We start from the raw sequence: 480,799 nt of genomic DNA, 5'->3' as shown, positions 1-480,799 counted from the left end.
TTTTATAGTAGAAGTAAGCTAAAAGGGGGTGCCTATAGTATTTAAACTATTATAGGTCTTAATCTCCTTATAGATTAGGGCTAGGCCTTCCTCTATATTAAATTCCTTAATAGGAATCCTATAGATAACTACCTTATACTAAGATTCATCCTTTTAGGCCTTAGTAATAGGTAGGATTTTTTCCTATAATTCTTTCTTTTCTAGTAGAAAATTGGAATTGTATTTATTAGTTGTAGTTAATATAATTAACTTTTTAGTCTAGGACTTAGTAATAAGAGATATAACTAGGTTAATATACCCCTTATCTATAAATATAGAATTAAATTTATCCCTTATATCCCTTACTATAGGGGTCTTAAAAGTTATAGCTAATAGTGTGAGGACTAGATACTTCTACTAGGAGATTAGTAAAATTTTTCTAGTCTAGTTTAGGGAACCTATAAAATTAGCCTTATTGCTATATTTTACTATATTTTTATTTTTCTTAGCCACTAGTTAGAAATCTCTAGGTTTTTTTATATTAGTATCTTAGGTTAGACTAGCCTAACTAGTGGTATTTTTCTTATTTTAATTAGATATCTACTAGGGGGTAAAGGAATTTTTAGATTAGGGGGTAGGTTATATTACTTTTACTAAAGAGATACTTTATAGCCTTACGCCTAAAACTTATAGGTGTGAGAACTGCTAGCAATTTGGACACCTAGAAAATAGGTGTAAGAGACAAGCTACTTGTAGGGTGTGTGCAGGGTCCCACCCTACTCCCCAACACTACTGTGGGACTAGTGGCTGCCTAAAAGGTTAGACCTGCAGCCATATAGAGCCTAAATGTGCTAATTGTAGTGAAAACCACCAATCAAGCTATAAAAGGTGTCCAAAATTCTTGGCAATAAAGAATAGTACCTAATGAGTATTAAGGAATTAAGGGTACTATAAATAAATATTAATAAGAGCCGCTTAGCTACTAAAAGCGCCTTAGAAATAGCTATTAGGTTAAATATTAACCTTATATTTATATAAGAGCCTTATTTAATTACTAATAGTAAAGAAATACCCTGAAATTACCTAAACTTAAGGTCTATTAATTATCTATTGTACGGTTCAATTCTCCCAGTTTATAGTAACCCCCTGGTTTACCCTAGGGTTATAATTTATAAGAGACGATCCCTGCCCTTAAAAATTAACCCTAGGGAGGATATTATTAAAGATCCCGACCTAATGGTTATTAATATAATAGGCTTAAACTTTCAATTACAAGTCTACAATATATATAACCAAAAAGGTTAAGAAAATAATTAAGAAATAATACAAAGGTGTCTATATAACATTAATATAGACACCCCTACTATTATTCTTGGGGACTTTAATTCCCACCATCCTTGGTGGGACCCTTATAACCCTGAATCACCTAATTTAGCAAGGCTAGTAGAATGGTTAGAAGCTAATAGACTATCCCTAGTAAATACTATAGGTGAAGGGACCTTTTATAGGCCTAACCTAGTTAGGGAGTCTATAATAGACCTAACCTTTGCTACTAGGAATATCCTAGAAAAAATATGTAATTAGCAGACTCTTAGGGATATAGGATCTAACTATAATAGTGTTTTCTTTACTATCTATAATTCTAATCCTTTATTAGTGGATAATACTACCTATACGCAAGGATATAACCTTAAAAAGGTAGATTGGGTTAAATTTAACTCTAATCTAGTAGAATTAGTAGAGGATAGTCCTATACTAAACTCTAATAACCTACTAAGCCTAGAATAAAGAACTAGGACCTTAGATATACTAAATTAAGACCCTCTTTTAATAAGAGACCTTAATAAATTAGCTAAGAAGCATAGTAATTTAATTACTACCTCTATAAATAATAGTATACCTAAGATACCTAATAAGCTTATATCTAAGCCTTAGTAGGACGATTCCCTTACTAATTTAAGGATAGAATATAAGAGAAAGAAAGCCTAAGTCTTATACTTAGACACTACTAGTATAAGAGCCTACTTAACTACTAAAAATAAGTATTTTCTAGCTATTAAAAAAGCTAAAAAAGAATATTAGGAGTAGTTCCTTTTAAATATAGACTTAAAGTCTATATTTAAGGCTATAGACTATACTAAGGATAGTAAGGTAGACTTTATACCTTATATTAAGTCAATATTAGGGGAATTAGCTAATTCCTTTAATAAAAAATACTATACTTTTAGGGATATGCTATTTCCCAAGCCCCCTACTACTCCACCTATTATATGGGATAACTACACCCCTAATAATAGCTGGAAATGGCCTAAGTTAGACTATAAGGAGCTAGAAATAGCTTGTTCTATATAAATAAAAGGGAAGACACCTGGGCTAGATGCTATAAACTAAGATATTATTATAGCTACCTATAAGGCCTGCCCTTCTACCTTTTATAAGGTATATAGTTTACTATTTAATAGTAGCTATTATCCTAAAGTATGGAGATAAGCTATTAGTGTAGTTTTAAGGAAACCTAATAAGCTAGACTATACTAGTCCTAGGTCTTATAGGGTAATTTCCTTATTAAACTATCTTAGAAAAATAAATAAGAGAATTATAGTAAAGAGATTAAGCTATTTAGCTGAAACTACTTATCTACTAGACCCTAGTTAAATAGGGGGTAGATTAAAGAAGTTAGCTATTAATACAGCTCTATTATTATCTAATATAGTGGAAGAGAATAAACTATCTAATAGAATTACCTCTATACTATTTTTAGATATTAAAGGAGCTTTTAACTATATAGTTCAAAATAAACTCTTACTATTATTAAAGAAGAAAGGACTACTACTATCCCTTATTAGCTAGGTCTCTAGCTTCTTAAATAATAGGCTATTAAGACTATTATTTAATAGATAATTAGAAGAATTTAGGGATATAGAGATAGGGATCCCACAAGGAAGTCCTATATTACCTATACTTTTTCTAATATATATCTTAGAATTATTCCCATCTTAGGCAGTTAAGTTTCTTTCATATATAGAGAATATTAGTCTTACTATATCATCTACTAGTATAAGGAAAAACCTTAAAATACTAGAAAGAGAAACTAAGTAGTTATATAAGCTTGGTACTATAAAGGGTATAGAATTCAACCTTTCTAAGACTAAATTAATACACTTTACTAGCTGGAATAAGGCTAAAAATAGTTCTATTAAGCGTCCTAATAATAGTACTATAAAGCCTAAAGAAACTGTCTACTAGTTAGGGATCTACCTACTTTAATAATAAGCTAAATTTTAAACAACACATTAATATTTTAGCATTAAAGGCTAGATTAACCTTATTCAGGCTTAATAGACTTACTACTATTAATTTAGGCCTTAATCCACATGCTATAAGGCAGCTATACATAACTTATATTATAAGTATAATGGATTATGGCTGCTAATTTATGGTATAAGGCTAAAAATATAGATAGTCTTATAAAACTACTATAATACATATAGAATCTAGCTTTATAGAAGATTCTAGGGTTTTTAAGACTAGTCCTATAAGAGCTATAGAAATAGAAGCTAGAATCCTACCTACTAAGGCATGTCTATTAGCTATAGTTTAAAAGTATACTTTTAGAGCCTTAAAACTCCCACCTACCCACCCTATTCCAAGAGAATTAAGTAGAATTAATTCTATAGAGAATAAGCTAAGGAGACCTACCTAGATTAATTTATAAGTAAAAGTATAAATATAGAGATAGGATAATATCTTAAACCTATAAAATACTATTACTTTCCACTCTAGGCTAGGGATATCTTATTCTCTTATAGAATTAGCTCTCTTAATAAGGAAGAGGCTCTATTAGAGCACCTTAACCTTAATAGCTAGAGAAAAAGCTAGAAGACTACTTATATCTATACTAATACCTCTAGTTTATCTATAGGTAAAGGTATAGGTGTAGGCTTAGTAGTCCTACCTAGTAATCTTTTAAATAGTAGGTTAGAATCCCTAAATATAGGGAATCCTAACCTAGTATATAATGGAGAACTAGAAGGGATTACTAAGGCATTTAAATATACTAATAGAAATATAGAAAATAACTATAAATTCTATATATATTCTAATAACTAATTAGCTATATATAGGATAGTTAATCCTTCTAATAAACCTAGATAATTATGGTAAATAAGGGCTATAGAAGCTACTAAAATAGTAGCTTCTAAAGGTGCCTCTATAATATTAGAATGGGTCCCAAGCTATATAGGTATATATAGTAATGAATTAGCTGATTCCTTAGCTAAGGAAGCTATAAAGAAAGATCCTAGGAATTATCTAAAAGCCCTAGCACTTATAGGTATGGATATTAAAGATACTATTAATAAGGAGTGGCAGGATATTATAGATAAGGCTAAGGCTAAGTCTAATAATTCCTCCTCCTATTATAGTATTTTCAATACTAAACCTAGCTATAAGCTTTTAATTCTAAGAGATATAGAAAGACCTATAGCCTTAGTGTTCTATCAGCTAAAAATAGGACACAGTTACTTTAAAACCTACCTATTATATACTAAAAAGTTAAATAATAGTATATATAGGTGTAGATATCCTAAAGAAACACCTATACACCTCCTACTATCATGTAAGGACTATAGGGAAGAAAGAAAATTAATTAAGAGGGATATCCCCTTATTAAGTATTAAAAACCTTTTTAAAAATTAGGAAAATATAAAGGCTATACTAGCCTTTATTAAAAATACAAAAATAGCTACTAAATAGTGGTATAAGGACAGAGAAGATACCAAGTAGAAGGGTTAAGGAGATAGGAGAGTATATAGGTTAACCTATAAATTTTATAGCTTTGGCTATAAAGTTAAGGTTTCCTATAATTTTCCTATATTTAGCTCCCCTATCTATAAAACACCACTATTTTACTTTAAAATACACACCCGCTTAGTATTTGCTTATTTCTACTTATATTACCAATTTAGTAATTTTCCTATAAGGGCTTGGCCTAAAATGTCCAACTATAATCATTAAAAACAAACTCAAAAGGGAATGCTATAAAATAGTATAACAGCCTACTATGGTCTAAACCTATTAGGCACTATCCTATATATATAGCTCTAGACTACTGGGATACCTATCCCCGTCTCTTATAGTTGTTGACTCAAAGAGGGACGTTAAACTAAAAAAAAAAAAGAAAAGAAAAGTAGTCTATTATATTAAATATATTATAAGTGTTTAGCCTAAATTATCTTCCTTAATAATTATTAAGAATATACCCATAATAGAGAGCCTATATCTTTATAGGTTAACCTATAAAAGTTAGTAGTACTATAAAAACTTAAGGTATTAACCTTTAAATTCTATAGAATAATATATATAGAGAAAACTCTTATCTCTTATAGTCTTAGACTAAGAAAGGGATATTCAACTTAATAAATAAATAAAATAAATAAAAGCGCTAGGCGTCTACTCTATATTTCTAAACGCCTTGCTCCGCAACAAGTAGCTTAATTGAAAACTGCTATATAGTATAGTAATCTAATAGAACTTAAGCTGTAATAGAACTTCGGAAGAGCTGTAAAGACAATGACGCAACGGTAACAATAAACAGGGCGGCAATTTCGCAGTCAAAGCTATCATCTTCCCGTTGCCGTCCACGGGTCCTACGAACTTGGTTGTCTTCATAGAACTTTGCACTAGGTAATCATCTATCGCTCATAATCTATGAGAAGGGCGCTTGAGCCTGAAGCATGGCTGATTGGTGCGGTGCACGCTTAATTGTGCGCAAGTCGCGCAGCTGAATGGGGGCCAGGCGAGGGCTGAAAGGGGCCAAGAGACATGGTGAACAACAGCAGCAAAACTTTGGTCAAGGACTTCATGTGCAGTTCAGCAAGTCAATCAGTAAGCAAAACAGCTTTTTTCTTTTCTTTTCTCTCTCTTTTCTGTTGCCATCCTCTACTTTCTTGCTGCGCTACTGCTTGCACCGCAGCAGACCTCAGCTCGTCTGATCGGCGGCATCTCCGCCTACTCCTTTGTACCACCAGAGCGCCTGCACTGCACGCATCCACCTGCCAAGCTAGAGCGAGCCACTCCACCTTTGTCCCACAGCTAAGGCGCCAGGTTCTGCAGTCATGTAATATAAGATCTTCCCATCACGTCCAACCCTTGCGCTCAGCTGTCACAATTCCCGCACGCACAACTCGATCAGCCTGTCACTCACCATGACGACCACCACATCCTCATCAAGCTCATTGATCCTCTACGACATCGGTCACAAGCCTCCCGTAACAGAAACATGCTTTGCTCCCAATCCATGGAAGAGCCGTTTTGCTCTCAACTTCAAGAGCATCCCATACACCACAACTTGGGTCCGAATGCCGGACATCTCGAAAGTGCGTCAAGAGCTTGGTCAACCCGCAGGCCGGAAGTTCGCCGACGGCCAGGATTTCTTCACCTTGCCGATTCTCCAGGACCTGGCCAGGGGCGCCACTCTCAGCGATTCCTTCGACATTGCCGTCTATCTACAACGCACATACCCAGATGCAGGCGCCGGTAATTTATTCCCTGAGCAAAAACTCGACTTTGCATTTGTACCACCACACGAGATCATGGTGCCGCTGTCGGAGCGTGATGATGGTGGCTTCTCGGAGTATTACAGGTTCAACTACACCGTTGATGCGGCCTTCAGCACACATGTGCCGCTCATGACCCAGGGATTGCCTCTTGATCCCGCCACGGCAGAGGAGACGAAGGCAGAATTTGTCAGGCGTGCTGCAGGAGCTGGAGTCAAGTCTTGGGATGAATTCATCTTGAAAGGCGAGGCAAGAGAAAAAGTATTGGAGTCATTCAAGAAGATGTTGGGAGACCTGGCTGAGTTGTTTGTTGAGAACTCTGATGGTCCGTTCCTGCTGGGGAAGAAGGCAAACTATGCTGATTTTATCGTTGGAGGGTGGCTGAGGATGTCATATGTGAATTTGCCGAAGGAGGAATGGGAGGCAGTGACCAGTTGGCATGATGGTGTCTTCGGGCAGTTGTGGAATGCGTTGCAGGCGTACGCTGAAGTGAGATAAGATGCTATACAGCGCGACAAGAAGGCAGAGCCAGAATCGAGGCGATGGGTTCATATGTCATCGTAAACGCGAGGCGTATCTCTATTGCCGTTTGCGTTTGCCAAAAGCCGAAGAAGCAAGGAAATTACATAAAATAGCTGTCTATTATTCGGCGAACCTGCTCCTTTGCCTGATTTCTTTTCCAAAGAATACCAGAGCCCAAGGCACCAGTGTTAATGCTAGTGCGATCCCCCCAAGACAACTTCCTGCAGGGCCATAGCCCATTTTCGTGAACATCAACTTTGTGACCAAAGTCAAAACACCACCCAATCCATTCCGACAGAAGCTTTGTGCGGCTAGTGTTGAACTTGACACGCTGCCGTAAGTATCTGACAGATAATTGAAAACTGCCAAGTAAATAGAGAAAATTCCCATGGTCGCGATTCCTATCGCAATGGCCGGTACTATCCAATGCACCGCTGCATTTACAGTCCACGCAAACACGAAGAGACCGACCGGGAGCAATGCACTCTCGACACAGCTGAAGTATAATCGAGCCTCCGGCGTGTCGGGGAGTCTCTCTAAGTGTCGGGCAAACTTCTCTTGGTATATGCTGAGAGGAGCAAACATAACAGAGCCGACACACATCGAGGCCAAAATGGCGTTGGATTCGGAGAGCGAGAAGCCATAAACGGTGCTGAAGACGAGAGGGGCAGCGGCAAGGGCGACGTAGAGGACCGCCCATGCGAAAGCAGCCCAGAGGGAGAAGAAGAAGACAACGGGTTCAGTAAATAGGAGGCAAAATGGCCGGGTGACGGATATCTTGATCAACTTCGCGACGCTTGACCTCTGCTCATCCTCGCGCGACTTCCATCTGATACGTGGAATGGAATCCGCGTCTCCGGCAGCTGCCGCCGCTTGCTCGGCCATCTTGTGCAAGGCGTTGAATTCGGACGCTTTCCGACGCAGGAGAACCGTGCTACGCGTCTCAGAAAAGAAGAGTGCGAAGGAGCCAACCAGTATGCCATTTGCGATTGCTTGGGAGTAGAATACCCACCTCCAAGTTGTGTACTGCGCTGTGAAACCCGAGGCAACAGCTCCGGTTCCGACGCCGAAGAGGGCTGCGCAAGAGAAGAGCGCCATTGGTGTATTTCGCTCGTTGCTGGCGTACAAGTCTGAGATCACTCCGCCTACCATGGATGAGTAAGTGGAACCTCCTACGCCAGCGAAGAACCGTGCGACAAGCATCCTGGGAGTCGTCGAAAGCGTCAGCTCATGGCCATCCACACAGTAGCCGAATGTGTTTCTCACCCTGGATACGACGATGTGGCTCCGCAACATATCTGGCAAACAACAAAGAGAACTCCAGTGTAAATGAAGACGGGCTTTCGTCCGAAGACCTCAGAGAGCGGTGCGAAAGCCATTGGAGCGAGTGCAAACCCGGTCGTGAAAGTCGTAATGCCAACCAAGACAGGGACAGCGGCTATTTGCCAGTATTCCATCAATTGTTCCTTGGCCGGACTGTATGCGCTGGCTGCGTGTGATGCAAGCGCGGCGGAAAGATAGCACAGCCATGATATGACTTCTTTCCGCGGCCTGCTCATCTTGTGGGGTGACTGTATCTTTTCACCACTGAGCTCTTTGGAGCCCGCACCCGTGCCACCAAGAGTGCACTTTACTTGAGCAGGGAGTGACGTATCAAACTCGATGCAGCGGTATTCGCATGGTTCCCAGGTGTCTTGAGCAGACTCCGATTTTTCTCTGTTTGCTCGACTAGCAAGGGCAGAGGGATACCTTATATTCAGACGAGGACAGCATCCGAAGTACATTTCCTGAGAAGAATTTTAGCATAGTGTGTAACAGTGGAGAGTGGACTTTTACAATGTAATTAGACAAAAATTGAACAACCCTCATCTGTAGGACTGCAATACCCTTCCTGCGTGTCTCGAGTTATCAATTCCTCAGACTCAGGCCTCTGGACAAGCAAGTGAGCAAGTGTCGGGAAGCTGCCATTCCGAATTCAAGGATGAATTGGTGGTGGATTTTGCCAAAGCCAGGACAAGGATCCAATCAGACAACGAGTGAGCCTCTTTTGATTTGAAAGGGGGTTGCTTACAGTGCATGCCAGTGGAATGCGACTTTGGGGTAGCTTGGAGAAGCAGCAAGCAAACGTGACAAACCAGGCGTTCAAGCTCTCCAGCACTAGCTCCTCGGGGTTCAACTCCTGACTAAAAGCCCGAACCCCATATCCACATAATTCAGCTTCAGGCTATGACGTCGGACTTGATTGAGTTGCATGTTTGTCATCACCCATGACATTTTATGTGCTTTGGAACAGAGCAGGCCACTGATTCAGCTTGCCACAACTTGGAAGTGCTACCCTTACGATGCAAGCACAGAAACCCCTCTTGAAAACTTGTCTGAAGGTGACCATGAGAAAGGTCTTGAAACCTGTGATATGTGCGAGTGGGCGGACAAGTACTCGACCTGAGTGACCGAATCCTGGCAGAGCACAGGCCTCTTACTATTTTCAGTTAGGCTTCTCCAACTGCTACCCCAACTCCTCACTCACAACAGCAAAGATAATGGTTGCAACGAGATGATGAGAAACCGACATGGGTAACACACGTCATGGTCGTAAATTCCCTATGTCGGCCGTAGGAAGCGTGCGTAAAAGACGCTCCGATGTCCAGGTTCGAGTTTCCAATGGTCAGAGGGAGACATCTGCAGACAATGACCGAGCAAAAAAGCTACGTTCGCGTTGCGGCTGTTCAGGCCGAAGCTTGTTACTTTGATCTACAGGGTGCGGTCGCCAAAACCTGTCGATTCATCGAAGAGGCTGGCCAGAAGAAATGCGACCTGATCGCATTTCCAGAGGTGTGGATTCCGCAATACCCGGGGTGGATTTGGTGAGTGCTGCTCCGTGGTCAGTGGAAGGTCATGAATCTCACAGGTTGAATTTGGTTGGACAGGCAACGCCCAATCGACTTCGAGATGGTGCAAGAGTACATGAAGAACTCGTTGCGTCGCGATTCCCCTGAGATGGACAAGATCCGTGCAGCTGCAGCCAAGAACAAAGTTGTCGTCTGCCTGGGCTACTCAGAGAACGACAACCACTCTCTGTACCTTTCGCAGTCCTTGATTGGCAAGGATGGTAAGATCAAGATGCACAGGCGCAAGATCAAGCCGACCCACGTCGAGCGTACAATTTATGGCGACGGCAGTGGTGCGTCCTTGCTCAATGTGGCTCTGGAGCCTGATGTTGGTGAGTACCAGAAGGATTATTCAAAGGCGCGACTGGATGGTTGACCTACCTAATTACAGGTAAGATCGGGGCTCTTTCTTGCTGGGAGCACTCGCAGCCTCTGCTTCGCTATCACACCTACTCCCAAGGTGAGGAGATCCACGTTGCCGCCTGGCCGCCCATGAACTACTTCAAATCGTTTCCCGAAGGATCTGCTCTGTGGTCCCAATGTCGTGAGGGTATGCAAATCTTCTCCCACACGCTCGGTCGCGACTGATCTGATATACCTAGGTGCCCACAACTTGTCGACCACTCACGCCATTGAGGGAAACTGCTTTGTCGTTCTTGCCTCATCCTTCTACACCAAGGAAGGTATTGATCGCATGCAGCTGGGCGACGGTAAGCTCTACCACATTGGTGGTGGTGGCTGCTCCCGCATTATCGCGCCGGATGGCCGCACCATCACTGAAGACTTGGGCGAGGAAGAGGAAGGCCTGGTCATTGCTGATTGTGACATGTCGGAGATCATGAAGGTCAAGGCCATGCTGGATGTCCACGGCCACTACAGTCGCCCTGATCTCCTTTGGCTCGGGGTTGATCACCGTGAGAAAGAGCAGGTGAGGAGCGAGAACAAGGATCAGCTCACGAGGCCCTAAAGGAAGACTTGATGAACTTTGGAATGGGACGGGATGGCAATGATTTTAAGAGCCCATAGCCAGAGAAATTTCGATATCTGGTCATTGCAATTGTCGTGGTGGTTGCTGCGAGCTGCGATCGTGACGAGCGCATGTTTAGGTACCCAAAAATGTAAAAGCCAGTCGATTGAATCATAACCACTGGATGGTAGCAGACTGAAGTGTTATTCTTGGAGATTGCTTACAAACTGAAGGCAGTTTAGGCACAGTAGGTGAGAAAAGAAATTCACTCTACCTAGGCTCAGCTTCACGTCGTCGCACCTTCAAACGCGAGCGCTTGAAGGCTCCCTGTGTCTACCTATCAAGAAAAAAATCCTCTCTATGTTGAAGGCATCAAGCGTCTGAAAACTCCACGTCTCTACGTTTTTTGACTTGGCGATAGAGATTCCCGGATTAGCAATTTCTTTCATCACCCACTGTGCAGGTGCGGGTTTGTGTCAGGACAGCCGAATGACCTCATTCTTCACAGGCAAAACGGAATGCTGCGGGCCTTTCCCTACCCCGACTTCTCGGGGTACCCCAATAGCCTTTCTACCCCAAAGTACATATCTGTCTTTTACCCCAGAGTTTCCGCTTTTCGATTCGTCGAAAAATCCCACGCCCCCTCCCGCACCTACGGCTCTCTCCATCTCTGTAATGATTTCACGCAACAGCGCCGGGCGTCCGTTGACCTGCACACTGTGCAGTCGTACATTTGCTAGGGCTGAGCATCTTCAGCGACACCTACGCACACGTCAGCGATCCCATCGCTCAAACGATGCCTTCGCCCAAGACTAACGACGCTCCCCAACAGACACGAAGGAAAAGCCATTCAAATGCCCGTGTGGACTGCACTTCTCCAGGCAAGATCTTTTGTCCCGACACGAACGCTTGTCGCATAGTGGGACCAGGCGAGCCACCGCCGGAGCCAAAAGATCTTTGCGCTCATCTACCCCACAATCCTCTTCTCCACGACCATGCCAAAGAGATGAGATCGGAAATAATGGGGACATGGCTGTGGGCCCGTCTCTCCACGAAGCAAACCATGCGTCGCGACGACTGCCCAGTCTTCCTCGTGAACTACAACAGTCCGCTGATGCTGGAAACCTCATTAGCAATGGCATGTTCCTGCCTCCCCTTTTGAAAAATATGGGGGAATACCCATGCTGATTTCCAAAAGAGCCAGAAGACTTCTTGAATGGCTTTGATGGCACCGAGACAGCCTACGGAGATGTTGCGCTTGAATTGTCTCGTTTTTTGGACACGGCTGGCATCAACTTCGATTTGGATCTGTTCGCAAGTGAAAGTCAGGTATTCCCAACGCTTTTACCGGAGACTCTGCAGCCCACAACATTTGGCGACCCGAACCCATCGATCCCGAACGAAGACATGGGTGAAGGTATTTCATGCCCTGCCGCCAGTGGAGCGCAAATTGATGACATTTCTGAACGCAGATGATTTCAACGAACTCAAACCCTTCCAACTCCCATGGAGAATTCATGAGCAGCAGGTTCGAGAATTTCGAGAACAGCTTGCTGCATTTCGAAGCATCTTCCCGGATGGCTTTCAAATGCCTTCCCGAATATCAATATCTCGATACATTGCAGGCTTTGTGGACGGACTCAGTCATCACTTCCCCTTCATCCACATGTCCACTTTCAGCATTACTGCGTACCACGACGCCCCTGAGCTCGTCTTATCTTTACTAGCAGTAGGCGCCCAGTATCGGTATGAGCGCAAATCTGCGTCTTCACTATACGCCGCCTCACGCGCCATCATCAAGGAGCGCATCAAGCGCGGCGAGGTGCCCGATCTTCGCATGACTTTCAACGAAGCGCTGCCGCACAGTCCGCCCAACCTTCTCGCCACTACTGGCGCCATCCTCCTGCTTATGAAATTTTCTGCCTGGCAAGCTGACCCTGGCCTCATTCTCGAGTCACTGAATTATAGGCCGCTTCTCGCGCATTGCGTGCGCCGTGCCGGCCTGTCTGAAGCCTCGCCCGACGACGGAGACGACTGGCTGACCTGGGTGAAGCTTGAGACAGATCGACGCACCAAGCTTTGCGTTTTCTGCTACTTAAACTTACAAGAGCTGGCATACGCGGGAGTAGAGCCTGTGCTGTTAGCCAGTGAAGTCCGCCTTCGTCTACCTTCATCTTGCCGCGAATGGCTGGCCGAGAGCCAGTCTGAGTGGATGAAGGCTAGACGCGAAGGCCCTGCCATTGTTGAATTTTCTCACGCACTGACTTGCGTGCTGCGTGCTCCGCATACGGCTCAAGAGGAGCATTTCGTGCCAGTGACGTCGCCGTTCGGAAACTTTATCCTCATTCACGCGCTGCTCCAGCGCATCTCTTTGGCACGGCGACTCGCCTTCGATGCGAGCAGCCTCTTCCGCCCTACCGACGTTGCGGAGCTTAGTACAGCGTTCGACCGGTGGCGATTGGAGTGGCAAAGGGCGCCGGAATCTATTCTGAATGTGCGAAATTCAAAGGACTCGCTGGCCTTTGCGTCGACCGCCTTGTTTGGACTTGCCCATATCAGGCTGCATTTTGCGCTTCCCTCCGAGGTGAATTTCCAGTCGTGCAATCCCAAGTCAATAGCAATGGGGGCGTACCAGGCAATGCCCCCAAGACGCGGGCCGCATCTCCTCAAGGCGCTCTTGCATGCGACACATGCACTAAGTGCGCCGGTTCAAATGGGGATGGACTATCTGGCGAGATGCCAAGGCTTCTTTTGGAGCATTCAGCACACATTCTGCAGCTTCGAGTGTGCAATATTTTTGAGCAAGTGGTTGCTTATGCTCGCGCAAGATGTCGTCGCGCAGCCTTTGACAGGTATTTTTCCGTTTTTTGGTCCAATTCCTCCGATAGCAGGTCTGCTTACAGTGTTCAAAGGTATGGAGCAGGAGATTACTTCGTGGATTCTTCGAATTGTCAAGGAGGCAGCAGGCTCTCTCGACAACATGACCCAAGTTGGTACTTCGCATTCACTCCCGCAGGACCAATTGTCGTTGCTTGGTGTAGCGGTGGTTGAGATCTGGATGCGCCAATTTGAGCACTCAAACACTGCTTGGTCAATTGTAGAAGTCGTCGGAGAGAGTCTAAGTCACTATGTCTCTTTACTTCGTCAAGGGCAAGCGGTAAACAGGCAAGCCTGATTCAATATACCAAAGATTCCGCTGTTTCGGCATCTTCGGCATCTCCGGCGCTTTCGGCATCACGTTACTCTTCTCCGCTCCTTTACAAACCCTAATTGTTATGCACTGCATCGACCCGATTACCAAGCAAAGGTGGAGTCATTGGGGATATTTATGCCAGCTGTTTGCCAGGCGTTCTCCTGATGCTGTTGAAGGAATTCCTGTCCTTTCGCCTATTTCTCACCTTGAGACCTCCAAATCAATTTCTGTACTTTCGTCCTATTTCCCCTTTCAAACCTCCAGAAATGGCACACTTGAAGAGCTATGCCTACGAGGGCCGCGGCCAAACTAGCCTGGATGAATATTGGTATACGCAGGCTATCCGCGTGGGTGATCGCATTGAGTGCGCGGGCCAAGGTATGGTGAATCCGAAACGGAAAATGCAGTTGGAAGTGAAGGACTCATACGCATCAATCAGGTGGATGGGAACCCAAGAGCGGCAAGATACACGCCGAACTCAACGCTCAGATTGACCAAGCATTTGCCAACGTCGACCTGACTATCAAGACGGCCGGAGGAAAAGGATGGTCGCAGGTGTACCGGGTCAACTCTTACCACGTCCCCATGAATGACGAGGCAATGGCTGCCATGGTCCGAAACTTCAAGAAGTGGATGCCCAACCACCGACCCATCTGGACCTGTATCGGTGTTCCACGCCTGGGAGACCCCGAGATGAAGGTGGAAATCGAGGTAGTAGCTCACGATGAGGAGGGCGCCAAAGCGGCCAAGGAGAGGATCTGAAAGGGATGGGTATGGAAATTTTTGAATTGTTGAAAATGGCGGCGTGCCAGAAAAGTTAGTCTTCTTTCATCAATCTACTATCATCATGGTATCATCGCCTCCGTTGCCGACTTCTGGCTCAATAAGTGTTCCGCGACCTCTTCCAGCGAGCAGCTCCTTCCGGATCTCCGGCCCTATTGCCTTGTGACCCTTGACAAGGAGCAGGTCGAGCAAGGCCTCTCTCTGGTCTTCGGTAATGTCGTTACGGTACCGTTGTGCGAAAGCGAGCAGACATTGATGCCACAACACAGGCAACTGTCCTTCCTTCGCCTTTGATCCACCAACATCCATCATTTCGTCGTCTCCGGAAAGATTCGCCGCACGGAAACGGAGGAAGTGGAAGACTAGCGAGTCTACGACTTTGTACGGCAGTGCGTACTTCTTTTCCAGCAGTACACGAATGAAGATGTTGGTGGCACCGCCAGCCGCTGTGTTGACGGACATTTGTTCCGCAGATATTTCGCAAAGTCGGTGGAGCGCTGCAGCCGAGTGCAAGACAGGTATCGATACTCGAGCGAGCACACTGGCTACGATGTGGGCCTCTCTAAGTGTACAGTCGCCATCTCCAACCAGTGGAAACAAAATGCCTTTGAAGAAGGCGGCCGGCTTGTAGAGCGCCTTCTTCAAAGCTTTGTAAAGATGGACGTTGAGCCGTTTCTGTGCCGAGTCTTGGATGTCTGCTCGGACGCGCTCCAGGAGTATGGTGTTGAGGAAAGTTTGAACGGTTTGCGGATTCGAGGAAACAAACAACTTCGTGGCTTCGTAGCAGGCGTGAGGGGTCCACGAGTCTGGACGAGTGATCGCGACCAATGTCTCCCATTCTGGCAGAGTCGGGAGAATCTTGAATGGCTTCGGCAGCTTGCCCGACTTCCACCGCGAGAGGATAAGGCCGACTCTGTTCTCAAGTCAGAAACATGACCCAATAGCAATATTGCAGCAATTTCGACTCACTGAGAGTAGACCTCAACCACCTTGGCAGGCAGTTCAACTGCATCTTCGGGAGCGCCTCCGCCCATGATTTCTGTGGGCCCATTTCCAGCGTCCTCCGCTTCCTTTTGCGCGATCTTTTCCAAAATCAACTCCGCGAGATTTGTTCCCTGACCAGACTGCTCGCCGGTGCCGCCACTACGGAAGAGTTCAGAGGGGTCGGAAACTGGGTTAAATTTGTTGAAGAGTTCAAGATCCTCGGGGTCGATTTCGTCCTTTGCGCGATCTGTCAGCACAATCAAGCCAAGCCCGAGCAATCGTTCATGAACAAACTTCGTCAATCACTATCTCCTCTTCCTCGTCACCCCAAGCCTCATCATCGTCTCCATATTGTACTTCGTCCTCCTCCGACTCGGCGCCAGCGTCTAACCTGGTGTCGAATGCGAAGGCGGGGTTTGGCGCCTGGGGTTTCTGAGCCTTGAGCTCTGCTTCTTCTTCATCGGCGAGGTCCTGGCCAATCCGGAGGATCTTGCGAGAGGCCTTGGCGTCGACGAAGCCTTCTTCGGCGCTGTTTTTGCGCGCCCTCTTCTTGGGAGCCTTTTGCTTGAGCGGGTTCGAAGGAGCGTATTCGTCGGCGAGCGGGTTGTGGCGCCTTGTCTGGCGCGCATCTGCGGCCGTCGTTGCCTTGGGCATGGTCGCGGTGAGGTTGGAAAGTTGTAGTGGTTGGATTGTGGGGAATTGAAATTTACGGCGGAAGCACTCGCGCATTTTCCTTATCGATTGGCCTCTCGCGACCAAGACTCACCGCCTTTGGCAGAGAGTCATGAACCCTGTCATGCCTGAGCTCACTTCTGCCACACGCACACGCGCTTCGACATCATCACGTCGCAATCGTTCGCAAAGTGCATCCATGGCCGACAATCAGCCCTCTTCGCGAGGCACTACACCTGGCGTATCTACTGGCGTCAAGCGACCGCACGAAGAGGACCATGTGCCCGTAGTACCATCGCCGCTCAATCCTGACTCCGCAGCGCGTCCGCGTACCGCTCCACGACCTCCACCGAGAGAGCAACGAGAAAAGAGGGAAACGTTGAAGAAGCGCGAAGCAACTGGAGGATCCAGAGCAAACACTCCCGATGCCAGAGCCAAGGGCAAGGCTTCCTCTTCGGTGTTGGCCCCATTGAACTATGCTGTTGACACCTTGCGACCTTCCGATTTTGAAGCTCCAAAAGATCCTAGCTTCATCTCCCACGAGCCACCATTATTCACCCCGGATGGCTCCAGGGAGCTCAAAAGACCACTGGACCAGTGAGGCCGTTCATCATTTGACGAAATACGCTGTTCTGACGACTGACCGTCGTGTAGTGCCTCGAATCGAAGACAATTTCGCTACTACCCATGCGTTGCAGATCCGCTCTTTCGGCACAAACATTACTACCGCCAATCAGACGTAAAGCCATTCGAGCCGCGATTGAGCTTTGAGGATAGTGACAAATGGATACACTTTGACGATTCCGCAACCATCTTCACCAACGAGAGAGGCTGGCGCATGAGCAGAGGAAACGTTGTCGCCCGAGAAGGAAGACATTACTTTGAGGTCCAGGTCATTAGTGGTGTGCCCAAAGAAGGCCCACCGGTGCCAAAAGGCCAGGAAGACAATCCGCAACCACATATTCGCATCGGCTGGGCACGGCGTGAAGCGCCTTTGGACGCTCCCGTGGGATTCGACGGCTACAGCTACGGCATCAAAGACATCAACCTTGAGACTATGCACAAATCCCGTCCTGGTAAACTTTACAACCACAACTCAAAAAGCGCCAAGAAGGGGAAACCTGCCACTACTGTTGTCGAAGACGACCATCTTCGAGAGGGCGACGTGATTGGTCTTGAGATCAAGCTCCCATCAATATCTGTCCATAGACGGGTCGTTGATGGTATTTACAACCCGGCGGTGGACACGACTGATGGCTTCGGGGAGCCGATAGAAAATGCCCACGACATCATCCGCGACCGGATTGCCGTTCCTTTCAAGGGGAACAACTGGTTCGAGGTAAATGAGTATCAGCCCACGAAGCCTATGGAGACCTATGCCGACCGCGGAGCCTTCAACGTTGTCAATCCGAGTCCAAACCACTCCGAAGTTGCCTTGAGATCACTGCCACATTCGTCTATCCGAGTCTTTAAGAACGGGAAGCTTGTTGGCACGGCCTTTGAAGGATTGATGTCTTTCCTCCCGCCAGCATCTTCGCCCGTAGCCTCCAACAACCCGCTAGTTAGAGCAGGTCTTGACGATGGTATGGTTGGCTATTTCCCAGCCGTGGCTGCATTCTGTGGTGGCGTTGCTCAAGTCAATTTTGGTCCCAATTTCTGGTGTCCACCGCCCGAAATGGCCACGGAGGAATCGTCGGGCAAAGATAAGGAGGAACTAGATGGCAGGAAGCTGCGCGCGATTGGTGTGCGTTACAAGGAGCAGATTGCGGAGGACGTTCTGTGGGACATCATCGATGAGGTCGGATTCTTCGCGATCCGGCCCGGCGACGATGTGAATGATGGTCGCAATGGAGGAGGCATGGCGCCTCCAACTGCCCGTGGTATCGCAAGCCTGAAGGAAGATGAGGGATTCTAGAAGCGATCATCCCAGTCGAAGTTAGTGACAGCTGACTGCTGACGCCGCTTAGATTGGCCTCTGTTCTGATTGGCGGAGCGAGCAGTTGCGGGAAGAGCTAAGGGGCTGAAGCGGGGCAGCTGACGGCTCTGTTGTTGGGCCCATGCTCCAGAATAAAAAGAGCAACAAACCCACGCGTTCTCCACCTTGATCTGTACCCAAGTCGTCGAGATTGAGCACTCGGAAGAAGAAAGCCAAGACACAAATACGCCGAATCTTATCGCCGGAACACCAAAGAAACCACAATGCAGACTACCACCTACCTCGTTGACTCTCACGACTCGTCGTGCCCCAAGTGCGGGGCCTCGATCTCCGGCGGTGCCAAAACTTGCGGCTCCTGCGGTTCCGTACGTGTTGGAAGATTTGTAGCTCAATCGAGCCATTACTCACACTAGTCCAGACTTGCCCCGTCTAAGGACGAGCCACATCACTCGGTTACATGCGAAGCTCACGATTGATGATATGGAGAGGGATATTGCGGGTGGTTATTTTGCTTGAAGGAAACGGAGCACTTATAATACCCTTTCGAAACTCCAATGTGGTGGACTAGGACTGATTGAAATAAATCATGATTTTCTGGGTCGTTTCCAAGATCAAGTGTGCTGCGTGAAGAGCCTTGAGCCGGGCTGCTATGATGCGACCCAATTTGAAGAGTCGTTAGGCCATGTCAAACCACCAAAATGGTTCGCAACGATGAGAGCATCTACGGTTGGTCAGCAAACAAGCTGTCTAACTACATAGAGGAAGTTCGTGGGGGCAGCCTATGCCCCGCTGCTCACCGCCCTAGGACCCTGGTCGATCCCAGAGGACAGTTGGCAAGGAAGGTGACAGCGAGCATCAGAATGCCGGACAACGCCTCCCTCAGACGAATTCCCTTTTTCAGTATTTTCTTCATGTCATTGTAGTAACATCCTCCTCTTATCAGCCAGAACCGACAGCACGCCCTACGCCCTTTGGTCAAGTGAAATGTTGCCATCAGCGAGCGGAATTAGTCCGCCATCCCGCCGCATGTCGGAGAGGCCATGAAATAAATCACAACGACCTTCTTGACAAACTCCTCCATTTCACCATCCATCCTTCTTTGTTCTCTACCAACTGAACATGGACTCGAATCAGTTTCGCCAGGCAGCACATGCTGCGATTGAAGAAAGTTTGTGACAGACAATCGAACTGCTTTGATGCGATCTATGTACTGATCTGTCGATGTAGTCATTCAATACTACGATGACATCTCCTCACGGCGTGTCTTGTCCGACGTGTCCCCTGGATACCTCAGGGACTTGATTCCAACAGAGGCACCTCGCAATCCTGAGCCATGGTCCGCAATCCAACCAGACATCGAACGTGTCATCATGCCAGGACTTACTCACTGGCAATCCCCTAACTTCATGGCTTTCTTCCCAGCTCATGCTACCTACCCGAGTATGCTGGGCGAAATGTACAGCGCGGCATTTACTGCCCCGGCGTTCAATTGGCTGTGCTCTCCAGCAGTGACGGAACTCGAGACTGTCGTTCTAGACTGGCTGGCCCAGCTACTCGGGCTGCCCAACAGCTTCCTGAGCAACGGCGAGGGCGGTGGTGTCATCCAAGGCAGTGCGAGTGAAGCAATTGTGACGGTCATGGTGGCCGCACGCGAAAGAGCATTGAACCTTCTCAGCGAAGGGTTGGAGGGAAAAGAAAAAGAAGACAAAATCGATTCGCTAAGGGGCAAGCTTGTTGCTCTGGGAAGTGAACACGCTCACAGCTCGACCCAGAAAGGCGCAATCATCGCTGGTACCAAATTCCGGACAATACCCGGTCTCAAGGAAGACGACTTTGCGATGACTGGCAAGTCTCTGCAGTCAGTGTTGGAGCAATGCAAGAAGGACGGGTTGATTCCGTACTACCTCACTGCTACTTTGGGAACCACGGCGACCTGTGCTGTCGACCGCTTTGAAGAGATTGCTCAAGTGGTCTCAGACTTGCCTCTGAGGCCGTGGATCCACGTGGATGCCGCCTATGCCGGTTCGGCTCTCGTCTGTGAAGAGTACCACCATCTTTCCAAGCAAATGGAGGTCGTGGACAGCTTTGATCTCAACATGCACAAATGGCTGCTCACCAACTTCGATGCCAGGTCAGTGCATCCCCAAACGTCCATGGTTCTATGCTGACTTTCCCAGCTGCCTTTTCGTAAAACGCCGCTCCGACCTCACGTCTGCTCTTTCCATCACCCCATCGTACCTACGCAACACCTTTTCAGACTCCGGCCTCGTAACGGACTACCGCGACTGGCAGATTCCCCTTGGAAGGCGGTTCCGCTCGCTCAAGATTTGGTTTGTTCTGCGTTCGTATGGTGCCGAGGGCATCAAAGCGCACATCCGCAAGCACATTGGATTCGGCGAGCTTTTCCACGACCTGGTCAAGTCGCGCGCAGACATTCTGGAGCACGTCACGGGACCTGCGTTTGCGCTGAATGTCATCGCCATAGCGCCGACGAGAAAGTGGATGAAGGACCGCAAGCGACGCACCTCCGCCAGCCAGCCAGATCCAAGCCATGAAGCCTATCTGAATGACTTCACCCCCGATGCTGACAACCAAGCGTTGCTCAATACCAATGAAATCACGAAAGAGGTGTACGAGACGATCAACAAGAGGGGAGAGATCTACTTGACCAGCAGCGTGATTGGTGGCAAGTATGTCATTCGAGTAGTCGCAGCTACGCCTCGGACGGAAGAAGAGCACATCAGAAAGGCTTTCAAGATTATTGTAGACACTGCCGAAGAGATTCTGGACAAGCACACATCTGCGGAGGCCAATGGGCAGGCTTAGATGTAGACTCTAAGGATTTGACGAAGCATTCAAAGCAGAGGGAAAGCATCGCTTTAGGGATCTTCTCGTGTGTAGATAGACTTGTGCTGGATTTGTGTTTCTTTTCTGCTGCGTGGTAGACAGCTTCACTCTGTTCTCAACATTGAGCACAAAATGAATTCATCATGATGCTCTCAAGCGGTCCACGGGTGTGTTGCAGACAATGGACAGTTGGAGTATTTGGCGTGTATGAAAGTGCAATGACCTGGAATCGAGAAGGTCTCGAGAAGTCGGGAACATCGACGCTTGATGAAATGGAGGACCGTTTGTTGAGGGAGGATAATGAGGCCTGAGGTTCTCATCGGAGAATCGGAGACAGCATCCGGACTTGGCGCCAAGGCCAGCATGCTTCGACCAGAGATTCTTCCGCATCGCCATTCACGACCAATTATACCCCACAACCTCTCCAACCCGAGCCAATGCCGCCTCGATCAAGCGTATTCCGGGCCTGCTGCTCCCTCGTCTCTGCGCGCCCGGGTCTCGCGCGGCAGCCGCTCCTCGCCCCGCTCCTCCAACAACCGACGCAGCAGACTCGCAATGCCTCGATTCTCGCCTCACTGTCCGACGTGCCGGGCGCGTACAACAAGCGCAAGAGGCTAGGTCGCGGACCGGCTTCTGGGAAGGGAAAGACATCAGGAAGAGGTCACAAGGGTCAAAAGCAGCACGGAAAGGTGCCGACGGGGTTCAACGGTGGTCAGACTCCGGAATGGATCACAAACCCGGAGAGAGGACGAGGCGTGGTGAATCAGTATGTGGCAGGAATTGCAAGGCAAGGCAATTGGGTAACTGTGGAGCTAATGCGATTTGCTACAGCTTCGAGGTGGACATGAGCCCGCTCAACCTGGACCGGCTGCAAGATTGGATTGACCAAGGACGCCTCGACCCTTCGAAGCCGATCACCGTGAAGGAGCTCCACGACTCAAGGTGTCTGCACGGAGTGAAGGACGGAGTCAAGCTTTTGGCAAGGGTGAGCAGCGCCAGCGGTACTGCAAGAGCAACACGATAACCAAAGAGCGTAGGGCGCAGATCAAATCCGAACACCAGTCAGAATAGTCGTCTCGCGAGCGTCAGCGGCCGCAATCGAAGCCGTGGAAAAGGCCGGCGGAGCGGTGATAACAAGATACTACTCGGAGCCGTGCCTGCGGCGCGTCCTCAAGGGCCAAACGGACCCCATCTTTTCGCGACAGTTGCAGGAGCCCGAGTTTGGATCCGACTTCAAGGTCGAGAGGAAGGAGTACCAGTACCGCCTGTCGGAGCCCACGAACCGCAAGGACATTGAGTACTACAGAGATCCGGCGCATCGGGGTTACCTGAGCTACATGCTCGAGGACGGCGCCGGACCCAGTTTGTTCTTCAAGACGCCGCAGCAGGCAAAGGGCAAGAACAAGGTTACAAAGACGAAGGAGAAGACGGAGAACAGGATTTGGTAGGCGCGGGGATCGGGCGGTCGTTGTGGGACGAATGGACGATATGTATTACTATTGTCGAAACCGGTGGATGGACGGATGGGAGGGTGGGCGCGCCAGCGTGCCACACCAGCAGCAGCAGCAATCAAAAAGAGAATTGATCATGGCATATCATCCAGCAAGGCATACAAGCGTTGTGGCCGTGTCTCGTCTCAAGATGGGGAACCCGCGCGCCACCCCATTACAGTGGAAGACGCAGCAAATGTAAACCCCAAACTTTTTGGTGGTCAACTCGGGCGACACACGGTAAGCTCACACAGAGTCGACATGAGTGTATACAGGAAGCTTTCAAGCTCGCAGGAGGATGCGAAAAACATACGAGCAACCCCTACCCCATCTGGACGTCAATATTTCTTCTGCAATTCTCACTGCACCACGGTACGTATCTCTCTTGGACCGAGCCTCGTATTTCGGGAAGTGGTAGTGTGATGATGAATCCTAGGCATGTAGCAGCCACTAGCCTTCGCCCCGGTTTGGTTGCAAGCAAAGCAATGGAAGCGAGCGGAGGACGAGGAGGAGGCGGCGGCGGCGGCGAAATCCAGCTCGGCGTATCGTCAATCAAGCACGTTCCCGGAAGCGGCAGGAGAAGGAGGAGGAAGGTCAGGAAGGGCAGGCAGGCACGTCCGGTGAGATATGTAATTAGATGGAACAAGGCGCAGGCGCAGTCGCAGTCGGTACATGGTCGCAGCAGCAATATGGGGGTGTGGGCGAGGGAAGCGAGCGAGCTGGGTTCGAAAGTGATGGTCAGGCAGGTCAGGTAAGGTAAGTAGCTAGGGTGTTGGTCGGCCATTGTGTTGTATGTGTGAGAGTAGTGTCCAACAAGGCCGTCTCGTCCGTCGCTTCGGTTCCATACATAGTCATCACACGCCCGCCCGCCTAGCCCCGCCGCCGCCGCCGCTGGCAGTCCGTGTCTGTCACAGCGTCAAAGAATATGAATGCGTGCACCCAACCCAAGACGGTCCAACCAACCAACCCGGCCAACCCAGACACACACACCCCCTTGGCCTCCCGGTTCGTCCTCATATCAGCTGGCAGCTGGCAGCTGGCTGGCCCGGCTGGGCTGGACTAGGCTGGCTTGGGTTGGACTTGGGGGGGCGGGCACGGGGCGGGCGGGCTGGATGGCTGCGTGCGCGGGGGATGGATGGATGGATGGACATATGTGGTAGCTGGATGACTTTACGGGGAAGGGAGGGAGGTGGGCGGGGGCTTTTTTGTCAGATGTTTCCCCAAGCAAAAAGGGCTGCGGTATGCTGGTGTCTCCGCATGGGGAGAAAGGACATGGATGCAAGAGCACGATTGAGCGCTGGAGAGCAAACGGCATACCTACACATCAGAGACCGGGGCATGATACACGAGCGCAACCGCCGCGGCGCTGGCGCTGGGCCCCCAGCATACCGGCAGCGAGGATCATTTGTTCTTGTGGTCGGTTGTTTTTCGACGGAGCAAGGCAGGCAGGGAAGTTCAAGGTGAGGTGAGGGCGTTTGTACAGTAGCAGCGAGCGGCGGCGGCGGACGCATGCAGCCAGCAGCCCAACAGCGGATGGACAGTCGAGTGGAGCAGAGCGACAGGTGGTGGCCGGGTGAAAGACGGGCTTACGTTGGCGGCGGCCACAGGCAAGGTGGTGCCTGAGACACATGCCTATCCCGTCGAGCAGCAAATGACGATGGGTTGATTTGGGTGGTGGTATGCAATTATCGTTGCAAGGGGGAGGGAGTTGAAGTGAAGTGCACGCAGCAGGCGACAGACAGGAGCTGTATCCGAAGAAACACCACCTCCAATCATCCAATGACGTCTCTCCACTGATTGATTGACTGCGCGCGCTCGCACCGGCGGCGCTGCGGCGGCGGCGGCGGCGTTGGCAGCGGAGACGAGGGGGCACATAGACGAGGACGACGGACGGGGCGTGCAAAAACTAAAACCACCCATGGCCGAGACGACGTTGACGACGACTACGACTACGGAGCGGACGCAGGCAGACCACTGAGCCACCGTGTCCGAGGTGAGGCTGGCTGGCGGCCCCCGTCTGTTCGTCCCCTTCCCCCCCGTGTCGTTCCAATCCATACATATCCGCCACTCCGGGCTCTGTACCTCCGAGGCTGGGTCGTAGCAAAGCCGTGGCACGAGAGAGCGATCGTGAAAGCGATCCTGGAGGCAGGGGAATTTTAGATGGACAGCATTCATCAAAAGCTCGACGGAGAACTGGGCGAAATTCTGGGTGCCACGACTGTGACTTGCACTTCGCAACAACCCCTGTTCTCTCATCAATCACGTGTCAAGCAGGCCGGCGTGTGCCTCACTCGCAGGTCGGTAGGTCAGCAATAATAATGAACGGATGATCAAAAGGCGGCAGCAATACTGCGACGGCTGTTTTGGTGTTTGCCGGCCGACCGAATAACGGATGGATGGCACGGATTGGACGGACCCTGCCAGATGCAATATTTGTTGGACCCAGGGAGCCAGCGTGCCAGCCAGCCAGCAGCAGCGCAGGCAAGTCGCACAATTGATTGACTGCTCCACAACGCACCTCATCAGCCTACGCCCGCCGCTCGGAGCGTGGAGCGCCGCGCCGCCCCACGCATGCTCGTTCGGCCGCCGCTGCTCCTGCCTGCTCCTGTCGTCAAGGGAGCGAGCGAGGGCTGAGGCGAGGTTGTGATCACTCATGGTTTCGAGTGTGCCACAGGCGCAAATAATCGAGAGATGATGGCCGGCCCGGTTACGAGGGGGGGGAGGGCGTTTTGCCAGTTGCAAAAAGTCGTGGCACACGCAAAGACAAACGGGCGAATGGGGAAGGAGAGTGCGAGGACAGGACGACGCGTTCAAGCTTCGTGCAAATGTAGGGACAGGGTGCTGGAGTATCGCAAAGGAATGCATACACGGAGCATTCGAGTGGTTGTGTGCCATGACTTTTGGCAAAGTCTGCCGGTGATCTCGTCATCTCGATCTCAAACTACGCCGGAGACGGCCAGCACGGCGAGCAAGCCGTATGGCAAAAGCGCGGGACGAGGCGACTAAACTGCAAGAGGGACGGACGGCCAAAGTCTAAGCCGTCGTCGCGGTCGGCGATAGAATGAAGGCGAGCAAGAAAAAGAGAAGGGTGTGCGACTACTGTGAGCGGCTGCATGTGCCGCCGAGTTGATCCTGAGGGTTGAGGGTGTTGAGGCCGAAACCATTTGGAGATGCAAATAATGAAGTGGAAGCACTGGTCAGAAGGCGGGCGCGGGCTTGCTTGCTGCTTCTGCGACGATGATGGTCCATCATGCGCTCTCCAGTCATGCCGATAGAGTAATGATTGGTTCAAGACTCGGTGTGCCTTGGCTGATGTGGGCTAGTTGGCAGCGCCATCGCCCACAGATGGTTGCTTGATGCGTCGTTGCAAGCCTGGTTGCTCACGCTCTGCTGCAAGAATTTTCTTTCCTCTGTCGCCTTTCCCTTTCCGAGCGGCACACCGGGTTCCCTGCTAGCCTCGCTAGCCTGCGATATCCGCAATGCGCTCAGCACAAGCACAGGCGGGCAGGTGGGCAGTCTGGCTTGCTTCCAGGCTGGGGCTGAACAACATGACGCCGAGACGACTCATTCGCTCTGGATTACGATTGATATGGGTAACACGCTCAACATGTCGGCCGCAGTCGCCGGCTGAGCCGTTTCAGGTTAACGTCTGCAAGGAGCAGAATCAAGAGGCTTGGAAACTGTGTGTGAGTGACGACGTGTGTGTCTGCAATTCTACTCCTAGCACGGACGGACGGATAGAAGGGCGGCGGCGGGCTTGGGTTGCGTGTGGTCCAGTCCAGTCCAATCCAGTGCCATCCGCGGGTCGGTAGAGGGACGGACCAAGGCGCAGGCAAGCAGGCATGAGCGAGCATGAGCAAACAATGAATAGGGATTGACGGGACGCGGAGGTGAGCAGAATCCTTGCGACGGCAACATTGATTTTTCTATCGCGATGGTCAGAAGGATCGCGACGCGCAAAGTTTAGGCTAAGCGAGTTGAGACGGCGCAGAGATATGGCTGAGGGCGTTGACTCGCTCGTGAAGCAAATCATTTTGCAGTGGGTAACGAGATGCGTCGCGCGACGGATGGAGCAAAGCAAAGGACCAACAGGAGTAGTCCTAGGTTACCTTACATAGGAGCAGGACGGTCAAATGATTCAGGCGGCGGGCGACAAGGTTCAACACGGCCATGAGGTCACACGCGAAACGACGAAGACACTGACGACGTTGCACGGGGGGTCGCTGGATGGGGTAAGAGTATTATTGGGGTTGGGGGGTACGCGAGACGCGACGGGCGACGGGACCAGATGGACACGGTACAAAAATTGTGGTGAGCGTATTAGCCGCCCGCTCGCCGGCATTATTCCAATAGAACCTCAACGCCAGGGATGGTGCGTAAGCTGGCCCATCACGTAACCACGGCCATTAGACAGGTTCACGTTGGCTGGCTGACAGCTTTTTATTGTCCTTCTCCTGCTTTCCCGGATTGCGCAGTCGACCCGCCGGCGAATGCAGATCTCATGGCAGTCAAATGATGGTACGTATCCAGGGACGGAGCTGCTGTTCTCGTCGACGGCATGGTGGCATGGTGGCATGGCATGGTATGGAGCTGGTGCTTGTGCTGGCTGGTGGTGCTGATGATGCGGCCCCCTATCGACATCCATGGACATGGCTGCGCAACCAGGATCAGGAGGCTGTGAATCCGGCGCCGGAGGACCCAACCAAGACTCACACGTCTTACGGAACGCAGATTGATATGAGAAGGAAAAAAAATGAGGCCAGCCAGGCATCGATTGACGGCCGCGCGACTCTGACCCAACTGCATTGATGCCGGCGTGCCTTTTGCCGGACGACGTGAAACTTGGCTCTTGGCGGGACGGAAGCGTTAGCGCGCGTGTCGCTCATTTGGCCGACCCATACAGTGGATGAGTGGATTCGATGAAGTCTCTCACGACTTTTATTCGACATCCGGACACGGACATGGTGTCAAGCAGCAGATCAAGCAAGGACTCTGTGTTGTTGTTAGGGGCATGTCTGGTGGCACTTGTTCTCAGAGATGGGTTGCTGCGACACCCTGGCTCTGGCCAGCGGCAGCCGTCGGAACGGCAGTGATTGGGTTGACGAGGTCAAAGAGAAAAGAGAGAAAGAGGATCAGCGGGCGACGACGCGGCGCAGGCTTAGCTTACACTTGCAGACTAAGACAAATGGACCGACGCAAGCAGTTTAGTTTGGCTGCATCAATCAAATCCTTGTTGTTGGATCCGGCTGGGTCGCTGGCTGGCTGCTGGCTGGCTGCATCTCCACCGCCTGCCTAGGAGTCGCACCGGTTGCTCTGACATCAACACCCAAGCCCACAATTTGGATCAGCCTCGCTCGACAAGGACAACATACGTCTGTCTCCGTCTCGTCTCGCGCGTCGGCCACCACTTGCCTTGAGCAATTCCGTCTTCCTTGATCCCCGGTCGTCTCCCCCTCCACTTCCAATACCCTTCCCACACACTCAACACTACACCAACATCCCCTGCCCGTCGTGTCCACTCCATCTTGCTGCCCTGCCCGCCCGGCCCTCCTCGCCCGCTTGGTGGCCCATCCACGCCCACGCCCGCGTCGCCGCCGCCGTGCCCGTGGCCGTGACCGTGGCCGTGACCGTGGTGGCAGCATGCCTGGAACTTTCCTTCCATCCCGGCGCGAGCTCCTCTCTCACGATACGCCTGACTAGTCCTGAATAATGTTTTATCAAAAAGAGGTGCCTCTCCGCCGCGTCCACATGCAGCCTACGCAAAGCGAAACGCCATCATCCTCACCTACTGCTGCCTCTCTCCTGCAGCATCCTTTCTCGTCCCTCCGTCGTCTTCCTTCCAAACCCTCATCTCCTGCTGCCCTTTTGTTCCATCTCTTCAACTCCTCTTTCCCTCGTACTGTAGCACCTGGGAAACCACTCCACATATTTCCAGAGCATACCTCGACCGCTGCTCCTTGCTTGGCTTCACTACCACCATCCGCGAATGAAGGGTCCGACGAGCATTTCACTCATTCTGGCAATGTTGTGAAGCTCCACCACCAAAGCACCTTCCTTTTCTCCCTCGACCGACTCCATCCGTGACGACACCACGACCTACCATCGATACCTCCCGCCTGCCTACTCCCGTACTCACCTCCACCCTCTCGCTGCTCGCCCTCATGCTCCAATTACAGCGGCCCCAGCCAATGCCTCACGCTGTCCCGCTTCACCCGACCTCGCACCCTTCGGCCATCCACCCAAAGCTTGCCTACCAACAACAACAAGATACAAGACAGGCACGGCCAAGCCTTGGCTCTCTCGTCACGCCTCCTGCAGAAATGACAAGCATACATGGCGCGCACAATGGCCTGGTGCAAAACGGAAGCCGCCCTGCTGCTCAAAGACCTGGCGATGCCGCTCCTCTTGACAGGCGGCACCTGCACCACCCCGCCGACGTCAACGCCCTCATGGCAAATGGAGCCAGACCTCCGCTGCCGGCTCCCTCACAACACACATACGGCCAGGGCAGCAGGCCCTCAAGCCCAATCAAAATGGCTCCATCTTTCGACGAGTACGCGTCTTCTGGGAGGTCTTCAAACAACGCTGTGGCTCTCTCACTTCAAATACCCTCCACCATCAAAACGCCCCAAGCGAGTATGCCGCAGCTCGCCGCCGAGGTGAGTTTGGGAGCATTTTCAATTTTGAGATTTTTTTGCTTACCAGTCGCTAGATTACCAGTCTTTTCTGGTTCGAAAATTCGTCAGTTCTGCACAAAGCCCTGGACACGCGTACTCCGCCGCTTCCAATATCTCCTCTCTGCGAAGATGCTCAACCGACACCCGGATTCCGGAAATGGGTGGCTACGATCCTCTCGACCACGCAAGTGACACAGAATGTTGTGCTTTTGGCGTTGCTCTTCATTTACCGCCTGAAGACTATCAACCCAGCTGTCAAAGGAAAGCCAGGCAGCGAATACAGGCTCCTCACGGTGGCTTTGATGTTGGGCAACAAGTTTCTCGACGACAACACCTACACCAACAAGACATGGGCCGACGTGTCGGGAATATCCGTGCAAGAAGTCCACATTATGGAAGTCGAGTTTCTCAGCAACATGAAGTACAATCTTTTTACTTCAGCAGAGGATTGGAGCAAATGGCACATCACACTTGGAAAATTTGGGACCTATTTCGACAAAGCTTCTAGGGCGCGGCTCGAGTTGCCCCTGCGAACACTGGGACCCCCTACGCCAACTCTCCATATGCCGCCAGCGTTGCCTTCTCCCCCGCATTCGACTCAAGCGTCGCCGCCTTTTGCCAATGGCTTTTCTCCAAACCACTCCTACTCCAACACGCCGACTTTGCTCCCTCAGATATCCTCTACAGCCGTCTCGCCCATTGGACCGCTGCCGGAGCTCAACCTCCGCCCTGGCACCAGAAAGAGGAGCCATGACGACCAAGCTCAGGAGCCTGCGTCTAAGCGTCCACTCCGGGATTTTACGCCCTCGACTGGCCTGAGGGACCCCCTTCCAAATTTCACCGCCATGTCTCAGCCGCCCCCGATGACGCAGACGTCAAACCCGGCCTCCACGGCGCCGCCCCCAATGTTGCCGCCCCTGCCAAACCTGTCGGTGCCTCAATTGCCACCACCATCAGGACGGGCCATGTCTTTGGTATATCCGCCGCCGGTGCAGTGGGGGCAGCAGGCCGCGAGCATCCCTACTTCTGGTGGCCCGATCCTGCCAATCCCCCAGCCTCAACAACATTCCGTGGTGGCTTCGCGACAGTTGAGCCCCTACCCAACGGACCTTGGTACCAACTCACCAATCAATCCGTCCTTTGGGCCTGCCGCGCCTCCGAAGCAAAACAGGCTGTCGCCGTCGTTTTACCTCTCGCAGCGCAGCTCTCCGTATAGGCCGGTTCGCCAGGTCAACACTCTGCTGGTACCTCCTCCCTCGGGAGCAATGGGTCAACCACCACGCTTGGGGATCGACCAGATGCAGTACCAACCCCTGGGACGGCCGTCCAACGAGAGACGTGCGGGACCTCTTCCCTACATGCATCTCGAGGCATGGCCAGCGACGAACCAGTTCAACCAGTGGCCAGTTCTCCCTCAGCCCAACTTCAGTCGATAGATTTTCTTCGAGACTGCACTTAATGATTTTCAACGCATGATTCTCATACCGAGGAACATCACTTTCCTCTTGCATACCAAATGGCGTTTTAGATGGAGTAAGCACATGGACTCGCACAGAGTCGATAAGGTTCTTTTTCTTGCAAGCAGTAGCATGGGTCAGGTCCCTCGACATGAGCTGAGACCTGGCCTGGGAGCTTAGCAGGCTTACGCTTTGCTTATTGAACACATTTGCATTGCTCGGCGTTCACTTTCTTGATATCCGGAACTTTACAAACAGCGAGTGGATTTTTAGCAGCAAAAAGGCTCATCTTTTTCTTCGAAACGTGTATCCTAAGATTGGCATGCTTTCGGTGCATAACGACCGCATTCAGGAATGGTGGCCGAGGCTAGCAAGAGCGAATGACGGGCATTGTTGAAATTTTAGACAAACACAGCCCTGCAAAAAGGCGTAAAGCTTGAACACGCGCGAGGTGATGGTTCCCGTGTTGATAGCTGTCGGTACACGCTCGACAAGGCGTTTGAATGTTGAGCGTCGAATCAGACGTTGCAATTGACGTAAGGGGAGGGGCCTTTGTGATATAACGCGCGGCAGAGTCATGTATTGGCAGGCAAACCGAGAGTGCCAATCGCAAAAAAGAATACGAGCTGATGGAGCGGCACACACAACGGTGTCATTGACAGGGTTGGCCAAAGCCAGCCTTTGTTTGGTGTGCGTCCTACTTACGACAGCCAGCCAGCGGGCGATGGGATCAACTGCACAGCTGAGGTATCGAGGCGTGATGCCCTGATGGGGCTGCAGCCATTCAGGACCAAAGCTGCTCAGCCGAGGTCCGACGGGGAGCACTTGCCAACAAGCATGTTGCTTCCCAACTGCGACCAGCACATCGCAATCATGCTTTGGACAAGTTTTCCGCAACCTGATGAAGAAAGAGATTCATTGCCCGACGCGACGACGGGGACCCAAACGAAATCGAAAGCAACAATCTCATCTGGCGATCTCTGGCTGAATTATCCCATCCCGTCAGTCATTTCTGTTGAGTAGAGTGAGGAGGCCGAGCCAACCAGCCAGCCAGCAACGAGCATCCCGTTCATCGGCCTAGCCGTTGGGTTTCTTGGTTGCGTGGGAAACACTGCCTACCTACTCTCACCAAACATCTGCCTTACCGTACCTACCTTACCTTAACCGAGTCAATCTCCGCGCGCGACCAACAACATGGTCCATGACGACGACGACGCCAACGTCTCCGCCGCCAATGGCAACCGCTACCTGGCCTTTACGGAGTTGATGCGCCTGGACAAGGTTGGCGACGGCGGCGCCTTCAAGAGCACGGCAAAAGCTTTTTCGCCGGGGGACACGACGGCCGCGTATGGCGGTCACGTGTATGCGCAGGCAGTGTGGGCTGCTAGTCAGACGGTGAGGAGAGGCTTTGTGGTGAATGTATGTGTGTGAGCAATGCGTAGGTTGGTTCTCTGTTGGTTGCCCGCCCGCCTTGCTTTGCTGGGCAATCTTTTGTCCTTCCATCTTCCATTCTAGGCACGGGCAGTATTGCTTGTTGTGGACCCCCCTTTTTCCCTCCCAAATCATCTTTTTTCTCTGACTTTAGTCGTTTCCTTGTCGTCGCCCCTTGTCTCTTGTCCATATTGACACTTGACCTTGGCAACCCCCTTTAGAATATGACCGGCTTCTTCATCTTCCCTGGCGACACGACGCGCCCCTTTATCTATCACGTTCGCAACCTCCGCGACGGCGGCCGGTACTGCACGCGCAGCGTCGACGTCGTCCAAGATCCCCAGCGCGGCGTCTGCTTCACATGCACCTGCATCTTCAAAGTGGACGAGGAACCGGGCGACTACGATTTCCAGGAGCCATGTGACTTGGCCCAGAAGTACGGCAGCGCCTTGGGAGACCGCCGTCCTGAAGACTGGTCCGAAGCGCCATCGGTCGACTCGCCGTGGTACTGGGAGCTGGCGGCCGCGAAAGATGGCCCCCGTGACGCCTTTCCGGGCTTGTCGTTGAGAAAGGTCGACATGGCGCCGTACAACCAGGACCACCGCGGACCGCTGGAGCGGCGGCAGTTGCAGTTCTACTCGACCACGGGCGAGATGCCTCCGGTGACCGAGGAGCCCAACCTGCATGCGTGCGCGCACCTGTACGCCTGCGACCGCAACAGTCTGTTTCTGATTCCTAACCACCTGGACGTTGGGGACGATTACCGGCAGATGGCGAGTCTGAGCTACTCCGTTGTGTTCCACGTGAGCAGTAAGGAGATGGCCATGCAGGTGAAGGAGGGCGAGAAGAGATGGTTCTGCCAGGAGGCTAGGATTAGCAGGACGGGTGGGAATAGAGGATTGCATGTGAGTAGATTATGGAGTCCAGATGGTAGACACATCGCTACTACTTGGCAAGATGGTTTGGTTAGGATTGGTAAACCGAGCAGATGGACTGCAAAGATCGAGGGCTTGAAGAAGGCAAAGTTGTAGAGGCATGGCATTAGACCTCCGTCTGGAAACGGACTCCGGGCAGATGTCCTTGTATATATTCAAAGAGATATATTCACTCGCAAGCAAGTTGACACAGAGCTCCAGTTGCGGTGGGTATGGTAATTCGGCAGACATGCAAGCAAGTCCACAGCTTCATGAAAAGTCAGCTCGATCCAAATCCGGCAGGTTGACTTGGGTTTTCCATGGTGATATCATATATGCATAGGGAAGCTGCTCATGCACAGGGCGGAGCAAGCGGCGTAGTCGCTTCTTGAGGCGCGACCCCGGTGTCTCTTGCGCTCTATAGCCGAAGCAACTGACGTGCCATGGGGTGAGATCTTGACACGGGCAGCTGATCTGGTGTATATATTCAAATGCATCCTCTCAAGCCACCAGCCCCCTCCTACGGCCTCCACCAACCCATCTTCTCCCCCCTAGCGCGTTTGCTTCCCCCGCTTCCAACCATTCTGCTGGAGAGACGATACTTTGCAGGCTCCGGTCTGATCCGACGGGAAGTCGTCGCGCCCGCACGCCCGAGGCAGGCCTGCCGTGAAGACCCGAAGCCGTCGTGACTGGCAGCGGAGGGCGGGGTCCGGGCGACAAGAGCAGAGGACTACATAAATACCATGGTGGCCGTGATCAGCCGGGGCGGAGGCGGAGGCCCAGGAGAATTTTTGAGAGCCGAGACAGAGTGGATATCGAACTGTCGACCATCGATGCCGCGCCGCAAATTCTAGAGGACGAGATCCGACGACGGGGGCTGGCCGAGCCATCAGCGAGCCATCAGCCTTGCCGAGGGGCCTTGATAAAAAAAAGTTCGAGGACCGACGAGACGATACGTTGCCGACGCCGCTGACCTAGGAGCACGCATTATATTTCCTGCCTGAGATAGGGGACACGGCGGCGAGTCTTTGTCATACGGGTCAGTGGTCACCGTTACGGTTGGCACGGCAAGAGGCCACACAGCCAGACAGCTTTCGTTGTTGTCGTCGGCGCCTTATCGGCGGCTTGGGACTCAGGGCCGAGCGAAATCGTCATCGCTTCCCTTGAGAAAAACTGCCGCCGCGCTGGACCTCCAAGCATCACCAACAGTCCTCGACTACCCCGTCGTCCCCCTCTGCCAAATCCACAGGCAACATGGCAGGAGCTGCCGCCATGAGGCCATTGGCCTCGTCAAGCGTTGTCGCAGCTCTCCGCACTGCCGGTCGTCGTACCTTTGCGACTCACCGTTCTGCACTCACTCCCTCTGTCGCAAAGGAAGCTCCCCGGCCCATTCGCGCCGCTTTCCCCAGACACGTCTTTCAGCAGACCTTCCGTCGCGCCTATGCCGACGCTGCTCCCGAAAAGCCCAAGAAGAAGGGCTTCCGTTTCCTGCGCTGGACCTGGCGCTTGTCTATTCTCTCTGCTCTCGGTGGTCTCGGTTACATTAGCTATGGCATCTATCAAATGCGCAACCCGGCTGATCAACCTGAGCCGGACCCGAAGAAGAAGACTCTGGTTATCCTTGGTATGCTCTCTCATGTCAACCCGACTCGTCCGTGATAGGGGCTGATTTGCTTTTCCTCAGGTACTGGTTGGGGCTCCGTCTCTCTCCTGAAGAAACTCGACACGGAAAACTACAATGTCGTCGTCATCTCGCCCCGGAACTACTTCTTGTTTACGCCTCTGCTCCCGTCCTGCACTACTGGTACAATTGAACACCGCTCCATCATGGAACCGATCCGCAACTTCCTCCGTCACAAGAAGGCCGCCGTCAAGTACTACGAGGCTGAGGCCACCAAGGTTGACTACGCTAAGAAGATTGTCTACATCAAGGATGAGTCGGAAATCAAGGGCGACGTCTCGGCCACCGAGGTTCCCTTTGACATGCTCGTCGTTGGTGTTGGCGCTGAAAACGCAACTTTTGGTAAGATTCATCTCAGGGGCCAGCATGGATCCGTCTGACCTGTGTAACCTAGGTATCCCCGGTGTCCGCGAAAACGGTCTTTTCTTGAAGGAAGTCGAAGATGCCCAGAGAATCCGCAAGCGCATCATGGACTGCTGTGAGACTGCCATCTTCAAGGACCAGAGCCCTGAGGAGGTCAAGCGCCTTTTGCACATGGTTGTCGTCGGCGGCGGTCCCACTGGTGTCGAATTCGCTGGTGAGCTCCAGGACTTTTTCAACGACGACCTCAAGAAGTGGATTCCGGAAATCAAGGACAACTTCCACGTCACTCTCGTCGAGGCTCTTCCCAACGTAGGCAAATCCTCGGTCTGGCAAAGTCATCTTGCGCTAATGATATAAGGTTCTTCCCATGTTCTCCAAGCAGCTGATTGAGTACACCGAAAAGACCTTCAAGGAGGAGACCATCACCATTCGCAACAAGACCATGGTCAAGAAGGTCACTGAAAAGTACATCGAGGCCGAGTCGACTGGTCCCGACGGTCAGAAGCAGATTGAGCGCATTCCATACGGCCTTCTCGTCTGGGCTACCGGTAACGCTTTGCGTCCCGTCGTCCGTGACCTCATGTCGCAAATCCCCGAGCAGGCAAACTCGCGCCGCGGTCTTGCCGTGAACGAATACCTTGTCGTCAAGGGTGCCGAGAACATCTGGGCCGTTGGTGACTGCGCTGTTGCCAACTACGCCCCGACTGCCCAGGTTGCCGCCCAGGAGGGTGCTTTCCTCGCCCGTCTCTTCAACAACATGGCCAAGACTGAGCAGATTGAGGACGAGCTCAAGGCTCTGTCCCTCGCCCAGGAGAAGGCTCCTAACAAGGACACCCGGGACCAGGTTTTCGCTGAGATCAAGGAACTGCAAAAGCGTCTCCGCCGCGTCAAGCAGATGGGTCCGTTTGAGTACTCTCACCAGGGTTCGCTCGCCTACATTGGCAGCGAGAAGGCCGTCGCCGACATTTCCTGGTTGACTGGTAACATTGCCACGGGTGGCACTCTTACCTACTTCTTCTGGAGGAGCGCCTACCTGAGCATGTGCTTCAGCAGTAAGTTTTTGTCCCCATCACCACTGGCATGAAGAACTAGTACTTACACAAAACGCAGCTCGCAACCGTATCCTCGTCATTGTCGACTGGATCAAGGCCAAGGTCTTTGGGCGCGACGTGTCTCGCGAGTAGATGGACCAGAAAAGCCAGAAAGGCTAATGCTGGATTCTTTTTTCCCTTTTTTCGAACTGAAACGTATGCACTCTGAATAGATTTTTCCTCGTTCTTCTCCTCCTGGATGACATCGCCTGTCTGTCCGTCCGTCCGTCCGACATTGTCGCCGTCGCCACTCGTCGCTGTCGTCGAACTACTCACTCCAAACCCTCTCATCTGTATCATTAGCTGCTCCTCGTCCTCCTCCCTCCGCCGGCCGGCCAATGTTTCTGGGCTTATTGTATTGTGTCTGTCTTTGCTAGAATTTGGAACGGAAAGAGAAAGTATGGCATTGTTGCAGCATTTTTTCTTGTTTGGATGGGTGGGATTGATTTGGGAACCCGAGTTGGTCGTCGGCGGTATGCGCAAGGTAAATCTCGGAAGGTCGACTCGGGTTGGGCTAATTTGGGCAAGCTGTGATTGCTATCTTTTGGGAATGAAGTCGGCTGCTGCTGGTTTTGACTGCTTGGTTATAGATAGAGGATAGGGAGGCTCGCGGGTGTCTATTGTAGCGTCAATGACTATCAGGTATCCTACAATTTGTCTTGGTTGATTTCTTATGGTGGAAGAAGGAAGGAGAGGTGTTGAATGAGGCACTGACGCGAAGCAACTGTGCTTTGCGATGTGATGACCAACAGGAGCAACGACGTATAGGAATAGTAAGCTGACGAGGTACAAAGTAGGTAGGGCTAACCTTGCACTTGGTCACTGGACTCGATCCGGATGGCGCCGCTACCGTTCGGGAAGAAGCAAGTCTCTTGCGTCATGAGCGGAGCTAGCTACCTCTGCAGCTTCGAGCTGTCTTACGTTGTTGCGATCTCATTCATTGAACGTACAACAACCATTGTCTATTCGTCCGTCTGAGCAAGGAGACAGACAATCCGATTATTTGCGCGAGCTGCTTGCTTTGTCGCGACATCGAGACAACAACCGCATTGCAACCCTTCTCCGCACCGCGCTCCCGTCCGTCCATCCGCACACGACCATCTCGACCTTCCGGACTACCACCATCACCACCACGTCCCAAACAACAGCATCGCCATCATGCTCTCCCTCTCCTACAACGCCGCGCGCATCCTTGCGCCCCTCAGCATCATTTACAACGTGTCGGCGCAAATCTATGGGCTGCTCAGCGTGCCCAACATGAAGGACGTCAACGACGCAAACATGAGCGTCTTTACTCCGTCCGCGGGACTTGTGGCGCTGTTCTTTTTTCCCATGCAGGTCGCCATGGTGGTGTGGGCGGTGCGGTTTTGGAAGGTGAGGGGGAACGGGGGAGGGATGGGCAGGGAGGGGTTGGGGCGGGATGGCGAGGATATGTTGGGGTATGCGGGTGTGCTGGTGCTGGGGAATGCGTGTATCGGAAGTGAGTACCTTTTTTACTTTTGTACTGGGTGAGGTGGTTGTGGTGGTCATGTTTTGAAAGTGAGAGCAAGTCTTGCTTCACTTCACCCTTGCCTTCATCCACCACTCCCTCAACTACCTCTCTCCTTACCAAACCTCCAAAACCCTGACCCAGAATCTCGCACTGACTGCGCACAGCTTGGATGTTCTTCTGGAATGCATCGCACCTCGGCCTCTCCAACATCTTCGTCCTGATCAACCTGCTCGCGCATATCAGCTACCTCTCGACATCCCTCCCACCCCTCCGTCGCGCCTCGGCGCCCTCCCTCCTCACCCACATCGTCGCAAAGACTTACACCGGCATTTCGATCCTCGACATCCTGCACAACACCTCGGCGGCCTACTTCGTCGGCGTCGCCGCTCCTGTCGGGTCCGTCAAGGTTTTGACGGGCGTCTTCTTCGCCGTGGCCGGCGCGCTGAGCGACTGGATCCTCGGTGCGTGTTTGGTGTACGATTTGGCGGCGTTTAGTGTCGGCCAGAGGGCCCGGACGGATGCGGATCCGGCGGCGAGCAAAGCGTGGAGTGCGCTTTTGGGCGCGTATATGCTGGGAACGGCGGCGGTTGTTGTGGTGAAGAATTTGATTAGGTGAGTAAGGAATCTTTCTTCAAGTCCAAGGGGGACGCTTGATGTTGGTGGTTGGGGAGGTTTTCTGAAGTAGGTGACGAGGTGAGATAGATGGAGACTGTTGATTTTTTACTAATGTGATATGCTTGTAGGCCGCCGTACGCTGAAGATAGAGGAGAGTACACGCGCATTCAGGAGGTCGATGAGAATCAGGGTTGAGTTTTAAAATAGGAGAGTGCTGCCGCGCCAAGTGATTTGCTGGATGTGGACTCGGGGATAGCTTCTAAACTTCGACATTCTTGGGGCGTGTAATTGGACTATATCTGTTTGAATCGACTTTGACCAATTTTGTGAGGCATTTTGAAGACCTAGAGGAGCTGTGCCTGTGTCGTCAGAACGCCCTGAAGAGTTCGGTGCGAGACGGAGATGTGTCAACCAGCTGCCGGACTTGCAAGGACAGCGTTGGTCTCTCGACAAGTCATTCCTGACAACATGCGGTCTGAAGTCTTGGAACTGTTCCTCCGCCGAGATAGATGAGCAGCTACCGTCCTTCAAACTGACATCGATTTTTTCATGGCGAGAGAATGCCTTCAACGATCCCAGTCAGACAACTTGAGCTCAGACTAAGATCACGTAAGGCTCTCATGTGATCCCCACGAACGACGCTCGACCGTGCCAGCAGCCAGGTGACTGTGGCTCAGTCGCGACGTTCCCTTCGTCTTGAGAGAAGCGCTGGTATCCGTCAAAACCGTCTGAACACCCACCTCGAGAAGAGACAAATCTCCGACTTCGGTATATTGAACAAGGACCATCTTGTCAACTACCAGAAGCTGACCAAGGGGGCAAAGTTGTGAGAGCGCTGGCCGCGATATCCGCGCGCTCGAGCCGTTCAGTCGTGGACATGTTGTCATCGGGGACGAGGGGATGGGCAGTGAAGTGATATCGTTTACATAACGAAGAACCCATGATCAAGGCACGGGAAGGAGACGGTGGTAGTAGTAAAAAAGATGTGTCACTCGCCAAGGAAAAACCGGTGAAGAAGAAAGATGCTTTTCGTTGTTCAAAATGCAGATGAATACGTAAAAATGAATTTGTAGGAAATAGATGAATGATGGAGAAGCTGAAAGATGCAAGATTGGCCAAAGAGTGTTCTCCTGGTGTTGCAATAAGACGAGAGATGAGAGGCGTTTATGCAAACTCAGAAAGTAGGTTTGCAAAGATTCAGGTCGTCAAAACAAGGAGCCATGGCTAAGCCGTGTTTTTCCGACTTAGGACCCCGGCGGCGACAACAAAGAAGCAGACGGCTCTGGGCGCCTATATGTACAATGCCGTATACACGGCCAAATGCTCGGTGAGTCAACGAATAGCAGACCTACCAAAGGACGCACTTCTTCCACGCGCAAGGGAATGACGTCACGGGCAGAAGAGGCACGTGTGGTCGCAAAGTTCCCCATTAGGAAAGTGATGGAGGTTGCGGAAATGTGCTGGTGTGTGTATTACGTGAACCCATGTCGGGGCGATAGTTGGATCGGTCGGTCAGTCAGTCAGTTGCACAGAGACGTCGGTCGTCTGAGTAGGAGCCGGCAGGCTGCGCCGTGCAAAGACGGGGTCGAATTGATTGGAGCAGGTCCAGCCAGCCGGTGGCTAGCTGAAGATGCGAAGCGGAGGGGTACCTCCATCTGTGGTCCCCGGGTGCCATGGCTGTTTGCAAAGAGGGGCTTGTTCCTTGGTGCAGCCACGGGAATACTGTAGAGCGCTACAAGCGGAGAAGATGTTTATGAAGTTGAAGCGGTCAAGAGTCCGTAGAGGTAGTGGAGAGTGTGGGATGAGTGATGGTCGCGTGGGCAGGCGTGGGTTGGGGAATGGGCGGGCGCAATCGGAAGGATGGCCACTGCAGTCCCCACGCTACAGTCACAGATTCAATTGAGCCCTCAGTTATCGCCTTATCAGTCACTCAGATTCAGCCTCCCACAAGTGCAGCTTTGCCGCCCTCCCCAGGCTCAGCACGGCTCCTTGCAATCATCATGTGCGGTTTATCTTGTACCCTCCTAGTTAATCAACAGGCCCTGTGGCTGTCTCCGTCATCCGACTCCAAAGCCACCTGCCTCGTTCTTTACCTTAATATAGATTGATCATTCACACCTCGTTCCCCTTCACACTCCCTCCTCCTCATACCTACCTCCCTCCACTACACCATTCATACACCCATAATGGAAGAAAACCCTTGGTCCACTCATCCAGGCCTGCCTCGGTATTGCGCCCCAGAGAACGACTTCCTCCTCCGCCTGTCCTCGACCTTCCACACCTGCGTCCCAACCAATCTCGCCCTCCTCTCTACACTCCTCGGAACCTTTAGCATAATTTCCTGGCTCTTCGCACAACTCCCGCAGGTGTACAAGAACTACCAGCTGAAGAGCACGTCGGGCTTGAGCATCTTCTTCCTGACCGAATGGCTGCTCGGTGACCTGACCAACTTGTTGGGCTGCCTCTTTACCGACCAGGCTCTGTGGCAGGTTATCGTGGCCAGCTATTACTGCTTCGTCGACTGCTGCCTCGTTGGCCAGTGGCTATGGTACGAGCACCTCCAGCACGGCCGGCCCTTGCTGCGACCGTGGTCGAGACAAGGCCGCCGCTTTGACAAGGACGGCGACATGCCCGACATCATCGACGGCATGTCCGTGACGAGCTTCGAGACCCAGGCCGACAACGACTCCAAGGCTTCTGAGCCCAAAGATGTTCGCTCGCCGCGTTACCCCTCCTCCCCCTCCAAAGACGCAGCGAGGAGCCCTCACGTCGGAACACCAACGAACCGCACCATTACGCGTCTCGGCACCTCGGGCTCTTCCTCCCCTGCTTCGTCGCCTCGCACCGTTCTCTACATTTCCCTCCTCCTCGCCGTTGTCGCCCGCGCCTCTCCGCTCCACAGCCCTAGCCCTGTCTTGAACATTCTTGAAACCGCCGACGCCCCTGCTGGCGAAACCGCTACACAAATTGCCGGCCGTCTCCTCTCTTGGGTCAGCACGCTTATGTATCTGGGCAGCCGGATGCCGCAGCTGTACAAAAACTGGAAGCGCCAGAGCACCGAAGGTCTTTCTCCGACCCTGTTCCTCGCCGCCTTCATGGGCAACCTGTTCTACAGCTCTTCCATTGTAACAAACCCCTGTGCCTGGTATACCTTTCCGGCAAACGGCGGCCGCGGCTGGGTCGGTGCCGGAGGTAGTGACCGCGTCGACTGGGTTGGGCGCGCGACGCCCTTCTTCCTCGGCGCGGCAGGTGTTTTGATTATGGACGCGGCAGTCGGTGTACAATTTTGGCTGTACGGAGAGGGTACCGAGAAGACGGTCGTCGTGCCGGACGAGGGCGGCGCCAAGTGGCGCTGGAGGAAGCTCAGCGGATGGATGAGAGGCTGGATCCCCGGCCCACGCGACATGACACCACCTAGACGCGAAGAGAGGCAGAGGCTACTGGACGACGGCGTTGGCTCTGGCATCGCAAGAGAGGACTACGGCGGCGTTTGAACGAGTGACGTCATTTGTCACGGCCCCTAAGGTTTGGTTGATCGGATTGCTGCGTTGCCGTTTTTGATTCTGTCATTGCGGGGTGTGAGCGATTCCCCTAGATTTTTGATTTGATGGTTAGTGATTGGCATTTCAGGCGCTTGGGCGTGTCTCTGGTTTCTTCTATTTCGAGCTTCTTTGCATTGGTGTTTGGCGTGCGCATTTGCGGCTTGGGGTCATGTGTTTGCCCGGAGCGTCTTGCATTTCGGTTTGATTATGATGATGGCAGCCAAGACGTATTGGATGGTAGAGACGGTGGTATTGCTGGTCGGTCGAATGAAGATAGACGTTGACTTTGACGAATTGACTTGCGTTGGTCTTCCTTTTCTTTCCAGTCAATGCCTGCCTACCCCAGGTCGTTTGGTCGCTGCATGTCTATCCGCGCTGATCGTCCATGATGACATTTCCGTGTCTCTGTCTGGCTACAATGCGTGCTCGCTCTTTTTTTACTCCTGGAACTGCCGTTTTGCATAATCTTCTCCTTTCTGAGATTGAAAGACTGGAGATGTTGGCCAAGGACCTTCGAGACACTGAGCGTCTGCATGAACCAACAGATATTGCAGGAAAGCGATGTCGGCTTGCCGCGCGTTTACTGTCAATCCAAACCTCCTCAATCAATCGACATATGCGCCAAGGCAGCAGCTTGATAATCAGTCTTCGGTCAGGGGCTACCTCTTCATCCGCCATGGTGTCTCATTGCTTCTCCCGTGATCTTGCCGTAATCCCAGGAGTCCTTCAAACACCACCGAGAGTAGTGCCAATAACGTCCAAGGCGCCCTGGAACCGTCATTCCATGCCGGGCCGTTCCGTTTGTTTCGAGGTGGTAGACGATGGGAGGACAAGACCGACCCGAAGTATCGCCTCCTCGCAGGTGTGGTGTCCTCTGCCGGGCATTTATGAACCGAGCCGTGAAAGCATCTCGCTGTCACTAGCCACATTTAAGATATCAGAGCTCCCCAGACCAGCTGCAGGGGCCAAAATGGTTCCACATTGCGCCATCCTAGATCAATTGTCAGACACATGTTGGCTCCTGTGGCAGCCCCAAGACGCCGCGAAGTTGGAATGTCGATAGGCGAGCTGTACCGAGAGTTTCCCCAGAGGCGGTTTGCTTCCCCTCCACGATGATGAAGCAAAGGGCTGTCGAAGGGGTTAATTCGCGCATTGCCAATGCTGACGATACGTGGCCACAGCCGAGCATGTGCATTTCCCTAATTGGATAGAGGATCGTGCAGAGGCGGTGCCATCACGGCATGTGGGTTCCCGAGCTGCGCCGTTGTGGCTGAATGCTCTCTCCATTGACAACGCAATAACACACACAACCGCGTTGGAATCTTCCACAGCACATTTGATCGTCGTCCTTTCACTTGGCGCGGCGGCTTCTATAAAACTTGCCCCAGCTCCTCCACCTTGAAACCTTGATCCCATCACAATCTTCTCACCACTCCACCCATCATGTCTTTCATGAACAAGCTCACCAACAAGTTCGAGGGGATGATGAAGGACAAGGACGAAGGTAAGCTTCTCTTGCAAGAGAGCCCTCTTTGACTCACCGTTGACCTTGCCATAGGAAGCCAGTCTCGTGGATATGACGGCGGCTACGGCGCTCCTCCTCCCCAGCAGTATGGTGGTGGATACGGTCAACCGCAATACGGCCAGCCTCCCCAGCACTACCAGTCTCCACCTCCAGACCAGGGCTACGGCCGCCCTCCTCCTCCTCCGCCAGAGCAGTACAGAGCTTCCCCTGGATACGGCCCTCCCGACTACAGATCATCTCCTCAGCCCGGATACGGTCCTCCCTCTGGCTACGCTCCCCCGGGACCTCCGCCTCCGCCGTCCCATGACCCTCCCCAGCTGGCATACGGCTGGTACTCGCACTGGGACAGCACGCGCAACAGGGCCTACTACGCCGAGCCTGCCACTGGCCGCGTGCAGTGGGAGCTGCCGGCATTCGCTCCCCCGCCTGAGCGCGGTCCTCCTGGCGGCGAGTTCTACAACCAGTACGGCGGCGCGATGCCCCCGGTAGGCTACGGCCAGGGCAGCGGCTACGAAGGACAGCATGGCCAGCGCGCCGAGGAGTACTACGGCGACGTGGAGAAGAAGGAGAAGAAGGGTCACTCGACGGGCGCCATGGTGGGTGCGGCCGCCGCTGGTGTTGTTGGTGGTGCGGCGCTGGGAGCCCTCGTCAGTAAGTTTTGTCCTGTTTCTCTTTTTGATTTGTCGTTTCGGATATGACAGCTGACTTGATTCCTTCGTAGCGCATGAGCTCGAGGAGGACGACTCGCACTCGGACTCGCATCATTCCGACTCTGACCACGAACCCCCGCCTCCGCCGCCGGAGGACTACGAGTCGGATGGTGACTATCAGGGTGGCTTCTTCGACTAGACGGCGCAACGGGAGTCTTGGACTGGGATGAACAAGGGGTTGCTAAATACCACGACGAAAAGGGACAACGGTAGCATGATGGACTTGGGTGCATGGGCGCTTAGATAGATGCCATCAGGAATGAATTGGAGTACCTATCCAACAGAGCCTACATTTCCGAACGCGGCCGTCGGATATCTCCCGGTGCAGTGAAGAGGGCGGGTCCCTGACACGTTGGAGAATGGGTGGGGCGTCGACGCGTTGGCAGGGGGAGGAATGGGTCGAGAACGAGATGAAGATGCTGTGATGAGAGGTAGTTTGTGGACGGAGGACAAGGAATAGTAGATTATGCAGGTCGTGAAGAGGAGAAGGCGGCGTGGTGTTGACAAAATGCGGAGGAGGACGGGGATGCCTGCTCCTGTACCCCCCGCTGACGCCGACCGCTGTTGGGATGCGGCGGACGGCTTCCGCCATGAATCCTGGGCATTTCTTCTCACACCTCTCACGTCGCCCTCACCAATTCCACCCCCCGCTGGCAATGACGATACGATAACCGAGCACCGCACGCGGTCGCAACGCTCGACCGACCCCCTTACGCTGACCAACCCACCCCCGTGCGCGAGCCACTCGTGTGCTCATCCGTCTGCCTCCTGGACCTCTCCTCCGCACCCGAAAGTCCTCCTCTTTCTCTGGTTCATGGGCTCGCGGCTTACACCGGCGCATGGCCGTTGACCGACCACCTTCGGTCTCGATATCATGGCATTCTCTCTCTCGGCCCTCTCTGGCCTGGTCGTCCTTCTCTACCTGTCCACCTTTGTCATATTCGCCCTCGTCCGAGTCGTTACCGGCGTATCGATACAACGTCTTGGCTGGTACGGCCTGCGACGCATTTCCTTCACACCAAAGGACGGCATCCGTCTGGATATTCGCGGCTTGAGGATATCGTTACACCGACCAACATTTGCGCAACCAACCTACGTGAGCGTTGTCGTCGAGGAGCTCAAGCTCACGGTTGATCTCAAGGCGCTCGGAGAAGCAAAGGCCAAGGACACACTAGAATCAAGTTCAGGAGATGGATTGGCAAAGGAATCTCAGAATACAAGCCCGGCGCAAGGGTTAGACTCGAAGGAAAACCAAGGCCGCAAGAGCGAGGACACAACCAGGACATGGCAAAAGCTCACGGACATCAAGGAGCGCATAAAGAAGCTGCACCGCCAGCTGGATTGGATCCGCATGTTCGACATTGTCGCAACCACCACATCCCTGGTCATCGAAGATGTCGGGTCCGTGCAGATTGCGCAGTTTACGGCGGCCGTCGATACGAGACGGAAGATGGTCGATCGCAGTCGGCTGTTCCAACATCGCAGGGCCAAGTCGAGCGACCAAAGCCCCGCCGAGTGGATCTTCACCGTCCGCAATGTCCTGTTCAGTCCGGAGGGCCAAGAATCGACAGAGATCCTGGATCATTTCACGTTGAACATTCATGGACTGCTCTACAAGGAGCTGGACGGCCTGCGCGATGCGTCCATTGCTCTTAAGCTGGGCCGCCTCCACATTCCCTTTGACGAGATCGAGGGCTGTCTAGACCGCGTCAAGGCAAAGCAAAGAGCCCATCTTCGCAGCGACACCAAGTACTCTCTGAATGACCTCGTGGATGAGTTGGACAAGCCAGGCAGCCATGAGCGGGACATTGTGCAAACCGTTTCGGATTCCAAAGAGTTCGTTAGCTCGACCCTGCGGGGTATTCAGGAAATTCAGTTTGCTGTTAGCTTCTTTGGTCTCACCAAGCGAATTCGCTCTGGCTCCGAGTCTGAACGCGCCGTCTACCTGAACATGTCAATGAAGGAAGTCGGCTTCGATCTCCTGCGCCTAGATCCCCGCAGCCCGGCCCACCTCATGTATTTTGGACCTCAAGATGTCGCCCACCAAGCATTACTTGCTGCCATTTCTATCTCCGTTGGCATCGATCATGGCCAAGACAACCCGGAAAGATTGCTCTACATTCCTATGGCCACCACGACTCTCAAGACTACGCTCCCTGCAAAGACGATCCAAATCGATAAAGAAAGAGACGTCGCTGAACGCAACACCAATATTCTCTTCGCCAACTTTGTGGTCACCTCTCCTTCTTTTGACCTTGATCCTAAACATTTACCTCTCATCCTCGCACTCCTTCATAGACCAGAAGGCCGCAGACCCGGGGGCTCTAGCGGTTTTCACACCAAACGTCACATAATATCTCGTTTACTTCCAAAAGCAAACGTCAAATTCTCCATCCATGAACCAGTCGTTCGGGTTACGTTGCCGCCGATGGAGCCTGGGAAGAAGGATGCCGACGAGTTTGATCTTCTAATTTCCACCATGTCCTCGATATCCCTGGATGTTGAGGCCTCACACTCTGGTGGCGGAGAACTGCATTACGCCTTGTCTTCTAATTTCCGCATCACTGGCCACGAGCTGTATTACCAAACCGCATCTCGCGAAAAGCACAACCTTCTCGTCACGGACGCAGCCGAGGTCAAGTTGCAGCTCGAGGCCTTGCCCGAGGTTTCTGTTGTCCTGGCGGGCAATCTCGAGACTTTCAACATCTTCATGGTACGACCTGAGATTAGTGAAGGTGTGCGGCAGATCGTTGCTCAGCTGCGGACGCCCGAGTCTTCCACTGCGCACAGGACTCCTGAAAAGAACAAGCCCAAGTTTCTGAGAACACTTCCCAAGTGGCTGACGCATCTCCAACTTCACGGCTCAGACTTTAATGTCGAGGTTGCTGGTGTCGATCCAGACGTGTCGAAGCACTCGCGGGGCGTAGCGCTGCATTTGGACACTTGGACTGCCGAGTACAAGGCAGACAAGACCGACGACTCCGACAAGAGGCTGTCTAGGAGAAGAGCGACAAGTCGATCTGTGCCAACCGAGTCTCAATTGCGAGCAGCATCCCCTTCTTCCCCGCCGTCCTCACCGGCACCGCGGAAGAGGCATCTGACTGAAAGCGATGGGCGGCGATTGGCTATCCACATACAGGGCCTTGAGGGATATACGATTGAGTCCTCAGATTCGAGAGAAGAGGAGTCCTTCCTCAGGCTCCCGAGATTCGAAGTTGCCTTCACCACCACAACAGACATCCAAGGCCCTGTATTCCACATCAATTCTTTCGCCCAGAGTCTCTTTGTGCATTACTCACTGTACCGTCACTTTGCCCTCGGCGTGGCAACTATGGTGCTCCGGAGAGCTTTTGTCAGACAACATTCAGATCGCACCTACGTGCCTACTCCGGCACCCAGACACGCAAGAGGCCTCACGGCCGAGGATGCCGAAAGAGAGGACAGAGTGCACGGAGACCCAAGCATCCCAGGCAAGGCCGAAATCGTCACCATCGACTTCAAGGTCGCCTTTGTTCAGGTCAAGGCCACGATGCCCGATGATCCTCCTCTCATGCTTCAGATCTACGGTTTCGATGCCGGTCGTCACAGGTGGGCTCCGCCGTTTGCTCGGGCCAAGCTCTTCCGTCTCTACGCGGAAGCACCTGGGCTCAATAAGACTTGGGCTCGCATGGTTAGCATCAAGAGCTTGAGAGTCGACCTGAGATCCTCGCGACGAAAATTCGGAAACACAGTGTCAGAGGAGAAGTCAATCGACGTGGGGACAGATGCCGTACGCGTAGCAGTACCCCACCAACTGGTCGTCCACAAGGTCTTCGACAACATCACGAACACGGTCAAGACAGTCGAGCAATTGCACCACCGGTTCAAGACGGGCTCAAACGAGTACATCCTGGAGAAGGGACCTGAAGCACCTAAAAAGGTACCGAGAATCTCAATCAGGAGCCAGGCCTTACTCTTCGAAATCGAGGACAGTGGCTTCGAATGGAAGCTTGGAACGATCTTCCGACTTGGCATGCTTGAGCAGAGACAACGACTTGCCCGCGAGGACGCTTTTGCCCTGAAAGTCAAGAAGCTCAAGGAGGGGGAACGCCGCCGCGGGAACACAAGCAACCGTGCCAGATCTGCACACATGCGCGGCAGAAGTCAACAAAGGGCAGGAAGCGAATTCGAGCGACGGAGCAAGAGTTTGACGCGTGGCGACGGCAAGAACAGCACTGAAGAGCGTGGTCGCAGACGGATACGGTACGACGTTGAAGGCGCGTCCGAAATGAGCGACAGCACCCGTGTCCAAATCTCTCAAGCACGAGAAAAGCTCGACAAGCTTCACGCTCAGAGCTGGAAAAAGCGGATTGACCATGGCCTAGCAATCGCGCACAATGGCATCAAAGACATTCGCTCCATGTTCTGGGGTCTCGATGACATGCCTGAAGGCGTCGAGCAGCAGGAGACCATTCTTGCCATTCCGCAGCGGCCGGCTCTGATGGCGTTTTTGGTCAGCGACCTCCACTTCGTTCTCGACAAGCCCAGTTTCCCTCTGTCGGATTATCCCACGTTTTTGAATCGCATCGGCAAAGGAATGCCAGTGGACATGCAGTATTCGCTACTCATTCCACTTAGCGTTCAAATCAGCATGGGTGAGGCACGAATGAATCTGCGCGACTATCCTCTGCCATTCCTACACATACCTGCCATGCGGACCGGACAATCATCTCGCCTTCCGAGCTTCTCCCTCAAAACGGACTTTGTCATCGCTGAAGAGTTCCGCGACCGCGAATCCAGCAAACAAGTAGAGGTTGAAGTCGTCCCTCCTGAGATTCTTGAAGACGGCCAAAAGTCGGGTGGTTTCATCGTCAACGTCCGCAAGACTATAGCTCCTGTGAAGACGTACTCTGACATGAGCGTTGACGTCAACACTAGCTTCCCGACAAGAATCACTTGGGGTAGCAGCTATCAACCCGCCATCCAGGACATGATGCAAGTCATTGAAGGCTTCACCAAGGCGCCGGTCGACCCAAGTGAAAAGGTGGGATTCTGGGACAAGATTCGGTTGAGCTTCCACAGCAAGATCAAGATTGCGTGGAAGGGAGATGGTGACGTGCACTTGATCCTCAAGGGCTCTCGCGATCCCTACAAGGTCACCGGCGATGGTGCTGGCTTCGTCATGTGCTGGCGAAACGATGTCCGCCTCAACGTGTGTCAAGAGGACGACCCGAAAAAGTTCATCACAGTGGACAGCGGAGTGTACGTCTTGGCCATTCCCGACTTGAGCCACTATGCGAGAACGGTCGATCAAGAGGAGGTGGACAATGAGACTGTCATCAGCAGTTCGAACTACAGGCACGGTGCATCTTTCCGCAAGACGGTCATGAAGCTGTCTGGCAACGTTAGATGGCTGGTTGGTCTTGTGTTTGAGAAGACTGGCACCCACGGCAAGAGATCTTTCGACTTTGCTCCTCACTACAATGTTGTTCTCAAACACCCCGACTATGCGAAGTCGCGTGACGGAAAAGAGTACGACGCTTTCCGCGGCTTCCGCAGCCATCACATCCACATGTCGGTTGCCATCGCCGCGCCGCACGACAGAGATTGGTCTGTTGCAAACACCAAGGCTTCCGCCAACTACAACAGCCTCCACCTTACTCCTCGGGTGTTCAGTCACTTCTTCAGCTGGTGGTCTTTGTTCTCTGGCGCTATGCAGCTGCCTGTGCGACAGGGACCTCTGTGGCCTGGCGTGGACAAGTCTGGCAAGAAGTTTGGCAGGCATCTCGGCACCATCAAGTTTGGTCTCTTACTGTCTCCTTTGTACATGAGTCACATTTACAAGCACAAGGATCCGGACGACTATGGACAAGGAGTGGTTTCGGCCACGGGTCTCAAAGTTCGTCTCGACAGCTTCATGCTTGATCTCCACATGCGCAGAGAAGAATTCCGTTCTTCGGCTCAAGGCGCCAACAAGTCGACTACAACGACTGGTATGCGGATCAATCAGGTTCAGTTGGACTTCATGTCTGCCGACATTCGTGCCATCTCCGCGCGCATCACTGGGCCAGAAAACAACGACCTGGAGGAGGAGACTGAGGACACCTTGGCTTCCTTCCAACAAGACGCGACGCAGGTCGACCTGTCGAAATTTACGATTCCCGACAACGATCTCTCGTGGGTAGACATGGATGACTTTGTGGAACTGGATTGGATCTTGCCCTCGGAGAACAACCCGGAAACAAAGATCTTGCCATTGGCCTTTGCCCCTCGCTTCACCTATTTCCGCCAGACGGATCATCAAGACCACATCTCTGGAGATCCTCACCGGACCAGCATTTTCGGGAACGAGCCAACCCACTACTGTGTCATGTCGAAGGCAAACGATCCAAGGCGTGTCCAGTGTGAACTCATTGCAGACCGGCTGAGAAAGGTTCATGAACAACTGGAGCAGAACAATCGTTCCATTGGTGAACAACAACTCAGGATTTTGCGGTCGACCGAGGATGACGACGTGGAGCTCGAAGAACGGTTGCGGGTGTACCAGCACCACCACGAAAACCTGCAGCGCAAGCGCGACATCCTCCAGTCCATGTACCAGAGCTTGATTGTTCGACTCGAGCGCGATGAAAACTCTGCCGTTGCATCCAGTGATGCTGATGACGAGTACTACCAAGCGCCGGAGATGTACGATCAAACCGACAGCAATGCAAAGAAGCTGGATGCTACGCCGCTCGCAGACTATATCAGCGACTTCAACAACCGCTTCGTCATCCACAATGCCCAGGTCAAGTGGAACAATGCGCTACGGAACATCATCCTCAGATATATCCATCAAGTCAGCCAGCGTCGTGGTTTCGTGTACTACATGTCGCGTCGCGCGGTCAAGTTTATCCTGGACATCATCGATGAGCAAAGCAAGTCACGACAGTCGACAGAAGGACCTACGCAAAAGCCAAGGTCTGCGTCAACGCCAATGTCTCCCAAGGTCGATGATGATTTGGACGTCAATTCACGGATACAGCAACTGCTCCAGGACGGCCGACGATTTGTCGACGCCAACGACCCTGCCGAATCCGAATCGAATAAGCAGCCTTCTGCTGAGAATGCGAATGACGACATTGCTCAAGAGTTCACGGCACAAAACACCTACCACGTCCGTCTCATTGCACCGCAGATCCAGCTGCAGAGTGAAAAGAACACCAAGTCTGCGGTGCTAGTTGCAGCAAAGGGCATGCAGCTCAAGGTCATCCAAGTCATGGACAAGGATCGTGTCGAGGATGACGTCTCTGGTCTGGTGCAGAGGCGTTTCTCGGCTGCTATGGACAGCCTGCAGATTTTCGTTACGAGCACCAAGACATTCTCCACCGAATACCTGCACATGTACTCGGGAAACAGGTACGGGGCAAGCATTGGTTCCAGCTGGCCGCCGTGGGTGCCATTTGAAGTCATGTTTGAGTTTGACACCAATCCGTACGGCTTCTCCAGGGTGGTCCAGAGGACTTCGGCAAGCTTGAGATACGACAAGTACAACACGCTTCGACTCAAGTACAACGACGACGTCAGCGGCGAGGAAAACAGCCATTCGCACAGTCCTGAAAGTGCGGAGAGCAGAGTGGACCATCTCTGGGTGGAGTTTCCACACGTTCGCGCTGTTTGCGACTCCATGCAATACTATGCTATGTACATCATTGTACTAGATCTCCTGCTCTACAGCGAACCGCTCGAGAAGCAACGCAGCGAGAAGTTGGAGAAGATCATGTTGGCTTCTGACTTTAGCGACCTCAACGGTGCACCGGAGCTTGTCGTCAGCTTGCAAGAACGCATCCATCAGCTCGAAGAGATCAAGACGAGATTCCAAGTTCATGAACAGTACCTCGACCGCGAGGGTTGGAAGAATAGGATAGAGCTGGAGCGCACGCTTGCAGAGAACGAGGAAGAGCTGTTCTTCATGATGAAGGCCATTACCACGTCACAGCGCAAGACTGACGACCGGGCAGCCGAAGCGACACAACCACTGGGACTGCTACGCTACTTGATCACCGCAAGCGAGATTGTCTGGCACCTGGTGCGGGAAGGTGAGGAGAGTTTGGCCGAGTTCCAACTGGGCAACGCAAGCTTCGACCGCACAGACAACAGCGACGGCTCCAACCTCAACTGCATGGAAATCGAACGCATCCACGGTCTCAACCTCCTGCCCGACGCTGTGTACCCCGAAATGATTGCTCCGTACCTTGACGAGAGCAGAAGCTTCGTCGACGGCAGAGATGCAAAGATGCTGCGCGTGCATTGGTTCATGCTTGAAGCGATTGCCGGTATCCCTGTCATGGACCACTTTGAAGTTAATCTCTTCCCCCTCAAAGTTCAGCTTGAGCGTGAGATTGGAAAGAAGTTGTTTGAGTACATCTTCCCTGGTGTTGGAAGCAACGCGTTCGAGAACGGAGGGTTCTCGCCGTTTATGGTTAAGCACATACTTCCCCCACAAGACGAAGAGAAGATGGAGAACGGCGATGATCAAGTCAACCTCGTTCCAGACTCGCCTCAGGTCTCGAGGAACTCGTCTCAGCGGGCAAGCATCGATGGCTCCGGTCCCGGCTCTCTGGAACTTCGTTTGCAGCCAACACTCGCGTTGCCAGACCAAAATCGACCAAAGACGTCGTCGGGCATGTCTGCAAAGAAGGGCAACATCGGGCCGCATCTCGACTTTGCACAATTCAAGATGTTTGACGCTTCGAGTCGCCAGGGCACCGGATTTTTCAGAAATCTTCACAATTCTTCGGGCTCTGGATCAAAGGACAATTCGGATACTCTTACGATTGCAAGTGCCCGGCCGTCGAGCCGTCGCTCGTCTGCCACCAAGCTTCCTGGCGTGGCCGAGAATGACAAATCTGCAAAGCGCGGCTTTGGCATGCACAGGTCGCCAAGTTCTCAGCGCAAGGAGAGAAGCCAAAGCGACGACCTCAACCAAATGATGACGCGCGCCAGCAACTACATGACATTTGCGTACATCAAGATTCCCAGCATGGTACTCTGTCTTTCCTACAAGGGCAAGGGCAACCGCAACGTGGAAGACGTGCACGACTTGGTCTTCCGCATGCCCACCATCGAGTACCGCAACAAGACCTGGAGCAACCTTGACCTCGCGCTGGCTCTCAAGAAGGATGTTATTCGCGCGCTCATCAGCCACGCAGGCACCATTCTCAACAACAAGTTCTCGCACCACCGTCCAAACAAGGGCAAAGGCGTTCAGCACTTGAAGCAATTGGCCAACCCATCTATCATGCTCAACACGTCGTCCGAGGTTTCGTCAACCCAGGTGTCGGACAGCTCGCGTGCTAGCCCCGAAGACGAAACCGAGGCTGAGCCACGCAGGAGTTTTGCCAGCGGGCGCGACTCGGCCGTGAGTCGTGCGGACAGCTACTCTAGCAGCGCGCGCAGCGTGACGGGAACGACGTGGACAGGTGGCGGTTTGAGCGCTCACCGCGCCGAGGATCCGACTTCGTTTGCTGACGAGCTGAGTGTGGTCGATTTTGACGTATGTTGGACCCTTCTCGCTCGCACTTATCCACATGAAAATGAAGCAATTGCTAACGATGAATTTAGCGCGACACGGCCAGCATTCGCCACGCTCCCAACACTTTGCACCGCGCCATCACGGCCATGAGCCACCGGTCAAGGGATAGAGACGACGATTCTGAAGAGAGGTGAGCACTGCTGTCCACTGACGCCACTGGCCCCACTTGCTAACGTGGGTATGCAGTAACCGCATGAAGAGCAAGCTCCTCCTGGGCAAAAAGTTTGTCAAGAGCCTGGGGCAGCACAAGTAATTTTGCCGCCTCCTGAGCACATGCAAGACTAGTACACGCCACTTTTAGTTTTCCCGTTGCAGCATCTCCATGGCGTTTTGTTTGTTGTCTGGCGGCTTGCATTCTTTTCAAAAGACACGGAATGAGGCAACCTTCTTTGAATTTTCTATCATAGACTTGATTACGGCAACTACGACGACGAATGGAGTCTGGACACGAGACTTGGCTGAACCGACGCTTGGAACAGGATGGCACAGGGGTGGAAAGGGAGCGCCGGTAGTGGGGTTGTTTTGATATTTCCGTCTCGTCCTTTTTCTTTTCCGCCGCCTCGGGCGGCAGGGTGGTGGCGTGAACTCGGCGTCAACGTAGACATGGACGAACTGGGCATTGGGTTCACTTTTTGGTATACGGTCGGTCCTTTGCGTTTTTTTGGAACTTTGGGGCAGGGCGGGACAGCGTTCCTTTCTGGCTTCTGGTTGGGAGGGTGGCGAGATGATGAGATGTGGGTTGGGTGTAGATATTGTGTACGACTACCACAGCTGGGTGTGCTTAGCAGCAGGGCAGCGTTCCTGAGGACGTTGTCATCTGCAAGAGCTTTTGGAAAAACGAACAGTTCGACAACGACAACCCGGTACTTTCGCTCAGTCCCAGCCGTTGGTCAGTGAGTGGACGCGATGGCTATTTGACTTCTCGATCTTGTTGCAACAGGCGCCAACTCGGAGATCGAGCCACAGCACGAGCGATAGAAGAGCAACGAAGGGCTATTCGCATCAGTCAAATCCGGGTAAGCGTTCAAGGGGGAGGTGTTGCGAATCAAGGAGGTGGCCTGATTCCCGCCGGGCTAACCATATAGGGCAACTTCGAGCAAGCGAACTACCTTAGTCCAACGTCGTTCCTTCACGCGTCCCGGCGCGAGAGCATCCCTCTCGCGCTATTTTGAGACCGTTGGTGTTGTTGAGAGGGCGGATGTCTGGTGGTTGGACTGCGAGCTGTCATGCTCGTTGTCAATGGCTTTGGAGGTGCTGGATCTGCCCGGTTATGTGCAAGAATTCCCTCCACGGATTGGAGTCATCGTACTGACAGGAAACATACATTGGAAATGGCAGGAGGGCAAAGCAGAAAATTTTTCTATCAAGGGAGAGCTGCCAGGTACGTGGCACGCTTTCAACAATGGCTGTGAATAGCCTGTCAGTCGGCCTTTGCATCGTCCCCGGACCATTGACAGTCCATCTCATTCACACCCGCCGGAGTCAACACCGTCTGCCGACCAGCATGGAGCTCTGTCTAGTCTGCTTCGAGCAGACTATTTGAAAGAAGCAAGGTTGAATCTGAATGTGGATTAAATACTCCCATTTCAGCCCTTTTGGAAGAAAGCCTCTCCAACGTCTCGTTCCCCCTCCGACTGACGCAGCAACTGAAATTGCTGGGCCCGTCAACATGGCTTTCAAAGCTGGCCTCGTGGGCCTCTTTCTGGGGGCCACCTTGGCCTCACCAGCTCCGGCTCCAGAGCAGCTTGAGCTTGATCCCAAGACCACCCATCTCACGCTCAATTATCCGCGTTCCTACGACTTCACCGCACTCTTGAGGGGCGGTGAACCCCTTGGGACTTTCCCCAATTACCCCTGCCAGGGCTCAATTTGGGACACGTTGTCCATCCCCGGCGGACGGACGAAACTCCAAGCCGGCCAGGAACACGAGGCCCAACTCGAAGGATTCACCGCCCACACCGGTGGATCATGCCAAATTGCGATCAGCCCGGACCAGCCTCCGAAGAAGAACTCGGAATTCAAAGTTGTCACCTCGATCCACGGCGCGTGTCCGGGGGCGGTCGAGGGAAAACTCCAGCCGCAAAAGTTCAAGCTGCCAGCAGACGCCGCCAATGGCAAGTACACGCTGGCCATGACGTGGTTTCCGCAGGTGCCACGCAGCGGCAAGCCTGAGATGTGGATGTTTTGTTCACCCATCGAGATTGTCGGCAGCGAGTACAAGAAGAAGCCAAAGAAGGCGGGCAAGGGCTGGTTGAAGCATCTGCCGACCCTGTTCATCGCCAACGTCAACGTCGAAGGCTTCGACCTCGAGTCAGAGCAATGGAGGGACGAGAACAACTTCAATGCCGGCGGCTACGGTCCATGGGGGAGATGGAACAGGCACGTCTGCCTCACCAGGCCCAACAGCGAGGTCAAGTTCCCCTACCCCGGTGACACCGTCTATCGCAACCTCAAGTACGGTCAGAGGGCGAAACTCCATGAGCCCATTGGCGATGGATGCTGGACTGAGGAGCAGCCGGTCAAGAAGCTGGAGGATTGGAACGAGATTAAATATGATGGGAAGAAGAAGAGAGACCTTTCCGAGTCTGCTGAGCAGGTACGTCGACTTTCCGAGCATGTCTCGCTTCTACTGATTCTTCCCACAGAATGATGAGTTCCCACACGAACGCATGCTGCCAGCCACTGGAAATGCGGGGCCACCATCGCCTACATCGACTCCAACTTCATCGTCGTCCTCATCGACTCCAGTCACCACGCCGTACACCACCACGTTCGTAACCACGGTGACCGTTGTTGGCCGCAGCAGCACAAGCGACGCGATGTTTGGGCCGAGGACTTACACGTACACTTCAACGAGAACCCTTACCGAAGTCCAAGTCGTATCCCCTACGCCCACGACTCCGTACACCACTGTCCATCGCACCACGGTTGTCGAAATCGCCCAGAGCACGGATTCGACCGGCGGAGTCACGCCGTACACCACGACGGAGACCTTTTATGAGGAAGATGTTGTTACCCCTCCTCCTCCATCGACGCCGACCTCCTCAGATCCGCCTGCTTCGTCTTCCTCGGCTGCTCCGGTCGTCATCCCATCGTCCTCGTCTTCGGTGGGATCCACGAGTCAAAGTAGTGCTGCTCCGGTCGTCATACCGAGCTCGAGTTCATCTTCGTCGGTAGCAGGAACTACCAGCTCAAGCAGCGCGGCTCCGGTCGTGATCCCGTCGTCGTCCTCATCGTCGGCAGCAGGACCTTCCAGCTCAAGCAGTGTGGCTCCGGTCGTGATCCCGTCGTCTTCGTCTTCGTCGGTAGCAGGACCCTCCAGCTCGAGCAGCGCGGCTCCCGTCGTTATCCCGTCGTCTTCGTCTTCGTCGGTAGCAGGACCTTCCAGCTCAAGCAGCGCGGCTCCGGTCGTGATCCCGTCGTCTTCGTCCTCATCGTCGGCAGCGGGAATTACTAGCTCAAGCAGCGGGGCTCCGGTTGTTATCCCGTCGTCTTCGTCCTCATCGTTGGCAGCAGGACCTTCCAGCTCAAGCAGTGTGGCTCCGGTTGTTATCCCGTCGTCGTCCTCATCGTCGGCAGCAGGACCTTCCAGCTCAAGCACTGCGGCTCCGGTCGTGATCCCATCAAGCACAACTACGTCGTCCGGATCGGGAACTTCGACTCAGGCTATCTCGACCTCAAGTTCAGTCCCTCCGTCGCCACTCGTTACACGGCGATATGATCCTACCTGGGGTGTCCGTGATTATATGACACACACTGTCACAGTTAATCCAACGCAGAGTGTGAATGGACCAAGAACCTTTGTGGTTGTGCCGGGGGCGGGCTACCAGGGCGAGCCTAGAATCTCAACCACGATATACGCGGCATATGAAGGTCAAAGTACTCTAACTATCGCTTTGTCTCCGTCTGCTGCAGGCGATTACTACACCGAACTCATCGAAACGCCAATGCAGTCGACAACTCCCAGTCTTACGGGGGCATTGACCACATTTACCACATCGATTCCGGTTGTCGTCACGCTTACCACCACGGACGGGGATAACGTCATTCATGACCATTCGAGTGACATGAGCACCTTCACGACGGTAATGCCTGTGTCTACTTCTGGACAAGCCACGACGTCGGCGCCAGTAAGCTCCTCGACAGGCGTGAGAACGCGGGGCTACTACCTTCCCTCTGGATCTGGAATTGCAAGCGGCACAGACACTCTTTACTTTACGTATTCAGGCCTGTCACCTGCATCGAGGACTATAGTAGTCACTCCTGCAGTTGCAACCCCAGCAAGTTTCATGGCCACCTACGCTCCTTACACCATCACGGCCATGTACGGAGGCGCCACTCCCCGGACAATTTTGATGTTCCCCAGAGATTCGACGTCAACCGCATCAAGCGGTATGCCAACTTATACGTACACGTACGTGGTAGAGATCCCGTCGACCACGCCATCGCCGAGTTCCCAGGCAAGCGTATCGTCGACCAGTTCCACTGGTCAAACAACGTCATCGGCTATTTCAAGCTCGAGCTCTACCGGAAGCACTCAGTCTACGGGTCAAACGACTTCATCAGCTGCACCAAGCTCAAGTTCTCCCGCGAGTTCTCCGTCATCGAGTTCGACGACGTCATCGGTTGCATCGAGTTCAAGCTCGAGCTCTTCTCAACCCTCGAGCCAGACAACCTCCTCGGTTGCGTCAAGTTCGAGCTCTCAGTCCAGTCAAACAATTTCGTCGGTTGTATCGAGTTCAAGCTCGCAATCCACAAGTCAATCGACTCCGGCTGTATCGAGCTCAAGCTCAAGCTCCCCTGGATCGTCTGCGTCGACGCCATCAAGCACGAGCTCTGCAGGATCCAGTTCGACATCGTCGGCCACGCCATCAAGCAGCTCCAGCACCGGCCCAGTCACCTCGAGCTCAACGCCATCAAGCAGTTCCGCATCGCCAACCACTCTTTCGTCGACCTCAAATCCGTCCATGCGCGTCTTTGCTGAAAACTACTACGACGGCCCTGGTGTGCGTACGCACGTCGTCACTGCACAGTCAAGCACCTTCACAGTTTCCCCCACAAGTCGCGATGTCCCCACGACTAGCTTTGCGACATTGATGACCATGACTGCGGCGTATGATGGCATCACCACGCAGCGACTCCTCATGTTCGCCACGGACCTCAACCCGTTGAGCTTTACGCTTCTCGTAGAAACCCCTACGTTTACGCCAAGCTCGAGCACGAGCTCTGATGGATCCTTCCCGATGCCCACGACGTCTTCGGCGTCGAGTTCTGGTTCTGCTGCAGTCAGTTCGAGTTCGAGCACACCCAGCCCGGTGTCTTCGAGCTCCGGAACCTCGTCTTCGAGTAGTTCGGACGGTCCAGTCACAGTGACGATTACGCCCAGCAGCTCCATGTCCACTTCGCCCGTTTCTTCGAGCTCGGGAACGCCATCTCCGAGCAGTTCAGACGGTCCCAGCACAGTGACGGTCACGGCCAGCTCGGTTTCTTCGAGCTCCAGCAGCTCATCAGTAGTAACTTCCGGCAGTCCCATCACTCTGTCGATTGTACCAAGTAGCTCCCTGTCAACCACGGCTTCGATAGTCTCGGATCCCGTTACGCCGCCCGTGGTGTCCTCCAGCAGCAGTAGCTTTTCTTCCTCGTCCTCGTCTGACCCTGGCTCGTCTTCGAGCTCCACGCCAGCTGTATCGAGCTCGAGCTCCTCCTCATCTGGAGACCCAGACATGGCTACGCACACCCATACGCACACGAGGACGTACACGCACACCATTACGCACCCGCACAACACGGGATCGCGGACGAGGACGCGGTCGCGGAGCACGACGTCACCATCCAGCAGCTCCACTCCTTCGCTGCCACCGCCAGTCGTGTCCAGCAGCAGCAGCTCGTCGACCCCTGACCCGTCGAGCACGCCTGCGCCATCGACGCAGACGCCGCCGTCCAGCTCGCCGACTCCTACCCCTACACCCTCATCCTCTCCCACGCCATCGATCACCACCCTCGTCACCAGCCGCCGCACGCGGACGCGGACGCGGACGCGCACAAGCACTGTGACCCCCTCTCCCAACCCGGCTCCGTCAACGTCTGCCTCCCCCTCTCCTTCCCCCTCGCCATCGCCATCTCCCTCGCCCTCGCCCGCCCGCCGGTGCACAGCCCAAAACAACGGACAGCTCGTGTGCCGCGCCGACAACAAGTACCTGTACGCGCTCTGCGACAACGGGCGCGTGCAGTGGCAGCCGGTGGCGCCGGGGACGCAGTGCGTCAACAACGCCATCGTGGCGGCCAGCGACGACAACGCCGAGGGCAACAAGGTTGTCGGAACGGGCTCCTCGACGCCTGCACCTGCTGCTTCGAGCACGGCGGCTGCAGGGGGTGCTGCTGCTGCGTCGTCTCCTGTGCGCGCGTCACCGTCGCCCATGCCCACAACGACGGCGAGCAGCTCGCCGTGCAACAGCGACGGCAAGCTCTTCTGCAATGGCGAGGGCATGTTTGGTCTCTGCAACTGGGGCGTCGTGACGTGGCAGATGGTTGCGCCGGGCACAAAGTGCATGGATGGCGCAATTACGTGGGCGAATGCGGAGACGTACTAATCTGTGGCCATGATGTCTTGCTGTATGTACTCACTGTGAGTAGTACATCAAGTGCGTGGCTGAGTAAGAATTTTCCTTTGTCTTTTTGATCTTTTTCTGTGTGAATGTGTTAGTAATAGATTGGAGAGAATGGAAGCGTTGACGTTGAGCGGATAGAACAGTGGACTCTGTGGAGGGACATTTTAGTGTCGAGGTCGAACAGACAGAGAGGGAAAAAAGGAGATAAAAAAATAGTGTAGTAATGAAAAGTCTTCCTGACTGCAGAATGTCTATGTGCTGCTTGACTGCTCCTCGCCGTCTCGTTCAGCGACTCAAACCGTGGGAACTTTGAATGATGTTGAAAATGAAGCATTCGCCTGCCTGCTGTTCCTCGATTTCCAGCCAAGGAGGCCCCAAACATTCTCTCCGCTTTCTACTTCTACTTCCCCTTCTTCTCTTGGAACTGAATGCCCGCTTCATTCACAACAGGTAGCCAGCCATCCCATCATCTGGGCAGACAGGCGCTGAAAGAAGCAACAGTATCTCACGTTCGACCAACACCAACGCTTTTCGCCCGCCCTTGTATCATGCATCCGCACAACATCCATGCTTGGAGTACTTGCACTTTGGGAAATACAAAGAAGCATGCAAGCGCCTCTATCCTCAGTATGCTTCACTAAACTGGATCGGGCTGGTTGCAAGAAATCTAGGTAGACGGGCGTCCATGGGGGCTTGCGCGCATAGGTGGCGGTGGGCTCTCCGGTTTGCGCTTTGGAGCTCGGGGAGACTGCTCAAGATTGTCCTCTGGAGGTTTCGTATTGTCATCATGGTCGGAGGCCGGGGCTCCAGGCTCGGGCTCGGCCTCGTGCGTTCCATTGCCTGTGCTGATTTGGTCGTCGCGTGGTGAAGGTAAGCTGTCGCCCGGTTTGCGCGCCGAAGATTGCACGAGGCTCTGAAGGAGCTCCCGAGTTATCGTGTGGCCATCCTCGCCCCACAACCCATCCCGTTTAGGCTTGAGTTTGGCCGTGGGAGATTCGCTGCCTGTGCTGGTTTGGTCGTCGCGCGACAGAGGTGAGCTGTCGCCAGGTTTGCGCCCCGAAGATTGCACGAGGCTCTGGAGAAGCTCCCGAGTGATCGTGTGGCCATCCTCGCCCCACAACCCATCCCGTTTAGGCTTGGGGTTGGCCGTGGGAGTTCCGGTGTCTGTGTTGGATTGGACGTTGCGTCGTGGAAGTAGGGTACTGTAGCCAGTGTAGTAAGGAAACCAGGCTTCGGGATCGCAGCGTCTGTCATTGACGACTCTATCTATGTGGACCTTCAGCGGATAGGGGGAGTCGCGCATGGCTTGTACATAACCCTGTAGCGAGGTAGGCTTCTGTTCAGTAGCGCGTTGAAAAGGGGTCAGATCGTTACGGCCATCCTTCATATCCTGGCTCATAAACATGTCCGCGAGCTCAGAATTGAGTAGCATGATCTCATCTCCTGTCTTGGATTGACGGGCCTTCGCGTCTGCTAGCCTTATTGAGAGGCCTAAAAATTTGTCCAGGAATTGGTCCTGTTCCTGTTGCACTCTGGGAAGCAAGACGACTCTAGTTTCGAAAACGCCCGTATTTCGCAGCTCATCGAGAAGGCGGCGAAAGAAATCGCTATAAATGTCCGCCTTCTGTCTTTCGGTGATCCAGGTCATGGTAAAGACGTGCCTCATGAGCAGTTTCCAGAAGAACCTCTTGGCCTCCTCGTCCGCCTCTTGCTGTGTGTTGCCTTGGAAGATCATGGGTCGCCATGCTGCGGGGACGGCGGTGTTCATGACGAGACGGGCTTTGAGTTGGAATGCCTCGGCACAGGCTGCTCGCGTTATAATGGCCGCAATTGATAGGAGAGGTGTGCGTGCACTTGCCTTGTTTCAGGTCTTCCATCTTTCAGAAGAACTCAGCAGTCTTGATTGTTGTGGCTGAAGATGATGCGGTGAAATGTGCAGTCGAAGATGACGTGCGGAGCTGGCGGGTGTTGAGAAGGTGGGTGGAGCTTCACCCAAGATGGCGTGGGTAAGGGGAGGCAGCCGCTCCTTCTCCTGTGTCTGCCCTACCTCCCATTTCAATGGTCGCCCGGACCTAGCATTTGCTCGCTTCAATGGAAGTCTGTTTTGCCTTTTGAAAGCGGTGGAAGCAGCTTGTCATTGTTGCGTCCAAGGCTTGGTAGCAAATGTGTTCTAGCCCTACACGAATGGGACACTTGAATTTCTCCTATCCGCGCTCCATCAGATGGATACCTTTCTTTTCTGTTCTCTTTCTTGGTCTCTGTAGTCACTTACCGGCTCGTGTGTGCCACTACTTTCTCCACTAAGCCTGACTCCCGAGAACTGTCTGGCCTTCTTGAACCGCATGGATTACAGTCCATACAGCGAAGATGCCTTCATTTCCTCCGTCAATGCACACCATACGCACTCTCAACCCGCGTCCTTGCATCGTGTTGAGTCAGTTGATGGCTGATATTTAGTGTCTGGCGGGTAGATAAATGGGGCACTTACTGGATCCACCCTCTTGCCTTGAAGATAAACTGAATCCACATCTAGTTACTCAATCCACCCCCTCAAACTAGACAGTAGCGTAAAACGCAAGGAAGAGGTAAGAGAGCTATCGCGATATGGTAATAAGTTAAGAAAAGCTATACACGCATAGACTTTATAAGGGTCATCTAATGACGAACCAGTTCAAGAGGCTGCATGTCGTAAAGGAAGGATAGGTTCAGTTTCCAGGAGAGCGGATCTAGTTTAACGGGGTGGATTGAGTAACCACATGTGGATTCAGTTTGGGGGAGAGTGGAACGGGGTGGATTCAGTAAATAACCGTGAATAAATAGGTAAGAGTATGCACATAAATGGTCTTGAAATCTGTCTATTGGGCGAGGAGAGGTTAGGTAGGTGAGGTAGATACGTGGGTTAGAAGAGAAGGGGGAGAATGCAAATGGTAGTCCATCATCCAACAACCGGCAGGCAGGAACACCAAGGCCCAACCTATTATGCCTTGCCGACCTTGAAGGACAGGATCTGTGCAGCGTGTCAGCATCAAGCTTACTCCACAAGAGAGCAAACAAAACAGAGAAGAAACCAAAGATGTACTCACGTCGTTCTTCCCCACCGCAACCAAGTCGTCCTCGCCAACGCGTACGCCGCCGACCGTCTCGACAAACGCCAACGGCGCATCGCCCATGACCTTCCTATACACGTCGCCGACGGTGCTGCCCTTCTTGACGAGCACGCAGTCGCGGAAAGCGGCCTGCGCAGCAGCGCCCTGGCCGCCAGCGCCAAAACCGTGGATACTGCGGACGGGGAAGACGGGCACAAGACCAAGCAGCTCGGCCGCGCGGCTCAGCACCTGAACCACGCCCGTGCTGCCGAAGCGGTACAGCACCATGTCCTTGAGGTTCTCGATGCGCTGCTTGAGTTTCTCGTCCATCTCTTTAAGGCCGCCGCCATCAGGCTCGCCTGACTCGATTAGGTCTTCGCGCGTGTCGACAAACTCGCTGCCCTCGGTGTATCGGATGAAGCCTTGTTTGGCGAGGCGTCGCAGGAAGACTTCGCTGATGGCGGAGCAGAGGACAATTGTTTGTGGGTCGTGGAGCTTGGTGATTTTGGCAATGTTCTGGACAAGTCAATGGCGCGGTTGAGTGCCAGGGGCGGAGGACACGCACCTTGTCGGCATCTGGGTGGTCGATCTTGTTCAGTGCAATGACGGTGGGGAACTTTTCGTCGACAAATGCGTTGACGACCTTTTCTATCGTCTCGTTGGACCAGTGCTCCAGGGGCTCCTTTAACCCCAGCCGGTCAAGGCAGCGGGCGACAACGGTCGAAGTACTGCCGTATCCGGAAAATTGGGTCTGCAGCGTCTCGACGGCATTGGCCTCTGATGGAGACGTCAGCATCTGCGCAGTGGATGAGGCGGTCAAAGGATGGAAACTCACTTACGGCGACGTGCCGTCGTTTGATAGAACCCCTGGGAAAGAAGTGAGAATATGTATTGTAGTGAGGTCGAAAGAGCCATACCATTTCTCCATCAAGTTCCCCTGCACCCACCGAACAATCTCAGAGCGCAACCATGCAATGTCCTGAGAAGGGTCATAGCCTCTTGTCGCCTTGCCTGTTGTCCAGTCAGTCAGCAAACAGCGCAATCCCTCCCAACCATCCTCACTCGCAAATCGCGAGCGAGCCTCACACCACCAACACCAGCAACGCGCCTCACTCACCCTCAGCGTCCGTCGCGCCGCTCACATCCACCACATGCACCAGCGCGTCCGCATGTCTCAGGTCATCCAAGAAGCGATTTCCCAGGCCCTTGCCCTCGTGCGCGCCAGGCACCAGACCCGCGACGTCCAGCAGCTCAATCGGCACCGACCGCCGGCCGTCAGTGCACCCGCCGTAGTTGGGCTTGCACTTTTCCTGTAGCCCGAAGCGCGCGCACGCGCATTCGATTTGGAGGTACCCGATGGCCCGTTGAGGGTCGATGGTCGTGAACCTGCCCGCCGGACTCAGCGCTGTGTGTCGACAAGGTCGATTGTTGGTTGCAGGTGGAGGGGTGGCCGCAGGTGGTACGATGGCATGATGGGGGTGGAGGGACGGCTTACGGGAAGTTTCCTGGAGCGCTGTCAGTAGAGCTTGTAAAAGGCATCGTTTCCAAAGATCTGACACGTACCGACTTTCGAGGTCGCGTCTGTCAAGCTGGCGCGCAATGCTTCAGTATCGCGTGGTGGAAGAGGGTAAGATTGATTTGGCGCACCTGTTCAACGTGGTCGACTTGCCCGAGGACGGCTTGCCGACGAGGCCAATCAACGGATCGCGAGGCATCTTGACGAGGTGAGAGGAATTGGTGTTGAGGTCTGGCGCAAAGCAGTCGTGGTCTGGCGACTGAGAAAAGACATGCGGATGCCGTCACCGGTGATTCTTTCCACTTATCGATAACGGTGTCCAATAACAGTCCAGGACTTTGTACCGCAATGATCGGCCGGAGCGCGTCGAAACAAGTGTGTACCCCGAGACATGCAGACGCTGGGACACACTCGTATTTCATCCTCCAGGTTCCGTGTCATCGCATCACAGCAGAGCCAAGCATCTTGTTGATAATTGTATTTCATAAAACTCGTCTTATTGCTAACCCAGCCGGCTCGCTTTTCCCCGCGAGCGACCAAAGGGTTACTACGCCGAATCATATCAAGCCCTAACTCTAATACCATCAGAAGCAAAAAGCATTATCTGCCTTCCATGCAAAGCTCGATGCCGGAGCAGAAACCGGCCGCCGAAGTCCAATTAACTATAAAGACACGAAAGGGGGGAAAGAATCGTCAGAAAAAGGGAGCCCATTTGGCTTTTTAGAGAAGAGCAGCGCCCAAGAGGGTCGAGATGAGGACGACCAAGCTCGCGACGAAAGGAGCAGTCTCCATCCTGGGGATCTGGACAGCAGAAGCAGCGCCAGTCTTCTTGCCGCCGGTGGAGGCAGCACCCTTGCCAGAGGCCGTTGCGGTAACCTTGCCGGAGCCAGCAGTAGCGGTGCCAGAGGACTCGGTACCGGCGTTCTGAGAGCCGGGGCCGTTGAGACCCTTGGGCGTACCAGCGCCCTCGGTCATGTACTTCTTGGCCGGGCTAGGGATAGCAGGCAGAGCATCAGTGTCGACATCCCAGGTGTTGGACTTCTTGGGGCACTGCGAAGGAGGACCGTTGGGCTTGTAGCCACCGTCGCCCTCGGGAGGCGGGGTACCAGCGAGAGCCTTCTTGAGAGCGTCGTAGTCGGGCTTGGGGTTGACCTTGTCGCCCTCAATCTCGACAAGACCGTACTTGTTACCCTCTTCCGACCACTCGTACACGAGACCGCCCGAGTAGACAGAAATCATGTCGGTGCCGTACAGCGACCTGACTTCCTCAAAGTTGCGCACACCCTTGTTGCAGCCGTACTCGGATAGGAAGAGAGGAATGGAGTAGTCGGCGTATTGCTTGACCTTGGCGTCCCAACCAGACTGGGTGAAAGAAGATGGGTTGCACCACGAGTAGTCGTTGAAGGCGAAGAAGTCGGAGCGCTCGTCATCGGTACCGCAATTCATGTAAGTCGCAGTCTCGTAACGGTTGGACTCGACATCAGCAGCCGAGTAACCGACGGGAATGGGGCGGTAACCCATGGAGCCAATGTACTGCTTCATGTCACGAGTGACGGCCTTGACGTAGGGCGCAGCACCAGTGCTCTTCTCGTCGTTGATGACCTCGTTGCCGGAGAAGAAGAGCAAAGTGTTGGTGTAGTTGGCGAATGCGTCAATGGTCGCGAAGACGTTCTGAAGGTAAACATCGTTGTAAGATGCCTTGGGTTCGGCGCGGTTGATCGAGTACTTGGGAGTGTTGACATCGAGAGCCAGGTAAATACCAGCATCAGCCAGTTCGTTCATGCACTCGTCGTGAGTTGCCGAGTTGTCGACCGTGTAAATGCGGACTACGTTGATGCCCAGCTCCTTGAAGTACTTCACGTCACGTCGGCAGTTGTCCGGATTGGCAAGCGGGTCGTCCAAATTGGAAGAACCTCCAGGCTGGTAGTCAATGCCACGGACGTAGAAGCGGATCTTATCCGCGAAGAAGGCATTTCCCCTGACAACAACGGGAGTGAGCTTGTTGTTTCCGGTCTGGGTCGCAAAGGCCGGGACAGCGGCAAGCGCGGCACTGAGCAGCGCCGTGCCAAACTTCATCTTGGTCGAGAAGAGGAGGATTGGACTTTTGGAAGAGGAGATCAAGTGGTGGAGAAGTGGTCAGACGGGTGGCCGAGGGAAAACCAAAGACAGCGAATGGTGGGAGACGAAGAGTGGATCGAGCAAAGAGAAGGAAGCTCAAAAGAGTGAGAGGCTTCCCAGAGAAGAAGTAACGGAATTAGGTCACGGCTCGTCGAATTGTCTGCGAAGGGGAGGTTGGCGGGACAGAGTGTAAGTGGAAAGAGGTGGGAGGAGGGGGTTAGCCATGGACTATGTAGGGCAGGAAAAGGAGAGCAGGCAGGGCAAGCAGGGATGGCATGTGGAGTGAGGGAAGGTAGTTTTGGCAGTGGCAGTTGCAGTTTTGGTCGTGGTGGTGCAGACGTACAGGCGTAGTGCAGCGTGCAGCGCCGATCGAGAGGAGGGGCCCCCCGGACGAGCACACTGGAACACTGGGAACAACAGGCCTGATCGGCCGCCGACGATCTTGAAACCAGCGATGTCATTTGCTCTATCTCTGACGCCCCAGCACCGCCCGTTGGCTCTGAACAAACAGGGCTCCCCGGCCGCCCAGAGGCAGTGCGGTGCGCCCAAATACGACACTGACGGCCTAACTGGGACAATAAACATCGTCTTGAATGCTCAAAAGATGTTGAATACATGTTAACCGCCGCCATTGACTGCACAAAGCTATAGGTGCGTCGTTGCCTTGCCATCCAAGCACTCCAAGCACGCCAAGTCGCCCGCGGATCCGTCAACACGAACTCGAGCTGTACAACACTTCAGGTCGACCGGGGCAAACTCCACCCGCCGTCTTAGTCTTCTATTTTTGAACCACGGCCTCACCCAGTATCCACCACTGCTCTCGTCTCCCAGCCACGCCGTCTCCTCCCAGTCTCGTCTCGACTGTTCGCGTGGAGCCATTGTTGACGGCGCCAGGTTCGTGATGCGGGCCGATCCAAATCCAGCCGTTGGTCTAGGAAGCTCCTCCGTCTGGCAACCTCTCAAAGTGTATTCTCTCCCTTTACACCGCTCCTCGTCTGCACCACCACGCCCATTGACCGATGAGCTAATGCCGAGCATCGTCATTTCAAACCGCTCGCCAATCACACGCCCACCAAGGCTCTGGTCGAATTTCCCACGCGAGCCTTTTCCACCTCGTGTCATTCTTGCTGCTCGTTGGTGAATGAATCTTGGAAAAGTCAAATTTGAAACCGCCAGCGCCAGGTTGCTGTCCAACAGCGACACCACCACAGCAGCATCCGCAAGACTTGTCTACCAGCCACCAGCGGTTGTAGCAACGAAACCATTGTCCTTCGCACGTAGATGCGCCAGCAACGTCTTGCATTGGGACTAGCCACTGCACCTATGCCGTCTGCAGTCTTTGGCTAGATGGTCTGGAGATTGAATAGTGTTGCCTCGGCTGCCACGAGGCTGAGACGCAGGATTTGAAGAGTCTTTGCTTCGTGTTTCTTGTGCAGAGTGTGTGAGCATACGGGTGGGAGCTTGGACGACGGTTGGACCGACGCCACAAGAAACGCTCCCGAGCAGTGGCGTCGGCGCGAAACCAAAGCAGGAAACGGCCACCTCTACCATCTGCTTTGGTGATGCTGTGCCGTCTGGGCAAGCCAGTCCAAGAAAAACGTCGCCAGAGCGAAGCCAGAGCGAAGACGAAAAGCAAGTCCTAACCCGCCAAAACCAATATGCGCGCAGCTTGACCGCTCGACCAAGGCACATAAGGTTAACATTGTAGGTGAAACAACATGTGGACTGGCTGGAGGGAGATCCAGATCTTTTCTGGCGGGTGCGTCGAGACAGTTCACTCCTCACTCAAAAAAATGCAGCCAACCGCAGCCCTGACACTTCACCTTTCATCAGAGAATTTCCTGGATCCCCCGTTTCAACCCACTGACCCTTCCCGAGACAGAGAGCCTCAGAGAACTGAACCAAGACCCTTTTCATCAACAGAGTCAGACTTCATCAATTCATCGTCGATGTCTTTCGGCATGCCGTAGCTTACAATTCCCCACCCCTTTCCCAACAACCCACGCCAACGGCGGCGCCCCCCAGATATAGCGATCACCGTCCGCGACCCGAGCTCGCGGGCCAGAGTCGTTCGAGAAGCGCGGGAACGGTGCCCTTCAGAGTGCATGCACTGCCCCTTTCCCGGCGTGCCTGAGGTCGAAGTTGTGGTGGTGACATGTAAAAATATCTATCCTCCATCCCATCCATTTTCCTCTCGCACTTCAACCATGGACATCCGTGATCCGCCATGACCTCACTCCATCTTCCCTCCCTTTCCATGACCAAAATCTGCCACGCCTTCGCATCCTTCGTGGGGTGTTCTCTCGTTTTCGAGGAATGCATGGCGCATAACTGAACTGACGTGATTTGAGCGCATTGGCTGCGGACCCACTTAACATTTGGGGCCCGCACGCGCCGCACAAACAACCTTAAAACAACCTTGTTGGCCTTGAAAAATGGGGCCCCACTTTCCGGTGGCCAGTTCATCGCCCTCTCCGCTGGCTGGGCCTGCCACACGATTTTCGGCAGTCATGCTGTAGCTGGGGGATGACTGTTGTGACGGAGAAAAATGGTCGCCAGCTCTCATTATCACCACCCCTCAGTCCCTTGAATTCCTTCCCCCTTGACCAATCCACAGGTGCTCGCCAAGACAAAGTCTAGAATTCGAAGCGCGCGGAAGGGGCCAAGTTCCGTCCGGTGGTCGTTCGTGTCCCCACTCTTTCTCCATGCCCTTGCCAGCTTCCGCCCGCCGGCTCCAAAATGCCCATGATCTCCGGCGGGCGGCGGCAAGGGAGCGCGCAGATTCCGTGACGTCATTTTTTGCTCTGCCTGCCCTGCCCTCTGGGCTCTTTTCAACGGCGGAGGTGCTCATGACATCTGTCAGACGCGAGAACGAGAGGGTTGGAAACCAATCGTCCTTTTTTCTCGATAACTCCTGCTCCTGCTTGATCACATTGCTGGCTAAAAACCCGCTTCACAGCCGGGAAGCGACAGAGTAGTCTAGACAAACGCCGACGGCAACGGCGCACGCCCACCTCACCGGCTGTCCGCGGAGCCGGGCTGGAAAGGAAGCCGCTTGCTGCTGTTGCTTCGAAAGAGTATTCCATGATCAGTTGTCATTAATACCTACGCATCGACGGATTGAAGAGCATTTCTTCGATGGCGATGACATCAGAGACATTTGGGCTGGGGAGTGAGTGTTTCAGCGTTTTGGATTGCTACTCTACGACACGAGTTGGCTGGATTGACTCATCGCGGCCTTTGCTCTGTTGAAACGAGTTGACAGTGTCGACATGCTGCTCTCCTCACATCGCAGCAACACGGCACGGTCGTGGTGGCCGGCCAGCCAGCCAACCACCCCTCCATCTCGCCATAACACGAGCGGCAGCACCCACAACGCCCATAAATGCGCTCAACACCAACCAAGCCTATCAACCAAAAGATAGACAGGCATAAAGGCATCACCGAAGCCCAGGCTCCCTGCCTCGGCGCGGCCGCCATGCCCGAAGCAAAAAGTGAAAAAGCGAAAAGCGAGGAAAAAGCAAGAACCGGGCTGGGGGGGTTGGAAAGCATAATCCCTTGCACGGTTGCTCGAATTTCCACACTCGTGATTTCATTGCGCCTTTCAAGCTTGCCAAGCTTCGATTGAACGAGATGGGGTGAGAGACTGCATAATAGGGTCTGCCTGGTGTTGACGTTGCTTTTGCGGGTATCAACGAGCTCGAGACAGGCGAGTGACGATGGAGCGCTCGACTGTTATTGGCCTCCTATAAGCTATACATGGTGGTCGTTTGGCAGAATGTTGCAGGAAACAGGTAGGATTCAGTGATCGGTTGCAGAAGAGTCTCAATATTGCAGAGTTAAGCTGTGAAGCGATGGTTATTCCCGCTTTTGGTCATTGATTGATAGCTTGTCCTATCGAGCCGACGAGCTAGCAACTGGAGGTTTGAGGTGACCGCCCGTCAACAACACAGCCATCAGCATCGCCACATGGATGCGGAAGAGCATCTGGGTTAAGGCATTTACTCGTATACACACTACCGCCTCATCCTGCACCATGTTCTCCCCGACGATCCAACTTGTCTTCTTTTTCTCAAATCCACCTCTCTTGTCAATCTCACAAGCCTCGGACATCCAAACCCAGCCTTGAATTTCTCCATCCTCCCCATCTGCCCAAGCATTCTCAAAAAAGATATATAAGCCTGCTTGCGTTTTAAACATGCACAGCCTCAGCACAGCAGCAGCGCAACCAAGCCCCTAGAGTAGCAAGACTTTGCCCAGACGATTCGATCCAAAGATATGTCCACTAAGCCGACCGGCCAGCCACTTCCTACATCGCGCAGGTACCCGCCCGCCTCCCTCCCGAAAGGAATACGGCGCGGCACAGATCCAAATAGTTTCCAACTGCTTGTTGGTCACCATTGGGGCTTGTTCAATAAACCGGCCGTCTTGGGATCTTGGTCTTGTCTTCCTGCCCTCGCTCTAGCGAAGCCAAATACATATGCGAAGACGAGCGAGGGCCAGCCAGGCTACCATTCAGCATGAAGTGCGGTGATGCATTGAAGGTTGGCTGGTTGGCTTGGACGGGGGGGGGGGCAAAGGAAGGAGGCTGTGTTCAGCGCTGGCTGCACCGCGGTGGCCGTGCGGAGGTAGGTGAGGACAGTACATGGCGTAGCCGGTGACACTTTTGCCAGAGGAGAGGGAGAGGCAGAGATAACCTGGGAAGCCCGATCTATGTAAGTGCTGGATTGAGATCTCAAGGGACAAGACCTTGAATTGTGTGGGAAGTGATTGATGTAGATGCCTACGCACAACAGGGCTAGAGAAAGCTTCTCAAGCCGTGGGTAGAGCGCGCTATTCTCTGTATCTCCCTCCATTGCCCCTGTCGATGCCCTTTTGCCCAAGTGTCAACCAAGAAGCGAATGTGTAGAGAGAAGAGGAAAAAAGGAAGTATAGTTCACAGCCGCAAAGCTTCCTCCGTCTCTGTCCGATGCCGGACTCTCGTGCTACTATTTCTGTACCGCAATCCAAACAGTCAATGGACTAGATAGATGAAGGGGAACGCGAGCAGCAAGCAACACCTCGCCATGTGCAACAGGAGAAGAAAGGCGGTATATCAGAACACAAGAGGTCAGGGGAGGAGGTAGAAGGAAGTGGACAAAAAAGGCCATCGTCTATGAATGAAAACACCAACACATCGAACTCGCTTCATCGCTCTGCTCCGTGTCTGACAACGCCCTGAAATGAGTTCCACCGCACAAGCAGCACTGGGAAGCCAAACAGGGGAACGAAAGATCCAACCAAGCTTCCTACCCCAAAAATGGCCCTCACACTTCCCTGATGTAGTTCGCCGGCACGCTCCTTACAATACCGCCCTTCTCGACATCCGCCCACCCCTCACCAACGTCCCCATTGATCAGGACGAATCGCTCGCCCTCGGCAATGCTGTGCTCGGCATCACTGCGCGCCTCGTAGTCATACAGCGCTTCAGCATACTTGAGCTTCTTGGCGCCACGCTTGGGCGCCACTGCCGGCCCCTTCTTCTTGCCTGCCGGCGACATGGTTGGGTTGTTGGCGGCGGCGGTTGACGAGTGTATCGACGCTGTGCTATTTGAATATGCCGATGACGGACGCGCTGGTGAGATTGGCGCTGCCGCTGCGAGCGGTGTAGGTGCCGCGTGCAGTGTAGGTGCTGGAGCTGGTGTGGGTAGTGATTCGACGTAGCTGGCAGGGACGAGGCCAGATTGAGTGCCAGCGCGGACAGTCATCCAACCGGAGCCATCTTTTGAAGTCAGAAATTGGAACGGTGGTGTTTCAGGAGTAGTGACTTACCATCTGGCTCGACAATGACCACATCTTTGCCTTCGTCGACAGAGATCTCACCCTCGCCAACTGCCTGGTATGGGTAGAGCATCCGACCTCTGGGTTCGCCAGGCTTCGCTGCTACGCCGTCTCCATTTGCCCCGCCATCCTCTGGTGCCTTGACGTACTGTGCAGGTGGCGGTGCCATGATTCTATGCTTGCGGATACCTCCTAGCGCTCCCTTGATCGTACTGCTTCTATCAGGCTTTTCGTTCTCCTCGACCGATGTGGCCGACACCGATCGATGTGCTGAAGCAGAGTACCCCGAGCTGAGTGTGTTCATCGAATTCACAGTGTCGCTTCGACCAAGCTTCGGCATGTCAGACTGAGAGTCTGTCGGAGCCAAACTGGTTGAAGACGCGCGGGCTGACTCTTGACGAACAACTTTGAGTCTCTTTTTCTCCTCTTTCGACTGTTCCCCGGGGCAGTCGGTGGGCACTTTCATTTGACATTTGCTGTGACACGTGTAGCCGCAGTCCTGGCAGTCAAAACCCTTTGCTGACAAACCCCATATGCGCTCGCCACAAAGGTCGCAATTTGTAGGAATCTTGAAGGTCTGGGACTTGAAGTTGTGATTCCGGGCGCCGACGCTGATATCGCCAACAGCAGAGGTAATGGTAGATACCTCCACCTCGGCAGTCGTCTTTTGTTTTTGAATCTCGTGGAGCGCTTCTTGCATCGCAAAGAGGGCCCGCACGCATTCTACCTCGTCTCTCTTGTCTTTGCCTTCTTGGATGAGCTGCCTCACTTTTCTAGCATTTTCGACTTCACCCATCTTCTTGGATATTTCACGTTCCAATTCTCGCAGTGATCCTTTGCTCTTCATCAACACATTTCTCAGGAAGACCTTGGTGATTTCGTCTGTTGGAATCTGGTCGTCGTCAAGCCAAATCGGACTTGGCTCAAACACAAAGTCGGGCGGGTCTTGCCATTCGGTCGCATTGTGTCTGACGAACATCATCGAGTCGAGTGCTGGGTTATTCCGAGGAATCTCAGAGGCCAGGTGGTTCAAGAATTCTGTACTTCGGGCAAGTGTTGAGGTTTCAATCTCCGCAGCAAGCGACCAGATGTGATTCAATTTGGAGACGCGGGTCTCGGACAGGTCTTGTAAACTCTGTACAAAATGTCAGCCACTGTGATTAGCAGCCCGGAAACTTTCCCGAATTCTTACATTAAGAAGCTCCGGTACATACTCATGGTAGTACCTCTCCTTTTGCTTATTTGTGACATTTATGTTCATTAAGTACATGCTCTGACAAGGTGTTAGCATGCTGATAGTGACAGCAAGATGGGCAGCATACCTTGACGTTCCGCATCTCTGCCTGTTGCTGCTCAAATGCCGCTCGCGCCTTTTGTTTGCCGTGGTCCATAGCCGCGTCCGACTTCTTCCGCCGACTTTCTACTTCTTGGCAGGCGCCATCGTATTTACCCTTCATCTTCTTCAGGTCGCTGTATTGGGAGTCGCGCTCCTTTTCTAGCTTGCCGGCATAATCGACGTGATGTTTGCGCAGCTCCTCATAGCGAGCGGCTAGCTGCTTGAGCGGTTCGGCCAAATTGGTTACCAGTTCGCCGGCGAATTGTTCGTGCTGGTTGGCGCGATTCTCGAGCGTGGTAAGTTGGACCTGCCATGTCGTCATGGAGGCACTATCTCGCAGTCAGTCTCGGATCCCAAGGTCCCCAGCCGAGGCGCGACGCACCATTCCAACGAGCCTGGAGTGACAGTGGGATTCTCTCCAACACTGATCAAGCTAGACTTTTTGGCCTTCTTCTCAAAGTATTTCTTTGCTAGGGCGTTGAGCCGCGCTGCGTACTCCTTCTCTATAGCACTCCGTTCCCGGTAGAACTGTTGTATATCATCCAGCCATGCAATGCCATTCCCGACCTGGAGACAACCGGATTAGACACGTCCAGGAGGCTCTTGTATGCGCTGCGACTACATTTCGGGGAGACGGGAGTGGGGTGAGCGAGCTGCACGTACCCATGCGTTGACTGGCTTGAAGCCATCCTGCTCGACCGGTTAGCCCTACGGCGCTCTGATAGGCGCAGGACGGTGGTGTACCTTCAGCTCGGCTCCAAAGTTTGGAGCAATATCCAGCTCGGCCATGTTTGGAGACTTCAAAGGAGGGGGGAGCAGAGTCGCAAAGATGCGATTGGGAACATGAAGAGCAGTCGGGCAGGGCTGCAGGTTGGTGGTGGGTTATCGTAGGCACACACCGCGCGGCCCCTGCGCGTCGATGGCGGGGGACGATCGGAGGTGCAAACAGCCGACCCTGACCCATGCCATCACCAACTGCATCAACTCCACAACTCTTTCTCTTCACTCTCTCTCCACACCTTTTTTCACGCTTATCACTGGCCTGCTTCTTCTACGCAGTGCCCGCCGCTCTCATCCTCCCGCATCACCGTCGCGCCACGCCCGCCAATCCTGCGTGACGCCTTTCGACCCCGCCAAACAAAGGCTTGCTCCTCCAAATATCTCGTCGCGAACCCACACTTCCACCATGTCTTCCGAAGAGCCGCCCAAGACCGAAGCGCCCCCTCTCGAGAGCCGCATCACCAGCGACAAGCCTGCCGAGGACAGCGTTGAGGCTGCGCAAGTCGATGGCGCTCCTACTACCGGAGGTGGTCTGGCGGAGCCTGAATATGATGTCGAGGTGAAGCTGGCCGATCTCCAGGCGGACCCAAACAACCCGCTCTTCTCGGCCAAGTCCTTTGAGGACCTCCAGCTGTACGTGCGACTGGAATTGCTGCGCAAGAAGAGTCTCTAATCCCCATGTCAGGAAGCCTGAGCTGCTTCAGGGCTTGTACGGCATGAAGTTCCAGAAGCCTTCCAAAATTCAAGAAAAGGCCCTACCCCTGCTTCTCATGAACCCTCCCGCGAACATGATCGGACAGTCGCAGTCTGGTACCGGCAAGACCGCTGCTTTTACGCTCAACATCCTCTCGCGCGTCGACCTCTCCACATTGCAGCCGCAAGCCCTTGTCCTTGCTCCCAGCAGAGAACTCGCCCGTCAGATCATTGGTGTTGTCCAGGAGATGGGCAAGTACATGCAGGGTCTCACCGTCACGGCTGCCATTCCTGACCCCTCTCGTCGCGGTCAGAAGTTCGAGGGTCAGGTTGTGGTCGGCACACCTGGCACGGTCATGGACATGATCAGGAAGAGGCTTTTGGATCCCCGTGGGATGAGGGTGCTTGTTCTGGACGAGGCCGACAACATGCTTGATCAGCAAGGCCTAGGAGAACAATGCAAGAGAGTCAAGATGTAATTGAGGTCTTCCATCTGGAATGACGTGGGTGCTAACATCGCATAGGCTCTTGCCCCAAGACTGTCAGATTGTCCTCTTCTCTGCAACGTTCCCCGACGAGGTCGTCCGCTACGCAAAGACCTTTGCTCCATCCGCCAACCAGCTTACTCTCAGGCACGAGGAGCTCACCGTGGAAGGCATCAAGCAGTTTTATCTGGACTGCCAGGGTGAAGAGGACAAGTTCCGCGTGCTGTTGCAGTTCTACGGTCTGATGACAATCGCCTCCTCCATCATTTTCGTCAAGGTAAGTTTGCGCAGTCCAGGAGGGAGCCTCGCTGACTAGTCAAAGCGTCGCGACACTGCCGCTCAGCTCGAGAGGCGCATGACGGCCGAAGGCCATAAGGTGGCTCAACTTTCCGGTGCTCTGGAGGGCCCTGAGCGTGACGCCATCATCGACAGGTTTCGCAGCGGCGAGGCCAAGGTCCTCATCACCACAAACGTGCTCGCCCGTGGTATTGATGTGCAATCCGTGACCATGGTCATCAACTACGTATGCCTCCCACCGTTCTATGTCGGTCTTTCACTCACAAAGCGCAGGACATTCCTGAGACGGTCACTGGTGGACCAGACCACGAGACGTACCTTCACCGCATTGGTCGCACGGGCAGATTCGGCCGTGTCGGCGTGGCCATCAGCTTCATCCACGACAAGAAGAGCTGGCAGAACCTGGCCGAGATTGCGCAATTCTACCACACCGAACTGCAGCCGCTCGACACCAATGACTGGGACAACACGGAGGAGACCATCCAAAAGGTCATCAAGAGCTCGCGTGCGGGCAAGTCGACTGCGGAAATGATGGCCTAGTAGGTCGCTATCGGCCCAGGATCAGACTTGCAAAAGATGGTCGGTGGAATGGTTTGAAAGGATGGATTTGTAGATGAAGGTGCCTAAGATATCATGAGACGGCGTTGGTCGAAAAATCCGAGGACGGTAATCTGCATGCAATGACAACCCAAAAGGGAGAAAAGCACCTAGACTGAAAGTTGATCCGGATCAATTGAACGAAGAGAAGATTTCAAATGGCCGCAAAGCATTGCGCGGTCACCTAAAAAGCTTGCCAGTTGCTGCTCTTTTCGTGAGGATCTTCGACAGCTGACTCGGCTCGGCTGTCTCCCTTGACATTACGCCAGCACAACAATGACTCCAGGGTCTCTACGCATTCCATGCCCTGTACTCTGGATCTATTGTCAACCAACAAAGACGGCGTTCGCAGCACATCGGCCGAATTGTCGGTGCCATGGCTTTTGTTCTTCGAAAAGAGCACACCGCAACACGTATGACGGTCGTATACCGCTGCTTCCCCGCGCTAAAATGTCGTCACGAGCAAAAGGCGAGCGTCTGACCACCAGAACATCGCCGACCAGGCCGTGGGATCCCTAAAGCTACAGTGCCTTACCAGGTCAAACTCGCCGAAAATTTGAGCCCCCCGTCACCGCAGTCGAAACGATAAGCTCCTCAGGCGTGGAACAAACACCGCAGGGCTCCAGAGCTAGCTAGCTTGAACATCGCGCGCCGCTGGTGCGGCATTGACGTTTGTTGTTTCCACAAGCTGTCAAGCAGTTTTGGCGGTCGCAACTAGGTCAGACCTGGTAAAGAGAGCGACTTGGTTTGTTCTGCTAGCTACCTAGCTGCCGCCCGCCGACATGGGTCCCGAGTCCGGCGATGAGAGGAATGCGGATGCGGGAGCACACATGTCTGCTGCCGAGCCCAACACGACGGCGACAAGGAGTCTTCATGACAATGGCGAAGCTGTGGGGAGTCAAGATGATCTCCTCGCTGCCGCTGGTACTGCCAGGCGGCCTGGTCTGGACGACGTGCAACGGTGCGCTACATGCTCTCTTCCAACAACCCACTCTACCTGCCTAGCTTGTCCTGGCTCTACACACCTTCCATCCATCCCGCTCCGCCTTCTTATCCACCTAGTCCCCGCCCTTGGTTCCGCTTGTTCAATTCTTTTTCTGACGCCTCGTGCAGCACCGTCACCACACCCGTAATACCATCGTCTTTCTCGCCGGCAACAGAGACGTCCGCGTCGCTGTTCCGTTCCTCTCCTGCAGCTGCCAACTACACCAGCACTAGATATACGCAAGCATCTTCATCCCACCGCTACGCATTATATACGTCCACCTCGTCGACCACCAGCAACAATTCATACTCGCGCTCCCAGCACTACCGAAGCGCGCCGCCTCTCTCCGCATCGCATTCCGACACAGTTCTCGAGGCCTTCCTCAACGACGGCAGCACCGGCAGCGGCGGCGGCGGTGGCGGCTACAGCTTTGCCTCTGGGCACGACAGCCCCGGACGTCGCAGCGTCGTGACATTCAGCGAGCCAATGGAGACGCCCGGAGCGGAGAGGCGGCGGCGGCTGCAGCAGGAGGAACAATCGCAACAACGGCAACAGATGGCCAACGGCCAGCAAGAGCGCGGGGACGGCGGCTACGTGAGCAGCAGCGCGGACGAGACGACGGGGATACTGGGCGCGGACCGCAATGGCGTCGGCGTGAGGTCTTACCGGACAACGACGGCGGGAGAGGGCACAGGCAAGGGCAAGGAGGAAGAGGAGGAAGAAGCCGAGACCGACGAGACGGACGCCGATTCGCGGGACACGGACGTGACAGCCAAGAGGGTCGACGCCGTAGGGGAACGAAGTAGTCGGGCAAGAGAGAGTAGCCTGAGTAGCTACGCGTCGACGGTACGGTCGAGGAGACAGGGCATTGGCGGGGGTTCGACGTCCAGAAACGGGCGCGCAGGTGACACGGCCCCGGCCAGCGGCGCGGGAAACTCAAGCGGCAATGGGAACGGCGCCGTCGTTGGTGGTGGTGGTGCTGGCGAAGAAGGGTGGTGGAAGAAAATGGCAGAGCGCTATGGCAGCGTGGAGCTCGACAACAAGGGCTCCGTGGCACGCGACCATCTGGCCTTGGGTACGTTTGACCTCGTCCAAAACCAACTGCGCCCCTAGTAACTGACATATCCGACCTTTAGAACGCACATTCCTCGCCTGGCTGCGGACCTCGCTCTCCTTCGCCAGCATCGGCATCGCCGTGACGCAGCTCTTCCGGCTCAACACGTCCCTCTCCACCCCGGCCAACCCATCCGACGTGCACCTGCGCCACGTGGGCAAGCCGCTGGGCGCCACCTTCATCGGCGTGTCCATTGTGATTCTGCTCATCGGCTTCCACCGCTACTTCGAGTCGCAGCATTACGTTATACGGGGCAAGTTCCCTGCGAGCAGGGGCAGCGTTGTGGTTGTCAGCATGATTGCAGCGGCGCTCATTGTGACAAGTTTGGTCGTTATTCTTGCCGTGGCGCCTAAGGCGATTGAGCGGTAGAGAGAAAGAGATGAGAAGACTTTTGGTTATCTGGGCCTCTGTTCGTGTCGTTGGGAATCGACACACCCGGCCCCAGCAGGACGAAGCGTGCGAGCGCTTCGAGCTCACTTTGATGCGAGTTTTCATGCGCAACGCTTGAGTGGTGGCATCTGCATGACGATCTTTTTGCGTGTCAATGGTACTCTGTATTGAAGCATTCGAGCCTGTATGTATTTACCAAGTAGACCTAATCTTCTGGTGTCACCCCTTCCGACATGGGGGAAGTAGGGAGAGAGGAACAAAAACCAAGCCCTTGTATCAAGCGGCGCTAGAAGAAAGTGTTCAGATTTTGCAAGTTTTTCAAATCCCACCCCGTACTTCAGAATTCACCTCCTCCAAAGTATGACTACCTAAATGTGGGTCCAAATATCATCCTATTAAACCAAAAGAGCTTTCATAGGCATAGCCGGGCTGTAAAAAAAAAAAAAAAAAGAATAGGGCTAGTAGAAACAGGGACCCCTAAAGACCTGTTTCTACTTGTAGGGATCTTAGGTCAGAAGTGGACCTGGAAGCCTGAACGTGGGCTTTCAAACCTTGCATAATTGGAATAAATGTTTTGACGGATATTGAAGCCTGGACGTGGAATTTTCAAGGTTCACAAGATTTGAATGTGGATGACTTTATTCCTGTTGTTTATCAACGGGTCGTGTGTAGTGTGTCTTGATTAGAGGCAAAGACGTGTATTATTCGATACCCTCCTCGACAATCTGACCATTACATGTAGCTTGCATGTTGTGCGAGTATATGCCCGTGCTTATAGAGAGACGAGGCAACACGTGTAGAGAAGAGCGTGTTGATGTGATATGGATGCGCGTTGCATGCATGTAGCTTCCATGAAAAATGGCTGATAGCAGTCGGGCAGTCAGTTGATAACAGCGAAGAAGGACAGTAAGCCAGAGAGACGGACCAAAACAAGTCGAGGATGGAAAGAGGTCTAGTCAAGTGCGAAGGGGAAGGGAGCAAAGCGGGAAACAATCGAGACAAACCTACAAATCAGAGGTCCCATAGAGGAACCCATGAATACTTCCGCTGCTTAGACTATGCAGAGTTCAAAACCAACAGGGAGCGTACTTGGACTATCGGCCATGCAAGATCATACTAATAGAGAACATCCCTGCGGGTCAATGTTGCCTGGGCGTGTTGCCCTCTTTCCCTCCAACGTCTCTCCTTCTCCTTTGTGACAGGCACGCATTCATTCATGGTTTACTTACGCGGGGCGGGAGTTTGCTCAGAGTCAGGTTGCCACCTCTGTCTCCCCTCTCCTAAGAGCTATTTTGGTGCAATAGATGGAAAGAGATGGTGGAAGCAAGACCAATGATTATTCATGATATTTCGAGTGGTTGGGTGGTTGAGCTTGCTGCTTAAGCGTAGCGCACCCTGCCTTTTCAAGATGCGTCTAGTGCTTCTTCTAAGGACGATGGCGATGGGGACGGTGATGTGCATAAGGTAACGGGAGGGTAGATCAAAATCGCTGCCGAACATTGACTGCGATATACGCACTGTGGCATAGTCAGACCCTCACTTTCCCAATCACCAATTCAACACGCCCTCCAATTTCCTTCTCTGCCGCTCTTCAGCCGACATCTTGCCCACCAGCACATCACTCCCATCCTCTTCCCTTACCTCATCTTCCCCATCCGCCGTGGCCGGGCCTTCGCCCTTGCTCCTCGCCTCGACCCTCTCCCCCACCCTCGCCGCAACCCTGACCCCCAACGTCTTCATGCGCGCCACCTCCGCTGCCAACTCGCCATCCCGGGTCGCCAGGTTCGGCTGCACGCTCTGCGCCGGGTCGGCCAGGGGTCGCAGCGCTGCCTTTAGCGCCTTGAGGCGCGCGAGTTTGAGCCGCGCGGCGGCACGCCGCGAGGAGAGGTCCCGCAGATGCGCGGTGCGCGTGGTGTAGGCGTGCTGCAGTTGGCGCTGTGAGGAGGTGGAAGTGGTGGTGGTGGAAAGCGTCTGGGCTTGTTCGGGGTCGACGTCGTCCCAGGAGGGCGGGAGGGCGGCGATGGTGGTCGGGGAGGTGAGGTCGGCGGCGGAGCGGAAGGGGTTGTTTGAGGAGTCGTTGGAGAGGGAGAGAGAAGAAGTGGAGCTAGAGCTGGTGCTGGGTTTGGGCGCCGTGCTTTGCCAGTAGAGCGCGTCGATTTGCTCGGCTGTGTGGCGAATGGCGATGGTCGAGTAGGCGATTTTGTTGTGTCGTGTTAGTCGCCGGTTGACTGGGATGTGTGTTAGTTGGGAGTATCACGGCGGTTGGTGTAGTAATAAGGAAGGATTGTCATGATGTGAAACAACACTTCGAGGCTATGGAACTTGAAGAAAAGAAGCAAGACTGAAAATCAAGTGGAACAAAAATTACTGGGCTATTTCGCAGTTTCAATGTACCTACCCTCGCGCATGGCACTACGTATTGCGGCGTCGGGCATCTCGCAGTCGTCTTTCCATTGCTGTGGTGCTTGCAGTGGTTGTGATAGGATACGCGTCTGGCGGCGAATAAAGGCCGACTTGAGGTCGATGACGGTATTTGTGCCCGACATGAGAGAGGATCATGTCAATTGACTGGCCAAAAATCTGGTCATGCAGACTGCAGGCGAGTTTTGGGTATGGCGAGAAGAAAATGGGGTTGCTGGTGAGTTGAGTGTTTGGTCGATGTTCCCGTGAGACGCGTCTGAGCGAGCGGAGCGGACGTCATTTTCTTGCCTTAGGCACAAGTAAACAGCGGGCGAATCAGACACGGCCGAAGCTCTGACCGCCCGGGCGGGCAGCGGAGCCAGGAAGAAACCGCAAAAGTTGCGGCCATTATTGAGGTCCATCATCACCGACGGTACTGTCGACCTGTCAAACAACCCTCGCTCCCACTCCACACCCACCCGCGTCTGGACCCTTGTATCCGCCATTTGCACTCTCCGTTCGCGCCCTCGTCGATCAAATCAACCGCAAGGAAAATACAAAGGCGACGCCAAAATGGTCAGGCTTGAGGAAGGTCCGCGCTCCCATGCTTTCCACTGAGAAGCACCAATTCAACCCACGACCACAACCAATCCACCCTCTCGCCGCACTCCATATCTACAATTAGAGCTCACGCTGACGTGCCCCGCTCCGGCGCAAAACAGTCCCCGACGAGGAGCTCTACGCCACGCAGCGGGGGCCGGCCGACGGCGGCGATGACGACTGGGACGATGCCTCGTCCGTGTCGTCGGACGCATCGAGCGACATCAGCAGCGTCGCGCCCGACGAGACGCTGTATGAGCGCGTGACGGCGCTCAAGGACATCCTGCCGCCCTCCCAGCGCCGCTTCTTCTCCAAGAGCTACGACAACGTCTCGTCGTGGCTGGCCACGGCTCTCAGCTTCAGCGGCAAGGCCCTGTGGGTTGTCAGCTCCTCCGGTCTTCTGCTTGGTGTCCCCTTTGGCCTTGCCTACATGGAGGAGCAGCAGATGCTGGCCATGGAGCAGGAGATGAAGATGACGCAGAGCACGAATGAGGTGAGTTGGTTGATGCTGCGGATTGCGCTTGGATTGCCCACGCCGAGTTTGCCGCTAGTCGCTAAGCTCGATATGGATCGATATTTGGCGATTGAAGGACGAGCAAGTTGCTGACATTGCCTCCCAGGTCATAACTCCCGGCGCTCAAATCCAACAGCCCGGCGAAGCCGCCCCCCGCCCTGCCTTGTAGGATACACAACGAACAAATCTACAACCTTGATCATGGGACGCTTGAGAGAGCGATTGGGGATGATGGCATCAGTGAATCACGGTCCATACGACGAGGGAGCTTTGATGAAGGCACGTCACGGACACGACGGGTTCGAGGCTTCCAGTGGCAACTGTATTATTTCTCTGCTCAGATGAAAATTTCTCTTTCACCACTTCACACTCCCCTTCGACCTCGTCTTTGCTGCTCTTCTCCAGAAACACAAGGACAACCAAAAAGAGTGGGGAAACGGGCTTTTCCGTCTGCATGCTATATGTACAATGATATAATCCCAACACCGCCCATCGCCCAGTACTAGTCTCTTGAAAACTGACGCTACCTACCTACCGCGCTTTTGGAGCCAAGCCAAGCCCGCCCTACGTCAGAAGAACCCTTTACCTTACCCCTGGAGCACAAAAACAAGCCCTCTTGCCAGAGCTGCCGCTGCTAGTGCCCCGACTCATGAACGGAAGAGAAAAAATACAATCAACGGGTGACCCATTGACAACTTCTATGAAACGGCAGCGCAAGGGAGAAGACGAACACCTCGGGGGCGCCAAACGTTCCCGCGCCCGCTGTGTAACATATTCAAGCGCTTTTGGGCTCCATCTCATCCAGACATGCCCTCCTCACGTGTTCAGCGCTCCTCCGTGCATCATTCGTTCAATACAGCCAGATTCAAGGACACGTCGTAGGTTTTTTTGGGAAAAGGTCATTGGACGGAAGGATTTCCATTAGAGTGGAGGAATGTTCGCGAGCTTAAAACGGAGGGGGGAGGCTTGCGGCAGCGGCGGTGGCGGCGGACTCTTGCTGGACCATGACCTCCTCGTCGGCCGCTTCGATGGCGACGGCCAGACCAACCTTGGCTTGGTTCTTTGGGAAATGTCAGCCAGTTTTCTGGCATCTTTCGGATTGCACATACCTTGACGTGGTCAATCTCACCGGCAAAGGTGAGCTGAATCGGCGGCGCAACCCTCTTCTCCAACACGCAGCCCAGCTTGCCCTTGCTGTCAACCTGCGCGCGGAAAGTGCTTGCGCGGAACTCGTACTTGGCACCAAGGGTAGCGGTGCCGTCCTTGGGCGGCGCGCCCATCATGATGGCCATGGCGGGCGAAAACTCCAACTTGACGTCGGCGCCAACCTCGACCTTCTCGGCCAGTCTCCTCCAGTATGAGGCCTGGATGCCACCCTGGGCCATGAGCTGGGCGCTGGCGATCCAGTCGGTGCTCTTGTAGCGGGCAGCGTAGCTTATCATGCAGTCGGGGCCCTGGTTCATCGCCGTGCGCTGCCACACACCCTCGAGACCCAATGCCAGCTTGGGAGTGACGGATTGGAGGTAGCTGCCCATGAAGATACCAGTGACACCGCCGTCCAAGAATGAAGGGTTCATGGCCTTGAGCGAAGCGCTAAAGTCGTTTCCAGTGTAGTCGTTCTCGAGCTGGAGCATGGGTTGTTGCGCGCTCGTGGATACGGTCGTCTTGGTTACGAGGCCGGGAGTCCAGCGGTAGTTGAAGCGGCCGCCGACGGAGAAGTCGCTGTCAACGGTTCCGTGCATGAAGACCTAGAGTTTGTCTTAGCGACGCTGGAGCTGCTGCCTCTGGCCTTGACTGAGCATACCTTGGGCGAGCCGTACAGCACCATGTACTGGTATGGCTGCAGCTGCTGGGAGCCCATGGAAAGGGCATGGCAGACTTGGAACATGGGCGCCACGCTGAAGGCCTTGGTCAACTCGGCGCGCAAGCCAGAGAACGAGTGGTTGTTGGTAAAGACATCGCGCTGGACCTCCTTTGATATGTTGTCAATGGTGCCCGGGTTGGGAAGGCCTAATGATTCCCTCTTTTCCGAGTATGCGTTGTAGTAACCCTGCAGCTTCTTGAAGACGGAGTTGTTGGTGAGGCCGTCAAGGGCCGTGCCGGTCTTCTCTATCGACGCCATGACGACGGTTGGCGAGGGAGAAGGTGGAGACTGGCGGAGCGAGGGACACAAGGCTGGAGGAGGAGCGCCCGATGGAGGAGAGGACGAGTTGGCGGCGGAGAAGCGTGGCGGGAATGGATGAGAGAGATGTCAATGTTCAGTTCGCATCGAGCTTCGACGTAAGTTTTCGCCGGCCAATCGGCGCAAGCCATCACGTGCGGCCCTTCGTCACCGCCGGGGCATTGATGAACGGCTGCCGGCATAACTCCAGGCGCAACCAACTTCTTTTGGTGCTCAAGAAAGACTCTGAATTTTCTTTTGGCCTCGACCTCTGCTTGCACATCTTGAGCGTCGTTGGTGCGCGCCATCTTATCCTCACTCTCCTGGCATTTTTTGCGGAGCGCGTGCCAAAGCTTTCCCCTCAGCCGCGCTGCCTCTCCCCTCAGACTGCGACACCACGCCGTCAAGGGTCCTACCACTATTCTACGTATTGCTTGCCCACCACGCCGAAGCCTTGCCACCCATACTTCCCCCGTACTGTGTACCTACATCCTCTGTCGACCCTCGTACCCAACATGGATACTCTCCTGTATGTTCTTGTTTTTCTATTTCGAACACGTGATGTCGAAACACTGCCATGTTTTGCGGCGTCGTACAAAATATCATGGACTCTGTTGCTGATTTTGAATCCAGCACCGCCGAGGCGGCAGCAAACTCGCCGCGCTACAGGAGGCGATCAAGCACGTACATCGACGCCATCCATGACTTGCCAGAAAAGGAAGAAATGGCTCCGGCCCAACTCTACAGCACCGAATCAGGACGACTGTTCCACTCTGGCCGCATAGTGATTGCGACAGTCGGATTACCTGCCAGGGGCAAGACCCACATCTCCGTTGCCGTCGCCCGCTATCTACGATGGCTTGGCGTGAAAACCCATGTATTCCACCTGGGTGATTACAGACGAGCAACCATGGGCGAGGGCAACGATGTGCCTCATGACTACTTTTTCCTCAATGCCTCACCGAGCTCAGTTCTGTTGCGCAACAAGATTCTCAAAAAGTGCCGAGAAGACATTTACCATTTCCTCGACCACGAAAACGGCCAAGTCGCCATTTACGACGCAGTGAATGCTATTTCAGGAGGCAGAGCTGCCCTTGCAAGGGAATTTGCTAAACGTCAGATCCAGACGCTATTCATCGAGTCTCAATGTACAGACGAAAAGATTATCGAGGAAAACGTCCGCAGCGTCAAAATTTCCTCTCCAGACTACGTAGGATGGAAGGACGAGGACGCCATCAAGGACTACCTGCAAAGAATCGCCTCGCGGATACCGCACTTTGAGACCATGGAAGAGCCGTATCTTCACTGGATCAAAATGATCAATGCTGGCGAGCGCGTCATTGTCAACAGTTGCAACTTTGGTTATCTTTCCCAGCGCATCGTCTTTTACCTCTTGAACTTGCACATCAAGTCGCGGCACACGTATTTTGCGCGTGCCGGCACAACAAAGTCGGAGGACTCTTACAAGGCAGATGCTTCCCTCTCCCCTGAAGGTGACGACTACGCCCGCAAAATGACTGACACGCTCCTGCGGCATCGAGATGAAGAGCGCAAGGCCCTTGAGGAGCAAGGCGGACCGGTAGCCCAGTTGAAGCCTCTAACGGTGTGGACTTCGACACGGCGACGGACTGTAGAGACTGCGAATCCTCTGGCGGATCTGGGCTACCGTGTGCGCCAGCGCAGCCAAATGAGCCAGCTGCACCCAGGTGTATGCGAAAAAATGACGGAGAAGAAGATCCGGGAGCTGTTCCCGGAAGAGGTTGCCAAACATGAAGCCGACCCCTATCATCACAGATACCCCAGAGCTGAAGTATGCCAAACCTTTTGATCAAAGAAACAGATGCTGACCCTGCCAGTCCTACCATGACCTCGCTGTGCGCTTGGAGCCCATAATCCTCGAGCTCGAGCGCGAGCAAAACGATCTCCTCATCATCGCACACGAGAGCGTCTTGCGCGTTCTTTACGGCTACCTCATGGCCTGCAACGCCACCGACATTCCCAAACTCGACTTTCCCCGCGACGAAATCATCGAGGTTAGCTTTTCATCTTCCGCAACGCATACAGACAGCCCGCTCACATGCTTCCAGATCATCCCCGCATCCTACAACAACAGCGCCAAACGCATCCACATCGAAGGGCTTCCCCCCAAAATTGTCCCCAACTCGCCCGAAGACATTGCCATGCCCGTCATCCCCTCGGGCGCCGTGACGCCGTCGCCCCTCCCCTCCGCCCACGGTACGCCCGCCCACGGCACACCCAGACCCCCTGTGCCGCCACCCATGGTCACCATCTCCGAGCCCCTGAGTCTCGGCGCTGCCGCCCATCCCACCGCGTCGGCCACCACAACAACGACGACCACCGTGGCACCGCCGCGGCCCACGTCATTGACGGCGTCCAACGCCTCGCCGGCAGCTAACCCAACGTCGGCACCGTCACATCAGACAGAGCCGCCCTCGCAGACGCAGCAGGATCACCCGGCGCAGCAGCAGCAGCAGCAGCAGCAGCAGCAGCAAGACGGAGCCGACAAGGAACAGCACAAGAAGGACGACAAGCCAAACTACGGGTCGGGCATGGGCACGCAAGGGCTGGCGGCGCTGGCGGCCAGTCGCGGGCGCGCGGGAACGATTACGCCCCAGGACGGCCGGCAGACGCCACAGCCGTTGAACATCAAGCCGACGCACGTAGATCCGAGTTCGTGAGGTGGGGATGAAGGCTACTTTGCGGAGTAGGGAGTGAGGGAGGTAGGTGGAGAGGGGAAAAGGGGTAGATGGGTGAAGAGGAGGCGGGGGAAAAGGGCCTTTAAAGGGATGGGGAGGGGAGGGTAGCAGTTGTGAGCAGCAGCAGCAAGCATCATGAATACCCTGGTCTGTCTCCCATCAGCGTGAAAGAGAGAGGGCGAAAGGGTCGAGTAGTCAGTCATGCAGAGGGTCGTGGACAAAGTCGGAAGGAAGGGGAAGAAGATGGCTTTCCATCAGCTCGGTTCAGTCCTTTTGCCCCAGTCAGTCAGTCGGTTTGGTCACGGTTACGTACTACCCTAGGCATCATTCTCTCTCTCTCTCTCTCTGTTTTTTTTTTTTTTTTTTTCCTTTGTTTGTTTGCCAACGGCTGGCTCATACATAGCGTCGGGTGGGCGGCATGGCATATGTACCTTACTCAGGATGGGATGGATGGATGACAGGAGGAAGAAGAGATGGGGAAAGAAACAGGACGGACCCGGAATAGGGGGTACAACGACAACAACAACAACAACATTCGTTGGGTTTTTGGTGCGTGCGGCAGACAAGACGACGACAGCAGAAGAATAAAATTCAAGTAGTAGTGTATACATATATATACATCATCAGCGTTGTGCCGTTGATTGTTGGCGGTGGTCATGTGGCGCAAGCAAGCAAAGCATGTTCGCAATCGTGTCACACGACAGAATACATGGAGATAGATGCCCGCTGTCCAGGCTCATTGCGGATTTTTGCTTTTGTCCCTAGATGATCTGGTATACAATCTTTCCATATTCAGTCGTCCCGTCCCATCCCATCCCATCCCATCATAACCTAGTAGAGCCTATCCTATCCGGTCCTACTCTATTCCACCCTATCCCATGCCACGCCACCGACCCACCCACCCCAAACAAAGCCTCATCTTATCCCGTAAAAGTCCAATACATATATGCAGCAAGCATCCAACAGATCCATAAGAGCCAAAATTCTTTCCCCAAAAAAAAAAGAAACGCCTGTCCTTTCCTTTCCGTTCCATAAACAGATCCAAATCGCAGTCCAATCTCATCCCATATGAAAACCAACACCAAAACCCAAAGCGCCGCCCGGGCACCAAACAGCCCACCACCACCACCACCACCACCGCTAGGGCAACCAGTGGGATGCGGTAATGAAACAGAGGAGAAGCAAGACCGAGGAGGAAAAGAAGAGAGAAAATGAAGAAAGACCATTTTGGACGAGACCCGAGTGAGACCGAACACCAGCCGCCCCGAAAACCCATAAGTACCAGTTTTGAAAGTTCGAAACGCGTGAACGCCATCTCCCCTTTCCCCTTGTCCCCCGTGTAGAGGGCGTGGGTCTACTTCTCGCCAGTATACCTGCCGTTCTCATCCCTCCTGCCCCTTGATAAATCAACCTACCCTTCAAATCTCAACCCTCAACCCTCGATACCGCCCTCAATCCACGCCCGAAACTCCCTCACCTCCCTCACATAGCTATAGCGTGTGCAAATCTCGCGGATATCGTACTGGAGCGCAGCGAAGCCGACGTGGTTCTTGCGGAGCAGATTCCGCATGAAGAGGAGCAGCAGCGTAATCTTGCGCTTCGTGTCGGCCGCGTCGTCGGCGGGGGCGTATGCTACGTCGTCGTCGTCGTCGTCGCCGCCATTGGGAGTCGCGTTCGCGGTGTCGAGCGAGGCCGTGTGGTGGTTGTTCGTTGACGAGGACGTGGCCGTCGCCGCGCTGGCCGTAGACGACGAGCTCGCCGACGCGGACGCGCCCGCAAAGTCGTGGAGGCCCGGCGCGGCGGGCATGCGGCTGGTCGACGGGCGTTGGCGCTCCAGCTGGCGCAGGCCGTGCTGGATGTAGCCGCAGGCGATGATGGTGGGGTCGAGGTCGAGCGGGGCCAGCGCGTCGTCCGGAAACGACGTCGACTGGAGGCGCGCAAAGATGGCATTGAGAGTCTCCATAGATGGGATGTCCAGAGGGAGATTGACGAGGAGTTGGTGGGCGTCGGCACGGTCGAGGCGGGGGAGGATGGCGTCAAAGTTGGTGGGTGTGATTTGAAGAGGTGCCGGCTTGATCGAGTCTTGCGTGCGTTGAGGCATTGCGGGTTCCGATGGCGTGGTGGCAGATGCGCTGCCGTTCTCTCGGAGCGCGCTGCTGCTTGCTCCTCCTCTCAGATGGGCGATAACTTTTGTGACCACCTCTGGATCCATGTCCGGGCAATGCTTCCTAAGAGTGATGACCTGCGCGTCCAGAAGCTCGATAAAAGACTCGGCTTGGAACGTCAGGTCCTGAACACCGCGCGGGTACACTAGGTCCACGGTATCCTTGAGAAACTCATTTGGGTTCATGAAGCCCACGTCCGGACCAGAGCGCGAACGACGCAAGCCCAACTCCAAATTCCGGACTAGATACCTCGCTATCAAGTACGCCATCTCTTGCTTCAACGCGGTTTCCTTGGCCGCAAAACTGTCCAGCTTGACTCCCGAGAGACGCAGATGCTCGTATCTGACGATGGTCTTGATCCAGAAGACGAGCGCCGGGTGGTGCTGAATCGACGTGTCGGCGTTCAACTCGAACAGATAGTAGTGGCAGAACAAGGCGTGAAGCAAGCCGACAGACGACCATTGCAGCGAGGCCGGACCTTGAACATTTGCATCAGCGCGCGCACAAGGAGTCATCGACGCGCAAACAAACCTGGCAACTCGGTCTGCTCCAGCTCCCCAATCGACTGCATGAGCTTGACCGATGTGACAAATGGCGTCGCATACGTCGGCTTGGTGATCATGCGATCCGGTGGGGGATCTTCCCCAAAGAAAGCCTTTCTGCCCGCATCCGTGTAGAAGATGGCGTATGCCTCGTCGAAGCCTTTGCAGATTTGCGCCTCGCCCGCTCGGGTGAGGAAGGGAATCAGTCGCGGCAGGAGCTTTTGCAGGATCAACGGCAGCTTCTGCTCGGCCGCCGCGTCGCGAAGGGCAGGGAACAATTGCGTGTCGCGGTCGTGAGCAGAGAGCTCAACGAAAAGGTGGTTCACCTGGGAATTTGGCGAGTAAACCATCGCGGCGGCGGAGGTCGAGTCAGTGAAGGAGGGTGGACCCGCAGCGGCGGTCGACCTCGAGATAGCCATCTCTCAAGAGATGTGCCACGCCTGCTGCTCGAGGCATGGAGAGGCGCAGCTGGCAGACCTAGGAGACGGTCGGTTTTGAGCAGCGTTGGAAAGCTGGAAGTGACGACCGGGTACTGGCCAACTGAGGCCCGTCGGAGTTAGCGGCCATAGGGCTGACAAGGATTCACGTCACGTGAAGCCAACCAGGAGCGGCAGTCGCTGCTCCTGGTTTTGATGCTTGGATGGCGTGCCCAGTAAGACTGGTCCACATGGTTAGGATGTTGGAATGTAGCACTTGAAGCAGGTTGTATCGACCGAGGCCAAGTTCATTCCTTTTCAGCAACCTCTCATTCGGTGTAGTGGACGTTGTGCAAAGACTTGAATTACGATTGTAGCAGAAGATATATATTTCAACAAGGAGACAGAGAACACCGCTGCTGCCCCTAGCGTCCACAACGATTTTTCGTCTGTAAGCTAGGGACGAGGCCAGGCAGCAACAATATATGTACGTGGAAGCCTGCTTGACAAGGCCCTCACTTGGCAGCAACAGCTTGACCACTAGCAAAGCGCTTGCTAAAGGATGGATCAAAAAACAAGAGGATTACATGCAGATGGCATTACATGTGACGAGTTGTTGTGCCTGCGAATGCAACAACGGGGAAGGGAGTCCAGCCATCACGCGGGAGCTCCCTTGGCAAGGGACCGGGATTGATTGGCCCAGTTCCCAGCGCGGATGACGGAGCCGGAGCGCAGACCGCGGTCCGCCCGGCATCCTGGCTTCAGTTCGCCCTCTTGGAAACGACGGGAAAACGCGGAGAGCTTGGACACCCGTATCCGCCGCTTCTACGCGATGCCATTCTATCGATATTGACTCGGTCCAGGGTCTGTCTCGAAAGATTTTTTCGTACACCTTGTCGCGGGTGCTCGGTGTCCTGTGTAGCCGCATGGCGCCTCGCCTGTCGCTGTCGCTTGCCTCGACATTCGCATTCCCAAGCTCTTGAACCGGCGCGACGGCAACCTTGTCACAACAACAAAAACATGCTTGGAAAGAGAGAAATGTCGGTGAGATGGGGGTCGCAAATAATCATTAGTGATTCATCACTACGTAGAGAAGCTCAAACCAAAAAAGGAAGTGAGGAAAAAAGGCAGCCATTCGTAAAAGCAGCATCCGCCATGCCGACGACCGTGCAAGAGAATCCCGTCATGCCCAATGTGATGAGCCAACTAACGCCGGATGATCCAGATTAAGCCGTCGTGAGTTGCTGCTGCTGCAGCAGAGGACATGAACAGCAGGCCGGCGGCAGCAAGAAGGAAAAGGAAATCGAGTTTGGGTATCGAGGAGTGGGTGGTTCAATCGACTTTCCAACGCGACTAAAACTTTAGGATGATGTACCTGTGGTGCGCGCGGAGTTGTCAGCACGGGGCGCTCTGGCGAAAACAAACAATGAACGGACGGGGGCGACGTACAGCGCGTGGATGATTCCGGGAATGTAACCAAGGATGGTCAACAGGATGTTGATGAGGAAGTCGGCATTGCATCCACGCTCGAGGAAGACACCAAGAGGCGGGAGGATGATGGCGAAGATGATCTTGATGATGTCGCTGCAGGCAAGAGTCAGCTCGGGGCCTGGAAGCTGGAGGGCGCGCGCCATGGCCTGGCATCGTGACCGAGGGAGGGCAGAGGGCAGCGCGGGGCAGCGGGAGACTCACCTTCCGGTGAAAGGCATGATGGCGGTGGGTGTGGGTCGTAGGAGTTGAAGGTGTCTGGTGTAGAGACGTTGGTGATGTGAACAGAAGGGCGGAGAGGGTGAGGAGGAATGACGGTGGTATTTATGGCCCTTGGAGCTACTCGCCGATGACGTCGGGGCCTGTCAAAGAGGTGACGCCTGCGCCTGCTGAGCCTTGGTTGTGGCCTCCGATGAGCACCTGGACCGAACGCAATGTCCATCCGCGCATCCGCCGCCCACCTCAGCCTCTCTTGACTTGTGGCGCATCACCCATTTGAGACTGCGCCAGGATTCCTTTTCGCTGTCGCTGTCCAAATCAAGTTTCTCATGCGCCACATGCTGTAGCTACAGTGGCTGTATATTGTTGATCATCTGGGGGGAGCTCCAGGACTGTGGCAACCAAGGAGCCTAGCCCCAAGACTGCTAATGGCCGTCATCTGATGGTGCAAAAAAGAACGACTCAGCCCTGTTGTCGAATCCTTCTTCGCGTTGCCTTGGCGCTGCAAAAGCCATCATTTCTATTGACCATGTTTACAAAGTCGATACAAGTCGTCTGCTTAAGCATATTTAACCTAGCGACCGTTTGCGGGCGGCTAATGGACCAACCTGGCTGCCCCCCAGCACCTGGCACCATTGTCACTGAAACACGCCCTTGCACTCGACTCCATCCTGTTGGTCTTAAGCACCAAGCTCGCTAGTTGTTTGGTTTGGCAAAGCTTGACATGTTTACCGTCGACGACACCTGTCGCCACTCTACGTCCAAGCCGCAGTCAACGCATCCAGGCAGCAACTAACCAGCATGTCAATCGCGTGCCCACAAATCACAATGACATCAAGCTTGGAGACTGTTGCATCAATCAAAATCGTGGTATTTCGTCGTATCAATCTATACGGGTGTGCCAATCATAAAGCTAAAAAAGAAAAAAAGACTTTCCTCCCACACGTCTCTGCAGGCTGTCCTCTAATGATCTCGCGGTTAACAAGATCCACTAGGCTTCGACCCAAAGTCCTGACTTTTGGGAACCACCTTCCATTATCGCTCTGCTTTTCCGAAAACTCCTCAGACGACCCCGTCTGCACCAAAAGGTGCTTAGATGAGGTTGGTGAAGGCACGGTTGACGGGCGAGCGGAGGGGCTTGACGTCCTTGTAGAAGTTGACCGTGGCGACGGCACGCTTGGCAATGCCCTCGGGGGTGAACTCGAACTTGGCGTAGACCTCCTTGTAGGGGCCGGAAGCACCGAAGCGGTTGAGACCGAACTGCTCGTGCGAGTACTTCTCCCAGCCAAGAGTCGACATGACCTCGACCGACAGGGTGGGGATGCCGTCGGGGATGACCGAGAGCTTGTAGTCCTTGGACTGAGCGTCAAAGACCTCCATGCAGGGCATCGAGACGACACGGGCCTCAATGTTGTGGCTGTCCTTGAGCGTCTTGACGGCCTCGAGGGCAATGCTGACCTCGGAACCGGTCGAGACAAGGGTGACCTGGGCGTTCTTGTTCTCAAGAGCGACGTAACCACCCTTGATGCCGTTCTCGATGGTGGAGCCCTCGAGCTGGGGCAGGTTCTGGCGGGTCAGGGCAATGATGGAAGGCGTGCCCTTGGAGGTGAGAGCCATGTAGTAGGCAGCAGAGGTCTCGTTGCCGTCAGCCGGGCGCCAGACCATCATGTTGGGCAGGGCACGGAAGTGGGCAAGAGTCTCGATAGGCTGGTGGGTAGGACCGTCCTCACCAAGACCGATCGAGTCGTGGGTAGCGACGTAGATGACACGCTGGTGAGCGAGGGAGGAGAGGCGGACGGCACCGGCGGCGTAGGAGACGAAGTTGAGGAAAGTACCACCGGCGGGGATGAGGGTGCCGTAGGCAGAGAGACCGTTCATGATGGCGGCCATACCGTGCTCACGGACACCGTAGCGGAGGTAGCGGCCGGACCAGTCACCAATGCCGTACTCAGGGGGCTGGAAGTCAACGGCAGCCTTCCAGCGGGTGTTGTTGGAGCCCGTCAGGTCGGCGGAACCAGACAGGAGCTCGGGAACGGTCTCGTAGATGGACTCGAGAACAGTCTCGGACAGCTTGCGGGAGGCAATGGCAGGGTCGGTGGGCTTGTAGGTGGGCAGCTTCTTCTCCCAGCCCTCGGGAAGCTTGCCAGACAGACGGCGGGCAAAGTCGGCGTGGAGGTCCTTGTACTCGGAGCCGTACTTCTCGAAGAGCTTGTTCCACTCGGCCTCAAGGGCAGCACCCTCGGCGGCCTTCTGGCCGTACAGGTCGTAGACCTCCTTGGGGACGACGAAGGACTGCTCAGGGTCGAAGCCGAACTTGGCCTTGACCTGCTTGATGTCGTCGGCCTTGAGGGGGTTGCCGTGGACACCGCCGGTGCCCTGGAGCTTGGAGCCGAAGCCAATGGTGGTGGTGAGACGGATCATGGAGGGCTTGTCCTTGACGGCCTGGCACTCCTTGATGGCCTTCTCAATACCCTCAAGGTCGTTGTCACCGTCCTTGACCCAGACGACGTGCCAGCCGTAGGACTCAAACCTCTTGGTGACGTCCTCAGTGAAGGCGCACTTGGTGTCACCGTCTACAGTCTTTGTTAGAGGAATTCAATCTTTCTGATTGAGTCCACTTACCAATGGAGATGTGGTTGTCGTCGTAGATGGCAATCAGGTTGCCAAGCTTCAAGTGACCAGCAGTGGAGGCAGCCTCGCTGGCAACACCCTCCATAGCGCAGCCATCACCGAAGAAGGTGTAGGTGTAGTTGTCAACAAGGTTGTAGCCGGGCTTGTTGAAGACGGCGGCAGTGTGGGCCTGGCCGATGGCGAGACCGACGGCGTTGGAGAAACCCTGGCCAAGAGGACCAGTGGTGACCTCAATGCCGGGGGTGTCGTGAGACTCGGGGTGGCCAGGAGTGATGGAGTCGATTTGCTTTGGAAGGTCAATTGGCTGATGATGATAGGGGCAAATTGAGTACTTACGCGGAAAGCCTTGATGTCGTCCATGGTGACGGCGTAGCCGAACAGGTGGAGAAGAGCATACTGAAGCATGCATCCGTGGCCGTTGCTACAAGATCGTCAGCGATGATCCAAAAGATTGCGACTGAATCAGTCCCAGAACTGATGGCTACGTTGCCAAGGCCATTGCGTCACAGGTGAAAATTGAAGCTCCCAGAGAGAGAAGCTCCACGGGCATCTTGCCGCCCAGGGACAAAACTCTCGCAAGACGCTCAATTTGCAACTGCGGGAAAGATGGAGGTGGGGGAAACGTACGAGAGAACGAATCTGTCACGGTTGATCCACTTGGGGTTCTTGGGGTTGAACTTCATAAATTTGTTGAACAGGACGTGGGAGACGGGAGCCATGCCCATGGGCGCACCCGGGTGACCCGAGTTGGCCTTGGCGGTGGCATCGACCTGTGGTGAAGATTTGGGTCAGCATTGAGGGCATTGGAGCTGGAGACAATGTTGTTGAGAGATTGTGGCGGGGTACAGGACTGAGGGGTAGGGGGAGTTGGAGGGGCAGGGGAAGACGTACGGCCAGCGTCCTGATGGTGTTGATGGCGAGCTGATCAATCTCTCCGTAAGCCATGGTGAAGGATTGAAGCAGAGATGGGGGAGAAGATTGGTGGGAGAGGAAGATGGGAGAGAAGGAATGGATGGAGGGGAATGACGGAAGAAAAAGAGAACGGCGGGCGGCTTCTGAGACGGCTGCTTGGGATGACGGCAGAATTGGTGGGGCGCCAGCTGCGGCTGTAGTCCTGGCCGCCGCAGCCGCACTAGGGCCCGCGTAACGGCGGCCATGTCTAGTTTGCGGCGGCTTCGTCGGACCAGAGCTTTGAGCCCTCGCGTCGCGCGGCCTGAAGCTCCCACCAGCTCCCATGCTGGCCTGCACGAGGCCGCCCACTACCGCGATTCAGACGCCGTCGAACCTCTGCATCAAACGCCGTCCTCTTTTGACTCGATAGTCTGCCTGCAAGACGAAAAACATCTTCATTAACTGCGCCTGGCGCGACTATGGCAGCGGTAGACTACACGTGGCAGCCAGGACGTTGTTAGGGGATACCGAATTGGCTGCTGGTCTTCTCTCCGCTTTCGGCTTCGTCCTCGCGCTTTCGAGCACCGTGAGAGCCGAACAGGGCCCGACTCGATGATCTCTGACATGTCTCTGCTTCTCGTTCAATCATCTTTGTCAGCCTGCCTCCTCCTACTCATCATTCCACCTCTGGTACGTCAACATAGCATGCCATTGGCTCCGGGATCAATATACCTTTGGCTCTAGGCCCTGGCCTGTGGACTTATCACTCAATCTCCGTCTCCCATTTCTAAACTCGTCGTCTCAATGGATCACTACCAACGTACAATTGACTCATCAGAAAATAATACGAAACCATAGGGCTGCCTCAGTCTCTGATATAAGTGAAGGGTTGAGTAATCCTGACACCATGGTACTTGGGATACTCTTAAACATAGCAGCAGCCCAGGACTTGACATCTGCAGGTTGATGGCAGACATTTTGGATTTCCACCATGTTGCGAATATCGGAGGCCATGAGGAAAAAAGGCCCATAGAAGAATCAATTCCAATGAACCCTCTTTTCAGTCTCCCACCGCTTGCAAATATCTGGGAGAATCGAAACCATCATGCCGCTTCCGCTCACCAAACCTGACTGCTAGACCATCAACATTGAGGAAGGCCGGCATTACTACCCTCGGCCAGGTGCCTTCAACCTTCAGGGTGCCCGTAATTCGGCCTACTCCCAGCTATTGTACAACTTCATCTCCCCTTGGCTTGGATTATTCTGCGACGTGCCTGGAATATGCAATGCCTTTTTTCACGGCCTGACGACGCGAAGACCATCCCTCGAAGCGGTAGCAGCGTTCCTGAAGGACTTTGTAATCTTGTCAGCATGCGTCTAGATAGCTGCCGCATCATGGTATTCTCACGTTGTCACACTCCTCCCAGGCACGGCCAGCGCCGAAACCAAGACCCACGAACGCCGGCCACGCGCGGCGCTTGAACAACAGGACGGAGAAGACGATGCCGAACGAGAGACCAAGACCGGAGCGGATGAGCATGGAGGAGAGGCAGCGGTCCCACTGTTGATTTCATTCGAGGTCAGCGAGGATCGGAGAGAGGGATAGCGGATGACGGGCGGCGGGCGGGAAGGAGTCGCGTGCATCTCAGGTCCTATCCGCCGAACAGCTGGAACTGGAATTGGCGCCAGGATTTCTGCAGGGCAGACGCACCTTGTCGTTGAGCAGGGCCTCGCTCATGGGCCTGGTGGAGCGGACAGGCGCAGCAGCGGGCGGCGTGGGGGTCTTCTCGTCGGCCATTGTGGAGTGGGTGAAGGCGGAGAATCGGCAATTGCCTCGAGGAGTGTCGCGAGAGAGCTGCTGGGTCGTGCGGGAGGATGGGAGGGTTGGTGTTGATAGAAGAGGGTTGTTTCGAGGATGAGCTGCCGGTTTGAGACGTCGGGCTTGGCGTTTCGTGAGGCCGACACGCGGCGTGGGCGTGGCGTGGTGCGGGCCTTACAGAAACTTGGAGCTGGTCGCTTGCCTTTTGCGCCAACGCATCTCCTCTCGCGCGGAGTGGTTGGAGATGGCGCCCGTTCCTCAGGTACGACTCTGTCTAAACCCCCCGACTCGTCGCACCCGAATATGCCCTCATGTCTTTTTTCACAGTCCTCAGATTCGCCTGCGCTCCGCAAGCTCCTCGCGCTTGATAACGACTTTCCGACTTTCGAGGGGAAGCTCGACCAAATCGAGACCATCCTAGGACACCCTGACGGCGCCAAAGACTGCCAACATGGGCAGGCCCCAACACTATTTTACAGAGGAAACCCGCGGACGGAATGGACTTTGCGATGGCTATTGAGCAAGCTCAAGTCGGATGATGCCGATGGCCAAGCCGCGCGCACCTCTTGGACGGCATGGCGACTCTTGACCAGAATTATTCTCGGTCTACCGCCCTCTGTTTCTGCAAAGGCTCTCAATGCGCATGCCTTGTTGCGCACTCTCGAGAAAACGCTCCAGGAAAACTTTGTGGATAAGCGCGCGGAAAAGGACGATCCCGAAGCTATCAAGTCCAAGAGCGCTAAGCCGTCGAAAAAGAGAAAAAGAGATGGGACATTTTCATCATCCTCGGAACCGAACGACCCCCTCTCCCTCTTTGATGCAGTCGCCGAAGCAGCTTCCACTGTGGTCGACTTTGGCTTCGACAACCTGGATGGCCACGACAAGTCCGTCACGGAATTCGTCAAGTCCGCCTTGCGCGCAGACATTGCGCAGACTGCTCGTCTTTTTGGACTCTGGCTCCAAGCTGCGCATAGGCTAATTGCACAGGAGTCGCTCGATCAACGGTCGGACTTGTTGGCTCGGATTCTCCCTCAGATACTTCGTATTTGGGAGGCAAGTGTGCCGGCCCAAGGTGGCGAGGGGCAAAGTTCCGCCGAACTATTCTCGCAGCATTGCCTAGTACCTGCAGTCGTCCTCCTGTCTGATGTCACCGCCAAATTGGATCCACCTTCATGTGACGACGGCGCCAACAAGGGGACTCTTAGCAAAGGATCCCAGATAACCAGCATTTTGGAGACTCTTCTGGCAAAGCACATCTTCATCCCTGCCCGGGCGGTGTTCTTCGCCGAATCTGATGGTGGACGGTCCAATCCCAAATCTGACGGTCCTCTTTTCAATCGCAGCATCTCGTTTCTCCTGAATCCTCTGCGTGAGGCTCTGGACAGTCCAAACGAAATCAACCAGGGCCCGATGCAATCCGACAGGCGCAGAGTGTTTGAAACAGTCGCCTCACTCATGGACGTCTGCATTCGTTGCTCTCAACGATCAACACCAAAGAAGAGGCTCGATGAAGCCCCTTGGCTGCAGAATGCATTTATTGGACTCTGCGATTGTATCGGTGCCCCTACCCACGGCGCAGGCGGACAACTCGACGCCGACCACATCATGGTTCTCGACCGGATGATTGAAACTTTGGCAAGAAGAAAAGTTGCCCTGGAGTCTGGTGTCCTGGCAAACATTGTCAAGGCTTATTCTGGCGTCTTCGCGAGCGAGGGATCCCTGGCAAAGTTTGACCACCAACTCGTGGCTCGGATCATCGAGTATGATTCCACCGTATTTGTCAACGCCATCAGCAGAGAGCAGGACGAATTTCCTCTGTCTGTTGCAATTTTCGATGCAATCACTCTGACCTCCAAGTCGAATTCGAAAAACGACGACGTGCTTATAAACTCAATCATACTTCCACTGCTCAAGGCGTATGCCCAAGTCCGCGATCTCAAGGGATTCATTTCGCGCTGGTTTGCGCAGCTCAAGATAGCTGCCAACTCGTCCAGTGCCATCGAAAAAACGGTCTGGGCCCGGAAAGAGCTTTGCTTAGGACTTGGGGAAGTTCTCGAGACGAGTTTGACAGCTCGGCAACTGTTTGACATGTTTGGCGAATACTTGCAGCCGGTCTCAGATTGCGAAACAACGCTCAGAAGCGAGGACCTGTCTCAAGCTTCAGCTAGTCTCATCATCCTGGACGCATTAGTGAGCGCAGTGCAGTCCGACGACATCATTGCTTCTGTGCAAGCAGTGCTGAGGTTAATCCAGAGGACGCTTTTTGTGTTTACTGGCGTTTGCAAGGAGCCTGCCACTGTTGCGAGAGCATTGCGCATTGTTGCTAGAGTTCACATTCTCCTCCGGCCATACCAACAAGAAAACGAAGTTAGAGAATCCACCGAAAAAGTATTGAAGGATGGCAAGAGCGTCGTGGAGATCATCAAGGCTGCCGAGAAGTCCGACAACGAGGAAGTTTCTGCCAGAGGCCAAGAGGCGTTCAATCTCGTTGCCACATTGTGCAGCGATTTCATGGCAGTACTGGACCTCAAGGAGCCAGCCAAGGATCTCTTCAATGAGTCTGCTGCCGTACTCTTCCGGTCCAACGACAAGGTTTTGAAGAGCATCACGGAAGGAGCCAAACGTCGTAAGACTGAGGATTCTGTCGCCGTGGCGACATCGCGCTTGGAGTCTTTTACTCTCAATGCTGCGGCTGTTCTTACCCAATACCCCAGTCTCTTGGGCCTGCCGTCGCTGGACTCGCTCAGTGATCTCCTCAAGCTCTTGTTCTGGCATGCTTTCGGCGAGTTTGCGGGGCACTTTGAATCTTCCCAGCCAATGTCTTTCGGGCTTGTCTTTGAGGCCATGTCAGACATGATCCTCTCCATGCCATCCCACGAGACCAGAGATGTTCTCTTCGCTGTTCTCTATGAGGGCTTGGAGCCGGAGAGCAAGCAAGGCAAGTCAAAGGACGTGCGCCACCAGCTGCTTGCCTTTTCGGAGCTCCAGTACGTTCGCATGCCGTTGTCAGCAATTGGTCGCAAGCACCGCGAGCAGATCATTAACCGTCTTTGTGAACTTTGTTGTGGTTCTGGCAAGAAAGGACCAAGCAGCGAGGCACTGTTCCGACACCTCAGCGTCATGGTGAAATTGATGGGAGCTCCCAACGCTACCTCGGAGCTTGCAACAGACTCCGATACCCTGTGGAATATTGCTCGACTCATCCAGGAAACTGATCCCACAAACAAAGACCTCTCGGCCTTGCTTGATGAGCTGGTTTGCTTGACCTTGGAGGATACCATTACGGTCAAGGAGCAACCACGCGGACAACAGTACATCAATGGCTTCAAGGAAATCATGCGTCGCTTTGTGAAAGACTGCAACTCCTTCAAGAACCACAACGCGGAGCTCATATGCTTCAAGTCTGCCCTTCGTATCCTGAAGAAAGTGGATAATCTCTGGGACGAAGAGGAGGCTTACAAGACGATGAAGCGGTACCTCAGAACGTTGGACGATGACTTGGACAGTGCTCTCCCTGGACCTGGTGCGGTTCATTCAGAAGATGACGAGGCGTTTTTGAAAGCTGTCCTACAGGCCATCTCGGATCTGCCAACTTCGAGCCTGGGCCGTGATGGTGCCGTAACTCCTCTAATTTATCTTGAATTCCTGCTAATAATCAATAGGCTATCTCTTGAGTATCGAGTCGAAGCTTCTCAAGATTGCTCGTGCGCAGAGCAAGTCGGACACCAGCATCTCACAATCGGAGGCTTCATTATGGGTCTCTACTGCCGAAGCCTTGGCCAATATCACAAGCCCCGATGAGGCGCAAACTGTTAGCAGCATCATTTACGATTTGTGGGAACTTGGTTGGTTGACAACCGCTCGTGTCTGAATTGTGCTAACAGGAGTCAGATCTTTCCGCGAGCGACCGCCACGCGCTGCTAAAGGCTTGCCGCAAGGCTCTGGGATCACTTGGCTTGGATCGAAGAGCGGCGATGCTTTCGTCATTGGTTGAAGAAGAGGATGAGAGCACGCATGCTCGGCTGGTTCTGGCGAATATTTTGATATCGTCATTGCCGGGTATGTCACATGGGAGCTTAACATGCAGAGTCATGAGCTAATAGTGCTCAGATAACCCTGCGAAAGAAGAAGTCTCTGGTCAAAGTCTGAATGGCTTCGTTGCTCGATTGAGCACATATCTCGAAACGGTCGAGAATATGCGGGACCTCCATGCTGCTCTCAACTGTATCAATACAGTTTTGAAGGACAAGGTAGCCTACCTGGAGTCGCAACGCTGATGAAAAGTGCTAACACCAATCCAGCATTGGCTCGTATCGCAGTACGCCGTCGAAAGCCTGATCGAGTCTCTTTCTCGCCTCTCCTCACCAACGGGCCCTGAGTTGCCTGAAGACCAAGCACCCATCATCTACACGCGCCTTTGCAACACGACTCAACACATCATTGCCCTTCACCGCACGCGTCTCGGAGGTCGCTTCCATGTCCTGATCCCGCTCCTTCAGCGACTCCTCCGCTGCCTCTTCAGATTCGACATGCGCCCTACAAACCAGAGCAGCGGCAGCATCCACCCGCCATGGCTCTCCGGCCGCGCAGACTCCAACTCCCTTGCCGTGGCGCAAGCCAGCTCCTTTGCTCGCCTGATCACGACGCTCTGCTCGCCCACCGTCAGCGCCGTACGTGGTCTACATCGCGCACGCAAGCGCCCCGCCAACGGCCACACCGAGCTAGTCGACGAGACCAAAAAGGCGCGCGAGTACGCAGGGCAGTACGTCACGGCACTCATCGCCACGTTTTGCGCAGCTCAGCTGGCCGGACGCATCTTGCCAGAGAGCAGGGCTGCGCTCATGCCTGCGCTGTACGCATGTGCAGATGTCGTCGGTGTTGAGGGCATGCGCGCCATGAATGCTGGCATGGGTGCTGCGGAGCGTGCCATCTGGAAGGGCGTGTACGCTGATTGGAGAAGGTTTGGGCGGTGGGAAGGACGTTGATGACGATTTATCCAGACTCGGATTTCAAGGGATTTTTTTGTTTTCTCTCGATATGCCCGCCTCTCACGCCTCGCACGTCTGACTATCTCCTCTCTTTTCGGAGTTTGTATGCCGTGGTAACCCAACTCGTGGACCCAGTTCTCCAGTCCACATATGGTCTGTAGACGATACTTCCTCTAACTCTTGTTGTCTCCCTGTCTCGCACTTCTCACACATCTCCCAACACAAATTGTCACGACATCAATCTCCTTCCTCTTTTCCTTCCTGTTTCTGTCGTTAGTCGCTTCACGCCATGCGCCATGCCAACCGGTCATTGGTCGGCAATGACACGAATCCAAAATGCATATGAACAACGGCGTCTTTCCATTCCTCCATCTTCAGGAGTTGGTCTGCCGTTTACCGAAAAAGTCTAGCTTTCTCTGCATGGCCTGGAAGTCTGGCTCTTTCCTTTTGAATAGCTCCGTTCACTTCTTGCGCAGCATAGCAAGGATGGTGCGGACGCGGCATAGCACGCGTAGGGGCTCGATTTCGGTTTCAAAATCTCTTTGCTTGGACGGAGTTTTTCTGATTCTCGAAACAGTGGGTGCGGAATGGAAGTGGAAGAGGAGACAAATTGCTCGAGCTCAAAATCACGACGTATACAATGCCTCTCAGCTTTTGCCAGTGTGCCGCAACAACCCAGCGTGGGATGACATCACAGCCGCACGCACACAACCCGTGCTTAGTACGTCGTGTGCCATTGCATGTGCCCTTTATTTGCTGACCACCACCAAGACCATCTCCGCATCCACATCCTTCTGCGACCAACCACCATCGCCCCGTTTCCTTCTCTTCTGAATTGTGAGGCGCACGAACAAAATGTCGGGCATAACTGCTGTCTGTCTGTCCAACGCGCACCCGCGAAAAGAGGACAGGCTGGTGTGATACTGCGAGTAGCCGCTTTGGGCGTAGCGCTGGGTTTTTGGCGCAACTTTGCAACGGGATGCTTGGCGGATGGACGTGGGGTTGGGGATAGGCATGGGTGGTCGGAGCGGTTTGGGTTTGGCTTTGGGTAGGGCTGTTGCGCTTGTGGAAAAGGAGAAGGAGGTTTGGAGTGGTCGTCTGGTGCGCGTAGGAATTTCGATTTTTTTCTTTTTTTTTTTTGAGTTGTTTGTACCGGCTACTTACTATGATTGCTCTTTCTCGCCTGGCTTTCCAAGCTGAAGCTTTAGGAGAAGTAAGTTTTCAAGGGGCAATGAGAAATTTTTACACATCAATTGGCTTGGAATGTTGCGCCATGGAGCGACTGTTGCGCAAGGTCGACTGCCACTTCTTGTTTGACGCGTTGTTTCCGATCGACAAACACCCTTGGTTGTTTGGCTACGAAGCCTGGTCCAGAAAAGGGGAAATCTAGTCAGTCCAGCAAACGCACGTTCTCCCCAGAGTCTTGTCAACGACTCGCATGGAGACGCGGAGAAGTGAATTGATGTCTGCGTATCCGACTGCCCCTTTGGTCAAGCCCCCACAACGGTGGTCCCGTGACCGAGTCAAAATCAACCGCTCGTCGATGTCGACGACGTCGAACACGCCCCCACGAACCCACCGGCTAGCCCCAAGAATCCGGAGATGTGCTCTCGTGCCGCGAGTTGATACCGGAGCGGCGTCGAGAAGAAAATTTGAGCATTGACGAGATCTCATCGAGTCAACTAGCGACGGCCAGCAGCTTATCAGCCAAGGCGATAAAGCGACGTCAGACGATCCTCTTCAGCCTTAGGGAAAGCCGAGCGCAGTGCATACACCATGCACAAGTGGCGGCGCCGACAAGAGACCCCTTCCTCACTGTATACATCCCACAGTCCAGCAAAGGGATGCTTGCTAGGGTCGCGCCTTAGCTCAGCCTGCCTGGCCGTTGAGCAGCAGTTTCAAGATAAGGCAGAGTACAGACCGAATCCTCGGGGGATGGCCGCACCTCCTAACCATGCCATCATACGCATTATTTCGTCACGCGTGACACCGTCATGTCTCTGATTATTCTGAAGCGTCAAGGCGAGCACAGCATAAGAATAAGAAGCGAACAAAATCCTTTTCCAGCGGAGATATTCAACCTGGCTTGACATTACTGCACGGCAAACGTTGCTGCTGCGATAAGGATCTTGCTCCCGCAGTGGTCGACATCCCGGCCACGGACGGCCCCTAGCTCACTCTGGACGCACCCGACCGCCGTTTCTTCTGCTTCTTTGGGGAGCAAAGAATTCCACGGCAACAATGTCGCGCGGCCGCTGGTATTATATGACTAGCACCGCCCGCCATGGTACGACGTCTCTCTTCTCCAGCTCCCATCTCGCTCTCGCGCATCTCCATTAACCCTCCCGACCAAGGACCAGCCGAGCCAGAAAGGGAACCTCTAATATCCTCTCCCGCTTCGTCGTCCTCCTCGTCCTCTCCACGTGCTCCTCCACGTCAGACCGCGGCTGGCGCTGCTGGCAGTACCCAACAATTTGCCGTCAAGTCGCCGCCACGTTCGCCTGGCTCGTCGTCGTCTGATTCTCTCCTCGGAACCCATCGCGACCCATCGCTCGCGTCCGTCATGGAGAAGGTCAAGACCTCCAAGCTCGCCTACTACCTGGACAAAATCGCCGTCCAAAGTGAACCGGGGCTGACGAGCACCCAACTCCTTCTCACCAACCATGATCTCAAGCCCGTCGAGAAAGAGCGGAGGCAATGGCGTTCGTGGAACTTTGTGGGATTCTGGGTCGGTATGTATCATCATCTTTTCCCGCTGTCATGCCCAGCCAGCCAAAATGCAAGCTTGCTGACGCGCCAATTAGCCGATTCGTTCAACATCAACACTTGGATGATTGCGTCTTCGACCATCACCAGCGGGTGTTCTTGGTGGCAGGCGTGGCTCTGTGTGTGGATTGGCTACGCCATCGCCGCCTGTTTTATATGTGCGACGGGGCGCATTGGCGCCACTTACCACATTGGCTTCCCTGTTGTTAACAGAGCTTCTTTCGGCATCTGGGGCTCCTTATGGCCTGTCTTTAACCGCGCTGCCATGGCGTGTATTTGGTATGGTGTTCAGGCGTGGATTGGAGGCGAGTGCGTTCAATTAATGATCAGAGCCATTTGGAATAATTGGAGAGAGGTGAGACGACGCGCAAACCTTCGGAGTTGAAACTTGCTGATTATATGCAGAATGCTGTCCACAACGGCATTGAAAGCTCGGGAACGTCAACCGTCATGTTTACGAGCTTCTTCTTCTTTTGGCTATTCAGTCTTCCGGCCATTTGGTTTCCAGTCCACAAGATTCGCCATCTTTTCACCGTCAAAGCCTACGTTGTCCCTGTTGCCGCCGTGGCATTCTTCATTTGGTTCGTAGCCAAAGCTGGCGGACTCGGTCCCATTGTCCACCAAGGAGCATCTCTCAAGGGAAGCGCCCTCGCGTGGGAGATCGTCAAGGGCATCATGAGCTCTATCGCCAACTTTAGCACCCTGATTGTCAACGACCCCGACTTTTCCAGATTTGCAAAGTCTCCGCGCAGTGCGCTTTGGTCGCAGCTCTTCACCATTCCCATTGGATTTGCCGTCACCTCTTTCATTGGCATCATCGTCTCGTCTTCGGCCAAGGTCATCTATCCTGATTCTGACCCAGTCTGGAACCCTCTCGATCTTTTGACCATGGTGCTCGACCGGGAAAACACGCACGCCAACCGATTTGGAGTCTTTGTAATCGCTGCCGCCTTTTCTCTCGCCCAGCTCGGCACCAACATTGCAGCCAACTCGGTGTCCGCTGGAACTGACATGACTGCTTTGCTCCCGCGTTACATCAATATCCGCCGCGGAGGCTACATCTGTGCACTGGTTGGACTTTGCATGTGTCCGTGGAACCTGGTCAACACCAGCAACAATTTTACCACCTATCTTTCCGCCTACTCGGTTTTCCTTTCTTCGATTGCAGGAGTCATGCTCTGCGACTACTACGTCGTCCGCAAGGGCTACTACGACGTCAAGCAGCTCTACTCGAGCCGCGAGAGTGCCCCCTACTTCTTCACAGCCGGCTTCCACTGGCGCGGCTACGCCGCATACATTGCGGGAATCCTCATCAACGTCGTGGGCTTCGCGGGGGCCGTCGGCCGCAAGGTGCCGGCCGGCGCAACCTACATCTACAACCTCAACTACTTTACCGGGTTCATCGTCAGCAGCGTCATGTACTGGCTGTTGTGCAAGATCAGCCCGATACCAGCGACGAGCGACGTGTGGATGGAGGTCGGCGACGAAATCAACGAGATTAGCCTGGCCGAAGGCGACAGGTCGAGCGAGAGGTACGACGAGGAGGTCATGGCTGGAGGCGTCAAGGCCGAAGACGGAAAGGAGCAAAAGACATCTTCGCTTGTCAGTAGATTTATAAGACGGCAGGATTAGAGAGGGATTTGGGATTGGATTATGAGGCATCTTTGACGACCGCGTTTGGATCAAAATACCATTTGTTTTTCAGCAGTACACATTTTAAAAAAAAATTCATAGGAATTCTTCTTCAACAATGGCATTTCATCACGACAGAGCCGCAGGGACTCGGCACGTGAGAACAAGTGGAGCTCTGATCTAACTTCCTAAACAGGAAAGTTGCTTGCTGTCCTTTTCGGAGCCGCCTGACTAATCCAACAGCGTCGGTGGCGGCTGGCTGCGCGCCAGACAACCTGGCTCCTGGCCACCTCTCCACAGCCCCAAGCTCCGAGCTCCAAAAGCTCAAAAACAGCATTCTCTTTTCACCATTTTTCCACCCTATCAGGACCATCACACCTCACAATGGTCCGTCTCTCGATCCTCAGCGGGCTCGCCCTGCTCGGCGCGTCCGCCAGCGCCGCCGTCCTCGACCTCGTCCCCGACAACTTCGACGACATCGTGCTCAAGTCGGGCAAGCCAGCGCTGGTCGAATTCTTCGCGCCGTGGTGCGGGCACTGCAAGAACCTGGCGCCCGTGTGGGAGGAGCTGGGCGGCGTGTTCGAGTACGCAAAGGACAAGGTCAGCGTGGCAAAGGTCGACGCCGACGCGCACCGCTCGCTGGGCCAGAAGTTTGGCGTCCAGGGCTTCCCCACCCTCAAGTGGTTCGATGGCAAGAGCGACACCCCCGAGGATTACAAGGGCGGCCGCGATTTGGAGAGCTTGAGCGCCTTCATTCAGGATAAGACGGGCATTAAGCCAAAGGTCAAGGGCAAGGCCCCGTCCGAGGTTGTCGTGTTGGACGACAAGAGCTTCAAGGCGGAGATTGGTGGCGACAAGAACGTCCTTGTCGCTTTCACCGCGCCCTGGTGTGGACGTGAGTACATTTCCAGTCGACGAGGAGGACACAACGAGTTGGAGCTCTGTGAGCCAAATTGGCTGACATTTCTACAGACTGCAAGAATCTCGCGCCCATCTGGGAGACTCTGGCCCAGGACTTCAAGAGCGACCCCGAAGTCGTCATCGCCAAGGTCGACGCCGAGTCGCCCAACTCCAAGGCCATTTCCGAGGAGTTTGGCGTCAAGTCGTACCCAACCATCAAGTTCTTCAAGAAGGGCACCGCCGTGCCCATCGAGTACACGGGCGGCCGCTCGGAAATCTCGTTCCTCTCGTACCTCAACGACGAAGCGGGCACGCACCGCGCGCCCGGCGGCGGCCTCACGCCTCTCGGCGGCACCATCGAGGCCTTCAACGCCGTCATCGAAAAGGCGCAAGACAACTGGGCCGAGGGCGTCGACGAGGCCAAGAAGGTCGCGGCCGAGGCCGACGGCCGCTACAAGGACTACTACGTCCGCGTCTTCGAGAAGCTGTCGGCCAACAAGGGCTACGTCGACAAGGAGCTCACCCGCCTGTCGGGCCTGCTCAAGAAGGGCGGCCTGGCCCCCGAGAAGCGCGATGACTTGACCGCAAGGACGAACATCCTGCGTCTGTTCAAGAAGGATGAGGGCAAGAGCGAGCTGTAGAAAAGACGTGAGCTGGAAGAGATACGCAGGCTGTAGGAAAGACTCGAGCTGCTGAAAAGACGAAATGAAAGTATTATTCCTTAGACGGGGTTGGGGGCTGCGTTGCACGCAGAATTAGGATTGAATTGAAAAAAAGTGAAAAGTCTTGGGTGATGACTGGAATTGATATCGATCTTTGAACAGCACGAGCTGCTTGAAAAGTTCAAAAAGTGACTTGGGTTTTTGGCATGATCACTTTGGCATTTTTGCATCAAGCCTCGTTCGATGAGAAATGTCTCCGGAACAGCCGCTCAGATTACTCTTGTGTCCGACAACAGTATTGCAGTCCAGCTCTTCTCCCATCCCTTCCCAGTCGTCTGTCCTCTTCACGCTGCGTCAAACCATCATACGTCTCATAATGAGCGTCACGGGTACTGTTCTAATGTCCATCGGCGCTGCACGTAGTTTCCCATCCTTTTCGCTTCTTCCATTCTTCGCCAACGTGAAGGAAAAAGGGGCCGAGATGGAGACTCTCTGCTTCTGTGCTTCTGTCCAGGAACGTGGGAGAGCAAAGCCACCCGTTGCCAATAATCGCAATGGTCGGCCTTTTCACTGGATTGCGTTTGATGTGTTTGATGGGTGATGGGAAAGCGACTGAGCATTTTTGCCGTCCGTGTGCAGCTGGCTGATGGCTCGAGTTGCGCGCTTGGCTTAGCAAGACGGGACTTGTAATGGAAGTAGGTAGGTGGTGCGTTCAAGGACGTAGTTAGTTGGCTTGGTTGCGCTTGCTGCTTTTGTTGCATCAGTGATTTGAGGATGCGAACAGCGAAGAAGTACTCATTGTTGACCTGCTACGTTGGTGAAGACACTTCTGAAAAGGTGGCTCTGGAGTCATCATGTTGCTGATTTAGACGCTGCATCTTCTTCGTCTTTTCAAGATCTTGGCTCGACAGCTGTCATTCTAATAGCACAAGATGAATGAAGGCGGGAGTAAAAATGTCATGGCCTCTGCTGCGCTTCAACCCGAGCTGAAGAGTTCAAAGACGGTTGAGCTTCTGTTTGCGCTCTGCCAACTGCATCCCCGCGGCATGGTGTTGAATGATTCTCGCGGAGTCCAGCCCTTTCAGCAACGATTCTGGGTCTTGATCTGATGCTTTTAGATGCGCCTTTTGCATCTTCTCGTGCAGTCAAGCTTTTATTCTTGCTTGATTAATGAGTGGGCACGATAATTCCATGACACGTTCAGAAGACTGGGCAGTTTTTATTGATTTGCGTCAAGAGCATTATTACCTTCTCCCAACACTACCACTTTGATACCACGCTTTTGTCATATACTATCGCAAGGCTTCCTGACCAACTCGAGCTACGCGCCCTCCTTCGTGATGAAGTGACTCCATCCTTGACTTTTAGTTTGTACTCTGCACTAGCTAAGCAAAAAGCCCACGACGCAAAGAGGGCGCTAGAGAGAATTCTGGGTCTTCTAGAACAACCAGACATTGACCAAGACAACCTGAGGCATGATGGTCTTGGAACCTCGGTCTGAAATCAAAATGTGTGTTAATAGTGTGCTTACACTTATGCTTCTAACTTAGACACGTCTAGTAGCTAGCCTCTGCACGCACGTTGCGAAATCAAGAAAGGAATCTGTAACAAGCCTCACAATCGATGATGCTGCTGCAACCCCTTCGCCAAACCAGTCTGCTTGCCATGCAACGCAAGCCATCGCGTCGAAGCAGCCAAAAACAGAAAGGAGCACGAACACGCGAGGCCCTGGGGGCACCTGCGCCACACACCTCATACGTTGCAGGGTAGGCCCCCTCCCTGCCTCCTTCCTCCCTGAACCCCCGGACCCCAGCCAAACTGTCGGTTTTGTAAGCTGTCAGTCACAGCCTCTCTCTCCCACCCCTTCTCCTGCGGCGACGTGCCCTGCCTGCGGCGCAACGCTCAGACCTTCTCTCAGGTCGTGCGTGCTTCAAGTGCGCAGTCAATCGGACTGTTTGCGTCTTGAAACATGTGTCGCCGCGTCGCTCGCTCGGTTCGCTGGCAGCGTGTGGGTGTGTGGTGGCTGTCTTTTGCTATTTTTCGAATCGGCTATCTACAGTTCAAAGTTCTGCTGATAGGAACGACTTGCCTTGCACTCGGACACGTCGCTTGGCTCTCTCGATTTACTGTCGGCTTTCGAAGTTTCGACTTGACCTGTCTGCCGAAACCGAGCGGATGTGCGGAAGAGTCCGTTGCTTGGCCGGATGGCTGGGTGGGTGTAGACGTGGCTGTTGCGAGTGTTTGAGCAGGGATTCGTGATGCTGTGGTGGTGGTGGTGGGGTGTGCCTATGTAATCGACTGCTCAAGTGGGTGAAGTAGATGTGGAAGTGAGAGCTGTAGGTGAGGGCCGTAGGTGAGATAGTTTTACAACAGACAGAAAAATGGCTCAATAACAGCAGTCGAAAGTGGTGGAGAGTGGTCTCCATTGAACTTGTCAAATAGACTACATCAAGCAAGCTATCAAGCGCCGTACCAAAAGCTCGTTCACCGCAGAGAAGAGAAAGAAGAGGAAAATTCGCAGGCCGTGAATTATTTTTCATGGTTCGTTCCGTAAAGTCCATCCGTCCGTCCATAAGTCGGTCATCGTGTCCAAGGAGATTGAGGTCGTAGGGATAGTAGTGGAGAAAGAGGAGAGACAGGCCCCAGCATACCTACAGAGAGGATTTGTAGCCAAAAGGAGACAGGGGAAATAGGTGTCGAGTAAGAGGAGAACCGGTGAAGCAAAGAAAGCCGAAGGAAAACTGTCGAGGCGGATAAGAAAAGAGATGGTATAATGCGACGTCCCAGCGACAACGCTCAGGAAACAAAAAGAGCAGCAACAATTTCGTAGGCAGAAGAAGAGGTGAAAGGAAGAGAGATGGCAGACGACGAAGACGTCTGCGATTCTGTTCCATCATCACCTAGAAGGAGGGAGAACGTTACTCCTTGAACGCAAACATGGTCCCGCACTCAAACTCCGTCCCAAATTCCCAGCACTCTCTGACAATCTCCGGATCGTCCCACCACCAGAGACCCTCGCTCACGAACGGACCCCAAGAATCTTTCCAGAGGCCGCGTGCAACTAGCGCTGCAAGCTCGTTGTTGAGCCGCGCCGCCGCATCATCCTCATCATCAGCGAGCGACTCTTCAACAACAGGCTCCAAGCCCGGCGGTCTGTCCGATAGCTTCGGGCCGCCGCCGCCGATGACGCCAAATCTCTTGTTGCCACTCTCCTCGGTAGGCCGGCCGCGCATATCCTCTTGCCTCATCTTGCGCCGCAGCGACACAGGGCTGGTCTCCTTACTCCTGCTGCTCGACTTGCCGGATCCAGTTTCTGTCTTGTCCAGTTTCGATGTTGGCGACCAAGAACCTTCGATCATCTGCGACATGGCCGTCGCGGGTAGGTGCAACTTGTGCGCAACCATGTCATCGGCGCCTTCCAGAATGCGGAAGCCCGCGTCTGCCACCCACTCCGGAATCACGGTGAGCGGCTTGTGGCAGCGCGTGCCTCGCTCGAGCCCCGGTATTAGGCGGTCTTCGAGCCAATTTCGGAAGAGGGGACCAAGCGTTTTGTTTATAGGAGTTGGCTCGACGAGGCGCAATTCGAGGATTCCGCCGGGTGCAAGAATGCGGAAGAGATCGCGGAGGAGCGCCTTCATTTGCGATGAGGGGAGCTGAGCGGGAAGCGTTGCGGCGCGGATGTGGTTGAAGGAAGCGGCGACGTAGGGAAGGGGAAGGAGGCCGGCGTAAGGAACAGTGAGCGGTTGGACGTTGGAGGGAAGAGGAATGGAAGTAAGAGGCGCTTTGGTCGTGAGGAAGGAGATGTGCGATTTTGGGTACACGGCGGACAGCTGGTAGACCTCGGCTGCAAAAGATCAGCAGAATTCTCGACATGGTTGCATGATACTGACCTAGATTGCTGTAGAGTTCGAGAGCGCGCTTGGGCTGTCGGAAAAGAGTTGGCAATCCCATCAGAGGACCGACGCCCTGATTCGGGACCAAGGAATTCTCCATGTTTTGCAATTGTAGAGCCGTGAGCGCCCACAAATGTCTCTCAACCTCAATTTCCCCCTCTCTTTCCGGATGATCAAAGTCCTCGGGCGAGACATCTCTGTTCAGATGGCTCAGGATGATTTCGGGACCAGCCTTTTCCATCCGGCGAATGAAGCGTTGAAAGTCGGAGAGCGTTTTCGCATCTGGCTCGCAGACAAACATGTCGTCAAAGGTAGGCGTAGCATCTGAGGACACTCGACTGCCATGAGACTTGTTGGAGGCTATATCCCAATCTGAGGGAGCCTGCCAATTGCATGCAGGGGTTGGCTTTTCAACCGCACCATGTTCAACGGAAGATTCGGTGTCGTTATCGGCGTAGGCGTGAGAGGAAATTGAAGCCGACAATGATATAGAGCTCGTAGACCTGGAAATGTTAACAATTACCGACTTAACGTATTTACCTATATGGCTAGGTCGTAACACGCGAGCTCTAAAGCGCAAAAAACATCATCTCGCGAGAACGCAGTGGATGCAATTGTCAATTCACTCACCGGCCGGGTAGTGACGGAGATGTCTGCTCATCATCAGTACTTGCGCCGTTGGACGGACACCAGACCTGTAGAGAAAAGTGTGAGAAAAAGGAGAATAAGAGACAATGAAAACAGCGTACTTCTTGTGTCGTTGTGCGAGTGACGTATGAATTCTCGCTCAGCTCCTGCACCTCGTGCACCTGGACCTTTCCAACAACTTTTTTGTCCTTGGTTGATTCTTCATCCGGTTCATGGCCATTGGCCTTGACTGTTGACACTGTCTTTGTCAATATTACGGCCCATGGATTTCCGGAGCAGGCGGACATACCGGAAGACGTCGTGAAGCAGGATTTCGGTATGCTCTCGTTCGAGTTCGCTGGAATCGCACCAGGTGGAGCAAGTGAAGTCTTGCCTGATAGCTTGTATCCCGACTTTTCATGCCCCGTCTCCAGCCTGTTTTGCGTCTTGGATAGTTTCGGAGACCTGCGCGGTTGTGTCGTCTTCACCGACTTCTTGCGGGACGGAAGAGACCAGGAGGAGGCGCCATTGTCAATCTTCAGGCTCGGGGCAGAGGTGTTCTTTTCGCGGTCCCTCAGTTTCCTCTCTCGCGCCTGCCCCACCGTCTCTGCTGTCTCGTGCGCCCACGAAAGGTCTGCGGAAAACATTGAAGTAGCGGTTACCACATGGGTGGGTCAGACCTCGCGAATGGAGGAGTGTCTCCCGAGAGAGAACCGGTCCAGCGTAGTTTGGAAGTTGGAACGGTCTAACAGATTGACGTGCAGGTCTAAGACAGACGAAAGCGCGGGACGAGTCTAACGCGGCAGAACGAACGAGTCAAGGCACCGAAGCCTGAGAGAAGATTCGCGGGCGCCCGCACATGACGGCTAGCAACTAAGCTTCGAAGCTAGAGACACTGACACAGGGCGGCCGAGATTGGGTGCGCGTGGCACATAGTGCACAGGCACGAAGCGGGGATAGACAGCATGGGAAACTTTAAAGAAACCTGGGGGTCGCTTGGGCAGAGGCTTGGGGTGCCATGGGGTTTGCTGCCGTGGGAGCCTGACAAGGCTAGGACTGTCCCATGAGTGCGGCCTGCAAACTCTCCGCGGCCGTTTCACACGCCCGCTCTCATCCGTCTGCTGGTGCGATACCACTGTGCTATTTGTACTTTCCGCGATGCATCGCTGTATTGGAGTCGACGCTGCTGCCAGGTACGCGCATATCATTCTGCATCATGATATCGGTGTTTGCCTTGACGGTTCGCAAGCCTAATATTCGTACTGCGCCTGGTGCCGTTCGCCAGTGATCGAGATGCTTTGGGAAGCCAGACGGCCACAAGAGTATAAACTCGTCCGCCCCAGAGCTGAGGTTGTGATAACCGCCGACGCCACTGTCGTGCTTGAAGCGTTCCGGACGCCGTCCTTGCCAAAAAGCCCAAGTCCACAGGGTTCAACCACGTCGGCCCGGCTAGATAGCTGGTTCGCTCTCTGATCTCGCACCTCTCCTCTCGGCCCCTGATATGTGCCAGGATAGCTTCCCGTTGTTGCCGGCCCCTCTTGGTCTTCGAATTGTCGATTCCCTTGCGCTCACGTAGATCGGTCTAACCGTTACTTCCCGCTCCTGGTAGCCCAGCCCTCTCTGCTTGCGCTAGGTATTGGGGACGAAATAGGAGGTGTTTGGTCCAGTTCTTAGTCACCCGTGGCTGTCCTGTCATGCGCTGTCTGTTGTTGTTCTCTCCATGACACTGCACTCGCAACTCTTGCATGCCTCAATGCCATGGAGTCAATCAGGCAACAATGTGCGAAGCTGGACAAGAGTATAGCGGACTCGAAGTTTGGTCGCTTCTTCCGACTGGACGGATCCGGGCACGTAAGTTGAATCGACGTCAGGGACATTCGGCCCATGATTGCTGACCCGTATACAGAAGAAGGAAATCAAGAGTACACGGTTCTTGACTGAGGTTCGGGCCGGCTTGACCACCTTTTTCACAATGTCCTATGTCATTTCCGTCAACGCAGCCATCTTGACAGACTCTGGAGGAGCGTGCAAATGCAACGACCCCAAAGACAGGACCTGTGCGAATAATACCGAGTACCAAGATTGCTTGTTGATTCTGAATCGCGACTTGATCACCGCAACGACTGCTGTCTCCGCCTTTGGATCCTTCTTCTTTGGTTTGATCACCAACCTCCCTGTCGCATTGGCCCCTGGAATGGGCTTGAATGCGTATTTTGCGTATCAAGTCGTCGGCTACCATGGCACCGGTTCGGTCTCGTACGGTCTCGCCCTCACGGCGGTTTTTACGGAAGGTTTCATATTCGTCTTGCTCTCTCTCCTTGGAATGCGTCAATGGCTCGTAAGACTACTACCGACGTCGTTAAAGGTCGCTGCTGCGTGTGGTATCGGTCTCTTCCTGGCTGAAATTGGGTTGTCGTATAATGCGGGCATCGGAGCAATAACTGGAGCGACGTCGACACCATTGGATTTGGGTGGTTGCCCACAGCAGTACCGCAATGCTCTCGGCGAGTGCCAGAGTCACAAAATGCAAAATCCCTCGGTAAGGCCACTTTGAGTTCATGATTCAGGCATTGCAGTCTGACCAGGTCTAGCTCTGGATTGCCATCTTTTGCGGTGGTGTCTTGACTGCTGTGCTCATGGCATACAAGATCAAGTCTGCCATGATCATTGGTATTCTCGTAGTGTCTGCAATTTCCTGGCCGTAAGTGTTTCTGTCGTCGTGATAAACGTGGGTCCAAGCTGAAATCTGACACCTTGGCAACTCCAGGCGATCGACGTCATTCACATACTTTCCCCACACTCCGGATGGCAATGTCAGGTTCGACTTCTTCAAACAAGTGGCAACCTTCCACCCCCTTCGCACGACTCTCAATGCGCTTGAGTGGGATGTCAGCGCCGCTCCCGGACATTTCGTGTTGGCGCTCTTCACCTTTCTCTACGTCGACATCATAGATTGTACTGCAACCTTGTACAGCATGGCCCGATTTTCCGGTGTTGTGGATGCTTCGACAGGGGATTTCCCGCGCTCAACTCTCGCCTACTGCACTGACGCGGTCAGCATCGCATTCGGTTCCCTCCTTGGCGTATCACCAGTCACTGCGTATATCGAGTCGGGCGCTGGAATCGCCGAAGGAGGTCGGACAGGCATCACTGCCGTCACGGCTGGTATCTGTTTCTTCATCACCCTGTTTTTCGCTCCGGTGTTCGCCTCAATACCGCCATGGGCGACGGGTTCAACCGTCATTCTGGTTGGGGCCATGATGGTACGTCAGGTTACGGCCGTCAACTGGAATTACATCGGTGATGCCGTACCTGCGTTTGTAACCATCATCTTCATTCCCATGTCGTACTCGACCGCCTACGGAGTCATTGCGGGCATGCTGATATACGTTGCCATCAACGTTCCGCTGTACCTCATCCGGCTCATTTCTTGTGGGCACATTAGACCAGTGGACGAAGAGCGTCGGGAGTACTGGAGCTTCGGCAAGTACAATGCGGGAGACAAGCCTCTGTGGTTCGTTTCCTTGGGACGCAACATTGCAGATCGTATGGGTGGCAAGTCCCGTCATCCTGATGTCAAAGTGCGCGAGGTTTCCAGCCGTGAGACGTTGGAAGAATTCGCAGCCAAAGGTGCTGAAATCCCCTTGGGAGACGTTCGCTTCAGCGGAAGTACTCATCAGGGATCAGATCGGTCGACCCAAGACAGCTCCGCCGAATCCAGTAACGTCGCTGCGAAGCTCGCTGCCAGCCTGGGCGCGAGCGGGAACAGTCATGTCAAAGTCGAACGCAGAAGCCCCTCTCCGCCGCAAAATCCGGGAGACAGAACACAGTCAGAGCGGGAAGACTTTGACCTGCGTCAATTCCGTGTGCCCCCGCGGGATTCGTCGTAAAGCCATCATGCGGCAACGAGATCTTCCGAAGCGCCCTTGACGGGCGTCTCCAACCTTGGATTCTAATATTTGTGAATAGTTGTAATTAGCTGGAAGTTTAGAGGCCGCCGCAAGCTTGGAAGCTCTCTCCAAACACTCGCGGTCACCAGCGTGGGAGTCCCGGATTTTGAAAGCACAGCGAGGCCGGGGCTGAGAAGACTTTTTTTTCTTCATTCTGTGAAGAACACCCTTCATGATGCAGCGACAATGAGGAGTTTACCTTGGCGCAATATTTGGAATGAAAGCAACTACACGCAAGTAGTTGATTCATGAATTGAACAGCTCCAATTCAGGTCCTCGAACAAAGGAGGTGTGCGTGACTGCTGCGATATTTTTGGTTGTAGAGGTAGGTGGCCCTACCTGTGCTAGTGCACTGAATATAGAGCACTGCCTAAAGGAGCTAGTTGTTTACAGCCATCAGATTGACATCACCTACCGAGCCGAATCTGTTATCCCAGTGCCAATGCCCAAAAAGAACGCCGACAACGCCTTCCGAATGCTTTTCCCTTACTCGACCGATTTGCTCAAGCGCCTATGCTTCCGAGTGTAGCGTGGTGTGTTTATTTTCCGGCGTGTCGTCTGGCCTTTCCAGGCCTCTTCTTGGCAGCACCTCCCTGTCCCTTCATCTTTTTCACCGAGTACCCTCTCGTGTCAGCGCTGCTCTGGGCGTCGTTGCTTTTGGCGAAGCGTTTCTTGCCTCCGAAGCCGAATTTGGCATCCTTCTTTGCCCTTTTGGTGTTTGGCGCACCCGAGGCACGGCGGTCTGCCTTGTCTTTCCGAGCGGTTTCGGCAGCGTCCTCGAGTGCAACGTCGAACATGTCGTCTTCCTTTTCGTTTTCGAGGTCGGCACCTTGGCGTTCTGTTTTGTGGATGATCAGTAATGCGACTTCCAAGACAAATCCGTATCCTTACTTCTCTTTAGCAGATTGATCTTTTCCAGCGTCTCACGCTTGGCCTTGTCACGTTCCTGCTGCTTTGCAACTTGAACCGCCTTGCCAAACTTCTTGAGGTCGCGCTGCTTGCGAGCCTCCGCCGCCGCTTGCTTGCTCGCCGCCTCATCAACAAGCTTTTGCTTGATTTTGCCCATGTGCTCGTCACTCTTGACCATCTCCGCAAAGTAGTCGTTGGGGCGCGAGAATGGCACACCCTCCTTCTTCAAGAGGCGGCGGCCCTCCTTGGCTGCGGCGAGCGCCTGCTTGTAAAAAGCCAGTTCCCTGTTCAGATCATCGTTGGTATCTTCGACCTCCACGGGCTCGGCGCTTGTAATGGACTGGTGTTCGGAAAAGGGAAGCTTGGAGGTCTTCATCTCGATTCGCTTGACGGCGGCCATCAGCGCTGTGGTGTTGTTGATGGTAAGTTTTTGGTGAGGAATGATGTCGCCTTTTTCATCCGAGGCTACGGACTCGAGATCGGACAAAGGCACGTCCTCTTCTTCGTCATCCTCGTCTTCATCGTCGTTTTCCTCGAGCTCGTCGCCGCTAGAATCCGAGTCGCTGTTTTCCAGCCTCGAGAGGTCAACCTAGTAAGCAGTCAGACAACCAAATATTACAGGCACTGTGAGATTGGAGTACAACCTTTGATGCGTCCTCTTCCTCGTCGCTTTCCTCGTCAGACTCGGATTGTGCCTCCTCCTCTGCTGCGCCCTTTGCTTTCGAAGCATCATCTTGCGCAGTACCGTTTACGCCAACACCGCCAGATTCATCTTCCTCGCTGTCGTCTTCTTCGGCGTCCTCTTCGGGCTGCTTCTTGCTGCGCTTCTTCTTCTCGGCTTCCTTGCGCATGCGCTTTTGCTTTTCCTGCTTGTAATCGAAGCCCTTTTCTTTTTGGAGAGCGTTCAGAAGTTTGCTACCACTTGGCTTGACCATCTTGGCCAATTGAGAAGGCGAGCCGGGGAGAGTGGGTGGAGCGCAAGGCGAAGTTGGATGTTGGTGAAAGTTGAGTTTGCGATTCTGAAATTTTTGGAGAACGCGATCAACGGTTCTTGGCTGCCGCTCACCGCCTTCGGTAGGGCCGTGCACGGCGGGGGCACATCAACCCCCGAGTCCAACTCACCTTCACCTTTTTGTTTCCTACAACAATTCTCTGATCTCGATTCGGACGATTCTCTCGTTTTCTGCTACTTGACCTGCCCTTCGAAGTTTGACTACCACATACAATAAAGCTCCACGATTCGAACATGTCGGACCGCGTTGAAACGACGACCCCAAGCAGCTCGGTACTATGCGCCGCATCTCCCGTCAAGTCCCGCTACGCTTGGATGCTAATGGACACCATCTCAGGGCTCTGAGAGCGGCTCTGCAGAGCTTACGGCTGTTGTCGATGAGCTGCTAAACCAGCTGTCCACCAAGTTCCAGGGAATCTCCAAGGAGCTGCTCGAAAAGAGTAAGTGCCCTGCCTTTTCCACGTTGTTCTTCCGTCTGGATCGAGTCCGCCTAGTCGCAAGCACAGAGAAACATTCAACATCCGGCTCTACGAGTTCTCTTGTGGATCAGGCAGAATATCACTCCCCTTAGCTCCCAATTACAAACGCTCCAGCTAACCGCAACCCTTTCTTCGCCCGCTGTAGTGGACGACATGTCGCGCCGACTCGATGCATTGGAATCAACTATTCAAGGCGGGGGCCCTTCAGATGGCAAAAGCGAGAGCGACAACGGCTCCTAGCTACTCCGTCCGTCCCATGCCTCCGCACCTCGTTCCGTAATGATCGGCCCCTCCCGCTTCCCGTCCTCTCGAGCCTCTCACCTGGTCCTCCTTTGTCCGTTCTAGACCGCATACCTTGACTCGGTCGTCCGTCAGGCGCAAAACGCAGATCGTCACTTCAAGGCCACCTGGTTCGCACTGTTCCTCAATTCATTCACTGCTATTCCGATTCGCCGATTCAGCAGGATAAGAAGAATGCACAGGGAATGATGTGACTTTTCGGACATCTCGATAAATCAACACGGCACCGTTATGGGGAAGCGGAGTCGTGGTGCCGTTAATGGCGCCATGGCGTTTTGACTTTACCAAGCATCTACATCCGGTTCTCATCCAACTCTAGTCCGCTTTCGATCGGTGACTTGCTCCGTCTAGATGCTCAGAGAACGCAGAAGCGCGGTTGGCTGCCTCCGTTGCCTCGTCGCCCTGATGGGCAGCTTGGCAACTGTAAGTCAAGTTGGATCACACTTGGCGTCACGAGCAACGCTACTTACTCACCAGGCGGTCACCCAGCCTTGTCACATCCGCAAAACAACCAAGACATTCAGTTGCTTATGGTCGTCCACCTTTCCATCAACAACGATAGCATAAGCATAGATAAGCAAACATCAGCAAGGACCGGCCCAACAGCCTATATTGATTTGCGCAACGTTAATATGATGGCCGACTGGGCCTCCTTGCCCATGCATTGCAGCGAAGAGGCTGGATTTGAAGTACTGGGGTACCATTTAGGTTTGGGGTCCGCGACAAACTAGGTTAGTTGGCTCAGCGCAAGCACTACACCGAGAACCACACCATTCCAGACATGTGTTGGCCCATCTTTGCTCGCCCTCTACTTCACTGAAGAAGCTCAAGTAGTGTGAGACTTGAACTTGAATATGCAGGAACAGCGAACCGAGCGCCCGTTACGCTGAACCATCGCGACGGGCAGCACGTCATCCTTTGCAGCATTGTTTGAAACTTACACCGGCCAACCGCAATCGCGCATTTCATCTTTTGAGATGCGCTTTTTCTGGCGTCTCCGTTCGCCCACCACCAGCCACCAGCCACCAGCCACCTCTCCAGTGTCCATCATCCATCATCCATCAAGAGTACCCAGCCACCCAGCACGCGGTACCAGTAAATCCCAGCCCGAATCCCGAACTGAATCCCCGCAGCAAACACCAGGATGCAGCGGGACGCGCTTTTTACCCGCATCCCTGGCTCGCTTCCCTGTGCCTGTTCTGTGTCTGGCTGTCGGCGACTTGACGCCGCAGCCCCAGGCATGAGCCGTGACTAAACATGTTTCGAACACTAAATCGAACGATTTGGTTGCTGCGAGTTTGGAAAAGCGTGCGAAGAGGGTGGTGTTACCGCGAGCAACTGACCAAGAATTCCATAATCAGACACTCTCCCTCGCATTGCAAAACTACTGCATATTCCCTTCGCTTTCTGGAGCAGCAACAAGTCCTGACAGTTGGATGCTGGCACCGCAAGACAACAGGGTTACGGCAGCTCGCTCTTACCTACCACAGCCAGCCGCATCCCCGCCAGATCCACGTGTAGCAACTGAAGAAACGTGGTCAAAGATGGGTGTTCTCCATCAAGGGTACCGTGTAGTCAAGTCCGCCAAGTCAGATAGGGTAAATCCAGGACACAACCGCATAGTACCCTAGGATCAGAAAATCCGTCCGGTCAAGACTGGTTAGGTCAGGGACAAGGCAGAAACGATGGTGAAGCTGCGGAGCAAACGATTGAACATCGCCTCTCCCTTCTCTCTACGCTGCTATCCGCTTACAGTAGTAGTACAGCGAGCAGACATGTTGGAGCGTCCAACACATGCAATCGGCAGGCGATGAGGAGAAGAGATCTGAATCTGAGAGTATCGAAGAGAGCAAGGTTACGGGTTTGCGCGAGCACATTGGAGCAGTCGTCGATGGACGGCTGTATGCAGTTTCTCAGCGACTATCTTTCCCGTCTATCTCTATTTCTGAGCACTCTCTACAATCGTCAGGATGCGAGGATGATACGAGAAGCGACCAACAATCTCCGCGAGCCAGGCACATCTATCAAAAGAAATAGACCCCTACTCACCATCTGCCTTAAGCCCACCAAAACATCAAATACACCGGGGGAAGATCACACAACGGAGCTAAAGCACAGAGCGTCCGGTCCTAAATCCATACTCTACGGCCGGGTGGCTGCCAACCCTCGCTTCCGATGCACGTAATACTCTAGCCTCCAACAACAGGGCTCAGGTTTGTGTTGCGGTTAGGGTTGCTCGAGTCACCTTCCCTCTCCTCGAGTCACCTTCCCTCTCCTTTCTCCCTAACTACTCAAGCCAAGCAGGGTAGGGCAACATGGATAGGTGGGTTCACTCCACAACCCATCCACCACCTAACACCACAACGGACTAGTCAGGGGCAGTGTGAGTGCCAACATCTCCCCCCCCTTCCCCTCCACCACATCCTCCACCACCATCACAAAACAATCACAATTGTTGCGACGTAAACAGCCTGAATCCAAACACGAATGCTACTCTAACTCACAAAAGAGTCAGGCACATCCAGGCATCTACTGTATCCACCACTACATCATCACACAATCCCCTCATCACCACCACCACCACCCTCTCTTCAAACGAACAGGCATACGGCGTGCCAACATATGCTTAAGTAACTTGAGTTATACGAGTTTCTCGTATAGCCTGCCTGCCCATCACGAGCCAGCTAGCAGCGGGAGGGAAATGCGCAATCGCGCGCTCGGGTCGGTACGGTTCGTTTCGCGCTTTGCGGGATCCTGCTCCGCGGAGTGGACCGCCTCGTGGGCGACTTATTTGGGTTTGGTAAGTAGGGTGTAAGATTGCCTCAGGTGTCGATGGTTTTGGTGTGTTGTTTAAGCCTCCACTCTTGCTACGTCTGATTCGAAGGAGAGATCGCTTGGGATTGTGATCTTGTGGGTTCGCATGCTCGGTGTGGGGAGACAGGAGAAAATGGTCTTCGTCCGCGAATTGATGCGAAAAACACTTTTCGCTTTCATTTTCGTTCTTCGCACCACACGCGCGTTTGTCAAATCGTCCATCTCATTCTCCCTGCTCGTACTCTTTCACACTTTACAGCCTCAGGACGTCACGCTCTTCCTGACGCTGAACGTCCGACGAGGCACTTTCAGATGTGTTGTGGGACTGGCAAACTTGTTGCACAGGAAAGGGGAATTCGTCATTATTTCTACCTCTTCAACACACTTCTGTAGCTCTCCTAAGAGCCCCCGATTTGGCTCCAATCGATCTGTGAAATAATGGACTTGGTCTTCCCGCTCATTTCTTGAGCAGGAATTAGCCACATCACTAACTAATCTCACGATGTCGAGGCGTGGTGTTGCGAAAAGGCGCGAGGCGGAGCTGCACCACACTCACCTTTTTTGTTGATTTGAACGCTGAGGACGCGCTCGAGATCTTTCATTAATGTGTCAGTTCCGCATTGCCTCCTCTTTGTGCGCCCGCTCCACTCACTATGAAGATGGTTGCATGGACTGTACGTCTACCTCGACATTTCGCCCCCTACCACTTGAAAGCCTTCGTGCCACATTGGGGAAAGAAGGCTCAACTATCAATCTCCACTCTGAGGCGTAGGAAGAGGGATATCTGCTTGAGCCTTCATCACGAAGATTCCGCACAAACTTGCCACCCTCTTCTTCTGGTAGATTTGCCATACCTGACTACCTGCTACCCATCTTCTCACCTCCTCCTGCTACTTCTTTGCCTACCTTTCCCCTCTCACTGCTCTGACTTGGCCAATCAATCACGAGGAGAAAAGGGGGAGGAAGAATGTCGTGTTAGGAGAGCAACACACGCCACAGACAAAGAACAAAGTACTCTCCTCACTCTTCCTTTCTCTACCCATCCACAAACACTATACGTAAAATACAACACCTGCCTCTCCCCCCACCTTACTCAACTACCAACACGCATTGTACAATACCTCCCTCGTCAGCCCCCGGTCTATGTACAAAGTCTTTAGAAATGACAACGTCGCCCATCCCGCATAAATTTGAAATTTGAGCCGGCCACCGCGTCCCTCCCTGCCTCCCTCCCTACCTGCTCGCTCGCTTTCTTCACTGCTCGCTCCTGCCAACTACCTGCCCTTGCCGCATTACTAGGTAGGTTGGTAGGCAGCAGGCTAGCCTTGCGTCGTCTCTCAAGACTCATCAGGAGGAGGAGGACGCGGAGAGAGATGGTGGCTTGCATGCCACCGATGCAGGCGTCGCCGCAGTCGTCGGCGAGAGGACATTCGGGTTCCGCAGCGAGCGAGGGAAGAGTGGGTGGGTGGGTGGGTGGGTGGAATGCTGGGGCTCTTGACGACTTTGTTGGACTTGGAGTTTTGGGGGAGCGATGACGAGAGAGGGTTGAGAGGTCGACGACAGGATGGTTGGTTGTTGTTGTCGGATCATTCTGATGGCTCTCCAGTTGTGATGATATATGGGGCGTCCCTTCTCGTCACTCTCGGTCATGCATACAATACAGTATGGTACTGTAATCCCGCTCTCCCACAGCAGCCCATGAGACGCTCGCTCGCTCGGTAGGGTGAATGTAAGTATGCTACAATATATTCAGATTTACTGCCTGCCTACTACACAAATAGATAGGCAAGTTTGGTTTTTTGGGTCTATCTACGTATGTCGGCCGTCAGTGTCCCAGCCAAGATTCCTAGCTAGCGGTGTCCGAGGGCCAAAAGGACTTTGGAGCCATCCAATTGTCCCACCGTCACGCGGCGATCCAAACGAGACAACTGCCTTGCCTTGCCTGCCTGTCGGACGACGAGAATCCCATCAAAGCCCGCGACCTCGGTCGGTCACCAACGGGCCCATCATCCACTGCTATCCACTCCGACGCAGTCATAACGACGACACCGTCGCCATTCGTCGAGTCTCATCCACCACCTCACTCCCCGCGCAAGCCAATGTCCAGCACCAGCAGCCCCTGCATCTCCTCTCCGCCATCATCCCCTACCTGCCCCTCCCTCACCTACCCTTGACCGACCCCTCAACACTACTACTATCCGCCTCACTGCTCAACCGACTGACAAAGCTCTCGCTGGGATTCTTGGGCATCGGCGGCCGTTTGGCCTGCGACTTCCAATACTCCGCATTGTAGTACGCGTACGACTTGTCGCCGTGGATCCACATTGGATTTTTGTTCTCCGCGTGGTGGCTGTTCCCAGCGCCAGCACCATTCACGGCTCCTCCCTGCGGATTCGTCGCCGAGCGCTGCGAGCGAGAAGGGAGGGATGGCACCGGTGGCGGTTGGCTGCTTGCTTGCGACGACGCCGGCGACTGTTGCTGCGATCCCAGCGCGCCGCCCGACGTCTGCGGGCGCAGCGTGGCTTCCGAGGGCTTCTTGACAGCGTCGGCAGCGTCGTTGACGTGGTGCTGCGGCGGCGGCAGCGGTGGAGGCGTGCCGTTGTCAATCCGCGCATGCGACGAGCGCGCTGAGGCAATGCTGAATCTGTTGGGCGAGACGCTGCGGCCGCCGCCAGCCTTGCCGTTTCTGATGCTGCTGGCACCGCTTCCGGCTATGTTCTGGCGCCACGAAAGTATGCGATCGGACGTGGGTTGCGCATCTGTGGTGGCAGTCGAATCTCGCCTGTTGCGGTTGCTCGATTGCGTTTTGGTCGAGTTGCTCCGCCGTACGCCGATGCTGAAGCCCATGCTCTTGCCCGAGCCGACCGTTTTGCGAGAGAAGACGGAGCCTGCGTCCCAATTGTCGTGGGCGTTCTTGCGCTTGGTGAAGGCGCAGTCTTGCCGGAACACTTTGATGCATCCTGTATAGTCCGCCGTGACGATGATTTGGCCGTCGGCATGTGCGGATCGCGCAATGTACGCTGGAGTCTCCTGGGCCTTTTTGAAGCTGCTAGCTTTGGGCGTGCCTTGGACACTGCCATTCTCGGAGTTCGGTCTCGAGGATACGGATTCGGTTCGGCTGACCAGAGTCACGGGTGGGGGGTTGCAAAGGTCGTATACGGGATCTTCGGAGCCGCTGAGTAATTGGCGCGTCTTTGTCGGAGCCATAATGGCGCATGTTGCGATTGAGTTGTGCGCCTCAAACATCTCCACAGGCCGCTGGTTCCTGTTGTCGCCTTCGGTGGGCCCAGTTGACCAGATGTAGGCTTTGTGGTCCTCACTTCCACATATCACGTACTTGGCGTCATCACTGAACGAGGCTCGTATTTGGCTGTAGTTGTTCTCTTGTCCACGGAATTTGATCTCAAGTCCTTTGTCTCGGAAGCTGTAGAGGCGGATTCTGGAGTCATTGCTCGAGACTAGCAGCTTGGCATCCCCCGCTGTTGTCCCTGGTGACGGTTGAACGATTTGAATGCCAGTGATTTTGCTGCCTTTTGAGTTCTTTCCGCGATTTGACTTGACGTGTATTTGTGTCTGATATTTCAATCCGTCCGTGTCATAAAACAGACACAGTCCATTGAGAGTACCGGCGACTGCTGTTTTGCCATCAGGGGTGAATGATACTGCTGTTATCATCTCAGGCAATTGATTCCAAAACGCCACGCTCTTGTCCGGTATACTCCATAATCTGAGTTTCGTATCGAGGGAGCCTGCGAGGAAGAACCGGTCGTCTTTGGGGTGAAACTGGATTGAGGGGACAAAATCCGCATGCTTGAAAGTGCATAGACAGTCTTGCCGGCTTATATGCCAGAGACGAACCGTCTTGTCCATGGACGATGAGAGGAGGAAGTTGTTCTAAACATGTCAGCGTCTCGTGAATTTGCAAGGGTATGCCATCACCAACCTTGCTCCAGCTCAAGTCCAAAATTGTTGATTCGTGACTCTTGTACTCCCTGAAAGTTTTCTTTTGGAAGACAGGCGCGTTGAGGTGAAGCCCTGATCCGTCTATTGATCCACCGCCAACCTCTTCTGCCTGTTCATGCGCCACGCGCTCTTCCGGGTTCGCAATCACCGCCCAAACCCGCACGACCTTGTCTTGGCCGCCTGCAGCGAGATATTTCCCATCCTTGCTGAATTCCAAGGCCCACACTGGATTGTCCGTTGCTTGCCTTGGAGCGGTTGGACTCGCGCCCTGACCGCCGCTCGTGGTAGGGCGTTGTCCATCTTGTGCCAGCGACTGCGTTCGCAGCTCTTGTGCCAGGAACACGCGGTCAAACTCCTTTTCCTTCTTGAACTTTGCGCGAATCTTGATGTACCGTGGAGGCTGCGGGTGTCGCGGGCTGTAGCCAAAGTTGTCGATGGGTTGCGAAAAGAGTTCAGCGTCCATGCCTTCGGGTCGGAATACGCTAGAAGCGTCATCGTCGGCGATTTGGAAGGCGGCGTCTTTCTTCTTATTGCCGATGAAGCGACTCAGAAATGACACTCCTTTCCTGCTCGGACAAATAGGGAGTCGTCAGCGTCGGTACCAGATCGCCAGTACGGCTTACGTTTGCATGACTAGTGTGATTGGGGACAATCAAAGCCCCGAATTCCTTCTCTGCCTTAAATGTGGATCCACCTGAACAAGGACTGGCTATAAATAAAAACCCGGGTGATCATTGTGCCCTTACTTTTTGGATGGAGCCAAGGATACAACATCGCTCTTGTTCGCTTCTCGTGAGGTTTTGGGGCTTGCCGAGTTGTCGGCAGACGCGTTGATCGCATCTTCGTTTGCGGAACGAAACTTTTGTAGAACGTCGGTCTGGGTGTTGGTACGTTTGAATATTTGCTGCAAGTAGCAGATTAGCTGGAGCGCAGAACCTGGGCAGTGAGGCGACGTGCCTGCGACAAAGGATCTATGGGTGCCTGCGATTCGACCATGGCGATCCCCTCGTCCTTGTCTGCCTGCGCCTGCTCTTTTGACGACTGGGCCCCTGCGGGAGTAGGGTCTTTGGACGTGTTTGATTGAGACATGTTGCCGCTGGACAGTGACCGGGCTGGTGGACAGTCAGTGGAAGCTCTGTACCAAAATTGAGCTCTGTTTCGTACTCGAGCTTGCCGGTGTGATGCGACTGTCTTCGTCGTAGCCATTCTCGAGCGGCGACTCGGCGGGCGCGGCGCTCAAGGGGGCGTACTCGCGACTATGCGTATCCGTAACACGGATCTTGGGCAGTGCGTTGGTCATGGTGAAGGCGTGGCCTGTGTGGTCTCGGGAGATGCGATGAGGGGCAGCGTCGGGACCCCAGGATCATGGTGCGCGAGCAAACGGACAATGCGGCGGCGTTTCAGGGCGGCGAGAGCAGACGGTCGTGATGCGAACAGGTGGAGAGGTTGTAGAGAATTGGCATTATAGAGAGGTCGCAGCAAGTTGGCGGCAAGGGTGGTTGAATTGGGGTCGAGGTGGTTCCTGTCTTGTGTTAAATGAAAGCTAATTCCAGGTTGCCTTGCGGAGAACGACGATCGTGGTCCTCAAAAGTCCGGTTGCCGCGGGTGACGTCGTCGCTTGGCATCATGAAGGATCCGAACACCTCACCATCATCCACTTGGACGCTAGGCTGCAATCCACTCCTATCCGAACCATGGGCACGTGGTATCTTGATGTAAACTCAATTGGTATCTACGTGTAGCCTCATCGTCCGAATCTGTTACTCCAATGATTCATGCCCGTGCCCCCACATCCATAATCCATCCGTAAACGCCGTGTCCCGTCAAATACATCAAATGCTCCGCGCGCACCGTGGGACTGAACTAGCCCCAGTCTGCTGCGCCTGCCCCCATGAAGAAAAACGCCACAATCCAAGTGGAGAGTAGGTGTACTGTACAAAACGAGGTAATCATCATGTGCGTGCGAGCACTTCGAACGCATCTAAAAGTCCTCGTCAAAGGCAAAGTCGCCAGAGATGGTGGCAGGAGTGCCGTTTGCCGTCTCAGGCTTCTTGTTGCTCTTCTCCATGACACCGGCCTTTTGGTAGTCACCAACACGCTTCTCGAAGAAGTTGGTCTTGCCGTTGAGGGAAATGTTCTCCATGAAGTCGAAGGGGTTTGTCGAGTTGTAGAACTTCTTGTTGCCAAGAGCCACCAGCAGGCGGTCGGCAACAAACTCGATGTACTGGCACATGAGGGTAGCGTTCATGCCGAGCAGGGCGACGGGAAGAGCGTCGGTAAGGAACTCTTGCTCCATCTCGACGGCCTCGGTGATGATCTTCTCCACAGTCTCGGGCGAAGGCTTGGACTTGATGTGAGAGAAGAGCAGACAGGCAAAGTCGGTGTGCATGCCCTCGTCACGGGAGATGAGCTCGTTGGAGAAGGTAAGGCCAGGCATCAGGCCACGCTTCTTGAGCCAGAAGATGGACGCGAAGGAACCGCTGAAGAAGATACCCTCGACAGCAGCAAAAGCAATCAGACGGGATGCAAAGGTCGAGTTCTTGTCACAGATCCAGCGGAGGGCCCAGTCGGCCTTCTTCTTGATGCAGGGAACTAGGACGCGTCAGTATGTTGACTACAAGACGGATGCATGTGACCACGTACTGTTGTCAATGGCGTTGAAGAGGTAGCTGCGTTGCTTGGGCTCGCTAATGTACGTGTCGATCAAGAGCGAGTAAGTCTCGGAGTGAATGTTCTCCATCATAATCTGGAAGCCGTAGAAGCAGCGAGCCTCGGGAATCTGCACCTCGGAGCTGAAGCGCTCAACCAAGTTCTCATTGACAATGCCGTCCGATGCGGCGAAGAAGGCAAGGACGTGAGAGATGAAGAAACGCTCGTCATCGTTAAGACGCTTGTTCCAGTCGTGAAGGTCCTTGGATAGATCAATCTCCTCAGCGGTCCAGAACGAGGCCTCGGCCTTCTTGTACATCTGCCAGATCTGTGGCGATTTGTTAGCACCGACAGTCGCGTGCCACTTTACGCGTCGACGCGTCAAACACACGAACCTCATGGTACTTGATGGGGAACAGCACAAAGCGGTGCGGGTTCTCCTGGAGCAGAGGCTCGTGGGCCTCCTCCTTCTTGATTGTGGCCGCCACACTGGGGTGGCCCTCCTCATTGTCTTCTTCCTCGGCCTGGTCAGGGAGGTCGGGGATGCCGACGATGGGACGGGCGACCGAGTCGTCGTAGTCTGGAGAAGCAAAGTCGGGCTGCTTGGGAATCGAGTCGTTCATGCTGAGAGCTTCAACGGCGGCGGCAGCCTGCATATTACCATGAGTATTGGACGTGATGGACGCGTGTTGGAGCTGAGAATGCGAATCGGCATACCTTCTTGGAGGGGGTCTGTTGGGCGGACATGGCGAATGTTCTGCGTGCAAGAGGGTGCAATGCTCTAGACCAGCGCAGAGAGAGAAGAATGGGTGTTGAATGAGGATGTGGATGAGAGGTGCGGGTGGTTAAAGAGGAAGCGCGGGCGGGCTTTATGGCAAGATTCTCGCTTGGCGACGCGCTAGCGTCATCGAAGACGCGCCGGGGAGCAAAACACTCTTCTCTCCACTCACAACGCGCCCTCTCCACCTCAAGTGCCACGGATGCACCCAGCCGCCCGCCTTGACCACCGCGTTCCGCAGCAAAACGTGGGCGCGATGCCGCTCCTGCCAGGCATCAACTGGCCGACCACGGAGAAAAGCTGACGGATCCTTACGAGAAGCGTCGCGCTCACCTGCCGGCCTACCCCTTTCGTCACAAAGTCCGATGAATTGTTGACGCCGTCCCTAATTCCGCCCCTTCCAGCCCCAGTCTTTGGCTCCCTGACGCGTCTCAACGCGTCTCCCAGCCTGGCGTCTATGCATCACAAGCTCACCACATCCTTGACCCAGGGCTAACTGGAACCAGATGAAGAATTCGTTCCTACCACAATATCACCGCCTTGACCGTGTCGCCCTGCTCCATGTCATGGACCGCTGTTTGCCACTCCTCCGCCTTATAAAACCGAACGAGCTTGTCCACTGGGAACCTGCCCTCCTTGAACCACTTGACCATCTTTGGTACAAACTCCACAGCCACCGCATCCCCCTCAACAGTCCCAATGATGTGTCTGCCACTTGTCATGTTGGGAAACACTTCAAAGCTCATTTCTTCGCCAAAGGGAGCCACGCCAACCTGGACATATTTGCCTGCAAAACGCGTCAGGGCAAGACCCTTTCGAATCAGGGGCATAGCACCGGTTGCTTCAATGGTTACGGATGCTCCATATCCACCAGTCAGTCCGTGGACTTGGTTCACTAGCTCGTCGAGGTCGCCCATATTTGACGTGTTGATTGTGTGCGTCGCGCCCAACTCTCTGGCGACGCGCAAACGCGAATCGATTCGGTCCACGCCGATGATCGTCGTGCATCCCTGCAGTTTTGCACCCTGTTGTCTCTCAGCCACGTGCAGCATCAGAAAAACAATCTTCATACCATGATTGCGCTCAGCCCTACACCGCCGAGACCCAGCACCAGGACAGAATCATTTGGCCCAGGCCGTGAGAGATTTGCGACGCTTGCACTGCCAGTTTGTATGCCGCATCCCAGTGGCGCCAAGACCTTCAGGTCCTCATCGTTCACCGTCCCCTTGACATTGACCACCGAATGCTGCTTTGCAATGGTCCAATTGGCAAAACTCGACTGCGAAAAGAAACCGCCTCTCAGATCTGGCGTATCCGTCGTGTTGTCATCGGAATAAAACGCGTCGTATCCAAGAAAATTGATGGGGGTAGAGTCGACGCAGTGCGCCGGGTGCCCCGCCTCGCAGATTGCACACTTCTCACAGAAAGCATACGAGAGCAAGACCGGGTCGCCGGGTTGTGCGACGGTGACCTTGGGACCAACACGCTCGACATAGCCCGAGCCTGGACAAAGCATTAGCAATTGTTGAATCACCCCGACTCCTCGGTACTTACCCTCATGACCCTTGATCGATGGATAGTGAGTAAAGGGTGTGCCCACAGGCAGGCTCCCAAAAGTCACATCCGTATGGCAGATGCCCGACGCGACAATCCTCACCAGCAGCTCATCGTCCTCGATATCTCGAAGCCGGACCGTCTCCATCCGCCATCCCCCGCCATCGCCGAGCGGTTCCCGACAGACGATTGCTCGTGTTGAAATTTTTTCCGCCATTGGAATTGAAAGGGCTGTCGAGGACTTGTAGCAGATACAAAGACAAGTCTGACTCCGACGACCAACTCAATCCTTCGAGCAGGCTCCAGCACGACTCGACGGAGTATAAAAATTTATCGTGGGCCCTAGCTGCAGATGCCTGCCCGCCATCCGTCCCGCCCGCGTCTCTAACCCCGCCATTGACTCCATGCGGGGCCGCTGTGGAGCAGTCGACTCAACCCCATATCCGAACTTGGAAATGAGGGACCGTGGCATAGAAGTCTGCTCGCTTCGTGGATCCGGCTGCATGGAACGGGAGTTCGCTTGCTCCGATGCGCTGGGCCACGCCTACTAACCTAGCTCCCGAACACTTCGATTCGGCGGGGACGCGGCGTGCGCAATGGCAGAGAAATTGGACGTCTCGTGCTGTGCGCTGTGTCCAGAGGACATTCCAGCTATCTCCGTATCAAAAGCCACGCGCTCAACCAGTCGGTACAAGACGATGGAGTTGCGCCACCGCATCAGTCTCAAGCATCCATGTTGGTGCCGAATTCTTGGCCCGCACCACCACCCCACAGATATATCTGCTTCTGCCAGCGGTGCCTCATCTTTCCAGCAAGTCCGAGTCGAATTTGAAGACTTTTCTTCCTCTCCTTTTCTCTCACCGCGTCCCGCAATGCCTCACGTACTCTCAACCCCATGGACGCGTCTGATGGGCAAGGCAATGCGTGTACATACTACCTACGTAATCGATCGGCCACCACCAGCGGCTGCTGCTGCACATGCCTACGTCCAAAGCTGTGTCCGTACTAGGTAACGAGCTCTCCTATCCACTCCTCCCCTCTCCCTACCTTACTACAACCTTGGCGCCCTTCCGGTTCGGCAGCTGCGGGGCGGGGCGCTGTGCTGTGCTGTGGCTGGCCACGGCCGGGGAAGCAATGGAATGCCGTTCCCAAACCCACACCACCACAGGCTACCTATGGCATCGGGAACGGCTGCCTGTGCCTGTGCCCCTCTTCTTGCTCTCTCTAGCCGGCACTGTTGGGTTCGCGGTCCGAGTGTTCGGCAGCTTGAGCTTGCTTTGAGCGGCTGCTATGGTGGTGGCATGGTGAGTGGAGTGGAGGGGGTGATGTGAGAGATTTTGGCTTTAAAGTCTGGTGAGTGCGGTACGTACTGCAGGCAGCATGCAAGCTCTCTTGCGTAACAAGCCTTGGAGTTGACGTGTCTTTTGAAGGCGGATGTGCCCTGTGTTGGCGATGTCGAGAGCGGGCGTACCGAATCCAGGATTGGCAGGCGCTCTGGCGGTTTGTTGCTCTGCCTTCAGTGGCTCATTAGTCAACATGGGCGTCTCGTTGTACAGTAGAGTCAACGGCATGGAAGTGAAGCAGCGTCGTCATCTCTTCTCGTGATCCGCGTCTTGGGCAGTCACTCTGGGGTATACAGTTGATCTAACAATTCGGCCGGGTCCTTCTTCCTTCGCCCTCCAGCAAGACATCATGAACCACGCCAGCAGAGGTTTTGACTGAGCAACGGCAATTCGGAGATTGATCGGCCGCTTCCTGTCAGACGGGAAGGAGCTGGCTAATCCTGTGGGTTACCCGAAGTGTTAGATCAACTGGACAGCAAGTGGGAGTGGGTAGTCCCTCGCCCGCCTTCAGAAGGCGCGCCGTGGCCCTTCGCTCCGCTCCGGGACATCGTTCAGCCTTCTTTCGACTTGCCGGGGAATTACCCACATGAGGAAGTGGTGCTGGGCGGTTGGTTGAGCTCGAATGATTCGTTGGCCGTGTTGGTGGTGAGAGCAATGCAATAGGGGAGTGATGGAGGTTGCTGGTTCTTACGTTGAAAACAAAGAGCGAAGGAAAGAGTAGGTGGGAAGATGAGGCCGTGGCTAGGTTCGTTGGTAGGTAAGTGGGTGGTGTGCTTGCATTGAGAAAACGACCTGTCGACTTTAGCAAGGGAGCTCGAGTTGGGATTGCGCCAACAGCTTTTGCTTCATTCTACATAGTCTTGCGTTCGTCACGATGCAGTCAGTCGCGCAAGGTCGCGAGCTTGCCACTGCGCAGAACCGGCGAGCTCAACAACAAAGGCACACACCACCACCACATCAACAACAACAACAAACCACCGGCTCAAAAGAGGACGAGGGGGAAAAAAAGGCCGCAGCAAAGAGCAAAACTTCACCCGCGGCTCGTAGACCGCAGGGTATATCAAAATCCCAAAGGATTTATAGAGTACAGTATAATTACAGCTACGTCCAGTGGTGCAGGCCAGAATCGAACTCGCGTTCTTTTTTTTTTTTTTTTGTTTTTTTTTGGCAAACTGCAACCGGCCCCCTTCCCACTACGCCAGCGGGCTTGGGTTATCCCAGCTTAAGGCCGCGCGGGGAAGGGGGCATTGGAAGGGGTGTGGCGTTTGTGGTTTATATCGTGCAGGAGGTCGGAGGAGGATGGCAGGCTCGGTCTGTCTTTAGGCAACGATGACGCCTGCGTTTCAATGCTCTGGAAAGCAGGTAGGTCGTTTTCACGTCGTCATCATCAAGCTAGCATGCCTGCCTGCCTGTCTACCTGTCTACCTGTCTACCTGTCTACCTGCCTACCTGCCTACCTGCCTGTCTGCCTGCCTGCCTGCCTCGTCAGTCCTTGGTATTCCAGCGTCCCAGCGTAAGTGGCAGTAACGAGCGAGTCTGTGACTCATTTGTGGTAGGCAGTTTGGCTTTCACATCAGATGGACGGCTGGTGAACCTTTCTGCTTCTCGCGATGTTGATCTTGTTGAAGATCGAATCGCGTTTCGGCGACACTGCTACACGTCACTGATCAAATAGGTCACTGACTTCCAGGGCTAGGTTGATCCGCGTAGTCAACAAGATAGAAATAACAATGGCCAAAGACTTGGTGCGCAGAGATCGTCGTCGTCGTTGTCGTCATCGTTGTCGTCGTCGTCGCTTTAATCCCAGCAACGCAATCGACAGCCGCTGCGCTGTTGCGATGTTGACCGCCTCAAACACCCGACTGAGTATGACAATTTGGAAAATCGCGCGAGGTGCCTGGTGTTGCGTTGACGACCGATTGAGAGTGGCGTGGCAAGATGAGAGTTGATGGGAAGGCGCAGTGGACACCGCGCCTGCCTGCCAGGAGTAGATAGACGACGGAAGAACTGCCCCATCTTTCCTGAGAACACCGCCACTACCACATGACCTTATTTGCAACCTTTTTAACTTCAGACTCTTCCCCCCAAACAAATCATGACCGTGCTCCACCTGATTGGGGTCAAGCATCTCAATAGGGGCGTGAGGCTCTGACCTCGCGATCCGGCAACCGACCCCTGAGCACTTTTCGCCTCTAATTCGCCTCTTACTTCTGCACCTGTCGACTACTGGGATTGTTGTACCCAAAAAAGACTTGTGCAGGTGCGTGGGGTTCAGGCCAAACATTATACACGCTGATGCGAGATGATAGAACGAAATCGGTGGCGGCTCATCGACGGCGACATATAATCCTCACTGCAGCGTCTAAGTCACTATCCACAACAAGGGAGAGACGAGACGACGTCCTACGGGCAACGTGCGCATGCTGAGGCCAAAGTGAGGCGGCGACGAAATCGACGGCTTGATGACTTGGGGTCATCCTGGCGAACGGCGTCAGTGGCCCATCATCTATGGTTTTCTCCCTCCGAAGTCCATTTGCTACATGCACATGTTTAGAAAAGCCTATGGAGACAGCAAGATCGAGTGAACTCGAGGAGAGTGCCAATTTGGCAGATTTGTCGGCCCCGGGCCCGCGTTGTTTGACCCCCTTTTTTCTCGTTCTGCTGCTACTTCTACTGCAGCTGATACCGTCGTTACTACAAAATACAGTCCTTGTCACTCTGTCTGGATGTCTTGGTGGGTAGTTGTCTTCGTTTCTCATTTCCTGGAAATTTTGTCCCTTGTCATCATTGTGAGCTCGTGGGAGGGCTGGGCCAGGAAGCGACAGGCAAATTTCCCTGCAAATGGAGATATGGAGAGTAGCCAGACATTCGTACTGTACATGACGATAGATTTTAGTAGTGTACAAGTAGAGAGTGCACGCGTGCCATGAATTTTCGCATACTGACAGTTGGCCGGAATTGTCGCAATGATGCAGCCCTGATTCAAATGTACCCCGCATCACTTTTTACGCACTACAGGGACTTGGAAAAAGCACAAGCGATGCATGAGGTGAATGGCTAGATTCAGGGGCTCGGAAGGATCATGAACGGGGAAGGAGGCAAACCTATTTTCTCAGGCACCATGAGGATAGAAGAAGTCATTATTAGAATTGCCTCTTCTCTCGGACATAAGCGAAGGGAGATTTGAGATAGAGAATACAGTGGCTGCGTTGCAGTCAAATTTGGAGACTGATGCGGAGAAGTTGATTGCGGCTAGAACCAGAAGGTGCAAGTTGGTCAATAGTCTACTCGTATCTTCTGCATCGCACTGAGTCTTTGGGCCCTTCTTGTGGTTTTTCTATATCCTCAATGTGACATCAATGTGAGAGGACATCTGCCTTTCTGCTTGCTTCTCCTTTGACTGAATATTTTTTGATCTCACGATCGCTTACATGCTACGCAAAAATTTCCAGTCGACCTAACTTGCATTGCCGTCCCATATTTCGGGCATGGACGAGCTTGTGTCTAAATTTATTCTCCAAGCAACAACCTTTATACGTAGTTCTTTACTCCACTTTGTATTGAGACGACTTTGGTGCTCAAGGATGTGGATTGCTTCCACTTTCGTCCTTGAAAGTTTATTTATGATTGGTGCTGCTCTTAGCGCGGAAAGAAATGCTTTGGGAGGCAGTTGCGAATGCTTACCTAGTTCGGCAAAGTGCATCACATGAGGGCGCGACAAGGTGGACCGCGCGCGACCCGCGACACTGGGCCCTGTAGCACACAAAAGTCTCTGCTTCCTCCGCATTCCGTGTCTCAACATCTCATTGACCTCCAGCTCTTCGAACGTGGTACTATCATCCCCAATGCCTCTTGTCTGAGCAAAACTGACCCTACCAGTGGAGTGATCAATCTCTGCTCACAACATGGCCGACACCACCACCACCACCGAAGCCTGTGGCAGCTGCGGCAAGACTCCCGCTAGCCTCCAGCGTTGCTCCAGGTGCCGCTCGGAAAGATATTGCAACCGCGACTGCCAGAAAGCACACTGGAAGACGCACAAAAAAGTCTGCGCGTCAAACGCAAACGCCAATGCCAGCGCCAACAACGCGTCGGCGGCAGCTGATGGCTCGGCCTCCAACGCAGACCAGGCGAGCAATACCACCAACCCCACGAAGCGTACCAGCAAGAATCTCGATGTCAATATTCCGGACCCATTCACACAACTCAGCACTGGCACATGGCTGCACGGCCGCTCCCAACGCGACGTCTACAAGCTCCTCATCGACGCCTACCGCATGCGTGCGGAAGATGACTACAACTTGGAAGGCGATGTCGACATGGACAGCATCATGAGTGGCGAGGTGTCGACCAGCATTCGCCCCTTCAAGCGCTTCATCAAGAAAATCGAAAGGCGCCACCGCAGACTCTTGCCCGACTGGTGGTGCGACGGAAGGAGGATGGACTGCGAGAAGGCGGGCATGAGCCGCAACAACTGGGAATACTTGGGCTGTGCGATCGAGAAGAGCGACATCATGGAGCACTATGGCGACCATCTGATGCCCATGCAGTTGCGCATGTTTGCGGAGGCCGTCATTGGCAGGGGTCCTGGTGGAATGAGCGGCGCAACCATGATGCAGATGATGATGAGCGCTGAGACTGGCGAAAATCGACATGTCGCAACGATTGATTGGGCCAATGGTGCTATCCATGGCCTCGATTGATCTAGTTTGATGTCGACAATGAAGCACTGTCCAGCAGTTTGTCCATCATGGGCTTCAAAATGGCCTGGACAGGCATCTGCGACTTGGACTCCTCAACCACATTGGTAGCGAGCTTGGAAACCGTTGGGAACGCTCTAACTTGAGGATGCTCTTCCAAGATCAAGGAGGATTGGCTACAACTTTGGAGTTGTAAATGATTGATGGATCAAGAGGTCAGAGAGACTTGCAACCAGACAATAACTCACGAAAGTAATGATATACGCTTCCCTAGCCTTTGAACTGACGTCACCTTTTCTCCCATACAGTGTCAGTCTGGAATTGTCAGCGGCGAAAATAACAAGTTAATAACGAGTAGCCAACTTCTTCGACAGAAACACAAGCCACGTTCTGAACGTTTACAGATGTCGCCAGCGCCTACGCTCTGTTAGTGTCAGCTGTTGCCGTCTACTTCTGGAAGTACTCGCATGTATCTACGTACATGCCACCCCCACAAGATCCATAGACGCCTGCCCAGCCTCTTCAAGCTTTACAGTCACCCCACAAAAGCCCACGCTCCACACCGATCCATCAGGCGACTCTCGAAATGGATCGCGAGGCAGACTGACTCCTCGGTCAACGACGGAGGCCTGGATGGCTCGACCCATCCACCATAGAGCACTAAACCCGCCTCGTCACAACCTTCCAGATCGACTCGGCCAGTTCCTGCGTGCGAATCACATCGGCGTGGGGTTGGGGGCGTGTGCGTTTGCTTGCAGCGAAGAACCCCAGAGATGCAAGATGGCATGCCCCGCAGGCCGACAGACCAGAGTCCGCGGCAACCAGTGGAGACGTGCGGGCATTCAAGCGTCGAGAGACAGCCAGGCGGACACGGCTCGGGCCAGTAGCCAGATGGGGGGAACTGCCCGTTTCTAGGGTCCGCGAGGGACCAACGGTCGGACGTGATTGGGCTAGGACGGTGGACCAGTCTCTCGGCTAGCTGGCCTGTGGTCGTCGTGCCTGGACGGCTGCTACACTCAGCCTAGCGACATCTGAGATGGCGTGGTATAGCATGGCAAAGCGAGGCTGGATGGCCTTGGCGTGGTCGGTTACCGGCTAGCAGGCCCGGGGATGGAGCGGGTAGGATTGCTTCATGGTCGGATGAGTGTTGAAGAAAGACGGGATTGGGTGGTTGATTGTAGGAAGTTGCCATGTCCGATTGCGGTGTCATGGGGGTTTTCGATGCGTGGCCTATGGTTGGATGGTGGACGAGCCATGAGTTCTCGGGACAGGCCGCAGCCAGGCAACATGCGCCCAGACTGATCCGTGGAGGCGCGGTTGGGGTGCCATGAGATGACATGATTCCGCCGGGCTTCTGCAAGGCTTGGTCAAATAGGTCGTGGCGCTCACTGACCAATGGCATGGAAGTGTGTGTGGGTCTCATCTTCGCTGTTTTAAAAGTCGAAGATTTGCGGAATCTATTGGTTCTGCTATAAGAAAGAAGAGAAGGATCTGTGTTGGTAAGTGGAGTAGATGAGAAGGATCTCACTATGGAGATTGCAGTGATTTGAGCCACAGCGGTTTGGACTCAACCTGCCGGCAGGCTGACTGACTGACTGACTGTGGCATGCCATGCCATGCCATGTCGAAGTCTGTGGCGTGCAGATGCAGCGCGGACTTGGACATGTAAACAAACGGTCCTGCAGTTGCGGGCGTCAGGGGGTAGTAAAACCACCCCCTCCCCCTCCAGTGGTCCCACACAATCCTGCGGCGCATGTAAATCATAGTCCGGGGACGGCAAATCCACTCTTACTCTCCACTCTATGTGGGTCCCATGTCTGGGCCCTCCAACCGTGCCGCCCTCACCATCACTGGCCGCCGTCATCACCCTGTCTGGCCGTCAGACGGCGCGGTTCTCGTGCCCTTTTGAGCCCTCTTACATCGCCCTCGTCGGCTACCCCTGTTCCTCTCCACGATTTCAGCCACGTCACCGCGATCTGCCATGCCCTTTGAGACATGCACTTATTCCCGAGTCTGGCCGCCAATCTTTCTGCCGCGTGAGGCCGTCCATCATTCGCGTCGTTGGAGTGATGCCAGTGGGAATGAACGAGGCTTGAAGGTCCTCGGATGAAGAACGGAATTCATGCGGATTGCGCACGTGGCTTGATATTGCTGTAGAGGCGTATTGAAGGATCGCTCATACCGACGTGGTTGGCGATGGCTGGATTGATGCTGTTCTTATGCCTTTGATGAAGTACAGCACCGTACTGGTACTTACAGTCGGAACCGGGAATGGCCTTTGCCGGGTGACGGTTTTCAAATCCAGTCATGGCGAGACGATTTGTAGAAAAGTTTACTTTTGCTGATGCACAATGGAGAGGCAGTGCCTGACAAAGAACGGCTGAATGAGGAAGGCCAACTTACTCGGGTCCGACTGAGTAGTTGTGATTCACCAATGGCAAGGCCTTGAAGCCAGCCAGGACCAACCAACCGAGTTCCCACGGCACGTAGTTGTCCTTATTCAAATGTGTTTAATGGTAAAAGTCATCTCTGACAGCCCGTACCAGCCAAGGTGACAACCGCCCATAGCTTGTCGTTAATGATGCTCATAGGTATGACTTGGTAAAAGATGACATAGGGAATGAAATTTGATGGAACAAGTGCTGTTGGTCAGTTCTGAAGCAATGGCCATGCCTTTTTCGAAAACTTCTTTTTCAAGTGCCAAAAAACTTGAGGAGTCAAAGGGTCAGAATTCCCGATGTGATTGCTCCCGGTAGAATTTTGATGGACGCAGAAGAAATTTCGTAGCTCCAAGACACAGTGATGGAAAGTTAGTGTTTTGGAGAAGAGGCTCTCAATCCGCGACACGACTCGGCTAAAGCGATGTCCTTGGCAAGATCGGCATCACGTGCGGGGAGCTCCAACAGCACGCCAAAGCTTCCCAAGCAACGACCAACCATCAACACAACCTCGCACCAAACATGGCAGACGTCGACGACAAGGAAAAGGCCGAGAAGCTCGCCGCGGCCAAGAAGCGCGTACGTGACTTCTACTCAACCCACAATCCGTCGGGAAAGGACAGCTGTTCGTTGGGAGCTTTCAATCTGAGTTGGTAGCTGACAGCACGCCCAGTTTGAGCAATTGAAGAAGCAGAAGGGCAAGAAGGGCGGCGCGAAGAAGAACAAGAAGGAGGACGCTGCTATTCCTGAAGCTGAGGCCGAAGCCGAATCCTCAAGCCCGCCAGCGACCGACCAGCAGCCCGCCGAAGAAGCATCAACTGCGGCTGCCGACGACGACGCAAAACCAGCCGAAGACGACGACGCACAAGAAGCTGCCACCGAGTCGCCGCCGGCTGAGGAGGACAAGAAGACAGATGAATCTGGGGAGACCACGCGTGCCCGCGGGCCATCCATATCCGTCCAGTCCAAGCTGAGGTCGGACTCGTTCCGGCGGGGCTCGTCGGCGGCAAACGCAGGGTCTCCGACAACAAGCGTCAAGTCGCCGACGGCGAACCTGGGAGGCGATGTGCAGGACATTTACCGCAAGCAAGTCCAGCGCATCGAGGAGCTGGAGAAGGAGAACAAGCGGCTGCAGAGCGAGTCCAAGGATGCCGAGGCGCGGTGGAAGAAGACGGAGGAAGAGCTGGACGAGCTTCGCGAGGCCAACAACGAGGTTGCTGAGCTCAAGTCCAAGGCTGATCAAGCAGAGGCCAAGGCCGCCGAGTCGGAGAAGCTGGTGCGCATGTCCCCAGAAATTAATTGTGTTGAAGCTAACAACCTCGCAGAGGACCGAGATCTCCAGCCTCCAGCGCCAAAACTCGCAGCTCCAGAGCCAGACGGCCAAGCATAACCGCCGCGTCTCCAACGCTTCGCCCTCGCAGGACGACCTCGGTGCGCAGCTCGCCTCCAAGTCCGCCACCATCCAGTCCCTCGAGCTCGAAATTTCCAACCTGCACACCCAAATCTCCCAAGCAAACACCGCTTCGTCGAGCCAATCCGACCAAATCTCAGCCCTCACCGACAAGCTGGCGCAATCTGATGCCGCCGCCCAATCGGCGGCTCAGGAGCTCGCGGACCTCAAGAAGAACCTTGAGAAAGCCAGCGAATCCGCCGCGGCCGAGGGCACATCGCGGTCATCCGCGGAGACGCGGATCGCACAGCTCGAAGCAGAACTCAGCACGGCCCAACGGTCGCTCGAGGAAGCCAACAAGCGCGCCGAGACGCTGTCCAAAAAGGTCGAGACGCTGACAATGCTGCACCGCGAGTCGGACGCGCGGACGCAGGCGCGCATGCGCGAGGCGGACAAGGCGGAGCGCGAGGCCCGCGAGCTGCGCTCGCGCGTGACGGCCCTGAGCAACGAAAACGCCCGCCTCAAGGAGGAGGCGGAGCGGCGCAGCCGGGCCAGCGCGGGCGCCGACGGCGACGATGCCGACGACGCCGCCCTCGAGGAGATTGCCGACGAGGAGCGTCGCCGGCTGCGCGCACGTATCCAGGCATTGGAGGAGGAATGCGCTGATCTACGCCGCGGCATCTGGCGCGACTCGCGCGCTGCCATGCAGCCGCAGATGGACACGGCGGCGGCCGCAAGTGCGGGCTTCGACGAAGTCGACCTGTCGACAGGCACGCCCGTGTCGCCATCACGTCGGGGGACCGGGCCCAGCGGCGGCCACCACCAGCAACAGCACAGCAGCCTGACGGACGTCATCAACAGCGGCATCAGCGCCTTCACAGGGGCGGACCGGCCGCGGCGGGCCTCGTCCAACCACCACCAGCAGGCCGCCCGCAAACAGAGCCTCGCGGGCGGCAGTCTGCTCGGTGATGACGACTTCGACTTTGACGAGGACGCGTTCCGTGCGGCGCAGGAGGAGGAGGGGAAGCGCAGGATCGAGCGCGTCAAGGAGATTAAGCGCGGCCTTGAGGGGTGGCGTGGGTGGAGGGTTGATGTTGTTGATGTGAGGGTGGGCATGGGGGGTGTGTTGGATGTCTGAGGGGTGGAAGGAGGACGAGGAGGAGGTCAGGAGTCGAGGTATAGAAGTAGTGAAAGACAGCAGCATGTGCCGCCATTGAATGGCTGGCTGGCTGGCTGGCTGCGCTCTGCAACAACTCCGCAGGGTGTATGGATGAAGGTGGGTGCTTAGATACCTGGCTAGCCATGTAGCAGCGAATTGTTCAACTGTGCTGTACTTCTGTTCCACCCATTCTCCCACACAATGCTGTCTGTCTGTCCGTCTGCATTGCGAAATCAATCTCCCGAGCGAGAGGAGTCTGGCTTGATTCAAATTCAGAATCAGGGGTAAGCGAAGCAAGCATTGCGCGCGGCGGGCTCTCTCGCAAAATCTTCCAACGCGACGACCATGTTGCCGCCATGTATGTACATGGGTGGCCTCAGCCTGTGGCTATCGAGAGGGCGAATGGCTTGCTCCTGTCGTGTCGAACTCGAATCCTGGACATTGAGGTCAATCAAGCAAACAAACAGGCCGGAGGCAAGGCAGATCCGACACTGTTCAAACATCACTCCCACTCAGTTTCACTTCCATGCAAAGGCCAATAATAGCATAGTAGTGTCAATCCAATCCATTCAATTCAATTCCATTCCATTTGAACCCCTTATTCCGAATCCTAATCCGAATCCTAATCCTAACCCCAAACCTGACCCAGCCCTTGGTAATCGAGTTTATTTCATAGACTTCCCCCTGGCTGCCAACGTAGGCAGCGTCTTCCCTTGCGCGTAGATGGGGTACCTAGGTACTCCAGCAATCCGAACAATCAACCACGCGATCCAGAGGTCCAGTCCTGTCCGTGTGCAAGACGCAGTAGTAGTACGAAAAAAGGATGACGAACCGGAAGAGGGAATATAAGGTTTTGCAAAAGCCAAGAATTTTCAAGGGCAGCAGGAGGAGGAAGCAAGCAAGCAGAAGCAAACAACCTCACTGGTTCATTCCCTCACCCAACCTGGAACCACCCGTCCTTCTTGGAAATCCAGACCAACGCACCTCGCGCTACCGCATCACACCCACGACCACCGCAAGAGCAACAGCAGAAACGAAGCTTTTTTTTTTGTCTTGCACAGCCAACGACAAAAAGCACGCAGTAAGCAAGTCCAAACAATTGCAATTGCAGCGGGGTCGGTCTGTCCGTCGGTTCCGATGTTCGACTTGAGCCATGCGGGGCTTGGATTTGTGGAGCGACGGCCATGAGATGGCGGCAGGCGCTTACCGCAAGATCTCCTAGGGATTTGGAAGGTCGCTTGAGAAATCGACACGAAGATCGACGGTCAACTTTCTCAAGTGCAAAGAGATCAAAAACCCTGTCAGATTCCCCGACAGAACAGCCCCGGACGATCCAGCTTTCCCGTAGGTCCCACGCACGAATAAACAAGTAGACAGCCACCATTCCACCCGCGCCAACGGCGATAAAATCAGAAAGAATTGAAGAGATTTAGAAAGACGCTGCGGCGAGCGTTTTGCAATCAATGACAACGACTCGAAAAGAGATACGGCACACTCATGTCCTCGCGGCAGTCAATATCAACGACTGATCAACAGGAGAAGAGGCAAGCAGCAACGATGTGCGAAAAGAAAAGCAGCCACACAAAAACAATCTTTCTTTTCCCTTGTAGAGATAGTAGCAGTACTGAACCGCTTTTCCCAGATTCCTTAGAACCCGAGCAGTGCCTGCAAAGAGGCTTTGATGACATATTGCAGAAAAAATCAGCAGCAGAAATAGGAAGACGAAAGACGAAGAGACCTTGGCACCCGGTAATGACAGCTCACAAATGTAATGCTGGTGGATTCGTGAGATCGATGTGGTATATCTTTGCTCGCTGAGAGGCATGCAGAGTTGCGCTAAGACGGTGGTATAGCTGCGCCCAAGTACGTCGTCCTAGGAAGTACAAGCAGGGCGATATGCCGAATGCGTGCAGTGCATGCTTTGCGAGGAAAATTTGTGCTGTTTGTCCCAGCACTTGAAACGAAAAAGTATGCAACAAGAAGAAATGAAGCGCGTGGAAAAGAGGGCATGACAGGAGCGACCAACGGCTCGCTCGGCGCGGAACTGTACATTTCGGCGGGGTGACGAATGATAATCCGGAAGAAGGGCTGTTTGGACTACCGTCAAGACAGCAAATTGTCCGAAAGATATCTGACCAGAGCGAGCCCCCAAACGCGAAGACATTTACACTTGTAGGACTTGATCTCTTTTTTTACTTCGTTCCGGTCAGAAAAAGCAATGTTGAAGGCTTTCACCGCGCGCCTCTCGAGCTTGTGGGTATCAAACTTGAATTACATGATCCGCGTTTCCTTGGGCATTCGTTGGTCGTGGGCGCATAAAATCCGTTAAATGAAGAGTTCGAACAAGATTGAGTGCCATCCGCCGGCAGTGTGCGTAAGGAGAAGAGACTTCGCAAAAAGATCAAGGGCTTTGAGGTCACGACGCGGTCGAGGCTTCCGCTCTTTGGTGCACGTGGTTGGCGTGGGACTCCAGGGCGCGAGCCATGACGTGGGTCACTGTCGACAGATTAGAGTTGTTCATTCAACGAAGAAGGGGAAATACGAACCTGGCCAAACTGCTGATCGCTCCATCATGTAAGCCGTCACAAGCAAGAGCTTACTTCCGAATCCAAAATTTGCCAAAGACGGCATGCCGAGCATGGTTGGGGATCCGATGTTCCTACCGTCCAGCGAGATTTTGATCTCGGCATTGCTGACAATGTCGCCAATCTTCTGCAACAGTTTTATGTCTTCATCTTCCAGAAGCATGATCGCAGGCACTTGCGTGAGATCAATTTCCGTCTTGCCGAGAATTCCCATGTACCGGCCCACGCGTTCCTGCACAGTGGCAACCCATTCGGCTAGAACCTGCGCGCAGTCAAATGTACACATGGCCGACTGAATGGGGAGCTCCCGGGAGGTAAAATCGGCAAATGTGACGCCCAGCTTGTCAGACATGGAGAGCGAGTCAGCAGCGTAGAAGGCGGCTTTGCGGAGGTGTCGTTCCCGTTTAGAAGACTTGGCTGACGAGAATCCACCGACAGACAGGTCATTGCTCTCTGCAAACTCGGCCAAATTCATGTCCCCTGGCGAGTTTGACTGTCGGTTAGAGTTGTTCAAGTCTGTCGATCCATCGGAATCAGTCTCGGCGTGCTGGATGATTTCGTCGCCGCGCGCAAGCTCCTCGGCCATGGCGTCAAAGTCACGAGCCCAGAAGCGTTCCTTTGATCTTGCAAGGCTGACAAACAATCGAACATATGCCAGATCGAGGAGAGGGATGCTGTCGGCGGGGAGTGGGCCGTAGGGATTCGGGCGTTCCAAACTGTGGTGAGGATTCGCTCTCCAAGCGCTTTGCCAAGCTTTGAGAGCTGGCTCAATCTGGTTGTGCATCTGCTCCGTTTCTGCCGTCGTCCATTGTCTTCCGTTGTGCCGTTGTCGGGTCTCCCAGATGTAGACATGCAGGGCGTTGATCAGCACGTAGCAACCAAACGTGCTCGGCTTGAGTATGCTCTCAGAGACGTCGTCCCGATAACCGTTTCGTTGTCTCTCACTCGCCGTGAGCAGGTGTGCTAACGCGTCGGCAAAAGCAACTCCTTTTTGGCTGGCCAATTGCGGCCCTCCCAATCCTACCCAGGCATGAGCAGTTTCCGCCGCCCACAGGTTTTCTTCGCAAGGCAAGTCGAGGTGAAGTTCCGAATTGAGGATCCGCGGCGCGTGGTTGTAGGCGGTAACGGTCAGACTGGACAGTACAAAAACGGCATACAAGGTCCGCTTGCGCTCCTCCTGAGTCTTCCAGCGAATCCACTGTGCGTGGTCATCACCACTCATCCAACTCTCACCACCCATGCCATCCTCTCCCATGTGCATGTCATGATCGCCATGTCCGTTAGCGCGCGGTGAAATACCGGTGAACGGGTCCTCGATGGGTTGGTCCAAGTTGGCAGCCTTGGCGAGGCTGACCAATGCAGCACAATGAGTATAAGCAACATCATTGGCCTGTTTGTCTCCACACTGGTGTCCGTAGATGAGGTTGAGGAGCATCGACTGCACAAGCCACAGGGGTGTCGTGTGGCTAAAAGCGTCGTGCATCGGAGTGAGACCATTGACGGCAGCAGCAAGATCTGCTCTGCGGCGCTCCTCCAGGTAGAACAAAATCATCTTCTTGGCAGCCTCAAACAGCTCCTTTCCAGCCGCAGGTTCGAATTCGTACAGCGCGCCAATGGCGGCCATTGCCAATATCAAGCACTCCCCGCCACCAATAGTTCCCCCTTGACCAAACGTGGAAGCGCGAGGATTGCCCAAATGCAAGGGAGAATCGAACGACAATGTCGGAATGTGAAGGAACGGCAGGTGCGGATGAAAGTACTGAATGTAGGCATTGACGAACCGTTGCAAATCGCCTGTACTTGGCAGCGAGGGGAGTTGAGACATGGAGCTGACGCCAGGCGACAAGGGGGAACTGATGGCCGGGTGCGAGTATTTACGCTGAATAGGACTGCAATTCATCGCCTGCGAAAGGCTCATGAGGAGGGACTGGCGAGTGGCATCAGTGATTGAATCAGTTGATACGGAGGTCACCGAGCTTTGTCGAGCGCTGCCGTTAACTGAGGAGGAAGCTATACTTGTGCTATCAGAATTGAACGTCGCCGTCCCGTGGAAGTAGTTGTTTGGCATGCCCGGAATGCCCGCCCCAGTGGTCGGGCTCATGGCATGCATCGGTGGCGGAGACGAAAAGTAAATGTCGCGATGGTTGTTTGGATCTTGCAGCTGCTTGGGGGAGACGGTGCTGAGCGGATCCATGAATTCGGGGAATACGGCGTTCATGGCGTCCATTTGAGCCGAGCTCGTGTCAATCATGGAGCTGGCGTTGAGCGAGTTTCCCCATACGCTGGAAGACGAGGCGTCGCGGTTGGACCCGTCGACCATGATTTCACTGAATCCGCTTTGACTGGCAGTGCTGATGGCCGATGGTGATGACTCGTCCACGGCCGCCTCACTGGGACCAGCGTTGAGGTTCAGCGAGCTGTCGAGGCCAGCCATCCAATCGAAGTCCTCTTCCTCGAAGCCGCCATTCGCAGATAATGGGTGGAACTGACCGAACGGAGACATTTGGTGACCCAGAGAGCCGCTAAAGTGAAGCTGTGCCGGGTTGATTGTGTCTCCAAACAGCTTGTCCAAGTCCATTACGTGATCTATCCCAGCAATCGGTGCAGTCCGCAGGCCGCCGCCGAGGCTGACACCCAAGTGAGTATCAATCTTGGGCAACCCGTGAGGAGTGTGTCCGTTTTGTTGCTCCATCGGCGGCTGCATTCTCCCAAAGTCGAAATTGTGGGCGCCAGGAAAGCCAGAGAGGCTTGGGTGGTGGCTGTGACCCATTGGCATACCTGGTCCTCTGGCTGTTTGGGTTGTCTGAGCTGCCAGAAAGCTATTCAAGGCGGAGCCATCGACATGACTAATTGTATTCGCCCTCGGCCTCGCCGGAGGAGCACCTCCAAGTCCGACACTGGCATTGCTCGCAATGGAGCTTTTGCGCACCTTGTTCGTGGCGTGAGTAGGGAGTCCGGTGGTGCTCTCACGGCGACCGTTCCTCGGCCTCGACGACGCAGCTCCGGCCTGGTGTAATTTTTGTTGGTGCCTAAGGAGGAGGTCCCGTCTGGCAAAACATCTCGAGCATTGGGGGCACTCGAATGGTTTCTCCTTGGTGTGAGAGCGCTCATGACGCTTAAGGTGCTCCAGTCTCGCAAACGAACGGCCGCAAGTGTTGCAGACATGAGGCCGTGGCTTATCGGTTTTGGGAGGTGGAAATGACGCAGTGGGAGGAGCTTGCGGGGCATCGGGGTTGCCTGGTGGAGTGGACGCTGTGGAGCGACGATGCGTCAGCAAAGGTGGAAGTCAAACGCCGTGCGTCGCGCAAGTTTTGCTTACCCTTGACGTCAGGAGGCACATCGACAGCGCCGTTTGCACCGTCAATGGTCGCAGGGGCCGCCATGTTTAGAATTGGCTGGAAGCTGGCTCTTGTATGGTTATTGCGGAGAGCAACGAAGCTGTCCGGTCAAAGAATCAATCGCCAGCGGTGGGAATTGGAGCATCCAATGGATGTGCAGGCCGCAAGCGACGCCTTGGGCAGTCAAATGGACCTCTGAAGAGAGTGTGGGCGGGGAAAGCAAGAGTACGAGGCCGACGAGTATGGGCGACAGGCTGACGGCAGCTTGCGCACAAGAGGAGCGAGGGGGCGGCGAAGCGACGCAAAACAAGCACGGCAACTGGCAGCATGGCGAGAGGATCAGCTTGAGAATCAATGAGCAGGTCAGGGACAGAGGGTACCTGGTGGAGAGGGTGGTGGTTGAGTGATGGTCGGTCGACGTAGGTCGAAGCGGCGTGACTCGAGCGAGGCGGAGTTAAGGATGGCGGGCAGGTGTCAACGCCGAGACGGGGACCGCGGGGCTCTTGGATGGAGGAGCAAGGCTCGCGCGCGGCGGACAATGGGCGGTGATGTTGGAGGAGACGAGCGCGAGGGCGCGCTTGAGGACGGTCGACTTTGTCGTCGTGGATTGAAAGGACTGGAGTCGGTGGTGGTGGTGGTGGTAGCGGTGGTGGTGGCCAACTGAACGGGGTACGCGCGACCCGTCCTGGCCAAGCAGCAGAGAGTAAGGTAGTCAGGTGGGCAATAACGGGGACAGACTTTTGCTCGCACTTAACCTCCGGCCTACCCGCGCAGATTCGTAGTAGGTCGATGGATGGGTTGAATGAACGGGCTCGGCACCAATCAAGGCCCGACGTGCTAAGTTATTGAGCAGAAGGGCAGGTCGAGATATTGGCGCGGAACTGAAGGTGATGGGATGGACGACTACGTCTCACTCGCGGACTGCACGTCTACTTAGTCAATTGGCACCGGGAGACGCATCATGCTAGCCCGCGACAGGGTTGTGCTGCACGCCCGTCCGCCCTCGGGTGCTTGCGCTCGACGGTGCTGCCCCAGTTGCAGGGAGCGTCGAGAAGCTCTCCAACAAGACAACCTGAGGTGAGCCATAGTTACGTGGGCCGTTCCTGTTCCATTGTCGACTGACTGTCCGCCCCCTGGACCCCCCCCCCGGTTGTTCAGGTCCACACAATGGTCTGCCTGTCTGCAACCTAACCATGTCCCGCCCATGACGGCAGGCGAGCAGGCAAGCAAGCCAGCAGCGCAGCGTCAAGCAGCAGCAGCAGCAGCAAGCATGCGCATGGCTTCTGGACTAGTCGACCATGCCGCCGACAGCCTTCTACAGCAGCAATCGAGATCCTGCGCGAGAGACGGCGTCGGAACCGCGACGCCTGACCACATAGCTTTTCCGACCGCCCATGAATACCTCACAGCATGGATTCCCCATACAACAGCCCGCACCCAGACGCAAGCCACCGAGGGCGCAGGACCGGGCCCGTCTGATTGGCTCGCGGCCATGTGCCTGAAGGGACCGAGTCGACGACGGCGCAACGAGGCCACGGGCGCAGATGGCGGGCCTCGAGGCGCACACGAACGAATTGGGACAGTCGGGGGGCGCAGGCGCAGCGCAGGCAGAGGGCATGGAGGCCTGGTGTGGTGGTGAGCAGCGCGGGAGGGCAAAAAGGGCCAAGCGTTGGATTCTGGGGTAAAAATACAGAGACCGGGTTTTTTGCTGCAAGTGGCAGCTCTCCGCCCCTCGTGACTTTTACCCCGGAATTGGCCGCCGGGGCCAGAGAGTGGCGCGGGCGCAAGGTCAGGGCCGGAGGTGCTGAGTCGTGGGACTGCTGGAGGGCATTGAATTTTTGAAAGAGAAGAATTGTGAAGGATGAAGCAGTATTCCACTCGATTTCTTGCAGACTGACGGATTTTCTGCGTGCCAAGTCTCGGCCACGCCTGCCGGCTATGAGGTGAGAGAGGCAGCAAGAGAAGCAACATCAAAAACATTCTTTCATCACTTGTGGCAAATCGATATCGTATCCGTCTGTACACCTCCTGCAAACGCTCGCTCAGACCCTGGGCGGCCTACATTCGGTCTTTTGGAGCTAGAACCCTTGGCCCAGGGCCCCTGGATGCCATGAAGCCGTGATTCGTGACATGGCCACAGCCAAACTCAGTCGCGACGTTGCATGGCCAAGGGCAGAACACGATCGTCACAGGAGTTGCGAGTACGACTGGCCGAGGTTTTGAAGACAACATTTTCATCTGCTTCTCTTCTCGAGCAATACACTGCTGCAGCCTCGCTGTTCAGTGGGCCGTCATTACGCATGTCGACGCCGCACATGACCATTAGTTGGTAGGTAGACGGCCGGAAAAATGGCGCATGGATCCGACAAAGAGGGAGCAAAAGTCGTGGCACACGTAACTACGATTGCTCCCTGTAACTCGACGCAAAGGACTTGGTGAATTCTAGTATCAAGTGCGCAAGGTGCTTAAATGCTCCCCGTATGCGTATATTTCAACGTGGAAACTTTCAGCTGCTCTACGGCCGCTTCTACTTTGTTGCTTTCTGGTGGTCAAGCTCCCATGTGTGCCACGACTTTTCGAAATGGACCTACACTACACCCTACGGCTACAGCACGAGCTCGCTGCGCTGCCATGCCATGCACTGCACTGCCCTGCCTTGTCTGCATTGTCCAGTAGCCGCTCGCCAGCCTCCCTGCGTCCATCCTACACCATCCTACAGCAGAGATATAAGCCGCCTCGCTGTAGCCAAGGCCCGGGCCTATACAACAGGTCTAGCGGTGGGTTGACGTCGACGGCTTCGCCTTGGGGCAGTTCATGCGGATGCCGCAGATCAGGGTTTGCCGCCGTGCCATCAGTCGACGAAGAGGCATTCGTGCAGTAGCGCTGCTGGTCGACCCGCTTCAAATCAAGATGACTTCCATCACCGTCGGTCGGCATGGACATGGACACTGGATGCACGTCAGGCCGTCGTCAGGGTGCCGAAACACGCACATCACGTCATGTCCGCGGAGGACTTGGACATGAAATGTACTGCGGAAGCGGCCGCTGCCAGTGGAGCAGGAGAAAGAGAATAATCAGCAAATAGCTGTGCTTCTCCGAGTCCCACTCGCCAACCACCCAACGACGAGATGCAATGCACATCCCACTTCGCGCCCCAAAAGGCCCCACCTACTCGTTTGAGACGCTCGTATCGTTGCCGACTGGCCCTCTGTGAAGAAGCCGTTTGTCAGCTCCAGAGGCCGAGATGCTCGTCTCACCCTGTCTGGGTAACCTCTTCCGCTCCACTGTGCCCTTCGGAGCCACGTCCATTTTTGAGGCTGATGAGCCGACGTCCAACGATGCCACGCCGCCTTGATGCGTGCCCTGGGATCGTGCGCGCGGCTTCGACCTTCCTCGCCCAAGACATGATCCAAACCACCCAATCGCTAATCACTGCCTCAGGCTACCATTTCGCCGCCGCCTCTTCTACCTTATAAAATCCAATTCCACCCAAATGCAGCATCGGCTTGCCAGGACCTACTGCCTCGTTGGAAATCAGATCCCGACCGCCACCAGGTAGCACTGGACGGGGTGCGTTGCCGCCCGTCACGGTTGCGTCGTTTGCAAACTTGCAATTGATTGTTTACGACGGCCGTTGCACGCCCAAAAACTCTATTTCGCGGAGGACGAAGAAAAGGTCGGAAAAGAAGACCAAGCACCTGTCTTGATTGGCTGCCCGTCGCCCTGCTGCCGTGTCTTCGTTTCTATGCTTCAGTTGTGCGAGTATGCTGCTGCGCGTAAGCCGGTTTCAGCCGGCCAGACTCGAGAGCCATCAAGCGCCCTGCCCTGCATCACGAGGAGTCCTTCTCTCTAGATGGATTTTCCAGAGGTCTAGCCCGCCGCTGTCACCGTCGTCCCAAAGGAGAACCGGGGCGCTCGCTGCAACGGCTGCCATCTGCCAGAATTACCGATGCTTATCAAACAAGTCGTTGCCGCTTTCTCGTTGTGCCTCAGGCACTTTTTGATATTGCAAGGTCCAACACCATCAGCCTGGATAGTCGCGCTAGGAAAAGACGCTCCGGACAATGTCTCAACCCTACGTAATCTTCCAGCCCGTGTGTCCACCAGTCTATTCGCACAGCGAGCGCACAACAGACGTCGTGGCCGTGTATCCATGAAGCCAGCCACGCCTGTCACGAGCAATCCATGCGCGGCCAGACTATCAAACGGTCGACGCTCGTTCCCATCACGAGCTTCAATGGCATGCGCTGCATGGTTAATAGGGGTTGTTGTTGAATCCTCGTTCTTCACGTGTAGGGAGACGAGCTGCCGCAGTGTCGAATGCCCGCGTTGACGTTTGTGCCAGTCCAACCTTTTTGACTGCCGACTAAGCATTCGTGAACCTATGCAGCACCTTAAACTGCTTCAACCCGGGAACACAACGCTCTACTCCCTTAATTCCCACCACGGCGGTCCTTCGGGCTACTCAGAATGGGCGGTCAAGGTAGCACAACGGACGCGCGCTTCCATACCAAACTCCGTCGTCCCAATATCAACAACGACATAGGGAGCCAGCAGCAGCAACAGCGGTTGTCTGCTGATGGTGGTACAATCACTTTCCCGCCCAGTGGGCCGTTCCGAAACGTCAGCAGTTCGAGACGACTCCGCCACGAGGATGGCTTCGCACGTCGTGCGACGGTGGCTTGGGTGCCCGTCCGTCCTGACCGCTCTCAGACCACCTCACGCGGACCGCGCTCGAGGGACAAGAGCCGTTGGTTGTGAGGTTTGCCGGCCACCTGGGCTGGAACTAGCAGACGGGAGTGTGCCAGCTGAGCCATGGCTCTGTCTCTCTTTTCCATCGCCTTGGGGCATGACCGCCCATCGGCACTGCTCTTTCTACCTGTCGTTTGCCACTTTTAATCCTCTCGATTGCCATTGGGATCCAATGGCCGTCGTTGATGATCATTGAACATGCCAATGGCTGCGAGGCTGCGAGGTCAACCTCTGACGTCATAATGGAATTTCCCAGTTCGGATCTCCGGAGCTTGTAAACCTCGACCGCAGCCCAAACTTTGCCAATTCGCTAGTCAAACGGGGTGGCAGTCCTGATCAGGTCTGGACTGCGAACGAATGGCTCAACATCAGGACTCAGGTCCTGCCCTTTGAGATCGGGGCATTTTCAGCTCTTCATGGCACGAGGTCACTCTTGAAACCCACCTCCCCTACCAACTTAGCCGCAAGTACCCTGAGCACCCGACCGACCGACGGCTGACCTACCGAGGCTTGGTAGCTAAAGTCGTGGCACACTCAACGACAACTGTCCCCGGTATCTGGCCATCGAGAAGTGACTGCATTCTTTTTCTTGGACTTTGGCAGTCTGCATGTCTCCCGGGCATATTGGCGTAAAATATCCGAATGCTTCTCATCGAATTTCGTGAAAAGGACAATTCCCAGTGCTCCGTCATGTCACTCGGGTGTGCCACGACTTTTTGCTACCAAGCCTCCAACGAACCAACCGACCAACCAGCGGACCGAACGGCCATCCGTCTCGGATCTCATCTCACCGTCTCCTTCTTCATTGCGGCTGGCGCAGTCAACGAGCCTGACAAAGAGATTGGGCGTCAGGAACAAGGCAAGTTCCACACGCCTCAACTCGATGCGCACCCATCATCTTTCAGCCTTGCTGCCTGCTGTGAGCTTGATTTTGCGGAAGCGTTGTTCATCGAAACGGGATGAGTGAACGGTACCCGTCCTCCACGCGGCGCGGCGCTCTTCCACGTGCGCGTCCGATGCGTGCGTGCCGAACTCGGTTTCGGGAGCAAGCAAGCACGCAAGCAAAAGCAATGGGAAAATCAAGGGCAAGGTTTGCTGCGGTAGCTGCTGCGTTGACAGCATGCTGCCGAGTCTGTCTGCTCGTGAGCCAACGGTCTTGGTCTCGTGGACCGACGTTCAGTTCAAAAGCCTTCCCTCTCCTAACCTTTTTCACTTCTCGCGTCTTCATCACCAAGTTTGTACCTGCGCATCCACTAGACTGTCAATCTTCATGTCCAGCAATCTCTCCAGGCAACGTCAGGTGTCGAGGCCCCCCCTCCCCTGCCGATGATGGGGACGGGCGGGCACCATCGAGCGCGACGTGATGGCATCGCATACAACAGGAATGGCGCGAACGGCAGAGCGCATACGGCGCAGCCAGATACGCATGCACAACGTCGATGCTGCTGGCTTCCATCTCCACTGCGGTTGCTGGGCGACACATGCCAAATCTTCTGGACCTACGCCTCCTTTCGATCACGAGCAACTCAGCTGCGAAAGATCTTGATCAGTATCGACCTCGTCAGAACAACATTCAGCCAGTTCGCCAACAGTGCTCCGGTTCCCGCAAAGAGCGACTAGCGAGTGCGATGTGAAGAGATGGAAAAATTTTCCTACCACCCACTAAGGCATCCCTACACCACCCGGCAGCGTTTACACTTTTTCCTTTCCGCCTCCCCTTCCCTCCCGTCCCGAGGTTGCTGCACGTACTGACCGACCGACACACCTTCTCCGCTGCGCAAACTGGTCAGTCTCTCTCTCTTAGCTATTGCGTTCCGGCTTCCGCTCCGCCATTCCCAACGCCACTGCCACTGCCACTCCTCTCTAAGCCAGCAGCAGCAAGCGAAAGCGCTTTCTGGAATCAGAGCCAACCCTACAATTTTGGAGCACTTAAATAACTTGGCACAAATGGCAAAGTGAGGAACGGGCAACTGCTTGCGAGAGCTGCGATGGTCTTGCCACGGACACGACGTCGTCGTCGTCGTCGTCGCCGACCTCCGTGCGCCTTGATGGCTTGATGGACTCAGCAGCGTTGCCCTCCCTCCCATCCTTGTCCGCCCTGCCGTAGCCATGGTACGTGGTTGCGTGGCGCGAAGCTCATCCCTGCCCGCACGACATGGCATGCCCGGCAAGCTGGCTAGGTAGCGGATGGTGCTCGCTTGCTCACTTGCTCGCTCGCCTGCGTGCGTGCGTGCGTGCGTGTTGCTTGCACCTACTGTATTGCTGCAGCGCAAAGACTAGTAGCAGCACATGAATTCGTCGTCGTACTAACAACTTGCTGCAATCCAATGCGTGCGTAGGTGTCGATATCGATTTCCTGCTACCCACCTACCGTCCGCCTTGTCTCCTTCCCAATGCTCAGTCAGGCAGGCAGGCAGGCATAGAACAACGTCTCGATGCCCTGCCCTGCCCTGCCTTGCCCTGCCGTCATCAGTGCCAGCCAGTCAGTCAGTCCAGTCCACACCAGCAGACTCCGTCCTCCGACGCTCTGGCTGACTAGCTGACTTGTCGGGTACGGGACGGGAAAGCGGGCGGCGGTGTCCCTGCCTTTTCGTCTTGCCCCCCGGACGGCTTCCCCAGACTTTCTGTTTCGTTCTCTCGCCTGTCCGTCTGATTTGCACACACGCCGCCGCCGCCGTCGTCGTCGACGAGTTGTTGGTTGAGCGGGCGGGCGGAATCGTGTCGAATTGAGGTGATGAGGTTTCGTGATGATACCACGCTTCTGTGGGACGCGTGGCTGGGCAGACGCTTCCGTCAAGGTAAGTTGGTAAGTGGCTCATGTACATGTGTGGATGAGTACCTAGCACCGTGCAGCGCAGCGCAGTGCAGTTTGCATGCAGAGCTCTAGGTTGCCTCTAGTGCTGGCTGACTGACTGACTGGGGTAGAGCGAGGTAGGTCTCTACTTGTGCTCACTACTATGGAAGCATCCACCTCTACCTAAAGCTGTATCTAAATAGACAGGAAAGCACATGCAATGACATGAGAATGAGAGACGACCTTGAGGATAGAGCAACGACTGTCTGTCCAGCCCAGCCAGTAGTCCATCATTCTATCCACCCACAACCAAAGCCATCAAAGACATGTACGGCCGCAGAGCGAGACACCCAGCACGCCGGCCTTCTTGCTTCTGAGACAGACAACAGCCGCGCAGCCATGTACCCAGCGAGCGACCCAGCAGCCGGCATTAAAACGGATACGCAAGTACAAGGCACAAAAGCAATAACTAATACGGCACCAACGATATTCACACGCACGCAGCCAGCAGCAGCAGCGACGCCATGGCGCTAGAAGGCTTCACGGGCTTCTCGATCTGCGGCTGGCAATTTGTGTTAATATAAAAAATTTTGTTTCTTTGCCTCCTGCTCCGACACTTGTGGTGGTGGCGACGACAGTGGGCAGCAGTAGTAGCGTTCATGTCTCGCCATGCCTCTTCCTCTTTCTCTGCCTCCCAGCCCCTAATTTCCCTTTCTCTGTTTGTCAAAAGATTGAACTGGCAGATCCAAACTGGCAAACTGGCTCTGGCATCTCGCGTGTCGTGGTGCCAGTCAGTGGGTAGTGTGCCGTTCCGTCTCTCGTTTGGGCAGCAGAATTGAATTTTGTGGGCGACGCAGGGATGACCCATGATTACCCCAGATTTTGCGAATCGCGCGGGTCGTAGCTAGTTAAATTTTACCACCCCAGATTTTCTTCTTATTTGGTTGTTGCGTGGTCCATGAATCGAGACGAGGGCAGGGCAGATTTGAACGTCGCATGTAATTCTTACTCGATCGCTACCGCTTGCTGGGTTGGGATGGTGATCTCTGGACGTTTGGGGTTTGGGAGGTGTTAGGTACCGGCGGTTAGGTACATGTGGGTAGGTGAGATTGGAACAGAGTACGACTGGGCAGCAGTTGCGCTGCGTTTATACGTTTGCACTGAAGAAAGGGGAGCACAGTGGGTGAGGAAAGAAATTCAACCCAGCCTAGCTTCAAGTCGTCGCACCTTCACAGACGCGAGCGCATGAATGCTCCCTGTGACTACCCATCAAGAGAAAAATTCTCTGTGTTGAACGCATCAAGCGCGTGACAACTCCACGTCTCTACGTGTTTTTACTTGGCAACAGTGATTCCCGGATTAGCAATTTCTTTCGTCACCCACTGTGATTCTCTCCTGCCTTCCAACTTGCGCCTTCCTCAATCCACCTTTCCGTCTACCGTCTCCCGTCTGCCGCCGCCTTCTGCCCGTCCGTCCGTCCGTCTGCCCGCCTCCATCCGTCTGACATGCCATTCATTTGCGCCTCTCCCGCCCGCCTCATTGACCGCAACATCAATCCTGCGACGCAACCGCAACGCTACATCAGCAGCAACAAAAGCAGCGCACGCAAGGCCAAGGGAGGCTGCAACGTGACGGCGGGCGGATGCGATGCGGCCTACCTTACCTAGCCTTCTTCCTGTTGGTGGCCTGGCGGCCTGGCCCGCTCGTTGTGCTGTGCGTGCGTTCGCCTTGGCCTTGTCGAGTGAGTGGCGCGCGTAGTGCGGATGCATGGACGGCGAGCGAGCGGATGAGTGTGCAGATACAGCAGGCAAGTAAGTAGGCGGGCGGGCGGGAAAATACAAAGCAACAAAGACGAAAAAAAGCAGATGGCTGGAATGAGTGGAGCAGCACGGCACCAAAAGTCTGGGTAGGTAGTAGCAATTAGGGAAAAGGACGCAAAGGTGGGAAGGTGGTAGTCGGTCGGTCAGCAGCGCCGCGACGCCGACCTCTGCAAGCAGGAATGGCGATTGATAGGATGGCAGTGCGCGCGGCATGGCTGGTGGTTGGTTCAGGAGATTGCTCAAGGTCCGGGGGGATGTGATGGGTTGCCACGGTCACTATACTGGGTTTGACTGGATTGTACCGGACTGTTCTTCATTTGCGGTCGGAGGGTCTGAGAAACCTTCCGTTTCAACAGGTGCTACATTCAGTCGACGTGACGCTGGCTGTGCGATGCGGATGAAAATGTGTCCCTTATAGGACTGGAGGAATGCCCGCCCCCTTTTCTGCGTGGTGTGCAGATGGTCCAGTCCAGTGAATGCGATGAAGCAAGACTCAAGTCTAGGATTGAGTAAGTGGGTGTGTGGGGCGTGTGTATGTCGATAGAGTCAAATCAAGGGATCTCTGCTCGAATAGAGCAGAACCAGCGAGAAACAAACAAGGTAAGACAGTCAACACAGCGCAAACAAGTGGTGGAATCTTCCACTGCATGCAGAATCCGAGGCGAACCCAGAGACGTCTTACCTCCTGACCCCTTATCACAATCTCTACGAACCCTTACTCAATTCAGGGGCGGTGAGCAGAGCCACTGTTTTCACTTACGACTTAGATACTTGCTCTGTCTCGTGTGGGTCTTACTTCCCCATGTACAAGCTGTTCGCTCAGAAGTAGTCTTCGGTGAGACGTAAGGGCCCGAGATTGCCTCAAAACCTCCGTGCCTACTTACCCCTGAGTCTGTTTGATTCGAGACTTTGAAACCAAGACCATGTCACGACCAGAAGAGACGGTTGAGGAACACAAAGAATCTACCATCGTAAAATAAGGTGACTTGGAAGTGTCCAAGCACTTAGTCCCGGAGTCATAGGGGTGTACGTTTGGAGACCACGACAAAAGGTGTTCTTGGACAAGTTGGAATTTCGCCTGACGATAATCCCTTTTTGCCGAGTTCAATGCAATTCCGTCTTTGTCTCTCTGTCCAACCATCTATCTTTCCAAGCCATCATCTCCGCATCATCGACCCCAATAGCCTCCCTCATGCTCTGCACCCCATCCTCTCTCATCATCATCATCATTCTCATGCACATCACTCTCCTGCTCATCCCCATCCCCTCCCATCTCACCACCAAGCGCCACATCCTCCAGACTGACAGTCAAGTCATCCACGACAACCACCGTCGCGTCTTCGGTAATCTCATGCCTTCCCAATCCCAAAATCCCCGCCGCCTCCGCCAGGTACGCCTGCCCCAGCAGCCTCTCCCACCGGCAATTGCACTGCCCCATGGCGCACCGCTCCCGCCGGACCATCTCCATCATGAAGCAATGCAGCGTCTCCCGCGTCATCTCCGGGCCCTCGCGGTACGCCGTCGGATGCTCGCCGCACACCGCGCAGCTGAAGATGCGCAGCTGCAGCGGCATGCTGGCGTCGGCGAAGTGCGCCGCGACCATTTGCGCCGTCGGCGGCACGCGCCGGCTCGCCTTCTGCGCGAAGAAGCGCGTCGTTTGCTCGACGCACGCGCGGGCGTGGTCGTCGCTCCACCACGAGGGCAGCAGTTCGGGCACGCGGGTCGCGGCGCGCTGCAGGAAGCGCGCGAAGCCCGCGCCGCAGCAGATGGGGGTCGTGGGGCGGGACTGGTGGTTCCGCTTGTCGCCGGTGCGCAGGCGGTACGCCTCCAGGAGCAACTGGTATGTGTCGTTCTTGGGGCGGTTGTGTAGCCAGGTGCCGTATTGCAGGGCGATGAAGGGGTTGCGGATGCGGACTTGGAGGGCAGGGCAGCAGATGGGGCAGCGGTGGGCGTGGGCCGGGGTGTTTGGGTGGGCTTGGCTGTGGGTGGAATTGTTGGTGGAAGTGTTTTTGGCGTTGATGGTGTTGCTCGTAGGCATGGCGCCGTGTTCGTTTTTCTTGTCGTCGTCGCCCATAGTGGCGTTGGTGGTTGATAGAGAGCCGTCGTTGGATGTACCTGCAGCCTTGCCTGCTCCCGTAGAAGAGCCTTCACTTTCATCGCTAGCATCGTCGCCCATCGTGGCGTTGGTGGTTGACAGAGTACCCTCAGTCAAAACGTCTTCAGCCTTTGCTCCTCGCGCAGACGAGCAGAGGGCGCAAGTGCACGGATGACGACCGCCTTCATCCTCCTCGCTGTCATAGCCGTCCGATGTGGAGGTCATCATTGATGTGGAGGTCATTATTGACGTCGTCTCAGACTCCGCGTCCGCATCTTTCACTGCTCCCATCAACTTGCAAACAAGCTTATGCTTCCTCCAGTGCTTCTTCTGGCAATCGCGGCCGCAGTAGAGCTGCAAGCGACAGTGACCGCAACGTTGCATGCTGGAGGTCCTCTGACGGCAATGGCCACAGAATGACGTCGACAGAGGGGCTGAAGTAGTGTTGGTGTTTGGATCGTTGTCGGCCGCGGCCATGGTGGGATGGGTCGGGTGGATTGATTGATGGAGTTTTCGACTAGGGGGGCCCTTGAAAGAACTCAGGCGGAGGTGTTTGATGGGATGGCTGGCTTTGTAGGTATGAGAGGCCACTGGGATGAGATGGATGGTTGATCACGATCTGGTGTTGAGCGCGCCCAGACGACGAGAGCGACGTAGAGAGCTGCGAAACTTGAGTGTGCGGCTGGTTCATGATGCCGGATTATGTCGTCGATTATGTCGTCAATCGAGACCAAGTGATGCTGACACGTCGACAACAGACACGATAGTCTTTGAATGACGGGAACCGATGGAAAGAGAAGCGAGATAGCCGATTCCGGCAATTTGCTATGGAGTGCGTCAGAACAACGCTCATGCTCGCCTGAAGAAAGAAAGTTTGAAGCCCAGGCACCAACGCCTACAAGCAAGCCATTAACGACAGACGCAAGAAGATGCCACCGCGCTGAGTAAACGGCAAGGATGAAAAGAAAGAGATGGCTAATGGTTCGGAACGACGCTATGAAAAACTGAGCATGTGTGGACAAGTTTGATGATGAGCTCGCGCAAACATTTACAGACACAAATCCAGACAGATGGAGAAAGCAGTAGTACCTCCTTGGCCTTTACGGCGTCCTTCCACAAATCCACCCAAGAGGAAAAGAGAAACGACGATTCCTATCCCGCAAACCCAGCTCACTCCAAACACCAGAAAAGAGACAACACCAACCAAACCAGGACTCTTCCGTCTACATACACAACTCTGCCGCCCAGACATTCGTCAATAAAGCAACACTACGCTCACAGTCCAAAATTGCTGCCGTCAATGACGGTCAAGGGCTCACACTCGCCATGCCCGTGCGCATTGTAGTCCGACGGAATCACCAAGCCGCGATACGACGAGGGTCTAGTGCTAGCAGGGCCAGAGGCAGAGACGGACGAGGCGGGTCCGCCAGACCCCGAGCCCGAAGTGCTGCCAAAGTCGACGTCGAAGGCGTCACTGCCGCTCGTCAAGCTCTCGTCTGAGAAGCTTAGGACGCTCTGCGGTGGCGGTGCTTGGGCCTCGTGATCCGGCAGGCCCACGTGCCACATGCCTGGCGACCAGACGAGGCCTGCGTCGGCGATGGAAGCCGAGGCATTCGGCAATGATGGTGGAAGATCAGACAGAGCGTCAATGGGCGCGCCGCCGTAGATGCTGTCGTAGATGTTGGTAGATCCATTGTCGAGACCGCCGAGGAGGCGTTCCCATTCGTCTGATTGGACATCTGTTTTCAAGTGCGAAGACGTGGAGTAGGCATTCGCTGACGGCTCGGCACTAAACGAGAGAAAGTCGAGGTTGGTCGAGGAACAGTGGGCAGCGGCTGGCGTGGTGACGTTTGTGCTTGTTCGACGGAGTCGAGGATTTGGCGTGGCGGTACCAAAAGAGGCGCGGTGAGTGAGTGGCGACATGGTTGGTTCAGAACGGGCTTGGTGTGCATGAGCAGGCTCTGAAACGACAGAATGGATGGAATTGAGGCTGTGGACGCTGGGGTTGGTGTGTTGACCGATTCCATTGACGTTGATATTTGGCACTGTAGCGCGGCGGTCGGAATTGTCATGGCCGTGAGAAAATCTGCTTGGAGAGAATCGTGAAGCAATCGCCTTGAGGTGCCTGTGAGTGGCACTGAGTGGGTCGGGCGAAGAGGAAGCTTCATGGATCGAGTCGACAGGCGAGAGCTGCGCAGGCTCCCTTGGCTCCGTCTGAACGCCAGTCATGGACTTGACTACGCTTCCAAATGCAGGTGCTGTTGGCGTGTAAGATCGGCCAAGCATGTCAGCAATGACTGTCGTCAGTCTCAGGTTCTCCTTGAAGAGCTTTGATTCCTGGTCGAGCTCAAGTGCTTGGTACAACAGACCAAAGCCAGACGAGACGAGCAAATCATTCTTGTTCAAGCAGAGCGAGAAGCTCAAACTTCTCTCTTCGAGTAGCTGTAGAATTTGCACAATGGCTTTGCAAGAGCCTGCAACAGCAAGGACGGCAGCCGAGGCCCTGCTGCCCAAATTTGCACAGAGCACGGGCCGCCAAATGAGGATGCGAATGTAGTTGTAGAACAGGGACTACCAGAGCCATTAGCACAGGTCATGCTGCTCTGAGGGGCGCGCTTACCAGTATCGGAGACCGGCTGCTCGTCATGTTTGTGCTGGGCTTGTCCTGGGCGAATTGCAGCTTGAGATGCGACGGGAGGCTGTTGGACCACTGGTCAAGCTCGTCTGACTGTGCCGTCATCTTGCGAAAGGATAAATCATGGGACGGAGAGGTGGGGTAATTCTCCTCAAGGATTCTGCCAAGGATGCGGACAGCCCTGAAAAGAGCGAGGGCGCTTGAGACCTTGGTGAATTCGCCAGGGAGTGAAGGCAAGAAACCCTTTTCAGTAATGTATTCATCGTCGGCGTCTGCTGGGTATTCGCAGTGGATGTCTTCTTCTCTAACGTGCTTCGGCAGACCTAGTTGAGCAGCCGTGAAACTAAGAACGTCAGCTGGATGAAACGCAGCGCAACGGTAAGCCTTACCAGTCAAGAGTGTAGAGCGTCCAGAAAACCTTTTTCCGCGTCTCGCCTGTTAGGGCGCCTAGCGCAAATCTTTTCTGGGACTGATGCAGACCCAGACGATGCGACAGACTGATGGCAATGCCCTTGTACTTGAGAAGACGAGAATAGTCTGCTTTCTGGACGCAGTAGAGCTGGGCGAGGAGGAGGCATTGCAAAGTCGAAATTGAAGCGTCGTGCAAGACGGCATCAAGGGCGGCTTGCCATTGCGCCTCGAAAAAATCCACAAGTGCCTTGTCGAGTAACTTGGAGACGTCAGAACTACGTGAGACAAGGGGTTTGAAGAGGGTCACAGACCTCGCCAGCGAGTGTAGCAATACCGAATACGAGATTGAGTTGCGCAAGGGCCTTTTTGTCAGTCATGGCCTCGGGGTCATTTACAAATTCCTCATACAAGCTGAGGAATGTCGGCCTGTGGAGGACTGGGAAGATGGGGGCAAATTCTTGGAAGAAGCAGGTGATGGCCTTGTCGGAGACCATGCGAGGGGGTGCTTTTGAAGTTGGTAGTTCGTTTGGTGATGTTGGCGCATTCTCAGTCTCGAGGAAAGATTCAGGAGGCATGACCCGGACGGGTTTCCCAGTATCTTGCACACGGCGGTTGAATGCATCTGCCAAGGTCAGACGACGACTTCAACTCTGGTTACACCTGCATACCGATCAAAGTTCTACCGCTAGAAGCGCCGACAAAGTACGAGCTGGCGGAGCCTTCATCCAGTAGCAGCAGCGACTGCGCGGTTTTGAAAAGATCGTCCTTATCCGGTGATTCGTCACCCGGCGATTTAGTTCCAGAAGTCGCGGCGGGCGTAGGTCTCCTATTGGTGCCATGAGGCGACTTTGAGTGTATCCGCGAAAGCACATCAATCTTCTCATCCTTTTCGTCCAGCAGCTCCTTCAACTCGCGCACTTCAAGTTCGAGCTGGCGCACGCGCTCCTCGAGCGACTCAGTGTATCCACGGGGAAAAGCTCGGCGGCTGAGTTTGTCACTGGTCCGGCACTCGAAGCCGACGTTGAGGCATTGTGTGCAGCTTGGGCGGACACCATCGCAGCGAATCTTTTTGCTCCGACAGCGGTCACAGGCCTGGGCTATGCGGGCCTGTGAGGCAGTGCCGACCTTGATGACCTTCATGGGGAGTATTCCAGGCATTTCGGGGGCGGGGGAGGGCCAGCGAGCCCTCTGTCATATATAGACGGCGGTCGAGGGTCGTCGGGATTAGGTGGGAGGTGACCGAGAGCGGACAGGCATACGGCGGAGTTGGAAGCTCTGGATTCGACGAAACGGGCGGCAAGCAGCGGATTTGGGTCGATAAGAAGGACGGTGGGCGTGAGGGGTCGGGAGGGGATGGAATTGTACGGGTTGAGGTTGTGTGGTGTCGAGGTGTCGGGGGGAAAGAAGAATAACGCCGCGCAACGAGTCTGGGGGATTGCGGGGAGGAGCCGCGCGCAAGCCAATCAACCCCTGCGTGTATGCTCGAGGCCTCCCGGACTCTTTTCGTTTCGACAAGCCATCCAGATGCCATCACTTAGTTATTCGCAGCTTCAAGGCGGCACGAGCAGCATGATCATGATCAGCATCCATGGCATCATGGCCGGTCGTTACACGGAGAATTTGTGCTGCTCGGCCTCAACACCGCCCTGCAACAATGGGACTCGGACTGGGCCCTGCGTCGTGCCCAGCAGCAGTCTTACCTCCTTGGTACTGCACCCCAGAAAGGCAGAGAGGGTCACGCGGGGAATGGGATGATGAGAGAGCTGCGTGCCTGGAAACCCGCAAGCTGCCAGACGGGATACCCCAGGTCTGACTCGCTCATCATGCATCCAAGACCAAAAGCATGGAAAGCTCTTGGGTTTTGCTCTGGCTTTTCTCGGGCATCACACCTGGCAGACACGCGACATGCAAGAGCTATTTTTTCAACTGACAGGTGGACACGAACTCGAAAAATGGCCTGACAAGCCGGCAATGGCGCTCAGCCATAATCTCAACCGTGGTACCTGGGTGCCGTCCTCATGTTGGACGACAGAGAACTAGATCTTTGTGGCGCCCGACCAACACCATCAATAATAATGTCAGCCCATACGAGAACTCTTAGTCTTCAACTCGTGTCGTCTGATATTCTCAACCTTCGGATCAGCTTTTCCGGGGGCCGCGCATTGCTGTTGACTCGTACGGTGCATCCAGTGTTGGAGTCGGAAACAGCCGGAGCTCTTCTTTTGGCTGACACGACCTCGCTTCCAGATCGCGATTCTGGGGAAAGCTGGACAGCGCAGACAAACTCTGCCTGGGGTGATCGACGGTATGGGTGTGCGTGGGGAAGAGCTTGGGCTGCTAAGATACCTTGGCAGGGTGTGCTTTTAGTCTCGAATGCTGAACAATGCTTCTAGAAGAATTCTTTGATTTGGCGCTGTGTCGTCAAATTTGTACAAGCAATTGCTGAGAGCTATCAGTCGGCCGTCAGAAAGTTTGATCGTTACGAAAAGTCCTCTTCTTGCTGCTCGGCCAGGTACTGCTGTACCGTCTCCGTGGCAAGAAGCTTTTCCTTTTCTTCTTCGAGATCTCCGTACGACCGCTCCAGGAGATCTCGCTCCAGATCCCTGAATCTCATGGCGAGATTCCAGACCCCTTGCCTTACCAACTCTCCGTCTTTATCCACACCTCTGACGTCGTTTTCCGTGCTATGCAAAACCCGAAGCTGTGACTCAACTCTGTCTTGTATCAAAGCAACTGCCCGGAGCTGAAAGACTTCCCATAGAGGATGGGCTTTTAGCAATTCCTCGAGCTTGTGTGGCTCTTCAAGCTTCTCTTCTTTCCAGAAGACTTGTAACTCTCTGCCGCCGTCGTTGGTCTGCAAAACTTGAAACTCCAGCCCATCTTCCTCGTTGACAATGACGAGCCAGATGAATTCGCTCATCCAGCTGGTACCTTCGCTCGAAGCATTCGGCTCTTCGCTGTCGAATACTTTGACACCCGGAGCCGCCTTGTTGATGTGCATCTTTGCCACCTTCAGAGGATCGTCTTGAGGAATTTCCAATTCGAGGAAGAGTTCTCTGGCAGAAATCATGCTGTCCTCGATGAAGCCATACGAGAAAAGCATTTCGCAAGCTCCCTTTTTATCGCCGTATCTGCCTAATTATTAGTACTGATCCGCGTATAGACGAAAGCGTTCCTTACGTGATTGTCACCTCTTCTCCCTGCGAGATAGACTTGCCCTCTCGCAACAAAAGGACGGCATTTCCTTTCGGATCCACTTCATAAAGAGCCGCAGTATCTTCACCGCTGGCGTGGTTGGCCATGTCAACTCCCGGAACCATGCAGTCTCCAATGCCAGGAAACTCGAGCGCACGAGACCGGTACATCGCATCGACCTGGAGCCAATCGTCAAAGGTGAGACCGTATGTATCGTCAAACCACCAGTCGTCATTACACCAGGTAATGCTCTCTGTCAGCTTGTGAAGTTTTTCGTACTCCTTGTTCAAGCTCTTCAGCTTTGCTTCAACCGCTGGCTTGAGTGTTGTACCAATCAACAAGGTGCGTTCTTCTTCAGTCCAGAATGTGGGGAGAAGCTCTTGAGGAAGAAACTTGACATATCTGAACAAGTCAGTCAATGTTCCAAAGCAATTTCATCTCTCTGGTCCTCCATACTCGGTCATTGGATTCTTGACGCCAATCTTGGTGTCTGGACGCGAGATTGAAGACTGATAAAGGAGAAAGACAAGAATGGAAATCCTGGCCGTCTGAAAAAGTAAGCTTAATACTAGCCCGAGCACACGGACGAAATCGAACAAGCCACAGCAAAATACCTCCGCCACCCATTGCGCGAGATGAAATCAGACGCCGGCCATCGGCCGAGCCACTTTGACCTGAATAGAAGACTAGACGTGACCTACCTACATGAAAGAAGATCAGACCAAAGCACACGGAACATTTCTGATTTCATAGGACAGAACATCGAACTCTGTCGCCAGATACATGCTTGATAGGCACGACACAGCGAGCTGTGCGCCACAGCCTCAGACTGGTTGCATGGCATTCGACACATTCAACCTGCAGGTTGCACTCTACAGAGGCATGCAGATCAAGGACGTCTGATTTCATCCGCACAACAGGATCGGCTCACAACAATAATGGTGGAGCTTACCATGCCAAAGTCGCCCAAAACTTCGAGCAGCTGGCGCAAGTGTTTGTCCGACTTGGCGTACAAGCGCACGCCATCCAGAGAGAGAACTAGGTCTCGCGGAATAGTCATGAGCGGCTCGTTGTTGTCCCCGTCCAAGTCCCGCTCGGCCACAACAGCGGAGCCTCGATGCTCGAGCCCAGGAAGAGGGCCAACGGACACGTTGTTGAAAGCAACGCCGTTGAGATCAGCCCATGGCTTCAGCGCCTTCATAGGGAGCGTGAGCCAGCCCTCTTGTCTGCCACGACGGATCAACATGACGACGGCGTCTGTTGGACGGGAAGCAAGCGAGAATTCCCGTTTGGGAAATGACCGGCCAGCGGTGAAAATTGAAGGCGTGTCGATGGTCCAGCAGCGCAGTAGCACAGGCTGACACGACAGGGCAAGCGCAAGAGGTGGCACGAGCCAAAGGGACACGAGGTTGAGATGGGGACGAATGACGCGGGGCGATGACGGTGATGGAGGTTGACCTGGCGTAGCGACGGGAAAGTGTTGGCGGTTGTTGTGGAAAACAATGTCGGGGCCCGTGCGCAATATCTGCGGCGATCAGCAGATTTACCGGCTCGACTTGGTATCGTACCGGCGCTGGCCAGTAGCAGTCGCCCCTCACGCCGCCACAGCGCCAAAAACAATTGACTAAGCGACTGCCTCTTGCCCCGGCAACCGCAAACCAGGCCATCCCCAATTCGGACGACACCAAAACATAGACTCCCACCACTCGTCGTCGACACCACCACCACTATTTCTTTACCTCACGCCCACCCACCACGCGCTCCGCCGTCTAGTCCGTCACATCACCGCGCCGCCCCTCGCCCCTCTGCCGCGACCCATCCGACAGACTGCGCGCATTGCCCGCCATGCCTTCGCACGCCTCAGTCGAGGAGGATCATCGCAATGGTGCCCAGAGTTATGGGCAGATTATCGAGTACATCCAGGACCGTCTGTACCTAGCTTCGTATACCCACCCGCCGAATGCGCACACGCCCTTCCCGTACCCACTGTCCAAGGACCGCAAGTCTCCCAGCAAGCGCTCGTCAAGGGCCCAACAGGGTACCAGTGCCTCCAAGGCAAACTCCCCTCCTCCTGTTTACTTTTCCGTCGACCGCCGCCTGCTCTACAACGCCTTCCACGCCGACTTTGGCCCGCTTCACATTGGCCACCTGTACCGCTTCGCAGTACTGCTCCACGAGGTCCTCGCGGCCCCCAAGAATGAAGACAGGCCCGTTGTCTTTTGGTGCCATGCCGATTCGAGGAGTATGAAGTCATGGCTCAGCTCCGATACTTTTGCTAACATGTCTCTAGGTCGCGCCAACGCCGCTTGCCTGCTTGCTTGCTACATGGTCCTCATTCAAAATTGGCCGCCACATCTCGCCCTTGCACCCATTGCGCAGATGGATCCGCCGTGCATGCCATTCAGAGACGCAGGATACAGCCAGGCCGACTACATCATCAACATTCAAGACGTCGTTTACGGTGTGTGGAAGGCAAAGGAGGAGGGCATCTGCAGCCTGAGGGACTTTAGCCTCGAGGAGTACGAAAAGTTTGAGCGTGTGGACATGGGCGACTTCAACTGGGTGTCGCCCAACTTTCTCGCCTTTGCATCCCCTCAACACCTGCCCGCCAAGGTGATTCCAACCTCAGACCCCGCCTATGCCAAGGTGCCCAAGACGATTGCAGAACTCGAGCAGGCCGACATCCCTACGCCGTTCAAGAACGTCCTGGCCCACTTTTCCACACGCAACATTGGGCTGGTCGTCCGTCTCAACTCGGAGCTCTACTCACCTACATACTTTACGGCGCTGGGCATTCAGCACCTGGACATGATTTTTGACGACGGTACTTGTCCTCCTCTCAACCTCGTCCGCAACTTTGTCAACTTGGCCCACGAGATGATTACTGTGCGCAAGAAGGGTATCGCGGTGCACTGCAAGGCTGGCCTGGGTCGCACTGGATGTCTGATCGGGGCCTACTTGATTTACAGGCACGGCTTCACTGCCAACGAGATCATCGCCTTTATGCGGTTCATGCGGCCAGGAATGGTCGTTGGCCCCCAGCAACATTGGCTTCATCTCAACCAGGGCACCTTTAGGGAGTGGTGGTTCGAGGACAGCATGAAGGAGAAGCTGGCCGCCCTCCAGCCTGCCACGCCCACCAAGTCGTATAGGCAGCGCTTGGCCAGCAACGGACAGACCTTTACCCCTCCCAACGGTAGCCAGAAGCGCGCAGCCCTGGGCGAAATTAACACCAACGACCATCGCGTTGCGTCTGCATCCCTCGGTACCGCTGTCCATGACGACAATCTCCCCGCGCCTACTCCTGGTCAGCCCCGCAAGACGAGCAAGATCTACGGTCCTGCAAGCCGGCATCAATCACCTTGCCGTGGCCATGAAAATGAGCCATACATCATGCCCGACTCTGAAGTCATCAACGTGCGCCGCGCGTCTGCTGTTGAGCCCGAATCGGATGAGGAGTACCAGCTTCGCATGCTGGCCAAGCGTGCTGCCTCCCGGTCTCCTGGCTCCAAGACTCCGACCAGCAACAGCAAGAGGCGAGCCGTTAGCTGCACGACGACTACCATGTCGACAACAACGACCACCTGGAACGGTGGTGAGAGTGATGTCGAGAATCGCGTTGGGAAGCCCAAGACGCCGTTGGGCAAGACGGGCAACGGCGCTGGCGCAATCAGTGTCTCCAAGACTAGGGCAAGCCCGACACGACGGAGCACCGACAGCAAGAGCGGCGTGAGGAAGACTAGTGGGAGAGTTGGAAGCGTGGGCAGCGCGACGGCAAGAGCCAAACATGTCTGATCCGTGACGGCCTTTTTGACAAGAATTCTTATTGACTAGAATTACTGTCTTAGAGACCCTTGCGCTTCAAACGTTAGCGGCGGTCGTGGCTCTGGAGATCAAAGGGCGGCGATTTGCGGTTCAGTTTTCTTCCTTACGGATCATCACACGACTACCATCGGGATGGTTGTTCATGTCTTTGTACAGCACGACCACCACAGCGGCGTCATCATCGTCATCAACGGCGGCACCAAAACCACGACTTTTACGACAGCGGTTCCCATCATCTTCATCGTCCTGTTCATCGTTGCCGTTCTCAAGAGTCTCTATCTGCTTCTCTTTCTCGCATACGATTGCTGGGATGAGCGTTCTCGTTTGATCCTGCTTCTTAGTCCTGGCCGTCCGTCGGCTGGGACGTCCACGTACCTACTCGCCTTGATGCATGACTGACGAACACTACGGGCGTGCCTGGTACAAAATTCACATGTTGTTTTGGAGCCACTTCGGCAAGCGAGCGGAGAATGTGTTTTGTGGGATGGATGGCTATTTTGCTGGCAGCCTCTGGCGGGAGGCTTGCTCTGTACACTTGGCTACTGGCGCTGTCAAATCGGCCGGGCTGTTGGGTTGGGCAGGGAGTGGTATTTCATTTTTCTTTCGGTGGCGTCTAGGGTTTGCGGACAGTCAACGGTTGACGAGCGTCGTTTTTCTTTCTCATCAACCACAAAGTCACCCCGCTGTCCGCTCCTTTTTCTTTCTATTCTTTCCTCTTTCTTCTTTTCGACTCGGTCGGTCAGTCGGTCAGTCAGTAGGGTGGTGGGCGTCAGGTGTGGTAGGCAAGGGAAGGGAACAGGACGGTTTCTTTCTTCTCGTTTTCGTCGTTTGCTGAATTGGCGTTTTTTCGACGTCGTTATGCCATTTTCCCCCTTCTTCCATCTCGTCTATTATTTCTTCTCTCTGGGCGTTTGAGCGGTCAATGGGTTGACGGATGGGCGGAAGGTCGGGTATGTGATGGGGCAAGTTAATATTGGCCTGCCAGAGCGCTTCTTCTACTAGTCACTGGTGACGAGCCTCGTTGCGGCTGCTGCCCCGATTCTTATTTTTCGTTTGAATGAAAAAGTTGACTTCACGTTGCGAGTCTAGGGTGAGTGGTGATCCTGACGTGTCCGCGGCCGATGTTGTTTGCCCCGTTGCACCTTCCGGCTACATACCCACCTCGGACATCCCGTTTGAGCAGCACCACCACCTGCCTCTGCCTGCCATCTTCCCGGAATTGAAGCGACGTGCGCACAGATCACCACCGGCACTAGGTATTTAAGCCCTCCCATCTTTCCGCCCTCTCTGCTGCTTTCCTTTCTTCTTCACCACTCTTTGCCATTTGGCTTAGATCAAGTGTAGTATCGTAATCCACACTCCCTCCTCCCCTCTTCTCACAGCTGACGTACTGACTGACGCCTCTTCCAGTGTTCTGTTTAGTTTAATCACTAAACCGAGGCCACGGCCTCATTCCATTGATTGCTCACTTTTTGAACCTTGACGGTTGAGCGCCTCTGGGCTTGCCCATGAGTGGTCCGTCACTGTGTCGCCCTCGTAGCACTGCTGAGGGCTGATGCGACTGTCTTTGCGGGAGATGTCCTTTTCGTTGAGTGGTTCGCCTTGCGCGGGCGCTTGAGGATGAGGTTGAGGATGAGGGTGGTTTGAGCGTGGGCGATCTTACACTACTTGCTGTCCTCTTCTGATTGTGGTGTCCATTCGCATCAAATCGTCAGACGCGAGACTGCTCTGTGGCCTCCATTGAGCTTCGGTGGAGGCTTGGGCGGGTAGGTACTTTGCGATATTCCCGTGCGCTCGATGGAGGCAGCTGGGTGTGTAAAACCTAACGGCAAGCATAGACGTGACTTCAAAAAAGCGCTGTCAACACCTAGGAACGTCCTCCAGAGCATTTTCGCCATCAGGGATACCCCCGCTCCCTCCCTCCAACATCCTCTTGAAAGACCATTCGCAGCACACCTTTCAAATACGCCCTTTTGATTGGCTGCAGTTCCATCCGCCTGAGGTTTGGAATTGCTCACCGCCCGCGGCAGCGCCTTGCCTGATTCGTCGCACCCCCAGAGCTCCAACCAACTGCTACTCCACGCCGCGATCATCACCGCCGAGCGGCTCCCGTCCTCCGCAATCCACCTCCCGCCGCTCAGACCACCACCTACCCACCTACCTGCCATTCACTCGACGACCTGCCTACGGCTTCAATTCGACTGCTCGACCATAATTGCTCCCGCTCGACCGTGAACGACGAAGAAACGACGCCGCAATGACGCTTATCGAGACGGTCAAGGACGCCGTTGGGCTCGGCAATGGTGAGTTCAATGTTGGAGGAGGGAGAGCAGGCCTGTGTGTCCCATCACTTCGCTGCTATCACGGCTTTGGATACATTTGCGAGCACAGTGGTCGAGCGAGCAAATGAGGGATTGGAGGACTTCGGGAGTGGCTACGGCACCAGCGTCGCTGCTTTGCTCGGCCTCCCCATCCCATCTCCCTGGACATGTACGCCGCGAGCAGAGCAGCATGCGAATAAAAACACAAACACACAAACACATAAACAACCGCCCGTCCGCGGCCGAGAGAGAGCAAGAGCTGGAATTCGCACACTGCCCATGCCTCCATTTCATATCCCACCACACCACACACACGCACCATCAACCCGCCGACCGGTTCCCATGATAGAGCGAGAGGACACCGCTGACACGCACGGCGACAACAGGCGCGTCCCGCGAGGAAATGGCCGCCGCCAAACTGCCCATTGCGTACCGTGACAGCTGCGCCCACCTGCTCATCCCCCTCAACCGCTGCCGCGTCGACACGTACTACCTGCCGTGGAAGTGTGAGGTAAGTAAGCGTGGCTTCTTGGTTTGGTTTTTTGGGTGGCTTGGGGAGGGTGGGCGGAGGAGAGGGATATGGAGAGTTTGCACAAGTGGGGAGGAATATGTGGGAGTGTGCTAAGCTGCTGGGTCGGATGAGGCTCACGACACGAAGGGGTGCAAGAGAGGAGATGGATGAGGAGCGAGCGGCAGAGCTGGCCAGCGCGTCTACCATACGCGATGAGCGGCGCGGACGGACATGCTGGGCTCGGTGGCCTTTCTTGGGATGCCTGTCTTGCCCTCCTCCTCTTCGACGCCTCTCCCACTCCCCCCTCCTCCTCACCACACATCTCCTCGCCTCTCCTTCAATCAAATCACAAAACGCTAACACCCTCACCCCTTCATCCAGACCGAACGCCACACGTACGAAAAGTGCCAATACGACGAATTCAAGAAGCGCGTCGCCAAGATGGACGAGCTCAAGAAGGCCGAGGATTACAAGCGGAGCAATTGAACCGGCGAGGTTGGGCAGCGTACGGACGAGGTGGATGAAGCAGAAGAGGAACGGCTGAGGAGGGGAGACGCGCCGGATGCTCCTGGCCGGAGGCTTGTTTTACACGTAGCGATATCATCATGGGCCAAAGCATAGGTACTTACTCGTGCGGGTGCGGCGTAGACGACGGTGTGGCGATTGTGTGCGTGATTTGTACGGGCTTTGAGGAGGCTGGCTTTGGAGAAGAGAAAGAGGGGTTAGATTGTGAGTGCGTCATTGCAGTAGTCTCATGTTGTTGTCGTCTGTCTGTGCTACCGTTTATCCATTTGAAGCAGTCAGTCTCAACATTTTGTGTTTTTGCATCTGCTGCCCTTTAACACCAGTACAGCAAATGGAAGCAAAGAAAGTGAGGGATGAGGAAGAGAAAAACGAAAAGGGGCAGATGTTGTCCTGAAGAGGTTGGAGGGTCAACATTCAGGCTGCCTCGCGTCTTTCGACACTGGCGTTGCTTGCGTTGCAGTTCTCACACACGCTCAAGTCAGATAATGTTGTAGGCAAACAGGTTTTTTTTTTTTTTTTTTTTTTTTGATTGCTCCATTGCTCCCTCCCGCCCGTTTTGCCAAACTGCCAGCCAGCTGCCTGGCTTTGTGAAAATTTTTGTTGGCGAGAAAAACACCAGTCAGCCATCAGCCATGGCCGCCACGGTATATGCTGCTTTCCTATGCAACAGCACGACGCTGCTGCTTGTAGATGCAGTAAATGCATGCTGCTACCAGGCACGAACGAATCAGAGTTGAGGTGGAACTGATGGATATCATTGCCTATCTAAGAAAAGGCCTCTTTTTCCGACAACTTGTATCTTGTAAGCGTGTGTTTTGGGAGCAGACAGGCAAGCCAGCTTCGTTGTTTGCATTGTGGTGGTGGTGGTGGGCTCTAAGAAATCAAGCGAGTGAGTGAGAAAGAAAGGTTTGCTGAGCTGGTTGGATGCTGTCTATCCTCTGGCCCCTTTTTTTTCTTGGAGTTACTCGTCTATACCACTGCACACACATACCTTGTTGAATGTATGAAAGCAATATATGCATGCGGTATAATGGAGGCATTGCGCTCTCCCGTCAGACAAAAGGCCATGGGCCCCCTGGGCTGACCAAGACAAACTGCTGCCTTCGAGCCACCCTCTCTCTCTACAGAGAGGCACTTGGCATGCCATTTGCTACTTTTTGCTTTTTCTCTTGAGTGGTTATGGTAAGCATGGACATGACTTTTGTAGTGAGGATGTACAACACAACATCGGGAGGTACCTGCGTCTCGAAATCTCGAACTAGGCATGTGAACATTACTGTCGAGGATTCACTCGAGTTCTGTGCCAGCATTCAGCAGAGCGAGCGAGCTCTTTGACGTGGACTCTATTCTTGAGTTTCACACTGTCTGACTGACCGACCGGCAGGGAGCGTCCAACGTTCTTAGTTCAATGTTCGAACCGACCGGAAATACTTCTCCTTGATACCGACTCCATACTCGCTGCTGCTGCCGGCCCAGCCAACCCTCCCAACTCTCTCCTCTCCAAGCCTCTCCCGCTTTCCCCTACCCCTACAACTTCGCCCCCCGTCCTCCCCCGGCTGGCCCCACCAACGCCCCCCTCTCAACACCAACCGCCCCCTCCAGCACCCTCACCGCCTCCTCCGTCCTCCCTATCTCCACCTTGCACGTCCTCAACCCGCACTCCCTCGCCACCTTCAGATTTGCGCCTATGTCGTCCAAGAACAAGACTTCTTCGGGGCGCAAACTCTCGCTTTGGCCGATGATGCCGCGTTGCCGCGCGACGAGCGTCAGCCGCTCGAGCGCCAGCGCGTAGACGCGCGGATCCGGCTTCCGCAGGCCGAGGTGCGCCGAGTGCAGGAACGTGTCGAAGAGGGGCGGTATAGCAGCAGAAGCTCCTCCTCCTCCTGAGCTACATGTCGCCGTCGCCGTCGCCCCGCTCTCCGGCCGCCCCAGCACAACACCGGCGTCGAAAAGCTCGCCGCGCTCATCCCTGACACCTTCGGGGAACACAACCGCGTTGCTCAGCGCGCCAACAACAAACGCGTCGTTTCTCTCGGCGGCAGAAGGGGCGGCGGTCGACCGCGCCCGCCCCAGCGCGACGAGCGCCTGCACGGCGGGGAAGACGTGCGGGTCCGGGTGCCGCGCGGCGCGCATCATGGTCCAGAAGAGGGCCTTCACATCGATGCGCTGCGTCGCCTTTTCAAACTCTTCGTACAGCTCTTCGGTCCCTCCGCCCTCCTTTGTAGCCTCCTTGCTCTTACTCCTCTTCGCAACAACCATCCTCGCCCACACGCCCTCGTTCCGGACATCCCGCGCAAACTGCGCGAAAAACGCGTCGTCCAGCCACATCTCGCCGCGCTCGAGGCGCTGGAACGCGCCGTTGGGCGCCGCCGCCGCGATGGCGCTGTTGATGTACCCGGCCGGCAGATTTAGAGATTGTTCGTAGGCGCTGATGGCGGCGAGGGGCGACAGCACCACGACGCCGCCGATGTCGAAGAGGAGCGCTTTTGTGCGCGGGGCCGAGGGGGGTGAGGAGGAGGAGGTCATGGCCGAGGTGTGGTGTGGTGTTGGCGATGCGATTCGGGTGGAGGTGTTGCTGTGGTGCGGTGCGGTGCGATTGTTGGCTGGGCGAGAGTGCAGCGAGCCTGTGGCGTGTGTAGGTAGGTAGACAGACGGACAACCCAACCTCAGCGCCCGTCAATTGACAATGGCGGTATCATGACTAGGTTGTGCTCATGTCCGCCGCAGTTGTTGTCTTGTAGTCGGACGTTGCCGACGCGGAGCCGAGGCACGCGGCTCGCAACGTGGGGAGCAAGGAAGTGGGGTGGAGGGGATCGGGGACATTTTTTTTTTTTTTTCAGACCCTGGGTCTACGCAAGTGGCTACCAGGCACTCAAATTGAACAGACATGTAAGCGATGCAATGAGTCGACATTGGCAGTGCCAACTTTTGATGCTGTGTTACTATTCAATTGGTGGATTGATTCCAACTGCATTTCAGGTATTCCACCTCAGTCCTGTCCTTTGGAAAACGGTTACGAGAGGATGAACTAACTCAGTGCAAAGATGAGGAAATGGGTTGATAGGTAGAAAAGTGAAGAAAGGTCCGTCCCATCTCATCTGCCTGCCAAAGCTCTATCCACCCTTGGTCGGATCAACTGCATCCGCGTCCCATTCTTCTCCTTCACCCATCTACCCAACCATACTCCTCTTCCTGCCCCTCAGTCTCACCTCCTCCAACCGCTTCAACACGGCCCCGGCCTTCCTGCCCCCACCCTCCTGATACGCTCGCAGCACCTCGCGGAACAGCGGCTCCGCCGCCGGATGCGTGCTGCCAAACGCGCGCTCCAGCACGTATAGGTCGACGGCCTTGTCTTCGTCTTGGATCGTGCTGGACGCGAGCCCGAAGTCGATGATTGTCACGGTGCCCGCGAGGTTTTCTTCGGCTTGTTGTTGTGGGGATGGGTTGGAGGAGGAGGAGGAGGAGGATGTTGGTTCTAGCGAGGTTTGGAGGGAAGGCGTCCGCAGCATCAGATTGCTCGTCGTCAGGTCGCCGTGCACAACTCCAGCGGCGTGCATACTCGCGACCGCGCGGCCGACGCGCGCCATCAGGTCCCACAGCTCGGGCACGCGGGCCTTGTCGAGCGGGTCCTGCTCCTCCTCCTGTCTATGCGCTTGTAGTGTCTCGTCCGATGCGGATTCTTGTATGGCAGCGAGGGAGGATGGGGCGGAGGAGGTGGAGAGGACGGTATGCAAGTAGCGGTCTAGACAGGCGCGGATCGTGTGGCCGGGGATCCATTCGAGGAGGAGCCAGCCGTCTGCAAGTAGTCGAACAATATCAGCTCATCAATCCAAACCAAAACCTCTCCAAAACTCCCTTCCACCTGAAAAACACAAACAAGAAATCAACATACCATCCCAATCCGCGCCCCAAACCGCCGGCACGCAGACCCCCTCCCTCCTCAAACGCACCAGCACCCTCGCCTCGGCAAGAATGCGCTGCCGCGTCAATCGCTTGTCCAGCACAGGGTGGCGGTACGGCTTGCTGGGGCGGAACTTGAGCGCCGCGGGGCGCGACGGCGTCAGGAAGACGGTTTTGTAGACGAGCGCTTCGGCGCCTTGGGTGAGGAGGGTGGGCGCCGGTGTGATAGAGGAGCAGGAGGAGGACGAGGGGGCGCTGAAGAGAGGCGGGAGTTGAAGACTGGCGGGTGGAGGGGGAGGGGCCGCGGGGGTCGCCATGGTGAGGTGGGCGGGTCGGTGGTGGTGAGGTTGGAGTCGCGGAGGAGTCGTGGAGCTTGACTTCGCCGAGGTTTGATGCGTCGTCGTGTTTTTCGTCGCGTCTGGTTTCTCCGTCTCTTTTTCACCCGAGGCAGCTAGCTCGATCCCGATCCAATTCCCTCACTCAGGCACGATCTCCCACTCTTCCTCTCTTTCTCTCAATGCCGTGACTCCAAGTCCCCGCGCTTCCTGGAGCAGACGGAAAAGCAGCGATCAGACAGGCGGCGACACTCTTCCTCTCTTCCTCTCTTCTTCACGAGCTAGCGACAAGGCGATTCGGGGAGTAGGGCAGTGGATTGGCAATGGCGTTGGCGGTTGATATCCGGTCGTTGTAGTCGTTGTGGTGGTGACGTGCAGCCGAGTTGTCCAAGAAGCTCCCCGTCCACCGAAAACAAATTCCACGCGCGCGGGGTTGCATTGACGTCGGATCTTGCCCGGTGCCTGCCCTTGCCTTCCCGGCCCCACGTGTGTGCCTGACTGCCTGACTGCCTCGTCGCCCTCCTAGCAGCTAGCGCATAGCGCGGCAGCGAGGCGGCTGGCTACGACAAACGTACTGTACCTAGGTAGGCACGCCCTGTGGCCCTGCCTATACCACGGCTGTTATGAACCATCGGCACCTGTTCCTGCGCTAGCTCAGTACCAACCTACCAACAGGCAACGGCCGCCATTTTCTAGAAAAACGAGGATACATGAAGCGATCATCTTCGACTCCATCCCAAACTACCTACTTGAGAGGAGGACTGTAAAGGCTCTGCTTTGGACATCCATGGCAACAAACGAACATTACTTCTCTGCCTGCATGCCTCGGTCGGCGTGCACTATTCAAACTATTCAACTGTTTACCCTCTTTGCCCCAGCAGCTTGCCCAGTCCCCAAGTTTTGCGCGTTTGAGAGCCTCATCGAGGCCCCCCAACGTGCCTCTCCAAACACCCCCGTACCCCCGTACCCCCGTTTCATTAAACTGAGAAAGTGTATCAGCGGCACCCGCGACGAGCACGCCAGACCCAGCGCGGAGGGCCAGGGTCCGGGGGAACCCCCCCCAAAATTGCATAGGTGATGTGCAGGAGGACCTACCTGAACGACTCGAGCCGTTTCGTCTCAGAACTCCCCGGCGGCTGGGTCCAGTAGTCACAGTGGTTGGCCGAGATCCCTGTTCGTCGTCACATCGTATCGTATCCCACTCTTGTGCCTTGCTGGTGAAGGAAGCGATAGCGATGCTTGCCAGTCACAGTATGTATGTAGGATCAATCAATTGAATTGGCCGCATCACCACGATGCAGGCCTCGCTCTTCAGTTTGTCTGTCTGTTTGTGCCTGCCTCCAGTACTATAGCTACTACCGTACGCTCAGAGCCATCAAGCAGCAACCCAAGCAAGTCTGTCCTCCAAAAATGACCCCTTCAACCCGTACCGTAGGCAGCAAGCAAGAAAGAAAAGAGGACGGACAGCACATCGAGGTTGAGTGCCATCCGTTCATCTGTCTGCTGAACGGCGCAGTGCCGCCAGAGACTCCACTGGTTTTATGAAAAGTGAAGAAGGAAAGAGGAAATTGTTACACGGAAAAGCGCGCAGGAAAGAAAGAGAGACGCAAGGTCAGTAAAGAACGTGGGGTTGCAAGAAAAACTTCTCGCCCTTCCTCTGCCGCAAATTCATGGCTCAGCCAAAGAACGATTGAAGAAGTAGAGAAGCAATTGAAGCAAAACCTTTGGCTCTCAGTGATTCGCCCTTTTCCCGCATATGAAAGTGAAAAGCATGTACGAAAAAGCGCCCAAGACCGCATATTCCATTCCTACTGCTCCGGGGAGAATCAAGGACACGAACGAAAAAAACGCCGCAGAGAGCGTCAACGGTAAAAGGCGCAGTGCCAAGCGAATGTGAGGCAGAAAAAGCCATGGGGGCTTGAGCGACAGGTACTCCACAGTCTCCGGTCCTAACGAAAAAATCAAATCCCACATGCAGCAATCGTCATCGTAACCGTCCCATGGCTCACTAAAACATGGAGCTCTTGCGCTTCTCAGCGCTCGTGAGCACGAGCATGGGCATTCTTCTGCGCTCGCCCGAGCCGGACCGCGACTGCTCGTCGCTGCTCTTCCTCTCCATCGAGCGCTCCTTCATCGTCTTGCGCTCTGAGCCAATGGCGCCGCTGGCGGCCGCCCGCAGACTTCCAATGCTGGGCTTGCCAGACAGGCTGCCGCTGCGGACGCTGTCAGAGTCGTTGTCGGAAGAAGGGAAGCTCGTCTCAATCTCGCTGACGGGCGTTCCGCTGCCGCTGCTGCGCACTCCACGGCGTTCAATGCCGGCACGGACGAGGTTGCGCACGGCAGAACGGCGCTGGCGAGTCGCAAAGTTCTTGCTGCCTTCGTGCTTGGCAGTCGGCGCCGCTTGGAGCTCCTCGAGAGGCGGCGGTCCGCGCGGCTGGCGCGCCGGGTGCTCACCGGCACGTCCCTGACCCGGACCGAAGGTGCCAGTCATTGGGGTAGAAGGAAAACCGACGGGACGGACAAAGGCAGACTTGGGTCCCTCGGGAACCGAATCGGTGCCGCTCAAATTGAGCGAAGACACGTTCTTGCGGTGACCGCGGCGAAAGGCGTTGGCGGATGGAGGCGGGAGCGGCGCAATGTCCGTCGGAGGAGTTCTGGCCTTGGGAGGAGTGGAGCTGCGAGAGTCAAAGGGATTGGCGTTGACGTCGCTCGGCGGAGAAACCTGGGTACGGAAGACGGGAGTCGCCGACTTGGGGGGCGAGTTGGTGAAGCTGGGCGTGGGAGGAGGCGGCGAATCCGACAGCTGCGGCTGCTGCACGTCCTGATTCAAGACGTATTGGTATTGGCCGGTCAGAGGGTTGTAGCCCACGGATACGGCCGCAGACAGGTCCTGGGCCTGAGTCTGCTGACCGTAGAATCCGGCCTGCGGCGTCATGGGGGTAATGGGAAACTGCTGACGGCCGTTGTTGCCGTTCAGGCTCATTCCGGCAAGCTGGAGGCTGAGCAACTGCTGCTGAAGCTGCTGCTGGCGCTGCTGAAGGTACATTTCGGTGGCCAGCAGCTGGGCGGCAAAGTTGGGGTCCATTTCTCCGTCATCCTGCGTGTCAAACTTGACCTGGGGAGGCGCAAGCACATGCTCGGGGAGCGCATAGTACTGCTGGCCGGCGTTGTAGCCGTACTGGCCCTGCTGGTTCACGGGAAAACCGGAGCCAATGGCAGTCTGCGGAACGGCGGGGTTGCGGTTGTTGTTGACGTACTTTTGACCGCCAAAGCTGTTGTTGTTGTAGGGCGCAGACTGAGGCGCCGGGCTTGAGCTGTTGTTCCTCGGAGCGGTGCGAAGACCGGCGAGAAGGTGAGAGCGACTGGTCCTCGGCGTGGGATTGTCGTTGATGGGATGCTCGCTAATGGAGTCGACCTTGGGCGGAGCAGCGGCGCTGAGGCGCTTGAGGTGATTGCCTTTGCCGCGCGAAGAGAAGCTCGAGGTGGGCGCTCCAAGGCCGCCGGGCGAGGCAAACGAGTTGTTCTTGTTGAAGGACATTTGAGCAAGACCGCCTGCGTCCATGCTCATTACGCTGAACAGACTAGGTAGCGAAGGCGAGAGAATGGAGGAATCGAAGATTTTTGCGAAGCGGTAAAAAGTGCGAAGCGGAAGCTCTCAGACGGACGAATTAGGATTACAGGGAGTCGGAGTCGTGGATGTTGGTGGATGTTGAGGAAGGACGGTCGCGGGTAGGCGGAAGCGACACTTGTAAAAGTCGAGGAGGCGAAGAGAAAACAATCGAGGTCTAAAGGCCTGGGTATCTGGCGGTCGGAAAGCAGAGGACGACTATCGGTGCTGGTTGCTCTGCAAGGAAGCACGAGGGAGCGACCTGGTGGGCGTGGACGACGGACGATGCGAGAGCAAAGGCAGCGCGGCGGCTAAGTATGATGTGCGAGGCAAGTGCCCAACGTCGGCGTGTGTTGTAAGAAGCAGAAGGCACACACGAGGTGAAGAGAAAGGAGGAGGGGGAGAACCCTGGTGGGGAGGTTGATAGCGGCGGCGGAGGGTGGAGGAGGGGTGTGAGGAAGAAAGAGAAGAGGGAGTGTGAAGAGAGGAGGAGGATGGCGGATGGCTGATGAAAGCCCAGAGAGAAGAGAGGAAGAGGGTGTAGGGTATTATTGGCAGACAGGGGCAGTGGGGGCAGAAAGAGGTCCGTGCCCCACGATGGTCGACCGAACAACTCACCCAGACAAGACGAGGAGACGGCGAGGCGACGGGGGGATTAGTAGACGATATAGTCTGGCAGCAGCTTCATGATACGGGATGATTGATTGCTTCACTTCTTAATCGCACTGGTGATTGCTTATTGTATCGCGATGCTCAGTGGTGGCCAGGCCCTGACCCCCAGCCCTGGAACCTCGCTCCTCAGCGCCTACTGCAGCCAATCCTGACTCGGCCTCACAAAGCCCGCCCTCGCTACCTCCCATTGTGCTTGATTCGCCACAAGCCAGTCTGGATCTGCTGAAGAAAGAAAAAAGAGAAAAAAAACCCAGGAGCCTCGCCGTGGCCAGAGCGTGCAATTGTTTCGGTTACGCGGATCGAGTCAGCCCGGCTTCATGACCATGTCCTCCAAAGACAACACGCCGTTTCACCCCCACGAGCAAGTCTGTCGCCCGAGCCCTGCCGCCGGGTTACCCGTCGACTTCTCCCCTCTCAACCTCGGCGGCGAATAATCGTCTGATCTCGACAAACGCGTCTTGCACATGACGACGCGTCTAATCACCACTTCTCCACGGCGTTAGCGTTACCTGCGCCTGTGCCTGTGCCGCATCAAAACTCCCCGCCAGCTGTGATTTATCAGCATCCCCATCCGTACAAAATTATCCTCACCACTCGTCGTCACTGAGGCTCGGCTGGCGGTTCGGCGCGTCCCATCATCTTCTTTAATCTCTCTTTCATCAACTCTCCATCCCTTCGCTTCGCTCCCCCCACAGCCCACGTTGCTCCCAATCTCCGACTCTGTGACGTCGGACAAGCATGGGCTTGCTGTATGATCCATCCCCATTGTCTGAATCCTCGTAACTAACGCCACCAAGAGCGCTGGGCACCCCGCTGGACTGGCCAGAAGCAAAAAAGGTCGCCGGCCAGGTGCGAGAATGGGGCATCGAGGTACTTCAATTGCGTCCTCGTCGCATCAATGACTAACCTCTGCAGCAACTGCTCGCAATATGGCGCCGTGCAAAGGCCAAGGAGCGCGACGCCATGCTGTGGGGTGACGAGGTAGGGTGCCCGCGTCGCACATCTCCCGCCGTGCAGCTGCGCTGAAGCTCGTGTCGTGTAGATCGAGTACCTCGTCGTCGCCTACGACCACCAAAACAACAAGGTCCGCCTGTCGCTGCGCCAGGCAGACATTCTCGAAGCCCTGGCCAGTGATGAGAAGCTGCTCAGCCAGGGCGGCGGCGTGCCCGACGTCCAGCGCGGCGACCCCAAGTCGGTACCTTTTTGCCTCGCCGTCGCCAACTGCTGACCCCAGCCCAGGAAATCCGACGTCGCTGCGCCAGTGTTCCACCCCGAGTTTGGCCGCTTCATGCTCGAGGCTACGCCCGGCAAGCCCTGGGGCATTGGTTTCAAGGACTTGCTCGACGTTGAGCAAAACATGAAATGGAGGTCCGTTGTCGACGAGCATTTCCGCGTTGCGCGCCCTTGAAGCTGAAACCCGCAGGCGCGTCATTGCAAAGGAGCACATGGCACCAAACGAGTTCCCCATCACCATGACGACCTTTCCGCGTCTCGGATCCCCCGACTGCATCACGCCTCCCTATCCTCCCTCGGGCCCCAAGCTGCGCTCCCAGTTCCTGCCAGACGAGATTGCCAACCCGCACATTCGCTTCCCCACCCTTGCAGCAAACATTCGCGCCAGGAGGGGCCGCAAGGTCGAGATCAACGTGCCCGTGTTCCGCGACGAGCGCACCCCGTGGCCGTTCCACGATCCCACCGTCGACTACGACTTGCACAATTGGCCCGAGGACGACGACGTGCGCAATGGCGCCGCCAAGGAGAACCACATCTACATGGATGCCATGGCCTTTGGCATGGGCAGCTGCTGCGTGCAAATCACCTTTCAGGCCAAAAACATTGAAGAGGGCCGCAAAATGTACGACCAGCTCAGCCCGCTGGCGCCCATAATGCTCGCCTTGACTGCCGCGACGCCCATTTACAAAGGCTTCCTTGCGGATACGGATGCCAGGTGGAATCAGATTAGCAGGTCGGTCGATGATAGGACGCCAGAGGAGCTGGGAGAAAAAGTAGGCGCAACCCCGGAGATTGCAAAGCTTGGGAGCTAACGGTGCTGTGCAGCCGCTCGAGAACGACCGTTGGCGCATCCCAAAGTCACGTTATGCGTCCAACTCGACGTACATTTCCCAAGACGCGCGCTTGCGCAAGGAGTACCTCGACCCCAACCTGGTCGTCGACCCTGCGCTCAAGGCGCGCCTGATGGAGGGCGGCATGGACGACCTGCTGGCCACGCATTTTGCGCACCTTTTCATCCGCGACCCAATCGTCGTCTTTGCCGAGGACCTGCAGCAGCTGGACCTGGACAAGGTCGACCACTTTGAGAACCTGCAGAGCACGAATTGGCAGCACATGCGTTTCAAGCCGCCGCCGCCGGGCAACGACACGGGCTGGCGCGTCGAGTTCCGCCCCATGGAGATTCAGATGACGGACTTTGAAAACGCGGCGTTCTGCATCTTCATTGTGCTGATTACGCGCGCCATCCTGTCGTTCGACCTCAACTTTTACATCCCCATTGCCCGCGTCGCCGACAACATGGAGACGGCGCACGCCCGCGACGCCGTCAACACGCAAAAGTTCTGGTTCCGCAAGGACCCGTTTTCGCCGCGGCCGGCAGCCAGCACCAACGGGCGCAGCGGCGGGACCAACACGCCAGGAGCAGATGCCACACCTCCCCCACTCGGGCCCGTCGAGGACGAGTATGCGCAAATGAGCGTCGACGAAATCATCAACGGGTCGGCGTCGACGGCCGGCTTCCCCGGGCTGATCCCGCTGGTCGAGTCCTACCTCGACAGCATGAACGTCGACGTCGAGACGCGCTGCGAGCTGGCGCGCTACCTCGACCTGATCCGCCGCCGCGCCGACGGCTCGCTGTGGACGGCGGCGCGGTGGATCCGCGAGTACGTGCAGACGCATGACAAGTATCAAAAGGACAGCGTCGTCGGCGACGACATGCAGTGGGATCTCGTCAAGGCGGTCGAGCGCGTCACGGTGAGTGATGGCAAGGATGAGGTTGCGCGGCAGATGTTTGGCGAGAGGAGGGGAGGGTTGAAGACGCAGTGAGGGAGTGGAGCGAGCGAGGAAGTAGTAAGGACAAGGACAGACTAAGTGAATGGCAGAGCGAAGACTAAGCAGAAGAGCGAGAACCGATTCCGCTCTAGTAGACTCGAGGCAATTTGATTTTGACTTGAGCATTTCCAAAGCAGCAGGCAAGCAGGCAAGCAAGCAAGCAAGCAAGCGAGCATAGATTTCGGCGGTTTGGTTTCTTCAGAAAAGTCGGTGCTAAACGGCGGTCCCTACATACGTACAGTACCTACAATTAGAAGCGAATCGAATTGAATCGATGCATACATCATAATACACCAGCCAACAATCTACACATATCCCTATCAAATCGACAGAACGCGCGTCAGGTTTTCCACTCACTCTCTCGCCTTGCTGCTTGCTCATCGTGCCGTGCCGTGCCGTGTCGTCAGCGTCCAACCCCAAGACAAAAACGTTTTGTTTTCCTCATCCGTCCCTTGTGCGGCACAACACAGCCAGCAGCATCCATCTGTCCGCCGCCCAATCGCCATGCCATGTTCTGTGAACAGCACTCCATCTGGCGGCCTGTTGAATAAACACTAGTCAAGGGGTGAGAAGCGACACGACCGCCTGGTCCGGCGAAAAGGGTCATCAGTGGGAAAAGCAAAGCAAAAATGCTAAGCAAGGGTCCGGAGGTGGCTTCGCAATGGATATGATATAAAGATTGGGAAAGGGGGGCCGGCCGGACGGGCGAGAGAGAAGAAGGGGGGTTCACCTCATTCATGCACTATTGTTCCATGTTTGGATGTCTGTCCATCACAAGGTTGGTTCTTTGTGTTTGTTCTTTCTTGGGCACGATCGAGTTGCTTTGGCGGTCGGTGCGAGGGCGGTCGGAGGTCGGTCGGTCAGTTGGTCACAAGCGGCAAGATGGATGATGGGGGTGGTGGTGGTGGGAGTGAGCACGAAAGCGCCGGATGAATGAATGAATGGCCAGGAGCGAGCGGGCGTCGATCGATGCAATAATGCGCCACACACACCACGTTACTCTCACATGAGAGCAGCTAAATCAAGAGTAGAACAGTGATGTATGTCTACTGCTGCTATCCTACCACTCACCCACTTTGAGCTAGCTAGAGTCTCAACTGCTTGCCAAGTTGCGACGCAAAAGTGTTCTGCGGATTGAGCAGCGCCCCGCCTTGTTGCTGCGAGTGAGGGGGAATTGAGCTCGAGACGATCAACAGGTCGCTTGTCCTTGTCTCTGTGTTCATATGAGTCGAGCAACACAAGTAAAGGAGCATGTGTGCATGGGAATGGAAATTGTGGGCCTTGGGACTGACTTTTGGGGCGTGACGCTTTTTTGCAATGGTGGACAGAGAGGCGGGACTTCTTGAACAACTCAACTCAACTCTCTTATCGTTTGCTCTCAAAATCTCGATTCGTGCTGCTGGTTTTCCTTGGAGGGTTTGTCTGCTGTTTTGATTTGAGATGATTGATTGCCGGCTACCTAGCCAAGGGAAATTGGAAAGTTTGGGGGTATATAGACTTGAACCAAAAAAAAAAAAAAAACGCCATACCATCCGACCCCCTTTTCCCTTGCCCTCCTCTTCCCCTCTCACACCCCCTTCTCCTCTCCTTCCCCCCTCACGCCCCCACCCCTCCACTCCGCGGATGCCTCAACGCAAAGCGGAACCGATCGACCCTAAACAGGCGATCCAGCGCCAACGTGCGCATGCGGACGACCGCCTCGCGGCAAAACGTCTGCGAGCGCCAGTCATACGAGCACAGAATCCCGCGCAGCATGCCGCCCTCTCTGCCACACACAACCACCGCCGAGGGGGCCGTTCGGCGTAGAACGCCGTGGCCGTCATGTTGAACGTGTCGATGAGGGTGAAGGCGCGGGTGCGGTTGCCAAAGGGGGAGGGCGCCGACGAGGTGATGAGGCGCGGTGCCGCCGGCACGCACTCGCCGTGGCGGTGGTGGTGGCGCGAGTGCACGCTGCCGGCGGCGCTCCACTGCAGGCGGCCGTGGTTGTAGCCAAACAGCCGCTTCTCGCACTCGCCAATATCCGCAGGGACGCCTTCGACCCCGATGAAGCTGGCTTGCGTCGACCAGAACTTGCCGCGGTACACCTTGCGCAGCATCCAGGGGGCGGCGAGGGCGATCACGACGGCCGGGAACAGGAAGACGATGGACAGCACAAAGAGGAAGGTGATGAGGTGCGACGAGATGTATTGGCGCTCCGTCTGGTACGAGATGGACAGGTTGGCGACGCCCATGACGCTGAGGATGAGGTAGACGGGGGAGCCGCGCAGCAGGATCTTGGTGATTTTGCGCATCAGCGTCTGCTTGACGATGAAGGCGTGCGGCTTCATGCTCTTCCACGTGATGGAGGCGCCGTACGCCCCGTCGAGCAGCACCTTGTCCTTCTCGACGATGCCCGCGACTTGTGTCAGAGGCTCAATGTCCCACAGCCGCACGCCCCACGCGTCGCGGACGTGATGCCACTCGGCCCGCCCGTCGCTGGGCAGCATGCAGATGAGGCGCTCGAGCAACTCGTCGCTGTCATTTGCCAGGCTGAGCCGCGCAAACGCCTCGAAGCTCGAGTCGCTGCGGTCGACCCGCGGCCGCCGCCGCAGCAGCCCCATGAGCGCGTACGACATGTCGCCGCCGGAGCGCTGGTCCGTCGTGCGCGTCTCGAAGCACTCGAGCGCGATGCTGACCAGCTCGAGCGGCGTCAGGTGGATCGAGCCCTCGTAGTGGTCGATCAGCTGGCGCACCGTCTTTGCGTCCGACCACGCCCGCGACGCAAAGTTGCGCTTGGCCAGCTGCTCGGGCTCCTCGTCCGGGTCGCCCACGCTGTAGATGCGGATGCGGTGCTCGTCTGGGCAGAGCAGGATCTCGGGGAGCGTCCACAGCCGCGTTCCCCACTCGTGGAACCAGTAGTCCTTTGCGGCGGCGGAAAAGGGCTCGTGGAGGTTGGTAAAGGATGGGCCCAGCACGATGATCATGCTGTAGGCGGCGCGGACAATGTCGCAGATGCGCCAGACGTCGTCGTTGTCGGCGACGACGCTCGAGTGTTCGCATCCCAGGCACTCGTAGTCGAGCCAAAAGGCAGGGACTCCGGCTGCCCGAGCGGCTTCGATGCCGTAGTTCTTGAGCATTTGCCTGTGTTTGGGACCCAGGTGCGTGCGGATGCGTCTCTCTTCTTCTGATATGTCCCAGCCCTTCAGTTCGTCCTCGGTGGCCACGCAAAACTGCCTCCGCGTGTACGACAAGAAGACGTATTCTGGGTTGGTCACATTATCTTGCTCCTTGATGTAATCGGATACTCTGCGCGTCGTGCAGCCGCCGTCAGGCGTCAAAAAGCAGAGGTACCGCGGGCGGAAATGGCGGCCAGGCAAATCGTCGTAACGGGCATCCATCAGAGAGTCCGAGTCGCTGACCGCGCTCGTCCAACTGGGGATTCTCCTGTGGTCCTGACACGGCCGTGATGGCTGAATCTTCTCTTGCTGCAAAAGCGCTGCGCTCTCGTCGTCCTCGTTCTCGTGACCAGCGCTGATGCGTCGATTCTCGGCGGGATTCCTCGCCACCTTGGTGTATCCCCAATCCTTGTACCGAATGGGGTCGTAGAATCCCTTGTTGCGGTGTTCGCCTTCGAGATTTTTCGGCATCAGGAGCTGCTACAGTTAGCGTGATATCAGAAACAGACAAGGACAAGCGTACCATGAAGATCATCAAGATGCAGGATGGAAGCCACTTGAGCGCGACCATCGTCACCCTTCTAATCTTTTCCACCGTTGTAACTCTTGAAATTGGAGAATAGAAATCCTGAAGCATTGGTTTCCGTACGGAAGAAAAGGTCCAGTTGGACAGCCGAATGAGCGCGGGCGTTCTGTTCTTGGGCTTGCCTATCCGCTTCCAAGCAACGCGATCATTGCCGACGTCGCCAAAGCTTTGCACCTACAACGTCTCAGCAGGTACGGATGCTATATACCTGGAGATGCTCACCTCCAATAGTTCCAGCTTGCCGTCGTCGGGTCTGATGCGGTACTCTCGGTCGTCGTCCTCGGCAATTTTGAGGATTCTCCCAAACGCATCTCGATGTCTGAGCTCCTTGGTTTCGTCATGTAGGGACATCCATTTCCAGCTTTGGCTGTGCTCTTGTTCTTGCTTCTTCTCATCCACGTCGTGAAGTGGTACTTCAGAGAAAAGCTTGCTCTCGCTTTCGAAAGTTCCCTGTGCAGCCTCGACGTCTGGTTCCGAAGACGCACGACTTCCGAAAAGGGTATTCGACTGGGATGCATGTCAGCATTTGGTGTCGATAGCTTTTCTCACAACGTACCGTTGCCATGATCAAGCTGATCGACGTGAAACAATCGAAAGTGGGGACTTGGACCGTGCAATGGTTCCCGCCGGTCTGATTGCGTCTGCAGCTGTTGAACTTGTTGAATATTGGTGTTTCGAGTTATGGGAATGAACCTTTTGTATAGAGAATAGGCAGGCATACCCTGCCACACTGGGATCCATTGTAAGTGACTCCACTTGGAAATGGTGTTTTGACATTGGGGGCGAACGTCTAATTTGGGGGCTTTTGCGAGGCACGACAAGTTATATATGGCTCTGCCGATCCGCAGCACCTTCTCCAACGGGCAAATTAGTAGCTCGATGGCACGAGCGAGTTGGCCCAATCCTCCACATTGGTGTAGCCGTTGCCGTCTGCGTCCTTCATGCTGTCGTCCGTGGACGAGTCCGTGCCCAGCTTCTCCTCAGCCTCATCAGGAATTCCATCACCATCCGTGTCGGTGCGCTTCGTTCCAGGGTCAATGTAGCCTGGGCCGTTGACGGGACTTGCCGTTTCGTCTGATATGAGGTCTCCCTCTTTGCCCCAAGACTTGAGCTCGCTGACCAGATATGCGTCAACCGAGTCGCGCACCAAACTTGCGCCGGCGTGGTTTGCGACAAAGTCGACCGCTGCGGTAGCGTTCATGGCAGTTGATGGGGCTGGGTAGTCGTACTTGGTGTCGACGAGGTTCATGCCGCCGTAGTTTGTGGATGCGACCCCCAACTCTGACCCATTGAGCTCTCCATCCTGGTCAGAGTCGTAAAAGTTCCCCTCCACATAGGCGTAGAAATTGTCATTTCCACGTGTGAAGGCAGTCTTTGAGGTGCTGGGGCCTGAGATGAAGTAGTTGCCTACGACGTTAACGTACGATTTACCATCGGAGCCGCCGGCGATGTAGCCCCCACCCGAGCCCCAGTTGTAGACGACGTTGTTTGTAAAGTCGTTGACTCCTTTGACCTTGGGATTGCGTGTCTTGTTGTCGATGTACAAGTTTCGGAACAGGGAAACGCCGCCTTCGCTCTGCATGAGACCGCCGCATGAGTGGGTTTCCAGGCCTTGGCCGATGATGCTGTTCTGGATGGTAATGTTGGAAACTTCTCCGTTGATCGAAAAGGTCTCATCGCGGCCCCAAGAGACGGAAATGTGATCAAAGATCATGTTTTCTCCGTCGGCAATGGTGATGGCGTCTTTTCCCTTGTCTCCGCTCTTGCCCATGCGAATACGAATGTAGCGAACAATGGCATCGTTGGCGTTGGAAAAGGACCAGCCATTGCCATAAGTGGTGACTATTAAACTGGTCAGCAACCGTTGATTGGATCCGAGGGATTTGCTTACTTCCTCCGCCAGGAGCAGTCTGGCCCAGGATTGACACCCTCTTACTAACAACCATGCGGTCCGTGATGTTGATGGTGCCACCAACTGCAAAGACGACGATGCGGTCCGATTCAGACACGGCGTCTCTCAAAGAGCCTTTGCCGTCTTCATTCAGGTTGGTGACGACATAGACACTTCCATCTCTTCCACCCGTGGCATATCGCCCAAAACCTTCAGCCCCTGGGAAAGCGAGCTGTTGGCAAATCGCAGGCCAAACTAGGGCCGCAAAGAGAATGAGAATGGAGGAAGTTCGAGAAATCATGACTGAAAAGAGCGGCAACACTCACAGAGTGCGGCATTGTGAGTTGATGGGGTAGTTATACCGACTCCTGCCAAGAAAGGTGCGTGTGATCGACGCGGACTTGTAGAGCGACTTGAGGAAACAGCAGACGTATATAGCTAAGCGAGGTTCCAAAACACGAATGCTCGTTGGAGGAGCATTGGTGAACTGCCTTCCGAGGGTTCGTTTGAAACGATCTTGGTGGGTCGGCTTCCCGCTCGCCTATTTGTACGACCGTGGCTTTGGTTCTGTGCGTCGCTGGGCGCCTCCATGGAGGTCATGCAAAGAAACGGGCTGAGATGATGAAAATCGACTGTCCAAGTTACTTGGGATTGGTTTCCCCTTGGCTTGAAACTCGTCTTTGAAATGGGATGACCGTTCGAATGACCAGATGCCCTCAATTCCCCATCTTCAATGACATGAAGAGCAGAAAGCCCAAAAGAAAAAAGACATGGAATTGAGGGTGGATATCGAACACTGAGCAGGACTCAAAGACGCAAAAGAGAGTAAAGGCAGGGGGAAATAGGTGAAAACATTCTGCTTCGTCACAGACAGATTTCAACTCCATCTCCTCCCGATGACCCGACAATGAGGGCGAGGCGGGAGTGAGCACTGCTTGGAAGCTGCATCGTTGGACTGCAAAGGAGACACGTTACAAAGTACAGTCCCATGTTCACGGCAGATATTGCAGTCAATGGAGCAGACAATGGGTCCTGAAGATTCATGAGTCGAGCAAGTGGTGATCCCAATTGAAAGTGATTCCGCCCGCGAGAGCCTTTCGTTGTTCCAGTAGAGCCATACGATACCTCAAATCGTAAAGAGGTTGCGATAAGGGATGAGAAGAAGAAGCTGGCGACTTTGCATGTCGCATGCAGAAAGTTGTGGTGTTGTGTTTGGGAGAGAAGAGCGGTGGGTGTTTCATCCCCCGCCGATGTGCAGCGAGCATCCCGTCCCACAGGGCCGGTTACGTCACGCAACTGCCCCACGTCGCGGCCGTCGAAACCTAAAAGACAGTTGTACTCCTCGACTTTGCTCTCTCCTATCAACACTCTCGCTGCTACTGAACGGGCCATTGTCAAAAAGCCCGTCTCATCAATCACCTGTCCAATTTTCAAATCTTTCCAATTGACACATCCGAAGCAATGGCTGCTCAATCCTATCCCCGCCCCGACTTTGAGCGCAGCAACCTTCGCTGGAAGTCCCTGAACGGCCAATGGGACTTCTTGTTCGATGATGACGATAATGGATTGTACGAGCGCTGGCAGCACAGTGGTCTTCCGGCTCAAGTCGAGGTCAAGGGCATCGGCTCTGGAAAGCCCGTGGCTGCCTCTGAAGCCGACAGCATCACCCACAAGATGGTTGCTGGAACCCAAGAGCTCATGAAAGGCAACCTCGACTTCCGCGGTGCCGTCGCTACCAAACACGACAAGCGCCCGATCACGGTCCCGTTTGTCTTCCAAAGCCCAGCGTCTGGAATCAATGAGCGGGGCGATCACGAAGTCCTGTGGTACGAGCGCATGGTTGAAGATATCCGGACGCCAGATGAGAAAGAGCGAGGAGACAGAGTACTGTTGCGCTTTGGTGCGGTCGACTACGAGGCAAAAATTTGGCTGGGCGGCCAGTACGTTGGCGGACACCGCGGTGGACATGTGCCTTTTGATGTCGACATTAGCGACGCTCTTGCTTCAGGCCCGAGCGGTCCTGTCCGGTTGACCCTTCGAGTATACGACTCGGCCTACGACTTGCACCAACCGCGTGGAAAGCAGTACTGGGGTGCAAAGCCCGAGAGCATCTTCTACACACCTTCCGGTGGAATCTGGCAAAATGTCTGGCTTGAGACCGTCCCTGCTGCCAGGATTGCGGACAGCAGCAATGGGACAGTCCTGCGCTCCAACGACGTTGAGAGCGGAAATCTCAAAGGCGAGATTGCTGTATCTGGTAGGAAGACAGGACATGCGTACAGCGTGGAACTTGAGGCGAGCATTGGCGGCTTCTCGGTTTCAAAATCTTCCAAGTTGGATCTTCCCAAAGACCTCGACTTTGTCCGTGTCGAACTTCCCTTGCGTCTTTCCCAGGAGCAAAGAGAGAAGCTGCCCGCCGAGTTCCTCCAGCGTGCGCCTCTGGACAATGATCGTTGCTGGCACAACGGTGTTGCTCTCTGGTCTCCAGACTACCCCACGCTTTACGATCTGACCCTGCGTCTTTATGACTCGACAAGCCAGCTTGTGGACGAGACCAAGATGACCACGGGCATGCGCTCCATCGACTGGACCACCGGAAACGGCGCACTCAAGCTGAACGACAGGCCCATTTTCCAGGCGCTCTTCTTGGACCAAGGATACTGGCCCGACACTTTCATGACGCCCCCGTCCTCCGAGGCCCTCAAGGAAGACATTGCCATGGCTAAGAGGATGGGATTCAATGGATGCCGAAAGCACCAAAAGGTCGAAGACCCCATCTTTTTGTACTGGGCCGATCGTCTTGGATTCCTTGTGTGGGGTGAAATGGCAAACGCGTACCAGTTCAGCCAAGCCTACGTCGAGAGGTTCAACCAGGAGTGGACAGAGGCAGTCAAGCGTGATATCAACCATCCATCTATCGTTACATGGACGCCTGTCAACGAAAGCTGGGCGTACACCGACCTCCACGACAATGTAACCCAGCGCAACCACATCCGCGCCCTTTACTACCTGACAAAGTAAGAGAATCCTCATACATTTAAGCAGCATTCTGACATTTTTCAGGACTCTTGACCCAACCAGGCCCATCAACGACAACTGCGGCTGGCAGCATGTGTTGACTGACCTCACCACCTTCCACGACTACAGCGACGCCCCAGCATTGGCCGAGACTTGCAAGTCACTGGAAGGTATCCTGGCTCCAAAGGCTGGCCGTGGCATGTTTGTCGAGCCAATTCCTGGTGTGGACCCTGGCTCAGCACACAAGCCTGGCGCTGTGGTCATGAACACGGAGTTTGGCGGCGTCAACATTGCGCTCGCCGGCGCTGGACAAGAGCGCGAGTGGGGCTACACGACGGCGAGCGACCCACAAGATTTGCTGAAGCGGATTGAGCGCCTGATGAGGGCTGTCGTGGAAGCCGGCAACTGCAGTGGCTTTGTCTACACCCAACTGTGAGTATTCCTTGTACGCTTGAAGATTGATGACTGAGCATGGCAAACAGCGCCGACATTGAGCAAGAAACAAACGGACTGTACACGTTTGATCGCAAAGAGAAGCTTCCCTCGGCACAGGTCAAGGCCGTCGTCGACGAAGTTTTGAGCATCTTCTACCGCCAGAGGGGTTTGTAAGCCCGGCGCGAAGCAACGGCAAAGGGACAATTAAAAAGAAGTTTCACAGTGCCTGTAGAAGGACGGCCTCGACAGCAGAACCTACCTCGCAGTTCAACATCACGGAGCTCCAGGATACGGACGTCGTTGGCGGCCAAGAGAAATCGATTGGTCGACTTGCTAAATGGATAGGTAGGAAAATGAAGAGAAATGATCAAGAAAAAGAAATCCAGCAACCTTCCGTGCGCCTTTTCGAAAAACACCGTTGCAACCGTGCCGTGAGCAGTCATCCCCATCGTCGTCCCGTGTCGAGTTTTTGCCCCCCTAATCAGTTCTTCTTGGTCATGACGGTCGCGCTGCTGACCTTGACAGTGACCTGCTTCTGGGTGCAGGTGCCACCGCCAGAGGTGCTGTACTTGCACGCATCGGAGTTGCCGTACATGTTCAGCGGCGCGCTGCCGTTGACCAGGACATTGACGCCCTTGTAGACGAACTGCTGCGAGAGTTGGACAACTAACCACCTGTCAGTCTTGGCCCAACCTCTAGTTCTCACTCCCACACCAGAGAGAGATGAAAGGAGACTCACTATCAACATTCAAATCCGAGGTAAACAGGACGACGGGGTTATCGCAGGGGTCGTAGCGGCCGCCGCGGTTCATGCCGGGCTGGTACCCGTACCCAGAGCGGCAGTGCGTCGTGTTGGGCTGCGCGCTGAATGCCACGGTGAAGTCGAGCGAGCGGTACACGCCCGACGGCACGAAGGAGCTGCTGACGTCGGTGACGTTCCAGTAGTAGCTCGTCTTGAGCGCGCTGAGGTCGATTACGTCTTTGGTGGCGGGAGCGGCGGCGGCAGGGGCGGCCGCTGCGCCGGCAGCGAAGAGCGCGAGGGCGGACGTGAGCGCGGAGGCGAGCATTTTTGCTGTTGTTGGCGTTGGTGTTGCGTCGGTGACAAAAATTGGGCGGTTGGATGATTTGATGGTCGGCTGCTGGACGAAGAAGAAGAAGAGAAACCTCGAGCTTCAAGAGAAGATGGGAGCGAGCGACTGGATGTGGGTACGTAAACGACACGAGAACCAAGCGAGTGTTCGTGTTTAGGGATGTAGCAACAGCGGGCGATGCGAGAGCGGGCCTTGATTTACTGCTCCCTAACCGACGAGCAGACATCTCGCTTATATACCGTATATCCTCCCCACACTGGCGATGGTTGCAACTCTGGGGTCGCAGTGGAGTGTAGAGTCCAGGTCCCAATAATACGAGCCACCAAGGGTCCTTGGCCCCGTCGACCCATATTGTGGCTTGATGCCGGCGCCAGCGCGCCACGGACCCTGTTTTTGCGCCCGCCCGCTCGCTCGCAGGCGAGCTCTGAAGACGACTGCCGTTGTCGACAGACACCACGAATAATGGGGACGGACACGGGGGAGCAGCACGCGAAGAAAGGGTGGCGGCGCGCCTAGTCCCAAGTCCAATTGCCGAACCACAAACTGCAACTGCGCCCTGCCTTTTGCGGCAGAGGCTGAGCAACAGACCGCAATTCTCAATGTCCATGGAACTCCAAAGAATCCGGTATGAGGGTGCTTCGAGCTTTCCGGTCCCTTGGTGCAGCAGCCGCGTGGTGGCGAAGGGGAGAGAAGACTCCAGCCGTCGACAATCTGGCGGCTAGTGGACGGCTATGTTGCTAGGAGTACCGTAGAGTACCATCGCGTGCGCCTTCCCCGACGGCCCACCTCGTGTACATACTCCACCTCCACACATGGCCGTCGTTGTTCGTCCATTGAGGAGAATCGTGGTAGCAAGGGATCCGGATCAACACGTCGGTGGTGGTTCGATGGTTCGGAGGCAGCGCGTGGCGGCCCGCAAGCGAGCAGGGCTAGCCGTAAACGGCATTTCGCCTCGCCTGGAGCGCTTTGGATAGTCTGCGCGTCCGTTTGTTTGCTCACAGCGTCGACGGATGGGGAAAGATGAAGCTCAGCGAGCGGGTCGTTCTTCGCGGCAGGGACGAAAGGAAGGAGAGCGGTAAGGCTGTGTTCCGAGAGCGTGTCTCGGCCATCTCATGAGTTACTCGTGGATGGAGAGTCGTTCTTTGGCTGTGCTGCTGTGATGGATAGGTTTGGTCGTCAAGCGGCCGCTGCTGGTGGTGGGGGGGGGGAACTGAAGCTGAATTGAGGGGGAAGCTGCCCATGACGGCTTTTGGGTGCCATGGAGTAGAGCAGAAACGAGTGGGATTGTGCGCATCGGACGCTCGCATTGGCGCTGGACCCTCGAGCACCTCCAGAGTCTCAATGGACTGACCAACTGGAAAACAGGGTGCCGAGTTCCAAAGAGATGGGGGGGCTGCCTCCTGGTGCTTGGATGCGTGCAAGGCAGAGAGGGAAATTTTACAGTGTCGAGCCTTGGTCCCTTTTTCGCCAGACGACGCTTAGTAAATAATGTTCGGCATGCATGAGCTGGGAAGATGGACTGACAGGTATTTTCCCCTCGCTCTTCCTTGTCTTGTCGCTGTCTTGGAGAGCGCCTACACGGTCCAATTCCTGAGGTGCAGTATCAACCCGCTTGCGTCAAGACCGCGCGAAGACACGGGACCTTGGTTTGGCGCTCCTCTTCACCCCAAACCTCCAACAAAAGGCGCATAGAAAATGAGTCAGAAGAAAAGGTCAAAAGAGATGGGGTGGTCTCCGGAGGACCACCTGGTCTTGCGAGCTTTTGCGCACATGAATTGCCATATTACCTGGCTACCTCTGAGCATCGGAGCAGTTCTTTGAATGAGCTACTTTTTGATGGAACAGCGGTCGAAAGGTCATGGGAAAAGCAGGAAAAGGAAAAGAGCGATGCCCAAGAAGGTGATGAAAGGGAAGAGCCGACTGCCCAAACTCCATCGAGAAGTTTGTTGTCTATTTCAGGCGTCAGTATAAACCCGTCAAATTCAGGGGGTTTTGCGCATGATGGGCAGTCCTTGCTACGGCCCTTTGGCAGACCGTCGATACATTTGTGTAAACCCAAACGAGCCGAATGGCGCGTGTTTGAGGCAAAGGCTTGAGAGCGAAGGACTACGGTGTTGCAAAACTGGAAAGAGGAAAGGAGAAGTGACTTGTTCTCGGTCGGGAAAGGGCAGACCGAATGACGCTTTCTTGCCACCGCCGCATGGATGCAGGGCCTTTTGATTGGCCAGGAGGAGATGAAAGACGCCTATGAAAATGGAAACCTGGAAGTTGGAGAAGACGGTCGGCATTGCGCTCGAGGCGTCATCGCTGTGGTATGAAATAGCCCCTGAAAGAGGTGCAAGTATCCACCTGTGAGTGCTCTGCCGACTCTTCTTACAATGTAAGCTTCTCGTGGATTCTAGCCAGTACAGCAGACATCCTTTGCTTCATCTCATTGATGCACATGCCCACTGGAAGCACGAAGATCTCCGATTCATGCTTCATTAGCTCCGGAATCTCTCGATTTCTTAAAGAGGTTTGCCTGTTTTCCATCCCATGCTGGGCGGCGACTTGCTAGGATTGTAGTCGCTCATGTTCAGGGGTAAGTATCTTGGGGATACTCACAATCTTTGAACGTAGGTCCTCCTTCGCAACTGTAGTCTGAAGCTCACTACCACTGGACATCTTCAACACATACACGCGCAGCCAATGACTGCAGATGGCCGTCACAGACTCGCCCAGCAAAGGCAAGGTAGGACGAAGGAATCCATACATCTGCTTGTCTGACACGCAGTGATCCGCCAGTGCAAGCAAGCAACCAAGCAAGCTCCCGCTGACTAACACCACGTGCACGACAACGACAACGACCGGCAGCGGTAGCGGTGTGCAGTAGACGCAAGATCGGAAAAAGCAGGGAGGACAAACGGCTGGCTTGCTGGCTGGCTGGCGGCAGGCAAATATCTTTGTGCGCTCTGAGGTCCGATGCAAAGATGCATGTGAGCACGTTTCTCTCTGCCGTGCTGCGCGCTGCGTGCCGTGGTGCCGAAGAAAGGCATGTCGCTGTCGCGCGACGTGGGACGATAACGATGACATGCCCGTCGGCCGGCTGGTAGGCTGCCGGGCTGGTGGGATGGGTGCATCGAGGTGAGGAGTGACTGGTTGGCTGCTGGCTACGAAGTGAGTGAGATGCTGGCTGGCCTGCTGGTGTGCTGCCACGGAAGTGAATATTGCGCCGTGTTGTGCGTGTGGCTAGCTTGATAGGAGGAGATTGAGTGTGGGTGGACAGGGCGATGCGTATCGATCGGATCGGGTGCGGTGGAGTGGATGGAGGATGGGAGGAATGTGTGGAAGAGGGAGGGGGCGTGTGAGATGAGATGAGATGATGGATGCGAAGATGGAGGTGGGGGCTGGTTGGATGGAAAGTACTGCTAAGGAGAGAAGCATACATGCATCCACAGACAGTGATTGTCAACAGGACCCGATGATCCTCGTTGATCAGTATGCGATCTGTCAAAAGATGATGAGATCCAGATTGTTCTAGACAGTCCATCAGCCGTTGATCACTCGATGCTGCTCCTCCAGATGACGCTTGTCACCATCTCTCCATCTTGTAACCCACTCCCCCTCTGACTTGCCAATCAAATCCAGCTTTAGAAACAGATGATTGGGCGTCCATCAAGAGCCCGCCATCTTGGGTTCCATCGCCTGCCAGTAGTTAGCAAACAATCGACAAGTCCGTCAGTCAGCCGCGACTTACTCTCAGCTCCATCCTCCTACGACGCACTCACAACATACCGCACAAGACCAGCCCCAGCACCGACAGCGGCACCGCAGAGCCGATCGTGCATACACACGCAACTCGATAAGGCGCACCTGACTGACTCACCCACCCAACTCGTCTCCTGTGCCTCGTTGCAACGCTCTCTGGCTCGCTCGCTCGCTCGCTTGATCCTACACGCGTTGCTGACCGCATGCATTCGATGGATCGAAGCGCACGCAGGGCTGGGCCACGCATCCACCAACCACCTCACCGATTGACTGGTTGGCTGGCGCTGTGGGCAGGCATCGGGGCTACAGCATGTAGCATGCTGTGCGTTGGACGCAAGCAGGCGATAAGGCAGGCACCTTGCGCCCAGCGCCTGCCCGTCTATATCAGGTGCCGAGGTGCGTCGTTGCTAACGAGGCGCACGACATATGTACAGTTTGTGTGTGCAGTGCGCGCCGGTAGGGGAGGGGATACACGGGTAGGCGGTGTGTCGGTTTTTGTGCTACGGGAGCTGCAGATGAGATGCATGCCCAGAAGCAGGAAAGACATTTGTTGGGTGATTTGGGAAAGTGCTTGACAGAGAATCTTGGTAACAGAGAAAATTCTCGACTCAGCGGAGCATGTGAAGGATGAGAGACCAAGTCTCGAGTGATGATGGAATGGACGGAAAGTTGAAAAAGACTGCGACTGTGCGGAAGAGAAAATTGGAAGAGATTCAAGTGTTGGGAGAAAGACACTTCACTCTGGGTAGAAGCAGGAAACATTACTACTCTCCAAGACAAGTATAATCCAACTGCTTACCGCCAGAAGTTGCGATAAGGGAAGCACGCAAGGGGAAACACCCCCTGGCATTCCCCTTACCCCTTCCGCCAAACTGTTCTCCAAACAAGCGGTAAACAATGTCACAACGATGACAATAACCCGAACACTTTTCCAACGTCGTGAGACGGCAAGAGCCAGTCTCCACCTCCGTCCATCGCAGACTCGGTTTCACCACGGGTCAAGGGGGCAGTTTATTTGCCCGTCCGGACGAGAGAGGAACATTGCCGTGCGAGGATGATTCTCCACTCCGGAAATTCTGCTCAATTTCCTCCAGAGTGGACTCTAAAGCGGTGAAGCAAAATCATCCCAAAAAGACAGGGAATCGTGCAAGCGACGGCAATAGCCGCTCCCCACATCACCCCATCCATTATCGTCGAAGCCATCCATCTCCCCACGTGTCGCAGGTCAGCCAACAACAACAAGGGGGACAACATTGTCCGGCCGGACGAGAGAATAGAAGGGAGCCGCCGTGCAAGAAATATTTTCTAACCCCCTTTGCCACTCTTTCCCCTTGCTCTTGTGTTTGGGTCAAAAAATCTTCGTTGACGTCAAGACAGCTGTAAGCGAAAAATAATGCGAAAAAATACGCAGGCAAAACAGAAAAGAAAATTACAATCCCGACCAACCGCACATCATGCACGAGACGGCAGCAGCCGCTCTCCACGTCTCCGCGCGAGTCGCGCGCGGATCAAGTTCTGGTCGAGAGATGGAGACCACGTTGTCCGCCCGCCGGACGATAGACGCGTGTAATGCCGCGGAAGAGTGAGAAATTTTCTCCCACACTTACCTCTGCCCTTTGAACCTACAACCGGAGCCGACAGACAGCATGCTGTGCTCGAATCCACGGCTCCGCTGGTCGAAAGGGAAAAGGTCGTCCGGTCGGTTTTGAGAGAGATGCAAGCGCAACATTGCCGCGGGGGGCTTGGAATTATTTTTCACTCACCTCTGGCTCGCTTGGTCCAAAGCAGCAAACGTATGTACTGTACCACAGTGCTGGTTTGGACAAGGAGCGCGGCATCCATGCAACGGCAACAACCGCTGAGCTCTCCTCAACCAGCCTTCTCAGCCTGTCAATCATGCCTCTGTGAGTAGGTAGCGCAGTTATCATCCAGTGATGCCGTTGCATCCACGACCGGACGAGAGCGCAACACGGACGCGCGGGAAGAACTCCTTCTTTTGCCTCCCTCCTTGTTGGCCTTGCAGTACGGCAGTACCCTTTCTTCCATGCTCTTGAATCCTTCGCTCCACAGCGGCGAATGGACAATCATGTGTGTCCCGAGTCCCGATTGACGGCATGCCGTGCAGTTGACGGCAGCGGCCGTTTGGTCGGAATACCTAGTCTTCCTACGTCCGGCTCCACTCGAGTATGTGCTTCTCCTTGGCCTTGCAATACGGCAGTACCCTTTCTTCCTTGCTCTTTCTTGAATCTTTCGATCCACAGCGGCAAAAGAGAAAAGAAAATCATGTCGGCGTGCCGTACAGTCAACGGCAACAGCCGGCCGGTCGGAGTACTCTACGTCCAGCTCCACTCAAGTGTCAATCTCATTCCTTCGCACTTCTCTCGCCACGTGTCGAACAAGATGGAGAAAGTTATCCTGTCTGCTTCAAGAAACAGTTGGAGACGCGCACTCAACGACCCGCCAGAATGGACGGCGAGTCAGCCGGCTGGCCAGGGGTAATAGAGTCATTGCCGGAGGAGAAGCGCTGCTATAACGCCCGCATGCCCGACTACGCGTGGACGTAATGTACACGTACAAGTCCGGGCGACCATTTTCGAGAGAAGGATTGTGGTCGGGAGGGAGGGAGGGCGCAAGCCTTGGCGTGCTATGTACTTGCCAGCCTGTCCGCTGTGCAGTGACTGCAAGCCGCCGCCACGCCCCAACGTTGGACTGGACTCGAACTTTGGAAAAAAAAAAAAAAAAAAAAGGCAGAAGACAAGACCTGCCATCCCGAATGTGTAGGTACAGTACCAACGCCTCTTGGTCCTAGTTGAGGCTCGAGACACGCGCAGCGGGAGCTTTGTCTAGACTCTGGGATCGTCATTCAGCCAGAACGATGCAAAGATTGGAGGAGCGGCGGTGGAGGAGCAAGAGACCATAATGTGCCATGCCCTGCCCTGCCCTGCCCAGACCAACCTAAGCAGTGAGTCCCTGATCTGGTCAGGCGCGCCATATCTGGCTTTCACAAGAGGGACAGGCGCTGGAGGCGTGTGTGTGCAGGCAGGCAGGGAAGAACAGTAATGCAAGCGCGCACTGATTCAAACCAAGGCCTGAATCTGAGTAGGTTGTCAGTCAGTCAGCCAGGACCCGAACCTGAACCCTAACTCCCAAGCCCGCGAGCCCGCCTGTCTGCCTGCCTGCCTCGTTTCTCTCCGCGGTCGTCCGTGGATGCTGGGTCATGGGCGCCTGTTGGTGCCACCTCGCGCATCGCATCGGAGGAGAGGCAGGCCAGCGGGCTGCGTGCTCCTCGTCCCTGCAGGATCGCAGGCACATGGGCGTCGGTGGGCAACAAGCAACAAGCAACTTGCAAGCAAGACACACAAGCACAGGCGCTCGATGGGCGCGGCGCCGGCGGAGCGGGTCAGAGATGGCGGAGATCGAGGGGGCGTGGTTGGTGGGATGGGGGTGGCGTGGAAAAGCAGTGCCTGTATGTACGAGATGGGATCCATAGTTCCTCGAGAGTCAATCTGGCTGAGAGTGGTGTGTGAGATGGTGTGCCACCACCACGACCGCGTCTCCCAGCCAGCAACTCTCAGCCCAGCTTGTCATGACGTTTCGTACAGCAGCAACTTCAAGGGCAGCGGAGATGTGACCTGGTTGGGAAAAGGGAGCACACGCGCTTGGAGGCAGATATGCTTATCGAGTCGGGGCTTCCGTTGAGATGGCTTGCAACGTCTAGCGAGATGCATGCGCTCGTGTAGCAAGGCTGCCGCGTAGGTTTGTGTGTTCGTTTCTTGATGCCTTGGCGGCTGCGTCCGGACAAGGCAGGCCAGGGACAATCTCTGGATCTCGTTGGTGGCTTGCAACAAAAAAAGGACTGACCATTGTGCGGCTGTCCGTCTGCAAGATGAACGACATGCCACGGTGACAGGGCGGACGAGAGGCGCCGTTTCTGTTCCGCCATCTGTGATGAAAGAGTCGAACATCCGTGTCACCATCAGTCCCCCATCGCGACTTGATCACCGACTTCGTTGCCTCAGGCGCTCATCCGTCGTCATCCGCGTGTCGAAAAGACCAAATATTCCGAGCCCCGAGCTCGTCATCCTCTCCGAACCTTTTTTTCTCCACGCTCCATCTGCCGGCATCGCCAAAATCTGCCTCTCCAGGAAACCCGCCGCGCAGCCGCGTCGATTCGTTTCACGGTGTTTCAAGAATTTTGGAACCCCATGCAAGGCAGGAGATCTTGTAAGGCCAAAGAAAGACCCCAACAACAAGCAAGTAGAGGCGAAAACAACAGAGCAAAAGAAGCATCGACTGCCGAAACAACAGCCCATCCAACCAATGTTGGCCGTGACGGAGGTACGCACGCGGCGCCGGCCTGCTCAGCACAGATCTCATAAGCCCACCTGCCTGGCGGAGATCTGCCTCATGCCACGTCCAGAAAAGGTGGTTGTTTGGGTTGATGGAAATATTTCCCAGCGGTCTGGCCTGTCCGCGTTTCGTCTCATCTTGTCTCATCTGGCTGGCCTGGCCTCTGGCTGGCTGGCTGGTTGGCCCCTTCTCCGATTTGAATAATCTGCAGGGCCGCGTGCCCACCTACCGCACCCACACTGCACGGCAGCCGATCCGCTCAGTCCACCGTCAGGCGCGTGTGTGTCGTGACGAGGGCGGCATCTGCCGGCTGCTGGCAAGCCAAGTCCGCCTCTCACGGGGTCCAGAGTGTCCAGCAGAGGAAGAGAGCGTCATCAGGTCGTACGATGTTGGTGATTTGATTATTCGCGGACAAAGTTTTGTAGCCTTTGCTGCGTGCCAGTTGGCAGCGCAAAAGCGCGAGCCATCATGATGCGGTTTCGCTTCTTTTCCCTTTTCGATTGATGCACAAATGCACGTTCTTTCTGTGGTGCTTTGCTGCTGCTGCTGCTGGGCTGGGAAGACGGGTGTTGTTTTCCAGCCAATCTGCGGCTTCAGAATGGAGATGAGAGATGCATGAGAGGTGGCCTTGGCTGGGACCTCTCCTTTTCGTCCCGGATCCCGTAAAACGGCCAACGGCACAACGGCCGGGGATGAGCGCGAGACGAAGATGGTCGGCCCGGAGCGCAGAGGAGCCGTCCGTGTTTGGCGTGAGGCTGGAAATTCCAGTCGTGGGGGCCGAGACTCTTGTTCGGGACCAGATCATGACGTCCTCGACGCGACGGGAAGGGGAGGGGTAAGCGAGCAGATTGGAAAACTGGAGAAAAAAAAAAGACGATTTGATGAGATGAGATGGCAGATGGGCGATGTGGCCGATGCGATGCGGCGGCGGGGAAAGATGGATTAGGAATGTGTTGGTTGAGTCCGTGCCCTGCCCGGTCTTTGCATATGTGCCCGGTTGCAAGTGGGCGCCTGTGTATGTGTGTGTACCTACTCTACGCGCCAGAGGCTGTCAGATACGCGAAGCTTGCGCGACATGCTCGCTGCCAGGTCCCTTTTTTTCCCCTTCAGCCTCGCGTTTCTTTTCTGTTGTCGTTGTCCATGTCTGGGGCGGCAAAACCGCGGAACCCGTCGTCACAAGCAATTTTCCTTGCCTAGTTGTTGGTTGCTTTTTTCCAACACCTCATCACCCATCACGGCTTGCAATGCCGCACCGCACAGTTCGTGTCCATATCCGTTCCTGTCCTTCGTCTCTCGGCAGACAGGCAGCGTGTCATCCCCTGGCGTACCGTCTCCACACCCACTTGTGCAACTCCCGCAGCAGCAGCGAGCGCCAGCACCACCACGCAGCCCCGTCCCACCAGATTTCAATCTCACCATCTACATACGAACCAAGATTCATGCACCCCAGCGATCTGTAGCCCAGATCTGACCCTTGCCCAATGGAGCAAACTTAGGCGAAAGGGACCTTTTTGTGGAGTAGTTGAGCGGCCGACGATGGCAGGGAGCGACAGCTGATGACTGACTGCCAGGCTGGAACTTTTGTGCCTGTCCGCTTCTCCCCTTAGCAGCCAGCGAACGCATTTTCCAATTCGATGCTCGAGTCCGCTCGCTCGCTGCCGTTTGGAACGTCTCTTTTTCTTTTTCTCGTACTTCTTCGTTCCCATTCCTCTTGTTGGTTTTGCTCCCTCCCTGTCCTGCTCTGCCCTACACAAACAGCCGCAGACCGCACTTGATGTGCATCCCTTCCTCAACACCACAAGTCGACAACTGATTGACACTCCAGTGTCACCAACACCAACAATCAAGCATGAGGATGGTCAATCAATCTGGACATGTCGGCAATCCTCCAGCGCAGTCCGACCCTGTGGCAGCCAACCAACATGCTGCGTAACGTGTCCCTCGGCAATCAAGATCCTCCTTGCCATCTCATCTCATCATTGACGATCCACTCTCTACGGCATCTCCTGAGAAGCTGCCTGATTTGCTGCTTCGGCTCAAGGTCACCACCACTGACTGGTCCACCACCACCGTCATCAGCAAGCCGTCCCAGAGTGGTCCCGGCCGCCAGCCACATTGCCGCCGCTCGCTCGGTAGGTCAGCCTTGGATCGGGCAATTGTCCCACTGCTGCCCACGTGGGTGTTGGGAGATTGTCTGGGCGCGGCGCAGCAGAGCAGAGGGGAGCAGAGCGCCGAGGCCGTTGCGGGGCTGGTTGGTTGGCTGCGAGAGGAGTGTTGGATTGATGGATGGAGAGGTTAACGATTACCGTGCTGTTGACTGCGCGTGTGGTCAGGCATGCAACAAACCCAAGTGCTTCGCCATGTGGTGGTTGACATGAGGGAGAGGAGACGTCGAGGCAGCAGCGCAATATAATTTCCTCCATCTCTCTCCCCTATGTAGTCACTGTACCTCACCAGCCATGGCCCAACGATTCTCTTGATCCCTTTTTCTCTCTTCCTCTCTTGCCCCTCCTCTTTCTCACACAGCCAACTTGCTCCATCAAATCCCATCCACATTCTCATCTCACCTCATCTCATCCCCTCCCAAGTTTCTCAAATCTCACCCCACCACACATCATCATCCCACCGCACCGGCACCTGCTGCTCAAAGAGGCAACTCGTCCAAACACCCAGGTAGGTCGCCAAACAGGCCTTGCGGAACTTGCCAGACAAGCCTTAGCCGGGTATGTATTTCAAAAAATCCCCATCATCCTTCATATCATGCCACCAGCTAGTTAGCTCCACGCAACGCGACGCTCCTACGGACGGACGGACGGACGGCGGGACATGCCGTCCGTCCGCTCGCGTGCAGCGTACAGTAGGTAGGTGCCCACACTCAGTCGTCAGCACCTGTCAAACGTCCAAAAGAAAAAGCAAAAGCAACAGCGCTCGCTCGCTCGCAACCACGCCATCGGTAAACAGCTCCATCAATCAAGCAAGCAAGCGACGAATCGGCTGCGTAGGTCGTTGCGGAGGCTCCCAGTCGGGCTCGGGACTCGGGACTCGGCTAAGGCGCGTTCGGTGGAGAGCGTCCCGGCTGAGGAGGTACCTCCGCGAGAGGAGGGAGAGGGTGTGATTGGTTGGTTTTTTGGTTGGGTTTTTGAAGGCTGGGACCGGTGCGTCGGGATTGCATTTGGATTTTTTTGATGGTGGTCGGTTGGTGTTTGATGGTGCGTTGGGTTGAGATGGAAAGGTATGTAGGTTGTTTGTACACGACGACGACGCGCGCATGTGGCGCGTAGCGAGAACAATTGCAGTAGAAAGTGAGGAAAATTGAGAAAGGGCAAGAAGAGAGAAGGGAAATGTTGGTATGTAGGAAAAGAGAATGTGGATTTATTTTCCAGCTACCCTCCGCACCTCTCAACTCCTCCATCCATTGAAAAAACCCAATTGGTCAACAGTTCGCCCAATGTAAATTCCAAATGCTCTGTATAAACAGCAACACAACTGCCACCGGCCTGGAAGATCTGTTACTTCTTTCTTGCTCTGCTAACGCTGCAAATACATGTACAGCTAGTAGGCAGGTAGTCTGTAGAGGAAGCCTTCCAAGCTGTCAACTTCTTCCAATAACCACGAGCGTGTCAACGCTACTTACATATGCCAACACTATTGCTTGTCAAATTGCCAATTCCCCAACTCCCTCCCCCAAATAATCCCATCAACGCAAACAGCAAAAGTTCGCGAAACTCCAACCCGCCAGTCCGGTTGTCGCATCTTTTCTACCTTCGCATGGCAGCGGGCAAGTATCAAGCTGTCGGAGTGGTCGACCCAATCCGCAAATATTAAGCGAGTTCCTCCGCCCATCTCATCAACCCTGTTCCCCACCCAACTTACCCACCCACCACCCGTCGGGCGAGATGTGATGAGTGATGGACCCTGGGCGAAAAACGATGCCCCTTGATCGCGCTAGTGTTGATAGATCGTGCCTGTCGCTGTGCCTTGTCTAGCGCGCTAGGTAGCTTGCAACTAGCTCATCGCTGCTAGCTTGGTCTTGACCGTGGGTGGTGTCGATGAGAGCTTGACGTACCGTACCTACCCCACACATCAAGAACCTGAGATTTTCGAGAGCGTCGATGACTTGGAATGTTTGAACTGTTTGAAATGTCTGACTTGGTTTGTGACGATTGCATTCGCTCGCCGCCCTTTGCCCTTTGCTCCATATCCGTACTCCTATACCTAGGTAGCTTCCTTTGTGGTGGTGGTGGTGGTGGGGGGAATATGTACAACTACTACACACATACTAGATGGGTATCTACTTCAGCACAAGAAAAATCCGCGTTCGCGTCGCTCGTCCGCTCGTCCGCTGCTTCTCAACTGTCCAGACAGTAAAGCAAAGCACGCTCAAAAGTCCTGAAAGATCGAGAGGCATGCACCCAACACCCGTGATGCGCCAAACTTTTGTTTTCCTCCTCTGCTCTGCTGTTTCCCCTCTCCCTCTCCTGCCTTCGGATTCACTTCTTCTTCTTCTTTTCATCTCCACTGCGCTCCTCCTGTCTCGCTTGAATCGGTCAAGTCGCCGTTGCTCACCATCGTCGCCACCCACGCATCGCCGCCTGTCATGTCCAAGACGAGCAGAGCGCGCCAAGTGTGCGGGCTAGAGATTGCAGGAAGCTTGCCGCGCTGCCCTGCCCTGTCCTGGCCACCCCAATCGGCACCCCAACCAAGCAAGTGGCCAACAACACGCGCAGGAAGCGCGTCCGCCTGCATCGATGCCATCGCCCGTACCGCTCGCCGACCATCACCACCGTGACCATGCAACGATGAGAAAGACGAGGGTGAAATGCGCAAAAATAGCTGCCTCACAGTATGCGCATGGAGGCGCGCTGGTCGTGGCGATTTAGAGGCCGCTGCTCATGACGCACCATCGCTTCTTGCTTCGCGCTCTGCACCCGACAGACGCAGCGGCCATCTGCAGGGCGTTTCCGTTTTGGCATCCGCTGGCGTGCGTGGTGGAGCTATGCTGCTGTGGGCTGGGGCGCGCAGACTACAGCAAGGCAAGCTGTGGGCTGGCGCGCTGGGCTGGGTGCAACAAGATTTGGTGCAACGGCGCAATCTCGTCAAGGGCTACGCATTTGGGAACCGGCAGCGTCAAGATGCGTCTGCGAGGGTCTCCCAGCGCACACCCACCTCGCAGCTCAGCGAGCGAGCGCAGGCCCCCGGCGCAAGTGGTGTCTTTCCGACGGTGGGGGAAAAAGTAAAAAAACAATCATGTCAAGGTAGATCTGCGACGACGGCGCTCCATGCGGCAGCGCCCCCGAGCGCTTCCCTTTTTTGGAACCACAGCTTGCTCGCTATGCTGGTGGCGATCCGGGACCGAGAGATTTGGGTCGCAGGTTGGAGCTGCCAATGGGCTGCTTATTGGCGTTGGCTCCCATCTTGCGGGTCAGCTTGGCGTAGTCTGCGTGGTGTGTGAGTCGCTGTCGTCATTTTGGCTCAATGGGGACACTTACGCAGGCCGCAGGCGTTGCACAAGGTGCGTGCGCCATCTGGACCCCTCCGCCACTCTGGAGTTTCCGCTCGATTACAGCTGTGACATCGCCCTGGGGGCGCAGCGCGCTGCAAGACAAGTCAGCGCCGACAGAAGTGATATTATTCCGGTTTCAGACAGACTTACTCCTCTGCGTTTTTTGGAGTCTGCACCAGCGAAGCCACCGCCACCCTTGGTGTCCTCGCCATACTGACTTGATTCTTCTGGCTCAAAGCCATTTGCCGCCTTGTACCGCGGGTCTTGGGGCTGTTCAGGTATTTGCGCTTGTTGTGTTGTGAGAACCACCTCGCGGATGCGGACGAGCGAGTCGACGATGCGGTGGCCTTGCTTCATCATGTCGTCGACCTCTTGAATCGGGGGCGTTGACCCCGGCACAGGTCCAGTCCGCTGGGCCTGGTGAGCCCGCTGGCCATAGACTCGCAGAAAATCGTTCAGCCGCCCCGTGCCTTCAGCAATCTGCAACTATTAGTCTTGGTCGTCTTAAAGAAAACCATGTACCCACCTCGTTCAGAGATGCCTCAAAATCGAAATTGTCCAGATGGCGCTTGACCGACTCGCCAAACATGGCTGGCCCAGCGTTGCGTCCTGCTCTTTTGCTTTCCTCGGCTCTTCTTACTTCAGCGCCATCCGATCTCCAGGTGGGCGGGTAGGTTTGGGGAGCCGAGTAACCTGGTCCAGGGGCCGGATACCCGGGAGAAGCATGATTCGCGGGCGGTGGAGGAGGAGGCGGGCCGGAGTAGGAGGCGTATGGAGTAGAGAAGGTAGTGTAACCAAATGGTTGTTGCTGTTGTTGTTGTTGCTGCGGCGGCGGCGGCGGTGGTGGCTGCTGTTGTTGCTGCTGCTGCTGTGGCGGCATGTTGGCCGGCGGTGGGGGATTTGGAGGATTTTGGTCGTAGGGAGCCAGTGGTTGATAGTGGTGGTAATTCGCTGGAGGTCGCGAGCCATTTACTGGTGACGGTTCCGTCCGGAGCGGGTGCAAAGTAGGTAGGTTGGGGTTGTGGGAATTCGGAAGCGTGGGCCGTGGAGGTTCCTGGTGTGGTTGCGAATAGGGCGGTTGAGCTGGAGGATTCATAAAGGGACTCCGCGGCCGGGGAGGAGGCGGCGGGGCAAAGTGGGCAGGCGAGTCTTGAAAAGGTCGTCGTCCAGAGTCGTGGTGAGAGGTGACGGATGGCGGCGGGGGTTGGTAGAATTGAGAAGCGGGCGGAGGGACAGACGTGTGCGGGTAGGGCATGCGCTGGTCGGAACCCAAAGCCTCGTGGATGGAGGGGAGAGATTGCCTCACGGGAGCGGGCTTTTGTTCCTGCTCGTCGCCAGAGGTGCGGCGCGAGTCGGGAGGGGAGACGAGGCCGGCCAGGCTGGCGGGGGGATGACGAACATATGGCGGCGGCGGCGGCGGGTTGTTGTATGGAGACGAAGGGCTAACCATGGCGGCGATGGAGTGTTTTCTCAAAATGTCCTTGTCGTTGTCCATTTGAGCAATCGAGGGCAAGAGGCTGCTGCAACGGGAGAGGTCAGATGCGAGTCAAGCGGGGTGCAAACAAAAGACGAGTGAGGACATACGTCTTGCGGGCGGTCGTGTCCATTGCGACGGGCGCAGTTGGATGGTGTCGACGTGGTGCACCAGGCTACCTGTCGCGACCCGCAGAGTGCAACGGCGAGGCGTTGGAGCGCTGGCGTGATGTAATGCCCGCGCAGGTGGGTGTGGTTGACGGCGGGCGGGTAGACGAGGGCGGGCAAGCGGCGGCGGGTAGTTTGGCAGAAATGGCGTCGCAGAGCAGAGCAGAGCAGAGCAGGGAGAATGGGCGAGTGGAATGTCGTGAGGATGTAGAGGAAGAAGAGAGTGGATGGACGAGATGGAGGTGTAAGAGCGAGTCCCGTGACTTTGGGCCAGATTGGGGAGGGACTGGGAGAGAGAGCAATTTTTATCTGGGCAGACCCGACGGGGATAATTAGGACGATGAGATGAGCAGCGATAGATGGGATCGGGAGATGGCAGCGGACATGGACATGGACATGGAGCAAACAGGGCTGGGCCGTTGGATGCCCGCCAGATTCTACCCCCAGTCCCAGTCTGCGGATCCGGCGGGGCGGAACGAATAGAGACAATGCTTGATCTTTGAAGCGACACGTGTGCCAGTCAAGTACTCCTCAGGCAGTACAACCACACTCACGCGAATGCATGCACGATCCCAGATTGGCTTGCAAACCAAGACAACTTTTACAAAAGATCTCATCTGTTTCAGCGCTTGACTCTTTTTCCTCTCGGCCTCCATTCTCGATTCGTTCTTTGCGCCCGGCTTGCTCAGCATGACCAAGACCAAGTGCTCTTCACAACCTTAATCTCACCGGTCCCCTCTGCGATTGCGTTTCAGATACGCCTCGATGCTTTACCGCCCGTGGTTAGCTTTGCCGTCCATTTTTTTTGTATTTTTATTTTTTGAAATTGTCAGGGAAGAAATTGACGGCAGATCCATCTGCATCTGGGGCTCCGAATCGATCCGCCCACCGCACCGCCGTATCCGCTGGCCGGGCATCAGGAACACCACTCACCACAGACGCCACCAAACCCTCTTCGACCAAACCCTTAGGTTGCTTCTTCTTTCTTGTTGCATTTGCCAACACCACATTTCTTCTCTTTGAACGACTTCTCCCAACGTCACCAACACAAAGCAACTCCACCAACTCCCAGGCCCAAGATTTAAACTTTGTCGTATACCGGGCTCATGCTTGCCCACCGCCAATCTTGATTGCAACTTGATCCGATCCGATGATGTCAAAGCGTCGTCGTCTCAGCCAGCATCATCCCGCCAGCACCCACCAAGAACATCGACTCTAGCTCCACATCCGGAAGCGACGTGCAAGAGGCACTGTTCTTGGCGGCCAGGCACATTTTGACGACCCAAACACCACGACACGCGCGTCACTCTTTTACTCTGGCAAGAGTTATGCTCGTCCTTAGGAACCGCAACCTTGTCCGCTGCCCGTTGGTTTTCCCGCTGCTCACGCCATGCCACGCCTACACCCACGGACTCCTACCGGCCCGCCACGCGCCAACCCAACCAAGTACCCTCACCCTCGCCCTTCGCCGCCGACGCCGCCAAACGGAAAAAGCCTGTGCCTGTAACAGAACGTGCTGTAACCGGGTGACGGGTACCTCGCTTTACTTCGTCCATCCTTCCACGCCCCCTCTCCACATCGAGGCAAAAACAATGAAAGAGTTTGCCCGCACCCCGACACCCGCGTTGGTTGCGAGTTCGTACGGCGCAACGCCGGCCTGGGCTTGTGGCAGGATTCACGCACGACTGTAGATCGTGGGGCGTTTGCGAGTCAAGCCAGACAAACTGGCGCAGGGCGGGCAAGAGTTGCTCTTTTTTGTGTTGGGCTGTCGTCTTGTCCGGTCCGGTTGTGCGAAGGGCAGGTAGTAGGTCTGTGCTGTGCTTTTGAGAATGTTGATGATGCTGGAGTGATGATGAGATGGCGTTGAGTAATCCGCAGCTCCTTGACCGTCAGCGCGTTGGTGATGCGACATCTAGGTGAAGGGGCCTGACTCAATAGCGGACTGGAGGAGACGCGAATCAACGGTGAGCGGTTGCTAAAGCACCACCCTCTTTCTCTTCTCTCCCTCCATGTTCTCTCTCTTCCCTCTGCGCACAACTCCCTCCATCTCCCATCACCACATCCAGCACTCCGGTCCAGTCCACACCGGCTCCTCCGCGCCATTGCTTTTTTCGTTTCCCCTGCCAGCCTTCCCCTGTCGGTCCCAGTGCATCATCCTTCACCAGGGGTACATAAGCCGCACGCAAACAGAAGAGCCCCCCACCGCCCAGCGCCACTACCACACTTGTACATACTCCTGCAGGGCACAGCACCTAGCCCCAGGGGCACTGCATTGCGGTCAGGTCAGCGCAGTTGCCCAAAGCTCACTGTTCGCACCGCACCCAACTGCCCGGCGGCGCGATGCGTCGAGCGCTTGAAGAGCCGCCACGATCGGGCGGGCGGCCGCCGCGTCGAGTAAATCCGGGGACGCCCACGCCCGCCGAAGCTTGGGCAATAGTTGGCCGAGTAACCCGAACATGTTTGCGCCGCAAGGAAGCCAGGTACCGTGGAAAAGGTTCCGACGGTGAGGTGTTGATGGGCTTGATACTTGGCGGCACAGCGTTGATGGCGAGGGGACGTGGGGGGAAGGGGTGTGCTTGTGGAAGGAGGTAGGGAGGGGAGGGGAGGGGAGGGCCCCCTTACCCCTTGACCCCGTTCCATCCGACCCGTCGAAGCACGCGCGCCTGTCTCTTTCTTCTCTCCAACTTGTCTTTCCTTCGCGCTTCTTCTTCTCTCGTTACCATCTCTCGACATTATTGCTCCGTCATCAACTTTTTTTCCCCTTCCTTAGCTCTCTCTCGGCTCGGGAATCTCGCACTTCCGACTCGAGTTAAGTTGGCGAAAACTGCTTGACCATGCACCCGCCGCTGTTGCTGCCTCCCGTCCGCCGCAGTGTTTGTCGTCTGTTATAGGTAGATTGTTGCTGACTTTGTCCGCTTTCGCGTGCTACTTAGTTTCTGCTTCTTTCTCCGTGGCATGTCGTCGGCGAGTCGGCGAGTCGGCGCTGGTCAACAAGTCGCCATGGCATGATGGCATGGCATCATCATCGTCGTCGGCGTCGGCGTCCTCTGGGTGCGACTTGCCGATATGGCTATACTAGACATAGTATACTAGACACGCTAAGGCAGACTGGGTGCGTGTCCAATGTCTTACTTAGGTCCGGAGTATCAAGGCCAAACTTTGCGAAGAATCATATTTACGAGAAGAGTCCAGGAGAGAGAGGACAATGGGGATCGCATTTCCTGATTAGAGGGACAACTAGGCAAATAGATGGCAAATAGATGGCAGCTGGTAGTTTTACGTAAAGAAGAGTCAAGAACCAAGAGGACATGGAGATCAAGACGGAAGGTCAAAAGTGTCAACTCGAGTCAAATCATTCCCAACCCAGGTCAAATTCACACAAGACAATTTTCCTTCAAGTCAAATCATTCACATCAAATCATCTATATCCACTCTCACTTCCCCTCGTCCCTCGTCTTCCCTGTCCACATCTTCTCCCCCTGTTGTCTGCGTCTTCCATTTCTCTACCATCATCATCCAATCGCAATTTTTTCTTGTTCTCGGCCTGCCTGCCTCCTCATTCGCCGCGTCCTTTCCATTTCTTCTTTGCTTCGCAATGCTTCGCAACCACCGCGTGGCCCGGGCGCTCAGCTAGGTTCAGTCCAGCCTTGCCCTGCCCTGCCCTGCCAAGCTTAGCGTACGTATTATGAGGAAGCAGAGCAGTGAGTGAGTGAGCGAGGAGCAAGAGTATAGTAGGCACGTATTGTACGCGGGTGTTGTTGCGGAGGTAGAGGCGGAGGCGGAGCCGTTGTAAGAGAAAGGGGTGTTGAAGGAGAGGAAGAGGAACACGCAAGGTGGATGCAGCGGGGTGGTGATGTGATTTATTAGTCGTACTCTAAGTCTTTGCTCTTGGTTCATTGTAAAGTAAAGGCAGCAAAACACGGATAGTGCCTTTGGTGTTGCCGAGTGTTGGATTGCTCGGCTGCAAGTAGCGCCGTGCTGATTGCTATCCGCTAGATGGTCGATTGACAAACCTACTAGGGGAATGTAGGTAGGTAGGTACTCTGCGTGTGCGCGGGCAGTCAAGGCGGTGGGATGGGATGGGATGGGGGACGGGAGCTAGCAATGGTACATACATGTATGTAGCAGGAGCGACTCGCACAACTCGACTTGATCAACTTCTCGATTGACCATCATGTCCGCCCCACCTATGCACCTTTATCCATCTCCATTACCTACCTAACTGACCGACTGAACCTGCATGCTTCTACACCCGTCGTCTCCCGACAAGCAAAAGCAGAGGGCCACAGAGTGGTCGAAGAGACTGAAAAAATTGGCATGGCATAGGCATGTACCTTGGATAAAAGCATCGAAATGACACGGATAGCAATGGCGAGCGTGTGCAGGTATTCGTTTACCTTTCTGCTGTCTGCATTCTTATGCCAACAACAACCGGAGATGATGACGGCCGCGGCAGGAAAGAAAAGAAAAGGACAGGAAGGGATAGGAAAGGAAGGCAAGCTGGGATAGGAATAGAACCTTAATGTAAAAGTAAAGTAGGGGATAAGAGGAAGGTGCTACAAGGTACTATATGTTCTAGGCAGCCTCTGCTAGAGCTGTCATGATCTTGTGCCATCCAACTGATACTCGTGCCATCCTACATGTTCTTCATCTTAGATGAAATGCAGGAAATGAATAACCGCACCATGTATTGGTAAGAATATTTGGGCTTCTATTATATTTGCTAATTTCTGCATGTTCTTCTCTTCCCTCCTCTTCATGTTCCCCCTTTTCACCGTGTGCTTTCCGGACGTGCCTGATGAGTTTTTAAGGATTGTTTCCAAGCGTCTTTTTAGTTGATCTTTACTGAACCCTTACCACCTTGTTGTACAGTCAACAAAGCCGCGTGTAAGTACAAGTGGAAGTGCTTGCGTGCTGTAGCACTATCTGTTCTGCAGTGATATATAGTACTTGTTGCGCTCTTGCACCTCTTCTCGGAGCTGAGAGCTGTTGGGCCGCATGTATTGTGCAATATGTACGTCAGGACGAACGTGTGTAATATCTGTTGCGCCATCCCATCCCATCCCACACCTACCCACCTACACATACAACCAACCAACATGTCAACGCGCTCGCTCACCCCTACTTCTCCTGCCTTCTCTATCGACAACTCATCGCACCTCAACGTCAATGTCTCCTCAACTCACCTCACCAGGCCCTTCCTTTCCATCAACTCTTCTCCCCTTTTACACCGTTCATCAACTCGACCCGACTTGGTCGGCCCTCCCTCCCTACCTACCTGTCCCCACCTACCTCACTATCGCCATCAGGTCACGAAGCCGGCAAGGCGAGGAGCCAATCGACCCAGCCATACATGCGTAGGGCGCAAGTGCATGCTGTTGGTCGTCGTCGCCGTCCATGAGATGAAAGTACGTGGATGGAGAGGCAGGTAGTGCTCAGGAGGTGAGAACAAAAAGGGGGGAGGGGTTGGGTGCTGTGGGGGGGGGGGGGGGGGGGGGGGAGGGGAGATTGATAAGGAAAGGGGAAAAAGGTTCGTTCGCGTTTGTTGCATTGCTGGGGCTTAGGGTCATGTGCCGTCTGTCCGTTGGGTCTCCAGTGGTCTCCAACAATGCGCGTGTTGTCATGGCACTTGCGTGCCTCTTCAAACTTTTCTGGTCTGACGCAGTCCAAGTTGTGGTACATACAGCTGCTGCTCGTAGCAGGTTGAAGATGGAAGAGGAACAAGAGAAGAGCTCTCTCTCCGCTAGACTCTTCTTCCGGTAGACAAAGTGCAAGCGTTTGAAGAACTACGGCACTAGATAGCAGAGCAAGATAGATGGAAGGACGTGGTTTGCTCGATTCCGAGCCTACCAAACTCGCTGATGGCTACCTTACGACGCCCTTCCCTTTTGGTGTTCAACATGTACCAACTCCAAATACGTCTCTACACTTACCTGGCACCGTCTGTGCAGCTGCTCCTCCGATCTGATCTCCTCCAAAGAAGGCAAGAGGAACAAGACGGGGGGCAGCAAAACTACATCCATACCCTCCCTCACTTACCACCAATCCATCGCCCTCCCCCCCTCTCCCCTGGCAGAACGGGCTGGGCCGGCCTCAATCCATTCCCCTCGCCCCCTATCCCCTCCGAATCATCGAGATCCGCCGTCCGCCACCACCCGCCATCGCGGACCCGTCCGACCGCCCCGCCCCGCCCGCCTCCTCTTCCGCTTCCTCGCATGCACACATGCCAGACGGGGACGGGACGCCGCTCCCGCAGTCCCGCGTCGGGTCAGGCAGGCAAGCAAGCCTTGTGGTGGAGTGGCTGTAGGCAGTTGGCGCTGGAGCAAGCGAGCGGGGATCACCATCTCAGGGACTCCTCGCCTGTGACTACGGTCCGAGAGAAGTGGACTGAGGAATCCGACGGAGCGGGTAAGGTGGGTTGGGGTGCGCGCGGCTCCGCTGGCCCCCGTGCCGGTGGCGGTCCGGTTTGCCGATGGAGGACGCCGTGCAGCTGATGAGGCTGCAGTTGGCCGCTTGGATGGCGTGGATGAGATGTACCAAGTGGGGAGAGGGATGAAATCAAAGGGAGGGTCAGCAGGGTGGATTGTAGGGAAGAATCCTACCTGTTCCCTTACTCGAGTTGAGAGCGTGTGGAGTCGTCATATTGGCAGACCACCTTTCAAGTGAGCAATCATCTGGTAACTGTTGTGGTTAGCTGCAGTAAGCTCCATTCGTCCGGTCCTCTCTCGCCGAGGCCATGTTGCTGCAACAAAATCTGACAAATGCTGCATGCCACAAGCGGCATCAACCCTTTCCCGACTCTTGCCACAACGATTCAATCGTCGTCTTGCAGCCCAAAGAGACCCAGACAACTGGAGCAACTCCGTTGCCCTGCGGTCGAGATTGAAGTCGTCGTCCCAGAGATGTGGTCGAGTCCGTGCTGATGCAGCTGCTGATTGGTCGAAACCCATTCATCGAGATGATGTCGCTACGAGTATCGGCATGGCCGACGCGCAACAAAGGTAGGAGGCTGTACGTTGGCCCCTGACCAGAACCAATTTGCTCGCCTTGCGGTACGTCATATGGCAGCAGATGTTGTCTGCATCGGCCGATGAGGGAGGCGTTGTCTTGGCCTGATTGGAGGAAAAACTGTCCAGGAACCGTCTCTGCGGATTTTTGGGCTCTTGTCTGGACAAACAACAGTTGCCCTCGGCTTCCCGTCAAACTGGTAGATGTTGGTGTCACATATGGTTCGGGGACGCGGGTGCAGAAACAGACGGTCCGCGGAGGAGTGCCCGCCAATCAAGTTTGTTGTCCAAGTTCGTTTGCGTTGGGCTACGGACGTAGATTCAATCTTCGGATTTGTCGCAGAGCAATGGTCCGAAGGACGGCCGTTGCTGGACAGGGAGCGGCTGACGTGCGTCTAGCAGGAACCACTATCAAAGCTGTCAGCCGTCATGTTGCCAACTGTTGGTGCTTTGGCTCTCCCACGAACGCAGCGCAGAGGAAGGACAGGAGTTTCAGGCACAAGATTCAAGGCATGACCCACAAGCGGTCAACTGGCGATGTCTACGGGGTGATCGTCCCGGTTCCCCGCGAGATCTCGATGAAGCTGAGGTTTGTTTGCCAGATTGGCCGGCTCGCTTACGGGCACGTCGTACGATGATTCAGCCTCGGCGGCGATGTTTGGGACAAGTTTTGGTGTCGAGGGATTGCTTTGAGAGTCGAGGTCTCACAAATACGCGTGTGGTTGGCCGCATGGGAAAAGGCGTCGAAATTCAATGGTCGTTTTTCTTCGAGGCGTCGAGTCTGGGTGCCATCTTTGTTCCAACGTGACGGCGCCTGACGCCTCGAGGCTGGATCTGTCATACGGGGCTGCAATCCTCCAAAAGACGCGTCGAGAAAGTCGTGATGTTGTATGTGAGCGCGTGGCAGACGGGCCGGTGCGGACCGCCATGAAGGCGGCAGGAGAGGAACCGAGGATGGAGGGTTCATGGTGGTTGGCTGAGTCAAGGCGTGCGGCCGGCAGTTGGGAGGCCGTCGTGAAGCTCGATCCGCGCGTAGGAGCCGGCTCGCCTGGTCATCGTTTGGGGTAGGAGAATCCGCAGTCGGCGGCGGGCGCCAGTCGGCCGCGCGGGTCGTCCGTCGTCACCGTCGACTTCGAGCGTTGGAGAGCGACTTGCACCAAACAACAACTTCCAACCTTCAGCTCCACGACCGTCGACGACAGCTCTAGGCTCGCAGACGTCTTCTTCGACGCCGTCGCACACGTCGCACCCTCGGCGCACCCCCGACCGTCGGCACCCACCGCAAGCGCAGCAGTGGCCTGACCCGTCACATCAATCATACGACTTCTACTCTCTCCCGCCCGTCGCCCATCGCTTCCCCTGCCCCAAACAGTCGCTGCGACTCCGCCCACGCAATTTTGCACGCCAATCCCTGGTGAGTTTCTGCGCACTGCGCCGCTTTGCTCTCACCACCCTGGCCGCCCAGATGCTGCACCCTCACCGAACCGTATGACCGACCGCTGACTCTGTGCCAGTGCTCCGACCCTCCGCATCACCGCTGCCGCCTGCCGTTTGTCATGCCGTGTCCCTGATCTTCTGAGTCTCTGGTAAGACCCTCTCTCTTTCTTTCGAAGCCTCCACGCCTCTTCCCCCGCTCTCCCCGCTACCGACTCCGACAACATGGATCCCTCCGACCCAAGCGCCGTCCTCGACGACGTCCTGGCCCTGGAGAATGTCGCCGTACGTTCCTGGCTGCCACGCGCCGCCAAAAATGCCACGCGCAAATAACCTGGAGAAATGTGTGGGCGCGGCTAATTGCCGATCCGGCTGTGCAGGTTGGACCCTATTGCGTATTCGACGACTTTCGCCCTGAAGACGATTCGGCCAACCCAGATTCGCCTACAGAATCTACACCTCTCGACGACCCAATCATGTCGACCGACTATGCCTTTTCCACCGGCATGCGCGCCCCATGGCTAGCCTCGACCCCCGACGACCTGTCGCTGCAGTCTGCCGACGCCTTTCAGCAGGCCAACTGGGAGGAATGGATGCGATGGGACCCGCAGGCCTCTCAATCCTTCAAGGACGCCGATGGCCCCGTGCCAGCGCAATACCTCAAGGCCGAGGTCAAGACGCCCGCTTTCGAACAACACTCCGACTCGCCCCCTATGCCTCCCGACGCCGCTCGCGCCAACATGCATTTCACATTCGGTCAGAGCATGGACAACTCCCATGCGTTTCAGTTCGACAACCAAAATAGGTCTCCCATGTCCAATCAAGGACAACCAATCAACCCGCAATCATATACGGAGAATCCGGTGTGGACCGAGAACGACCGGCTACAACAAAACGACGACGGCTTGTTTTCGCCACTGCCATTTGATCAACAACAGATGCAAATGAATGGAGCTCCTCCGCCACCACAGTCGACGCCCAGCCTCCAGCACAGTCCCAGCTCGGTCACAGATCCCAAGACGAGTTCATCATCAAACCAATCATCTCCTGAGCCTGTTTCTGGACCTAACAAGAAACGCAAGTCGTCTACCGAGGATGAGAGCAGCGATCAGCAAAAGAACGAAAAGCAACCTCCCGTCAAAAAGGCCGCACACAACATGATTGAAAAGCGATATCGCACCAACCTGAATGATAAGATTGCTGCCCTACGAGATAGCGTGCCCAGTTTGCGAGTCATGTCGAGGACCAACGGCGGAGACGACGATGACGACCACGAGGATCTCGAAGGATTGACGCCTGCACACAAACTCAACAAGGCTACGGTCTTGTCAAAAGCCACCGAGTACATTCGCCACTTGGAAAAGCGAAATAAGCGCCTCAGCGAAGAAGTCGATGGTCTAAAAGCACGTTTGGAGTCATATGACAAATTTGCCATGGGAGGACCAATGGGTATGGCGCAAGCAGCAACAACTCCGGATGGAATGCGTTACCAGGAAGACCCATTCGCAGCCGCTGCTGCTCGAGGACAACCAGTACCCCAGGCACAGGGCATGATTCCAGTCCCGGAGAGCATCACCAACCTGCAGCAGGCCATGGCGGCTCAACAGCACTATGTCAGCCAAGCAAATGGATATCCCGTCTACTCTACTGCTCAAGGCCGGCAAGGAAATCAGCAGCAACCAATGGTCAACCGCCGGGGAACTCAGATGATGAACAAGCTCATGGTGGGTTCTCTGGCCGGTCTCATGGTTGTCGAAGGATGGCGCGAGCGCGAGTCTTCGGGTGAAAATCCCGAAGGCCGCGGTCTCTTTGCTCTCCCCATTCATCTGCTTGGGTACGGCAGCGCCTTTGTGCCAAGATTTGCGGCTCAAGGCCTGTCGGCTCTCTACAAATCGCTTCCTTTGATCAAGCTGTTCCTTGTTCTCGCGGCTTTTGTCTATCTCATCCTTCCGTTTTTGGATTTCAAGCCCAAGTCCAAGAAGAAGGCCGCCCCTATCAAGCTCAGTCCTGCCCCGTCACCCGCTTCTCCTGTTGAAGTGCGCCGAAAGGCATGGCTTACGGCAATTCAAACTGTCTGGGTACCTCGTCACAACTTCTTCCTCGAAGCTGCTGCAGTCAGTCTCAAGGCGTTGAAGCTCAGTCTGCGCAATGTCGTTGGCTGGGACGGGTACGCGTATCTGACCGGTACGACGCAAGAACACGAAGCTGCCAGGGTCAAGGCGTGGGATATTGCGCTGGACGCCCAGCTGACCGGCGGTGACGCTGAGATTAGCAAGGGAAGGTTGGTGCTAACCATCATGGCCTCGGGCACGCTTCCGGACACTCCGGCTCGCCTGATGCTCAAGGCAATGCACGTCCGGGTCCTGCTTTGGGAAGTCGCTAATGCAGGCTACGGATCGTGGTACATGTTTGACGAAATCAGCGCCAAAATCGCCCGCAGCTGCTGGCGCAAGGCACAGAATTTGCAAAAAGCGTGGTCTGCTGGCAAAGGCGACCCCGCGGAGAAGCTCCCGGAGCACCTTGCCGCGCTTCTGGATCTTGGCTGCGATGACGTCATGGTCGACAAGATTGTGCAGCGCGCCTACAACTTGGCGTGGAACAAGTCGAGTGCGCAGAATACGGATCCTGACGAGGCGATGGACAGTGTTGTCGAGGACTTTGCCATTTCGTCGCCCTTGGACGCTCTCGCTGCCTGGTTCTCTAGCTACGTCCTCAACCGCTCGCTCGTGCAGTACCTCGAGTCCAACAATGCCGCTCCCAGTGAGTCGATCAAGGCGGACCTCGAGCTTGCGATGCGCACCGCGCCATCCAACTCGTTCTCCCACGTGCGTGCACTCGTTGCCCGCGCCATCCTCATGGCCAAGGACCGCAACGCAAGCATCATTGCCGCATTCGACGCGCTGCCTTCGCAACCGCACATCCCGGCCCTCAAAGACCGTCACTCCCCTCGCGCCATGCTCATGCATGTCGAAAACGAAGACCCCATGGCCGCCGACGTACGAAAGTCACTGACGCTGGTCAAGTGCCTCGCCCTGGCCAAAGAGTATCTCCACTCGGGCTCGGACGAAGCACGCCAGCGCTCGACCTTTGTCGTCAACAACACATTCCTGCCCGAGTCGCGGCTGACGCTCCTCTCCTTCGTCGCCGCGTACAAGGTGCTCGTTGCCTTTTCCGACGACGCATCCCTCCTGGCCGAGTCGCGCCAGGGCCTCGAGCGCGTCGCTGGCTCGGTGCGCGTCTGGATCGGCCGCGAGGCCGGCCGTCGCAGCGGTCTCTCCAACAAGACCAAAGGCCGCATCGTTGAGACGTGCGTCGCCGTCAGCAAGACGCTGGTCGGCATGCACGAGGGGGCGACGAGCGACGAGGGCGACGCTGGCTACGCCAGTCAGAGCGATGGCGAGCCTGAGGGCGTCAAGATCTTTTGATTGTTTCTTTGTGCTTTAACAGATGTCCTTGCTGCGTTTTGCAGTGTTTAACGTGTAGTCTACGCTCACTTGCCATCTCTCTCTCCTCCATTCGTCCGTTCCGGGGTGGATTGAACTGCTTGTTTGGTGTTCCGGCGTTGTATCTTTTTGGGCACAGATGAATCGGGCAGAATAAAGGGAACATGGATGTAAACAAATACAGTGGCGCTTCGCTGCTGCTTTACTGACTCGTCTCTGAGATGGACACGAGAACTCCAATGTGGAGGTACGAAGTACGTATTGGGAATGGATTGGGATGGGATTGGGATTGGGAATGATTCAGGATTGACTGACATGGGATTAAAGGGAAAAAGGTGGTTATGAGAGCCTGGCATGCGATGATTGGGCAACCTACCACTACGCCGGATAGGATATATACATACAGTATACGTATGGATGCGTTTGGCTTGCTTACTTACTTTGTCTGTTCCAAGTGTCTGTGCCAGTCCCAACCATGGCCACTGTTCACAAAAGTATAGAAATGGACACGGGAGTGATAAGCTTGTTTTCATCCAAACAACGATAAGCTACATGCAGTATCCGGCAGCCTCAATGCCTGCTTGAGAGTGCCGGTGCTCCTTCATCTGAAAGTGGACTGACTCCAAGAGCTCGTTGAGTACCCACCCATCCACCGCATGCACTCAACAGCCATCGCATAATTCGGCATCTTGTTTGGCCCTTCGTGACGCACCTTTGTGGAGCGAAACCTGGTCCCAGGTGCCATGACTTCGAGGTTTTCTTGACATCAGTTCAAAGTGTAAGGTGGGTGCTTACTTCCACCACTCACTCAACTACGCAACCTACGCAACCACCACCTCGCCTCCCTCGCCTCCACACCTCTTCTCTACTTACCTCCTCACGGCCTTTCTCTCCACTGCCTTCAAGAAACAGAGGGCCCGCGGACGCTGGACCGCGGCATTGCTACATCGCCCGTCCATCTGCGCCGCGCCATCGCTCTTCGCGGGTGCTGGGTGGGGCGATTTTTGATTTTTCGTCTGCTGGCTGGCTGGCTGCTGGCTGGCTGGCTGATTCTCTGCAAAGAGTGGTTGAAATGAGGTGGTGCTTTTGGACCTTGCGGTTGAGTTTTGAAAGGGATGTGAGAGGAGGATGAGGCAGGCCACCACGAGAGGTTGGTGTGGACGTCTTGCTGCGCTGCGCTGCTGCCGACGGATCAGCGACCTAGCTGAGGCATACATATGTGGTACAGCGGGATGGGCGAGCGATTGTAGCTATTGGGACCAGGCAACGTCGATGGGGTTAATGGCAGTTTCCCCCGGGGGGGGGGGAGGAAGGAGCGATGGCCGCCCTTTGATGGAGAGCTTGGAGTAAGATGCCGAGGTCTAATTACAAATGTACAAGACATAAATACATACATGCAGGTAAAATTTTGAAGGGTTAGGAAAGGGAGAGGGCGAAAGAGAAAAAAACGAAGGATACAATAGAAGAGACCGGCCGTTTGTCCATGGACATGACAAGATGCTGCTGTACAAGACAAACAAGATGCGCTAACAAACTACAACCAAACCCACAAACTTTTTCAGCAGATGCGATGGCGTGGATGTGACTACATCACAACTTCGCCCCCATCTCCCTCTTTGCAATCGCCTTCAACTCCTTGCGCAGGATCTTGCCGCTGGGGTTCTTGGGGATGGCCTCGACGAAGCGCACGCCGCCCGTCAGGCGTTTATGCCGGGCGACGCGCTGCGCGATGAAGGCGAGGAGGTCGTCTTCTGTGGCGGACGGGCTGCTGCGCACAACGTAGGCGCGCGGCTGCTCTTCCAGCTCGTTGGACGGGTCCGGCACGCCGATGACGGCGACGTCGGCGACGGCAGGGTGGTCGAGCAAAAGTGCTTCCAGCTCGGCGGGCGCGACTTGGTTGCCTTTTACCTTGATGAGTTCCTGTCGGTTGTCACGTCAGCATGTATTCGCAGGCGAGAGGCGGCAGACGAGCGAGAGCAACACTACGCACCTTTTTGCGGTCGACGATGAACAGGTAGCCCTCCTCGTCCACATAGGCAATGTCGCCCGTCTTGAGCCAGCGGTCCGGCGTCAGCGTCTCGGCCGTGGCTTCGGGCTTGTTCCAGTACCCCTTCATGACCTGCGGCGCGTGGACCCAGATCTCGCCGCGCGCGCCCTGCGGCACCTCGTTGCCGGCGTCGTCGACGATCTTGGCTTCGCAGTTGGGCATCAGCTGGCCAATGGATGCCGACGTGTTGTGCGCAAGCGGGTGGAACGCGCTGACCGTGCAGGTTGTCCTGGGGCATGTTTGTCAGCTTTGTGTATCAAAGAAAGAATAGGTGTATGCACGCACTCAGTCATCCCCCAGCCTTGCTTTACATTCATATGCCCTTCCGGCCAGAGCTTCTCAAAGGCGACCGAAACCTCGCGTCCCAGCGGCGCTGCGCCGCAGGCCACCCTCTCCACGCTGCTCAAGTCAAACTTGCGCGTCGCTGGGTGCTTGGCCATGAGCAGCACGACGGGCGGCACGAGGCCCAGGTCCGTGATGCGGTACTTTTGGATGTAGCCCAGAAACTTGACAAAATCAAACTTTTGCATAATGTAGATGGGGATCTGGCGCGTGGGGCCCGAGATGGCGAAGAGCGCCTGTCCCATGGCGTGGTACATGGGCACGAAGCATATCCAGGCACTCCGCGCCTTCATGGCCTCGTAGTCCGGGTGCAGGTGCGTCATGTAGAGCACTTCTTCCGTGTGCGCGACGAAGTTGTGGTGTGTGATCATGACGCCCTTGGGTACGCCCGTCGTGCCCGAGCTGTAGTTGAGGGCAACGGTGCGGTCGAGGTCTTCCGAAGTGGTGAGCTTCTCCCATGCAAACGACTGCGCGTCCTCCGCAAACGCGATGAAATGTGACCAGTGCCGTATGCCGTCGACGGGCTTTCCGACCTCGTCGAACGTGTCGTAGCCGGCGTCAAAGACGAAAATGTTGCTCTTGTCCATCCCAATGCTCTTGGCCGCCTCCAGTCCAGTCGACAGGCTCCCGTCGGCGCAAATCAGAAACCGCGCCCCCGAGTCTTGGATTTGGTAGGCGAGCTCTCTGGCGACGTAGGATGGATTGGCTCCGGTAAAGACTCCCCCAGCCATGATGACGCCCATCATCACGACGGGGAAGAATATCGAGTTGCCCGAGAAGAGGAGGACGCGGTCACCCTGTTTGAGTCCCGCGCGCCGGAAACCCAGAGCGACGCGTTTCGACCATAGTCGGAAATCTTCGTAGGTCAGATAATATCTTTCTGGCCGTTCGGCATCGATGAAGCTCTTGTTGCCGGGAAGGGGTGATGTTGGCCCGCCAAAGACGTGGGTTGGCAAATCCACCAGCGGGATATCACAGTGGTAGAGTGATTTCAGGGGCATTCTGAAAGAATTGAGGTGTTGTTGAGTTGACGGAGTTCACGATCTCCGGAAGTCCGTCTTGATACAAGATGCCAAGAAGACGAGGTACGAGACCTAGACGACTGGCCAATTACTTTTGTTGGACAACGGAAATACGGAAAGGAGCTCAAAAGTGGTATGCGGACCGAAAGGCAGAGTTTTAGGACTCTCGAGGAGGGGCCTGATTAGAGAGAGAAACGAACGACAAACATGTTGAAACGGAAACAAGATGCGGCAGACGCCAGTTTTTGAACACTACCTTGCAAGTACGACATGTAATTTTTCGACCCCATCTACACAGTGCATGTCTGCGGCCGGCGGTGTAGAGCGAGCAATGTGCGGCGAGGGGCCACACGGGGCTTGTACGACGAGCATACGGCCGGTCGGTTTGCGGGGATGGCGTCATGCAATCCGAACCGAGGCATCTTGCAAAGCAATCTCTATCGATCGTCGACGTTGGGGAAGAAGGTTCCGCAGAGCCTCAATGGAAAGTGTGGAGAAAGGGAAACAATCACGTCTTGTCGAGATCTTGACGAGGCCTGTTTGGCTGCAGTTGTGGTTGGCGGCTGGGCTGTCGAAACCCCTGTTCCTGGCTGGCCATGGCTACCGCTTCCAAGCGAGAAAGGCCCGTCGAGACCGAGTGAGAATGGACAGCTGCAGGTGGCATATTTATTTTCCGACTGGACGACATGCTGTTCCCTCGGTACTTGTCGAACCCAAGACTTTTGCTGACCACCAGATGCCGCTGCGGAGCCAGTCAAATGAGAGATGGGGATTGCAAGATTAGCTCGGCGGGATCAACGACATGGTCCGTGAAGTCGGAGCTGCAGGTGGATAAGGACATGGCATCGGGTGGCTTGAGATGCAGATGGAAGAGAGGTCTCGCCCGGAGTAGATTGGTCCCGTCTGATGTGGTGTCGTCTGGAGGAGATGGACTGGTGTGGTGTCGTTGGATGTGACTGGAATGGTGTCGTTGGAGGAGGACAGATTGTCTCCCTTCTCAGGAGTCTGTCAAAGGCCCTCGCACAGGCAGCCGTTGCAGGCAAAGGGCGCCGCCGGGTGGAGCGGATGGAGGCATTATGGTGATTGAAAATCAACAGACTTCGGATGGAGGACGGCGTCGGGTACAAGAGGTTCGGTCTGCACGTGTGCGGTCGTATCCGTCGCACCATCTTGGCGCTTCCTTCAACCTCACCTCCTTCTCTCCCCAACCTCAACCGGCCATCGCCCGTTCCGCGTTTCATCACGGTCAAAGATGTCAACGATCGCACCGGAGCTGACGGTCATCACGTCCCCGTTGACTGGTCCTTTGTTGTCGGCCCGCGACGCGCTACCAACGCGCTGGCTGCCATTCACGTTGTGTGTCAGACGCCGACTTTTCGCACCTTCAAACACGCACTTGTCTCCCATTTCATTCGCCACTTCTCACGAGTCTGGTTTTGGCAAGACGAGGACCCAGAGTGGCAATAACTGCGAGTCTCGACCGCCTTGCGCGGTCTCGAAAGAGCTGGATAAACTGTCGACTTTCACGGTCCAAAGCCATCTCCCGTTCAAAGAATGAATTCAACGCTATGGCAAAGTCTTCCAAACTCTTCCATCACTGTCACTACGTCAGAGGCTGCCCACCCGCATGTTCCTTCTTGGTGTTTGCAATCTGAGACCTCGAGTCCCCCAACATTTAATGCAAGCAATCCTTTCTGCCTGCCACCCGGGAGCGCTTCAAACCAAGCGCGCGACAATGGACGACCTCGGGCATTTGGAGTGTCTGAAGAAGCCAATTGGTTGCGCCAGAATCTCCACAGGTACCTGGAGAAGTGTTCGTCTGAACATCAACACCAAATCTGCCTGGAACCCGCACCTGCGCTTCACCTTGTCCACTTGCAGGCCGATCTCCGGAGCCCTGATTGTGCCTCAGCCTTGCCCCAGTCCCAATCAGTGTCACGCCCTGAGAAAGCACAGTCTCACCCGCCCCTTTCTGGCACACGCCGCTCCCTCGTTCCTCGCTGCGAACGCGATGCAGCCCACGACTGGTGGTTTCCAAATCGTGAATTGTGATACACTAACTCTTTGCAAAGGTCCCAGTGCCGCCTTCACAAGCAGAACGAGAAAGCCTGCTGGCAAGTATAAGACCCGATGCACTCCACCGCCGTCTTTCCAGCATCAGCACCACTTCCAAGTTCAGTCAATCTTTGAGTACAGAGTCTTTCAGTTCTCGCGCCGGTCGCCCTTCGTCTTCATACCCTAATACCCCCAAAACAAAATGCACTACTCCACTGTCGTCGTGGCAGCCTTGGCTGCGTCTGTTTCCGCCCACGGTCTCGTCACCAAGATCACGGGTGCCAATGGCGTAGAGATGCCCGGTCTCGGCGGTACGTTTGTTTGTTCCTTCTCTCCAACTCCCTCTAACCTTCTCTCTAGTCATGGACGGCACTCCCCGTGACTGTGCCAGCCCGGCCTGCGGATCTGAGGGCGACACCTCCATCATCCGTGACCGCGAGATCTCGGGCGGCAACAAGGCCAGCGCTCTTGGCCGCACCAACAAGGGTGGCAAGGTCGACGCTGCCAAGGACATTGAGATGTTCATGAACGGCCCCGGCGGTGCTGCCACCACCAAGCCCGCGAAGCGCGGTCTCCTCGACGGCCTCATGGGCGGTGGAGGTGGCGGAGCTGACGCTCAGGGCCAAAAGACCCCCAAGGGCACGTCCGAGACTGGTGTCAAGGCGGCCGCCGGCAAGGGCGCCACCTCTGGCATGCCGACCTGCTCTGACAATGGCGAAATCACCCTGACCTACCACCAGGTCAACCAGGACGGCGCCGGCCCGCTCAAGGCTGAGGTCGACCCCACCTCGGGAGGCACCGACCCCTCTGCCTTCAAGGAGGCCAAGGTCACCCAGGACGTTCCCGGCATTGGCATTGGCGGTCTCAGCGGCGCTGCCGTGATGGACTTCCCCGTCAAGGTCCAGATGCCCGAGGGCATGCAATGCCAGGGCAAGGCCGGTCCTGCTGAGAATGTCTGCATTGTCCGCGTCAGGAACAGTGCTGCTGCTGGTAAGTTTCTCTCATCCTACCCGTTTGTTCTCCTTCTGAGACGATATCAGGCCCCTTCGGTGGCTCCGCCGCCTTCATCCAGTCTCCCGGCGCCAAGAAGCGTGCCATCGAGTACAACCTCCGCAAGCGCCACATGGCCCGCGGCACCCTCGCCAAGGAGCAGTAAGCGCTCTTCACCCCCCAGCGGTGCAGTAATTGTGGGAGCAGCAGCAGTGGTCAAAAATGTTTGCATGTTGTGGACGGGTAGATTAGGCGGTGTGTGCTGCGCACACAATGAACAAGTTTCATCGTATTCTTTTTCACTTCTTCCTCTTCTCCCGTGGTCGTGGTCGTGGTGCTCGCTTCCCTTCCTTTTTTTGGCCCTTCCCCCCCAAATCCCCCGAATGTAGTTGTAATGCTCCTCTCATAATTACTCACTGATACACTCTTTGTAATCTTGTCGCGCCTGTGTTGTGATCATAATGTATAGTTAGGTAGCCTCTTTGGGCACGCTTAATTCCTTTCGGACTCTTGTTTTAGTAGATAATAACTCACCGATACACTCGTTTAACACACAAGGTCCCTTGGTATTCAGCCAAATCGCCTCTGGGGTCAGGTTCTCCTATTATTGTCGCCTGTCGGAAGTCTCTTGAAAACACATCATCGACTTTGACCTTACCCTCGGACACGCACCTTGACATTCCTCCGACCACTACAGAAAAGCATTAGACCTCAAGCAGGCGTGTCAATTCTCACCGTATCACATGTCTACAGAGTTTACCTCTTCTACTTCAGGCTCAACCTTTTCACGCCCACCCCTCTCTTCCTCCCCCTCTCTTTCTGTCCGTCGTGAAACCAACGCCAGCGCCGCCCAGGTTTCGCCAGGCGGAAACAACACAGCCCCGCACCCCTTGCCGTGTCTCCTTCTCCTCAGTTCGCCCGGCGTGTGTTCACTAATCACTCACGCATGTCAAAACGCCAAAACGCATCATGCGCTGCGCTGAACATGCACATGCTCGCGCCTGCTCGCACCTCCGACCGCATGCGGACGAGGTTGCGAGGCTGCATGTGTTAAAAATCTAGCGGTGGAGGCTGATGTTGATAGGAAGGTGGAAGTGGAGATGGCGTGGATGGGTGCGCTGGCTGGCTGGCTGGCAGATTTGGAGAGAAGGTTACTAGGGAATGTAGCGGACAAAAGCCAATGTTTTTAACCAAGCGCAAGTTTAGCTAGGCTTGATATCCAGTTGCCAGAGAAGCAAAACGTAAATGTAAAAGGAGATTGCTTGGTTGGTTCACTGTCGATCAACATGGTGGACCAGCCAGTGCGCGTCGTTTTGCAATGGAGAGAGGGAAGCAATTCACGCGGAAACCTCGACGCGCTCTTCACCTGATGTGCGCAATTTAGATTATGGAAAGAGCTCCTATTGCACCTGCCTCGTCGGGACAGCCATGCGCACGCCACTGACTTCCATCTCACCAGAGCGCTGTGGGTCGCAGCTCCCTCACCTCACTCACCTCTCCCGCTTCACCTCAACACCACCAAAAAAAAATTCAAAAATTACAACAACTTCCCCAGCTGCATCGGCACGCACGTGGAGGCATGACACAAAGCTGCAAAAGGGCAAAAAAGAATGATGAGAGGTGTGGGACTCGAACCCACGAAGGTTACCCAACTAGTAGTAGGTATCCCTTAGATCGGAACTCGTTCGTCGGAGAAGATGTCCTGAAACTAGCGCCATAACCACTCGGCCAACCTCCCGAAGCGGCGTCTTGCTGCTTTTGTTGAGGAGGAGCTGGCTTGCATGCAATATATTTTGCATTGCAAAGAAGTTGATTGAGAGCCGAAAGAAGATCGGTCTTTCACGTGGTTTTGAAAATTTTGAAGCGGGTGGCATAAACGACCGCTGTTGTGCCGAACGAGACGCAGCGTAGAGAGCGCTCCAAAGTGGTGAGTTGTGGACGGTTCGGCCAATCGGATGAGTTGGCGGGGAGGAGCTTGGGCCCTACGGGGCAGAACACCAAGATCCAGGACGGCGGTTTCCCAATTCGTATTGAGGCGGGACTGGAAGAGGGAAGGTAGAGGGATGGAATGGAGATGTGAGGACGGAATTATGTGGTTTCTGGCGACGAGTGTTGATGTCTAGAGTTGGATTGTGATTTTTCGGAAGGGCGAGGAAAGTTTCAAGCTTCAAAACGATGAGCTGCTTCAAGACTTGACGCGAAACCATGTACATGTGAGTTGGGGTATGGAAGACTACTCAGCAACTGCGTGATGGGAACGCTGGAGTTTCCACATGACAACTGCATTGGGCTCATTTACTCGCATCGCGCTTTCCTTTCGCCATGGTCAATGTTTGTAGACATGTCACTTTCAACATCTCCTTCAGTAAGGGGACTGCCTTCTCATGTCCTAACGGCTCGCAGCTTCACGATCACAGAGTCTCAAGCAATGGATATCTGTTCAACGCATTGAGCCCATGAGAAATACATTTCCGACGCCGCGCCTGTCAACGGATCGAGGGAGCAGCCACTGCAAAAGGGGAGACTTAGACGAGGGGAAATGTCCTCAGGTAGAGTTGCCCTTGAAATTCCGATTGCGTGCTTTTGTTTTTGTCAGTAGCATTCACTACAGATGTTCGAAGTCTTACATGAAGAACTCCAATCGTACAGTACACGCGTTGAACTAATGCTTTGCAACACTGAGTCCACCATTCGACTAGGAAGAGCCACAGGGACTTTGTAAGATTCATCAAGGTCCATGTTCAAATCACCATAGCAGTACTTTGACGTCTTGCTGCGAAAGTCGATCCGTTCCATCTAGCGCACAGAAGATTGCTACTTCCCAGGCCCCAGTAGTACTGCCTTGGTGAAGTGAGTACAGTCCGAGAATTGCAAAAGCCAAAGATGCCTTGACCGCGCACGTTTTTGTAGATGAAGCTGTCTATTATTTGGGTTCATGTGTGCCATTTTCGAGTTGAGTTAGCAAGACTCGAAGATATTTTGCATAGCATCCAGAGAGCCAGACCAATTTCCGTGCAGATTTGTCATGCCTATGCCGTACGCGAGTCTTACCAGGCCTGTGTTGCAAACTGAGTTCCAACGGATCAAAACTCTCCCATGTTTGAAGTTGCAGCATCCTACGTTGATTGGAGCAGCGGCGTAGAACCGGTAGGACCCACATCCCGAAGAGGCAATTTTCTCGTCTTACAGTCACTCCAACTTTTGAACCGTTTCTGAATCATTTGGCATGATTTGAACATGATTCTTGATTGATTAACAGACTCATACGTTCAATGTTGCAGAGCGCCGTGCTGATTGGCGGAGGCTTGGAGCTTGCAGCCCAAAAAGGCAACTTTTTTGTCGTCGAGAGCTCTGTCTGCACGAATTCAATCGTCCAAAGTCGTCAAGTTTCTGTCGAATCTAAATACTTCTCTAAGCTGCTCAAGAACAGCTCGAAGAATAGCACAGAATACGTGCGAATTGGATTCTACCCAACATCAGACCCTTTTTGGCGGAGCAGACCCTTACATAAGTGGCGCTTAACGCCGTCAAGTCCGACTAGGTTTACCATCCGAGCAACAACACGTCCTGTCCCATCCCTACCTCTCCCTCCAACCACCACACCAACCTCATACAACATGTCCTCCCCACCGTCCGATCCGAATTCCAACGGCAACACCACAACCGCGACGGCACTCCCCACAATGTCCGCTCCAAAGCCCAACACAACAACACCCTCCGCCGCCGCGCTCAAGCTCCCAAGCCTCACCCCGCGAACAAAGAAACCCAACGGCGGCGCAGCAGCCCCATCACCAACATCGACCAACCCCTCGCCCATCCCCACGCCCGAGACGCCCGCCCTCCCAGCGCCGCTCCGCCCAGACTCCTCGCACAAGTTCGTCACGCCCACCCGCCGCATCCTGTCGCCCCGCGACCACGACCTCTTCCGCGCCTCGCCCACCCACAGCCTCCTCCTCTCCTTCATCTTCACGCTCTCGGAATCCGTGGCGCGCACGCGCACGCGCGATGTGGCCGCCCGCCCGCGCAGCGCGCTGCACCCAACCGTCGACGGCATTCTGGGCGTGATCGAGGCGATCGAGGGCGAGGTACTGGCGGCGCACCCGCCCGACGACAACGGCGGCAGCCGCTTCGGCAACCCGGTGTTCCGCGACTTTGTGGACGGCGTTGTCGCGCGCATGGGCGAGTGGCATGAGCGCGTGGGCGTGACGGAGCCGGCCGCCGTGCAAGAGTGCGCCGCGTATCTGCGGCAGGCGTTTGGCAGCCGCGCGCGCATCGACTACGGCAGCGGGCACGAGCTCAACTTTTGGGTGTGGATACTGTGCCTGTACCAGCTGGGGCTGTTTCCCATGCCCTCGAAAAGCGCAGAGGCACAGAAGAAGAACGGCAGCGAGAAGGAGGAGCCGGACGCAGGCACCGCCGTGGCGCAATCGCTAGTCCTCGTCGTCTTCCCCGCCTACCTACGGCTGATGCGCAAAATCCAAACAGCATACTACCTCGAACCAGCGGGGTCGCACGGCGTGTGGGGGCTGGACGACTACCAATTCCTGCCGTTCCTATTCGGCGCCTCGCAGCTGCTGGGGCACCGCTACATCCGGCCCAAGTCGATCCACTCGGCGCTGACGCTCGAGGAGGGCGCGCCCGACTTCCTGTACCTCGACCAGGTGCAGTTCGTCAACAGCGTCAAGAGCGTCGAGGGCCTGCGCTGGCACAGCCCCATGCTCGACGACATCTCGGCGGCGCGCGGCTGGGACAAGATCGAGGCGGGCATGCGCAAGATGTTTGCCAACGAGGTCCTCGGCAAGCTGCCCGTGATGCAGCATTTTCTGTTTGGCTCGCTGGTGCCTGCGGCAGAGGGCATGAGCGCCGGCGACGAGGGCGAGGACGCCGCCGAGGAGCGCGTCGCCAGCGGTGAGGCGGCCGATTCGGACGAGGGCCGCGTTGTTGTGCACGATGACAAGGACGGCGTCAGGCATGTTCACACGGCCAGCAGCTGGGGCGACTGCTGCGGCATCCGCGTGCCGAGCAGCGCGGGCGCCGTGGGCGAGATGAAGAAGCGCATGGGGACGCAGGGGGGGCTGCGGCGGTTGCCTTTTGATTAGAGCAGAGGCAAGGTAGCGTTGAACAACAGAATTAGATATCCAAGCGCAAGCATGTAACAAACAATCAGTCCTCAATTCGCATGAATGACGAGATGCAAATGCTACATGCACGCCCTATTCCACTGTTCTTCCAACCCATCATCGTACAAATTCCCTGTCCCTACTCGCCATCCCCAGGATATCAAGTCGACACGCCCACCCACCTATTTGGCCAACTCGGCCTCAACCGCCTCCTTCAGACTCTCGGGCTTCGTCGTGCTCGCCCAGCGCCCCTTAACCTGGCCATCCCTGCCCACCAAAAACTTCTCAAAATTCCACTTAACCCTCTTCAGGCCCATCAAGCCGGGCATCTCCTTCTTGAGCCACTCAAACAGGGGGTCCGCCTTGTCGCCATTGACGTCCACCTTGCCCAGCACGGGGAACGTCACCCCATAATTGACCTGGCAGAAGGACTGGATCTCGTCGTTGGAGCCGGGGTCCTGGCCGCCGAACTGGTTGCAGGGGAAGCCGAGGATCACGAAGTCGCTGCCGCGCGGGTGGGTCGACGTGACGGATTTGTAGAGAGATTCGAGCCCTTCGAATTGCGGTGTGAAGCCGCACTTGGAGGCCGTGTTGACGATCAGGACGACTTTGTTTTTGAGAGAGGTTAGGGGGTACGGTTGCCCGCGCTCTGGACAGATGTTGGTTAGCTTGGTGCGGTTGGAGTGAGAGAGCGAGTTTGGGAGGTAGGTAGGTGGTGGCGCATGTGCGAGCGGCCAGGCGGCGGCGCGGGGCGCAGTGTGATGGCATCATCGTGCGTCTGGTGCCGCTTGGCAGACGGAGAGCAGACGGTGCGTGTCTGCCTGGCGTCGCAGCAGCAGCAGCAGCGCGAGGGAAAGCAGAGAAGAGTGAGAGATGGGCGTAGGTGAAACAAGGTAGCTCGAGAGCAAAGAAGCAAAAGAAGCACTTACTGTCCAGCGGCTTGAAGTCGTAGAAGCTCGTTGCCGACGCCATTGTGGATCGAGTCGAAGAATGGAATGTCCGAGACAGGTGTTGATGCGGTTGAAGAATGGAGGGGGAGGATGTCTTAAAGGCAGAAGACGCAGGCGCAATCAAGCCGTTATTGTTCTTTGTAAGATGACGCCGGGGGGTAGTCGCAGTGGCAGTCGTCGTACTCGCACTGGAGGAGGTGGTGGTAGCAGCTCGTCTTGCACGCAGATAATTGGCCGAAGAGGCAATAGCCGAGGAACAGTGTCGATGACGATGAGTGGACAGAACAGACTGAGATTTGAATAACTGACTAGGACGAGACTTGGACATGGTGGTTTTTATTGCAGAGTCGGCGTCGGCGGATTTGATGGATGGAGTTATGGCGCCGTCTTGTCGTCCGACGAATGGCGTTTTTGGTGAAGCTTGTCAGCAGAGGCGGCCGAGAACTTGGAGCTGACGGCCCGCACGCAAGCTTGTTGCTCCTCCGCACTGCCACCGCTTTCCCGGCCGCCTGTCTCTAGATGCTCCAGCGCAGTGTTCATTGCAATATCTACACTCTTTCTATCTATTTTCTTGTAGTAGAGTGGCACGCAGCGTACAGTGAGACTTTTTTTTTTTTTTTTTTTTGAGTCTACCTGCATGTAATCATGCATAGCGAACAGCCTGACGGTTCCTTTCTTCTAGAAGATATTCGGATGCCTAGACTATGGAGAAGCGAGGAGAACTGCAAGCAGTGAAATTAAAAGCTTCCCCAACGGAAGGTCCAAGCCAAAATTCCAACGGCGTTGCAGCTCTCAATCGGCTTCACAAGTCCCGTCCAACCGACCAACGGCCTACCACACTTTCGTCTCTCTGCAGCCAACGAAAGAGACGCAATTCCTGATTACTGAGCTTGCATATGTACATGCGATATCAACCATTACCCCTCCAGCCTCTATCTTACAATAATCCGACCGTTATCCAGTCGTACATAATTGTCCCCCAATTCCAAATACCTTTTCTACCCCTCGCTTCATCCTCTCCAAACAGCCTCAGCGGCCAGCAGCACGGGTCGGATCTGCCCAACTTCCGTGCCTGTGCCATGCAGAGCCCCCCTCTCCTACGTGCGCAACTTTTGATCAAAGCAGCCACGCTGACAGTGGAGCAGCGCCGCTGCTCGATGGAGACGCAGGTCCGAGCGGCCCTCGACTCGGGCTGGCGATCGGCCCGCACCGGACGACGGGTGACGGACGGGGTTCCTCTTCTTTCACCAACAATCTGGGCTGGGCGTGAGATGAGCTCACCCTGCGCTTCGAGACTTGAAATTTTTGTCAGCGCTGCTGCTGTGCTGGCGGGCGAGACCCAACGGCTCTGCTGCTTGATGACGAGACGCAAATGCGCGCGAGCGCTGCCCAACGGCGCAGCAGCAGCAGCCAGCAAGCAGTGCAGTAGGCGGCCGTTGGCTGCGGCGTCGAGTGATGGTGGTGGTGGTGGCTGGCCGCTACATGTTACCAAGGCACGCTACATGTATCTACCCAAGAACACCATGTACAGCAGGCAGGCAGGCAGGCAGGCGTCCAAAAGCGGTAATCAGTAATTCAGTCCAACGAGCTAGCCGCCGCGCAGTAGTTCGCAGGCTGGCTGCATGTGCTCACCACTAGTTTGGCGTCTGTCTGCCTGCACGCCCAACGGTTCTTCAACGATAATATGTACAATTAAGTCCATTATGCACGTACTCCGATAGTATGGCGCATGGGTGACGGAATGATACGTAGCTGGAGCAGCAAGGTGTCAAAAGAGCGCAAGGGGATGATGGATGAAGGGTCGAGCGAAGGAAGGAATTGTGCGCGACGCACGTTGAAGGAGTGGCATGGCACATGGCGGAAACCTTGCTGACGCCGACCCAAAACGTTAATCCAACGTCGGACGCCTCTGGGTCCCCCCACCTACTTCGTCGTCCTCGCTCGTACCAAAGACACATCAACTAGGTGCCCTGTCTGGCACGAGACGAGACGGTGCAGAGTGCAAAAGTTGCTAGCCGCGAGTGTCGTGTCACACGCACTTCAGTCATCATGAGTTTAGACCGCGATCAAAGCCAAACCAAAACTCCCATTTCTAAAACCTAGAATCTAATGCGAAGCGCACAAAAAACTCATGTGACGGGTCCAATCTGTATGTATGTGTATGTGTATGTGTGTGTGTGCGAAGGAAAAAACAGAAACAGCGAGACAATTTCGAACAAGGAAAAAAGCACATGTTCCTTTTCCTCCTCCTCCTCCTCCTCCTCATCCTCCTCCTCCTCCTCCTCCACCACCTTCCGTCTTGCAGCGCCGGTGCTGTGAGCAAGCAGACTTACGTTGCCTTGCTTTGAGAACGCAATAGTGCCAGGTACATATGCAATTCGTCCTTGAAGGAACGTCGCTTTGACCTGTTGGCGCATCGCCGACCTTCATCTCCCGGTCCGGCTCTTCTTCTCCTTTCCCCCTCTTTCCATTCCAAACTTCGTCTACCTTCTAAGCGACAGAGCAAGCCCGCACGCTTGATTACGCAGGCAAGCATGCAAGAATTACAACGTCTCCTCTCCTCTTCTCTCTTTCCTTAGTCTTCTGTCTTCGTCGTGCTCTTCTCCGCTGGAAGTCCAGTCTGAACGATTGATAAGAGTGGATTAGATTGGGTTGGTAGTGAGAGGCCGTCATCTCGTCATCAATTGGTGCGCCACCGACCAGCTAGCCAGCTCACTCGACCAGTTGCCACTGGCAGTTCAACTAACCCCGGCAAGCCTTGCGGGCAATGCCAGGTGGTTGACTCAAATGGCTGGACATGGACATGGCTGTGGGGTGCATGTGGTGGCTGTGGCTGTGGCTAGGCCAAGGCGCAGGCCCGCAGATGCCTTCGAGGCCGAGCCAGCTGCTACGAGCAAGGGTCTCCTGGGGGCGGCCGACCGTCCAGGTAATCCAGAAGCCAGGATCCGGGATTCTTGCGCTCCAGTGGAATCCATTGGCAGCCAGAAACTCGACGGAAAGAGCGCAAAAGTGACTATCCGGAGTCTGATCCATCCATGGCAATCCGGATCTTGGTGGCTGGCGAGATCCCTCTGAGTCATTGAATTGAAGTAGTGTGAGACGGTAAGGGGGATATGGGGGGAGTAGTTCAAAAGAAAGCGGAGCAAGCAATGCATGGACGCGCCATGCTGCTTGATCAGGGAAGGGGGTTGGGGTTGTCCAGTCCAGGGAGTCAATTCCGGGAGTCCGAGGATGTGCGTGTGATGGTAGTCATTCAGTCATTACGGAAAAGAGCGTCTACACAACTCGTCAGCCATGACCCCACGAACACGTCTTGAGGGAGGAGGTCCAACTTACATCCAGGTGTTGCCTTCAGCCCATCTCAGTCAGACGGGCGACAACCTGCTTGAGCGCCGTGGCGTCGTCAATGAGCTGCTGGTGACTATCGGCGTCCTTGGGCTCGGTGATGGTGCGCAAGCGCTGGTTGAGGAGGGCCAGACGCTCGGCCCACTCGTTGCGGAGGCGCTCCTTTTCCTGGTCGCGCTGGCGCGCCGTGTTGTTTGTCTTGAAGACGGCGCCCTTGAGACGCTTGTCGGAGATGTCAATCGATTGGGCCGACTTGCGTTTGCGGCTAATGGGCCGCTTGGCTGCCTGTCCGCGGGGGGAGCCAGGAGCGCTCTGCGCCGGCGTCGTATAGTCGTGCACGCGCTTCATGTGGTCGTACAGGTTGTAGCGGCGAGGGAACCCGTTGCCTGGGATGGCGCGCTCACAGTCGGGGTACGCGCAGAGGTGCGGCTTGGAGCCGTGGCCGTGCATGCCGTGGGCCTCGCGCTCGTGGCGGAGGAGGCAGGCCGTGGAGGAGAATTCGACATTGATGCAGGAAGAGACCTTGCAGCGGAAGGGCTTGAGGTGCGAGTCGACGTACTTGTCGTAGTTGCACTTGAGCTTGGTTGGCTTGTGGGTGCAGTTAGCCTGGCCCTCGTAGGGGCAGTGATACATGTCGTCGCCCTGAGGAGCGGCCTGGTACAGAGGGTGGGTGCGGGCAAGCTTGACCTCAGCCTCCTCACTCGCCCGAGTGCCGTTGAGGTCGCCGTCGTCGCTGCCCATGTCATCGGATGCCACGTTGGGAGCGATCATGTCTGGGGGCGATGTCGCCAGCATATGCTCATTCCTGACAAAGTCAGCGTTGCGCGAGACACTGTGCACACCTCTCGGAGCATACCCGCCAATGCTCACAAAGCCCTGCTCTTCTCCAAACTCAGAGCCGGCTGGGAACATGGAGAATTGAGTGCTCATGATTGTCGAGGAAGGCGAGAGAACGTCAGAGGACACGGTCCGGTGAACGCTGGGGCGGTGCATGTCGGCAGGCGCAGCGGTGGGAGGCTGATCGAAGCGTGCTCGTCGTTGGTCGGGCATGGCGTGGGGGTCGTTGATCATGCTGTCGATGCCAAAGGAAGAGTAGCTAGAGAAGATGGGCTGCGACACGGTACGACCGTGGTACGTATGTTGGCGGGGCGCAAAAGTCGCCTCGACCGGTCCAGCGGCAAAAGGCGCACTGTAGTTGGGCATTTCGGCGCTGCTCCAACCAGTCTGACCGTTGGACATTTGCGTCCTCATGTTGTAGTCAGTTGGCGACACGGACTGACCGTGGCCAAAGTTAGCAAAGTCTGACATTCTGAAGTTGCCGTCTCCATTGTCGGATCCGGCTGCGGCGGGCAACATCATGTTTCCCATGTCTGGTTGGCCTCCATGGAATGCTCCGCGGTTGTCCACTCCCAGGGATGGAGAGTAAAGGTTGGATCCTTGGAATGGCTCCATGATTTGGCTTCTGGCATCCTGTGGAAGTTGAAACGAGCCGCTCTCTGTCTTGACACTCTTCTTTCTGCCAGTGTCGGGCTGGCTCATGTATGCGCTGTCATCCATGCTGGACGAAATCGACGCTTCATCGTCCTTGGGAAAATGAAGGAAATTCCGGGCCATGTTGTTCAACTCCTCCTGGTTTCCAACGGAGAAAAGGTCACTTCCTGAAAAGGGAGTACCTGAGACGGACTGGGTCCAAAGGGCAACGTCCACGGGGGCAGTCAAGGAAAAGTCTCCAGGCGCAGATTCGCACTCAGCAAAGTCACTACCGGGGCAAAGTCAGTACACACCCGAGTGTCAAGCAAAAACGCAAAACAAGAAACAAAACAAATTGCCAGGTCAGTAAGCCAGGAGCAAGCACGGGAGAAGCCTGGCAGGCGGTCAGTTGAATTCAAGTGTCAAGGACGATCCGACAAACCATTGGAGTGGTGGCGTATTCTTTGCAGGCTGGTCCAGAGTGATCAAGGCACAACACCGTCAGAAAATCGGATTCCAGTTGTCGAGCTGGCTCTCATAACAGCCAAGCAGTCGCGGGAGTTGATCCAACATCATGGCTTGACATGATTCCAGATGCACTGGGCAAATTGGGACAAGCATCACACAGGCTTGACAGCACGTGTTAGTTTTTGGTCAAGCAAGAGTAGTGGTGCGAATGGATGGCACCACTGCCGAACTGGTACGTACTAGTGAGACCTGGCGGTCTTTCCAAATTGATCCAGGGCATCCTCAAGTGGCTTGACAAAACGGGAGAAGAGTTTCCGTAGGGCAAGACAAGAAAAATCCATGTTGGAGTCCATGTGGTAATGATCCGCTGCGGGCGCAGGTACGCTTACTCTCTCAGACGTTTCATTGCATCCAAGATGTAGATCGCGTCGACGTATTTCGACGAACCCCGCACAAGGCAGAGCTTCAATGGTGACCGTCGTGGTCAAAGTCGCTACGAATACGAGTCCTGGAGAAACCACAAAACAACATCCGGAGTCCAATGGAAAAGATGTGACTTGTCGCAAAAGTCAAGAGCCAGCCGAGACCTCATAAAGTCGAAAGTCAAAATGTCTGCCAGGCCTGATAGCCGAAGCGCACAAAGACATGGCTCTATTGGCGATGTGATACGATCCGGCGAGTTGATCCGCTGGTGGTAAATATCCGTGGTGGCCATGAAAGAAACAATCCGGGTCCTAACATTTGGTCCAGGGACTCCAAGGCTGCGTACCGGCTGAGACTCCATGTGGCTACAAACCTTATTTTGGCAATTGAAACAAAACATCTAAACATCAAAATCTTTTGCGTGCTCAAGGTCGGTTGAGATAGGAAATGAAAGCAGAAACAAAGGGGACCATCTGGAAAGTACCTGGTGTGGGTTCCTCGTTCGCGGCTGCGATTTTGCATTATGAGAAGAACGGAGACCTGCTCGCTGGGGGGTCCAGGGTATCTTGAGAGCACTCTCGTTCTTCGGCAGGTGTAGCAATGTTTCTCGGTGGTGGTGGAAGAATCAGCAGTACTGCGAATCGAAACTTGAACAAGTAACTGCGCAAGCAAAGCGAAGAGAGATAAAACGATAGAAAGGCGACGCGGGGGAGAGGAGCGTAAAAAAGGCGCTGGGGGCCGCGAGGCTGGGGGGGTCTGGAGGGCGGGCGGGAGCAAGGAAGGGCGCGTCGGTCATGCGGCGGTGGAGAAGGACGTCAAGCCAGCAGTGTGCTTTGGCAAGGATGATGCAGGAAAAGCCGGCGGGGGCGGCGAGCGTGTTGTTAAGAATGGCCAGCGGGAGAAACCCTCACCGACCCGCCCGCAACAGACAGACGAGAGATTGCCGTACAACTCTGTCACACCAGCGCCCCGACCAATGATTGACGTGTCGCTGCGCCCTCTGAGAAAAGCAACGCTCTTCTCAAGCTGCGGCCAAGGGCGTCTCAGCTGGCGCAGCGGGCCCTCCTGGAGCTCGCATTGACCGTGCGTCGTTGACCTTCATGTCAATCCGCATGGACGGCCTCGTCCTCGTCTGACGATGCCTGCTTACCCGCTCGCCAAAATAATGCGCCATGAGTTGTGACGGCTGCGAGGGGTTCGCAGCTGGCCAGTCAACCGCCCGTCCAGCCCTGTGACACTGCAGCATGCGCGCATTACCCGTCGACGTGGCACAGCTCGTCGACGTCAACCTGCTGCCGGGCGAGAAACAAGAACAACTTTTTTTTTTTCTTTCTCGGTTGTCCCGTGCGGTGCCCTGAACTTGGAACGACCATCCCGGTACCATTTGCTGCGGGAGGCGGGTACCAAGCGACTAGTGTCGAGTACGTACCCTGACGTGCCCGTTCGCTGTTCGGTACGCAGCGCTTCGCAGCCCCCAAGTCGTTTTGACAAAAATAAAAAAGCGACCGTCAGGAGACGCTGAAGGTGGTGGCTGGTCGCCGTCACACCAGGGCGTGCTCGCCATATGGCCGATCAACATGAAGGAGATTGTGTCATGGCGTCCGCATGCTCGGGTATGGTCCACTGCCTTCCCGAGCTCCGCTTTCAGGGCGGGTAGTGCCATCGTGCAGCCTTTGCGACTGTTCCTGACGCCTTCACGTGGGAAGTTTGCCAAAAGCCAGCCACCAGAGCTGCACACCAGCAACAAGACTGCCGCGAGGCCGTTGATCCTGGCGGATGGGCCGCTTCCGCGAAGATGGTTTGACGCCGGGCCAACCACCACTTGTCCGTCGACGGAAACATTTTCCATAGGGCTCAACCTTGGACGGACAACCCTGAACGACCGAAATCTCGACCAGCAGATCTGCCGCCGTGAGGATATTCCTGTCGAGCTGAATCATTCAAATAAGATGAAACCGTGAGCCATCCTTGTTCGCCGGCAGACTCGACCTGGAGAAAGCAAACGGCCAAGCCGGATAGTGCTCCGTCGCTGGTGGCAACGTCGCTGCCCAACGTCAGTCATCCTGGCCGAGTACTCGACCGAGGCGTCAACAAACACAGGGGACCCTTTTAGCTGTACCCTCTCGCTTCGGGCCTGTTTAGCAACCGCGCAAACATCGTCTCACATTGAAGAGCTGACTTGGCGGGAAGAGGCTGGTAAAGTCCGCTGGTGGCAGCGGGACCAGCGTTTGATGAACCCGACGCGCGCCGGCCCTTAGAGCGCCGCGAGAATGAAGATGGAACCCTGGTGTTCGAGTCAAGACGCGAAGAACGAACAGACCGTCGACGCTGCGCAATCAATTTGCGGCACGAGCAGAGGCAATTGGCGAGAGTGGCGAGCAAAGATCAATGCTCCAGGCGAAATAATTGTTGATGCAAGGCATGAGATGAAGACGAGACGTTGAGCAGCTTTGGTCGTCGGCCGGCACCCTCGTCACGTGCCCTACTAGCGGCCCGCGTTTCCGCCGCCGCGGGGACGCGCTCCGCCAGACCTAAATCCACGGACCACCATGTCCATCCGTCGACGACATCACCACCACGACCATGGCTAGAACGCAATCGCTCCCCGCTCATCAGCCTGACGCAACCGCCATTAGCCTCGCGCGGCTGCTCGACCGTCTCGACCGCTCGCTGCTGTCCCCAGATGCCGACCCCCAGCTCCGGACATCAAGCCACGCACGCACCAAAGTCGGCGCTGTAGGTAAACTGCACCGTGGCCTCTGTATGCATATCGCCGTCTGACCGTCTTCAAGAATCTTGAATATGCGCGATCATTACTGCTCCGAATCGAACATGACACGGCGGCCATCAAGGTCGGGTCGTGCCGCCAGGCGCAGAAAGACGACCTGCAGGCCAAACGCGAGCTCATCAAGAAGCTGAACCAACGGCTCTACGAGTTGAATCAGCTCGAGGATGAAGACGACGATGACGAGGACGATGCGGAGGATGAAGGTGAAGACCTCAGTGCTGCTCCCGCCAGTGCCCCCACATCCAACAACACACCAGCCGAGTCGACGCTGCGCTCGCGACGCCAACAAAGCGCATCGCAAGACACGGGCAAATCGACATCGCTCTTCTCGCCCGCTCCACATGCCCCCGGCCATGAACCTGATCCACGCCTCCAAGACTCCGAAAAACTCCTCTCGCACAACCGCGCCGAGCAAGAGAATCTGACCGCGTCGCTCCTCCACATGGCGCAGTCACTGCGCGAATCAACACAGCGCTTCAGCAGCTCGCTAGAAGCCGAAAAGGATATTCTGGATCGCGCGGGCAAGGGGCTTGACCACGGAGCTGAGGGCATGCAGGCAGCAGGACAGCGCATGGGCACGCTGCGCCGAATGACTGAGGGCAAGGGATGGTGGGCGCGGGTGCAGCTGTACGGTCTCATTGCGCTACTATGGCTGGCGTGTTTGGTCGTCATGTTTGTGTTGCCAAAATTGAGGTTCTAAGCTAGCGCATGCGGGAAGGACCCGTGAGAAGCGTTGCCGCACGTAGTGTACCAATATCATGATAGCGTTTTCACTTGACAACCGTCTACCTCTATTTTATCTGGGTGTTTGACATTGTTTCCCGCTTTAGAATCATACCCCAAAATCGACTGTTTCTCCACCTTCAATGGTATCACACTCGTCTTAGACCTCAAACTTTGGCGTGTACTTTGCCTGCGCGGCGGCAAACGCATCCTTCTTCGCGGCCACGTCTGTCAAGAACGGGTGGTTCGGGTCGACCTTGGCCAACTCGACCTTTGTCTCCTCCGTATCCTTACCCAGGATGGTATAGAGAACAATAGTATTGGCCAGGGCGTCAGGGTTCTTGGGGTCGAGGCTCAAGGCCTGCTGCAGAGCGGCTTCGGCCTCGGGCAGGCGGCCCAGGTGCAATTCTGACACAGCTTGGCCGACGAGTGACTGAGCGGCTTGCGAAGCCGGCGCCTGGGCCAGCTCCTCGTAGACGTAAAAGGCTTGCTGGTATTTTTCGCCGCCCTGTAGCCGGTGGTGGTTGGTTCGTTAGCGCGTTCCGGATTGGAGTTGGATGTCTATTTTTGCGAATGATGAAAGGCTCCCGTTTCGTCGTGCCGTTCGGCTCTCCGACTGGGACAAGGTGGCTGGCAGGGCGAGGTCCAAGACTAGACGGGGATGTGTTGGCTGAGGGGTTTGACCTACCTCCCGCAATCCCACCCACGACTCGGCAATGTTGACCAGCAGGCTGTCCTGCGCCCACTTGCGCGCCTGCTGCGTTTCCTTGACTGCTAGGTCCAATCTGTTTTGCTGCAGGTGTATCTGCACAATCAAAGCAACCCTGTATGCGCTCGAATCAGCTCCTGTCCAGAAACACTCCTGCTTCAATCTCGTCTTGAGTTGCAGCAGCAGCGGGTGACATACGCATCCAAGCTTCCCTGATGCCTCGCAAGCAGTGACAACGCCTCTTCGGTCAGGCCGGCGTTTGCCAGCACGCTACCAGCCAGCAATTGCACGCTCAGATTGTCGCCCGCCTCCCCGGCCAGCTTCTGCGCGGCTGCTACCGCTGCCTGTCCATTCTTCTCTGCATCCTGCAGGTACAGTGCCAGCGCCTTGGCAGCCTGCAGGTCCGGCACGCGCGGCTCGGCGTTGGCCTCTTCGATTACCGCATCATACTGGCCGAGGGCGAGGCGTGCGCGCAGCTTCAGGATTCGCGCGGGCAGGGCGTTCGAGGAGGAGAGGCTGCTCGTGTCGAAGTCGATGACGGCGGCATACTGGCCCTGGTGCAAGGCGCTATGAATGTTGACGAGCTCTACACAGGCACTGCGTCAGTCGGTCTGCTGCCGCAGTGGACGGGAGGTTTCAGCGCCGTACCTCCTTCAGCGGAGTAGGGATCCATGGTTGCAGTCGGCCGGCGGTGATTCAGGAGTGCGTATTCGGATGAGTGGGAAAGCTACGCGTGGACCGAGATCAATGCTTCAAGCAAGCGCGTTGTTAAGCTTCGTGGATAGCGGCGGTTGTGTCGTGGGTTGGAGTTGTGGGGTTGAGAATGGTTGCTCGACGGAGGTGTTCCGGAGTTTGGAACACCTTGCACTGACCGCTGCCGCTGATCGCAACACCAACCTTCCACCCACACCACCACAACGCTTCTCCAAGATGGAATTCCGCAATGTTGGCCTCTGCACACATGCTATTCAACTCAATTCGACATCTCATGACCAATGAGTCACTGAATTTGCCAGAACCGGGAACCAACAAACTGCGCGTCGCAAAGTTTTCGTCCATGACGACTTACTCAGTCCTCTCCCTCTCATCCAAGACCAGCATTTCATCAAATTTGCTCACGGCATCCTCTCCTCCCGGCTCAGCAGCAGCACCCGTTTTCAAGTCATGTCGAAGCAGCCAGTCATGCAGCTGGAACTGGGACCTGCATTCCCGCCTTCCGCTTCAACTTTTTCTCGTCTGATTCTTCAACCTAAATTTTCCCTGTCCATTGCCCTGTTCGTCTCACCATGCGTCGCAAAGTCTACCGTCAACCTTCATCCCCGAACAACCTTTCTACCACGTGCGCGAAGCCTCCCCGTTGGCGACCGGGGACTTTGCGACATCGGTCTTCGCGTTACAGGCGTATCTGGGGTGCGACTTGACATATCGCCTGGCAGATTTGGTGTTGACGGCCACGAGAAGATCGCTGCTAAAGTCTGCGAGTCGAGTAGAGCGATGTTGGAAGTTGGAGTAAAAGAGTCTTAAAGCTTTACCTAGGCAAAAGACTTCGGATGTCTCTTATCGCTTGCCGGGGGGTTGAACTTTAAATTTCCCTATTTCTTACTTCCTGCAGTCACCACCGACGGCTTCTCACGCATCCCAAAAGTGATCCCGGACGGACCTCACATCCAAGGCCTCTACATGCGAGCCAAGACGTTGTTTGTCGCCCCTTGACCAACTCCGTCCCACTGACTTTGAAGCCTTAGCCATTGTGGACTCGGCATCAAGTTTTTACAACCTACACTTCGAGGACTGCGCAGACTAAGACTTCAGCTTGGATTACTGACAGCAGAAACATTTCGCGCACGCAAAATTTGACCTAGTTGACAAATCAGCTCCTTTACTAATCTCCTAGTTGGTATGATAGGGTCCGACATCCGGAGCAGATGATAACATCCACCACCTTGCCGACACGTTGATCATCAAGCCAGAAATCATGTTGGAATGACACTGTCCCAAGGATCTGTCCAAAGCCAGTGGACGCGAACCGAGAGGCACAAATGACGTGACACATTGACATATCTGCAAGTGTTCAAAACGATCGTCAAAGTTTCCAGCCTCTTGAAAAGCTTTGGTGGTCGGTGGACGAGGAGTGAAGAGCATTGGCTGCCCATAAATACTCCGCGAGCTGGTCAGATCACATGCCTCTCTCCGACCAGCTCAATCATTCGGTGCTTGCCTGAGTATCATGCGTCCTTGAGAGTAGTGACGTGCAACCACATGGGGCCAAGCTCGTGCGGTAAGTCCTCTCTGTCCAGGTATAAAAGCCTCTCCATTCTCTTATCAATCGCGATACATTACCCAAGCTACCCATTAACAAGGCAGTGTAGGCGACAATCAAAGTCAGATACACTGTCTTACGATGAGAAAGCTCACTTGCTCTTGTTCTCTCTCTGTTCCTATACCAACTTACACAGCCACTGTCCGGTTGAACTAAGCCAACTGTTTGACTCGGTATCACTCCAAAACCTATGAAAGCATCATAAAACCAAGGTAACGCCCAACGCCTTGCTATAACGACAATCTATACCCTGTATTTTCCATCTTACGTCCTCCCGTAAATCCACCATCCACCCAGTCTGGTCCTTCCACAGTTTGAAAAGCCTCCAGCACGAGAAAACAAGTAACCATTTGCTGCATCCGTGGAAAGCAGTGTGCGAGGTTGACTCTGCGTGTCCTGTGCGAAGTAAGAGCCTGTTTTGCGCGTTGGAAAGAAAGAACGTAGGTTTCCGCGCTGGTGACGTCTTTATATACGCGTAGACGGTCCTCAGTGATTGGAGCTGTGACGCAACGGAGCACATGACAGCCAGTTAGCCTGTGTAGTAGGTGCTCTCCTCTCTCCCCGGGTATAAAGTCACCTCTCCTTGGCCCCCAAGCTCTGTTTTCCAAGCGACCGACAATAGGGCAGCAGAATATCACAGCGCAAAGTCACTGTCGTGTGGATACCTCCGCTCAACATAGTCCCCAATACATACTTTACCCTCGTTCCTTGTTTTCTGGTCTTCTCTTCACACACGCACCTGTACCTACGAATTCGCTCAACCTAGCCACACCATGGATCGGTGAAAACCGCGATAGGAAGATGATCGCGTTGAACACCACCAATCTCCAATGCTGACATCCACCTCTCCATCATGCCGCCACCTCATCTCCTTGTTTCTGTTTATTCGACCCAGCCCCGCGCGTCTACGAGACACTGCCACCACGACAAAGTAAACATCTCAGGTCGGAGTTCTGTCGCCAAAACAGTCTCATCGTCCGTGCCTTCCTCCAGCGGTCAATGCGCGAGCTCAATGGAGATATGGCAAAAAGAGGCAGAGTCGGAGTAAGTGGATGGCCTTTTATACGTTTAGGTGTGGTCAGCGATGGCAGCCTTGACGCATGTGCACATGACAGCCTGTTGGCCAGTCTGTGATGCGGGCTCTCTCTTTGCACGGGTATAAAAGCTGCCCTCCTCTCGCGCTTCTTTCTTGCCTCCAAGCAAAGGCAGCGACAGCGCAAGATCTCGTGGGACGATAGACCATGGAACAGTACTGTCGCTCGCGCTTTTTCCCAACATCGCATTTTTCACTTGCGTCCGCTCTTGCTCCTACCACCGAATTATCCTGACCACTCCATTCAGTCGAGTAACTCATCATTTCTTTACGTGGTACATCCCACTTGCGCCTCATTCTAGGAAGCACCACAAAGTCACAACGCCTTTCCCTTCCTTCCTCTTCTCCGCTTCTAGGCCAAAGCCAGGCCTGTGAGACTGTGAGCAGCCGCAACCGCAGCAGGCACAAGTCGTCGTCGCCGCCGCTGCTATCAAAAGCCAGTACTGGTGTCCACTCGGAGGCATAATTGTGTCGGTGCTGCGGGCTGCAGCTCTGTGTAGAGAGAGGGGCAGGAGAGCTGAGAAGCAGAGCATGTGATATACACGTGGTCTGCGGTGTGAGCCTGAAGCTGCGACGCCTGACCATATGACAGCCTGTCTGTGCGGCAGACTCTCCTCGCTCCAGCGGGTATAAAAAGTTGACCTTTCTCTTGTCTACCCTGTTCTTTTCGACAGGCATCCCAGCAGTGGAGCAGCCAGGTCCAGTATCCTCGAACTCTTTCACTGTTGTCCGTGGGCTTTGCTGACCAGAACTACAGGAGAAAGTGACTTGGTTCTTTATCTTCTCTCGCTCCTGATTATTGAGTCCTGCCCGCCCGCATCCAGTTGCAAAGAATCGCAATCCTGTGGAATCGGATTACATCATTACATCCACGTAATGGTTGGTAGCGTCATCATTCATGAATGGAGTTGCCCTATCGATTCGCGTGAAACTTGACTCGAACGTTACTCGCTCAGTTTGCGAGGTTGCAAGCATCCGCCAGTGTGTTTGCGACAAGTGTACGGATTTATAGACCGATGCGCAGAGCCAGTGTTGTTGCTTATGTGGACGAGCAAATCAGCTCAAACGGCGCAGACTCTGAAGAGAAAGAAGAAAGCCGAGAAGCAGAGCGCTTTATATACGCGTGGTCAGCGGTAAGAGCCTGGAGCTGCGACGCGTGACCACGGTTGGCCTATGCGACCAGTCCTCTCTTCAGTGTCTACCTATAAAACCTCCTCACCCCTTGCACGTCGCTTTGATTCAAGCAAACGACGGCAAGTGAAGCAGATGGAGAGGGGGAAACCGACGTACTGTCGTTCCTGTGTCCTTTTGCGTCCACCGAGAAAGCTGAAACAAAAGCTGACTTTGTCATGCGGCTCCTCTCGCTCCTGTACCCACCTTATTGCTCTTCTCTTTTTCCGCTCGCTTCCAGTCACTCTCGATCCACCGCCCCATTAAGTTGTACATTATCATCGCGTCAAATGACAGGAGTCATTATCAAGTCAAGACGCTGAAAGCCCCTCTCCCCGGCTCTTCATCACTCGATCAGTTCAGTGGGACTGCGGCTGAAGCGAGCGCAGCAGGCACAACAGTCTGACTGATCGTCGAGGGACAAAACCGATGTATGCGGGCTTCCAGAATTGAAGGCAGATGTTGAGAGCTCTACGGTAGAACGGGAGAGAGTGGGGAGGAGCGTGGTTTTTATACGGGTCGAGTGAACACTGCTGCTAGGCACATGACGACTTGTCTGCGGCAGGCATTCCTACTTCCTGTCAGTATATAAGCCCCCGTTCCTGACACATTACTCTCGACTGCAAGCAAGCGATGACGGAACAATAATACGCTCTGAGGCCGCAAAGCGTAGACACTGTTTTCCTCCTTTCTACCACTACACCTATTCACTTGGTCTTGTGCCAGGCGTTTTCTCCTTTTCCGGTCCATCTAGTCCCTATCCCTTTCGCAAATTGTTATTAACACCGCCTTTTCAAACCACTGATCATCAAACCCGCCTGATGGTGGGGAGCATCACCAATTCAAACTGCCAATACCTCCGTCTTCATCATCCACCTAACCCATCGAAATTGCAAACCACCACAAGCGAGGCAGCCGCAACAGCTCACATTTTAGAGTGGACCCTCGCCGAGCCCGTAATCCTTTCTCCTGGTGCTCTGTCGCTGCGGGTTCTGAACCTGGAAAGACAGGAAACAGTTGGAGAATGGAGGATTTTATACGTGTAGCCGGTGATGGGAGCCTGGAGCTATGGCGCATGACCACTGTCAGTCTATGCGGCGAAGACTCTCTTGCGCGGGTATATAAAGCCCCTTGTTCCTTCACCTCGTTCCATAGTCCGAGCAACCGACAAGGGGCAGTCGGACTACCTTGATTGCTGAAGTCCGACTGTCGTCCGTGTTTCGTCAGTCATGACTTCACCTGTACTGTTTTTCGGGCCTTGTCTCCTCTCCTGCTTACTGAGCTATTCAGCACGTCCGCACCTAGTCAGTGATCCACTGCTCTTTCAGACTGCGGAGCACCATCATGCTCCCGACAGCAAAAAACACCACATCTCCGCAGCGTCACTTTCTCCTAATTTCGGCTCCATTTAGCCCAATCCCTAATCACCAGAAACCGCGAGTCGCAGCAACGCGACAGCCGCAATAGTCATTTCGTCTTTTCGTGGGAGGCGCACAGTGTATGATGTTCGATATGATGAGAGCACAGTAGGTTGCGGACTCTAGAGAGAAAGGAAAGACTGGTAAGCAAAGAGAAGAGAGTTATATACGGATTGGAGCCTGGTTCTAGAGCCGTGACACATGACCGGAGTCTATGCGGTAAGCCCTCTTCCTCTTCATATAAAAATCTCTCCTTTCAATTATACCACGCTCTTCTTCAAGCAATTGGTGGCATCGCAGAGAGAGTAAATTTTTCTATCGACCCGGCGCTGTTGTTTGTGTCCTTTCTGTCATGTTGTACACCGATCACTTGGCTTCTTGTCCTGTTCTGCTCACATTCTTTGCCATCTGCTATCGCTCTTGTTCACTTTCGACTATCCACTGCTTCGTCAAACCAGACATCATGATCACATCCACCTCATGATCCGGAGCTTCATCACTCCAGAATGCCGTTACCCCTATTTCGTGGTCATCGATTCAGTCCGACCCTTGCTCACCCGATCTTGCAAATTGCGAGCCGCCGCAGACCCGGCAACGACGACAGTTGACTTTTGCCTTGTACGTCTTTCCACAGAGTCAAAAGCCATCTTGACACATGAGCAACATTGGGTGCAACCTCTGTGGAGAAAGCAGCGCCTGGGAAGTGAAAAGAGGAGCCCCTTAAATACTTGGTCCCAGTGATGGGAGACTTGATTTGTGACGCGTGACCACACGCCGGCAGTCTATGTACTCAGGCAAGTCAACCCCCTCCTCCATCTATAAAAAGCTCTCTGTCCTCATGCTCTTGCACCTCTTTCAATTCAAGCGACTAATGAGGAGAGTTTTGGAAACTCGAAAATCACCACCTCATTGCACTGTCGTTCCTGCGTTTTCTGGCCAAGGTAATCGGTCACTTTTTCTTTCATCTTTTCTTGCCTCTGCTCCTGCTTCTCCAGTCCTTCAACGCGTCTGCACCTGGTCAGTCAGTTAGTCGTCAATTTCTTAAGTGTCAATAGTCATCATGTCCACTCAATGATGGTAAACATCACGACTTAACAACGATCTCTATTGTGTCTCCTTAGTCCCTTCTTCCTCTACTTCCAGCTACATTGCATGACGAGTAGCCACAAGCGCGACAACAAAAAGTTCCCTCTCGGTGTATTTGACTTAGAGGCAGTAGACATGGCTGCCGAGGTAGTGTCGGCGCCACAAGGCTTTGGCTCTAGAAGGAAGGGAGAGGGCGAGCAGTGGTGCAGTTTATCTAGTCGTTTGACGGGTACTGGCGCAACCACATGACACCTGATCTGTGTAGCAAGACTTCTCCCTTGATATATAAAGAGCCCCAGATCACTATCCTCTCGCAATTCTCTTTCGAATCAAGTAACCGACGACAGGAAGATTTGCCCAAGAGAATGGAAGGTCCACACTCCACACTGCATGCTTGCAGAAAATCAAAACGCACACTTGGTCTTGTTTCTGTTCTTGCACCTGCTACCGCTCCTGTGTTATCAGTGTCCAAGCAGACAAGTGATTGAGGATGTGGTAGCTTATTCAACCATAGATCATCACCACATCGACTTGACATTGGGAAACATCACTGATTCATAACATATTGCCTCCACCCCTTTACTGTCCACTTCGAACCCAACTCGACCAGTCATTCGGGAATGTGGCTTTCCGCGAGCGCGAGGGCGACACCCGTTCCGCAGTCTGGTCAAGCCATTCCACACAGCCAGTATCTCGCTGGCATCGATTCTTCATTTCCAAGAGCTGGAGATCCTGTGGAGACTAAGGGGAGGAGAGGGAAGGATTTGGGAGAGTAGGGCGGTTTAAATAGTCGTTTGGCAGGCAGTGACGTAACCACATGACACTAAACTTGTGGAGTCAGCCCCTTCCTTCTATCTATATAATCCACACTTCTGCAAACCACTTGCTCTTGATTGCAAGAAACCAGAAAAAGAGCAGGAAAATACTACGACAAGTTCGCCGCATACTGTTGTGCGGGGCTCACGGTCTCACAGATCAAGACGATTTGGTTTTGCTCCTGCTCAGTTCACCGGGCCTCTCTTTCCATCTGCTTCTGGTAATCACTTTATCACTGTTTCAAACTACGAACCGTCATCACATCCATCTGATGCTTGGGACTTTCATCAATTCATGACGCTCCTTCCACCGCCCTCCATCTCTCCCGTCTCAATCCACCAAGCCCGAGCCCGAATCACGTCGCGAGACTGCGAGCTGCCGCGAGCGAAACAACAGCAACAGAGTCGGTCTTCTCCGGGAATTGCGCAGAGCCAGTCCGTAGCTTCAATTTTCGCCACATTGCCTGACGCAGTAGAGCCTGGGTGGAGTGGAGAGAGCTAGGAGAGTGGCGCGGTTTATATAGTCATGGGGGGAGCGGCGACGAACAAAGGGGCACGTGGTTGCCGAAATCGGTCTGCGCCAGGCAGATCCTCTGCATGCTGGTATAAAAACAATGCCCGTCTCGCGTCTTTCCCGTCCTCAACTCCAAGCAACTGACGACAAGGGAGCAAGATCATTGGAGGTCTTCATCAACTGTTGGCCGTGCCTCTAAAACCACGCTCGACTTTGATTCTTCTCGGTTCCGCTCCCACTCCCACTCCCCAACCCAGTTCCTGTTCCATTCGCACCTAGTAGACATCCCTTACATCATCATCTTATCATCTGAACGTTAGCAAGCCTTATCAATAAAAAAAAAATTTACGTCATCCTTTCCCTTGGCCCTTGACCAACTCACCTAGTCCGACGAGACTGCGGGCCGCCGCAAGCGCGGCAGCCACAAGTGATGTCTCGCTCGAGACTTTGTTCCCCAGAGGCAGTAAGACGGGAAATTTACTGTTCCGGTCGCAGGGTGATGGTTGATGGAGAGCGAAACGGAATGTTTGAGGGAATAGGGTGGCTTGTATAGTCATGATTCGAGCAGTGACAGACGAACGGGCACGTGGTAGCCAAATCACTCGGCGCTAGACAGATTTCCTGCGCCCGAGCACAAAAGCCACGCCTGTCTCGCATCTTTTCCTGCTCTCAAATCCAAGCAGCCCTGCGGATGAGCAGTGGGACGCTATGACGCACCTCCAAAAAGACGACTGTGTTCTGTGTCTCTCTGTCACATTCAACTTTCCTGCCCAGGCACTTTGTTTTGCGTCTCTCCTCGCGCCGATTCCCACTTACCCACTTCCTGTTCTATTCCTCCTTTTTGTTAACCAATTGATCATCAGAACGCTTTGCCTAGTTCTTCCCTCTAACCCCTGAGCCTAACTCACCTAGTCCGACGAGACTGAGCCGCTGCAAGCGCAGGAACAAGAATAGTGTCCGGTGTCTGTGTGGCGTTCTTCCACCAAGACAGTAAGTCGAACATGACGTGACGTTGGCGACGCAGGTTGCCCTGGTTCCTCTATGCAGATAAAGAGAAAGCTGGCAAGTGGGTGGAGTGGTTTAAATACGTAAATAAGGCAGATGATGGACGCATTTGCGCGTAAGGAGCACATGACAGCCATTTCCTCCCAAGCTATCAACGTGCAGGTATAAAAGCCCAGCCTTCTCTCTTCCACCTCGCTTTCAACTTCAACCAGTGGAGACGTAACAGAATCCTCGGAACCAGAAAGTGGTACCTACCCACTGTGGTTGCAGATTCTGGTTCGGAAACGTCCACTGTCCGCTGTGTCTTCTGTCTTCTCTTGCTCGTACTTAGTTGCCCTTGTACACTACCTGAGTGCATCTTCTCCTGCTGGTCTGTAGATCAGCATGTAGTATAAAACTTCAATACCCCTGACGATAGGAATCATCACTAACCGACGACGCTCTTACGTCTTCCTACTTCCTACTTACTCCAAGACTTCACTCATCCTGCCTGATGAGACAGCAAGCCGCTGCAAGCAGGGCAGCCACAGCAGTGACAATTGTATCCCGCCGCGACGTTCCACAGAGCCAGTTGATTGCAGCTTGCATCTTGCGTTAGCGCCACGGCTCGTTCTTCACTTTGGAAGAAAGAGAGGACGCCAGTGACAGCGGAAAGGTTTTTATACGCAAGGCAGGCAGCCGCAGATGACAGACGCATTTGCGCGAGCACATGACCGCCAGATGTACGCGAGACCTTTGCTGTCGGGTATAAAACCCCAGCTTTCCTTCGTCCACTGCGCTTTCGATTCTGCATGAGCAGTCAAGGCGACAACAAAGTTCCCAAAGCACCAGAGGCGGATTGTGGCAAGTCGCAACAACACACTTGACCTTCTCTCTGTCTTTTCCTGCTCGTATTTACCCCCTTACCAAGGCCGCCTAAATCAAGTCTCAGCAATCAGCAATACTGGCGTACCGCAACTCCACCTGATGATGGAAAACACCACCAATCCATGATGTTCTCCTTACCTCTTTCTCCTTACTCCTGGACGTTGCAGTCTTATGAGACTGCGAGCGTGGCAGCTCCAGCCAGAACAGTGTGGTGCCATTGCCATTGCCATTTTACTTCCACAGAGTCAGTTCGTGACAAACATGGGCGCCATCAGCGCCGCAGGGCACGAACTCTGTGGAGAGAAAAGAGTGGTCGAGAGTGGGGAGGTTTTTATACGCGAGAGGTAGACAGTAGTGGCACATGACCGCCAGATGTGCACGAGACCTCTGCGCAGGTATAAGACCTCACCTTTCCACGTCCACCTCGCTTTCAATTCTGCACCAGTCAAGGTGACGGCGCAATTCAGGTGAACTTGAAGCAGCAGCTTACTGTGGTCGCATGTCTGCTGGTGAGTGCTACTGTTGTTCGTGTGCTTCTAAGTCCGCTGGAGCGTACTTGGCCTTGCTTTTGTTTCCTTCTGCCGCTACGTACTCTGCTGCTCTTTGCTCTGGCACCCCTCCCTCTGTCACTTGGTCAGCTATATCTTATCCCAGCAATCAGCAACACCGGATATTGCATGGCGCCATCGTACCCCTGATGATGGAGGACATCACCTTACAACGCTTCCCCTTCCCCTCCCTTTCCCCTACTCCATAGAACCTGACTTACCTGGGCGGACGAGACAGCGAGCCACCACAAGAGCAACAGCCACGACAGTGTCTGCCATTGCATTGGATCCCTTCCATAGAGCCAGTGAGCCATGCATAGTTGTCCGCACATGTCTGCGCTGCAGGCCACAGAGTCCATGGACAGGAGAAAGAGTCGGGGAGTCGAACGCCTTATATACGCATGAGGAAGGCAGCATGGACGCAGAAGCATGCGCACATGACAGCCGTAGCGCTTGACCTGAGTCCTCAGTGTATGGGTATAAAAGCCACGCCCTCCTCGCATCTTTCTTGCTCTCGACACCAAGGAACCAACGGGAGGACACAAGAAGACCTTGTGCTTCAGGAAGGAACACTCTGTCGTTTGTGCCTGCGTCCTGGGATCTGGATTTCGATGAGAGGAAAACACTCTCTCGTTCTTGCGTCTTTCCTGCTCGTTGCCGACTTCTTCTTGTCCTTGTATTTGCTCTTGCTCGCCAGATTCCTTGTCCACGAAAGCCACAGATCAGCAAAGACTGAATCATGACGGCGAAACGATGATAGTCAACAGCATCAATTGAGCATGTCGGCTACCATCTGTGCTGACTGTCCGTTCATCCTGCCCGCCGGTGACTTTCTAATCGACTGCGGGAAAACCAAAGCACGACAGTGGCCTATCCGCAAGTAGCAGTTCTCCACGGCGGTCCGCGGGGCGCGCTCCACGGAGGACAGTCGCCCATTCCGAATTGAATATCTTCTCCACGGAAGGCAACCCCTGTTGCTGGTTGAATGGAAGGACTGAGGAGAGTGGGAGGGGTTTTATAGGTGTGAGATTGACACGAGCAGGTCTGGTAGGGGATGGGACATGTGACGTGCACGGAGCTAGAGAGAGAAAGGGACAGACGTGACTATTCCACAGGTAGCCCTCATGAATACACGCGCAAGGTGACTGTCAGGTTGGTTTGGGGTAGACTGAATGCAAGGAGATTCTTCATCGTGTATCAAACAAGACATGTACAGTTCTCAGACAGCTTGAAAACTCCTTAAAAGAAACCAAAGCTCTTTTCATTTTCACTTACATGTCAAAAATACAGCCAAAACACTAAGTCGCATCACCTCTTGACCTCAGCAAACCTCGCCGCAAACCACTCCATGGCCTGCAGCTCAGCACGAATGCCGGCCTCGCCCTCCTTCGGGTCTTCTGGATTCCCGCGCACCGCCCAGCCGTGATGACAGCCGGGATACCAAACGACCTCGTGCTTTACGCTCGCATCAAGCTGCATCTTGCGCTCCAAAATCTCGCGCGTGCGATCGACATCTTCCTTCGGATAGCGCGCATCAATCGCAGCGGCAGCAACGCTCGTCGGCTTCACAATGGCCTCAATATCATCGGGAATCTTCATGAGGGACGGATGCGCGGCAAACGAAGCATCGACAAGCGGCAGCTTCACGCCGTTCACTTCGACCCGGTCCTCGGGGCGGTCGTGCGCCAGTTTGAATGACCAGAAGCCGCCCCAGCAGAAGCCCGCGACGCCGAACGACAACTCTGCGTGCTGCTGGCGCAGCGCGCCGATGAAGGGGTACAGCCGCGCGCGCACGGTGTCTTCGGAGTTGGCGTATGAGAAGGGCAACCAGTACGCCGTAACGCGGGCCATGTGGTAGGCGCGCGACACGGCGGCTGCCAGACCCGTGGCTTCGAGGGCGTGGATAGAGGTCAAGAGGTCAATTGGGAAGGATTTGCCTGGGAGCCGGGGAGGTCAGTCAGGATGCCAACGAAGGTGTCGCAGGTATTTTCATGGACAAGGTTTCTGAATTAGGACTTGCAACGGGCGGGACGAGACGAACCGGCGTGCATTTCGGGCAGGTAGACGATGAAGGGACCCTTTTCGGCGTACGAGTCGGCCAGGATGCGCGTGTTTGGCGACGCCCAGCCAAAGATGTCGGGCAGCACGATGATGACGCCTTTGGGCGTGGTGCCTGCTGGCGGCTCGGCGATGTAGCAGTCGACGCCATGGACCTTGTCGACTCGTCCAGCGGGCGTACCCGTGTGGATTTCGCCGGCGACGCAACACTGCTGGACCATGGTGGATATTGGTTCTTTAGGCAATTGACGGGATATCTGGCGGTTTGGAGAACGACGAAGCGGTGGGCCACGTCGAGAGGGCGAGCTGCTGTCTAGAGACTCAAACGCCGGAAGTATCGAGGCGGACTGGGTGGTGGACAAGCTTGGCTATACTGGAGTCAGTCTAGTCGGAGGTTAGCAGCGCAAGCGGCGTAGAGAAAATTTATGGCAGCTCGACGACCGAGGGACAAGAGGCCCAGCGGACTTAGAGCGGAAGTAGACAGAGCCATGTCGCCGGTATGCCAGGCGAGCGGAAGGCCTTTGTCGTGCATCTGGATTGATTGAAGTGCAGCGAGACGGAGAGCGCCGTGTGGGTGGAGAAGGGAAGACGGAGAGAAGACGCGACCCGAAACCTTAACGCCGTCCCTGCATGCGTCAGTCGCACGAGAACTCTCAACACCATTTTTTCGTCATCTCTTTCGGTCCTACACAACGGCACCAGCATCAATTGCCACGATGGTACATCCGGACATGTTGTCATTTATTTCTTTCAAACGCTGACGGCTGCCTGCGAAAAGGTTCACGCCGAATCTTCCACCTTTGCGGCCGGCATCACCAAAGCGCAGGCCTATGCCCAAGTGCTCGAGCAAGCCGCCGCGCTGATGGACGGCCAGAGGAACTGGGTATGTGAGGGCTAAACATGGCCCTTTGCCCGAGATCAAATCCAGGACAAGCGCTCATCGGACCAAAGGTTTGGTACGTCGACAACCACCATCAGCCCACCACCTACCTGGACCAAACAAGGCCCAGCTGACAATGCGCACGCAGCAATCTTTCCAACGTCGCCTCCCTCCTCTACCACGCCTACCACTCGCTGTCAGCTCCCTCCAACGCCGTCAACTGGTGCGGCTTCTACGTGCTTGACCACTCGGTTTCCGCCCGCGACCAGCTCATACTCGGGCCCTTCCAAGGCCACGTAGCTTGCCAGACAATCAAGTTTGGCCGCGGCGTCTGCGGTACTGCTGCCGCGACCAAGACGACGCAGCTGGTTCCCGATGTCGAGCAGTTTCCAGGCCATATTGCGTGCGATGGCGCAAGCAAGAGCGAGATTGTCGTGCCCATACTCAAGGACGAGCACTGCGTCGCGATCATCGATGTAGACTGCGCCGAGGTGGACGGATTTGATGAAGAGGATAAAAAGTACTTGGAGGAGGTTGCCAAGCTGCTTGCTGGGGGCTGTGATTTTTAGGATGAGATGACAAGAAAACGAGAAAAGGAAGACGAAGCATGAGAAACGCAAAATGGGCTTGAGCTAGCTGATGATGTATAGAGGCTTTTGGATTTACAGCAGGGCTCATTGTACAGTCAAATGCTGCAAGACCTAGCCAACAGATTCACTACCAAACGCCTCTCCAGTCTACTCGATTCCTGATCTGTGTTCCACTGCTCACCCACTCCAAAACACGCCTTTTTGATCGACCACCAATGGTTGAGAACATTTACAACATCACACGGAGGAAGCCAAGCATCGTCCGCAGCCTCCGAACCCAATCCGACAATCCCTCCAAAAGCAAAGAGCCCAAAAACGATCGTGAACCAGCATCTGGATCCAAGACCGAGTCCTCGGATCCAATCCGATGATGCGCCTTGAAAAAAGCGGAAAGCCTGGCAAAAGAATATCAACTTCGTACGTCTACGGAATCGTTGGCTCCGTCTGGGCGAACGCGGAAACCGTGCCGCCGAGCCGCCTCAGGAATAAATCGCCCTCTTATTGCCTAAAGAGGGAATTTCGGTGGTCAAAACCGCCGATTCCAAGGTTGCGAAAAGCAAAATGGGTTGCAAGCTGAACAGGTTTCCTCCGTCCCTTTCTGAGGGATTGTCTGTAGTTGTTGACACTGATTCGAGGACCATTCAAACTACTCATGTTTATCAGCCTGCAGCTCGGGCAGATCCGCTTATGCCGTCTCCCACCCTCCACTCTCCCCACGCATTGTCTATCAAACCACCCCGCCTTTATCAAAACCTCACGTGATGGACTACTGCAACACCGTCATTACCTCAAATGCTAGAGGTTGGAGTCTTCAAAGATGGCGATGCAGGAGTGAGAAGCTTGAAAAGCCTTGAAGATTAGCGACTTGTGCTTTGGGAAAAATTGTCGTCTACCATGGCATCAGCAGCAACTGATTTCTTTGGGTGGCACCAGGCATCGCCCACCTCATACTTGATCATCATCGGCGTTGTTGTATCTCTGGGCTACTTCATTTACAAGGTTTGCCAAGATCGTCGACTTGAAGCTCCTCTAACTGGTTGGATAGACTGCAACATACACCGACATACCACACATCAAAGGGATACCAGAGATTCCCGGAGCGCTACCCGTGGTTGGTCACCTCTTTGATTTGGGGGATGATCATGCCACAGTCTGCGAAAAGTGGTGGAGACAGTACGCCCTACTTTTACATTTAGATGATTCACTCTAACAGGTGGATTAGATACGATTGGTCCGTCTTCCAAATACGTCTTGGGAACAAGCGTGCCGTAGTATTCAACTCATTCGAAGACTGCCGCAACATTCTCGTCAAGCACCAAAATGCAGTCATTGACCGCCCAACGCTGTACACCTTCCACGGCGTCATTTCCTCAACTCAGGGCTTCACGATCGGCTCTTCTCCCTGGGATGAGAGCTGTAAGAACAAGCGCAAAGCTGCTGGAACTGCCCTCAGCAGACCTGCCCTCCGAAACTACTATCCAATGTTCGACCTGGAGAGCTTTTGCATCGTTCGAGACATGCACAAAGACAGCAAAGCCGGGCAAGTCGAGATCAGTCTTCGGCCATATATCCAACGCTACGCTCTGAACACGACTCTCACTCTGTGCTACGGTATCCGCATGGACGAGGTTTATGACGAGCTTCTGCGCGAGATCCTGCACGTGGGCTCTGCCATTTCTCTCCTGCGCAGCGCATCCGAGAACTATCAGGACTACATCCCGGCTCTCCGATATCTGCCAAACAACGAGAAGAATGCCCGGTCAAAAGAGCTGCGTGCCCGCCGTGACGCCTACCTCAACCAGCTCCTCGACAAGGTCCGCGAAATGATCAAAAACGGCACCGACAAGCCGTGCATCTCGGCCGCCATCCTCAAAGACCAAGAGACCAAGCTCACTGGCGTCGAGGTCAGCTCCATCTGCCTGTCACTAGTATCGGGCGGCTTCGAGACCATCCCCGGCACCTTGACCTCCTGTCTCGGCTCGCTCTCAACGCCCGAGGGCCAAATCTTCCAAGAGCGAGCGTACGCAGATATCAAGCGACACTATCCCAACATCGCAGACGCGTGGACAGACAGCTACCGCGAGGAAAAAGTGCCCTACGTCAAAGCCATTGTCCAAGAAGCCGCCCGCTACTACACCGTCAGCGCCATGAGTCTGCCGCGCAAGACCGTCACCGAGGTCAATTACAACGGCGCCGTCATCCCGCCCAAAACCATGATCTTGATCAATGCGCAAGCGGCCAATCATGGTAAGACCCCTCTACAACCCTCCCTGCACACTCACCAACGCTTTTCTCCAGACATCGACCACTTCGGCCCCGCGGCCAACAAATACGACCCCGAGCGCTGGCTCGACCCCATCACTCCATCCGCCACGCTAGGTCCCTTCACCGAAAAGCCCATCTCGCAAGGCCCCGCCCACCATTCGTTCGGCGCGGGGTCGCGCGCCTGCAGCGGCCAGTTCATCGCCTCGCGCCTCCTCTACACGGCGCTGATCCGCATCCTCAGCTCCTACCGCATCGTGGCCAGCGAGGCTGAGCCGCCCAATACCGACTATGTTGACTACAACCAGTTCAAGACGGCGCTGGTGGCTATTCCAAGGGATTTCAAGGTGAGGTTGGTGCCGAGGGATAGGGAGCAGACGGAGGAGTGCTTGGAGGAGGCGTTTGAGAGGACGAAGAGGCATTATCGGGAGGATGTCAAGGGGTTTGAGGGGGTGGAGGGGTGAAGACGAAGCTGAAGTTGAATCAGGGGGGGCTGGCTGGTTGATGTGGGAAAGATGCCAGCTCGTGCAGTTGAGTGAAAAATGGCAGACTTCAAGAGCTATCTATTGCCATTCAAAAACCGGGCTACGCTGAAGCACCTTCCATAGTGGTAACAAGTGCAATGGAACCTCTCGCCACGGCCAGCGCGCACGGCCACCACGGGATGCGCTTCGCTACCACACTTCAACCACCGCGCAAGAAGCGAAAAGAAAGGCGCCAAAAAGTTTCCAGCTTATAGGTTCGCCAGGAATCGAACCTGGGTCTTACCGCGGAAGAGACTGTCGCCGCGGTAATATGTTACCACTAACCACCAACCCGTTTTGTGTCGTGTGCTGCTGTACGGGTGCAGCGAAATTGTGCCAATATAAAGGCCTACTTGCAACACACTACCACAAGACTTTGACAGTTTTCCACGCGTAAAGCTAAGGAGCTTTTCCAAATCCCCATCCTGGCCCAAGGCGGCAGCACCAAACCGCTAACCGCACTCCTCCCTATCCTTCGACACCACCAACTAAATTCCAACCAATACAGAATTTTTCTTGACCTGGCCCAGTGCTGGTATGACATGCGACTCCCAGGGCAAACGCGAATCTGGCTTGCGAATTAAACCGGCCAGAAGAGACACGAGGTTCTGCGCATTATTCTACGGCCACGGGAAACAGGCACTGGCGCCGCGCTCGTGGCTTGCGTCGCAGCAACATTTTCAACTCTCTTGCAGAACGTCTTCTTTTTCTTTGGCTTGCAAGCCTCTGTTTTCTTTCTCGTCCTTTCACCCTGTTCCTGGCCTTTTCTATTGCTGCAGCCGGGTAGGACCACGGGGTTGTGACAGATAAACCACGGAGTGACCGGTAAGCCGGATTTCGCCCCCTTTCCCGTCCCATATTATTCGTATCACCACTGATTTTCTCTGGTCAATGGCGAATCGACATGAGCGAAGAGGCTGATTTCGCGGTGGGAGGGATTAGAGAAGAGCATCAATGTGCGACCACAGCGCCAGTCCCGCAAACCGACAAACGATGTAGATGACCTGGGAGTCCCTCCAAAAGTCCAAACATGTCTTTTTTCTCCATCCTACCCACCCTAAGGAAACCACCAGATTCCCTGATTGTGAACTCCCCTTCCTTCACAACCAACACCCACCTCCTCCACCTCCTTCGCCCCAAACAAAACCTCCTTCCTAATCCAGCACCTTGGCATCATCGCGTCAGTAGTCACCCACGTGGCTGCAGTGACCATGACCACGGTTGTTATACACTGACACGGATAAACAACAGAGCGCGGGCGGCAGCAGCAATCATCAGCCGCATGCCTGGTTCGTGATGGACAGGAGAGAGTCAGTCGGATGGGCCAGATGGGCAGACGGTGTCGAGTCAGGGACCGCAGGGGTTTGGTTTGGGCGAAGTTGTGCATGGAGGATTCTGGGAAAAGCGGCGAAGCAGCGAAACAAACCCACCTCCCTGCCTCTTCTGAAAACACGGTTTGAATTTGCAGTGAACAAGAGCTTTTGCCGACACTGCAGAATCAGTACATGCCACTGCCCCTCGCTCAAAAGTCCAGCAGCACCAACACCAGCCACCGCGAACACTCCGCGACTCCCGCGACTCGCTCCCCTCCATTATTATTAGCTGTCCGCATTAGCACGCAGCACCGGCAGTTCGTCAGTCGCTCGACTCATGGTCTTATGCATCATCGTCCGTTGATCGACACGTGGTTGGCAGCTCGTGCGTATACGCACGCACGCACGCACGCACAAACAACGAGCGACGACCAGACCACTGGCGACCGTCGGCGAGTCAGCATGCTGGCTCGAAACCTGCCGCATGGAGAAGCGGGTTTCATGCCGCCGGAGGCGAGCATGCGAAGATGTAGAAGGAGGCGGGCGGATGCGGCCGAGAGAGCTGTGGTTTTGTGGTGGTGAGGTGAGGTGAGGTGGCATCGGCTGGAGAGGAAAAGGGAAGGGGAGAGAGAACGACAGAAGGAAGGGAGAGGAGAGGAGAGGAGAGATCGACGTGAATTATAACCTTGGCAAGATCGACCACCTTGGTCATCAGTGGTGTCTGCTTGATTATTGAAAAGTAGGTAGAGGTATGTATGTAGAGACAGACAGATGAGATGACCGCGAGAATCTCATCACTGGTAGATGGTGATGGCGAAGAAGCGGACGGCCAGCGGGCCGTCGACTTCTTCGATCAGATGCAGATGCTGCCTCAAGGTGTCCTCCTCTTCTTCCTTCTCCCACCATGCCCAAACCTTCTTCGGTGCCTCGTACTCTCTCAGCTCTTTCTCCATTTCTCGTCCCCTTGACGCTCTCCGTCAACGATTCGTCCTCCACCATGCTGTACTGTACATTAGAAACACATCTACCGCCGCCACCCCTTAGCTGAACAATCAAAACAACGCCGGGAGCGCCAGATGATGCATGCATGCAATGCAATCCAAACAAACAAACACGTCAGGTATCCGCTCGTGCAAAAACGACAGAAAAGATAGGGGAAAAGAAAACTGCCCGCGGCCATGACCGTCATCTAGGCAAAGGAGGGAGGAGGTCGAGGAGCCAGCGGGGAATCGCCGAGCGAGTGGATGAGGATGATGAGGATGATGAGTAGAGGATGGTGAGTTGGTCGAAGAGAACCGTGTCGCTCGCTTGCTCGCTCGCTCGCATTTACGTGCCGTCGTTGTCATCGTCATGGATGGTCTCGATGATGGAAGAAGAAGCGTCTTTCGCCGCAGCTGCACCGTGCTTGACGCGACTGCGGCCCTGTAATTGCTATACCAGGCTCTCGTCCGACGAGCTGGTCTGCAATCGTGAAGACTTGCGTCCATGCTTCTTATCCCTGCCGCCATTGTGGTACTGGGAATGCGACGCGCCGAAGCCGCCTCCTCCTCCTCTTTCTCCTCCAGCGCTCCCTCCATGTGTCGTTGTCTCCTCGTCCGACCGGTTGAGGCTCATGCTCGGACGCAGCGGGAAGTCGTGCGGGTTGCCCGTCTCGAGGTCCATTTCGGCCTCGGCGACGCGCGTGATTTGGACGCTCTTGCTGACGTGGATGTCGCCCGCGCCCGTGATGACGACGTGGTCGTCGGAGCCCTTGTCCGACTCGTCGCTGCCGTTGCTGCGCCAGCCGCCGCCGCCGCCCTTCTTGACCGTCCCCGGCCCCGTCACGATCGTCGCCGTCGCCGTGTAGTCCGGCCGTAGGTTGCCGAGTGTGTGCCCGTCGTCCTGCGAGCGGAGGTACCCCGTGCGGTTCTTCGAGGACCCCAGTGCGTTGCCGGTGCTCCAGTTGGAAGCGCTCCTGCCCGTCGTGGCTCGAGGGGTTGAGAGCCCGGTGCGGTGTAAGACGTGCTGGAGTAGGGGGCGAAGCGTTGCTATGCATGCGGCGGTCATGCCGATTCCCGGCTCAATCGTACTCCAAATGGCAATGTCGGTCGATTCGTCTAGGGGGCTTTTTGTTAGCACCGGAGTGATTCCATTGGAACGTGAAGCGTACAGAGAAAGTCGTTCCGTGCCGCGAAGCCCTTGATGTAAGGCATGCGAACCAAGGTTGCGGTGCTGCCAATGGCTGCAAAAGCCAGGATACAAACCACAACCACCTTTGTCCTCATGTTCATTTGCAGGTCCCAGACAACGAAACCGGGCAGGACGCCTGGACAGCATTAGCAAGCGCAAGATTTCCACACCGTCATGCGTACCAAAAATCCAATCGGAGATGGATCCCAGGGCGGCGGCGGCGTAGGCGATGCCGACAATGGCGTCGGGGTTCATGCAATTCTCGTTGTTTGGCTTGATGGTCCAAAAGGTCTCCATGGGGCTACACTGAAAGATGAAGACGAAGAAGTAGGCAAAACTGAGGACGAGGACGGCGACGTTCATGATGTAGATGAGAATGACATGATTTCTCTTGACGGCGATGCGCAGAAGAAACAGACCCTAATGAAATCATCGTATAAGACATAGCCCAGGGCGGCGAGGGCGCGGGCGAGCTTACAACTGCAACCTTGAGCATTGCCGTTGCGAGGGTATAAAAGAGCTCGCAAAACCACCACCAACTATTCCCTGTCAGCATCTGGAACAAAGAATTGGATCGGGGTGGACCCACCGCAAGGCCTTCATGATGGCGTCCTTCTCGAGCTCACTGTCTTTTCTGCCTGTGCCGTACACTACACCACCATCCTGGCATATCAGGTAGCCAGTATACAACAGCAAAGCCGACATCATGGCCCAATCGTCGATGCCCCATGACTTGATCAGATAAGCTCGCGTGTAGACTCGCAGGGACATGGCGATCCATGTCATGGCGAAGAAGACTATGTTGATAGCCAGCACCTGCTGGCTGCGGTCCCCCATGGCCGTTGTCGACGGGCGGCGCGCGATGGAGAGGAGGGATATTCAGAGCTCGTCGACATCCACTGGCATATGCCAAGGCTAGCGGACGCTGCAGTGTAAATATCTTTGTGTGATGTTCATCGGATGCGGTCCTCAGGAGGTAAAATTGGGCTGCCGCTGGGGACTTGTAAAAGACCAAGACTTAAAGGGAGTGGGGACCAGGCTCCGCGCAGCCGCTAGGGTGAAACGCAGGAATCTCTGGTCGCTTATCCCAAGTGTCCCGCCCGGCAGAACGTTGCAAATTGCCTGGTTCGAGGCCTTTTTTGGGAGGAGCTATGGTGACCTTGTGCCAGCAGCTTGGGCTTCCGCAGATTCTAACTGGCCGTTTTGCGGAGTCTTGCCAAGGTCAGGCCCGAAAAGGGAGAGCATGCCGGGGAACCGGGGCTACTGCGGCCTTCTGAAAGATGTTGATTGCGCAGTTATGCGACGGGCGTACGTCAACTGTTTGATATCCGTCTTCGCCGTAGCGAAGCTGCCGAAAAGCTTGCCCTGGCCTCTGACATTTGGTTTGCTTGACCAAAAATCTGATATAGCAGTTTGCATGTTGTTGTTGAAGACTCCGGACGAGAGCTCGCCACCCTATTTCCTGATCGCCGGTGCACGGATGGCTCCACGTGTACTTGAAAGGGTTAAGAACAGGGGAGGTGGCACGTTTTTTGATCTTTTTATGCTGGGTTCTCAGAAGTGACGCTCCCGTGCATTCGGTTCCTGCATATTGAAAAGCATCGTCAGCGCGTGCTTCTAGAAAAAGGGTCGAAGCAAAGTTGGGGGCGATATGTCGGGGCTTCGTGATGCTCACCAGATCTACGGACTTGCCGGCTTACTCAAGTACCCTGATCCATGTCGAGCTCCCACGAACCGGGGAAGTTGTTCTTTTCCTTCATAACCTTATAAGCGTGCACATCGCGTTGGATCCGTACGATCATGGCCTCAAGAGGACGACGCAGAATCTTGTAGAGAAAAATACGGCCCGTTTCCAGCCGCAGAGGGGCATCGGTCCAGGGCTCAACGAGTCAGCCTGTCGTCGGGAGACGCACGGGATGCTTTCCGCGCAAGTAGTTCCCGAGCGAGCGGTCCGTGAGCTCTCGGCAACGTGAATGAAGAGACTGGGATCTTCGCTGTTGGATGATGATTGAAAAGGGCCGGCCCGAATCGATGAGCCTCAGTGTGGCAACGGACGGACGGAATCAATTGTGATGGAGAACACTGCAGAAGACTTGCGATATCGCATGTTGGAGATGGAAAACGAAAAAGGGGCAATTTGACCCCGTTCGTCTGGCTTCAGGTGAAGGTCAATAGGTCTGTTTCATGCCATGTTCTTGCGCCGGAGATGCTGGAGCAGCGTCCGGATTGCCGGAGCAATGCTCATCAGATTTACGGCCTTTGCAAACCACTCACGCTCGAGTTGCCGTGTCGTTCCGTTGTAGAGAAGTCTTTGATTGATGAGCTGACAATAGTCTCGACCTTGAATGGCCCCCATTCTACATTGTTGACCATAGCGATATTCGGTCCATGCAGAATGATTCAAAGCATTGGCATCCATTTGCCAGCCAGACTAGTGCAAAAGATCGCCGGGAGCAATGCTTATACCCGGCCGAGTCCAGTTGGTAGATAGGAGCTGCGTCCCGCAGACTCACCAATCACAGCGGCGTGGCTAATGACAAGCAGATTGTTGCTTTCGGATTTCGTCCACGACGCTGGTGATGGGCCAAAAGGGATCAAGCGCCCGATACGATCTGCGTGGCTCCATGCTCACAAGGACCCTGATGAAGCACAGCGTACGGCGGTGGCTTGCCTCCCTCGACCGGCAGGGCCAATGCCACTGTTGCTTGGTCAGAAGGGTACGTGGTGGCGTGGCCCGTGCCGGTGGTGTCGCCTGCAAAAATAAGGCCATTCGCGCCGCCAAGAATCCACGCCTCGTCATCGCCATGGGGCAGACTTATGTGCGCCAGTCCAGAGGTAAAGTAGACAAATCTGTACATTAGGTGAGAAAAAGGCCATCTTTGGGCGACGCGATGTATGAGAAGGAGCGGCGTACTGCGGTGCTGGCGCATTGTGGATGCCGCCATCAAAGCGTGCTGGTATCACGGTGTATTCGTTGGCTGTCGACAAGTTGAATGCATAGAGCATAGAGCCGGAGATTCCCGGGGTTGATGGAACGGTCAATGGCGTGGTGAATTTCCAGCATTCCAACGCGGAGTTGTTTTGGGCGTTTGTAACAAGACTGGTCACGGTCAGGTAGCTGTTGTTCTGAGCAGCCACTATGCCGGAGATGGCTGAGACAAGGACGACAAGGGAGCGTGAAAACAACATTTTGGTGGCGGTAAGTTCCTTGGAGGTGTTCCGTGATGATTGCAATGGTGAGAGGAAGATGGCGAGCACGAGAAGATATAGCGTTCGCCGGTGAGCCGCATCCTTGGAATTGATTTTTCTAGCTGCAGTGTAGCGACAATTTGCGAGTTGGGGGCGAAGACAAAGGCAGCCATGCACGTGAAGTGATGGTGATGAAAGGGGTTTGGTCTTTGGAGTCGATGAGGAGGGGAAGTGGAGAGGAGGAACAGTCGGAGGCGGGATGGATGATTAGCAACCCGTCGGATCCGACGTCGGACGCGCTACGTCATTGCAGAGTTCCAGGCGCGTACTCTGTATAATGCCATTTCCAACCTCACTGTCTGTCGCCTCACAGTAATATCCCAATCGCAGTTATAAAGGCTCACAGCTCTACCGAAGTCCTCCTCTTCCATCATCCGGACCTGCGACAATAACCAACGCAACCTCCGCGCAAAACGACTCAAAGACCATCTCCGCGACGCGACAACCAAACCATCACCACTACAACTACAACCACCACAACCACAACCACATCTACCACCATGGCTCTCGCCGGCTCCGTCCAATCGCGCAACCTCCCCATAACACAAATCCCGCTGTCGAGCATCCTGCGCCCGATCCCGCCCGTCATCGACCACGCCAAAGTCGACTCGATGCAGCAGACGCTGCGGGGCGAAAGCTGCACCTACGTGCCCTCGCCCGCGCCCGAGAAGATCGAGCCCGGCAAGCTGCCGCCCGTCGACGTCCTGCACTACCACTCCAAGGCGCAGGACAAGGACTACTACTTTGCCTTTGGCGGCTGCCACCGCTTGCAAGCGTACGACAAGGGCGGGGTTGACATGGTCGATGTGCGGGTGCTCAAGGTCACGAAGCCCATGTTGAAGGTCTATTTGGGCGGCAGTGTGGATAGGATTGTTGGTGAGGAGAACTGAGGGAGACTTTTATTGGTATGTTGCTCGAATGGTTGAGCTGGCGCAGATGCTAATTTGGCATAGGATGGAGGCTATCCTCCAAGTGTACCACTACTTGTACAGCGTCATATACATAGACACGATACCCACAACCGATAGCGGTTTACTCTCTAATATGAGACAGATTTAAAATATACATTTTGCACGGGTGTTTTTACATAGTGAATTGGGCATCGCCGCTCTATTTTGGATCATCCACGTGAAAGGAAGATTTTTCAGCTGTATCGCGTCCCTCTATTGCACGCATCACCTCTATTTCTTGTGCATCTCTTCCCTCATCTGCTGCTTCATCTTCGTCACAGTTCCGCTTCCATTGTAAGCCATGGTCGTGTAAATCATGGCTACGCTGGCACCTGCATTGAGCAGCTTCAAGGCTTGCTCGCCGTTCGTCACGCCGCCCGTCGCCCAAATCTCCTTGGGTTCGTGCGAAAAGGGGCTTCTCTCAATCAAAGCTGAAGGCGGGGTGGCGGGCTTGACGACGGGCGCAGATTCGGCGAGGTCGTCAGAGTTCGACGACGGCGGGTCAGAAGCCTCAGGGAGACGCAGCTGGCCGTTCGCAGCCTGATCCGCAGTCTCTGCCTGTGCAATCTCCTTGACTTCTTCCGTTGGGAGGCGCGGTCCCTTGTCGAGCATTCTCCTGTACCTACCCACCAGCGCCAGAGTGCGGTTGAACATCTGGGGTCCAGAGTAGCCGCCAGTCTCTAGCATCGTATCTTGCTCCTCGGCCGAAAGGATGTAGCCCTTGGGCAGAGGAGCGGGTCTCTTGTTCGTGGTGTTGCCTACAATGACACCGTCCACACCGCTCTCCCAGACGGCGTCGCAGATGCCAGACATTTGCTCATCGCTGTCCTCATCGGGACTGACCTTGACCATGACGGCAGGCTTGGTCTTGCGATCAGCAGTCTTGGCCGCATTCACCACTCCACTGAGAATTCTGGTCAGAGGCTCGACGCGCTGAAGGGTGCGCAGGCCCGGAGTGTTGGGGCTAGAGACATTGACGACAATCACGTCTGCGTACTTGGCCAGGCGGTCGACGCAGTAGACGTAGTCGTCCTTGACGGCCTCAATGTTTCCATCGGGCGTAGTCTTGTTCTTTGCCACCTGGTTCACTCCGGATCAGCACCCTTCTCGGCGCGGTATCCCAAGTTTTGCACCTACCTGGACGCAAAGTATCTTGCCGGGGACCAGACTACCGGGAGGTACGCCAGCAGCACCATCCAAGACCGCTCTCTCGGCATCGGGACCCAATCCAAAGCCCATTTGGTATGCAAATTCGCGGACGCGTTGCCGTAACCTCTGGGCAACATTGTCCGCGCCCTCCGAGTTGAGACCGTACCGGTTGATGATGCCATTCTGCGAAGGTACGCGGAAGACGCGAGGCTTCGCGTTTCCTTCTTGAGGCCGGGGAGTGATGCCACCGACTTCGACGACTGCGGGGCCCATGGCAAAGAGCGGGTCAGGGATCTCGGCATTCTTGTCGAGTCCAGCAGAGATACCAATGGGGTTGTCGAGATTGTGTCCAAATACCGTAACCGTCAAGTCTCCAGTAGCATCAGGGTCGCCGCGTTCCCGAGGGTGAAGGCCGAATCTGTACAGCGTCTCAAGCGCGTCGACGGTAAGACGATGCGCCTTTTCGCCATCGGGAAACAGGGCGCGGATCAATGGAGGGACGAGATGTTGGTGGATGCTCGCGCGCGTGTCCGTGGCGTACAGGTATCCAATTCCGCCGACAAATACTAAGGTTGTTCCGAGGAAGAGGTTTCTGAGACGTCTGGAAAACGAGCGAGCTCCGCTAGCGGCTCCAGCAGCAGCTCCGGCGGCGGATGCTCTGGCAGTCTCTTTGACAGCCTCCTTCACAGCCTCTTGTGCAGCCTCGGCCTTTGCAGCGGTTTCTTTTCCGGCCTCAGATGCTGCTTTAGACGCGCCTTCGGCGGACGTAGAGGAGAGGCGAGAGGATGCGCTCGAGAGACGGTAGCGAGGGATTGGGAGGGGCCTTTGGTGGGCGAATTGCTGGGTCGCGGTTGGACGCGACGCTGCCCAGCGCACTGCGTGCCGTTGCAGCACGTTTGCGCGGATTGACATGGCTGGAGTTGGGCGAAGAGGTGGTTGAGAATCTACGAGCAAGGGCGTCGTCCCACGCTTATGTAAGCGACCCTTCTTCCTTACGAGGCCTGGTAGTAAAAGTCGTGGCACACATAGGAGCTTGACCACGAGAAAACAACAAAGTAGAAGCGGCCGTAGAGTAGTAGAAAGTTTCTATGTTTAAAGGTACATATACAGGGAGCATTTAAGCTCCTTTCGCACTTAATATTATAATTTTCCAAGTCCTTTGCGTTGAATTACAGGGAGCAGTCGTAGCTACGTGTGCCACGACTTTTGCTACCAGGCCTCGTTCCATCCGTCGACGAACAACTTCGATCTCTTCACTCATCAACTTTTGAAACTACCACTTTCTTGATGGACTACAATGACTATTGAAACACTCGAATTCGGCACTGCCGCCTAACCTGGCTCATGGAGCGCCGCAAAATTGCCCGCCGCTTTTTCCTACAAATCAATTGACCTGACGCTTCGCAAACACCGCCAGCCCATGTCCTGCACTTTCGAGATCATCTATCGGGACGGAGCGCTCAACTGGAAAACAAGTCGCAAGTCTTCGAGCTTCGGCATCGGCAGACAATGTCTCAATCTGATTCCTCGTCCTCGTCTCCGTCCTCATCTTCGTCCTCATCCTCATCCTCGTCCTGATCCTCATCCTCGTCCTCAGATGGGGTCTGATCTTCGGACCCAGACTCAAGTTCTTCGTTGTCTTCATGATCGCTCTCGACCGGCGCACGATTGTATCCTCTGAGAATCTTCAAGGATTTCCTCAAGTCAGGTATGGCGATGTGCTGCCTTTCACAAATCTTGATCAATTCCTCCATCCGCCCCTCGAAAGTCGACTTGTCGCGTCCCGCATGGCTCTTCAACAGATGTATCCTTTCTGTCGGGCTGAAATTTCTTGCGAGGTACAAAAGTCCTTTCGAGAGGGGATTGCCCTCCATGAGGAAGTCTTTTCTTACTTCCTGCCCCGTTTCATCGTCTAGTTCTGCAACCAGCTTACCGATTCTTCTCAAAGTTGCGATTGCGCTTACGCGCAATTGGAAAGTCTCGGGCCACGATTGAACCCTTTGCTCAGATCGCACCTTTTGAACGATGGTCTCGATGCTACTGGCGATGAAGCTGGATTTTCCTTTGACCGCCGAGTACTGGGAAGTGACGTTCTGGTCCAATATTTTCCGTATTACGTCCAGGATGACGCTGTCGAAATTGACTTGTGTTTGACCTTCGCGCCTTTGATTCATTTTCGCGAAATAATTCTCCAAAAGAGACCACTGGAATACCTGGTTTTGCACCGCAAAATTGAAAATGCTTTCTCGTATCTGTTCTGGCGTCAGGACATTGATAGCCTCTACCACTACGGCAGAAAATCCCGGAGCCAGAGGACACGCCGCAGGAGTATAGTACACAGGACCGGGCACGCCAGGAGCCAATGCTGGAGGCCAGGGTGCTGAAGGATAAGACGCTGGAGATTGTGCTACAGGTGGACCGGTCGAAGTCCTTAACGGCAGTGCGTTTTCGCCTCATCTCTTCATTGTATTTTTGACAGATGAAGTTGCGAAGAGGTGGAAACTGCTCTGCAAAGTAGACTAAGATGTCTCGTCGTGTATCGGGTGGGAGAGCGTTGACTGCATCGTCCGTTGACACGTCGATTGTCGCCGAAGATTGGTTGTTCCTGGAATGGACTGTGCCGGCCTCAGCGCGAACTTCGACCCGTGTGCGCTTTCCGTGCGATTCCGTTTCGAGTTCTGCATCTCTCAGGCGCTTGTTGCCACTGCTTGACGCATTGAATGAAGAGCTTTCGCCATTTCTTGGGACTCCGGCGACGATTTCCTCACGAGGCGCACACGACCCAGTCATGGGTTCGAGTGTACCATGCTGCCGGCGATTGAATTCTGCGAGACCTAGTTCCATGATTCGACCCCATTCTTCGTTGGACACATTTTTGAACATTTTGAGGGGTTGAAGGAGGAGGTGAAAGGCCAGGGAGCAAAGAACGACAACTCTGGTCAAGAAGTTTGGTGGACGGGCCAATCTATTTGAGGTCTCGTCGAGTTCTTGAGACACGTAGACTGAAATGGTCCAACACCATCCTCGTCCATGGCAACGACCAGCAGCACACGATCTCCAGCTGGGATGCTCCTGGCTCAGAATCACGTGCGACGTGTCCAATTGCGACTCAAATTCGACGCGTCCTTCTCCTGGCCATGCGAAGAACTTTTTAATCGCTCTCTAATTGCTATTTGACGATGATGGTGTTTTGTTCGCATCATCTTTAGGCCAAGTCAGTCATCGGTCCTGCTGCGTCTCCAAACGAGACAGCCAAATTCAGAGAAATTCAGTCAATCCTCGGGCTTCCTTTTGGTCAATCGAAACATGTTTTCTCCCTCTCCCTCCATCAATTCTGGTCTGCGAGAAGTTCTACCGTCACTATTTTCGGAGTGTTTCCTTCATCCTGTCACTTTCCAACGAACGCCAGTCTGCAAGCAGAAGATCAGCGTCACTGTTCCGAGAGAGCGACCGCACCCCGCATAAGGCAGACTGCATTCTGGCAACAGTCGCTCTCATTGTGGAGCGCAAGCCCAGGTGACACCTCCTGACCTGTCAACCGCGCGGACGAAAGGCACGCCAGGACGCCGCCGGACCTACAAGGCCCCGGAGCTCCATTCAACTGGCCAAGGAAACCACAAAAAGAGTTGGGATACCAAGACCGAGTGGAGCTGCTCTAGGGCGCACCAGTTCCGCAGCTCACACTGTCGAAAGATCTGACTTGCAGAGCTTGACCGGACACCAAAGACAGTCAGGATCCACACGTTGCACGCGCATATCTCGTGCAGCGCAGCAGCTGTCTATCTATCTATCGTTGGGACTTTTTGCAATCTGAATGGGCTGGAGGTTTGCGCAAAGCCGGAGCCTACCCCATAAGGCATGAAAGTGTGGGGTTGCCGGTCCCCGCACTCGCAGCACGAACGCAACCATGTCCGCGCCTTGGGCCCCTGTCACCCCTTAGCCGACCCCGCGTACAGCCTCTTCAAGTTTCTGGTCCGTGTGGCTGCTGACATGGTAACACCAAAGTGATTCAATTGGTCAACAATAGCTTTTTGTTTCCTTTTGAATCGCCTGTTTTTCGAATGACAGGAGATAGGCGTGGCCAAACACTCGTCAACTCAATACAGCCATGCGAAAAGAAACAACTTCGTCAGCTGCAGAGTGCCACAGCAAAGGCGAGGCTGCGGCGACGACTTTACGAGCGAGTAAGTGGGGCAAAGACGCAATAGAGGCGATCAGCCCGCGGGGTTCCTGAGAAGAGCTGGGACTGCAGTATCCACTCGGCGTCGTTGATAGCGTCACAGTAACACGGTCAATGGAGCGGAATGAGGCCGCTATTGGACCTCGACAGCCCAACTGATCAGTGTCCAATCATCGCCCAATGTTTGTCCGAGGGAGATCAGATTAGAGATGACGCTGGTGGGGACGCTAAGGAGGGGTTGAGGGAGAGTATTTAAGGCAGTGTGAGTAGTTCAGGAGAGATTTCTGCTCTCACGAAGTCCAGCATCTCACCCATTTCTGCGCGCGCATTTGCGATCATTCGACACTTGAATTGTTTAGCGGGAAAAGCTGAAAGCGGAGGAATCATGGCATCGACAGACCCTGCATCTACTGAGCACGTCGAAGCTCACTTCGACATCCCTGCAAAGACAAAAGCCGGAGTAGTCGTCAACGAAGGTCCCGACTTTAGAGTAGAGGTGCAAGAAGTCGACGTGCCAGAACCAGGTTTGTTTCTCTCGTTCATTCTCGTATTCAAGAGCCATGCATTGGTGTTGTCAACAGAAGGAGCATAGTTGTGCAAGACTCTCAGCAACACCGTTTGTTGACTCCCGCCCCCGCTTGGCTTCGTGCCCGCGATAAAAATATCAGAGTTTGCTCAGCCCTACAACCAGAACCTGGGTCTTGTAAGCTTGCAACGCAGCGCCACTTCGCCAAATTAATGTCAAAAATCCACAAAAACAAGCCAATTACTGATTCATCTTCCTCAAAGGGCCGAATGATTTACTCCTCAAGCTTAGTTGTACTGGCCTTGTAGGTGCCACGCCAAAGTCAAAGCGTTCAATCGGCTAACTCGAGAGCAGTGCATGTCCGATGTCCACTTCATGCAGAACGACTGGGCTTTGCCCAAGATGTCAGAGTTTGGCGTGCGATGTGCAGGCCACGAAGGCGCAGGTGTAGTCGTCAAGATGGGCGAAAATGTCAAGCACTGGAAAATTGGTGACCGCGGTGGTGTCAAGCCGCTCATCGACGTATGCGGCAACTGCGAGCTCTGCTGGGACGGCAAAGAAAACTACTGCACCAGGGCTTGCTACACTGGCTTGGTCGCAACAGGTAAGTTTGGAATTTCTCTGAGCTTCGCGGGTTCCTGGCGGTCGTGGTAAATCCGGGCTCATGACTTTTCAGGAACTTACCAACAATACATCGTCTCCCCGGCCAAGTACACCTCGCCCATACCAGAAGGTGTCCCGGATACCATTGCCGCTCCAATCATGTGCAGTGCCAGCACCATGCACCGATCCCTCATCGACGCCGAGCTCAAGCCCGCCTCTTTTGTCGTCTTTCCTGGCGGTGGTGGCGGTGTTGGCATCCAGGGCGTGCAGCTTGCCAAAGCCATGGGACACCGCCCGATAGTGGTTGACACTGGCGCTGCGAAGAGAGATCTTGCTCTGAAGCTTGGTGCTGAAGCTTTTGTCGATTTCATGGAGCACGGAGCGGAGACTGCCGAGGAGGTCAAGCGCGTCTGCGGCGAGCTGGGCGCTCACTGTGTGATTGTGACGGCTCCGCAGGCGTACAAGAACGCAATCAGCTACGTTGGAAACAGAGTTGGCTCCAAGATCATGTGTGTCGGACTGCGTAAGTATTCCCTATCTCAACCGCGAGACGAGCTTGCGGAGCGATTTTCCCCGCCAGTGCAATGAGGCTGACTGTCGCACAGCTCCTGCTGGCACGACCAAGATCGAAGCTGAGCCATCCGAGTACATTTTCCGCAACCTGAGCATCGTGGGAACGCTGGTCGGCACCATGAAGGACACTGCGGCCTGTCTTGATTTTGCGAGACGGGGCCTGTTGCAACAGATTGCAGAAGTGCGACCCTTGAGCCAGATGCCAGAGTCGGTGCAGCAGCTGCGGAGAGGAGAGATTGCTGGCCGCGTCGTCATTGACTTCGATCTATGAGTTACGAATTCAGCGTAGGTGTTGAGGTGCGGAGTTGACAGGGGTGACTGTAGCATTTGAGCATGAAGTTCATATTCGATACTTGCCACAACCTTCAAGTTTTCTTCTTTCCTGTTCATCGTCACCATAGATTGGACCAAGAACTCAAGACGGGATGCAAAAAGGTTGCGGCAGAGGAGACTCGCCGCCACACTTGCGTGGCTTGCTCGGTCTCGCGTCCGCAAAGGCAGATCGTCCCGAGCGGACCCACCACCCCACAACCTCAAAAACACCAAAACGAATGCAAAACGTACAACAGGCGGGATTCGCTGCTGGTCACCCACGCAACTACTAATCGCCCGCAACGTAGCTTGTCTATGGAAGAGCGGACGGGGTTCCGAATTCTCTACGTGCTATGGTCGTACGTGATGGTTGAGCTCGGGGTGTGACGATATAACCGGACGACTCGAAGACATTTCGCGCAGCAGGAAAAGTTCAAAATCTCAGAGCAAGTAGCGAGTTCAAGGCGACGAAAATGATTCCATTTTTCCCAGGAAGGACTGTGGCCATGCAGAAACTGAAACTGACATATGTACTCCGTCTACTCCCGACGTTCCGATAACACCGAAGCTTCGCCCCTTCAGCCATCCTCCAGGTGATCACATTGCCCCATGTCAAACATGATGTTGAAGGGTGGAGAACTGCGTCACGTTAGAACGGTTCGTGTCCAGTGGGCAACAGGCGTGGAGAACTCACAGGCTACTCGAATCCACTCTACTCGCAAGCATCGGGACCCGGCTTGCAGTCGACGTTGATGACAGTGAGGGACACTTCGTGCAAGTTGTCTGGAGGCTTTGCGACGTTGTGGCATTCCGCCCTCCAGACGAGATTCACGTAATCTTGAGACGTTCCGTAGAACAAGCCTTCGTATTTGAGACAGTTGACCGCAAAGTATCCGTCAGGGTTGTTCGCAGGGTAGTCGGCCTTCGTCGTGATGGTGCAGCAGTAGTTGTCCTCGTAGTTGTCTGGCTTTGCAAGTGCCTTTGCCTCAGGTGCCGGAGCCGCTGTGGCGAGGAGGGGAAGGAAGAAGACTGCGAGGTAGCCGAGACCGTACATGTTTATTGGTATTGATGCGTGGAGGTTGTGACGACGGATCTCTCGAAAACGAAGTTGGTTTCAGTGGTATAGTTGGACTGCCAAGTCTTGATGGAGGAGAGAAGAGCTCAGTGTTGGACTTGATGATCATTCAAAGGTAGCGAACACATCCATTATATAGTCCACTTGCTCACAGGACGACACCCAAGTTGTTGTGTTTTGCAGCCGTCCAAGCCCGGACAGCTCGAGTCATTGACTATATTTAGTTGGGCGTTGTCGTCGAAACCCTGGATAAGTGAAAAAGCATATCTTTAAACGCGTACGCTTACGCTTTCAGGGCATTTTGAGTCGACAAAGTTGGAAATTTGCGGCCAATAGCTTTACACAGATGCGGAGAAAACATTGACGCCCAAGTCCTCGCTGCTCGATGATCCGAGAAAGCTGAACTTCTGCTCCGTCAATGCGGTAGTAACGGCGCAACGGCTTCAGCGGAAATCTAGTTCACGTGAGTAATGCGGAGCATACGTAAAGGAATTATCCCAATTGGGACGCGCGACTGCGCGTGCTGGGCAATAAACTCAACGAATCCGGCAACCGAGATATCCGCCTGGCGCCTCACGCAAGACGGACCACGCGGTCGAACGTGGATGACACTGCCCCGTTGACGCCGTCTGCGCACAACTCTGACGGGAATGGTGGCAGAGAATCAAGCTTACCAAGGCAGATACCAATACAGCTCGGACCTCTCGAAGCCGCGCGCGAGACGTCCAATCGGTAGGAGGGGGCTGAGAAAGCAAAAGAGCTTCAACGAGAAGTAGACAGCCACCGGAGCGGAACTAGCTCACACAGACGACTATTCCACCTAGTCCAGCTATACGATGCTGTACGAGGCTTTTGGAGGCGCAAAAATTAGAGACCAACTACAACAAACAGTTCTATCGTCGTTATAGAGGACTTGCAACGAGGTGTTGATAGAAGGTCTGAGCGGAGTTTAGCCTCTTCTGTGCAATCGTCCGCCGCGAGCTCCCGCTTGTTCCGAACGGTCCGTCCCAATATCACGGGCCGTGCCATGCGTTGAATCGCTCGCAGTTTCCAAAGATAATCCGCTTGGCCAGGCATGATGTGTCATGAACGGGGTGACGACACAGACGAGCAATTGCCACGCAAGGTTTCCCCCAAGCGTTCGGAAAGAACGCGAGCAATGGTTTGGTTGTCCGACTGCTCTAGGAGCGATGTCCTCTGTCTACGCGGAGCTTCGGGAAGACGCAGTGACGTTGGTTTGAGACAAAGCACGCGGTGGCGTCTCTGTCAGGCGAGCTGCTCGTGTTCTGGAAGCCATCGCATAGGGCGAATCTAGATGCCTGGCGACTCCTGGGGTATGGCCAAGGCAAATGTGCGAAGTGAAGGGCCTCGGACCGGTACGGTACGTCTTGGGCGAGTGCTTGCTCGAATTCCTCTCCTCTTTTCGGCTCTTAGCGCGGAGGACTTGCCGCCTGCACCGACGCATTCCTCAGAGGAAGTGGCACGAGACTAAGTTTAGCAACAGTGACATCGTTCTAGAACGAACCAATGATGCGCCGCTGATGAGAAGTGCAATGCGAGTGCGAAAAGCACAGAGCCCGTGTTTAAGTTTTTGAGTCGATGGGAGAAGAGGCAAATGCGCGCCGTTAGGTGTGGTCCAGGACGGCGTTTTGCAAGTCCTGAGTTGTGGTTTGTTGACGTGCCGTCGTTGGGGTCACAAGAGCGCTGTCCCGCAGCGTCCGTCCAACATCGATCAACCTTGTTCGGATGTTGGATCCCCAAATTATCTGCTTTTGGACATGGCTTTCCGGATGGCGTCCTCGCCGACTACGAAGTAACTTCACTCGGAAGACTGGCTGAAGCCACTAAAAGAAACCCATGTGGAAGATCCACATTTTGTTGCTCGACGGGAAGGGCTTTTCGTCCAGAAGCGCCCTCACTAAACCGCAAAGGCAGAGCGAAAAATGTCTGAAGTGCGTAGGTGGCACCAGCTCTAAACGATCCGTTCACGATGCGTATACAGGACGAAAATTTGATATCGCTGGTGGAGTGCTTAACAGAGCCATAACATCATGAGAAGATCGCAAGGAATAGCTGACCTTTCCTTCTGCCGGGTTTCTCCACTCTTAGCAATCAGTCTTCAGTCAACAATCCAAAGTGATATCCCCACTCTTTGACGAGCCGTTGAGGCCCAAGAATTCAAGGTTCGAGTGTGTAAGGTGTCTACGCATCCACAAGCACAGATTCTGCGGCCTTGAATGTTCTTCGCCATCCGCAACGTGAGGATGTGACATTGAGGGCCCAATGATGTGCCGAGCGTGAGCATAAATAACATGCTCTACCTTGTCGATGCTTCCTAGTAAGAGCATAAATGCCCACAGTAAGCGTTCTCGACTTAGGCTAAAATCCCGACCGCCCATTAATTCATGCCCTCTACACTTCTTCTTACCTGGTGAAAGTAGTCAACCCTTTGCACCGTGTCGGTCAATCCTTGCCCACTTCCGAAGTTGGCTGCGGAGCGACAGCCTTCGGAACTGAGAAGCGAGCGGACAGTTTCGGGACGCAACGACGAGTCGACAGAGCTTACGATGACTCTGAGAGACTGTTGCAATTTCGGACTGCATGGCATTGTTCGCAATATTCGTACCAGCGAATTCGAATACGTTCCAAAAGCGGTCTCCGGGTTCAGGGGGAAGACTGAGGAGATCGCGAGAACTCCAGTATGCGAGAGCCGGTACGTATCCACCGGCAAGTTAGAAGACCAAGTGCAAGTCAAGCCGACCCTCAAAATGTTCAGACCGGGGCTTGTTGAGGAGTCGGTGTCCAGGGGAAGCTTGGATTGCGAGAGATCGACACCGCAAGTTCCTAATCTAGACAGGTCTTTCAGCTTCTCAACGACTTTCTCTTCCATCGCATCCATTTTGCAGTTGGATCGCTTTCAAGATCAAGTAAACGCACCTTCAGCCTTTGTCAGAAACCAAAAAGATGACAAAACCAGTGCGCAAAAGAGCTCATGCAAAATCCTATCACCAAGTCATCGTAAGAAGTTTGCCGACGCAGCTTAGCGAAGGTCTGTCGAATCTCCGAGAATAGCTACCGGTGCATCACCAGAATAGCTCCTCCATTTTCCAATGGTCTCCAGGCAGGCTTCTCGAGTCAAATTCAACACTGACCTTCCCCAACTTGCAATTGACGCGTAGAACCAGGCGATTACGACTCCGACGATGCTCTTAAAGCAACTGCCGGGCTTCCGGTTGGTCTGACTCACTTCTCAATTTCCACATGCACAGGCGCAAGGGAAGAGACAACTCTGGCTTCGTTAGCTTTGTTTTGACGATGACCAAAGACGCGGACGTGGAGACGGACGTGAATGAGGCCAAAGTGAGACCATAACGGCTCCACACCCAGTCACGCAGACACGGCATTATTCGTTCCTGTCTCAAGTCCACCATCTCCCGCCGTTCGTTGCACACGTTTTGGCGTTGAGCGGATAAGCCAACACCGCCGACCTCCTGGACTCCTCCGTCCTGTCTCAGCCCCAGCTTCTTGCACCGTTTGTCGTAGATGATTTGGCGCTGAATGGATATGCCGACGATGTCGAATTCAGAAACTCTCTTTGCCTTCCTTGCTCTTATAACCCGGGATCCTAGATCTTCCCTACTCTAGGCCCGTTTTGCGGAAGCAAAAGCCCATTTTTGGATGCGCTTGGGTTTCTATCCTCAACTGTCGTGATTTTACTGTGTTTCTGGCGGTATTGGAATCATCTCGAACTTACGATGAAGGACCCCAGTAAAGCCCCGAAAACTAAGAGACTAGAGAGTGAGCAGTCAGCGTGGAACGAACGACCATACCAACAAAGACAGTGCTGACGATCACCAGACAAACGACTCACCAACCACCAATCTTTCTGCAACAACCGACGGCTCTCCACAACAACACCTCCGTCGCATCGGCCGACTTTGGTTTCATCCCAGAACGACGTCGTAGAGCACATGCACACCCGCTCCGCAGAAAACGACTCACCACCACCAACCCCTCGTCTCCTCGTCGACCGTGCCGTGCAAACCGTGCAATCGTCCAACTCTTTCTTCACGATCACCGGCGGCTCTCCGCAACGACATCTCCAGCCCATCACATCGGCCGATATTGGTTTCAGTCGAGAAATACGTCGTCACGTCCATCTCTGCCGTCCTGTCTTACTTTTGATGTTGGGTGTTGGATACTACGCTACAACACAAGTTGCCACGCATCATACCGTCATGGACCAACCATCATCTCTGCGAAATAAGCAGGACAGCCAGGCGTGACACGAGAGCAGGCGCCAAAGAAGTCAGGATCATGGCCAACCCACGCTGGAGCCACCCCTGAGCGGGTGGGCCAGTGAGTCAGTGAGTGAGCAAGTGAGACAGCACCCGCCAGCACCGCAGAATCAGCAATAGTAGCCCATCGGCGCCTCCGCCTCAGCGCAGGCAGGCAGCACAATGCAAGGGCCCTATAAGCAATGCAAACACGAGCTCCCGCTGCCTGTCTACTTCCCAACCTGCCGCTCTAGTCGACCGACCTGACGTCAGCGCGGCAGCGAGAGAGCGAGCGACGCTGACCTGGCCGCCTACTCGAGTAAAACGGGACGGCGGGACCGTGCGATTTGCTACGCACAGTTGCAACTCAAAGAGGGTAAAGACATCCTCGTTCGTTTTGCCGCATGAAGACGTGATGGGCCGGATGGGTGGTTGACCACTCCCGCTCCGCTCCGCGCCGCGCCGCGTCGGTCCCGCGCTCACTGACCGAGCACCTGCCTAGAAGCGTTAGGCGGACGGATTAGGCAAGTGACGGTGACATCTTCGCGTCGACCCACTGCGGCGCCACCGCAAAGACGCTGGAAAGGTAGGTAGGTAGGTAGGCAGGCTGAGAAGAGTTAAAGGATGATGATGGATTTCTCGAGGAAGATGAAAAGGGGGAGAAGATGGGACAAGGCGAAAGACGAAAGAGCAACACAACGCATGTGACGAAAAAGGAAACCACCCCCAGCCCTCATCAACAACTTTCAGGTGTCCGTACTACTGCGCTCGCGCCTACGTACCTAGGCGAGCTCGCGCACGGCATCAGGCTCCAGCACGAACACGGCGCGTTAGCACAGCGTGATGCAAGTAGGCGGACAGGCGGATACGACGATCCGCTCGCGCGAGCGACAACAACTTGACTCTCTCCGTCGGATCTTTCGTCCTCCCGACGACGATCGCGGAGAAGGAGTTGGGTGCGAGGTCGTACGTAAGTCCGTCTGCCCGCGTGTCTATCAGACGGGGGCATTTCGCTCGTTGCTGTCTGGAAGCAGGTCAGATGGATTTTGTTCATAGACCAGCTCGAAGGGAAGCGCAATAGACAAAAGTCATGTCCTCAGCCGACTCCCGACAGCCCGGCGTCTCCTCAACGAGCACAGTGCATCGTTTGTCTCCGTCTTTGCTCCCAAGTCTGCATTCTCCCGTTTTTCGGCCGGCCTCGTTGTTTTCGCCGCGACATGCTCGTTCGGTTCGGTCGTCGGATCCAATCGGTTGTGCGATGTTAGGTAATGTACGCAGGTGGTGAAGAGCGCTATCATGCCAGTAGAGTCAGTCAGCAGAAGCGAACAAGCAGCAGCACCGACAACCATCGCCAAGCGCTCGACTGCCGACATGAAGGCCAGCTGGCACAGGAACAAAACAAGAACACGACAAGAAAAAGCAAAAGCCGATGCGCCCAAGCAGGTCAGAGAAAACCCCGACTCGACGCTTCCGGTCAACGACAGTCGCACGCCGCGCTGTGGGTAGCCTTGGCCTTTCCGGTTCCTCTCGATCCCAATTTCTTGGTCGATGCGGTGAGATGACACGAGGCTGGGCACCTGCCTCACCAAGTCCACGCTCTGGGGCCAGCAAGGCCGGGATCAGCTTTTCTGAAAAAGGCAATGTGACGAGATGAGATGCGCAAGAAGTGCCGGTGGTCGGAAAGGGAGGAGGACTGGACGGCTTGCAGTGCCATGACTGGACCCCAGGTTGTTCGTGCATGCCATGATGTTCGAATTGCCGGCTTGGGCATCTGACCTTGTCTCCCAAGACAATCGAGCAGACTGGATTTCCTTGATGCTCTCCGTTTTCCAAGCATCAGACCAGCCCCATGTATTCCTCTCCTTCACCTTCCGTCTGTTTTGTTTGTCTTCGTCTCCTTCCTCTCACTCTTGCTTGCCCTCCTCCTCGTCTTTGCGCTCTTCCAATCCAGCTTTCAGCTCCAAAGCGGAAAAAGCAAAAAATCCCCCGACCAGTAGCGTCGCATGCAATAGCATGCTGTAAGCCGCAGCTAACTTGCAGCAACAGTCTCACAACCACCAGCACCACCACCGCTGCTGCTGCCGATTGCTGTTGTGTCGTAGGGCTGCATCCATCTGCGGCTGCACGAGGTAGATAGGCCCCCTACCCCTTGTCCCGAAATCCACATTCTTTCGTCTGGCTTACGCCGTCCGCCTGATCGAGCAAGTGCTCGCTGGCACGGCACCGATGGCAGACTTGCAGCGCATACTCGGCAGGAGAGATTGCGAGCGCGAGTGCGAGGTCCTGAGCTGATGAGGAGCTGCTGTTGAGCTGCAGACGTCGGCAGCATTCGTCTGCAGCGCATCCTCCCTGTCCAGCTAGCACGAGAGCAAAAGAGCAATTTCCGAATTTTTTTTGGAGCTGCGGATGGAAGGAGGATGAAGGAAGTGTGGCGAAGCGGAGAAGGAGGAACAGGGACAAGTGCCGTCTCCCTGCGCACTACACTACGCTACGGCAATCCTATGCCTTTGACAGATCTATTTCGAATCTCTTGGGTCAGAGTTTGGCCTACGCGAAAGTGAGCAAGAGAGGCCTCGGTATGTACCGCTTGTTTCCCATCGCGAGATGGAATTCGCCGGCGGTGTGAGGTTGTGGGTAGGTAGGCATCGTGAGCTGCGTTGTCCTGGGTTTGTCCTGTCTGTCATCGAGCACACGCTTCACAGCCAAACCAAGGCGGACGAGCCCATCTCATAGCAAGCCCCATCCCATGCACTCGGTGTTCGGTGTGTGCAGCGCGCGGGCTCAACCAGCCAGCCAATCCGCGTCGTCGCTTTGTGTGCGGAAACGCCCCGAGTGGACGGATAGGTTTTGCTCTACAGTACCTACCAGTACCTACCTAGTCAATCAGTCAGTCAGGCGGTCCAGCAGGCAAGTCGTTACTGTGCATCGGTTCCACCCCTTCACCCACACATCCGCCATGTTTTGCCCTGCCATGCGATGCGTTGTCATCCGTGTCGTGCATCGTGAGGTGCGCCGCGTCGGGCTTGGGAGCGGAGATCCGGAGGCGTGGCGTGGCGGCGGGGGCGCCACCACCACCACCACCTCCACAACCACCCAGACAACCACTACACATGCACGACGCCACGCTCCGTCCAACGCACGCTCGCGCTGCACCAACGCGCCGGTAAGTTGCTCTTTGCCCTACAGCTGCCTGCCTGGCTGGCGGAGGAGAGGCGTGATCGTGCGCGGGTTCGCGGCGTTCTTGGCGGTGTCTTCTTGTCCGAGGGGAGGGAGGAACGTCGTCGCGAGGAAGAGGTTGTGGAGCAACGACGGGGAGGGCTTGGCTGGACAGTAGGGCTAGACAACACGAGACTGGCCCAGCTAACCAACAGCCAGCGCGCTGTGCTTGGTGCAACTCTCCGCCCGCCTTGGCCAACAGTCAGATTTTTTCCATTCTTGGTGTTTTTGCTCACTGTCACTGCATCCAGCTTCCTTGTTGCAGTTAGCCCAGCTGGGCAAGAGGTCAGGTAGGTTGGTCGGACAAGATGTCTGGAGGCGGGCGGTGCTCGTGCTTCGTGCTCGTGCTTCTGGCTGGACGACCCGAGAGAACAAGAGATGAAGTGAGCACAATGGCATTATCCATGCCAGCCAGCCAGCCTGCTTGCCCGTCTGCCGGTGAGATGCTGCACCAGCTCGCTAGCTAGCTAGCTAGCCCGCCAGCTCGTCCCATTTCCCAATTCGCTTGGTTCCCAGTCAGCCTTGCAGACAATATGCTTGGTAATGGCCTCTTTTCCACTCGACTGGCATTGCAATGGCTCACGGACCTACCACGCAAGAGCACGCCCGTCGATTTCGGCTTGTTCCTATCCGTCCGCTTCTGCCTCTCTTCTCGTCAGATGCCTACCTGCAGACGGTGGCTGCAGCTAGGAGCAGAGATTTGCAGATCGTTCGGTAAACGGGAATCCGAGTCGTTGCTCGCTCGAGTCGAGTCGACCGAGCTGGGTAGCAAGATACGAGAAAGCTGTATTCGAAAATGCCGATTCTATTGCTTCCATCTGCTGCACCATCTTGGCGATTTCCGTAAAGGGTAGAAGCAAGAAGCAAGATCGCACAGCGCCGCAGCTCCCGCTGCACTGCTCACGTACGGTGGTGCTGCTGCCCTGGTGTGTGTTGCTCACTGCTCACTCACTGCTCACACCATTTTCTCCAGGTTGTTTGCCTGCTGGCTGGGTGGCGGGCGTAGTAGCACCAATCCATCACGCCGCTTCTGGAGCTCTGGAGCTCCATCCAGTCGAGAGCTCAAGCTGGACAACGCACGTTGTTGCCCCCGACCCGCAGCGCAATGCAATTTCGGAAATGCAAATGCGACTGCGACTTTGTCGGCGACCAGCAGGACACGACAAACTACGTGCCTTGAAGCAGAGCAGTGCAGCTCGCGCAAAGGCTCCAACCGAGCTCCGCTGCTCAAACCCCCATATATGATGTGTTCAACGAACCATTCCGGTAATATGCGGCTCGTACCTGCTGTATGTCGGCAAGCAAAGCTGCAAAATGTGCAAGGTAGGTAATGGTGGTAGGAGGTGGGAGGTCGGCCGACGGAGCGGAGCGAGGAAGGATGATTAGACTTGGTCGCGTTGGGCCAACAGGCGGTGGGGTGGATGTGCTGACGAGAAGAATGCGTGCGCCACACATCTGACATCTCAAGGAACAAGCAAAGAGCCTGCTGCGGAAATATTCAGGATGACGCTGCCAAAAAAAGATCCGCAGTGGTAATGTGAGCATGGCCATCATGTTGCGAGACGACCGACGACGCCAAACACCGAGGGCGCTGCCTGCCGGACAATTTGTATAAGATGTCGTGAGATGCCCTGGATGCTGTTTGCTGTTTCGAATCATCTCATCATCCCAACCGGTGCAGTCCCAAGACTTCTAGAAGCCGCAAGGAAAAACTTTTGCTTCTTGCTTACTCACCTTATCCTGTCTTCTCTTCTCTTTCGGGAAATTTTCTGAGCCATGCATACAACGTCTCTCCACGCTGCGCTGCTGCTCGCAACAACCTATGGCAGCACTGCCTTCTCCTTCTCCTTCCCCAAATCATCCAGCTCTTCTCTCTCGCGCCGTCAAGACACCAGCTCTTCCTCTTCCTCAGATAGCAGCGGCTCATCATCCGGGGACTACGGCTGCCCCGCCATCTGGACAACCATCTCCAGCGAGCTCACCGACAACTTCCTCTCGGACGGTCAATGCAACGACCTCGCGCGCGGCGCCATCCGCTTCGGCTTCCACGACGCAGCCGCAACGTCCAACAACATCGCCTTCACGGCTCCCGCCTCCGGTGGCGCAGATGGCTCGCTGCTGCTGAACCCGGACGAGATCAACCGCCGCGACAATAACGGCCTGCGCGACTACTACAACTGGTTGTCGGGATTCTACCCCAAGTACCAGGACCAAGTGAGCGCTGCCGATCTGATCCAGTTCGCCGCCGCACACGCAACCGTGACGTGCCCCGGCGGTCCGGTTATCAAGGTGCGCGTTGGGCGCGAGGACTCGGACGCTGCACCGCAAGAAGGCCTGCTGCCGCCAGGCTTTGGACCCAACGCCTCGCACGACGCGCTGCTGGCGCTGTTCACGGCCAAGGGCTTCAGCGCGGCGGACCTTGCCGCATTGATCGGAGCACACAGCGCCAGCAGGGCGTTTGCGCAGAGCCAGATTCCCACTGGAGGCGCGCAAGACTCGACGCCCGGACAGCTCGACGTCAAGTACTACAGCGAGACGTACAACCCGCCGGCTGATGTCTACCGCTTCGACTCGGACATCAACCTGTCACAGAAGAATACGTCGGTGGGAGCCGTTTTCCAGACGTTTGTGGGCGCGCAGGGCAAGTGGGCGGCTGCCTTTGCCGACGCCGCGGCGCGGCTCAGCGTCCTCGGCATCCCGGCAGAGACCGTTGCGGGCTTCGTCGATTGCACCAGCGCGCTCCCGAGCGGAACGTCGGCCAAGCGCGATATCCGAGCTCGCCCTATCAACGACCGCGTGAGGTAACGGGCGAGCGGAAGGGCGCTAGCCACGTGAAGGTAGAGCGTTGTTGAGGTGTGGTGTCGAGGTCATGTGTTTGCCGAAGTGTAATTGCTTTTTCCTCTGCTTGTCTTTCTTGTCTTCTCACCTCAAGCATCTTGGCCGGCGTGATCATTCCAAACATTTCCTAGCTCTTACGGCGTTGCCGGCGAAAACTTGGTTGCGGTGGAGTGATAGGTCTATGCATTTTTGTTGCTGCTGTATCCGGATATATCATTGGGCGAATAGAAAATCAAGAAAGGATAGGAAAGAGAGGAATTCAATAGTAGCTCTTCGCAAAGTCGCATTATCGAAATTCCATGACCAACCTACCTCGTGCGCCAGCCGGCTATGTCATGCTATCATGCTATGCCGTCCACGGTATCAATCGTCAGATGTCGAGATGATTCAAACGTCGGAGGCGGTTGGATGGCAGGCAGAGGCTGTCGGCTGTCATGTTGCGCCAGCACGCGCGCGCCGAAGCTTAAGTAGCAGCGGTCATGATGAAACCCGTTTCCGTCTGTTGCGAGATTAGCGAAAGATGGACGACAGCCAACCAAAGCTCGCGACCTACCTATTCGGGGACATCGTCATGCGTCAGTCGCGAGATAGGCTCTGCGCAGCGATGCGGCCTCGCCCACTCGTCGACCTCTTGTCGCACACCTACCAGTTTGGACAAACCCTGCCTAGTTGGGACTCGGCAGACCAGTGTCAAGTGCGCTGCAACGTGCCGGGCCGCCACCGCCAGTCGACCACCCTGCATGAGTTGCATCAACGACGGTTGTCTGCCGAGGCATGCCGATGGCAAAGACATTTGTTGCTCATGACCGCCATGCCACTCCGTCATGAGCGAGCGACGGCTCTTGTTTAGTAGTCGTCTCTTAAAGGTGTGGCGCAATTTGGGCCAGAGGTGAAGCCTTGTGTTTCAGTTTCGGGCCAACCTTATCCCCACGCTTATGCACGACACGGCTTGCGCATACGTCAAATCCCGCCTACTAGCATGATAGGACAGTAACGCATTCTGTGGCAAAATGGTACTTTGCCCGGATGAAAGCGGAGGAGGGAGGCGTTTCTTTTGTGCGCAAATAGGAAGCTGGAATAGGAGTGCTTGAAGGAGGCCGTCGTCGCGAATGAAACAGCGTGGACGGCGTTGCCAGGGATGACCAGGGCTCGGTAGTCGCTCCATCAACTCCCTCTGCGTATTTTGACTTCCAGGAACGCTTCGAAAATAGCTGGCTTTGCGCCAACCAAAGCAGGCCCGATGAGTACAACCGCGCGGTTCGTCGTCGCTTGCAAGCGCCTAGGCGGCCTGGAGTGGGCTGTGGAGTTCAGGGCGGACCGCGCAGAGATGAATACGGCGAATATAAGGTTTTGCTGCGTCTTGGTATGGCCGGGTTCATGGTCCCAGCCTATAGTCGTCTGGGGTTTCCAAGTAGGGTGCCATTGGTCATGGTTGCGTCCTACGCGGCCATGACACCAGAACCGGGATGACGTGAATGACTCGACACGCCAAAGGGGCCAAGCCCATTCCAGGTCACTGAGACAGATGGCCGATATTGCTATTAAAGCTGAGCGCGCGCCTGGTGGAGGATAAAGGGTTGCTTTCATCCACTCGGTGCGGAAGAGGCGACAATTTAGCTGCTGCGTGTCCCTCCTTGAGCAAATCCATTCCTTGCTTCCTTTTTTTGTTGAGAAGACCTCGCACCATTCCTCGACCGAGAGTGTCGACACCTACCTACAACACCATGGTTGCCATACTGCGATACGGCCTCATGGCTGCGGCAGCAATGCTGCCCAGCACTGCGTCGGCATGGTTCATGATGTACGCTGACCAGTACCACACTGCCGACCTGGGCAACCCGACCCTCAACGCTGGCATTGACCATGCGATCATGGCCTTTTTGCCGGTCAAGGACTTTTTGACCCAGGGCGGCGGAGAGTTCAAGCTGTTCGAGCCTGTCAGCACCTTCAGGGCTCGTTTCCCGGCCGGAGTCAAGGTGATGGCGGCGATCGGAGGATGGGGAGACACCGACTTCTCCACGGCTCTGCAGGCCGCCAACGTGCAGACCTTTGCTCAAAACTGCAAGGTGGTCATTGACAAGTACGGTTTGGATGGACTTGGTAAGTCTTCTCCATCGAGCTCGGGAATCTCAACTGACCGCGTAAAGACCTCGACTTTGAGTACCCTGGTGGTAACGGCATTGACTACAAGAAAGTTCCCAACTCGCAAAAGGTGTGGGAGATTGACGCATTCCCGGGATTCGTGCAGGCAGTCCGCAACGCCATTGGCAAGGACAAGTTCCTGTCGATTGCCGTTCCTGGTCTGGAGCGCGACATGATTGCCTACACACCCACGACGGTGCCCAAGCTTGCTGCGATTGTCGACTCGTTCAACATCATGTCGTACGACCTCATGAATCGCCGCGACAACTACACCAAGCACCACACCGATGTCGTTGGTTCCTACAACGCCGTTAAGAAGTACCTCGACATGGGTCTCCCCAAGGAAAAGGCAACCATGGGTTTCGCCTTTTACGCCAAGTACTTTACAACTGATCCGACTTCCGGCTGCGCCACCACTCCTCTCGGACCGAACTGCAAGACGGTACCCCTTGAGAATGCCGATGGATCAGACAACGGCAAGTCTGGTGCGTTGACGTTTGAGCCCGCTTCTCAGCCAGGCCCCGGCGGACTCCCTACGAGCTATGACGGCACCTGCGGAGCGACGGTTCAGAAGAGTTGCGCTGCACCAAACTGCTGCAGCTCTGGTGGCTACTGCGGAACGACCGACGCGTACTGCGGTCTTGCTTGTATTCCTGGATATGGCACTTGTGGCGGTGCAAGCGCTGTTTCGTCGTGGTCAAAGGCCATTGCGAACCCCATGGTGGACAACCAAGCCGGAGGCCACTATTACTACGACGCTCAGTCCAACTTGTTTTGGACTTGGGACGAGCCTGTGCACATTGAGGCCAAGTTCAACAAGATTGTCCAGGGTCTGGGAATCAAGGGCGTCATGGCATGGTCGCTTTCGGAGGACTCGCTTGACAGGCGCCACCTCAAGGCCATTCAGGCAGGTGTGAAGAAGTTGGGATTGAGCTCTGTCGCATAGTTGAAGGAAGGATTGGCTGATTGAGACGGCTGGCAATGTAAATGTATTCCACTCGACGGCATTGTACAAGGAACTATAGAGCGTTACCATGAGCATCCTAATTCGATTGAGAGAGCACAATGTCCGGTGAAGGGAGTGGTGATTTCTTGAGGCGGCGCCTTGGGAGCAGTCAGTGACGTGATGAGCTGATTATATCACACGAGCCTTGATTATTCTGTCATGTTGCAGTGACCATGGAAGTGGCCGAAGTTGGACGGAAGCTCTAGTTATGATCGACTGGTGGCAGTGTTGGTCCATTTTTGATTTGCGTCCGAGCTGCTCTGGCTTGGACCACGGGGCCACTGATGGAGGCGGGTGGTGAAGCCTTGAAGGGGCTAATATGCGCGTCGGGCCGCGTCGCCGTTGGCCGGTTTGAGCTGGAGAAATGGCTTGGGACGAGGCGCGAGGAGGAAAAGGAGGCGGGTGCGATCAAATGTCTCTGGTCATGTCGTGCGGGCTTGGCTGCGGAATTGTGAGCGGTGTTGTAGTGCAAGGCTGAGACGTGGCGCGCATGGTGGTAGGCGACACGAGGAGTGTATTCCACGAGGGACAGCGACGAATGAAGCGAGGGAGAGGGAATTGAGATTCGCCAACAGCGCAACCGGAGTCCCACGCTTTCACCCCACACGATGCGGAAATGAAGAACGGCACTCGGCGCAGCACGGCCCGGGTGTGCTGTGCCATAGCCGTGGAGCGGTGAAAGAAGGGGCAGCCACAAACGCGGAGGGGAGGAGGGGGGCGCGGAAAGATGCAGCGTTTGAAGGCGACTGAGATGATGGTGATAAAGAAAAAAGGTGAGAGACGAAGGAGATGAAGTGGAAGTCCGGAAGCTGGGCCTGGAGAGAAATCTGGAGTGACAGCGCCCAAACGGGTTAGTCAGGCACGTCAGCTGCCGAATGCCTGACTGCCTGACGCCATTGACCAATCAGCGCGGCCCGTCAAACGTCAACACCACGCCAAGACACAGCAAACACACAGCAGCATGCACGACAGCAGCGCTGCTCTTTCGGTTGAAACTCTGCCCGGCATCCGCCCTTTGCTCTCGTCTCGGGCATGCGCTTCTCCTCATCGTCACCGTCATCAACATGGCTTTATTCTGCTCGTCCTCTCGTGTTTGTACAGCCTGCGCACTGATGGACGCACAACCCGGGGCTAACGCAAAGCAGGCAACCAGACGAGACAGGGACAAATCTCGGCAGCTGCGGCGATCCTCCCTAATCATGGTCCGTTTCAACTTGGCCAACACCTACAAAGCTCAGCGTCCCTCTCTCTCTCTCCATCTGCTTCCCACCCTCTCGGCAACCCTTCGCTTTGCAGCCCTTTGCTTCTCTGATTTTTCAGAGGTCCATTCTTTCTGTCGACCCATAGTCGGGCTGCTGTCACTCTTTTACAAAGAAAATGCGTTTCATCAACTCTGCCGCCGTTGGCGGTGCCATCGTTGCCGGTGCCGGCTTCGCTGCCTCCCAGGAAATCTGCAGCGACCGCCAGACGATTTGGACCACCGAATATGTCACCATGTCCGCGCGTTCTTCGCCCATTCCGGTTCAGGCCAGCACCCCTCTGCCTGTCGCCTCGAGCCCCCAGCCCGTGGCCTCCAGCAGCTCGGTTGCTGGCGGCAGCGCGCCCCCTGCGTCGCCCGCCTACACTCCGCAGTACACCCCCTCGGCCGTGCCATCTCCCCCGGCGTCTCCCCCGGCATACACCCCCTCGCCGGCTCCGTCGTCGTCTTCGGTCTACACTCCCTCGCCGGTTCCCTCGTCTCCAGCTCCGGCCCCTGAGAGCAGCGCCCCCGCTTCCTCGAGCGTTGCTCCTCCCCCGTCGTCTTCGGCCGTGAGCGTGGACAGTGTTGTGCCCTCGAGCTCGACTCCTCTTCCCACCATCAGCTCGACCTCGTCTTTCACTTCGACGATCTACAAGACTTCGTCCCAGGTTGACTCGAACGGTGGCACCACTCTGGTCACCGTCCCCGAGACCACGACGGTATGTTGATATTGAACTGATTTTTGGAAATCCATCTAATTTGAAATAGATCTGCCCTGAGACGGCCTCGACTCCTGCTGCGGGCTCGGAGACCCCGGTTCCTACCCCTGAGTCGCCGGCGCCTACCCCCGCGACGAGCTCTACCCCTGAGGCGGGTTCCGGAACCCCAGTTCCTTCCCCTGAGTCTTCGGCTCCCCAGAGCTCGGCTCCCGTTCCTGAGAGCTCGGTTCCCCAGAGCCCTGCTGCCACGACTGAATCGTCCGTAATTGTGACCCCCGTCGTCACCCCCGTCACTCAGTGGAGCACTTCGACTCTGTACCACACTTCCACCTCTACGGACGCCACCGGAGGTGTTGTTACCGTTACGGTCCCCCACAGCACGACCATTTGCCCCGTTACGGCTACGGAGACCCCCAACCCCAACACTTCGACTTTGACCGAGGGTATCACCCAGTGGACGACCTCGACTCTGTACCACACGTCGACCTCCACTGACGCCACGGGAGGTGTGGTCACGGTTACTGTTCCCCACAGCACCACCATCTGCCCCGTGACGGCCACCGAATCTTCCGTTGCTGGCGCCTCGAGCACTTGCGACTGCACTACCACCAGCACCAAGACTGTCGACCCTGAGCCGGTAACGGTTACGGTGACTTCGACTTCGAGCCCCGCTGGTGTTGCTGCCGCAGATGTGACTTCGCCCGTTGCCGCCGTTTCCACGCCCGTTGCTTCGCCATCGGTTGACGCGGCTGTCGCTGGCCTCTCCAGCTCGCCCGCTCCGGCTGTCTCGCCCGCCGCCGTTTCTCAGGCCGTTGGTGGCGGTGTTTCCACCCCTGTTGCCGGTGTTTCTACCCCTGCCGCTGTCCCCTCGTCGCCCGCTGCTACCCCCGTCGTTTCTGACGCGGCCGCTGGTGTCGTTTCTACCCCTGAGGCGGTCTCTACCCCTGCGGCGGTTTCTACCCCTGCGGCGGTTTCTACCCCTGTCGCTCAGGCTTCTACCCCTGCCGCCGCCGCCTCGAGCCCTGCTGCTTCCGGCTCTTCTGACCTCGTTTCCGGCCTGACCGACACTGCCGGATCCGCCGTTTCGTCTGCCGTCACAACCCTCAGCGAGGCCGTCACGGGTGAGGCCACCTACTACACCTACGGCACGGACCTGTCCCAGGGCACCTGCTCGTTCTCCGGCTACACTCTTCCCTCGTCCATCTTCGGCACGGCTCTGACCGACTCTGACTGGGCCGACGCTGCCCACTGCGGTTCTTGCATCAAGGTCACCGGCCCCAACCAGAACTCGATTGTCGCCATGGTTGTCGACCAGTGCCCCGGCTGCGGAACCCACCACCTGGACCTGTTCCAGGACGCCTTCACGGAGCTCGACTCGCTCTCGGCCGGCCGCATCGACGTCGACTGGGAGTACGTCTCGTGCGGCATCACCGACGGCATCACCCTGCTCAACAAGGACGGCGCCTCCGAGTACTGGTTCGCCATGCAGGTCCAGAACAGCAACCTGCCCGTCGAGTCTCTCGAGGTCTCGACCGACGGCGGCAAGACCTGGACCAACACGACCCGCTCCACCTACAACTACTTCGAGTACGAGAGCGGCTTCGGCCAGGCTACCGTCGACGTCCGCATCACCTCGTCGACCGGCCTCAAGGTCACGGCTGAGGCCGTCACCGTCAGCTCGTCGAGCACCCACAAGGTTTCCAACAACTTTTCTTCGTAAGCGGACGTAGCTTGAGGCGGAGTGGGGGAACACGCGTCAATACCAACTCTTTCTCCTACCACTTGGCTGATGGGCTGCTGCCAACGGCATTGTTGATGGCATACTACTAGTTTTTTCTCCTTTTTTGCATGTTGATATCTTCTTTTGATCGTCCAATCTCACAAACCACCCCCCTTTTCTTGCGTGTTGGTCGTCGTATTATTTTTCGCCTGTACATTTTTTGTAGTTGCATGTGTCAATGTACTGGTCTCCTAAGTCTCTGTTAGCGTTGTGAATATAAGCAAGCAAGCGTTGCATAGTGTTGCGTCGTGTTGAAGTGTTTCGATTGCTTTCTACTTGAGCGATTGTTGTGTGCTGTCGTTGAATGGATGCGACCTGTGGAGGGAAGGTGCACCTGCTTACTTACCCCCATCCTACACTCGGAGCTGCCACATCCTCCCCTAGGTCTAGCGCCTCGGGACGCAACTTAAAACGTCTAGAGGACTGCTTGTCGTGCCGAATGAGCACCCGCCGAAAGAATGTTGCGGCTGAGTCGGGTCGTTGTGTGGCAGGAGCCAGCCCGCCCAGTTGTATGTTGACTGAAGCGAATCTACCAGATGAAGTCCCCTTCAAACTCTTGGAGGATTTCGAGCCGCCGAATCGTCACGAACAGAAAGCCCGGCTGATGAACGAGCCTTTAGCAAGAATCACTTCATGGTACGCGTGCCTTTGGATGTTAGACTTGTCTACAGGCGTACCAACCATGGTGAGGTCATTGAATTTGCTCAGGGTTTTCGGGCCGCCATGCCATCTGATGGCGGCAGCAAGCCTGCCAAATCGTCCTTTGGCAGGAGTTCGCAGCCTATGGATCGCGAGTTCGCGACTTCCACTCACCAAAGATCGCTACCAGGTTGTTTGGCAGAAATCTGCCCGCCAAACGGAAGGGATTGGCTGAATTGAGTCTGCTGAATGGAAAGGAGAGCTCAGCTGACGACCGTCCTGCTGACTGGTCCTCAAAGTGGCCAACGGGCCATCAACCTCAAAACACTCGAGGGGCTCGGGCTGGAGAGTCGAGAGCGTTGTTGGTGGGGGCCTGCCTGCCGAGCCAAACTCCAAATTGAGAATGGCCTGCTGGCAAATTACCAAAGAGGCACTCAATTTGGCGCCGCAGAATTCAGGCTGTCAGGCAAGAACGAGCCCGCTTCGCAACTTCCAGTCACCACCACCGATTGCCTCATCGGGAAGGGCGTTTGCAACTTCAAACGTCTATGGAAATGGGCCGTACTTTCGGCCGCTCTGTGCGAGAGTTATACAGCCGAATTTTGGCTCAGAATTTGTAAGTGTCTGCCAAATCAAAACGTCAGCCAAATGCATCACTTGATGGCTGACGTTGGATCCCCAGGCCGAGGCAATGTTCTGGAATCAAACCACTTAACAACTTCGGACGACTGAAGCATGAATGCCCTGCCGATTTAGCAGATTGCTAGAGCAAGCCTTTGGATCATTCGATGGCGGGAGTGACTCTGCCGAGTCGTTTGGTGGTAGGAGCAAGTCTGCCTGCCGAATCATCCTCTTTTGGTAGGAGCGAGCGAGCCCGCCTCTCGCCCATTAACCGCGACTTCTAGTCACCACCAATCGCCCAATCAGGTAAGCGGGTTGCAACTTCAAACGTCTATGAGCCCAAATCCCTTTTTTGGCTGGCATGTGCGACATTTATACAGCCGAAATGTGTAGATGTCTGCCGTCCGGTTGCCAACTCGTCGCCAACTCGTCGCCAACCGGTCGTCAACCAAATTGCCAACCAAATCCTGCTTTTGATGATGGGTGCGGTCAATGTTGCAATCGCCAAAACTTGGCCGTCTAGAGTCTCCGCGTCCTGCCGAGTTGATGGCCGCCGAGTGGTTGAATTGGTGGGAGCAAGCCTGCCAAATCGTTAGTTGGCTAGGGCCAGCGAGCCGAGAAGGCAGACGGACAGACAATCCGCCCAACGTCCCCTGCCGAAAGTGCCCATAACGCCTAGACGTTTGAAGTTGCACTTTCGGGCGAAAAGAGGCAATTGTTGTGCTACCAACTTCGAATGTCTTGGGTCGTTCAGCCTGGGAAGGTGGTATGGTCGTGCCCTCTACTTCGAGACAACATGCTCGTTGGCCACGGTGGATTTCACTTCAAGATCACATCTCTTTCTTCCCAACCGTCCCCACTCAACTACTGCCACCCTTTGCACTCAACCATCATTGCTTCTCCCATTTCTCTCCTCCAAACCACTATCACGATTCTCTCCTCTCCACTATTCTGGCTGCCTCATCTGCTCTTTTTCTCAGGACATCACACCATCAGCGCCTACGGCTCCCATCTTCCTCTCTCGGCCGCCGCCTCCGCCAGATCTCTTCAGCCTCGACTCTACGCATCTGCCCTCCCCGCCACTTCAGCAGCTCGCAGCTTAAATCATCGTCAGAATTGAGTTGGGCCTCAGGAGAACCAACTCTCACTTGGCCGCTTTACCGCTTTGGCGAACCCTCATACCTGATCTCTGGCCACGGCCTTCAGCTATCCGCGTTGCTGCACACCACCGTTCGAAATTACTTGGTCCTTACAACTCCACCACACCATGTCGTCTCAAACCGCAGAGGCCGACGCCGCGGACGAGACGGTCCCTGTGGTTACAAAGTCAGGCATCAAATTTGTTACGAAAGAGGTTGCAGACGAGTTCTTAAAGATCCAGGCCCTCCTCAGCGACCTCAAGTCCAATATTCCAGAGTTCGGCGGAGCGTCTGAAGATTACGTGTCCAATGAGGAAATCAACCGTCTTCTCTAAGATGTCGTTAACCCAAGCACCAAGTCTGCACCAGAAGAACTTGGCCCACCGCTTGATCGGCACACCAAAAATTCCTGATTGATCACCATCTTCGCGATAACGTCAAATCATGACTTGATCGGGTAAGGATCACGTGCAGTATTCCAATTCCATAAGAAGTGAAACTGACTGATGTCAAGTATGCGCTTCCCGAGCTCTGATGAAATCGTCACACCCCGTAAGACCCACCCCATCCCGCAACTTCCCCAATCCTTGCGAGATGATATGGATATTTGCGGATCTGTGGCGAAGTTCTTTCCAGCAATTGAGGCTGGATGGGGTTTCACTGAGGCCACGGGCCACAACGCGCCTGCCCACACTTCAAAAAGGCGGGACACAGCACGTAAGATTTTTCCACGCGCACACATCCGGTTCCCGAAAGACTTACACAATGATAGTCATGATTCACCATTTTCGTCATAACCGTATTCCGGAAGGCCTTTCCCCCGGACTCACTGAATTACACGCTGCATAAGAAGCACTGCGTGCAAGAGAAGACGGCGCTACAGAATAAGATATGGTTTCTTCCCAAGAGGAAGACAAGCATCCAGAGTTGGCCTTTCCTTCTAAAGTTCATACTTGGAATCGTGTCCTTTCGTGATAACATCGCTTTCTTGGGGAACTTTAGGTGTGAGTTCATCCGCGAGGCGCAGACTCCGCCATCTGAGTCGCCGGAAGAAAAGGGCGTTCGTATCACCCGCCAGAAGACCATGGGGACCAAAGTCAATGAGCTCAAGAGAGAACTCATAAACACCTATGCGGTCTTCAAAAAGTCACTTTGCATCCAATTTTCCTTTACTGCTTTTGTTTCGGCTTTAACCACCAAGCCCCTGCCCCTTTTCCAATTCCAGACGCGGTAGATAGCACCTGAAATCCACCTCAATCCCTTTCTACCCGAACCGTTGTTCGTGATCCGTGATCATTTTCATTCCGATCTTTTTGTGCACCTCGCTTCGATTACGTCCACGACAGGAGAGCAGTTCAGACACCAGAACCAAAATCCTCGACCCAAAATCAGCACACACAAACGCTTTAGTTTCTAGAAGGTGGCTGACCAATAATTCTACCGAGCTCCCTACTTACCCATCCCGGGAAGGAGCACTCGGGTACGTCAACACATGCCTAAAGACCAGACGAGCGGCCGGAAACACCCCTTCCATTCCCCCTCATTTCAAGCTCCGCCTGGAGCCAACCTCCCCATGCGGGTAGTCAATGGCCTCCAAACACACGCAACACGTAATGGAGGAGGGTGGTTTGCGGAAGGAGAGTGGAGAGAGGGAGAAGACGGGTAGCTTGACTCATCGTGCAGAGCAGGCAGGCGGTTTCCAAGGACAGAATGTTCGCTGCAGCATAGAGCGGGGCCTGAACGGAGGCGGCCATTGCCGTAGTTGCCCACCGTAGAGAAGGGACAGCCAGGCAACGAGCCGAGTGCTGATGGTGAAGTGGCTGACAGGATGAATGAGGAAGGATGAGGGTGGACGGGTGGGAAGAAAAAGCAGAGCGGCGGGCTCACACTCAAAGGCAGGCTGGAGTAGGTACGCCGGGTGCAGTGGGTGTTTGGCAGGTGCGGTTGGGTGACTGACAGCCTGGGCGTGGTAGACGTTGGCAGTAGCCAGCGGCCTGCCGATTCCACGGCGCCATCACCGACTTCGCATCCTCCATGACCTGGTGAGCTTCTTCTGGCGGTTTTGCTGGCGTCCAACAACTCTCTGCCACTTCGATACCTTTCCCGCACTGCAACTCTCATCGCTCGGTTGCTACCTTACAGAGTGCGCAAGCTCGAGACACCACCATACTCAGCTCGTTTGTGCGGACGAAATGCCCCTACCGTACGTCAAGCGACGGGGATACCTCATCATGGAATTCGGCTGACGAGGTGTACCAGACTCTGGCGCCAAGGGCTAGAAAAGCTCAATGGCCTACAAATTCCCGCCGTCCATGAAAGCATCAGAGACGCTCTGTGGATTCGATGGCCAACATTCCGAGAAGTCGATCGCGAGGCTCGCCGCAACATGGTCAGGAAGATCCAACGGGCAATGTCCAGCGAACAAGCGCGCCAGGGCGTGGCGCCTCTGCGGAACTCATATCACAATGCGAGTGAAGCCGGAGCGCCGCGAAACCGAGGCGATCCGAGGATCGTCACCTGGCGCATTAACGACACTCTCCGCACGACAGACGCGCAGAAAGCCGCCGAGTGGTTGATTGAATGCATGGAGTCGAATGAAAAGAACGCATGGCTTGTCGACGCCAAGTACCACAAAGTCGATGAGCAGCTTACAGACGTCGAACACTTTGCCTGGCAAATCGCCTTTCTCGACCTTAAGACCGGCGAGCTCCTCATATCCACCAACATCGACTACCACAACGCGTCAGCCGAAAAAGTTTGGCAAAGGCTCTACCAACACCGCGCACAGGGATGCCCAGGGTTTGAAGCGTTCCGTGAGCGCTTCGTCAGCCAGGACCGTTACGGCAGTGGAAGAACGAATGGCCTTCTTCCAAGCATGATCGAGCAGCAGATGAGACAAAGAGGGTTCTCGTCACGGACCCTCAAGCTTGTCTCATGGAGTGCCGAAATCGACATGACAGCAACATGGAAAATTTTGCGCGAAGACGACGACATTACAGCAGGTCGCTGGAGTTTCGATGATCTGAATAGAGGGGTATTCAACCCCATCTCCATCGTTTCATTGGTGCAAGAGATGGCTGGAATCGCAGACGATACGCTGCCGGCAGTCTTTGGGCGCATGTTCTTCGGAGAGGACGTCGGGGCGTTTGATACTGCCGAGTGCGACATCAAGGCGTTGTGGAGGATACTCAAGAGGCTGTACGAGTGTTTGGTAGCATAGCGGGTGACGAAAGAGAATGCTGACCAGCTCGCCGAGCTTTACTTTAGCTGTCCAGAAGCCTTGGGACTGGCGATTGTTTCCGTCGACCACTTTGATGGCGTCCAATGATGAGGTGTCGATGGACGATGGATTGCTTGCGGCGGAATACTCCGAGGTTGCTGTTTACCGTTATTTGAGAAAAAGATTCTGAAATTGCTGCCGCGTTGAGCTCATATATTTGCAATTGCTGAGGACTGGCTGGCAAGCCACTAGTTCTCGCGATGGGGTTGTGCGTTGAGGTGTCGGAGAGATTGGCCATGATCAAGAAGGTTGTTCGTCGTGTTGGCGCTCGGCGATGTCCTTGCGCTCTCGGCCGGTGTTGACGAAGACTCGTCGTTGTCGTCTCAAGGCGATGAGATTGAAGCCTTAGAGGGAGCAGTTCAACCGCAGTGCGGCTCGGGCAGGCAGGCAGTTGGCTGGCTTCTTGGGAGTTGGCCAGCCTGCCATCGGCTACCAACCGGAACGTCATGGATATAATCCACAAACGCCACTTCCTCCGCAACGACCCCTTCCCCACCCGGCCTTAAGCTGGGATAACCCAAGCCCGCTGGCGTAGTGGGAAGGGGTCAGGCGCGGTTTACCAAAAAAAAAAAAAAAAAAAAAATCGGGCAAGAGTTCGAGTCCGGACCGCGCCAGTGTACCAATGACTCAATGATACTGTACCCTATAAATCCTTCGGGATTTTGATATATCCTGCGGACTACGCGCCGCGGGTGAAGTTTTGCTCGTTTAAAGCGCAGCGAGCCCTCTTTTGCCCTCTGCCTAGTCGCCGCCTGGTCTTCACCTCAGTTTGGCCACCGTCTGGTCTTGAGGTTGGCGGTCTTTTTGCAAGGCGCTGCCCGCTACTTTTGCCCGGCTCCTGTGTTTTCAGCTGGTTGTCGTGTGTGCTCCTTTGCAATGGATACGCTCGTCTCCGGCCTAGTTGGTGACCGAATGATTCGATGTCGAATTGTTTGGCGACCAGGTGGCGACCAGGCGGCACAGTGAGTCACCCTTGGGTGTTTGAATGCTCCATGTAGCCGCCTTAGGGATCATCCTCTGCGCTCCAATCGGTCTTCAGGTCGGCTGGGTTTTGCTCGTCTTTGTACTTTGGTGGCCGACTATGTTTCTTTACCAGAGTGCTGCAGTTTGTACAGGGCGGGTACGCTTTGATGAGAAGGTGATTGATGACCAGTTTGGCGACCAGTTTGGCGACCATTTGACGACCATTTGACGACAAGTTGGTGGCCACAACCGGCCAGCTAACGAACGCAGCAGTGGTTCAACTTTGGATTGACAGGTCACCCATCCCATCACCAAATGTCTTGATGCTCAGAGCTCCTGTTGTACGACTTTGCTACTGCGGCAAGCTAGAGCAGTCTCCGTCGACACTGCGATCAAGACATGAGGTTGCCGCACGCTACAAAAGCATGGTGGTGGTCCTCAAAAGTCAGAGAAGATGCGAGGAATGCGTATCCAGATGCAGTGGACGGCGTCAAGAGAGTTGCCATGGTGGTCCTCATACTCAAATGAGAGACTGAGAGAATCCTTGCGATCGGATGGAAAGTGGTTTGCTACAGTGTGCTATGAGAGACATGGTGTTGTTGCAACGAGTCAGACACACCCATGCCCATACCATTCTCCGAGTCATGTCACCGACGCGTCTTCCCAGACGCGTCTTGACGCAACCGTGTCGAAGGCTAAGGAAATTCCCTGTCGCATCTCGACATCCTCAACGTCAGTGCTACTATTTCAGCGTTCTGCGCCTGCCAGAAGATTCCCAGGACACATCCCAATGACCAACAAACGCCCACTATCCGCCACAGAGCCCGAAGCAGCTGTCGATGCGAGGAGGCGGCGTCTTGACGCTCTTCAGAACAATCCTCCTCAAACAAACACGGCAAATGCTCCTCGCTCCAGGAATCTTCCTTCGATGCAGACTCCGGCATCAGCGAAACCACTTTACCCTGTCACACTGGGAGAAGCAATCAGTCTCCTCAGCCATGACCAAATGGTGGAGCATCTTTCTCTTTATGCGTTGCAGCATGCACCATTCCGCGACTTGTTGCAGAAGAATCATGCCGCCGAGTTGAACCGCAGGAGACAAATCGACACGCCTCCAGCTTCTCGTTCGGACGGCGTTGGCCAAGGTGCTCAACGACAAATCAATGCGCCTCCAGCTTCCCGTTCCGACGGCGTTGGCCAAGGTATTCAACGACAAATCAACAAGCCGACTGTATACCGCTTCGACGGCGTAATCCTAGACCTGCTTGTCCAACTCAACAACACATTCCAAGAAGACAATGGAACTCCCCAAATTACGGCTGCTCATGACATATCAACTTCCATCAAGAGCAGCGTCAAATCAATGCTGGAGAAAGCGCTTGCCGAGGGTGCGCCATTTCAGACGCGCGAGAATGCAATCGTCGCCATGACTTTCATCGGCCTGATTGTTGCGACCTGCGAAGACACCGTGGGGGTGGAGCTGAGGGACAAATTCAAGGGCGACGTAAAGGAAGATGCCTTTACCCAGGCATTTGTGGATCTCGCAAAGAGCTTCAGTGAAGCGGAAAGGCCACAGATTCTGAACAATGTCATCGTGGGGGACATGGAGTCATCTTCGACGACATTTGAAGCCAGGCTTGATGGACTGATTGGTGATTGCATTCCACACCGCATTTTTCCGGACTTGTATATTGGCCTGGACATTTTGAGAGGGGAATGGAGTCCTGAGAGTGAAGTGGATAGCGGGAGTGATGTTGACTCCGACGGATCGAGTTGAGACCAGTCATGGAGGAATCAGTCCGCGTAGATAATTCTTGAGTTGGTAGTTTGGTACGTACCATGTGTGTGCCGCGCGACTTGGACACCACACCAGACCTTGGAGTTGACATTCCGTTCGTAGCCCACTGCAGTCTTTGGAGACCATGGGGCGACCAGAGTCAGACACTGAAGAGCCAGGTCCGCCACCTTGCCGACAAACACATCAGACAATCTCCAGACTGTAACGTAATCACTTACTACCCACACCTCCAACGGGCAGCAAAGAATCCTCCTCGACTGCCCGCACTCCCAGACGTTCAACGTTAGATTGCTGTGTGGCCAAAAGGCGTAATCACTCAGACAACCTCGAACGTCTGGTGCATGTCTTGGCCGGGCAGTCAAACGTTCCTTGACTGCCCACGTTCCCAGACGTTCAACCGTGGACCACGCTGTGGCCAAAAGGCGTAATGGCTCAACCAACGTCGAACGTCTAGCCCAAGCCTTGGCTTCCCAAAAGCGTAATCCGACATTCAACATTGAACGTCTGGTGAGATTCTTGGCCGGCCCGAAAAAGCAGGTAAGCAGTCACGGCAGTCACCCACCCCGGGCCATTTTGAAAAATCTTGCACGACTTGGCGGCTGGCCAAGGCCAAGAAACGTTCACGACGTTTGATGTTGGGGTTTTGCGTGGCCGAAAGGCGTAATGTCGGCGAGTTGGCAACGCCCAGAGAATCGTCTTGGTGATTAGGGAGTTTGGCCGTGGAAGGGATATCTGGCTGATAACATAGCTTGTAATTGAGCTTTTGAGAGTCGGAATGGTCCCGTATTGATGCTGCAAGATATTGGGCGCTCTGTGATACTCTATGTATGTTTGGGGTTTCGATTGTCTCTGGTCTCGCCGTACCAGCCGACCTGCTCTTCGTCAACTTCTACGAAACAGCAAATTCATAGTACGAGAGTCTGGCGGATAAGCATGCCTGCCAAAATCTTCTGGCCTGGCGCTCAATTGGATGGTAGACGCGAAGTCATGTGCAGTGGCGGCTGGAAGACGCGCGCTTGCTTGACGCCCACGCTCGACACCACGAGGAAGGCACCTACCCGATAACGCTGGCTTCTTCCCATCAGCAGGCAGCACCTTGTCGTCCACGAGTTTCCTCTCGTGCCTCTTCATCACCTACTCTTTCATTTTCTCAGCCTCTCGCTCGCCTCGCTCCCGACTCTTCCTCTCCACTCCATCAGCGCAGGCTCATCATCGCCAACCCTCATCGACGCACACCTTCACCGGCGCAAGCTCAACGCTGCAAGCAACTCGCTTGCCTCAACCTCGCTGTCCTCGACCGTCCTCACCCTCAGCGCGAGTTGTCTCCCAGAAATCTTCACAAGACCATCGACCCGCTCTCTTGTACATGCTCCACATGTGCATTGTCTCCCAAGAATCTCCAGAAGTCCGTCGACTCGCTCTTTCGCATCTTCTTCACTCGAACGCCGATATTTCGTCTTCGACCCTTCACACTTCCAACCATGGACGAGAATGATGTCCCAACGCCTCGGGCTCTGCGTGGCGAGCTCGGCCCTGGTGAGCGTCTCGAGTGGAGCGATGGTATGGCCTTTGGTATTACTTCTGATCTCGAGTCAGCGACTGACAACAGCAAAGAGGAAGAGCTGGCCTGGTCCTGGCGATTTGCAAGAATTGCCTTACACTCACCCAGGGTCCCCGCGGTACTCCTTGCGGATTCTTTCCAAGACGCAGTGCAATGGCTTGAGTACCGGATCCCAAGCTGCTCCCGCTTCCCTTCGCACGTTGGGACCAACACCAGGCGCACTTTCGACATTCTCTGTCGAAATGCACTCTTTCTACTAAGAAGAGAGGGGATCGTCGCTTGGAAGGGTACAACGACTTTCGCGCCAACCATCCCAATTCCTACCAGGCCCGCCGATCCGCCTGGACAAGACAACAACCAGAGTGCATGTCCCCGACCAAGCGACCCGAGAACCATTTGGTGCGAAAGTACATGGGAAGAGCAAGGCACCGACGACGGAAAAAACCACTTGGACGCCGGGTACGATGCGGGATACCATGCTGGCTACAGCGCCGGCTTCAAATCAGGCTTGACTGAAAGCGGAATTCTTTGCACCAACTCCGACGGCCGGTTAGTTGTTTCTCTCGCAAATCTGAAGAGCATAATGGAGTCAACGACAGCCGCAAGTTCAGCGATTGAGTCTATTGAGACGCGGCTTACGACCGTCGAAGAGCGAGCACATTGGAGCGCATATCCCACTGCCCCAAGCCCTGAGCTTTAACCTCAGGCAGAGAAAAACATACGTCGACGCTCCAACATTAATGACGAAAGAACCGCCAGAGAATAGCCATCGGAATTTCTAAGGAGAAGCTACCGTTGCTCGGAGAGGTGACCCAAGGGGGTATTGCATTCTCACAACATAACCAGGTTGGTGTTGCTAGGTCTCGCGACACGCAGTTCAGAGCCTGCAGATGATCTCTACTTCGCGATAGTCTCTCAGTTTCCTGTTGCTCTTTTCCAGATCTAGGGCCTTTTGCTTAGCCAGTAGTTTGTCGATACTAGCGTCATCTCATGAGATCTGCTTTTCGATTGTGCTCGCCCCAACTCCTGCAATATATTTGTCGTTCGATGTCTTCTGATCTTGCCATATTCAACCCCAGTTGCTTGTTTGTGATTTTCGCATGGCTCTGACGTAAAAGGCTCGACGGCGCAAGGCAAAGGTCCGACAGCGGACTCGGCGGATGTGCGTACGCGCGGCAGGCGACAACCAGTGGTCCAAGAAAAGGTCGCAAAAGTGCAAAAGCTCGATCAGATCTTCAACAACAGCGGGCGTGTAAGAGCGTTTTGTAGACGTTCGTTTGATGACGGTCGTCGACGTCCGTCCACCGAGTGAGGTTGTCACGGAGAAGCTTCGGCAGTGGAGGATTTCCGCTCCGCCTGCACGCGGAGGTTGCGGAGCTTGTCCGCTCCCGAATCCGTTCAAGATTCATCAGCAACACAACGACCACCAAGCCTCCTTATTCAGTATCTCGAGTTCTGACGCTATCATGTCTGCCTATCACTGATCGCGATGGCCTTCGGGCAATGAGACATACGAGATCGACATCAGCCACCACGACAGCGTTCACCGCCGCAACGCCTTTGTCAGGCGTTTTCCTCGCACCAACACGCTCGATTCCACGATGCCAAGTACAGTCCAAGAACGGCCTTTCTCCCTGACCTATTACTGAGCGTCTGCGACATGGCCAACTCGCCATCAATGACCATCTACCGACGCCTCCGGGTCCATTGCAGTCGGAATAAGATGTGGACCTAGCGGATTTATCTGAAGGCGAAGGAAACATCGCCCTAGCGTCCGAGGCATGAAAGGAGATACATCCGTGAAGGTGAAGGACCAGATGCTCAAGAGCGGCGGGACTCTGGACTCCTGCAGGGGAAACGGACGCAGCGGCGGGAACGGCTGTGGCGCTGACCACAACTCGGCGCCGGCGCCGTCTTCGGAGCACAGATGGCGCAGTCCAAGCATCAAGCAACACGCCAGACGCTTCTTTAGAGGCATTTTGAAAGATAGGCGCGCTTTATAAGTGCCAGGTTTTGCTTACCTATAGCCAGGTGCCGCCCGTGTAGCAATGATTCGTGCTCCGTCATGGGGAGACTTTGTGGCAAACATCGTGAGAACGCGACCACTTGACTTCACCCTTCATTCGCCGGCCTGATGCTACTTCTACACGGCCACTTGAAGTCCTAGGGACAACCCACTCAGAACAAAGATGGACCATGGCTTGCAAGCAAGCTGCAATATAGAGAGCTCTCCGTGGTGATGGCCTTGCGGGAAGGCGACATCGCTTCCAAGGCGTGATTTGCGACTTGAAGCACCGATCGAGCAGCACCAAGGCCCAAGCTCCAACCACCACCGGTACCGCGCTGGAGCCACGCCGCTCCTGCGCATGTTTTGCAGAGAGTCTGTCGGTGAGAGTGCTCAAGGGGTAGGTATCGTCCTGCCAAGGTCGTTGCACGTTGCAAGGCATTGGTTCGCGTGCAACCCGCTGGGCTCGAGACAGCAAAGATGAAATACGAGAAGAGCAATTCGAATCAGCTCAACTGTCATGGACAGCACCCAAGAACGTCTGAGACTGCCAAAAGTGATGAGTCGCAACCGCAAGCGAGCATTGGTTCAAACTTCAGGGTTCTGCGAGCCTGGCAGCAAGTGGTCCGGAGCACACTCTATTTGGAGGTGATCCGTAGGGTGTCAGTTGGAATGAGATGTGATGAGAGGTTCCAATCTCGACCCTTGATTCGTTCTCAGCTAACGCGGAATCTATGAAGGGCTGGGCATCCGCAGCACGTCTTGGAAGCCGAGCCATGAGCTCAGTGGCGCCGATCAAGCTATCTTCCAAGTGCTTGGAACTTCAAGAAGTGGACTAGCACTTTGCTGATTTTGATACAGATGTTTGAAGCCTTCCAGAGGCGGCAAGACAAGAGAGCTGGTTGAGGAAGGTCAACCACCATCTTATCAATCGCACGGCAAGATGTTGGATGAGGAAGGTAGGGCTGCTCGACAGGCACGCCGTGAATTAAGGTCAAGAAATTATGGAGCCTCAATCTGCAAGCCCGGCACAGATCCTGGAGCTTCCGTACTCGGGCCGACCGTCGCGAGAAATTTTCATGCACCGCCATGTCGTCAACCTCGAGAAGCAGACCGAAAGCGAGCTGTTTTGGGCAATGTCGATATCGGACCGCGACGCCGACGCTCCTACATTCCGCGCGACGGCCAAAGATTTCTCCAAAGTATGGCTACACAGAGCTCTCAAGGCGCAACCGGCAATGTATCATCGTCGTCGAGACTGAGACTGTGGCTTGGAGATCCTGACAGCCACATGCGATAGGCGAAGCTGCTGTTACACTTTTCAGGAGCTGCAGGTCGCTCGGCACGACCCGGCCGTTAGGAACAGAGGCGAAAGTTCCAGGCTCCATCAGCCCATTCACGAGCATCCCTGTCGGCCTGAACCGACTTCTGAGGCCTACCAGTGCGTCACTTCTATGGAAATTGATCAGCATTACCAAGCTGCGATTTCCCAAGCGTACAGCGGAAAGCTTCCCTCATGGATGCCATAAGCAAAGATTGTGTCATGGTCAAGTCCGAAGGTGAAAAAGCAGGGACGCGGGCCTTGATATAAGGAGCATGCAAACTCCATGGTTGGATAGTTCTCCAGCAAGACGATCTTTCGACTCCAGGAGTGTCTAACAAAATGTACTCCCGCCTCCTCACTGCGGCCCCGCTCCTTGCGGCCTCCGCCCTCGCCCTTCCCCATGGTCACGAGCAGCGCTTCGACTACGTTGTTGTTGGTGGTGGTACTTCGGGTCTGGTCGTTGCCAACCGTCTTTCCGAATTGAAGAACGTCTCGGTGGCTGTCATTGAAGCTGGTGGCTCCGTCTACAACAACGTCAACGTCACCAACCCCAACGGCTACGGTCTGGCCTTTGGCTCGGAGATTGACTGGGCCTACGAGACTGTCGACCAGACCTACGCTGGTGGCAAGCCTCAGACTCTTCGCGCCGGAAAGGCCCTTGGTGGTACCTCGACCATCAACGGTAAGTGACTTTGACATTCAAGAAGCTTCCAGACACTGATGGCTCTCTAGGTCTCGCGTACACCCGTGCTCAAGACGTCCAGATCGACGCCTGGGAGCAGGTCGGAAACAAGGGCTGGAACTGGAACGAGCTCTTCAAGTACTACCTGAAGAGCGAAGGTGTTGAGGCGCCCACCGAGCAGCAGATTGCTGATGGCGTCACCTACAACCCCGAGTTCCACGGCACCACCGGTCCCCTCAAGGTTGGCTGGAAGAGCGAGCTCGTCAACTCCACTGTCACCGACCTGGTCAAGGACACCTGGTCCAACCTCGGTGTCCAGCACAACCGCGACATTGCTGGCGGTGACATGACCGGCTTCAACGTCTTCCCCTCGACTCTTGACACTCAGCTCAACGTCCGTGAGGATGCCGCCCGTGCCTACTACTTCCCCTACCAGAACAGGACCAACTACAACGTCTTCCTCAACACCGAAGCCAAGAAGCTCGTCTGGGCTGAGGACGAGGCTGGCGAGGCTGTCGCCTCTGGTGTCGAGGTTGTCTCGAGCAACGGCCAGACTCGCACTATCCACGCCAACAAGGAGGTCATCCTCTCTGCTGGTGCCCTCATGTCGTCTGTTCTCCTCGAGCTCTCTGGTGTTGGCAACCCCGACATTCTCAAGGCTGCTGGTGTCCCTGCCAAGGTTGAGCTGAAGAGCGTCGGAGAGTCGCTCCAAGACCAGACCAACAACGAATACACCGGAACTGCTACCAAGTCGTTCGACGGCACCTCGGTCTTCGTTGCCTACCCTAACGTCGAGGATATCCTCAAGAACCAGACTGCCGCCGTTGCTCTTGACGTCAAGAAGAAGCTCGCCAAGTACTCCCAGGAGACTTCGAAGAACAGCGTCGACAACGTCATCTCTACCGAGCTCGTCAGCAGCGCCTTTGACGTCCAGTACGACCTGATCTTCAAGCACAAGGTTCCTCTCGCCGAGGTTCTCGTGACTCCCTCCGACACTTCCTTCACCGTCGAGTTCTGGTCGCTCCTTCCCTTCTCCCGCGGAAACATCCACATCACCAGCGCCAACAGCTCCTCGGCCAAGATCAACCCCAACTACTTCCAGCTTGACTGGGACGCGACCGAGCAGGTCGGCACCGCCAAGCTGATCCGCGAGTTCTTCCAAACTGCGCCTCTCAACCAGTACTTTGCTGGCGAGACCTCGCCCGGCTACGACGTCATTCCCAAGAACGCCACCGACTCCCAGTGGGCCGACTGGATCAAGTCGGGCTACCGCTCCAACTTCCACCCCGTCGGCACCACCTCGATGCTTCCCAAGGAGCGCGGCGGTGTCGTCGACACCAACCTCAAGGTCTACGGCACCAAGAACGTCCGCGTTGTCGACGCCGGTGTCCTCCCCTTCCAGGTCTGCGGTCACCTTGTCTCCACCCTCTACGCTGTTGCGGAGAAGGCGGCCGACATCATCAAGGCGTCTGCTTAAGCGGGAGTCTTGCATGAATGACGCGACGAGGATCTTCTTTTCTTTGCATAGCATTTTTTTCGCTTCTCAACCCATTTTAGATGCATAACGCGACAGATACCCTAGAAGTCGCTTTTTTGGTCAGCATTAGAGAATTCAAGAGCTTTTGGGTGTTTTGATACGTTGCAGTGTTTCTTGGTGCGATTTGCAGTGTCGCGTCAGCTCAAATTGAAGGCGCCTTCGTCGGCTTCGAAAGAAATGCCAACACTAACGCAGCGTTGCTTCAATACTCCCTGCAGTCATCATCAGGGGCTTGGCCACTTGGCCATCTCAGTGCTCCCCTTGTGCCCCACATTCTTCGAGCTGACCTTTCCGTAGTTTCCTCCTGTCGTGCTGTGGCGAACATCATGATCGACAACCACGCAGGCTGAACCATGACGCCCACGTTTCGCTTCATCGATGCCAAAAGAAAGCCGTGGACGGGGCGGGGCGGGATGAGCTGCAAATAAGCTTAACTCACACCAGTCGGCAAGACAATCTCCGTCAATCAGTCTGCAGGCAACATTCCGAACACTTCCTCGCTGCAACACCACCTTCAGGATGAAGTCCAGTCAATGCACCGGTAGGCTAGCGGGAACTTCTGAGCTTGGTCCTGAGCTTAACGGCCATCCATCCAAGCATTGTTTTGGACGGGCGGCGGCAGGCACACAGGGAACACCCGCGACGAGTCGGCCATGACGTCGGAGGTTGAAACGCGGGCAAGCCGAACAGGACGGACCCGGACCAAAACAAAATCTCCCATCCACCCCGCTCAATATAAACTTCTCTGCTGAGCGGCCACGGCGAGCCGATTGGCCGGCATGCGCGTTTCCCATCGCAAAGCACCGCGTCCAACTGGTTCTGGCGGAACGGCTGCCCCTGTGACCGATCATCCTCTCCTCCCGCCTTACCCTGGAGATTCCTCCACCGCCAGCCAGCCCAACAAGTCACAAGGCTATTATGTATGGCCGCGCGTTCTCCCTCTGAGGAGAGCCCGTATAACTTTTGTTCAGTCTGGTCGTTTGAGTATGCCTCACGGTCGTTCCGAAGGATTGCCCAAATATGCCGTCGATTGCCAGTCTCTGCGCCGTATTAGTGGCTTCGACAGCCATTGTCCCAGGGGTGCAATCGCAGCAGCCCCAGTTGGGAGTTGCGTTTGATCAGTCCATTTCGACTGACTTGCCCGTCTTGACTCTGCCGTACGCGCGCGTTCTCGCAAAGAGCTATGATCCGGCAAACAGGGTAAGCTGTACACTTGGTCTACTTGACAGGTTCTTCTAACCACTTTCTTTTAGTTGTACATCTTCAGGAATATTCCATTTGCGGCTCCTCCCACCGGTCAATTGCGCTGGCGACCGCCGCAGCCCCCCGCCCAAAACAGCACCGTCATCGACGGGAACTACGGGCCTCGATGCGTCCAGACGGGCATTGGCAATCCGACAAACATCCAGGACATAGGGAGTAGCTCGACGTCGGAAGACTGCCTGTACCTCGACGTCTTCGTCCCAGCGGCCGGAATCAAAGATCCCAATAGCAGGATCCCCGTGATACATTACTTCTATGGCGGCGGGTACGTGTACGGCGAGAAGAACGTCTATGGCGGGACCAACTTCATCGAGACGGGCGGCGTCGTCTACGTCGTGTCGAACTACCGTACCGGCGCCTACGGGTTTCTGGCCGGCAGTACCATGGAGAAAGAGGGTCTGCCAAACGCGGGTTTCTGGGACCAGCGCGCCGCGCTCAACTGGACCAACATGTACATCAACCTCGTCGGCGGCGACCGCGACCAGGTCACGGCCATGGGCGAGTCGGCCGGCGCGGGAGGCGTGCTGCACCAAATGACCGCCTTTGGCGGCAAGCAGGACCCGCTGTTCCGGCGCGCGATACTGCAGAGTCCGGCCTTCGACCTGCGGTGGGACAGGCGAGGGGCGCTCGAAGTCCAGTTTCAAAACTTCTCCAAAAACGCCGGATGCGAAGGTCAGGGGGTCGACTGTCTGCGACGAGCGAGCCCGGAGGACTTGAAAAGAGCAAACGACGCCGGCGCCTTCACGCCCTACAAGGAGCGCAGCGCGTACCAGCCGGCAGCCGACGGCGGCTTCGTCCGTCAGATGGCGTCGTTGGAGCTGCAGAGCGGCAATTACTGGAAGGGCGTCGACGCCGTCATCATCTCGCACTGCCTGGACGAGGCCGCCGACTACGTGGATCCGCGCGTGCGGACGAACGAGGACTTCGACGCCTACGTCCGTTACTACTTCCCCGTCGAAGGCGTCCCCGAAATCATCGCGACCCAGTATCCCCCTGTTGGCGCAACGACCAAACCCAGCCAGTACACCAACCAGTCGGAGCGCCTGAAGGCCATGGTCGCCGACCACCGCTTCCTCTGCAATAATGTCGACCTGGCCCTCGCGCTGGAAAAGACGGGCCGGACAAAGGTGTACAACATGGCGTACGCGGCGCCGCCGTACACGCACGGCGCCGACGTGCTTCCCACCTTCTTCTTCCCCGAACTCATCCCCAACGGCACCAGCACGTTTGTCGAGTCGTACCGCAGCCTGCTCACCTCTCTCGCCCTCACCGGCGACCCCAATGCGCGCCGCCTCAAGGCGAACGGCATCCAGATGCCCGACTCGTGGCCGACGGTCGACACGCGCGGCGACAATCTCGCCAACGTGTTGAACATTACGATATCCAAGTTCGACCTCGTCCAGGACCCGCAGCTGTCCAAGCCGACGTGCGACTTCTGGGTCAAGGTGGCGGCGGCCGTGACGAATAACGAGGGATACGCCCCGCCAGGCGGAGAGGTCAAGCAGGACTTGCTGCCGCAGGGCAAGGGCGGCGTGTCGTCGAATTTTTGTGAGTGCTCTGACCGACCCAATTTTTTCATGGAAGACGTCGCTGATGAGATACAGCGGGCTACTCCAACACGACGGCAGGAGGAGGCCGTCCTTCGTCCGGTGCGAGCCACGTCGCGGTGCTGGGCGACGGCGTTTGGTCGAGGTGAGAAGACGACAACAACCCTGAATCTCCATTCCTTCGATCAGAAACTGATGCTTCTTGCGCAGGTGGTCCTTCAGCATCGCCCTTTTCCTCGTCGTCCTCTTTCTCTGCTAGCATTAGCAGCATTCAGTCAATCGTGCGTATGCACAGTTTCAGCAGGAAAGTAATTCATCTTGCTCAGCGAGACTTGACTCTCGTTTCCAGATGCCGTCGTACGAGGAGGCGCCAAATCGACGACGCGACGACGGCAGATCTTTCGTTGAAACCCAATATTTGTGCGAGGTTGTGGGCAGTCAATCGTGTCTCCAGGGGTACCGTTTTCGAGGAAGAGCGCCGACGAATGAGGTGGCGGGGTTGTGGCTTGCGCAGGAGTTGCTCCCTACTGCTTCAAAGACCTCATCAGCGTGTCGGTGAAGTTAATGAAGAGAAGAAATCAGTCAATAGCCAATCTTCATACCCATCCATCTTGGCAGTCAGTATACCAACCACTTCACAAGTGTCCGTCCATGTGGTGACCTCGCATCAACAGCCCGGTTAGTCTATCTGAACATTGTGAAGACTATCATCCACAGCTCCACCCTCCTTTCAAAGATTTTGATGCGATGGTAAATGAGAGCGAGAGAGGAAGAAAGCCGCCCAGCGCAAGCGATGATGAGTGGAAGTCTCAATATTGGAACACAAAAAGAACGCCATATTGCTCGCGCCGGCGAATCGTGGGGTTGGGTGCACGTAGCACTCACTCACTCGCTCGCGAGCTTTGAGGTTTTTATGTATGGAGCCTATCTCGTGATTGCTGAACACGCACCAGGACAGGGCAGGCAGGCTTAGAGCAGTATGAGATGGCGCTAACCATCATCACGTCATGGTGGATGGCCTCCTCTGAGGTTCTCGCCCCAACGAAATCACCGCAAAGCTAGTCACCCCTGTCTTCTTTGTCACCCTACTTGACGGGTTAGTCGCGTCGTTGAGACGCCAAATGCCATCTCTTTTGGGTTGTAAATTTTTTTCTTCGAACCCCAAGCGAGTCGAAATTCACCTGATTTGGTGCATTTGAAGCACCGAGTGTTTTCAAACCAGGCCCAGACTATGCAAACGACGCCCGAGGGTCTTCTCTGCTGCGCACTTTCCCACAACAGCGTAGGTAGCTCTGCCCAACCTCAACTAATCATTCCATCACATCTCCGTCCGAACGCGCTTTCTGGCCAACAGACGGCTCCACCACCAACTCGGCTTCTCCCAACCGTCAGCACAATGTCCGGAGTCCCCGCAGTCTTCTGGGCCAGGAGAAGGAAACCAGGAGGCTCAGAAGCATTTGCAAACTGCTCGACGCCCAGCGAGAGGGCCAAGCAAGATCCCGTCCGTTTCCTGGAGTTCTACTTCCTGACCGACGGGACTTCGGACAGGACCAAAACTGCAGAGCCACTGGCGCTGGATGGCCTCGACAGTCCGAGTCGTGCGGAGCTTCACGAGCTCGCCGGGGACATCGGCGGTCTCCACACCAAAAGCGGCGGCGCGGACAAAAACAGAATCCTGTTCATCGGATGGGGTCACTCCGCGGTCTGGGATCTGGCTCGCGACCTCGAAAAGCAGGAGGAGAGAAGGCAAGCGGCCGAGCGGGAGGCCGTGTGGGAAGTGATGATGAAGGGACATTATGACTTTGTTTCTGAACTTGGTCAGAAGTCTCCACGGCCGTTCGAGCTGCAGAACTGCAAAGGGTCGTACATTGTCCGCTGCAGCGAGATCACGACCGGCTACTCAGAAGGGCCCAAATTGACGCTGGACATCAGTTCGGGCGCGGACGGCTCGTTGCAGGCGGCCTATGAACTCGGTGTCATTGAGGGGACGATGCTACTGGATCCTTCAGAGGAAAGAGTGGCTGCCTTGGCCATCGAATTAGACTCTGACAGCGATGAGGACGTAGACGAGGAAGAGGAGCCCGAGGAAGACAACGACGAGGAAGAGCGTCAACCGACAGCCGCCAGAAAACGCGCGGCACCAGTCCCCGCCGGCCCAGCGGCAAAGAAGCAAAGGACATTACCGCCCAACCACCGCCGCCTCTTCTTCAGAATGAGAGGCCGCGAGACTGGCGAGGGCGAGATATTTTACGACCCCGAGCCCGGCCACATCGACTTCACCGACGACGACTGCACGCATTTCGTGGGGCTCATGTACGACAACTTCCTCTTGGATAAAAACACCGAGTTTGAGGGCTTTAAAGTCTCGAGTAAGCCAAGGATGGGAGCTGAAGAATGGTCCTGCTTCTCGGAGGGGAGTCACGAGTACGCTCGCGTGGCAAGATGGCGGTGATGCGCAAGAACCTGCCTGCGTTTAAGAGCTCTCTTTTGAAAAGAAAAGGATTTGGTGTGCAGGAGCTGCGTTGGACTGTGGATTCTTACAGCCGAATTTCATGTGTCCTCAAAACTTCTGACGTACCGCTGCTCCTTGCCCCTTCAGGTGGCGGCATTGTGATGAAGTCTCCCCACCACAAACTCGCTACCCAGGTAATACCGCCCCATCCCATTACAAGCAACACGCCCCCCCAGAACTCTGTAGAGCGACTGCATCAAACCCGGCTGGACCAACAAAAGTTGTAGTTCTCAGTTCCTTCCTCTAATCCGATCCACAGCCACGTGGCCACGGGACGGGACGACGCCGCCATCTCTCAAGCTTTGGTTCGGCACGTGGCGCGCGCGCGGCTACCTACCCCTGTGCGGCAAGGGGCAGAGCGAGGGGGTCTGGAAGCCGAAAATCTGCTTACCAACATTCGGGTGAACCCAGTGGTAGATTTCAACTGCTTCTGGAGACGTTTGCAGTAACTGAGGCTCGGTTGGCATGGTCGACTAGATGTCAATTCTTGCGTGCTGGGACAAAGCGGCGCGGAAAGGATGGTCTGCTGCGTGCTGAAAGCTCTGTTGACGGATAAATTAGGATGGCAAGGCGGAGCGCTGTGACTCTAGTCAGGGCATGAAGTTCTGACGCCAACCGGGGCGGGAATTCAAACCGTGAGGATGGCCCCCTGATGGATACTCTTGGGCGCCCCAAGAAACTGTGGCGTTTCGACACATCCAATCATTCAAGATTTCCGAAGACTTCAATCGCTTTGTCGCGAAAACTCAACTGTCAACGACTCCTGGAACCAGTCTGATCTCATGCACATGCTTCATTCAAGCTATTTGCATTTCCATTTCACATGACATGCCATAAGTCGTCATATGCTTTTCTTTCCCAATCTCCAAATCCTTCCTGTATGTCCATTCTCGGTGTATCCAGCGCCTCTCCCGCCTGCGCTTACCGCAGAGCCTTGCGGGCAAAGGTGGGGAGAACAAAGGCGGCCTCGTGAATCTCCTTGCTGTAGTACTTGCACAGCTTCTCCTCCTCCTCGGTGGACCAGGAGCGGACGGGCTTCTTGACGTCGCGGGAGGCGTCCTTGCAGCAGACCATGAAGCCAATCTGGCCCGAGGGGTAGGTGGGGATGGTGGTGTAGGCGTACTCGGCGACGGGGAAGACCTCCTTGCAGTCCTTCTTGAGCTTGGCGATGAGGGGCATGTGGAGCCATTGGTTCTCGGCTGCATTGGGGCGCATTGTAGGTTAACCAGCATGCTCTTCTGAAGTGTACTGGGTGGGCGGTTTGCAGGAAGTGAGACGGAGAGGGAACAATATTTGTACATGGTGCGTGGGATACAAGAAAAAGACTTGCTAGAGAGGGGCCAAAGTGGGGGCTTACAACCTTGCGTGGTGATGACACCACCCTCGCGAAGGGCATCGTTGAGCAGCTCAAAGTAGGGCTTCTGGAAGAGGGACTCGGCGGGGCCCTCCGGGTCCGAGGAGTCGGTGATGATGACGTCGAACTCGTTCTTGCGCTCGGCCAGGAACTTGAAGCCGTCGCCGACAATGGTCTGGACGTTGGGGTGCTGGAAGCCAATCGACATGCCGGGGAGGTACTTCTTGGAGAGGCGGATGACGGCCTGGTGTGGTGGTTAGCAAACGGGACAGCCTTGTCAACAAGCGGCGGCGCGCCCACCTCGTCAATGTCGCACAGAATAGCCTCCTCAACGCAGTCGTGCTTGACGACCTCACGCAGGACACCGCCGTCACCACCGCCAATGACGAGAACCTTCTTGGGGTTGGGGTGGGACATGAGGGCCAGGTGGGCAATCATCTCCTGGTAGCTACACCTTGCTCAGCGCCAGCCTTGCTTCACATTATTTCGACAACATACGAGAACTCGTCGCGCTCGGTGCACTGGATGACGTTGTCCAGGACGAGGACGTTGCCGTAGTCGGACGACTCGAAGATCAGGACGTCCTGGTACTTGCTCTTCTCGTGGTGGAGCACCTGGTTGACCTTGAGGGTCATGGCCTGGCCGGGCCACATGTCGGAAATCTCGCGGAACCAGCCATCTGAAAGATAGGTCAGTGAGGAGTCGCGGAGAGGAGAGCGAGTGAAACGTTACCCTTGATGGTGGGGTGGGCAATCTCGCCGTCGCTCATTTTCGGTGGTGTAGTGGTGGTGAAGAAACGGGGGAAGAGAGGACGACAATGGACAGAGACGAGTGGCGAGAGGCGGCAGCGAGCAGGGCGGAGGAAGAGTTTGGAGAGAATGGCGGTGGAAGTACGAGGGTAGGCCTGGCCGAGTAGTAGATGGATGGTTGCTTGGATGCGATTTTTCTGCCGGGTGCGGCCGCTCACCTTCTTCTCTTCAGTGCCCCGCAGCACCGCCGCACCAGGCCAAACACAAACAGCCCACTGCACCTTGACCTCCAGTCCTCCCCGCAAACCAACCTTTTCTTCTACCTCTCCGCAAAGGCGCCGAAACTGCTCTTGTCCTGCTTCAGCATGGCTCGCCCGGGCTAGCTGTCAATTGGCATGGCGCTCACCTCCGCCGCGCATAGAGTCCTCAGTCCCTGCCGCCAGCTTGTCCTCAGTCTTGATCCTCTGCTCCAGGACGCGTCACACGGCTGGGAACCGCCATCTAACATTAGCATTTCGTGTTGGACTTTTAACCTGACTCGGTCTATCTTGATGCAACTACTCCAACGACTGCAGATAAGACTATCGAAGACGAAAATCCAGAACGTGCTCAGATCAAACACTTGTCGCCGCAGTCATTCCAGACGTCCAGAACTTCATGCGATTGCTCTCCTGCGTCTGCAGAGATCCCGCTTCAATCAATCGCACAAGCACAACTTCTGCGACGGGGCGCTCTTGGTCCAAACAAGGCAACTCGAATATCCATGCAGGCTCTTGCTCCCCTGTTCCACGCTCCCGACATCCCGACATCCGCCTACGGTCGGGAACAGCATGGCAAACCTCCAACCAAATCTGTCTTTGCCATGTTTAAATATAGGCAAGCTGGGAGTCCCTTTGCTGGCCGGGAGTCCAAGCATTGGTCACAGCCACACCTGACTCGCGACCATTCACGTTTTGCTCGAGCGCCGGCTTAAATTGCTGATGGTATTTCTTTGCTTGTGTTTCTTTTTCAAAACGAGTATCGATCAACTTGCCGTATTCGCTTTGCAACCGAGCGACACCTCGATAGGTTGGAAGCTTGCTCGGACGGGCGGGGAGGTTGGTATTGGAGCGGAGCGTTGCGGTAAAGAAATTTTGCGGCAATGACTTTAGGAACGCACGCTTGGTTGAAGGAACTAGTGGCCGTCCCAGACTCGAGTACGGGGAAAGGCGTTAGAGGTTACATCCCCGCAAGGTGCAGTACATATTGTTGCTCAGTGTCCTCGAACTCGAGAATGTTCGCCACGTCTCGATGAGATTTGGGCATCAACCGGGCTAGGTGGCCGAGTGGTCTAAGGCGCTACGTTTAGGTGATGGCTCCTTGCAGCTAGAACTGGACCCGTAGTGGGAAACCGCGTGCGTTCGAATCGCACCCTAGTCAGCATTTCTTTTGCTTTTTGCTCGCTCTCGACCCATCGACCCTCTCTTTTACCAGGACCTCAACAACTTTCGTTCGAATCGTCGCTCTTTCTTCAACCCTCCCCCTGGCCCTGTCGTGGATACTCAGCTTTTGGGCTTTTGCTTGCTTGTGACCGAGATGATGGAGGGAGTCGAAATGGCTAGGTCGGTTTCTCCAAGCACCTGCATCCGGGATGGCAAGAGAGTGATTGAAAGTCGACGAGGTCGTAGAGCAGCAGGAAAGCGAGAAGGGACGACGGGGACGAAACGATGCGGATGTTAAATGCGAATTTCGCGCGCTGGATTTCGACTCGACATGATGCGACAGCGCGACAGCGCGACAACACGACAACACGACAACATCCAATCGTCTCCAAAGCTTGCGTGTTCTCCAAGCCATCCTACGACCAGTCAATTGTTGTGGCGTCCCAGCGCACGCGATGAAGAAGGAGCGAGGGAGCGTTACTTGCCTGATTGCAGCATGCAAAGGCGATCGTCGAACCATCATTTCTTCCGCTCAGTGGAAACGCTTCTCCTCTCCTCAATGGTCGTTTCCTGCACCTGCACCATCCTGTAGGAATCATGTTTTTCATTCTTCGCGGTTGTAACATGGCGAAAGTGCCTGGCCGTTTCCGATGCGACATTCGCCGATGCTGCAACGTCTTTTGAAGGCGCCTGAGAATCCCAGCGTTCTCCACAGCCAGACGCAATCAAGAAAGAGCGTCGCGACCGCCCACAAAATACAGAAACATCTCGACTATCCCAGTTTCGTCGGATTCTCTGACCGCACGGAAACTCGGATCACCATCTCTTCGTCTTTATTCCGATGGTAACGAGAAGTCAGCCGTGATGGAACATCTTGCGAGCGTCAATTCGAACGGAACCGTCCCTTCTTGTGAGAAGCTCATCGAATGCAAATGTTGACTGGCAAATGCTGACTGCATAAATCAAGCCACCGCCGCTGTGGTCTAGCAGGCTGTCCTTGTGGAACACGTCCGCAGCACAGCAAGACTGAAATTCACGTGTGTGGCCCCCTAACTTGAGGATAAGTCCTCGTTGCCTTGCGAGAATCTTCAAAAACTTCTCCTGCTCTCGCAAGTTGTCTTCGACCCATCTGCTCCGCAGCAACCCTTCGAGGAGTACCAAATTCAGACACCCGGCTTACAAGAGGCCAAAATGGATGGAAGAAATGACCTGGAAAAAGGCTCGCAACCACGAAGCAACGAAAGGGTCGACTTGCACGCGGACCCAAACGGCGCCACCGATGAGTCGCCCAGTGTCAACAGACAGCCAATCGACGAAAGCGATCAAAATCGAAACAAAGACTCTCAGTTCAGGTTCTTGAACTTCATTGCAACTCAAGACGGAACCCATGAGTTGTCGGAAATGTCATACAAAAACTCGAGCGACTTCAGCCAAGCCTTGAACAGCCAAGATTTGCAACATGTGCGATTTGATCCCACCGACAATTGCCACCAGATCCTCGTTGCGACCGTACCGGGTCACTATGATTTTCAAGAAGATTTGGCCGAACGATTCAAAACATTCGAGCCTTACCTCGAGTGTCGTCAGGCACCCAAAGAAAGCCGAGGATTCCTGAGGAGATTTGTCAGTAGGGAAGGCACGGAGGTCCTCATCCCTTTGGATGACGGACAGATTGAGCGCAATTTCTGGACCTACTGGCGACGACCATCTCCGACGAAAACGAAAGCCCTCCCGGCTGCTACACACTACAACGACTTATATTCTATCGAATTCGCTACGCCGCTGAGCTGGAGAAGGGACATTTTTGAACCGAACGAAAACAACTATGTGATAGATTACTCCCTGACCCAACAGGTATGCTGCCTTTGCATGCCTCAAACCATAATTCTGGTTCACTCAGAAGGATATATGGACGACTGGGCGCTTCCACGACCGAGCGATGAAGGTCCCCTCACCGGAAGTGTGACGCAATCTCTCATTGCTGGTCTCAGAGGATTTAATTGTCAGACAGTGTCTACGCCTGAAGTTTTTCGATTCATCCAACGAAGCATCTGTCAAATCATGCTAGACGACGAATGGGATGTTCTATGCCGTATCGATCGAGAGCTAAGGGGCTTCGACCGTCATATGCTTCAACAAGTTTGGATAGACAATAGTCGGATGCAAACCTGGATGCTTGGACATTGGCGAGCGTATCTCCATTGCAGGCCTGACTTCAACCTGCAGCTCACTAGGATCATAAAAGCCGCGACCAATCCTGGAGAAAAAGCTGAGCAGGATTTGAGGTTAGCTCACAACAGACTGGACGTTAGGGCCGAAGGCACTCTTCGCCACTTTGAATCCACTTTCAGTGCCACCATAGGATCGATGAGCTTTATTGAAAGTACCAAAGCGATCCAGCAGGCTGAGCAGGTCAAAAAGTTGACCCAATTGGCCTTTTGCTTTATCCCTCTCTCATTTGTCTGCGGCATCTTCGGCATGAACGTCAACGTAAGTTATTTCGCAGAGAAGTGGGCTCATTCACTGAAGAAATCTAGGAACTAGCAAACATCAGTCTTTGGGTATGGGGTACAACCTCGGCCTCGCTACTCCTGATTGTGTACATCGTCTTGTACTTCGGCACGATTTTCAAGTTCATTGAACACAATTTGCGGGTCTCTACAATTCAACACAATTTCCACTGGTATATCTTTGTGCCACTTCGACGTTTTTTCCACCGGTATATCCTTTGGCCGCTTCTGGACATTCGATCCTTTTTCCGCTGGTATTTTCTTTGGTACGTAACTCGATGGCGGCCAGATGATTGGCCGCATGACTGGTAGGGTCTTGTCCTGTCCCCGGCCGGATGGACTGCTCTCAGCCTTTCAAGTCGCAATCAATCAATGCGCCTTGCCAGTCGATCTAGGTAGCCAATGCCATGATTGCATTGCACCACGCCAGCCATCAGCCTCCCAGGACTCTGCTGCGCCATGCACATTTCTCGCTCAGCCTTCCCTACACCAGTCACCTGGAGAGCTGAAGATCACTCAATGGATACTTCGTCTTTTACAGCCACCCTTTTCTCAACTTCCGCCATCGGTTCTGCACTACGATTTGAATGAGAACGGCCATTGCGTGGGATACCAATCAACCGGAGTTTATTGGTGCTGACCGGACGAGGCTGCGCACTTGCAGTGTCGCACATTGTGCTACTTGCCACTGTGTCGTTTAAGAAGCGCCTTTCCCCGCTCATGTGTTTATTTTCGAGGCTGAAATTTCAAGATTTGTTCGCTCGCCATTTTTTTCCTGACAGACCTGCATATTTCACATTGAGACCGCTATCATCCCGGCATCTTCTTCACCGAGCTCGAGCGTGGACGTCATCTGGAGCACACTCAAAATGAAGAGGTACCGAGATTTTCTCAAAAAGGTGACTGGATTCAAGCAGCTGGAAGAGGAAACGAAACTGTGCCCCAAACAGTACCGCGACTACCAGGGAGATGCATGCCTCCCGTGCTGTTCAGTAGGACCGTGCCCGAAATGCCGCTCAAGAGAGTTTGCAGTTCATTTGTGCACGACTTGCACTGATGACCGAGGCTACTTCAACTGGTTTCTCCACGTCAAATGCATCCGAGAGTCAGCCAAAAGAGATTCTGGAAAATGCAGAAAATGTGCCATGATTCTGGCTTGCCTCGAGCAATGCGTCACCGCAGACCTCAACGACAACTGTCAGATTTCGATCCAATCACGTCGTGTATTGTCGCTCGAGAAAGATGGAGGGACTGGACAATATGACAACATAAGCTTGCTTATGCAATTACCACGTCACATCACCAACGAGAAGATTGAGATATTTACTCTCCCTAATACTGCTAGTCCCTGGCCGGATATAGGAACAGCGACGGAGCGTTCCCTTGATACATCTTCCAAGAAAAGTCTCGAGCAGGCTCGAAGCTGGCTCGTAGATTGTTGCAAGAATCACCCGCAGTGTGACAGTCCAACAGATCACCACCATCCGTTACCAACACGACTGATCGACGTCATGGATGGTCAAAAGGGGGGGCCTGTGAGGTTGATTGAAACATCCATTGGCCAACAGGGACGATATATTTGTCTCAGTCATTGTTGGGGCGACCCTGAATGTCACCCACGTCCAATAGAGACGAATCATTCGAGCCTCAAGCGCTATAAAGAACAAATTCCCTGGAGAAGCTTACCCAAGACTTTCCAAGACGCCGTATCTTTCGTCCGTTTGCTTGGAGAGTCATACATCTGGATCGATTCCTTATGTATTGTTCAAGACTGTCCAGATGATTGGCGTCAAGAAGCTTCTAGAATGGCCGATGTCTATTCAAACTCTTACCTTACACTGGCCGCAACAAAGTCGACTAATAGCACTGAAAGCTTATTTTCCACACCGGAGGATACGTACAACTCTCATCCGTATGAGATCAAAGAGAATGGATCCACGTTTACAGTACATTATCGCAAATCACTCTCCCATTTCTTTGGTCCATGGGATGGTGGACTGGAGCCTCCTCCACTGTTAAACCGCGCTTGGGTATATCAGGAGCGGCTTCTATCTCCTCGGACTTTACACTTCGGAAACCAAGAGCTCGTATGGGAATGCAGAGAATCAACCACCTGCCAATGTGGCGTGTGGTACCACAAGGACGACGGCCAAACATGCCCGAAGCTCAATATTCTTCCCAGAAATGGTGGAAAGTCCAGGCTATGGTATAGGGTAGTCGAAGACTATTCGCCTTTGCAATTGACCAAGGAGTCTGACCGTCTTCCAGCGATCGCTGGAATTGCTAAGCGGATTCAATGCTTTCGCAGCGGCGAAGATTATCTTGCTGGACTTTGGAAGAAGTCACTTCCCGAGGATCTTCTATGGAAGCGGTCTTGGTCTTTGCCGTTAGATGATCCTGCGTCTCGCAAGCGGGATACCAGTGCTGCTCCGAGCTGGTCCTGGGTCTGTATTAAGGGCGCTGGAGTTCGTTTTGTGCCAAAATCCAGTCGTCGCCGAGTGGCCTACTTGGTGGATGCCAAAGTTCAATCTGATCAGCATGACGTGTTCATGAACGCTTCTTCAGGCTCTGTCACAATGGAGAGCCTTCTGTTCACGGCTAGACTTCCCGGTGACCACTCGACAGTTTTTGTCCTCGAACCCCCTTTACCTGGTGCGACGATTCATTCCAACAAGTTTGTCAGCTCTCACACAAAATTCTTCGAGTCTCTTAAATTGGAGAATGCGGATGACGGTTACATCAGATTGTCGTCTCTGACTTACTTTCCAGATGAGGGTAGCAATCTCGAAGACAAACTGCCCGAAGACCCCTCGATTCGATACCTCTTGACGCATCTGGAATGGTCACTTGAAAGCTACCTCTTAGCTCTGCGGCCCAAGGTAGACCAACGTGTCTTCGAGAGGGTCGGCTTGTTGCGCGTAAACATCAATTTTGAGAACTTCCATTGGTGTCATCTTATATTTCGGCGACATCAGATGCGAACTGTTACAATAGTTTGAGCATCACCATGTGGAGAGGCTCGAGTTTACCGGCCGTCAGACTTAGCAAGTCGAGTGTCGGACAATCCTTGAGGATTCCTGCGCTTGCATTGACCTGTGCTCAGTGCAATCAGAATCCTCTTCCACGTCATTCTCTGCTCAACTTATTCGACTCAAACAAACAGTCCTGACCCAACGTCATTGGAAGGAGTGGATGGCCAGTTTTCATGGGTTTCAGTCATTGCGCGAATGATGACAAAGAGCTGCAACGACGCACGACTCCCAGTTTCCTTTTCTCCGATCTTGTCAAGTTTCACATCTCCTCGGAAATCTTCGCTCAATAGATTGCCAGTTATTGACAAATCATTTTGGGAGCTCCGTCTCCAATTTACAACCAACAGATTTTTTGAGAGACGCCCATATAGTTCCTGTCATCGAGCAAGGCTGTTCAACTATGCGCGCCACATCAGCACACATGGAAGGCTCAGACGAGTTGATCACAGCAGCGGTCGGTCGATGCCAGCCATGGCGCTTACATTTGGGGGCCGACAACATCACAGACCGCTCAGGGAGTATCTCGTGGCCAGGCAGCCTATCAGGAACAAATCAAACAGGGGCGTCGGAGAAAGCTCTGATTCAACGTGCGAAACGGCGATAAGGGCTGTTGCTACCGTGCCGACCAGCTCGACGCAGACAAGTGACGGGAACGACGACAGAGGCGAATCGTCTCGAAATGCGCAGTCCAGTGCGAGCATGGAGAAACCAGGAGACTGACCATACAGCACCGCGTCGGCAGTCTCAGCGCAAAGAATAGTCACACGTGTCAGCCTCGCATGTCGCCCCCAAGCTGCCAATGCAGATAAGAGCTGCATGCCTTGACTTCAGCCTTGAGAAGCAGTGCGGCGCTGACCTCTTTTGACGAGACTGTCTGTCGGACAACTGATGCAACACCAAATACCACCTCGAAGGCCTTGCCAGTCCCAAAGATGAGTCAAGGGACTGACCTCGAATCGGGGCTGCAAGAGCGACCCAGTCGCGGATCTGATCCACATGGACGCGAAAATCAGTTCGCCTCGAATCACGGCGACCAAGAACATCCACGTCAACGAGAGACAAGCCAACAACAATCATTTTCCGGAGATGCAGAAGTAGACCAAACGGAACGACATCCCACTGCGGTTCCTGCAGACCCAGCTTTGAGCGACAAGCGCAACGTCAAACATGATACCGAAGACAATCCAGAAGTAATACTGTTCGATTACATCAAAACTCAGGATGAAGACTACGAGTTACGAACAACTTCATACAAATCATCCTCCGATTGGATCCAAGGTCTGCGTATACCAATCCTCCAGAAAACGACATCACAAACTTCTCAAAATCTGCAAGTTGTATTCTTGCCCGGAAAACAAGAAGCGCAACATCTAGCGGAGTACCTGCGACATCGTGAATTGCCGGTGCATTCCATCAATAGGCTGTGCCGAATGATAGAGTCTCCATCACATAGGTGGAAAATCAACCCAGCAATGACAAGCACTACATCAGCTGGATGAAGATATGTCCTTTCTTGGCAGAAAAGGATGGGAAATATCTAGATATGCCTGATGAAGCAATGTTAGTGCGCAGGACGCGGGGTCACTCTTCGGAGGTCCGTTTGCTCGCCATGAGCGAACGCCTTTGGTGTTTTCAGATGCCTCGGACAGTAGTCATCACTTGTCAAAGTGAGTCAGAGAAATTCGAAAAGACACTATCAGCATTCGAAACGCTATCCCACCCCGCGACCACAATCAAACTCCTGGCGGCTGGGTTGGCATGTTTTAAGCTTCAAAGACGAAGTTCTGGACCAGAACTTTCTCGATTCCTCCTAACGAGGATATGTCAGATAGCGCTGGATGACGAGTATGAAATACTCACACACATTGAAGAAGACTTGGGACGAATCGACTTGGAGATAGGCTTCGAAAACATGGGCTTTGGTTTTGGAAGGGAGAGGCGAACCAAGATCAATGAACTAAAGGTGTGCATGGGACGTTGGCGAAGGCACATCCTCTCTCGACACAACTTGCAACGTTGCATGGAGCGAATCACTGAGGCTGTGGCCAAAAGGGAAGAGGCAGAGGCAATCAATACACCATCAGGGGAAGAGGACGTGCAGTGCCTAAAAGGGGCGCTCAGTGGATTCGGCTCAAAGCTTGATGGAACTCTACGCCATTTTGAGTCCACTTTCTCCGCTCTCATTGGAACTATGAGTATCAATGAAAGCACAAGAGCATTGCAAGAGGCTGAGGAGATTACAAAGCTAACCCAGCTGGCCTTCTTCTTCATCCCCCTAACTTTTGTCGCAGGTATCTTTGGTATGAACGTGAAGGTGAGCCGAATCTTGAGCTCGGAAGACGTAGTTTAAGTAACTGTTATTTCTGTAGGAGCTCACGGACGTCAATATATGGATCTGGGCTGTTACCTCGATCTGTCTCCTTGCAACAACGTACTGCGTTCTATATCCAAAGAGATGTTTGCTACTCATTTCCTTCGCAGTGATGGTGATGACCATCCCAGTTTGGCTCATCCCGACATTTCTTATGTGCCTTTATATGGACACGGTCGATGACTTGTTCGATTTTGTTCGTTCGTGGCCTCTAGTATTTCGGATCCGGTGGGACATTTATGAATCTCCAGATCATCCCGGCATGGCTTGGACCCTCAATGAGGTGGTAGATTGACCAGGTTGAGAGGACATTGGATTCACGGGAAACATGAGTGCTCCTGAGCTGATAAGAAAAATTTCGACAAAGACTCTGGAGATGGTCAAAGCCTGCCTGATGATCCTCGCATATTTGTCATGGCTCTATTTGCAGACACTGATTCTTGTCCCCATCGACTACGCTTCCCATTGTGTATACACACCGGCAGATTTGCTTCTGTATAGAAGCAAACATTGCAACTTTCGCTATCAATCGCTGCGCCGGATGAAATGCGCTGGCCGACAGCATTGGTCGTTCCCTTACAACTAAGAGGTTCAGGGGGCACATCAGGACCGTGGGGCTTGCATCTTCGCCCCCACACTCTGCAACAATGTCTCATTCCAGTGGTCACTAATTTGATTCGTCTAAACGCCCGATCTGCGCAGGGGTCTGCAGAAAACAGTTCCACAATGCGCAGGCAGCTGCCGCACTCTTCGTAAGCGACAGCCACCCAGCTGGAAGAGAATTGAGATTGCCTCCCTGGACTCCAATCCAAGACTGGGTGCGTAGCAGCCTTTGCGTCCCGGTCTTAGATGCTCAAGAGCGTCCAGCGATTACCTCGAGTCAACAACTGCCCCCGAAACAATCTACCTCCCCTTTCAGCGACCGCAAACTCTTAGAACAGACCCTCAGAACCCCCATCTCGAACTATCGCTGGTCAACACCAATGGAGGGAACACAAGACCTGGAAAGAGGGCCGACGGCGCTGGAGATGAACGACGTCGAGCCAAAGCCGGAAAGCAGCCACACCGAGCAGACCCATGCGGGCGCAAGTGATGGTCAACCCGCAGAAAATTTAGGAGCTGAACATCCAACCGTTGAAAGAACAGCCCATCATGAAAAAGAAGTCTATGTCTTGTGCGTACCCAACGACGGAACCGAAGACTCCAACCGGCGCAAAAGTTCACACATGAGTCTGAAAGAATTCCTACGCAGCCTAATTGATTCCTCCGAGCACTATGAGCTATCTTCGCAACCTCTCGGCTCTCAACAAATCATTATTGCTGAACTATACAAACGGGAAAGATTCGCAGAGACTTTGCGACCTTGCTTACGCAAATATCTACAGTATCGCCAAGTTCCTGCAGAGACGATTGAAAGTTTCATGCAACTAGCGGGGCCAAAAGAGCCTTCAAATCTCGAGGTCTCCCGACAGCCGCACGAATGTTTCTACGCGAGTTGGCAGCAGAGATATCCCGATTTGTTTCTTGGGGCAGACATGCAATCATGTTTTGAAATGATCCCCAACATGAAGGCATTGCCTTTGTTTATGAAAGAAACCAACCAATGGCTCCATCCCTGGATGGCTGCTAATTTCTCGGTCGAATGCAGTACGAAACAAGAAGTCTGCGTTCTTTCGACGCCTCAAACCGTGGCAATTGTCCTTTTCCGAGGGATTAAATCAGGAATTCCCCTTTGTTCTTTTCTTAGACCGCGAGGAGGGTGGAAAAACCTACTTATGTTTTCTATTCGACAAGTCTCACCGGCGCCAACTGAAGAACGGGAACATTTCAGGACCGCAAAGCAGCGCCTAACCGATCATTTGAAAGCGTTTGCTCCCCAAGCAGTCTCTGGACCTAGCGCTGCCAAGTATCTTCAAGAAAGACTGGCTCAAGTGATATTCGACGACGAGGTGGAAGTCTTGGCTTGCATCGAAGAGAGGCTGGGTGATATTGATGCACAGATGACAAACCCAGCCTGGCTTCGCAACTCCACGACGCAATGGGTATGGATGATGGGACTTTGGCGAGCATATCTACAATCCAGCCAAAAGGCGGAATGGCAGATGGCGCGCACTTTCGATCTACAAACTGCGCCTCCGGACTTGCTTACCAAAAGAACGATTGTCCAAAAACACTTTGAATCGACTTTCACTGCTCTTACAGCAACGATCAGTATCAGCGAAAGCAAAACGGCAATCTTGCAGGCCGAGCAGGTCATGAGACTCACAAGACTAGCGACGTTCTTCATCCCATTGGCGTTTGTGGCTAGTGTGTTCGGCATGAATTCAAAGGTAAGACTAAAGTCGACACACATAACTTCCTTACGCCGTAATGACATGAGCAGGAGTTTGACAGCGCAGATATTACCACCTGGGTCTATACATCGGTTGCAATTCTTCTGATAACCTATTCCATCTTGTACTACCAAACGGTGTGGACCATCTTGAAAGTCGCTCGCCTAGCAAGTGCGATTGTATTTCTCTGGCTGGAAATGAGTTCACGCGAGAGCAGGTTTGTGAGCTTGGGTCGGGTCTTGAGAGAGCTGAAAAGATTGCCGAACGCATGAAAGTAGCCCTGCAGCAGTTTGGCAAAAAGTATGGTCCCAAAAGAGCTGCGCCATAAAATCAGGTCACAGATGTCAGCAGGAAACAGTCACACAACAGCATGTAAAGCTATTTCGTTTTTTGTCAGCGACAGCTGCAGTGGGGCGGCTGACAGATAAGCAGCCCTGACGGCATTCAGCCTCGCCATATAGCCCAGGCCTTTTCCCACATTTTCACCTTCCGGCTCTCATAAAATTCGTCCAAAGTCGTTGTCTGTGTCCAACGCGATGCAAATTTATCGATCTTGACCCTTCATCCGATAGCATTGAGATACAACTTTCGAGGCTGCTACATGCGTCAAGATCACCATCATGGATCCGACCGGAGATCTGGAGATGGGGCCACAACCACCGCAAGTCGACGCCGCTGAGCCGCCTCCGGACGAGAATCGCAGCAAAATCAATCAGACAACCCAAGACCCTACAATTGACGACACCGAATCGAACAATTCATATGATCAAAACGACGTCAACTACGCCATCTTCGAAGGGGTAAAAATTTGCGTATTGGACATCGACAAGACCTCAGATACAGAATACAGTTATCACGAAACAGTACACGAGGAAGTCGACAGATTTCAAGAGGGCCTTGAGAGCCGGAAATATGCACTAGGAACCAATGAGGCTCAGCAGGTTTTAATCCTCTATGTGGAATACGATTTCATTCAGCCCAAAAAAATAAAAGAGTGCATTGAAAAGTACCTAAGACAGCGTCAAGTTCCTCAAGAGCTCATCGACCATTTTTTGAGCTGGTCCTCTCTCCGAACACCCTGGTTGCCGCCGATTGGCCAAAGACAATCTAATTGTTGTTTCCATTCAAATTGGATGCGAATGGCAACTGATCAAGCATTTTGCGACGAGGAAGAATATATGAGAAAGTTCAATTCACCTTCGCGCTTCGGATTTCCGGGATACACATCAAGAGGAGATGGATCCAAGATTTTCAAAATAGCCAAAAGACGAAATATGGATTGTCTCCTGCTACCTCAGACTACATTGGTATTAGTCAATGGATTCAAAACTGAAACACTGCAGAGTTTTGTCGCAAATGTAAGAGGCATCAATCTTCTTACCGGACCTGGAAAACCCCTACACCAATTTTTACGACTAGATTTTTGTCGGACAATACTTCACAACGAAAGAGTGGTTCTGTGTTACCTCGAAGAAGCTTTGCGTACGATCGACTTTGACCTTGGGGGTAAAGGAAATCACAAAGAGTGGTCGCTTTGGCAATCTTTGCTTGGATTCTATCGACCTCATTTGCACTCAAGCCATGCAGTGAAACGCCGGCTCTACCGGGCCATCAAAATCATGATGCAAGAAGCGGGACCGGACGGAAATTCTCAGGCACTTGAAAAGAATTTACAGGCTTTTGAAGAGGATTGCGCCGAATTTGCAACTCATTTAGAAGATGTGCTGCGTCATATTGAATCAACATCCAACGCTCTTACGGGATCTTTGAGCATCATGGAAAGCCGTAAGGCGATAAAAGAAGCAGAACAAGTAACCAAACTTACGCAACTGGCTTTCTTCTTCATTCCCTTGACCTTTGTCGCCGGTATTTTTGGCATGAATCTCAAGGTATGTCACGAAAAACTGCAACAGGCTTGGTACTCAACTAAAGACTACTTTAGGAATTGGCAGATCTTAATATCTGGATCTGGGCGATAACGTCAGTAGCATTGCTCCTTGCCAGCTATCTTGTTTTATATCCCATTGAGATTGGGACGGTGATTCTTTCTGGGATACGGTCACTGATCATAATGTTCATGATAAAAGTGGCGAGGAGAAAATAGAAGATGCGTGCACTGCGTGCGTCGCGCAACTAAGTGAACTTGGCTCTTGACCATTTGAGGCATTTACGATTGGATGATGCAGTTGTTGTACTCTCCTCATGATACTACGTATTTTGATTCACAGTTCGACGTGCCGAGCGGTTGCAAGTGGAATGTTAAAGAGACCGACCCGGGCAGTTGGCAGGGCCCACAGGCCTGATCTCGGCGTTTCATCTGTACGAGCCTCCATCTCGCATCTCGTGCTCTAAGCGAGCAACACACTTCAACACCACGCACGACGACTCGTGCAAGAAAACACGATAATATCAGCGACACCCAGAGCATCGGCCGAGAATGCAGACCATCCAAATGAATCCGTGGAGAAGAGCCACAAAAGCGGGAGGACTGGATCCGCCCAACGAACGACCAACGTGGGGCCCCGCGTGCGGCCCCCACCAACACCAGTCCACATCACCACGGACCAGGGTCGCACATGCGCGCTCGCCTGCTCCCTCAGCTCGCCAAAATTTGTCCGTCGAATCAAGTCACCACCTACCTGTTCCAGAATAGCTTGTTTAAGGCAAGATCAGCCAAGCACATCCGCTACACCGTCCCGCCAGGACAGAAATGGCAGCCAAGCCCTCTCCCGGTCGCCTCACACAGCGCCAAGGTCGGTTGGGGGCGATGAACGTGGTGGATGTCTGCCTGATGTCTTTCGACGACCGCCGCTCGTTGTGGTGGCCGCAGCTTGGCGGGAGGGAGTGGAAAAAGAAAGGGGCGCGGTGGAGACGGCAGTGGAGGATTATTGTAGGCCGCTGCGGCGAAGCCTTGTAGGGCGAGTAAGTAGGACAATGTCTGTATAAACTGGAGTGCAGCTCTCCTAGTTCCTGCTTCAGCAAGTGCGGCGTTCATCAGTCACTCTTTTCTCGTTTTGCCTTGCGCCGCCGTTCCCACTCTTTCCCTATTCTTCTGCCCTTGGTTTCAAACAGAAACATGAAGTCACCACTTACAGTCTCGCTCTCTCTCCTTCCACTCTTGACTACCCCTGTCCTCTCCGCACAGCCCTATTCGACATGGATGGCCTCTTCCTTTTTGGCCAAGGGCGTTGAGAAAGACTTGGGCTATGAGCAAGCAGTGCTCTACCGCGCCATTGACAAGGTGCACACTGCGACGGGCAATGAAACCTACGCGACTTGGATTAACTCTCAGCTTGAGGGTCTGGTGAATGACGATGGCTCGATTGCAGACTGGCCCCCGGAGAAAAAGTCGTTGGACGACTTTCGCATGGGCACGGTCTACATGCTTCTGTGGGAGCGGACGGGCGAAGAGAAGTGGAAGATTGCGGCCGACACGCTGAGGGATAGGTTGAACATTCAGCCAAGGAATGAAGAGGGAGGCTTCTGGCACCGTGACCCAGACTACCCGAATCAGATGGTGAGTTCCTCAAGGCTTTCTTTGTTGCACCACCACAGCAGAGCCAACAATGAAACAAACATTTGTCTACGGTTGAGGACAATGCTGACATTCTCAGTGGCTTGATGGCATTTACATGGCGCTTCCGCTCTATGTCCATCACACGCGCGTGTTTGCTCCAACCAACGCCACAGCTTTCCTTGATGTCCACAAGCAATTCACTCTGATCCACAAGCACACCTACAACGAGACGACGCGCTTGCTGTACCACGGCTACGACGGCTCCGAGCCTGCTTCCGCGCGCCGCAACTGGAGCGACCCCGAAACCGGCGCAAGCCCGTACGTGTGGGATCGCGCCCTCGGCTGGTGGACCATGGCGGCCGTCGACATTCTCGAAGAGCTCGACGCGCTGCTGGCCAACAGTTCCGCAACTGGCGATATGCAGCAAGTCAAGTCCAACGCCGCCGACCTCAAGGCCCAGTTCCAAGACGTCATGAGCGGCGTCATTGACGTGCAGCGTGTCGGAAACACCTCTGACACTGGCAACGGCTGGCTGCTCCTGCTCGACCCGGAACTCGCCGAGAGAGAGGGCAATTACATTGAGAGCAGCGGTTCTGCCATGTTTGTCTACTCTCTCCTCAAGGGCCTTCGTCTCAAGTACTTTACCGGAGAGCTCGCTCAGCGCGCAAAGTCTGCGGGCACAAAGGGCTACCAAGGCCTGGTGCAGAACTTTGTCAAGGCGAATGCCACCGGTGGCTACCTGAACTGGGAGGGAACTGTCGAAGTCGGCAGTCTGAAGGGCGACGCTAGTTACGAGTACTACACCACCGTGCCGGTTGTTGAGAATGATCTGAAGGGAGCCGGTCCTTTCATTCTGGCCAGCTTGGAGTACGAGGCTATGTAAATTTGGATGCCGCTGTAAATACACGTCATTTGAGCGTACATAAGCTAAATCATAGCGTCGAAGTTGACCTCAAGAAACAAAACACACAGTCCATGATCGATACCGCGCCCAATTATTCCGTGGAACGTCCACTCTTTCTATCTCTACAAGGTAGGTGGTCGAGCAAATCCATGTACCAACTTCATCTGTTCAGGTTTGCGCCATCGATTGCTCTGCTTATAGGATCCGAAGAGGCAAGTGTCCGGACATTGCGCTGTACGCGGCAAGATGCTTTGTTGTTGTCAATTCCGACACTTTGCTGACGCTTTCCAATGCATCATCAACATCGAGGATCCACATCATTCTCAGGCGATGCTTTTTTACCATCCTCCTAAAGACCTCAACGCTGAAGTGCAGACACCAGGATTCCATAAGACACGAAGAAGAAGGAAGACGAAGTGGGGGTGGCGTTAGGAATTTTCAGTTCCTCTGAGGCGAAGTATGCTGACATGGAAGTGGCCGGTGAAGTATGAATGCTGCTAACAGATTTTATACAGTTCCACAGGCAGCTCACAGACCACCTGAAGGCGCCGCCGAAAGGGCGGGAGCGGCTTGAGTCTATCACGCGGCGACCATTCACATCACAGGCTCCGGCAAATCTGCTTGTGACCTGGCTGTCCCGTGCGGCCGGGTCACATAGTCGTGTAAAAGTCCCGCAACGCTCCACGGTTTGAATCTCTGCAATTCACAGCTAACTTGCAGAAAATAAGAGCAGTGTGAGAGTTCTTCATCACCCAAACAATACTTTGGTGAGACTTTCCCGCTCGTTAATCCCACTACTATGAAACTCTTGTTTGGGGAACTCCCGAGACCTTCACAGTCAAATGCTGACGTCCCTCGCTTTTACACAACAGTGGCTTCACCAGCATCAGACCGAGTTGAACAGACTATGGACCCTATAGGTCATGTCATTCGCTCCAGAAGCCCCGTAGAGAGTGTTTCAGGGGTATACGATTCACCGGCTCGCCGACTGCGATGCTCAATTCCTCTTCATTGGGCATCCGCGATCGTGGACCAAAGAACGACATGCGCTCTCAGAACTATAGAGGCTTCAATTCCGCAAAAGCTTTGGCATAGGTGGAACCGCACAGTTCGCTCCTCCGTATTTCCGCTATAATGATGACATGCAGCACTAAACCAAGCATCAAAGTCGCACGTTTCTCGATTGGCAGCCGCATCCAAGCCCAATGATCCTTCCACCTGACCCAAGAAGTACTGCCAGCAGCCAGGAGAAGTATAAAGCTCCACTAAACTCACGTTCATCCCGTAATGAACTGCCCTTAGCAGTTCTATCTCGATTGCTACAAGTCGTAGCACACTGCGACTGGGCTGCGGGAAATGGCAGCAAGTGTGGAGTTTGTCGACTGTGGAGCGGCTCCTTTGTTCGACTATTGATGACTTCACTCGATTCCGATCCTCTCAGCTGTTTCAGAACACGGCATAAGGAAATGAAGGAATCTACCGCCAGGCGATAATGACAGGCAGCATCAGAGCTGGACAAAGAGCACATATTTGGGACCACAGTCGAATCGGCCCCCAAAAGAGGAAAGAGTAGAATGGTGATACATGAGCGTTTGGAAACAGTGGCACACAGGTCATTGCTTAAGAAGCATAGGCGATGTCCGGATCGCTGATGAGAAGAAAAGATAGGTGGACTGCTTTGTGCTTTTATACCCCTGAGATTGTTGATCCAGGAGTAAGGAGCCAATGGCTACTCGATTGGCCTCACACATGATAGGGAGTCTGTGATGACTGCCTGTCCAATCAGTCATCAGTCATTCGCGCCCTGGCCGGAAGATCTCGAACTCGGATTTGCGATCTATCGCTACATCTTCGACGCTCCCTGTGGTATAAAACCGCTGCCAGGAACCCCTCAGTCCAACCTCCATGTGCGGAGTCCCCAAAGACAAGAGCTTTGATCAATGGCTAATTGACACCGAATTCACTCTTGTCCCTGGGGCTCCAGAAAGAAAGGCACTCATCACTTTGTGCTCTGCGTGGCAGGTCTGCATGGGACCTCACTCACAGTTCTGAAACTCAGGTCGATTCTTCATGTTCTGTGGATGTTTGATCACCACCCTAAGACAACTAAACCAAGCATCATTTGTCCATAGTGGCGAGGATCTTTCCCAGCTTTTGATCTCACGAGGAAGACCGGTGAACCAAGACCTCAAAGAGAAACACCCACACGAAAACCAGTCGATATCAAGCTCCTGCGCAACAGGGCACAAAATAAAGTGCGAGGTTGGTCGACGGGACCCTTTAGGCAGTCAAAGTCCCCCTGAACCGCAGCGATGAGCTCCCGGTAGGTTGCAAGGAAGCTGTATTTATACAGCACTCCCGCCAGACAGGCGAGAGCTGCAGGTCCCAAACGGACGTATGACGCCGCTGCAGTCACCTGCCAGACCTGACCACGAGATCAGCTTACTGCAGCCGAATTCGGTCGCGGCTGCGCTTGGAATTCTGGTCAACAAGCGTATAAATACGACCGCCAACCACGGTGATGGACTGAACAACAGCCTCGCTGCGTCAATTCAAGAACGCGTGTGTCAGAGCCTACTTGTGCTCTGTCCGATTCAGAGCTTGATATCTTCTTCGACTGTCTGTGTGTTCTGCGCCGCTCTTTATACGCAGCGAAGAATCACTGCTTGTTTCGGTTTTCGTTTCTCCCCTTCCCAAATTTGCTGTCTACGGCTCATGGATTTTGGTGGCAGAATTGCCTTGTTCAGGGGTTGACGTCGGTATTCACTGTCAGACAACAATGAAGCACCACAATCTCAAGCTTGAATGCCTATCTCATTCCCCCGTTTTCCACTTGCCCGAAACCTCTGTGACACCAGTATATTGGCACAAGGATCTGAAGCAAGAGAAACATGAGTGCTTCAAAGGGAGGAGCACACAAAGAAGGGCAGGAGTGTTCGTTGATTGTCTGGCATGTTTCCTCTTGACTGATCATCAATCGCCCTTTCGATGTCCAACTGTCGAGCTGAAGCGAAGGCAGCGAGATTTTATACCTCCCTAAAGCACCCGTTGGTCTGATCAGCACGTGCGACGAGCCTGTCACTTGACCAGCGCTCACGGGAAGGCTTTCCGTGCACTAACTTAAATCTCAGTATAAAAGCGGCCCGGTGTCTGGTGATCCTTGGTCACACAGCCTGTCTTCGCCTCCCCTAAGGTGTTGTGGCAGTCTCGCTTGAACTCATGTTCGACTTGCTTTTCTGCTCTTGGAAGGCGAAATTACTGCTTTGTCCTCTTCTTCTTGTCCGATTGAATTGCCAGACGGACAGACAGTCGCCTTCTTACACAATCAGCAAACCATTCTGTCCATCACCTTCAGGTAATGATGAGGAAAGGGACTACAAACACTGCAACGTCAGCCTTCGGCTTACTCACACCATCACCGTCAACTGATCACCGAATCAAGGCTCTGTGACAGCCTCTCGGCAGTCAGTCCACCAGTCCATCAGTCAGTCCCCTTCGAGCGCCTCTCGTCTCCACAGCGAGTATAAAAGCTCTAGTCTTTCCACGACCAAAACGGAGCACCACTGCAGACAGCATACAAGAGATTCCAACGTAGCGGAACTTGCGGACGACTTGCTGCAAATGTTCGCTTCACGACTTGGGTCATTTCTCATGCGACAATTGTACTTCCGCCTGCTCTGCCTTCCTCGCGTCAAATCTGCTGTATCGTCGTCAACAGTGCGGACTTACTGACTAGATTGCGCTTCCGTAATGATGATGGTGTGATGCGCTTCATCACTACCATACAAAAACGCAACCCGACAACAACAACCTCGACCCTCAGTCCATCAGACCTTCCATTGAGAGTAACCGTCCAAGTACACAATCCAAAGACACACCCGCGCAACGAAAGAAGTCCTTCATGATCGCGAAAGTGTTCAAAGCCAACATAGCCAAGACTCACATTTTTTGCAGGCCTTTTCACTATCTCAGAACATGACAGCGCGCTGTAGTTGCAGACTCGACCCGCAGACGTCGAAAGAGCGGGGTTTTATACCTCATCTTCACGTCACCTGCTGCCCCATGGTTTTGTCGGCGCGTCACTTGACCACGCCGCACTCCCAACTTTGCTCACTGACACCATAGTTTCTGTTTCTCGGGCTATAAAAGCGGCAGCTTCTCACTTCAAATCTCCTGGACTCAGACAGGGACGGCAGGCTGTTCTGCCTGAAGATGAGCGATGGTCCGAATGTTTGACTGTTGAGAAACCATCACAGAATGCATTACTGCCTTGTCGCTCTTCCTTCCTGGGGCCAAAGATCACTTTCGGACTTGGTTGCCGCTCGTCTTGCCCATTGAACCTTTGCTGGAGTTTGAGTAGACTGTGCATGAAGACTGTTGGTCGATGAAGACGCGCCTCATCATCACTACCAGACGGTAGTTTCCTGCATGCCCTACCGTCAATACCCATCAGTCTTTCCCCATGTCCAGCCACCAGACAAACAGACGCGCAAGTGCTCGCCTTCGAGGCCTACATCCACGGCGTCCAACAAAGTAAAAGGCGTCTGTACTGTAGGACAAACCGACAGACCCAGAAAAGTGCGACGACGAGTAGCCTGACTGTCCCTCAGCAAGCGAGGCATCAGTCGCTGTGTCGAGTTTGCAGACGCGGAGGTGGTGAGGTTTTATACCTCCTTCGACCTCCTTCCCCTGATCTTGATAGGCCCGTGACCCATGTGTGTACTGTACGCTTGGGCGATGACCACGCCTACCTGGCAGTCACTTGATCACCAAACTCTCACTCCCTCATCCACCCACCTATCTACTCATCTGCTTATAAAACCCTGCCTTCGGCCGCCTTTTAAATGCTCAAGACAGGGGCAGTTTCGAGCGCAGACAGACCAAAGCTTGTCATTGAATGCCACTGTCTGCCTGTTTCGATGATTCCACCGCCGTTACTGGCTGGCTTGCCTCCTCTTAGCAACTGCTACCTCGTTCATGTTTCCTTGTCGAACCTGACTACTTACTCTTGCTTCACAGGCTAGCAAGCCAAGCAGTCACCTCCTCATTTCGACGCAACGATATTGATCTTCATCATGAAGAGACTGCAGTGAAGTCTATCCACACAGTCTTAGGGCATACAAAAGAGACGAGAAAAGGTACGGCTCTGGGTCACGAGCTTGCTGCGGACGCCGAACCTCGTGATCCCTCAGCTGTTGTCGCCGCTCGGAACCTTCGCTCGCGTATAAAATGCCCTGTATTTGCTTCTTTGAAATTTCTCTCTCCATTGCAATCTCTGCAGCGGCTTGTTTGCGACGACAAGTGGCTGACAGATGTCGGAAACTTCACTTTCTGCGGGCAGGAAATTGTTCGACACTGCTCTTGCCGTTCTCCCACCATCAACTTCCCTGGCCTTGCTGGAGGTTGGTGGAAAGCCGGTCAGACAAAAAGAGACAGGCCGATCGCATCATCGCGCCTTTGGTGGATCAACATCCTATCGCTATCGTGGTGAGAATCATGGAGAAGATGTGAACAAACACACCAGGGGCATTCATTACGCCATCTGCCGCTGAATCTCATATGAGGTTTGATGAGACATGGAGCCAGAGCCTGGTCGGGCTGAATTGTCGGCAGAACCCCGTGACCCGATGTCGCCATCACCGCGGGTATAAAAGCAGCCCTGATCGCCCACCGATTTGGCCTCCGCAGCTTGTCTTTGACAACCATTCCGTAGATGAGTGGAGTACCGATTGCGAATATTACTCTCTGGGCATTTCCGCAACATTTGAAATGATTCCTGCGCCGTTTTGCGCTGTTTTGCGCGATGCACAGCACACTCCCTTGATCTACTTGGCTGCCGAGTCATTCTCTTTCTTTGGAATCAAGAACAGCATCGTCGATTGATCTTGACTATCTCCGCCATTATCACAAGAACGAGAAAAGGCCAGACGATTGACATTTGGCCTGGCGTTGCGATTGTCCCGGCAAGTGGAGAGTAAGATAGAACGACCCGGGCGTGCAACAGACAACCAAAAAAGGAAGTGAGATATGCTGAGAATGCTTTTAGTCATGGCTGAAATACACCAAAACGGCGATGGTTGTGGCAGCTCTGTCGGCAACCGTGAGGTTTTATAGTTAAGACATCTTCGGGGGCATGACTGTCACCTGCTCGATCGAAACTTGCTTGCCAGATTTGGTCTCGTGCCCGTTTTCCATCGCCTTGCCGGACTATTAAAATGGACTCCTCTCCACGTACCTAGCCCGCTGGACAATGACATGCAGGCTTGGACAGCCGACACGACGATAAACACATCGACTGGGACTTCTGTTCGGCTGTTCCTGCTCCTCTCGCTACTTCTTTGCCTCTGCGGGATGCGCTACGCTGAGGCCGCTCCGTCAGCTCTTTCTGAAATCAGCTCCACTTCTTGATGAAATATAGATCGTGAGTCACAGGTGACGAACAGCGAAGGCAAGAGATGCTGTTTTCCATCGTCAGTATAGGTTGATGATCAAGACGCAAAAGTGGACGGATGCAAAAGAAATTGGCATGAGACGCCGCACAGAAGCCCAAGCCCTAAACGGAAATGCAAATGGGGGTTTTCAACCACGAATGAAACCGTGATGATCGCGATCTTCAGAGCTTTGCTACCGAGCTCCGGATACTGAAGGGAGTTTTCCAAGGTAACCGCGACGATGGTGGCAGTAGATGGGAAGCCGGTTTGTGGAGCCGAGTCCGCCTTTTGTAGCGTGAAGAGTACGCAAATCGCCAAGGTAGGCAGCCGATCTGAAAGGGAAGCTTGTAGGTGAAGCAGCGTCTGGGAAATCGTATACCGCTACGAGTGGACGCTGGATTTCAGACAGCGAAATGAAAAAGGACGGTCGACAGGGCACCAAGCACCAAGCGCCAGGCTTAAACAATGCAGGCGAGGACGTCGGAATAAGCTCGAGAGCAGCGCAAATCCGACAACGAGGGTGCCAGGCAGTTGAATCCCGGCCTGAGACGGCTTCAACCGCTGCCTGCAAGCGAATTTGTGTGAAGTAGCGAACCGGACGGGAACTGGCGTTGCCGGCAGCTTTGCGGTTAGCGTGAAGCAGACCCGTTTCCCATCGACGGACTCACAAGCAGTAGCCCCCTTGCGTCGAAACCGGCAGGCACCGCAGGGGATGCTCGTGGACGACGAGACGTTGTTTCCGTTGTTTGATCATGTCAAGTCTTGGCCGAGTGTACTTCAACAACAAGCTACGGTGGCCGAGTGGTCCAAGGGTTCGTCTGTTGTCCTTGTCAACACCAAAGAAATTTCACTAATGTCAGTAACAGCGGTAGATTTAAGCTTCACTGGCCCAACTCTACTGGGGAAACCCGCACGCGTTCGAACCGCGTCCGTAGCAGCATTCGGCTGTTGCCTTTTTGCTGGTGTGTGGTAAACGAAGTGGCGGTCGAGGAGGGGTTGGTGATGTTGTGGAACAATGGTGGTGTTGTGCATGCGAGCAGCACAGCGAAAGTGTGCTGCGCCCCTTTTTGCCGAATGGTGTCGTGATGGCGGAACCAGCCAAGTGACATGTCCTCGTTTCGAGCCGGTCAGTGGGCCGGGAGATCCAAGACAAGCCGGGTAGAATTGGTGCGATGCTCAGCACGTCTTTGCCTGTCAAGTAGTCGTGACAAGATGAGCGAGTCCAAAATTTATTGAAATGATAATGTTTTTCCGCCGACAGTTGATGGGTATGGTACCACAAAAGTGATGTTGAAATTCCAAGAAAATGATGGGAATGAATCACTGCAGCCACCGCTGTTGAAGTCCAGCTCCCAAGGTTGAAAATTTCGCGCCAACGCCATTTCCGTGTTGAAACCTTCTCTTTCCATCCAAACGCCGTGCCCAATGCTGTTGAATCTCATCTCCTCTATCCGCAGGGAAATTGATCCCGTATGTTGAAATCCCTCAGAGAACAGGCTCTGCCTCACTCTACGCCTTCTTCTCAAGGCCGTAACCGCCCTTGCCTTCATGAGACTCGTACGTCTTGCCTTGTCCCGACTGAGGATTGCGCGGCCCTCTCTCCTCAAGATCCTCTTGGAGCCATTTGAGGACTAGTTCTCCCAGCTGGCTGTTGCTGGAACGGTTCACAGGCACCTGAGTTGGGTCGATGAATGTCTCCATGGGCCCCCATTTCTTAACCTTGCCAAGGCTCATGTGTACAAGGTGCGAGGGCCATTGCGCTAGGTTGTCGAGAATGTGGGTGGCATAGACGATGGTGCAGGGCCTCGTCTCGCTCTCTCTTTTGAGGTACTGCAAGAAGTTGCTACGCGACAGCAGGTCAAGGTCGACCGTAATCTCGTCCAGCAGCAGAATGCTCCAAGGGCGGAGGAGACCCATGGCCAGCTGCACTCTTCTGCGCTCGCCGTCGCTAACCGTGTTCATGCGCCATCTCAGATCAATGTCCAGTATTTGCACCAACTCATCCCGGCGCTCGTGGTAGTAGTCACCACCAACCGAAGAGAGCAGGGTTGGTACGTCAATGTCGGTACGGACAATGGGATTGAGGACCCATTCGAGGCCGAGGTAGGTCACGCCTTCGAGGCCGTGGGCAAACGGATCGACGCCGGCGATGGATACGGTATCGGCGGGCGCCATGCGCTTTCCGGAGAGGAGGCGGAGGAGTGTTGTTTTACCTGCGCCATTGGCTAAGGCGTGTCAGCATGCGACCTTGGAGACGGTGACACGACAAGTACCTCCAATGAGCAGGGTGCGACTGCCCGGCGGAAGATCCAGAATGACGTCTTTGAGGCCGAGAGATCCATCTTGAAAGGCGTAGTTCAAGTTCTTGACGCCGATGGAGGGCGCGACGTCATTCGAGATTCCGCTGGAGTCTCCCATTTTGAGTGAAGAGGATGATGGTGAATAGAATGGTCAAAGTCGCAACGCTCGATGTTCTTTGGACCGGCGTGATGAATCATCGACGAGACCCTGATGACGCTATCCACTTTTGGTAAAGCGCCCGCTGGCTCAAAATCCTTGTCTCCACCAACACGACGACCATCTTCAACACCACGTAAAACCACAGCTGTCCATGTTCAGGACTGCGCGGCTGCTGCAAAAGTGCGCGACCATGGCACGCGCCCCGCCGCCAAATCCCCTCATCGCCGTTATTGGCGCAACAGGCACAGGAAAATCACAGGTAAGAGCAGACCAAAAGCTGCAACACGCGAGTAAGGCAGCACTCGAGTTTCGAAACGTGTATCCGGGGAGATTCTGATGCCCTTGTAGCTCGCAGTCGAGCTTGCGCGTCGCTTCAACGGCGAGGTGATCAACGCCGATGCCATGCAGCTGTATCACGGTCTGCCCATCATCACCAACAAAATCACTGAGGAAGAGAAGAAGGGTGTCCCGCATCATCTTCTTGGCTCCATTGGATTTGACCAAGACACCTGGACTGTGGTTGAATTTGTGAAAAAAGCCTTGACCGTGATTGACGAAATTCGAGGCCGCGGCAAGTTGCCGATCCTGGTTGGCGGCACCAACTACTACATCCGCTCTCTTTTGCTCAAGGAGAGCTTGATTGAAGACATTGACGCCTCTGGAGCAGAAGACGGCTCTGATAGCGAGAGTAAAGAGTTTCCGATCCTGGATGAGCGGACCGAAGTTTTAATCGCCAAATTGCGGGAGCTCGATCCCGTCATGGCGGACCGCTGGCACCCCAGGGACCGTCGCAAGATTCGGCGATCTCTACAGATTTGCCTCAGGACGGGCAAGCCAGCCTCGCAAATGTATGAAGAGCAGCATGTGCGGAGACAAACAGCAAACGAGGATCAGGCAACAGATGAGTCCAACGTCAACGACCTTGTCCGATTCCCAGCCTTGCTTTTCTGGGTCCACGCGGCACAGGACGTCCTTCGAGCCAGGTTAGACGGCCGCGTAGACAAGATGCTTGAGAAGGGCCTTTTGGATGAAGTCGAAGAGCTCAACGAATTTCAAAATCAGCGCAAAGACGTCGACCTCACCCGAGGCATCTGGGTCTCGATTGGATACAAAGAACTCATTCCCTTCTTTCGCGCTCGCAGAGGAGGCCTGGTTTCGGAGGAGTGGCTGGAAAAGTCAAAAGCCCAAGCCATTGAGCAAATCAAGGCTGGTACGAGGCAGTACGCGAAGCGACAGATCAAGTACATTCGCATCCAGCTTCTCAACGCGCTCAAGGACACACGCCTATCAGACAAGCTGTTCGTGCTAGATGGCACGGACGTCTCAAAATTCGAGGATAACGTGGAGAAGCCTGCCTTGGAGATCGCCGAGCAATTTCTAAACGGGGACGCCCTGCCAGATGCGACGACGCTCTCAGAGGCAGCCAAGGAAATGTTGACGCCAAAACGCGACTACGTCCTGAGCGAACGCAGGGACTTGTGGGTAAAAAGAGAGTGCGAAATGTGCAACGTGATTGTCGTAGGGGAGGAAGACTGGAAAAAGCATGTGAAGGGCCGTATGCACAGGATCAAAGAGAAGAAGAGGAAAAAGGCAGGGACGCGCCCACATCGGCAGGATACCGACGGCTCCACCCGGCGGGACAGCGGTCCGCCGCAGGACGTGCTCGAGTTCAAGCTGTCTGACGATTGGTGATCGCTCTGTCGTTGCTCTTTGGGGTCGGACGGACGCTGGCGACGCTAGACATGGCGCGACCCTGGGCCATCCTTCGCGCCTCCACCAGACCAGTGAGGCCACAATGGTGTACACACTGCCCACCCTACCGCTCGTCTCTTGAGGTCCGAGGTATCGAGGGTCGAAGGACAACGGCTTTGTGTGCTCCCGGATCCGTCTGCTTTGGCATTGGACATTTAATCGAAAATTCTCAAACAAAAATTTCTCGATCTCGAGGCCGAGCGCTCCATGACAGATCTGCACAATGGTCTGCCAAGTCTCTACACAAAACTATCCTAAATCCGATGTCTCCAAGGCAAGGCTGGCCGGCTGCGGTTCGCACACTGTTTCGCAAGAGTTTGGAGTCAACGGTTGAGGGGCAACCCCTGGAGCACTTGAGCTGTTAAGACCATTAAACCGTCCGTCTGCTGACAGGCAGATTCTTGATGGCCAAAGCGCGTGTTGTTGTTCTTGACGATGGTGGACCAGAGCAAGTTGATTCTCCACTTTGCCCTCATGACCCCTTTGGGGGCGCTGTCGACGGCACTGGTGGGTCTTCGATTCTACACGCGGCTCTACATCACCAAGATGCGTCTGGCTGCTGATGATTACCTGATCTTTGTCGCCATGGTGAGTCTATCGGGCGGATTGAGAGCTCTTCTGACATGCATTAGTTTCTTTCCAATGCCTCTGCCATTATGGTTGGAGTCGCAGGTACGTCGACAGACACGGTATCAAGCACAAGCAATGACGCCGCCAGACTTTGCGTTCGACGAGGGCCAAGCGCTAGGTAACTCGCGATCCGATATTTACAAAAAAGTTGGAATGCGCAAGGTGTGTATGACGGCCAACCACAGGAAGCAAGCTGACATCTTCAGATTCACTGGATTGCCACGCAAATATACCCCATCATGTCCTTTAGCCTCAAAATCTCCATCCTCCTGCTGTACCGGCGCATCTTTTTCGTCGTGCCCACCTTTACGCGCGTCTGCAACGTCCTCATCATAATCATCACGGCCATCCACCTGGCGGGCTTCACCTCGGGCGTCTTCCTCTGCATGCCCATCTCCTACTTTTGGAAGCAAGCAATACCTCCCGGCTACCCCGGCGCGCCGACACACCGGGGCCGCTGCCAAAACTACCAAGTCGCTTGGCTGGTGCTGGGCTCGTTCAACGTCATCACCGACCTCATCGCCGTGGTGCTGCCGTTGCCGGTGCTGGGGCGGCTCAGAATTACGGCCGCGCGCCGCGCCTCTTTGATCTTCATCTTTGCTCTCTCCTCGGTCCCCGTCATTGCCAGTCTGCTGCGCATCCGGCCGCTGGCACGCATCCCGGGAGGAAATGATGACCCGCTCTTCTCGCAGCATGTGTGGGAGCTGCAGCTGTACTGCGGCATTGAAATCTCGGTTGGCATCACCTGCGCCTGTCTGCCCACGCTGTCGCCCCTTGCCACCCGCATGTGTCCGAAAATGATGGCCAGCCTGGGCGGCGTTGTGTCAGAGCCTGTTGACCACGGCGCGGGATCAGGCTCGGGCGGTGTTGGATGGGGAGGTCTCAAGAGCCGCAAGGCAAGTGACGACGCGGCCATGAATGCCGACGCTGATGGAGGCTTCATCAACTCGATTGCCACGATTGGCGGTACCAGCGCGAGGTCAGGGCGCAAGGGCAGTGTGGGAAAAGGTCGTGGCAGAAAGCGCAGCGATGCTACCGCATATTCGGACATATCAACCATCATGACAGACGACGAGTCGACAGAGACAAAGACGACGGCGACGGTGGTGCCGCGCGAGCTGGAGCACGACGTCGAGGACCAGATTCCGCTCTCGCCCAAGGACAAGACGGACACGGACAAGGCACTTCCGGAAAAGGCAAAAGAACACAGTAAGAAGAAGAATGCCCTGGGGCTGCGTCTTTGGGACAAGGACAAGAAGCCATGGACGTCGAACATGGCCAGCGCTCTGACACCGAAACAGCAACGCCGCCAAAAAGACCGTCAGGAGAACACCAGCGAGGAGGACAGGGAGAAATGGAGATTGAGCCCGCTCCCCCTGCCTAGCCCCAGCTTCAGGCTCAGCATGATGCTCAGTCCAAAGACGACGTCGGCCACGACGACGCAGGCCGTGTGGGCCGCGCGCATGAGCGAGGTCATTGCCGTGCCTGTCGGCCGACCAGCCAACAGTCTTGAAAACGAAAAGGATGGCGCTGTAGAGACGCCGAGCGCTCTTGAGGCAGAGGCAGACCACGACGACAACGACCGCTCCCGCCAACGCACCAGACCGCCCGCCTCATCGCAGCGTCGCCGCAGCAGCCGCTCGCTCGACTGGCAAGCCGCCGAGGGGATTCGCACGCACGCGCGCAACGCCGCCAACAACGACGACGTCGACGTCGACACGGCAGCCTCGCGCTCCACCGCCTGGCAATGGCCGCCTCCCCGCCGCGACTCCTCTCGCGCATCCGTCTCTGCGAGCGGACCCAGCGGCTTGGGCTTCAGGTTTGCGTTTGGCAGTCCCCTCGACGAAAAGGGGCCACATCCGCATCCTCTGCACTCACACCCGCAAAACGCCGCCTTTTCCCAATCGCCATCCTCCTCCCATCCCCCTTCTTCACAACCTCCCCCCTCGTCTCCATCCCCCTCCTCTCCCTCCCTCCGCTCGCCCACGCACTCCCTCCCCTCCCCCAGCATCTACAGCCGCGCGTCCATCGCCACGACGGCCTTCACGCTGCCATATCGCCGTCCCTCGGTCGACCACTACCAACAACACCCACACCAGCACCACCGCCGCCCCTCCCTCGCCGACTCCATGGCAGCAGCAGACTTGCACCGCCGGCCCTCGGCCGCGGCGGCCGTGGCGGAGGCGTACGCCACGATTGTCGAGGACGACGACGTGTCTGAGAATGGCGACGGGCCAAGTCACCGCAACGGCAATGGCGAGGAATCAGCCGGACAGGAAGATTCACGCCAGTGGTGGACGACCCTGCGCAAAGGGTCCAACGCGACGAGCGTGACGCTCGTGCGCGAGGAGGACGAGGACGAGTGGGCGAGAGTTGAGGCGGAGGCGAGGGGCGCGGCGGCGGCGGCGGCGGCGCGGATTCAGGAGGAGGAGGAGAGCGAGGAGGAGGAGGGCGAGGGTTGGAGGAGAGGCAGTGTTGTTAGTGTCGACAATGGCAGTGGGTTGAGGAGGCGGCCGGTCAGTTGGACGGCGGATTGGGGCGGTGTGTAGAGTTTGAGGTTGAGGTTAGGATACTACGAGGTGGGGAGACTGGTGGGAAGGTTGGTTGGTTGGTGGACTATTAAGTGGGTGGGTGGGTGGAGTTTGATTTGGAGTTGGTCGTCTTTCTGTCTGTCTGCATTTGTGGCGCCGGTTTGACATGGTCGTTTGATTTCAAGGGCAAGCCGAGTAGGTGGTACTTGAGTTCCTCTACCTACCATCCAGCATCCATCGTTTCGCACCTCATCACATCACGGCTATCGATTGGACGTCGAAGATTCTCAGTTTTCATGGCTTCAATTTGTGTTTTGTACAGTTGGAAGCAGACCAGTTGTTCCGCATCCCGGCTCGTACTCGCCTCTGAGCCGTATTCATAAGTCGTAAGAGGCCGGTGTTGATGGACTGCTTTTGTCGCATCAAGAGCCAGCGTGGGTATACCGAAGAAAAAGAAAAAAAGGAAACCTCCCCTAGCAGACAGGAGACTCTCAAGACGGCCTCCGCAGCACATCACAGGCGTCTGTCCGTCCCTCACTTCTTCTCCGCCTCGGCCTGCTTCTGCAACTCGGCCTCGACGCCCCTCTGCGCCGTCTTGCCCTCATCATGCTGCTTGGCAAACTCATCCTTGGCGCCGCTGTTGCCCGTCAAGCCGGCCACGGCTCCGCCCACAGAACCCACCACGCGGTCGCTGACGCCCTTGCCCAAGTCGCTGACCTGCCCATGCGCCTCCTGCGCCTGGCCCTCCTGGTTCTGCTTGCGGCCGGCGGCCTTGAGGTCCTCGCTGCCGATCAGCCCGCCCAGCGTCTCCTTCGCGCTGCCCAGCGTCTGGTTCCAGCTGCCGGCCTGGCGGTCGCTGGATTTGGCGTGCGCGCCCGAGGCCGAGACGTCGACGGGGCCGGCGCTGCCGCCGGCGTGCGAGAGGTCGTGCTTGATGTCGGCTTCGGTGGCCTTGTCGGCGGCTTGTTTCTGTAGTGGTTGTTAGTGGGTTGGAAGGGGAGGGAGGGGAGAGGGGAGAGGGGAGACGTACCTTGTCGGCTGTGTTGCCGGTGAGGGAGCCGACGGCGGACTGCACGGTCGAGGTGGCCGAGTCGACGTAGGACTGGAGGGTCGAGGTGTTCTTGTCAGACATGGTGGTGGATGTTGTTATTGTGATTGAGGTTGTTGAAGAAGAGGTTGTTTGTTGGATGTTTGAAGTCGTGGATGATTGTAGTTGTTTTGAGAGAGGTGAGGTGTTTTGTTTCAGTGACGAGGGAAGGAATGGTGAGAGCAAGAGATGTTTATATGGTGGTGTTGAGGGCGGCAATGATGGCAGGCGATGACGTATGTGGAGGAGCAACAAAAGCAGGGACGACTGAGGGCCAGGGCAGGCGCGAATCACCCGGTCGGTCGAGATCAAGGGCATCATGGGATTCTTTGCTTTGACGTCATTTGCATGTTCATATGGCTGCTGTGCCACTCAGTTGGTTTCTCTTGCGCAATGGTTCGAACATGCGAGAGCAGTCGAGAAGACGAGTGACGACTGGAGTGGAGCATGCTGTGCAGCAGAGCGGGGAGAAGCGACTGACTGCAGTTGCTGTGCCACAATTCTTCAACGACATTCTTCACGACCAGCAGTTGGACACGGTGATCAAACCCAGCGCCGTGGATGGCTGCCGGAGAATGCACATCATCAGATGAAGATGCCTGAGGTGCGAACCACCACAGTCCAACCCCAAACGGCAACTGCGTGACTAGCACGACGACAGTTGCTTCCTGAGGCCTCTCCTCTCGACGCGACACGGTCTCTTGCTGGCGACACGCATCCTGCACACAGGCTGTCACGGGACGACTTTTACAGGAAGAATGCCAACACTCGCAGCGTCGCAGGTACCCCCAATTCCACCAGTCGCATGGTCGGATTGAGACGCGCCCAGGACTGAAGGCAGACGAGTGTGAGAATGGACGACCGAGGCAGGGATGAGACGTCGCAGTCGACGACATGTTGTGGTGGTGTTGAAGAGGATGTTGGCTGGCGGGCCGCTAGCCAGCTCGGGGACGTGGTTGAGCTAGCAGCGCAAATAGAACCAACTACTTCCTTCGCCGGTTCACGGTCCGTCGCTCGGCCGGTCAAAAAAGTCGAGCAGGATGGCGGCGTCGATGGACCTGATGCAGACGCCGTCTCAAGCACCGCTGAGGCTGACATCAGATGGCGCAGAGGTCGACGAACTCCAGGCGCGCTGCGTGTGAGGAGCGCGCGGTTGCCGCAGGGCTGGTAGAGAAATACATATCACTAGAGAGAGATAACTTCTGCCTTGGCCTGCAACGTCTAGAATCCTAAATTCTTTCAGGATTCTTTCGCGAGTCCATCAAGGAACAAGGCTCCAGCTCGGACAGCGACAAAGACGACCAAGTCGCCAAAATGGCCGACAGCGACAGCGACAGCGACCACAACGCCAACTCGGCCGGCTCCGCTCTGCATCCGCCTGAGCCTGTTTCTCCACCCTCTCTCTACAACGACCCGCGTCATGTCCACTCTCTCCATCGTCCTCAAACAAGACAGCTTCGCCATGGATTCTCGCCCCCCGTACCTCCACATCCTCCCCGGCTGAGGAGTCTTTCTGCACACCACTACCCCCACAATCTACCGCCCTCCATCCATATCGTCGCCGGAGATAGTCGTAGCGACGGCTGCTTCTCGCGTCCGCAAAGTCCGACTGTCCATGTAAGCGCCCCGTCGCCCTCGAACCTCCTCGATCCCGAAGACGACGACGACATTTCCGTGTCCACTCCTGTCGCAACCTCCTCTGAGCCCGCAGAGTCGCTGCGTCTGTCGCCATCGCTCGTCCTGTCGCCGCCCCACAAGGCCCGGTTCCGCGACGGCCGACATCGCAAAAAGGCCGTATCAATCGACTCGGTCCCTCGCCAGACAATCATGAAGGCGCTCGCCTCGCGTCCACCGGCCACCTCCAACATGTCCATTGCCTCTTCCATCAATGGCCTGCTAAACAACGACCCCGAACCATCCTCGTCCTCCCGCCCGGCCCTATCCCGGCGCCGCCTGTCGCAGGCCATTTCCGACCTCACCCTCAACCCCGAGTGCTTGACCGCCAGCAAAATCACCGCCCTGGCCTCGCCCTGCTTTTACCACAAGAAATTCGATGCCGCCATCAACATTGACCGCGTGCTCGAGGAGATTCGAGAAGAGGAGGGCATGTCGCATTCCCGCCTGGTCCAGACCGCCACCGGCGTCCGCGAGGTTTCCAAGCAACTCCAGCGCCGCCCCATCAAGATTGCCGTCAAGAATGTCATGATCGTCACAAAGGCACGCGACAACCAGCTCGTCGACCTGACAAGGGAGCTTGCCGCGTGGCTGCTCACCACTCCGCGCCACGGCAGCGACGTGGGGGTCAATGTCTATGTCGATAGCAAGCTGCAAAAGTCGCAGCGCTTCAACGCCGCCGGCTTGCTCGCGCAGGACGATCGGATCCACCACATGCTGCGCTACTGGTCGCCGGAGCTCTGCCTGACGACGCCGGAAAAGTTTGACCTTGTCCTGACTCTGGGAGGGGACGGTACCGTGCTGTACACGAGTTGGCTGTTCCAGCGCATCGTTCCGCCGATCCTCTCCTTTAGCCTGGGGAGTCTTGGTTTCCTCACCAACTTTGAGTTTTCCAGCTACAAGGAGCAGCTGAACCGGATCATGGGGGACGCCGGAATGCGCGTCAACCTGCGCATGCGCTTTACGTGCACCGTGTACCGCGCCAACGCCAACCATGACGCAAGCGACGAAAACTCGCCCTCGCACTTCGAGGCCGAGCAGTTTGAAGTGCTCAACGAGCTCGTCATCGACCGCGGGCCCAGCCCCTACGTCTCCAACCTCGAGCTGTACGGCGACAATGCGCTGCTCACGGTGGTCCAGGCCGACGGCTGCATCTTTTCGACCCCCACCGGCAGCACCGCCTACTCGCTCTCCGCCGGCGGCTCGCTCGTGCACCCCGACATTCCCGCCATCCTGCTCACGCCCATCTGCCCGCACACGCTGTCCTTCCGGCCCATGCTGCTCAACGACAGCATGCTCCTCCGCGTCGCCATCCCGCGCAACAGCCGCGCAACCGCCTACTGCGCCTTTGACGGCAAAGGCCGCGTCGAGCTGCGCCAGGGCGACCACGTCACCATCGCCGCCTCGCAGTACCCCTTCCCGACGGTGCTGAGCCAGCCCACCGAGTGGTTCGACAGCCTGAGCCGCACGCTGCGATGGAACACGCGCGGCGCGCAGCAAAAGGGGTGGGACGCGGGCGGCAATGACGACGCCGAGGACGGCGAGGAAAAGTACGACATTGACATGGACGAGGACGAGGCCGGCCGCGACTCGGGCTACAGCGCTGCCACGAGCAGTGCGGGCGGCAACGGCAGCCCCGTCCGCCGCGGCGTCAGCGGCCTGTGGGGCTTGTAGCCATCGCACGTCGATGACGCTTTTTGTATAGATTGGTGGTCTCCACAGACGACCAACGCTTTGGATTCTGCTCGCCCTGTTGCAAAGGGGGCACAGCGCGCACGCACGCACGCACGCACAGCGGCGATGATGCTTTAGACTTTAGACACGCGCTCACATATACACTACTACACGCACACGCTCTCGCAACGAGGAGCCCGGTTTAGCATGGCGCACACGGAGTTTAATGGCGCCCTCCCTCCCTCTTTCCTTCCTAATCTCCTTTCTCCTCATTGTTGCTGGTTGTTGGTTGTTGCTGGGAACGATCGAAGATGGTCGTTGGATGGATGGACGAATGATTGGTCGATTGATTGGATAGACACACCTGAGCGAAGTAGATAGACAAGCAAGTGGAGGCAGAAGTAGAATCTGCAGCGCCGCACACGCCGCGCAAATCATAGGTGGACAGCCGCGCAGGCGGCTTGCTTCACTGTTTGCATCTATTTCCCCCCTTTTTTTTTCATATATCTATTTGGAGCGATAACCTGGAGCTTGGACAAAGGGACGGACAACTGGCCCTTTTCTTTTTCTTACGTCTCTTTCGGAAATATCAAGATTTCGTTCACATCTTTCGATCACAGTCTGTCGTCGCCCGTTGTCAAAGAGCTCATGTTGTTGAAGATGTCGTAGATGGTGTTGTAAAGTTGAGCGTGGTGGTGTGGTGGTGTGGTGGTGGCCGCAGCGGCGCAGCGGCTCGTCACGAGCCCATAGCGAGCGAGCGAACGTTACAGTCAGCTGCGCAACCACAATTCGAGACACTGCGGACACCAGGCACCCAACTTCGAGGACAGCTGCCGAAGATGCAAACAAAGGGTGCACGCCGCAAAAATGGTCATCTCTTCCCTATGAGACTCGGTTTTCTTCTGACAGACCTGACCAGCAACCTGACTGACACCCACCATCCCTACTTTCGCCGCAGTCACGCCTACATGTAGGTAGGTGTACCTGGCTGCTCAGGTGCGATAGCATGTAGTCACTCGTCGTCGCCTCTCGTTCGCCTTGTCTCTGGACGACCATGTGCGTGGTCTGCCTTTCTCTTGAGTTCTCGGTGAGTATGGACTGGACGGTCATGGCATGGGCGCGGAGAGCAAAGAAATAGCACGCCTACCTGGGTGTCTACACATCTCCCTGGCTTCCGAGTCACTCGCGTCCAGCGTGCGTGCGCGCATCACCACCACCGCCGCTCGCCGTCAGTCACTCGACGCCATCACTCGCCAGTCGCGGCGGTCGTCAGTCGTCCAACTGTCTCTTCACGCGACGGGCCCAAAAACAAAAGTCTTGGATATATCTCAACATAGCCACACTCGGGCTTCATCCCTTCCCTTTCCTTTCCCTTCTCGGTCAACTCCTTCAAATATCCTCCACGACCTCCTTTGTTCCTCCATCGACATGCTGCCCCCGCTGGCCATTCTCATCCCCCGCATCATCCGCGTCCTCGAGCTGCTGGTCGAGCTGTACGGCATCTTTGCGCCGTGTGTCGGTTGCGCGTTGCGTGGCTGTTTTGGCGGCTGTTTTGGCTGCGGAAGAGATAAGAAGAAGCCGGACGACGGGTGCGATTGCCCGCCAAAAGAGCAAGAGAGGAACAGGTTGTGCTTTTCGAGGAAGGGGGAGGGAAGAGTGAAGGAGCACAGCCACGGTTGTGTGTACAAGAAGAAAGAGGAAGAGGGAAAGAAGCGGCACTGGTGGCAGTTTGAGAACAAGGGGAAGACGCTGAAGAAGAGCCCGCCACCGTCGCGTGGGCTTGATTTGGAAGACAGAGGAGGAAGAGAAGAGGACGCAGAGCTCCAGGTCCTGCAGAGGCAGTATTCCAGCCTGCCGCAGCCGCCGACGCCGCCGCCTGCGGTCGCTGCCGTTGTTGCGTAGACGAGACGGAGAGGCAGAGACAGGAAACCAAAGGCAACACCTACAGCAAACACTCAGTCGGCCAGACAGCGAACATGTGCTGGTTCCCCTTCCTCTCGCCATCCTCGACCTCGAGCAAGCGGCACCGTCGAGACTCCTCCTCCCCTCTCCTCACTCCCCGCCCCGCCATGTCGTCACGCCACCACCATCCCTATCACCCCCTCTCCTCGCACCCCCCTGCCACGTCTGATACGAGCCTTACGCACCACCACCACGCCGGCTACCGCGTCCGCAGACTGGGTCCTGAGAGCAGTGGCGGAAAGGGGAAGACGAAGCAAAGGGACGCCGTGCTAAGCGGCCACGGCGTCAAACGCGCACCGCCGCGCGCATGGGACGACTGGGACGCGGCCGCGCTCCAGCGGCGCAACCGGCGCTTGCTGCGTCCGTCTTCTCGTCCGCACGGCTACTCATACCCGCATCAGCAGCATCCGCTGCAGCATGGCTCCCACACGCAGCGGCAGCAGCAGCATCACTACGCCCATCAGCATGCCTCCGCGCCATCATCGCACGCGCACACCACGAGCAGTAGAGCTAGGCCCAACTCGTCCGCCCGCCGCTCCCACCCCCGTCCACTCATCAACGTCGGCCACAACCACAATCACCACCACGGAAGCAGCTTCGCGGCGCGCGCGGCTGCGACTCCGCATGCGGGATTGAACGACGTGCTGAGGGCGGCCATGTATCAGCCTGACGCGGCGTACGCGACGAGGCCGGCGGCGCCGGTTGCGGGGAGGAGGAGAGGTGGGGGGTTCGGAGGGGGGTATGGAAGAGGGATAGGGGCAGGGGCAGGGGCAGCGGGTGGGACGGGCTGGGGGATGGAGAGTTGGATGTGAGGAGAGGAGAGGGGAGGTGAGGAGAGGAGATGCTTTTCTTTTCGATGTACCTAATCCTACCCCACGGCTTTAGAGTTTAGATGATGTGAGGGATGAGGTTTTGTCTGTTTTGAGGTGTTGTTGTTGTGTGCTGCTGAATTGCGCCGACATGGGATGCCGCGTACCTATCTACCTCCCTCCCCACCTGCCTGTCCACCCATCTGCCTCCCTGTCTGCCTACCTGTCTACCTGTCCGTCCGCCCACCCACGCAACCGGCAACAAAACAATGATCTTCTGCTCGACAACAAACGCAGTACATCCGGGGAACCTGAACGTCGCAGACAGTATCCCTACATATGCTTCCAGACAGCTGCTAAGTAGCTGCAATTGTTTGTTGTCGAGCGAGAAAAGGGGAGGGATGGACTAGAGGGGCTTTATATGGATGGGGGTGGATAGGTGAGCCAGGAGAGCGAGGGAGAATAGATAGGAGTCACGGGCGCGTGTCTAGCCTTAATCTCACGACTATCCCACAACCTATCCTTTCTACATCAACCCCTCCTTCCATCACGACCGGCCGGTATCATCAACGCCGCCGTGTCTGCACTGAATAATAGCCGAACTCGCCTCCAGCTACTTCTGTCGCCTGTCGCCTGTCTCGTCGTGCTCGCCGCACGCATTGACAAGACCTCTCCTCTCCTGTTGGCTCTGGGTTCTGCTCCTTGGAGGAGTGAGTGAAGGGGATGCGTGTGTAAAGGGAGGGAGGGAGGGAGGGAGGGGCTTCGGCTTTGGCTTTGGCTTTGGCTTTGGTGTTTAGGGATGGTGATGGTGTGGTTTCTTAGCGCGCAGTGATGAAAGCCTTCGGTGTGAAATACTGATGATGAGGTTTTCCCGAGATGGATGAGTGGCGAAAGCAGCGTTTGCAAAGCGTGTGGCACGGCTTTTGGTATGCTGGACTCGGCGTCCTCGTGTGCGTGGGGAAGTGGGCAGATGGACAAACAAACGGACGGACAGACACACAAGTATGCGGATTGCTGATTGTGCCTTGAGCACGACCGCAGAAGCAGACCAAAGTAACTCGATCCCTCGAATATCAGTGACGAAGCAAGCTGCTGTTTCCTTGAAGTTGACCATGAAGATGGGGGCTTAGGGACGCTTTTATACCACCTCAGCGACGACGACGAAGACGTCGGCGCTAAGGCTTCCGCCACGGGGTTTGCCGCTCTGTATGCGCGAGGTAAGGAAGTCGCGTGATTTTGAGGCTGCTTGTGGTAGGCAGTGAGGAGCGCGTGTGCGGCATGACCGTGGAAAGAGCTGGCCACGTGCTTGCCTGTTTGCCCTGGGTGATCAGGATGGGGTGGGTATAAAAGCCCTCCTGTAGACACAGGAGAGGGGAGAAAGGGCAGCACGTTTACTCGAGATACCACGCAATCGACAGTGTTACTTGTGTGAGACTTCTTCCATCCATGCATACTGTCTCTGCGCTCTTGTTGTGTTCTTCCGCTCAAGCGAGACGGTGGGAGTGGCGATGAGAGCAAGGCAAGGCCAGGGCGATTAAAGCGTTTTGTTGAAGTGTGATGAAGTGTCACCGTCATTCGATGGCAATGACAACGATCATCACCTCTCCCTTCCTTCACAGCAAGAGCTTACAGCCCAAGAAATGGCGCGCTCAACGGCCGATAGCTTCGAGCTCCATCCACGCGCAAACGAAGGAGTATTGAATCTCATAGAAGCGCTTTGCACCGCAGAGCCAGTCGATTAGCTCTATGAGCATCGCATCGCATCGCATCGCAAGCTTGATCCTGTCTTGGCTGACGGCTCTCTCTGTGGAGGGAGAAAGACGAGGTTTAAATACTTCTGAACTCAGGGGAAGAGTGAGGCGGAGCAGGGCGTTGAGGGGCATGTGATGCGGCGTCAGGTTAGCCTGACTGCCTTATTCTGTAGAGTGTCTTGTGACTTGGGTCTGACTAACTTCACGTCGCTAGCGGAGCTTTCCGTGGTTGATGCCAGGTATAAAAGGGGCGTCTGTTCGTGGTTCTCAGGTATCTGTCCGCGGTTGAGTGTCTGGAGCTTTTACCGACTGAAGAAACGCAGTGTATCTGACTGCGTCCTTTAAATCGGATAATCCATTGAGGTACTCGTGTTCCGCTGCTTTTTCGTCTTTCTCGTCAGTCGTTGGAGAGCGAGCGGAAAAAGGGGCGAGGGAGAAAACGTCTCGCTTCTTGCTCATGAGCAATACTGCATTGATGAAGAAGCGGAGCAAGATTTCGTGGCGATGGGACCAAGTGTCAAGCAATTGATGACTCTCGGCCACCAAACGGCAGTGGTGAGATGAGACTGAAGACGTGAACATCGAACGCGAGTGAAGAAATGCGCAAGGCGAAAGACAAAGAGTGGAGCTGTTCCAGCAATGGAAACGAGGTCCGACAAGACACAGAAGTGTCTTTGTCGCGGTGGTGCATCTTTCGCACTCACACTCTCCCAGACACTTGACGAGAAAGGAAGAGTGACTGCTCTGAGAAGCGGCATTTTATACCCGCTCCCCCTGTAGGTCCCACATGGGAAAGCGCCACGTGAGCTGTATGGTGTATGGTTAGGCAACAGTTCAAACCCCCTAACTTTATCACGCGTTTTCTTGTATCTCGATCTTCGATGACGTGCAGTACATCTGCTGCGGTCTCCAGATATAAAAGAATCTGGACCAGGTTTGAAACGGTCTTTAGATAGGACTCCAGCAAGCAATGGTCGGCATGGGAGGGGAAATACCACCACGAACGCCGCTGACTGTGTTGGCTGCCTTGTTTCGTCAGTACATGCGCAGTAAACCTGACCGAATTTTCTGCAGAAAATACAAGATCCGTCAGTGCTGGGTGGCAACGGTAGGGCAATATTTTGGAGCTCATGTCAAGGCGCAAAGCTCCTGCACGCCTCCACGACTCAACCATGCGCGTCATCATCACACCACGTCAATGGGTCGCCGGTGATCAAACTTCAGGAAAATGGGAAGCCCACGAGACCGAGGAAAGTAGCAGGCAATGTTGTAGCAATAGCCAGTAGGAGGTGCCTGACATACAACTCCATCCGCACAGGCAAAGGGTGAGATGCCGGTAGCAAGAGAGAAAGCGGGGGATTGAGGGTTCTTTTATACCACGACACCCTGCCCCATTTGTCTTCACATAACTTAACTTGTGTGTAGAGTCACGGGTAGATCCTTTCCACACAGCGACTGAATTGCGTCATTGTCAAGTGACCGATGTCACGTCTTCCTTCCCAGGTTCTGCACGGCACAGATATAAAAGACTGTGGAGTTGAGGGAATTCCTGGCACATTGGCAAGTCCCCTACTAAATCTAGAGAAACAGGGGTGAGCACGATTCGACTTCACTGCACCCTTTTGGTTCTTACATTTTCACTATTTACTCTCTCTTTCGGGAGTGTAGTCTTGTGAGTGTCTTGGCCTAAGACTTAACACTTCCTAGTCAGTTTACACAATTACGACCGCCATTAATTTCCAGTAGCAAAGAAGCTGGAATGAGGTCGATGGATTCCATAATTAGGGATCAATGAGGGCAAAACATCACTTCTACCCCTGAATCACCTTTACCCCTGAATGTTGATATCCAGTGTCACAATAAGACAATGAGAGCAGCCACAGCGGCTGTGAGTGGAATCGTGTGAGGCAAAATGTGATGTATTAACTAACTAAGATTATAAGCAGTAGAATAGTGTTAAGTGCTACGCGCGCGAGACTATGCCTAAAGGGGACTAGTGCTAGGGCTCTATAGTGGAGGGGTACTGCCTTCTCTATCACACCCCCTAAGCCCGTCTGGCACCATGCAAAAAACGACTAAAAAAAAAAACAAGGGGCAGGGGTAACCCTAGGTCTTAATACTAAGAACAATATAGGCTTTATTTAGGGCCCCTGGGGTAGGTAGGAGGGCTTTAAGAAGAAAGGCATAATGCCTAATAAGTACTAAAATCATTACAGCAGCTTAAAAGAGCTATTAATAGACGTGTAATAGGCCTATAAAGATAAGAGTTATAAAAAGAGAGCTAGAAATAAGGGGTATCTTAATAGGGTAACTTTATATAAGGGGAATTATAGGAATTAAACCTAAATTATATATAGAGAAGTAGGAAAAATATATAGGATAGTAATATATTCTAGGTATTAAGATAAGAGAAGAGAGAACTACTATATAATATACTATTTAATCTACCTAAAGATAAGGGAGTAGGCTAAGCTGCTTAATAAAGGTAGTATACTTAGTAGGTTTAAGCACCTTAGTAAGTCTATTAGTAACTATATTAGTAGTTAGGATATACTTAACCTTAATATTACTACTATTAATACACTCTCTAGTAAAGTGGTAAATAATATTAAAGTGCTTAGTTCTATTACTATTATAATTAGTATTTGTAATAGTGAGCAAGGAGTTATTATTACTAAGAAGTAGTATTAGCTTAGCCTATATAGTAACTATAAGGTCTTTACTATAACTTAATTATATAAGTATCTCCCAAAGCTATATAGCTTCCTTTATAGTAGAAGTAAGAGTAATATACTCTATGTATATAGTAGAAGTAGTAATAATAGTCTACTTATATAACTTATATAATATTACACCCTCTGTAGCTATAAATATAAAGCTAGCAGAGGAGTAATAGTCCTCATTATTAATATAAGTAGTATCTAAATAGCTGTAAAGAGTAAACTTATTACTACTAAGGTAAACTATAAGGTCCTAGTAGCTATTAAGATACTAGAGTAGATACTCTATAAGCTATAAGTAGTACTTACTTAGGTTGCTTAAAAACTAGTATAACTTATAAGTTATAAATATAATATTAGGATGTATTAAGTTAGTAGTATAGCCTATAGAACTAATAATACTCTAAAAATAAGTAGTATATTTAGAGTTAAAATAACTATTATTTAGTATAATCTTCTTCTTAGCTAGAAGGGGTGTCTCCTTAGTACCTACTATAGAATAGGTGTCTATTATAAAGAGTATATATATATCTTAGGAGAGGTAAATCTTCTTAGCTATATAGTTATACTAGACCTATATACCTAAGTAGTACTATAAGGTGCCTAAGTTATAAGTATTATAATAGCTATAGATATCTACCTTTATTATATTAATACCCTTATAGTTGTAATAGATATAGAGCAAGTTATTAATATAGATAATAAGGTAACTACTATATAGAGTCTTAAAGATATATAGGTGTGCTTCTAATAGGGTGTAACTAATTAAATATATATAATTAGTAAATTCTATATTCTAGAGAAGTAGTACTTACTTAAGGCTATAAAGAGCTTTTAATAGCTTACTAACTATCTTAGTACTATTAATATTATACTCTTAAAACCCTTTAGGGAGCTTAATAAAGACTCTAGACTAATCTATCTTACTATTTAGGAATATAGTAAGGATGTTATCTTAATTAATAATCTTGCTATTAATGGTAGTAAGTGTAAGTAGTAGCTTAAGAGTAGTAGGGTAAATAGTTGCTATATAGGTCTGTAAGTAGTTAAGACTAGGATATTACTTATTACCTCTAACTATAAGGCGCGCCTTAAATAAGGTGAGGTGCCTATTAGTATCTTTCTTATAATTCTATACCTACTTAATAGGGAGAAGAAGTATATTAGCAACCTTAGTATATATAGGTTTATAGACCTTATAGTAGGTACTATTATATTAGTACTAATCTATCTCTTTATAGATAGCCTTTAGTAGTTCCTTACTAAGAGGATAGGCCCTTATCTACTTTTATATCTTTAGAAGAGGTAGTAAATCCTTAATCTTAGAAGTATATCTTATACTAGTAGTAAAGTAGTAATTAAGTGTGCAGAATACTAAGAGGTAGTAGTGCTAATTAGCCTTATAACTTAACTAATTAATAAGGTGCTCTAAATATTAGCCTTTATTTAGATATATAGAATAGTATAGTAGTATATATTTACTAGTAGGACTATATACTACCTAGACCTTTAACTTTAAATAAGTATAATAGGGAGAGGGTTCTATAACTATAGGTATAGAAGCAGTACTAAGTATAGGAATCTCTAGAATATCCTTATAAATTAATATATTAGAGAGGAGATTATTATTAATTATAGACTTATATAGATAGAGTTTATTAGTAGTAGTAGTAATAGGCTCCTATACCTCCTAAGACTTAGTAGTAGTAGTATCTTTAGTAGTCTCCTACTTATATTTAGAGTTAGACTTAGGAGTAGGATTAGGCGCGAAGTTAGCCCTATTAATAATAATAGCCTTAATCTTAGACTAATTAACATGCTTATCATCCTTAAATACACCCTTAATAACCTTAATAGTAGGTAAGTAGATAATAGTATTAGGAGTAATAAAGATATACTTAATCTAGTTATCTTTATAACTAATAAGATAGCCTTTAATAGCTATATTAGCAAGCTTCTCTATATACACGCGCTTTTACTTAGGAATATTTATATAAGTAATACTACCCTACTTATAGTAGCAGTAAGTAGTGTGGCGTAATTATAGGAGGTTAAGATAAGAGAAGAAGACCTTATTAGGTATCTTTATATTGTTTAGATAAGTAGGTGTGTTATTAAGCATCTTTATAATAGTTAGAATTACCTTAGACTATAAGAAGAGAGGAGCCTTTATGCCCTTAATTATAGTATATACTCTTATCTATATAATATAGTTAGCCTTCTTAGCCTTACTATTCTACTTAGGGTAGTACTCCACTAATAGCTCCTATATAATACTATTTATTTTATAGAATAGGTAGAACTACTTAGGTGCGAACTTATAACCTATATCTATATAAACTCTTTATAAATATCTGCTAAATTAATACTTGTAGAACTAGAGATAGTATTTAAGTTTAGGGTAGACTTTATACTTTCCCTTAACTGCGCGAGCCTACCTATAGTTAGTAGTGTTGTTAGTAAGATAGAGGATATAGTACTTACTATATAGGCTAGTAGGCTTAATCTCTTAGGTATCACTATAAAGGTAATTAAGATGATCTATCTTATAATATTATAGTGTGTAACCTAGTATATATTTAGACTTTATAAGGTTATATATCCTATAATCCTTGTCTTTACCTATAGGCTTTATATTATAAGACTTAGTATAGGTGTAGTAGTAGTTAAACTAGGTGTAACTAAGGTACCTATAGAGTAAGTTAATATTAATTAGTATAAGAGAGGTAGACTTAATAGAAGTTATAGTAGTAATATTAGAAGACTTAATAGGAGCCTTAACTATAGGAACCTTAGTAGCTAGAATAAGCTATAGAGCCTTATCCTTATTATTAGGAAGCTCTTTAAAGTATAGGCTATTAATATTAATAGTTAGGACTAATTGTACTACTTATATAGGTATATTTATATAAGATTATACCTCTTATATAGGCTTAGCTATTGTAGCTATATATATTAATTTAGCTATTTTACTAATTACTATAATGTTAATTATATTAAGGTGGTACTTATTATAAAGTAGTGTATATATAATATTCTTACTATTCTTCTAGAGAGCTTTAGGTTGTCGACTGCGACCGCAGAAGTCTCATCGTCTTCCGGAAAATTTCCATCCTCAATGAGAGGAGTGGGACCAAGCCGCTGATGCAAGGACAGAAAGACGGGAGAGGATGCTGTCTTATATACCTCTAGAGCAGCGCAAGGGCGACTAGAAATGGCAGATGCATACGTCCCGTGGCTCCTCGACCCACGTGCCAGCGACCGAGTTCTTTCCTGGCGTTGTTGTTTGTATAAATAGACTTTCCTCGACTCACTTTTTAACGGTAGTTGAGCGCTTGAACTCTCGCCGGCCTTTGCAGGCAGGTAATGCCCATGTCGTCATCCATTACTTTCGTTACACTCGTGTTTCTTGTCTTCCGCCTGGCTTGTTTGACAGTACCCAAACCACCTTCGAGATCGTTCGGTCACCACTAGGGATCTTTAATGGCGACCGATGTGGTCTGGCCGGACAGTTCTCAGCATCCAGATTATATCATTCGACAAATATATGCATCGCCATCATCCCTGAATGACGATACATGCAAAACGCAACCAAGAGAAGTCCACTATGGCTGAGACAGTGACAAAAAACGGAATTGGACAGTCTGGAAGTCGCAGGTGGTAGGAAGCCGAAAGAAGTAGAAATGATTTGCACGCATTTCCAAAGGCAGGATCAATTCCACGATGCCGAGAAAGAAGAGCAAAGCCGACCTCCTTCTGTACCTCCCGACTCTGCGCAGGTGACAGGAAGCCGCGGGCGGAGCGACGCCGGAAGTTGCTCCTTACCACGTGCCCCTAAATGCAACTGATCGAGTTGTAGGAGGTATAAATACTGACGCTCTTTCCCTCAAATTCCAACCATTTCCTTCCATGGGATTTGAATCAGAGCCCTAGGAAGGCAGAAACACTGTTCTCTGGAGACAGAAAATCGACAATATCGATTCACTTGTTTGTTTTGGCGCCGTCCACGACCTGACAAGCTCCCCCTACAAAGTCTCGATGTGGTGGGTGATGGGGGTGTGGTGGTATGCATTAGAGGTCAATGGTGTGCATCAGCAGCGACTAACGTTGTAGCCCCTGAACAGAAGCGCGAGATGCTTTTGGCGTCACTTGTCATAGAACACATCCGCGACGACCTAGGCAAGTCTGAAACGACAAACGGACGAGAAAAAGTGGAACGAATTGTCAAGCGGAAGAGACGACACAGTCGTAAGTCAGGCTGGACTGCCTGTGCAGTGTGTATATCTTCTGGCGACTCGAGATTTGCAAGCGGAGCTGCGCCATGTGCAACAGGAATCGAGTCGGACAAGTAGCGTCTTATATACTGCAAAATTACGGCAGAAGTGCAGGCAGAATCACAAGCGCGTCCCAAACTGGTCTTCACCACGTGCCTCTGTCAGTTCCCCTGACTGGCCCCCCTGAGCCCTTCAAGGCATGCTCCGCGGCCTTCTCACACTATAAAAGCAGTCTCCCTCACACTCTTTCCTGGACCAGCAAAATCAGAGCTTCGATCAGCTTCGTATGCTGAGAGAGTGGGTGACTGTGCTGGTCAATGGCCGTCAAACCTACTTTTGCGCCTTACCCCGTCGCCGCCGTGCACTGTCCGGCCGGTGCCTTCGCACATTCTACCATCTGCACGCCAGCACTGAAGAACTTGAGAAGCATAATGACGCAAGACAGGGACGTGGATTAGTGTCAGGCTTCATGATCCGTCCATGACGCTCAACATCAGCATCGACCATCTTCTACCCCTGAGCTCGTGAGCACGACTGGCACTCTTGACACTCGGCAAGTACCGAGCAACTGCGAGGCCGAGAAAAAGAAGTGAAACAGATAAGCGTCGATTGTCCAAGACACCAAACCAAAGTCATTTGAGGTATCTTCTTCTGCTCATAGTATCCGAGTCGGCGATGAGTGATGCAAGACAAGAGCCCAGCAAGAAGCAGACTCTTAAATACCCCAGACAAAGCCCTAGATATCCAGCAGCAAGACACGTGGACGGAAAACTAGCCACACGACAAGCACGCTCCACTCCGCATATCGCACCTTCCTCTGTCTGCTCCGCACCAGCGCCGTGCCCCGTGCCCCATGCCTCGTGCCAAACAGCTGAAGGGGCTGAGGTGACTGACAGCTATAAAAGCACCGCCGTCCTCACCCTCGCCTCCTTTCTTTAGCCATTGGAGTCTCGCATCTCTTGAAAGACGTGTCGAACAAGAACTTTCTCACTTGGGACAGGATCTACGTTGTGTGGGCCGACTGTTGGCTTGGTTCTCACTTTGCCTCGATTTGGCACTGTTGGCTTTGTCTTTGCGCTGCTTCGGTGTGCTGGAAGCTGTGCACTTGTGGTTTGAAGGCGGGATTGTCGTGAAGAATAACACTGAGGTATGATGACGACTACGAGATTTAGTGGGCTTTGACGTGCAGTTCGACCGAAACGAAAAGCTCCCATAAAAGTGATGTAGAGCTTGCGAGTGTGGTAGGCTGCTGTTGTGTTAAAGAGAACAGAGAGCAGTAGAAATCTGAGAAGGCTTTCTCACGAAGAGTAGGCCGCAACCGAAGAGCTGTCTTTTTCCCTCGACGCAGGAGAGAGGTGATGCACTGCGTTTTGGATTCGCTGGAGAGGGGAGGAGCGCACTACTTATATACCCCCTGGACAGCTCTTCTTGGACTCAAGGCAGACAGCCAGGTGACACCGCACAGGACAAAGCGGCTCTTGGTATGCCTTTTCGGAAAATGCTGATACATGTGCACCCTACGAGTACAAGTGACACAAACAGGCCAAACACCACCAACACAATGACCTAACGCCATGTTCCCCTCCCCCCTTCCCCCTTCCATCCATCCGTTCAAAACTCAACGCCAATCCATCCCAATGCAACACCAAAAACACAGCCCGCATCAATCACCTAATGCCCCTTCTGCCCCCTCTCATCCTGCATGCCAATAACAACATCCGGCGCCTCGGGGTGCTCCTCCTTGGCGCGCTGCGTGCTCTGCGTCTCGTCGCGGCGCGCCGTTGCGTTGCCGCCCGTGCCGGCGTCGTGGTCACTACACGTCGATGAGTTAGCAACTAGCTTGAGCCGGCAAGTGAAGTGCTGGAGAGGAATGGGATGGCGGATAAGAAGGAAGCGAAGAAAGGAGCAAAAGTGCAAGGCAGGGGGCACAGGAGCAAAGGCAAAAGGCAGGGGAAGAAAGGTAGGGGAAACTCACGCCTTCCCCCTCTTCGCATTCTCGCTCTGCACATCGTAGCCGTCTTTCTGCAGCACGTGCGCATCCTCCCTATGAATCGGCCGCTTGCCGGCCTCGTCTTTGCGCGCCTCGTCTGACCGAGCCGGTGTGGTGGAGAAGGGGCGAGGCGATGATGTGGCGAGGGGACGAGCCGCTGCGGTGTAGGGACGAGCTGCTGCGGTGTAGGGACGAGCTGCTGCGGTGTAGGGACGAGATGTAGTGATGAATCGAGGGCGATGGCGGGCGAGGAAGCTTGATGTCCGAGTGACGGTGCGGTAGAAGGTGAGGAATTCCGAGGGCGAGGGTTGTGCCATGGTGGGTGTGGTGGTGTGGTGGGTTGGCTGAGGACAGAGTCTTGGTGATGTCCGGGTGTGCTTCGAGAGTATAGCTTTTGCACTTTTGAGACGACTCAAGGAGAAGCAAAAGAGGCGGTAGGTAGGTGGTCAAGTGCAAAAGAGACAAACGAACAGAGGACGGACCAAAGCCAATGAAATAAAGATGACGCTCCTTCCCCCCCCTAGCACCCACATATACACCACAACCTCGGGACCTGAGATTGACCGATCCAGCCATTCACGATGGCGTCCAGGAACCAAACATCGGGGCGGCCGTGACGTCACTGGGCGAGGCGGGGGAGGGAATCTGGACCGGGCCCGATGCCAATCGGAGATCGCGGGGCGCGCGGGCGGGCGGTGAAATTTTCTGCCACATGCATGTCACCTACCGCTCAACACCATCGCGAAATCCGCGTCTAGCAACAAACGAGAGCACCTCAGCACCTCAACGGCAAAGATGGCGCCTCCTCCACCAACCGAGTTCCCCTGCCAGCTGTACGTCCCCCCCTCCTCCCCTCCCCACCACACCTCCCTCCACTAACCCTTCTCCTCCCACAGGACCCTCAGCATCCCGCTCCCCTCGCCCACGCACGCAACCACAACCCTCCGCACCATCAGCATCGACGCGGAGCTCTCGCCGCTCGTACAGCGCACGCTCACCATCTCGCCCTCCAACGCCTCCGTCCTGCAGGTGCACTACGCGGCGACCACGAACCGCATGCTGCGGGTTGCCGTCAACGGCTTTTTCGACTCGCTGGGCGTCGTGCTGGGCGTCATGGAGGAGTGTGATGCCGATACGGTTATGTTGCCGGGGGCGGAGAGCGTGCAGGGCGCGCAGGGGGTGGAGGAGGTCAAGGTGTGAGGGCAGGCAGGGGTCGCGAGGGAAAGATTGTTATGGATGAGGGGAGCGGATTGGATGGCCATGGCAAGGCAAGGCAAGGCGCTGGCAGAGACATGGGCCCAACGAGACGCCTGCCTGCTTGCTTGCTGCGGTGCAGCGGAAGACATGACGGGCCAGACACGACACGCCATTGCCACTGCCATTGCGAGTGCTATACGGCGGCATATCAGGCGGGCGTGCAATACATACCCAGCGCTTGCATACGGATAGCAGAGACACGGTCGGATGGTCTACGCGGTCAAGTCATCGAGCGGACATGGGGGCAAAATCAAAGCGCAGGTCGCGGAAACCAACGCAGGAAGGGCACAAAAGACCAGGAGGAGTGACGGTCACAGTGGCGATGAGACATCTTGAGAGGGGGAGAGTGGACAAAGCACAGGAAGTTGAGAAGAGACTTTGTCGATTGAATACCCACATACAAATCAAACACCAATCAAGGCTTGGGCGCCATGTCTACTACAGTATCTGGGCCTCTCTATTCCTTTTTTTCCTCGTCTCCACGAAACACCCAATGTCGTGATTTTGCGCCTCCATGCTTCATGTCGCTGAGATTGTGCCTCGACGACAGGATCGTGGTGTTAAGCATCTCTCGCAGCGACGACGCCACGCGCCACGTCTGCATCTCGGGCGTGCTCTTGCCGAGCATGTTTGGGTCGTTCCTCCTGGCCTTTACTCCGTTAATCACCCTCTCCGCATATTTGGCGAAAGAGTCGACCTCCCTCCACTTGTTGTGGATGTAGTGCAAGCGCCAGCCCCAGATGTTGCGGAGGGTCCTGTACTTTGCGTCGACGTGGTTTGCGACGAGCTTGGGGCGGATGGTCCGGGCAATGGGGATGAGGCGGTCGTAAATTTCGATGATACGCTTCTGCCGCGCCGCCATGTTGAACGAGGGCGCCTCGCGGGCGTCGTCGTTGCTGTTGCGCACGGCCTTGCCAATCTGCGAGACGACGCGGTCGATGAAGTCGTCGCCGATGCGCAGCTGCTGGGCCACGGCTGCCGACGCCCTGCGCACCTCGGAGAGACCGTCCGACTCGACCGTTTGGTTGAAGCGGATGATGCCCGCGGCGAGCAGGCCGGTGCCGCCGGGGTTGACGTCCTGCTTGACTCTGACGAGGCAGTTGAGCAGCGGCTTGATCTCGCGCCTGCGCTGCACCAGGTTGACGCCGGCTCGCTTGTGCAGTTGGAGCGACGCCGTTCTCACCGTGCTCCATATGCTGTCGACCGCGACCCGCAGCAGTGCGGTGCCCTCGGCCAACGTTTTTGGTCCAACTCGATGCAGCAGATCCTTGGCGACAGCCTGTCCTGTCCGTCAGCAGTGTCGCGTCGTTGGGCTTCCGCGCTTACCTGGGCAGCGTTGCTGCTCGCCGTGTTGGCATGTTCTGGCAACCTAATTGTAAATGAAGCAAACGGGACGTCGATTTTGGTTTGGGTGACTTGGTTGGACCTTTCGCCGGTGAGGTTTTCATAAACGACCGTATTGGTACGGAGGCTCATGCCGCCAGACGACAGGGCTCCAAAGGTGTTGGCGTAGACCTCTACTCCCCCTCCTGTCGGTGGCTGGTACATTTCGAGGCCATCCGGAATCGTGCCCATACAAAGACCCCTCGGGAACTCGGTCAATGGAGAGGAATTCGAGTTTGTTGACGTGAAGAACTGGACGTGTGTGAACTCGTTGAGGTCAGAGGTAAATTGTGAAATCTCTTGGTCGCTGGCGTCTTTGGGGCGGAGTGAGTCTTGAGGGTCCAATGCCAGCAATCCAGCCTTGTCACCCCATCCTCCGCCGCCACTTAGAACGCGTTGCAGTCTGGAACCATCCAGATAGATTGTCTCTCGCAGCGAACCAATGGTGGCTTTGTCTGATCCTGCCCAAATCGCCTCGAGGCCGCCCAGCTGGCCTGTCTCGTCGGATAACGAGGCCAGAAATTGTGCATTCTGTAGAAGAATTTTTGTTCTTTCGACTCCAGACTGATTCATCAGCAAAGCCCAAACTGGTCTGGCGTGCGGTTCTTGTTCCGTGGCTTTGAAATAAGCATCGAGGTTGGCCTCCAACTCGTGAGAGGCGGGGCGCGAAGACCCGTCCGGCAGGTCGATTGTGCGCAAAATGTTACCCAAGCTGACGGAGATTTTCCGCGGCTCTGTCAACGGTACCAGAGAGACGTCGAAGAGCTTGTCGGTCTTGACAGCCCGCTCGTCAACGCTTTTGACGAATTTGCGGTCTGGGCTGTCGTACATGATTGAGCAATGAGCCAACCACTCGTGCCGGACAGCATAGAGATCACCGGCAGGATCCACAGCATAAGTTACGTCCAGCATGGTCTTCTTGCGGCCTGATTGGAAGAGGGTGTTTGCGAGCTTCATGGCGACAAAGTAGTCCGTCTCGGCGATGGCCTTTGCATTTTGTACATGTTCATACTTTTGGTGTGTCAACATGCGGAACCAGTCATCCGAGAGTTGGAATTCGAGAGTTCCGTATTCATGTTGGTCGGCGTCATCTGCAAGTGTGAAGATGGAATTGGATTTGCCATTTGTGGCGTGCAGGACTGCGTAAGCAAAGCCCTCGGCGGCTTTCCCTGGAACGGACGCCGGAAGTGCATCCACAGTGGCCGATAAGACTCGGACATTGTGAAGGGTGGCACCAAACTTGTGCTTGAGAGACTTTCTGAAGACCCTGGAGACGAGGTTCTGAAGAAGAGGAGTGGGTCCAGAGGAAGACGTAAATCTGGAAGCTTGCGTAGGCGTGGAAAGAATCACAAACAAAGGGCAGTCATCTTTTTCAATTTTGGGGAGTGAAGACGACGTGAGATTGAGGAGAAAGTCATCATGCTGGATAGATTAGCAAGAGGCAAACAAAATATTGCAGTTGCAGGGACATACCACTCGGTCGCCAAGAAGCACGGTGCGACTTGATCTGGGAATGTACCATCGACGATGGCTCGGTATGCTAGCTCGCCATGGCACAAGACGACGTGTGGGTAGAGCTCTCCGGCAGAGCATGGTGAGAGTTGACAAGAAGTTCACTCATGAAGTCGGGAGATTCCACTTTGGTCTTAGTCTGGATGGCCCACTGCCGAGAGTGCCAAGGCGCGAGGGTCCAGCCTCCCGGATCTGCTGGTTGGCGTCTGCCCTTACGTTGCTCTCCTCCTCCGCACAACTCCAGTCCGTCTGATACGTATCCACATTGCACTCCGGCACTCTCCCAACGACGTCCAGGACTGCGCCCGCAGGTTGCCTCTGTTATGTCCCCGATTTGCCTCGACTAACTCTCCGCGCCTGCCCGCCGGCCCGCACGACTGTCCAGCTGTGCTCCCGTCTGGCTCTTGGACCTTGAATATTGCGCTCATCTGCCGACCATGCGTTCGACACGATCCTTTCGAAGGACCAATCCCATTACCATTGTACTCGCCTGCGTCCTCGGCTTCGGCTTTCTCTACTTTTTGTTCTCGTCGGATTCAGATGGCTCCATCAGCACCCATCAATGGCGCACCTCGGCTGCCAATGCGCTGTCGCCGCCATCGCTACCCTTCCGCAAGGCCAAATCCGCAGACGGGCTGCAGTCTGCTCCGCCCGTCGTCCACTACCACATGAACAACCTCACGACCACGAGCGACCCCATCGGACACCGAGAGACGGTCCTCATCCTCACGCCAATGGCTCGCTTTTACCAAGAGTATTGGGACAATTTGCTGAAGCTGGGATACCCGCACGAGCTCATTTCTCTGGGCTTCATTCTGCCCAAGGGCCGCGAAGGCAATGCCGCCACAGCCGCACTGCAAGAACAAGTGGCCAAGACGCAGAGCGGACCGCAAAAGAAGCGCTTCGCAAGCGTCACCATCCTTCGCCAGGACACGGAGAACCCCTTGCACTCACAAGCCGAGGCGGAGCGACACAAGCTTGAGAATCAGAGAGACAGAAGAGCCGCCATGTCCAAGGCGCGCAACTCGCTCCTGTTTACGACGCTGGGTCCTACAACCTCGTGGGTCCTGTGGCTAGACTCGGACATTGTGGAAACGCCATCGACGTTAATCCAAGACCTGGCGGCGCACGACAAGCCCATCATTGTGCCCAACTGCTTCCAGCGCTACTACAACGAGGAGAATAAAAAGATGGATATCCGGCCATACGACTACAACACTTGGATCGACAGCCCGACGGCGCAGAACCTGGCCAAGGGCATGGAAAAGGACGAGATTCTGCTCGAGGGATATGCGGAAATGGCGACGTACCGGTCGCTCATGGCGTACATGAAGGACAGCGGCAACTCGATTGACATTGCCAAAGAGATTGAGGTGGATGGAGTGGGTGGCACAGCCCTGCTGGTCAAGGCTGACGTGCATCGCGATGGAGCCATGTTTCCGCCGTTTGCGTTTTACCACTTGATCGAGACGGAGGGGTTCGCAAAGATGGCGTCGCGATTGGGCTGGAAGAGCTGGGGACTGCCAAACTATCTTGTGAGTTGCGAGCATTGATGCGAGGTCAAACGACGCGGGCTAATCCGGAGACAGGTATACCACTACAACGAGTAATCTAGAACGACATGGAGTTCCATTGGGCGGCGTTATTGGGGGTAGCTTTGTGATTCAGGAAGGATCTAGACAATGGCAGAGAAATGCAGCAAGTCTTTGAAACTACAAGTGTGTTTGGTGATGATGGTCTAGAGGCAGGATAAATAGGTTGGATGGTTTCGCCGGGTTGTTGTGACGAGGGGCGGGCAGTCTAGAAAAGGGCCTTGCCCGTTTCGGCGCAACAATTTGCTCAGGTGCATCACCACCGCCGAGTCCCAGTCGACGACGACCTCAGCCCTCCGGCTCCGTCGCAGTAGAAACGACGTCTGTTCAAAAGTCGCGGCCGCCCTCGTTCTATGGCTTTGAATAACGTGCTCGTTTCTGCTCTTTCTCTAGAGATACCTTGTTGAACATCCACCTCTTTGTCTTTGCGCGACTCATCGCCAGTCTCTTCACCTTGTCGTTGTCGTGTCGGTATTTGATCCCCCCGAGGTACGTCAGTTCCATCGTTGACCTTTTGGTTTGTCGCAAAGACCTTCTATCCTCACTTCTCTCCACCTCCTCACCGCCGACATGGCCTCAACTGACGTGCAGGGATGCGCCCCTTCGCAGAGTGACAGGCATTCATTCCAACCTCATGTGTGCCCTCGTCCTGGTTCCACTCCGCTGCTGCTAAAAACATGCCGTGGGTAACGATCAACGGCGAGCAAAAGAAGGTCGCATGGTACGCCCTCCCCTCCCTGCTTCTGCCCTCCACTCTGCCCTACCCCATCGCTAACCCGACATGTCTTGTCTAGCGGACCGTGCATCCGCGGCCATCGCTCGACTTCGTGCAACCACAAAGATCGTCTCCTGCTCGAGGTCCGCAAGCCCGGCAGACCTCTGAGCAGCTGCCCCCACCTTGGCGGCAACTGCAGCTGCGAACGCCTCGTCATCAACTACACCATCCCGAGATGTACGCTACGTCGCGCTACCCATCCAACCCAGCTAACCACTTGCAGCCTCAGAATGTGCCTGTCCGACTGGATCTAGCGCTGCTCCCGTCGCCGAGCCCGTGGTCACTACCGCCGCCGCTATCAACGGTGCCGCTGCAGGAGGCCGAGTTCAAAAAACCAAAAATAGGAAATCCGTCAGTAGCCGGAATCCCGCCGTCTTGGAAAAGGCCATCAAAGCAACCGAAGACGAAAACCATGCGCCAAAATCATGCTGTTCCAAAAAGTCGACTCCGCCTGCAGCTGACGCAGCTGATTCTGCGACGCCGCCAGGCGAGGAGAAACCTACCCCTAGCCCGGACAGCTCTGACAGACCGTTGAACGTCCAACTCGAGGCCCGCAAGGAAATCAACTTTACTCCCGTGACCCAAGTCAATGGCTGGAACCACACGACCCTCAAAACTTCTGGATCCACGACCGTCACCCAGGTGCAACCAAGCCGTCAGAGCAGCTGCTGCGGTACCAAAGCCGAAACTCCTGCGCCACTCCCAGTTTCTCGTGCGCCTGCGCCCCAGGAACGCAATGGATACACCATGAGCAATCCCATCGGACAGCCGCATTACGAGCCAAATCAGTCGTATCCCTTCTTCCCCGGACGAGCACACCCCAACGAGCGCTTCCATGGCCCAGCCTTTTCGACAGTGACGGTGCCAGGCGTGCTAGGCTACGGAACGAATGGAAATGGGTTTGCAAACTTCCGGCCAAACTATGCCCAATGGACTCCGGGACTGGTGCAGGGACAAGTTTCGAATGATTTCCTGCATGAATGCACCTGCGGCGACGCTTGCGCCTGTCTCGGGTGTCCGGTGCATCCACGCAACGAGACGACCATGAAGCACGTCCGCGAAATCACAGACTTTATGGTCAACGACCCTCTCTACTCTAACCCGCCGTCTTACAACGAGCAGCGCGTCCAGTACCAACCCGTGTATTCGGATCATTCCCGAACTAATGGCCACCACGGCAGTGCGCGCCTGGCTATGGACCAGAACTTGTTTCAAACCCTGCCGTCCGATTTTGCCAACTCGGGCCCCAGCACGCCGTACACGCAGGATCTGAACGGCAGTGCGCTTTGGCAAAGCGCGCAGCAGAGGCCTGCGGTCCAGGCACAGCCGCCGTCCGAGCTGCAGCAATATGGCTTTCCGGACCACCGTCGTTTGAGCCAATACAACTCTTCCAACTTTTCCTACTCCTCCTCGAGCCATCACGATTCCCCCGTACCGCCGCCGCCGCCGCCGACAACGACGACTTCCTCTTCTGCTGACTTGGCCACTTCATCGACGGCGGCGGCGAGCGACACGCCTGTCCTCTCGCCGTCGTCGTTCTACTGGCAGCAGCTGGAACTGCCGCAGTGCAGCGACTTTACCGGCGCGTGCCGCTGCGGTGACGGGTGTCAGTGTGTTGGCTGTGCGTTTGTCCCATCCATCCATTCATCCTCCCCAAAACCCAAGAACAAAAACAAAAAATAAAAGTCGCCTCACTAACACTTGTCCATCTAGGTCTCACACACGGCGGCCACGACGGCGTCTCCCTCGGCCAGGCTGCTGCGGCTGTGGATGACAGTTTCCCACAGCCCGCTGCACCGCCGCCCAAAATCTCACCCAAGTTGAGCTCGACCCTTCATAATGGTCACGGTCACGGTCACGGCCACGGTCACGGCCACGGTCACAGTGGGCCGATCGATCTGGAGCTGCCGCAGGGTCGCTCGGGACACGGCGGTGGTTGAAGTTGTTGATATCTTTCCATGGTCTTGAGCTTTTAATGGGTCTTGAGACATGAAGCAGGGGGGATGTTGACTGATTGGGTTCTATCTCGCGTCGTGCGTAGTGCGGTGCCGCAGCCAGCAGGACATGTTTGTGTGGGTGGTACCTACCAGTGCTGTGCTGGGGGTTGAAGGTTTCGCCATTGACGACTACGACACAACACAACATACGTACGTACGTACGTATGCACAGAAGATGTGGCCGGAGAAAAGCAGAGGCAAAGAAGCAGTTGGCATTATCAATGCATCTTTGATGAGGAAGAAGGAAAAGGACGAAGAGTGGACATTGTGTATACCCCCGCCGCTGGGCGTAGAAGGAAGGATTGGGAATGAATAGGAATGGGATGTGATGGGATCAATGCGATAGATTTTAGCTCATGAGCGCTTGACTGGCTGCATAGTTCGTGGATTACTTGACCACACACTCTCTCTCCTTCTCTCTTACATTGCACAATGTGCAGTCATGAAAGGAAATGTTGGCAGTTAGCAGCTTTCTTACCAACATGAAGTCAATTTGTGCGTGCGGGTAATATGTGTGGTGTGTGGTGTGTGCAGCTGCAGGGAGCACTATTCAAACTCCTTAGTCTACTCTGGTTGATCTTCACACTGTGGCTGAGAACAGGGCAAAGGTCAAGTTGGCACATGAATACATGTGTGGGAGCGGCCGGCCAGGGAACTTGAGAAAATATCTGTGGTAAGTTGCATGCTGCATGCGTCTATACAGGGAGCAGTCGTAGTTACGTGTGTCACGAAGTAGACAGGCAATTGCGTGGGCGTGGGATTTGGGATTTTGGCGTGGTTGATTTTAGGTAGTGTTTTGGAGGTTTGGGCTGCAACTGCACGTGGGGGAGCGCGACCAAGTGGGAGCGGCCGTGGAGCATAAGGAAATGTCTATGTCGAGGAACAGGGAGTCTTCGTGTGTCTTGCGCATTAGGTGTTGGATGTTGCTGAGGCCTTTTTGCAGCGCTACAGGGAGCAGTCGTAGTCACATGTGTCACAGTTTCTAATCCTAAGCGCAGAAGCGATTGCGTGGGCGTGGAATTTGCATTTTGGCGTGGTTGATGTTGGTGTTCTTTGAGCTGTGGAGCGGTGGCTTGGTATTGGCTGGAGGTGTGGCGCAGGAGCGCGACGGAGGGGAAACAGTGGGCATGGAGTGATGGGGATGAGACAAATTTCCATGTCGAGATGCAAGCAGGCACCTTGGGAGCATTCGTGCATCTTACGCACTTGAGACTGGAGGTTGCTAAGGCCTTTCCGCAGAGCTACAGGGAGTAGCCATAGTTACGACTTTGATGTTGGTGTAGGTTCCGTTCGTCGGTTGTGGGCAACCCACAAGAAGCTTTTGAGTGGTCCGTGCGCGATTCAAAATTCATGAAAGGTCCTCCATCCTCTCCTCCACAACGACCACCGACGACCATCCACCCACACCGCGGAACCTCTTCGTAAGTCTGCCCTGCAGCGCGATCCGATGGCTCCTTGAGCGACACCACCATGAACGAGCTTCAGCGCGGGCTGAAGCGTCGACGCGATGCCGACGCCCTCGCTGGGGTGCGATGATTGAATTGGAGTCTTACAAGTTGCTTCGGATGGTCTGAAGCGTCAATTGCTGACTCGGGGATTTTTTACACAGTTGAGCAACTGTCAAGATGCCTTTCACCAAGCTCGTCAAGAACAGCGCGTACTTCAGGTAAGTCGGGGCTCACCTCACTCAACACCCAGCTCGTCTTTCGTCGCTTCAACTCTAACAATTTGCAGCCGCTTCCAGGTCAAGTACGCGCGCCGCAGGTCCGGCAAGACCGACTACTACGCCCGCAAGCGTCTCGTGACCCAGGCCAAGAACAAGTACAACGCGCCCAAGTACCGCCTGGTCGTCCGCTTCACCAACAAGGACATCATCTGCCAGATTGTCACCTCTGAGCTCAACGGCGACAAGGTCTTTGCCGCTGCCTACTCCCACGAGCTCAAGCGCTACGGCATCAGCCACGGTCTCACCAACTGGGCCGCTGCCTACGCCACCGGCCTGCTCGTCGCCCGCCGCGCCCTCAAGAAGCTCGGCCTTGACGAGGAGTTCACCGGTGTTGAGGAGGCCGATGGCGAGTACACGCTCACCGAGGCTGCCGAGGGTGAGGATGGTCGCCGCCCCTTCAAGGTCTTCCTTGACGTCGGTCTCGTCCGCACCTCGACCGGTGCCCGTGTCTTTGGCGCCATGAAGGGTGCCTCCGACGGCGGTCTCTACATTCCCCACTCCGAGAGCCGCTTCCCCGGTTACGACATTGAGACCAAGGAGCTCGACGCCGAGACTCTCCGCAAGTACATCTTCGGTGGCCACGTCGCCGAGTACATGGAGACTCTTGCCGACGACGACGAGGAGCGCTACAAGTCGCAGTTCCAGGGCTACATTGACGACGGCATCGAGGCCGACGGCGTCGAGGAGCTCTACGAGGAGGCCCACAAGGCCATCCGCGAGGACCCCTTCAAGGCCGACCCCGAGGCCAAGAACAAGAAGACCAAGGAGGAGTGGAAGGCCGAGTCGCTCAAGTACCGCCAGACCAAGCTCACCAAGGCCCAGAAGGAGGAGCGCGTCAAGGCCAAGATTGCCGCCATCCAGGCCGAGGCTTAAGCGGTTGTTGCGACGACAAAAAGGAGAGGTCTGAGGGTTTCTTCGGCGCAGGATGGATAGGGTTCGGAGGAACGGCAGAAGATGAACGAATCAAAAACACGATGCTCTTGCTCAATTCAGATACCCGTTTTGATTCAATGATGGAATGCAATGCAACCAAGCTAAATAAAGCCCACGAGTGAGGTCCATGCCATGATGAACAGGTAGGTGATGATGCTCATGGCGCAAGGGGCGGGAGGAGTGGTCTGGCCTGGGTGCGGAGGACAGGAGGAGCGCCACGAACAGGCGGGCGGACCAGCAGCGGCGCAAGGCGTGGCGATGATTACAATCAGAGGGCAAAGACACGGCGATGCAGAGTCCGATTGCGCATGGTTGGAGGTATCGGGCGGGCGCGTGATAAGTTGGCCAAAGTGTTGCATCATCGGATGAGAGACGACAAATCTGTGTCCGCGGTGGACCTGACTGACCTGACCCGGCTTATCCCACCACCAACCGCACCAAAGACCAAGGGACTGCCACTCTGCCTTGCCCGAGACCATCGCTCCCTTTCGTCCATCATCATGTCGACCTTATAGCATCCCGTCGCCCTGCCTCAGGTCTCGCTCGTCTCCGCCATCGCCACGCCTCGGGGTCCCGTCTTATCCTCCCCACCGCACACCTCCGCCCGTTTAACTTTTGACTTCCCACCCACCAACCCTCCCGCCGCGATATTCCGCATGGCTCCTCAGCTGTAGTTCTACACCTCCTCCCCACCGACACCGCGCTACGAGACATGGACGGCATCCACGGCGTCGACGTCAGTTGGTTGCATCATTCCAACAAAGGTCGGTAGCCCCGACTCGCTATCAATGCCGACGACACACGCCGTGCTGACCAACGCCGAAACAGATCAACTGCGAGCAGCAGCTGCACAAACACACCCGCCGAGTTCCCAAGCCGCCGCCGTCCCCGTTCGAGACGCGGCACCTGCGACTGCGCATCCTTCCCGCCATGCCCCAGCAGGTGATATCCCGGCGGCCGACGCGCAAAACAACCTGAACGCGAATCACGACAAGGACAAGCCAAACGACGACCACGACAAAAAGCCCGAAGACTCGGCCGCCGCCGCCGCCGCCGCCACGGCTACCCCGCCGAAAAGCATCAACAAGCGACCCTCGATCCTTGGCAGGAATTCCAATGCAAACGACAAGACGGGCACCACGCCTCCGGACGCGCGCACGCTGTCGCGCCGCGGCTCGTGGATATCCAACCTCAGCTCCAAGTTCAGCTCGTCGCCGGGAGCCTCCAACGGCGCGGCCACCAATGGCCAGGCAAACAAGGGGCAGGCGAATGGCAACAACAATAGCAATGGCGGCAGTCTTCCGCTGGTGAATCCCTACTCGCCGGGCTTGGGCCAGGCGTCGCCGACGCCGGGCGCGCAGAGGCAGCAGCAGCAGCAGCAGCAGCAGCGCGAGGAGAGCGAGAGCATGGAACCCTACGTGCCGCAGCCGCCGGAGCCGCAGAGGGGCAGCTTTTTGTCCAACGCGCTGCGGCGGCTGTCGTCGGGCTCGCAGGCGCCGCCGGCGACAAAGGTGCCGGGCAACGGCGGGTGCGTGCCGCGCAGGGTCATGAACGTCGACTCGAACCGCGAGCGCTGTCTGGTGCCCGAGTTGGATAATTCAAAGTTGCGGCGCGTCGCGTTTTGCGTCGATGTCGAGATTGCCGGCACCCCGCGCTACAAGGACGACCGGGAGTCGCCCGAGCGGAAAAAGAGCAAGACCAAGAGATTAAAGGAGCGCGGCGAGGGCGAGGCGCTTAAGAATCCCGAAGCCGTCGTAAAGGAAAAGGAAAAGGAGGGCGTCGTCGCCGTCAGTAATGAAGAGGTGGGAAACGTTGATAAGCCTAATCCCGAGGGGACGGTCTTGGACGAGAAGAAGGACGCCGGAAACGGCAGCAAAAAGAAGGAAAAGAAGAAGCGCTCCGAGGCAGAACGTAAAGAGCGGAAAGAAAAGAAGAGGCGAAAGGCCGAGGAGAATGGCAGCGTGCCCATGGAGTTGACAAGAGACGATGACGACACGTCGACGCCGGGATCCGATCAGACGAGACCGAGCAAACCGCAGGACCGCCCTACGACAGACCCCCTGAGAATATATCGTCGCTGCTGCCAGCTGAGAGAAACGCCCATTTTGAAACGCATCACGGAGCAGCTGTCGGAAACGTCCAATTGCCCCATTGCGACGCCCGGCGCAGTTTCCTGTTTGAATCTCAACGGGTCTCGGCTGACGTTGGCCGACATGAACACTCTTGGGGACTGGCTGGCAGTCGTGCCGGTGAAAAAGCTGTTGATGGAAGATGCGGACATGACGGACGAGGGCGTGCGGGTTGTTCTTGCTGGTCTGCTTGCCGCAAAGTCGCCCGATTACCGGCGGCGGCGCAATTCGTCTCATGAGCCCGTCGAGCGGACGGGCGTCGTCGAGAAGCTCAGCTTGAAGAACAATCCCAAAATCACGCGCGAGGGCTGGAAACATATTAGTCTGTTTGTCTACATGTGCCGCTCTCTCAAGGCATTGGACGTTTCCAGCATTCCCTTTCCGCAGCCCCGCGTCCAGCCCAAGATGCATCCGTCGGAGCAAAAGAAGATGGTCAAGATACCGCCGGACGACATTGCAGAGATTCTGTGCAAGTCTCTGTCGGAGCGTTTGGGCGGATCGCATCTGGAGGAACTTCTCATGGCAAGCTGCGCTCTCACGTCTCAAAACGTGCGCAAAATCATCGACGGAGTCGTTGTCAGCGGCATACAAAGACTGGGCTTGTCAAGCAACAGTCTTGATGACGACAGTCTGGAGCACGTCGTCCGCTACCTGCGGTCAGGCGTTTGCCACGGCCTCGATCTGGGCGGAAACGACCTCGGCGACAGAATGGCACGGCTGTGCGAAGGACTCAATGAAAAGATTCCTCTGTGGGCGCTTGGCCTGGCTGACTGCAACCTGACTCCCGATTCCATCAAGCCGCTGTTCCCGCGCCTCGTGGCCATGTCCAACTTTCGCTTCATCGATCTTTCGCACAACCACAGCCTCTTTGCCCAGGACCCAAGCGCGCTCGGCACGCTCCGCAAGTACATGCCGCAGATGCGCTTCCTCAAGCGCATTCACCTCGAAGACGTGCAAATGACGCCTGCGCAGGCGATTGGTCTTGCGGAAGTCTTGCCAGAGTGCCCGCAGCTGGCCCATCTCAACATTCTCGAGAATCCCGAAATCTCGGCGCTGGCGTCGGCCAATGACGAGTCTTCGCAGGAGGAGGCGTGCGCACTGTACGCCTCGCTCATGGTTGCGGTGCGCGTGTCTGATTCCATTATTTGTGTTGATTTGGACGTCCCTGCGCCAGAAAGCAGCGAGGTCGTCAAGGCGCTGGCCAAGCAGGTTGTGGCGTACTGCCTGCGCAACATGGAGCGGTGCACGGCGCAGGAAACCGGCCTCGGCGACTCGACGGGCACCATTTCGGACGTGGTCGACAAGAACAATGTCGAGATTCCAGACGTGCTTCTTCATCTCGTCGGCCACGACGAAACCGACAATGAGGAGTCCACCGCAACCGAAGACGACAGTTCGTCGGTGGCGCCAGACGAGGACTACATTGTCGGCGGCACGGGTCTGGTCAAGGCGCTGAATTACTGCTTGCTTGAAAAGGCGTCGGACAACCTGCGAAGAAAGACGAGTCTTCCTGGTATTGGCAGCCGACCTGGCAGTGGCGCCGCAACGCCTAGAAGCTCCAGTCGTATTGGACATCGGGATTCCAGCTCGACGAGCGCAAAGGCAAAGGTCATGAGCAAGAATCTCTTGACGAGTGCGCGCAAGATTCGCGCGCGATTGCAACCGGCGCTGGCGCGAGAGGCGAGGGCGAACAACGACATGGCTTACAAGCGTCTGCTCTTCCTCGACAACACCCTCCAAGGCATCATACAGCGCTTCGAGGCCGAGTATCCCGAATGCCGCCCCGTATCACAGCCCCTGAACCCGCTCGAGCTGTCCAACCGCCTCGCCAACAGCCTCTCGTCCATTTCATCCTCTTCGCTCCGCACCGACGCCGACTATGCCACGGCTCCCACATCTGCCACCTCGACCATGGCCGGCGACCATCTGCCTGCCGAGTCTGTCCTCGCTCCGACCAACGGCCCGGTCGTCAACGACGCGGCTTCGGCGCACACGGGCGGCGACTCGGACATGGAAGACTACCTGGACGAAGAATACCTGCCGCCGCTCGGCCTGCGCAGCCGGCACAACTCGGACGTCAGCCTGGCGTCGCGCGCGCAGACGCTCGAGGAAGGCCGCGTCCACCGCATGGGCCAGAGCGTCCGCCGCGACGTCATCCGCCCCGGCACGCCCACGCTGGGCCCCGACGACGACCACCGCGGCCACGGCCACGGCCATTGTCTGCACGGCGGCTCCCGACCCGGCAGCCCCTTGCTCGTGGCCCCGGGCCCGGCGGGCCGCATGACCCTGCCGCTGGTTGAGCGCCTCAAGGAGTGGAGTGGCGAGGAGTTTGCGGTTGCGGATGACGATGAGGAGGGCGTGGATGGCGGAAAGGTGGATGGGGAAAAGGGCGCGAATGAGCAAAGCACCGACTCGTCGACGACGCCGACAAACACGTCGGTCTCGACTGTGCTGCACGCTTCCACGCCGCCAGCTCCGACCTACGCGCCTCCGCCGCCGCCAACGCAATCGCAGACGCAAATACAAGAGAAGCCCGCTGCCTTTGCACCACCCTCCTCCTCACACTCGCACACCTCCAGCAGCGACGCCGCCTCCTTCTCCTCGCTCTCCTCTCCGGCCCCTACCGCTCCCCCCTCAACCACCACTCCCTCAATCCCCTCGACATACGCGGACGACCTCACCCCGCGCCCCAACGAACCCCGCGACGCCTGGGAGCGCCGCATCCGCGCGCACTTTGTGGGCGTCAACGCCGAAGAGCTGCGCGCCATGGAGCGCGACCGCCCGCTCGAGTGGGCCCGCTTCCGCGAGGCGCAGATTGCTGCGTTGGTTAATGCGGGGAGGGTCCGTTGGGAGGACGTTAGCGGGGAGTTTGGGGCGTGAGGAGGGGATGGAGGGGATGGAGGGGATGGAGGGGATGGAGGGGATGGAGGGGATGGAGGGGATGCGTGGGGGGAATGGAGCGGGGAGGGGGTTTGATGTTGTCAAAGTATAGGGTTGGATCGGATTCCGGTGGATTGGATCGAACTGGATGAAGCACGCCACACAGGTCTTTTTGGAATTGGTATTGGAAAGGGAGAGAGAGTCAGAGGGAAAGGGAAAAGGGAGGAATCTTGAATTTTGTGCTTAGCTCACTACTACTACTACCACCACTGTATCGCCGCGTCGTCGTCTTCCTACCTACCTAGCTATTCTTCCCCTACCATTACTACATGTACTCAGCCTCTACGCGATGGAGGGAGGAAGGGAGGAAGGGAAGCGTCTCTGTTATTTCTTGATGGTCTAGTCTAGTCTTCTAGCGTTGGCGTCGTCTCTTGTTTTCCTTGTTGTCGAATTTAAAAAAAAAATGTGGATGTGTAATTTTGAACCTTGACATGGCTGCGTGTAGGTGTGCAGGTGCTTGTGTGGACTGGCGAGTATCAGGGAGTGCAAATCAATTATTTATATTTGCAGCGGCGATTTCTTTCAGTTGATTTTGTCCAATGGATAGAATGGGTTGTGATTAGGTAGTATTGTCGAAACTGAACTACAGGCTACTATATCAGGTTTTTTCTTCTTGCCCCCAATGAAGCTACATCTTCATAGTTTATTCGGCGTCGTCAGTGCCTCTGTGGTCCAAGAAAGCAAGAAAGCAAGCAAGCAAGCAGAAGAGCTCCATCTACTTCGCACAAGAGAGCAAGCACAACAGAGGAGCATCTTATCAATCCCTATCTGGCCTCCAACGCTCTCCTCCAAGTACTTAGCATTCCCCCTGCGCTACTCTACAGTCTAGTCCAAGTGATCAGTTCATTGACGTACAAGCGCCTCGATGACGTTCGAAACCAGTCCGACCGACCCGCGTCTTTCCAGTCCGGTGCATTCTACATGGCAAACATGCCTCGTGTATATACACCTCACCTCCACGTCTCCAACTCAACTTTACACTGAAGTGCGTAAGGTGTCTCCTTCCTTTGCATGGACGGCACTTTGCTTTGCAAAGCATCCTACCAGACCGCGTTGACACGAAGCAAAGCAAAGCAAAGCAACCCAATCCCAACCCCTCCCACACAAACCGCCCTTAGAGTCGGACACAATCTAGCGCCGAACTTGATGGGAAAAGACTCAGTCAACCACAACCGACCAGCCAAAGTCTAGACACTCAGTCAAGCGCACCAAAATAGCATCATGCAAACAACCCGCCAACTCAACTCCTCCCCTACTTACCCCATCGACTAGCTACCAAGCCAGCCAGCCAGTCAGCCAGTCGACAGTCGGGTAGTAATGCCGAACCGAACCAGACCGGACCAGACCGGCACACTCGCCACCGATCTAGCTCTCTCCTCTCTCTCATCGCTCGAGCGCCTCTGCCTCTCTCAATCATGTACTTTCGCTCTCGCCCTCCATTGCCGTCTCTCGCCCTGCTTTTTGCCCTTGCTCGCCACACACCACCACCACACTTCCAAGCTTCAACCCATACCAACCTACTTACTAACCCACCAACACCCACCAACTCATTCACTCACGCACCAACTCCAGGAAAAGGGCAAAACCAAAAGCAAACCGTAGCAAAAAGAATGTCTTTCTAAGAACCCAAAACCAAAGCCAAATCTTAGATCCAAGTCCAGGAGTCAGTCCAGTGAGCCAAAAGCCGCAGAACTCCTTGAACCGCAAACCCCAGAATCCAAGACTCCAAAGCTTCGGTCGAGAAGGAGAGAGAAAGAAAAGAGAAACAGTCCAAGAGAGAATGTCGCCACAAACAGACACAGAGACCCCGACCAACCAACCAACTCAACCTGATGCCTCAAAACCCTCTTTTCTTTCCAAAATCTCCATCCCCACCATACCCACACCCACCGCAACCGCATCCAACATTCCCATCTACCCAGGTCACTGACGCCCTCATACCCGCTCAGGTCTATACCCCCTGCCGCTTCCGTCCCTCATCCACAAGATGACCCGCTCCGACTCGTCCTCATCCTCCTCTTCTTCTTCCTCATCATCCTCCTCATCATCACCAAAATCCACAAGCCCCAGCCCTCCCGTCCGCTTCCTCGCCGTCTGCAACCTTGGCAGCCCAGCCTCAACACGTCTCGCATTGATTTCCCTCCACTCATCCGGCACGTAGCCGCGGTTATGCTCGCCGGGCACGCTGCTGCTGCTGGTCGGTGGAGACGTCGACGATGCCGTCTTCCTCGCGCCGTCTGCAGCAGCAGTCGGGACATAGGCCGGCGTGCTGGTCAAGACGTCGCCGTCAAAGCGGAAGACGCTGCTGCGCTGCGGCTGGTGCTGGTGCTGCTGCTGCTGCGGGGCCAGGCGCGAAGCCAGCTGCGGGCGGAGGAAGTGAGGCAGGAGGTCGGAGCTCGTCTTTTTCGCGGCCATGACGTGCTTCGCCATCAGGTAGGGCCCGCCGGGGGATTTGCGCGCCGTGAGCCCGTGCTGGTTCTGGGCTGTGTCGTCTTCTTCTTCTTCTTCCATGACGTCGTCACTGTCACTGTCGTCGCTCTCACTGTCGCTCTCGCCGTCATCCTCGCCACTATCGCCAGTACCATCGCACTGGTAGCTCGACGGGACCTTCCTCGCCGTCTGCCTCGTGCCAGGCGCCGACGCCGAAGAGGAAGAGGCAGCAGTAGGCCGCGGTGACCGAAGAGAATTCTGACCGGCACGCCGTCTCTCGTAGCCGTCGTCGAGCTCCTCATCGTCAATCGGCACAAGCCGAAACGACCTCGACACGCCGCGCCGGGTGATGGTTATCGTGTCGAACGTGTCCCAGTCTCCCTCTTTCTCCTCCACCGCATCTTCATCTTCGCCGTCAAAGCCATCCGACGCGTCTTCGTCTCCGTCTTGGTCGCGCCCTCCCGCTCCTCGCCGCCTTTTCCTTGCCCTGCCGCCATAAGGATCGTCGCAGTCGCCGTCGTCGTCTGCGTCATCGTCGACGTCGTCGTCTCCCTGTGGAATTCCGGTCGACTTCCTGGCCGTCTGCTTGAAGCGAGGGAGCTGCTGGATGAGGGCGTTGGGAGATTTGTCCGTGTCCGTGTCGGAGGAGCGATTGCAGTTTGAGACGTCTGCCGACGCGTCGCCTCCTGACGTGTGGTGCAAGTCGGGTTGGTCGGGCTCGTGGCTTTCCCTTCTCTCGTCGCAGGCGGCCTCCTTTTCCTCCTCCTGCTCACACGCACCCTCCCTCGCGGCACCCATGCTGCTCGACTCGGCCCGCACCACATCCTCCTTCCCGTCCTCCTCCTCCTCCCCATCCTCCTCCTCCTCCCCATCCTCCTCGGCAGCACAAGCATCAGCCAACAGCGCCCTCCCCCTCGCCTTCTCCCGCCGCTCCCACTGCTCCATCTCCCTCATCTGCCTGCGCTGGCGCTTGGTCCACTTGTGGTCGGTGCCGAGGCAGCGGACGAGGACGGCGAGGTACTGCTCGGCGTAGGCGCGGTTGTCGGGGGCGGTGCCGAGGTGGAAGCTATGCAGATAGATGGGGAGTCAGAGAATTGGTGGAAGGGATGGATAGGACCGGTAGGTAAGTCGGGGGAGGAGAGGAGATGGGGGCAAAACAAGGGGTCAACCAGGGGTTGCAACACCACTCACACATTACCATAATTCAAGCCCCACAGGCCCTCTTCCTCATGCAACCGCGCGACTCCCTCAAGCAACTCCCTCGCCTCCCCACCCAACCGCTTCCGTCCGGGCTCGTAGTCCTCGCGCTCCGCCCTCACCTTGGCCAGCCCAGCGCGAATCATCTCGCGGCGGCAGTCACTGACGCGCACCGCGGCCTCGCCCGCCCCGCACACCACGCACCCGCAGTCGAAGCCGTAGTTTGTGCTCAGCAGCTCCTGACGGTCTGTCGACGGCTTGTACAGGTCGATGTAGCCGGCCGTGATTTCCTCGCCGGGCGCAATGGCGCGCGTGGCGTGCATGGTGACCGCGCCACCAAGGACGTTGTCGTTCCACGCAAACTGCATGTTGGGCGTGCACGAGTGGTTGATGCGCGACGCCTCGGGGCAGATGGCGGCGGCGATGCCGTCGCGCGACCCGTCGACGCCGAACGCGTTGGTGCTCAGCGTCGCCATGACGCGCGCCTGGGCGATGCGGCCGAGCTGGCCGTCGAAGGGGACGGCGCGCGGCGGGTCCGAGGGCCCGAACGGCTGCGCGTCGCTGTATTCTTGCTCGATCAGGGTGTGCCATTGCGCGAAGCTGGCCTCGGTGTGCGTGAGGTCGTCGAAGAGCTCGACGTACGGTTGCGGGAGCGTGAGGTATGTCGAGATGACGGCCGTGCGCTGCGTCGTATCGTAGGCCCAGTCGCGCTTGTAGACCGTCAGGACGGGCGTTTCGGCCAGCAGGCGCGTGCCGCTGGGGATGTGGCATGTGGCGCGCATGCCGAGGCCTTTGCCCGGGAGGGCGGAGATTTTGTAGAGGCGGCCGCTGGTGGGGTGGTGAGCGGCGAGGAGCTGGTAGGGGGTTTCGGAGAGCGGGAGGGGTGATGTGATGGGGGTGGTTGGCTCGCAGGGTAGCATAGTGATGTTGTTTGTAGCGGAGGCTTGCGAGCTGGACTCTGCTCGTGCCGGGTTTTCTGCGTCAGAGCCATATCCGTCGTCTATCTGAGTCTCGGCCGAGTCGAGATTGTTGGAATGCTCCTCTGAGGCTTTCAAGTGAAGTGGAAGAATAGTGGGCTGATCCTTGTCGTCCATGGTGTCTATACGAATGTTCTGGTACAATGATCTGGAAGAAGAATAAGGTTGTTGTTGATGTTTGGGTTTGGAGGACGAGGTGAGTGTTTTTGGATGATCTAGTCCGGCAGGCAACGCTTGCGGTTTCCGTGCAGTGAGCTGTGTTTGTTCACCAGCGTTGCCGCAGCCAAGTGATCTGAAGAGGAAAGCGTCAGTGAGATGGCTCGACTATCTCAGGCCAGCTTGATGGCTCGATTCATCTCAGGCCAACCTACAAGCTTCCCACATCCGCTACCAGTCGCTCGCACGCGTTCCGTCCCAGTCGATAGGGATAGGCAACAGTCGCCTCAAACGCTTCTTCCACACCATCCTACATCTCAAATCAGCCAATGCCACTCACCATCACCATGTCACCAAGACACTTACTCCACTCAAACCTCCCTCCAAACATCCATCCCACAGCTGCCACTCCCGAAGCGCACTCTCTTTCAAATAATTCCGCTCTTCAAACCGACACCACGCGTCGGGACTCACGTCGACCAGTTGCTCCACCATCTTCTCAAAATTTTAGCAATAATTTGAAAGGAGCCGCAAGAATCGCTCGCGAAACCGAGTCGTCTGAATCAGACAAAAGCGAACAATGCTCGCTGCCCCGAACCGCGGCGCCGTACACGAGGTTGCAAAAAGATTGTTTGCAGGTGTGGTCGACGCGGGCGGTGGACGACGGACGGCAAGGTACCTTACGCCGTTACAGTACGCGCCCAAGATTAGCCGCGCGCGTGGGAAGCCCGGCCGGTCCGCCCGCTCACGTGCAGAAGACGTATCTCACGTGGTCGGCATCAGATTTGTCTCCTTTACAGTGGACCTGTCAGTAATGAGGAGGACATCACTTGCACCACGGTGACGGATGGGGGCATTGGAAACCAGCTCCATTCCATTCCACAGCAACCTAACAGCATAGGTAGACAATGCTGCACATGACCACATGTACAGTCTGCAGACACTTTTCATCTCGACATCATCATCGCATAGCAAAAAAAAGAAAAAAGAACCCCAAGCTCAACCAACCCGGCCCAGAAAGAACATCGACAAAGCCGCCCTCTCGAAATTTTTGAAAACTCTCCCCCCCTCAATCAACTACAGCACAGACCGAGCAAGTCACTCGCGCATGTCGACGACGCAGCGGATGCAGTCGCCGGCGCGCATGTCGCCAAAGGCCTGGTTGATGCGGTCGAGCGGCTGGCGGTGCGTGATGAACTCGTCGACCTTGAGGTCGCCGTTAATGTAGTCGTCGACCAGGCCGGGCAGCTGCGAGCGGCCCTTGACGCCGCCGAACGCGCAGCCCTTCCACACGCGGCCCGTGACGAGCTGGAAGGCTGTAGAGAAAAAAGAAGTTAGTTTGGGTTGGTTTGAAAGGAATTGGTGGATGGTTGGGAATGGTCCTGGACTTACGTCGAGTCGAAATCTCCTGGCCCGCCGCAGCCACGCCGATGATGATGCTCTCGCCCCAGCCCTTGTGGCAGGCCTCGAGCGCGCTGCGCATGACGTGCACGTTGCCCGTGCAGTCAAACGTGTAGTCGCAGCCGCCGTCGGTCATCTCAATCAGCTTCTCCTGGATGCTCTTGCCCTGGGGCAGCTTGGCGGGGTTGACAAAGTCGGTGGCGCCAAACTTGCGCGACCACTCCTCCTTGGAGTCGTTGACATCGACAACGATGATCTTGCCGGCGCCGTTCTTGACGGCGCCCTGGATCACCGACAGGCCGACGCAGCCCGCGCCAAAGACGGCCACGTTGGAGCCCTTTTCGAGCCCGCCCTTGCCCGCCGTGATGACGGCCGCGCCGTAACCCGTCGTGATGCCGCAGCCCAGCAGACAGGTGCGGTCCATGGGGGCCTTGTCGGTGATGGCAACGACCGAAATGTCGGCCACGACCGTGTACTGCGAAAAGGTCGACGTGCCCATGAAGTGCAGCAGGTCCTTGCCCTTGCACTTGAAGCGCGACGTGCCGTCGGGCATGACGCCCTTGCCCTGAGTCGCGCGAATCTTGCCGCAGAGGTTGGTCTTGCCGCTGACACAGAACTTGCACTCGCGGCATTCGGGGGTGCTATCGCCAATTGTCAGCCACAACGATCGCGATCATTCGGTTTGTAGTCCCTGCGTCCGCCCGGGTCCGCCCGGAGCGGGACGCATCGAAGGAGGGCGGGGAGGGGGGTCCAAAACTTACTAGAGAGCTACGACATTGTCGCCGGGCTTGACGGAGGTGACGCCCTCGCCAACCGACTCGACGATACCGGCGCCCTCGTGGCCCAGGACAATGGGGAACGCTCCCTCGGGGTCCTTGCCCGACAGCGTGTAGGCATCTGCGCGGCGCCAATGATTCTCATCAGCCAAGCCCTCGCGTATTATTGTGATTATTGTTCCCCGCCGCCGCCCTGGTGAGCTTGCTTACCCGTGTGGCAGACGCCCGTGTAGTAGACCTGGATGCGGACCTCGTGGGCCTTGGGAGGGGCGACTTCAATCTCCTCAATGCTGAGGTCCTTGCCGGCTTCCCAGGCAACGGCGGCCTTTGGCGTGGTGTGTCAATTGAATGTGGTCACGTCTGGCGGGGGTTGCGGACCGCGTACCTTGCACTTGATCGTCTATGGCGTGTTTGTCAGCAGAGCTTCGGCGGTGGGGTTTGGGGAGCTCACCTTTCCAACAGTGTCGGCGGACATGGTGTGAATCGTTTCGAGGGAGAATGGAGAGGTCAAGGGAGGAGTCGGCGGGCAGAATTGGTCGTGTAGGAAGGGTGGAGAGGACTATTTGAACGACCCGGCAGCTCCATCCGGCGCGCGCGCATGAGCCATGTGGGGGTTCCCAAGCGGCAAGCCAGACAGACCATGACGGATGTCGACGTGGAGCAACGGCGAGTCCCTCTACCTAATTCGTCGCTCTCAAGCTTCACTCGGGACAATTTGGGTGCGTTGGTCTTGGGCTCACTCCCCTCGCCCGGACAGCAGGGCGCCTCCATGCAGGCTGACGATGAGGTTGGCGGCGGGGTAACATGGCTGTTTGGCGGGGTTGTGTTCCTCCTCTGACGGCGGAATCTTTTGCCGCTTTGGGCGCCGCGGACCTGATTGCTATCTCGGAGTCTTGGAGTCTGCGGCTCAAGCAGTGCGGCTCCACCCTTCGTGATAAAATTGCTGAGATGGTTGTTCGAGAAGGCCCTGACTAAGCGCGGAATTATCGCAAACTGCTGATTGATCCGACAGACACCTATGACACCATGCCCAGCCCGCCGTGATATAACTTCCTCGCTGGATTTCGCCATGCCGCCGTGATACAATTGCTCAATTCAACGCCGTCCCATCCACAACGCCTAGACTTTTGGTCGTGATGCATCATCCACTACAACTTCTTCTCGTAGTCTCCCTCCACCGGCGAGTCCGCTAGACTATCCCGGTCGTCGTGAGTCTCGCGCTTTGCAAACATGTCTGGCAGAAATGACCTCCGCTTGCTCTTGCGCTTCTCCTTTTCCTCCTCCTTCTCCCTGTCAGACGTCGACCCGCTCTGCCTGCTCCAGCTCTTGCTCGTCCGCTTCGACACGGCCGACGCCCCGCGACTCCTGCCGCGCCTCGTCTCCTCTGCCGGAGGAGGAACCTCGACCTTCAACCCCAAAACGCGCCTTAGCTCCAGCACCTCGGAATGATCCCTCGTGTTCTTCATGCGGTGAATCCACGTCACGGCGCCGTCCTCAAACAGCACCTCGCCGCCAATCTGGCGAATGTCGCCGCCCTGCAGCGCGCCGCGGCCGCTCTTGATGCTCTGGAAGATGCCCGCCACCGTCGTCTGCACGACGCTCGTCTTGTTGAGGTACTCGGGCTTCTTGGGCCCCAGCGACAGCGACCGCTGCATGCCCAGCGCCGCGTACAGCCGCGTCGTCGGGTCTGCGAAGATGGGGAACTGGCACCCCGTCGTGCGCGCGTACGCCGGAATCAGCTCCGGCCGCCCGCACCCCACGATGGTGATGAAGGTCGGTGTCTCGAGCCCGAGCAGCGCGTCGGGCGTGATGCTGGCGCAGAGCTCGCGCAGGAACTCCTGGCAGTTCTGCGTGTCGGTGTTAGCTTTTCATTGTATCCACTCCCTGTAGATTCAACATACTCCGCAGAAAAAGTGTCGCACAAAGATTATGAGTTGTCTCGTCGCCACGCCCTCGCCCGAATACAAGCTCCTGAACGGCCGCGACTCGCCGTCTGCGCCGAGCACCAGCATGTCGGCGCAAGCATCGACATCCTTTTGCGAGGGCAGGTCCTGCGAGACGAGCACGTCGCCGCCGTCGTCGGGTTGGTATTCGCAGGTCAGAGTGGCGGGTTCGTCGGTCTTGGTGGGTTTGACGGGGGCCACGTCGGGCGAGGGTGCCGTCATGGTGATGATTTCCGGCGGCGCCGGTGGTGAGCGACTGGTCGGTGATGCGTCGGTGGCCATGGTCTGGAGGGAGAGGATGGGAGCGAGAGTGGTGTTGGTGTTGTGCAGCAGGCAGGCAGCAAACGGCGGCTTTGTAGATGTCGACGAGGCTTGGAAAAGCAAGTTGGTGGTCGGGTTCAGGTCAGGTCAGGCAGGTAGGTTGCGGAGGAGTGTTGGCATGGAAGGTCCTAGGAGTAGCTGGCAGGAGAGAGGAGAGAGGAGGAGGTAGGTGAGGAGTATATGTCGCGAGGCCAGACAGCATTGCGACGCGTGTCTTGGCCTCGCATTCGACTCTCATTTCTCAGTTTCATCGCCACGCTTGGACACGAGTCTTGGGCGGTGGTGGAGGGATTGGATATGGACAGCACCCGGACTTGTCGCTGCATGTAGCGCTGGCCGCTGCCCAGCTCCTCGCCACAACGCCAACGACTTCAGTTGCGACAGCGTCAGCCACGGCCAAGCATCTCACATCACCCATCCACCCGTCTCCCGTCTCCCCTCCCGCCCTCTCTTCATCCTTCACTCTCCAATGTCCAACGACACGGCACTGCTGCCGAGATGAATGACCACCCGTCCCTCCCCTGACGCCCTCCGCCTCTGCACTCCGGCTCTCCCATCCAACCATTGCTGACCGGCGCGGAGACCATCAGCATACGTCATAGCGGCAACACGAGCAACCCCGTCCTTCAACCAGGTGCTCCGCCCCATCGCTTCTCGAACCATCAAAAACAAAAATTTATTTGTAGACCACCGACGGGGAGGGGGCTTAGCATCGCCCGCCCGCATCGCTGCCCATTCGGCTGTCGGATATTGGAGATAAGCCGGACGGAGCTTTCGTCTCCTCCGCTGGCTCGAGATCCGTTTTCTTCGAGGCGAGATTTCGGCTTCGGCCCGTTCCTGACCCAGCAGTGCGTGCCATGGCTTCGAGGTTCGAGAAGCTCATCAGACGCTTGAGCGCGTCTGCTCCCGCCGTCGGATGGCCCTATTGATGAGCTGATTAATGGCATCGTGAGGTCATCGGGGTCGCACTCGCTGGAAAGAAATCCTCACAAGGCGTGCGGAAGCCTGCCGCTGCCGCTGTCGCCCAGGCGCGCGCTTAGTTGCTGCGCTTCCGTCCGCTGCACGCAGAGGACGACGACGCCCAACCAGCAACATCACACTTTTTGACTACGTCCCTGGCTTTCTCTGATCTTTCTCCGTCATTAATTCTCGTCTTCTTCATCCCGGCCTCCAAATCCATCCAGGCCCGCGCCAAGGCAGAAAGCAAAAGCAACGCAAAGCAAAGCAAAGAGGAAGAAAGAGAGGAATGGCAGAACCAACCAACCAATCAACCAACCAACCAACCGAGCAGACCAGCCCGGTATTCTCCTCAAAAAGTGCAGCAGGTACCTACATGTACCTCGTCTACTTCGCCTTTGAGCGCCAGAACGCCAGAAAGCTCCCCGCGACTTGACCTGATCTGACCTGACCTGGGCTGTCTTGATGAGCTACCAAGACCAAGAGAGCGAACTAGACCAAAAACATCGACTGGTCATATGCCCTGCTGTTTATTTAATCTCATTCCCTAGGTGCCTACCATGTTGGCTTGGACTGTAAAGATATCTACTACCTATCTGTCTTTCTGCCTGCGTTCTGTCGTTCCTTTCTATGTGTGGTCGTCGGCCTCTCCCATCCTCTCCCATCCCAATTTTCCCCATTCGACCACCCAACCCTTGGCAAAAATGCAACGCCCAGCTATCACCCAATCCAATGCAGCCCAACCCACACACACAAGCTCAGTTGCCATGGCAGCCAAGCGCAGCTCAACCCAGCCCAGCAGTCATGGACAGGAAAGGAGTGGATCGAGCTGTCGATCGCAAGACAAGACCTCCGATGCACCTACCTACACTACATACAGCAAGTACCTACTTCGCTTCGTGCCCAGAACAGAGTCTTGCGACGGGAGTCTGTTGGGCTTGGGAGAAGGGCAAAGCGCCGCCATGATGACACTGCGCAAGAACGGCCAACAGACGAACAGGATAGGACAGGTGGTTGGAAGTGATAGTGGCGAGCCAATCCACAGAGCGCCTGCGCCGTGGAGTTACTGCTGTAGGTTTTCAATTCTTGCGGAGGAGCGTCACGAGTGCACGTTGATGTTTTCTGTGGCAGTGTGCTCTTGTCTGCAAGGCCGAACCGACCTAACTACCTGCCACGCCGTTGGTCATCCTCTGTGCTTCTCTGGCCGCGTGGTCGTGTACATGCACTGGGTACGTTGAAGTACATACCTCCGGCGGATGGATATTTGTACCGCCGTGCGGTGGTGCAGCGGTGCCACCTACCTGCCTGCCTGCCTGCCTACCTCTCAGTGTCCACTCTACACCGCACATGCATTTACTGATGGGCAGACACGGCGACCGTTGGCAACCGAGCCCACTGGACTGGACCGTGTCGTTTGGGCTGCAGGACAGGAAGGACACAGTACATGGCGATAGCGCACCTCGCGCGTCCAGATCATGCGGCCGGAGTCTATCTACGCTTCGCCTTGCTGGCGGAGCCGTGGCGATGGATTGCGACATTGAACGGTGGATGCGTGGTCGTTGGTCGTCAGTCATCCGTCTTGGTGGTGCCGTCGGCCTGCCTGTATGTCCACATATATGCAGGGCAAGAAGAGGCGGGGGTGGGTCGCAACAAAACGTCCAACTCACATGTACCTCTGCGCCGGGTCGGAGCTGCGCGTGAGCGAGCGCGAGGCAGCGCAGCGCAGCCCAGTCCAGCCCTGCTGGGCGCCGCCTCGCAATACCTCGCTACCCGTTGCGATTCGTCCGCGCTGGTTGAACGGTGTGGGCAGGCGGCGGAGGGAGTCGTTGGACGGATTGCGGATTCGGGGCCAGAAAAGAGGAGGAGGCTCGCCCCTTGCTTCGAGCGCATAACTGACTGCCCCAGCGCGGTAGAGCGAGGCGGTACAGAGAGAGCGTGAGCGTGAGAGGTCTACCTACTCGAGCAGACGGTAATGTTGCAGGGCTGAACTCGACTCGTCGGTTTGCGCAGGAGACGTACACACGCTCTTCATCCACCCAACCAACGCACTGGGTTCAATGGCGCGCTCTTCGAATGTCGCCAGCCAGCCAGGCGGACAGACAGGCAGGCAGGCAGCGACGGTGTGATGTAACGGGAGGAGGCGGCGGACGACGATTGGCGACTCATTGGATTATTGGCGTCGGTCAAGTCCAGTCCAGTCCAGTCTCCCATTCCTCGACCATCGTGGGCCGTTTCTCTGTCGCGTCAGACCACGACCGTGCGGTCTAGAGTGGCAAAGTCGAGGGTCGACGAGTCGCATGCGACACAGGAAATATTGGAAGATTCTTGCGGGCGACGGCGGTCTATCACTGTTGTCGGCCAAAGTTCTTGGACGTCGGCGACACCGCATTCCTGGCGGTAGCATCCGTGGATTGGAAAATTTTTGCGCGCGACTAGGAGGAACTCCTCCTCAGAGCCGCGTCATGTTGCGAGGAGACGAAAAAGAAGTGCAAAAAGGGGAAGGAATGAAGTCATTACCGGTGGACAGAAAAGAAAGCCTCATCGCAGCCACTGCGGCTCAAGAGCCGCATGGCAAGGGTCCACGTCAGGGTCTGCCATTCAGGAGGCTAGTCAGCTAGGCTAGCGCAAGAATGGGTTTGGGGCAAATAACCATTTTTCTCGAAAAATTTTCGTTCTCCTTTCCAACACCTGCCCAGTCGCAGGGCGCATGCGCTCGCTGCGCCCACGCCAGAAGCACGAGTGGTGCGCAATTTCTGCCGTCTGGACGAATCGCCGCCCGAGACACAATCGGATGGCACGGTGACATTGACGCAACTGGCGAGGTTTTGAAGCAGCGACGCTCAGTGGTCGAGATATGGCGGCCTGCCAGCCATTGAGAGGCGAGAAGGCAAGAATGTCGTCCGTTTGAGGCGACAACGGCGGACGAGAAGAGAGACGGCGACGGGATTCAGGATTCTGGTGGTGGTGCGGGAGCTGCACGAAGCTGAAAGGGCTCGTATAGCAGGCTAAAAGTCGTGACGCAGGCAGGATCGGGAAACGTGCTGGCGTGCTCCATCTGTGCTGCCGAGCGTGCGTGGGAGACGGAGCAGCGGTGGTTGGGTGCATGTACCTGCGGTTTGCCATATGTGTCTTGTTGGCCGAAGAAACGACAGAGGGACGATGCTCCGACTGGGTTTGGGCGGTGTCGCCGTGTCACCCCATGGCACGTTGACATGGGCGGGAGATGAGCATGAGGACTTGGGCTTCTCCCTTGCGCGACGCTGCTGCTGGGCTGCAGTCATGCTCACGCACGCTCGGCTCGTTGCGAAGAGCCAACAGTCGAGACCACGGCATCAGGGCAGCTGACAACCAGCTCTTGGTCGTGGCCTGGCTGGGCTGGAGACGCCGAGTCAGAACGAGAAAAGAGTTGAGCAGCGGAACGGAGGCCTGTAGGCGCTGGCTGTGGAAGAAATCGGATTTGTACCTGCGTCTTCGGCAAATGAGGTGTTGTGTAACGGCACGCCAGACCGGGGGCAAACAAGGGCTTGTCGGAGAGAATTCACGCCGACAAGACGACTTTTCGACATTGTTTTTTCCTCTGGCGGCACTCGTTACTGCCGTGCGGTCAGCGTCGACGTCGAGGTTTGTGGGTGTGGAGTGAAAAAGGCAAAAGCTCAATGCCCAGGTGGTCTGGAGCGGAGAAGCGCGCGCTTGGCCATGTGCCAGTATCGCAACCATTGTGCGAGGATTGCTTGGTTACAATGGCCATGCCTTGCATGACAGGCTATCGACTGTGCTAGCGTCAGGTACAGGTACCCGCCAGCAGCAGACTGGAGGCCAGAGTTCAACGTCACGACGACTCTGTTGCACACATGCACGCTCCGTCGACAGCGTGGACTCGGACGGATGTTAAAGGGGCTGGTATTCCGGGAGTATCTTTGAGTGTCAGTACAGCACAACATCCTCCTCCTCACGACTTACGAAGCAACGACTTGACAACAACTTGACAACGAACAAGTGTGACGAGACAGCCAAAAGAAGGTGAGCAAGTGACCTGGCGAGGTGTTCCAGCAGACTGGAGCCGATTATTGGATGCCAATTCTCTGGGCTGGCCAGGAAAGAACAATCACGCACGGGCCACGCGTTGTTCATGTTTTGGGAATGCGCTGACTCTCTTCTTCTTCCTCTCGTCCAGCATCATCGTCAACCTCGTCTCTTCTCCTCTCTTCTCTTCGTCCTTGACCGTCAGCCTCACTCTCTACTTTCACTTCAACCCGCCGCTCGCTTTTCCTTCGAGTTCCCAGCCGAACTCTTTGAGCACACCGCTCTCACGCTCGTTTGCGACTCCTCGTCGCTTCAACTTCACTGCGCCTGGATCAATTCGACAAGACCTTGACGGTCGCTCAACTGCGCACTCGCTCAATTCGCTCCATCGACAGGAAACTCCTGCCCTCTTTTTTCACTCCCCAAAACTACCTCTACGTCAGACAGGCGCCACAATCCGTCAATCCAAGACATTGCGCCTCGTACCTGTCTCGCAACATCCCGCCTCGCGCAGACAATTTTTTGCGGCACTCTCCGATCTGGTGCTCACTGCGACCGCTCAGTTCAAGCATTTGCGCTTCATAAGTTGACATTTCGACCTTCTCAGCGCATCACTCACGCCCACCATCATGAAGCCTCTTCTACTTTCATCTTGCGCCATCTTTGCGACGGCCTCGGCGCTTGCGCTGGGATCCCATCGCCATCATCACTTTCACCGTCGCGATACCATTGAGAACGAAGACGGCCTCAAAATCAACGTCGTCACTGTCTGCGCCTTGGGCGACATCATTCTGTCGGAGAAGGAGTGTGAAGAAGGCATTGCAGCTGGACGTCTCCGCTATGCCGACTCCCCCGTCTCCACCGTCATTCCGACCTCCTCTGCTGCCGCCTTCTTCAAGGCCAAGGCAAAGCCCACCTCTTACATCACCTCCGTGACCAAGGCAGAGACGACGGCCAAGGTGGAGCCAACCTCGACTTCCAGCTCCAGCTCCAGCACTCCCGAGCCGTCTACCACTTCCAAGCAAGCTCAGAGCAGCAGCGAGGCTTCCTCCAGTGCGCCGACCAGCTCCATCCCTCAGGGCATCGACACAGACTTTCCCGAGAACCTTCCATGCCACGTCTTTCCCAGCGAGTATGGCGCCGTCGCTATTGACTACATGGGACTTGGTGGCTGGATTGGTGTTCAGGCAATGGGCTCTACCTCTGCGGCGGGCTACGACAATATCGAGACTATGGTGTCGAGCTTGTGCTCGGGCTCGGAATGCTGCAAAGAAGGTGCCATGTGCTCCTACGCCTGCCCTGCCGGATACCAAAAGTCGCAGTGGCCCGCGATGCAGGGCGCCACTGGACAATCTGTCGGTGGCATTCAGTGCAAGAATGGCAAATTGCGCCTCACCAACAGCGCCTACTCGACGCTTTGCATTCCCGGCACGAGCAAGGTCAATGTCACCGTCAAGAACAATCTTTCGGGCAGCTCGGCCGTTTGCCGCACCGACTATCCTGGTAAGTCAAAAAGCCACTCTACAGAGCAAAGTCTCATTCTCAACAGGCACCGAGGCCATGACCATCCCAATCGACACGCAGCCTGGCAAGGAGTATCCTCTGGCATGCCCTGACGAGGCCGACTACTACCAGCACCAGGGCTCCTCGACCTCGGCCCAGTACTACGTCAACTCTATGGACGTCGCTGTTGAGGACGCTTGCGTCTGGTCCAATGGCGACCAGCCTGTCGGCAATTGGGCTCCGCTCAACCTGGGCGTTGGCTACAAGGACGGCCGCGCCTGGCTTGCAATCTTCCAGAACAAGCCGACGACGTACGCGCGCCTCAACTTTACCGTTGAGCTCGTTGGCGACAACATGTCGGGCAAGTGCAAGTACTCCAACGGCCAGTACTGCTCGGGCGACGACTATGACAACTGCAACGAGAATGACGGCTGCACTGTGAGTACCCAGCTCCACCCTGTATGCTTTGACTAATGTCCTCCAGGTTTCCGTCAGCGGTGGCGACGTGGCCTTTGTCTTTTCCGACGAGTAGAGCGATCTCGCCATCAATTCTGCGCAGTCTCAGGTTCTTGTATACCCCTTTCTCTCAGCAGTCTGGACCAAAAGCGTCCTTCTTGCTTGCGACGCGAGCTTTCTTTTCGTTCTCGTTTTCGCGAACCGCGCGAGTCGGTTTTGCGCTGGTCGTTATTCAGGAGTTCGACAGACACGGCCAGGGAAATCTGCGGGTGGTAGCGGCGCAAAGCGGCAGGCGTCTGTTTTTCTTGGACAAGCTGGACGGGAGTTGACGCTGCCTCTCTCCCTTTTTTCTTGCAACCTTACCAACGGACGGCGTGCGCGGTTTACCGGAGTAGCTAGGCGCGAACGGACACGAGTACGAATTTTCGAAACGGCCGATTGATTCCCTCTCTCTGAGCAATCTCTCTTTTCCTTTTCCCGTCTTGTTTGCTCGAGTCTGGCTTCCGGTTTTCCTTGACCAGGACCAGCGCCTGGAGGTTGTTGGCGTCTGGTGATGTGCACAGCTGAATGACCCGTCTGACTGGCTCAATGGCTCAATGGCCGACCTCGCTTTCTTTTCTGTTTTCCTTTTTTCTTTGTCATCCTTGAAATGTTTTTATGACTGACGCTCTTATGCTCATGCTCCTCACGCTACGCTTCGAGAAAGACGAGACAGATGACATGATTTACGATGTTGAGAGCTGAGGGCAGCGCTATGGCGGCCGCTTTGTCTTCTTGTACATATATGTGTTGACTCTGTGTTGTTGAGATGAGCTGGGGATAGGTGGAGATGGTCGGTTGTGAGATGAGCTGGGAATAGGTAGCTAGCTAGCGGAGTGTTTTGACGACGTTTATGATGATGAATATCCTGACTCCTCTATGAATGAGAGTTTACGTTTCCACCACCCTGGTTTTGCAATAGCACGGTTCTCGAAGATGAGACAGAATAGCCTGCCTTTACTGACACCACAATGTTTCTGGAAGATCTCTGCTGCCTTACTGTGGTGGTTACGCTCACAGAGTTGTAAGCAAGTCCAGATAAACAACTTTCGTGCCCTCGCGGCCTTGGGATCCTTCCTTTCCAATGGCTGCTGGTTGATGTCAACACGCTTAGCATCAACTAGGCTCAATATCGTAGCTGCATCATCCCTGTGGGCCGCGCGGAGGAGCTGAAAATAACTGTCCAGATCAAGAATACTCTCGTTCTGAGCACATGACGGATTATGCCCAATAGTCTCTTTGAGAGTATTGTCTGTGGCATCCTCGAAACTGTTGAAGAGAAAGATGTCTGAAATCTTTCCAAGAGCTTCAAAGACCCGAACCATGCTTTTACTTGGTCTTTTGGTGTCTCGTGTTTCCTGGCACTTTCTCCAACCATCATACATGGACCCAATGATGAGGCTCACAATCCTGTCGTCGGGAGCTGCACTGACCAGCATCATGTGGACCCAGATATTAGAGAAGTCATCGACGACCCCAAAATGTAGCAACTCCTGGACAACGTCGTGAAACCTGTAGTGTATTGCGATTCTCAAAGAGTTGCGGAGATTTCGGTCGCTGGTGCGATTGTCGCAACGTTGGCGACAGAAGTGATCAACTAGCTGTGCGCTCCCAAAAAAGGCCGCAAAAGTGATTGCGGATTGCTCGTCTATCAGGTAGTACCCCCATCGGGTAAATTCCAGTAATTCGGCGAGGAACTGTCGCTTTCGGCTGTGCTCGAGCAGATTTCGAAGTTTACTCTCCACAGCAGACCGAGAGGTGTCGACAACGGCTCTTAGATGATGAGTCAAGTGTTTTCCGGCGTATGTTACAAACGGATAGAGAAGAATTTTCAAGTAATGAGGAAGCTTCTTAGGAGACCTAGAGCCGTTGGGGTAGTTGTGGAGGAGGCGACTTATCTCACCTCGCAGGTCGTTGTTTTGAAAGTGCGGACTGGCCAGGTTTTCTTGAACAAGTCTCCAGGCGGCGGCGCCCCTTGTCTCCAAAAGTCTCTCCAGTGCTCTGACTTCATTGTACTCCCCCTTGTAAGTATTCGGGTCGTCGAAATGCCCATCCATGTCACCTACGTCCCCTGAATGTTCCAGTCGTGTAAGGCCCAAGTACGATACACAAGCCATGGAGATCTGAAAATCGAAAGCAGGAAAATGTGCGTCTTTGAATCTTTCAAAAAACTCGCACGTCGTGAAGTGAATGAATCTGACTGTGTCGTCTTCTTTGTCGACTTCTACTAGGCCGTGGGAAAATGCCAGAATGTCGGTTTCCTGGAATAATCGGCCGTGATCGAGGAACGTGTCAGACTTGCGCTGGCCATCTTCCTGAGTCTCGGATCCTTCCTCGTTGGATTCTTGCATCTCTTGGATTAAGAGAGCATGGCGGAGCTCCTGAATTTTAAGCGGTCTATCCGCATGAAGGACCCAACCAATCGTTCGTATTGCGCAATTCGCCCGTATACTGTCCTGTGCTTTGATTCGCCTCAAAGTATTCTCATACATCAAGTCTCGAGTGCTCGGCAACTCTACGAGCGCGTTTCGAACATCTGCAGGGCGCAGTGATTGGAGAATAGCCTGGACGTGGAAGCGGGCCAGAAGGAATCTAATATTAAACAATTAGTGCTTAGCTTCTGGCTCTTCAAGGATAAAACCTACATCCCAGCAGCCTTTTTGGTGATTTGGTACTTAATATCTTGCCCCAGGTCGTTGTCCCACTGGATCATCCTAGTAAAGCGTTTGTTCCTCTCGCAAATCTGCTGAATATAATTGTAAACATCTTGGTCTTGAGCTTCGACCTCTACTGCGCTAAAGCCTTCCATGGGCTTCTGCCTCGAGGTGACTAAAAGGCTGGCCTTGATTTGGCGCAGACGGTTCAAGAGCGATTGGCAACACTCTTGGGAACTGAGTTCATCCAACGCGTCAACGACAAAAAATGTGTTAGGCGAGGCCAAGTCCACTAGCAATTGCTCGAGTTGTGACTCTCCCGGAGGAGATCGTCTGAAAGAGTTTGATAACTGCGTCCGCACGCAAGACGGCAGGGGAGATGTGGGATCCAACTGATCAATAAGCTGGTTTGCCAGGCATCCAAGTAAATCTCTCACTGAAAAATCTCGCCCTTGTCTTTCTTTATACGAAAGATACAAGAACGCAACTTGACAGTGCTCTTGACGCCTGAGCTCCTGCACAACAATTGAGCTTGATGAAGATTTCGTTAGCAATACTTAGTAGCGTGGTCAACCGAACTTACACAATCGAAGATTTTCCAGCGCCGGCTATGGTCATGTTAAATGTGTGTCACTCTTTGATTGAGGCATCGGAACATACGTTTCCCGAAACACCAGAGGTTCTGAACTTGATTGCTTCGCCACGAAGTGAATTCCTCCGATTGAAGAAACCACTGGCAGGTACCAGGAGCGACCTCATCATATACTTGTTCGTGTGAACCAGAAAAGTCAAGAGGAGAAAGGTATGGGCGAAGGCCTTCAAGCTCGGAGGTGGTTGATTGACCAAAGTAATCTGTCCTGGTAAGATCTTGACTCTTTAATCTTTGTCACGTCACTTACGATTGTTCGTCTGGGTTCCTTCAAAAGAATCAGCAAACGTCTCAAACTTTGTTGGCGACAAGTCTTGACCTTACCGATGAATTGTCCATGGCTCGTGTTGGTGGCAATCACGCCGCAGTTATCTGAATTATGATCGATTCTACTGCGCTTTGTGATGGGATAGTCCTCCATGATTGATCCAGCCTTGGCAGTCGTCCAAATGCTGGTCAAATTGACAATACGCCGTAGATTTGGAGGTGTCTACCAGACGATGCTGAAGGGGAAGTAGCAACGTAGCAACCTTTGCAGGCGAGGTGTGCGCTAGAGATGCGGCAAGGCGACAAAACTCTATGCTGTCGTGATGGAAGTGGGAGCTGGGTTTTGAGATGCAAAAAGATAGCGAGCGGAGCGCCCCTACCCGTCAGAGCCTCTTCCCAGATCTCATGAAGAACGCCTCGGTCTTCATGCACCCTGCCACGTTTTCGGGCTGTGAAAGAGGCTAAAGCTGCTGGAAAAGCCACGCTGGCCTGACTTGCTAACAAAAATTGCGTCAAAGTGACCGAAGGCCGCCCCAAGGGCTAGCACAAGCTGACTGTCGTACAGTCTGTCTTACCTTTTATTGGCAGCTTGACTTGCTCAGTCAAATGCGCTCCCTCCTCCCCGCCACCAATCCGTCTGAAATTACACGCCATCCCAAAATGAAAAGATCTTCGATCATTCAGCATTCTGTCGGCTGCTTTCAATCATCCTGACTAACAGAAAACCGAGCAAGCACTGAGCGTTGTGGCAAAGCAGACAGAGATGCGGTACTGGTTTGAGGATTGAGTGAGGAATTGGTGTACAGTAGTAAGCCGCGTGGTGTTCGATTAGTATCTGACTTAATGCATGCGTTGTTCGCATTGCGTTCGGATGCAATGCATGCAACCAAAAGGGGAAGCTTGGGCCGGGCCACTGCGTCGCTACCCTTGTCTCACGATTGCGGCCTGGACGAAGATCTCCAGGCTTACCTCTGCATGAGAGTACGGTGATGCCGAAGCGCAAGGCTCTCAGCCTTGAAGAACGCTTTGTAGTGACTATGAGGCTGACGCAACCTTTCCGTCTTGCTACTTCTCAAGCTCGCCAACCCGCCATGGCGACAACTGCTGGACTGGGTGGTGCTCTTTACGATCCCCTAAATGCTACAACTGAGTTTGTCTCCTCCTAGATCCAGACTCTGACAAGACTGACGGGTCCAGCATCGTCTTTGTCCACGGTCTCGGAGGTGACCGAGTGAGAACCTGGACTGCGGTGCCATCGGAAGACAACCCCGAAGCAGTCTTTTGGCCAAAGGAATTATTGCCTGAAGTCTGCAAAGCGGCTCGCATACTTTCATTCGGATACGATGCCAGTTTTGCGCAATTTTGGCCAGGTCAAGATGTCCCTGTCGAGACGACCATCGACGACCATTCGACTAGCTTATTCCAGAATCTCGCTGGCCTAAGAAGCGAAACCAGTTCGGTACGTCCGACAGCCAGTTGTTGGGGCAACAGACAGAGCTGATGCAGGTACATTCAACCAGACAAAGCGTCCCATCATCTTTGTCGCTCACAGCCTCGGTGGACTCGTGGTCGCCAATGCTTTGGCAAGGCAAAACGCAGATGCAGCGAGTCAAGCAATTGGCAATACAACCAAAGGAGCAATTTTTCTTGGGACTCCGTTTGAGGGGTCCGACTTGGCCAAACTGGGAAAAATCGGTGTGCAGATTGCATCCCTATTCTCGTCGACAAATGAGCACAAGCTGAAAGACCTCCAAAGACGGTCCCAAAAGGTAACCGAAATCACCCGCGGATTCTTGAAGTACTTGCGAGTCAGAGACCAGTCAGAGTCCAGGAACTTCCTCGACGTCGCTTGCTTTTTTGAAGAGTACCAGACGCGTGTCGGTCCATTGCGACAAAAGATCGGACTTGTGGTCGACAAAGAATCAGCTGTGATCCCTGGTATTGATGGTCAACCGATTCCTGCTTCCCACTCCAATATGTGCAAGTTTGGGTTTGCGGAGCATTCTGGATTTCGCAGTGTCTCGGAGAAGCTCTGCCAATGGATTACTGCCCTCGAATCACCGTCTTCAACCGAAGCAGACCAATTCAAAGTGCGCAGATTGCTATCATAGTGTCTTTCAAACTGACTGTTTGATCTAGAAAAGTGCGATCAACATCAGCGCTGTCATCGAAAACAACCCCAACAATCAGGGCGTAATTATGGGGGGCTTCCAAAGCACAAAGGAAAATGGCGTGAGCGCCATTGGTAGCCAAAACGTAAAGCCTAGTATGGAGTAGCCATGGTTTGAGGTACTGACTTCTCTTTTAGTACTACTACGGATCACGTCCGGACGACTCTTCAAAATAAAGGCGACCGGTGACCGTCGCGGTCTTGACAGTCTACTCAATTGGATCTGGGAGGATTTGAGACTACAAATTGCAAATTTTTGTAAATAGAGGATGATCAAATTCTGATGATTTACTCTGCTAAGGTAGTCCTCTTGTCCTTTTGAGACCTCAAGCAAGGCGGCTTAGATTCTGACCACCCCCCTCCCCCTGCCTAAAGAGGCTGCTTGCTGGTGGGTAACTGACTGTGTGAAAAACTGCGCAACTACGCGACTAATTGGGCAATTGGCTTTGTGACGCGCTGAGCGACTCGCTGATGGAGGCTCTAGTGGATGTACTGGTGGACGCGCTGGTGACTGCTTGAAGTGATAGCGTCAGGGGTGACAGGGCGAGGTGACAGCGAGTCAGAATCCCAGCCACCTATTCAGTCGTCGACCAGAGGGAAAGCGACCTCATTCGTACCTGGACCATTCGGCAGCGCAATGAAGAAGTCTCATTACGCGGGGCTGCTGAGCCAGAGGCTTTGGTCGCGGACCGTGGCGTGCCGTTGCGCCACTGAAGTTGCGCAAGTTAGCAGTCGGTGCGGTTGCTTATCGCTCTGGACTGTGTGGCTGGATAAGTGTGCGACTAGCTGACTGGCCTCTGGTTAAGACTTGGGAGGGGTCAGAAACTCAGTCGTCGATGTGTTCGCGATGTTGTGTTGAACGTTGGTATTCCAGCAAGGCGATCTGGATGGAGTCATGGCAAGTTTTGGACTGGTAGGTCTGCGGGGACGATGGTGAGGGGCTGGGGACTACGCATTGCAGGTTTGTGTAGATAGACTTTAGCATGATGGATTTTTTGTGATGGACTCTGCTGGAGTAGTTCTTTTGTCTTTCTGACGAAAGGTCTCATTGTTCCCTTATTGTTTGCGCTCTGCCGACTCCCTACTGCACCTACTACAGTGTCTCACCCTGTTTATGGTTCTCCATTATTCTAGCCCTGTCGGGCGGAGACCCTTGTTTCTTTGTCTTGATCTCATAGATATTGGCGTCTCCTACGCCTACTCAATCAATCAAGTCTGATTCACCGATTCTTGCTTCATCACTTTCTTAGATTCTAAGGAAAAGTGCGGGAGTACTGGAGCGGCTGTTTACATCTTGTTTCAGAAAGTCTTGAGTTCCATCCTAGACTTCCGAAGAATAGCTATGTGTTGATGTTCTTTGAATGTTCTTGTACAAGCTGTGACAATCTGCATCGACAACTGAAAAGCAGCCGATTCCACGCTTAGATTTGGTCCCGTGTAGAGAACCGGTAATTCTTTTATGAGGCTCGGTATTGATGCTGCATCTCCCTTTTGACACGCCCAGAGAAGCTTGAGATAACCATCAAGGTTGTAAATTTCCTCGTTTGTTGATGAGGATGGATCAGGGTCCGTGGTGTCTTTAAAACTGTTGAATCTGTCCGCAATCCAATCGAGAATTTTACAGACTAGACCCATGCCATTGTTTGAACTTGCAGCATCTTCCAATTGCTTCTGGCTCTCCCAGACATTTTGCAGTGTGGAGATAAGATAGCTTAGGACCTCGAAGTTGCGGGCAGAAGCTGCACCACACATCGCGCTGTAGATTCTTGTGTTGGTGAGGTCAGACATGACTCCAAAAGCCACGCAGGATTTGACGACGTCAAGAAATCCCCGTTCCGAGGCTTCGATAAACGCCATATCTGTTGAAACACTCCTGTTTTTTCCATCATAACCCTGATAATAAAAATAGCGAAACAGCTTTGCGCTTCCAATAGATGCAGCACAGAAAAGTGTGGAAGGGTCTTTGTAGTCTGCTACCTTTGGGTCTTTGTACTCTACTACTTCTGGATCTTTCAAATGAGAGTAGAAAAGTTGCTTTAGAAGGTTTTCGTGACTTTGATCAGAAAAATGGTTGAACAGCTTTGCGCTTCTAATAGATGCAGCGCAGAAAGGTGCAGAGCGGTTTTTGTACTGTGCTAACTCTGGGTCTTTGAAATAAAGGTAGAAAAGTCGCTTTGGGAGGTTTTCGAGCAGGATCTGAAGTTGATTTTCCACGTTGGAGCGAGAGGATTCGCTGGTCGCTCTTAAATACGTCGTTATGTATTCCGCAGCATGAGTAGCAAATGGATACAATAAATATTTGATGACAACGCTGAGTTGCTTGGAAACTCCACGACCGTTTGAGTATCTGGGAATTTGGTTTTCTGAAAGCCTGACAATGGAGTGTGGCATTGAATACTTTGATTCAAGTTCTTGGGAAGAACGCCCTTTAACAAGCGATTGATACTCGATGAATTCTTCCCTATAAGAGTTCTGGTCATGAAAGTACTCATCGGTTTTCTCTTTGGGAAATTCTAAACGCGTGAGGCATAAGTATGTCGCACACGCCAGTGCCATTTCAGAATAGAAGGTAGGAAACTCCTTTTCTCTGACAGTCGCGCTGTTGAAATACTCCAAGGCGCTGAAGTGGATCAATCTCACAGCTGTAGTCTTCTTGTCGACTTCAACTAAGCCATGGCAGAATTCAAGTATATCGGTGTCCTGGAGAAGTGCGCCGTGATCAAGAAAGATGTCGACTTTGGAGTCGTTGTTGGAATCGTTGATTTTTTGGATCAAGAGAGCATGCCTAAGCTCCTGTATCGTGAGTGGCTTATGTGCGTGAACGATCCAGCCAATAGTCCGCATGGCATGAGTTGATCGAGCCTTGTCTTGAGCTTTAATCCGCTCTAAAGTTTTTTCGTACATTGAGTCCCGGCGGCTGGGTAACTCCTTAAGCGCTTTTCGAACTTCTGAAGCAGTGAGTACCTGTAATCCTAGAACGGCCTCAACATGAAAATACGCGAGGAGGAAGCTGACGCAAGGATGATTAGCAGTGGCATTTAGAATTTGTGATGGATGAATACTCACATGCCAGCGGCTTTGGTGGTGATTGCATCTTTAATGTCTTGTTCCAGACTTGCATCCCGCTCAATCATCTTAATCAACCGATTGTTCTGTTTGCATCTTTCCTGGATGTAGTGGCGAATATCTTCCTCATGCGCTTCGACCTCCAGCTCTTCAAAACCTTGCGCAGGTTTATTTCTCGACGTAACGAAAAGATTGGCCTTGGTGCCTTGCAGAATCCCGACGAGTGTTTCCGATTGACTCGTGTCAAATTCGTCAAGTGCATCGACGACAAGAAATGTACTTGCTGAAGCGAGTTTCGAAAGCAGGTCTGTGAGCTGTTTTACTCCGGGCGGGCTTGACATCCTGTTCACCAAAAGCTCACACGGCGAGTTGTTGGTTTGACGAAGAAGTTGACCTGCCACACATCCAAGCAGGTTCTCCACTGAAGGAGATTCCCGATAAGATAGGTACAGAAAAGCAACCTGGCTTTCGGCTTGATGCCTAATTTGCTGAACAGCGATCGAACTGCAAAGGGATCAGATCTCCGTAGTGGTTTTTGAGGTTTCGGGATTGTAAACCTACGCAATTGAAGACTTTCCTGTACCAGCTAGGGTCCCATGAAGCATGTATTAGTCCGTGTTCTCTAGGGAGACGGCCAAACATACGCTTTCCGTAGCACCAGAGGTTTCGTGTCCTCTTGCTCCTCCATGAAATGAAATGTTCTGAATTGATAAACCACTGGCCGGTACCGGAAGTGACTTTATCGCGAATACGTTCGTGCGATGCGGAGAAATCCAGGGGGGAAAGCCATTTGCAAAAGTCGTCTATCTCGTTGTCGGTGGATTTGTCGGGATGATAGTTGTCTGCTTTCGTCAGATCGGCTTAACGAGCGCCCAGGAGCTCCTCACTGATGGTCTGGTTCCCTTGCAAATGGTTAGCAAAAGGAACGAAGCAATTGAAATGCAGCTCACCAATCTGATTCAGACTTCCGCTCTTTGTCATTTGCCCAATTATAGTCCCTTCATTCGATTCCTGAAGAATTCTGGTGCTAGGGAAGGTGCCAGTGCTTTCGCCCATTTTTGCAGGGCTTCTTGGAAGCACTAAGGGGCCATTGAATCGTAAGCAACACGGCGCAAAGCTGTCCAAGGATGACAAGAGGGAATCGAGTGGCAGAGACTTTGAACGAAAAGCCCGAGGACAGGTATGTCCGTAGAGCTCTCTGGCTCTCAGCAGAACGGCGTTGCAGTTGCGATCGGCAGACGCAAGAACAGTGCGAAGCAAAGCAAAGATAAGCGAAACACTGCCACAAAATTGACTGATGTCTGGTGGACCATTGACCTTAAGCGAACGGCAGTCGACGTGGAAATTCAGAGGGAAAGACAAAAGAGGGTCGAGTCTTGCGAATTCGCGACGAGAGCCTGCCACGTTCGCGCCTCCCCACGGACCACGCGTTCATTGTGCATCCACATCTGGCAGGGCACCGGGAGCATGTCCGATCGACCCACTGCAGCAAGCAGCCATCCTTCAGCTCTACTCCGCTCCGCTCACAACATTGTGTGGTAAGTTCCTGCGCCCAAAATGCGTGCCTTGTAAGACTCATAGCGGAAAGAGACCCTCTGAACTCGAAACATCATAGGACCGAGATTTAGAAAGCATGTGTCTATATGACGAGTGCACAATTCTCGATGCATACGGAGTACAAATGGCGGGGCCTCAAAGGATGTGCACGTCGACCATAAGAACACACCATATCCACGGTCGCTGAAGAAGGACGGCTTTTCTTGTGTCCATGCCACCCATACTTTGCTCCGGATGCAGCAAGACGTCCTCACCAAATCTTTCTTTCTCTTCCACTCTATGGCTCCTGACATTTTCTGTATCTGGAATATTGGCCTTGAGCTTGTCAGTAGGCGGACTTTAAGGCATGCTCACGAATCGGCGCCGAATAAGCTGGGAGGCATGGAAATAGTGACTTACTTCGGAAGCAAAATGGTTAGAGTTGTTGCTCTCTACTACATTGCTCGGTTCTACGAACGACTGAAAGATGCACTCGGTCGCGTTTGCTGGAGCATATCGTAATCGTCTTGCAGAGGTGTGATTACCGTCTGGTAGAACCAATTGAGAAAGCCATCGCTCCCGAAATCGATAGATGGGTTGTGGAAGATGCAACTCGCAACTGCAGACGCAAAATTTTGGAGCTCGTCGTTTTGAACCTGCTTTGCGTACAAAAGCGCGTCCTTGAGCGGGGACAACGGTCTTCGGTAATTGATCTCGAGCAGTGCGATCCCGAGAGAGAAGACCATCTCGTCATGAGGTATTGTCAATCCGCTGTTGGAGGAAGTGGACTGAGCTGGGACAGTGTCTGGGGATCCGAAGTCCTTCGCAATGGAGAGATGTGTTTCACCGCCAGAGCTACTGAACAGTATGTCGTCCATTGTCCATGCTCTATTCAACCAACTTGTTTCGTGAAATCGCAGGACAGCGGAGGCCAGTAGAAGGGAGATCGTCCGCCTGAGGATGTCAACAAAGTAAATGATTGCATCACGTAGGGAAACTCACTTTTCTCGGGTGGAGAGGATAGGTTGCGCGTTTGGTCCGAGGATGGCCTCACGCAACGATCTCATGCGTTCGGGAGTTACATTTCGAGGCGCCTGATCATCGTGGACATGGTAATGCCATTCTTTGTCGTGGAAGACACCGCGACAAAGACCGCCACTGCGCTTGTGCGCCAAGTTGACACAAAGGTTGTCGATAGAGGTTTTGGAGTTGCAATCATTGTTCTGCCCGCCATCTGTAGTTACTGTGATGCTGGGAGTTCCGCCGGCTCCATGAATCGGGATTCTGCCCACGTACTATCAGCATTTTGTTGGACAACAAAGAAGATTGGGACTGACTTTGAGCAGATTGGGATCACGTTTGTATGGTAGCATCCAACATGCGAAGCCCCTTGTATGTCTTTGAGAATGAAAGAAAAGTCCAGACTATTTTGTACATCAAGATTTCCTTCGTGGCAGGGTATGTTGAGGTGCATTTGGGCACAATGCCGATGTGAAGGGCATTGTTTCGCAAACCAGAATGTCATTAAACTTTTGTACAGTCGCTGAGAATGATCGCGACTAGCAGCCCAGGCTTTTGTCGACTTGATCTTTTTTCGGGCGTGATTCTGCTGCTCTGCCAGACGAACGGCCTTTGGAACAATCCGCTCGACGAGGCCGATGCGTTTGATTACTTCTTTGATCATTCGATCGTGCTCATCGCAAGTAAAGCCACCCTTTATCCGCTTCCAATGGTCGCGGAAGACATTCTTGACAGCTTTGCCGCCTTTTCCGTGCTTCGCGACCAGAGCCTGCCAGTCTTCTGGAGGCTCAAGCGTGCTCCTCAAACTTGAGAGTTTGCTCCGTATATCCTCGGCCGTGTTTCTGAATAGCTCGTAGTATTTTACTCCCATGTGAGCTTTGAAAACTTCTTGAATTTGTTGGTCGTCCCAGCCTTTTCGGTCGTCCAGCGCGTCAATGGGCAGCGAAAGTCCCATCAAAAGGGTCTCGCAAGTTGTTCCCCAGTCCGCCATCGCGAGATGTAATTGCAACTCCAGATCGTCAAATATGCGGCCATATCGAATCAAATTTCTCACCTACTCACGGCAAGATTGTCAGTTGAGGCTTTGCAGCGCGACAAGGCCTGTCGCTGTCGTTCGATCCACTCACATGCTTCCGATAGAGTTCTATTAGCGGAATGGCGCCCAAGACGATGCCTGCGATCTCAAAGCCAGACATGAGTGTGTCTCTTGATTTGAAGCATAGCAATGAATGAGCAGCTTCGCGGAATGAGACGTCGACTCTCAGCCTTGGTGATCAGTCAGCCTGGCGGTGGCACAGCATGGTGGGGCCGGTCCTGTAGTCTTCAGCACCAGAAAAGAAGGGTCAACTCTTCAACCCCACTCTGGACCCTTCAACTCCAACATGTCGGAGGTCTCGAAGGCAGCACCCAAACTGGAAAGAGCCATCGCTGAAAGCCATTTCCTGTCACTTGATGCATTCAACCAGCTTTGGGATGCAACAGAGCAGTCAGATGTCGCGCAACGAAGTCCAGCCTGGCTGCAAGGCCTGAGCGAAGAATATGATAGGTACCAGCTGTGGGCCGGTAATCTAGGAGCAGGAAACTCAAACTACAAATTGTCGCTTGACTACAGGTTGGAAGACGCATCTTTCTACAGAAACAGGGTAAGTACTTTCTGGATCAGCCCCGCGACAGACAGGCCCTGATCGGTCCAGGTTCTCAGTCTGCTCAAAATCCTGCGCCGTCACATTGGAAGAGCGTTACATGTCATGGGAGAGCACGACCTTTCTGCCCAACTGTGTTGTGACTCGGATGACTCACAAATTGGAGTCGAAGAAGACGAATCTTCGCTGGGAGACTTGTCCGATTCAGAAAACTACGTATCCAACGACCGAAGAGCCGAAGATCCTCGACTGATACAACAGAAGGAGCTTGATTCCCTCTTGGGGTCAGTTAAGCTTGCCATAAACTGCCTGTTTCAATTGCCCATTCGAAAACCCGCTCCCGTCGACCGATTGAGGCACAGATCAGCCAAATACATGAAGACCTTCGAAAAATTTGACATTTTGTACGTCAGAGACAAGTTTCCGCTTTTACATCCAAGAGTCGCATCGAAATTGGGCGAAATGGTCACTCGTCGGCGGCAGTTGCTGCTTTATCGAGAGTCACACGCCACACACCTTAAGGGGAGTCGTTCAATACAAAATCATCATGTCCAAGCAAGGAAACACTCTCCCCAAGATACGAAGGAGCCAAGCTTCCAGCTCGACGTCACAAGAAGCGCCACCGGAAACAGCAGTCGGACTGGGGGATCGAAATCCGAGGGAAAATCTGAAGCAACGAAATTTGCACCAGGTCCACTTCATGCTGAACAAGAAAGCCTCAAAGCTCAACTAGACACGGACGCAGAGTCGACCACTTCTGATCAAGCGAGCGATTTCACGCGCGATCAGCCTGCGCAAGCGCCCCCTCGACCTCGGAACGAAAATGGCCAACCACTTATCAGTTTTGAGTGCAGGTACTGCAGGCTGATAGTCTTGAAGCACTCAGACAAAGATTGGAAGTGAGTTTCCAACGTATCCTCTGGTCGCGCCGAACTGATTCGCGAAGAAAACATGTCCTTGAGGATCTACAACCTTATGTGTGCACGTTCCCAGACTGCGAGTTGTCGGAGCATCTTTTTGAAAATCGAGATGCCTGGTTCAAGCACGAAATGCAGAAGCATCGCATTGAGTTCTTCTGTAATGTTGAGGGGCACAAATCTTACGAAAAACGTGCTGAATTCCTTGAGCACCTATGCAAAGAGCATGGAACCACGAATGAGATAGCATCCACGCTCCCAGAACTTTTCAGGAGACCTTCCGCGCTTTTGAGTTCCCATTGCAACCTGTGTGGACAAAGATCAAACGGATTAAAAGCGCATGTATCGAGGCATCTCCAGCATATTGCTCTTTTTGCTATACCGAGAGCGCATTACCACTCCGATCTTGATGCCGAAGAGGATGACTCCAACATAGCCCAGCAGATTGGAACAGATGGTTTATCGGGCGAAAACATTGAACACAAATCCCTTTACTCCGATGGCGAAGCATATGAAGCAGCCAGGGCATCCAGAACTGGACTACGCCATGACCGACCAGTCGAATACCACGAAAATGGGCGCGTCGATGCGCCGTACCCTCAACCTGTGCATGCGGTGAGGCACCCGACAAAAAGAAGATCGTTGATGAGTAAAACACTAATAAGTTAGCAGCCCCAGCCGCCCCAGTGGCTGGTCGAGGCATTGCAAGACTTGCGCAAACGTCACGAAAGCTCCCTATTCAAGGCTTTTATGCAGTACTGCGCCATCGAAAAGGACACAGGCGCACAGGTGCGACTTGATACTCTACCGACAGGTGCCCATCTTTCACCAAACCTTAAGTTCATGTGGATACCGCGCATTCGGTGTCTCGACTGTTCGGACACGGTCTACCCGCCTGGACCAGGCTTGACTGCAAAAGCTTTTGGGAAACATCTCGAGAATTGGGCACATTGTGACGCAGTGGACGAAAGAAAAGAAAGAATCTCGACCTGGCTCTCGTCTAGTGAGCATGACCAGGATATTCATGAGATGGCATCTGAGCGCTTCTTAGAAGGCTCTTGTCAATGGTTTTTCAAAAATGAGCGATTTACATCCTGGATGAACATGCAGACACAAAGGTTATGGTGCTTCGGAGCTCGTGAGTTACCCATCCAGATCTTTGCCCACTCGGCTGACACGACTGTTCATTTGCTAGCCGGTGTAGGAAAAACTTGTTTAGCGTAAGTTCTGCTTGAATCCAGACAATCGGGTACTGATCCCAAAGTAGCTCCATGGTCATCAACCGGATTCTCGGCACTATTGACGGGCTTGATGGTGCACACCACGGAATGGTCGCATTTTTGTACCTTTCAATCCCAGAGAGATGTCCTACAAGACATCTTTTTGGCAGGTTGGCAAAGCAGCTAATTGACAGGTACCCAGTCCTGTTAGAACACGCAGGGCTGTTGGAAGACTTAGTCCAGGAGAGCAGGAAATCGGAAAAGATTCCAGAGATACACCAACTTGTGGCACTCATCTCAAATCTAGCCTTAGCGTCGACCAGTAGAGTTTTCATAGTGGTCGATGCCTTGGACGAGATTAAAGATCCCGCCGAACGCCAATCTCTCCTCAGCAACTTACTGCAAATCGAAAACATCAATCTCCTCATTACGTCTCGGCATTTTGAGGGGCCCAATATAGAATCAAAAGGATTTGACGTCATCCAAATTTTGACCCACCCTGAAGACATTAGCCGCTACATTGATCAATGGATGGCTCAAAGCTTGCGTCTTCAACCATTTTTCAAACGAGATCCAAGCGTTCAGGAGAAAATAAGAGAGGTCATATTGGCCGAGTCAGGAAGCATGTACGTTTTAGACAGCACCATTGTCAATTAGGCCCTTCAACGTCTGACATTCGAGTGGAAAGGTTTCGACGGGCCAAGCTACAATTGGACGCTCTTGAAGACGTACCCTCTCTCACGCAAATTTGGAGCATTCTGAACCATGGCATTCTGAACTATGATTTGGCATCATTTTACACGAGCGCCCTAGAACTAACAATGAAGCAACCAAATCCGCTCCGAGAATGGGCCATGTGTACGATTGCTCGTCTTTTTCTCGCAAAGAGGCCGCTTTCAATCAACAGTCTCATGCAGACATTCGATGTTGGGAAATACATACTTCAGCCCCCGCAACCTCTGGATCGCGAAAGCCCACTTACAGAAACAGAGATCCAAGACCTGTGCCATGGCCTGGTGTCAGCAACAAAAGATGGGATGTCTTTGTCTCATGGATCTGTCTGGAAATTTTTAAGCGCAGAAGTGAACGAGAGACTGCCAAGTTTCCACACTCAAATGGCAGAGCTTGTGGGCGTCGGCAGGACTCTGTTGGAGATTGAACTGGACTCCCGTCGAACGTACTGGTGGTATTGTTGCAACTGCGGACGCGGCCCAATGGGCACGTCCTTATACAAGAACTGCACGGACTGTGACCATGGAAGGTGCGGCGGTTGTTCTGCTGAGAAATAGAAGGACGGAGGATTGGTCCAAGATTCCTCCAAAGACATGGACGTAGTTACTCATTTTACGAACCAACACGCTCATTGGCTTCATACTTAATCTGATGGTCAGTCTACAGGGTAGTCTACTGCTCCGTGTACTACTTGATCCACAATTTCTTCTTAGTTCGCAATTTGATACTGATTTTGCTGATCATTTTGCTACTGGACTTGCTCCAATTCATTGTATTCGTCTTTGCTATCTTTGTGTCTTCGTTATCGCCGCTGTCGATGTCGCTGTCGCGCGTCCTATCCGTCGGGCATGTCAACTCGGAAGGTCCTGTCAGGGACTCTGCGTCAATCTACTCTTACGTTTTAGGTTTTTTTGTATAAAACAAGACGTAAAAAGTTGCTTTTGATGAAGTGTTGAGTACTGCTTACGGAAGATGATGTGGGGCCGTTAATCGCATGCGCAAGGCTGCGATTTCTATTTTTGGCTCCAAGCTGCGTTGGAGCCTCCTGCAGATAAGCAAACATTGTGTGGCCAGGATTCTCCCTTGGAGAGCTGCGCCATCTGATAATTTCAAAGTGCCTGCTCTCATGTCTGATTGGCAGGACCCGTGTTGCCTGCATGCGTGGCTCTTACCGACGGTCATTAAAAGCGCCTGGAAATCCAGCCTGGCTTGCATCGCACCTCCTCGGCTGCACCCTCAGCCTCGCTCTCTTTCATCATCTTCATGAAACTGCCATAGTTTCTCAAATATTCGACTTTATACGCGTCTTGCCTGGTTCTCAAGACTGAGCGGCCATGGAGAGCGGGCAGGACGGTCAGCCACTAGTCGGTTCCAGGAAAACTGTCATACAAGACAACCCCAGCAACAGTGGCGTAATGCTTTCTGATATGTATGGAGGGAGTTTTATTGGTAGGCAGATACTCACAAAGGGTGTGAATCGAAAGTTTAACGGCATACAGGTACCCAGACAATCAACAGTGCGTGATTCTTTGTCCAGCATCCAAGATAGCTCTAACAACTTTAGATGTCAACATGAATCCAAACGCTACAGATCCCGATGGGCTACCTGGAATGCTGAAATGGCTCTCGCCCCTTGATTATTCCGGCGTCCATGCCCAACACCAACATCAGCTGCTACCAGGAACATGTCAGTGGTTCTTTGAATCATCGATTTTTCATTCATGGAAAAACAGACCCAAACAACGTCTATGGTGTATTGGGAGTGGTAGGTTTTCCTAAGAACCCATTCTCTTGATCTAATTAATATCTGATCTGCTTTATTGGATTGTAGCTGGAGCGGGAAAAACCTGTCTTGCGTAAGCCTTCCAGCCACCTACAAATTTCAAGATCTGCTAATAATTCAACTTAGTTCCATGATAATCCAGTCTCTTCTCGATGATTCGAGCAAACGACGACCAGAGGACCCAAAGGTCCAAGTACCATTCTTGTATCTTACGTACAAAGAGCACCCTTCAATAAACCAGTTGTTGGGAAGTCTGGCAAAACAGATTGTCGGTACTTCGCAGAAAATGACCAAAGTTCTGCGGGAGGTTTGGCAAAAAGAGTACGGACGGGGAGGCAACTTTGAGAGCCCCCCAACGCTGGCCTTTCTCAGTCGACTCCTTCTGACCCTAACAACGAACTGCAACACATATGTCATCATTGACGCCTTGGACGAGTTCGACTCCGAAAAGCGCGGGGAACTGATAGATCGCCTTTGCCAGATCAACATCAATCTTCTGGTTACCTCACGATACCTTGAAGGATTCAAGGTCATGACAAAATCGTTCCAGACCATCAAGGTAGAGGCACAGAAAGGGGATATCGATGATTACGTCGATCTAGCTATTGCCAAGAATTCGAGACTGAGTGCATTCATCTTGCGAGACCCGAGCTTGAAAGAAAAAATCAAGATGAAAATCAACCAGAGAGCTAATGGAATGTGAGTTCGTAGACTGATTGATATATATACTGACTTAATAGAGTGCTGACTGCTAAGTTGAATAGATTTCTCATGGTCAGGTTACATATGGAAGCAATTGCTGTATCCTTGACATCTACGGAAGTCCGCAGCATTCTTGAAACACTGCCGAGCGATCCAAATTCAACTTATCGAAATACTTTGGCGCGAATAAATGACCAAGACCCCCAAAAACGAGAATGGGCTAAGTGCATTCTGGCCTGGGTACATCACGCAATTAGGCCACTCAGAGTTCAAGAGCTGAGACACGCACTGGCGATACAACCTGGCAAGCCTGTTTTCGACCATGGGAGAATGTTGCTCGAAGAAGACATCCTCAGCTTCTGCTGTGGCCTAGTTGAGATCGACTCTGGCCTTGAAACTATCAGGTTGATCCACTACTCTACACAAGAGTTCTTGGAAGGCATCAAAGATGAGATATTCCCCGATTTCAATACTCAAATCACTTTAGCATGCGCGACGTACCTTTCCCTTGAAAGACTCGAGATTGCAGAGGGCTCAGATTCTAAAGAATCAGGATCTGATGAATGTGACAACGTCGACATCTACACAGAGGAATACCACGAATACAAGACAATGGAGCATCTTTACTTGCACGGGGAATTGAAACCTCCGACCGCAATGGGATGGGACAATTACGAGCATTTCAAGCACCAAGCCTACGTCTGGGGATTTTTCATCAGCCGAGCATATTTCAATGGCGCAGGGGTTGCGAAACGACTCCCGTACATTGGCAAGGAGTTACTCTACCCATTCATTAACTACGCTGGACCATTCCTCCATCTTCACTTCATTAGACTTTCCACGTCTGCCCGGTCGAAAGTTGAAGCTCAGATCCGCATTCTTCTGGCAACTCATGCGAAAAGACGGATGTACGCTGAAATACTAAATCGTGGGAGTTTCGACCATCATGAAGATGTCAAAATAGCGCGAGCTCGAATCATAGCCAACGATATGATTTTCAAAGCCAAGTTCGAGAATCGGGTAAGGGATTCGGAAATCTACTTCGCTACGTTGATGACGAGCAGCAACCTCGTTGAACATTTCTACCGTTTAAAGGGCCAGACAGGCATCGAGCACTGCCGGTTTACCTTGTTGTTCTCAGCAATAACACGCACCCGCCATTTGGTTGCAACCGCTTTGAACCTTGAGCATGTGGTCGATTTGACCACACAGTTCGGAAATGAGTTGTTGATGGCCGTCATTCAGGCCGGCTTTCGCGATGAAGTAAGCCATTACATTTCAAGAGTCGTTGCGGATAGTGAGAAGATGAAGAAAGAAGGCAGCAACGTCTCAAAGTCGGAATGCACTATACGAATCCCCCCTCAGGCCCGGACTATGATCAGCAATTTCGAAAACTTTCCAAAGTCGGAGGGTATCAGCATGCCAGAGGGATACGTCGAGCTGGAAGATCCCCACACATCTCGGCTTTTGAGAAGAGGTCGTCTTACCCTTCGCTGTGCCCAAGTTACCTTAGGAGGTCTCGATCCTGACGACTGTGATTCCTATATCATGCTCCTCTCTGCGGCAGACAAAGGCGATATTGACACCATCTTGGATCTCTTCGAGAGTCGACGCACCATCTCCAATTGCAATGCAATTGTCGATTCGAAGTTGAGCTTCACAGTGTGCTCCCTTCTCACATTGTCACTGGCTCTATGCATCTACAATGGCTATGAAAGTGCAGCTGTGGTTCTCTTGAATCAAGGGGTCAGGCTTTTTAAAAGGGATGTCTTCGTACTCATCGAGTCCCCGAAGCTTGAAACCTTGCGCTTGCTTCTCAATTACGACCTTGATCCTTCCCAATCGAACTCGGATGGACGGACACTTCTCGACATGGCTAGGAGTTTCCAAGACAAGGAGCATGATAAGGTTGCAGAACTGCTGCTTGAGCATGGAGCTAAATCAGAGATACAACTGCAGTGGCTTTCAATCACTGAATCCACCAAGAGATTCATGGCAAGGCAAGCAGCGTCCACAGCCTCCAAGATTGTCAACGATTTGCAGCGTCCAGAGCCATCATTTAACATCAACTATGGCGAGTCAAATGAGGCTTCTACGGTTTGCGAGCCATTTGAGCTTCCTGCCGAACGGGAGCCTGTCGAACTTCCTGCTGAGCTTCCAATGTACTTGGACGCGATTTGTTTTTCTACTCCGCCTGATCCGACCTTTCTTTGGAACGAATACTTGCGCCAGCAGCTGCTGCAAGACTAGGTGACGTGGGAATGGAAATGACGAGGGAGCATCATTGTTGGGGTTTCAACTCAGCGTTTTCTATTGTTACATCATTGGACGAGCGAGACGTGTTGGAAAGGAAAGTGAGAAGATTCAATTGACATCCACGCTATCTTGCACAGCATTCTGTCCAAACCAATTGATCTTCCATTCCAGTTAAGCATAAGGAGGGGTTTGACTTTCGAGCAATGTCTTCATCCACTGGTGAATCTGCCAATCATCCTGTAGCTACATTCTGTGCTCAGATGCCATTCTGTTGTACTACGCTAAGGGTCATTCGTACTCAATGCGATCAATAATGAGTGCTGGTGTACTAGAGATGTCTCAGTTCTTAACTTTTCCTAGAAGTCACACAACGCGCCGAAGCACTCCATCAGTGATCAGCTGCAGTACCGCTCGGATGCCACCCATGATAGTTCTAAAAGCAACGTCAGCATTAAAACGCCTCATGGTCAGGACCAATCTCACCGTTGTTGAACTCCCCGTAATATGCATTCCATCCTGCGCGGCATTATACACGCTCCCCATAACCACACCACCATGATTCTCCACCCTCTCCCTAAAAATCGTATCGCCGATATGAATCGCGCTTGTCTGTTCCCATCAGCAAAGCCCACATCCCGCAGCATCGAACTCACCTGCGTCTGCACGGCCTCCTCCGACGCCGGCATCTCCAACGCCGTGATCCACTGACACAGCTGATCCGACACGCTACGGAAGCCAGGATGCTCAGCAAACTCAAACCGACACATCTCGCGGTGGTTCGCGGGAATGGGCTGTGGCTTCTTGCCCGGAATAGTGGCGCTCTCCATGTCGACAACAAGGCCGAAGCTCTTGGCCACGCGCATGGGGTGTTCCTCAAAGAAGCACGCGACGTCGAGGTAATTTGCGTCCGGCGAGTGGGCGCGTCCGTCGATGTATGCCAGGAAATTGGTCGTGATGTCAGCAGCACGCTCTGAGCGGCGTTGCAGCGTCCGGAGACTGTTTTCGTTGGTTGTCGTGAAGAGCGAGGCGACGCGCAGCACGACTTTGCCTACTGTCGCCATGTCGGAACCTTTGAAGGGCGTCCCGAGGAATGCGACGCCTTTAGTTGCGTCGGCAATGCTTTGGCTCCCGCCGTTGGAGCCGTGTTGTCTGGACAGGGCATTTGCGACGACGAGGCCGCCGAGACTGTGCGCGACGAACAGGACGGGACGCCCGGCCTTCAGTGCTGGAGTCAGTATCAACACGTTGAGATTGGGAGGGACCGAGTTCTTACGGAATTGGTCCGGTTCCTGTAGCCTGCCAGGCCTTGGAGCAACGATGTCGAGTACTCGTCCAGACTGGTTTCCAGGGGAATCTCCTTGCCGAGCCACGATCTCGAATAGTCGGCGTCGTAGCCAAACGACAGGATGCGTGCCGTCTTGCACACGTCTGGGAGCAGATCCCGCGGCCAGAAGACAGGGTCAGGACTGTCGTCCGTAGGCTTCGTCGACCAAGTGTTGACCCTGTCGCCGCCGAGGCCGTGGACAAAGACTATGCTACACTTGTATGTCAGTCACTGGCCACAGTGTCATGCACAGGAGATTATACTCAACAGTGGCATTCGGCGGATCAGCAAGCGGCTCACCGAGTCCCGTCTTGGGTGGCGCCATGTTCGACAGTCCAATCTGAGCTCTAGGCAGTCCAGTCTGCACTCTCGACGGACCAGCCGGAGCAATATCTTCCTCTTCTCCCTGCACGAGATCCGACTCGAACTGCGCGACAGTATTCTCTCCGCCCGCAGCAACGTCTTGTTTCTTGCGGTCGAATGTCAGGCGGCGCAGCCCCTTCTTCAACATGACCATATCTGCGACGGTTTGCAGACCTCGACGGAATCGGTCTCGAAATGACGACTCTTTTCTTGCTCAAAGCAGCGCTTCCACGCTTTTGGGGGCGGGCCATTGCCAGCCAACGAACTGGCCGAAAGCCTTGCAATTATGCCCACACTTCTCCAAAAGGGACGAACACCGGATCTGCCCATGCAACGCGCCTCTTCGCCTCACGAGGCGCAAAGCCTCTCCTCCCCATTTGAAGCTCAGCGCATGCTCTGAAGAAAACTGAGCACACTGATTCGTCCTTTGCTTCGCCGCGCTGTGACAGGCGCTGCATCAACAGTGGGTCCCGCCCTCGTGTTCTCTTGCGCGAACCTCAACACCACAAAGTAGGCGCCGAGTCCGCGAATCCGCACATCTCAAACGCGCGGCTACGCGAAACGAACGGCCGGCATTGATAGCAGACGGAAATTTGATCTCAAGAATCCGGAGCCAGCGAATCGACGCTCAAGTCATTGACTATCCTCGGCTCGTTACGCGGGCCCCCCGGGGTCAATCTGCCCCGCTGTGCCGCGATCCAGTAGCATCCCGGCCGTGATGCTCGAGGTATTTGAGCGCGGTCGCGGGACCAAGTTAGAAGGAAAACAGGAATTCCAAATTCCAGGTCGTCTTGTGATGAATCTTTGCGACTTTTTGAAGAATTGAATTGCCCCTGATTACTGCACCTGCTTTGCTGGGCCCCGGAACAGTGGTTCAAAGAAGCCGACGTCATGGGAAACGACGCAGTCGGCCCTGGAGGCCTCAGACCTGCCAATGCGGCGTCCATGAACAATGCCTTTGGCGCCGTATCCAACGAACATGGGCTGTTCGTTGGAAACTCGGTCAATTATGGGACGTTGACTCAAATCGGTCAGTGAAGCAGAGCCATTGGAATGTCGCCTTTCTTTTGACAGACTTCTGCAAAGGCTCGCAAGTCATCAACAACTATGCCGGCCCCGATCCCGACACCAGAGAATTGGAGAAGCGACAGAAATTGACGCGCTGGATCTCGCCGCTGGATCACTGGGAAGAGCACCGCGGCTTGCTCAACAAGGTCGCTCCAAGGACTGGCCAGTGGTTTCTTAATTCGGAACAGTTCTTGCGGTGGAAGAGTCGGAAGACGCAGTATCTGTGGTGTTCTGGAAAGCGTTTGTATTCCATTGCTCAGTCTGATCTGGATGCATGCTAATGCTCCTTTTGTAGCTGGCGCTGGAAAGTCTGTTCTTGCGTAAGTAATTTATCTGGGCTCACGTGCTTGGAGATGACTTACTTTTGTAGATCAATAGCGATCAAGGACCTCCAACAGAGCAAAAGGGACTGCCGTGTCGCGTTTCTCTATTTGTCTTATAAACAAAAGCCGTCCGTAAACGACTTGCTTGGAAGCCTTGTAAACCAACTGATAAGCACACCATTGCCACGCTGCATACAAGATCTCTGGAACGACGAGAACGAAAAACCAGCCCCGTTTGGAAGCCGCCCGGACTTGACACAGCTCGAAGAATTGCTGTCGGCTTTGACCGCAGCCAGCGACACCTTTATCGTGGTCGATGCAATGGACGAATTTGATCTCAGTCAGCGCCAAAACCTGCTCAACTCTTTGCGCAGGATCAAAACTGCAAATATCCTCGTCACATCGAGAGACAAGGCAGTCAGAGGATTTGAAACTGCGGAGATTCATGCTCGCCATGAAGATATCCACGGATACATCGAACAAGAGAGTGGGAAACTTACGTACCTGACAGAGCGAGATGCAGACCTGAGAACATACATCAAGCGCAAGGTCGCCGAGAAGGCGCACGGAATGTAAGCATAGCCGCTGTATCGCCAAAAAGCTGGCGACTTGAGATCCCATGAACTGATTGAGCTAGATTTCTCATGGTTCGATGCCATATGGAGATTCTCGCCTCTCTGGATAGCTGCGGTAGGGTTCCAGAGGCGTTGGAGAAGTTGCCCAGCAACCCCGACTCGATGTACACAAGTGCTCTGCAGCGCATCTACCGGCAACCGGGTTCCAAACGAGGCTGGGCCATGTCTATCCTGGGCTGGATGGTCCACGCGTGTCGGCCGCTTGAACTCGATGAGCTCAGGCACGCTCTCCTCATGGGCGGCCAGATCGACGAACCCATGGAGTCTGGAGATGTGGAATTTGACCACAGCTACCTTATCTCGCGGGACGAGATCCTGAGCTTTTGCTGCGGTTTGGTGGAGATTGAAAATGGAAACAGCGATACGCTGAAGCTAATTCATTTTACCACGCAGGAATTCTTTGAGAAGAGGAGCAGCGGGTGTTTCCCCAACTTTCACGCTCGCGCGGCGTTTGCGTGCGCAAAGTACCTTTGTATTCCGCGTCTTGAAGCTCGGGGACCAGATGAATCCGCGGAAAATCCTTATACCAGCCGTAGTCTGCGCGACGGGCCCAAGAACTACACCGGGGAGTTGAATGAGTATGGAAGACTAAAAGAATACCACAAAGGCCGACTGGAGATGAAGTTTGGGACAAGAATCGAAAGATTTGACGAACATGCGTACATCATGGACTACACCGAATCTCCCAAAGACACGGACAAGATCATGCTCATGCCCACCATGAGATACTTCAATGGCTCTGGCGTTCTGAAGACACTGAATGCACGTCTGAAGCTTTGGTTGTATCCTTTCTTCACTTACGCCGGCAAATACCTGGCGCACCACTTCAGGAACATCGCCGACGATGCCAATCGCGCGCCTGTGGAAGATCAACTTCGCAGAATCTGGGAGAGTGCCGGAAAGCGTTGCTTTCACGAATGGCTGCTTGATGCCATGGTGATTCGCAGAAGACTCGAGCTCAGCACGTTGACGGATTATGCCGCGTTTTTCGGAAGTCCCAGACTGATTCAACATTACGGCAGGAATCAATCCTCCCACGACCTGGAAAAGGCGTTGAAAATTGCGATTGACCAGGGATGTTCCGCCGTGGTGAAATATCTCCTGACCACCGGGCCAATGGCTGACCTCACTCGTTCTGATGGCCACCGCCTGTTGCTTTCTGCCGCGCAAAATGGCTCTCTCGAGGCTGTCAACCACGTTGTCGCGAGCATCGTTGAAAGTCTGGATAGAGCCAAGGAGTATCACAGGACGAAGACCATGACGAGGCGAACGAAAGACTGGTTTGACGGCCGGCCTCGTCTCGACACGTCTGAGTACGACCATTTCTTCCCAGGAATTTCGCTCATCAAGCTAGAGCATTACGTCCATCTACTCTCAGCTTCGGTCAAAGGAGATGCTGCTACTCTCTTGAGACTTAGCCAGGAGAAACGATTCGACATATTCCCATTCCGATATGACGTTGAGATTCCACCAAAGTCCAAGCCTCGGAAGCGCTTGGAGTTTAGAGCGAAGGCACTCCTTACCGAAACAGCATTTTTCCTGTCCGTTGAAAACTGCCACACGCAGGCGGTGGAAGTATTTCTAAACAACGGGATTGATATCGACGCACAAGACTGGGAGCAACAGACGCCGCTGCACCGTGCTGTGCATAGGAACTCTAAGCCATTGGTCGAACTGCTGTTGAAAAGGAATGCTGCTCTTGATATTTCGGCTGCCGGTAAGAGTGTGTGGCGATTCAACACAAGGCCGGACCGTGCTGAAGGTAAGCACAGCATCGTCTAAAGGCGCCTTGCCATCCTTTCGAATAAGCTCATGGCTAACTGTCCATCAGTCATGGGACTTTTACTCGATACTAACGCAGATGCTCGCTCAAAAGCCCTCTCACAGGCGACCCTGTTCGAAGACCTGGATTTATTGAAGATGTCGCTGGAGTTTGGTGCGGATCCCTCGATGCGAGATCCTTACGGATTTGGACAGACGCCATTACACACTGCGTCCAAATTTTCGTGCACAGAAATTGTCCAAATTCTGCTCGAGTACGGGGCAGATTTTGCAGTTCAAGATGACGAAGGATGCACAGCTCTCCACCTGGCAGCACGTCATGTAGAAGGTATAAACTGCATGGAGTTACTCCTCGATGCCGGCGCCAATCCCAACATCTTGTCCAAAGAACAAAAGACAGCTGTCGATGAAGCTGACGGATACCGCAAAATGGTAGATCTACTCATCAAGCATGGTGGGAAGATGGGGGCAGAGCTTTGAGCTCGCGAGGTTGGCAGACTTGGATTCCGGTGTCGAGCTATCAAACCGGGCAAGGCCAGAGCCAGCCAAGGCGAAGTTGAAATCCAACTTCGTTTTGTTCCCAAGCCAGGCAGCCAGAGGGAATTGCAGACGCTGTCGAAGGTTGCGGAAAGGAGAGGTTGCATGTTGATGGAAGCCAAAAAGAGGAGGACATCACAAACGCTCGACTGTCGAAGCATGCGTCTGTCTTGCTCCTCATTCCTGCGAAGACTCAAGACGGTTGTTGATGTCCGTTCGCGCACTCTCGGCTGAAACTGACAGGGCCGTTTGAAGGCGTTTCAAGAGTGACATCATCTGAGGAAGTGCAAGGATCCCATGGTGATTGGTCAATGGTGCTGCGCAGGAGCGTTGATGTTGCTGTTGTCTCACCACATCGGCTCCTTAGGGACGTTCCTCGCGGCTGTGACCACGTCGGCCGCTTGCGATCGGGCAGTGAAACAGACAGCGTGGTGTTTGTTTGAATCCATGGCGGTTTACTGTCAATTGCTGTCTTTGAATCCTCTGCTCGGCGCCGACGAGGAGTGCAATTAAGCTTAAGGCAGCCCGGTCCACGGGTCGAGACACGCAGATCCGGTGGTGATGAAAACGTTTGACCGCACGTGTTACGAATAGAGGATAATTAAAGAAAAGTGGACGAAGAGGACGAAAGAGGCTGTGTTGCAGCAGTGCTGAGGTGTGTCTGTCCTATGGGATTTGCAGGCCAAGTGCTGGGAGACAGGCACAGGCAGAAGAGGAGCCCCAGCGCCGGCCGCCACAACTCAGCACCCACCGCACGGGCAGCCTGCGCCCTGGAAATTGCCCAACCTCTGCCTACGACCTCGCTCACTTCTTTCTTCTTCACTCTCCCTCCTTCAACACCACATCCACCGACATCCGCATTCTTGATACCCCCAGCCTCCGACTTCCGCGACCCGATTGTCGCTCTTCCGCAGGGACCGAGACTCCCTTACCGCGGCCCGCCAGCATCCACACATATACGTCATCCGTCTCGTTCCGTCGCGACTCGCTTCATTCATCACCTCTCCGCATCCATCTCACTCACCACCGACACACACCATCATCGTCACCATGTCCTACGGCGGATACAACCAATACGGCGGCAACCCCTACGAGCAGGAGGCCGCCAATCCTTATGGCCAGCCCAGCCCCTACGCTGCCCAGGTGCGTTCCATCCGACCCGACCTCTCAAGCCCTGTCTAACCTCCATCTCAGCAAGCACCTCCGCTTACCCACCAGCAAGCCTCCAACTACTCGCAACCCTCGCAGTACTCGGAAATCCCCATGACGAACCAGCAGACGCCTCAACAATCGCAATACATCCTGTCGGACCAGGATTTCCTCAAACGCGTCGACGCGGCCAAGGAGAACATTCGCACACTGACGACGTACATTAGCAACATTGGAACCACCCATCAGCGCCTGATATCCGATGCCAACAGCGCCGCCGCCCACCACGAACTTAACCGCCTGACCGAGGACACTCGGAACCTGAACACGTCAATCAAGGACCAAATCAAGTTCCTCGAGGCCGACAACTTGCGCAGTGGAAACAATGTCACCAAGAACAGCCAAATCCGTAACCTCAAGAACAGCTTCCAAAGCAAGCTGCGGGATTATCAGCAGGACGAAATGAAGTACCGTGAACGCTACCGGGACCAAATCAAGCGTCAATACCGCATTGTCAACCCCGAAGCGCCCGAGGCCGAGGTCGAAGAGGCAGCCGATGTGAACTGGGGAGAGGAGGGCATTTTCCAGACGGCGGTGAGCTTGGTCCACCACATGATTGCTGAGAACTTCGCTAACGCAGGCGGCAGCTCAAATCGAACCGCTCGGGCCAGGCGAACAGCGTGCTCGGTGCAGTGCGCGCACGCCACACCGACATTCAGAACATCGAAAAGACGATGGTAGAGCTGGCCGATCTCTTCAACCAGCTCAATCAGGCCGTCGTCGAGCAAGATCAGCAGATTACCCAGACAGAGCAAAAGACGGAGACGGTGCTCGAGGAGGGCAAGCAGGCGAACGTCCAGCTCGACAAGGGTATCGACCACATTCGCCGCCGCAACCGCCTGCGCCGCTGGACCCTGTTCATCTTCATCCTCATCATTTGCATCATCGCCCTCGTGGTCGGTCTGTATTTCGGGTTGAACAAGAACAACGGCGGTGGTGGAAACAACAACAGTGGACAGTAAGCGTGCGCGCTCACTGCTCGGCGTTCTGGGGATTCTTGCTTTCGCGCATAGCGAATGAAAATCGCTGGGACCATTTCGCGCGCTCGCGCAAAACACTCTCGATTGGTTCTCTTGCCGATGTCATCGGCTCCGGTTGACTACACACCATCAAAAACTCAAAAGTTCTTGCGCGACGACGGCAACGGTAGGTGGATGGAAATGGTTCGCAGTGAAGCAAGAGCACATGAGAATGGTCGGCCTGGGATGGTATGGTTGGGCTGTTTCCTTTTTTTCCATTTACTTTTTCTTCGGCGGTAGTCTACAGTGTCTCGTTGCATGTCTCCTAACTATGCAACGGGCCAGTAGACTGCAGGATGTAATAATGCCTTTTTCTTTTCTCTCACTAACCTCACGTTCGTCATGTCCCCTTTTCTTTCCTCACTTGTAATGCCCTTTTCCCCTTTCTTCGTCGAGGATGTCGATTCGCGGAGCATGGTTGGCTCGCTCTGGACGGGAATCAGCAGGAGACAGATGTGCAATGCCTTGCGCGTCGGTTGTATTCATGTATGTACGGATGAGGCTGGATCGACTGATTTGGATCGCCGTGGTTCGGTTTGTCAGGTGGATCGATTGGAGCGTATTGCATCAGCAGCAAGGTTGGCGGATGAATCTGGTCACAGCAGAGTAGAGCAAAAATAAATAGGTATACGCGCGACTCTCATTGCGTTCGATCTGACAGCTGACCGGCTGACTGGTGAAAGAGAACAGCAATTGCATGAAGCGGCTTTCACAGAGCGTTTCAACACCAGGCTATGTACAACTTGAACACTGCTCCCTCTTCCAAGTCTGGCCGTCAAGTCCTTGCGCCGCAATCCCATCGTCAAAGCTGACCAGCACCAGCGGTCCCGTCCTCGCTGTTGCGCCGCCGTACTTGGGCCGTCGAAGAAACACCACGCTTCGCTCGTCGGTCATGGCAACGACATCGATGGCTGGCGCTGGAGCAAATGAGGAGCGCGACTCATCTGCGTCTGGCTGCAGCGGCGCGTTCATGATGGCGTGCAGTTTTTTCGCACACCGACACGAAGCCTTCCCACCAGGCGACGGGGACGAAGCCTTCCCATCAGGCGACGAGGACGAAGCCTTCCCATCAGGCGACGGGGACGAAGCCTTCCCAACAGGCGACGAGGACGCCGGCGGCCACATGCTGACCCGTCCATGGGCGTACATGTCCTTTTGTCGCTGCATCTCGTCGTGTCCATGTCCAGGATCCCCGTGGCCTACCGCTGCCGTGGTGTCTCTCCCTACCCGCTGCCTCCTCGCGCCCACGCGCATCCGCAGACACGACTCTCCCATTGCTCCGCTCTTGCCGCAACACCGCTCGTCCTCGACCAAGTCCAGAAACGCCGCCGCCGAGTAGTTGTACGCGCGGTGCTTCGTCCGCGACAGCGTGAACGAGCGGGCTGCAGCGGCGTCGTGGAAGCACTCGCGGTGCACGCGCTGCGGATGCCGGAGCCAGGGGCGCTCGCGACTGTGCGTGGTGTCGTTGGAAGGGAGGTCGCCGTCGAGGTCGGGGAGAAAAGTGTCGAGCGGCGACGCGTCCCAGGGGTCGAAAAAGCTGGATGTCTCGCCCAAATTTTGTGCGAGGGCTGATGATCCGCGCACGACTGACGCCGCAGTCTCCAAATTCGCTCCTGCTGGATTCTGCCCGCCGTCGTCGACTACTCCGTCTGTTTCTTCCAGTCCTGCTTGCTCTTCTTCTTCTTCTTCTTCTTCTCCGCCTCCCCCTCCTCCTCCCCCAAATCCCAAGTTCCCAAAATACCAACTCCTCTGTCCGCCGCCGCACTCCCGCATGCCTTCTACCACCCTCACCTCCCCGTCGCGCTCGTCCGCCACCGCCTCCAGCGCCGTCCACGAGTCGTGTATCGGGCCCTCGAGCTTGAGATGTCGGCGGAAGACTGGCGCATTCACCTCCACAGCACCCGGCTCCGGCGACGCGAGCGGAAACCGCAGAGCGAGGTAGACCGAGATATCATGATAGTGCCGCCAATCAGGCGGAAAGTTGTGAAAACCGGTAAGAGTGTTGTTGGGGGAGGGCACGTAGTTTGTGAGGCCGTAGAACCACTCCCCGTGGATGAAGAAGCTCGCCTCGACGCCCAGCGCCGTGCTCAGTATGTGCGGCAGCACCAGTCTCGTCACCTCCCCACCAACCCCACAATGTCCATCTCTTTGCTTTTTTCGACCGTTTGCCGTCGTCTGGCGACCCTGACTGCATTTATCCTGCCGCCCCTGCGTCTCGTTCAACTCTACCCCATGGACAACCCATACCCTCTTACCGTCCTGCCTGCGCCCCGTATGCGTCCCGAAGTAATAGTGCGAAGCAGTGTTGCGCACAAAGAGCTTGAGTCCGCGGCCGGCACCGTCGCTTTCGCCTTCGGCGCTCATCGTCGTCTCACCATTGCCATCACTACTGCCGCAATCCCAGTCGCTGCTGTTGTCGCTGCCGTAGCCCTCGAGGCGATTGGGTAGGCGGAAGACGCGGAGGGCTACCGTTGATGTATTGTCGGTGTTGGTGTTGGTCGGAAGCCGTATAGCAACCAGGTAGTGCGGGTGCTGCTTGAGAGGCGATGACGATGTTGACCCAGACCAGCACGCGCTGAAATTGACATACACCGACAGGATCGAGGCGCTGTACTGGACCAGCGTCACGCGTGGAGGACAGACACCACCGAAAGCACCACCACCACCGGCTCTCCTGGCCGTCCCGGACGTCGTCGTCGACGACAGCGTCGACCAGCCCGCAGGCAAGCACGGCGACGCGGACCTTGAACGGCCCTCCGTCCGCGCCGTCGACTCCGCATCCACCGCATCCTCGTCTTGTAACTGCAGCCGCCCCGTGAAGCCCAGGCATGCCGCCGCGCGGTGCGCATTGCCGCACTCTTGGATCGCGTCGTCGTCGTCATCGTCGTCGTCTTGTTGCGTCTCGCGTCTTTGTACTGTTGCGCTGCTGCTCCGAGAAGCCGCACCAGCCTCGCTGCCATTCCGCCTCCTTCTCGCACTCGCCCCGTCGCCATCGTCGCCATCATCTTCTTCGCCGCAAACGTCTTGGACCACCCGGCGCACGATGGCTCCCGCGTCTAGCTCTGCGATCTGGCGGCCGCCGTCTTCCAGGTCTACCGCCCGGATCCTTACTGCGTCTGCGTCAGCGTTTTCGTTTGCCTCATCCCCTCCCCGTCGCGCTGCTGCCGCGTACACATAGCACAGCACGCCCTCGCCGCCGACAAAGTCGGCAACGCCGTGGTCGACGATGCAGGCTGAGCGCGGGCGCGCGGTTGCAAAGGCGTTGCGGCGCGCGTGGATGGAGAAGAGGGCGCGGCGGTAGCTGGTCGAGTTGTTTGGCGCATTTTGACTTGAAGAGGGGGAGGAAGAGGAAGGTGACGGCGCAGGTGGGGAGCTGGATGCTGCCGCGAGCTGCGCTTCGCGGGAAACTGGCGCGTTGTTCTTGAGGGCTTGTCAGTCTCGGTGCGTGGTGCGCAAATCAACTCCTGTCGCTTCCTTGTGCCGAAGAGCTAGAGATGGAGGAGAAATGGAGGTGGAGTACTGCAGGTAGATCTGGAGCGTCTAGTCCAAACTACATCATGGCATGATGCCGACGTGGACTGCACACCAGACCTCCTTTCTCCCCCTCTCTCTCTCCTTCGTCTTTCTCACACACGAGATGCCCACTCACCTTGACAACCAACCGCGCAAGCGCCTCTTCGCCCCTCACAGCCGCTCTCAGCTGCCGGCTCGTCCACCCCAACGCCAGCACGTCCGCCAGCCCCAGGTATCGACTGACCTCGAACAGCACGTCGAAGGGCAGGCTGTCGAGGTTGCGCATCTTCTTGCCTATCTCCTAGACGCTACTCGGCTGCGTAAATCTGAAATCGGGAGTATTGTTGATGATGTGGCGGAGAAGGGGTAGGAGCGGTAAGGAAGGTGCAAAGGCAAATGCAGCAAAAACCCAAACTCGACAAGGCCAATCCAGTACCGACGCGCTGCGGACGAGTGGAGGAGGCCGTACATTGGGGAGCCTTGCTGGCGTGGCTGTCGTCGTCGGAGGAGGAGAAGATGTTGATGTACTTGCTCGTCTCGTCTCCTTGATTAAATACCCGCGCCCGCTGTTGCTCGACGTTGTCAGGTTGGCCGTGTCTATGTGGCGTGGCGTGGGGCAATTGGTTACGCTTTTTTTTCGAGATTCTTTTTTCCTTGCTCTTTGAGTCTGTTGCCTTCCTTCTCTTCTTTGCGGGGTTGTATTGATTGGTCTTGTTTTGCTTCGCCTTGGAGCGGTTGGTCGGCTGGCCGGCTGGTTGGTCGGTCTGGGCGATAGGCAATGTGTGATGATAATGATGATGTCGGTGGTCTATCCAGACAGTAGAGCAGACGACGAGAAATCGAAATCTACCAGAGACCAGCTGATCCGACGAGAGACGGTTTTTAGATGGTTGTGTTGTTGACGCGCCTACCTATGCAACTTGGAGGGGTCCGTTGGGGTTGATGCCGAATTGGCACTTGTGGTCGTGGCCACGGCGTTCCATCCCATCTATATGCAGTCCAACACACCTTGGCAGAGATGAAAAGCAAAGAGCCGCATCGCACAGCACAAGGCGCGAGTGTGTTGTATTGGTTCGTTGGGTGGTGGTTAGGATGGCCGCTTACGACCCCAAAGAGGAAAAGCCCGCGGGCAGCCACCGCCCACCACCTACCAGCAGAGCCGCATCGCAGCGCGTCTGTCGTCTCCACAATCCACCGTGCCACCACAGCCCAGGGTACCCATCCATCCACCCATCCATCCTACCCCTTTCGATCAGCATTACATCTGACAGAGCCGCATGCCTGACACAACCTAGGTACATACTTACGAGAGGACGAGAACCAAAGCCAGGACGTCCGCCCGCCCGCGGCGGAATGTGGACACGAGGCGTATGTAGGCATCTGTACTCCTACCTAACAGCCGTAGCACAGCATCCAAGGTTCGGCGCGGAGGCGAGGCGAGGCTCGTGCTGCCGAAATAATGAGGTGGATTCCACAGTCCACACAGGTCAACGGTGCGACAGACAGTTGTACTGAGGCTGTCAGGCAGCCTTGCAGCAAGCAAGCAGCCTCGCAATTCGCAAACAGACAGTGGGGACCTACTACATACGCGAGCGACAGCCAGCAAGCGAGCAAGCGCGCGTGTGTTGTCCTGACGCTCTTCCAGTTAGACGAGACGTACGGTCCGTCGGGTAGCCGTACATACATAGCTACGAGGCTACGTCTCCATGTTTTGCTTCATCATCATTCGGCCCAGTTTCCGCGTTGGTGCCGTCCGCGGTCGAAGCATGGAACCTATGTAGGTAAAAGTCGAGACACCTCAAATGCAGGCGGATTATGTCGTCCTTGAGTCTCCGCCGCCCTCCGTGTCGAATGCGGTCGTCGGTCCATGTATCGTGTCTCGTCCGGACGACCCAATGGATGGCCTCCATGATTGTTTGTGTCTGGTTACATACCTGTGTGTACATATGTACGCTTTGTTTGCTTTTGCGTATGTACGTGCCACTACATACCTACCGCCCTGAATCTGATCTGCTCGACGGAGTCGGTTCCGCGTGTTGTATACCGACCTGCAAACCATCAGAGGAACCTACTGGTTCATCTCATCATCATTGCCGGCGGCGCCTCCATCAAGCCGCCTCAACAAGAACCCAGAAACGGGGAACCAGGCAGAAATCTTGCTCGTCGATCATACAGCAGTATCGAGCTACATATCGAACCCGGATTTGAGAGCAGACAACGCGCAGTCAACATGACAGGCTTGCGCATCGACTCGACGGGGACGAACTAACGAACGGGGAGGGGCTACGACCTACCTTACGCCACAGCAGCCTCGTTGCGCCCGTGTCCATCTGCCTCCTCTAGTCGTCGTTGACGCTGCCGTCGTCGTCTGATCTTACTGTGTAAAAGAAAGGCAATGAGGCAGTTTGGCTGACAAGAATGGATGGATGGTGGTGGCTTGCATTCTAAGAAACGATGCGGCTCAACTGCCTACTCAAACACCTACCCCTGTGATTCCACAGGACCAGGCTGTGTGACTATTTTCGATCTGATTATCTGAGACTTGCGAAACCCCGTCGTGAGTGGTGAGTGGTGCAAAGCCGGAAAATAAACACGCGAATCACATCCATTGCTCACCGGGTTGCGTGCGGCTCAAAATGATACATCGGAAGGAACCAGGCTGACAAGGATTCGATTCGATTCGTGTGATGCGACGAGTGCACGGGGCGGGGGCCAATCAACAGACGCTTTGGGGAAGTGGTGTTGAGCCGCATGTCCATAAATCGAGCCAGATGCACAGGACGGCTGCTCAGCCTTGTCCCAGATCCCAAGGCTGGCTCTGTCCATGGCTCCAGCTTCCAAGGGCTTGGGAGGCCAGAGTCTCTGGGAACGATTCTCTTGTTGGCCTGGGGCACCGCAGCCTTGGATTGGATAAGCAAGGCTGGCTGCCAGAATGGTTGGCTACGCGTGAAGTCGAACAATCTCTGATAACACCAAGGCAACAGAACAAGCAGGCAAGTGCTGCAAGAAGAAACTCTAAACTTTCGACGTGGGTATCCTACTCCTACACACTTCCAATAGCAGCACAGCGAGTTGCATCCAAACAGACGAGTCGATTCTTGCGAGGCTGCATCTCGATTTGTGGAATGCGTCGAGGCCTTTTCCATCAACATGGCTTGCACAGGCACACTCAAGCCGGTTGCACCGCCGATTTTTCAAGGCGCTTTGAGCCGCCGTATGCGTTTCCTCGCATTCTTGCGCCTGGAACATGTCCAAAGATCAAAAGGGAGGACACGGTGGGACGCATGTCTTTCCTGCTGGCCGTTCTCCTCACCGGAATTGAAATGGAGCAGCGAGATCAGGCTGCAGGGCTCTTCTGAGACCGCGATGCGTCCAGCATCGACAGCCGAGTCTGCGGTCGTCCTGCGCAAGTGACCAGTTTCCTCACGATGCCTTCTGGAAAGGTTGTAAACTTTGATCTTGCGAGCAGTGCGCCTCAATTGGGCACGTCGAGTTCGACGACTCTGGTCCGAGGTTTCAAATCCCAGCCGACGAGCGGCCAGCCGTCTGGCAGGTTCGAGTAAGGCGGGAGAATGTACTGGCCCTCGCAGCCGCCGGGATCGGTGCAATTGAGGCTACACAGTCCAAAGACCTTGCAGTAGCAGTCCTTTGCAACGGGGCAATAGACGGCGTCCTTGCCAAAGAATACTGCAGCAATGTCAGCAACGTCCTCCTCCACACACGGTATAGGCACATACTATGCCACGCGTATTCCATCACCCGTCCACTTATCCTGTCGTCCAGCTCCGTGTTGTCCAACCAGTCGCGGAGGCGCTGATACTTTGCCAGCGGAATGCTCCGAACCTTGTCGCGTGTAAGCGCAAATTGCGCGCAGCAGCTAATGGCGACGAGGTCCGGCACGACGGCGTCCTCGCCAAAGATTTCCTTGAACGCCTTGTAGTAGCTGTTGCCGGCGTGGCCCTGCTGCTGCAGCTCGCGGTTATCCTTTTCGTACGGCTTGATCTCTTCGGGGCACCCCATCTGCCAGGCGCAGCGCAAGTTGACGTAGCCCTCTTTCTCGAGATAGGGCAGCTGGAAGTTGCGGAGGATCGGCAGGCCGTCGTAGTCGGGGTCGTCATTGTGCCATTGGTAGCGCTTGGGATGCAGGAAGAGGATGTAGTCGGGCAGATTGTCGTAATTGTCGATGAGGTAGCTGCGCGCAATTAGTCCCTTGCCAACCAAAAATGAAAATTGTTGAGCCCACGCACGTCAGGTACACCATGCTTTCTCTGCCCTTGTTGTGAGGCACGGTCAGCTCGGCCTTGGGGTCGTCGACGACGTAGCGAAACTTTTCCCAGTCGGGGAAGTACGTGTACAGCCAGTCGACATCGTCCGTCTTTTGGCTCGCCACGACAAAAGCCTTTTGGCCGACGCGCGACTTGGGCGCCGAGGTGTAAGTTCCCAGATCCTCTTGGTATGTCAGGTCGCCGCCATCGTCGGAAAAGGGCGAGTCCTGCTCGATAACGCCGCTGCGCAGGTTGAGGAAGAAGCCGGCGAGCAGCAAGACGGTGAGGGTGTAGAGGGCGATGCGGATGTTTGAGCGGCGGCGGAAGAGCATTTTCGAGCGCTACCTATATCATGGCCCAGAATGGTCAGAGGAGAGTCGACTGCGCAGCAGTCAGGATGCCATGGGGACGAAGAAGGTGGTAAAGGTGGCCCGAGGAAGATTGGCCGCGCGTGCAAGATGAGGTGCCCGCCGTGGGCCCCTGGGTGAGGTCATTTCGAGGCGCGCGCCCTCGCGCCAGGCCAGTGGCGATTGGAACCCTTTCCCGCGGCCGCCGCCAACATCAACACCAACAATTTTCCATCACCAAATTCGTCGCCAACAAAATTCTCCGTCAGCTTGTAATCAATTTGTACAGGGCTGCTGTGGAATCATCCTGCCTGCATCCAACCTTGCCGCTGGGCGCCCGATGATTGGCTATGCAAATTGCAATGCAGATCCGCTCCAGCAATGTTTCCTTGCCTCCTTTACAATCCAGCTCTCAAAGTCTTTCCTTGATGTCCTTGTTTCTTTTCACTGCGCGACGGATATTCCGTCGTCTTCTTATTTTGCCAGCAGTCGTCATCATGCAGGTTGGCAGCCAACGTCACCCAAACGCCCGCCACAGCCGCTGACATTCGTCTGTCATCTGGCTGACTCTCTGACAGCGCGCAAGCTTCATGTTTTACTCAGCGAGTACATGGAGGCTTCATGCACCTACACATGTGTACATTGGAAGCATTCTTAGGCTTGCACATGTAGATCCAGGGAGCCTTCATTTATGCCGAGGCCACACGCGTAGACACAGGGAGTCTTCGGATGCTTCGCGGCTGTCTTGGGAAATCTCCATTAAATTCTCCTGCGTGCATACAAAAAGGCTTCGTGCGCCTCGTGCGTGTCTTAGAGACAGCTTCATCCAACTCCTCACGTGCGCGCACAAGGAGATATCGACATCACGGGACCATGTCACGTGCCTGCACTATGTCACGCTGTATAAAAAACCACAAGACTTCTTCTCTCTTCTCTACAGACATCCCGAAGACTCAGCTTGTCAAAAGCTATGGAAGAGTCTACTTGCTGGAGATGACTCCCCGTGTACACGTGCGGACTTTGTTTGCTCCTTGTGCGCGCGGAAGATGACTTGCATTTCTGGGCTCTTCAGCTCTTACTCATGTTTCTCTCATCTCTACTCATCATGGTCGATTCATGGAGAGGACACAACCTCAATCATTCGATGCTGCCACACCTCAATACCTAAACAAATTCCTGCTTGCTTTGCCCGCTGTCTCGCGTGTTACAGACTTTGCTCTGTCCTCTTCGCAAGAATTGGATCTTTAGAAGCCGAACACGCGGGCAAAAGTGCGAGAATGCCGATGTGAATAAACAACAGCAGCATGCTTGTTCAAGCTTGGGGAACAATCGCCACCGGTCGGCGTCTTGAAGAGGAAGCACACAAGAGGAGCGATGCTTTTATACTTGCAGTCAAAGAGGGGTCTGACACTTACAGGGCAATCAGTCCACGTGAACATGTCCAGCTTCTGGGTGTTGCGAGACCTGAGTTCCCCTTTCTAAAGCGTCAGTTGCATGTTCCTCCTCGCCTCGTACCAGATTGGTATGTGGTATCTCACCATGCTCTTCAAGCCTTCAGCCGCTTTACGAAGCAATTGCAAAGGGTGTGGCATCACGAAGCAAAAGTGCTGCTCACCATCACATTCCCAGGAGCGGTCTTCCGCTCTTGGCGTCTCAGGGGTTATCATGCTGGAAGAGCTGCGAGACGACCACGACAAGTGGCCATTCTCACTGTTTGTCGAGAAGCCAGTGCATCTACAGGCTCGGAATATCGAGACCCAGCGTGGTCTCCCACTCAGGATCGAGGAAGACGGTGGACAGAGCGTGAGCGATTTTATACCTGCAGCTTAGGCCGCATGTGCTGTTTTCGCGGCGACTGAGCTATGTGTCCTGCGGCCTCTGAAGAAAGTGTCTGATGACTTCTTTGAGCATCCGGCGGTCATGCACACCTTGAAGTACGGCCACGGCTACGCGTGCATTGCTTCTTTCTCCCTCTGTGTGTGAAGCGTCAAGAAAAGCTCTCGCTTCAGCCTTCATAAAACTACTTTGACGCTCACCATCAGCCGTCGTGGCCCTCGTGGGAGTTTACTTCACTCCTCAGGAAAGGCAAACTGACTTGGAAGACGAGGACAAAGACAAGACAGTAGGTTGAGTATATCGGTCAAGTAAGGACCGCGGACAAAGTCGACGGTGGTCCTGCTTGCATAGTTCTTGCGCGGTCTCTATCCGTGCTCTTCTGGTGAACGAAGCGAAGAGAGAGGGACTGGGGAACTTTTATACCCGCACGAACGCCGCATCGACGACGTTCGGTGGCCAAGGATTCATGTGCCACACATTTGGAGATGCCCGTTGGTTGTGAACGGCGAGAGTCATGTCACTGAAGAACCTGCTGACTCATTTGCGACGTCTTCGGGATAGGGACAGCAAAACACCGTAACAGGAGAAGAGGAAGCAACGGCGTCAGTGAGCTACGTCATTACTTATCATCATTGTAAGAGCTTGGAAGTCAAGTCTTGCGGCCGTCGCCTTCTATTCGAGCGAGTCGCGGTTCGACTTATTTCGCAGCGCCCACGCAAACGGCAAGTGAAAGAGTGACCAGTTTAGGAAGTCATCTTCGGCAGTCTGCAGAGCTGTGGACTCAGTGAACTGTATTAGGGAGGAAAGGGTGGAAAAGTCCGGTGTATTTATACCGGCAGCGCGACGGTTGTCACGTTGCTTTGCCGGGCAGGACACAGCACTAGCCCCTGAATTCTCTCACGCACATGGCCTGTCAGCGCACATCTCACGGGATACGGCTTTCGATTTCTGCCTGGCCATTTTGTCCCCCTGACTTAACGAATGGAGTTTCGCTTCATCATGAAGCGATGCTGCTTACAACCACCGCAGCAACTCCGTAAAATCGCTCCCGCAGCTTCCCACGCCCCTGACAAGGAGTCGATTGCGTCTCTTAACGCCGAAGAAGACACCAAAAGTCCGCTTCAGTCATTGTGAGGAGGCAGAGTCGAACTTTCCGCCGAAGCTGTTTGCCTCAGTCTCGGGCGGCTGTGGTGGAAAAGCGATCAACGGCAAAGGCGCGACAGGTCCTTTTATACCTGGCCTTGAAGCCACATCGGTCACGTCCTGGGATCGACAAGATCATGTGAGGCAGTTGCGGCAGAAAGGGGGTCAGGTGTGAGCGGGGACAGGCTGATGACAACCCCTGGAACTCCCCCGGTTCGCAGAGCATGTGTCTCATCGATGCCGATCGACCGAACACTTAAAGAGAGGCGCTGTTACATCAACCTGTGATGCAGTGCTTCATCGCTACGCGAAGCTGAGAAGCAGGAGTCGTCTCCTACTTCAGAGCGAAAGACAGATGCTGAACTCAAGGAAGTCCCTGACAGAGCAACAGACAAGTACTCATAGGCTACATCCACGGAAAAACGGAACCAGTGGCGGGGATTGAAGCGGATTCTTCCCCTCCGGAACTGCTGATCGTGGCGAAAGAGAGTGATAGATGCTTGGTGAGAGAGGTATTTATACTAACGGCTGATGCCACGTTGGAACAGCTCGCAGGTGCACTGATCAGGGGGACACGGGCAGCCTAAGGCGCTGGGAGGTCAGGTGCACAAGTGAGTAGAGGACAGACGCTACCCCTGAATCTTGCATGCTCACTTTATGTGCTTCTCGCAGCGCCAGGCAGTCAAGATGAAGTTCGGCAGCGTTGGGGAAAGGGTTCAAGTGACTGAGTCGGACGACCTGGCCTTTTCACAGACAACAGAAGTCAGTCAGATTGTGTTCAATCACCTTTGCCAGAGTCGGACGTACTCGGTTGTTGTCACCTGGGGACTTTGTTTGCTCTGGATTATATGGCGTTGCTCAACAGAGAAGAAACTGCGCCATCACTTCACGTTGCTGTTCTGTATCATCTCTTGCAATGAAACTTCAAGCTACAAATTTTGAGGTTACGAACGCCGGTAGCGCAGGGCCCGCACTGCAAAAGCCAGTGGTGGACTCCCTTTGCTGGTTCGCATAAGAGTTCTTTGTTGCGTTCATCGTCATGTCTCTCTTCGCAGCGGAGTCAACCGTAGATGAGGTGAGAAGATGCGGGGGAAAGGGAGAGGGCTTTATATTCGCGAGTGGAGCGCAGAGGAGCACAAAATCACGCCTAGATTCCGAAGTGACTGAGTCACATGGGTTGTCGCTGCAAAGACGAGGTTGGATGAATGTTTCCGATGACACGTTCTACAGTGGGCTTGTCCCCTTGGTGTCAACAGCCAGTGCTTGAATTGGTCGGACATCTGCCGTCATTCCCCCGGACACAATAATCCGGCATGATCACGCACTGCTGCCTTTCAGCGTCAGTCCATAGTGAGACAATTCACTCCCTAGGATAACAGTAGAACTATATGCTCCTCTTCGGTTGACGTCCCCTTTTGGCCGCCAGGGGTGTCTTGATAGATTCTTGCACCAAGCTATCTACAGTCTATACTACTTGTGACTGGTACGTTGGCGATCTCTTTAGTCCGATTAGATAGAACGATCAAGTCACCTGCGGTCCCTTTGGCGAAATAACCATTCAGTCAACCGACGGCCTGACTGCTATACCCCTGAGTTCCCCTGACAATACGCCCGCTAAAAGCGCAAGACTGCGACTGAATAGTAAGACGAGGAATAAACTAGTCGCCTCACTGAAATTCGAATGGGGAATCTGCAGAAGGGGGGATCCGTAACATTAAGCAGTCACAACGGACTTCGTCATTATCGTGTTTTGGATCACCGCCTCCTCCTTTCTGCCACGGAGTTGCGGTGGACAGAACGTGAGGAAAAAGAAAGGGACACACGGCAGTAGTTCATCATCGTATTTAGGGAAGAGCGAACAGTAGTATTCTCTGACTTCTCTTTCAAGATCCGCTGTGCAGTCAATTCTGGAACGGAAAGTAAGTAAGAAGATGGTGGGAGGAAGAGAGTTTTATACCCTTCGCTGCCACCACGGCTTGGACCGACCGGATCATGTGCACACACTGTGGTGTCTTATGACTGTTATTCCAGCGTGTCAACCATTCTGCCAGTCGCAAGATACAAAATGTGAGTCATCCGTCTTTCTCATTTCCAACTAGTAGCGTCCGAAAATACCAGGAAGGTAAGAATCCCACCACTAGACCATATCGCCGGGAATCATCATCGCCTCATCTCGCATCGTCCACCACGCACTGAATCCGCGGAGACTGGAATCTAAGAGACAAAAGAAAACGCACACAAACAACCAAAGTATCGGAAATCTGTGTGGTTGATTCCAAGGTCCAAAAGTAGGCACTGAAATCTTCGATGGCATCAATTGCATCAGTCCAAATGTCCGTGGAGCAGAAATGGCAACGGGGAGACGTGTGGTATTTATACCCCTGACCGCACCTTCACCACTCCTTTTGCAGATGGCACCGGCCGAGTCACGCGCATGACCAGCTGAGCCTCCAACAACCGCTGCGTCCTCTCTGGTTTTGTGCCCGACGCGCCGAATGGGTAGACTTTGCCGCGACGCGGATGTCAAGAGAAGTTCAACGCCATCAAACAACAACGCCGCTCTGCATCACCACCAGGCCTCGCATCAAGTCTCAGCCTCCTACCTACTTTCCCAGCGAGGACGCCGGCGAATGCGATAAAATCAGAACGCCAAACCGAACACCAAAACAAGAGTGACGTGTGTTTTAGGTGAGAGTGGCATTTCCAGGCCATTCTGGCACCTCTGCTTCTCCATGTTGGCAGGAAAGAAGCGGGAGGAGAGCGAGTGGGCGAGCATTTTATACTCCAACCCACCCCTGAGCCCGCTCCCCTGAACCGCCCTAGTGACCACACTCCGACTGCGAGAGTCACGCGGCGCGTTCGCGTGTCCCGAGCCTAAAAGCTTACTGGCAGGTCCTTAGAACCAGACAGCGGGTCTGTCTCCGTCCAACATACAACAGCCAGCCAGCCAGCCAGCCCACTCACCCACTGCCTGCCAGTCGCAAATGCAGACAACGGAGGCTTTGAAATCCCGTCTTTGACAAAACTCGAGGAAGGGGGAGGGCAAGAAGAAGGTGAAGCGCACCATGACGCGTAGACGTTTGCAGCCCTTCATCACCGCATCCTGAAGTGCAGCGCCTCCTTGCCCTGCGTTTTCTTTTAGCTAAAGAGGTTTTTGCCGGCAGGAGGTCTGCAGGCGACAGCCACAGAAGACAGTGGTCTCCTTCTAGCTAGTGGACTTGTCTTTTGCTCTTACAACACGGACAAAGCCAAATCCATGAGTAAGTGCGAGGATAGAGAGGGAACAGTAGAGATATGCAGAGGGTTTTATACCTACCTCCTCCCACTGACGGACGGCGGCGAAGCCATCACCGACTTCCGCTGATCCACGTGCAGCCGGAGTCACATGGCAGAGAGAGAGAGAGGGTCGAGCGAAGTCTGCCAAGCTCCCGGTACCTCGCCGCCTGTTTACATACAGTACCATCCAGGCTCTCTCGCAGACTGTCAGTGTCTGCCCTGCCTCTACTCATCCTCCGTCCTCCATCACTTGTCCAGCAACCACATCAAAGCAACCACCAACAAGAAGAGAACACGGCAGACTACTACGCCATCAAACAACATCCTCATCCACCATCACGTACCGCTACGCTACCAGCGCCTCGGGAAAGCGCCATCCACCCATGCTAAACGCCTAACAAGCAAAACAGAACAGCAGGCCACACACACACGGCCAAACAGTGAAGCCTCGCGCCTTCAGCCTTCAGCTTCTCCGAAAGAGAAAGAACGGACAGTGACATTTGATCTCCATTCATTGCGAAGGAGAGTCGAGGACGGCGAGGACGAAGCAGACAAGAGACGTCGAGGGCGAGGGAGGCAGGGGCAGTTTATATCCCCCGTCGCATCCCCTCTCTTTCCGCTAAGCAAACTAATCACCCCATCCATCCCATCCCATTCCACCCAACCATCTACGTGCCCCCGGCTCCCTCTGCCTTTTTCCCCTGTCGCCACCATTCCTTCTTTCTTATACTCACGTATCCTTGCAGTCACAAGCTGGGCACCTACGTACGCCCTGCCCTCCGCTATCCCCGGACCTCCCCCAAGACAAAAGACGGGAAGGGACAAGTCAGGAATCTGTCACTTACTCACTTAGTCACTCAGCAGCTACATACATACCATCATGATGATGTGCGAGCGATGTCTAGGATCGCGTGAGGCCGCAGTCTTTATTCTTTCTCTCATGATTCACCAAACAAACAAAGAGAGGCGGCCCAGCGCCTAGCACTTATCAGCAGCGCACCCGCTGGGAGAGGACAATGGCAGCAGCAGCAGCGGCAGCAGCAACAGCAAGGAAGGACCGCCGTGCCATGCATGTCAAAGGTCCAGGTGGTGCTCTTCCTTTCTCAGGCGACGAACGGTTTGAAGATGTGTGACACGGTGGATGCTTTCGCGACGCAGAGGGAACGCGTAGGGAGTTCGGAAAGTGTGCCGATTCTAGGAGGGTGGCGTGGAAGCATGGAGGTAAGCAAGCAAGCGATTGAGCGATGATGGCAATGTGAGTGTTCGCATTGCATTGCATTGCATTCATACGCAAGTGCTACATATCATACTCGGGGGGAAAAACGGGGAAGCAGAGCAGAGGCGATGTAATGTAACGTGGTATCCAACTTAAACAGCAACCGGCGCAATCAATCCAGCCAGCCGTAATCATGCTCGCGAAAAGTAAAGCGAAGAAGGAAAAGGTAAAGAAGATGTGGAGAAAACTGAGAAAATGGGGTGTGATAGAAAGAAACGAAACAACGATATAACATCGCGGCACGGCACGGCGCAGTCAGCCAGTCTGTCCGTCATCGCCGCTGCAGGTTCGTATGTGTATGATGTACCGTTCAAGACAACGGTGTAGTGTAATGGCAAGGGACGAAAAGGTGCTCGGACCGCGGTCTACAGGAAATAGTAATGACGAGGACAGGGCGGGCCGTACATAGTACCTGGGGTGTAGCGGTTGGACCAATAAACACCCTGATCCCAATTCCGCCAGTGTCTAAACGTGGGTCTTGTCGCGCGATCGAAGATGCATGCATGCTTGAAAATCCGTGTTCGTGTCGATCCCTCCCTCGGCGACATCTAAAAGCGAGACACTCAGGAAAAGAGCAACCACCACCGACGAGGGGCAACTCAAGGCGTGGACCATCCGTTCCAGGAAGGAAAAGCCGGCCGGCCAGCTGTGGAAAGCAGGGCAGGGCGCAAGGGGGAATGGAAAGAAAAAGAGGTCGGTCGGCACGCACGTGAAAAAGATCCATCTGGCTCGGTAGCTGGCAGGAGAGAGCAGAAGATGGAGAGCTGGAGCTGGACTGGAGCAACTCTGGGCCAGGGACTGGACGGCGGACCGCCGACCGCCGACAGGGAAGCGGATGATTAAGGTACCTCTGGCCGCGACCCGGCGAGTTTCATGAGTCGGCCAGCCATGTGCGAAACACGATGCCGCCGCCGCTGGCTCTGGCTCGACAGGGTACCCGACAGCCCGCCAGGGTCCTTCGGTCGCGCGCGCCTGACAGCTGGCTCACCATCCACGCTGTGTGTGGTGTCGCGGAGAAGCAGTAAATTCTGGGGTCGGCTGTGAGGTCGTGCAAGGGCGGCGCCGTCATGCTGCACTGCCAACACACTGCGGGGGCGGGAGCAACGCCGTCTGTCTGCTGTGCTGCGGTGCTTCTGCGCTGCGGTGGAGCGTCATCACACCACGATCGTGTGAAATATGCTGCGCACCTTACGACAGCTCGACGGCCTCCATGTCGCGCATCAGCACCGCCATTTGCGCCCTCTTGGCCGCCTCTGCGACGAGGCTGTACTCGTTGAGAAAGGCGGCCGTTTCCTGGGCGGTCCGCCCTGCGCCCTCGCGATTTGGGTTGTACTCGAGCCCGACGGGTCGTGCCGGCGGAGGAGCCTGTGCTTGTTGCGGCGGGAACTGGAGCTGACTGGCGAGAGGAGCGGCGGTTGCTGCTGGTATCGAGCCCATGAAGTGTGTTTGCTGGACGGGAGAAGAGGGCGGAATGGGAGCGGACGAATTTTGGAACTGCTGCGGATGCGACGAGGCTCCGGCGATGGGGACGGCGGCAGACGACATTGTTGATAGACTGCTGGAACTTCTTGACACGGAGCTGGCGGATTCTGGGCCAGAGGCAGAGGCGGCAAATCCGGGGCGTTGTGTAGCGAAGGGAGGATTTCTTTGCGAGTCCATGGCAGTGGAGAGAGCGAGAGTTGATGGTTTCGAAAAAGAGCGGCCGGTGGAAGAAGTTGCAGATTTTGAAGGATCCAAGTGCGAGTCCTGGAGAGGCAGTTGGGCCGTCGGAAGGGTGTCGAGGCGCAGGATGTAGCGTGATGGTAGGCCTGATGGCGAGAAGGGAAGTAGACCAGGGCCGATATGCGGAGATGTGCGTGTCTTGAGGCGGAGTGGTTTGTGTGGTGGGAAAAAGGTGGCAGGCGGTTAGGTTGTAGCGTAGGTAAGGTAGTGTGACAGCGGGAGAAGAAAGGGTAAAGGGAGAGTGGCAGGTGGAAGGATGAAGGGCCTTTCTATGTGCTGATGATGACGGTCGTTCGGCTTTAACGGCCGAGGCACCTTGACTGGCGGCCTACTTAGCATGGCACCCACCACTCTCCCCCCACACCACAATCCCGCCCAGTCGACCAGAGCCAAGCTCAAGTCATGCCGGTACTTACACACACCAAACACGTCAATCCCTTCTACGCTGACTCCAACGCCCCCAGTTGATCATCATCTCCGGATATCCCTCGTCCGGCAAGACGCACCGCTCACTCCAGCTCGTCGACTTTTTCCGTAAAAGAATCGAAGACTCGTCTGACCCAAAGATATCCCGCCTCAAGGTCCACCACATCAACGACCAATCCCTCGGACTGTCGCGCGACGTCTACCACTCTGCACGCCCCGAAAAGGATGCCCGCGCCACCGAATCGTCCGCCATCAAGCGCGTCTTGACGCGCGACGACGTCGTCATTGCCGACGGGCTCAACTACATCAAGGGTTTCCGCTACCAGCTCTACTGCGAGGCCAAGGCCGTCCAGACGCCCAGCTGCGTTGTACGCAACTCCTCCGCCTTGCTCGCGCCGACGACCGTCACTGACAGTCCAAGAGGTGCGCGTAGGAACCCCGATTGAAAAATGCCGCCAAATCAACAAGGAGCTGCTCGAGGACCCCGCTGCCGACGGCGGATATGTGGACGAGGACTTTGAGAACCTGGTCTTTCGCTATGAAGAGCCCAATGGCATGACGCGCTGGGATAGTCCGCTGTTCGTCGTGGCCTATGAAGACGACACGCCGCCGCTCGACCAAATCTGGGACGCCATGGTTGGAAACGACGGCAAGGCCAAAGTCGTGCGGCCAAATGCTGCCACGGTCCTGGTACGCTCGCTCCATGCTCTCAGTGGGCGCGACTAACACAATTGTCCAGAAACCCGCGACGGAGCAAAACTATCTATACGAGCTGGACAAGACGACGTCGGACATCGTCTCGCACATCACGACCTGGCAAAAAGACCACCCGGGCGAAGATGGCGGCGAGGTGAATATCCCAGATGCAGAGCACGCAGTCGAGCTGCCCGCGTCGGCCGTCTCGCTGCCCCAGCTGCAGCGCATCCGCCGCCAGTTCATCACGCTCAACCGCTCGCACAACCTGTCCAAAGCGCGCATCCGCGAGACCTTCATCGACTACCTCAACGACATGTTTCAAAATGCGTGAGCCGCTGCCTGTGTCGACAGCCATGCGCGCATGCCCACATCGGTACGGTAGCCGAGGACGGCGTCGGCTACATCACGACTGTACATGATGCAGGGACTCGAATTAGACTTTGCGACCCATTTCAGAAAATCCGGGTGTGAGATTGGCGCGCTCTGGGGAAAAAAGACCGGGGTGCCAGACGCGGGGCAGGGATCGGAAAGCGTAATCCGTGGGGGGACCTTGTGGGGACAAGAGAGGCAGATGACGCTGCTGCCGCGCGCACCGCTGCGCAGCGGGACGTTATCGTCATTGTCGTTATTGACGAAGAGGAGCGGTCTGCGTGACTGCGGCGGCGAACAAAGAATGCGCCAAACGGGTCAAAGGCCGGGCGGTCACGTCGTGCGCGTGTGGACGGTGGTTTGTGGGGTGCGATGCGCGCCGCCGATTGGGTTGGCGGATGGATACGAAGAAAGGGTCGATGCTTGCTGTGACGCCACATATGATGGTGATGGAATGACGCCGGCGTCGCCATGTTGCTACGTCACCATCGTGGCCTATCGTGTGTACTTGGCCACGATGTGATTCCAGTGCCGCCGTCATGGCCGGCACCAACATCGAAGGCACAAGTGTTCGGGTTTTGCTTTGGAAGGAGTAAAGAGAATGCCGACCTGCCTGTCCTGACATTGTAGAAGCTATTTATGCTCCATTTCCATCCTCCGCCACCACCACCATTTCAGCAGTTCTGATCTTTTGCTCCTTCCTCCTGCATTTTCTTTCTCTTCCGGGCCGTTGCTGTTGGCTGCCCACGCAAACTCACAGCAATTGACTGTGTATACTCCCCAAGTAACCCCAAACCAACCCAACTACAGCTACCTACACCGTCTTGTCGACATGCGGTGCCCAATTCCACTCCACTCCACTCCACTCCATCTACCCGCGTCACTCGCGTCACACGCGCGCCAAACGCCAGACGCCAGTTGCCGCACCTGGCACCGTGATGAGACACTACACCACACCACACCAACCCTACCCTGCCCTACCCTATCGTACTAACTTGGTCCATAGTGTGCCATCTGTGGCACACGCCAGCCTTACCCTGTCTGTTTTCCCCACGGGCAACAGGTAATGGATAGGTGGGTAGACAGATGGATGGATAGGTATATAGAAGAGGGCTGTAGGATAGCATGGGCTTAACAAGCAGAGATGCCTACGTGCTTCTTATATCAGGGAAGGGATAGGATATTCGTAGGGTAGTATAGTAGGTAACTACTATGTACCAGCGGATACCTATGCTGTGGTTGTCGCGTGCCGGGGTGGCACGGTAACTAGAGTGCAGAGGTTAGATGTGGACATGTGGTTCAGTTAGTTGGCTTAGTAAAGGTGTTCGATATTTGCTATACATGCACCATGTGTTTCCTTTTCAACACGCACGCAGGTACTAGTGATGGTGGGATTACCTAGGCTGGCTGGCTTGCCACTTGCTTCCTGACAGCCAGCCCTATTTGACACTGACACACGCCGGCATAGTCAACCGTCATAATCGATGTATGCATGTTGCATGTTGGCGGTGCAGGAGGGAATCGTTTGCTTGTTAAGATGCTTTACAGCCCTCTCTACTTTGCATCTATATGTACATGCCAAGCTGCTGCTTCTCCTCTTCTTTCTGCTGATACCTATCACGGCAGGCAGATGGGTGGATATACAGTCTCACATACAGATGACCAGTACAGCTGCAGGAAGACGACGTGTTGGCACCGACCGACCTTGGCGTCCGCGCTCCATCTCCCTCTCGCGTCTCGAAACCGGACGTGAAAGCATGGCTTCATTGCCGCAAGGAAAGTCTGGCGACGGAAAAGTGGGATACACGCGTCTTCGAGAGTAAGAAATGTGGAAAATGTGCATTGCATTGCCGATGGAGCGCGGCGCGGCGAGGCGAGGCGAGCGGGATCGCAACGCGGGGCCCCGGATTACTCTGCAGGGCAGTTGGGCCGAGGGAGGGGCGCGGGGAGTCGAATGTGGGGAAGAGCGGACGGGAGAAGGAAGCTCTGGTTCGTTGCGATGGGAGAGAGCTTTGCTTGATTGCAGAGCTTTGGGCTCAGACGTTGTGTTCGTGCGACACAGCAGAGAGAAATCAGCGCAAGCTCGTCTTGAGCAGTGAGAAATTACCGGATCTCTCACTATACCAATTGAAGACACGATGGCGGGAGATGTTGTTCCCTTCGACTCGCCCCACATCTCTATCTCGCGCGCGCCAAACACGCCGGCCGAGCTGAACGTCTACGTCGTCTCGCTGCATGCGCCGCCGGAAAACCGCATTACGCTGGGGATCGCGCAGGACTGGATGCGCGCATACCGGCATGTCGAAGCGCTTATCCTGGACAGTGCCTCTGCCTCGAGCGGCGGGGACAAGGAGACGCCGTTCGCGCCCGGCGCCATCATCACGACGTCGGCGGTGCCCAAGTTCTTCACGTACGGCCTGTGCCCGTCCACGCTGCACTCGAACGCCGTGCTGGCCGACGGCTTCGTGCCGCTGCTGGCGACGCTGCTGGACCTGCGCGTGCCGACGGTTGCGCTCGTCGGCGGGCATGCCTTTGGCGCCGGCGTCCCCATCGCCCTCGCCCACGACTACCGCGTCATGAACGCCCGCCGCGGCTACCTGTGCATGCCGCCCGTCGAGCTGGGCCTGCACTTTGACGGGCTGGGCACGCTGCTGCGGGCCAAACTGGCGCCTGCGGTCGCGCGCGCCATGTTGCTCGAGGCGCGCCGCTGGACCGGCGAGCAGGCATTGCGGGATGGAATTGTGGATGCGGCGGTGCCGCCGGAGAGGATGCTCGACGAGGCGGCGCGCCTGGCCTGCAGTGTCGCGGGAAAGGCGCGCATGGGCGTGTACGCGCTGCTGAGGGAGGAGCTTTGGGGGGATGCGGCGAGGGCATTTCGAGCCATTTCGTTCAAGAGCGGGAGGGAGGTTCGAGGCTGGCCGCCGGGGCTGGGTGGTGGGAAGGCCAAGATGTAGGTGTTTTGTGGGAGGTGGTGGGAGTCTTCGGTGTGGTGTCTGGGCAGTCCGTTTTCCTTGTAGTGACTTTGGCGGGAGATGGCCGTTCTCTTGGTGCACGAAAAGCGGTCTTTTTGCTTCCAGTGAATCCAAGCAACAAATCCATAGTCTTTGGCGACCTGTCGTGTTCCAGAATGTCCGGAGTAGTGGGCGCGAAATGAGACAGAATACAAATATTCAGGCGTCAGAGCTCAGGAGAGGTGGTTGCCATCTCCAACCGGCCAAGGAGGAGTAGCCAGCGATCCAGTTGAAGAAGAGGCATACTATCGCCTCAATCAATTTCTGTCCGTCCCGAGGAACTAGATGGAAGTGTTTCGTGTGGATGTCCAGACTGCTGCTAGCAATCAGCTCGTGGGACGTCCAGGCTCTCGTCATCATTGGTAAGGAGTCTGATCGAAGATGAAGCTCCGGAACGCATTCGAGAGCTCTGCCTTGGGTTTCGATTGTGAGAGGGAGAATGATGTTGAGGTCAGCCTGCAAGGTGCAAAATCATGGCTTGTCGACAAGTGCTGAATTCAAGATGTGCCTTTGACGGCTCCAACCGGACCAAGCAGGAGCAGCGGACAGCGCTTCAGTCGACGGATCAGTCTGATGACGGCATCAATCACCTCCTTCGTGTAGACGTATCCTCGAACAAAGTCATCCATCTCTTTTGGAGTTGGCCACGCCAGGATGCCATCGCCGCGGTCAATCAGGTGGACAGAGTCGCCGGACATTGGAAAATTAGCCGCAAAGTACCAGGAAGTAGAGCATCAGAAATGGTGTGGCAGTCGAGCAGCAAAGCAGGACGATGGATGTTGTTGAGAGGTGGTTGGGGCGGCGACGCGATTGGCTGCTTCGCTTGACGTCGTTGAAGTGTTGCGGCCACGACTTCGACGCGACATCTCTGCCCGCAACGCGTCTCTCCATTGCGCCCCCCACCAACTCTAGCCAACATTCACCATGCCCAGGTATGCGCTTTATTTGAAAGAGTCTTGCAGCTGCTAACCTCTCTCCCAGGGAAATCATCACACTTCAGGCAGGCCAGTGCGGCAACAGCGGTACGTCCCTTGTCCTCCAGCTCCCCGACGGAGCTTGACCGCTCTCGACGACTTTGCGACAAAGCTGATGGATGGCCGGCAGTCGGGAGCCAATTCTGGCAGCAGCTGTGTCAGGAACATGGCATAAACCAGGACGGAAACCTCGAGGACTTTGCGACAGAGGGCGGCGACCGAAAAGACGTCTTCTTCTACCAGGCAAGCTCCCCGCTCGAGCACTCGAGGGATGCAGTCTAACAAGCTCAGTCCGACGACACTCGCTACATTCCCCGCGCAATCCTCCTCGACCTCGAGCCCCGCGTACGTATCCCTCATTCCAGAAGCTCCTAGAGTCGTCGACTGATCCAGGCAGGTCATCAACGGCATCCAAACTGGCCCGTATAGAAACATCTACAACCCTGAGAACTTTTACATTCACAAAGATGGGACAGGCGCGGGCAACAACTGGGCAGCGGGCTATGCAATGGGCGAGTCGGTGCAAGAGGAGGTCATGGACATGATTGACCGCGAGGCCGACGGCAGCGACTCTTTGGAAGGCTTCATGCTGCTCCACTCGATTGCCGGCGGTACTGGCTCTGGTCTGGGAAGTTTTCTGCTGGAAAGGATGAACGATCGGTTTCCCAAGAAGCTGATCCAGACTTATTCGGTCTTTCCGGACACGGCACAGGCAGACGTCGTCGTGCACCCGTACAACAGTCTGCTCTCCCTGCGCCGCCTCGCGCAAAACGCAGACTCTGTTGTTGTGCTGGACAACGGTGCGCTCTCGCGCATTGCGGCCAACACGCTGCACGTCCAGGAGCCTTCCTTCCAGCAGACAAACCAGCTCGTCAGCACCGTCATGTCGGCCTCGACCACGACCCTGCGCTATCCCGGCTACATGCACAACGACCTCGTCGGCATCGTCGCCTCGTTAATACCAACTCCCCGCTGCCATTTCCTGACGACTTCCTACACGCCCTTCACCGGCGACCAGGTGGAGCAAGCCAAGGCCGTCCGCAAGACGACGGTCCTCGAAGTGATGCGGCGCCTGCTGCAACCCAAGAACCGCATGGTGTCCATCAACCCCAGCAAGTCGTCGTGCTACATCTCCATCCTCAACATCATCCAGGGCGAGGCCGACCCCACCGACGTGCACAAGTCGCTCCTGCGCATCCGCGAGCGCCGCCTCGCAACCTTCATCCCGTGGGGCCCGGCGTCGATCCAAGTGGCGCTGACGCGCAAGTCGCCGTACGTGCAGTCGTCGCACCGCGTGTCAGGCCTCATGCTGGCCAACCACACGGGCGTCGCCACGCTCTTCAAGCGCATCGTCTTCCAGTACGACCGCCTGCGCAAGCGCAACGCCTTCCTCGAGTCCTACAAGCGCGAGGCCCCCTTTGCCGACGGCCTCAACGAGTTTGACGAGGCAAAGGCCGTCGTCCAGGACCTCATTTCCGAGTACGAGGATGCGGAGCAGCCGGACTACTTGACCAAGGAGAGTGCTGGCAAGGAGGGCGCAGACGCGGCCGCTGGAGCATAAGGCCGTTGGCCGAGCATGACGAGGGCAGCATGAGCGGGGAGGAGGAGCGGTGGCTCCGATGTCTCTGCGGAAGACGTGTTTCCTTCCTCTGTTGCAAACACTTGGGACCAGGCGCCTGGCGTTCTTGTGAGATTTGGGCTATCATTGTTGGACCTTTGACGGCCGCCGGGCGGTTGATCGGCCGGATGGATGATTGGACGGATGAATGAATGCAACGGCGTATTACGGAAGCGGCGCGGTGGGCGACTCAACCTGGACTTTTCTATCAATCTACCTAACTTATCCATTTACCCTTCCTTACAGCAGCAGCAGCAGCGTTGTGTTCCTGGGGCACGCGCGAATGCAGATGTCCAGAGATGCTGGTGGTTGTTGTGGTAAGTGAGTTGTGCTGATGCCGTTGCAGCACCTTTATTTTCCCTGAGAAATCTTACTTTTAGGGAACGGTGAGCCAGAGGATTCAAGACAGAGTAGTGAGTAGCGAGCTGGGGTTTGAGAGAGGAGAGGACTCAACGCCATGGAATTTCTCTTTTCGGCTACCTCACACGGGAATCGAAACAGTTCAACGCAATCAGGACCCTATTTGCGCAACGCAATGAATCAAAAGGTTCACTGAGGCAACGCAATCCATTCGTAGGCGGTTCTGCGTTGCGTTGCGCCGCTCGCGACACTGCGCCGAGCAAGCAGCCTATGAGTAGTCACCATCGACCTGGCTGAGAAACGAAGCAAAAACGGGACTTGTGCGCTTGGTGGAGTTGTGGGTCCGATCTTGAATGGCGAAAGCGGTGTACAGATCATCAGCCCGGCCAACGGGCAAAGGTATGCGAAAATTGTGCCTCTCTTTTGGTTGATAACCACTTTGGCTGATGCAAATTTTGACAGGAACTTGGGAGAATTTCAGCTCAGGGCGGACAAAGGAGCATCTTGTATATGACTACTCGGTCGAGCAGCGCCAGATCTATTCCTTGTCACGGACCACATGTTCATCATCTCTCGAAATCGTGCCGGACCACCAAAAGCTGTAAGATCCGATGGACCCACACCACGCTGATGTCCCGCGGCCCTGCATTTTCAAACCAGCACGACTTTCAAATTTGTCTGGCTTTCATGCGCTCGTTCAGGGCTCCAGGAGAAGGCATGTGTGTGGCGGCGCCGCTGTTCGGCTCAATAAAGCAAGATGAGGTAGCTGTGACCGGTGCTTGCATCAAAAAACAAATTCTTGTGCACCCACTTTTCCCCCGCCCGAACAGCTCCGGAAATTCACATGGCCGGAAGCCCGCCACACTTGTGAGAAGATCAGATCCAACACTTCGCATCCAATACGTGTTGCGCCCTCGTTATACGATTCACGAACACTACCGATGTTAATGAAAGAGCAGATACGACATCAGAGCAGACGCTGCTAAAGGCTTCGACCATTGCTCGCACTGTTTGGAGAGACGACTGCCCACCAGGGCGTCGTCGGAGAGCCTGTGAAGGATGGGCGACTCCTACAACATCAAACAGAACTCTAATCAGGGTGTAATTAGTGGCCGATTGGAAGTCCATGGGGGACAGTAATTGGTGAGCCGAATCATGGGATGAAAACGTGCTATTTGCTGATAACTTCCAGGATGCCAAACTATCAGTGAGTGACTCGCTACCACAGCTGTTGGCATCGCTATATTTATTTTTGACGGCAGACAATTTTGAGGCCTTTAGGCCCGCCAAGTCAGACGCCGAAAAAGTTGATGAAATCGTGAAGTGGATGTCGCCCCGGGATTTTTCCAGGGTACACGAACAGTTCCTTGAAAATGTTGTACCTGGCACTGGCAAGTGGTTTCTGGAGTCGGACCAATTCAATTCGTGGAGAAGCAAAAGGATACAGCATCTTTGGGTCTCGGGGAAGCGTACGTATATCCCTTTGGTTGATGCGACTTGGCTGACGTCTCGGACATTAGCTGGTGCTGGAAAGTCGTTCCTTTCGTGAGTCTTATTTATGCCGTCTCACCCTTTCGGAATCCTGACAATGTAGGTAGCTCGATCGTGATCAACGAACTTAAGAACAGCAAAGAAGCTTGTCAACTCGCGTTCCTGTACCTTTCATACAAACAAGAACCTTTAGTTGAAGACTTGCTGGGGAACCTCGCCGGTCAATTGATCAAACACCGGATTGATCCATCCATACCAAAATGCGTACTGTCTCTCTGGGATGAAGAAGCAAAGAAGATAAGCGCGTTTGAAACCGCTCCAAGACTGGCCCAAATTGTTAAGCTTGTTTCGGATCTCGTGACCAAAGACACATTTCTGGTCATTGACGCTTTGGATGAATACGATTCCCATCGACGCGAGGATCTCCTTGATCGTTTGACTACGATTCAAAATGTCAATCTCCTCATCACCTCGAGGGATAAGTCTACCGGAAAATTCGAGACCATTGATATCAGCGCCAACCATGGAGACATTTACAACTATGTCAGTCAAGCGATAAGCGGCTCGGGTATGAAACATCTTGTATGTCGCGACGAAGATCTGAAGGAGGAGATCAAGCAAACAGTCACCCAGAAAGCCGAAGGATTGTAAGCACTGCGTCAAGAATGACTCTCGATGATTCAGCGTGTCTAAGTATTAATCCCTCTGTCCTATAGATTTCTTCTGGCCCGTCTTTACGTGCAGGCGCTTACAGCCTGTTCCACTCCCCGCGATGCTCGAGATACACTCAAAGAGCTTCCTCGAGATCGAAAATCGATGTATGAAATCACCTTGGAGCGTATTGGCAAGGAAGAGAGGAAACGACGATGGGCCATGACGATTTTTGGCTGGGTACTCCACGCCGGCAGACCACTTGAAATTGAAGAGCTTCGGCATGCGCTCTTGATTGGAGGAGCAATCGATCAACCCCTCAAGATAAACGATGATCAGCTTGATCATGGAAACCTACTTTCAGCCGAGGATATTGTCACGTTTTGTTGCGGCTTGGTGGAAATCGAAACCGCCACCAATTGCGTTGGAACATTTCGGTTCATCCATTACAGCACACAAGAATATTTCGACGCGACCAAGGATAAACACTTCCCAGATTTCCAATCGCGGGTCGCATTGGCATGCGCGAAGTACATTAGTCTTCCACGTCTTGCCTCGCTACGTCCTGACCCAGGAGATCAATACACCGATGGGACCCTTCAGGATGGACCAAGCAACTATTCCGAGGAATTAAAGGAATACCTGAGGCTGGAAAAAATTTGCAAGGCGAGGCTGGAACAAGGCCTAGATTGTCGTTGCAAAGAGGATCTATGCGTTTCATCGCTGCCGCCTGGCAGCTACTATAGTAGTCAAGGTGTCGCAAAAGCCTTGACTACTTACTTGAAATTTCTTCTATATCCATTCATCAAATATGCCGGACCGTTCCTGCATTTCCACTTTTCAAACATCCGGGAGGGTCAAAGTCGGTTGATCGTCGAAGAACAAATCCAACAGATTCTCCAGGCCGAGGGGAGTAGACGCCTATTGAGTCGCCTGTTAGCTTCTATGAGTAGTGTCTCTCTCCGTCATGAGATTGATCATGTTGCACACCTTGGGAGTACAAGGCTTGTTGAGCGCTACCTCAGAGTGAGCAACCAGCAGCCATATCTCGCGCATACGCTACGAGTCGCAACCCCAAGTGCAGTCAAGGTCATCCTTAGCGACGGAGATGTGACGAACCTGACGAGTCCTTACGGATACCTGCTCCTACACAGAGCTGTCCGACGTGGGTACTCCCGCGAGGTGCAGCAAGTCATTGAAGAAATCCGCGGAAACCTAGAAAAGCTGGACGAAATCGAAAGATCTAAACCATGGACGGCTCGACTAAGCTTGTGGGAGGAACCTTACTCATTACAGCTTACAACCCGTCACTTCGGAGAGATCTATCCCAACAAGCTAGGCGATCACATTCGACTTCTCTCTGCGTCTTCAAACAGAAATTCTGCAGCAACCTTGGCCCTGCTAAACACGAAAACCATTTCTCTCCTCGCGAGAGACATGGACAGGAATGATCCCATTTTGAAGATAAAGTCGTTCTTGATCAAGACAGCATTCTTTCTAGCTGTTGAAAATCGCGACATCCAGACAATGGAAGCTTTTCTGGACCACGGACTGGATGTCAATGTACAAGGCTTCATTAAATCTCAGACAGCATTGCATTGTGCCGTTTCCCAAGGTTCAGAGTCAGTGGTGGAATTGCTACTCCGCTATAACCCACGAATGGACTTGAAAGACGAGTGTGGAAAGACAGTTTGGGAATTGCTGTCGAGTTATGATGCTGGAAGTAAGGCCGTTCCGCCCCTTTCCGTAAGACGCTAAAGTTCAAAGCTCACAAAAGGGTCGCAGCCTTCAAACTTTTATTGCTCGCGAGTGCGGCCAACCAATCAGTCCTCAGCAGTGCCTCAGAGATGCTCGTTCGTGCTGTCCAGCATGAATGGTCAACATCTTCGGTCTTGGTCATTCTCAACGCCGGCTTGAACCCGTCAATTGAAAGTGCGTCGGGAAGAAATCCTCTTCAGGTGGCCGTCAAAAGGGGTAATCCTGCCATGGTTGAGCTTCTGCTCAAACACAAAGCAGACCCAAATACTTTTGCAGCCGATGGCAGAACGCTGCTTGACAAAACTTCGGATGAGGCAAGACTTCTCATGAAACAAATTTACGGTAAAGCCGTCGATCCAGACGAATTGCGGATTCGATCGAGGTGCACACTCAATCGCGAGGAATCGGAGCTCAAAGACAAGCATGAGATCATAAGACTACTCAAATCATTTGGCGGGAAGACAGCCGAGGAACTCAAGACTGCTTTAACTTCTGGCGACCAAACGAGGACGTCAAATCAAGGAGGCGCATACTATTCTGACATCCATTATTTGCTATACTGATAGCACACCTTCAATGCTGCCCATATCATCTGTTCCATTATACAAGTCTTTGCTTTTTCTAAGCGTTGCAAAGTTGATTGAAATTGCCTTTACTTGCGAAAGCAATGTTGCGGACAGGCTTGCCAACGTTCTTACAGTGGACTGTACCAGTCTGAACAGTGCCAAAAATGGATTTGATTTCAGCATCGTAGTTCAGTGATGGGACCAGTAAAATTCCCATCGTACTGTTGAGTTGCAAATTGGCGCTCGCAGCGGATGTCGGAGAGATTCAGGGGTACAGCAGTCAAGCCATTGGTTGGCAGAATGGTCATTTTTGCCAAAGGGACCGCAGGTGACTCGGTCATCATGTCCAATTCGACTGGAGAGACTACCAGCGTGCTACGAGAGGTGGTGATAAGGTAGATTCAAGAGGTGGTCAGTAAGAAGCAATTAAGCAAACAATGACGACACTAACCTAATTAGGGAGGTAGTAATCCAATGTTGAATGTCGCAAGTCAGCAAGCAGGCGTGCCTGCGCGCACCACTATATGGTGTCAGTCATTCAAAAGTGGGTGTTAAAATTCAACCACCAATAGCAACACGGCGCTGTGTAATCTCTCTTGTTGTACACAAAATACTCTATCCGTTGTCTGAAAGAAACGATATCTCCAAAAATAAGCAACCACACATCGCCAGCAAGTATTGAAATACCTTTCAGTGTTGCAATCGCGATGGCCTCGGATTGTTCTTTCCCTCTCTTTCAACTTGTCCACGTAAGAACCAGTCGCATCGCAGATGATTATAATTCTGCATCTTAGAGTAACTCTAAGTGTGGCGTAGTTCGGAGCTCTTCTTCGTCTGGAATTACTCCCTCGCGCTTAGACTGGACGAAGTGGAGCAGCTTGGCCAATGCGCGCTCAAGGCCTGTGAGACGATCTACTCCACTTGACAGCACTTGGAGTTGTTCGATGTAAAAATGCCGAAAACACACCAGAGAGATATTCTTGAAAGAAATTTTCTCCTCAACGCCCAGCCAGGACCACATTCTCACAAGAAATCCCCTCTCTGCTGTTCTGACAACCCATTACACCATCATGGGTCTACATGATCGGTATACTGATGGTACAAGAGCATCAGTGGAGTGCTCGCCGCGCTGGGTATCAAAAGACGAGGCACGACTGCACAAACTCCCGAGCAAGGCCGGCGTGTCAGCATCGAATCACTCCCCCTCGGGCACCTCTCAGGAAGGTCTCGCCACTCATTCTGTTAGGGATAGCCGTTGTTGTCTGGTTGCTGTGGGCGACAATTGTCCGCAGATTGCGTACATCGAGTTGCGTATTCCCGACGACGCCAAGAGGGTGATTTCAGTCCAGTTTACCGTGGTGTCTCATGATCAAGGTAGATGGATACCCCGCCGAGTCTTCAGATTGTGACTGTCTGACCGGTTGCTACAGGCTGGGCTGATTTTCCTCCTGCCGAGAGATCCTGGTTTGAAGCGAGAGTTGACCCGTGCAACAAACGCGCCACGCCCCGTACTATCGAGTTGGGCAGAAACCGACCAGCAAACTCAGACTTCTTTGAGCACACGTGGACAATTGATAGCAGCTCTGATTCTCTGAAAGAAATTTGGCTCAACTTCCTTCGGCGAGGAGACATCCTACAATTGATTCCCATGGCATGTTCGCTAGCATGGGCGAACGTTGTCAGGAGCGCGAGCATTGAAATACTGTACGAAAAACTGCCAGAGCTAGATTCCGCCATCGAGGAGACCGACGCTCAGATCCAACGGGCCAAGTGGTTCCCCACATTGACTCCAGATTCCAAGACTATTCGGGTCCTTGTGGTAGAGCCAGGTCATTTTGATGCTCCCATCAGAGGCAGTTTCGAAATTTTTTCACTGGAAAACGCATCCGAGAAAGAATCAAGCTTCGACGCCCTTTCATACTGCTGGGGAGAAACCTCAGCTCGAGCAGAAATCACCATGACACCAAGCTGGAACTCTGGCCGTGCGGGGTCAAAATTCTCTCTCTACGTCCCTTGCACTGTCGAGAAAGCACTCCGGAGGCTTAGAGACGCTGAAAACCAGCTCAGAATATGGGTCGATTCCATCTGTATCAACCAAAATGATGACAAAGAAAAGGCCGCACAGGTGAATATCATGGACCAAATATACGGGGTTGCCAACACTGTTCACATCTGGCTGGGGGAGGGACACGCCGTCACAGAAATTGCTCTACGAACAACTCGCGACATCTACGACCTCCAGAATCGAGTGTGCCCTCGACTTGTGCAAAGTCAGAGCCAGTGTCCATGTCGCCCTGGCAAGGACCACAGACTGTCAGTGGCTGAACGTGAGAGATTCTTGGGCGACGTCACTGCCCTTAGTATGAAGGATCTCTATGACATTCCATCCATTGTAATGGATGCATCCACAAAAGAACTGGACACTATTGCAGGCCAAAAAATGGTGGTCATCATTGAGCACCTTTTCAGCGAACCATGGTTTCACCGCGTCTGGGTTGTGCAAGAAGCTTTACGAGCCCGGAAAGCCGTTGTTCACTGTGGAGAGCAAAAGGTCCATTGGAAGGAAATGGTTGCTATGACCACATTTCTTGACAATAAAAGGAACCATGCAAACGGTGACTGGTTCGAGCATCGGGAGCGAAGTTGGTTGCCTCCAATGTGGCACACTCTGGATTCCAGTCTTTCGAGCGCCGACCAACCGGGTATCTTGGAAATTCTCATCGGCGCAATGGACTTCAAGGCCACGAAGCCTCGCGACAAGCTCTTTGCGCTTTACTCTTTTGCTCGTGAGACCTCGAAGATTGAAGAAGTCAGCAATGGCATAAAGCCCGACTACGAAAAGACCGAGCCCCAGGTTTTTGCTGACTTCACTCGGTGGTGGATTGCAAAGTATCGATCTTTGAAAATATTTTCCTGCATTCACCTTCACACAAACCGGACGTGGCGGCGGACAATTTCAAAGACAGGAATGCAACAGGCTGAAAAAGAGTGGAAGGATGCAAAGCAGCCAACATGGGCCGTGCCACATGAGGGCAGGAGCAAATGGAGCAAAACGTTGCTCACAAGCCAACCATGGAGCTTTTGTGCGACGGGCGGCACCACACCAGACGTCCATCTCTTAAGCAGCACCACTGATCCGTTACGGATCCATCTCCTCGGCTACACACAATCTCGCATCAGGGCCATTGGAAAGAATGATCGCACAATGATAGCCGACCAATACATGCAAGATCTCAACCCCGGTGGTAGGTATGAGGAGATGTCCAAGGTCTTCATATGGATTTTTGACCCTAGCGGTTCCCACGGCCACTGGACGTACGGCTTCAGTCTCAACGACTACAAACGTGTAGAGTACCAAGCCCGGCCGAATGGGGTGAATGGATTCCCGGACTATCGGGATCACTTGTGGACGCACTGGGAGTTCGAAATATTGGAAAAAACGACGGGAAAGCAACGAGGCTTCATGTCTGGTCCGATCTCTGACGACGACTCTTACAACACCACAACGCTGACGTGTCTGGACCCCTGCTTTTTTGTTGCTGAGAACGGCATGACCGGAATCTGCCCTTGGAAGGCGAGGGAAGGCGACGTAATTGCGCTGCTACATGGTGCAAAGGTTCCGTACCTTTTGCGTCGTGTGGAGAGCGAAGATGATGAGATGGATCGTCCGGCGGACAGAGAGAGTGCTGGCGTGTACGAGCTTGTGGGAGAGTGCTATGTGAATGGCATCATGTACGGCGAGTTCATGGAGGAATGCCAGAAGGAGGGACGACCGCCGCAGGTATTCACGCTTGTGTAAGAGATGAAGAGCAAACCAGACAGATCGCATGTGCGAAATATCTGTCCAGCAAGCGACTGGAAACTGCAAATTGGAGTTACTGAGCTGCAATGACGCTTGCCATTATCAGCGACTGATGCCATTTGGCTGTCCTTGCCGCGTCTTCTGTGAGGATCGCGCAAAAGGTGAAGCGCTAGAAGTGATAGGATTTTGTGTATTGGCTGCCTGCAAAGAAACACAGAAGTTTCCTAGACCAGGCGATAGATGGGAAAGAGTGGTCACTGTTCCTTCAATCAGGCGATGCCTGCGAAGACGGACGGACGAACGGACGGAAGAGGAGGCATCTTTAAAAGGAGGAGTGGTATCAGGAATTCAATCGCCCCGGGGAGCCCTGAATGTTTCGTCAGCGCTTTAATATACCATCATCGTCTTTTCTCCACGGGTGGCGATGATTGTTGGGTTCGTCGGGTTCCTCGTACTCCTCTCAGTACTTTCCCACAGGAACTCCAGGTTGGCAGAAGCTCGCAACGTAGACGATGCAACAAGAAGGTGCAGGCTGAACATTCTGTCTGCGGAACTACATTCCAACACCTTCTTGTCCGAGAAAGGCCAACAGATAGCAAAGCGTTGGCTGCCAAAAGGCCAACTCTTGACGTGAAGTCTACTCAACCGAGTTCAGCTCATGCAAAACGTTGAGGGACAGATTTGCTTCAACTCTGCACCTTATCCACAGGGTCTGTCTTTGTACCCTTGTTATGATGTACAATCGTAAGTGCTCCTACCTCAGCTCAAGCGTCACGGGCGACACAGCGTCGCACATCAAAGTATCTTAAGCCGCCAAGCAGTTCCTGCAACGATGCCTTCAGATTCATGCCGCTCGGCTCCAACTCTTCGTCAAGGATCGCTCGGAAACCGCACTTCGCACCTCTCCCCGCTTGAGCCACAACGCCGTTCTTGTAGAGGCACCCACCCACCTCCAAGGAGGAGGCTCCAGATCCAGGTTGAGGGAATTGGCGTGATGGTAGTTTCGCTTGATGGATTGCATTGTCTATTGTACTTTCGTGTCTGTCGTGACCCTCTGGGACACAGTCTGAGTGGCGACCGACGTTACTGTCAATGAGCTCCAACGGATATGGTCGAAGACTGCATACGACTTGCGGCCGGGGAATCCATCTTAGGGCAAAATCAAAGCTCCACGCCAAAGATCCGCACGCTCCCATCGTCGCTGCTAATCGCCAACTCCAACTTCCCATCGGCTGTGATGCCAGGCCTCCACGCGAGCGACGTGATTGCATCGCTCGGCACCACCTCGTCCGCCAGGCTCGCGACAGGCAGCGCGCCGACATCAACCTCTCCCTTCAGAAATCCGTCGGCGGAAAACACGACGATGCTGGTTGCCCCCTTCTCAGTGCCGTAGGCTAACAAGATCTGCCTCTCCGCACCAACGACGACAGGAGAGAACGACAGCGCCGTTACGGGCGCGGCGGCGGGGAGCGTTGCAATGTTTGCAGTCGCGATTTTGCCGTCCGTCTCGGCAATCCGCCACAGCTTGATCTTTGAATCGCGCCCTGCGGTGGCGAAGATCTTGTTCTGCTCCACGAGTGGCGCCCACGAGACACCCAGGAGCATGCGCGAATGTGCCTTTTCCTGGGAGAGCACGAGCTTGTAACCTGACGCCTTGTCCTCGCCGTCTCGCGCCCACAGGCCAAACACTCGGTCGCGCCCCACGCTCACGAGGTAGCTGCTGTCGCCAGGCGAAAAGGCGAGCCCCGTCACCGTCAAAGAATGTAGCTTCATGGTCGGCTCGCTCGTCGTCTTGCTCAGCTCCCTCAGCGCCACCTGCCGCCAGGTGCCCGTTTCGTACAGCCGGATTGCCGCGTGGTCGACTGATGTGGCACGGCACGCAGTCGCGACGAGGCTGCCGTCGTGCGTGGCTGCCACGCAGCTGATCTCGTAGCCGTGGCCGTACAGCTTTTCGTGCTCAGGCCATAGCAGGTGGCGGCTCAAGTGCTCTTCGAGCGGAGGGTGTGTGAGAGAAAGAGCGTTTGATGGCTTTTCGGTCGCCTCTTCCACAACTTCCGCCTCCCCGTTTGCATTCTCGGCCTCCGCAGCCGCGTTGTCGATGGCCTTGTTGCTGAGGCCCAGCACGGGAATGTTGGCGGCGTCTGGGAGAGCAGACTTTTCGCTGAGGGGAGCAACGCCGCACAACGTCTCGAGCAATTCGGCGACCGAGGCGGGCTGGTCGAACACGCGGAGGAGCTTCTCGTCAGCACCGGAGAGGAAGCGGAGGGGCGAGAGCGTCGCGAGGCAGTTGAGGTCGTAGCCATGGATCTGGGGCCGCGAGAATTCGTGATACAACCTGACGGACTGGCCTTCATGACGCGTCCATTGCGCCCATTGTCTGGTGGTCTGGTCCGACGACGTCGACAGCAGGTACGATCCGTCGGGGCTCCAGGACAGGCTTTTGACGGCGCGGACGTGGCCCGACACGGCCACTCGCGGCGTCCATCTGTCCTCCTGTGCGTGGTAGCCCCACAGGCGCCACGACCCGGTCCGTCCAAGAGATGTGACTGAGTTGCCGTCGGGAGACCACAAGCCGATCCAGAAACCGCCGGTCGATCCGGTGGCGGTCGTCGCGCCCTTTGTGGCAGAAATCTCGCCCAGTCGTGCCGTGCTCACCCAGATTCCAGAGAGTGGGTCGGGCGACCAGATTGCGAGTGAGTTGTCGGCGGATGCGGTGAGGAGCTGAAGAGTCTGCTCCGACGAGTCGGCGCCGGGAGTCGAAGAAAGCGAGTGTCTCCACTGTGCAGAGTAGATCCAGTCTTCGTGGCCGACGAGAAGCGCCTCAAACGTGATTGTGTACGGTGCGCCGTCGGCATCATCCAGGCGGTGGGCTTTGTTGTGCAGACTCTTGCCCAGTGCACCAAGGGCAGGGTTGTCGGCTGCGCGGCTGACTTCGGGGAGAGTCTCGCCGGCGTGAAATCTCCAGAGACGAATGAACTTGTCCTGGCTGGCAGAGGCAAGCAACAGATCCGATGCAGCGTGTGCGGGATTTTCGTGCGCAAAGTTGAGTGATCTGATCCAGTCTTCGTGGCCTTTGAGGGTCGCGGCATTCGAGAAGTTGCCGGATTTGTCTTGCACGAAGATTTGGATGTAGTTTTTGGTGCCAGCTGCGGCGAAGACCAGAGTGGAGGGGGAGAGGCGAGCGAGAGATACTGACAAGGGAAAGTAGGCAGTCTTGGGGTTCTTGCGGAGGTCTATTGTCTGGAAGCGATTCAGTCGTCGGGCACTTTAAATGGTTCAAGAGACATACCTGGAGAAGTGTCGTTTGTAGGGAGCCGTCCTCAGCAGCGGCCAGCCTCCAGGCCCTGATGGTGGCATCTGCAGCGCCCGAGATGAAGATGTCGGAATCGGGCAGCGTGGCGATGCAGTTGATTGACGCCGAATGCGCGGCCAAGACGTCCTTTTGCTTGAATCCGGTGGCTGACGACGCATCGCTGGCCCATATCCTGATGCTGCTGTCGGCGCCTCCGGTGAGCAGGATGGTCTTTTGGTCTTTGGAGCCTCGAAAGAATTTGACCACGTTGACGGTCTGGGTGTGGCCAGAGAGCAACGCATGGCAGCCACGATGACTTGCGTCCTTGTTCACGTCAGTCTCTAGACCGAGAGATTGACTAGATGTGTGGACGAAATGCAAACTTGCAGGGGCAAGACGGGATGCCGATGGACTGGACTCTGATGACAACGCAAAAGAATTGATTGGACTGCAAGCGACTTGTCGCCGAAATGAATGCAGAGAAAGGACTGAGACTCGAAAGGAAAGACTGAAGAAGAAGCAAGAAGAAAAAGTATGATAATACTCACCAGAGGATTCCATAGCGCAACGTTGTTTCCAGCGCCGTATGCAAGCAGGCCTGAGCCATGCGGGTCCCAGTCGGCGGCGGCTGGGTTTCGGTTGCCGCCCGCCGCGATGAAGTTTGAGGTTGTCTTGACCATCTCAAGCGTGCGAGTTTTGAGGTTTCTGAAGCTTTTCTTTTCAATAATTCACTTGATTTTTATGAAGATGCGTCAGAGCAGTGTTGTTGAGTGGTGATGATGGTGCAGCTCACCACGAAATTTTGGCGCTAGCTCCCTCGCGTAATTTTCCCGCCGCGGCAGACGGAGCGTTTGCTGTGCTGCTCGACAACCAAAGAACAACAACATCAACCACCACCGGATCAAGCACTGGCTTTTACATCAGGTCTCCGAGAGGATCAGTGCTGAAAATTTGAACGCGAGCAAGCTTTCCTCTGCAGGGCAACAGCTCCACCACAAAACCATGACGACTGCGACCAGCGTGGTGACGGCAAACAGCGAGGATGTGGTGCCAATCGAGGTAGAGTTTGGGTAGGCAGATCAATCAAACATTCCCAGCGTCATGGAATGTACTGACACAGAGCAGTGGAGGGCTTGAGATTCTCTTCTCGAACCAGTCCAAGCACAACATCGCGCTGCCGGCCAAAAACAAAGACGACAGCCCGGCCAACATGAAGGCTCTTGTGACACACCTGTGTGAGAACACCATGACAGATCATCGCAAAGAGCTCTTTGTGGTCAAGCCCAACGGCGATGACGGGTATGTGGTGTAAGTATCTGTCTGCCAGGACCTTTGACTCCGCTCATTGCTTTTGACAGACGACCGGGCATCATTGTTTTGATTGGTCCACCGCTTGACGAGTCGGACTGGGAGATCGAGGGGGAAATGGAATATGAGTTTCCAGTGAAGGGAGACAGGGTGGTGTTTATATCCACCCTTCATGGAGGTTGATCTAGTTCAATCAAGGTACATTCAAAGAGTTGCAGAATGAGCAGATAGAGGCATGCCGTGTGATTTCCGATGGTGTTTTCCGTGCAGCCACAAATTCAGCAGATCAACAACATGGTCGCTTGCATGGAGACACTGGCGCCAGAATAATGCAAGCCGGAAGACAGGCTATCCGCGATAGTGAAAAGATGCCTGTCGGAGAGATGTGGAGCGCCGATGGGGCTGCTCATGGCTGACATTCACACCTCCTGACGGTGCAATCAAAACTCCGTCGAGAAATGAATTGCAGACACGAGTACGGATACAGTATAACGATGCGGTGGACATGAACGGACACCGAGTGGTCGACAGGAGAAATGCAGGTCCGGCAAGGGACGGAAAACGGCGGAGAGACGGCTATTCACCGGCTGAAGTCCGGGGGAACCTCGTAAATGGCGCTAGTGATGAACGTGACTGGGCGTCGCTCTGGTCGCGTCCGTCTCCATATCGACGCGCCGACCGACGACTCCACGCCGACACCTTTCAACATCCATGCACATCTCCCACACCTCACAATGGCTTCACCCAATCACGATTCCGATGAAGAGCGCCTGCGCCGCGCGATTCTTCTGTCGCTCGGGGAGGAGGTCCCCGCTTCAAGCCCTCACGACTCCACCTCTTCCTCCGCGCATGCGCATCCCGAACCGGCGACAGAAAACAACACTGGTGAAGATCAAGAGGTTCCTACTGTCGAGATCATTGACCTAGACTCTGATTCAGACGACTCACAGCATCCTCCCTCACCCACCCGTGGTTTCTCACTTGCCACACTCGACCGCAAGCAAATGGAGCGCGACCGCATGGCACGTCAGGACGCGCGCAAGCGTGACGTCGACCAGACCAGTCCTGCCCCGGACGACAGCCGCGACTCTAAGAGAGTTCGCCAGGAGGATGACGGTGAGAGCCGCGCCTCCAGCGTCGCCCCACGTGCTCCGGGCACTGCGATCCGCCGCAACCAGGCCTTCGCCCACGCCAGACTCGACGCCGAAGCCCCGACGCCGACCTACGCTACCTACAACCCTCCCAACGATGACACGACCACTGACGTTGAAGGTCTCCGCCCTCTTGAACCAGAATTCCTGAACCCGACCATCAAGAAGACATGGTGCTTCGGACAGCCGCGCGGAGGCGACATCAAGATCGAAGAGATTCTTCAGAAAAATCATCTGGGCTTGGTCGTCGTCAGCACCTTTCAGTTTGATACGGAATGGTGGTACAACAAGATTGACGTCGACAAGACCAAGCAGGTCTGGATCCGTGGCATACCTACCCAGGAAATGCGCGACGTCTGGAGCGAAGCCGTCAGTCAGATGACCAATGTCTCTCTCTACTTTGCCGACATGAGCGGCTCCAGAATGCTGTTCCACTCCAAATTCTTCCTTCTGTCGTTCCCCAAGTTTCTCCGCATCGTCGTCACCTCGGCCAACATTACAGATTGGGACTGGGGTGAGAGAGGCGTCATGGAGAACACTGTCCTCCTGGTTGATCTGCCACGCCTGCCCGAGGGCCAGTCGACCAAGGAGGAGGACTTGCCTCCCTTTGCAAAGGACTTGCTCCACTATCTTCGCGAAATGGGATTGCGCGAGCGTCTCTTGGGAAGCCTTCTTCGCTTCGACTTTACGCGCACCAAGGACCTTGCCTTTGTCCACTCCCTGTAAGTCCCAAAGGATGAACCAAGTTTGCATCTACTGACTCTTGCAGTGCCGGCATCCATCATGGCAACGAGGCGCACCTCACTGGCATCACAGCTCTTTGCCGCGCGGTCAAATCATTGAACCTGGAGGCGGACTCGACCGAAGTTGACTATGCGACGGCTTCTCTCGGAGCCCTCAAGGTACCTTTTGCTGCTCAGATGCTCGCCGCCGCTCGAGGTATGGTCCCCTGTCCCGACAGAGGCTACACCTTTGCTGACAAGGCACAGGCCAGGAAATCACGCCCTACAATCCAAAGGTTCCAGCGACTGCGGAGACGGCGGCGGATGTGACGGCCAACTTCAGGGTCTTCTTCCCAACCAAGCAGACGATCCAATCGAGCAGAGGTGGACCCAATGCGGCGGGCACAATCACGTTTCGCCAAAGGTTCTTTGAGGCTGACAACTTTCCTCATGAATGCATGCGCGATCATCAGTCGACGAGACCGGGTGTCTTGAGCCACAGCAAGATCATGTTGGCCCGCGGACAGCGCAAGGCAGAAGGAGACGACAAGGGCGCCAATGTTGCGTGGGTCTACGTTGGCAGCCACAATCTGACGGAAAGCGCCTGGGGTTCCTTCACGGTTGACTTGAGAACCAAGAAGCCCAAGATGTCGATTCGCAACTACGAGTGCGGCATCGTTGTGCGCGTGCCGGAGGAGCAGCTGGGCGACTGGACTGGTCGAGTGCCCGACTACGACGTGTTCGCCGGCACGATTGCGATCCCGTTTGTTGCGCCCGGAGCTCGCTACAATGGAAGAGAGCCGTGGTATATGGACTTCTCCAATTAGACGACGACAAAGGTGCCCTAGCCACAGGATCGGCAGAAGAACGGGAGTGCGGCGGGAGCTAGCGGCCGGCACATGGGACGAGTTTTGATTTTCGGACGAAAAGCATCCGGCAGGGCATACGACAACGGCCAGGTCATAGGACGGGCGGCGGTTTTGAGTACATCAATGCATAGTGACGGCGGAAAGGGCCGGACGAAAAAAGGGGACTGGATGATTTTATGACGGACACGATGGGGATTTTCATAGTCGACAGAGCCTCATGCTGGGCAAGAACAAGCAATGGAATGGAACGAGTCTCTTTGCAGCTGATGACGTGTGATGGGGAACTGGGGTGGGTGTTCGGATTCGCATTGGCATCAGGGACTACTGACTAGGGCTGGCTAGGGGGTGGAGATGCACGCTCCCGCGCGGGCGGAACCCGAAGACTCAGGTCGTCGAACCGGCTCCACGACCATCCGGGAGGTTCGGTGTCGCGCCCGTGGTCCCTGCTACCTGGATCTACACAGACACAAGCTCGACGCCTCTCTTCAAGACGTCGTCAACCCGACTCCCACCGCCAATGCTGTCCTACCGAAATTCCTTTCGCACTCCGTCCGACACAGTCGCTCGCTCTGGGACCACCTCCCACCAGACCCCGCCGACCCTGGCGCTGGCGCCCGCAACCTGAACCCAGACCGCCAGCCAGCCATAGCCATGCCGACGACCAAGCAGCAAAAGATCAACATTGACGCTCTCCACGCGCCCCAGCTGCCCATCACCTACACCAGCCCCGTTCCCGCCTACGATCAGCGCAACCTCCCGCTCAACCTGCTGGCCATCATCCTCTCCCATGTGTGTTACCGCTTCTGCCTATTTCGCGTCCTCAGCTGCCTCTCGCGAGCACACAACCACCGCGGCGCACGCGGCTCTACAAGTGCTGCCGTCATGTCGTCCGGACATTTGCGCCGTGTTCAAGACACGTCCACGTCCGTCGCGAATGCGCTGTTTGAAGAGACGAGCTAACCGCCCACGCGCAACAGGTCGACGAAATCGATGACCTCGCCCGCCTTACACGGACTTCGCGGCTGCTGTACTACATGGCATTGCCCCGCCTCTACGAAAAGGTGACGTTGCGATCGTACAGCGAACTGCGCTACAAGGAAAATGGCCGCCCGGAAGGCTTCGGGAGCGGCTCTCCCTTCACCATGGGCTTGAATGGACTCGTCACCAAAAACGTCTCGCGCTACGTGCGCAGCTTCCGGTTGGTCGGCGACTGGCGCGAGAGCGACATTGACGACTTTGCCAAAGGCCGCGTTCCGGACAATTCCATGATGTTGAATATCGCCGTGAGAGCGGCATTGGATCGCATGGACAAGATGGAGCACTTTAGGTACGGCCGCAGGACGAGATGGCGGGCTTTGGCTGACTCTACACAGCTGGGAACTCAACACCAAACCGCTCTCCACTGTATATCAAGGCATAATGGCGTGTCCCGCGCTGACCTCGCTCACCCTCAAATTCCCAAATACTCGGATACCCCGGCCCAGCGTTGTGATACCACCTCTGCCGAACCTGCGCGAGTTCAAAGCCTTGGAGATAGATCCTCTCTGTTATCCAGACGACATTTCCGTCATGCTTGTGAATGCCAAGAAGCTGGAGGCCCTGACGATGCACTTTAGCCCGCGGATGCGGGATGAAGGCGAAGAGAGCACGAATCTCAATACCTACTTTGGTCGGTGCATAGCGGCCAAGACGGTGTTGCCGTTGAAGAAGATGGCACTCATCAACCTCTACACGAGAGCAGACAGCATCGACATGGAAGCAGTCGTATCAGTCGACACTCTGGAGAACATGACCTTCATCAACTGCACCACGGACGACCCCATGACTGTATTTGTCGACGAGACGTGGCGGCTCTTCACCCCCAAACATATCCCCAAAAACCTCAAAGTCATGCGCGGCGACACGCTGGACCACAAAGAAGTCTTTCTGCTGGCGCAGCTCGAAAAGCTCGAAAGCCTCTACATTGTCAGCACGCGCCGGCGGCAGCAATCGCAGCGCTCTCCCAGCACCACCAGCAACAGCACCACAGCATTTAGCCCTGCAAATGGCGTAACAAGCACAACCTCCGTCTACACGAACGCAACCCACGAGTTCAAGGTCAGCACCTCGACCAGCTCCCCTCACACCCCCGACATCAACCCCGGCACGGGCGCGACCTCGACCACCACCGCGCCCTCTCCGCGCATCGGCCGCGAACACGCCACCATCGCCGCCGACTACCTCGCCGCCATCACGCGCCACCTGGGCCACAACCTGAGGCACCTCCTCCTGTCCGACCAGTGGCTCCTCACCCCCTCGTCGCTCAACTCGCTCCTGCGCGCCTGTCCGCTGCTCGAGCAGCTCGGAGTCGCCATGGAGGAAAAGAACCCCGCTGCCGTGCGCGCCGCCCTGCGCCACACGCCCAAGCTGTGGGCCCTGCGCCTGCTGGTCCACGCCCCGGGCGTCATGCCCGGCATGGACGGCCTCGACGCGGCCGCCAGCGCCCTCGGCGAGCGCATTCTCGGTAACGAGCTCAGACGGAGAGAGTGGGATGGTGTGCGCTGGCTTGGCATTGCGGACATGGTGTTTGAGTGTGGGGGGCTGACGACGGTCGCTGCGAATACGAATGCGACGGGCACTCCGTCCCACCTCAACGGCGGCGGCAGCAGCTCGTTGACCAGCAGCCCCGAGGAGAGCATGAGCAGCCCTGGTACCAGGGGCGGCCGCGGCGCCAATGGCGCTGGCGGTGGTGTTGGCGGTGGCCACAAGCGGAAGCGCAGCAGCGGAGCGGGTGCTGGAGCTGGAGCAGCAGCAGGGTTCGCAGATGACGAGCGCGACAAGGACGTCCGGCGCGTGGTCAAGCGCGTCGACCGCAGCGCCGTAAGGGACGTGGAGATTTGGGCCATGGATAGTTCGGATATCTGAGGCGGTGCCGCGGCGGCGGATTTTCTCTCTCTCTCTTTCGAGACATCTTTTCGAGCTTGTGTGGACGATGACGACGAAGACAGCCGTGGATGACTCGAAATCGGAGCTGGTGCAAGGAAAAGGCACGAATGGAAAGGTGGGTAAAAGCGGCGTCTGGAGATTTTTCTTCTGGATCTTTCTTCCCCCCCTCCTCCCCCCTGAATCCCAAGACGATCGTTTTCTCCTTCTTCCATCATTCCATCCACACATCAATTCCTTGGGAGCATAGAAGGAAGGGTCTTTGGAGTTTTAGGTCGCGTTGTCAGCCGTTTTCTTTGTTTTGCTGCTGGACTTGTTGACGCGGAGCGAGTGCGTGGGGGATGCGGAACGGCCATGAAAAAAGAATGGGATGATTGGCATGAAGAGGGAGGAGGGAACCGATCAGAGAGGAGAGGGAGGGGCGGGGATGGTAAGGGTGTACTGCCCACAGCTTGTGCAGAAGAGAGGCACGCACCGGGAGCAAGGTGTGCTTTAGATACCACATGGGTACGTACGTGTCTGTCGATACTCCAACTCGTTCAATCAACTTCACTCATCATCGTTGTTTGTGTGGCATTTCGATACTCCGGAAAAAAAAAAAAAATGGCGCGTGCTCAAGAGATTTTTGTGCCGGGTGCATGCACCCAGAGAAGGCAAAAAATGCCATGAGCGAGCTGTTCGAGGTGCGGGAAGAACGACGCACGGGAGCAAGTAATGGTGCCTGTGTCGCTTTTTCCTTGCCAACTGGATCATCAGCAAGGCTTTGTGCTGACAGCACTCATGAGGTGATGTTGTTGAACTGTTTCCTCTACAGGTGCGCGAAATTTTGAAGATGCCGATGCAGATTGGAGACTGCGACACAAAGAGTGGCCCAGAAGACGTTTGATACCACAAAGGGACGCACAGGAGACGCAGTCGTCGGAATTCCCGTCGCCTCACTATTAATTGGGAGGTTTCCAGTCGTTTGTGAGCGGGAGGTGTTGTCGAAAGGGACGAGTTTAAGTACCCCTGAGCTGCGCGCTGTCGCGGTGAAGATGTCGCACTCGTGACGTGCGACAGCCAAAACAGTGTCGGGGCGCGTTATTGCAGTCTGCAGTTTGTTCTGCTAATTGGATAGCTGTTGCTGCTCGGTCATGTGCGCCGCTGCGGAATCGCGAGGTATAAAAGCCGTCTCGGCCTGCTTGTCTAATTTGACTGACAGCGGCACTTGTGCTGTGTCTGCAGACATCCATGGTGAAATACTGTGTGGTACGTCCGGAATTCAAAGAAATCACTTTCTTTGTTCTTTTCTTTGCTTCAGCCTCCGACTTTTTGCAGAGCGAGCAGACAGATTCAGGGGCACTTAAAACGCCGCTTGTTCCCAGTCGTAGATGGCGAATGCGAAAGTCCAACATTGTCGTAGCCCTTCATTCATACACTATGCTGCAGCATTCGCTATTTTTTTAGTCAATTATTGACTTTGTCTCGCTATTCCACGCGCGGGCGAAAGAAAGTGGTAAAACTTGGTCTCAGGGAACAAAAGTCATCATGAGCGCGTGGAATCCCTGAAGTAAGGGTCTTTTCCAGCGTGGTTCGATATTTGGCGAGAGTGGTTGCCGGTCTGCACAACTAACAAGGAGCGCAAAGAGCTGCTTAAATACTTGGAGGCAGAGGACTATGCGCGTTGAGGGTTGGAGGGCTAGCCCCTTCTCGTGAAACGGCAAATGAACAGCTAAACAGTTGGCCCCTCGGTCAGCAGACCTATCCATCGACGCGGTCTGCGTGCTGCTCCAATTCAAGCAGCGCATTGGCGATTTGATCAGGTAGAGGTATAAAAGCGGCATCAGCCCCCTGCTAGTCCTCCTTCCTTCCACACTGAGCCAGTTGCCTTTGCTCTCTGCAACTTGACGAAACCAAAGCAATGACTGCGCTCTGGCTCGCCGGTCTTACATCCACGACACTTTTGGTCTTGCGCTTGCTTCTGGATCCTTTGTCTGTCGCAGGCGAGACTTGCGCGTTTCTCGCGCTGCGTCGTTGCGGAAGTTGCTGCGCCGCTCCGCGGGTTCCAGCATCACACTTCAATGTTTCGCGTCATCGCGACTTCGTCTCGGCCTCTCGCGACACTGTCTTCAACTAACAGAATTTCCTTTACTCTTCTCGGGCCAGCGTAGATTGCGAACACTTCCCTGACCGTAAACCACACGCCGACCAAGTGAACAGTTCCTCGACTAGCAAGAGCAAGCAGTCGCAAATTTGGTCCATTGACACACCTGCAAAAGCTCGAGGCCTCTTGGTTAACAGGGAGAGCAGAAAGCATCGACGAGCGAGGATCTTATACTCAACCCCTGAGACCCGAGCGACGCTGCTGCAGGAAAAAAAGGAACTCACGCGCGCCTTCTCCTTTGCGCGCGCGCGACAAAGAGACAACATCCGTGAGGAGTTTAAGAGGTATAAAAAACTGTGGCTCTCACGGTAAAGCTCTCGCCCGCATCCCTATCTACTTCTTACAGTGGGCAGAAGTCTGCTCATGTAAACGCTTTGAACACATCCCACACTTTTCTGTCTTTCCTTCTTTGCGCGCAATCCAGCGGCCAGTCGCTACCACCTTGCTTGAATCGCTCAGGTCCGCCACTCCACCAGATCGGCGTCAGCGTCACTCTTCAACACTGCTCTGCAGCACTGCTCCATCTCGCTATTCCAGACCACCTTCCCCTTTTAAGAACCTGGCACTTCAGCTGCCCGGTAATCTAGCCAACTTCCTAACAAGTGAGCCCAACACAACAGCAGCAAAGCAAGTGAAGCCAACAGATTAAAGACTTTCCCCCAGTCGCAAGTCCTCCCTTTCCTTCCTCTGTGCTCGTCAGCAACGACACAAGGAAGTCTGCAGAGAGAAAGAGGAGGAACCGTAGGGGCGAGCAGATTTTATACTCGCTCGGCCCCTGAACCTGGACAGCCCCTGAGTAGTACATGTGCGTCAGCTGTCGCGTGATCAGCTTTCATGGTAGCTGAAGGGTATAAAACCGACCATCTTTCTTGCTTTCCCGTCCTCGACCAACGCACTGCACCTGCAGTTTGAAAACACTTTCACGTAACCGCGCACTTTTGCGCGTGCACGGTTTCCCCAAGACTCACTTTTGCTCCTTCGCCCTCGCTCCCTGATAGTCTCTTAGATCACAGCTTCCCGTTCCCCAATCGCGCGTCAGCACTACCTCTCCTTTCTCTTCATCATGATCACACCCCGACGTACATCTCCATCACCGCAAAACATTCTTTCTCGCCCTTAACTTTCCCAGCCACATCGGCAGCAATCTTCCAAAGCCTTTAAAGCTCCCCGCCGGACTTCCTCCACAGTGTCCTGTTGTGTGTAAGTCGTTCCCAACGCCCCCTCCCACAAGTAGAGAGTAGTGGTGTGGCAAGATCTGCATCTGCAGCGCCCAGCTGCGGCGACGCATTTGTTCCAGAAGAAGAAGTGTAGACCTCGCGGGAGGAGCGAGATAATTATACCTCGCCTTAACCCCTGAAATCTTGGCGGCCCGAACTGGACATAGACATGGCCGCAAAATTCATGTGTAGCCAGCCTCCAACACGCTCGCGGCCAACTTCAGTCATGCCGTCGCGCATGACCAATGACGCAGCGATCGTGGGAGGACGCAGAGGGTATAAACACTCCTCTTCTCACAGCATCCACGACACACACCTCCTTCCCACTCCACACCTACAGCTTGAGCGACGAGGGGTGCAAGCAAGCTCAGCGATTCAGCCCCTACTGCGGCACAACACAGAGAACATAGGTGATGGACAAACTACTGTCTGTCCGTGATCCTTCCTCTTTCGTGGAATCCTTTCTCAAAAAAGTTTGCTTGTGTGTCTGCCTCTTCTTCTCCGCCACATGATGCAGCGAGAGGCTACCTAGCAAAACGACAACAGACCACCGTCTCGACGCTCATCGACAGCAGGCATCATTCTCGTCCACAACGGCGCGACGATGACGGCCTGCAGGGCCACGGTTGGGGCAGGGCGCGGTAGTCGTGCAGACCGCACGCTGACTTTGAAGCAGGCAATGACAGGCAACATGGAACCAGTCCGCTCCCTTTTCCGAGGTGTCATTGTGTCATTCCGACGACTTGATATTTGGCCTTGGCCCTAGCTGTTGTTTTGTACATGACCGGCGTGCCGAGCGACGACTCTTGCTCTATTGTGCTGCGCACCGTCCCGTCATCGTCGTCGCCCTCAGCGGGTCCCCCCACCGCGCCGCCGCCTTTGCTTGTTGCCATCACAGCCACCAATCTTGCGCCGTGCCGCTCGCTCCGCGCCTGTCAGTCAGGGCAGTCAGCCTACAGGCAACCAGCCACCTCTGCTCGCCCCCAATCGTTCCATTCGAGCCGTTACCCAATCCCAGTCCCAACAGGGCCCCCATCAAACATAGTAGCCCTTACAGCAGCGTCTTCCCAAAAAATAGAGCGGCGACCAGATCGTGGGCAAAGGAAGCCGCACCACCAGAAAAATAGAGCGGCAGAGCTTTCGATTCGCTTGACTAATTCCAAAGAGATATGTGTCGATAGAAAAGATGAGAAACGTTTGACCCCTGGAGGAGAAAAATCAGAAAGGCCAGAGACGACGAGACTCCCGGGCATTACGCGAGACGACGCCGGCCGGTCTATGAGTTAGGAATTTGGGGAGAGCGAGAAGGCGAGAGATATGCAGTCATCAATGGGTTGGGGGTCTATCATTGCGGGTTCAGCCGCACATAGTTTCCTGCATCATTCAGTCAGCAGGATACTCATGGCCAACAGTCGAATCAACAAACTCACCAGGAAACTGGCCCGTCTTGCCTCTAACACGACCCGTCCACCACTCGTTCTCGTTCTGCGTCCGGTTTACAATCTCAATCACCTCGCCCGCGGAGAAGCTCAGGTCGCCTTCTGCTTGGGCCTCGTAGTCGTAGAGCGCCGTGCACTTTTCCACCGCGGGCGACGCCGCGAAGCGCGCGGGCTTGGGCTTTGGAGGCGGCGGCGCCGCGCCTTTGGACTTTGCTATTGCGCCCCAGCTGCTGCCCGTGCTGGCGCTGCGCTTGATGTCGGTGCCGCCGGCGGCGAGGGATCCGGCAATGGTCGGCGAGGCCAGGGCGCTCTGGTACGAGGGCGGCGGCAGCGCGTCCGAGGAGTCCATGGTCAGACGGCGCTGGCTGATGGAGTCGCTGCGGCCCGACTCGATGGCCAGCTGGGGCTTGCTGCCCTCGATTGCCAGCTGCGGCTTATTCCCGTACTTGAGGGCCGGGGGCCGTCTTACGCCGCCCGTCGTCTTGAACTTGGTGATGGCGAGGGCTTCGGCGCGGTCCTTGATGTCGCCCCGCTTCTCCTCAAAGGCGGCCTCAATGTCCAGCGTCAGGTTGAAGTAGCCAATGTCGATGTTTTGCATGCGCTCGTGGAGGGTGTAAAAGACGTTGAGCTGCATGTAGTAAAAGGACTGGAAGAGGGGCTTGATGAACTCGCGCTCCAGCTCAAAGAGCTTGGGCAGCTCGGCCTTCATCAGGTCGTTGAAATATTGGTACTCTTGCGTGGCCATTTCGACGTCGTTCTCGGCCTTGTACAGCGCCTTTTCGTCCTTGAGCGACCTGTCCTTCTTGTCCTGGAGCTTCTTGAGGGTTGCGCGATGGCGGTCGTAGTCGAGCTGCTTGTGGTCCCGCTTGACCGCGACTTTGCGGATAATCTTGATAATCTCGAGCAGCTCGTCGGCGGGCTTGATGACGCGCGACTCGATCATCTCCAGCTCCGGCTGCAGCGTCGCCTGCAACTCCTTGACAATCTCTTGGTATTCCTCGGCTGCGCGAATGCCCTCATGGTTGCCCTCGTCCAGAAAAGAGTCTGGATCCGACACGCGTCCTGATATGGGCTTGTAGATTTCGGCAATGGCTTTGGAGAATTCGATCTGGTGTTCCAACATGCCTGCGACGAGCGGGTCAGTAGCGGGGTCGGCGGGCGTGTCATGGTCGGGGAATACCATTGATGGAATCAAAATATCTAGGCAAATCAGCAGAAGTCCGGGTCGCGGCGGGTAGTGCAACCTACTTTTTGGACTCTTCGTGGAGCTTCTTGGTTTCCTTTTCCAGCTCCTGGAAGCGCCGCTCGGCGTCAATGTAGACAGGGTCCTTTGAGATTTCTCCCTGGAGCGCGGCGACCCTGGTCAGCCCTATCGCGAGAATAGAGAGTTGGCAGGACTCACCAGGTTGAACTTGCTCTTGACGGCTTGGGGAGCCTAGACAGGTACAAGGTTAGGCACCGGGATGGGGAGCGGCAACGGCAGCTGGAGTCCTTACGCGCACGACGCCCTTGGTAAAGCCCTTCCAGCTCATGGTGGGGGATGTTTTGGCGACGAGGGAGTTGGGAGAGTCGGAAGTTTGGAGGAGGCAGAGGAGAGGATGCGATACGGGTCGGATAGCTTGTAGCGGCAGGGTACGGAGCGAGAGGTGGTAGTTGTAGAAGAGGGCGCAAGTCAGTCAACGATGACGACTGCCGGTGGGCGTGGCTTGGCGTGGTCGGTCTGGTGCCCTGGCCGATGATGTCGTACCGCCAATCGGGAGGAGTTGGAGGCTTGACAGCGACAGCGCTGACAGCAACAAGTTGGGAGAGTTGGTGGAGAGGCTGAGCTGGAGGATGAGGCGCAGTATTCTTTCTCTCTCCCTTCGATCGTCTTCTTCTCGCTGCATCGTCAGTCAACAACGAGAGCAAAAGTCTTGGCGCTCGCTTGCTCGGATTCATCGCTTCCGGTTGCGGTTGCATTGGACTATCGACGCTTAGTCACCTATCTGATCTGATCACATCGCCCTCGCTTCGCCGCCGCTCCATCTCTTGCCGCCGCTCCCGCAACCCTTCAAATTCTTTCGCCTTTCCAAAATGTCCGCCTTCACTCCCTCAGCTGCGAGGCACGCCTTGAGGTCCTGCTCCAGGCGAATTCCCTCTCACGCCCTGCCTGCCGCGTCGCTGCGATGTCTCCCTGCAACTCGCTCATACGTCTCCGAGACCAAGCCCAACAATGCCACGGTCAACGTCGACGCCGCCATCAAGGCTGATCAAAAGGCCTTTTTGCGCGAAAAGGGCATTGCTCCCAAGGACGCTGCCATCAATGGCGACGCCATGATGAGTCCCCAGGCCGGCATCCTCAAGCAGGCAACAGTCATGGACCAGGGCACCCGTCCCATCTATCTCGACATGCAGGCCACGACTCCAATGGACCCGCGCGTCCTCGATGCCATGCTGCCCTTTTACACTGGCCTCTACGGCAACCCGCACTCGCGGACGCATGCCTACGGCTGGGAGACGGAGAAGGCTGTCGAGCAGTCCAGGGCCCACATTGCCGAGCTCATCGGCGCGGACCCCAAAGAAATCATCTTCACCAGCGGCGCCACCGAGAGCAACAACATGAGCATCAAGGGCGTCGCGCGATTCTTCAAGCGGTCGGGTAAGAAGAAGCACATTATTACATGCCAGACGGAGCACAAGTGCGTGCTCGACAGCTGTCGCCACCTGCAGGACGAAGGTGTTGACGTCACCTACCTCCCCGTCCAGTCCAACGGTCTCATCAACCTCGACGACCTGGAAAAGGCCATCAGGCCCGACACGGCCCTCGTCAGCATCATGACCGTGAACAATGAGATTGGCGTCGTCCAGCCCGTCGAGGAGATTGGCCGCATCTGCCGCCAGCGCAAGATTTTCTTCCACACTGACGGTGCCCAGGCTGTGGGCAAGATCCCTCTCGACGTCAACAAGATGAACATTGATCTCATGTCCATTTCTGCCCACAAGCTCTACGGTCCCAAGGGCATCGGTGCCTGCTACGTGCGCAGACGGCCCAGGGTCAGGCTTGACCCCATCATCAGCGGTGGTGGCCAGGAGCGCGGTCTGAGGAGCGGCACGCTTGCTGCCCCGCTTGCCATTGGCTTTGGCGAGGCCGCGCGCCTCTGCAAGGAAGACATGCCTGTAAGTTTCTCCCACTCTTCGTCCTCGTTCCATATGATTATCTGCTTTATACATGCATGGCTTTCTGAAGTCGCTGGGGATGTCCGCGGTGCTTGCATCGTGCCCCAAACACAGTGTTGCTTCATAGCAGGGGTTATGATTGGATTCACACACACCCATCTCTCCCATCGCCTTTGCGATCAGAGCTGACTCGCAACAGTATGACAGCAGGCGCATCACCGCCCTTTCCAAGAGACTGAGGGACGGCCTGTTGGCCATGGAGCACACCACTCTCAACGGTGACCCAACCCGCCACTATCCCGGCTGTGTGAATGTGTCTTTTGCCTACGTCGAGGGTGAGTCGCTCCTCATGGCTCTCAAGGACATTGCCCTCTCCTCGGGCAGCGCCTGCACCTCTGCATCTCTTGAACCCAGCTACGTCCTCCGCGCCCTTGGCAGCAGCGACGAAAGCGCCCACAGCAGTATCCGCTTCGGCATAGGACGCTTCACCAGTGATGGCGAGATTGACTACGTGCTTCAAGCCGTCAAGGAACGCGTCAACTTCCTGCGCGAACTCAGCCCTCTCTGGGAGCTCGTCCAGGAAGGAATCGACCTCAACACGATCGAGTGGAGCCAGCACTAATTTCGATGCCTTGGGTGTTTATGGTTTGAGCGTGCTTTTCCTGTTTGGCGTTCAGGACGGGACCCTCATTTGGGCGCAGTTGTAACATAGGCTTATGAGCAGGGAGTTGATACCCTAAGAAATATACGCTTTGAATGAGTTTTCCAACAATTGTGCATCGTGACTTGTGCTGTGTTGGCGGGAGTCCGCAGGGTTGGCAGCCCGCGCGGGCCAAGATCCATGTCGGGTCCCGCACCTGACGTCTGCTCTCCAACCTCAACTCCCCACCGACAATGCCCCCAGTCAACGACCGCGTTTTGAATTGGCTCTACAGCGTCCTCACCAATGTATGCCCCTCGAAAACCCTTCAGGATTGCAGGAATTTCTGACCGACAGTCCAGGAATACATAGACGTCAATCGAACCTACAACGACGCCGCCGAAGCTCTCGGGCAGTATCCGTCGCTGTCGCCCAAGACAGAGGTCTACAGTGCGTGACGTTCTCGCGCGACCGGCACAACCGCATCATCATTGACTCGCTCCTCAGCCTACGAAAATGGCGCGCCCGCCCTGCTTCTCCTCCTCGGCGGCACGATACCGGTCCAGTTTCGCGGCGCCGTCTACCGCTTCCCGATTGCCCTGTGGGTGCCACACGCATACCCCAGAGAGCCGCCTTTGGTCTACGTGACACCTAGCCAGGACATGTCGGTGCGCCCGGGACAACATGTGAGCTCGGATGGAAGGGTCTACCATCCGTATTTGAGCGGTTGGGCACAATACTGGGATGTAAGTAGATGTGGAGGATCGAGGACGAATGCGCATGGCTGACTGGCGAAGAAATCCTCCATCGCGGACTTTCTCCAAGTGCTTCGCGGCGTATTTGCCAAGGAACCTCCCGTGGTTGCAAAGAGTCAAGGATACAGCTCTCCCAAGCCTCAAGAACAACCACCACCTGTTCCGCCCACGCCGGAGGAGTGGAGACGACAGCAAACGCAGGGAACCCCATCT

General features: G+C 54.7%; 171 protein-coding genes and 3 non-coding genes across 174 annotated transcripts; 106 read left to right on the top strand and 68 right to left on the bottom strand.

Moving 5' to 3' along the window:
- Positions 1-6,185: 6,185 nt before the first annotated feature.
- Positions 6,186-7,034, top strand: BKA78DRAFT_254092 (uncharacterized protein; the record flags this gene model as incomplete). The annotated part of the gene is made up of 1 exon (XM_066884869.1): positions 6,186-7,034. The coding sequence occupies one exon, from the start codon at positions 6,186-6,188 to the stop codon at positions 7,032-7,034; it is 849 nt and encodes a 282-aa protein (XP_066742424.1).
- A 62-nt stretch (positions 7,035-7,096) lies between these two features.
- On the bottom strand, positions 7,097-8,842 carry BKA78DRAFT_372346 (major facilitator superfamily domain-containing protein; the record flags this gene model as incomplete). The annotated part of the gene is made up of 2 exons (XM_066892735.1): positions 7,097-8,262; positions 8,325-8,842. 2 exons carry the CDS (start codon positions 8,840-8,842, stop codon positions 7,179-7,181), a joined length of 1,602 nt encoding a protein of 533 aa, XP_066742423.1. The 3' UTR covers positions 7,097-7,178.
- Positions 8,843-9,746: 904 nt separating this feature from the next.
- On the top strand, positions 9,747-10,913 carry BKA78DRAFT_296943 (carbon-nitrogen hydrolase; the record flags this gene model as incomplete). Its single annotated transcript, XM_066886684.1, has 4 exons — positions 9,747-9,922; positions 9,986-10,278; positions 10,338-10,496; positions 10,549-10,913. The coding sequence occupies 4 exons, from the start codon at positions 9,747-9,749 to the stop codon at positions 10,911-10,913; spliced, it is 993 nt and encodes a 330-aa protein (XP_066742422.1).
- A 1,453-nt stretch (positions 10,914-12,366) lies between these two features.
- BKA78DRAFT_344872 (uncharacterized protein) lies at positions 12,367-14,088 on the top strand (the record flags this gene model as incomplete). The annotated part of the gene is made up of 1 exon (XM_066890472.1): positions 12,367-14,088. One exon carries the CDS (start codon positions 12,367-12,369, stop codon positions 14,086-14,088), a length of 1,722 nt encoding a protein of 573 aa, XP_066742421.1.
- Positions 14,089-14,190: 102 nt separating this feature from the next.
- BKA78DRAFT_318262 (Endoribonuclease L-PSP/chorismate mutase-like protein) lies at positions 14,191-14,880 on the top strand. The gene is made up of 2 exons (XM_066888766.1): positions 14,191-14,484; positions 14,546-14,880. The coding sequence occupies exons 1-2, from the start codon at positions 14,271-14,273 to the stop codon at positions 14,866-14,868; spliced, it is 537 nt and encodes a 178-aa protein (XP_066742420.1). The 5' UTR covers positions 14,191-14,270; the 3' UTR covers positions 14,869-14,880.
- On the bottom strand, positions 14,881-16,560 carry BKA78DRAFT_318260 (Bystin-domain-containing protein). Its single transcript, XM_066888765.1, has 3 exons — positions 16,168-16,560; positions 15,859-16,109; positions 14,881-15,802 (listed from the first exon to the last, which is right to left on the bottom strand). The coding sequence occupies exons 1-3, from the start codon at positions 16,525-16,527 to the stop codon at positions 14,938-14,940; spliced, it is 1,476 nt and encodes a 491-aa protein (XP_066742419.1). The 5' UTR covers positions 16,528-16,560; the 3' UTR covers positions 14,881-14,937.
- Positions 16,561-16,744: 184 nt separating this feature from the next.
- BKA78DRAFT_354124 (uncharacterized protein) lies at positions 16,745-18,460 on the top strand (the record flags this gene model as incomplete). Its single annotated transcript, XM_066891674.1, has 2 exons — positions 16,745-17,142; positions 17,200-18,460. The coding sequence occupies 2 exons, from the start codon at positions 16,745-16,747 to the stop codon at positions 18,458-18,460; spliced, it is 1,659 nt and encodes a 552-aa protein (XP_066742418.1).
- A 912-nt stretch (positions 18,461-19,372) lies between these two features.
- Positions 19,373-21,734, top strand: BKA78DRAFT_318256 (aromatic-L-amino-acid decarboxylase). The gene is made up of 3 exons (XM_066888764.1): positions 19,373-19,649; positions 19,709-20,612; positions 20,659-21,734. Exons 1-3 carry the CDS (start codon positions 19,601-19,603, stop codon positions 21,305-21,307), a joined length of 1,602 nt encoding a protein of 533 aa, XP_066742417.1. The 5' UTR covers positions 19,373-19,600; the 3' UTR covers positions 21,308-21,734.
- A 31-nt stretch (positions 21,735-21,765) lies between these two features.
- BKA78DRAFT_243120 (mitochondrial 54S ribosomal protein uL15m) lies at positions 21,766-22,734 on the top strand (the record flags this gene model as incomplete). The annotated part of the gene is made up of 3 exons (XM_066883945.1): positions 21,766-22,094; positions 22,160-22,313; positions 22,366-22,734. Coding segments are annotated over 3 exons (852 nt in total), but the record flags the coding sequence as incomplete, so codon positions are not given.
- A 394-nt stretch (positions 22,735-23,128) lies between these two features.
- Positions 23,129-24,366, top strand: BKA78DRAFT_160944 (uncharacterized protein). The gene has a single exon (XM_066883106.1). It carries the CDS (start codon positions 23,611-23,613, stop codon positions 24,280-24,282), a length of 672 nt encoding a protein of 223 aa, XP_066742414.1. The 5' UTR covers positions 23,129-23,610; the 3' UTR covers positions 24,283-24,366.
- Positions 23,141-23,602, bottom strand: BKA78DRAFT_296936 (uncharacterized protein; the record flags this gene model as incomplete). The annotated part of the gene is made up of 1 exon (XM_066886683.1): positions 23,141-23,602. The coding sequence occupies one exon, from the start codon at positions 23,600-23,602 to the stop codon at positions 23,141-23,143; it is 462 nt and encodes a 153-aa protein (XP_066742415.1).
- Positions 24,367-24,936: 570 nt separating the features above from the next.
- BKA78DRAFT_160856 (uncharacterized protein) lies at positions 24,937-25,813 on the bottom strand. The gene has a single exon (XM_066883105.1). It carries the CDS (start codon positions 25,711-25,713, stop codon positions 25,078-25,080), a length of 636 nt encoding a protein of 211 aa, XP_066742413.1. The 5' UTR covers positions 25,714-25,813; the 3' UTR covers positions 24,937-25,077.
- A 3,538-nt stretch (positions 25,814-29,351) lies between these two features.
- BKA78DRAFT_254108 (cyclin-domain-containing protein) lies at positions 29,352-30,931 on the top strand (the record flags this gene model as incomplete). Its single annotated transcript, XM_066884870.1, has 2 exons — positions 29,352-29,477; positions 29,531-30,931. The coding sequence occupies 2 exons, from the start codon at positions 29,352-29,354 to the stop codon at positions 30,929-30,931; spliced, it is 1,527 nt and encodes a 508-aa protein (XP_066742412.1).
- Positions 30,932-31,815: 884 nt separating this feature from the next.
- On the top strand, positions 31,816-33,588 carry BKA78DRAFT_318243 (thioesterase-like superfamily-domain-containing protein). Its single transcript, XM_066888763.1, has 2 exons — positions 31,816-32,371; positions 32,605-33,588. The coding sequence occupies exons 1-2, from the start codon at positions 32,147-32,149 to the stop codon at positions 33,412-33,414; spliced, it is 1,035 nt and encodes a 344-aa protein (XP_066742411.1). The 5' UTR covers positions 31,816-32,146; the 3' UTR covers positions 33,415-33,588.
- A 963-nt stretch (positions 33,589-34,551) lies between these two features.
- On the top strand, positions 34,552-36,525 carry BKA78DRAFT_296933 (external NADH-ubiquinone oxidoreductase 1 mitochondrial precursor; the record flags this gene model as incomplete). The annotated part of the gene is made up of 5 exons (XM_066886682.1): positions 34,552-34,921; positions 34,982-35,320; positions 35,373-35,650; positions 35,700-36,393; positions 36,452-36,525. 5 exons carry the CDS (start codon positions 34,552-34,554, stop codon positions 36,523-36,525), a joined length of 1,755 nt encoding a protein of 584 aa, XP_066742410.1.
- A 1,065-nt stretch (positions 36,526-37,590) lies between these two features.
- On the top strand, positions 37,591-38,540 carry BKA78DRAFT_253858 (uncharacterized protein; the record flags this gene model as incomplete). The annotated part of the gene is made up of 2 exons (XM_066884852.1): positions 37,591-37,912; positions 38,089-38,540. The coding sequence occupies 2 exons, from the start codon at positions 37,591-37,593 to the stop codon at positions 38,538-38,540; spliced, it is 774 nt and encodes a 257-aa protein (XP_066742409.1).
- A 2,185-nt stretch (positions 38,541-40,725) lies between these two features.
- On the top strand, positions 40,726-42,033 carry BKA78DRAFT_253514 (PQ loop repeat-domain-containing protein; the record flags this gene model as incomplete). Its single annotated transcript, XM_066884828.1, has 2 exons — positions 40,726-41,129; positions 41,202-42,033. 2 exons carry the CDS (start codon positions 40,726-40,728, stop codon positions 42,031-42,033), a joined length of 1,236 nt encoding a protein of 411 aa, XP_066742408.1.
- Positions 42,034-42,249: 216 nt separating this feature from the next.
- BKA78DRAFT_160572 (uncharacterized protein) lies at positions 42,250-43,344 on the top strand. The gene has a single exon (XM_066883102.1). The coding sequence runs from the start codon at positions 42,467-42,469 to the stop codon at positions 43,142-43,144; it is 678 nt and encodes a 225-aa protein (XP_066742407.1). The 5' UTR covers positions 42,250-42,466; the 3' UTR covers positions 43,145-43,344.
- BKA78DRAFT_318229 (uncharacterized protein) lies at positions 43,190-44,938 on the top strand. The gene is made up of 3 exons (XM_066888762.1): positions 43,190-43,585; positions 43,640-44,257; positions 44,328-44,938. Exons 1-3 carry the CDS (start codon positions 43,525-43,527, stop codon positions 44,453-44,455), a joined length of 807 nt encoding a protein of 268 aa, XP_066742406.1. The 5' UTR covers positions 43,190-43,524; the 3' UTR covers positions 44,456-44,938.
- Positions 44,871-54,176, top strand: BKA78DRAFT_160743 (mitochondrial protein from FMP27-domain-containing protein). Its single transcript, XM_066883103.1, has 2 exons — positions 44,871-53,830; positions 53,899-54,176. Exons 1-2 carry the CDS (start codon positions 45,191-45,193, stop codon positions 54,001-54,003), a joined length of 8,745 nt encoding a protein of 2,914 aa, XP_066742405.1. The 5' UTR covers positions 44,871-45,190; the 3' UTR covers positions 54,004-54,176.
- Positions 54,177-55,538: 1,362 nt separating this feature from the next.
- Positions 55,539-57,339, top strand: BKA78DRAFT_344858 (uncharacterized protein; the record flags this gene model as incomplete). The annotated part of the gene is made up of 3 exons (XM_066890471.1): positions 55,539-56,465; positions 56,515-57,144; positions 57,277-57,339. Coding segments are annotated over 3 exons (1,620 nt in total), but the record flags the coding sequence as incomplete, so codon positions are not given.
- Positions 57,340-59,857: 2,518 nt separating this feature from the next.
- BKA78DRAFT_318222 (uncharacterized protein) lies at positions 59,858-60,701 on the top strand. The gene has a single exon (XM_066888761.1). It carries the CDS (start codon positions 60,286-60,288, stop codon positions 60,457-60,459), a length of 174 nt encoding a protein of 57 aa, XP_066742403.1. The 5' UTR covers positions 59,858-60,285; the 3' UTR covers positions 60,460-60,701.
- A 443-nt stretch (positions 60,702-61,144) lies between these two features.
- BKA78DRAFT_354113 (uncharacterized protein) lies at positions 61,145-62,245 on the bottom strand (the record flags this gene model as incomplete). The annotated part of the gene is made up of 1 exon (XM_066891673.1): positions 61,145-62,245. One exon carries the CDS (start codon positions 62,243-62,245, stop codon positions 61,145-61,147), a length of 1,101 nt encoding a protein of 366 aa, XP_066742402.1.
- A 1,209-nt stretch (positions 62,246-63,454) lies between these two features.
- BKA78DRAFT_354112 (GTP-binding protein-like protein) lies at positions 63,455-65,278 on the bottom strand (the record flags this gene model as incomplete). The annotated part of the gene is made up of 9 exons (XM_066891672.1): positions 63,455-63,484; positions 63,561-64,079; positions 64,129-64,340; positions 64,399-64,430; positions 64,481-64,574; positions 64,681-64,949; positions 65,059-65,068; positions 65,127-65,152; positions 65,211-65,278. The coding sequence occupies 9 exons, from the start codon at positions 65,276-65,278 to the stop codon at positions 63,455-63,457; spliced, it is 1,260 nt and encodes a 419-aa protein (XP_066742401.1).
- Positions 65,279-65,542: 264 nt separating this feature from the next.
- BKA78DRAFT_318212 (Glucanosyltransferase-domain-containing protein) lies at positions 65,543-67,615 on the bottom strand. The gene has a single exon (XM_066888760.1). The coding sequence runs from the start codon at positions 67,153-67,155 to the stop codon at positions 65,800-65,802; it is 1,356 nt and encodes a 451-aa protein (XP_066742400.1). The 5' UTR covers positions 67,156-67,615; the 3' UTR covers positions 65,543-65,799.
- Positions 67,022-67,792, bottom strand: BKA78DRAFT_160442 (uncharacterized protein). The gene has a single exon (XM_066883101.1). The coding sequence runs from the start codon at positions 67,656-67,658 to the stop codon at positions 67,197-67,199; it is 462 nt and encodes a 153-aa protein (XP_066742399.1). The 5' UTR covers positions 67,659-67,792; the 3' UTR covers positions 67,022-67,196.
- Positions 67,793-67,811: 19 nt separating this feature from the next.
- On the bottom strand, positions 67,812-68,617 carry BKA78DRAFT_160321 (uncharacterized protein). Its single transcript, XM_066883100.1, has one exon. It carries the CDS (start codon positions 68,317-68,319, stop codon positions 67,843-67,845), a length of 477 nt encoding a protein of 158 aa, XP_066742398.1. The 5' UTR covers positions 68,320-68,617; the 3' UTR covers positions 67,812-67,842.
- Positions 68,413-69,060, bottom strand: BKA78DRAFT_160316 (uncharacterized protein). Its single transcript, XM_066883099.1, has one exon. The coding sequence runs from the start codon at positions 68,887-68,889 to the stop codon at positions 68,506-68,508; it is 384 nt and encodes a 127-aa protein (XP_066742397.1). The 5' UTR covers positions 68,890-69,060; the 3' UTR covers positions 68,413-68,505.
- A 1,240-nt stretch (positions 69,061-70,300) lies between these two features.
- BKA78DRAFT_160277 (uncharacterized protein) lies at positions 70,301-70,920 on the bottom strand. The gene has a single exon (XM_066883098.1). The coding sequence runs from the start codon at positions 70,747-70,749 to the stop codon at positions 70,426-70,428; it is 324 nt and encodes a 107-aa protein (XP_066742396.1). The 5' UTR covers positions 70,750-70,920; the 3' UTR covers positions 70,301-70,425.
- A 1,583-nt stretch (positions 70,921-72,503) lies between these two features.
- On the bottom strand, positions 72,504-75,142 carry BKA78DRAFT_354110 (putative actin polymerization protein Bzz1; the record flags this gene model as incomplete). The annotated part of the gene is made up of 7 exons (XM_066891671.1): positions 72,504-72,958; positions 73,009-74,152; positions 74,210-74,290; positions 74,340-74,682; positions 74,736-74,920; positions 75,017-75,043; positions 75,098-75,142. The coding sequence occupies 7 exons, from the start codon at positions 75,140-75,142 to the stop codon at positions 72,504-72,506; spliced, it is 2,280 nt and encodes a 759-aa protein (XP_066742395.1).
- A 397-nt stretch (positions 75,143-75,539) lies between these two features.
- Positions 75,540-77,148, top strand: BKA78DRAFT_354109 (ATP-dependent RNA helicase-like protein dbp5; the record flags this gene model as incomplete). The annotated part of the gene is made up of 5 exons (XM_066891670.1): positions 75,540-75,766; positions 75,819-76,301; positions 76,351-76,588; positions 76,634-76,834; positions 76,882-77,148. The coding sequence occupies 5 exons, from the start codon at positions 75,540-75,542 to the stop codon at positions 77,146-77,148; spliced, it is 1,416 nt and encodes a 471-aa protein (XP_066742394.1).
- Positions 77,149-79,195: 2,047 nt separating this feature from the next.
- On the top strand, positions 79,196-79,673 carry BKA78DRAFT_332222 (uncharacterized protein; the record flags this gene model as incomplete). Its single annotated transcript, XM_066889965.1, has 2 exons — positions 79,196-79,265; positions 79,327-79,673. The coding sequence occupies 2 exons, from the start codon at positions 79,196-79,198 to the stop codon at positions 79,671-79,673; spliced, it is 417 nt and encodes a 138-aa protein (XP_066742393.1).
- A 1,340-nt stretch (positions 79,674-81,013) lies between these two features.
- Positions 81,014-82,352, bottom strand: BKA78DRAFT_318202 (kinetochore Sim4 complex subunit Fta4). The gene is made up of 2 exons (XM_066888759.1): positions 82,093-82,352; positions 81,014-81,922 (listed from the first exon to the last, which is right to left on the bottom strand). The coding sequence occupies exons 1-2, from the start codon at positions 82,238-82,240 to the stop codon at positions 81,243-81,245; spliced, it is 828 nt and encodes a 275-aa protein (XP_066742392.1). The 5' UTR covers positions 82,241-82,352; the 3' UTR covers positions 81,014-81,242.
- Positions 82,353-82,667: 315 nt separating this feature from the next.
- On the top strand, positions 82,668-83,377 carry BKA78DRAFT_354106 (mitochondrial outer membrane translocase complex, subunit Tom22; the record flags this gene model as incomplete). Its single annotated transcript, XM_066891669.1, has 3 exons — positions 82,668-82,686; positions 82,817-83,187; positions 83,315-83,377. 3 exons carry the CDS (start codon positions 82,668-82,670, stop codon positions 83,375-83,377), a joined length of 453 nt encoding a protein of 150 aa, XP_066742391.1.
- Positions 83,378-84,154: 777 nt separating this feature from the next.
- On the bottom strand, positions 84,155-85,330 carry BKA78DRAFT_332221 (mitochondrial import receptor subunit tom-40; the record flags this gene model as incomplete). The annotated part of the gene is made up of 3 exons (XM_066889964.1): positions 84,155-84,268; positions 84,318-84,956; positions 85,013-85,330. The coding sequence occupies 3 exons, from the start codon at positions 85,328-85,330 to the stop codon at positions 84,155-84,157; spliced, it is 1,071 nt and encodes a 356-aa protein (XP_066742390.1).
- A 269-nt stretch (positions 85,331-85,599) lies between these two features.
- BKA78DRAFT_269231 (6-phosphofructo-2-kinase-domain-containing protein) lies at positions 85,600-88,453 on the top strand. Its single transcript, XM_066885502.1, has 4 exons — positions 85,600-85,898; positions 86,003-87,179; positions 87,226-87,402; positions 87,457-88,453. Exons 1-4 carry the CDS (start codon positions 85,885-85,887, stop codon positions 88,066-88,068), a joined length of 1,980 nt encoding a protein of 659 aa, XP_066742389.1. The 5' UTR covers positions 85,600-85,884; the 3' UTR covers positions 88,069-88,453.
- A 684-nt stretch (positions 88,454-89,137) lies between these two features.
- On the bottom strand, positions 89,138-91,553 carry BKA78DRAFT_318182 (uncharacterized protein). The gene is made up of 2 exons (XM_066888758.1): positions 90,783-91,553; positions 89,138-90,729 (listed from the first exon to the last, which is right to left on the bottom strand). The coding sequence occupies exons 1-2, from the start codon at positions 91,210-91,212 to the stop codon at positions 89,519-89,521; spliced, it is 1,641 nt and encodes a 546-aa protein (XP_066742388.1). The 5' UTR covers positions 91,213-91,553; the 3' UTR covers positions 89,138-89,518.
- Positions 91,554-92,562: 1,009 nt separating this feature from the next.
- On the bottom strand, positions 92,563-92,918 carry BKA78DRAFT_354102 (uncharacterized protein; the record flags this gene model as incomplete). Its single annotated transcript, XM_066891668.1, has 3 exons — positions 92,563-92,584; positions 92,659-92,793; positions 92,902-92,918. 3 exons carry the CDS (start codon positions 92,916-92,918, stop codon positions 92,563-92,565), a joined length of 174 nt encoding a protein of 57 aa, XP_066742387.1.
- Positions 92,919-93,203: 285 nt separating this feature from the next.
- Positions 93,204-93,773, top strand: BKA78DRAFT_318178 (uncharacterized protein). Its single transcript, XM_066888757.1, has one exon. It carries the CDS (start codon positions 93,359-93,361, stop codon positions 93,614-93,616), a length of 258 nt encoding a protein of 85 aa, XP_066742386.1. The 5' UTR covers positions 93,204-93,358; the 3' UTR covers positions 93,617-93,773.
- On the bottom strand, positions 93,774-96,555 carry BKA78DRAFT_318176 (Transketolase, thiamine diphosphate binding domain-containing protein). The gene is made up of 5 exons (XM_066888756.1): positions 96,439-96,555; positions 96,175-96,317; positions 95,884-95,968; positions 95,539-95,833; positions 93,774-95,489 (listed from the first exon to the last, which is right to left on the bottom strand). The coding sequence occupies exons 1-5, from the start codon at positions 96,490-96,492 to the stop codon at positions 94,009-94,011; spliced, it is 2,058 nt and encodes a 685-aa protein (XP_066742385.1). The 5' UTR covers positions 96,493-96,555; the 3' UTR covers positions 93,774-94,008.
- Positions 96,556-97,734: 1,179 nt separating this feature from the next.
- On the bottom strand, positions 97,735-98,236 carry BKA78DRAFT_332218 (uncharacterized protein; the record flags this gene model as incomplete). The annotated part of the gene is made up of 3 exons (XM_066889963.1): positions 97,735-97,791; positions 97,847-97,999; positions 98,150-98,236. 3 exons carry the CDS (start codon positions 98,234-98,236, stop codon positions 97,735-97,737), a joined length of 297 nt encoding a protein of 98 aa, XP_066742384.1.
- A 324-nt stretch (positions 98,237-98,560) lies between these two features.
- BKA78DRAFT_354099 (Urb2/Npa2 family-domain-containing protein) lies at positions 98,561-103,242 on the top strand (the record flags this gene model as incomplete). The annotated part of the gene is made up of 5 exons (XM_066891667.1): positions 98,561-101,870; positions 101,920-102,102; positions 102,149-102,316; positions 102,368-102,507; positions 102,559-103,242. The coding sequence occupies 5 exons, from the start codon at positions 98,561-98,563 to the stop codon at positions 103,240-103,242; spliced, it is 4,485 nt and encodes a 1,494-aa protein (XP_066742383.1).
- Positions 103,243-103,360: 118 nt separating this feature from the next.
- Positions 103,361-104,464, top strand: BKA78DRAFT_160090 (uncharacterized protein). Its single transcript, XM_066883097.1, has 2 exons — positions 103,361-103,966; positions 104,017-104,464. The coding sequence occupies exons 1-2, from the start codon at positions 103,582-103,584 to the stop codon at positions 104,295-104,297; spliced, it is 666 nt and encodes a 221-aa protein (XP_066742382.1). The 5' UTR covers positions 103,361-103,581; the 3' UTR covers positions 104,298-104,464.
- Positions 104,465-105,808: 1,344 nt separating this feature from the next.
- Positions 105,809-107,643, top strand: BKA78DRAFT_253926 (permease for cytosine/purines, uracil, thiamine, allantoin-domain-containing protein; the record flags this gene model as incomplete). The annotated part of the gene is made up of 3 exons (XM_066884857.1): positions 105,809-105,977; positions 106,050-106,366; positions 106,417-107,643. The coding sequence occupies 3 exons, from the start codon at positions 105,809-105,811 to the stop codon at positions 107,641-107,643; spliced, it is 1,713 nt and encodes a 570-aa protein (XP_066742381.1).
- A 384-nt stretch (positions 107,644-108,027) lies between these two features.
- Positions 108,028-109,184, top strand: BKA78DRAFT_253641 (disulfide isomerase-like protein; the record flags this gene model as incomplete). The annotated part of the gene is made up of 2 exons (XM_066884835.1): positions 108,028-108,538; positions 108,616-109,184. The coding sequence occupies 2 exons, from the start codon at positions 108,028-108,030 to the stop codon at positions 109,182-109,184; spliced, it is 1,080 nt and encodes a 359-aa protein (XP_066742380.1).
- A 2,766-nt stretch (positions 109,185-111,950) lies between these two features.
- Positions 111,951-114,491, bottom strand: BKA78DRAFT_160035 (uncharacterized protein). The gene is made up of 5 exons (XM_066883096.1): positions 114,036-114,491; positions 113,848-113,984; positions 113,729-113,751; positions 113,096-113,601; positions 111,951-113,049 (listed from the first exon to the last, which is right to left on the bottom strand). Exons 1-5 carry the CDS (start codon positions 114,370-114,372, stop codon positions 112,124-112,126), a joined length of 1,929 nt encoding a protein of 642 aa, XP_066742379.1. The 5' UTR covers positions 114,373-114,491; the 3' UTR covers positions 111,951-112,123.
- A 992-nt stretch (positions 114,492-115,483) lies between these two features.
- Positions 115,484-117,615, top strand: BKA78DRAFT_332215 (xanthine/uracil permease family protein-like protein; the record flags this gene model as incomplete). Its single annotated transcript, XM_066889962.1, has 5 exons — positions 115,484-115,576; positions 115,632-116,264; positions 116,317-116,426; positions 116,493-117,355; positions 117,413-117,615. The coding sequence occupies 5 exons, from the start codon at positions 115,484-115,486 to the stop codon at positions 117,613-117,615; spliced, it is 1,902 nt and encodes a 633-aa protein (XP_066742378.1).
- A 599-nt stretch (positions 117,616-118,214) lies between these two features.
- Positions 118,215-119,519, bottom strand: BKA78DRAFT_296910 (eukaryotic rRNA processing protein EBP2-domain-containing protein; the record flags this gene model as incomplete). Its single annotated transcript, XM_066886680.1, has 3 exons — positions 118,215-118,513; positions 118,567-119,173; positions 119,229-119,519. 3 exons carry the CDS (start codon positions 119,517-119,519, stop codon positions 118,215-118,217), a joined length of 1,197 nt encoding a protein of 398 aa, XP_066742377.1.
- A 311-nt stretch (positions 119,520-119,830) lies between these two features.
- On the top strand, positions 119,831-120,315 carry BKA78DRAFT_354093 (heat shock factor binding protein 1-domain-containing protein; the record flags this gene model as incomplete). Its single annotated transcript, XM_066891666.1, has 3 exons — positions 119,831-119,869; positions 119,934-120,036; positions 120,221-120,315. The coding sequence occupies 3 exons, from the start codon at positions 119,831-119,833 to the stop codon at positions 120,313-120,315; spliced, it is 237 nt and encodes a 78-aa protein (XP_066742376.1).
- A 5,034-nt stretch (positions 120,316-125,349) lies between these two features.
- BKA78DRAFT_296909 (WD40-repeat-containing domain protein) lies at positions 125,350-128,452 on the bottom strand (the record flags this gene model as incomplete). Its single annotated transcript, XM_066886679.1, has 5 exons — positions 125,350-127,083; positions 127,133-127,718; positions 127,899-128,056; positions 128,089-128,264; positions 128,317-128,452. 5 exons carry the CDS (start codon positions 128,450-128,452, stop codon positions 125,350-125,352), a joined length of 2,790 nt encoding a protein of 929 aa, XP_066742375.1.
- Positions 128,453-128,783: 331 nt separating this feature from the next.
- BKA78DRAFT_284571 (ribonucleoside-diphosphate reductase small subunit) lies at positions 128,784-130,632 on the bottom strand. Its single transcript, XM_066885691.1, has 4 exons — positions 130,519-130,632; positions 130,197-130,451; positions 129,796-130,129; positions 128,784-129,744 (listed from the first exon to the last, which is right to left on the bottom strand). Exons 1-4 carry the CDS (start codon positions 130,546-130,548, stop codon positions 129,134-129,136), a joined length of 1,230 nt encoding a protein of 409 aa, XP_066742374.1. The 5' UTR covers positions 130,549-130,632; the 3' UTR covers positions 128,784-129,133.
- Positions 130,633-131,100: 468 nt separating this feature from the next.
- Positions 131,101-132,350, bottom strand: BKA78DRAFT_254008 (chaperonin 10-like protein; the record flags this gene model as incomplete). The annotated part of the gene is made up of 3 exons (XM_066884863.1): positions 131,101-131,604; positions 131,652-132,082; positions 132,134-132,350. The coding sequence occupies 3 exons, from the start codon at positions 132,348-132,350 to the stop codon at positions 131,101-131,103; spliced, it is 1,152 nt and encodes a 383-aa protein (XP_066742373.1).
- A 4,911-nt stretch (positions 132,351-137,261) lies between these two features.
- On the top strand, positions 137,262-138,469 carry BKA78DRAFT_318126 (uncharacterized protein). The gene is made up of 2 exons (XM_066888755.1): positions 137,262-137,306; positions 137,356-138,469. The coding sequence occupies exon 2, from the start codon at positions 137,382-137,384 to the stop codon at positions 138,177-138,179; it is 798 nt and encodes a 265-aa protein (XP_066742372.1). The 5' UTR covers positions 137,262-137,306; positions 137,356-137,381; the 3' UTR covers positions 138,180-138,469.
- A 2,613-nt stretch (positions 138,470-141,082) lies between these two features.
- BKA78DRAFT_269197 (uncharacterized protein) lies at positions 141,083-143,338 on the top strand. The gene is made up of 3 exons (XM_066885501.1): positions 141,083-141,193; positions 141,288-141,890; positions 141,940-143,338. Exons 1-3 carry the CDS (start codon positions 141,137-141,139, stop codon positions 143,140-143,142), a joined length of 1,863 nt encoding a protein of 620 aa, XP_066742371.1. The 5' UTR covers positions 141,083-141,136; the 3' UTR covers positions 143,143-143,338.
- Positions 143,339-143,991: 653 nt separating this feature from the next.
- On the bottom strand, positions 143,992-144,791 carry BKA78DRAFT_159893 (uncharacterized protein). The gene has a single exon (XM_066883094.1). The coding sequence runs from the start codon at positions 144,545-144,547 to the stop codon at positions 144,098-144,100; it is 450 nt and encodes a 149-aa protein (XP_066742370.1). The 5' UTR covers positions 144,548-144,791; the 3' UTR covers positions 143,992-144,097.
- A 662-nt stretch (positions 144,792-145,453) lies between these two features.
- On the bottom strand, positions 145,454-149,311 carry BKA78DRAFT_159891 (fungal-specific transcription factor domain-containing protein). Its single transcript, XM_066883093.1, has 3 exons — positions 149,068-149,311; positions 145,710-149,000; positions 145,454-145,659 (listed from the first exon to the last, which is right to left on the bottom strand). The coding sequence occupies exons 1-3, from the start codon at positions 149,129-149,131 to the stop codon at positions 145,580-145,582; spliced, it is 3,435 nt and encodes a 1,144-aa protein (XP_066742369.1). The 5' UTR covers positions 149,132-149,311; the 3' UTR covers positions 145,454-145,579.
- Positions 149,312-150,251: 940 nt separating this feature from the next.
- On the top strand, positions 150,252-151,030 carry BKA78DRAFT_318115 (uncharacterized protein). Its single transcript, XM_066888754.1, has 2 exons — positions 150,252-150,710; positions 150,778-151,030. The coding sequence occupies exons 1-2, from the start codon at positions 150,291-150,293 to the stop codon at positions 150,892-150,894; spliced, it is 537 nt and encodes a 178-aa protein (XP_066742368.1). The 5' UTR covers positions 150,252-150,290; the 3' UTR covers positions 150,895-151,030.
- Positions 151,031-155,356: 4,326 nt separating this feature from the next.
- On the bottom strand, positions 155,357-156,160 carry BKA78DRAFT_159870 (uncharacterized protein). The gene has a single exon (XM_066883092.1). The coding sequence runs from the start codon at positions 155,998-156,000 to the stop codon at positions 155,512-155,514; it is 489 nt and encodes a 162-aa protein (XP_066742367.1). The 5' UTR covers positions 156,001-156,160; the 3' UTR covers positions 155,357-155,511.
- Positions 156,161-160,387: 4,227 nt separating this feature from the next.
- Positions 160,388-160,839, top strand: BKA78DRAFT_318105 (uncharacterized protein). Its single transcript, XM_066888753.1, has one exon. It carries the CDS (start codon positions 160,471-160,473, stop codon positions 160,720-160,722), a length of 252 nt encoding a protein of 83 aa, XP_066742366.1. The 5' UTR covers positions 160,388-160,470; the 3' UTR covers positions 160,723-160,839.
- A 5-nt stretch (positions 160,840-160,844) lies between these two features.
- On the bottom strand, positions 160,845-161,024 carry BKA78DRAFT_253386 (uncharacterized protein; the record flags this gene model as incomplete). The annotated part of the gene is made up of 1 exon (XM_066884815.1): positions 160,845-161,024. A coding segment is annotated over one exon (180 nt), but the record flags the coding sequence as incomplete, so codon positions are not given.
- Positions 161,025-161,822: 798 nt separating this feature from the next.
- Positions 161,823-164,751, bottom strand: BKA78DRAFT_354085 (fungal-specific transcription factor domain-containing protein; the record flags this gene model as incomplete). The annotated part of the gene is made up of 5 exons (XM_066891665.1): positions 161,823-163,118; positions 163,168-163,525; positions 163,572-163,852; positions 163,905-164,215; positions 164,262-164,751. The coding sequence occupies 5 exons, from the start codon at positions 164,749-164,751 to the stop codon at positions 161,823-161,825; spliced, it is 2,736 nt and encodes a 911-aa protein (XP_066742364.1).
- An 880-nt stretch (positions 164,752-165,631) lies between these two features.
- On the bottom strand, positions 165,632-168,034 carry BKA78DRAFT_284553 (uncharacterized protein; the record flags this gene model as incomplete). Its single annotated transcript, XM_066885690.1, has 4 exons — positions 165,632-166,724; positions 166,774-167,190; positions 167,245-167,336; positions 167,741-168,034. The coding sequence occupies 4 exons, from the start codon at positions 168,032-168,034 to the stop codon at positions 166,073-166,075; spliced, it is 1,455 nt and encodes a 484-aa protein (XP_066742363.1). The 3' UTR covers positions 165,632-166,072.
- Positions 168,035-168,633: 599 nt separating this feature from the next.
- BKA78DRAFT_253734 (tyrosine-protein phosphatase CDC14) lies at positions 168,634-170,583 on the top strand (the record flags this gene model as incomplete). The annotated part of the gene is made up of 2 exons (XM_066884844.1): positions 168,634-169,030; positions 169,079-170,583. The coding sequence occupies 2 exons, from the start codon at positions 168,634-168,636 to the stop codon at positions 170,581-170,583; spliced, it is 1,902 nt and encodes a 633-aa protein (XP_066742362.1).
- A 2,287-nt stretch (positions 170,584-172,870) lies between these two features.
- On the top strand, positions 172,871-173,931 carry BKA78DRAFT_332204 (putative NADH-ubiquinone oxidoreductase B18 subunit; the record flags this gene model as incomplete). The annotated part of the gene is made up of 3 exons (XM_066889961.1): positions 172,871-172,916; positions 173,321-173,445; positions 173,827-173,931. The coding sequence occupies 3 exons, from the start codon at positions 172,871-172,873 to the stop codon at positions 173,929-173,931; spliced, it is 276 nt and encodes a 91-aa protein (XP_066742361.1).
- A 1,566-nt stretch (positions 173,932-175,497) lies between these two features.
- BKA78DRAFT_253440 (uncharacterized protein) lies at positions 175,498-176,496 on the bottom strand (the record flags this gene model as incomplete). Its single annotated transcript, XM_066884820.1, has 1 exon — positions 175,498-176,496. The coding sequence occupies one exon, from the start codon at positions 176,494-176,496 to the stop codon at positions 175,498-175,500; it is 999 nt and encodes a 332-aa protein (XP_066742360.1).
- Positions 176,497-176,875: 379 nt separating this feature from the next.
- Positions 176,876-178,636, bottom strand: BKA78DRAFT_318086 (kinase-like domain-containing protein). The gene is made up of 2 exons (XM_066888752.1): positions 177,863-178,636; positions 176,876-177,766 (listed from the first exon to the last, which is right to left on the bottom strand). The coding sequence occupies exons 1-2, from the start codon at positions 178,185-178,187 to the stop codon at positions 177,141-177,143; spliced, it is 951 nt and encodes a 316-aa protein (XP_066742359.1). The 5' UTR covers positions 178,188-178,636; the 3' UTR covers positions 176,876-177,140.
- A 1,062-nt stretch (positions 178,637-179,698) lies between these two features.
- On the bottom strand, positions 179,699-180,109 carry BKA78DRAFT_159731 (uncharacterized protein). The gene has a single exon (XM_066883090.1). It carries the CDS (start codon positions 180,002-180,004, stop codon positions 179,777-179,779), a length of 228 nt encoding a protein of 75 aa, XP_066742358.1. The 5' UTR covers positions 180,005-180,109; the 3' UTR covers positions 179,699-179,776.
- A 104-nt stretch (positions 180,110-180,213) lies between these two features.
- On the bottom strand, positions 180,214-181,773 carry BKA78DRAFT_296897 (uncharacterized protein; the record flags this gene model as incomplete). Its single annotated transcript, XM_066886678.1, has 1 exon — positions 180,214-181,773. One exon carries the CDS (start codon positions 181,771-181,773, stop codon positions 180,214-180,216), a length of 1,560 nt encoding a protein of 519 aa, XP_066742357.1.
- Positions 181,774-183,222: 1,449 nt separating this feature from the next.
- On the top strand, positions 183,223-185,541 carry BKA78DRAFT_354078 (glutamate-cysteine ligase-domain-containing protein; the record flags this gene model as incomplete). The annotated part of the gene is made up of 7 exons (XM_066891664.1): positions 183,223-183,233; positions 183,282-183,354; positions 183,400-183,465; positions 183,527-183,675; positions 183,724-183,852; positions 183,908-184,490; positions 184,543-185,541. 7 exons carry the CDS (start codon positions 183,223-183,225, stop codon positions 185,539-185,541), a joined length of 2,010 nt encoding a protein of 669 aa, XP_066742356.1.
- A 1,627-nt stretch (positions 185,542-187,168) lies between these two features.
- On the bottom strand, positions 187,169-189,182 carry BKA78DRAFT_372257 (uncharacterized protein). The gene is made up of 2 exons (XM_066892733.1): positions 189,093-189,182; positions 187,169-188,978 (listed from the first exon to the last, which is right to left on the bottom strand). The coding sequence occupies exons 1-2, from the start codon at positions 189,171-189,173 to the stop codon at positions 187,176-187,178; spliced, it is 1,884 nt and encodes a 627-aa protein (XP_066742355.1). The 5' UTR covers positions 189,174-189,182; the 3' UTR covers positions 187,169-187,175.
- Positions 189,183-189,290: 108 nt separating this feature from the next.
- Positions 189,291-189,844, top strand: BKA78DRAFT_159684 (uncharacterized protein). The gene has a single exon (XM_066883089.1). The coding sequence runs from the start codon at positions 189,380-189,382 to the stop codon at positions 189,692-189,694; it is 315 nt and encodes a 104-aa protein (XP_066742354.1). The 5' UTR covers positions 189,291-189,379; the 3' UTR covers positions 189,695-189,844.
- Positions 189,845-190,156: 312 nt separating this feature from the next.
- On the bottom strand, positions 190,157-191,480 carry BKA78DRAFT_332200 (pectin lyase fold/virulence factor; the record flags this gene model as incomplete). Its single annotated transcript, XM_066889960.1, has 2 exons — positions 190,157-191,130; positions 191,180-191,480. The coding sequence occupies 2 exons, from the start codon at positions 191,478-191,480 to the stop codon at positions 190,157-190,159; spliced, it is 1,275 nt and encodes a 424-aa protein (XP_066742353.1).
- Positions 191,481-192,422: 942 nt separating this feature from the next.
- Positions 192,423-194,929, top strand: BKA78DRAFT_337403 (family 2 glycoside hydrolase). Its single transcript, XM_066890246.1, has 3 exons — positions 192,423-194,196; positions 194,243-194,629; positions 194,680-194,929. Exons 1-3 carry the CDS (start codon positions 192,641-192,643, stop codon positions 194,804-194,806), a joined length of 2,070 nt encoding a protein of 689 aa, XP_066742352.1. The 5' UTR covers positions 192,423-192,640; the 3' UTR covers positions 194,807-194,929.
- On the bottom strand, positions 194,930-195,921 carry BKA78DRAFT_318061 (uncharacterized protein). The gene is made up of 2 exons (XM_066888751.1): positions 195,372-195,921; positions 194,930-195,298 (listed from the first exon to the last, which is right to left on the bottom strand). The coding sequence occupies exons 1-2, from the start codon at positions 195,697-195,699 to the stop codon at positions 195,114-195,116; spliced, it is 513 nt and encodes a 170-aa protein (XP_066742351.1). The 5' UTR covers positions 195,700-195,921; the 3' UTR covers positions 194,930-195,113.
- Positions 195,922-203,330: 7,409 nt separating this feature from the next.
- On the top strand, positions 203,331-204,155 carry BKA78DRAFT_159588 (uncharacterized protein). The gene has a single exon (XM_066883087.1). The coding sequence runs from the start codon at positions 203,419-203,421 to the stop codon at positions 204,022-204,024; it is 606 nt and encodes a 201-aa protein (XP_066742350.1). The 5' UTR covers positions 203,331-203,418; the 3' UTR covers positions 204,025-204,155.
- Positions 204,156-205,487: 1,332 nt separating this feature from the next.
- On the top strand, positions 205,488-206,371 carry BKA78DRAFT_159553 (uncharacterized protein). The gene has a single exon (XM_066883086.1). It carries the CDS (start codon positions 205,695-205,697, stop codon positions 206,196-206,198), a length of 504 nt encoding a protein of 167 aa, XP_066742349.1. The 5' UTR covers positions 205,488-205,694; the 3' UTR covers positions 206,199-206,371.
- Positions 206,372-209,103: 2,732 nt separating this feature from the next.
- BKA78DRAFT_159532 (uncharacterized protein) lies at positions 209,104-211,336 on the bottom strand. The gene is made up of 5 exons (XM_066883085.1): positions 210,908-211,336; positions 209,850-210,840; positions 209,474-209,803; positions 209,310-209,415; positions 209,104-209,257 (listed from the first exon to the last, which is right to left on the bottom strand). Exons 1-5 carry the CDS (start codon positions 210,928-210,930, stop codon positions 209,151-209,153), a joined length of 1,557 nt encoding a protein of 518 aa, XP_066742348.1. The 5' UTR covers positions 210,931-211,336; the 3' UTR covers positions 209,104-209,150.
- A 5,400-nt stretch (positions 211,337-216,736) lies between these two features.
- On the top strand, positions 216,737-217,796 carry BKA78DRAFT_159500 (uncharacterized protein). Its single transcript, XM_066883084.1, has 2 exons — positions 216,737-217,663; positions 217,743-217,796. Exon 1 carries the CDS (start codon positions 216,826-216,828, stop codon positions 217,456-217,458), a length of 633 nt encoding a protein of 210 aa, XP_066742347.1. The 5' UTR covers positions 216,737-216,825; the 3' UTR covers positions 217,459-217,663; positions 217,743-217,796.
- Positions 217,797-219,630: 1,834 nt separating this feature from the next.
- On the top strand, positions 219,631-222,830 carry BKA78DRAFT_332197 (uncharacterized protein; the record flags this gene model as incomplete). Its single annotated transcript, XM_066889959.1, has 2 exons — positions 219,631-219,690; positions 219,786-222,830. 2 exons carry the CDS (start codon positions 219,631-219,633, stop codon positions 222,828-222,830), a joined length of 3,105 nt encoding a protein of 1,034 aa, XP_066742346.1.
- Positions 222,831-224,438: 1,608 nt separating this feature from the next.
- Positions 224,439-226,238, bottom strand: BKA78DRAFT_253656 (putative 4-coumarate-CoA ligase; the record flags this gene model as incomplete). Its single annotated transcript, XM_066884837.1, has 3 exons — positions 224,439-224,768; positions 224,839-225,124; positions 225,181-226,238. The coding sequence occupies 3 exons, from the start codon at positions 226,236-226,238 to the stop codon at positions 224,439-224,441; spliced, it is 1,674 nt and encodes a 557-aa protein (XP_066742345.1).
- A 1,419-nt stretch (positions 226,239-227,657) lies between these two features.
- On the top strand, positions 227,658-228,375 carry BKA78DRAFT_159435 (uncharacterized protein). The gene has a single exon (XM_066883083.1). The coding sequence runs from the start codon at positions 227,814-227,816 to the stop codon at positions 228,309-228,311; it is 498 nt and encodes a 165-aa protein (XP_066742344.1). The 5' UTR covers positions 227,658-227,813; the 3' UTR covers positions 228,312-228,375.
- Positions 228,376-228,516: 141 nt separating this feature from the next.
- On the top strand, positions 228,517-229,470 carry BKA78DRAFT_253444 (Gas2, regulated by Bmp1 MAP kinase cascade; the record flags this gene model as incomplete). Its single annotated transcript, XM_066884821.1, has 3 exons — positions 228,517-228,625; positions 228,675-229,304; positions 229,355-229,470. 3 exons carry the CDS (start codon positions 228,517-228,519, stop codon positions 229,468-229,470), a joined length of 855 nt encoding a protein of 284 aa, XP_066742343.1.
- A 1,448-nt stretch (positions 229,471-230,918) lies between these two features.
- Positions 230,919-231,042, bottom strand: BKA78DRAFT_t127. The gene has a single exon. It is a non-coding gene; the product is annotated as a tRNA-Leu (tRNA).
- Positions 231,043-232,894: 1,852 nt separating this feature from the next.
- Positions 232,895-234,463, top strand: BKA78DRAFT_318030 (uncharacterized protein; the record flags this gene model as incomplete). The annotated part of the gene is made up of 1 exon (XM_066888750.1): positions 232,895-234,463. A coding segment is annotated over exon 1 (1,478 nt), but the record flags the coding sequence as incomplete, so codon positions are not given.
- BKA78DRAFT_318029 (thioredoxin-like protein) lies at positions 234,464-235,927 on the bottom strand. The gene is made up of 2 exons (XM_066888749.1): positions 235,354-235,927; positions 234,464-235,073 (listed from the first exon to the last, which is right to left on the bottom strand). The coding sequence occupies exons 1-2, from the start codon at positions 235,700-235,702 to the stop codon at positions 234,607-234,609; spliced, it is 816 nt and encodes a 271-aa protein (XP_066742341.1). The 5' UTR covers positions 235,703-235,927; the 3' UTR covers positions 234,464-234,606.
- Positions 235,928-235,937: 10 nt separating this feature from the next.
- Positions 235,938-237,420, top strand: BKA78DRAFT_344815 (uncharacterized protein). The gene is made up of 2 exons (XM_066890470.1): positions 235,938-235,972; positions 236,057-237,420. The coding sequence occupies exon 2, from the start codon at positions 236,271-236,273 to the stop codon at positions 236,946-236,948; it is 678 nt and encodes a 225-aa protein (XP_066742340.1). The 5' UTR covers positions 235,938-235,972; positions 236,057-236,270; the 3' UTR covers positions 236,949-237,420.
- Positions 237,421-238,536: 1,116 nt separating this feature from the next.
- Positions 238,537-240,741, bottom strand: BKA78DRAFT_159410 (uncharacterized protein). The gene is made up of 2 exons (XM_066883082.1): positions 238,711-240,741; positions 238,537-238,650 (listed from the first exon to the last, which is right to left on the bottom strand). The coding sequence occupies exon 1, from the start codon at positions 240,331-240,333 to the stop codon at positions 238,726-238,728; it is 1,608 nt and encodes a 535-aa protein (XP_066742339.1). The 5' UTR covers positions 240,334-240,741; the 3' UTR covers positions 238,537-238,650; positions 238,711-238,725.
- A 2,922-nt stretch (positions 240,742-243,663) lies between these two features.
- On the top strand, positions 243,664-244,568 carry BKA78DRAFT_284508 (uncharacterized protein; the record flags this gene model as incomplete). The annotated part of the gene is made up of 2 exons (XM_066885689.1): positions 243,664-243,816; positions 243,873-244,568. The coding sequence occupies 2 exons, from the start codon at positions 243,664-243,666 to the stop codon at positions 244,566-244,568; spliced, it is 849 nt and encodes a 282-aa protein (XP_066742338.1).
- Positions 244,569-244,751: 183 nt separating this feature from the next.
- On the bottom strand, positions 244,752-245,973 carry BKA78DRAFT_332191 (coatomer epsilon subunit-domain-containing protein; the record flags this gene model as incomplete). Its single annotated transcript, XM_066889958.1, has 4 exons — positions 244,752-245,099; positions 245,280-245,415; positions 245,499-245,886; positions 245,949-245,973. The coding sequence occupies 4 exons, from the start codon at positions 245,971-245,973 to the stop codon at positions 244,752-244,754; spliced, it is 897 nt and encodes a 298-aa protein (XP_066742337.1).
- Positions 245,974-256,038: 10,065 nt separating this feature from the next.
- BKA78DRAFT_318013 (uncharacterized protein) lies at positions 256,039-256,390 on the top strand. Its single transcript, XM_066888748.1, has one exon. The coding sequence runs from the start codon at positions 256,088-256,090 to the stop codon at positions 256,343-256,345; it is 258 nt and encodes an 85-aa protein (XP_066742336.1). The 5' UTR covers positions 256,039-256,087; the 3' UTR covers positions 256,346-256,390.
- On the bottom strand, positions 256,039-257,110 carry BKA78DRAFT_159329 (uncharacterized protein). Its single transcript, XM_066883081.1, has one exon. It carries the CDS (start codon positions 256,875-256,877, stop codon positions 256,335-256,337), a length of 543 nt encoding a protein of 180 aa, XP_066742335.1. The 5' UTR covers positions 256,878-257,110; the 3' UTR covers positions 256,039-256,334.
- Positions 257,111-257,358: 248 nt separating this feature from the next.
- BKA78DRAFT_344811 (dienelactone hydrolase family protein) lies at positions 257,359-258,761 on the bottom strand. The gene is made up of 2 exons (XM_066890469.1): positions 258,178-258,761; positions 257,359-258,073 (listed from the first exon to the last, which is right to left on the bottom strand). Exons 1-2 carry the CDS (start codon positions 258,413-258,415, stop codon positions 257,445-257,447), a joined length of 867 nt encoding a protein of 288 aa, XP_066742334.1. The 5' UTR covers positions 258,416-258,761; the 3' UTR covers positions 257,359-257,444.
- Positions 258,762-258,831: 70 nt separating this feature from the next.
- BKA78DRAFT_318011 (GAF domain-like protein) lies at positions 258,832-260,051 on the top strand. Its single transcript, XM_066888747.1, has 4 exons — positions 258,832-258,913; positions 258,973-259,079; positions 259,102-259,104; positions 259,223-260,051. The coding sequence occupies exons 1-4, from the start codon at positions 258,911-258,913 to the stop codon at positions 259,641-259,643; spliced, it is 534 nt and encodes a 177-aa protein (XP_066742333.1). The 5' UTR covers positions 258,832-258,910; the 3' UTR covers positions 259,644-260,051.
- Positions 260,052-260,090: 39 nt separating this feature from the next.
- BKA78DRAFT_318008 (uncharacterized protein) lies at positions 260,091-260,608 on the top strand. The gene has a single exon (XM_066888746.1). It carries the CDS (start codon positions 260,226-260,228, stop codon positions 260,424-260,426), a length of 201 nt encoding a protein of 66 aa, XP_066742332.1. The 5' UTR covers positions 260,091-260,225; the 3' UTR covers positions 260,427-260,608.
- BKA78DRAFT_372231 (cytochrome P450) lies at positions 260,091-262,522 on the top strand. The gene is made up of 4 exons (XM_066892732.1): positions 260,091-260,663; positions 260,710-260,837; positions 260,887-261,911; positions 261,963-262,522. Exons 1-4 carry the CDS (start codon positions 260,559-260,561, stop codon positions 262,388-262,390), a joined length of 1,686 nt encoding a protein of 561 aa, XP_066742331.1. The 5' UTR covers positions 260,091-260,558; the 3' UTR covers positions 262,391-262,522.
- A 140-nt stretch (positions 262,523-262,662) lies between these two features.
- BKA78DRAFT_t126 lies at positions 262,663-262,744 on the bottom strand. Its single transcript has one exon. It is a non-coding gene; the product is annotated as a tRNA-Ala (tRNA).
- A 2,279-nt stretch (positions 262,745-265,023) lies between these two features.
- Positions 265,024-266,980, bottom strand: BKA78DRAFT_159293 (uncharacterized protein). The gene is made up of 5 exons (XM_066883080.1): positions 266,522-266,980; positions 266,411-266,471; positions 266,115-266,352; positions 265,913-266,068; positions 265,024-265,859 (listed from the first exon to the last, which is right to left on the bottom strand). The coding sequence occupies exons 1-5, from the start codon at positions 266,767-266,769 to the stop codon at positions 265,195-265,197; spliced, it is 1,368 nt and encodes a 455-aa protein (XP_066742330.1). The 5' UTR covers positions 266,770-266,980; the 3' UTR covers positions 265,024-265,194.
- A 1,546-nt stretch (positions 266,981-268,526) lies between these two features.
- On the bottom strand, positions 268,527-269,121 carry BKA78DRAFT_354058 (uncharacterized protein; the record flags this gene model as incomplete). Its single annotated transcript, XM_066891662.1, has 2 exons — positions 268,527-268,782; positions 268,847-269,121. 2 exons carry the CDS (start codon positions 269,119-269,121, stop codon positions 268,527-268,529), a joined length of 531 nt encoding a protein of 176 aa, XP_066742329.1.
- A 560-nt stretch (positions 269,122-269,681) lies between these two features.
- On the top strand, positions 269,682-270,071 carry BKA78DRAFT_354057 (ParB/Sulfiredoxin; the record flags this gene model as incomplete). The annotated part of the gene is made up of 1 exon (XM_066891661.1): positions 269,682-270,071. One exon carries the CDS (start codon positions 269,682-269,684, stop codon positions 270,069-270,071), a length of 390 nt encoding a protein of 129 aa, XP_066742328.1.
- A 291-nt stretch (positions 270,072-270,362) lies between these two features.
- Positions 270,363-272,192, bottom strand: BKA78DRAFT_332187 (uncharacterized protein; the record flags this gene model as incomplete). Its single annotated transcript, XM_066889957.1, has 3 exons — positions 270,363-271,211; positions 271,269-271,988; positions 272,157-272,192. 3 exons carry the CDS (start codon positions 272,190-272,192, stop codon positions 270,363-270,365), a joined length of 1,605 nt encoding a protein of 534 aa, XP_066742327.1.
- A 602-nt stretch (positions 272,193-272,794) lies between these two features.
- Positions 272,795-274,163, bottom strand: BKA78DRAFT_372226 (uncharacterized protein; the record flags this gene model as incomplete). The annotated part of the gene is made up of 2 exons (XM_066892731.1): positions 272,795-273,660; positions 273,692-274,163. 2 exons carry the CDS (start codon positions 274,161-274,163, stop codon positions 272,795-272,797), a joined length of 1,338 nt encoding a protein of 445 aa, XP_066742326.1.
- Positions 274,164-275,762: 1,599 nt separating this feature from the next.
- Positions 275,763-277,509, top strand: BKA78DRAFT_380885 (chaperonin 10-like protein). Its single transcript, XM_066892981.1, has 5 exons — positions 275,763-275,984; positions 276,250-276,290; positions 276,341-276,590; positions 276,663-277,112; positions 277,195-277,509. The coding sequence occupies exons 1-5, from the start codon at positions 275,846-275,848 to the stop codon at positions 277,431-277,433; spliced, it is 1,119 nt and encodes a 372-aa protein (XP_066742325.1). The 5' UTR covers positions 275,763-275,845; the 3' UTR covers positions 277,434-277,509.
- A 409-nt stretch (positions 277,510-277,918) lies between these two features.
- BKA78DRAFT_159208 (uncharacterized protein) lies at positions 277,919-278,954 on the bottom strand. Its single transcript, XM_066883079.1, has 2 exons — positions 278,169-278,954; positions 277,919-278,113 (listed from the first exon to the last, which is right to left on the bottom strand). Exon 1 carries the CDS (start codon positions 278,526-278,528, stop codon positions 278,187-278,189), a length of 342 nt encoding a protein of 113 aa, XP_066742324.1. The 5' UTR covers positions 278,529-278,954; the 3' UTR covers positions 277,919-278,113; positions 278,169-278,186.
- A 6,151-nt stretch (positions 278,955-285,105) lies between these two features.
- Positions 285,106-286,255, top strand: BKA78DRAFT_159192 (uncharacterized protein). The gene has a single exon (XM_066883078.1). The coding sequence runs from the start codon at positions 285,573-285,575 to the stop codon at positions 286,158-286,160; it is 588 nt and encodes a 195-aa protein (XP_066742323.1). The 5' UTR covers positions 285,106-285,572; the 3' UTR covers positions 286,161-286,255.
- Positions 286,256-286,997: 742 nt separating this feature from the next.
- On the bottom strand, positions 286,998-287,504 carry BKA78DRAFT_317988 (uncharacterized protein; the record flags this gene model as incomplete). Its single annotated transcript, XM_066888745.1, has 1 exon — positions 286,998-287,504. The coding sequence occupies one exon, from the start codon at positions 287,502-287,504 to the stop codon at positions 286,998-287,000; it is 507 nt and encodes a 168-aa protein (XP_066742322.1).
- Positions 287,505-287,818: 314 nt separating this feature from the next.
- On the top strand, positions 287,819-288,847 carry BKA78DRAFT_332185 (heme peroxidase; the record flags this gene model as incomplete). Its single annotated transcript, XM_066889956.1, has 2 exons — positions 287,819-287,924; positions 287,955-288,847. The coding sequence occupies 2 exons, from the start codon at positions 287,819-287,821 to the stop codon at positions 288,845-288,847; spliced, it is 999 nt and encodes a 332-aa protein (XP_066742321.1).
- Positions 288,848-290,679: 1,832 nt separating this feature from the next.
- Positions 290,680-291,968, top strand: BKA78DRAFT_332184 (putative glycosyl hydrolase, family 18; the record flags this gene model as incomplete). The annotated part of the gene is made up of 2 exons (XM_066889955.1): positions 290,680-290,980; positions 291,028-291,968. 2 exons carry the CDS (start codon positions 290,680-290,682, stop codon positions 291,966-291,968), a joined length of 1,242 nt encoding a protein of 413 aa, XP_066742320.1.
- A 1,337-nt stretch (positions 291,969-293,305) lies between these two features.
- Positions 293,306-295,996, top strand: BKA78DRAFT_284481 (uncharacterized protein). Its single transcript, XM_066885688.1, has 2 exons — positions 293,306-293,987; positions 294,037-295,996. The coding sequence occupies exons 1-2, from the start codon at positions 293,406-293,408 to the stop codon at positions 295,705-295,707; spliced, it is 2,253 nt and encodes a 750-aa protein (XP_066742319.1). The 5' UTR covers positions 293,306-293,405; the 3' UTR covers positions 295,708-295,996.
- A 4,556-nt stretch (positions 295,997-300,552) lies between these two features.
- On the top strand, positions 300,553-301,386 carry BKA78DRAFT_296867 (uncharacterized protein; the record flags this gene model as incomplete). Its single annotated transcript, XM_066886677.1, has 1 exon — positions 300,553-301,386. One exon carries the CDS (start codon positions 300,553-300,555, stop codon positions 301,384-301,386), a length of 834 nt encoding a protein of 277 aa, XP_066742318.1.
- A 1,467-nt stretch (positions 301,387-302,853) lies between these two features.
- On the top strand, positions 302,854-304,195 carry BKA78DRAFT_159106 (uncharacterized protein). The gene has a single exon (XM_066883076.1). It carries the CDS (start codon positions 302,864-302,866, stop codon positions 304,184-304,186), a length of 1,323 nt encoding a protein of 440 aa, XP_066742317.1. The 5' UTR covers positions 302,854-302,863; the 3' UTR covers positions 304,187-304,195.
- A 1,493-nt stretch (positions 304,196-305,688) lies between these two features.
- On the top strand, positions 305,689-306,468 carry BKA78DRAFT_296865 (uncharacterized protein; the record flags this gene model as incomplete). Its single annotated transcript, XM_066886676.1, has 1 exon — positions 305,689-306,468. The coding sequence occupies one exon, from the start codon at positions 305,689-305,691 to the stop codon at positions 306,466-306,468; it is 780 nt and encodes a 259-aa protein (XP_066742316.1).
- A 1,893-nt stretch (positions 306,469-308,361) lies between these two features.
- Positions 308,362-309,159, top strand: BKA78DRAFT_159111 (uncharacterized protein). The gene is made up of 2 exons (XM_066883077.1): positions 308,362-308,584; positions 308,635-309,159. The coding sequence occupies exons 1-2, from the start codon at positions 308,508-308,510 to the stop codon at positions 309,071-309,073; spliced, it is 516 nt and encodes a 171-aa protein (XP_066742315.1). The 5' UTR covers positions 308,362-308,507; the 3' UTR covers positions 309,074-309,159.
- Positions 309,160-309,436: 277 nt separating this feature from the next.
- Positions 309,437-311,256, top strand: BKA78DRAFT_296864 (choline dehydrogenase; the record flags this gene model as incomplete). The annotated part of the gene is made up of 2 exons (XM_066886675.1): positions 309,437-309,779; positions 309,830-311,256. 2 exons carry the CDS (start codon positions 309,437-309,439, stop codon positions 311,254-311,256), a joined length of 1,770 nt encoding a protein of 589 aa, XP_066742314.1.
- Positions 311,257-312,336: 1,080 nt separating this feature from the next.
- On the top strand, positions 312,337-314,731 carry BKA78DRAFT_380877 (Alpha/Beta hydrolase protein; the record flags this gene model as incomplete). Its single annotated transcript, XM_066892980.1, has 4 exons — positions 312,337-312,516; positions 312,570-314,127; positions 314,184-314,271; positions 314,337-314,731. 4 exons carry the CDS (start codon positions 312,337-312,339, stop codon positions 314,383-314,385), a joined length of 1,875 nt encoding a protein of 624 aa, XP_066742313.1. The 3' UTR covers positions 314,386-314,731.
- A 791-nt stretch (positions 314,732-315,522) lies between these two features.
- Positions 315,523-316,578, top strand: BKA78DRAFT_296862 (uncharacterized protein; the record flags this gene model as incomplete). Its single annotated transcript, XM_066886674.1, has 1 exon — positions 315,523-316,578. One exon carries the CDS (start codon positions 315,523-315,525, stop codon positions 316,576-316,578), a length of 1,056 nt encoding a protein of 351 aa, XP_066742312.1.
- A 981-nt stretch (positions 316,579-317,559) lies between these two features.
- On the bottom strand, positions 317,560-318,761 carry BKA78DRAFT_354042 (spermidine synthase; the record flags this gene model as incomplete). Its single annotated transcript, XM_066891660.1, has 5 exons — positions 317,560-317,837; positions 317,996-318,236; positions 318,293-318,440; positions 318,491-318,671; positions 318,725-318,761. The coding sequence occupies 5 exons, from the start codon at positions 318,759-318,761 to the stop codon at positions 317,560-317,562; spliced, it is 885 nt and encodes a 294-aa protein (XP_066742311.1).
- Positions 318,762-318,948: 187 nt separating this feature from the next.
- BKA78DRAFT_159081 (uncharacterized protein) lies at positions 318,949-319,779 on the top strand. Its single transcript, XM_066883075.1, has one exon. The coding sequence runs from the start codon at positions 319,137-319,139 to the stop codon at positions 319,674-319,676; it is 540 nt and encodes a 179-aa protein (XP_066742310.1). The 5' UTR covers positions 318,949-319,136; the 3' UTR covers positions 319,677-319,779.
- A 273-nt stretch (positions 319,780-320,052) lies between these two features.
- Positions 320,053-320,160, top strand: BKA78DRAFT_t135. Its single transcript has one exon. It is a non-coding gene; the product is annotated as a tRNA-Leu (tRNA).
- An 831-nt stretch (positions 320,161-320,991) lies between these two features.
- Positions 320,992-323,263, top strand: BKA78DRAFT_158978 (uncharacterized protein). Its single transcript, XM_066883072.1, has 3 exons — positions 320,992-321,072; positions 321,130-322,652; positions 322,700-323,263. Exons 2-3 carry the CDS (start codon positions 321,354-321,356, stop codon positions 322,982-322,984), a joined length of 1,584 nt encoding a protein of 527 aa, XP_066742309.1. The 5' UTR covers positions 320,992-321,072; positions 321,130-321,353; the 3' UTR covers positions 322,985-323,263.
- BKA78DRAFT_159012 (heterokaryon incompatibility protein-domain-containing protein) lies at positions 323,264-325,785 on the top strand. Its single transcript, XM_066883074.1, has 2 exons — positions 323,264-325,324; positions 325,442-325,785. Exons 1-2 carry the CDS (start codon positions 323,542-323,544, stop codon positions 325,669-325,671), a joined length of 2,013 nt encoding a protein of 670 aa, XP_066742308.1. The 5' UTR covers positions 323,264-323,541; the 3' UTR covers positions 325,672-325,785.
- A 1,205-nt stretch (positions 325,786-326,990) lies between these two features.
- Positions 326,991-328,413, top strand: BKA78DRAFT_158982 (uncharacterized protein). The gene is made up of 2 exons (XM_066883073.1): positions 326,991-328,018; positions 328,074-328,413. Exons 1-2 carry the CDS (start codon positions 327,200-327,202, stop codon positions 328,368-328,370), a joined length of 1,116 nt encoding a protein of 371 aa, XP_066742307.1. The 5' UTR covers positions 326,991-327,199; the 3' UTR covers positions 328,371-328,413.
- Positions 328,414-328,841: 428 nt separating this feature from the next.
- Positions 328,842-330,819, top strand: BKA78DRAFT_317959 (uncharacterized protein). Its single transcript, XM_066888744.1, has 2 exons — positions 328,842-330,405; positions 330,459-330,819. Exons 1-2 carry the CDS (start codon positions 329,059-329,061, stop codon positions 330,678-330,680), a joined length of 1,569 nt encoding a protein of 522 aa, XP_066742306.1. The 5' UTR covers positions 328,842-329,058; the 3' UTR covers positions 330,681-330,819.
- A 453-nt stretch (positions 330,820-331,272) lies between these two features.
- Positions 331,273-332,636, top strand: BKA78DRAFT_380872 (uncharacterized protein). The gene is made up of 2 exons (XM_066892979.1): positions 331,273-332,297; positions 332,351-332,636. Exons 1-2 carry the CDS (start codon positions 331,542-331,544, stop codon positions 332,510-332,512), a joined length of 918 nt encoding a protein of 305 aa, XP_066742305.1. The 5' UTR covers positions 331,273-331,541; the 3' UTR covers positions 332,513-332,636.
- Positions 332,637-332,783: 147 nt separating this feature from the next.
- BKA78DRAFT_317955 (uncharacterized protein) lies at positions 332,784-333,083 on the top strand. The gene has a single exon (XM_066888743.1). It carries the CDS (start codon positions 332,846-332,848, stop codon positions 333,059-333,061), a length of 216 nt encoding a protein of 71 aa, XP_066742304.1. The 5' UTR covers positions 332,784-332,845; the 3' UTR covers positions 333,062-333,083.
- Positions 333,084-333,568: 485 nt separating this feature from the next.
- On the top strand, positions 333,569-334,808 carry BKA78DRAFT_253114 (glycosyl hydrolase; the record flags this gene model as incomplete). Its single annotated transcript, XM_066884791.1, has 2 exons — positions 333,569-333,925; positions 334,023-334,808. 2 exons carry the CDS (start codon positions 333,569-333,571, stop codon positions 334,806-334,808), a joined length of 1,143 nt encoding a protein of 380 aa, XP_066742303.1.
- A 7,566-nt stretch (positions 334,809-342,374) lies between these two features.
- BKA78DRAFT_317947 (putative ABC transporter) lies at positions 342,375-343,709 on the bottom strand. The gene is made up of 2 exons (XM_066888742.1): positions 343,534-343,709; positions 342,375-343,485 (listed from the first exon to the last, which is right to left on the bottom strand). Exons 1-2 carry the CDS (start codon positions 343,676-343,678, stop codon positions 342,770-342,772), a joined length of 861 nt encoding a protein of 286 aa, XP_066742302.1. The 5' UTR covers positions 343,679-343,709; the 3' UTR covers positions 342,375-342,769.
- Positions 343,710-343,910: 201 nt separating this feature from the next.
- BKA78DRAFT_253094 (tRNA isopentenyltransferase-like protein) lies at positions 343,911-345,412 on the top strand (the record flags this gene model as incomplete). Its single annotated transcript, XM_066884787.1, has 2 exons — positions 343,911-343,979; positions 344,069-345,412. 2 exons carry the CDS (start codon positions 343,911-343,913, stop codon positions 345,410-345,412), a joined length of 1,413 nt encoding a protein of 470 aa, XP_066742301.1.
- A 534-nt stretch (positions 345,413-345,946) lies between these two features.
- Positions 345,947-348,651, top strand: BKA78DRAFT_354035 (uncharacterized protein; the record flags this gene model as incomplete). Its single annotated transcript, XM_066891659.1, has 4 exons — positions 345,947-346,060; positions 346,105-346,144; positions 346,191-346,264; positions 346,309-348,651. 4 exons carry the CDS (start codon positions 345,947-345,949, stop codon positions 348,649-348,651), a joined length of 2,571 nt encoding a protein of 856 aa, XP_066742300.1.
- A 516-nt stretch (positions 348,652-349,167) lies between these two features.
- On the bottom strand, positions 349,168-349,765 carry BKA78DRAFT_296851 (uncharacterized protein; the record flags this gene model as incomplete). Its single annotated transcript, XM_066886673.1, has 2 exons — positions 349,168-349,602; positions 349,664-349,765. 2 exons carry the CDS (start codon positions 349,763-349,765, stop codon positions 349,168-349,170), a joined length of 537 nt encoding a protein of 178 aa, XP_066742299.1.
- A 1,821-nt stretch (positions 349,766-351,586) lies between these two features.
- Positions 351,587-353,068, top strand: BKA78DRAFT_332177 (ATP-NAD kinase-like domain-containing protein; the record flags this gene model as incomplete). Its single annotated transcript, XM_066889954.1, has 1 exon — positions 351,587-353,068. One exon carries the CDS (start codon positions 351,587-351,589, stop codon positions 353,066-353,068), a length of 1,482 nt encoding a protein of 493 aa, XP_066742298.1.
- Positions 353,069-353,819: 751 nt separating this feature from the next.
- On the top strand, positions 353,820-355,240 carry BKA78DRAFT_158909 (uncharacterized protein). The gene is made up of 2 exons (XM_066883071.1): positions 353,820-353,938; positions 353,988-355,240. Exon 2 carries the CDS (start codon positions 354,182-354,184, stop codon positions 354,968-354,970), a length of 789 nt encoding a protein of 262 aa, XP_066742297.1. The 5' UTR covers positions 353,820-353,938; positions 353,988-354,181; the 3' UTR covers positions 354,971-355,240.
- On the top strand, positions 355,138-357,073 carry BKA78DRAFT_354031 (uncharacterized protein; the record flags this gene model as incomplete). The annotated part of the gene is made up of 2 exons (XM_066891658.1): positions 355,138-355,706; positions 356,992-357,073. 2 exons carry the CDS (start codon positions 355,138-355,140, stop codon positions 357,071-357,073), a joined length of 651 nt encoding a protein of 216 aa, XP_066742296.1.
- A 9,182-nt stretch (positions 357,074-366,255) lies between these two features.
- BKA78DRAFT_296848 (uncharacterized protein) lies at positions 366,256-366,891 on the bottom strand (the record flags this gene model as incomplete). The annotated part of the gene is made up of 2 exons (XM_066886672.1): positions 366,256-366,397; positions 366,560-366,891. The coding sequence occupies 2 exons, from the start codon at positions 366,889-366,891 to the stop codon at positions 366,256-366,258; spliced, it is 474 nt and encodes a 157-aa protein (XP_066742295.1).
- Positions 366,892-367,314: 423 nt separating this feature from the next.
- On the top strand, positions 367,315-367,774 carry BKA78DRAFT_372197 (transcription factor Pcc1-domain-containing protein; the record flags this gene model as incomplete). Its single annotated transcript, XM_066892729.1, has 2 exons — positions 367,315-367,407; positions 367,471-367,774. The coding sequence occupies exons 1-2, from the start codon at positions 367,370-367,372 to the stop codon at positions 367,772-367,774; spliced, it is 342 nt and encodes a 113-aa protein (XP_066742294.1). The 5' UTR covers positions 367,315-367,369.
- A 502-nt stretch (positions 367,775-368,276) lies between these two features.
- Positions 368,277-370,827, bottom strand: BKA78DRAFT_380861 (uncharacterized protein). The gene is made up of 3 exons (XM_066892978.1): positions 370,688-370,827; positions 369,158-370,636; positions 368,277-369,110 (listed from the first exon to the last, which is right to left on the bottom strand). Exons 1-3 carry the CDS (start codon positions 370,805-370,807, stop codon positions 368,289-368,291), a joined length of 2,421 nt encoding a protein of 806 aa, XP_066742293.1. The 5' UTR covers positions 370,808-370,827; the 3' UTR covers positions 368,277-368,288.
- Positions 370,828-371,163: 336 nt separating this feature from the next.
- Positions 371,164-372,336, top strand: BKA78DRAFT_354027 (alpha-1,6 mannosyltransferase subunit Mnn9; the record flags this gene model as incomplete). The annotated part of the gene is made up of 2 exons (XM_066891656.1): positions 371,164-372,261; positions 372,316-372,336. The coding sequence occupies 2 exons, from the start codon at positions 371,164-371,166 to the stop codon at positions 372,334-372,336; spliced, it is 1,119 nt and encodes a 372-aa protein (XP_066742292.1).
- A 301-nt stretch (positions 372,337-372,637) lies between these two features.
- On the top strand, positions 372,638-375,424 carry BKA78DRAFT_158775 (uncharacterized protein). Its single transcript, XM_066883070.1, has 4 exons — positions 372,638-373,039; positions 373,113-373,270; positions 373,317-374,714; positions 374,807-375,424. The coding sequence occupies exons 1-4, from the start codon at positions 372,996-372,998 to the stop codon at positions 375,031-375,033; spliced, it is 1,827 nt and encodes a 608-aa protein (XP_066742291.1). The 5' UTR covers positions 372,638-372,995; the 3' UTR covers positions 375,034-375,424.
- A 1,291-nt stretch (positions 375,425-376,715) lies between these two features.
- Positions 376,716-377,689, top strand: BKA78DRAFT_253493 (60S ribosomal protein uL18; the record flags this gene model as incomplete). Its single annotated transcript, XM_066884826.1, has 2 exons — positions 376,716-376,756; positions 376,825-377,689. 2 exons carry the CDS (start codon positions 376,716-376,718, stop codon positions 377,687-377,689), a joined length of 906 nt encoding a protein of 301 aa, XP_066742290.1.
- Positions 377,690-378,437: 748 nt separating this feature from the next.
- On the top strand, positions 378,438-382,071 carry BKA78DRAFT_236712 (uncharacterized protein; the record flags this gene model as incomplete). The annotated part of the gene is made up of 4 exons (XM_066883863.1): positions 378,438-378,513; positions 378,596-379,088; positions 379,149-381,663; positions 381,817-382,071. Coding segments are annotated over 4 exons (3,339 nt in total), but the record flags the coding sequence as incomplete, so codon positions are not given.
- BKA78DRAFT_317914 (uncharacterized protein) lies at positions 382,061-382,765 on the top strand. Its single transcript, XM_066888741.1, has one exon. The coding sequence runs from the start codon at positions 382,159-382,161 to the stop codon at positions 382,756-382,758; it is 600 nt and encodes a 199-aa protein (XP_066742288.1). The 5' UTR covers positions 382,061-382,158; the 3' UTR covers positions 382,759-382,765.
- Positions 382,766-388,426: 5,661 nt separating this feature from the next.
- On the bottom strand, positions 388,427-390,394 carry BKA78DRAFT_158440 (S-nitrosoglutathione reductase). The gene is made up of 6 exons (XM_066883067.1): positions 390,207-390,394; positions 390,141-390,155; positions 389,966-390,080; positions 389,741-389,876; positions 388,971-389,620; positions 388,427-388,894 (listed from the first exon to the last, which is right to left on the bottom strand). The coding sequence occupies exons 1-6, from the start codon at positions 390,228-390,230 to the stop codon at positions 388,677-388,679; spliced, it is 1,158 nt and encodes a 385-aa protein (XP_066742287.1). The 5' UTR covers positions 390,231-390,394; the 3' UTR covers positions 388,427-388,676.
- Positions 390,395-391,146: 752 nt separating this feature from the next.
- Positions 391,147-391,962, bottom strand: BKA78DRAFT_241487 (AhpC/TSA antioxidant enzyme-domain-containing protein; the record flags this gene model as incomplete). The annotated part of the gene is made up of 2 exons (XM_066883920.1): positions 391,147-391,602; positions 391,657-391,962. Coding segments are annotated over 2 exons (762 nt in total), but the record flags the coding sequence as incomplete, so codon positions are not given.
- A 1,098-nt stretch (positions 391,963-393,060) lies between these two features.
- On the top strand, positions 393,061-394,378 carry BKA78DRAFT_158436 (uncharacterized protein). Its single transcript, XM_066883066.1, has one exon. It carries the CDS (start codon positions 393,537-393,539, stop codon positions 394,212-394,214), a length of 678 nt encoding a protein of 225 aa, XP_066742285.1. The 5' UTR covers positions 393,061-393,536; the 3' UTR covers positions 394,215-394,378.
- BKA78DRAFT_158707 (uncharacterized protein) lies at positions 394,318-395,188 on the top strand. The gene is made up of 2 exons (XM_066883069.1): positions 394,318-394,911; positions 394,958-395,188. The coding sequence occupies exons 1-2, from the start codon at positions 394,421-394,423 to the stop codon at positions 395,100-395,102; spliced, it is 636 nt and encodes a 211-aa protein (XP_066742284.1). The 5' UTR covers positions 394,318-394,420; the 3' UTR covers positions 395,103-395,188.
- A 2,440-nt stretch (positions 395,189-397,628) lies between these two features.
- Positions 397,629-399,034, top strand: BKA78DRAFT_296838 (uncharacterized protein; the record flags this gene model as incomplete). The annotated part of the gene is made up of 3 exons (XM_066886671.1): positions 397,629-398,502; positions 398,549-398,940; positions 398,987-399,034. 3 exons carry the CDS (start codon positions 397,629-397,631, stop codon positions 399,032-399,034), a joined length of 1,314 nt encoding a protein of 437 aa, XP_066742283.1.
- Positions 399,035-399,567: 533 nt separating this feature from the next.
- BKA78DRAFT_158599 (uncharacterized protein) lies at positions 399,568-402,961 on the bottom strand. Its single transcript, XM_066883068.1, has 6 exons — positions 402,625-402,961; positions 402,551-402,568; positions 402,312-402,503; positions 402,235-402,259; positions 401,643-402,182; positions 399,568-401,589 (listed from the first exon to the last, which is right to left on the bottom strand). Exons 1-6 carry the CDS (start codon positions 402,719-402,721, stop codon positions 399,849-399,851), a joined length of 2,613 nt encoding a protein of 870 aa, XP_066742282.1. The 5' UTR covers positions 402,722-402,961; the 3' UTR covers positions 399,568-399,848.
- A 519-nt stretch (positions 402,962-403,480) lies between these two features.
- On the top strand, positions 403,481-405,011 carry BKA78DRAFT_317873 (Alpha/Beta hydrolase protein). Its single transcript, XM_066888740.1, has 5 exons — positions 403,481-403,717; positions 403,765-404,026; positions 404,088-404,657; positions 404,707-404,823; positions 404,876-405,011. The coding sequence occupies exons 1-5, from the start codon at positions 403,557-403,559 to the stop codon at positions 404,912-404,914; spliced, it is 1,149 nt and encodes a 382-aa protein (XP_066742281.1). The 5' UTR covers positions 403,481-403,556; the 3' UTR covers positions 404,915-405,011.
- An 868-nt stretch (positions 405,012-405,879) lies between these two features.
- Positions 405,880-408,672, bottom strand: BKA78DRAFT_158408 (uncharacterized protein). Its single transcript, XM_066883065.1, has 3 exons — positions 408,365-408,672; positions 407,804-408,307; positions 405,880-407,747 (listed from the first exon to the last, which is right to left on the bottom strand). Exons 1-3 carry the CDS (start codon positions 408,406-408,408, stop codon positions 406,037-406,039), a joined length of 2,259 nt encoding a protein of 752 aa, XP_066742280.1. The 5' UTR covers positions 408,409-408,672; the 3' UTR covers positions 405,880-406,036.
- Positions 408,673-409,535: 863 nt separating this feature from the next.
- On the bottom strand, positions 409,536-411,680 carry BKA78DRAFT_158310 (uncharacterized protein). The gene is made up of 5 exons (XM_066883064.1): positions 411,487-411,680; positions 410,677-411,413; positions 410,342-410,623; positions 409,760-410,293; positions 409,536-409,675 (listed from the first exon to the last, which is right to left on the bottom strand). Exons 1-4 carry the CDS (start codon positions 411,553-411,555, stop codon positions 409,810-409,812), a joined length of 1,572 nt encoding a protein of 523 aa, XP_066742279.1. The 5' UTR covers positions 411,556-411,680; the 3' UTR covers positions 409,536-409,675; positions 409,760-409,809.
- Position 411,681: 1 nt separating this feature from the next.
- On the top strand, positions 411,682-414,534 carry BKA78DRAFT_158295 (uncharacterized protein). The gene is made up of 4 exons (XM_066883063.1): positions 411,682-412,002; positions 412,054-412,901; positions 412,949-413,534; positions 413,592-414,534. Exons 1-4 carry the CDS (start codon positions 411,742-411,744, stop codon positions 414,141-414,143), a joined length of 2,247 nt encoding a protein of 748 aa, XP_066742278.1. The 5' UTR covers positions 411,682-411,741; the 3' UTR covers positions 414,144-414,534.
- A 1,909-nt stretch (positions 414,535-416,443) lies between these two features.
- On the top strand, positions 416,444-417,764 carry BKA78DRAFT_253128 (uncharacterized protein; the record flags this gene model as incomplete). The annotated part of the gene is made up of 4 exons (XM_066884792.1): positions 416,444-416,636; positions 416,703-416,727; positions 416,781-417,353; positions 417,419-417,764. Coding segments are annotated over 4 exons (1,137 nt in total), but the record flags the coding sequence as incomplete, so codon positions are not given.
- Positions 417,765-419,775: 2,011 nt separating this feature from the next.
- BKA78DRAFT_158232 (Alpha/Beta hydrolase protein) lies at positions 419,776-421,328 on the bottom strand. Its single transcript, XM_066883062.1, has 6 exons — positions 421,205-421,328; positions 420,886-421,147; positions 420,266-420,829; positions 420,096-420,221; positions 419,911-420,045; positions 419,776-419,855 (listed from the first exon to the last, which is right to left on the bottom strand). The coding sequence occupies exons 1-5, from the start codon at positions 421,210-421,212 to the stop codon at positions 420,001-420,003; spliced, it is 1,005 nt and encodes a 334-aa protein (XP_066742276.1). The 5' UTR covers positions 421,213-421,328; the 3' UTR covers positions 419,776-419,855; positions 419,911-420,000.
- An 862-nt stretch (positions 421,329-422,190) lies between these two features.
- BKA78DRAFT_354013 (uncharacterized protein) lies at positions 422,191-425,587 on the top strand (the record flags this gene model as incomplete). The annotated part of the gene is made up of 6 exons (XM_066891654.1): positions 422,191-422,329; positions 422,386-422,607; positions 422,663-422,687; positions 422,738-423,262; positions 423,328-425,087; positions 425,157-425,587. 6 exons carry the CDS (start codon positions 422,191-422,193, stop codon positions 425,585-425,587), a joined length of 3,102 nt encoding a protein of 1,033 aa, XP_066742275.1.
- Positions 425,588-426,694: 1,107 nt separating this feature from the next.
- On the top strand, positions 426,695-428,246 carry BKA78DRAFT_372174 (t-SNARE; the record flags this gene model as incomplete). The annotated part of the gene is given in 3 exon segments (XM_066892728.1): positions 426,695-426,820; positions 426,839-427,387; positions 427,441-428,246. The coding sequence occupies 3 exon segments, from the start codon at positions 426,695-426,697 to the stop codon at positions 427,813-427,815; spliced, it is 1,050 nt and encodes a 349-aa protein (XP_066742274.1). The 3' UTR covers positions 427,816-428,246.
- Positions 428,247-428,604: 358 nt separating this feature from the next.
- On the bottom strand, positions 428,605-431,671 carry BKA78DRAFT_296828 (uncharacterized protein; the record flags this gene model as incomplete). The annotated part of the gene is made up of 2 exons (XM_066886670.1): positions 428,605-431,292; positions 431,522-431,671. 2 exons carry the CDS (start codon positions 431,669-431,671, stop codon positions 428,605-428,607), a joined length of 2,838 nt encoding a protein of 945 aa, XP_066742273.1.
- Positions 431,672-433,863: 2,192 nt separating this feature from the next.
- On the top strand, positions 433,864-434,822 carry BKA78DRAFT_158107 (uncharacterized protein). Its single transcript, XM_066883061.1, has one exon. The coding sequence runs from the start codon at positions 434,073-434,075 to the stop codon at positions 434,742-434,744; it is 672 nt and encodes a 223-aa protein (XP_066742272.1). The 5' UTR covers positions 433,864-434,072; the 3' UTR covers positions 434,745-434,822.
- Positions 434,823-434,860: 38 nt separating this feature from the next.
- BKA78DRAFT_253255 (uncharacterized protein) lies at positions 434,861-435,982 on the bottom strand (the record flags this gene model as incomplete). The annotated part of the gene is made up of 3 exons (XM_066884805.1): positions 434,861-435,072; positions 435,123-435,577; positions 435,633-435,982. The coding sequence occupies 3 exons, from the start codon at positions 435,980-435,982 to the stop codon at positions 434,861-434,863; spliced, it is 1,017 nt and encodes a 338-aa protein (XP_066742271.1).
- Positions 435,983-437,123: 1,141 nt separating this feature from the next.
- On the top strand, positions 437,124-438,128 carry BKA78DRAFT_372165 (uncharacterized protein; the record flags this gene model as incomplete). Its single annotated transcript, XM_066892727.1, has 5 exons — positions 437,124-437,519; positions 437,556-437,580; positions 437,627-437,800; positions 437,828-437,972; positions 438,040-438,128. Exons 1-5 carry the CDS (start codon positions 437,302-437,304, stop codon positions 438,126-438,128), a joined length of 651 nt encoding a protein of 216 aa, XP_066742270.1. The 5' UTR covers positions 437,124-437,301.
- A 4,065-nt stretch (positions 438,129-442,193) lies between these two features.
- BKA78DRAFT_158052 (uncharacterized protein) lies at positions 442,194-443,173 on the top strand. Its single transcript, XM_066883059.1, has one exon. The coding sequence runs from the start codon at positions 442,362-442,364 to the stop codon at positions 443,103-443,105; it is 744 nt and encodes a 247-aa protein (XP_066742269.1). The 5' UTR covers positions 442,194-442,361; the 3' UTR covers positions 443,106-443,173.
- On the bottom strand, positions 443,174-443,724 carry BKA78DRAFT_158062 (uncharacterized protein). The gene has a single exon (XM_066883060.1). The coding sequence runs from the start codon at positions 443,538-443,540 to the stop codon at positions 443,241-443,243; it is 300 nt and encodes a 99-aa protein (XP_066742268.1). The 5' UTR covers positions 443,541-443,724; the 3' UTR covers positions 443,174-443,240.
- Positions 443,725-444,722: 998 nt separating this feature from the next.
- Positions 444,723-444,884, bottom strand: BKA78DRAFT_242119 (uncharacterized protein; the record flags this gene model as incomplete). The annotated part of the gene is made up of 1 exon (XM_066883927.1): positions 444,723-444,884. A coding segment is annotated over one exon (162 nt), but the record flags the coding sequence as incomplete, so codon positions are not given.
- A 768-nt stretch (positions 444,885-445,652) lies between these two features.
- Positions 445,653-446,703, top strand: BKA78DRAFT_296824 (chromatin associated protein KTI12; the record flags this gene model as incomplete). Its single annotated transcript, XM_066886669.1, has 4 exons — positions 445,653-445,658; positions 445,715-446,044; positions 446,100-446,366; positions 446,416-446,703. 4 exons carry the CDS (start codon positions 445,653-445,655, stop codon positions 446,701-446,703), a joined length of 891 nt encoding a protein of 296 aa, XP_066742266.1.
- Positions 446,704-448,879: 2,176 nt separating this feature from the next.
- Positions 448,880-449,695, top strand: BKA78DRAFT_253445 (ClpP/crotonase-like domain-containing protein; the record flags this gene model as incomplete). Its single annotated transcript, XM_066884822.1, has 1 exon — positions 448,880-449,695. One exon carries the CDS (start codon positions 448,880-448,882, stop codon positions 449,693-449,695), a length of 816 nt encoding a protein of 271 aa, XP_066742265.1.
- A 935-nt stretch (positions 449,696-450,630) lies between these two features.
- On the top strand, positions 450,631-452,382 carry BKA78DRAFT_158030 (gamma tubulin MipA). The gene is made up of 5 exons (XM_066883058.1): positions 450,631-450,684; positions 450,734-450,774; positions 450,857-450,969; positions 451,018-451,071; positions 451,124-452,382. The coding sequence occupies exons 1-5, from the start codon at positions 450,677-450,679 to the stop codon at positions 452,285-452,287; spliced, it is 1,380 nt and encodes a 459-aa protein (XP_066742264.1). The 5' UTR covers positions 450,631-450,676; the 3' UTR covers positions 452,288-452,382.
- A 1,515-nt stretch (positions 452,383-453,897) lies between these two features.
- BKA78DRAFT_296821 (uncharacterized protein) lies at positions 453,898-457,167 on the top strand (the record flags this gene model as incomplete). Its single annotated transcript, XM_066886668.1, has 6 exons — positions 453,898-453,911; positions 453,986-454,173; positions 454,225-454,249; positions 454,303-454,842; positions 454,912-456,569; positions 456,632-457,167. The coding sequence occupies 6 exons, from the start codon at positions 453,898-453,900 to the stop codon at positions 457,165-457,167; spliced, it is 2,961 nt and encodes a 986-aa protein (XP_066742263.1).
- A 1,073-nt stretch (positions 457,168-458,240) lies between these two features.
- On the top strand, positions 458,241-460,969 carry BKA78DRAFT_372155 (heterokaryon incompatibility protein-domain-containing protein; the record flags this gene model as incomplete). Its single annotated transcript, XM_066892726.1, has 2 exons — positions 458,241-458,544; positions 458,601-460,969. The coding sequence occupies 2 exons, from the start codon at positions 458,241-458,243 to the stop codon at positions 460,967-460,969; spliced, it is 2,673 nt and encodes an 890-aa protein (XP_066742262.1).
- Positions 460,970-462,100: 1,131 nt separating this feature from the next.
- On the bottom strand, positions 462,101-464,986 carry BKA78DRAFT_372149 (WD40-repeat-containing domain protein). The gene is made up of 3 exons (XM_066892725.1): positions 464,813-464,986; positions 464,262-464,588; positions 462,101-464,212 (listed from the first exon to the last, which is right to left on the bottom strand). The coding sequence occupies exons 1-3, from the start codon at positions 464,942-464,944 to the stop codon at positions 462,134-462,136; spliced, it is 2,538 nt and encodes an 845-aa protein (XP_066742261.1). The 5' UTR covers positions 464,945-464,986; the 3' UTR covers positions 462,101-462,133.
- Positions 464,987-465,028: 42 nt separating this feature from the next.
- On the top strand, positions 465,029-466,065 carry BKA78DRAFT_317811 (ubiquitin-related modifier 1). The gene is made up of 3 exons (XM_066888738.1): positions 465,029-465,334; positions 465,390-465,563; positions 465,623-466,065. The coding sequence occupies exons 1-3, from the start codon at positions 465,267-465,269 to the stop codon at positions 465,753-465,755; spliced, it is 375 nt and encodes a 124-aa protein (XP_066742260.1). The 5' UTR covers positions 465,029-465,266; the 3' UTR covers positions 465,756-466,065.
- Positions 466,066-466,306: 241 nt separating this feature from the next.
- Positions 466,307-468,272, top strand: BKA78DRAFT_354002 (tyrosyl-DNA phosphodiesterase-domain-containing protein; the record flags this gene model as incomplete). Its single annotated transcript, XM_066891653.1, has 3 exons — positions 466,307-467,445; positions 467,493-467,662; positions 467,713-468,272. 3 exons carry the CDS (start codon positions 466,307-466,309, stop codon positions 468,270-468,272), a joined length of 1,869 nt encoding a protein of 622 aa, XP_066742259.1.
- Positions 468,273-469,174: 902 nt separating this feature from the next.
- Positions 469,175-471,479, top strand: BKA78DRAFT_157989 (uncharacterized protein). The gene is made up of 2 exons (XM_066883057.1): positions 469,175-469,641; positions 469,688-471,479. The coding sequence occupies exons 1-2, from the start codon at positions 469,349-469,351 to the stop codon at positions 471,216-471,218; spliced, it is 1,824 nt and encodes a 607-aa protein (XP_066742258.1). The 5' UTR covers positions 469,175-469,348; the 3' UTR covers positions 471,219-471,479.
- Positions 471,480-475,206: 3,727 nt separating this feature from the next.
- BKA78DRAFT_157939 (uncharacterized protein) lies at positions 475,207-475,931 on the top strand. Its single transcript, XM_066883055.1, has one exon. It carries the CDS (start codon positions 475,377-475,379, stop codon positions 475,881-475,883), a length of 507 nt encoding a protein of 168 aa, XP_066742257.1. The 5' UTR covers positions 475,207-475,376; the 3' UTR covers positions 475,884-475,931.
- Positions 475,932-475,941: 10 nt separating this feature from the next.
- On the bottom strand, positions 475,942-477,567 carry BKA78DRAFT_354000 (BAR domain-containing protein; the record flags this gene model as incomplete). Its single annotated transcript, XM_066891652.1, has 6 exons — positions 475,942-475,970; positions 476,027-477,160; positions 477,216-477,235; positions 477,284-477,378; positions 477,438-477,470; positions 477,532-477,567. 6 exons carry the CDS (start codon positions 477,565-477,567, stop codon positions 475,942-475,944), a joined length of 1,347 nt encoding a protein of 448 aa, XP_066742256.1.
- A 507-nt stretch (positions 477,568-478,074) lies between these two features.
- BKA78DRAFT_317795 (pyridoxal phosphate-dependent transferase) lies at positions 478,075-479,952 on the top strand. Its single transcript, XM_066888737.1, has 2 exons — positions 478,075-479,191; positions 479,391-479,952. The coding sequence occupies exons 1-2, from the start codon at positions 478,109-478,111 to the stop codon at positions 479,811-479,813; spliced, it is 1,506 nt and encodes a 501-aa protein (XP_066742255.1). The 5' UTR covers positions 478,075-478,108; the 3' UTR covers positions 479,814-479,952.
- A 133-nt stretch (positions 479,953-480,085) lies between these two features.
- Positions 480,086-480,765, top strand: BKA78DRAFT_353998 (UEV domain-containing protein; the record flags this gene model as incomplete). The annotated part of the gene is made up of 4 exons (XM_066891651.1): positions 480,086-480,139; positions 480,194-480,281; positions 480,339-480,577; positions 480,629-480,765. Coding segments are annotated over 4 exons (518 nt in total), but the record flags the coding sequence as incomplete, so codon positions are not given.
- Positions 480,766-480,799: the final 34 nt, after the last annotated feature.

This window comes from Phyllosticta capitalensis, assembly GCF_038381095.1.
Source record: "Phyllosticta capitalensis strain CBS 128856 chromosome Unknown BKA78scaffold_7, whole genome shotgun sequence".
Taxonomy (NCBI): Eukaryota; Fungi; Ascomycota; class Dothideomycetes; order Botryosphaeriales; family Phyllostictaceae; genus Phyllosticta; species Phyllosticta capitalensis.
Note: the sequence above shows the minus strand (reverse complement) of the source record. Positions and strands in the feature narration are given on the sequence as shown.

Excerpts from the sequence above, each read along its gene's own strand:
- BKA78DRAFT_318262 (XM_066888766.1), top strand. The coding sequence starts at position 14,271 with ATGCTGTTGAAGGAATTCCTGTCCTTTCGCCTATTTCTCACCTTGAGA. Across the intron at positions 14,485-14,545 it reads CATTGAGTGCGCGGGCCAAG|GTGGATGGGAACCCAAGAGC; the intron begins GTATGGTGAATC and ends CGCATCAATCAG.
- BKA78DRAFT_318260 (XM_066888765.1), bottom strand. The coding sequence starts at position 16,527 with ATGCCCAAGGCAACGACGGCCGCAGATGCGCGCCAGACAAGGCGCCAC. Across the intron at positions 16,110-16,167 it reads AGGAGATAGTGATTGACGAA|GACGAAATCGACCCCGAGGA; the intron begins GTTTGTTCATGA and ends GATCGCGCAAAG. Across the intron at positions 15,803-15,858 it reads GTGGTTGAGGTCTACTCTCA|AGTCGGCCTTATCCTCTCGC; the intron begins GTGAGTCGAAAT and ends ACTTGAGAACAG.
- BKA78DRAFT_318256 (XM_066888764.1), top strand. The coding sequence starts at position 19,601 with ATGGACTCGAATCAGTTTCGCCAGGCAGCACATGCTGCGATTGAAGAA. Across the intron at positions 19,650-19,708 it reads ACATGCTGCGATTGAAGAAA|TCATTCAATACTACGATGAC; the intron begins GTTTGTGACAGA and ends CTGTCGATGTAG. Across the intron at positions 20,613-20,658 it reads CTCACCAACTTCGATGCCAG|CTGCCTTTTCGTAAAACGCC; the intron begins GTCAGTGCATCC and ends TGACTTTCCCAG.
- BKA78DRAFT_160944 (XM_066883106.1), top strand. The coding sequence starts at position 23,611 with ATGTGTGAGAGTAGTGTCCAACAAGGCCGTCTCGTCCGTCGCTTCGGT.
- BKA78DRAFT_160856 (XM_066883105.1), bottom strand. The coding sequence starts at position 25,713 with ATGGCACACAACCACTCGAATGCTCCGTGTATGCATTCCTTTGCGATA.
- BKA78DRAFT_318243 (XM_066888763.1), top strand. The coding sequence starts at position 32,147 with ATGGTCCATGACGACGACGACGCCAACGTCTCCGCCGCCAATGGCAAC. Across the intron at positions 32,372-32,604 it reads GGAGAGGCTTTGTGGTGAAT|AATATGACCGGCTTCTTCAT; the intron begins GTATGTGTGTGA and ends AACCCCCTTTAG.
- BKA78DRAFT_160572 (XM_066883102.1), top strand. The coding sequence starts at position 42,467 with ATGATGACATTTCCGTGTCTCTGTCTGGCTACAATGCGTGCTCGCTCT.
- BKA78DRAFT_318229 (XM_066888762.1), top strand. The coding sequence starts at position 43,525 with ATGTCTTTCATGAACAAGCTCACCAACAAGTTCGAGGGGATGATGAAG. Across the intron at positions 43,586-43,639 it reads GATGAAGGACAAGGACGAAG|GAAGCCAGTCTCGTGGATAT; the intron begins GTAAGCTTCTCT and ends ACCTTGCCATAG. Across the intron at positions 44,258-44,327 it reads GGCGCTGGGAGCCCTCGTCA|CGCATGAGCTCGAGGAGGAC; the intron begins GTAAGTTTTGTC and ends ATTCCTTCGTAG.
- BKA78DRAFT_160743 (XM_066883103.1), top strand. The coding sequence starts at position 45,191 with ATGGCATTCTCTCTCTCGGCCCTCTCTGGCCTGGTCGTCCTTCTCTAC. Across the intron at positions 53,831-53,898 it reads TGAGTGTGGTCGATTTTGAC|CGCGACACGGCCAGCATTCG; the intron begins GTATGTTGGACC and ends CGATGAATTTAG.
- BKA78DRAFT_318222 (XM_066888761.1), top strand. The coding sequence starts at position 60,286 with ATGCCCACAACGACGGCGAGCAGCTCGCCGTGCAACAGCGACGGCAAG.
- BKA78DRAFT_318212 (XM_066888760.1), bottom strand. The coding sequence starts at position 67,155 with ATGAAGTTTGGCACGGCGCTGCTCAGTGCCGCGCTTGCCGCTGTCCCG.
- BKA78DRAFT_160442 (XM_066883101.1), bottom strand. The coding sequence starts at position 67,658 with ATGACATCGCTGGTTTCAAGATCGTCGGCGGCCGATCAGGCCTGTTGT.
- BKA78DRAFT_160321 (XM_066883100.1), bottom strand. The coding sequence starts at position 68,319 with ATGACACGAGGTGGAAAAGGCTCGCGTGGGAAATTCGACCAGAGCCTT.
- BKA78DRAFT_160316 (XM_066883099.1), bottom strand. The coding sequence starts at position 68,889 with ATGTGCCTTGGTCGAGCGGTCAAGCTGCGCGCATATTGGTTTTGGCGG.
- BKA78DRAFT_160277 (XM_066883098.1), bottom strand. The coding sequence starts at position 70,749 with ATGCTTTCCAACCCCCCCAGCCCGGTTCTTGCTTTTTCCTCGCTTTTC.
- BKA78DRAFT_318202 (XM_066888759.1), bottom strand. The coding sequence starts at position 82,240 with ATGTCGGGCACAAATACCGTCATCGACCTCAAGTCGGCCTTTATTCGC. Across the intron at positions 81,923-82,092 it reads ACGTAGTGCCATGCGCGAGG|TCAACCGGCGACTAACACGA; the intron begins GTAGGTACATTG and ends CACACATCCCAG.
- BKA78DRAFT_269231 (XM_066885502.1), top strand. Across the intron at positions 87,180-87,225 it reads ACAGATACCCCAGAGCTGAA|TCCTACCATGACCTCGCTGT; the intron begins GTATGCCAAACC and ends TGACCCTGCCAG. Across the intron at positions 87,403-87,456 it reads CCCGCGACGAAATCATCGAG|ATCATCCCCGCATCCTACAA; the intron begins GTTAGCTTTTCA and ends ACATGCTTCCAG.
- BKA78DRAFT_318182 (XM_066888758.1), bottom strand. The coding sequence starts at position 91,212 with ATGGCTATCTCGAGGTCGACCGCCGCTGCGGGTCCACCCTCCTTCACT. Across the intron at positions 90,730-90,782 it reads GGAGCAGACCGAGTTGCCAG|GTCCGGCCTCGCTGCAATGG; the intron begins GTTTGTTTGCGC and ends CAAATGTTCAAG.
- BKA78DRAFT_318178 (XM_066888757.1), top strand. The coding sequence starts at position 93,359 with ATGGTGCAAAAAAGAACGACTCAGCCCTGTTGTCGAATCCTTCTTCGC.
- BKA78DRAFT_318176 (XM_066888756.1), bottom strand. The coding sequence starts at position 96,492 with ATGGCTTACGGAGAGATTGATCAGCTCGCCATCAACACCATCAGGACG. Across the intron at positions 96,318-96,438 it reads ACACCATCAGGACGCTGGCC|GTCGATGCCACCGCCAAGGC; the intron begins GTACGTCTTCCC and ends TCTTCACCACAG. Across the intron at positions 95,490-95,538 it reads CGACAACCACATCTCCATTG|ACGGTGACACCAAGTGCGCC; the intron begins GTAAGTGGACTC and ends CAAAGACTGTAG.
- BKA78DRAFT_160090 (XM_066883097.1), top strand. The coding sequence starts at position 103,582 with ATGCATATGAACAACGGCGTCTTTCCATTCCTCCATCTTCAGGAGTTG. Across the intron at positions 103,967-104,016 it reads ACGCACACAACCCGTGCTTA|ACCATCTCCGCATCCACATC; the intron begins GTACGTCGTGTG and ends ACCACCACCAAG.
- BKA78DRAFT_160035 (XM_066883096.1), bottom strand. The coding sequence starts at position 114,372 with ATGTTTTCCGCAGACCTTTCGTGGGCGCACGAGACAGCAGAGACGGTG. Across the intron at positions 113,752-113,847 it reads CTCGCACAACGACACAAGAA|ACATCTCCGTCACTACCCGG; the intron begins GTACGCTGTTTT and ends GATGATGAGCAG. Across the intron at positions 113,602-113,728 it reads TCTCCGTCACTACCCGGCCG|GTCTACGAGCTCTATATCAT; the intron begins GTGAGTGAATTG and ends TAACATTTCCAG.
- BKA78DRAFT_284571 (XM_066885691.1), bottom strand. The coding sequence starts at position 130,548 with ATGTCCGCCCAACAGACCCCCTCCAAGAAG. Across the intron at positions 130,452-130,518 it reads AACAGACCCCCTCCAAGAAG|GCTGCCGCCGCCGTTGAAGC; the intron begins GTATGCCGATTC and ends GGTAATATGCAG. Across the intron at positions 129,745-129,795 it reads CTTCAACGCCATTGACAACA|TTCCCTGCATCAAGAAGAAG; the intron begins GTACGTGGTCAC and ends GACGCGTCCTAG.
- BKA78DRAFT_318126 (XM_066888755.1), top strand. The coding sequence starts at position 137,382 with ATGGCCGACACCACCACCACCACCGAAGCCTGTGGCAGCTGCGGCAAG.
- BKA78DRAFT_269197 (XM_066885501.1), top strand. The coding sequence starts at position 141,137 with ATGGCAGACGTCGACGACAAGGAAAAGGCCGAGAAGCTCGCCGCGGCC. Across the intron at positions 141,194-141,287 it reads TCGCCGCGGCCAAGAAGCGC|TTTGAGCAATTGAAGAAGCA; the intron begins GTACGTGACTTC and ends CAGCACGCCCAG. Across the intron at positions 141,891-141,939 it reads CCGCCGAGTCGGAGAAGCTG|AGGACCGAGATCTCCAGCCT; the intron begins GTGCGCATGTCC and ends ACAACCTCGCAG.
- BKA78DRAFT_159893 (XM_066883094.1), bottom strand. The coding sequence starts at position 144,547 with ATGGTGGCTGTCTACTTGTTTATTCGTGCGTGGGACCTACGGGAAAGC.
- BKA78DRAFT_159891 (XM_066883093.1), bottom strand. The coding sequence starts at position 149,131 with ATGGCGGCCCCTGCGACCATTGACGGTGCAAACGGCGCTGTCGATGTG. Across the intron at positions 149,001-149,067 it reads TGTGCCTCCTGACGTCAAGG|CGTCCACTCCACCAGGCAAC; the intron begins GTAAGCAAAACT and ends GTCGCTCCACAG. Across the intron at positions 145,660-145,709 it reads GCGATCAGCAGTTTGGCCAG|TGACCCACGTCATGGCTCGC; the intron begins GTTCGTATTTCC and ends ATCTGTCGACAG.
- BKA78DRAFT_318115 (XM_066888754.1), top strand. The coding sequence starts at position 150,291 with ATGACGGCAGGCGAGCAGGCAAGCAAGCCAGCAGCGCAGCGTCAAGCA. Across the intron at positions 150,711-150,777 it reads CAGGCAGAGGGCATGGAGGC|AGAGACCGGGTTTTTTGCTG; the intron begins CTGGTGTGGTGG and ends GGGTAAAAATAC.
- BKA78DRAFT_159870 (XM_066883092.1), bottom strand. The coding sequence starts at position 156,000 with ATGCCATGTCGTGCGGGCAGGGATGAGCTTCGCGCCACGCAACCACGT.
- BKA78DRAFT_318105 (XM_066888753.1), top strand. The coding sequence starts at position 160,471 with ATGGTGTTGCTCGTAGGCATGGCGCCGTGTTCGTTTTTCTTGTCGTCG.
- BKA78DRAFT_318086 (XM_066888752.1), bottom strand. The coding sequence starts at position 178,187 with ATGGCGACCCCCGCGGCCCCTCCCCCTCCACCCGCCAGTCTTCAACTC. Across the intron at positions 177,767-177,862 it reads TTGGGGCGCGGATTGGGATG|ACGGCTGGCTCCTCCTCGAA; the intron begins GTATGTTGATTT and ends GACTACTTGCAG.
- BKA78DRAFT_159731 (XM_066883090.1), bottom strand. The coding sequence starts at position 180,004 with ATGCGGTCTTGGGCGCTTTTTCGTACATGCTTTTCACTTTCATATGCG.
- BKA78DRAFT_372257 (XM_066892733.1), bottom strand. The coding sequence starts at position 189,173 with ATGCCGAAAAATCTCGAAGGCGAACACCGCAACAAGGGATTCTACGAC. Across the intron at positions 188,979-189,092 it reads AGGATTGGGGATACACCAAG|GACCACAGGAGAATCCCCAG; the intron begins GTGGCGAGGAAT and ends CGGCCGTGTCAG.
- BKA78DRAFT_159684 (XM_066883089.1), top strand. The coding sequence starts at position 189,380 with ATGAGCGCGGGCGTTCTGTTCTTGGGCTTGCCTATCCGCTTCCAAGCA.
- BKA78DRAFT_337403 (XM_066890246.1), top strand. The coding sequence starts at position 192,641 with ATGGCTGCTCAATCCTATCCCCGCCCCGACTTTGAGCGCAGCAACCTT. Across the intron at positions 194,197-194,242 it reads GCCCTTTACTACCTGACAAA|GACTCTTGACCCAACCAGGC; the intron begins GTAAGAGAATCC and ends GACATTTTTCAG. Across the intron at positions 194,630-194,679 it reads GGCTTTGTCTACACCCAACT|CGCCGACATTGAGCAAGAAA; the intron begins GTGAGTATTCCT and ends CATGGCAAACAG.
- BKA78DRAFT_318061 (XM_066888751.1), bottom strand. The coding sequence starts at position 195,699 with ATGCTCGCCTCCGCGCTCACGTCCGCCCTCGCGCTCTTCGCTGCCGGC. Across the intron at positions 195,299-195,371 it reads CTCGGATTTGAATGTTGATA|TTGTCCAACTCTCGCAGCAG; the intron begins GTGAGTCTCCTT and ends ACAGGTGGTTAG.
- BKA78DRAFT_159588 (XM_066883087.1), top strand. The coding sequence starts at position 203,419 with ATGAAAGAGTCGAACATCCGTGTCACCATCAGTCCCCCATCGCGACTT.
- BKA78DRAFT_159553 (XM_066883086.1), top strand. The coding sequence starts at position 205,695 with ATGTCGGCAATCCTCCAGCGCAGTCCGACCCTGTGGCAGCCAACCAAC.
- BKA78DRAFT_159532 (XM_066883085.1), bottom strand. The coding sequence starts at position 210,930 with ATGGACACGACCGCCCGCAAGAC. Across the intron at positions 210,841-210,907 it reads GACACGACCGCCCGCAAGAC|CCTCTTGCCCTCGATTGCTC; the intron begins GTATGTCCTCAC and ends CCGTTGCAGCAG. Across the intron at positions 209,258-209,309 it reads GTGCAACGCCTGCGGCCTGC|ACTACGCCAAGCTGACCCGC; the intron begins GTAAGTGTCCCC and ends CACACCACGCAG.
- BKA78DRAFT_159500 (XM_066883084.1), top strand. The coding sequence starts at position 216,826 with ATGGCTACCTTACGACGCCCTTCCCTTTTGGTGTTCAACATGTACCAA.
- BKA78DRAFT_159435 (XM_066883083.1), top strand. The coding sequence starts at position 227,814 with ATGAATTCAACGCTATGGCAAAGTCTTCCAAACTCTTCCATCACTGTC.
- BKA78DRAFT_318029 (XM_066888749.1), bottom strand. The coding sequence starts at position 235,702 with ATGTCCAAGTCTCGTCCTAGTCAGTTATTCAAATCTCAGTCTGTTCTG. Across the intron at positions 235,074-235,353 it reads CGACTTCAAGCCGCTGGACA|AGCGCGGGCAACCGTACCCC; the intron begins GTAAGTGCTTCT and ends ACATCTGTCCAG.
- BKA78DRAFT_344815 (XM_066890470.1), top strand. The coding sequence starts at position 236,271 with ATGTACATGCGATATCAACCATTACCCCTCCAGCCTCTATCTTACAAT.
- BKA78DRAFT_159410 (XM_066883082.1), bottom strand. The coding sequence starts at position 240,333 with ATGGCCCGGAATTTCCTTCATTTTCCCAAGGACGATGAAGCGTCGATT.
- BKA78DRAFT_318013 (XM_066888748.1), top strand. The coding sequence starts at position 256,088 with ATGTCTGCTGGTGAGTGCTACTGTTGTTCGTGTGCTTCTAAGTCCGCT.
- BKA78DRAFT_159329 (XM_066883081.1), bottom strand. The coding sequence starts at position 256,877 with ATGATTCAGTCTTTGCTGATCTGTGGCTTTCGTGGACAAGGAATCTGG.
- BKA78DRAFT_344811 (XM_066890469.1), bottom strand. The coding sequence starts at position 258,415 with ATGGTCCAGCAGTGTTGCGTCGCCGGCGAAATCCACACGGGTACGCCC. Across the intron at positions 258,074-258,177 it reads CCTGCCCGAAATGCACGCCG|GCAAATCCTTCCCAATTGAC; the intron begins GTTCGTCTCGTC and ends CCCGGCTCCCAG.
- BKA78DRAFT_318008 (XM_066888746.1), top strand. The coding sequence starts at position 260,226 with ATGGGTTGCAAGCTGAACAGGTTTCCTCCGTCCCTTTCTGAGGGATTG.
- BKA78DRAFT_372231 (XM_066892732.1), top strand. The coding sequence starts at position 260,559 with ATGGCATCAGCAGCAACTGATTTCTTTGGGTGGCACCAGGCATCGCCC. Across the intron at positions 260,664-260,709 it reads TGGGCTACTTCATTTACAAG|ACTGCAACATACACCGACAT; the intron begins GTTTGCCAAGAT and ends CTGGTTGGATAG. Across the intron at positions 260,838-260,886 it reads TGCGAAAAGTGGTGGAGACA|ATACGATTGGTCCGTCTTCC; the intron begins GTACGCCCTACT and ends CAGGTGGATTAG.
- BKA78DRAFT_159293 (XM_066883080.1), bottom strand. The coding sequence starts at position 266,769 with ATGGGGGACCGCAGCCAGCAGGTGCTGGCTATCAACATAGTCTTCTTC. Across the intron at positions 266,472-266,521 it reads GCCATCATGAAGGCCTTGCG|TTGGTGGTGGTTTTGCGAGC; the intron begins GTGGGTCCACCC and ends GACAGGGAATAG. Across the intron at positions 265,860-265,912 it reads GGCACGGAACGACTTTCTCT|ACGAATCGACCGACATTGCC; the intron begins GTACGCTTCACG and ends AAAGCCCCCTAG.
- BKA78DRAFT_380885 (XM_066892981.1), top strand. The coding sequence starts at position 275,846 with ATGGCATCGACAGACCCTGCATCTACTGAGCACGTCGAAGCTCACTTC. Across the intron at positions 276,591-276,662 it reads CACTGGCTTGGTCGCAACAG|GAACTTACCAACAATACATC; the intron begins GTAAGTTTGGAA and ends ATGACTTTTCAG. Across the intron at positions 277,113-277,194 it reads GATCATGTGTGTCGGACTGC|CTCCTGCTGGCACGACCAAG; the intron begins GTAAGTATTCCC and ends ACTGTCGCACAG.
- BKA78DRAFT_159208 (XM_066883079.1), bottom strand. The coding sequence starts at position 278,528 with ATGTACGGTCTCGGCTACCTCGCAGTCTTCTTCCTTCCCCTCCTCGCC.
- BKA78DRAFT_159192 (XM_066883078.1), top strand. The coding sequence starts at position 285,573 with ATGCACTCGGTGTTCGGTGTGTGCAGCGCGCGGGCTCAACCAGCCAGC.
- BKA78DRAFT_284481 (XM_066885688.1), top strand. The coding sequence starts at position 293,406 with ATGCGTTTCATCAACTCTGCCGCCGTTGGCGGTGCCATCGTTGCCGGT. Across the intron at positions 293,988-294,036 it reads CCGTCCCCGAGACCACGACG|ATCTGCCCTGAGACGGCCTC; the intron begins GTATGTTGATAT and ends AATTTGAAATAG.
- BKA78DRAFT_159106 (XM_066883076.1), top strand. The coding sequence starts at position 302,864 with ATGCGAGGAATGCGTATCCAGATGCAGTGGACGGCGTCAAGAGAGTTG.
- BKA78DRAFT_159111 (XM_066883077.1), top strand. The coding sequence starts at position 308,508 with ATGAAGGGCTGGGCATCCGCAGCACGTCTTGGAAGCCGAGCCATGAGC. Across the intron at positions 308,585-308,634 it reads CCGATCAAGCTATCTTCCAA|ATGTTTGAAGCCTTCCAGAG; the intron begins GTGCTTGGAACT and ends ATTTTGATACAG.
- BKA78DRAFT_159081 (XM_066883075.1), top strand. The coding sequence starts at position 319,137 with ATGGCGCTCACCTCCGCCGCGCATAGAGTCCTCAGTCCCTGCCGCCAG.
- BKA78DRAFT_158978 (XM_066883072.1), top strand. The coding sequence starts at position 321,354 with ATGGATGGAAGAAATGACCTGGAAAAAGGCTCGCAACCACGAAGCAAC. Across the intron at positions 322,653-322,699 it reads TCTTCGGCATGAACGTCAAC|GAACTAGCAAACATCAGTCT; the intron begins GTAAGTTATTTC and ends GAAGAAATCTAG.
- BKA78DRAFT_159012 (XM_066883074.1), top strand. The coding sequence starts at position 323,542 with ATGAAGAGGTACCGAGATTTTCTCAAAAAGGTGACTGGATTCAAGCAG. Across the intron at positions 325,325-325,441 it reads CCTCGAACCCCCTTTACCTG|ATGAGGGTAGCAATCTCGAA; the intron begins GTGCGACGATTC and ends CTTACTTTCCAG.
- BKA78DRAFT_158982 (XM_066883073.1), top strand. The coding sequence starts at position 327,200 with ATGAAGATATGTCCTTTCTTGGCAGAAAAGGATGGGAAATATCTAGAT. Across the intron at positions 328,019-328,073 it reads TCTTTGGTATGAACGTGAAG|GAGCTCACGGACGTCAATAT; the intron begins GTGAGCCGAATC and ends TTATTTCTGTAG.
- BKA78DRAFT_317959 (XM_066888744.1), top strand. The coding sequence starts at position 329,059 with ATGGAGGGAACACAAGACCTGGAAAGAGGGCCGACGGCGCTGGAGATG. Across the intron at positions 330,406-330,458 it reads TGTTCGGCATGAATTCAAAG|GAGTTTGACAGCGCAGATAT; the intron begins GTAAGACTAAAG and ends TGACATGAGCAG.
- BKA78DRAFT_380872 (XM_066892979.1), top strand. The coding sequence starts at position 331,542 with ATGCGAATGGCAACTGATCAAGCATTTTGCGACGAGGAAGAATATATG. Across the intron at positions 332,298-332,350 it reads TTTTTGGCATGAATCTCAAG|GAATTGGCAGATCTTAATAT; the intron begins GTATGTCACGAA and ends AGACTACTTTAG.
- BKA78DRAFT_317955 (XM_066888743.1), top strand. The coding sequence starts at position 332,846 with ATGCAGACCATCCAAATGAATCCGTGGAGAAGAGCCACAAAAGCGGGA.
- BKA78DRAFT_317947 (XM_066888742.1), bottom strand. The coding sequence starts at position 343,678 with ATGGGAGACTCCAGCGGAATCTCGAATGACGTCGCGCCCTCCATCGGC. Across the intron at positions 343,486-343,533 it reads TCGCACCCTGCTCATTGGAG|CCAATGGCGCAGGTAAAACA; the intron begins GTACTTGTCGTG and ends GACACGCCTTAG.
- BKA78DRAFT_158909 (XM_066883071.1), top strand. The coding sequence starts at position 354,182 with ATGGGCGCGGAGAGCAAAGAAATAGCACGCCTACCTGGGTGTCTACAC.
- BKA78DRAFT_380861 (XM_066892978.1), bottom strand. The coding sequence starts at position 370,807 with ATGCTCTGCCGGAGAGCTCTACCCACACGTCGTCTTGTGCCATGGCGA. Across the intron at positions 370,637-370,687 it reads TGCTTCTTGGCGACCGAGTG|CATGATGACTTTCTCCTCAA; the intron begins GTATGTCCCTGC and ends TAATCTATCCAG. Across the intron at positions 369,111-369,157 it reads CGAGCAGCAACGCTGCCCAG|GCTGTCGCCAAGGATCTGCT; the intron begins GTAAGCGCGGAA and ends CGGACAGGACAG.
- BKA78DRAFT_158775 (XM_066883070.1), top strand. The coding sequence starts at position 372,996 with ATGCCGTGGGTAACGATCAACGGCGAGCAAAAGAAGGTCGCATG. Across the intron at positions 373,271-373,316 it reads CAACTACACCATCCCGAGAT|CCTCAGAATGTGCCTGTCCG; the intron begins GTACGCTACGTC and ends AACCACTTGCAG. Across the intron at positions 374,715-374,806 it reads CGGGTGTCAGTGTGTTGGCT|GTCTCACACACGGCGGCCAC; the intron begins GTGCGTTTGTCC and ends TTGTCCATCTAG.
- BKA78DRAFT_317914 (XM_066888741.1), top strand. The coding sequence starts at position 382,159 with ATGACCCTGCCGCTGGTTGAGCGCCTCAAGGAGTGGAGTGGCGAGGAG.
- BKA78DRAFT_158440 (XM_066883067.1), bottom strand. The coding sequence starts at position 390,230 with ATGTCCGCCGACACTGTTGGAAAG. Across the intron at positions 389,877-389,965 it reads CACGGGCGTCTGCCACACGG|ATGCCTACACGCTGTCGGGC; the intron begins GTAAGCAAGCTC and ends GGCGCCGCGCAG. Across the intron at positions 388,895-388,970 it reads CCAGGAGATTTCGACTCGAC|CCTTCCAGCTCGTCACGGGC; the intron begins GTAAGTCCAGGA and ends TTTTCTCTACAG.
- BKA78DRAFT_158436 (XM_066883066.1), top strand. The coding sequence starts at position 393,537 with ATGTTGGCTTGGACTGTAAAGATATCTACTACCTATCTGTCTTTCTGC.
- BKA78DRAFT_158707 (XM_066883069.1), top strand. The coding sequence starts at position 394,421 with ATGGCGATAGCGCACCTCGCGCGTCCAGATCATGCGGCCGGAGTCTAT. Across the intron at positions 394,912-394,957 it reads CGAGGCGGTACAGAGAGAGC|GGCTGAACTCGACTCGTCGG; the intron begins GTGAGCGTGAGA and ends GTAATGTTGCAG.
- BKA78DRAFT_158599 (XM_066883068.1), bottom strand. The coding sequence starts at position 402,721 with ATGGAGGACTATCCCATCACAAAGCGCAGTAGAATCGATCATAATTCA. Across the intron at positions 402,183-402,234 it reads GCTGGAAAATCTTCGATTGT|CTCAATTGTTGTGCAGGAGC; the intron begins GTAAGTTCGGTT and ends ATCTTCATCAAG. Across the intron at positions 401,590-401,642 it reads ACCAAAAAGGCTGCTGGGAT|ATTCCTTCTGGCCCGCTTCC; the intron begins GTAGGTTTTATC and ends GTTTAATATTAG.
- BKA78DRAFT_317873 (XM_066888740.1), top strand. The coding sequence starts at position 403,557 with ATGCCGAAGCGCAAGGCTCTCAGCCTTGAAGAACGCTTTGTAGTGACT. Across the intron at positions 404,027-404,087 it reads TAAGAAGCGAAACCAGTTCG|ACAAAGCGTCCCATCATCTT; the intron begins GTACGTCCGACA and ends ACATTCAACCAG. Across the intron at positions 404,824-404,875 it reads GCGCCATTGGTAGCCAAAAC|TACTACTACGGATCACGTCC; the intron begins GTAAAGCCTAGT and ends CTTCTCTTTTAG.
- BKA78DRAFT_158408 (XM_066883065.1), bottom strand. The coding sequence starts at position 408,408 with ATGCTTCATGGGACCCTAGCTGGTACAGGAAAGTCTTCAATTGC. Across the intron at positions 408,308-408,364 it reads ACAGGAAAGTCTTCAATTGC|TTCGATCGCTGTTCAGCAAA; the intron begins GTAGGTTTACAA and ends ATCCCTTTGCAG. Across the intron at positions 407,748-407,803 it reads ACCACCAAAGCCGCTGGCAT|CTTCCTCCTCGCGTATTTTC; the intron begins GTGAGTATTCAT and ends TCCTTGCGTCAG.
- BKA78DRAFT_158310 (XM_066883064.1), bottom strand. The coding sequence starts at position 411,555 with ATGTCTGGCTTTGAGATCGCAGGCATCGTCTTGGGCGCCATTCCGCTA. Across the intron at positions 411,414-411,486 it reads TAGAACTCTATCGGAAGCAT|GTGAGAAATTTGATTCGATA; the intron begins GTGAGTGGATCG and ends TGCCGTGAGTAG. Across the intron at positions 410,624-410,676 it reads GTGATCCCAATCTGCTCAAA|AATCCCGATTCATGGAGCCG; the intron begins GTCAGTCCCAAT and ends GTACGTGGGCAG.
- BKA78DRAFT_158295 (XM_066883063.1), top strand. The coding sequence starts at position 411,742 with ATGTCGGAGGTCTCGAAGGCAGCACCCAAACTGGAAAGAGCCATCGCT. Across the intron at positions 412,003-412,053 it reads CATCTTTCTACAGAAACAGG|GTTCTCAGTCTGCTCAAAAT; the intron begins GTAAGTACTTTC and ends TGATCGGTCCAG. Across the intron at positions 412,902-412,948 it reads CACTCAGACAAAGATTGGAA|AAAACATGTCCTTGAGGATC; the intron begins GTGAGTTTCCAA and ends TGATTCGCGAAG.
- BKA78DRAFT_158232 (XM_066883062.1), bottom strand. Across the intron at positions 420,830-420,885 it reads ACAGGAACCGGACCAATTCC|GCCGGGCGTCCCGTCCTGTT; the intron begins GTAAGAACTCGG and ends CCAGCACTGAAG. Across the intron at positions 420,222-420,265 it reads AGGAGGCCGTGCAGACGCAG|ACAAGCGCGATTCATATCGG; the intron begins GTGAGTTCGATG and ends TGATGGGAACAG.
- BKA78DRAFT_158107 (XM_066883061.1), top strand. The coding sequence starts at position 434,073 with ATGCGACGAGTGCACGGGGCGGGGGCCAATCAACAGACGCTTTGGGGA.
- BKA78DRAFT_158052 (XM_066883059.1), top strand. The coding sequence starts at position 442,362 with ATGGCAGAGAGAGAGAGAGGGTCGAGCGAAGTCTGCCAAGCTCCCGGT.
- BKA78DRAFT_158062 (XM_066883060.1), bottom strand. The coding sequence starts at position 443,540 with ATGAATGCAATGCAATGCAATGCGAACACTCACATTGCCATCATCGCT.
- BKA78DRAFT_158030 (XM_066883058.1), top strand. Across the intron at positions 450,970-451,017 it reads AAGACGTCTTCTTCTACCAG|TCCGACGACACTCGCTACAT; the intron begins GCAAGCTCCCCG and ends TAACAAGCTCAG. Across the intron at positions 451,072-451,123 it reads TCCTCGACCTCGAGCCCCGC|GTCATCAACGGCATCCAAAC; the intron begins GTACGTATCCCT and ends TGATCCAGGCAG.
- BKA78DRAFT_372149 (XM_066892725.1), bottom strand. The coding sequence starts at position 464,944 with ATGGTCAAGACAACCTCAAACTTCATCGCGGCGGGCGGCAACCGAAAC. Across the intron at positions 464,589-464,812 it reads TTGCGCTATGGAATCCTCTG|GACGCAAGTCATCGTGGCTG; the intron begins GTGAGTATTATC and ends GACGTGAACAAG. Across the intron at positions 464,213-464,261 it reads TACAAACGACACTTCTCCAG|ACAATAGACCTCCGCAAGAA; the intron begins GTATGTCTCTTG and ends AATCGCTTCCAG.
- BKA78DRAFT_317811 (XM_066888738.1), top strand. The coding sequence starts at position 465,267 with ATGACGACTGCGACCAGCGTGGTGACGGCAAACAGCGAGGATGTGGTG. Across the intron at positions 465,335-465,389 it reads CCAATCGAGGTAGAGTTTGG|TGGAGGGCTTGAGATTCTCT; the intron begins GTAGGCAGATCA and ends GACACAGAGCAG. Across the intron at positions 465,564-465,622 it reads AAGCCCAACGGCGATGACGG|ACGACCGGGCATCATTGTTT; the intron begins GTATGTGGTGTA and ends TGCTTTTGACAG.
- BKA78DRAFT_157989 (XM_066883057.1), top strand. The coding sequence starts at position 469,349 with ATGGCATTGCCCCGCCTCTACGAAAAGGTGACGTTGCGATCGTACAGC. Across the intron at positions 469,642-469,687 it reads GACAAGATGGAGCACTTTAG|CTGGGAACTCAACACCAAAC; the intron begins GTACGGCCGCAG and ends GACTCTACACAG.
- BKA78DRAFT_157939 (XM_066883055.1), top strand. The coding sequence starts at position 475,377 with ATGACCGGCGTGCCGAGCGACGACTCTTGCTCTATTGTGCTGCGCACC.
- BKA78DRAFT_317795 (XM_066888737.1), top strand. The coding sequence starts at position 478,109 with ATGTCCGCCTTCACTCCCTCAGCTGCGAGGCACGCCTTGAGGTCCTGC. Across the intron at positions 479,192-479,390 it reads TCTGCAAGGAAGACATGCCT|TATGACAGCAGGCGCATCAC; the intron begins GTAAGTTTCTCC and ends GACTCGCAACAG.